The following is a 465,571-nucleotide window of genomic DNA, read 5'->3' on the forward strand; positions in this document are numbered from 1 at the left end:
CTTCTCGTTAAAAAAAGCTTCGAATTACCGGTAGTTTTTTAATATAATCGATATAATATTTAGCTTAAGCTTTTTAATAATAATATATACTTTAAATATCTTAAGTTTATTAAGAGGTTGCTTTTTAAACCGTTATTTATTAATAAAACCTTTTTTAATATATGTTATTAAAGTTAGCTTATTTATTAATTAATTTTAAAATTATTTACTTATAATTAAAGTATCTTTAAAATTATGTCGTATTTTACGACGTCCGTAACATTATACGTAATTCGTTTATAACGTTTTTTAATATCGATTAAAAAATTCACGACTTTTCTTTATCCTTTTTTATTTTCGTAGGTTATAAATCCTTTATTAACGGTTTTAAATCGGTATAAGGCGTTTTTTTATTCGAGCTCGAAGGAATTAATAATTCGTAGTGAAATATAGTTTTTTTCTGCTCCGCTATCGAGTACCGCTTTAATATAAACTCTTTTTACGTTTATTATTAATATAATATATTTAAAAATATTTTAATTATTAGTTATTTAATATAGGGACCTTTTTAAGTTCGCTTAGTATTAATTTTTTATATTCGACGGCGTTTATTTCCCGGCCGATATTTTTTTAAGTAGGTGATAAGCTTTTGTGATTTAGTATTATATCATTACTATTCTTTTTTTCTTTTTCGGTGTGGTGTTACTTGGTACGCCAATAGAGGTGTTTTTATACCTTTCCCTGTATAAAGTATTAGCTTTAATACTTGGAATTCGGGTTTATTAAGTAGCTTAAAGGTTTATTAAGTTCGTTGAGGTTCAGGGCTATTTAACTAGTTTTTAATTATAATAAAAGGGTTTTTTTATCGGTTATATACTCGTATATTTTAAAAATGTTAAGTACTTTTTTTTAAACGTTTATAAGCTCGCGATTTTTTAAGCGTATTTATAGTATTAGTTCTCGAGATACTTTTTTTTATCCCGTTTTTTTAAGTAGTATTATTATAACTATTAAAAGTTTTTTTATATTAATAAATACGCTCGTCGTTTATCCGGTATAAATGTTCGAATCTTTTTAGTATTATCGTTAAGGTATAAGTACGAAATTAGTTATTTACTAATCCGTCGAGGAAATTATCTATTCTCGAGTTTCTTCGCGAGGTGTTTAATATAGGCGTCGTATATATATAATATTTATAAGAGGGTAAAGTATATATCGTTCGTAGGCGAGATATAAAAGTCGTCGTTTACGGTGTAATTTTTATTAACCCTTTAATCGAATCTTGCCGTCATGAGTACTTAGCGTAGTATTACGATCGGCGGGTTAGTCCCCCCGCGGGGTAGCACTTAAGGCGTAGAATTGAACAGAAATGACCGTCTAGTTATTTCCGAAGCTTTTGCTTCGTAGCGCAGTGGTTAGTCTAAACGCACTGTAACACGTAGGTATCTTAAGTCCCGGTAAGGAATACCCGGGATAGCTAACCATTCGTCGATCCGTAAGTTTCGAGGCTGAACAATTTCGTTTACGAGCTCGTTTATTAGTATATTTACTAGCCGTTCGTAACTTATAGGTTACTCCTATTAATTAGTCGTGCCTTCGCTATCGCTAAGGTCGTTATACGTCGAGGTAATTTCTTTACGTATTATTACGACGCTCTAATTACGACTTTCCTTAGTTGCGGGGGCTTTAAGGAACTATTTAGTTCCTTCTTTATCCGCTAGGTATATAGTGTACCTATCTTCGTAATAAGCTATCTAGGATAAGTTGCAGTAACTAGTCGTGGCGCTATTTCCTTTAATAGTTGCTATAGGGGTGCCTTCGGCTCGAGTAGTGTTAACATATTATTTTTCGAGGACTTTTCGAAAATCCTTTTTTAAAGATTAATATTTTAAGGCGTAATACCTTTAATAGTTATAATAAGTAACGTTATTTTTTCTATTATATTTAAAAACGTCGAGGTTTATAAGTCTATAATAATAGTTATACGCCGTGATGTTTTTCGACGCCGTGTTATCGTAGTGACGTGGTCGTCTCGTGTTAGCTTAGATTCGATTAGTTTATCGTTATTGCCCGCCTTGCTTCTCGCGGCGTTACTCGTATATACGAGTATAAATTTTAATAGTAAGCTTTATATATAAAAAGAAATTATTAAAGGTATTAAGCCGGTTAAGTTTATCCTTAACGTTTTTTTAATCCGCGGTAATATATTATAGTTTTCGTACGGTTAATATAATTTAATCGAGCTATAATACGTCGGAATTCGACGGTATAAGAGGCGGTTAATCATTTTTATTTAAGAGTTTCGAGTTCTCTTTCCGCTTATCGCTTTTTATTAGGTTTTTAAAAGAGTGATTTAAAGGCTTATTCGAAACTATTATAGCTTTTAAAAATCTATTAAGCCTTTGTGCGGCATAGTTTAATTTATTAATCGTTTTTTACAAGTTCGTTTAAATAGGGTTCGAACTAAGCGAGCGCCTTATTTTTAAAGAACGAGGTAATGTGGACGACTAGCTAGGTAACGTTTTAGAACGTTTTTTATAAAATCGTTAATAAGTTTAAACTTAAATAAAAAAGCTTTAAAAGTTTTTACTTATTTCGTTAAATAATATTAATATATTAATCTTTATATTTTTTTAAATATAATAAAGGTTTAAATAATATTAATAGCTATATAAAAAAGACGTACATTTTTATATAACTTATTAATATCGTGAGGTATTTATTCTAAGGTATCTTTAATTAAGAGCTCGTTACGCTCTTTTTTAAGTTTAGCGTAGTGGTGCTAGTAATTAGACTTCTTTTACTCGAGTTCTTTAATTCGTTTAGCCAGCGCTTACGGCTTAAGGTCATCGTTGCTATCGTTGTTATTAACCTCTATAGCAGGGTCTCACTAAGCGGTACTAGGGGTAGCGATAGGAATATTTCCTTATCGGACGGTGTTATTAAGGCTAGGTGTAGACATAATTCTTATAAGGCTATTAGTTAAAGGTTTAAATAATAATTTATAAAAATAAAAGTGATTAAAATATAACGAACGTTATCTAGGTTTTAAAAAAACTTAATAAAATATATTTAAGTTTATATTAATAATATAAGAGATTATTTAAATATATAATAAAAGAAACGCCTTACTAATATTATAAATAATAGTATTTAATTTATAAAGTAATAATAAAGGTGGTTTAATAAAAGGATTTATATAATAAAATCGTTAAAACTATTTACTTTATTAATAAGTTAGATTAATATTTAAATTAATTATTAAAATAAAAAATATTTATATTAAATATATAAAGAATATTTATCGTTATATATCTCGTTTCTCTTTTATTAATATCTTTAATTCCTAGGGATTTTAAGGGTCTCGCGAGATCTCGAGAGGTATTAACTTTTTAATTATTTTATCTTTACGTAACTTAAATTAATTATCCGTTTAATTCGTATAGTCTTAGCTTACTTAAGCTTAGCTATCCGGTTTTAATTATCTAGGCCTAGTTATTTAGTTTATTTTAATCGCCTAGTATTATTATTATTATTCTACCCCGTGCTTTTTCTATATTAATTATTATTACGTTCTTAACGAGTTAGTTTATTATTATTAATAAATTATAAATATTAACTAAGTAGGGTTAGCTTATTCTAAGTCTTGTATATATTCTGAGGCATTATAAAGCCTTGTTAAAAGTAAGTCTAGGTCGTATAGTTAAGCTAGGTTATAATAAAGTAATACCTTTTACTTTTAATTAATAAATTATAAAATAAATTATTATATATTAATATTTATATAGTATTTAACCTCTTTAATATATATAACTTAATTAGTATTAAAAGAACTACGTTTTATATTAAATATAAATATTTTAAATATTAAAGTATATTATTTAATTAAATTAACGTATTAACTAGTTTTTAAATTATAATTAAATATATTTCACGCGAATACTTTAATATATTTATTATAATATATTTTAAGGATATTTTAATTTACTTTAAAAATAAAAAGTAATATTAGAAATATATAAAACTAATATTTTAAAAGCTAAAAAATATAAATCTATTAATTAAAGAGTAGCTTACGTTTATAAGCGCTATAAAGGTTAACACTTTTTTAAAATTAATTAATTATTATCGAATTTTTATTTTATAACGAACGCTATTTAAGTTTTAAAAGAAACTTAATAAAACGTATTTAAGTTTATATTAATAATATTAAAGAGTATTTAAACGTATTATTAAAAAAACGCTTTATTAATATAATAAGTAATAATATTACTTTATAACGTAATAATAAAAGTAGTTAAATAAAGATATTTATATAATAATAAGTTGAATTAATATTTAAATTAATTATTAAAGAGTATTAATATAAATTATATTAAAAAGGTTATTATTATATATTTAACTTCTTTTTTATTAATTTCTTTATTATTTAATTAAGTAATACTAAGCTTACTTAATATTATTTCGCTAAGTTACGTTTTATTTTAATATTATATAACCCTTTATTAATTATTTAACTTTATTTATTTATTTTATATTAAATAATCTAAATCGTAGTTTATTATTATAATATTAATTACTATAATAATAATAATATAATATAATAAGGCTTATTATTATAAATAGGTTTATAAACGTTAATTCTTAAGGTAATTTTTTATATTAAATTCTCTACGCGCCTTAACGTATTATAAGGCCGGATTAAAAGTAGGTTTAATTATATATTTAAATTAAGTTAAAATACTATCCCTTTTCTTTTATTTATTTCATTTTTAAAGTAATTAATTATTATAAGTATTAAATATATACCGTTATATTAAGTTTTTATAATTTTTTTTTAAATATATATTTATTATAGTATTTAATTGTATTAAAAAATCTCGATTTAAAGCTAAAAGTTTTACAGCGCGCCGTTATAATTTTTTTTTTAACGATTTAAGTTTCTAAGTTATATTATATTCTCCTTATATTTATAAAAGTAATATAATACGTAATAATAAAAAACGTCGCGAAGTATTAAAAATATATTCGTATTAATTAAGTTTATAATAAGTTAAGCGTTCCCTTTAATTTTTATAACGAATTTAAAAGAAGTATTATCGCTTAAAAGGCGAAAAGGCTTTAATTAAAAAGCGGTTATTTAAATTATAAAAACTTTGTTAAAAAGAAATAAACGAGGTTATTATTCGTTAAATTCGTTTATAAAATTAAAAAGAGATAGCTTGTTTTTAAAACGTAAAGTTAATATAATATAGCCTTCGTTTTTAAAACGCATTAAAAAATAAAAGCGTTAAGAATTTAAAGTCGCGATAGTCGTTTAAATAAACGAGGGCTTCGGCGTGGTAGATTAAAATATTATAAACTTTGTTTTCTTTTCGAATCTTCTCGATTTACCGGTTATTATGCTTTAAATATTTAAAGGGCCTCGCCGGCGTTTTTTAAGTATTTTTTAATAAGTAGTTATTTTATTTAACGAGATATTTTTATACTTATTCGATTTATTTTTTATTATAAATTATTTCCACTATTTATTATATATCGATTTTCGCGTTTTTATAAGCTAATTTTAATAATAAAAGATAAAATATAAATTAAATACGTATTATTTTAAATAATAATAATAATAGTTAAAAATTAGTTATTAAAATTATTTTTATAATTTTAAATAATTCCATTTTTTAAAATCTAGATTTTCGCTTAATCGTTTAGTTTTAATATTTTATTATAAAAATTTAAACGTTTTATTTTTTTAAACTTTAGTCCCTTTAATTTTATTTAATTAATATATTTCTTTATTAGTTCTAAATAAAAATCAAGTTTTTTATAAAGTAATTTAAAATTCTTTTAATTTATTAATTTATATAGTCGCGATTTATATTAACTCTTTTTTAAAAGCTTTTTAATAATTTTTAAATTATACCGATAATTTATTTAAAATAATAAAATACGCGTAGTTTTATTATTCGCATTATTATATATTATAAATAATAATAAAACTTAGCACTTTACTTATAATTAATATAATAATATAAGTTTAATTTATTTATTTAACTTATTAATTCGTTTAAAGTTAATAAACTATAAGTACTTTATATTTAATACCGAGTTACGTTAATAGCGATATTTAAATTATAATAAGAAATAATTTAATTTAATTAAAAATAATACTATCACGACCTGACTTAACAGTACGGCCGGTACTCACCCCTAGAGCGAAACTATAATAACTCGAAGCGTTTCCGAGGTTTTAAGCGCGACTCGACCCCGCCGGTTAACGCGTACAGCCCTACTTATAATAATAGCCCTACTTATAATAATAAAACTTATTATATTATTAATTAATTATTAAAATTAATATTATAATTATACTTAATATTTAATATAAATATCGTGTAATAGTACTTTCGTAATAAATTTAGTTAAATAATATAAATAAAGATAATATATAAGCGTTAATTAAAATAAAGAGAAGTTACGTAACGGATTTCGAGATTTTAACGAGATTTAAAAATTCAGCTCGACGAGATCTCGCGAAATCCGCTAGATCTTTAAATTAATAAAAAAAAACGAGATATATAATAATAAATATTCTTTATATACTTTATTACTTTATATACTTTATATATTTAATATATTTACTTTTAATTTTAATAAATAATTTAAATATTAATTTAATATATTAATAAAATAAATTCTTTTAATAATTTTATTATATAAATATTTTTATTTAAACATTTTTATTATTAGGCTATAACTTTAAATATTATTATTTATTATATTAATAAAGAATCTTTTTTATTATACGTTTAAATATTTTTTCGTATTATTAATATAAATATAAATATATCTTATAATATTTTTTTAAAACTTTTTTTAATAGAGAGAATTTAATAATAATAAAGTTAATTACGATTATTTTCTACGCTTTATTTAATAATAAAATTAGGTATAGTTTTTTATATAACCGGTATTTAATAACTTTAGTTTTATTATAAAAGTTATATTTATTAATTACTTTAATTATAATTAGTTTAAGGTTTTTATAATTAAATTATTTAATAATTTATTTTAAAGTTTTAAATAAGTTTTAATATTTATACGCGGGGTGTTTATAAAATTCTAAAATAAATTCGTTTTAATATTATTTAAAGATATAAATCTTATTATAATAATAGATAAAACCGTATTTTATATAAGTACTTTCGTATTTAATTAATAAAATTATATTTAATAAATAATTTAAATATATCGTAATAATATTTAGTTTTCGTTTTAATTTTATATTAAAATAATTATAGTCTTTAATAAAACTTTCTCTTAATAATCGAGTTATTAGCTTAATACGTTAACGAGATTATTTAATTACTTATTTAATAAATAATAATAAGGTTAAAACTAAAAAAGTATTTAAATTATTATATTTATTATTTATTTAATTTTTAATAATAATAAATGCCGTAAGGTTTTTATAATTAATATAAACCTTTATTAGTTTTAATATTTTATAGAAATAATATCTTTATTTTTTATAAGTTTTAAAAATAATCAATATAATTTATTAATAAATCGATTACATTATTATATTAGCCACGTATTTTACTTTTAATTACTTTTATATAAATTAAACTAATTTTAAAGCTTTAAATTAATTAAAACTATTCTTTATTTAATTCGTTACTTTATTATATAAGAATTCTAAAAGCTATAAAACGAGAAGATAAAAAAGAAGCGATTAGCGACTAATAAAAGCGGAATACATTAAAACGAAGGGCGATTAATAAAAACCACTATAATATATAAAAAGGATATGAAATTAAGTAACGAATTAAATAGAGAACAATTTTAATTAATTTAAAGCTTTAAAATTAATTTAATTATTATAAAAGGAATAAAATATAAAATAAGTTCTTTTTTATATATTATAATTTATTTCGCTATAAATATTATAGTGGTTTTTATTAATCGCCCTTTGTTTTAACGAACCCTTTATTCCGCTTTTATTAGTCGCTAATCGCTTCTTTTTTATCTTCTCGTTTTATAGCTTTTAGAATTCTTATATAATAAAGACTCTTTTAAGTTAAACGAGATATTTTTTAACTTTTTAACACTTAAAGAATTTAAATTAACCTTTTATAAAGTATATATTAAATTTATTATTAAGGTTATTTTATATATTATTATATATATATTTTTTATATTATTTATATTATAATATTTAAAATAAATATTAAAGAGCTTTTTTAATAAATAAAAACCTTATTTTTAATAAAAGTAAAGTATTAAATTATTTATTAAAAATAAAACGACGTTTAAAACTTATAAATATTAGCCGTTTTTAAACGCGATAAGTTAAGTATAAGCGTTTAAAAACATATATCTAATTTATTAATTATTCTATTTAAAGAGTAAAGTATTAAACTAGATATATTAAATTAAAATTTAATACTATTTTTTATAAAAATAATAGAATACGTGGCTTTAAAAGCGATAAAGAATTCTAATTTCGTAATATAATTTATAAATACTTTAATAAATAATTCGAAATTTTTTCTAAATAAATACGTTTTAATAGCGAATAGAGTATTATATTTAAAAGTTAGAGTAAGTAAAAAAAGTAAGGAGGTATATTAAGCGTAATAATGCTATTAGTTTAACTATTTAATTATTTAATAAATTATATTTACGACATTAGTTTACGAAGTAATATTAGTTTTAAATAATTAATAATAGTAAAATATATTAACTTTATATTACGATCGGCGGGTTGGTCCCCCGCGGGGTAGCACTTAGGGCGTAGAATTAGACAGAAATGACCGTCTAGTCATTTCCGAAACTTTTGCTTTATAGCGCAGTGGTTAGTCTAAACGCACTGTAACACGTTATTAATTAATATATTTAATAGCCGTTAATTATTCCTAATTATTAAATTAGATCGATTTCGTTTTTTTATAATAATCGGCGCGTATTATAACGAGTATTAACTCGATTATATTTATTATAAAGCCGGTTTCGTTAAAATTTTATATATTTTCGTTTAAAATATCATATTAATTTTAATATTCGCGATTAGCTTAAACTAACCGAAAATAATATTATATCTTTATAAAAAGCCCTTTAATAATCGTATTAACAGTTTATTCGAGTTTTAAAGTCTAGGTTACGGTTAATAAAGCGTTTAATTTAATATTTATCGACGCGGTCGCCGCTACTTAACTTAAAAAAAACTACTATATCTCTTATAATATTAATATTAAGAAATATTCCTTAAATATTTAAATTAATTATATAATTACAAAGTACCTCTTTTTTTAATTAGATCTAATTTATATTATAGATATTAGATTTCGCGTCGAGGTTCGATACCGCGGAGTCGGTCGCTTAGAGTAGCTCTTTAGCTAATTTGATTCCGACCTTCTCGTATCGCTTAAATTATTAAAATAATACGATCTTTTTTCGATTAAATCGGTATTATAATTATAAAAATATTACGTATTAAAGTTTAATTATATAAGTTAAAAAAAAGAGTGGCCGACTTAATAGTATAATTAATTTAATAATAAACCACGTTAATGAATTAAATAACAAGTGATTTTAATTAATTTAAAGCGTTATAATTAAATTATTTTATATTAAAGTATTAAAATATAATAAAAGTAAACTATTTAATAATAAACTATATTATTAAATTAATACGAATAATATTTTATAAAACAAGTTTTAATTTATAAATAAAAGGTTTGAAATTAATAATTTTAATAAAATAATTATTCTTTTAATTAAAAATAATAAAAACCTTATTTAATATTCTTTTAAAAAATTAAATATATAAATAAATAATTATAAGAAAAAGATTAATTAATTATATTTTTAAGTATAATACTTTATTTATATATAATTATTTTATTTAATATCTTTTAAATAATAATAATAATAATCATTTTATTTTAATTAATTAAGCTTTTAAATTAAATAAATTAAAAATTAAACTAATTTTTTTTAATTATAGCTTTATATTATTATTAATAAAGGTTATTATTATAACCTAGCTTAATTATACGAATAAACTTACTTTAAATATAGCTTTATAATAATTTAAAGCGTATATAAAACTTAATATAAAAAACTACCCCGTAAGATAATACTTATAAACTCGCACCGCTATTAATATAATAATTAATACTATAATATCGTACTATATTTAAAGGCGACTTAATATAAAATAAATAGTATAAAATAAATAAATAAAGCTAAATAATTAATAAAAGGATTACGTAATAATAAAATAAAACGTAGTTTAATAAAGTAATATCGAGTAATTTAGTATATTAATAAAGTAAACCGCTTTAATAATTCTACTATATAAATATTTTTACTTAACTACTTTTATTACTATATTATAAACTAAAATATTATTACTTATTATATTAATAAAGCGTTCTCTTTATTACATGTTTAAATACTTTTTTATTTTATTAATATAAACTTAAGTATATTTTATTAAGTTTCTTTTAAAACCTTAATAACGTTTATTATAATTATAGATATTACTTAAATTAATAGTATTATAATTTTATATTTTAAAAAATAAAATTTAACTTTTAAAATATTACTAGTATTAATTTAATTTAAAACTAATTAAATATATTATTTAAAATTTATAAAGTTATTATAAAAGGGTATTTAATATTTATTAAGATTAATAATAAAGATATAAGTTTTTTAAAAAAAATAAAAAAAGTTTAATACTTTTATAAAAATTAATAATTATATATTAAATTATATAAGTTTTAATTTTTTTTAAAAAAGAACTTAAATTAATTATTAAATAGCTTTTTTAATAATAATTAAATTAAAATAAGTATTAGAAGATATTTTTATTTAAATTAAAAAGCTTTTTAAAAAAAGCGTGTTTAATATTTTTATAAATAATTATAACTTTTAAAGCGTATATAATATATTAAAGTTTAAAGATAATAAATGCTAAATATTATAATAAATTTATTAATTTTATTAAGTTTAATATTCTTTTGAAATTTTAATTTATAATAAATCTTTTAATAAAACTTATTATATTATAAAAATCATTTTTATTTAAATTATATTTTATCTTCTTAATATTATTACATTTAATATATATTTTAACATTTTAACCTTTTATTTTATATATATATATATAAATATAAACATCTTTTAATTTTACTTACCCCCTTAGCGCCTTTACCACTGCTAGTGCTATGCCCGGCCCCACATGCTGTGCCGCCCTCACCTCCTTTCGTTTCCCTCCTAGGAGCTGGCCCTCTCCTGCAACATTAACTATCAAGCCATCCAGCGCTGTGCGCAGAGCTTCAGTTCGTCCTTCTTCATATTCCTCAGCTACTGCATCCACACAAACTCCCCAAACCGCGATTCCATCATGAAGGGCGAAGTGAGTTACCCCAAACATAGCACGTTAATGACGCCTGAAGCAAAGCAATGCTGCTCTGCTCGTGCCAGGCTGGGCTGCTGCTAGCTTTACCGCTTGCTGTTATCACCGACGAAAAAAACCGGCACGCGTTGAAGCAAGACATGACCCGAACCTGAGACGGGTTGAAACCAACCTGTCTTACAACCCGGTTGTTTCTTCAATGTTATTGACTTTTGCTTCACCTTCAGATCCTCCATCTTCACCTCGGCCAGGCTGGTACTCAGCTGGGCAACAGCGCCTGGGAGCTGTAAGTCACCTCACCGCCTTCTCGGAACAGACGCACGTGCTGATGCTGATTTGCACGACAGCTACCTTCTCGAACATGGCCTAGGCATGGATGGCCGACCGGATCCTAACGCCAAGGACATCGTCGAGGGCGGTTCATACGAGACCTTCTTCACCGAGACGAGCAATGGCAAATACGTGCCTCGGTCCCTCTTCGTCGACTTGGACCCTTCGCCCATTGACGAGATCCGCACCGGCGAATACCGAACACTCTTCCACCCCGAGCTGCTAATCAGCGGCAAGGAAGATGCTGCCAACAACTACGCCCGTGGCCACTACACCATTGGAAAGGAGATGGTCGAGAGTGTTATTGATCGCATCCGACGTGTCGCCGATAACTGCAACTCGCTGCAAGGCTTCCTTATCTTCCACTCCTTTGGTGGTGGTACCGGCTCGGGTTTTGGTGCCCTCCTCCTTGAGCGTCTCTCCACCGAGTATGGCAAGAAGTGCAAGCTCGAGTTCGCCGTCTACCCCGCCCCGCGTGTCTCGACCGCTGTCGTCGAGCCTTACAACGCCGTTCTCTCTACGCACAGCACCATTGAGAACTCGGACTGCACCTTCCTTGTCGACAACGAGGCTGTCTACGATATCTGCAGACGCAACCTGGGTGTCCAGCGTCCTGACTACCAGCACCTGAACCGTCTGATTGCTCAGGTCGTCAGCTCCATCACCTCGTCTCTCCGGTTCGATGGTGCCCTCAACGTCGACTTGAACGAGTTCCAGACCAACCTTGTCCCCTACCCCCGCATTCACTACCCCCTCATCAGCTATGCTCCTGTCGTATCAGCGGCCAAGAGTGCCCACGAGAGCTTCAAGGTCCACGACCTGACCTTCCAGTGTAAGTAAACTCCCGAGCCGATCCCGGATGGATGCCTTTTGCTAAACATGGCCATGCAGGCTTTGAGCCCAACAACCAGATGGTGGTGTGTGATCCTCGCAATGGCAAGTACATGGCTGTTGCTCTGCTGTACAGAGGAGACGTGGTTCCGCGCGACTGCAGCGCTGCAATTAGCGCTTTGAAGGCCAAGGCTTCGTTCAACCTGGTTGAGTGGTGCCCCACTGGCTTCAAGCTCGGCATCAACTTCCAGAAGCCTATCTCGGTTCCCACCTCAGGCCCCGAGGATGCTGGTTTGGCCTCTGTCGACCGCTCCGTCTCGATGTTGTCCAACACGACTGCCATTGCCGAGGCCTGGTCCCGCCTTGACCATAAGTTCGACCTCATGTACAGCAAACGTGCCTTCGTGCACTGGTACGTTGGCGAGGGCATGGAGGAGGGCGAGTTCTCCGAGGCTCGTGAGGACCTGGCGGCCCTGGAGAAGGATTACGAGGAGGTTGCTGCTGACAGCTTCGAGCCGGACGAGGGCGAGGCGGAGTACTAGATCGGGTACTAGAGGCGGGTGCCACAACTGGCGTACGTATCTATCTTTGTTTAATACCCCGGCGGTTTGTCATTTAGCCGACGTTGCACATTTAACAGCTTGGACAGTAGTTGCAGCAGCGGCACTGCCGGTTTGCGAGAATGTTGTACTTCTGAAACTCCTCAGCTCGGAATCCATTCTGATGCTCCTGAGCCTTTTTGGTAGTTATATGACCAAGACATCTTGTAAGAGAGGGCTATCAGCCTGCTGCTCGGCGCCTTGTAAATGTTTCTGCCTGTTCAAATAGATTGAGTATCCCTTCTGTAACCTTTTAACTCGTGTCAACCTCGGAAGGGCCAAAGATTACGCCTTGCTTACATGGCTCTTAAATAGCTGTGAGTGATGTGAAGTAAGCGTTGAGGGGGGCTACTGCCTGCCAATGTAAAAGCTTGTATGAATTGTGGTTCATGCTCATCCATGGCCGTGTGAAAATTACTCATTATTGTCATCTCTAGGAAGCACCTTTTACATATCACGGAACGGGCAATACGTGAATCCACCTCACCAGAAGGTCTAGTAGTTTGGTATCGTGGGTTGATGGAAACAGACGAATATGGGGGAATTATGTATTTGGTAGTTTTGAGACATCCAGCGCCTCACCGGGCGGAAGGTTTACCACTGCCCTTTTCCCGCCATTCTGCAGCTCGTTTAGCACCCCGTCCAGGCTTGGCAGTTGCCACCGACTTCTTGTTTTTGTTCCCTTTGCCCTTGCCTAGCTTGAGGTCTCTGGGTTTCCCATCCTTGGCACTCGCCCGACGGCCCTCGAAGACTATTTGTTCCGGTGTTTTAATGGTGTTCAGCGTGTTTGCATTGCTGCCAGTTGCCGGACCGTCATCTCTCGATTTCCGTTTGTCCCCTCTGATCTCACGTTGTTGCCTTGCGGCCCCCGCACGACCAAGCAATCTTCCTGCTCTGCCGGCAAGTGACTGCTGCTCAGGCGTTGCCTTGAACTTATACTTGGTACTTTTCGGCCCTTGTGAGCTGCCCTTGCTGGCCTCTGATGCCATGGCCCCTGCCTTGAGCTTCGTGGACCTCTCTAGGTTCAAGGCTGTTTTGCGTGGATCCTTTGCGCGACTGACGCGCAAGGTGCGTGGCAACATGGGCGGAAATTTCTTGCCTTCTAGTAAGAGAGCGGCTTCCACATGATTCCCGTCGTAGAATTGGACATAGGCAAATCCCTTTCCGACACGGGTTTTAGGATCACGGGGCACACGAACACTCTCAACTTTGCCAGCCGCCTTTTCGAAGACACGCCACAGACCCTCTTCGATATCCGCCGGAACCTTGCTTCGCTTTTTGGTAACCGTCTCCCCTTCGGCGTTGGTTTCAACTATGGTTTCGTCGTCTACGAATCCTAAGTTGCCAACAAAGACGCAGCGGCGGTGATCCACGGGAGTGGGATGTGCCACGCTGTCCACTCGAAGATGGCGATCGAGAATGACTGAGCCATTAAGGGCTTTCAATACGGTCCGAGCCGCCAACAGAGTGCTATACACGACATACGCATTCGTGGACTTGGTGGTTGATGACATAAGGGACTTAGTAATGAAAGCGGCGCGCTTAGGGATGCTACCGGCACCAAAAGCGGTCGACCTGAAGCGAAGGGACTCGATCTTATGAGGCCCGGTTGATTGATCAAGAGTAGATAGCGAGGAACCGAGGTGGGAAAGGAGCTGCTTCTTGGCTTTGGTAGAGTTGATGGCCTCGGCAGACACGTTGCCAAGGAACAGAGTGCGGTTCGCTTTGTCGATCTCGGAAGCATCGCCATCATCAGCATTCCGAAGAGACTCGTGAACGATGGGAATGTCGTCTTCGACATCCTCGTCATCCAATACCTTTTCAGGAGCTTGGTCAGTCACAGCCTGACCAGATTCACCCTTACGCCGTTTATCGCCGTGGCTCTTCTCGTCTTCCTCGCTAACCAGCTTGCTCATGTACTTGGATTCGAGATCGTCGTGTATGTCCTTACGCTTGCGCTTGCGATCCTTTTTGCCAAGATCTGAAGTTGCTGCGCCTGGAGATGGATTCGCCACACCCTCTGGCTCTGCGCCTGAGACATTCTTATCTTCGCTGCCATCGTTGAGCTCGTCATCTGTAGCCACGCTATCTTCTTCTTCGGAGTCGAGTTCGCTTAGTGACTCGTCGTCACCGCTTGGAGGGTTGTCGGCGCCGCCTTGTTGATCGGCTTTGGGCCCTTTTGCGGGCAACAACGTCTTGTAGCGGCTGGGCGGTGGTACCTTCACAGGACCAGACTTTAGATGTAATTAGCAGATGGGGCGAGTCAGGTCAGTGGATTGCTTACACTGCTTGCGAAAAGAGCGTCGAGGGCTGGGTCAAGGCGTTCTTTGGAGGCCGCAAGTGTGGCTCTCCTCCTACGATTGCGTTAGTAAACGAAGCCATGCTTAAAGGGGAGACGCAGTAACGTACGAAAGTCCCATATTGTGCAACAAGTCGCTGTAAGGCGACTTTGCTATGCTGCAAACGGACGCGAGGTTGGGCGAATTGGCTAGATCGTAGAAGTGAATGCCTACTTGCTACTTGCCTGCGATCCTGTCCGTTCAATAGCCAAAAAAAAAGTTAAGAGAGGTATCTAATCGAGCGGGACTCGCTATCGATAAGCATGACCTAAACTGCACGATGGCTCTTGGTCCACATGCAGTTATCAGATGTAAGAGAGGTACATGTATATAGGTAGGCAGGCAGGTACTTGACCACTGACCTACCACCGAAAAGTACGCGCACCCAACCACCAATCAGGTGCAACCATTCGCTCATTCATTGGTACATACTCTTACTGTAGAGGTAAACCGACTGCAGGTGTTATCATCCTTGCTTTTTCCCATGGGCGCAACTGGCTGCTGCTGCTGCTATCCACCAACAGAGCACCCTCGATACTCTACCACCACCGTAACAACAATCACCTTCTTCCTTTCCCATTGAGGTGCCTCGCTGCATTTCTGCCAGGCCTCATCTTCCCGCACGTCCTATGGGCCCCGCCATCTTGTCTTGTTGACTTCAACTTGAGTACTTACATGAACGACGAGTCGCACGCACCCAAAGCCTCTGAACAGCGCGTCGTCCACTCTTTGCGACTCCTCCTTCCGCAGTGTCTTCTTGTTGTATCTGTCCTGCGCTCTCCTGCCGACTCGACTTGAACAAAAGGTTCGCTGTCGCAATGACGACTGGGGGCACGGCACCGCCACCTCCCCTGACCATCCCACCTCCTCCCATCGAGCCACTCTCAGAGGACGGGTCCAGCCCTTTGAGCGACGTCGAAGACAAAGACGATGAACATAACGGCTTGAACCTCTTGGCTCAACACCAAGAGAAAAGACACGATACTGTCGAGGACGACGCCCACCTTTCGGATGGCGATCTTTCAGAAGCAAACGACACCGAGGCCGAAACAGAGCGCCTTTACGACACGCCACACACAGCGACGCACCATAGAGACCTGGTCTTAAAGCAAAATGCAGGCGATCACGGCTTTGAACACACACCGACCAAGCTACGAAAAACTACAGCAGCTCACCCCGAACCGGACATGGAAGACGATGACATACTCTCCGAGAGATCTATCAACTCGAGCCCTCCACCCCCGGCAGCGCACAGTCCTTCCCCGCCTGCTATCGAGAAATTACCGTCACCTACCTTAGATATACTCGCTGAAGCTGCCGCCAACCAGGAAGCCGAGGGTCGAAAGAGAAAGCGCCCGTCCTTGCATGCCGCACAGGTTGACGATGCCCCGCCCGTCAAGCTTGCTGTCCCTGCTCAAGCCGAGCAAGCGAAAGACTCTGATGGGGATGTGACTATGGCCGACGAAGAGGACGCTCGATTTCACTCCAACAGCAGGGAACAATCTGCCGATGAAACCCTCGATGCGGTCAACCCCACCGTGTACAATTGCGAGGACGAGCGTGTTGTTGGGCCTGACGAGAGTGAAGCTCGGGATCAGAAAGCGGACGAACCCACATACCGTAAACAAACGCGCAGCGGCGCCAGGCGTCAAAGAGGTGCCGTGGACCCCGAGAAGCGTATCAGGCAGGAAGGGTCGGCCGAAGACACGGGTTCAGGTGTCGCTGCAGCTGAGGACGACGGGACACGGACCGGTGAAGACGACCGGCATCTTGAAGCAGATGCTGATGAGGCCGAGGCTGCACATAAAAACGAAGAAGAACGTAAGACAACCTTAACGGCTCATCTTATGGCGCTGTCTGGACTAACGATAGCAATAGTCGAGCGTAAAAGAACAGCTTATGATCAGCTGACCAGCATCGAGAAGAGGTTTGCTACATTCCGAGAAAGGTATGTTCCGTGGTACTCACCACGCCGTGCCAATCTTCAAATTGCTAATCCACAGTTGCAGGCTGTACGAAGAAAGGCTTGAACAACTGAACCGCGAAGAAGCTATGCTCCGCGCGGACAATCCCACACACCCGGAATACCTCGCTATGATGCAGTGTATTGACTCGAGGCGGGACGAAAAGCTTCGCATCGCAGAGAAAGAGCTCGAGCTGCACCTTGAATCCTTGGGCCGATGGGCAGTTGCCCGGCGCGCTCAGATTCATTCCCAGTTTTACCAAGACGTTCGGGAAGCGCGCGAAAGGACAATGGCGGAGCTTGGCCAGCATTGGTACGCGATACAGCACGAGCGCCGAAAACACGCCAACAACGTACCCGACTTCGGCCTTCGCTATCCGACAAACCAGGCCCAACGTGTCCGTAATGCTCTATCATACAACAAGGAAGTTTCGATACTGTCAGGGGTAGCCAAGTACGAAGGCATGCCAGCTGCTCCAGACATGAGCGGCGCATCCATGCAGGAGATGGAGGATGATTTCGACGCCATGAACGTGAGTGTGAGCCCGGAGTGATCGGCACTGCGAATGACTTTGCTGAAAATATGTAGCGTGGGAGACAGCCGGCGCCTCTGCCCCAACAGGTACCGCGTCCTGCATACGTGGATTATGGAAGCGTCTCCTTTGGACACGGGCTTGGCGCCGCTGGTCAACAGTTCTTGGAGCAAACCGCCTGGGCCAATCCGAACCATCCGTCCAATGCGCACCTCCTCCAACGGCAGCACCCAGCACACCATGACTCACGAAGGCGAAGCCCCCTTCCTGACGGCTCAAATGCCTGCCGACACTCTACCCAACCCTCGCATCCTTTCTCCTCGAGCACGTCGAATCATGGACCAAACCAGCTATTGAGTGAAAAGCATGGTGCGCGGTTACCATCGAGCTCACCCGAGGTTGCGCGTGCCGCAAGCATGCTAGAACAAACTAGTGCTCGAAGTCGCAAGGCCGCCGCCGCCGCCGCCGCCGCCGCCGAGCAAGCGACGGCGATCAAGCGCGAGACCGCGCTGCCAGTGGGCAATTACCACTGATGGCTTTCGATGGAACTGTATACTGCGACGGGACCACCATGATACGTGGCAACCGACACTCATTGTAGCATTTGAAGCGGGATTTGAACAAGAGGTATACCCACGTCCCTTAGGACCCTGTTTACGGATTTTGGCGTTTTGCTCTTCAAGTTGAATGGACTGCCATAGTATCTATAAATACATGCTATCTGCCCACCCACTGCTAGGTGCAGTGTGAGGACGAGGTGTCCCGGCTGCACCATGGCCCAAATCACATTGCTTTTCACAGTAACCTCATCTGAGTAGAGAGACGTGAACATGCCCGTAGCATGCAGCACCCAAGTAGAGCAAGCCCTATATACAACAACTCCACGCGAGGGTAGCTCGAACTGGAAAGTAGACTCGACTGTAGTGTGATGCGAATACGAAGCCTTTGCCATAACGCCAGACCTGAGATGCTGTGACTACTGGCGCGCCTAATCATGTAGCCTCTGTATGCACCGATTATAGATTTCTGAACCTGGGCCAGGTCGAGGCCGGCTCATTTCTTGGCAGGTCGTGGCGTCTCAGGGACCTTGACATCCTCGAATTCGTCCTGGCCAATAGCTCGGATCGTGTATACATCTGATATGGGGAAGCCCCTAGTGTAAGCACTTCTACCTTTGCTCCCGGTCCTTATGTGCCACCAGCCGAGTAGATATGGAATGGTGTCAGGACGTACAAACACCAATAGTCAAAGCAGCAATTGCCGATCCCACGACGGCATTTTTGAAAAGGTAAGGTCTTCGTGCGCGGATCAGGGCGGGTGACTGGCGGGATAGCCTGTCATAGTAAGAGGAGCTTCCAAGACTGTGATGTTAGGTTAGAAATGCCATGTAGCCATTCCGACGCAGCGACATACCCAGGCATCTTTATTAGGATTGGGCTGGAATACGTGGGGTGTTTTGGAGATAATCGAGTGATTCCAACTACTGGCTGCGTACTAGCCCTTGATTAGCAGTGTAGAGCACCTACGTGATAACATAGGTAGGCTACCTTGACAAATGGTTACGCGGCGGAATGGAAGGTGATTTTGCGATCCAATGGCAATGAGGATCTTCTCGTCATGCAATGAAGAAGCAAGCTACTATGCTTATCTGCATACATTCCCTGTAGTTGAATAAGCGGCTCCTACCTACCTAGTCTATTCAATGAGACCCATTTGTAAGTAAGTAAGTACCTAGGTACCTTCCACTAACAGCCTACCTACTGGACTCAACTTCTTTCAACCAAACAGGAAGGGTCGACACGCGATCCTCAGGTTCGGCTCGAGGTTTCTTTCAACCCTCGCGAAAGCAGTACTATTTCCGTTTGGGTGTTTTCATCCATCCGCCATCTTGTCTCGGCCATTGAGATATGCTGATCAATTCATCGTCGCATGAATGATCCCAATCTAGTGCAAAATCCCCCAGCGAGGTGGAGATTGCCCATTGTTCCAGACTGTGCCAGACTATACGCGCTTTTTGTCACAAGCTCCGGTCCCTGACATCGCTATTTTCACTTCCATACCTACCTACAGCATCGCCGCCATCGCCATCACCACACATAGCAGGCCACGCCACAGACTGGTCCGATTAGTAGCGACAGACAAATTCGCGCATCGCGCCCATCCTCGTTTGCACCGTTTACACCCGCGATCCTTCCGTCGTCCATCCTTCCCGAGCTAAGGCCTCTCCCCTGCGCTCTGCGCCTCCCGCTGCCCAGCATGGCAGCTTCAGGCCAGCTCTCGGTTCCCGACCAGATCCGGCAACTCGAAGGAGCACGCAAGCTCGTTCTGGGCGACGTGAGCTATTACCCACAGGTCATCCAGGCGACTTTGCCCATAATAGGGCCTACAGCGCAGGTCGAGTTTCGCCGATGGGGTGCCGACTTCCTTTCCGAGGCATTTGCGACGCCAGCCGTCACCTTATCGCAGAAGGAGACCCTGTCTCTCTTGGTGTTGGAGACGCTGATGTCGCTTGTCCAAGATCCAAAGCAAGACCCAATGGTATTACGCAGCGTCATACAGACAGCAGCTAGTATATATCCGCTGGCACTCAGATGGACGTAGGTAGGCCCTTTCTCCATGCTCCCCGCCTCGCATGACTTCGTAGACCTAGCCTCTCCCTCGTAGTAGTCCGAATCTTTGCCATTAGCTGTCATGTCGATCCATTGTGTAGGCGCTATACGCTCTTCGCCCTGCACCCACTCGCGGGTTGCAAGGCGCGTCTCGGCTCTCGCCGGGATGGCCCTGGATCTGAAGAGACAAACGTGCTGATATTCGCCCCTACACCAGAATTAATAATCCTTACGATACTGCCGCCTGGGATCACATGTCAGCGATCAAGTCTAGAGTCCTGCGGCTTTGGGACACCTCCCCTATTACTGTTCGCATATGTTGTGTCAAATTCGCCCAACGAGTAGTGCTGGCTCAGATGCCAAGCGTAAACGCGGAGCCGAGGGTAAGATACTATCGAATCAAACTTCCAGATACTCCCTGTGGCAAGCTAACGCATCTATAGAAGAACGACCCGCTCGACGTCTCCTTAGTCATGATACCTTCAGGCCACTCCGCTCTTGATAAGCACAGCCTAGAGGCAGAAGCATCGGGACTTCTAGATCGAATGCTCGGTGTTTTGCAGGACAGCAGCAGGTATGTTCCTTGGACCCCCTTTCCCTCTGAACTGATGTTGATGCATCCTCTAGCGAAGTCCTGATAGTGGATGCAACTCTGAATGCCTTGTCCGTCCTCATTCGGACGAGACCATCGGCATCGAATCGGATACTGAACGCCATCTTCAGTTTCAATCCCTTGAAACTGGCAAGCGTGCCGTTGACGCCAAAAACCAAGGTTATCGTGCGCTCCATGGAGAAAACGACGCGGATGTTGTTAGCTCACTTGGCCAGACGGTATGTTTTTGCGGATGGATATCCCAAGCTCTTAGGAATGAGGAACTAATGAGAATAGCGATCCTCGGAATCCCCATGCCCCACGAATACAACAATATCTTGAGCGGCTCATGGCATCCAAGGCCGAAATGCTGGATGGGGGTAGTAGAAAGCGCGCACACGGCGATCCTGCAAGTGGTCTAGAAGTCAAGCGCCAACGAATGGGGCCTGCCCAGCCTACGTTCCAAATCTCGCCGTTGGGAGCTGGACCCCATTCGCTTGCCGACGTCTTCGCATTAACACAGAACGCCGGATTGAGGACCTTTGATGTATCTCAGGTGCCGGCAGCCTTGGCAGCGAAAATCAGTGTGAACACGATAGCCCGGATCGATACCAGCATTTTGGATCGAGCTATCGAGGTAAGTTGAGTCTCTGTTCCATCTATTTGAACATTTTTGCTGACCGCCATGACTTCAGGGGGTACGAGACCGGCTTGCACGGCTTCATGAAGCTGCGCGGCAAGCCCCCAGTCCAGAGACAACGGCCCTTGACGTCGAGGATGACGATGACTACGAGCCGTACGAGCCGGCCTACGGCCCCGCCGAGAATGATGAGCAGATTCTGAACAAACTCGATTCGGAGCCGTCGTCCCAGAGCCGGGAGCTGCAAAGGCCGGCGGTGCTCAGCTCGTTAGGACTGCCTGCCTTCAAGCTACCTCCACCACAGCCCCTGAATCCCAACCAAGCCGTCAAAGTTGGACAGGGAACTGTGGCCCGCGTTTTTGGCATGATGAGCGGTCTGGGCGACCCGGCCATCCGAAGAACAAAGATTGGGGTAAATCGGCTTGCCGCTAGCTCCTATGACCGAGACGCCTGGATCACGATTATCACTCGCCTTGCAACTCGGTCCCCCGCCGGACTGAACGGGGTCTCGGTGAAGGATGAAGACGAGTCGGCCCCAGCCAGCGGCACGCACTTGGGCAACTCGATTCGCGAATCTCTCTATACGTACGTGCTGGAAGACTTCCGGAAACGGATCGATGTTGCTGTGTCATGGCTCAGCGAGGAGTGGTACAACGACAAGGTACAACAGAAGTCGGCCTCGGACCCTGGATCGATCCCGTTGCACTACGAGAAGTGGGCTCTTCGTTTACTGGATTCGTTCCTACCTTATTTACACGCACAAGATAAGGTGCTGACCCGGTTCCTGAGTGAGATTCCGGAAATCAACGCTGCACTGCTGAGCCGGGTGAAGACATTGTGTCGTGATCCCAGTATGATTACGTTGGCTCTCACCAGTCTCTTGTATCTGGTCATGATGCGCCCGCCCGTGAGAGAGGTTGCTCTGGACACGATGCAGGATATCTGGCTAGAGTACGAAGAAGCCAGACCGTCGGCGGCGAGACACCTGGCCAAGTGGCGGCCGACATTCCTGGAGGAACAGAAACAAGCAAGCAAAGGGAGTGGTCAAGTGTCCGTGGGCGCGACAACAGCCGCTGTGTCGACGTGAAGGGTTCGTGAGCGCTGAACAGGAACAGGCGGGTTCTCGAGATAGACAGAGGGACACTTCACCCTATGTACTTTAAGGCATTCATTTCTTTAGAGGGCTGGCATGAGATAGTTGTGAGACGGTTGGCGGGCAATCATGAGCCGGAGTAGTCATGGTATGGGCGTTTGGGACAGCTGAGATGCCATAACCTAGTGTATTATTGTATGTGTGTGCATGCAGGCTGAAGTGGTCTTAAAACGGACTGAGTCAGGGGTTCGGTAGCGCAATCCCAATCCCAATACAGCACAACCCACCACCCGCCACCTAACCTACACACAAGGCTTGCTCACAGTGATGGAAAATCCAGTCCAACGGGCGTGCATGAGATGAGCCCCACCGCCCTGCTACAGAGGTGCATAATGTTTTATTTGCAGAGTTTGGCCGCAGTCAAAGGATCTATTTCCTATAAAAGGGTTACAAGCAGGTTTGCAGTATAGCCCAAGGCCAGTAGTATACGGCGAGGGGCATGTCTGTCTGTGCCTGTCTAAGTGCGTGCAGCTACTACCTCCTCCCATGGGTGAAGTCTACATGTATGTAGGTACTTAGTAGACGGTTGCTGGGCCACCGACAAAGTTAGTAGAGATTTAATGTGTCATTTGTTCTCTTGCACGCACATGCATGTGCTGTTGGTATAGGTAGGTGTCGGTGTCATGGTAATTGTGGCTAGGGGCCTCCCCCAACTAATCAAATCAAGTAGAGAGGTAGGAGACGCGTTTGCGCGTTTTCCGGGGTGCGGGCCTACATACTGGATCGGGCTGCTCGGTCTCCTGAAAGTGAAATCAAATCAGGCGCCCCATTAATGGCTGGCTGGCTGCCTACATATTTGATCGAGTAACCTTAGGCGAGCAAGTAGACATGACATGCATGTTTGCTTCTGTCTCAGTTTTCCATCGGGACTTGGGCATTCTAGACGGTTACTCGCAGAGGCGCATATCGCTTGGATCATAGTCCATCTGCTAGTCCAGCTGCTGGCAGGGTAGAGAAGCTCTGGCGTCTGATCGAGTAGGTTTGTTGGGTGCCTCAAGCTACTTCTCCTACTTTATGTCATTCTTCCCGTCATTGAAGGCCAATGCTGATATATACCAGACCTACTACATTAGGTATACATACATACTTCCTTGGTCGGATCAATACTTTCCACACGAAGTCGAGACTTCGGTGTAAACAAACCATCGAAAATCAATAACAACAACAACAACAATAATAATAATAATAGCCCGTCCGCGGGTTTTCCCCCGGATGCAAACCATCCCACCCTCAGTCGCTGTCGTCGTCCGCCTCCCCCCTCCCCCCCCCCCGATGCTCCTATCCAAGTCCAAGTCCGAAATGCCGAGTCGATTACAGAGGATGCGGTCTCACCGTGCATCCCGAAGCGGAAGTGGCAGTGGCAGCCCAAGCCCAAGTCCCAGTCCCAGTCCCAGTCCCAGTCCCAGTCCCAGTCCCAGTCCCAGTCCCAGTCCCAGTCCCAGTCCCAGTCCCAGTCCCAGTCCCAGACGAGAATCCGTCGATGCCGGGGCCTATAACGAAAACGGTAAGCGGCTCCCTTCGATTGATTTGCTTTCCGTGTGTAATCTTCAAGAATAATTGCGACCCCATCCGCCCGTGAGATTATATCATCTGTCCTACCCAACCCAATTAAACAGGACCCTGGATTGCCAGGTTCGCTGCAAGCCGTCACGCCAAGCAAGTTGCTTGACACGACACGACACCGACAACTCAACGGCCGCGGCCACAAGGGCAAATAGCGATCAATGCAATAGTACTTTCATTGTTATTTTTGTTTTGTTCTAGGCATGCTGTACTATATGCTTCCTTTGTCTTGATTCTTGATCGCATCCTCACACACACACACACACACACTCTCTCTCTCTCTCTCTCTCTCTCTCTCTCCCTCTCTTTCTCTCTCCATCCTCTCCACTTCTACTAGCTCCCTTTCTCTCTTTCTTTCTTTCTCTCTCTCTTTCCGTACGCTCGCTGGCTCGCTGGCTGCTTGCTTCAAGCTTTGCTTGCCTGACTCTGCCATTTGTTTTTCTTCTTGTTGTTCCTTCTTCAGCGGCGCATGTGCATGACACAAATACAAACACCACACCCACACGCCAGCTTGAGTTGAGGGAGGCATGAGTAGTGAGTGACCTGGCCTGCAGGAACACTTCTCCCCGGCAAGTCGCCGATCGATGCGCTATCTCCCACTACCACCAGATCCGCTATCGCCATGATGGCCGAGGCGAGATACAATCCTTACGCCAACTCCCCCAAGTCTACCAATGGTACCATTCCCTCCACAATCCGCACTGTACCAAGCTTCGACGCCCCTTCAGACTCCTCTTCCGGCTCGCCGTCCGCCAGGAATAGCAGGTTCTCTAGTTCCGTCAACAGCAACACCAGCGCTGCCTCCCACACCTCCCAATCCCAGAATGGCCCAACAGTACGCTTAAGATCCCCTTCTCCAGGTCCAACCACAGATCCCCAGGCAGTCAAGACGCCTATATATTCGAGCAACGCCACCGTTCGCACCGGCCAGACTGGCCTGGCACCCCCACCGCAAATAATACCCGCCCCGTCTCCGGAAGGGAGCCAGATGGACGAACAGGCCATCCGCGAGGGGTCACCACAATGGGACTCGGCCGTGGGCAAGGCCGCCCTGGGAAAGACGGGCCGCGTCATCAACAAGCTGGTCTCCGACAATGAAGCTCTCCGGCGCGAGCTCAAGGTGGAAAGGATGAAGGCCGAGGAGGCCAAGCAGACGGCCAAGCTTATGGAAGACAAGATAGAACGCACCGTCTCCGAGTACGAATCACGCTTATTGGAGGCGAACGTCACCAAGACACTACTCAGCCGCAAGGAGCGCCAGGTCGAGTCTCTGCAAGCCGCCGTGGAGCAAGAGAAGCAGCGCGCCCTCGACGCACTAAACCGCGAACGAGTGTGGAAGGAGGAGCTGGAACGAGGTCGCCGCGACGCCAACGTACAAGTCGATGAAGCCAAGGCCCACGCCACCCTGATGGAAGGTCGGTACAATGCCATAGCCTCACACTGGAAAGACCAGGGCGACGAGGTGAAACGAACGGCCATCAGCCTACACGAGGAGATCGCGGCACTCGTTTTGGAACGGCGCAACGACGACGACAAAATCAACACGCTACGTGATCTTTGCGATCAGCAAGACGGGAACATCCGGGATCTAAGGGAGCAAAAGGACAGTATCGACACCCAGTTTGAGGACTATAAGAGGGAGCAAGAGAACCTGCTAGGAAATATCAAACGAGCTGCCCGGGAGCGGGAGGAGGAGCAGAGACAAACCATCGAAGAGACAAAACGAGTACTCGGGGAATTGCGGTGGGCCTTGAACGTCAAAAAAGAACGTTGCCGGAGCCCAATGATCGCAGGAGAGCACAAAGGGTGTTTACGTTACAAACACTCGAGTTCTGGCCTCTGGAAACTAGGCCGGCGTTTGAGAATACTTCACTGCAATAACCCCGAACTAGCCGCCCTGCAGACCCCTGTGAATCTCTTTGGCCCCCCATGGCTGAGTCTTTGCGCACTTCTGCGCATCGTTTTCAAGGAAACAGGGGAGCGAGGGATACTAGGACCTCGAGCGCGCTGGATAGTTCTGGGTCTCTAGCATCTTTGGGCCACGCCTCTCCCCACCAGGTTGGCCAAGACGTATGCTCAGACAGCAGGGAGGCATAGGAGCCAGGGAGACCGGTCCAGCGTAGCTCCCCGGGCTTGGCCAACAGCTGGCATACACCATAAGCCCCGAGTCTTAAAGATATACCCCTCTCTACATACCGACATGCGCGGCCGCTCACGTTTGGCACTGCCCAGTGCATCTCGGCCTCTCTTTCTCTTTCTCTTTCTCTCTGGGGAACGTTAACGCGGATCAGGAGGGCATGACAGGTAGCAAATACTGCCAGGCACATGTTAGGGGCACAGAAAGTCGCCCAGCTTTTCATGCCATCCACGGACGAACGAGAGACGTATAGCAGAGACCACCCTGACAGTGCGTTTAGCATTTGGGGCATTTAATAACTAGTCATCGAAACCGATGTGGAAATGGAGAGCTAGGCTTTGCTCTACCACAGAAAGCAGTATTGACCTTCTTGAGCCAGATAAAACCGCCGTTACCCAAGCGGTGACGGTCTGACTAGGGGACCTCACATGAAGCCACCAGATGGATTATCATACGAGGTATCACCAGCAACAATAAATAAATCTTCTATGTTAACCATAGGCCTAGCTGTTATTTCGTACTTGGCATGCTAGGTATCCTAATGTATCAAGACGACCCACCGACAGTGCAGCAACAAGACAAAGTGAAGAAGACCGCCGGCCAACTGAGGACATATGGTCTATTCCAGTAACATACCCAAAACCACATTATGTCGGGCAAGGCCGAGGGTAGCAAGTAAACCAACAAGGAGCCCGCACGCACTGGGCATTCCCAACCCGCACAACCCCAAAGAACTGCATATGTGCTTCGTGAATGAACCCCATGTTAACCTAGTAATATGACCTGACAATGCATCCAAATCCACGGCCAGGCCTTCGAGAGCAGATACAGGCTGGCATGGAAGGCAGGAACCCATATGGTCGTGCTAGAACTCGATGCTGGAACTCGATGCTGGAACTCGGAAACAATGACGATAAGCGTAGCCAACAATCCAAGAAAGAAAATATTCGAACGCCCGCAGCGATAACACCCTATCCTGAACTCCTTACCCCCCGCTCAAAGATATCGGTCAGTCGATCCCGTAGGCTGCAGCAAGCAGTATGGGGCCATGATACCGCCTTCTCCCTTATTCGATCCTTGGGGGTGTATTACTTGGAGTCAGCCGCCTTCGTTCCCCCTCTTTCCGTAGGCTCTCGATGATCTTGAGCATCTCTTTGCGGGCGCCGATACTGTCAATGGCTTTACCCGCCATGCTCATCGAGATTTTCTCGCCCGCGTTCACGGCAAGCAGACGCTTAACCAGCAAATGACGCATGATGATGCAGACGAAAACGCCGCAATCGCTGCCGTTCTCTTGTTGGGGACATTCGGACAGGTAATGGAAGCGCAGCGGCTTGCCAAGCACACTCGCCAACCGCTTGCATGCGACCCAGGCTTCCTCGTTGTTGGCGCCCTCAAGAGAATCGTAATGGAATGCGACGCCGTCAATGATGCTCACGAGCAAGAGCGACCAATGACTTCCTCCTCGGCCATGCTAACATTCCTATTATCATTAATTGGCAGGAATATGTGGGTGATTCCTCGAAAGTCGGGGAGTGCCGAGCGGACACCGTCGGTATCCCCATTCTTCATCAAGAGGAAGGTCATGGATGGTCGCAGGAGGACGATATGCGCCTGTGGATACTTGGACAGGATTTCCTGTTCGAGGAACTCTTCCCAGAAGGCGATGTTCTAGTGAAGATGACAACAGTAAGCCACCAAGGCCGCGATTCGCGAATCTTGCTCAAACTCACATTATCTGTCAACCAGTCCCCCTTGAGACACTTGATGTCTTCGTACGTTACTTTTCCCCATGTCAGTGTGGGCTTTGGAGGAATCGCAGAAGGGCTTTCAATCGCGTACAGAGGACATCATGGTCTGTCGCAAGCGTAGAGTCAGCATATTTTTCTTTTCTTCTCCTGCCAACAAGCGTGGGCGTAGGGGAGGGCCACAGGCTGCAGCAACTCACATGAAAGGTAAGGTTGTGTTGGCGAAGGCGAGGGGGAAAGCTACGGAGGCATCAGTTAACCACAAGACGGCAACCACACAGGGTGCTGCTTGCTCACGCTGTCGCCTAACCGCCTAGCGATCCTGTCTCGGATAGGCATCTTAAGATACGAGGATGCCGTCTAGGTAGAAAAAGCTGTTGGGTGATGCGATGCGAAAGTATGCGTAGGCAAAGCGACGGGAGCGTGGGCGAAGCGGTCGAGTCGAATGACAAGCGAGGTGGTGTATGCGCGCAGGGGATTGGGACAGTGTCTCGAGGAAAAGAACGGAGGCCGGGCGGCGGAGGTTACTGCGACCTAGTGCAACTCTATGGAAGCCTTCGGATGGGCAAGCTACAGACGGAGGGATGCAAGTTGGGAAGGCTTGGGCAAGTGGCGGGCGCGCCTGTCGATTGTCGGAAAGGCGCCAGCAACGAGGTTCGAGGTTTCTCGCTTGGCCTGCGAATGGACACCGGTGATGACAGTCAGTCGGTACCCTTGGCTTTACCCTTTGTTTTTCTAGAGCCGAGGGAGGTGACAACCTACGTAATGGGGGAATATGGAGATGGCACAGGACGGCTTCTGATTTGCTGGGACAAGGAGGTACAGGACTATGTACTTCAAATTTGGAGCCGGGCGGGATGACGCCGCCGTTGCTGTGCCGCCTGTAGGGTGCAGGTCTAGAACCTCGAGAATAGATGGTGGGCGAGATAGCCCCGGGTCCTACTGCACAGAAAGCAAGGAAGGATAGGGAAGGAGGGAGGGAGAGAGAGAGAGAGGCTCTAAACAGAGATTCCAGATTCCCATCCAGTCCGGGAAAGAGAAGAGAAGACTGACTGACTGACTGACTGGCTGGCTGCAAGGAGGGAGGGGCAAAGCGGATCGTGCAAAACAAAAAATGGGGGTTGGATGCGAAAGAAAGTTAAAGTAAAAATTGCGGGGGGGGGAGGAGGGGGGGGAACCAACATGGGCATGAGCATGAGCATGAGCATGGGCAGTGATTGCCGCCCACCTACTAATACTTCTCTTTCCACAGTCTGGTTCGGAAATTCCATGCGACTTTGTAAACCATGATTGTTGCCTATGTTCACCTCTTTCTCATTGATGACGGCCCACTCTAACTATGTAGATTATACAAAGCGGGGCCGCCATGCTCGAGTGTATGCGGCGGGATGACGCAAATGCGAAAATGCGAAAATGCGAAAATGAGGCTGAGCAGTACAGCTGCTGCACTGCAGGATGGCCTCCAACCTCCCTCTCCTTCCCTTCTCTTGCTCCTTTGCATAGGATCACAACAGCAGGTCACCTTTTCTGGTGAAGCACAGTCTCTACCACACCACCTTGGTATATAAACAAGACCGTAGCTACGCATGACCACTACAGTCTATGTGATGATTACCCATGGCAGATTGGCCTGGTGAGTCCGGGGAAAGGTAGCATCGTTGCGACAGAGACTTGTGTCCATGCGGCTTGGCTCTTGGTATATGTTGTCTCCTGGTCGCGAGCTTCTCTCACTTCTTGCCCGCCTCTTGCTCTAGGAAAGCGGGATTTTGCTCCATGGTGGATGATATGAACCCACGCAGAGCAGCCCACCGGTTTGGCATGTTGCCGCTGCCTGTCGTCGTCTGGCTTTGCGTCGAAGTAGCAGCATCTTGACCGGCAGCCTGCTCCATGGCCATGGTGTCTTGGCCGCTGGCACGCATGGTATTCAATTGCGCCATGTTGCCCTGGAACCGCTCGAGCTCGCTCTTGACCAGCTTCTCCTTGCGCTTCAGGGCGCCCTTGCGGCTGCGCAGGCTTTTCAGCCGTACCTTGCCTTCTTTGAGCTGCTTCAGGCCCTCTTCCGTTGGGCCATCCTCGAGCAGATCTGGCAGGGCCTTTTTCAGCGAGTCCAGGTCCGTGACCAGCTTCTTGCCCGGGCGGCGGCGCTTCAGGGGTTTCTTGTTGGCTTTCTGGATGCGCGAGACAAAGGATGAGTGTTTGACCAGGCGTTTGTCCTTCTTGGAGCTGATGAACTCGTCCGAAACGGGGGCCGAATCGGGGCGCGGAGCTTTACGAGGTGCATAGGGCTCGGGGCCATTGGCCTTGGCCGCCAACTTGGCGCGCAAGGAGCGCCTCTTTGTCGGCGCTGTCGGTGCCTGTAGATGGATCGTGAGCCGGGGCACTATATATACAGAGCTGACCGTGGGAAGTGAAGCCCTTACCATTGTGGTGCATCAAACAAAAAGTGCCGAGTCACACGAAGGAACGGAGAAGATCAAGCTTGACCACTTTCGAGGCATCGAGGGCAGTAGGTACCTAGTGAAGTGAAGTAATTGGCAGTATGGAAGTGAAAGTGTGATAACGATAAGAATGGCCCCCACCCTAAAGTTTTTGGTGGGGTATACCCATTGTGAGAGGTACCGATAGACTGCCAAGTAAGTACCTTAGGTAGAGGGTGCATTTCAAGTGTACTGTAAGTATACTAAGGTTGCATACTTACTATACTGCCGGCACCTGAATATCAATGCGACCGACTAGGAGGGATGCTCATTTCATTTCAGTCAGGTCATGTCAGCAGCTGAGGATTGCAATCTTTATTGATTACATACATGTAACTCTTTTGTAAAGGATCTCATTATCGCAAGAGGCAACCAAGCAAGCTCACACATCGCACGGTCTTCACTTCCCCCCTCCCCCTCCCCCTCATCTCACCCATCCTCCATCTTTCACCCCTCCGTTGGGTGGTGTTGGAAATGGAACCTGCTTCCAGCAAAGCTGAACAGCTCCGACTGCAGATCGCCAATGCTGAGGCCGAGCTGAGAGGGCTCCGGTCGCAGCTGAGCCAAGTCGAGACAAGACAAGAACAACACCCCCCTCCCGACCAGTCCTCGCACAGTGGCGTGCCACCCGAGATCAAGTCTCCATGGAAATGGCCTCTGCAGCAGCAAGAATGTGAGCGCTATGCCCGCCAACTCATCCTTCCTAGTGTCGGCCTTGCAGGACAAATGCGTCTGAAGTCAGCTGCCGTCCTCGTTGTCGGTGCCGGCGGGCTAGGATGTCCTGCTGCCGCATACCTGGCAGGCGCAGGCGTGGGGATTCTCGGCCTGGTCGACGGCGACATAGTTGAGGTCTCCAATCTGCATCGTCAGATAGCTCACAGCCACACCAAGGTCGGCATGAACAAGGTCGATAGCTTGGCCCAGTACTGTACGGACCTCAACCCCCACATAAATTGTGTCCGGTATGCCACCCATCTCACGCCCGAGAATGCCGCGAGTATCGTTTCCAAGTATGACGTCATCCTTGACTGTACCGATCACCCGACTTCTCGCTATCTGATCTCAGACGCCTGCGTCCTGTCGCAAAAGCCGCTGGTGTCGGCCTCTGCGCTCCGAACAGATGGCCAGCTCATCGTCTTGAACTGCCCGCCCGCACCACAGGGAAGCAAGGACGGCGGCCCCTGTTACCGTTGTGTCTTCCCAAACCACCGCCCCCCGGACGGTGTCCTTAGCTGTGGCGAGGGTGGTATTCTGGGACCCGTGGTTGGCGTCATGGGCGTGTTGCAGGCGCTGGAAGCCATCAAGCTCGTTGTGACCGGCCCAGCTCCCTCGCCCGAGGTACCTGCACCAAGCCTGATGCTCTTCTCTGCTACCGGTACACCGACCTTCCGATCGATGCGCATGCGTGGCCGCCGACCAGATTGCTTCGCCTGTGGCACGTCGTCCAGCTTGACCCTTGACGCCCTCCAGTCCGGCATGGTCGACTATATGCTTTTCTGTGGGGTTCGCAGCCCCGTCCGAATTCTGGGCCCGGATGAGCGAATCACTGCCGCAGCCTACAGCAGCATGATAGCTGAGAATCCCGGGTTCGCACATGTACTACTGGACGTGCGAGACCGGGAGCACTACGCGATAGGCAGCATCCCGGGCGCCGTGAATGTGCCGTTTGCCATGTTCCAGAGAACGGAGATGGCTGGACAGGGTGGGACTCGGCCAGACTGGCTACCTGACTCATTACCACCGGACGCCCCTATTTATGTGGTATGCCGCGTCGGCAACGACTCGCAACTAGCGGCTCGCAAACTAAAGGAGATGCGAATGGGCTCAGAACATCGATTCATCGGCGACATACAAGGAGGTATGGAAGCATGGAAACAGGAAGTAGACAAGACAATACCGTTCATCTAGCTAGGATACACGAGGCAGGTTCAAAAAGGAGACGACGGGTTTTTTTCTTCTTCTTCTTATTTTGACTGAGTACATAGCAAGCCTCGCTGGTAATAGTACACTGGAGTGGAAGGCCCTTGGGCAACTGCAAGGAGAATCGTGGCTGAAAGCTAAACGAGATACTCCTTTCCTGACCTCGTTGTTATTTGCATGGTAAGATGACGGTTTAGACGAAGCTGGTACGCTTCTTGTTGAAGGCTCTCTGATCCTTCATCCACTGCCGATAGCCCGCAACGCTGGAGATCTTCTCTCCATAATAATCAGGAACTACAGGCAGAGAGGATGGTCAGTAAGTAACAAGAATAGGCCGGTCAGAGAGAAAGGGGTGCGAGCGACTCACCGGGGTTTCCAACGGAGCTGACGCTGGGGTCGACACGGTTCTTCTTGATTCTGGCGAAGAACTCGGCTTCCTTCATGGCCATGGGCTGCTTGACGCCGCGCTTCAGGGTATAGAAAATGGCAGAACCAAGACTGGGACCAGCCAGCCATCCGAGGGCGGCGGAGCCCATGGTCATCAGGCCTAGAGTGATGAAAGGGTCGAGGGGGATGCTGCCCATCCAGTCCATGTCCAGGTTGACCAGCACCATGCTGGCCATGCTTCCGCCGACCAGCATGGTCACCAAGCTGCATGCCAGCTGGTACCTTCTTCGGGTCTTGCGCAGCTTGAAAAAGGTGTCCCAGTTGAGGTCGCGTGCAGAACAGGCAGGGCCAGTCGGACCTGACGTCGTGGTGGTGGTGGTGGTGGTGGAAGAGGAGGAGGCGGGGCGGCGGGCGACGAATTGGCATTGTAGGCTTGGGGGTTTACATGTGCCGGGGCGCATCTGTCGGGTCAATACGGAGGTGGTGAAGTGGCGGGGCGCGAAGCAAGAAGGCGTGGTCAATGGTGCAGCTTTGGTGACGCCAGAGGCCGAGGGCAGCTGGAGACTCCGCCGACCCAATGTGCCGAGGCGCATGATGTGCGCGTTGGTGGCCAGCATGCTGTGCGACTTTATCCCAAGTCTGAGGCAATCCTGGTCTGGGGAACCCAGCAGAACAACGATTTGGTGCGATGGAGTATGTAAGGCGGGAGAGGCTGTTGTCCCTGCAAGGATCGTGAAGTCGAAGGCGGGCTGTCGTCGGATGGTGATGTGAATGCGAAGGTGAAAAGTCAAAGCTCCAGGCCATTTCTGGAGAGCTCCAGTAGGTATGTAGTAACCTAGTAGGTAGGTACATACATACCTTGAGCCAAGCCACACACACACACAGTGGATGCAGGTGCTGCTGGTGGCCGGGGTGGAGGGGCACATTTGGCGCAGGTGGGCCCTGTGGAAGGTACTTGCTTCCCCATAACTGTAGCGCAGACAAGGGTCGGACAGGTACCTACTACTACAAGAGATGGTGCCCGCCCATTAAGCTGGACGCGCCAAATGTCAGCAGCCAGGTACCACCCCGGTAGTTGTAAGCACATTGATACACGCCCGCACACGCGACAACGCGAAAAGCATCACTCACTTGCCCAACCCAGCCCAGCCCAACCCAGCACAGCACCCCTATCGCCGTATTGTGCGATTGGCTGGCCCGGCATATACCTCTCAGCAAAGCATGACACCCCGTGCAACTCGGCTGCTTCTGGGCAATGGCAAACTCACGTCACAATGGCCCGACTTCGCGACCGCAGCCTAGTTTGAACAAATTCGAATTCGAAATCCCCATAACCACCAAACCTCGAACCTACCGCCGCGGTGATGGCCCGCCCATGGCCCCCTTGTCACTCGCCCTCGAGAACGAGTCTACCGCCTTCATTGTCGATAAGTTTGTGCGCTTCCTCCAGCACCGCCCGCACAAACAACAGATGCATTACCTGGTCCGCTGGAAAGATCTGCCCGCCGCCGCTCTGGCCGTCCCTGCAACCGAAATACTCGACTACGTCTCTCCCCGCGTACTGGAGGACTACGAGTACCAGCTCTCGCTGGAAGACGATCAGCCCGTGGGACAAGAACTAGAGAAGAGTCGGCTCAAGCATGTGCGAGACAGGCCCCCGAAATCGCAAAAGCCAGCAGAGTCGCAAACGGAGCCAACCGGCCTGGTGAGGAAGCGTGGGCGCCCAAGGCGAGCCCCTTTCCACCCGAGCCGTTCTCTCCCCTCTCATGCTCATGTAGCCGCAGCTGGGAGCCCGCCATCCCCCAGCCATATGCCGGGGCCTTCACTTGCGACAACGCCCAAGAAAGGGACAAAACCGTCATTGTCAACACCCCAAAAAGCGTTTGCTCCTAGTGTCTATGCAGATGATCCTGCCGAAGATTTCGTGTCTGGTGTCGATGAAGAAGAAGCAGACCTCGACGAGGCCCTGACGCAACAACTCAGCCGGAACAACGAGTATGATGCCGGCGCACACGAAACAGGTATACCTTCTAGCGGCTTCACACCAGTGGGGAGGGCGGTCGGGCTATGGGGCCCGCAGAAACATTCGAGAAGTCCTGAACCGGAAGGGACATTGACACCAGCGTCGGGCCCCCCTTCTGAAGGGAGTCCAAAATCTCGCCGGAAGAAAAGGCGCAAGCTATCTAAGCCAGCGCCAACATTTGAGCCGGCATGGGAGGTCAAGAGACTAGAAGGGCACAGGATATCCGAGGTGGACGGCCAGCTCGTGCGGTTCTTCAAGGTGCGTTGGGAAGGCGATTGGCCGCCGAGCGAAAATCCGACATGGGAACCCCAGGAAAACCTACACCCTGGGCTGGTGAAGCAGTATCTCAAGAAGAAAGCAAAAGCGGAGGGGGCAGAAATGGACTTTGTGTCTCCGCTACCCATACCTCCAAGGCCACCTCGAAAGTACTCGAGCGTTGCCGAGGCATTCGAAGGGGAGGTCGAAGAATCGCAACACCAGCTTGCCGCTGATGCTGTAGAAAGTGACCACGACGAACGGTTGTTAGTTGAAGAGGATGACCTTGCCTTCTAGAATACCCTGGCCAAATTTTGGGAAATCACTACTGCTTGCATAGTATAGAGCAAGCACGGCACTGGTGGAAAGGCCCAAGAAAAGTAGTCACTAGATGATTTTCTGCATTCAGGAACTATCGAGTTCATCTATTTTTCATCTATTTTCTCCTGGGATACCAAACGCCCCCATTGCGCCTTTGTTCCTCGCTCCCGTAGGCATCTCTAGCTCGGCTCCAACCCAGGCGATAACGGCGTTCATAATAGTACAATGTGGGACAGCAATGTTGAGTGGGTTAGATCTGTGCCTTGAGATCCTTTCGGGTTCGACCCATCCAATAGCCGATGTTCTCAGACCATTCCTTCGGGTCTTTCAAGAACGAGGTGAACCCTCTCAGCTCCTGATATTCCGCGTCCGTGTAGATCCAGTTTGGATCCGCGGTGATTTCATCGATGGCGTTACGGACAGCTTGTGCGCCCTCAACAACGCTCTCATGACAGCCCTCGTGGTCAGGAGAGGAAGCGGGGGTGTGGTCGGGGGCATGGTCAGCAACAGGCGGCGACGACGGATTCGGGGTGTCATCGTCGGGGGTGTGGTCATCACCAAGCGACGACGGGTTCGAGGTGTCATCGTCGAGATTATGCTCTGCCGCCTGGCCCAGGTCTGGATAGGTACTCTGGATGTCCCAAGAAGGGTTGCCTATGACATCCATAAGACAAATGCCCTCGTCTGTCGTGGTCTGTGGCTCATTCAGAGTCTTGAATGGCTTGTCACAGGGATCGGCAACAAAGCTGATCGTGTTGTGCGATACAGGGAATAGAGCCTCGCTGTTCTTGACAAGCCGATAAACCTTTGTGGCAAAATCCAGGTCTCGAAAGCGCAGCACTACCTTGTTCCCTCCTAAGTCGAGCACCACGTCTTCCAGCATGTCCTGCACACGCGGGAACCAGCGTCGCAACGAATTGATGAGGCTTCCCACCTCCTCCGCGGGGGCTGCCTTAATCTCAAAGCACCTCGTGGACCCTTGCTCCAGCGCATTCATAGATGCAGGCGACATGGGATATGAAGGCGTATCGGCGAGGGCAACTGAGCATGTGCGGTCACACAAGACGATAGCATGCGACTTGGCGTGCTCATTGTAGGCGTGGGCGTGTCTCCAATTGGCAAACTGCACCAGGGCCGTGGCGCTGTCGCTTATGCCGTGGAGCTGGACAATGGTTGCCCGCAGGAGCTTTCCACCACGCACCACCCCCAGCACATCTCGTAACTGTGCTCCGATGCTCAGACCGGACATGATGACGGTGCGGCATTCGTAATCTGTCCGCTCTTGCTCTGGTTGCAGAGGCAAACTCAGATTGGGCACATATCGGATTCCATACCGGAAGATGGAAGGGATGGGTCCATTCTGCCTAGCATAAGTACGCATGGTCTGGTTGCGCATTTGCTCACTGTCGTAAAGCCGATCGAGTAGGTCTTCGTTGGGCACCATGATCTCTGGCTGGGCACGGGGTGCTTCGGTACGGCGAGGAGAGGGGCCATCATCACCATCAGGGGCTATGGATGCCGAGGCGGCAGCGCAACCAGCCGATACGATCAGTGCAGGGTTTTCAATGTTGCTGTGACATTCGGAGCTGTCGCTCGGAGCGGATGGGGACGCCGGGGCGGCTTGCAGCTTCTCAGCGGTTGGCTCAAATTCAAATAGGATGAGGTCACTCCCGGACGATCGCAGGGCACACTCTATGAGTTGGCCTGCAAGCTGGTCTTCGAGACTGCTCAGTTGGCGTTGGGCATCACGAAAGCGCTGGTGTGCAATGAAACTATGGGCATGACCGGCAGGGTATTCTGTGTTGATCTGCACCAGGTCGTGGAGGTTTCGTTCTCGGTGTTGCTTCATTGCATGGAGCTGAGCCGTTGCCATGCCAGCGATGGCGCTGACATACTTCTCCCGAGTCGCGGGCGGCAGAACGTGAGGCTCTGCGCTGATAAGCTGGAACAAGTCTTTCAGGTGCTTGAATCCTTGGTGGTCGCCATGAGAAAAGTGAGTGACGAGGTCATGAGAGCCAGGCTCACTCGGCTGATGGGGGTGGATACCAGCCATGGTGTTCGTGTCGCTGCCAAAAGACGCTGTGTGTCTCTCGTCTTGATGACGCGAGCTGGAACACTTGGAGTTGTGTGAGAAAATTGACGGGAGTTGGTTTTCAGTTTCCAATGAGTTCTTACCTCGTTGCATTCACCGGAGACTGAGTCAGCATGGACAGGCAAGGCTGGGTAGATGAGCAGCTGTCATGTATCTAGCAGAAGAAACGAGGTGCTGGGGAGGGAGGTGCGCGGATAAGTTAGCAATCGAACGATGGTTGACGGGGGTGAATTATGCAGGTTTCAGTTGAGGGAGTGGTGACAAAGTCGACATTCCCCAGGCTAGTCGCTTGCCAAGGGTGTGGAGGGAATTCAAACTGGGCAGGAGACAACTTACCTAGTTGTGGTTGGGACCAGGCTGGCGGGTGAAGAGAAGTTGAGGGAATGCTGCGGAAAGGAAGACGGTGGGCTTCAACAACCGCAGACAGGTCAGCATGAGGTAGCCGGGCCTGTGGAGCTGAATATTGATGAATGGTGCGAGGAGGATGAAGGAAACCCCAGAGGGAGAAAAGGAAAGAGAAGAGAGAGAAAAAATACGATAATACGACGATGCTGTTGGCGATGGTGGTTGCTACGCACTTACCTGTCCAATAGCTCGGAGCAACCCGGTCGAGAATGAGCAAAGTAAGGTGGCTAGCAAATCTCCAACGAGTAAGAAGAACTCGGCCAACTTCTCGTCGAGCGAGTCTGTGGTTGTATGAGAAAAAAAAAAAGTCCCACCTATCGCCAACCCTGCCGTCGACCACATAGCACAACGCAAGTGAGTGAATGTAGCTTATTACTTAGCAGGTCCAGGTACGCGCACACACGCCCAAGAAAGCCCTTTTTGTGCCTGCCAGTTGTTGTTCAACCTAGGTAGGTTTACAATATATATAGAGATATAGATATAGCTACTTAGCCTTGATACTCCGCAGTCACGCTGTGTATACCTTTTGCTATCTCCAGCGGCGTCGCCTCTCAATGCGGATGTTTGAATACGTATAAAAAACCAGCGATGACACAGCTGCTGACTGCCCGCGTTGCCGAGCCATGCTCCCTCCCTCTTTCCCCTATCTACCCAAGCCGCTCGGATGTCAAGGCAAGGAAGGCGTGACTGAGGTCGGTATCGATGCTATATGGACGAGTGAAGCCCTGCATGAGGCGATGCTAACGATTTGCCGATCAGTGGGCTGTCCATGACATGGCCGGGGAATGGTGCGTTCACTTTATCCGGGCACGGAGACTCGTGTCCGGCAAAAGGAGCCATGCATGCGACCCTGATTCGACCCGTTGCAGGGCTCCAAAAAGCTTGTCCGGGCCCAGACTTGGCCACGGCGGCACACGACGACAACGTAGCATGCTGGGCTTCTGGCGTTCTAAGGCTTCTTCGGTAGAAAGGCGATGCTACGCCCTCGTTCCGCCATCCTCTGCCGCCCATCTTCCGTTGGGAAGCCATCACTGGTAGTAATTACTGATGGTTCCATCTCGTGCTGTGGCACATTGGCTTAGGCAAATCTCCAAAGTGCAGGGCTATTTACAAAGGTGAAAAAGTATGCAACATGGCCTACCGTGACGGCAGTAGCAGCAGGATGCCCAAGATATCAGTGCTGGCCTGCCCAGGAGATGGTGTGTGACTTGGATGTCCCAGGAGACATAGAAAGAAAAGATCGACACTGTTGGATGCCCTGGACCATAGCCCGTGCCCATAGGAAGATCCTGCCATGTCACCCTGCCGCCGGCCGCTTGCCATCCTGGCTGCGTATCTCGTCGTCGTCTTGTGCCAACGGGCCAACTATCCTCTGACTTCCGACTCCAACTGCGCCTGCTACCAAACCAACGAGACAGCGACCCAGTTTCTTAGCCACCACAAGTTCTTCGACTTCCGCAGCCTCCCGCAGTACGTCCACGTACCCAAGCCCGTCGACGATCCTGCTTTGAGCGCAGGTGTCAATGTGTCCAGCGACTACTTCTCGTCCTCCAACTGGACGAGCTGGTGGGACATTCAGACGTGGAACAACAGCGACACCCTGCCGCAAGGCAACCAGACCAACACGACCATCTCCGACGCCACCGTTCTCATGGTGAACTCGCCCGGCAACATCTACCTTGAGAGGAACACCGACGCCCGCCCCTCCTCCCAGACCTACCTGACCATGCGAACCGTCCGCCACAAGAACTTCCAGTCCGCCGCCGAGTTTGAGTCGGTGGTGCTGGACTTCCGCTATCTCAGCGTCCGCATGAAAGCAAGAACCAAGGGCTCCCCGGGCGCCATCACCGCCATGTTCACCTACCCCCCCCCGCCCAGGACATGTCCAAGGTCCAGGAAGCCGATCTCGAGGTCCGAACCACCGATCCCCAGTACTCGATCCAGTACACCAACCAGCCTTCATGGAACGACGACGGGGATGTGCCCGGAGCGACGCAGAACATATCCGACCCGCGTCATGTCGACTGGGGGAGCTGGCAGGTTCACCGAATGGACTGGACCCCCAAAGCGAGCAACTGGTTCGTCAACGGTAAACTAGTACGAAGCCCCCTCCCCTTACGCGAACAAGGCTTATATCCTCCCTCCTTTCCCGTAGTTGTCGACTATATCCTTCCAAGTGCCCCGAGACGGCAGCCAGGTCATATTCAACTCGTGGAGTAATGGCGGCAGCTGGAGCGGCAATAGTGAGTATTCCCGCCCCGTGCCGCCCAGCCAGATGGATTTCACATCGTCATGCGCCTGTTGACCACGTGTATACTCTAGTGAGCCTCTTCACCGAGGCGTATCTACAGGTCCAGTGGATAGAGATTGTATACAACAATACTATCCAGCTTCCACCAGGCCAACCGTATCCTGGTTGGCCGTTTCCGGGCCAGCCATCCACCTCGTGCAAGAGTGTCTGTAGTATAGATCATACCTCTGTCGTGGGAACACCTGTTTTGATCACAAACCCGGGAATTCCAGGAAATCCCGGCAATCCAGGAAACCCTGGAGGTGGGAATGGATGTAAGAGAACCTTGCTTACCTTTAGATCCTGTCCGAGTCTACCATGATGACGCAAGTACGTGCTAATCTGGGATCCAGGTACGTCTGCCAAGTACGGGCAATGTGCCGGAAAGACTTGGAAAGGATGTACCAATTGTGCAGCCGGGACAACTTGTCGTTTCCAGAACGACTATTATTCGCAATGTCTCTGACAGTATCTATCACCAGTTCGCTAGACCACGAGAAGAGATATTACTACAAGAGCGCCGAGTTGAGGTATACGGCCCCGCTTGGATTCTAACACCACGAGAAGAGAATTTTGGAAGATCATTGTCATGTCATATAATATCCTGGAGCGGTCAGCCAGAATGGTAGCTGGGGAGAATGAGAGTGCTCCAATAAGGTACAGTAATTAAATATCAAGTTCCCATCTACAAGTGACTCTTCACGCCAACACAGAATGTTAAATGACACGCCGTCTTGGGCAACAATTTGACTGTAGGCGTATTTTGGTTCTTAACTTACGGGTGAGCCAATCTGCCCGAGCCGACGGAAGAGATGGATACAACCGAATTCCTCCGCGCTTGTTTGACGGGACCCATCTCGATGTCATTAGCCCGGTGAACGGGCCCAGGATGATTCGGGTCGTTCTGGGTAGCAGTGCCATGGGTGTACGGAGGCGGCACATCGTAGACGGGGGGCGGCGGAAAGGCATGCTCGGAGGCGGCCTCGCGAGGGCCCCGCCAACGTCTGTATTCAAAGACGAGGGCCGAGAGGAGCCACAGCAGGCACACGACCACCGCGACCACCGAGTATGCCGTGATGGCCGAGTCGGACGCGTTGGCAAGTTCCAGGCCGAAGCCGCCGTTGATGATGCCCAGAATGATGGCGCTTCTGCCGACCCACAGATGCAGGTGAGACCAGGCAGTCCGTCGGCCAGTCTTCTTCAATTTGATATGATGCAGCCAGCCAAGCAGAGGTTGAAAGAACAAGGACCCCAGCACCACCAAGCCGATGATAGGGTGGACATTCGTTTGGGCCGAAGAGAGCTGCATGTGCACCATTCGTTAGCTACCATAACACCAATCTCACTCAACAAAGCACTGGGAACCATCGCCAGCGTACCATGCTCGCCCCGTTGGGCGGGATGCGCACAAGCCGGACCAGCCGGATTCCCAGCGCGGCAGCAGCAATATAGAGGCCGTAAGCCAGGATCTGGAAGACGCCATGAATAATCCAGGTAAAGCGTCCAGGAATGACTCTCATCAGAACGGCCCCGATTTGGAACAATCCCACAAAGGCGATGGCAGCCAAGATGCCGTGGGTTTGGCGGATGGACATGGCCTGGTCAACATCGAAGCCGGCGCCGTTCTGGAAGGAACCCAAACCATTGCCACCATCACCACCTTGCCCGAATCCCGAGCTTCCGCTTCCACTCCCACTACTCCCACTGCCGTCGCCGGACCCAGAGCCAGAGCCGCCTCCAAGCCACGGAGGATTAAATCCCGAGTCCCCAAACTGAGCCTGGGCCCCGGCCGCTGCTGGCATGCCGAACTGAGATTAGAAAGATGGTCGCCAATCGGGAGAAAAGTGCGGCATACCTAGAGAGAGCGCCCACAATAACCTGTATCGCATGGTGTCCGTCATGTCCGGCAACTCTCTGGTTGATCGGATCTGATTGTACCTAATGGTGAGTATTGCGACAGCTTGAACGCCGCGCACAATGCATATATAAATCATCCATAGCAGCAGACGCAGTAGGCATGTGCACCGGCAACTGATTCGAGGGCGGCAGCATTGCGTAATGCCGCCTCTCGGAGTATCATGGGATGTGCGGGTTGGGTACTCTGCTGGTCTGAGACTTTCAGGGGGAAGGTGTTTTCGAGACCGAGCACGACGGCTGATTGGTCTATGTAAACCTTGGGGAACCTTGCCACCACCGCCACCTTGTCAGGAATGCCGACGACTGCTGTCATGAACACTATTAAGCTGTAAACATGAGAGAATGCAGCCCGATTGAGCCCCGGCCCCTGTCATGATGTCGACGGCGAATGATCCACCAGGAGTAGCTCCCCCGGCTCCCCCAGCTCCCCCTACGGCCACCAAAACGAATCACGAAGAGCCCGTCGCCACCTGCCAGTGGGTCGTTTACATTGAACTTCTCTATTCGCCGGTCCATTGCCTGAGTGAGCCGCAAACTGTTCTATTTGTTTGTTGCAGTCGTTTCTTAGCATCAGCCGCATCAAGATGCGTGTAGTCCGTCTATCATGAATCCCATGCCATCCCAACTTGCATGCAATAGTCTTTTCTCGCTCTGACGCCAAATGACTAAGGGCGGCGACCCTAGTAGTCGACCCCCGTGTAGATACATGCCCCAATGCAGCCTCGCCTTCCGTGATATACCAAGTCAGCCCTAGGGATCATCTTCGATGAACTCAATCATTACGGTGCCCTGTTTCAGGCCAGCTTCCTCGATGGTCAGGTCCAGCTTCTCAACGAGATCTCCGCCGGGCTGAGCTTTGAGCTCAAACGGCACACCCTCCTTCCCCTCGAGTGGCTCTGCTTTCAACCACTCGTAGATGCGACGGACCGGGTCTGCTACGGCGAAACGCCGGATGACACGGCCGGCAGGATGTCTGAACTGGATGCGTGTAACTGTGGCAGGGTTCGGTTCGGGCTCGGCATGTGGTGCAGTCGAGGAGATCTGTTGAAAAAGCGAATCCGACGGCGGCGGTACTGCCGCTGCTGCCGCCGATGTTTCATCTGCCTCTGTCTCCTCACCTTTTCCGCCTGCCAGCTGGGATTTCGTGAGCTGATCGGGGTCTTGGATGCCTGCTCTCGACGACGAGCCGCTCGAGTCGAGGCTGTTCTGCATTGCCATCTGCAGCATCTCTTCCTCGGTCATGCGGTCCACGTCGACGGGCTTGGACTTGGGCTTGGACACGCTAACGGGGTTCTTGCTGTTTGCAGCTAAACTGTACCGATCCAGAAACTCGACAAGGTCGTTATAGAACTCGCCAGCAGGCGGAAATGGAAGACCTGACCATGTCTTGACCTGCTCGCCAGTCCGCGGATCGATTATGGAGACGTAAGGGTAACTGCTGGGATCTTCGTGGCCTGCATTAAAGTAGAAGGATACATAGGTTTGCGACTCGGCGCTGCCCTTCTCGTACTGCAGGAAGATGAAATGCTCCTTGAGTAACGATGCAATGTTCTCGTCTTTCCAATGGTCCCTATTCAGTGCCTGGCAGTTGAAGTCGCTCATGTCTTGCACGTTGACCATGATCCATTTCTTCTCATCTTTGCCCATCTCCCTAGCCTCGTCCCACGAGTATCGCGAGATGATGTCGTAGGGAGGGCGGAAGAGATCAGCGAGTCGCTGGGTTCGCGAGGTCGGTGGGGCGGGGTCGCCAGGACGAGATCCCATGGGCACGGGGGGTACACCGGCGCTCGTCGCGTTCGGCTCCTCCCAAACTGACTGGCTAAATGGATTATGGGCGGGCCCTATCACAGGTGGGTTAGTAGGTTCTTGCGGGGTGGTGATTATGGCTTGAGTTGGTCTTCTTACTGTTGTTTCGAGACTGTTGCCTGCGGCGAAGCTGTTCTAGCACGGCGGACTCTCTATCGTCATCGTCCAGGCTCCAGGAAGGGTCCGGTGCGACGAGTGTCTCGGTGGTTCGGGCCATGGGAGCCCTGACGCCGTCGGCAGAAGCCGGGTCTTGCGAGTACATGTCATCCTGTAAACGTCTGGCCATTGCGGCGTCTTCGTCCTCCTGGGCTTGCCGGGCCAGGGCTGCTATATTCTCGTGGTCATCTTCGTTGTCTGGAATGGTGACGTGGTTGCGATGGTCGGGTGGTTGGCTCATCTCGACATCGTCGTCGTCGTCCGAGTCGATATGTATGACGCCATGGTTGTCTTGACGGCCGAGGATGCGCGGGGTGGCGCGGTCGAGGGCGGATGTGAAGAGGAAGCGTTGTTTGCTTGTGTGGTGAAGCTCGAGGCGAGTTCTGGGTTCTCGAAGAAAAGCTGGATGGCTTGCATGGGGTCGTTGCCCGAGATCTCCAGATAGCCGCGCGCGACCTGTTCGCTGTCGGTGCCGGTGATGGCCTGGAACTGTGCCACGTCTTCGTCCATGTTGGGATCTCTCGGGATGCCTGGCTGGGGGAACGTCGCGGTGGAGAGGTGTGATGGAGGGGAAACTCCAGGGCGGGACTTTGAATGCGAGTTGGCGCTTGCGACAGTGTTAAGTACGATGCAGTATGTACGAATGCTGTGCTTTCCAGCGGTGGGGCACCTGAACAGAGCTGGATGTGGTAAGTGAGGTGAGGTTGGATGTAGGTGTACGTACGGGCGGTGCAAAAGGTGGGAGGCGGCAGGTGGGATGTGATGTGGTGGTGGATGGTGGGATGGAATTTTGCAGCGGCTGGAGGTAGCAAACGGAGAATCAATCAATTCAATCAATTCAATCGTATGGGAATGATGATTGGATCAAACCACTCATCTGATCTGAATATTAGTTACTTCTTTAGGTATCTACATACTTACGTACCTAACCTGCCTACCTGCCAGCCAGGTGTGAGCGCGTGGCAGACAATGGAAGGTTTCCGTTGCAATAGTGGCCGCCGCCGCGCGAGCTTGAATTATGTAATTGCTTCATGTCATTTGAAGTATATAACCTTACCCCTCCACCTGCCTGTCGCGGACTTGACATGACATATACGACGCACACGCACACCTGCAACAGCTTATTTGCTTTGAACTGGATCGCGATTTGTTGCGTATACGGAAATCCTTACATACGTGCTTGGAACCTTCATAATGCGCTCGTGGTCATCACCGATCAGGGCAGGGCAGGCTAAATATATGGTATATACGGGCATTAACGAACGCTACCGCCGCTTTCAAAAACAACAACAACATGGCGCCGAGAAAATAATCATGCCGTAGCATCTAGGAAAATGCTACAGTAGCAAGCTTCAGGAGTCTCTGCAAGTCCAGAGACCGCTCGGATTCCACCATCGATCCGATCCTTTGTTGTGCTTCCTCCCGCACACTGCCCTGTTCGTTGCTCGGCCCAAAGATGCCCTTGCTCCAGCCTTTACCCAGAGCCTCAAGCGCCTTGGCCCGCCCGCTTCTTTGATTCTCGAGCATGGCATCCTTCTCATCTATCGTGAGCACCGCAACCCACCTCATTGCTAAGGCTCCCGAGTCAGAGCTACTGGGTGCTTCGGATGCCAGCGCCGCTTTGAAAAGCTCCGTCGCGCATGCGAAGAAGGTATCCTTTGCAACAGAACGTGCTAGCTTAGTCTTCTCGACTTCCGATACGACCATCTCCAGGACTTCTCTGGGATTCGACACCAGACGGGGGCGGTTGTAGGCTGACATGACAACCCTCAATGCCGCCGCCACGGTCGTGCGCCCCACTTCCGTCAAATCTCGCTTGGCCCCTTCTTCCGGCCCAAGATGGGCTGCAGCTACGACGAGCACCTCACTGTACATGTCCAGATCTTCGCGCTCTGCTGCGAAAACAGCCAGAGCTCTCAGGGCATGCGGTCGGTATGTCTCATTGTTCCGTTTCGCTTCACGAAGGGCAATTTTCTTCGTTTGTGCTGCCATCCCGGCGTCGGAGCTCCATATGGTTTTGCTGTGGCGGACGAATTTCGGGAAGGACTTGACCAGTCTTTCCTTGCCTGGGAAAGTCTTGAGAGCCAAGGACTTATCGAGTACCGGCCATATCTTGTGGAGGACGGACGTGGAGAATTGTCCATCTTTACCTACAACGTTACTGATGGCCGTTACCAGAGACGCCATGGTCAGCGCCGCGCCGTGCTGGAGTGCCCACTGCGATGTGCCGAGACCCATCGAGACAAACTGCACGATTTCCTCGGCAAAGCGCATCACCGTGTGATCACCGCCAGCGTGCTGAGCCCATACCGCTTCAAATTCTTCCGAAACATATTCGTCCGTGTCATGCTTGGCCACGTAGGCCAGCGGTAGTAGCCGAGTCTCGAGGTCGCTGAAAACGTCCTGTGATATCTTGGCGATAGCCAGAACCGTATCTGCAACCTTCTGCCGGCGGCTATCGTTCTGAGATGCAAAATAGATATCTGATAGTTTGATAGCGAAGTGCTCGCGCGTCTCGGCCCGGGCGGTGCGCAGCAAGTATGCCGAGCTTCGTGCGTAGGCCTTGCTGACCTCGTGATTGCTTTCCAAAATGTGGCTTTCCATGGCTTTCAGCAGCATCGCGTTATAAGGTGGCAAGAGAATGCTGCGCCGGAGTGAAAGCGTGCTGAGAAATCGGCACAGCCCACCTTTGTCTGCAGTCCAATTGCCGACTTGATCGTCTGGGCAAGCTGGGGTACCAGTTGCTTCATGACCTCTTCATCGGCGAAGCGGAGGCAGTTGAGGATGCATTCGAAGAGGGGAGAACGTGTGGCGGCAGTACTTCTAAGTTTGTCAAGCTCCTCCCGATCCTGCTCTCCAACACGTTGGTAATGATAGTTGATGGCCTCGGGCTCGATTGTGCCCAAAAGACCCAAGCAATGGATGACGATTGTCGGAATGAATGGCTTAAGTGTATCTCCGCCGTTCTTCACCACGTCCAAGACGGTCATGATAGCCATGTACTGGACTTCTTTCACAGAGTTCTCAATACCCTTCTCAGACAGTAGAAAGGGGAGGACCTGGGAAACCATGGCCTTGGCCGAGGATGTGGCATTGTTCTCTTGCAATTGCGTGACGAGAGTCTTCGAGAGCCCCATACACAATTTCAAGGCCGCGTCCCGGACCGATCTTTTCTGGTCGTCGAGTACTCGTAATGCCACCCTCCAAACGTTGGTGTAGTACTTCTCATATCGCTGGAACGGCTGGCCGTAAATGAGGTCCGCGATAGCTGCGCAACTGGCTTCCCTCACGCGCCATTCCCTGCCGTCAAGGATGCTTTTCAGCAGATCGTCCATGATGGGGTAAAAATGAACATCAAGTGCAGTGGTTGGGTCCTTGACAACGGCCTTCCAAATGTCATCCATCGAGCGCCTCACATTGGAGTTCGGATCAAAACGGTAGCGGTATAGCTTAGGAAGTATCTTAGGGTCAAGTTCAGCGTCCGATAAAATGGTGCTTAGTCCAAATCTGCCGAATGCTGAGCGGGCAGTCCAAGTAGCAGCATTAGTGGCCAAGGCCATGAACTTGTAGATGAGACTCTGGTCGCCCACTTCGTTCGCGAGATTGATGATGTCCTTGTAGGAGGTGACGGATTTTCCTTCGCCAGTAGGCAGCGCTCCCACATCGAACAGCTCCGTGTCGTCATCGACCTTGAGCTGAGTTTTGGTGCCAGTGAATGTTGCGACAAGGTCCTTGACCAAGTCACTGCGGAGGGAAGGATCGCCCTTTTCATAGACCAGGGCCAGGCCCCTCGAGGCGGTCTCTTGAACTAACTCATCTCGTGCTGATAGAAGCCTTGTAAAGGCAACTTGGCATTCCCTGAGCCGCTTTTGGATCTCTTCGAGGTGAGAGCCATACTGAATCAGGCAGAAAAGCCAGATTCCACTTGCTTTGAGCAAGGATGGCTTGGTCGCTTTGCAGCCAGAAATCAACTTATCTACGATCTCAGAGATACGTGCTTGTCGTCTGCCGAGAGACTCTGTGACTTCATTACTGGCCGGATCTGGACTCTCAATGTCTAGTCCTAGCAATATGGCCTCCGAGTTCCAGCGAAAGATGGCGGCCGCGATGGCCTCACCGATAGCAAAATGCACCTCGGTCCTCTTTATGTCAGATAAGCCGAACAGCGCGTCTAGGATGGAATCCACTGCGTCAGAACCAGCTGCCGAAGGAACTGCGAGCCTCCCCAAAGCGGTGATTGCTTCTTCGTTGTGAGACTTCCCAAGTCGCTCGAAATAACTGATCACTTCTTCGAAGTCATTACCGCCGACTGGAAATGCTAGGTTGACAGTCCATAAGCGACCAATCACCTCAATGGATGCAGTTTGGACTTGGCCATCTGAATATTCCATGGCGGACATGAAAATGCGCCTCAGATCCTCAGTATGCTGCGATACAACTTCGCCAGAAAGCCTCCCATAGAGTGCCGCATGGTACATGTAGCTGCCAAGGAAGACTAGCGAGCCTTGAAAGGGACCACTCAGTGCGGCCGGAGGCTCTTCGGTCGATCCCACCGCATCCCTCAGTTGCGAGAGATATGCTGCAGTGCCCTCATTCCACGGCGCAATGATTCCAAAAGCTTCCGCTGCTAGCTTCCTGACTCTTTGATTGCTGGACTTCAGTAATGATAGAAGTTCGCCGACACGTGGCGCGAGTTCTTTGATGATCCCATCAACCGGCGCGAATGAAATAATCTCGGTGAAGGAGCGAATACAATCCTCCTCCCCAACGTCTGGGTGATCCCGAATGCCATCCAGGGCCGCATTTAGCAGGCGGACAAGGTATTTGTGGCTGCCATTGGCAATATAATTCCTGAGTGTAGTACGAGTTGGAAGTTCATTCTGAAGTCGTCTCTCAAGTTGTGGCTCCCAGTCCATTTCGATCGCATTTTCTCCCAATGCCGCGAGTTTGACCATCTGCGTTGTATATCTGATAGCAGCGGGAAATGCACGTAGCCTTTCATCGGCGAAAAGGGGATATGCAGATCTTTGGTCAATGTTCATCTGGTCATCCGACGCGTCTATAGACGTCAAGTCGAAGAACCAGTCGATTAGTTTTGTCCAGTCCGGAAGGACCAATGCTTCGTCAGGACGCAACTTGGTCGACCACCACGGATCCAACCCTTTCTGGCCTTCTTCCAGTATATCGCGCCGTTCGGATGAGCCACCACCCAGAGCGATTAGGTCGACCCATCGCGCCTTGATATTGTTGTACGGTAAACAGTTGTTGGCAAAGCGGGCCGCAACATGTTTCGCAGTTCGCAATCCTTGGCGCTCTGGCAGGGTCATGTAGTCGACGAGCAAGATCTCAAGATCGTGGTGATCATCTTCATAATTACTTCTGAACAAACTCATCATGCTGGACAACGCACTTTCGATATAGACTATAATGTCCGAGGTCGAGTCAGATACAAGGGAATCGAACAGCCATTTCAAAAGCGAGTCCTTGGCCTTATGCCCAAACTGGCTCGCTCTTGCAAGAGTGCCGATCGTCTCATACGCGGTTGCGCGAAGCCTTTGCTCGTCCAGTGCTCTGGATTGGTTGTCAGCAGATGCAGCGTTGGGCCAACCCTGCTGCAAAATGTAGTCTTTGAGCAACAGAACAAGGCTGGGGCCCGCGTCTATAGTCGCCCCTGAGCTATTTCTAGCCATCCAAGCCAGGAACCCGAGAAGGGCTTTGTGTAGCCGAAGAGACTCTAGGCCTCCAACGGGAGCTGCCTCACCTGTTGTGAGCGCAAAGTCATCCTTTACCAACTGCACCACCTGGTTCCCCATACGACAAGCAGCCGCTGATTTCGAGAGTATCTGGAGGATTTGTATCCGGTGAGACGCCGGTAGCTCGCTGTTCAGTGGCTGTCAGCAAATACTCCCGGTGGAAAGAGCTGCGGAAAGCTGCGAGAGACAACAGTAATTGCAACAACATGCTGGCTTTGACGACCTACCTATGCAAATCAAACAGGCTTTGAACGACGCCGGGTTCCTCCAAATTTACTGTGGTTCGTTTAAGCAAATCTTCAGCAATTGAGGTTACTCGGGAATCTGTCAACCCGGCTGCACAAAAGGCTGGCAAGAATCGTTCTTCATCCGTGAAAGCGCCACTCGCAAGAAGGCCGATGGCTTTCAGCCTGCATTCCGGAAGGCTTAGGCTTCCAGGCTCCTTGTGGTCCCACGTCTTGGGATCGCTGGCTCTCAGGAAATTGACCTCATCCGACTTCAAACCTGTGGGCGAAGACGCCAGCACCCGGTCAAGCTCGGCGCCGTTGGAAGCTGTAGCCATGTCCTGCCTCAACAGGAATAACTTCCCTAGCCACCGCGAAACATACTGTGCATCTGAGACAGAAGCCAGCCCAATATTGTCACGGAGTGTAATATCTTCCTTGCTTCCCCTGGGCGGGACCTGAATCTCCAGCAATAGCCGCAGGAGGACAATGAAGATACCGGCCGAGCTGGCTTGGTTGGGTTCGTTCGAGATGGAAGCAGTCACGACGGGTAGCAGTGACCGACGTTTCGACTGATCCAATCGAGCAAGACCTTTCTTCACAAGACCCAGATCCAGCTGCTTCACTACCGGAGACCTGGTGGTTTTGTATTGTCTTATGAGGGCGGCAACTGGTAGGACCACCCTAGCCAGATCGATTGCATGTCAGAATCCACAATATCGAGCCTGATAGAGAGGGGTTGCTTACGAAGGTGGTTGAATGAGCTTGGTCACACTGATATATGCTTGGAAGGCCTGGAGAAATTGTCAGTGGCTTCTCCGTCTGGATGAATACAGGGAGGTAGGAGCGTCTCATACTGCATCGCGAACGGATTTGTGCTGACTGCTTGCGTGTTCAAGGAGTGGAACAAGTTGGGTCTCCAAGGCCTCGCTGAGCTTGACCTCGTCAGTAGACACGTTTGCAATTCGATAACGAATCGTGGAAACGGTCTTGAGGCCCGCGGCCTCTGTCGCTGCCATTACTACCTTGGTAAGGGAGTTTTGCGAATGTGACAAGGCTACTACTATCAATAACTCATTTTTGAATGGCCCAGGAAGAGAAACTTGAGTCAGACCATCAGTAGTCGTTCAGGAATGGTAGTAGCAGTAGCAGAGGATGAAGGAGAGAAGTTTAGTAGTAGGTTCTCTTCAACAGTCTTTGGCCTACTCTCGTTGGAAGATCTCCCAGCTAATAGACGGCAATGAAGTGCGTCAACTCAGCCCAACAGGCAGGCAACTGACCACACGTGGACGTTCAGCCACAAGTGGCGGGTGCCAATTTTTGGTTGAGCTCCCCTCTCACTAACAGGAACCTCAGATTCAATCGTACCCAATGTTCAATGTTGAACACGCATCATCTACGACTACCTCGATTTCTTGATTGCAATTAAAACGGCCGTCCTCCTACGGGTCGTTCGTCCGACTAACATGTACTCCCTGTTATCTATAGCGCAAGATGCATGCATCTCTACCCTTCTCCATGCATTTGGAGTAGACGTACTTATGTAGTGAATCGGTTCTCCATTGCGGCAACTTTAAGTCAAGATAGTATTGAAATTGCGAACCAGATAATCCGATGCCCATACTCCATACAAACCAACATTTACCTCCCTGGTCCTGATATATTTACAAGCATTAATTACCACAAACCTCCCGGTTGCTCCAAATATAAAGTTTTATATCACTCTGCGGATGATTTCGCTGATTCACATGGTCATGCCCGGGCGCAAGAGGGTCCGTTTTGTAGCAAGTGACTCGTTCAGACTACATGTCTTGGGCCGAGAGAAACGGGTCGCTCCATTGCGAACCTGGCAATAGTACCTAACCAGATGGCGGCGGAGCTCGTCCCAGTTTGAAGCTTATCAGGAGTTTCCAAGCTTTCAAGTTACACAATCGCGGTTGGATCTGTTGGATGACCGGAGGTGCCGTTCACGATGGGGGCCACATGCGACCGGTCCAAGTCGCCTGTAATTAAAACGGACGCGCTGTCAAGGCAAGCATCATGCTATACAGGCGGCCAATTTGTGCAGCAGCACAACAAGCCACATTGCGCGCCTTTGGCCCAATGCTCTGCGAGGCATTTCAAGGGGGTAACCCAACGGGTACCAAACATCTTAACTCACTCGTTTGGCTGTTTTCATTACTGCAAAGGCTTAAGCCGTCGTCGGCTGGCGCCGGGGAATGGGAGCAGTTCTTCGTATGACAACCTAGTGCCATTTTTGACCGAGTGGCTGCCTGCATGCGTAACTGGTCCTCAAAGGCTGAGTAGAGTTTTGGTTCGCTAGCTGTGACGCGACTGACGGAAACACACCCCTTGACTTCAACTTGGGGGGGCCTTCATCACGATATAGGATCAGATCGAAGCTACACAGGTCCCACGACTATTCTCCGTACGCATCGTATCGTCCAATGTCTAAAGTCAATTGATGAATGCATGGCTTCTTAGGCTCCTGAGGGTGGTGATTGTAGATTCCAAATATTGCGGGATCTATAGTAGCAGCAATATTTCCCAGCATCTCATGAGATAAATGTAACCGTTTTGATTACCGTGATAATCAGGGCATAGGTCTGGTAATGTTCGGCTGGAGGTGGAGGGGTCAAGACTTTCAAACAAGGATACTTGCAGATCATCGAAATTCCGGGGCTGCTCTCCATTCTGATTTGAAGATGCGGTTCCCAGATTTCGTTCCCTGGATCTTCGGGACTGTCGCTTTTTTTAACACGTGGGAAATACCTGGTTATTAACCCTAGCAGGGGGGAAAATCTCGATATGCGGCAACTTCCGTCCCAGTCGCAATGAACGCTACATACACTTGACGATCAACAGTAGAGCTATGAAGACAACCTTTGTAAAAGCAACGCCTATGTGTCTAATAGTACCTGCGTATCAGCCTCTATTGAATGGGCATTGCCGCACGCGGACGGTGATGCAGGCAGAATACGAGTGCGGAGCAAACAAGCCGAGTATGTTATATATATGTAAGTAAAGCTTTGTAATATCTCTCAAACAACCGCTTAGCAGTAGTAGACCTAACCTCGCCAAGCTGCATACATACATGTACATATCATGAGTGCCATGGAATCTTAGCACCTTGAAGACTACATACGTGTTTGAACTTTGGGCATCTCATTTAGTGGACGTGATAAGGAGCTAATCACTGGTAGCACCCGATGTGTACACGAATGTAGACCAGGACGCGTTTCAGGAAGAGACGAGAGGAAGCAAAGAAAACATCGCGCAACAGGAAAAGTCGGCAAACAAACAGCTCGTGAACCACTCCTATAATCAACTACTTGGCACCCGTCGTTTGTGTTTGCAGCGAAAGATGACCAAAAAAAATAATAAGATCGGCTCTGGGATCAAAACTGTCCATGTACGCACCGGGCAATTGATTCTGCAGTCTTCCTTACGAGCCCGCGTAGCTCTCGACAATATGCACATCATTGATGAGGGGGTGGGCACCAGGTTAAACTGGCCGCCAGCCCTTCTCCACCGCTACCATCCTTTCGCAGCTCCCAAGGGAGGGGAGGTTCTACGGCTGAAGTCTGGCATCCAAAGACCACGATCGAAATATATCGATATATATATGTATATATGTTTCCAATGTTGGCACCCAAGAACTATGCCCGTTGCCCATCTGATTCTCCCCGGTGAATAGTCAATCTGTTGCACGCACAATGTGAGCCGTGGTATCGTCCATCGCAATCTCCAGTCGCGATACTTGGACTTGACTGACGTAGTTCCAAAACAATTTGATAGGGCAGCAACATCTAGGGGACGTGCTCTAGTGCATAAACCATGCAACTGTTAGTTCGATGAATATTTGATTCCGGATCGACGCACAAGCCTTCAAGGTCAATTGCATCCAACCAAGTCTTTCCTGCTTGCCCTACTTTCAGGCGTTTGCCCGCTATGTTGTAAACAACCATTTGAGCTCCTCTCAGGGGGATTTCCCTGCTCATTGCTTCCTCGGACCCGATGCAGAAAACGCATGGAATGATTGATGTGCGCTGGGGCAAACGGCTGGCGAGGGCCTGGCCATCACTGTGCACTCGGAATACTAACACCAAACGAGACGTACGTCATTTTAGGTCACGCCCCCGCGGCTCCTCAACAGCTATGGGCTAGCTAGCCCCTACAAGGCGACCACATCTTAGTCGTTAGTTCGGGATTTCGCGAATCTGTCTGGTATACATACAACTCTATACCTTGGGGAAAACGTAGCCAACTCAGTGATTGCGTGTCTGCTGCCGGTACCTCTATGTTCTATCTGCGTTGAACCTACCTACTAATGAATGCGCGCATGGGGGCGAGTAAGGAGATACATGTGAGTTTGCTGCGACCTAAGGGAAGAGACCGGACAGATCGATCAACTGCATTTGATCTATCTGTCCCATCAATATTTGCACCTGCATCTTCGGCCACCAACCAACTCGTGCATTTAAGGTTCAGTACTTGAGTCGCGTCGACCACCCGTATCTTGCTTGCATCTTGCATGAGAACACAAGACAGTAATTTGCAACCCTGAAACACATTATTTTACACGGCTGCGGGACGATACAGAGAACATTGGTCTCGGCGTCTCTATAGGTGCCCAGGAATCACAGCACCAGCACCACTGTGACAGACAGGTTCTTCTCCTCACGGCACAGTTGAGCTTGTATCCATGACCTTGTCCAATACCCGATCTAAGCAAAAGTGTATAACCTTGTAACCTAGACCGGACTGTAGGCATGTGGGTAGCGAGCCTATCGCCCGTAGCGAACTGGGTAGGTTGGTAGGGTACTGTAGTCGGGTACGGTAGGTACTGTAGGTAGGTACTGAACTGTACTGAGGTGGTAAAAGCATGTACTGCTAATGGTCGACAAGCAGAGAGACGGGCTTGTGCTAAGCGACTAGCGGCTCACAGAGTTTTTGCGGTCCTCCACCAGGCCTGCCAAAGCCGCAAAGTCAAGAGTCGTCTCCTCCACCCATTCCCCATTCATTCCACCATCCTTTTCCCACTCACACGCAAACCAAACCGGCACCATCGTTGTCTGCTTTTGTTTCTTGCTGCTTTCCGGTCTCTATCTCTTCCACACAGTTTCGGTCTCTCCTTCTCTCTTCTCTCTTCTTTTTCCTCTTCTCCCTCCTCTAACCCTAATTCCCCCCGCCAGCTTCGTTTCACACCCTCTGCCGCTTGCGAAACCGCTGCCTGTTTGGCTCGCTACTTGTATTCGTTGTGTGCGTTTTGCAAGAAGCTTCCTTTTGGTGCTGGTTCGTTTCCTGCTGTGTGCGCGTGCGCGGCCCGTTTCCGGTAAAGCCGCCGACCTCTCGTCAACTTCCGCATCGTCGCGCAAAACTTTTCCCTCCGTTGCGGCCTTTTCACATTGCTGAGTACCACGCCGGTTCTAGTTCTACTTCAGATCGCACCGCGAAATTTTATCCCGGTATCTTGACGACGTGCGACACGACGACTCGATCCCTCGACATTATTCTTCAGTCCCTCCCGGTATTTCTCGGTCTTGCGGGTGTTCGTTTCCACGGCGCTTGTGATCTCTACTGCTTTCTCCCGTCTGCATGACCAAAAAAGGCGTCATTTGGTGCACAAAAGTAAGTACCCGGCTTTCCTTCCTTCCTTCATGCTGGGGTAAGTAGCGATCAAGCTTCTGCTAGCCTGCCGGCCTGGTGTCCGCTCTGCCCTCGACGTTCTTGTGCTGCTCATTACGACGCGGGCCCGGATTTGACCTTTGATCTATGGGTCGTACTGCCAACCAAATCAGCGGGGTGCTGTTCAGTCCTCAACGGCTCGGGGATCTTGGGCCGCGGGGCACATGTGAGGTCTACTGGGCAATGTGTGTGGTGCAACTCTCGAAGGTCTCTTCTCTCGCTCGATCGAACCGAACTACTTCTTCCGCTCGACGCTATGCCAGCATGATCATCGCAAATTGTCTTGTCTGGGCTTATGTTTGCTATGGGTATTTCAATTGGGTTTGTGGCATGCGGAAACCACCATTTCTCGAAGAGACTCTTCTGTTTACTTGAGACTCTACAGCCTGCCTATCCGTCCGTAGGAGCTGGCCACAGACAAGTTGGTGGAGGGGCTGAGCTTCTCAATATGGCTCCTGCGATTTCCGGTTCCAAGCATGGGGTTATTTGCGCAAATGTGCGCATGCCCCATGGGCTACTCCGGGAATGTATGATGCATCTCACAATGAGGTACGGTGCGGCTGCCGTCTGGCAAGGGAGACATCTTCAAAGTACAGCCTCTGTCAAGGACGCATCGGACCTGGCACGGCATATTCGTTCAGATCACTGCCAACTACTCGTTATGCTGTTCAGCATTCTCTTTCAATTTAAATTCTTCTCACTGGACCTCGACAAGTCCCTGTGAGCTCCAATACTGGACACGATTTGCGCAGTCTCAGAGCACGTCCATCCAATGCCTTATATCGTGTACGAATGGCTTGGACCCCTGAAATGGAAAGCTGGTCGGACGGGTTCTCTTTCAACGTCCTTGCTCTGATGCGAAGACGCCAGCATCCTTGTCTAACCAGGTTCTTACGACTAGCCGGGCTTGATCGCTACTACCCCAATGGAAGTTGCTCACTATTTCTCTCAGCTGCATATTAACCATAGGCGCACACAGGTTAGGAATTCCGAAACTCTTATCCTTTAGATCGTATCACGACTTGACGTTCACTTCATTCGTCTCTCTTGATCAAGCGTCTCTTCAAATCTTTAGTTGGCGAATCGGAAAAATTTGGACCAAGGTCTCGGTTATCGACGTTTGCATTTCAATCCGCATTCAGGCAGGAAAATTCGGCGGCGTCGGCGTTCGTTGCTGGTATAAGCACATCTGGATATCAGTTGGTAAGTCGATCTACAGCTCCTTAACTCTAGTGGGCTGCTGCCACGCTCTGCCGTTCCCCGAACGACCATATCATGTGTGCTTTCAGCCTCATGTCCCTTGTCTTTGAGTCTGCACTGTATTCATTTTGTATTTTATGACGACCGTTGTTGTTTGCATCTGTGTGGTGAAACGAGGAGGAATCCTCTTTGCATGGCTGGACTGCCCCGAGTATGGCTTGCTGGCATTGTGCTACCACCATCCATGTCTACGGCTCAGTCTACTTTCTGCTCAGTGGATCCCCGATCCCCCTAATCATGACCAAGTTGCCGTTAGCGGCCATCAGGTGGGACGAGCAGACATGAACATTAGGGTTGCTATCATTTGCCTCGAGCTTTGGTTCCTCTCCTCGAACGATTCAGTTCGCTAACATGCCGTTCACTGTAGCTTCTACCTATCTCACGAATCTTAACCTGCTGTCATCTGCACATTTGTGTGAGCCTCTTTAGTAAGTGCCCCTGATTCAGGTGTAAGGTGCCGTGCGTTTTTTTTTTCATACACTCACCGGGGACATGTCTGGTTATCTCCCAGTCGGGCCGCCCAGATGCACCCCTGGGACTCAGTAGTCCTGCAATCCTGGCCCGTTACGCCTACGCAATCCCCAACCTGAGCACAATATCTCCTTTGTATGCATTGATATACCCTATCCACTTCAACAAATAGCAAATTCGATGGGCGAAGTTGCGTCCATCTCAACCCGGCCTTCAAAATGTGTCGGACAGGTCGAGCTAGGTCTCTGGCGACTGTGAACCCAGACTTCCAGCACCAAAACTCCCTACAAGCAGTCTCGCTCTGCCGTCTTGTCCAGCTGTGCTGCCTGCCAGATGCCTAGTCAACACCTTGTCGAATGATGCTTCTTTTCCGAAGTCCTCTCTTCCAGTCCCCTCTTGTTTAATTCAGGAGTTGCCCTTGCCCTATCGAGAAGCGGTAGCAGTTCATACCACCCCATCGATTTGGTGTATGGGCCTAACCACTTGCTGCCACAGGCTATCACACAACCTATTATCACATATTACCCTTTTCGAGATAGCAGTAGCTTTTGTGAGTGTGCTTATTTTGCCCTGTTTGCCTTGTTTGCCCCTTAAAGTATTGTCCTTGCCTCGGTCCTGCCATCTTTGATCGGCCGTCTGGCTTCTTGCCTTCACGCACTCCCTTTGATACACCTGAAGGCGTCTATTCTATCTGGTAGTTCACGGGTCGCTCTTGGGCCTGTATATGGCCGGGTCCTTATATACAGGAAGTGGAATCGCCGAATGAGGGGTGTTGAATGAGAGATCATCGGCGAGGGCTGCCTTCCAAACAATGGAAAAATTCGTTTGGTTCATCTACTTTTAGATGACCCGCGATGCCACTTCACAATACCAGCACAGCCAAAATATTCACATACACGGCTCCCTTCCCTAATACTTGCCTCTCTCTCCACCAAGTCAAACCTTCTGTGCACATGTTCCTCGACTTGTGCGGCTGATGCATTAGTTGTTCCGCAAGTGCTTCTCCAGCCTTTGCCTTCCTCTATCTTGCTTCGCTACACAGCAGCTTTTCGTCGATCGTTCCTGCACAAGCTTTGTTCCTGCTTATACGCATTTGTCGCAAGACACTCGTCGGGCTTCAAGTTCTAACTCAAGCGACTCGACACAGGCCAAGATGGATAACTTCAATCCCTACAACGGCAAGGCTCCTTCCAACGGATCCGGCTCTCAAGGCGAGGGCGGTTCCCAGGGCGGTGGTCCCGGTCTACCTCCTTCCGGCCTGCCCATCGCCCATCCTAACGGTCAATCCGGCGGTGATGGTTCTACAGGCTTCCCCTCGGCCGATGCTGCTCGTCAAACGCTCTGGTAAGTTTTCACTATTATGGCAACAGCTCCTTCCAATATTGGTGTGTCGCTGCGGTTTCTGCGTGCTGCACTCCAATACTCGAGCTCGGCTCGATTGGGTAGTCGCAATGCTCTGATCCTCGCGGGCCCACCGTGCCTTCCTGATCGAATGCCATGCGACATTGTAACTGACCGACCTTGTGCACATACAGGATGGGCGAGCTAGCAGGATGGATGGATGAAAGTTTCATTCGCTCGATTTATTCTTCTGCTATGAACGAGAATGTCCAGGTGAAGATCATCCGCGACCGTCATTCTGGGTAAGCTATTGACCTCCATTCTTCGGCCCTGCACCTACCTTGCTTGTCACCGTGCTTGTATTGACACGCTGGTAGTAACGCCGGATACTGCTTCGTCGAGTTTTCCAACCCCGAAGCTGCGCAGAAGGCACTGGCGCTCAACGGTACTCCGGTTCCCAACACTGACCGCGTCTTCCGTCTTAACTGGGCCTCGGGTGGTGGCTTGGTCGACCGTCGCGATACACGAAGCCCCGAGTTCTCCATCTTTGTTGGTGACCTCGGCCACGAAGTCAACGAGTTTGTCTTGGTTGCGCTGTTCCAAGCCCGCTTCCCTTCGTGCAAGAGCGCCAAGATCATGACGGACCAGCAGACTGGCCAGTCGCGCGGCTACGGATTTGTCCGATTCTCTGATGAGCAGGATCAACAGCGCGCTCTAGTCGAGATGCAGGGTGTGTATTGCGGCAATAGACCTATGCGCGTTTCGCCTGCTACTCCCAAGAACAGGTAAGCCTTCTCCCAATTCTCCTTCCTGCCTGCTACCTACAATGAGGAATGTATGACTGACGCGATTCAAGAAGCCACCAAGGTGGTCAATTCCAGAACTTTGGCAACCTGGCCATGATGCCTCCTCAGGGTGGCATGCCGCCCCCGGGTGGTATGAATAATCAGTGGATGGCCCAACAACAGCCAAACTACGGGTTCCAGCAGGGCGGTGGTGGCTTCAACCCTATGGCCATGAATCAATTTACCGATCCCAATAACACCACCGTCTTCGTGGGAGGCCTGTCAGGCTATGTCACCGAGGACGAACTCCGCTCTTTCTTCCAGGGCTTTGGCGAAATCACCTACGTCAAGATCCCCCCCGGAAAGGGATGCGGCTTCGTCCAATTTGTCCATCGCCATGCTGCCGAAATGGCCATCAACCAGATGCAGGGTTATCCTATCGGGAACTCTCGTGTTCGTCTCTCGTGGGGCCGTTCTCAGAACAACTCGGGCGTAGGTACTCCGTATCGCCCTGCTCCCCTCCTCCCCACTACTGGCCTCCTGGCCCTCCTGGTCCCCCTGGACCTGGCGGTTCTTTTGGCGGTCCTGGCTTTGGCAGCAATGGACAAGGCCCTCCCCTGGTGGCTTGGGTCCTCAGGTTCGTGTTGGATCGTTCCCTGGCAAGTAAATTGATGGCTAATCTTGGTATACAGTAAACGCCTTGATACGATTTTAGCATTGAGGCGTCCTGCGTTCCGGCGTTTTGGTCGCTTTACTGCGCGTACATCTTCGGGTCCTGCTCTCTGGTTTCGGCTAGTTACACTTTCTTTCGCATACAACGTCTTCACTCCTTGACCGTCCTCTGGGCGACACACGTTTCGACGTACTCGACGCATATTCCATTGCTTCCTCACCTATTTCCTTTCAACCTCTTTCCGACCGAATCCCGCTCCTGCTTTCACATCGTCGATGGACTGGGACCTATAACTGAAGTCGGCCATGTAACTTGGCCACTTGATCCTCGGTCAGCGCGATGAGTCTGTGCCGTCGACTACTACTGCACCCTTTGGCCAGTAAGGCTGCTGGCACGCAGGTGGCGGAGCGCGATCTACTTGCAGATTTCCGACATTCGATATTCAGATGACGAGACCAATGACCCGTCTCATAACGTCTTTACGCGATGACTTGGCGCTTTCCTTCACGAGGGATGACCTTTGTTTCGGGTTTGCGTGGTTTCTGAGCATTTGAGTTTCGCGTTGCATTAAAATAGATGCTTTTTCATCTTCTGTCTTGCTTGCCTTCTATTTGTGACCTGTCTTGATTTTACGCACAGGCGGCCGTTGGCGACTTGGACATCGTTGCTCGAGTCCTTTCATGATGTATACGAATGATGGGGCTGGCCTTTTGATATGGCCGGGCCACCGGCGACATGATTTGTATGCTCGAAGTCGAGCCTCCTGGGAGATTTCCATACCTACCTAGTTTGACAACGTCAAAATCCTATACCCCCTTTCCTTGTCCGTATTGCCAGCCACAGAACCGGGTAAACCAAGCAAGGCGTATCCAGGCCTTGCCTTTGGGGGTGACTCGGATGCCACCAGTAGGTAAAGCTACCGTCTTTCAAATACTACCACCTAATTCTTGTTGCGATTGGAACAAGATCTTTGCTTGGGAGCTTGGGACATGGGGCGTCTGGTGGTGCCATTGGAGTTCAAAAAGAAAAAGGAGAAAAAAAGAAACAAAAAAGAATCGAGTCAACGGAAACCCGAGCCTCGTAGAAGGACACGATGATGAAAACCCACTTGTCATCGCTTTATATAAGGAGAGTGAGTGATGAAATGCGTATCTCTAAAAACATCCAAATCTGCAGGGGAGGGAGGACATGCCAATTAATGATATACCTCATTATCTACCATATTTCTTCACGTTGACAAGTTATGCTCTCCACAAAATCCCGACTGTCATGACAGCAGCAGACTCATGCCCTGGAGCCTTTACGCTTGCTCACCAAACAATTACACCGGTTTGAGCGCGAGATCAAGAGTCTAGGGGAACACCTAGGTTGCTCTCAACCCATATCCTGCCGAAACTGTGTTGCGCTATGTCAAGCAAAGGAAGAAGGAACGAGAAGACAAGAAGACCAAGCCAAGATATGGATTAGGCAAGAAATCAGATTTGGCCGGGGACAACGCATCTACCGTACACGAGTCCCGCGCCATCCATGTCTATTGATGAAAATCGGGGGGTATAGTACACTCCATACATCACGTCTATTGACGTCGTCAAGCTGCAAATCGATACCGGGCAGCCGGCAAGAATCACGCAGCCACCCTCTCCCAACAAACACCTTTACTTTACTTCGTTTTTCTCGTTACATCAACAAAAGAATCTGTGTACACCATGCTTTATGGATTTCTCCTTTCCCCCATACCCGGATGACCGACTGCTGGCGGCTGATGTCTTCATGCCATCTCTTCTTCGTCCAGGGGTTCGACCCGAACAAGAATCTCCTCGAGGAGCCCTTCTAGGAATGTGCCAACTTCTTTGCCCATTCCAACTGGCTCGCTCTTGTCCAGCCGGTCGATCTCCTTGCAGACATTGGCGAGCTTGTACACATGCTTTCTGATTTTGTCGTGTGCCGCTTCGGCACGTTGCCTTTGAGGTGTGACTCTCTCGTTGCGGTAGATCTGCTGCAAGCGAATCTGCCGCCGCTTTAAGGCCTCCTCGAGTGCTGGGAAGATGACGTCGTTCAAGGCGTCCAGCTCGCCATTGGGGTTTGGTGGCGCCGGCGTAGGGAAGGACTCGGGGGCTGCAGGAAGTTGTTTGGGCTGGGCTTTGGACGGGAATGCCTGAGGGCTCGGGAATATTGGTTGTTGCATTGCGGGCTTGTGTAAAGAAGACTGCGAGGCAGGGCCCCGGAAAGGAGGGATCTCGGGAAGGCTCAGAGGCCCGACCTTGGAAGGTACCCGCTGTGACGGTTGTCCCAGCGTGTAGAGCTGAGTCTGGGATTGCCTCGGAGCCAGGTTTGGCTGTTGGTAAGTCAGTTGGGGCTGGGACGGAGGGGAGGTGATGTTCATATGTCCCATATCCCATCGTAGCTGTTCTTGTAGGGCGTGGTCATAATCTGTCGAGTTCATGGTAGGCACAGTGGATGTGTGCTTGTTAAGCGGCCGCGGCGTATCGGGGTCCCCGTAGTATTTCTGGGGAGAAGACGGCAGCGGCACCTTGGTTGGGGATGAAGGAATAGAACCAGGTACAGGCTTTCGCTGCGGAGACACCTGGCGTGACGTGCCGGTCGAGGGGGAATTGGCCGCCTTAAGGGTGCTAGAAACAGACGAGCCATTGAAATCCTGCATCTTAACAGGCGATTGTCCCCTTGGTCTCTCGCCGTAATCACCCTCCAGCGGCCTCGACGCCCTAGCATTTCGGGCCGAATCGTCCATAGGGTTGAGGCCTGGCCTGGTCACGATGCCTCCTCGATCTCCGACAAGACGCACAGTACCAAAGTCCCACATGTCCTCGTTGACTGGTTCTCTCTCGCGCACCTCGTCGCCGCCCTCCATTGCCTCCTCGTCCTCGGATTTGTGTGTGGCGCTCCATCTGCTGTGTCGTTCGATAAGCTCCGTCAAGTACGTTGTCTTCTTGGCCCGTCGAATAAAGGTATGCTTCAGCAAGTCTCGGGCGGAAGGCCTTTCCTTGGGATCACGTTGTAGGCAAAGTTCGACGAAGTCTTTGAATGCTTTGGTGAAGTTGCCTTCCAGCCTGGGTGGGTGGTTCTTGGGAATGAGGAAAAGCACTTTCATGGGGTGGATGTCGGCATAGGGCGGCTCTCCGTTGGCCAATTCGAGAGCGGTGATGCCCAGAGACCAGATGTCCGCCTTGTGATCGTAACCTGACTGTTTGATAACTTCAGGTGCCATCCAGAACGGGGTTCCCACGAAGGTATTCTTCTTAGTCATGGTTGCCGACAGCTGGCCAGACACACCAAAGTCGGCCAGCTTTACCTGGCCATTGTGACCAAGGAGAACGTTTGCGGCTACACACGAACCATGTCAGTCATCAAGGGCCAAGACGGGCCAAGCGGCACCATTGTTGTTGGATGTCTCTCACCCTTAACGTCGCGATGCAGCTTCTTGTCGGCATGAAGGTATTCCAGTCCCAGCAGCAGTTCACGGATGATGATGGCAATATAGTCCTCGCCAATCATGCCCGGTTTCATCAGGTCCGCACAGCTGCCGCCGGAGCAGAACTCCATGACTATCCATAACTCGGCGCCTTTGGCATAGGAGCCATAGTACTTTGTGACGTAGGGGGACTGCAACTCGGAGAGAATGGCAATCTCCTGTATGATATCCTCGACCTCGTCTTCGGCGCTCTCGATGTCAATAACCTTGATAGCGACTGCCTGACCGGTTCGTTTCTCCACGCTGGCGCACAGGTTTGCCGTTAGTACAGAATACATAGCTAAGAGAGCTTGGTGCAGCAGTGCGGAAGGCAATGTACGTACCCTTTGTAGACTTTGCCGAAGCTGCCTCCTCCTATACAATACTCCTTGGTATACAGAAGCTCTGGGTCCAAAGCCTCATTGCTGTTGTCGTCATAGTCGCGGTCAGCCATGGTCAATGTTGAATCGTGATGTCGTCAGAGGTGCTCGTCAGTCGTGAAGTGGGCAGTGGTACAGGCTCTGGTTGGGCCGTGGGTGGCTATGCGCACAGCATATGCCGGTGTTGGTCGGTAAGCAAAGGAGTGGGAGAGGGCTTGTGTCGAGGGGCGTCGGCGTGCCCTACGAGCGGGAAGGGACAAGTATTGGCTTCGAAGTAGGGATGGGGACCGGATGAGCTGACCGCTTGGACCTGACCTGGAGCTGGGGATATCAATAGAACAACCGAATGAACAAGTGAACGAAGGTTTTGCCAATGCGCCGGAGCCGAGCGAAAGAGGACTACTTCACGGCCAGTGACATGCCACACTCACCCCGGGCGAGCAATGCACAGGACCTTGGAGAAGCCAGGTCGAAAACCAAAAAGAAGAAAAAGCGCCGGACAGGTTCACTACCTTAATGGCCAGATGAGGGAACGAACGAAAGGAATGAACGGTGGGTGGGTAAATGACGAATGACGGATGACGGATGATGGTGGATGGTAGACGGTGGACGGTGGACGGTGGACGGGGACATGCGTACGTGCATGGGTGCATCTGCTTGTCTGCTTATTGTTTATGGCAGAGGCGAGTAGGGCCAATCCAATCGAACGTCTCTCTCTCGCGTTGATACTTGATAGCTTCACGCAGCCTAGCACGGGGTGAACGAATGGCCCATGGGATTCCAGTTCTAGTGGGGGATTCCCTGGTGGGATTGGCAACTGCACGGATGGACTGGGTCAATCAAATCGGATCGGGATCGCATTGAACTCTCTACCCTACCCTAACCTAACCTATTGATCTTTATCTACCAAGGAGGCAAGCAGTGGCCCGTACGCAAAGAACAACAAGATGCTACAATACAGGAACGAACGGGAGGGTCGCCGGGGAGATCATGTTTCAATGGTGTGCTTTGTTTTGTTATTTGCTTCTGTGTCTTGTCTGGCATGGCATACGACCTACCTACAAAGGCAAAGTTAAGCAGGTAGCTACCCCTGCTTGGACGGCCCTGGTGTATGTATATATAAACAATATGTATCAAATATATATTGATGCAAAACAGCATAAATAGATCCAGTCCGAGGACCAATGCTAATTTCAATTTCCTGCTCATCGCCCAACTCACTCAACACAGGTAACGCGTCCTAGTCGCGTTTAGGCTGTCTACTTAAGAGATGCTAGATGTCTGCCCGCATGGAGGCCAACAGCTGGTAGATATTGCACCTTGGTAGCCAGGAGCTCTCAGGGTATGTACAGTACGTATATACATGTATGTAGTACAAGACAAGTGCATTAAATTGATGCATCCATCAGCCCTAACACAAGAAGGAGGAGAAGAAGAAGAAGAAGAAGAAGAAGACACAGATTCACCCGGAATGCCAAACCCCCTTCTTCGTGTCTCCACAACTGCACCAACATCACCACCACTGCCGGCCTTCGCCCGCCGCCGCCTTTACCAGCGGGAACCAGTCGTGACGTACTTGATACTGCTGCCCCTTTTTGTATTTGACCCGCTTGCGGCACCCCCCATATCGTCATTCCTGGGATCCAACACCAGGCCCAAGAAGCGTCGCGAGCGCCCCAGCACGCAGGGCTACGGCCGGGTCGTCGTCGGGGAGCCCGGCGCTCGAGGAGCGCCGGTACAGGTTCTGCACCAGTCTGCCGTCCCGATACACTCGGGCGACACGAACCGATTGGCGCCGGCGGCCAGAACACCATCGACATCAACCGGGTTGAAGAATCCGTGGATATAAATGAGCAATGGGTCAAGAGAATCAAGTTCCGTCTTGTACTGACTGATGCCGTAGGCAATCACCGTCTTCCGAGGCCCAGGGTTGAGAGGCCCAGTGTGGATGCCAGTGATATGGAATCCCTGCGGAAGGAGCCCAGGCCAGGCCATATCAGGCAGCATATCGCGACCAGACCGAGGACACCCCAAAGCTACCTAGAATAAGGATGCAGGCTTCTTGCGTCTCGCAGACACCCTAACTTTCTTGGCGACTTCCTGCTTTCTGGTCGCCGTCTTCTCTCATGCGTAATCAGATTAGGCAGGTAAGAGCGGGTGCTAACGATGCTGTAGACGTTTTATACCAAAACCCTTCCTTGCTCGTCTCAAGGGTTGAAATACAAATAAACATGGCCATGTCATCCTCCACAACACATTTCAGCTGGGATGGTGTTTATGTCGGACTATTGTTAATATCCTTCTACGATTCTGTAAAAAGCCGCCACCGGCTAAATCTTTCGGAGGCTTTTTCTTTGCTACAACTCTCGGCTACCTGTCTCCGTGGCCTACAATTCTCTTAGAGAGCAACTCGTATCGCCCTATAACAGATATCGGTGTATCGAGATCTCGGCTTGTATATGCCAATGCAACGCAGCGAATACATCACGTGGATGGATCAATGTTGGATATTATCCTAATCTACCTACAGTACAGTTTAAGAATCATCAGATGCCGTGACTCCATGCACTCATGCTAGCATCCCCCAGTGTTCGACTCTGGTCTATGAAACGCGTCGTATACAAAAACAGGGGCTGTGGTATCAAGGTTGGGTGGGTATAGGAATTCCTAAGAGGAGGTTTTACAGCGTCTCCATCTTGTTGAGGATGGCGCGAGTGAATTCGTGAGTGGTGGCCTCGCCGCCCATATCCCGTGTTCGCGACTTGCTATAGAATTGGTCAGTAATTTGGTAAACCCGGGGCAAATGTGAAGGGGTGAAGGGGTGAGGGGGCTAGGGGAGTAACGTACCCCTCGGCAATGACGTCGTAGACGGCCTTGGAGATGCGGTTGGCATGGTCGTCGAGACCAAGGTGGCGCAGGAGCATGGAGCCGGACAGCAGGAGAGCGGTAGGGTTGGCCTGGTCCTTGCCCTTGATATCGAGACCGACGTGACGGCAACCAGGCTCGAAGACGGCGACGTCGCGACCCATGTTGCAACCGGGAACGATACCGGGGCCACCGACGAGGGCGGCGCCAATGTTGGACAGAATGCCACCGTACAAGTTGGGCATGACCATGACGTCGAATTGCTGGGGCTTGGAGACACACTGCATGCTGGCGTTGTCGACAATCATGTCGTTGTACTCGAGGGTCGGGTACTCCTTGGCGACACTGGCGCAGGTGTTACGGAACAGACCGTCGGCCAGCTTCATGATGTTGGCCTTGTGGATGCAGGTGACCTTCTTGCGGCCGTTGGCAAGGGCGAAAGAGAAGGCGAACTTGGCAATGCGCTCCGACTTGGCGCGGGTGATGATTTTGAGCGACTCGACGACGCCAGGCACACTCTGGTGCTCCAGACCGCTGTACTCTCCCTCGGTGTTCTCTCGGATGATGCAGAGGTCGATGTTCTTGTGGCGGGTGTCGTAGCCGGGGATATTCTTGATGAGGCAGATGGAGGCGTAGATGTCGAGTTCCTGACGCATGGCGACGTTGAAACTCTGGTGGCCGGACCGGCTGATGGGAGTGTGGAGGATACCCTTGAGGCCCAGCTTGTTCCTCTTGAGAGAAGCAACGGATTCGCGGAAGGCCTCCTCGGCGCTGCCGGGCGAGCCAGAGTCCACACCCGACACGTCGATCTGCTCCCAGTCAATGGGGACATTGTCGGCCTTGAAGATGGTCTTGACGCTCTCGGCGACCTCGGTACCGATACCGTCACCGGGGATCAGGGTGACTGTGTACTTGCTGCCGAACTTGGTGGGCTTGAAGAGGTCCGACTGGATGGTGGCGTAGGATCGGGCGGCGGCATGGGGTTGCTGGTGAGCAGCAGCTCGCACCAGGCGCTAAAGTAGAAGACACATGTCAATGTCGGTGTCGAGACAAGAAGTGCAAAGTTAAATGTGTTTGTAGCGCAGCGTAGCCGGCATGCGAACCAAAGCTGTCCTTCAATGGTGTCGGCGAGGGCAAGCAGATAAGGGACGGGCAAGGTCGAAGAGAGGGTTCTGGATTTACCTGAGCTGCATGAGCCGAGTTGCGCGAAAGCATTGTGGCAGATATCGTATTGCAATGTCTAGGCGAAGGTAAAGGGTAGGGGGGGGAGAGAGAAAAGAATATTGCGGGCGTCTAGGACCGACGGTAGAACTAGAGTTGAAGACAACGGGCGAATAGTGTATAGTGCATGTGAAGAAGAAATATCACAAATTGGAAATGCCTGCCTGGGTTGGTTGCAGCTTGCATGCAAATAGCGCAAAAGATCTTGCTAGCTTTTGTTATCTCCTCTAAGCCGAAGACTTCCGAGCCAGAATGGTACTTGCGCCGGTACCAGCTGAGTTTCGATGTTTCCCGTTGCATGGGTTGCACGCAGTGCACTAACCCAAGTACCTAACCTATGACAGGGTAAGGCGTCAGTATCCCGTGGACGAGCCCTCGTGCTGAAAGGGTTGAGTGTTCAATGGTTGATGGATGTTAGTCAATTCCTCCCACTCAGCCACATGTGGCGAAGCAAATACATTCGACCTTGTCATGAACAACGACTACAACGGGTAAAGAGAGGAGGTATGGTCTCCAGTATTATCTCGTTGCATAGAGCAACGTGAAACTTGGGCTGCTTGCAGCGTCTATCATGTCAAGCCTTGGCGTCTGGAACGATGTGTAGCCGCACAATGAATCATTGGGAGGTTCACTGCGATCCCCCCGCCCCGTCACACATCACATCACACTCAGTCCTGTATATGCGTACCCATGTCCCCCACACACCAGCCCATTGTGATCCAAGGCGAATATCCCTCTCGAAGGGCAACCTCGGGGCTGCAGCAAATCGATGTCATGGATGGACATTACCCCGCAAACACCCCAGGCACCCCTCATCAGCACTAAGGCAGGTAGGTCACCGGGTGCCGGGTTATATAAAGCGCATCTCTGCTTTGAACGGTGCCTGTCTGTCTATCCTGTCTATCAGCAAGGAGCTAGGTAGCAGCGAATCCTGTCCAGCCATGCCCGTCTTTAAAAGCAGACACCCCGACATTGCCTGTGTGTATAGACCACGCCCAGAGAAATGCCTGCCGTATATCTGACTGACGTCTACCCAAGTTCCCAGGGATTGTACCATATGGGAATGGATCTTCGATGAGAAGTCTCGTACTCTCCCCTGAATAGGTTCCCTCAGTCGGACTGGGCAGGCTACACCGACACGGCCACTAAGGAGCACCTTTCCTGGAAAGGAGTTAAGGATGCAGCGACACATATATCTACTGCTTTGAGTTCCAACTATGGATTCCAAGCCAACGACACTATTTCTCTGTTCAGTAGAAATACGATATGGTATGAGACTCTCGGTGACCACATAAGCCTCTAGCCTGCCGCAGGGTTGGCCATGACACGGCATTCTCGCCACGTGGGCACAGCTGAAAGGTTTCATGGGAGATAAGCGACTAACTATAGACTCAAAAAGGTATCCAGTGACTTTGTTCGCGGCCGTTCGTCTAGGTGAGCTTACCTCCCTGGCCCAGGCCAATGTTGAGGATAGACAAACTAACGCTACACAGGCGGTGTTGTATCGGGTGCATCACCGGCGTACAACGTCGAGGAGATGGCCTATGCTCTCAAGGCGGCAAATTCCAAGTACTTGGCCACGCACCCGACGTCGATCAGAGTCGCCGAGCAGGCGGCGCGCATTGCTGGGATCCCCAGATCCCACATCTTCCTTCTTGAGGGCGAGCTCGAAGGTTACACGACGATACAGCAGCTGGTCCAGATGGGGAAGAGCCAGGGAGAGCACAGCCAAGCCCTGGCGTCCAAGCTTCCGCCGGGGAAGCAAAACGGAGAGGTCTGCGCGTTCCTCAGCTTCTCGTCCGGCACCACGGGGCTGCCCAAGGCCGTCATGATCAGCCACCAGAACGCCATTGCGCAAGCGCTCCAGATCGAGATGCTCAAGCCCGACGACCAACCGAGAAAGGCCCTCGGCGTTCTGCCCCTGTTTCACATCACAGGCATAGTGCACAGCATGATCCTGCCTATCTTCATCAATGCCGAAGTCATCATGCTCCCCGCCTTTGGCATGGACTCGATGCTCTCCGCTGTTGCTGAGTACCGGATCCCAGAGCTCCTTCTGGTGCCGCCTATCCTGGTTCGACTGGTACGTGACCCGACCGTTGCGAAATACGACCTGAGCTGCGTGAAACGGTTTTCGAGCGGCGCGGCTCCCTTGTCCGTGGAGATCATCCAGCAGCTGAGGGAGAAGTTCCGGGTACGGGGTTCAAGCAAGGCTACGGCATGACCGAATCCTGCTCTTGTATCACAGCCCACCCCCCGGACAAGACCAGCTACGACTATGCGCACACGGGAGGGTCCATCGTGGCTTCCACAGAGGCCAAGCTGATAAAGGACGACGGCACCGAAGCGGATACTGGGGAGCCTGGCGAGATCTGGGCACGCGGCCCCCAGATAGTCATGGGCTACCTTAATAACGAGAAGGCTACGAAGGACACGTTTGATGCAGATGGCTTCCTGCACACGGGGGATCAGGGCATGATTGACAGCGAAGGTTTTATTACCATCACGGATCGTATCAAGGAGATGATCAAAGTTAATGGGATCGGTGTGGCGCCCGCCGAGTTGGAGGACCTTCTACTGGGTCATGTAAAAGTTGAAGACTCCGCGGTGCTGGGAATCCCCGACGATTGGTCTGGTGAGCGACCCAAGGCTTATGTCGTTCTCAAGAAAGGGATAGCTGGTGACAATGCTGTTGGTCAAGAGCTCATCAAGTATGTCGAAGAGAACAAGGTCAAGCACAAGTGGGTCAAGGAGATCGAGTTCATCGACGAAATCCCCAAGAGTGCCAGTGGTAAGATCTTACGGCGTGTCTTGCGGGACAAGGCTAAGCAGGGCAACCAAGGCACTGTGGTGAAGGCACGTAGCGGGCCTAGAGCGAAATTGTGAGGCAACCTAGGAGAGTTTCCGTTTGTTATCTGTTCGCTAGACTAGACAGCTTCCTCGTGCCGCCCATGCCTAGGGCACCGTCAATGGTCATGCCTACAATGGTCGACTCCAGCTGAGCTCATCACCACATGCCGTGCTACAACGTCATCGGAGCCTCCAAAACTTTCTCTCCATTATCCCAACATCGTACAACCTTCACCAGCCGTTGCAATACGAGTTCGGGTATTTCGGTCTGCATTGAAACAGGAGTGGATCCCGATCGAAGGGGTTCCCAAGTCTCAGCCTTTTCATCACTTTTGACGCTTCCAGTGGTCAACTTCTTGTTCTCATTGGTAACCTGACCGAGGGCCCCCTGGAGAGTGGTACCAACGTGCTGCTTCTTTCTGATTCTCTTAGGACCCGTCGAGGTTTAAGGATTCGTGGGAATGAATAGACAGTACTGACCTGTGGGTTTCTGGCGTGGGCAGCATCCTTGATCGTCATTCGCTGCTGAGATCCCACGCCTGGGTTGTAGTCTTTTCTGTCCGGGACAAGCTGTTCAGGAGAAAGAACAGGCTCGGTAATACCATCACCCTTTGCACCCAAACCTTGACCGGGCTTCCAGCCATTCTTCATCATCATCTTCATTCCGTAATTCACAGGCGAAGATTTCGGCATCTCAGGATGAACAGAAGCGGGCTGGCCGTCCAACTGCATCTTTGCTAGATTGGCTGACAGGTCCCGGGCAGTGGATCTAGGGGCCTCAACCCTGCTCTGGGGATGCTTCTCTCCGCCAAAATGGGTGTAGACGGCCTCTTCTTGAACCTCCTTGGCGATTTGGGAGCCCTGGGTTTTGGCCTCGCTAGGTTCTGACTTCAGTGTATTGGTACCCGATGCTGTATTAGCAGTCTCTGCCAGGCTTGCCAGAGTATCTTGGATACTCTCGAGGGCTGTGGCCTCGAGGCAACTGATGGTCGATTGAGCGCCAACGTAAGCAACCACCTGTCAAGCCGTCAGTTTACTGAGATGGTTGGGAGAATGGATACCAAGGTGTCTCGATGCAACTTACCGACTTGAAGACGCGGTGGGCCAGAGCAGCTTCGTTGTCATCGTCGAGGGAAGCCTTGATCATCTTGCACAAGATGGCCTTGTCCTTCTCTTCGAACTTTTCCAGCAAGTGGTCTAGCATCTCCGACCGAAGCGAGGACATCTTCGCTACTTTGGGCCTGTGAATGACCAATGAGGTGTGAACCTACCTACTTAGCCATTTGGGTAAGTTGATGAAGGGGTCAAGGGACAAGTCTCAAAGGGCTTTGGTAAGTCTCGTAAAGTTGTCTTCCGAAAGATTGGCACGCCGACTGCCACTGCTGTAACGATCGATGTACTCACTCAAGTTGGAATGAATAGTTTCCTGAACAAAGTATTTTTGGTCCGACAGCGTTCATGCAGCTGGAACCGTTGATTCCATCAATGTAACTGGTAATGTGAAAGGCATCAGTCAGTCTGGTAGAAGACAAGTTTAATTTCCATCCAATCCTCAGGTGGAATAAATGGCTGCCTGGGGCAAGTAGGTATGTACCTTGCACCGGCACGTACAACAGGGCAAGGAAGCAACGACGAGCCTTATCTTACTAGACGAAAGGATCAGGTCTTTGCTACATACATACTTATTTAGCACTGCTCATCCCAAACAAAATTATGTTGACCAATCTGAATTGAACCTATGTCTCCTAATCATCAGTGCATAAAGCAATGTAGCCCAACTTATCTGCGTGACACCCTTGACCCTCATAACATCCCATATTCAGGCCAACCTCGATAATACCTGTGTGTACCCCGGGAAGCCACTCCATCCACTGGCCCGTCTTTGGCATTCCAGCTGGCATGGTCCTGATATTGTGACCCTTCCAGCCCTCCACTACCAGCATGGGACGATCGATGCAGTCGTTCTGCTTTGCGACCCGAGTTCCACGAGACCATGTTAGCTTATGAGCAACACGACTCCTTGTATCCTCGAGAGAGAAGTACCTATAGGGTAGGGGCAACGAGACATGCGGCGCAGGCAGCCTGGCAAGTCCCATATGCCGAGTTGCAGGCAACAATTGCTGCAGGAGCAGCAGCGGCAGCCACGGTGCCGAACGTGAAGCCAGCAGCACCATAACAAGCAGCGACAACTGCTGAGCATCCGGCCTGACATATACCGTAAGCCAATGGCCCTGCCGTTGCAGTGGCAGTAATGGAAAGTATGTAGACGATGTAATTAAGGGGCTGCATGGTTGTCCGCGTGTAGTTTGCAAATTGATATATTGGCAGTCTACCGTTAGCTCAGGATGCGTGTGGGCTTGATGGGTATGAAAGAAAACCAAAAGACGAAGACGGGGATAACCAATACACTTATATACCTATACTATAACGGCGAGAACACTGAGGGGTGATATCAGATGCAGTTAAGAAAGTCGGCTGGCTGGCTGATTGCATATTCGTTTCACCGAGGTGGTGGGCCTCCCACAGCAGCCACAATGGTTGATCTCGCACTTCTTCAAGATAGGATTGATCGCCTCGAGACTTCAAAATCTGGCAACTGACGTAGTCCATAGGGTCGGGGTAACCCTCCAACAGTCCAACTGCAGTTTGGCTTCATCTCGTCCCGATTAGTCTTTGCCAGGGGTTTCTTAAGCGGAGCTGCTACAAGACGACCTTGGAACCATGCATGGCATACTATCTGGTAAAGTGTTTTCTATCATAAAGCTCGCAATACATGACGATTGGAAAGTGAACTGGAATCAAAACAAATTGCCTCTGCTCGAAGTTGAGATATTCCATATTTCGGTTCACAACTTGATATATTGCAATCTAGCATACGCTTGGTAATTAACTCGCTAGAACAAGAATATATGGCCGAAGCTTCTTGATGTGCATTTGAGCCCAAGCAGCAACGCCTGTGAGAGCATCTACCGCCCGACTCGATCGGTTTAGCCAACGTAACTGGATCCCAACGGCCGTAACTTCCCGAATTCGCACCTGAGCCTATATGAGGGTGGTCACTATGAGAGGAACCCGGGGCGCAAGCAACGCGGTGAACAACAGCCCAAGTCTGAAAACTGCCGAATATGTCATGGCCTATTTCCAAGCCGGCTGGGTAAAGCACTCCAGACGTCGGGAGTACTGGAACGTATGCCATAGACCCCAGGCTAGCTTGTAAAGGTCGGTGATCCATACGACTGGGGCACAATTTGCTTTTGCTATGCCTCCTTCAGGTGCGTCCAACAAGTTGCTAAAACATTGCCAAGTCAGCAACGGTACTCTGATTTCAACGGCACACTTTGAAATGCGTAGAAGGGGAGAGTTGTTCAGAGTAAACAATATTTCGCATCAAGATCGACCTTGTAGTAGGTGATTCAAATACAATCTAGCTTATTATTGGATAATTCATCATGAAAAGGGCTGGGTGAAGAAAAGAGCAGCATTAGCAAGACTTACGGAGGATTCGTAGAGATAGTACCCAGAGTATTCTATGTAAATGTACGCTGAACGCGACTTGAATCTCCTCTAGGATTTTGATACAGGTGGCTGGAAGAATGCAACTCCGAATCACCATCTTCTCGGGCTCCAAAGGTGTTGCCCTTCAAAGCTGATGTTCTTTCGCCTGCGTCATGATTTCTTGATCTGCGCCGCTGACAGCTGCAGCATCAATCGTGGCTCAGAAGCGATCTTCGGGCTTCTTCCAGCCAGCCATCCGACTCACTTCACCTATACCAGACAGAATGTGGTCCACGCCAAGTTTGACTATACTTTGTCGTTTGTTCTTGCCGTCCGAGTCGTGCGAGGGTGGTTCGCTACCGATGGTAGGCAACACGTTGTCACTAGCTGACAAGCTGACAAAGAGGGCAAATGGAACAAACCAAACGCAGAGGCCAAAGAACGAGGCAATCTCAGTGAAGCTCGGGATATCTGGTTGGTCGTATACGCTGTTCATTGCCGCGTAGGAGCGTGACTGCGCGATGGAAAAGTGGCGGAACCAGAAGTAGTGGTTAACAAGGACGAGGACTGGCGTTTTTTACATCAGTTCCAATGCGCTGTCGCGTTCGAAGACAAGGGGAACCCACGGCAAGAGGCAAGAAATAAGGGGTCCGTCAGCTTGACAAAGGGAAAGCGTCGCATGTTGCCCAAATAGACCACATGGGATGCGATGCCCATCAGGGTCAAGGACAAGGGAAAGCCATCGGCAAGGCACAGGATAAGCTGCAAGCCGATGATGGCATAGATGAGCCGGGTGAGAAGACGTTTGGCTATGACGGTATGCTCTTCAACCAGCTCTGAGAGATAGTAGAGGCCCGAAGCTATAGTTGTGGAATAGAAGTCGTCAGTTTCCCAAGGACGTCTCGCATCAAATCCAGTTGACGACGGGAGCGTGGCCTACCAATTGCCAAGGTCAGAAAGCAGAAGCCCACGACGGAGCCTAAATAGCCGACCAGAGGTAGAATCCACATATTATCAAGCGAGCGAAAATCTCATTATCTGCTTGAGACTAATTGATGTGTTGTTGAAAATTTTCACGTCGTTGCTGTCGAGGACGGATGTTTCCTTATCTCGAATCGTATCGCGAGTGGTAGGCACTGTAGGTAATTTATATGGATCATGACGCGCACGACAGCCAGCGTGGCCTTTGATGGCGAGGCGACAGGCTAATTTTAATTCGGCGACATACCCATCCCATTGCAGTAAGGGAGCACTTGCGCCGTAGCGGGCGTTACTGACTGCCAGTGTAGGTACCTATGGTGGCAGAAAAACCCCTTGAGAACCCAGGTGGGTTAGCCTCTATATACATAGATAAGGCAATTAATAGATTCTTTATCGGCGCATATCGATAGAGAAAATGCCCCCACTAAAATTATCCTTCGGAGGGGTCTTGCATTTTCCCAGCCGGCGGCCGTCAACATCGTAAATGCTGTGATAAAAAACTGGATGGGTGAACCGCAAACCAGCCAGCATTGTCCTCGATCGCTATAAACAACTGAAGACTCCAGTGCAGATTCCGGTGGTCTACTAGAGGCTGCGCAAAGCCTAGTACATTGCCCATCATGTCACGCCCTGAGGATACACTGTAGGACGAAGCCACCCCTCCACAATTCCCGTTTTACTTGAGAAGCGTCGCATTCTGACCAGCGTCACTATTGCTTCAGGTCCGCCGACGTGCACTACGATGATACCGAAGCCCGTAAATACACAACCTCGTCACGCATACAAAACATCCAAGCTTCCATGACCCATCGTGCACTCGAGCTGCTAGATCTGCCTTCTCCCTCCTTGATCCTCGATGTCGGCTGCGGTAGTGGCTTGTCTGGCGAAATCCTGTCCTCCTTGTCGCCCGAAGAAGGTGGCCCACACGTGTGGATAGGCATGGATGTCTCGGCATCGATGTTAGACGTGGCCTTGCAGCGAGATGTGGAAGGCGACTTATTGCTGGCCGACATCGGCCAGGAGTGCCCTTCCGCGCCGGAACATTCGATGCCGCCATCAGCATCAGCGCGATCCAATGGCTGTGCAATGCCGAGAGTAGCGAGACCTCCCTTGCCGGGCGGCTGTCAAGGTTTTTCAATGGGTTGTATGCGAGTCTGAAGCGAGGCGGAAGGGCCGTCTGCCAATTCTACCAAAGAACAATGAGCAGAAGAAGATGATAACGGGTGCCGCTGTCAAGGCTGGCTTCGGAGCCGGTCTGCTAGAAGACGACCCGGACACCAAGAACGCCAAACTCTACCTTGTCCTCACTGTGGGTGCCGCGGTCGTCGATGGAAAGAGCGGCGACATTACAGGAGTGGTACAAGGCATGGAAGGCGTAGATGTCATGGACGCCAGGAACCGGGGGAAGGCTGGCAGTGGCGAGATCAAGAAGGGATCTAAAGCATGGATCGTCAAGAAGAAGGAGCAGATGGAACGGAAGGGGAAGGTGGTCAAGGCCACCTCCAAGTATACCGGACGCAAAAGACGGGTTGCTTTCTAGATTTGAATGGCGGGAGATACCATTGCATTGGCTGCGGCGTTCACGGAGTTACATTTTCTGCATTACTTGCGAAGCAGGAGACCCTAGGTCAAGAAATATTGATGTCGGATTCGTTCGGATGTTTTCTGTTTAGCTTAGTCTACACAAGGCACCGCGACTTATCATGAGTTATTGCTACGAGTCCCAAAGGTACATAAGGCTGTTTTACCTCCCAAGTGTACTGTTGCCAGTTCCAGCTTCATCCAGCTCGCCAACACGGATGAACACAGCCTTTTGCTCTAGCCAGTCATCCATACTCAGTAAAAAGCTTTCTCGGCCAACACCGCTCTGTTTGTACCCGCCGAAGGGCATGTCCCAAGCACCTGTGGGAGACGTGCAGTTTACACCCACCATGCCCGATTCCAACCCCTTGGCCACGCGCATGGCCCTGTCGAGGTCTTTGGTATAGACGGCGGCATATAGACCGTATTTGGTGTCATTTGCGATCTTGAGCGCCTCTTCTTCCGTCTCAAACGTGTTGATGCACACAACGGGTCCGAAAACCTCCTCCTTCATGATTCTGGAGTCCTCGGGCTGCTGCAGAAACACGACGGGCTGCACGAAGAGATCGCCATTCTCGGCGGGGAGAGGCGCACCCGTCTCCACCATCTGCCCCGTCTTCTTCCCCTCCTCCACGTACCGCATCACCGTTTCGTACTGCGCCTTGTCCGCCTGCGGGCCCGACGTGGTCTCCAGCCGGCTGGGGTCGCCGAGCTTGCGCGCCGCCGCCAGGGCGTTGAATTTGTCGACGAAGGCGGCGGCGGCGCCCTTCTGGACGTAGATGCGCGAGTTAGCCATGCAGGTCTGGCCGCTGTGGAAGAAGATGCTGTGCTGGGTCTCGCGGGCGGCGCGGTCGAGGTCGGCGTCGGCGAAGACGAGCGCGGGCGACTTGCCGCCCAGCTCGAACGTCAGGTGCTTGAAGTTGGACGCGGCCGCGGCCCTCTGGATCGCGCGCCCCGTCCGCACCGAACCCGTGAACGACAGCGCCCGAATCTGCATGTGGCTGCTGATGGCGTGGCCCACCACCGGCCCGTGCCCGTGCACGATGCTCACCACACCCGGCGGGAGCCCGGCCTCGCCCAGCATGGCGGCGACCCGGTCGGAGCTCAGGGGCGCCTTTTCCGACGTCTTGAGGACCATGGTGTTGCCCGCGGCCAGGGCCGGCGCGAGCTTCTTGCTCAGGAAGACCAGCGGGGCGTTCCAGGGGATGATGGCGGCGCAGACGCCATACGGCTGGCGGATCGAGATGTTCATGAAGCCCGGTGTGTTCAGGCTGGATGTACCCACGGGATACGCCGCCTCGGAGAAGTAGCGGAAATGCGTCGCTGCATAGTATCCATCGAAATATGTGCTGACTGGTCTGCCCAGAGAAAGAGCATCCAACTGCGCTAGTTCGGCATCTGCATCGGTTATCATCTGGGCTAGCTTGGCCAAAGGCTTGCCGCGTTGTTGCGGTGACAAGGCCTTCCAGGCTGCTAAAGCTGCTTGAGCAGCCACAACCGCTTTGTCTACATCGTCTGAGGTTGCCTCAGAGACTATGGAGATGTTAGGGGTTTCTCGCACTATATTCGCGCCGGGTCAACATGCCTTGAGCTACACAGTCCCCTGAATATGGCGAGAAGAGGTCGAAGGTCTTGTTGTCGCTCGAGGGGAGAAACTACCACGTCTTGGTTACTCATCCGGCCACCACTATGATCAGAGTTATGAACTCACCTCCCCGTTAATGTATTGCTTGACCTTGATAGGAGCCATTATATGAAGCAAGGTAACTGTTTGAGGGACTGGGAGGTCTTCAGTCTGTAGTCCTGACCATAAGGGACTCGTGGCAGTGAGACTCTTTACAGGTCAAGTGTTCCAGTATGTTCACAGTATTAAATCGCAACAGTGACTCTATGGAGGCGATGATAAATGGTCTATTGCGTCTTGGCAAGTTCGCTTGGTCCTCTCTCCTGCCTTGGACCTTTCCTCCCCCACAAGCCGCACATGATGTACGCTGCCCTCAATCACTCATGGAGATGCGGAGTACGGTGCGGACCATCTCGATCCGCTTCTCGGCTCTGTAGCCAATAGCCGTATATTTTGGCATTCACCATGCACCCACCACCGTCAGATCCACAGTAAGTAAACGGCCGCTTTCCCGGGTGGGTTGTAGTCGCGGCATGACTGAGCTCGGATCAATGATGCCGCAGGATAAGTCATGACACCGGGTCTCTTCCTATCACTACCATCCAAGACGGAGCGATTGCGTAGGTTAAGTCATCAATGGCAGCCACCAGGGATGATTCCACACCCGCAGTAGTGGGTTTATGATTCGGTTTAGAGAGATGCTGATGAGTTCATGAATCGAGAAGTATGGGGACTGGTGGGTGTTGGTTTGTGTGGGGTTGACAGGGGGACTCCTACTGTACCATCGGCATAGTCAGCCCGATAGACTATCAAGCTGTGCCTCAGCCGTGGTCTACGCGTCGATATCACACCTCTATCTCACTCCGCCACGGAACTGGGGTACCGACAGTCTGGTACCAATTCGATCCTACGATATCTTCTACCATCCGACCGGGACACATCGTGACAGGCCGACGGCACCAGCTCCGAGCCACGGAGCACACTGATGGCACTAGAGTAATCAAGACCAATCCGTCCGTGAAGCCAACAGATTGTTTGGTCTTGGCATAATAACCATGGCCGTAAACTGCTACTTGGCATCTCCTTTACAGATTGCTGCGCTTCATCTATCCAACTGGCCGGGCCTGGTCTAACCCATATTCAGCTATGATCTTCTCTGCTGCTATTTCCCCGATGATGTATGCTGTTGACTGGGTATGGTTGCTGACCGTGTTAGCCTTGGCCGACTAAGTCTCTGTAAGCCTTGCCAGGATTGACCTACTTGGGAAGCAGGGGGCAGACACTCATATCAGCCACGCGTAGATTCTGTATGCCGATGACCTTGAACGAAGAGTCCACACAGGCCTCCTGCGCACTGCGGCCCATCTTCACCGTCCCTGACATATGCCACGAACTCCTCAGATTCGAAGAAAACGCTTCCTACGTTTGCTGTCAGCCGTGAAGCTGGAGATGAGGTGCGAAGGGGAGAAGGGATCCAACCCAGATTGCGCTATCCGAGTGGTTCCGGGGCCAGGACACATTCCGCACCGTCTTCTGTTTCCAGACAGGGGCTTGGAAGAACCGAAGTATTTCCCTCATGCCTTCGATGGCTGTTCTGCGGTCGAATGGATGTGTCAGGAACTTTGGGTCGATGACGGGCGCTTCTCTGGGATCTGCCGATCTCAAAGTGATGGTACCCCTTGGTTGAGGATTCATGACCAAGCAGATGGCCGAGAAAACTTCTTCATCGTCCGCTAATTGGACATCGCCAAAGAAAGGGGTATGCGTCGCCAACTCCCAATTTGGGACCAAGGGCCTCCTCAAGTAAGTCTGCATCTGTAGTGGAAGTGCTTGGAATTCCTCTGAATCGAGGACAGCGGGTAACTGAAACCAGCCCATCGGGGATGGGCTTTGCTTGAACAACGCTTCACGTCCCTTCTTGATGACTATGCCTGCCGCCGAGAAGCAATGGTCTTGTAGATTTCTTCCCACTTGCGGCAACTCAAGGATACGAGGAATGTCATGTTTCCGCAGCTCCTCCTCTGGCCCGAGCCCTGAGAGAAGTAAGAGTTGAGGGCTATTGATCGCACCCGTCGAGATAATAACCTCTTTGCGTGCCCAGAACCGGAGTCCAGATGCGATTTGCACACCAACAGCCACGTTCTCTTCGAATATTACCTTCTGGACCAGTGCATTGGTTATAATCGTAAGATTGGCAGGGGGGCTTGTTAGGTAAGCACTGGCGGATGTCACTCTTACCCCCTTGTAGATGCAGGCTGTCCCAATACCCATACCAATGGGGGAACCGTTGTTAACGTCCGGATTGAGTCCAAGGCCAACTTCTTCAGCAGCTTTGAAAACATCGCTTGTCGTAGAGAGCCATTCGTCCTGGTACGATAGGTCAACCGCGCCCCCCCACCCATGGTCTTGAGGGAGTTAGTCACAGGTCGGAGCTCCTCATGTAGGCGCAAAGTCGCTACGCACCTTCAGTCTTGGGGATGATTCGTCCCGGAAAGCAGCAGGTACATCGTTGTGGAATTTCTCGATCCGCTGGAGACAACGCCGAGCATTCTTCCAGCCGAAAGAGTCATCGCCAACTAACCGCGCCCATTCGTCGTAATCCTCGGAGGAGCCGACAACCCAGCCGCAGAAGTTGATGGCGGTGCTGCCGCCCAACCCCTTCCCCCGCGAGTAGTCGATCTGCTGGCCTTTCCACTGAGGCTCGGTCTTGTACGCCCAGTTCAGGGGAGATCCTTCGCGGAACGCCACTTCGTAACGCTCGGCTCCGGTCAAATCGGCCGCATCTTGATTCAAGCCCCCTGCCTCTAGCAGAAGAACAGATGGCTGAGTTGACGAATGGGCTAGTCGCGAAGCGATGACACACCCGGACGCTCCGCCTACAAGAAAATACGTTTGTTTGATGACGTCTTCCTGGATCCGAGGAACAACATACCTCCTACGACGATGAAGTCGAAAATCTCTGCCATTTTCTACGATGATCAGTAATATGGCCTGTTGGTCTGGAGTAGGTCACTTCAAACCCCATATGCGATGAACCGTGGCTTATCTTAGACACGATGGCACGCAAGGTAATGCAGCCAATCGCTTCCTTCGTGTGTAGAACAAATATCTGAGTCTAGGCCTCACGGTATTCTTTCAGATAACAGGTACCTCCGTAGGCAAATGGCTCCTGCGAAGGAACCGAGTATGGTGGATCATCACCACCGCTGGTCCTATTCCGTCAATCGGAATGGGCCTGCCGACAAATCCAGAGATGGCTGCACGTTACAGGGGGGGGTCAGACACACCCGGCTAATAGGTGGCCAACCCAGGACACCCTCAGCTTGGTATGTACCCCCAGACATAGCAAGAATACCCCCTACCCCCTGAAGTTTGTTTAATTCATACCCCTTGTGTGAGAGCCCTGGTACAGGTATTTCATGCGTCCGCAATACCTCTCTATCTGCTGAAACGTATAACAGCTGCCCAGTTGCGGCATACCTTTTACGGTAGTATTCCTCTCTGTTTTTTATATTTCAAATAGGCCGTCGATGTAAATACTCCCTACTGAAATATAACGGTATCTGTCAATTAACAAACTTTCAGGGATGCTAGTGTACGACCACAGATATCATACGAGACGTGCATCCGTGATGGGTAAATGCTCTATAATACTAGCAGCAAATCACAGGTGACTCGGTGATCTGGCCGCCCTAGGGACAACAAGTGATAAGGATGCCGGTGTCAACCTGACCGGTCAAATCAACCATGACCCTATAGTTCGCATACCACGCCAAGCAATGCCCACATCTTAGTTGCATGCCATGCTGACGAACGGCACATAGATCTACTACTTCCTCTGCTTCATCATTCATAAGAGCTGGCTTCGTTATTTATTGCTTTTTAGACGGGGGTTTACTCAAGGTATATCTGGCTCATTCGGAAGCTTGTCTGTCTCAAATCTATCTCCCATAGAATTATCCGTGGCAAGCAAATCTTGCTACAGTTCGCGATATGGGCGTCGAGGGGCTTTTGAAGAAGCTGGAGGTCAAGCCGACAGACGATGAATACGAGTCCATCGCAACAAGCAGATGGGGCAACAAAGACGTATATCCGATCCCAAGGGATAAACGGACATATGGATGGTTGTCATTCTATGCCTACTGGGGAACCTGCGGGATATCTCTGTCTAGCTGGACCATCGGCAGCAGTCTCATAGGGATAGGCCTGACAGCTGGCCAGGCTTGCGGCGTTGTGGTGCGACCAACCTGGCCCCCTGTTTTGATCGTGCGCATGTAACTGATCGGAGTAACAGGTCATCGGATGCGCCATTGCGTCTCTGAGTTCCTACTTGAACGGGGCGGCAGGGACAATTCATCACCTTGGCTACGGAACACTTGCCCGAGCAGCCTTCGGCCTCTGGGGCGCATACTTTGTCGTCATGCTGAACGTATTCCAGTCGTTCGTCTTCTACGGGACGCAGATGTACTTTGGAGGTAGGGAGATTGACTGCAAGCCTTACTGGAGGATTCTAACCATTCCCGTGACAAACAGGCATGGCTTTCGTCCTGATCCTGAACGCCATCTTCCCGAGCTTCCTCCACATGGCCAACACTCTACCGGAGAGTGCCGGCATCACCACGCCCCAGCTAATCGGTTTCGTGCTCTTTGTCTTGTTGTACATCCCCGTCATATACTTTGTACCACCGCACCGGATCCAGAGGTTTCTTGTCGCCAACTTGGTCATCTCGAGCGCCACGCTGTTCGGCATTATGGGCTGGGCAATCCATGCGGACGGCGGAGCTGGCAACCTCGTGTCACCCGCGGTCGTGGTCCCCAAGTCCCAGGTCGGCTTCATGATGGTCCACGGTATTACCTCGGTCGCCGGGACGTACACCGGCGGCAGTGAACGCGTCAGCGACTGGACCCGGTATGCGAAACACCGACACTCACCCACGCTGGCTCAGCTCACGGCGCTACCTGTTACCGTGACACTGGTGGCTCTGATCGGCATCGTGACAACCTCGGCATGTGCTGAGATGCTGGATCAGGTGGAATGGAACCCGATGATCATGCTCCAGACGATCCAAGTCCGGTACTACACCGCCGCCTGCCGGGCCGGGACGTTTTTCGCCGGCGTGGGCCTCTTGTCAGTCACAGTTTTCATCAACTATACGCAGAACTGCGTTAGCTCCGGCATGGATATCGCCATGTTGGTACCGCGCTATGTCTCGCGCAGACGAGGCTCCATCATCTTCGCGCTTCTGGGGGTCTTGGCCAACCCCTGGAGGTTCCTGACGCAGGCCACGACCTTTATCACCGTTCTTTCGTCATTCGGCGTCTTCATGTCCCCAGCGGCGGCCGTCTTGGTGGTGGACTTCTGGCTGGTGCGCCGGACGAAATGGAACATCCCGGACCTCTACTCCCCTGGCGGTATCTACTGGTTCTGGAATGGAGTAAATTGGAGGGCACTTCTATCGTATGTCTTGGGGATGATATGGGCCTTACCTGGCTTCATCATGGCGGTCGGCGGCCCCCCTGTTGCAGAGGGGTGGTACCATCTATACCAGATCTCATTTTTCTTTGGATATGCGATATCCGGAGGCTTGTATTACCTCCTGAACCTGCTATTCCCGCCGCTTGGACTTGGTGAGCAGGTAGACATCAGTTCTGCAGAAGGGCCTGTCGTGATGAGCGCGTCTGCAAGTCGCCACAGTTCGGACGACGGAGGAAATGAAAAGCAGGTCCGGCTTGTGGACGAGAAAGTCTAGGTTGAATCTATGTAACATGCGCCAGCAACAATAGTAAACACATCTTCAAAATACCGAGGTTTTCCGAATACGTATGGGTTGATAGCTTTTGGTTCATAATCTAATAGTAGCTCATGGATTTGGTGCCATCTCCCTGATTATCTGACATGATAAAGGGGGGAGCGGACGACAAAACAAAAGCTATCAGAATGCGATGTCGGTTATTTCCGTGTCGCAAAGTGGTGCGGCCAAACTGTAAAAGGCACGTCAGAACTCATCAATGACGTCCTATATCGACCCCAACAATGGCTGTGCAGTCACTTTTAAGATCTGATATCCACGGAATTCAATCCCCTACTTGTTGTAATGAAAACAACACTGATAAATATACACAAAATGGGCATCTCTCTATCTGCAGCGCGCTACCTGGCGCCAGGCGCATTCCTCGTCGACTTCGCAGCGCAGCTGTACGGGCTGCTGAGCAGTCCCAACATGAAAGACGTGCACGATGCAAATATCTCTTTCTTCTCGCCCCTGCCGCTGTTCATTGCCTGTTTCTTCTTCCCGCAGCAGATCTTCCAGGCGGCTTGGCTTTGGAGACTCTGGAAGGCCAAGCCAGAGAACGTGGAGGAGGACCGCTCCTTGCGGCAGATGATAGATTATGTGCCATACTACGCTGTGGGGAATCTCTGCATTGCTGGTGAGTCCGCCCTGACCTTTATCTGGTTCACACAGGCCGGGCAAGCTCAAAAAAACTGACGCCATGGGTACTGGGACAGCCTGGATGGTCGTCTGGAACCAGTCCGATCTGAAGACCGCCAACGCTTTCGTCACCGTCAACAGCTGCTTGCAGCTCTACTACGTGTTCACGAGGCTGGGTCCCATGGACCTTGGCTCCTGGACGTCGATCCTGACCCACGTCGTCTCCAAGATGTTTGCCGGCATCGGGGTGCTGGACCTCCTGCACAACAGCTCGGCGGCCTACGCCGTCGGTCAAGCCCCGAGCACCGCCGTCAAGGTCTTGACTGGCCTCGAGTTCGGCGCCTTGGCCTCAGTTAGCGACTGGGTCTTCGGCGGCTGTCTCGCCTACGACTTGGTCGCTCTCATGGTGGGCCAGCGTGTTTACGGAAACGTCGTCTGGAGTAACCTGCTTGGCGCTTACGTATCAGCCGTTGCTGGACTTGTCGTGGCCCGGAACTGTCTTCGGTAAGTGCTTCTTCACTTTCAGACCAAGATGCAATGTTTGCCAAATGCTAAATGGTTTCAGACCCCCCTATGTGCGTCGGGACGAATACCAGGCTCTTCATTGACCTGCAATGAGGCAGTGGATTGCAGGCTACGAGCATTAATGAAAAAATACTGATAGGCTCTGGAAATCAGTGCTATTGGTTGTATCATGTAGGTTTATATGTCGTTTGGCTTTGCAATCGGGGAGAAGTCCTGTTTTCCAGCTACATTTCCTTCATATCCAACCGCCTTGGCAAAATCCTTGAGGAACGCCCACCTCACCTGCTTCGCCCAACCTTTCTTTGCAAAACCGTTGGCTGGTTTTGGGAAGAGATCCGCAACATGTAGAAACGTTTCATCGTGTGCGGGAACAATGAGAAAGTTGTCGTACGCGTCAACTTCTTGCAGCTTCTTGATGGACTCAATGGCTTCGGGGATATCGTAGTGGACCTGGGGAGCGTTGGCCGGCTTGGCAGGCAGATAGAACGGCTGATCCTTGCCGTCTCGTAATATACCCTCAAACATCTCTCCAGGGCAAGGCGTCGTGGACAAGCCAGTGAAGGGGTTGGGTGAGATAGAAGCCGGTAACGGCTGCCACGGGTGCGGTCGTATTTCCCCGCCGTGATGAGCGGCGTCGCCACCCATGACGATGAAGCTGTCGGGCTCCGTAGTTACCCGGGCCAGGCCGCACATGTGTCCGACCGCGTGTCCCGGGGTGTCGAGTAGATAAAACGAGCCATCTCCGAAATAGTTAAACGCGGCAAACCTGCCAATCTTCAGCCCTGACTCGGCAAAGTCTATCTCCCGGATCTCACGGCCCGCCACGTCGACTTGGTTGAAGGCCGCCGAGGGATTCTCCGGGTAACCGGGGAATATCTTGTCCTTGCATCCCGGGCCGACGACCAACGCCGTCTCTGGCTCGAACGTCGAGGGGTCACCCGTATGGTCGAAATGCCAATGCGACCAGATGACGGCCTCGATGGACTTGGTGTCCACGCCGCCTGCGTCGAGAATCTCGCGGACGTGCCTGGGTACTATGGGCGTGTAGCCGCTGTCGCGAAAGCGCTGGACTAGAGGCGGTGGGAGACTCTCCCAGTCCTTCTTGATTCCGAGGTCGAAGACCAGCGTGCGGCCGAGCCCAGCGTGCCGGATCAGGAAGGAGTAGCAGGGCGTAGCGAGCCACTCATGACCAGCGATCGCAGGCTCCACAAACCTCCACTGGTAGTAGATCGGCTTTATCAGCAAAACATCCCTGCTCATCTCAAGAAACTGGAGCGGGTTTGCTGCCTACTGTGTTAATGCCATGAATAATGCCGCTGCTGTTGATGATGGAGACATCGACGGTAGAGGTCGACGTTGGGATATTCAACTCCGGAAGCGAAGCCATGGTTACTCAGAGTTCCCCAGGCACCAAATAGGAAAGCAGGAAAATAATTGTTTGGATGGAGAAGAAGAGAACCACTAAAGCTGTCTACTGTCAGCCTACGAGGTAGAGGTCGGCATTCCGATGCATTAGGGCGGGAGTCCAACCCCTCCTATGGATTTATACTCTCGGCTAGTCAGACCGGGAGCGATCGCACACACCATTCCGATCTGCTCGCTGGGCGCGACCTAACCTTAGGTAGCATCCAAGAACACAGCGGGGCGCTAGGTTGTTTCGGACAATGCCTCCGATCAACCAGCAAATGCAAGCCATTGGTCAATGTTCTGCAGGATAGACACTACACAGGAGGGGAAGGGGACTCGATACTTTGGGACATGGACGAAATTTGCGTTCTCAAACCCAGACTATTTCCAGATGATATATACATGTTGGCAAGCCCGCTACCGCTCGTCATGTCCTACGACTCGAGCCCCTGATCCCTTACCGCCTGGTTCCATAGTCGTCGTCGTCGATGTCATTGATAGATGCCGCTCATCGCATCCATAGTACTCATGTCGGTTGAATTCTGGGGTAACCCCGTGGGCCATACAGGAAACTGAGCCGAATCGGGCGGTTGTTGCAAGGGGCCGTTTTCTGCCATATCCGTCGAAGTAGAGTCCATGCTGAAGTCGAACGGCGATGTCGCAACGTTGCCCGTCATGGTATTAATCATGTAAGAGAAATCAGCTCCCATCCCACCTTGGCCCCATTGACTGGCAAAATTATTGAAACCTTCTTGCACTGGAGGCTCTATGTTCACAGGATTGCGAGGCTCGTGTTTTCCTTGGGCAACCAGGCCCATGATGGTTTTCTTGATACGCTCGAAAACGTCGCGATACTTGCGAGCCGAAGGATAACGTTCAGTGACAATGCTGAGGCGGTCAAGGTTAGAAGAAGATGAAGAAGAAGAAGAAGAAACATTAAAGTGGGAAGACATGGAAGCCCAGAACCCATAGAACACTTACTACAATAACAACTGACAGTCCGTGAGGGGGGCGTCTACGCTGAGAAAGCCCGCTGGAGCCAACCACGCGCAGTATACCAAGGACAGCCCTATAGTATGTTAAAATCAACGTAGCCTGTCGATTCAGGTATCTTTTACCTGCCAAAAACACAGACTGTATACTCAAAGCTGAGAATCCGACTGGGAAAACGTGGTGTAGCCTCCTATAATCCGTGATGATGCCGGAACAGGCATTGGCGCAGAGTTCAAGGTACTTCATGTTCATGGGGGTTTTTGCAAGCCGAGGATACAGTAAGAACCGGATGCAGCGATAGTAATGAATCGTGTACAATTCCGCGCCTTCATATGCAGGATTTTGCTGCTGAACGTAGTTGGTAGCATCATAAGGGATAGCATCCTTCCAGGAGTTTAACCTGTCCAGGAATGCATCTATGGTGGCGTCAGCAATGGTTCCCGGCTTGTCCACTCTGTATACGATGTGCTGAATTTCCGACTCGATCCGCTTGAGCCTCGTCCGATGGATAAATGATGTCAGTGTCGTCGGCGGATTAACGGGGATATTGGATACGTGTGTCGAGGCCTGGCGGACAAACTCGTCATCCCGCGTGTCCTCGTTGATGTCTAGAGGCAATTCCGCATCAATGTCGTGGTCGGACAAGCTTGGCGGTCTTCCAATAGCAATGGATATATCGCGATCCAGGAAAAAGGTGGTCCAGAATCGACGCTTGTTCATTTCAGCTTCAACGCTCGGCAGCTGGCGCCTTGGCCGGCGATGCAGCCCCAGCTCAACGCATAGGCGCATGGCGGCGCCCACATAAGTCCAGGCCCCCGGGTCTCGCGGTGCTCTTGTACAGTAGAGGGCCATGAGTAGTAAGTAGTCCACCGTACGGGAATTGCGAAGCTGAAGCAAGGAGTCCATGTAACCGAAGGCTATGTTGTAGTGTTGCTCGCTGAAGAAGTGTCCCATCTCGCCAGCTGACTCCAGCCAGCGTCCACTGACCGCATATACCAAATGGAGGATACTCTTTTCGTACTCGTCAGAAATGTTGTCGCGATTGTCATGGAGTTCTAGCACATGGGCCGTGTGTAGGACTGGGTAACGGGTCGCGATATGTCTAAACCAGCCCTCAAGAAGTCTGTGGGCAACATTCGGGCTAAGCATGGGAACGCCCACAAATTCGGAGAGCTGGGCCGAGTAAACAGATTTGGGGGCTGGGTCGTCTTCATCTCCTACAATATGACTCTCATGTTCGTTGGCTATGGAAGTTCTTTGGCTTTGTACAACCGAGTTGAGGACACGCCCGATGGTTATGTTTGATGAGGCTCCAATGTAATGGCCCGAAGCAGACAGTGACAAGTCACGCACAGCAATGAGAATGTCATTCTCATCATCATCCGAGTCCGGTTGCATGTGTTGTTGTGACGCCTGTAGCACATGGCGACCGGGTGTTTGGAGATGCGGTGATGACACTGATGCACCGACCGTCCCTCTCAAGTGGTCGGTCCCCGCGCCCATATGGCCCAGCGAGGCCAAGGCGGACTCCAGCTCAGCTACACGCTGCTCGAGTGCCTTGATGTACAGCTTCTTCTCGCCCGCCGCCGGGATGAGAGGAACGATATAGACACATTTGAGAGACAGACGAGCGCATGATGCACAAGCCGGCCGTTGTCCATCACACTACAAGGGAACGAGCCATCATGTTAGCTTTGATACAATGGATGCTGGATCGATCTCACGAGGCGACTACCTTCTGCTTCCTCGTCTTGCAGCGCTGGCAGGCGAGGGCAACACGGTCACGCTTGCCGGCTTTGCGTTGGGCCGGCGGAGCGTCTGTGGCGGGTGCGTTGGGCGAGGTGCCTTGACCTGTCTCAGTGGTGTCCGGAGAGGATCCGGTGGCGTCCATTGTTGTAAGATCCAATGGCGCGTGATATTGGAGCGACGTGGTGTGAAGCGAGTAAGGAAGAACTGGGGTTCCAAAGCAGGGATAGTATGCTGCTCTACACACCGAAGGCTGAATGGTGTCGGATCCGCTTTGTACCGGCAGCTGCCGATAATCAAGAGCATGGGAGCCTCTAAGCTCCAAGTAGAGACTCGGAGGTGGTACCGTAGCTGAGCCGTGTGCGGTGGGCAGTATACCTCTACAAGCAGCGAATGGGTGCCGATCTCCTCTAGGTCGTATAGTCCCGGAACGAGATGGCCGGGGATGGGTAAGTAGGTATGTAGATATCGTCGATATGCCAGATTGGCAGGTAGATAAGGCGGGGAAAGTGAGCCAGCACTCGGTTGGGTGCTGTTCGCCGCTCCTCGCCGAGCTGGCTCCGCTCCCGCTTTTCCGTGGCGAGGTCTGGTGCAAGTCATACACGCTCCCGCCCCGTCATTTTTGCCTTATGCCAGCGCAATTGGCCTGGTTGGTGATAAGTCTCCTCCTGGCGGCAGGCAGTGGTAGATTATGGACCAAAGCAATAGAAGCTCATAACGGCAAGATCAGCTGCTGTGGTGTCAAGCTCGGTCTGAGGGACACAGCCTGCACTGTGGGCCAAAAAGGTCGGGGTCAAGGCAACAGTGTCGGCGACGCTTGGTCATGGATAGATGAAAATATCAGAGCGCCACAGAATGCCGCTGCCACTTGAGGCCGGTGGCCACAAGGTTGGGGCTTTTGCCTTTGGCGTCCGCGGGGGGCTGAGTTAAGCTTTGAAAGGATTGCTTGCCATGTTTGGGGAGTACCTTGAACTGGGGGCATACTCTGGAACTCCAGACAGACGCGGTTACAGTATCTGCTGCTGCCAGGAGTCAGGTGGATTCGCGAAGGACAGTCAATCGGTTAGTTCCTTGCGCTAAGTACCCAATCCAGATTCCCGCCAGCAAGTGGCAAGCCCGGTGGAAATTGGGGTAACTCTCTATGTAGGTAGGCAGTAGGTTAAGTACTTTCCCGACATATACTGCGCGTAGTGGCAGTATAGGTAAGTAAGTACATGTGTATGTAGGTACAAGTATGCTGTGGATATACTGGGCTTGCAGTAGCAATGACCAAATGCAGGTCCACCCCGCCCACTGTATTCCACGCCAATCACTTGACGTGGCTGTCGCTGGTTGCCGCCGCACTGTCTTCCAGCTTGATTCATTTCCGTCGTTTCACCAGATTTAAGGTTCAACTCTATGGATGACACTGGACGGTTCTAGACGGCATGCGGAGGAGTTAGCGGCGCGACTGGCCAGTGTCACAGTGTCACAGTCGACGGCGCCGATCCTCGATCCTTAGCGGACGGTATTGATGATGGATCCAATCTGGCGTGACGCGAAATCTCGAGATATCTGATAAGTGTCTTGACCTTCCCCGCTGCCCCGCATCTCGTCCGCATCTCATCTGGCAGGGGTCCGCTGCGTTTCACAGGTATGTACATGTACCGACTTACCTTACCGAAATGCCTGACAGTTCGTTTCCCTAAACCTTTGGTGCCAAACAACGGGGAATACTGAACACGACAGAATATCGTTTGGTCAACCATAGTACGACATCACATTACATACGCCCGTACGTAGTTCTACTGCTATCTTCTATCTTGTAGTCGAAGAAACAACTCCTGAGCCAGGTAGATCTCTCCAGCTCAGAACGTGAACCGGTATGTTCACTCGCCTAAGTTATCGCTTCGGAATAAGTCTCCCGCTAGCGCAACCCCATCGCCAGCCTTTTCCGCTGTCCTGTCTGTAATGACGGCCACTGTCATGGAACGCCTCATAGAATGCCTCGCTGGTGGTTGATCTGTTGAATCACTAGCCTTCGGAGCTGAAAACAGACAATTGGGCCGAGTGTCACTGGGAGAGAGTAGCACATTCAGCTATGTGCTCCCGTTCCCTGACAATGCACGCTTACACCGGCCATCAACAAAAGTAAAGGTCGGATTGGGCCCGTCTTGTCTGTGGCCGCGAGCCGATACTGCCGTCCGTCACTCTGGCTCCCATATACCTACCTCCTTTACCTATTAGATCGACAGGCGGGCCTTCGGTAACCAGCCCAGGACCACTCTCTTGGGGCCGGGACATGGTTCCGCATTGCCTCTCCCGGTGAGATGGGCAACGCTTGGCCAAGGCATGGTTCCGAAAACTCCACTGGAACTGCCGCCTGCTATCTTTGCGGTTGCTGCGGGATCCAATACCTGTACGGCCTACCAGCCATATCATGCGGGACCGCATGATCCTGCATATTCTTGGCCCTTCACAGCTTACCCGACCTTGTCGTCAGTGTGGTCAAGATGGCCACCACCACCACAACCAACACCAAGGGCATCAGGAGAAAGTCCGCCATCTTGCAAGTCAAGTCCTTCATCAATCGATTCTTGAAATACCACCAAGTCCGAGACTCCACCTCCGGGCCAATGGACAACACTGAGCTGCCCCCTACGATAGCCATTCTTGGCGCTGGTATCGGCGGATTGGCTCTAGCTATTGGCCTCATCAAACGCGGTGTCGCTGTTACTGTATATGAGGCTGCAGATGCCTTCTCTACTGTCGGGGCCGGCATTGGGCTCGGTCCCAACTCCCTGAACGCCATAGATTTGATCGACTCCCGCTTCCGCCAAGAGTATAACAAGGCCAAGACAGCAAATGAAAAGCCCGAGTTTGAGCACAGCGTATTTGATGCTCTGTATGCCGAAGAAGGGCTTGGCACGAAGAGAGGATGGACAAAAGGCCTCATCGGTGCTCCGTACTTTACCAGGAGCAGCGCCCATCGCAAGGACTTGCTGGACATCATGGAGAACCTAATCCCGCCTGGCACCGTCACTTTCAACAAGCGAGCAAAATCAATCGAGCAGATTGGGTCCAAGGTTGTCATCAAATTCTTTAACAGCGAGACGGTGACTGTGGACGCCGTCATTGGCTGTGACGGAGTGAAAGGCATTACGAGAGGGCTGGTGCTGCAGGATACTTCACCAGAACAGGTGAAGCCAACATACTGCAACATGTACATATACCGTGGCATCATTCCGATGGACGAAGCCAAGGAAATACTTGGACAACATGCCGGCGATGCCAAGTGGTTTATGATGAAGGAAAAGGGCGTCGCGATCTATCCCATCTCTCAAGGGAAAGAGGAGAATTTCGTCTTCTTCGTCACAGACCATAAACCCTGGACCCAAGGGGACTCTCCGGTAGCATGTACCAAAGAGGAGATGCTCGAAGACCTCAAGGACTTTGACCCAAGACTCTTGAAGCTATTAAACTGGGCCAAACCCCTCAAGTGGCCCACTTGGCACCACCCGCAGACATCAACATACTACAAAGGTTGGGTTTGCCTGCTTGGAGATGTCGCCCATGCAACGAGCCCCCATCAAGCGGCTGGTGCCGGCCAGGGTCTGGAAGATGCTGTTGTCCTTGCCCACCTTTTGGCACTGGTCAAGACTCCCGACCAGCTTGAGTATGCCTTCCAAGTATACGACGCCATTCGGCGGCCACGTGCGCAGAAAGTGGTTACGACCAGTTTCGAGGCTGGTATTATCTACACCTGGCTGGATCCCGAGATCGGCGACGATATGAATAAGATTGTGGAAAATGCCAACCATCGACTCCACTGGATTTGGCAACATGACATCGCCGGTGACCTGAAGAAAGCCGAGAGGGAATTTCTGAGGGTGTCTTCCTCGCATCGCAACATCCAGGCCAACATATCCGACAACAAGATTCACCCAGTGATGCAATCCCACGAGCTTACCGCTTCATTGTCGTGAGCCAAACCCCTTTCCAGTCTGGTATTAGACAAGGCTTGTACCACTGCATTTTCCATACAAACAATAGCAATACACGTACATGCATACACTACTAGTTTAATTACAACACATTGACAGAATTCTGCCCAAGCATAATGCCATCGCCACCGGCACGCTGCATTGATTGGGTTGAAACAGAAGAGAGCCTGGCTAAATCATGGGCTCTACGGCGGATAAGTTTGAGGAGTTACCAATGAAGGATTAATGCTCTTCTAAAAGAGATCCAAACCCTGAGACCTTATCCAGAATCCCATTCGTTCTATACGCGTGCCAAACCGTCGCGGTATTTATTGCGATGACCGGCTTACCAAGCTCCTTTTCCATGCTCGCGGCAACCCTGGCAGCGGGCAGATTGGTTCCTGCTTGCAACAGCGCATCCACCTCCGGAGCGTTAACCTTTCTGAAAGCTTTCTTGATTATTTCGGGGTTTACTTTGGTGATTGAGGTAGCTGTCTCGCACCGCAACCCATGTATCATGTGGGCTTCGTAGCCTATCTGGGTGAAGAAGTCGACAACCTAGGATTTCGATTAGCACCCAACCTCGGCAACACATGAGATTACTCTTGGATAAAGAGAACATGAAATACCTGCTGATCGCCAACGGCCTGGTATGGTGTGATGATGCCAATCCTTTTGGCGCCGTAGCGGTCTAGAGCCGCTTTCGCTGCCAGCGCACCGGTAGTGACCTTGAGGCCACCGGACTTCTCGATCATGAAGTCTTCGAACTGCTTTGCGCCATCCTGGCCGCCCCAGAAGGTCTCTGCGCTCATTCCCATGACCATGTAGGTTGGTAGGCAAGCGCACGCGCGGCTCACAGCTCCGCCGATGGTCTCACGCAACTGCTCAAGAAAAGCCACCATGGTCGCATCGTCCTTCAGGGACGGATTCGTTATCTCAATGCGAGCGCTGTGCCAGGAGACGCCAGGAACCGTCATCCAGTTGAATTCGGCTTCGACCACGGTATTGGTTGCTGGCCTTTTAGGACATGCTCAGTTACCTGCCATCGATTCTTCACTATGCACATTCCAGATATTATCATTGTACTCACACAATTAGCCCGAATCTGGCCCTTGGAGAGACGTAGCTCACGGGTGCTTGGATTGCTGCTACCATTGTGACTGGAGTGTTATGTATATCGCCAATGTCCGGTGGTAAGTGTAGATTTAGTTGACTGGCCGGTGGTGCAATATTCTGTATGTGCTTTCAATTTAACGGATTACACACACACACACACACACCTGATGTTACGACTCAAGACCAATATACCATGTATCACGACATGTCCAAGCCTTACACATACGCTGTCCTCGTCCCGTACGGGGTAATCTACCCCGCTATGAATTCATGACCAGGCTGCTCACTCATCCACAAAGTGCACTGCAGCATACATGTACGGACTACATACCTACCTGCATACTTACTGTATGCGGCATCGGAACAGCTGTAGATTAGGATACGGTAGTACACCTCTTCCGATGATAAATGACCGGATCCTGTTTCCCGATACATCAGGGGCTACTTGGATTGGTTCGCGCATCAATTTCCGGGTCCGCATCACCTCTCCTTGGCACTTCTTAGAACCCACCCACCTTACAATTAACTGGTATCTCACGAGTTGCATCCGGGCGAATACAGAAAGATGTCGGTCATTTCCTATCCAACGCAACCCACACCAACCCGTCCCTATCTGTGGACCTCTCCTACCCTTGTCGGTCGCGTCTTGTCCAAATAAGGAAATGTTACCTTTTTGCCTGTGGTACTTGTTATCTTTACGCATAGGAATGAGACGACTCGGCTGATTAGTGTTTATTAGCCTGGCCTAGGGGCTTCTGCTGCCGCCAAGTCGCACCGGTGAGAAGAAGGAAACAAAGGTTGAAGCTATAGGATCTACGCCAGGCCTAGCTGAAAGCGGCACGTTCCAAGAACTCTGTTCTCCACTACTCAGCCATGGCGACCAGTTCTTGAGTTCGTCCCAAGATCATGCGGTGTCATGTTGCATCGCACCACCCTGAAATACAGCTGCATGCCGGCGTTGCCCCCCTATGGCTATCTATCACAGGAAGCTACTTCTGAGGATGAGAGGACGGCAGGACGGCAGGACGGCAGGACGGCAGGACGGTGTTATCGCGCGTCGTGTCGGACCAACTGTTCCTACTTCGTCCAGGTCGGCAATACCGGTGAACCCAGTGCCATCGCCAAGGTCACTGTGCCGTGTTGTACTTTCGCAGCGTAGGGGGAAGATGGTGGATGACTGGCAACCACTTGCATCAAGCCGGGGGCCACAGGCGTGTTGACCTACACGGGCCAGGAGTCAGCAACGCTCTTAAATGCCGGGCCAATTCTTTCTAACTCGCCTGATCTATCGAACGATCTCCTAATGTCCACTGATAACCCGTTGATCCTTCTGTGGCCCTTCCACGCTTACCTCAACTCATCCTTCATCCTCTGGCGTTTACCCACTTACCCCGGATTCTCTCGTCGACGGTGCTGCCGCCTCGGGACATACGGTGGGGGAACATTTGGCAATCCTGCCTAGTACCCTTACCGCCCTTGGAAGGGCAGGTCGTAGCGCAACATGGGGGATGCCATGCAAAAGACAATAACAGGCGCGGATCGGGAATTATTAAAAAATAGCAATGACTCTATCACGAGCTCAGGCCAGGTCGCCGTGGCGGAAGCCGATACGGCTCTGCATAAGAGGCTATTATGGAAGCGAGATGTCGTTCTTGTTCCCGTTATGGGAATTCTGTATACTTTACTGTTCCTGGACAGAACGAACATTGCCAATGCGCGAGCATTGGGCATCGGATCCCCCACTGGACTGGAAGCATCGCTTCAGATGCCAAGCAACGGTTATAACATCGCCTTGGTGATTTTCTATATACCCTTTGTTTTGGCCGAAATACCGGCCAATTTGATTCTGAATCAAAACAAGGTCCGGCCCGGACTGTTTCTTGGTGGACAAATGGCCCTCTTAGGTGTGTGTGCCGCTATGATCTGCACCAGCTTCAAGATGGACTCGAGCTGACCTGACCCCTGAACACAGGCATTCTTGGAATGTGTCAGGGTCTTACGAAGAGCTATGGGGGGCTTCTCGCCGTACGGTAAGATCACTATACATTGAAACATCCAAAGCCTTGAAATATTGACAGTGTCATGGCTCTGCAGATTCCTTATGGGTACGTTTGAAGCCTCGCTCCCTGCAGGAGCTACGTACATGATCTCTATGTACTACACAAAGAAAGAAGCTGCTCTTCGATTTGCATGGTTCTTCAATTTCGCCCTTGCTGGTCCATTGTTCTCGGGTCTCCTTGCCTATGCTATCCAAAATCTCGAGGGAGCGGGTGGTTACGCAGGGTGGCGCTGGGTCTTTATCCTCGAAGGCTGTAGGTTTTCCGCATGGCTCCTTTTTGAGACTTATCGTGGACTGGCATGACTGACCTGGTTTCATCATCCTAGTAATGACTGTTGCTATTTCGGTGCCGGTTATCATTTTCTGCCCAAACTTCCCTCATCAAGCGCAGAGCTGGTTCTTGAAACCTGCCGAGCGCGAACATGTGCTGGCCCAGCTAGAAGCATCCCGAGGAGTCGAAATCAAAGGCTCGGCCTCGGATCAAGTCTCGATCTGGAAATTGCTGGTTGATTGGCGCATCCACTTGTTCACGCTCTGCTTCTTCTGTTGCGACATCACGGCTGCCTCGGTGTCGGCCTTTTCGCCCACCATCTTGACCGAGCTAGGCTGGACCAACACGGTGGCGCAACTGATGACAATGCCCGTCTGGGCATCGGGTATCATCTCGTCCTTTCTCGTTACATGGCTAGCGTCACGTCTAAATTGCCGGACACCTTTCGTCCTTGGGGCCATCGTCTTCCAACTCGTCGGCTGGATCATCATGCGGGTCTATGTCCCCAAAGCCGGTGTACGGTACCTCGCCCTTTTCCTGATGTCTATTGGGACGTTCCCACAGATGCCCATCCTGATGGGATGGTTATCTGCCAACCTCCGGGGGCGCAAATACCTTGCCGTGGGCATGGCATGGATGATCGGGTTCGGCAACTGCGCCAACTTCGTTTCCAGCAACGTCTTCATCAAGGCAGAGGCGCCGCGGTATGCCACCGGCTTCACGACAGGGCTTTTGTTCACCATTGTGGGATTCGTGTTGGTCAGCAGTGTGTGTATGCTACTAGCGATGAAGAACAAGAAGAGGGAACAGCTGAGGTCGCAGATGACGGCTACTGAGCGAGAGAGCCACGATGAGGTCTACTTTAAGTTTGTCCTGTAGATCTCTAATACGTTGCTGCTGAGAAGTACGCATCGCACAACATGTTCGTATTCACACGAACACATCTCCTTGATTGATTGAATACTCCTCGTGTTTGCATTAGTGCCTCTATTTGTGACATGTCCCATGATACTTTTTTCTTCTGGAAATGAGCTAACTTTACTTCTGTCTTTCGTCAAGTGCAAAGGTTGACATCTAGTTAATGTATATACTTAGGCATCTTAACTAAGCTAAGAGGCCCTTAGTATTCCTCAAAGCTCTGTCAAGGTTGGCTTGATGGTTGATACATGGATCAACGGATGGATCATCATATTCGATTACATGGATTCGGGGTAGGCTTCGTAATGATTTAAGTGCTTTGGCTATGGGGGGCCATCATTGTTGACCACTTTAGCGAGGTCTTCTCTGATTACTCAACTTGCATTGATACAAATTGGTCGATAAAGTTCTCATGTTTTCAAGCGTACCAAGAATGGTCCTGGATTCTGACCTCACCTGCTGTGGAAGCCTGATGAAATGCCCACTTATCTTGAGATGTGCCTTCCCAAATGACTGAGAGATAGCAGGCTGCCCACCTGCCTTACCTAAAATAACTCCCTTTTAAGATTAGCTCTCTTCAAGTACGTAATATCTGCTTGGTGAGATTAGGTCTGGCCCTTTGGTGAGTAGGTGGACATTGAAGTTGAGGGTAAGGCTGTCCAGCAGCATACCTCCCTCATTTGTTGGTATCCAATTCCCAGATTCTTCAATTCTCAAGTCTCTCTGGTAGACTCGAGTCCAAGTCTGCCCTCTGGATCCAGTTCCTTGTCTTGGTGTCCGTCGTTCTCTATTCTTGTTCTCCCTGGCGTGGCACTTCTATCCCTACGTTAGGTGCCCTCACTGTGCTTGCCCAACAGCTCTGGCGTGGACAGTTCCTCATCCGGACGCGTCCTGCCTGCAACCTTCCCTCCAGAATACCACTGTCTATGGACCTTTCCCACTCCTGTGGCTACCTCTACCTATCACATCACCACTCGACAGGTTGGCACTTGGCAAACTCATACGTAACTGGCTGTACCTACCGGTGCCCCTTCTTGTTCACAGTAAGCAGCTTGCTATGTTTCCTTCTGTGTCTTGGTGGTGTATCCTCGCGTATAGCCTGGCCTCACAATCTTGAGCGTCCTTTGGACGATATTCTCCCAGGCAGTGGAAATACCCAATTGGCATCCCCTTCACTGTTGCAGACCAGTCCGGCTAAATTGCTTCTGCTAATACAATGTTTGATGCTAGGTCTGAGTCTTGGCCAATGTGGCACAATCGAGTCCCTTTTCGTTCTTCTAGCGGCGATAGTCTTCAGACGGCGATAGTCCCGAACAGCTTCACGGCACTCAGCCCGTTCAGATTGGGAGGACCAGAGTCGTATCATCTCCTTACCTGAAGGAGATTATCCTTCCGTGGAGAAGCACCATAGCGGCCCAGCCTCATATCACGTCTCTTTTTAACAGCGTTTGTCCTTAGGAGTTGTTCTTCTTTCAATACTGAGTCTTGCACGGAAGCACCCACGAGCTCAGCCAATAAGCTTGACCGGCAATATCCCCGAGTGCCTCCTCATTACAGTCTAGTCCAACCACATTGGCCCCTCGAAACTCCCCTGCTAGGTCACGACGTTCGATTGACGATACCCGGAAGGTCTCCTCCTCCAACATAGTATTCCAACCACGCCCCTTTCATCGTCTGCCTTGAGTCACGCCTTGTGAACAACTACAACAAGCAATTTTCTAGCACAGCTGTGAAGTTCTCTACTGCGAGCCCTCATGGTCCGATCACCTCACAGGTTCTCATCGTCTTGGATGCCCAACGAACAGATGATTTGCTTTTGAAACCAGTTCCGGGACTACTTCGTATTTAACTGCCTGTAAGTCATTCTTGATACCCTCTTACACACCACTCATCCCTTGTAAGTGTTGCTTTCCAACGAGGAGCCTGAGAATCCAGCCTAACTCACCAATTAGAACGCCCCTAAGCCTTCCTGTGATTGGACATTCACAAGCGGTCACATGCTTCTCAAAGAGTAAGTACGTTTCGCCTCTCTTCATCCATTTTGTGTTTGTCCCCTTTCATGGACCCATGGGTACGTTCAGTTACCACGTACTGTGAACATGCTGGTCCATGATAAGATCCTGCATACGTTTTCCTTGAGATTCAGATGAACCAACTGAAGCGAGTTGCCATCCAAGAGGGTAAAGCCTTCATGGAGAGCCAGAGCTTACTTAGCACCTCTTTTCCAAATATTTGGTTATTTCGTTCGTATGGTTTCTATGGCGAACGCTAACATACTTGCGTAATCAGCACATGCACCAGACTTACGCATAGCTCGCTCACATCTTACTCTGGAGGAGCTTTCAGATTCGGCCACCGTCTGAAGTTCTTCTCTGCCTGAAGTTCCTCTCCATCTGGAGTCGCTATTCTGTCTGAAATCGTCCTTCCGTTTGTCGTTCATCCGGCTGGTCCCTACTTTGTGCTCAAGTCGACTATGGGTCTACTTTCGTCCAAAGCGGGCTACCGTCCGAAATCAGCAGCTACAATAACGCAGCAATGTCTTCAAAGAATTGCTCCATGCCAGAAGCTGGCTTTGACGACATGCGGGATGAGGCTAACTCAGGGATGGAAAATATTCATCTCGAGTCCAATTCGAATGGCAACATCATTCCTCTCACCTGTTTCATCTGCCCCAATAGCCCTCACTTCTCGGATATCTCTCACCTTCTAACCCACATCTCTTCCAAGGGTCACTTGCAGAACAAGTTCAAAATGGACATCGATAAAAAGACAGACCAGGGAGCTGCACGCAAAATGCAGCAGTTTGATTCATGGTACCAAGAAAATGGCATCGAGGATCTTCTCCGAGCCCGTAGCGATGCTCGTGAGCAGAAGCAGCGCACTAGCCAGAGTAGAAAACCTGGAAATATGACAAATACGAAGGGGAAGGCACCGGGCAATTATGGTAGCGGCGGTGCAATGAAGCGTGGCAGAGGGGTAAGTAGTTGTCGAGATCTTCTAGAATTACTAAGTCACGACACCTATATTGATCATTTTACTGACATTGGCACAGGCTCGACGCAACAACATTATTCGTCCCAAATCTCGAACGAGCAACATAAAGCCCGAATTAGAGGAAGAGAGCACCTCTGTGACAGATGGGATGTCTTTCGCTTATGGCCTACAATTGCCATACTGGCATCCCGGCCATGATTCGCGGACATTCGGACTCTCTTCTTACCATACAAGCATGGGCTTCCCACTATCGCCAATGTTCAATGGACCAGACTATTCGCAATACAATGATGTGGTCAGCGGTAACGGTGTCGATTATGAGGATGAGGACGACTTTTCCAACTATCAAGCTCCGTCCGATGAGGACGAGGATGTTGAAGACGAAGATGATGCCACCCCATTCCCGTCCGACAATACAGCCGATACAAGCCTAATCGGTATTCCGGATCTTCCAGAGGGATTAACCGCTGAAGACGCTCACAATGCTAAGTTCAAGAAGGGAGAGTGGTTGAAGGGCATGGACGTTTTCGATGCGGCGTCCCAGGAAGATCGTCGCAAGAGAAACCAGAGGAAGGACCCTTCTGTTTTGGCAAAGATGCAACTCAACTCGGGGCTCGTGGCCCAGACTGAGACCGTATGCGACTTGTATTTCAACAAGCAAAGGGAGCGCAATGTCTATGATGAACCGTCAATCGATGGTAGTGGGGTATGTATCTTTCTCCTGGTTACTCAAGACGATACTAACAATGCCATGCCCAGGACGAAAAGAAAGCTTCTCGCACGGGGCGAGGTAGAAAACCTCGGGTTACCAAGGCACCACGAGCCAAATCACCAAAGCCTCGAGGTAGAAAGCCTAAGGCATCGCAGATGCTCAAATCCGGCCCCGCTTTACGCGGCTCACGACGAACTCGTGGTGCCACCCGTGGCCGAGGTGGTCGGACCGCTACCGCGGCATCTCGAGACGACGGAAACGCTGTACCGGCAACCACTCGGGTTACTCGCTCTAGTCGCGCAAAGGCCGATGAACATGTTAAAGTCGAGCCCTCGGAACAGGCTTACGAAGATGGCCCGGAGGATGTTTTCAGAGACTCGGAGGTTTCCAGCCGAGGTGAGGGTTGGATCTCCTTCTTCGAAATGGCATGGAAACTCTAGATCCTAACTCCTTCTCAGCAGGCCACTTTGGTATTCCGTTTGGTCAGCGACCGTGAGTTTACTAGCTCAAGATACGACGAGGGGAGAAAGCTGACATCGTGCAGCAGCGACGGCCTCCCAGGTCTTGCATTGCGGCCTGGTCATCCCAACCTCAACTTGCTTTCACCCACACCTACCCACAAGGGACAACACTCTCGCCTGTACAGCGGCAAAGAGAACGATGTTTTCGCTTTCCACCACGAGCCCACGTCGAACCCCTACCTACCTGCCCTCGGCTCTCACGAGGGCAACTCGTTCAACCCCCTTTGCATACAGTCTCGAGATGGTGTCGGGTTCCGTCCTTTTTCGCCGTACGAAGACGATGCAAAACCTATCGCAAATGGATTCCAGTCCATTAACGGCCCCAATGGGCACACCGGTTACAGCTCACTTCATTTCCCTTCTCGTAATACTCCTGCGGAGTTCCAGCCTAGCCGTTACCATTACGACAATTTCAACCTCTGAGTATTTCAGCCTCAGGCCAGGTGACGCTTGACAATGTCATCGGCCCGAAAGCTACGCAAGCCTGAGTTACCACAACACTTACAGTAGGACGCTGAGGCGACCAATGAATACAGTTGAGATTTGGTGGTCTTCGAAAGACAACCTTTGCGGCCTCCCGACGCTTTCCCCCCCAGACTTGATACATTGGAGTCCTCAATCGGTAGTGGCGCATGGTAAGTCCCTTTTAAGAACGCCCCGCTACATTTTGGTCCCTGAAAGCCCTACTAATGCCAGTTTTAGATAACCATAGCACAACGGCATCGGGATACTGCACTTTTTTTTCTTCCCCTTCTTGGTTTTTTTCTTTTTCATATTTCCCTCACCAAATGGCGCTTGAAGGTGGTGCATCAATCCGGTAGTGGGGAGTCATATGGGCAGGTCTCGGATTAAGGACACTATCCCGGGATACCAGGTGAGGATGTCCATTTTAGACATTTGCGCACTCATCATAGCTGTATATTAGCCGCGTAGAGATTTTTCATTTCCCACTATTATTCCCTCCTGTGTCGATTCCTATGCTGACCCTGAACAAGACTAAAGTGATGATACAAGTAGCACTGTGCCGAACTAAAGGAGCTACAACTGCTCAATGCTCGACACTAACTGATCAAGCTGGCCATCCCCATTGGATTGTAGCACCTCGGCAAGCAACCGCACTGTTCCATTCAACCTGCGCTTTGCGACTTCGTTCTCGAGCTCCCTCGACTTCTTCGCTGCCACATCCATCACTTTCCTTGGGATGCGTGCAAGTCTTGCCACATTTTAGACCGTATGATCTGTGAGCAACCCCATCGGCTACCTCATACAAGAATGTGATTTCTTCATCTAAACCAGACGAAGCTTCGTCTGTATCCTCCATTGCTGAGTCGTCCATGACGCGTCCACTCTTGGTAGCCTCGAAACGCATATGCACGTTTCTTATCCGTCCCTCGAGACTATCGGCAACACGACTCAGATTCTGGTAGTGTGTGATGAACAGTGTCAGGCACTTGTTCTCTTCCACGACCTGCTGCAGCACGGCCTGCGCGATGGCGGCGCCGTCGTGGGTGCTGGTGCCACGACCCAGCTCGTCGAGGATAACGAGGCTCCGCGGCGTCGCGGCGCGCAGGATCTGGGCCGTCTCCGAGACCTCGACCATGAAAGTACTCTCGCCCGCGAAGAGGTTGTCGTGGGCGCCCATCCGGGTGTGGATGGCGTCGGTGAGGGTGAGCTCCAAGGCGTCGGCGGGGACGAAGGACCCGACCTGGGCCAGCAGCACGAGGAGGGCGACGGCGCGCACGTAGGAGGATTTGCCGCCCATGTTGGGCCCGGTGATGAGCTGGGCCAGGGGGCCCGGCGCCGCCAGCGTGGTGGTGAAGGGGATGTAGGATGTGGTCAGTGTTTGCTCGGCGATGGGGTGGCGGCCGTTTTGCACGGAGATCGCAGGCGGGGAGTCGGAGGGCAAGAAGGTCGGTTTGGTGTAGCCAGGCAGTGCGGCCACTTTCGACAAGGAGAGCAGACAGTCTAGCGTGGCTAGGCCGGAGACGGCGTCACGCAGCGGTTGGTAGTCGGAAGCGACGGTGGATAGGAGCTCGGCAAAGGCCGCGTCACAAGCAGCGGCCAGCGCTTCCTTGTGTTGGTCGCGTTCCGAAACCAGCCGGACGACCTCGGGCGTGTGGAAGCGTGACAACTTCTTTGTCCCGCTGATCTTGATCCACGATGCCGGGACTTTCTTCAGGTCGGTATTGGCTACTTCGATCAGATACTCGATGCCCGCAACAGTGGCGTACTGCACGGGGATTTCTTGCCGAGTACTTGGGCTGCGGGCTGGCAATGAGCATCCAGCTCCTGCTCCACCGAAGCAATCCCCAATTTGTGGTCGGTGATGGCGTCCGTCTCCTCAGTCTCCCGGAAGAAGGAGTACTTGTCGTCTTTACGCGCAGCCTCGGCGTTGATGCGATCCAAGTATGACAGTACCGAGGGTAAAATGGCTGGAAGAGAGGCCATGGCTTTGCTGATTGCCGGGGAGGCAAAGTCCGTGGTAGACCGTTGCTGGGAGTATTGGACGGCGATTCTTTGGAGGGTTTGCAGTACTGCCAAGAGCTCTGGTCGAGTGCACTTGCCGTAGTAGATACGAATTAAGCTGCGTTCCAGATCCGTTCTGATATTCACCAGCAGATTTTGCAGCTGGTCAACTTTGGGCGAGTTCTGGTTGTTGAGCAGTTCCCTCTACTGCTGCCACGCGCTCCTCGAGCTGGCCTTGGTCTAATAGGGGTCTACCCAGCCATTTGCGTAACAATCGTTTGCCAAACCTGGTGAGAGTCTTGTCCAAAGCCCAAAATAGACTTCCTTTCTCGGCCTGATCCGTCTGGTTTCGATACACCTCGAGGCTCTCCAATGTCGTACCGTTGATAAGCATGTGAGAGCGGGTACTGAAGGACTGAAAGTACTTTGTAAGATCAAAAATGTGCTCCAAGCCGTATTCTTTCAGATGGTTGATCATGGAAGAAAGGCATATGGTTACAGGCTCTGGAAGCTTGAGGACTTTGTCGAGGAGAGAGCTGGCGTGCTCGTTATCCTCGCTCTCCTTGAGCTTATCCGCGTAGAATTGCGTGACGTGCGAGTAGGCTTCCGCAGCCGCCGTCTTTGATTTCGGTAACTTCTCGACACGACTGCGGTCTCCGAACACGTTGGTGCCGCTGGACAAGTGCTTTACCAGCTTATCTGTGCCTTTGGTAAGCTCGCCAACAATGAGAAACTCGCATGGGGAGATATGGAGCAGTCGCGTCTCGATCTCGCTACGCATGAAGCCATCCTCGAAACTATCGTATATGATGTCGCCTGTAGCGGGCTGAACGGCGATAATGCCGACATCGACCTTTTCATCGGTGCCCCCACCCTTCGCCTTGGATTCGGTAATGCAGAGCAAGTATCCGCCAGAAGGCGAACTTCCTAGTTCGAGCTCGCCGATCTCATCGACGTAGGTTCCCCTTGGTGTAGACATTGGTCAACTGTCTCACAAAGGGCGCATTTCTGTTGTCTCCAACTTTCTTGAGGGCTGCTGTTTCGATCTGTCGGATGACGCCGACCTTGTGCCCGGCGGCCACCAAGCGTTTGGCGTGGACCGGCAGTCGCGGTACGGGTATGCTGGCTGACGCAAAGCGATCGAGATGTGCTTCAGATGGGTGCTCATCATATCGCATTTTGCCTGGTATGCAGACTATACTAAGCTCCTTAGCGGCTATGCGAGCATCCTCGCCAAAGAAGCGGAATTTATAGCCCACTTCCATGATCAGAAGGGTGTCCATGTTCTTCCGCTTGATGGCCAGAAACTGCTCCTCCATCGGGGTAAGCTTCCCCGTATTTCCCCCTTTTTCCGACCTTTCGGAGCTGGACGCTGCTCTTCCTCGTCCTCTTCGGCATCCTCGGCCTCTTCAGGGTTGGTCTGTTCGTCGCTGGTCTGCCACGCCCGCCCCTTGAGGCTATCTGGCCGGCCGAGCTTCTTCACAAATTTGGCATGCAAGTCTGCCTTCCTCTTTTTCTCTGCGGCATCATCTCCGTCGTCTTCGGTTCGAACATAATTTTGCGAGGCCGATTCATCGTAGATGTAGCGCTCTGTCCGCGCAGCCGTCGGCTTGGCAGTGCTCTTGGTGTCAGACTTGGTGGCTGACGGTGAGGTAGCCTGGACAGCTACCGTCGAGGGCTTGGTTCGCTTTGTGGGGGTTTCATTTTCGTCATCCGATGCTGGCTCCAGCGAGCGCTTCTTGGAGCTGCTCCCCTCTGGTGTCTGACTTTGTTGGGCTTTCCAGATGGCGTTGAGGCCGTTGACGCTTTGGGGGGTAAAGAAGTTGGTAAGTGCTTGCTGCTTCTTCTCTTTCCCAGCTCCCGCCATCTTGTTGCAATGATTACTACACGGCCAGTTGTACAAATTGATTAGAAGGTGTTTGGAGACCAGAGGCGAGAGTTGATGATGGCGTCGGATTGGCTCGATACCAGTGACGTGACGTGACTTCTCGGGGCGCGATCAGCTTAACGCGCTTTCCGTGATTGGAGACGCGTAAGGCTAAACTGGTTTGATCGGGGTCGATACCACCTAAAGCCCAGGGCTGCAGGGGTCAGTCGGTACCTGAACAGTGCCTGCGTGCTGCTTAACCCACTAATTGAGACCAACCCCGGATTCCAGTTCTTTGACTTCAGAGTCCCCAATACCACTCGCCGAGCCAGAGTCACCCGTGATGGCCCTCTGTACTGCTACTGCTGCGCAGCAACCCGCTTGCCTTCGAAATCAAGGACACCTGTCAGCCATGGATGGGCTCTCCCCAGGTCTCGACCTTCTCTGGCTGTCTTCGGCCCCGCAACTGCATATATTACAATCTCTCAACGGGGCTTCTGCTGCCTGTGTAGGCCGGATGGCAGCCATCGTTGTTGCTGTTTCCCTGGGCCAATGGTTGACCATATTCGCCATGTACTGCTCGTAACTTCTCCCCAATTGAGCAGCCGATGGACCTCTACCCAACGAAGCAGAAGCCCAGCCGTTTGTGTATGTCTTGCCAAGAACGACGCCATCCTCTTTATATGGCTAGTCAGGTGCATGCTTTACGCAGCATTGTCCCAGCGTTATTGGGCGGCCTATCATGAAACACTTGGCAGCTGGTAATAGATTGCCTCTCGGGACTCGTTGTCGGCATCTCTATACCCCTCAAAGCAGTCTCGCTCCAACGGGGCCATGGCTATTCTGGGCAGTTCTCCGTGGAGCAAACATCCACCATGTTTCCCAGCTCCCTGACGATCGCCCGACGAGCCAGCCAAGAGAAAAACTTCATCTATAAACAATCAAGGCACTGGCCACCATACTATCCCAGGGGTATTTAGCCGCCGGGAAATCGTTGACATAGTCCATCAGTCATTATACAGTTGCGGTTCCTATAGCTTGGCAAACTGGAACTCTATAGCTTGGCTCCCCAATCATCCAACTCACATCCCACACTTTCAATCTATACCCCACAAATGCCGGCAGTCCTACGCCACAGGATCGCCATGGGGATTACCCTTCGTGTCAGGTCCCGGAAGCTCAAGTATGCATCATGATTAGGGATAGTGACGCGAGGCTGGCATGGTGAGGGGTGTGTAGGCCTGGATAGGGGCCCCCAGGGATATAAGAAGCTTGATGATCGCCAGTGACCTGAACAAGAAAGGATTCTCACCAGTCAGGCCCTTCACGCATCTGGCAGTCTTCACTACTATTCACCATGGTCTCCTTCACTGCTCTCGCGCTCGCCGCCACGGCCATCACTGGGGTCCTCTCTTCCCCCCTTGAGCTCATCAAGAAGGCCGGCACCCCCTCAAGCACCGGAACCCACAACGGCTTTTACTACAGCTTCTGGACTGACGGCCAAGGCAATGTCAACTACGTAAGTAATTTTCTGGACGCGGCATGAACTCGGTGCTGATAGTCTATGCCCAAACAGCAAAACACGGCTGCTGGTTCTTACAGCGTGAACTGGCAAAACTGCAACAACTTTGTCGGCGGGAAGGGTTGGAACCCCGGATCTGCCCGTACCATCAGCTATAACAGCACCTGGAACAACTTCGGCGTCAACAGCTACCTGGCTGTCTACGGTTGGACCAAGAACCCGCTCGTCGAATACTACGTCGTCGAGGCCTACGGTTCGTACAACCCGGCCTCGGGTGCCCAAAAGAAGGGCAGCGTCACCGACGACGGCGGCACCTACGACATCTACCAGACCACCCGTGTCAACCAGCCATCCATCGAGGGCACCTCGACCTTCCCGCAATTCTGGTCCGTCCGTACACAGAAGCGTACCAGCGGCACTGTCAACGTTCAGAAGCACTTTGACGCTTGGTCATCTTCTGGTCTAAAGCTGGGCAGTCACGACTACCAGATTGTTGCCACTGAAGGTTACCAGAGCAGTGGTTCTGCCTCTGTTACTGTCCAGCAATCGTAGAGTCTCGGACACAGTCAGTGACAAGCGACAACACCGCCTGAATGCTCCAGGATGGGTTACTCTAGGGACTTGCATGCTCCGGCCCGTATCACCAGCCTAGAGTTATTGTCTGCACGTGCTGTTTTCCCAAGTTAACTGTCTGGAGCCTTGGGGGTCGTTCTCTGTCTATATCTTCTCTTTCGTCCTTGGCCTAGTGCTGATGTACATATCTTGTTCATTGGAAGGACTTTACCTACACCACAATATTTCCAGTCATTCTTCTGACTTACGTGATCGCAACTAATGCTCTAGGATACACAGGAGATGCGTGTATCCGTACGTGAACGCATGCATCATAATGTTGCCCTTCTTTGTGACAGCTAATAATACACCATCTCGATGCCGTCAGGCTCCCGGTAGAGACAGTATGAACGAGGAAAGCCAACCCCAATGCAATACCCAAATCCCCCGCAAATGAACAAATTCGACATTTTCCAACCCTTGTATGAATTACAATACATCCTACAGTCGTACCATCTCCCTCATGTCTCGTAAGTTGCAGAAGGGTCTATGGTACGGTAACACCAGCACCGTTAAATGCGATCCTATTCGGACTTCCATTTGGGTCGTGTACCATATCTGGCGTGGCGAGCTCGATCAGTCGACGACGAACCATATCCGCGCCATACAGGTTCTCGTGCGAAATGAGATATGTTGCTAGGCCGGCTACGTGCGGAGAAGCTACCAACAGCCAGGAGACCTTGTCAGTTTCGTCATCCCATGCACATAGATAATTGTCCTGATATTGTACGGTACCGGCAGAAAAAAGCAGATGGATGGACAGGAGAGGGGGAAAACCCCCGGCCTTTGAAAAGGGGCTCTTAGAAACTCACCCATGCTCGTCCCGCTTAGCGTAGCGTACGCGCGACCGGTGACGTCGGGCCACGCGCTCATGATTCCGTCGCCCGGCGCGAACATGTCGACGCAAGGGCCCCAGTTGCTCCAGCTGGTCCGTCCGTCGGACTTGTCGATGGCCGCGACGGTGGTTGCGTTGGCCCCCCGTGCGGGCGAGTACCCGCACGCGTCGGCGCCGTAGTTGCTCGCGGCCACCACCACCGTTATGCCCTGCGCGTAGGCCCGCTGCACCATGTCGTCGAGCGGCTGGTACGTCGGGCCCCCGATCGACATGTTGATCACGGAGCGCTTGATGACGCCCAGGGCCGTGGCGTTGCCGCAGGCTGGGATGTTGGTTTAGTTTTCTCTGAAGCACTCGGAAAATTACAAGAATACAAAAGAAAGGAGGTTCGGGAGGTTCTCGTACGTACCCCAATCTATGGCTGCCATGACGCCAGACCACGTTCCTGCCGAGTTTTTGTCGAGGCACTTCACCGCCACCGGAATGGTGGTATTGTCGACTCCCACGGTGTTGCCAGCGGCGGTGGCCGCCGTGTGGGTTCCATGGCCGTTATCATCATCATCCTGCATGCCATGTTAGCCTGTGTGCCTGCCCACCTCCTTTATTCTGATGAAGTATTTACCGGAGCACCGTCAATGAAATTCTTGCCCCAGACGGCTCGACCGCCGAACTCCTGATGTTTCAGCTGGATGCCGGTGTCGAGAAAGTACGATCGTGTCTTCGGTGCTGATGTCTTGATATATCCGATCATCCCGGGCATGCGGTGGGAAATACGGACGAGTCCCCACGGCGGAGGGGACGCGGCATTCGAGTTGCCGCCGTCGTCTCGGGTTACGGGCTTCTTGATGGCCGCTTGCACCGTGACCTTCCCGTCTTGAGCAACGTAAGCAACCTGTTAAAGCACAATGTTAACTTCAATCAAGTAGTTTGCCCGAAGCCACGCGTTTTGAGTACTCACGTTTGGATGGTTCCTGATTGTTTCCAGCAATCCCTGGTCGCACTCGATATGGAAAGCATGCAGTCCATTAACGTTCTCAAAGGTCTTCCGTAGACCTCGATGGGGGCCCAAAAGCGCCTTAGGCAAGGTACGCAGCGAGTTGTAATAGGCCGTTGCTGCTGGCGGCGCCAGGCCCTGATCCATGACCACGATCCAGCTGTTCTTGACAGCGTCTTTGACGTCACGGCTGATGAGCAACGCCTTGGCGAACACGGAGAGTGGCCAGAGGCAGAATATGATCAATCGGATCAATATCATCTTGTTTTTTATAGAAAAGCGGGCGGGTGCTCCGAACCGCGATGTGGGGTGGGTAGGGAAGTATAGGGTGCTGTATTGCCAGGGTTTACCGTCGTGGGGTGGAGAGTCGAGAGTCTATCCTTAGGAGTATTAGCCGGCAAAGCTAGATGCGAGCAGCAGGCGAAATAAGGGCTGCTGAATGTGATGATGCTTTGTTTATTTGTTTACCAGGTTGGCTGGTGAGCCTGAGCGGGAAAATCTGTGAGCGCGTTCTCTACAACTCGCAACCAACTTGATGGAGGCCGTGTACAACGCTATCCGGCAACATTCTGGATTTTCAAGAACGGGGAAAGGGCATTTATCTTCGTATTTTCCATGGGGAATTCCGCACTTCTTGGTGAGTGAGAGATGGCGAACGACCTGTCATGTGAGGCAACCTCCCTCACATTCTTCCCACGCATGAGCATCCTGAGTTTTTGTCGGTTCTGGGTGTTAATCATGGAGCATTGAAACACTAGCAGTAATGCGAGCAACACTGTCGCTTACGGATATGACTATTTGAGAGACATATCGAAGTTCGAATCGATATTGACCCCTGCTGGTAACCGTAGCTTCTCGCCCAGTCTCGGACCGGGCGGCTTCGCATAGTCTGTCCTCTTCATTCGGCCAATAATGTGTTGCTCGATGACACCTACCGCATTCGATACACTATCAATTTTTGATCATTCAATATATGTATGGTCAAGGGTGAGTTTGTCATTCTTCAGGTGGAAAGCGCCGAGTGTCCTGAGCAACCCCTTTTCGTCACATCTAACCACCATGGTTGGCGGCACGAAGATCTATCAACATAGCGAGGAGAATTCGAGTATTTCACATATTCCCTGGAAAGAATAGATATATGTTCTTCATAATGAGTCGGCTAGGGCACGGAAAAGAGTATTCTTGTATATTATATCAATATCTCTTCAATGTTGATATTGGTGCCTGGACGTAAACAACCCTCGCAAGGGGGTCTGTAAACTTCCCAAAAAGACCAGCAAAATACTGCATGGCATACATAGATACCCTCTCTGGATGATTCTCAGTTCCTAGTTTGCCAATGTTAGATACTGCAATGGGAAGCAGTAGCGAAAAGAATGATGGCGTTTTGCATGTCACAGTGGCTTCATGGTGTAACTGGATGGACTTGCTCAAATCACCGCCATTGGCTCTTGAGCTGCGCCAACAGCCCCTTCACGAACTTCGATGGTATATAGTGGGAACACATGTTATTGCTTTTCAGCAGCTGAAAACGATTTTATCTATGTACAACGAAAGGGGTAACTAGACAGATACACAGACGGGTGGCATACGCTAGTATACCCAAAGCACGATGGCAGCTGTCCCGTGATGCTCACTGACACGAACAGCATAATGCCAAGTTTGGTAATCGGTCCTACATAGGCTACTGGGCTCGGCCTCAGGTTCTCGGACTGAGCTCGCACAGAGACCATGTCTTACATACGCGCATGTCTTTCGGAGTCCCATAGTTAAAAAGCACGACAAGACTACGGGATCCTTAAGCCCCCGACACACAGTGGAAGCAATGGGAAGTCAGCACAAAGAATGGGTTCTCAATATCGCGCACCGAAAGAACGAAGCAAAACTAGCATGAGGTGTGCTGTCCCAAGGGACACGGTTGCATCTGGCTACGTATTGAAGACGGTTTGCGATCTGGGAGTATTTTCTCATCGGCTTGCCACTCCTCTTCACCCATACCAACGCTCGTCGTGTGCGATTTCAAGCTAGTCGTGAGATTGTGGGAGAAGCGTGACCATAGCCTATTATTCAGTGCAGTAGACTCGAGTCGGCTAGCACTAACTCAATGGGTGCATCTGACATATTACCATATGCACGCCGAGGTGGAATAAGCAGACCAGACAACCCACCGACGGCCCTTCTGCATGACTTACTAACAGCCACATGGGTAGATGGGCCGAGACATTGGGTTTCCCAGCTGGCTATTGGGGCGAGTAGTGTGTTCTATGGGGCGAGGCGGACGGTTGTCAGCTGCGAACCAAAATAGACCTGGCACGAGCCCATGCGGTGATAGTTACATACCTACTTACCCAGTGGAAGTGCCGAATGCCCGACATTTGACCAAACTTGCCACTCCTGTTGATTGCCAAAGCGAAGAAGTTGACTTGCTACGAACATAAGCCAAGCGCCCAAGGCGCTTCACAGAAAAATGCCTCATAGAGGGCCGCATCAGCGACAGGAGCTGGTGGATGAGTGGGAAATAGGCCTCCGGTACTCTGTATGCTATTTTTACCACCTTTGCGGCGTCAAGCCGTGTCGTCTAGGGCGATTCCTAGAACTCCAAGAGAAGTTTCTTGTCTGAGTTACTACTTCCCGTCAATGGTAAAACAAAATATGTTATTGGCGATCAATACTTGTCAGGACTAATGACAGGTCGCGTACAGTCGGCCGGCTTTCCTGAACGGGCAACTCCCTGTCTGCTCTGCTCTGTTTGCTTGGCCCGCAGCAGGAAAATCCGGGGCGAGGCTCTTTCCGTGCTGTCAACGATGGCCGCACTACAACCTCCGCGCGCCGATCACTGTCGGAATCCAGTTAGTCCCCGCGGCCGCCACATAGAACGTCTGCGAAATGGGGGGGGGGACGGTGAGGAAAACACAACATACAACAAGTACCTCCTCCCGCGGCCAAGCCCGTTTGCTCACCGTCTCATGCCATACCACCAAGGCATCGCGCGTTGACCCCTTCTGCCAAGCCTGCAGGTTAAGATGCCTAAGATAATCTTGCAACCCCGAATGCTCTCATGTGTTTTGCCGGTTGTCGTGCCCAAGCAGTTGGCATGCTTTCCAAAACGTCTCACCGATCTTGGGATGGCAGCCAGTTGGCGAGTTGGTTGACATCCGGGTGCCGAGTGATGGGAAGATAAAGTTCGGGCCAAGCAGCCAAGCAGAGGCCAAGTGCCATCGCCTCCCCCTCATCCCACAAAGCTTCCTTCTCCAAGGCTCCAAGGCCCCCCCAAGTGTAGGTTTCCGGGGAGGTGCTTACTTGTTCCTAAAGCTTGTTTCTGGTTTGGATGCATATATATATATATATATAAGGGGGCGATTGCGCAACCCTCTTGCTTTTCAATTTCGATATCAATTTCGATATACGGTACTCCACTGCCGCTGTAGAATGCCTCCTTCCGACACTTGCATGCTCTCATCTTCTGTCTCCACCATCCCTTGCGCAGGCAGGCGTGGCGACGACCAGTTCACCCTAACCCTACCGTATCCGGACCGCCCGGCCTTCCATCCCACCCGGAGACACAGCGATTCCAGCTCGACTTCTTCGTCGTCCTCCTGCTCCTGGAAGTGCCCTCGCAGCTTATGCGCCATGAGCCCGGCCAGCGAGGCCTACTCACCTCCTTCGCCCCCGTCTGTGTCACCAGTCACGGCACATCGTACCAAGCGAACCATCAGCCCCGGTGTTTACATCTCCAAGGGAGAGGGCCACTCCGTTCGCCATTCCTGGATCATCGACGGCCGCCTTGTTGAATTCCCCTTCGCTGCCGCCATCCACATCAGGGATACTTACGGCCACAATACAGCCGGGCTGGCTCAGGCTACCTGCCCTCCCATAGCTATTCGCCCTGGCGCGAGACCCATCCCTACCGGCAGTGCTGACGGTGGGCGCTCTTGATGCTCCCAGCCTCGCAGTGAAGAGACATCTCTTTATTCTTTTTCTTCCCCAGGTAGGTGATCTTGGAGTGATTGCGCATGACTCTCGGCCCAGCCAGTAAACAACCTTCATCCAGATCACTGGACGTACTTCAAAGGCTTTATCTTCAATTTCCCCCTATTCTTGAGTCTGCGACTTGCAATCATCGTTTGGAAGCCATGGTTGATTCATTGCTCACTACAATTTTAGATTATCAATGACCTTTGGTCATCTTGCTGGACTTCGGACGATTAGCGACTCTTTCTTTTCTCGGCATTTGGCATATACACCGACCGGGGTTCCTTGACTGCGAACTCTGTCATCAATCCATGACGAAAGATAGCAATGGGGTTGATTCTTAGCTGCTGTCAATACAATGCTCCATGCCTATCCGTGTGTGCGTTCGTGCGTGTGTTGCATCTAAGTCCCAGCATGCGTGCTGTTCACGAGAACTCCGAGACGACCTCCGTATCTATAGATGTATTCTCGGAGAGAATGGTAATGTACGTACACACAGCTGAGACAGTAGCTTTAAGTATGTGCGTGCGTGCGCTGCGAAGCTGCTTGGCTGCTTACTGTGCAGCATTGATTGACCCCTCGAGTTTTAGTGGTGGGGGCTCCAGCTACTGTACATTGATGTGAGCACCACTGCTATGCAATGCCTACTTCTGAGTAAAAGCATCTTAAGCTTAGTGGACTGTTTTAGTGGGTTGGTGCCTGTGGCTGCATGAATTGCAATGGTCATGCCGCTGCAGAACGGCTCTTTGGCCAATGCTACGTCACTCGACACGCCAAGTCATCATCAATCGGTCAAAACATTCTACCCTAGATCTCCATCAACAACCCCCGTCCTCCAAAACTTCTGCATCGCATCCAGAGTAAAGAGCTGCAAGGGGGGAAACAAGCTTCAGAAACCACCCGATATCCTGCAGCTCCAGCTTCGCATCGCTATCGGACACCGGCGCCGTGATTTGCTTCGATCATGGATGCCTGGGCGACGTCCAACAAGACGACTACGTGCAACGGCAATGAAGCTGTAGTCCCGGGTTCCAAGGATATTCAAGTTCAACTCATCATCTCCCTATTGCTGGGCGTCTCGGCATTCCTTGCCTTCTGTGTAGGTCCAGTCCCAGTGCTGTTCGGCTAGCATACTCAGATATCTGACCTTTCACAACCAAACAGTTCTTTAGGCCGCGATGGCCTTCCTTATACGCAGCTCGAAAGCGACACAACGATCCCCAAATCGCTCTTCCCGCCCTCCCCGACACCTTCTTAGGATGGGTCCCGGCTTTGTACAGAGTCACCGACGAGCAGGTCTTGGCCTCCGCCGGCCTTGACGCTTACGTCTTCCTCTCCTTCTTCAAAATGTCGATGCGCCTGTTCTCGGTCATGTTCTTCTTCGCTGCCGTCGTACTCTGGCCTATCAATATCACTTTCGGTGCCATCGCTCCGACCCCTGGTGATGGTGACGGCGACGGTGACGGTGGCGACGACTCCAACGGAACCTCGTTTCCTTACAACTTCAATAATTATGGCTACAATCCCTTCACTGCGATGGACGATGGTGATAACAGTGGCTTTGGGTCACAGACCGAGTCCAACTATCTGTGGGCCTATCTTGCCTTTACCTGGTTCTTTTCCTTTTTGGTCGTATACTACCTCAACTCGGAGACGTTCAAGATCATCAAAGTTAGGCAGGAATACCTGGGCACCCAAAGGACCATAACAGACCGCACATTCCGCCTAACTGGTATCCCCAAGGATCTTCGCACAGAAGAGAAAATCAAAGACTTTGTCGAAGGCCTCGAGATCGGTCATGTCAAGTCGGTTACTTTATGTCGCAACTGGGCGGAGATTGACGGGTTGATGACTGATCGCAAAGCCGCCTTGCGTAAGCTAGAGGAGGCTTGGTCAGTATACCTGTCCAAAAAGCCAACAGCTGCAGAACCTCGCCTTAGGAGACCTGGACAAGGCAACGGCGACGCTGCCAATGGTGAAGCTACCAACGACGACGTTGATACGGACCAAGAAACTGCCCGGGAGGGAAGTCGGTTGCTGGCCAACGAGAGCCTTCGCAATCTAATGAGTGAAAGGCCACGGCCGACCACTCGGATCCGGTTTGGCTTCTTTAAGATGCGAAGCCGCCAGACAGATGCAATCGACTACTTCGAGGAAAAGCTTCGCCGCCTAGATGCCAAGATCGTGGCCGCCAGGAAGAAGGAGTACGAGCCTCAGGCCACCGCCTTTGTTACGATGGACTCCATTGCTGCTAGTCAGATGGCTATACAAGCATTAGTCGACCCACGCCCGGGTGAGCTGCTCTCGAAGCCAGCTCCCAGCCCGTCAGATGTGGTCTGGCGCAACACATACTCGTCACGCTTGAAGAGACGAACCCAGTCGTGGCTCATCACCATCTTCATCACTCTGCTCACCTTAGTTTGGGTGATTCCAGTCATATTCCTGGCCAGTCTTGTCAGCATCTGCACCATCGAGAAAGTCGCACCGGGGTTTGCTGAGGTACTCAACAACCACGAACTCATCAAGGCCCTTGTCCGAACTGCCTTACCTGTAACAGTGGTATCATTGCTCAACATAGCTGTGCCATACCTGTACGACTATCTCAGCAATCTCCAGGGTACGATCTCACAGGGCGACGTGGAGCTCTCGGTGGTTTCGAAGAACTTCTTCTTCACCTTCTTCAACGTATTCCTCGTCTTTACCATCACTGGATCAGCCTCTACTTTCTGGTCCTCTCTTCGGAATGCTGTCAACCAAGATGCAGGGACCATTGCCAGAAACCTAGCCACTTCTATCGCCAGCCTCATCGACTTCTACATCAGTTTCATTATGCTGCAGAGTTTCGGTCTGATGCCCTTTAGACTCCTACAGTTTGGCAGTGTCACCCTCTATCCTATTTACAGGATGGGTGCCAAGACACCACGAGACTTCGCTGAACTGGTCCAGCCGACTTTGTTCAACTATGGTTTCTACCTGCCCACTGCGCTATTGGTCTTCATTCTCTGTATGGTCTACAGCATCATGCCGCGGTCATACCTTGTACTGCTGGTGGGTGTTTGTTATTTCACATTGGGATACTACGCATACAAGTACCAACTCCTATATGCTATGGACCAGCCTCAACATGCCACGGGTGGCGCTTGGCGTATAATTTCGTCGCGCATCATTATAGGCTTGTTGTTTTTCCAGGTTGTCATGTTGGGCACCCTATCACTGCGGAAGGCCTTTATCCAGGCTGGACTGGTGGCCCCGCTGCTAGTTCTCACAGTATGGTATAGCGTTTACTTCAACCGGCGGTTCAAACCTTTGACAGTGTTCGTGGCTCTACGTAGCCTGAAACGCGATTCCGATCCAGGGCCACAAAGTAGTCCCAATCACGATGCTCAGCAAGCTGCAATGCCTACCAGGCTCGCCAGACGGATGAGCACAATCGATGAGGACAGGGAGAAGGGCTTACGGTTCGTCAACCCCAGCATGATCGCTCCCCTTGAGCAGCCATGGGTGTATCAGGACCCCCCGCCGCCGTTATCGCCGGACGAATCGGCTGTTGCGTTTACGGACGACCTTGACGATGTTGAAGGGGTGGACGATGTGAGCAGGAGGACGCCACTGAACGAGACGAATGGGAGAAATAGCGGGATCAACAGCGGGTCGAGTTCCTTCAGCTTCGGAGATACCCATGTCTGGCGCGACAACGGCGGCGACAACGTGTAATATTTGTTTTATTATCATCATGGTTCCTGGTGTTTTAGATATCCTCATGTCGCGGGCGGTAGATTGATACCATTCACTGTTAGAATGCACACGAATGAATTGACACATGACTATACATTGCTATACTTTATCATGATTCTGCACATTGAATGAATGCTGATTCAAGCAGTTGGTCTACCAGGCGTAAGAGACTTTCGCCCTTCAAGCCCACATTCCATCGAACATGAACAACCAATCGTCCCAGTACTTCTCGTAGTTACCAGTCAGCCAGCTGAGGCCGTCGCCCGAGCCGCCGACTCTCCAGGGCCGGGTATGTACACCGTCGGCCCGGAGGTGGCGCTTCAGCGCGACGTTGATGCTGAAGCTGCTCGGACTGACGCCCACGAAGTAGTCGGACTGAAGGAGCACGACGAAGTCCACGAGGGCTTGCTGGTCCCAGCTCAGATTCTGCAGCGCCTCGAGATCCTTGCCCTGCAGGAGGGACTCCTTAGTCTGCACAGTCATCTGGAGCCGCGAGGCCGCCGTCTGGGCGAACTTGGCAGCCTCCGTCTGGTTGCCCGTTGCGAGGTAGGCCGCGGTTTCGCGGTACCCCAGCGACTCGGCCGTCGCCATGTACCCGTCGGCCTGTAAGTTATACGACGGCCACTTCTCCAATGCGTCGCTCTCCGTCCGCAGATGGATGCCGAGGAACCTCTTCTTGTTCTTCTTGTTTTTGGCCACGGCCTTCGCCTCGCTCCGGACCGCCTCGACGACCCGCTCGCCCAGCGCCAAGACGTCTTCGCGGACTTTCAGCAGTCCCCCAAACGTCGCGACGAACTCGGGCCCGTCGTCGCGCGCGACCCAGTCCCACAGGACGCCCCACGACAGCCGGACCACGCGCGGGTTCTCGCGGCGCGCGGGGCCGAGCCCGCGCTCGATGGCGGACGCGCTGAGCCACTTGCGGAACTGCGAGCCGAATCGGTGCGCGTGCCGGTTCTGGTCGCGTCGGTCGCACCCGCCGCGCGCCCCGAAGTCCTTGGGCCGGATCTCCTCGTACGACTTTTGCGACTTTGCGCCGGCCCCGTCTCGCGTCGCTAGCCCCGTGCTACTGTCACTATCTTGCGCCGTAGCCAGCCGCCCGTGCCGGGGTACGTCTTCGAGGGACTCGTAAAGCTCGAGTTGAGGACAGGCGGCCCCCAAGGCCATGCGGAAGTGGGCCTCGTCGAACATGTAGCCGAGGGGCTGGGATCCGGAGCGGAGGCCGGCGAGGTTCGTGGGCGAGCGCGTGGCGATGCGCGGCATGACAATACCCGACGCGCCGGCCTCGAGGGCGTAGCGTATGCAGGTTAGGATGTAGTTGCGGATGTTCCCCGGGCCGCCGCTGTTGTTGTCGCACAGAAAGACGAGGCCCGGGACGAGGCGGCCGCGGCCGTCTGCTCGTCGCAGACGCGCTTGAGCGGCCAGGCGACAAAAGGGGCGCGCGGGGACGAGAGGCCGAGACCGCCGCCGCCGCCGCCACTCTTGTGCTTGTGCGGCGGCGGCGGCCGGACATCGAAGGCCACGGGGCCGGGCTGCGGGCGGGCGGCATCGATGCTGACGATCGGCTGCTGCGTCGAGGGTGCTAGCCAGGGGATCGGGGGCCGCCACATGAGCCAGAGGAGTGGGAAGAAGATGAGACAAGTGGAGAGGATAGCGGAGCGGTGATGAAGGAGGGCCATGCCTGGGAGAGCAAGCAGGTGCCTGGCTAGCTTCAATCACCGGAGATGGTTCGCATCCTGAAGCAAAGCAAATCTTATTGATCGAAGCACGCGATCGAACCGAAAATGTAGGTGTAGCCTGCGAGCTGTTCACTTTTCGTCATTGATGAATATTACCTCTTCCTGCCAGCTTTATGATGCTGGTGAAAGTCCACCATTTCTGCCATTCTTCCATTCTTCCGGGGGTGTAACGCTGTTGATGACGGGCAGGGGTGCTTCTGCCCGCCAACCGCGAAATGAAATGGCTTACTTTCGTAGACCAAGATGGGTGCTTGCGCCGCAACACGTAATGAATAGCAAGAGTAAGCAGTGATAGGATTATGCTGGAGAAGACGCGTGACCAATGGCTGCTCTGCTTTGCTGCTGGGTGCGTTACGTGCAGCATGGCTCGTCGAAGCATCGACAGATAACCTTCCTCGGGTCACTGGAGACTAGCCTCTAGTGCATGCACCGCGCAGAGCCCAGCGGGATTGATAACGCATTACCGATCACTAGGATCGACAGCATCGACACTTGGGATTGGCTTGATCGTTCTTGCAAACCGACTCTATCGTTCTTAAGTAGGTGGAGCAGCGGGGGTGGCATCGCATCGGCGCCATTTGGGCCTTCGGCAGCTCCATGCCCGTGTCTTTCCGACTGCCCGCCAGCCATGTCACCCAAGACGGGCGGCTCTCTGGGGATCAGACGAAAAACACCCTCCGGGACGAGAGAACTGGGTCGTGTTATTGAAATAGAAGCGGTCGGCGTGTTCGCTTTGACACAGACTACTTCCTGCTCATCATACCCACCACCGAGGGGTCGTTCTAGGTCGCAAATAGGCAGCCACCATTAGGGATTGTGACCCGCTCGCCTCGGGTGGAGCTAGAGCCGCCTGGGGTTTCTACGACGCTACTAACTTAGAACGTTGTAACCTAACCAAGCTGAAGCTGAGCTGCCGAAGCTGCCCAGCTGGCGGTTACAACAATACAACAATATGTACCTTTTACATGTAGGGACCCACCACTAGCAGAGCGGCACACCGAGAAGTGAGGCGTCCTGGCGTCTCTGCCAGGTTTCGGTGGATGTCGTTTTGCTTTTCGCCTGTCCAACCAGCCAACTAACTGCTTACAAGTCCAGCTCCGAGAAGGAACATTGAAATGATTTTTTTTTTTTTTTTTTAGCGAGTTCAGCTAGGCGGGACCCCCGTCTCTTCCCCCACTTCCACTTGCCCAGGTTGGCTTGGATGGCTTCCGATACGCCCTTCGACAGCGGCGGTATTTGCAAGTGTTACTTGTTACAGACTTTTCGAAGGGGCGTTGGCGGGGCTTCAATATTGACAATAATCTTCGTTTTCTCGTGTCGGCTCATTCATTGTCTTGCCGTATCTACTGTTGCAGGTCACAATACACAAAGGCCTTGGAAGTTGGAAGTCTTTGGATCGAGATCAGGACATCAATCAGACGGTCGTGTCCAGGGGTTGAAGCTGGACTGGTCACTGCTATGTACTTGTAACTTTAGCCACGAATAGAGTTTGATTAGCTTCCGCAAGCTCGGGAACAATCACATCCAGGCAGCCAGGGAGGGCATCCTCCCTAATTTAGTAGAATCACTACCGTATCTACTAGTCGTCATGGCAGCGGCAGCGGTAGGACGACTACCTACGCCTCCCTTGCCTGGCTGCCTGGGGCTTTTATACTTTGTCCAGCGACCTCCAAAAACCCTAATCTCCATCTTCCTTTCAAGTCTAATCAAACTTAGGAGCAGCAGCCGCAGCAGAAGAAAAAGAGTGGAAGACGCTCTCAATTCACACTTTACTCTAAAGAGCGCCACCGTTTTCATTCAACATGGCTGTCATCGACAACGGCTCGCTGCCTGTCGTGCTCGTCACCCAGATGCCCTCCGACGCATGGATCGAGGGGCTTGCCGTGCGTCCCAACGGCCGCGTGCTGACTGCCCGCCTGGACCAGCCCGAGGTCTACTCCTTCCAGGCCGAGGACTCGGACGCCGCCCCCGAGCTGCTCTGCACCTTTCCGGGCTCCAACGGCATTATGAATATTTGCCCCCTCCAGGGCCGCCACGACGAGTACGCCGTCCTCTCGGCCACCATCAACATGGCCAAGGCTCAGTTCTCCGACTTCGTCGTCTGGCGCATCACTCTCAAGCCTGGCTCCGACGCCCCAGCCCCGGAGCCGGTCAAGATGGCCACCATACCCGGCGCCGGGTGTATCCTTAGCCTCACCGCGGCGACGGAGCGCATCCTGCTCCTGGCCGACTCCGGCAAGCATTGCATCTGGCAGCTGGACATCGAGACCGGCGAGAGCTCCGTATTGATCTCGGACGACTCGATGAAGGTCAAGTCCGCAGGCGACTTCTTTGGCCTGAACCGGATGCGCGTGGCCGACGGCTTCATCGTCTTCACTAACACCAGCGCCGGCACCATATGCAAGGTGCCGTTCGGGCAGGAGGTGGCGGATCGGTTGCGCACCCTGGGCCCCGTGGAAATCGCCGCCAACGATGTCGTCAACTGCGACGGCTGGGCCATGACCAATGGGAAAGGGACCTTTTACCTCGCCAACTACATGGAAGGCCTCCTGTGGAAACTGGACGTCGACCCCGTCAGCGCCAAGTCGACGACCACCGTGGTCCTGTCCGACCTAGTCTCTCCCACCGCGGTGGAAGTGGTGGATGTGAACGGCCAGCCAAAGCTCTTTGTGGTGTGTTGCGGCCAGATTGACGTCGGCTGGGTAAAGGAGCGCGTCTCGTGGAGTGACATCAACGCAGCTGTCCAGGTGACGGTCACTACCGAAGAGGTAGTAGAGCCTGTCTAAGCCCGCCCTCGAGTTATCGTTGTCAACTAGGAGTGGTTTTGGGCACCCGAGCAGGTTCCCTCAGATACGGACCTCGTGGGGATGCGCCCGTCGGATGCCGGGCTCCCGGGAGTTGGGGAAGTTTTGCGATTAGGGATTGCGCCCTGAGAGTACGTACATGGAAGCATCGGCAGTATGGCGCCACTCGACTCAGCATGCAGCTCAAATCTGTTTTAACGACCCAAGCCGGATCCGTCCGACACCAGCCTTCCAGCCCCGGGCTAGAAGGGACCAGCCAAGTGTCGGGTAAAGCACGTTGACTGTTTCATCAAGGCTGCTGGGGGCGATCGCCCAATCGCGTTCGAGATCACATGCAAAGAAATGCAGTATCACCACCCCATTAGTCGCGCCCGTTGGCACCACTGTGCTGACATAACGCGCTGGACGAAGGCCGCCAATGGACTGCGAGAAGATTTGGTCTCGTCAAAACGGATGGTGTTTTGGAAACAACGACTTGGTTTATTCATTGGCGCTGAAGCAAATGGTCGACAAATTCAGGGCTAGACGAAAGACGGTGGCACCTATTGTTGTTGTTGTCAATGTCCATGTGTGTCTTGGTTCATGAGCACCAGTGCTTGATATTCAGCGCAGGAGGTTTCGGGTCACATTTGACTGTGTCCAGTCCAAACGGCTGTAACTCTGGATCATGGCCAAGCCGGTTAAATCGGCCAAACGGGGACAATTTTGAAATATTTATGCTGATATTGACTCCTACTTACGCTATAGGTTTGGTTTGGAAAGGAACCTTGTTATGCTTTATGCATTGTTGTCACTGGGGATCTGTTTCGTAGCATGTATGGATCATGCTATAACAGTAGATAATTATGCGCAAAGAAGCAGCACACAAATCTGCATTGACAGAGATGATATAAAGCACTCTTCTATCCTTCGGTCCATTATTTGGTTCGTGTACAACTCCCGAGTTCTATTTTCTTTACAATACCTTCTCCTCTGAGATGAACCATGCGACACTAGACTAAGCAAGCGCTCAAGCGATTCCGACTAGCTATATTTCTCAATACGGCATTGATACAATTAAAAACCAAGCCCTCATTCCTATATTGTGTCCTCCGGTGATAGCAATAATGAAAAGCGCCATGTTGATGCTTGCGGTTTCGGCTGCGTCACTAGTCACAGCTTTGCCGGTAGCCCGACCATCACCAGAGCTCGATCTTCCATCCCATACACCCACAAGCATTGCATTTCAGGAGCAAAAGACGGCAGGCGGTGGCTGAGATGGACTTGATGAACCCCGTGATATCATCGCCGCCCGTGTGTTACGTAGGTTGGTCATACTTGCATCCATTAGAGTATCTGTCTGCTAACTTCTTATCATAGCCCCCCTTATTTATGTGTCTTACTCATTGCGAGGCTATTGGCGCGAAGAAGCCAGTAGTGGACGTGTTCGAAGAGATCATTCAAAAAGATGAAAGACGTCATGCTACGGCAACAGGTCACGCTTTACTTACACAGCAGCTTGGGTGACTGTAATAGACAGCCTCGGCATGGGGATAGGGGGATTTCCAACAACGTCTTGAAACCAGTTGACGTGAGCAAGTGAAGCCTTTCATCATATACGAGCTTTGTTCATTGAATTTCTGAGCACATGATGACGCTCTTCAGTCTTGCTACATTGAATCCATTTCCTCGGCAACGCTCTCAGTGTCATCGCCATATGATGCTCGACCGTTTTGTGAAATATCGTCCATGCGTAACACAAATTCGCCTTGTAACTGCTTCAAATAGCTACCAAGTGCAGCATCATCCATATCAGAACTTCTCAGCTGAAGCAAACTTTCGTTTAGGTTAAGGATGAGTTTGCGCCTCAAGGACAGCTGTCTCGATTGTGATGTTCGCTTCTTCTCCTCGATCTGCTTCTTGAGGGTGCTAGAGACCTCGTGTGCAACCTCGATGAATTGTTCGGGGAACCCGATGGTTCGGGCCAGGTTGATTCCATAATGCTCTTCTTGGGCTGGGCCAGAGTTGACTTTGTGTAGCATTGTCATCTTGGGCGTTTCTTGATCGTGGCCCTGCGAAACCTCAGTTTCAAGATGCAGATTGAGCACGCCTGGGCGACTTCCAAGGACAGCAGCTAGAAACGATTAGAGTGTTGTTATGGACAAGCCGTGGATCTGAGACCATACTCAGCTGTTCAAAATGTGTTGCAAACCACACAAAGGCTCCGCTTTGAAGTAAGGCTTCTGATATCGCAACGGCAATTGCAAGACCATCCCTCGTACTGGTCCCACGTCCAAGCTCGTCGATAACAGCCAGGCTCTGCTTGTTGATGTTCCTGAGTATGAAAGCCATTTCTCTCATCTCTATGGAGAAAGTCGACATGTTGGCTTCAATGCTATCATCGGTAGACATTCTGACGAAGAGTCGGTCGATTATTGGAAAGGAAGCATACTCCGCTGGGACGAAGCAGCCGATCTGTGCCATGACTTGCAACAGAGCCACCATTCGAATGTATGTGCTTTTACCACTCATGTTGCAGCCAGTGATGATTTGAAACCGGTGTTGTTCATTGGCAAAGACATCGTTTGGAGTAAATTCTTGCTGCATCAACTGCATCTCGTTAGTTCCCCGTGAAGTTTGATCATGTATGCTTTACTTACGTTCTCGTATATCGGATGCCTAGCTGCCTTGAGTGCCAGCACACTCCCGACTTCTGGCCTAATGTAGTCTCTGACAGTAACCGATTGCCCGAAGCTAGATATCATGTCCAGGAGAGCAATACTTTCACATACGCGAAACAAGTTGGGGATATGTTCCCGAATCGAATCGAGGAGGTCATGTATAACGCGATCGCTAAGCATGACAGCTTCGTTGTGAGAGTCCGTAATCCGAGTATTGAGTTGGACGAGGGTCAGCGTCTGGCATTCGAAGTAAGCCCCCTTTCGGACTCGGTTGATGAGGATGTCCGGCAAATCTCGATTTTCCACATCGCACTCCCGCAGTCGTAGCCAGTATTTCCGATATTGATCAAACTTGATATCAAGGGAGATTTCAAACTCTTCTGCTCGCCACGTTAGGAGGTCAGCCACCAGCGAGGCTGTTATTCTTACTGTTGATATCATCCACATGTTGATGCACATCATCCGTGCCCTCTTTGTATGTTTGACGGGCCACATCAAGCAACCCGTTGACGCCAGACTAGCGTGCCATCAGCGAAGGTCGAACATCTTGATGAAGTAGGCTCACCTTGACCGCGTATGTTCTCTGATGCCACATATCGATTGGAAGTTTCATGAAGGTCACGTCCTCGTTGATGGTCTCCTTGATCATCTCGATAACAGGTTGTATAAGTTCTGGCCTGCAGATCGTCCGGATTCGACAGAGCAGTTTCGTGTCGGCTTCACGCAACGCCTCATGTAGTGTTGATATAGCTAACACGAAGACTTTGATCATCAAAACGTGATTGATGGCCTGCTCTGAAGCATAGATTGATGCTCCTTCAGGTATAATCACGAGCTAGTGGCGGTTAGTTTGCTGTAAGCACACATACCACGCGGCTACTAGTTACCTTTGTCAGGAGCTTTTCAGCGTCGGTAAACCCCTTCAATGCTTTAGTTGGTCAGCAGTGGCACAGGGGATGACTTGATGAACACCTTACCCTTCCGTATCTCAAAGAACATATCCTCCTTTACAGCTAGTTCATCCAGAGCATCATAACGAGGTGTTAGGGTGCCATCCACTTGTGTAGATGGCTGTAAGATGCTGCTACGTAGCATTCGGGATCCCATGGGCGTCACTGTCTCGTTTAGTAAGCCGTAGAGACAGTCCTTCGACATGGCATTCTGTATGTTCTGGATAAGTTCGAGGGAATGGATAGTGGAGATGTCAATCATCATAGTGTTCTCAGATGGCTGATAACTCAAACGCAAGGAATGAGACATGATCGTCAAGTGACAGGCGAGTTTCATATATTTGACAGCCTGTGGTCATGTAGTTAGCCTTGGTACTTCCAGAAGCACAAGCTTATATAGGACACATACCGCTGCAAAAGAGCATGTGGCATAGTAGTTGCCCTGGGTTGCGACCTTAATGGCATCGAGGTCTTCCCGGAATGAGAGCGTCTGGATAAACTCGAGTCCTGACGTCTCGGACCAATACTTGCGATCAAGAGCCTCTATAGACGTCCCCTGAAGCCCTCCCTCCAGTATAGACAGCAAGTTGGACTTGGGATGTGGCGGAAATGCAGTGTTCACCATTAGGATAACCGAAGGCCCGTAAATCTGTATCTTATGGACAGTTTTAACATAGAACTGAGAGTCGCATATCTGACAGAGGACTGCTTCATTAGTTGTGGTGTTAATGAAGGCCAAGCCAACTGACGGGGACACGCCGCGTGCTTCGCTGATGGCGCAGATAACCTGGTGACCGTCGGAGCCCCATACCGAGGAGGCTGCAGCAGACCTTCGGCCAGATGCAGTGCTCGCATTGCGGCGGTGGCCGGACGGACGGGATGGGCTTGTTACAGACCGACTGCCTGACCGCGAGTGCGAGGTTGATTGGGTAGCAGGGGTCTGCCGTCCAGCCCTAACTGAAGGATGCGGTGTCGAAGTAGAAGCCCGGGTCGAGGAATTGGACAAGCGTCGGTTTCCAGCCAGAGAGCGCAGTGACGCCGCTGACGGCAGCCTGGGTGGTATCGGGGACGACATCATGAAACTGATACTCATATGTAGGTCAAGATAATCGATGCTGAAATGCGGGAAAGCCGACTGGGAATGATACAAAGCCCAGTACAAATGGACCATGAAACAAATTGATACATCAACAAGTAGAAATGAAATGTCGGCGCAATCAGGGAGGGCCCGTGAGATAGCAAGGCAATGGATGTTAGGCCGCCCTGACTGAATGTTCCCTTTCAGTTTCATACATACCTATACCTACACGTTCGGTGGTGTGCGTCTGGAGTTATTGAGTATGTACATTGATAGTTGCAGATTGGAGTGTACTGTTATATTACCTAGGTACCTACATACATAAGTTTAATGGTTGCCGTCACGCACAATCAACATGTTAGGAGCCACCGGGCTTCCACTCGACTTCGCGCTTTCCTATATCTCAAATACAATTGAAGTATAAGTGGAAGCACCAGTTGGGAAGTCATAGGATCCTAGCTCCTTCCCTGTATTGGATGTGGGTAAGTGGGGGACCCGTCGGCTAACCCAACCCACATTAGCCATCTTATCGATAAAAGATTAGATCTGGTAATTGGCCCAGGGTGGGGTTATGCTCTGAACTTTTTATTTTTGGGTGTGATACTGAGGTACCGTAGGCCGTTGTTTCTTGCCCGCGATTCTTAGCTTCACTAAGTTTCTTCCTTCAGATCAATCCGCGACTCTAATCACCTCCCGGGGTGCCTCGAAACTTATTGCACAGGGCGCATACGGATACGCCAGTCGACCAGCCATGGCGACCATTGCCCCTCCCCCGTCCAAGCGGCAGCGTCGCGAAGTTCTGGAGCGCTCGCAGATCCAGGCCGACGTGACACCCGCCCCGATCGAAGCCGACTCTTTCAAGGCTCGATTCATTGACAGCGATTCGAACCAATTGGCTGAGGTTGTCGAGATTCCTCTGGCAGACGCAAGCGAGAAGAATGTCTCGCTACTCCTGAACACACTGCTTGGTCGAGACAGGGACGAGTTTACTCCGTACAAATTTCGCATACATTTACCCGGCTCCGATGTTATACTAGACAAATACCCTTCACCGTCCGAATTCCTAGCTGTTTTGCGAAGCCACGGTGTCGCAAACCCCTTTGAGACGACTCTGACCCTCTCCGCCGAACCTCAGAGCGTTTTCCGGGTCCAGGCTGTGACTCGCTTGTCCCACAAGATTTCAGGGCATGGCCAGCCCATTCTCGCCTGCCAATTCTCGCCAAAGAACAGCAAATATCTCGCCACTGGTTCGGGAGACTGCACAGCGCGGATTTGGGATGCCGATACTGGCACCCCGAAATGCACTCTTTCCGGGCATACAGGATGGGTTTTGGCCGTTTCATGGAGCCCCTGTGGGGCATGGCTCGCAACAGGTAGCTACGACAAGACCGTTAGGATATGGGACCCTGAGACTGGCAAGCCCATAGGAAAACCTCTGACGGGGCATTCTAAATGGGTAACCGGTCTCGCTTGGGAACCCTACCACATGTGGCAAGATGGGGCCCCGCGCCTGGCAAGCTCGAGTAAAGACGGCACTGTTCGGGTCTGGAATCCTATTGTTGGTCGTGCTGACCATGTACTCTCTGGCCACAAAGGGAATGTGACGTGTGTTCGGTGGGGAGGCGTTGGATTGATCTACACTGCTAGCCAGGACAAGACTATTAAGTGCTGGAATGCGGCTGACGGAACACTGGCGCATACTCTCAATGGCCATGCTCACTGGGTAAACCACTTGGCTACATCAAGCGACTTCGTGTTAAGGACCTCATACCACGACCACACGAGAAATGTTCCCGAAACCGCAGAAGCAAAGCGAGCAAAAGCAAAGGAGCGGTTTGAGAAAGCTGCCATGCGGCAGGGTAAAATTGTCGAGAGACTTGTTTCAGCAAGCGACGATTTCACGATGTACCTTTGGGGCGACCCGAACGAGAGCACAAAGCCCCTCCAGAGAATGGTTGGCCATCAGAAACAGGTCAGTGCCAACTCACTTCTTGCGTACTGAACACGGACTGCAGTCCGTGTTCCGCAGAGTTCGAGAATAATACGCAATGACGATAGCAACTAACCTAAGTGATACAGATAAATCATTGCAGTTTCTCGCCGGATGGCAACCTGATTGCTAGTGCTAGCTTTGATAATCATGGTAAATTACTTCAGGGTGTACTCTCAAGGGTCATCTCCATTCGCATCATGCTAACTAAACCGTTTTTATAGTCAAGATATGGAGCGCCAAGTAAGTTGGACGTGGAAGATGCTGGTTTATAGTTCTGTTGGCATGCTAATCCACACACCTTGCAGAGACGGAAGGTTTCTGAACAGCTTGCGTGGTCACGTTGCTCCCGTCTATCAATGCGCCTTCTCGGCTGATTCGAGGCTCTTGGTTTCTTGTTCGAAGGATACCACATTGAAAGGTAAGCTGAGCTCTACTTTCTATGCATAATATCGATTGACTGAGTGTATAGTGTGGAATATGCAAACCTTCAAGTTAGCTGTGGACCTCCCAGGTCATGAGGATGAAGTATGGGCAGTGGTACGTATATCCCGATTCTTTCCGATTCTTTCTCCTACATCTAGGGTTTCTCTAGAGGCACACCTACAAACTACCTCGAGGTCTCCGTAAACGTTTTGGGCAGTACTGACTCTGACTGTTGTAGGATTGGAGCCCTACCGATTCGCGAGTAGGCAGCGGTGGGAAGGATAAGGCTGTACGTCTGTGGTGTCGATGATAGGCTCAATTTAATCCGAGTGATCGCACACTATATAGTCGTACCTACTTATCGAATGAAATATCTGAGCAACTGAGATGGTACAGCTCTGAATGTTTATGAGGCGATTAGCTTCTGCCTTGTGGAATCAACCTCTCGAACTCCAGAATGCCACCTAAGTGTATAAAACTGAGGACTACCCGAGTACTATACGGTGCTCGTGTTTTCCCTGGTCCTAATGAGTCATCCTGGTGATCTGCTGCGACTCGAAATGAACGATGGGGGACATTACAGTGCGGCCCATGACTTGCATTCTCAGACTCGTCCATTTGGCTTCCTTACCATCCCAGCCGAAGAATATATCCACACGACCAAAGGCAGTATCAGTCAACAGTACATTGGCCCTTCTCAAACAACTGCTAACGAGACCTGTAATAGGTGTTATTTTCATGCCACAACACCCACTCAACCACACCACTATTCTCCCAACCTGCGTTCCCATCCCCTTTCTGTTTCTTGCTGAACTAGATCCACTACGTGGCGAGGAGGTCAGGGCTCTATCTCCTTGGTCGTACGTCCTCCATCGAGGTAGGCTCGAGTTATGCGTACCTATTGAGAGTACCGTTGGTTGTCTGCCAGCCAAGAGGATGAGTATTGGGGTTTCTGGGGACCCGTCCCAGGATACATGCAAATTTCTCGCGTTAAACCTGGGTTTTTATTGGATGGGCTGTCTCTAGGGGGCTCCCGCTAATCTAAGTAATGAATACCAGCTAATAGAAAGCACGGGCGATATCTCTGCATGGAGGGCAAACATAATCTGCCATCCTTGTGTTTTGCAGATGGTGTTAGATAACACCGACTGAATGCTTCCGCGAAGAGTTCTTCTCTAGATAGTAAACATTGAATGCCGGTTTGCCTGTGTTTACGGAGACACATGAGCCATTTTGGGCGCTTCCAGACGTGGGAGTCCTACATAGTATTGGTGGTCTAGGGAAGGGAAGTATTGCGTGTAGATCACACCAGAGTCTGAAGCCAGCTCATCAGGTCAACACCCTCAGAGATACTACTCTCCCCACATGCGCAAATGAGTGCAGACCACTGCTTCTTTGCTTTTCGAAGTGCCCTGGTGCATACTAATGACACTTATAGGGAAACCTCTAACTTCCCATTAGGCCGAGGACCTAGACTTGCATGCGTCAAGGGAGAAGAAAAGGAAGGCCGGGTCTCGTTACCTATGCCGATAACTCGTACGACTCCCTTGCCGGAAGGGGCGATGGTTTTCGGGTCTCGGGCCATTGAGTGAGGTTGGGATAATAATCTGTTGAGTATTACCCCGGGCCAAGGCGATTCCGTCGATCATCTTACCGCCACGATCTGTATCAACCGGCAATGCTTTCCTCGTGCACATCTCACATTTAATCCTTCGCCCCGTGTTCGGCGATGCAATATCAAGACCTGTACTGATTGGGCCAGCTCAGACAGCCTCGAACAAGGAAGGTCCCACACCCATCAGGGCAGATGCAGCTTGAGCGTATGGCCATCAAAAGAGGTGAAACCCTGTTGGTGTTTCTGGAAGAAAACGGTCCGGTTGCTGCATCCATGTTTCGACGTGCAGTGGAGGTTATCTGCACCTAGGGAAGAGTCAATCAGCTGGACTGATGGGCGTGCTCGGCGCGTAAAAGCGTCGGATAGATGGTAGGCGGCCTTGTTGGGGGTGGAGGAGGAGAGCCCATAGAGACAACCCCATCTCACATGTTATTTGTAACAACTTGTCTATTTCAGTCTTCCTGGAATCCCGAAGAGGCCGCGCGTTGGACGCGATGCCCGAGAACTTGCGAATACCACACACACACTGACTCACGGCTGGCATTCTTATCGCGTAAGGTGAGGTTCAGCCCAAAAATAGGTCCTGTGAGACGTTACTTAGCTTATTGGGTCTTGTGTGACCCCTTTTTCCCTGTATTGACGTCAATGACACTATATCCAGGATATGCGACACCATTGACATACAGGGACCAACCTGTCCTCGATATCTTGCCTTGTAATATGACATAGCCCACGGGATCCCACGAGAAGGCGCAAGATGTTGTTCCAAGCCACACAGCGCCCCATCGTGGAATCCCGTGGAATGTCCAGGCTGATCCGCCATGCACGCCCGCTGCTAGGCAAACCTCCCACGGGCGCTGGAGGCGTTTATTGGGGTAAATCTAGATGCGTTATGCACCATGTATGCAAGGTCCGAATACCGACGAACCATTCCATTAGAGCGAGGCTACTGTTTCTACCCGGTTTCTAGTCCAAACAGGCAAGTACACCCGTGTGTGATGGAATCGAATTGCCATGATCACGTCGTGTTGGTAATGTCGACTTCATGAGAATAGGATAGTGAAGACAACATCCCCGGCCACAAGCTCGACCATCAGCTGATCAGAAGGATTGCAGGTGAGAGGATTGAGAGGAAGGGTGGAGGAGCGTTTGTACCGTTGGGCCTCGGCCCGTCCCAGTAGATCCAATGACATTGATATATTCCAATCTCGGGAGCCAAATTGACGCGATGCGCGCACATGCGTTGGGGTACTGGCCGAACACACACACACCTAATGTGTTTTTGTCAGGTTGGGCAGAGCAAAAGGTTGGGGAAGGACGGAGAAGAGAGGCCAGGAGCAAGCAAACCAATGCACCCTCCAAGAAGGAGTACCTACGGATGGGAATTGGATGTGGCTTGGAGGGGGGATTCCAGAGGTGCCATGCAAAACTCATCGATTGGTGTCCTATCAGAGCATTCTGACATGTCACCCGAGAAAAACTAGCTAGAAAACCCGAAAATCATGCTCATGCAAAGCAGGAGTGCCAAGTGGATGCCACGATGAACAAGTCATTAACGTCTGGGGAAATGGCCGGAGCACTGGAGCCTGTCATTTGCTCGCAAGGAGCGCCGGGCAGGCCGGATTAGGAGGTGGTTGCAAGGCCGTCGATGAGTTTGGACCGGAGACCCATTTGATAACTAGCGACACCCCCATTTCGGGAGTTCTCGGGCAGCTCGGACGCGCCCTCATCAATCGAATTATATGCCTCATGCCTCACTCACCCTAATCTCTATGTAGATACTATTTACACATTGGCCCGAATCCAACTCAAAGAATGACACCCCCTTTTTTCGACTCTGGACTTCGTGAACACGTATAGAGACCTGGGTGGACATGTGCATACATGAACAGATACAGTCATACAGTTATGTTCTGCAGTCAGACCCTCCCTATTGTTGCCAGGATCGACCACGAGCTGGGAATATCGATGATGACTGGTCGGTTTGAGGGTCGTTGGGCGCTTGAACTCTCTGCCCGACTTTCTTCCCGACGGTTCTGTTTGCGTCAACTACACGTCGAATTGTCAATGGGTGTGCTGGGTATTACATATTATTCCCGTGCACTCTAGGTGGGTCAACTGTAATCCCTTCTTTCTGTGTAGTGAGTGGTATATACTGTATGCATCCTCAAGTGGCAGTCGCTGGTGATGGCGAGAGGTCGACCTGCGAGGTCGCATCGTTCGTTCCAAGGGACGAGTAGTTGCGTTAGACTTCCCGGGCGTGCGGCGTGAGCTGGCCAAGACTACAGCTAGATCCCACCCCCCTAGTTATCTGGTTATTATTTGCTGGTTTAGCAGCCGAAAACCATGTCACCTTACGGTATGCAGACGTAAAAACCACATGCTATTGAAGCTCTCTCGTAAGAGAGGGGAAGTTTCCAGGAGCTCCCCCCGCACGTCGACGGCTAGATTTCTGCATCTCCACTGTCGCCGCCAAGACGCAGCCCTCTGTCAAATCACACGTCGTCCTACATTCTAGAACACTCGACTATGCCAGCGAGCGAGAAGCCATTCACAGGCCAGCCGGATTTCCGTCTTGGGCAAGTCTTTTGCGTACATGCTTGTTTTAGTGTCAACATGTCGTAAGGCGGGTGTCAACAAAGGCCAATAGGCCCTGCCGGCTAGGCATACCATTGAGTTTGGCATGCTTGCATCCTAGGTTAGGAGGTAATCCTATACCACTATGTATGCTCGGGTAAACGAAAATCATGGCTTTACCTAAGGTTGAGAGCCTATTGCACTATTGCAACGGCTAGTTCCATATTGCGACTTGGCAAATCTCGCTGCACCTTCAGATACATACTGGACCCAAGAACAGCCATGTAGGTACCGTGATCATTAAACCCTTGAAGCACACGATGAATTCTTTCGGTGGTCGAGTCAATGTCATGTTCTGTAAGCAACAAGCCACTGCCTCCGGTTTCAGGTTCCTGGGGAATCTCCCTCACATCGTGTCTTGTTTGAGTAGTTACGCAGATAGACCCCGAAAGGCCAAGCCCCTGCCCCAAACTTCTGCCGGTCTGGCTAAGCTGGGAAATAGACTTTCATCTAGTTGGGGATATGCATGCACAATATAGCCAACGTGCGCGCGTCGTGGTCAACGCAGTGGTCATCGCTGTTGTTGTTGTCGTCGCGGCCATATCTAGCGACAGATGGGTAGGGATGCCTCGAGAAAGACCGGGCTAGACCACTCGATAAAACCTGATGATGATGATGGTTGCGGTATTCGTAACTTGACAGACAGTTCATCTAACTAGCAGCCTGATATTGATGAGGATTGGTAAATGCAAGACCCGACCTGCAAGGCCGATATTCGTTGCCCGCACGTACAAATCATCGGCAAGTTGGTTACGATTCCGTAAGATCCCTGCTAGCCATGCCTTTGTTGGGACCAGTGGGTGTTGCGACCCCTGTCAATCCTCTCCCTTGGCTGGAGGATCTTGAGCCGAAGCTAGCGCAGAGATTTTGCTCGAGGATTCCCGAGGATTCGCATACTTAAGGTATTGATGGGATCCATCCGGAGGAATAATAAGTGTACTTACTTTGTTAGCCTGTGTTGGACAGATGACGAAATTGGTCGAAGCTTCCAACATCTCGAGTCTCGACTGCCTGTCCACGACCACACGAGTTACACATTTGCCGAAGAAGAGGATTGATGATACTTGACTGCCCAATTTGCTTGAGCCCTGCTTATCTATCGAGATCTGTGTTGCTGGATTGCTTACCCTACCCTGCCCAATTTATTCCTCTTTCTGGCTATCGGCACCAAAAGGGCTTGTTGTTGTGTGCCCGGACTAAAAACTCCTGGGCCGATCGACAAAATCACTGGAGCTGAGGCCCTTGAGGCGAAGCTTGGCTGTCCGGTATTTTTGTGACTTGTCCAGCAAACCCCGATCACACATCAAAGACTTGATTCCCGTTGATTCTCGAATCCAGTACAGTGAGCCCCTCCTTTGATTTTCGTGCATCTACTCCGTACTCCTCGGAGCCTTCGCGACAAGAGGGCGTGTATAGCGCACCATGTCAGCATGTCCCTATACAACAGCATGACATGAGGATTGGCTGTATCATCGCATACCTTCTAACGAGGCTCCAAAAGTCAAAAAAAGCATATAGCCAGCTATCTCTCCAGGCTCGCGGTTATTGCCCCTTCTTGCTTGACCTTACGAGATCAAAGTTCAAGTCACCACATAAACTCAATAGCGTCACAGACGACGACATTCTCGACCCATCCATCTCCCCATCCTTCTCTGCATGCTGCGCGTTGCAAGCAGTTTTGGTGCAAAAGAAACCCGCCGGATGACGTTTCAGCTGCCAGCCCTGGTGCGAACGTAACAAGCGAAATAATTAAAGACAGCTGGGCCCACGCTATGAGTTGTGGCTTTACGATCTGATCCTGCTACAGTAGCGCCGAGAAAGAGAAGAAGAAGAAGAAAAAGCGCAGAAGAAAAGCCTCCAGCCATTCCTCCAAAGGTACGTACAATCAGCCTAGGGGTTTCTAAAGTTGTTTCCCGTCGGACCAGGGCCCCCTGTCTGGATGGCGCTTGCGTCCCAATTGGTACCACGCCCTCGAGCCCAAGCACCAACAAATCCTCCCTTCCCAGGCTCAGCCCTCTCAGAGTCGCACTACCTCAACCAGTGGTTGTGGTGCCTGCAGTTGTTGTGGATGGGCAAATGCAGTGCAATCCCGAGCAAATCAGGTTACGTCACGGACGGCTTCTTTCCCTTCTATTCGCCAGCGGCGCCGTATAGCCGTGCCTGTATTGTATGTGCGTGTGAGTACATGCAGCGCAGACAGGCACCTGGATCGTAATTATTATCATTCTTTATTCTTACATGCCCCCCTCCCCTGGTCCTTGTCCGTCCTTCCGGCCTCGAGTTTATGTTGCGATGAACAGTAACTCGGCGTTGTGTGGGGCTCGACTTTTGCATGTCCGTCTGGTCTGGCTCTGGAGACTGGCGCAACATGAAAGTTTAAGTAAGCTCCAACGTCGGGCCCAGTTTCTTTTACATCCACTGACATCAACCTGATCATCTTTGAAACCGGGACCACCCACGACTGTCAGTTCAAGTTCATTTATGTAGTGACAGTTTCCGTCACTTCCAAACCCAAAGAGTCTCCATCCCAACCTACATACATTCAAGTGCACACTGCACCACTGCACCACTGCTACAACTCCAACTACTACCTGCTTCCCTTCGCTGGTCAGACTCGCTGCGTACTGAACACACCATAGCTGACAGAGCACAAGTCTCAGGTGCTGCACCCTCGTCGCTCTCCCTTGACAGCTGGAGCTGTCACTTGCTTATTTATTCTTCACCGTACACGGACTGGTCGTCTGTTCTGTTGCCACAAGAGCGTAGCCTATTTCAACGGGAAACTTGACGCATCCGCCTTTCCCAAACGCAAATACCTACTTGCATACCTCGCAACATATCAACACCCAGAGACTGGAATACTCCAACACAACATTCTGAGATCGATCCTCAGACCTCTTGCCCACCATGACGGTGTTCTTAGCTTCTCTGTAAGTCGTCCCTGTATCGGATCTGGGCTCCCGTCCCTTTCCTATTGCCATTGTCACGAATATACGTTACTGAGAATAAACAGAAATCTCCCCAAAACTGTCCACTTCAAGCTGCCAGATGCACCCAGGAAAAGAAATCGTTCGCAAAAGGCGCCAAACGCCAAGCCTCCCAAAGCCGTCAACAAGGCGGTTCGCCCTGTTCTAGATACCCGACCTAGTCTGTTCGCGCCAAACCCCACCGTAACCCCCCCAGAGACCCCCACCGAGGATGAGCATGTCGGTTTGAACGATGGCCTCTTTACAAATGAAGATGGCGTACGACTGCACGTCACTGTCTCGGATGATGACAGCAGTGTAGACCTTGGGCCGACTGATCGGGAGTCTCCCAAATGGGGTGCCCGAATGGACCAGCCAATGTCCCGAGCCAATTCGCCACCCCCTTCCTCTATACTTGACCATTCGCGGATCCTCCAAAAGGCCAAAGAAATGGGTCGCCAAGGTGTGACACAACCTCGTGTACATCGCAGCGACAGCCACGACAGGGTCTTTGCCAATGCCAACTGGCGCATTGTCCACTCAGACCAGGGCAATGGCGGTTTGCGCAATGCCGCCGAGGCCGCACTGCGCGATGGTTATGAGGGCGAATACACTTGGGTTGGCACCCTGGGAATGCCGACTGATGCTCTCGAGGGAACGCAGCAGAGAGATGATATCCACGATCGCCTTCTCACCGAGTACAACATGCTGACTGTTTTCTGCTCCGACAAGGACTTTGATGGCCATTACTCGCACTTCTGCAAGCAGATCCTATGGCCCGTTTTCCACTATCAGATTCCTGACAACCCCAAGAGCAAAGCCTACGAAGACCATTCTTGGAAATTCTATGTCAATGTCAATCAAAACTTCGCCGACAAGATTGTCAAGAACTGGAAGCGGGGCGACACCATTTGGGTCCATGATTACCATCTGCTCCTGGTTCCAGCCATGGTCCGCCAGAAGATCCCAGACGCCAAGATTGGTCTTTTCCTGCATGTCCCTTTCCCTTCATCGGAAGTCTTCCGTTGCTTGGCAGTGAGAAAGGAGCTTCTGGAGGGCATGCTTGGGGCCAACTTGATTGGCTTCCAGATTCCGGAATATACTCGACACTTCCTGCAGACATGCAGCAGGATCCTGAACGTTGAGGCTACGGCGGAAGGAATCCATCTTGAAGACCGATTCGTCAACGTGGAGGCCCAGGCTATTGGCATTGACCCCGTCAGCCTCAACCAACATCGCCAAGACGAAGAAGTCCAAAAATGGATCAGCATTATGAAAGACCGGTACAAGGACAAGAAGATTATTGTCGCTCGTGACAAGCTGGACCATGTTCGAGGTGTGCGCGAGAAGCTGCTCTCCTACGAGTTGTTCCTCAACAAGAACCCTCAGTGGCGTGATAAGATTGTCCTTATTCAGGTCGCATTGTCTGGGGGTGAGAATAGTGACCTCGATGCCGCAGTCTCGGACATTGTCACGCGTGTGAACTCATCTTGGGCCAATCTTGCATACCAGCCTCTGGTATACCTCAAGCAGGACATCCCGTACTCGCAGTATCTGGCTCTGCTTACCATTGCCGACGCATTGATGATTACCAGTCAGCGCGAGGGCATGAACTTGACCTCCCACGAATTCTTGGCTTGCCAGGATGGCGTATGCGACGAGAAGAAACACGGCTCTCTGATTCTTTCCGAGTTCACTGGTACCTCGTCCCTTTTCGGCGGCAATGAACTCTTCGGTCAACCCTTGGAGCTACCGTCAATGCTCGGATGCCATTGGCAAGGCCGTTGAGATGTCGGACGAGGAGAAAGCGACGCGTTGGACGAAACTCTACGAGACCATCAAGAACCATACTGGTGGTCAATGGTTTACCAAGTACCTCAAGACCTTGGATGATGCCTTCGAGGAACAACATCGTCACAGCCAGACGTCGATCCCGCGTCTTAATCTGCAGAATCTTAGTCTGAGATATTCCCAGTCTCAGCGCCGCTTGTTCTTCCTTGACTTGGAGGGCACCCTTATCCCGAATAACCCCATGAACTCAACGGTGCCAATGAATGCTCAGGTATGTCCTTGTAGCTTGATTACTACTAGACCCCCCTGCTAATGTTTTGTTAGCGAACTCTTTCGGTGTTGAATGATCTCGTGGAGGATAACCGTAATACAGTCTATGTCATGTCAGGTCGCAGGCCTGACGAATTGGACCGACTCTTCCGCCTGGTTCCCAATCTGGGCCTGATTGCAGAGAATGGTTCCTTCATCAAGTATACTGGCAACAGTACCTGGACCGAGATAGCGGATCGTTCTAGTGTTGCCGCCTGGAAGGAGTCGGTTCGCTCGACGCTAGAATACTACATTGAGCGCACCCCTGGCGTCGAGGTTGAAGACCGACGCTGCTCCCTCATTTTCGACTACAAGCACGCCGAGGATTTCTCCACTGCCGAACGACAAGCGAGTGACTGGACAGGTCATATCAACGAATCCTGCGAGGGACAGCATGTACACGCCACCCAGCTGGACAGTTGCGTGGTAGTGGAGTCCACCGACTACACCAAACACACTGCGGCCGAGCGCATCTACCATGATATGAAGAACAATGCGCCTTACGGTGATAAGGCTGGCACCGTCGACTTTGTAATGGTTGTTGGCGACGGCCGCGAAGATGAGAAGGTTTTCAAATGGGCAAACTGCTTGTGCAAGACTGCTATCAAGGATGTTTATACCGTAAGTCTTGGAAACCGCAACACAGAAAGCAACTAGCACATTGACACAGGGTGTCACTGGTGTTCTTGTCACTCTGCAGAAGCTGGCCAACTCACCCTAGGACACGAACTAGCAGCAGACACAGTGAGGACACTGTGTAGCTGGCGGAGCGGCGGGATGAGACGATTGCTTTCCTACGCCCGCATCCTCTAATTCCAGTCATCTCGGACTTTCGAGGGATCAATTGTTCTCTTCTGTTTCTGTTTTCCCGATTCTCATTTATTTTCTTGTATGGCCAATGGAGCACGGAGTGTGGCGTTGGAACCGAAGGAATCGTACGTCGTGCGCGCTCGTATACCTGGACAATAGAATGATTACGGCACGAGGTGGGTACACACGACACCAGCGATGGAACACTCTGAATCGAGTCGGCATAGAAGCAGGCATAGACTAGATAGCTATTTGCTATGAAAAGCATGAATACATCCTTGTGGCAGGACTTGCCACATGTTGAGAACCCCTAACAAATCAGGACTGTCTGGGACTGACCGTCAGATCGTTTGTTTGTAAAGCGCCAATATGGATAGCTTATACCGATGAGCCCCCCGATTACGACACACTGGTGACCGCTCATACGCACGCATAGCAGACTGTTACATCCAACATTGAATCCCGTCAACTTCCTTTGTTCCTTATATCGCGATGACAAGTTCCACTTTTGCTCACATCGACCCGGGTACCGGAAATCTACATGATCCCTGTCCAGCGAAGTCGTCAGTGGTCTCCACCTTCTCTTGAAGATCAGTCCGTCGAGCTTTCCTAATGCATCTTTATGCGGCCGGCACCCGGGTGCGGGGGCTGGCAACCAGGAAACTACATGTATAATGCATAACTATGTACTTTCATGCACGTCGAGGGCGCCTCTCCCGGCTGGCTTCCGGTGCTAGCTAGGCCCTTCCTCGGCCTTTGAGTTATAAGGCCGTTAAGGGTGCTTCGAGCTACGAGTGTGATCCACGCCACGTTTCCGGCCAGACATGACTGATGGGACCATACCTACGGATCGATCAACTGCTGTTGCAAAAGACGGGTTTTCACATGGCAGGAGGCGCCATCGTCCCTACTAGGTTAATCAGCGATTCGATCCAACAACAGTCCAGCATGCCGGTCACCGAGACCGAGACACAAGGTTCAATCCCTCTTCCTCTGATAGGCCAATGTTGCTGTCGCCGGCTATCCTTCGGCGAACGAAAAATGCCGGCTTTGGTGGAACTACTAAACTGCCGCCGCCGGATCCACACGGACTTCCGGGACACTTCGAAGTCCAGTCACCCACGTAATTAATTACTTTACTGCTGAACAAGTTTCGAGTCAAGAAGTCCTGCTATATACTGTACTTGGCCAATTGAACGTACTGGGCTATAGTATTTCAACTCATCGAGGATATGGATTGAACGAATGGCACAGGCAAAGTCTCAGACATTGGTCATCGGGTCGCTCAACCATTTTACCCCAACCATGTCCGGAGAATGGTACGTAGGGTTCGGCCAGCAAAACAAGTGCAAGAGTATGCTCCATTAGGATTTCCAGGGACCTTAGTGCCAGGGATAAAGGACTACTAATCCCGGAACCTTGTTCAATGGTGAAGATGCTGGCCTTGATAAAAGCGTGCAACCTGTCAATGTCAACCCGGAAATACTGTTCAAGCCGATATTGTCTAAGACCCGTTTGTCTCTGCTCCAGCCGGTAGAGTATAGTATACTAGAAGCTGACCATCTCAATGCCAGAAGCAGAGACATCGGTAGCTGCTCCCAGCGGCCAGACAACTTCTTCGGTGGCTATCCCGAGTGATTCGACCTGGTTCTGGAATTGGGTGATGAACTCGCATCTCTAGACACCCAATCACATAGTCTACGGCTCAGCTGACAACGACAACAAAATGCGCCTCCACACTCTACGCGAGCTCGACAACAGCGAGGGTACTGTACAGTTGCACAAAGGTGCCAACGGAACCCTCGAACTGGTGCCCCGGCCGAACGAGACTGACCCGAATGACCCGTTGCGATGGCCGAAATGGAGGAAGCACGTCGCTTTTGCCTCTGTGTGCGCCTTCGCCTTTCTTACAAATTACGGAATCGGAGGTCTGGCGCCGGCTTTCTACATCCTATCCAAGGAGTTTGACAAGACGGTGTCTGAGACGAGTGACCTGCTTCTCTGGCCGGTTCTTGTTCTTGGCGTAAGTGCTCCAGACTACCCCTGCTCCATTGTGATCTCAGGCAGATAGCTGATTATAAGAAGGCTTTCAACTTTTTCTGGGTCCCTATCGCCAATTACATTGGCAAGCGGCCTGTTTTTGTCTTCGCCAGTCTGCTTTTGACACTGACTTCTATATGGGGCGCCACGGCCGATGGCTTCAAAAGCCTCCTGTGGAGTAATATCATTGGAGCATTTGCAGGAAGCTCTACCGAAGCGCTGGGCGCCAGCATGGTCAGCGATTTGTACTTTCTTCACGAGCGAGGCGCCAAGATGGGCATCTACACCAACGCCATCAGCGCCGGCAACACGATCGGACCGCTCTTTTGTTCGTTTGTCCTCCAGGGGATTTCGTGGCGCTGGCACAAGTGGATCACCGCCATATTGACGGCCATCACCTTCTTCGGGGTACTCTTCTTCGTCCCGGAGACCCGATATCACCGAGCCAACGAGCAGTCCAGCCGTTGCGACGATAGACTTGCGACGGAGGAGGTGACATCATTGCCCATGCACCGCCCGGATAGTCTCTTCACATGCTGGGAGCCCGAGGGCCCATCCCCAACTCCAGAGAAGAGCCGAGCCACCGCCCATGGCCATCAGAGCAGCAGCTCGGGGTCTCGCTCGCCCGAACGCTACGCCGTGGCGGAGCTTCCCAAGAAGACTTACCGGCAGGAGATCGCGCTCTGGACGGGCGTGACGCCTAACACGACGCTCTTCAAGTCCTTCGTGCGGCCGCTGCCCCTGATCGTCTACCCGTGCGTCGTCTACGCGCTGCCTGGGGTACGCCGTCTCGCTCGTGCTGACGGTGGCGGTCAACATCCTGAACCCGTTCGTGCTGCAGGCGCCGCCCTACAGCTGGTCGCCCCTGGTAAGCGGCCTGATCAACATCGCGGGCTTCCTGGGCAACGTCTGCGGCGCCTACGCCGGCGGCTGGCTCGTCGACGTCTGGAGCGACTGGCGCGCCCGCAAGAACCAAGGCGTCTTCGAGCCCGAGAGCCGGCTCGCCCTCCTGGTGCTCCCGACGCTGATCACGGGCGCCGGCTGCCTCGTGTTCGGCTACGGCGTCGAGCGCGCCCTCCACTGGACCAGCCTCTTCTTCGGGTACGGCATGATCAGCTTCGCCCTCACGGCCGTGCCGACCGTCACCATGGCCTACGTCAGTGACTGCGTGCTGCCAGTCAATGCGGATGCGTTGATGCTGGTTAATGGTAAGTTACCGGGCTGCAACCACCATGCATGATATATGTGGCTAATTGTGTGATAATAGGTGTGAAAAACATCGTCGCCTTTGGGTTCCTGTACGGCATCGTTCCCTGGGCCGAGGAGGCAGGTTACATCAATTGCTTCGGGACCCAGTCAGGTATCTTCGTGGGCATCGTTGCGATTGGGGCCGTCTTGTTAGTCATGTTCGGCGCGAGGCTACGACATGCGCAGGCGAATTGGCGTATTATCCTGTGAGGGTGCAGTTCCAACGCCGAGCCACGGAACTTGTATGGGCCTGCCCCTGCACTGTTCCAAACGGTGCGTAATATACACATACTTATAAATGAGCCAATAGAGTGCTATTCGGCGGCTTGGGGATTAATTCTGAAGGGTAATTAAGTAGATGGGTAATAAGAGGTGTTTGTTCCCTTGATAGAGATAGATTATACATACCCGTTTTCACAACATGCGACAATGGTACGAGTGAAGATTGTCAACGTTAAGATCGACAATTCAATCCAGCGCTGTTAACGTGCCTTTCATGTCCTGACCTCCAATGCCTTCATGTGCGTAGGTATGTGTGACTGCATCCATGACCCGAGATGTGTTGCGGTATCGCGTGGGTTACATCTGAAATATGTATATCTCATGTTGACATTTGCATGGATGACATCGTACGAGCAGGGATGCATGCTATGTAAGCTGAGCTGAACAGCGGGTCACTACCCCGCCAATGGTCTGACGTCTGGCTGCCCAAGGGAGGCCGAGAAAAAAAAGGCACACAGAACAGAAGGGATGAGTGCCCCGCGACCTCCGAAGATCGGCACTGTTTCAAGGAAAAATCCCCTAGTAGCGATGAGTAAAGTTGGTAGGCCCAGGTAGTAAGAGGACATCGCAATACTTGACTCGGCCTATCAGAAGATAACACAAACCACTTATTGACGAGAGTCTCTATCACTCGCTCACTCGGCAATCGCATAGTCTTTGAACCAGTTGGGCAACTGACAGTCCAGTTTCCCTCAACTTCACCTTCACAATCGCGACTCGAGCTGCTCGAGTCAGTCACCGCCGTTTACACGCACCCCCACCAGACATTATATCATGGCCGCCTTCCCGCCGCCTCCGGTCAACACGATTGACTGGTCCAATGTTGGATTCCGCGTCAGAGAAGGTGTGCATCTGCCTCAAGCTGTGGTGTCTTGGTGATATAGCTATGGGTTCCCGCTTTGGCTGACCTCCGTCCCGTCTCGCAGTCAACGGCCACATCGAGTCGCATTACTCACAGAAGACTGGAAAATGGTCGCCTCTCAAGTTCGTGACCGATCCGTTCATCCGGATTCACGGCATGGCTCCGGCCCTCAACTACGGCCAGACGGCCTATGAGGGCCTGAAGGCCTTCCGCACCCCCTCGGGCGACATCCAGGTCTTCCGTCCGGACCGCAACGCCGCGCGCATGCAGCATTCGGCCGAGTTCATCTCCTGCCCGCCCGTCCCCAACGACCTGTTCGTCGATGCCGTCAAGGCCGCCGTGTCCCTCAATGCCGAGTACGTGCCCCCGCACGAGACGGGCGCCGCCATGTACATTCGCCCGCAGATCTACGGCTCCAGCGCCCAGCTGGGCCTGAACCCGCCCGAGGAGTACATGTTCTGTGTATACGTGTTGCCTACTGGCGTCTACCACGGCACGCACCCGGTCAACGCCCTGATCTTGGACGAGTTTGACCGCGCCGCGCCGAACGGAACCGGTAGCGCAAAGGTCGGCGGTAACTACGCGCCGGTGCTGCGTTGGAGTGAGAGGGCACGAAACCAGGGCTTCGGTATCACCCTGCATTTGGACAGTGCTTCGCACTCGGAGATTGACGAGTTCAGCACCAGTGGTTTCATTGGTGCAATCAAGAACGGCGAGGACGTAACACTTGTCGTACCCGACTCCAAGGCTGTGATTGACAGTGTCACTTCGGACAGCGTCCAGGAGATTGGCCGCAGCTTTGGCTGGAAGGTGGAGAAGCGATCGGTGAGTACCCGATAGGATTGTCATAACCCCCCTGAAGCTTGGCACTCACTTACACACACTCCCCCCCCCATCTGCAGATCAAGTACGGCGAGCTTCCCAATTCTCCGAGGTCATGGCTGCTGGCACCGCCGCTGCGCTGGTGCCCATCCGTTCCATCACCCGCCGCGTGTCACCTTCTACTTCTGCTTCCATCACATCCTCCGTCAAGGAGCATGCGCGCCTGTCAAGCGACAGCGAGTCTGAGAAGGTCACCTTCATTGAGGAGAGCCAAGAAGATGCCGGCCCCATCTGCCTGAAGCTGTTGACGGAGCTCAAGGCCATCCAGCTAGGAAAGGCAAGGACCAGTTCGGGTGGAACGCCGCCGTAAGCGCAGCCGATAGCTCCAAGGTCGAAGGTGTGCCGTCGGCAACCAACGGGAATGGCCAGACCGTGGACCAGATGGACTAATCGTTGCGGGCATCACGGAAAAGTGTAAATAGATGGGTCAAAAGGGTATATATGAAAAAACAAGATCTAGCATCTTCAATATGAGGGACTTCTTCCAGGCTATGCTTCGAAGGTGTGCTGATGGAGCCGCGATCCCTACCATCCCAGAATGTCCCAGCATGGTCAACCGGCAGCACCCGACTTGATTTCTTTTAGCTTGGTCGAGCAGTGGATGGCTCGAAGCCTTGAAAAATGATGAGGGGGTAGAGGGCACGCACCACTATACCAGAGCCGTATCTAGGTAAACGGGCCTACGAACACGGCGGCCAGTAGCTTACCTGATTTTAACATCAACATCGGCATTCATGCCGACAGACCAACTACCTACACAGCGAACAAAGCCAATATCCTGTAGGCTTTCCATATTCCCGCAAGTCCTATACAGTGGGGGGAAATTTCATTTGTTGGTTGCGAGCTGTGGTCGTAGCCTATTTGATACGGGGTGGTTGTTGTAAATGCTGCAATGAATGGCAAGGGTAAGAAATTAATATCTCACCCACGCTGAAGTGTAAACAATCAAGGCGGTTGTGGAGGTGGACACTGCGGGATTTAGTTACAGGTATTTGCGTGCACTCAGCCATATATCCTATACTTGTAGACGTGCAGAAGGGCAGCCTCCGACAGGGGACAAGAGGGGATGGGACAGCCTGCAGGAGGATCCATGGCATTGGCATGCAGGACCTTTGTCCAGTCGGTTGATGGACGGTTACCTACCTACATACATAGGTAGCTACAATACTGTCTAAGTACATATCATATATGTTCACTTCTACTGGGGGGATTTGCGTCAGCCTGATGAATGGCATATCTAATCATGTACTCATATTAAAAAAGAAGAAGAAAATATAATAGTAACTAGGTTAACAAAATACACAGGGCTATTTGCGTGTTATGCGATTGCTGAATGCCATGCTCTTAATGACAGTGTTGATATGATTAATGGACTGGTCTAGCCCTTGAACCACTCAACGCCCTGTACATACCCCGGCCCCCTGACCCCAACCCGCAAGTTACATTGTTGTTCAAGTACCGCAGCACCCGCACATATTTTCAAGGTCGTTCGTTACTCACATGTAAGATCTCACCGACCTTCGACATCCACAGCTTCTTACTGGACGTTTGCGGTATTTTCTTGGCGGCGGGGGCCGCGGGCAGCCCAATCTCCTCTAGTGCAAACTGTCGATCGTTCCCAGTACGAGCTCCGAATGGGATACCAAAACCCCGGGCGTTCGGCTGGGAACTGAAGGGATGTGAATCCACTGACATCATGCCGTAAGCCGAAAACAGCATGCCGCAGAACCAAAGGCGCAGGCAAGCATCTTAGCGTCAACAAATGAAAAGCTTATCCCAAGCCTGCCCTTCGCTTCTTTTACACAGCATCCTGACTACTGTACCCTCCCCCTTATCTGTCCAATCCAGTGCCATGTTCCTGTGCCTATTGCCCTGCATTGTAGAGGGTAACAAGCTGGCAACGGACATGGCTTGTTGCTTCCCTCGAGGCTTGAACCCAGCAGCAAGAGGAGCAGATAAGACGGGCTTTCGTAGCTACCCTGGCAGCGTGGGGGGTTCAGATGCGGTTGACCAGCAGCATGATTCGTCTGAACTATGTGGTGCTCATGGCGAGCTTCTGGTTGACACCACCAGTCCACGACGCCATAAGCGATGAGTTGTGACAGTCCCCAAGGCTAGAGATGGATGGGCCCGATCGGCTCGCTGGAATGTGGCGTTCACGTTCCGCCGTCCAAGCCTGATCCAGTTGGTTGGAGTCGCTTATATGTGTTGACCGAACCCTGTTTCACCCACACCTGGATCTCTCTTCTGTGTGCTCCTGTCTGTCTCACACATTCCTCCCCTGCTGCTGCTGCTGCTGCCGCCGCTGCACCTTGTTGCTCTTACGTACTGCGTCCCTCACGGGTTTCCGTAAACGATCGTAGTCATGGCGGCCCCAACAATCACCATCGCGGATGATCTGGCGCCATTGGACAAACCAGAGAGATTATCCCATGCCGGGGGCATCTACCGTACGCGCAGCCACGACGCCCGTGCACCGCGAAGCGCCTCCAGGAGTTCGCAGGAGCACAGCGACCAGACTGGCGTCGTCGAGGATGAAGAGGATTGGAACCGCGACGATGGTCGGAAGAAACAGGTCTTTAAAGGAACAACTCTACTCTGGTAAATGCACAATGATCGGTGACTTGATAGACCCCAATCTGACCACTGTCCCATAGGCTGGCCTACCAATCAACAGGAGTCATCTACGGCGACATTGGAACTAGGTAAGAGACTCCAACTTGCCACCTCCCCGCGACCAAGAGTCGATGGGAGACGAAATCAACTGACATCGTCCGATAAGTCCCCTATACGTCTTCTCATCTACCTTCACCGACACACCAGACTACAACGATGTACTTCAAGTGCTCTCGCTCATTATCTGGTCTCTCACCATCATGGTGACCCTCAAATACGTGCTCATCATCCTACATGCCGACAATGAGGGAGAAGGCGGCACTTTCAGCTGCTACTCCCTGCTGACACGATATGTAAGCAGGACCCTCCGCACCTGTTGCAACATGGCGCTGACACACACACAGGCCAACATCACCCAGCGCGATCCGGGAGAAGCTCTGCTCGTGAGGATGGAGCGGCACAAGACCCAGGATCTGTATCGTACCAACAAGTCCATTCGTTCCGGTGTCGAGAATTCCAGCTTCATCCGCGGCTTACTCAAGACTATTGGAGTTCTGGCCGTCTCCATGGTTATGGCCGATGGAGTATTGACGCCTGCCCAATCGGTTCTCGGAGCTGTGCAGGGTCTCAACGTTGTGAAGCCTGACATCTCTTCGTCCACAATTGTCGGGGCAACCTGCGGAATCTTGGTTCTCCTTTTCTTTCTCCAGCCCCTGGGCACTTCCAAGCTGGCCACCTCCTTTGCACCCATTGTCATTGTATGGCTGGCCTTCAATGCTAGTTTTGGCATTTACAACTTGGTCCAGTACGACCATTCCGTACTGAAAGCCTTCTCTCCTTACTATGCCATCCATTTCTTCATACAGAATAAGACAGATGGATGGCGCATGCTCGGAGGAGTCTTGTTGGCCTTCACCGGCGTCGAGGCACTCTTCGCCGACCTGGGTGCCTTCAGCATGAGAGCAATACAACTCAGCTGGATGTGTTACACCTATCCCTGCTTGTTGCTGGCGTACATTGGCCAAGCCGCCTACATTAGTGTCCATCCCGATGCCTACAGCAACCCTTTCTACAACTGCCTCCCGCCCGGGATGCTGTACCCGAGCCTTGTCGTCGCGATCCTCGCAGCCATCGTGGCTTCTCAGGCCATCATTACGGCAACCTACCAGGTAAGCGATACTATACTGGAACTATCGTGACTAGTAATTGATCTAGTCTACACAGCTTTCGAGTCAAATCATGAAGTTGTCTTACTGCCCGCACATGAAGGTAGTGCACACGTCCAAGACTTTCCATGGGCAGCTCTACGTTCCCTTTCTCAACTGGATCCTCATGGTTCTCACCATCGTCGTAACATGCGCATATTCCAATACGACGCGTCTTGGAAATGCTTATGGGTAAGCCGTCCTCTCTATCCTGCCGTGTAGACACATGGACTGTGACTAACCGGCATACTTCCTCCAGTGTCTGCGTCATGTTTGTGACGTTCTTCGATACATGCATGGTGACACTGGTCGCGCTCATTGTCTGGAAATTTTCGCCGTTCCTCATCTTTCTTCCTTGGCTGTTCTTCGCGACGGTCGACGGACTGTATCTCTCGTCTTTCCTCGTCAAGGTCCCGGATGGTGCGTGGCTCACACTGACCATCGCCGCAATTCTCGCGGGTCTTTTTCTCCTTTGGCGTTTCGGAAAGGAGAACCAATGGCGTGCCGAAGCCGAGGATCGCTTTAAACCATCGTATCTCATTACGAAGCAAGCAGACGGAAGGTTATCGCTTGCTGACCGTTGGGGCGGCGGCCCCTCTTTCCAAAATCCGCGGCCTTGGCATCTATTTTGACAAGACTGGAGTCCTGACGCCGACCGTCTTTACCCAATTCGTCACCAAATTTGGTGCCATGCCCGACACCTTGATCTTCTTCCATCTCCATCCCGTGGAGGCTCCAACGGTCCCGGATGGCGAAAGATACTCCATCGCTCGTCTCGGTTCGATACCAGGCTGTTACCGATTGGTTGTAAAGCACGGGTTCATGGATGAAGTCATCTCCCCAGACCTTGGTGCTCTCATCTACGAGCAAATACGCAAGTTCATCGTCCGACAGGCTGGCGGGGAAAACCTGCCCGAAGAAGAGGATCACACGTTGCCAGAGGAGGACCAAGCCATGACCACGGGGCTCGCGAAACCGGAGGGCGCCCATCTCAAGCACACCGCCGTTGTAGGGAGCGAAACCGTTGAGGAGAGAGCCGATGCCGAGACGAATGGCGGAGTACGTCCCCAAGAGAAGGGCAAAGTCCGAGAACCGCCCGAGTTGAGAAACGAAGCGGTCCGGTCCGAGCTGGCGCAGCTCGATCGCTCGTACGCAGCCAAGGTCATGTATGTGGTCGGCAAGGAGCAGATGAAGATCAAGCAGGACACCTCGATCTTCCGGCGCATCGTCTTGACCATCTTCTTGTGGATCAGGGAGAACACCAGGGCCAAAATTGCGAATCTACGACTCTCGATGGATCGTGTGGTCGAAGTCGGCTTCGTGAAGGAAATTTGAGGACGCCAACCAATAATCATGTAAGGGGGTCAGGTTGGAATCTTACGATCAGGCGTTGTGATGTTTCGTTCAGTATCTATGTCCACTTGGATGGTAACTCTTGTTTCCAAAGGGGGTTACGACAGTCTACGATTTTTCGGTACATTGGTCTTGGAGAGGGTTGGATAGGTATATACACAGGCGTTCACAAATTCACTGAAGATTTGCGGTATCTACTATGGTACAGGATCTGGCATCCTTATATAACCTTGGATCTAACTTCCTTATCTCAGGTATATAAAGTACCCAAGGAATGCGGAATCCCTACGCTATCCTTTCCGAAACATGATCAAACGCATGAGAGTGAGTGACCCTTTTCGACGAGATCCCAAAGCCAAGCAGACGACGATACCTAAGTCTTGTGGTAAACCCCCCAGTTGACTTGGGTATCACCACAATGAGCCACGCCACTCGCCCCGATCTTGCCCGTCCGTGTGTTCTTGAACCTCATGGTCGCATCGAAGACCAGGTCATGAATATCGGTGGAACCGAACCAGATGTTGGTCTTCCTGCCAGCCTTGATCACGGGGCGCACTCCAAAGGCGCAGGTGCCGTGCCACCCCAGCTGTGAGAAGGTATCGGGGCCGACGCTGGTCACTGTTGTTGTCACGCATGTATGTGTTAGCACTCGCGGTTCAAACAAAAAGGTGGGTGTAGTGGTGCATATGGGGACGACTTACGGAATATACCGCTATGAGCATTCTCGTAGCTCTTGGCGAGTTGGATGCAGTCGTCGGCCAGAGGCGAATTGATGCTGGTCTCGCCTACCCATGTGGTGTAGGTGCAATAGTCCTCGTATTGTTTACCCCTGAGTATATCCGTGGCCGAGGCGGCAGAGGAGAGCAAGGCCCGAAGACCGAAAACCCGTGTGAGAGGCAACATCATCATCATGTTGAGTTTGTATCTATAGGCGAATGTATATGTGTGAGAAGAATACTGTGCGTGTTTATGTTATGTGGAGTTGTCCTTGCAAACCGGAAGGGCGGCCAGCCTCTCTTTATAGGGCATCTTTGTTCGTGATTTCCAAATGCGGCTTCACTTGTTAACACGTGGAGATAGGAAATGCTGGCATCCCTATGGGGGCAATTGTCTTTGAATTCTAATCTTCAAGTCATGAGACTTGTTCGAGTCATTGCTATATTTGCCTCTCAATCCCTTTTGGCATCTCTCCTTGCTGAGCCTTTTGTCGCGATGCAAGGGGCCCGGCTATGCTGGGGACTTTGCCACCTTATAACTCCCAATAACCAACAAAGAAAGACCAACAGAAGGGGCTCTGCGTAACTTCAAAAAAAAAAAAAAAACCCTTGGCCTTCTTCGTACGGGCGTGTCACCAGCCGAATTTCTCAACACTGAGTCTAATCTTAGTACCGTCCCTGACAGCAAGGGCGCATGCATTCCTCGCGGCTCGGTTGAGGTTGTCCGGTCCCGAAACGACAACCCCTAGCTTCTGTCGCCGCATCTGGGCTCTGGTGCCCAGTTCGGCAAGGTAGCCTGCGATATCAGGCCGCCCCGCTTCCGCAGTAGGTCCCGGTATAGTGATTTGGATACCGGCCTCTGCGAGCTCGTCTAGTCTCTCTTGGGGCAGCCAGCTGAGATGACTGCGCGAATGTACCACCCATAGCAGATATATGTCTCGTCGACCCGGCGCATCATCTGGTGCCGGATGCTGTGCAAGAGCCCAAGCAAGCGGGAACACCACGGCAATGCCCGACCCCCCAGCAATGAGCACTTTACTATCGCACGCGCGAAGCATCTCGAGCGCGCCGGGGCTTCCGTATGGCCCATCCAACCGCACACGGACATTCGAATGTGAATGTGCATACTCGAGAAGGTCGTGGGTGAAGCCATCTCGCGCTCGAATCAAGAGTGAGAGCCACGCGTGCTGCGGTGTCCCCGCCTCGGGCGCATCATGGTGTCTGGGTGCTGCCGAGGCGATGGTGAATGGGTGGGTTTGCAACGAATGAGTGCGGCCCAGCGATGGTATGGTGACGAATACATGGTCCATCGGCTTCCAACCATGCCGGATGCTGTATCGCAGCCACGAGTAGACCGGCTGATCGGGTTGGTGAGACATGCTCCAATTTGCCGATAGAAGCAAGGTCTGACCATCCTCCAACACCTCCATGTCAGCCGTGAATGATTCAGACTTGAGACTCCGGCGCCACACCAAACGGTCGACCAGGAAGATAGCCAATGAGGCCAGGACGTAAGGCCGACTGGTGAAAAAGTGCAGATATAGGAATACCTAGGGCCGCGACTTGAAGTATCACATGCGACGCCAGGAAAAGCTCGTAGCAGCGGGCGCGGAAGCTAGCAAGGGAAGTGGCATAGAGTAGCCCGCAAGCAATAAGAGCAACCATGCCTAGCAGATTGCGTTGCCCTGTCAGGAAATCCCAAAGATTGCCATCGAGCAGCCAAGCCGGACAACACCAGACTTGCCATGCCACGAAACAGACGGTGTGGGCGAGTGCGGCGAAGCACATGAGTTCGCCCACACGGCGATGGAAGATGTTGAGCGACTCGTACGAATAGCCCGTGAGGAAGCTAAGAGGCTGGTTCTTGGCGGCAAGGAGGTAGAGCAGAGGCAAGTTGACGATGAACACATAGCCGATCCGATCGGCGAAGGCGAAGAAGTACTTGGGATGCAAGGGGCTCTGAAAGAACTGGAAGAAGACGTTAAGGGCGACATAGGCCAACACGAACAGCGAGGTCTCATTGGGGGGTAGTGTACGGTTGATGAAGGGAACGGGTTGCGGCTGATACATGAGCCAGGCCTGTAAGGTGTTGGACAGGCTTCCACGGTTCGGCCGAGCTGCAGATCCCAGCAATGGCTGGCGCTCAAGGTCCACGTCCAGCTTGACCGAGTCCGGAGGCGATTGGATGCCTTGCAACGTACTGCTAGACGACGAAGATGCCGGTTTGTCTGCTTGCTTTGAGGAACTGGGGGAACAACATCTTTCCTTCCATCTTCTCTGGTCTCGACGTTTCGTGATGAAGTGGCGAAGTGTAAATCCAGCCAGTACGACGGACAATACCAGGTTATAACAGGCAACTATGTCACGTCCATGCAGGATGTGATAGATGAGGATCCGTATATATTCGACCTTCTCGGGATCGTCTGTAAAGCCGGTGATCACGACATCAACTGGAGACAGAGGAGACTTGGCATATCGTAGGCTTGTGCGGAGGAGGCTCCGAGCCCACGGCGCTGCAGTTTCATCCATGATCGCTGGCCTTCTTGCGCTCTTTCGTCTGCGGTGTGGTGCGACTTGTACGCAAACAGATTCGAACAGGCGGACCCATATTTGTATGGAAGATAGCTAGACGCCTGCCTTCTGGACGGGATTCCGGGTTCTGCCCTGCTGACTCCGATGGTCGCAATGTTTTCACTGGTGGTAGGAGGTAGCTTTCGGTTTCATCTTATCAATCTAATCAGCTGTGGGCAGATCCATCATTCCGGATGCGCTAGGGAGAGCCTAGGGGAAGCCTCTAGGCGGTGTCTAGGCCCTATACTGCCTGGCTACCGCGAATACCCAGTGGTTGGAGCCAATCTTGTGACGTGGTGGCTGGAGCCAGCACTGGGCACGTTCTGGGCCCAACGAGGATAGGGCCCCTCTGGGTGGTAACCGCCCCGATTCTTGGCTGTCATTTACTTGCTCAATTGCTCTCAGTCAGTTGATTGTTTGATCTCGGGATTTTCAGTTATAATACAACTGACATAGAGGAGTATAGTGGTGGTTTGTAACGGTTGGTGTATTCCAAAGTTCTGGTTAAAGGAATGACTGCCTATGATATGCCCCCCCCCCGATACCCAATGTAAACATTATTGACCTGATTTGCCCCATCGTGTATTCGTTCATTCGTCCAAACGTCCATTCATCTATCCATCCTTGCAAACCCATCATTTGCCCTGGCAAGTCTGGGCTCAACTGCCTAAGGCAGAGCAGCGGGGGTGTACATCTGGTCGGGGACGACGGGTTCGCCGTTCTTGAGCTGCTTGTCCTGGTAGGCCGGGTAGACGATGAGCTTCTTGTCCTCATCGACGACGGCGAAGGTGGTGAAGGCGTTCTCCTTGCCGAACTGGTCGCTCCAGCCCGACGTCACGCGGTAGGGGCCGCACTGTTGCGGCTCCTTGATGTCCGTCTGCGACGCCGGCGTGCCCTTGGCCGTGACCTTGCAGGCCTGCACCGCGACGCCGGGCGTGTTGGTGTTGACACCGAACTCCCAGTCGCACACCGTGTCGTCGGCGTTGCACGTCCGCGTCAGCGACTCGATCGTCCACTCGCCTGCCGCCATCATCGACTTGCTGGCTGCGGGGCTGGCGGTGGGGGCTGCGAGGGCGGCGGCGGCGAAGAGGGTGCTGATGAGACTGGTGTAGAGCATGGTGGCGGTTGGTGTTAATTTTTCGTTTTGGTTGGTGATTAGCGGTGTTGGTATTAAAGGGGCTTACAGAGAGTGTGTAGAGAGGTAGTAATTATTCTACTAGGTAGTGTATGTATGTGATGATGGGATGGGATGCCGATGATACTGATTCCAATAATGAGGGAATGAGGAGGCTCTTTATATACAGAAATCCGGTCTGCCACATCCCGAACAAACCTCCTCTTTCTTTGTCTCTGGGATGCTCATCGAACGAGAGCCTAAGCCCTAGGCCAGCACGACAACGTTTCATCTGCCTCCCCGATCTCCATCTTGCTTCTATTTCCATGCACGGGACCTAGGACCTGTACCGTGTCTTGCGTGGGTGTGTATACGAAGAGAAGACGCCCGCCAAGTGTCGACTCGGCGTATCCTCTGCCTGCCCTGCTGTGCTGGCTTCTCCTCAGTCAACCACACCACTCACCTACCCACCGTCGTTAGGTCTTACGGGCGGGGTGACATTGCGGGACGCGGCTCCTCGGCAACAGACCGGGGCGGAAGGGGGACACGAGAAGATCGTCACTCAGCTGATCTCGTATCCCCAAAAACGCAGAAACGGGTTTCAGTGGGGCCCCCCCTCCATCGACTATAGGAGCCTAGACAACGATGGATTGCCCGATCTAACCATTTACGCCCGCTTACGCCCGCGGCCCCCATCGCATCGTCACCGCACTACCGGACCACATCACGGGTAAGGCAACCAAGACACAGAAGCCCATAGTTTAGTCAACAATACGAGCGGTTGCTACCTTCTTCTGCATTCTTCTGCTCCATATCTACACCGTTTTCTAAAAAAGAAGAAAGCCTAAACTGGCCTGACGACGGGACGCTGGCAAATGGCGCGCTGGGCCGAAGAAGGGAATGGAGGGTACGGCTAAAGCCGGCCGGCGCGGAGAAAAGCAGCCGCTGCTCTACTTCAGGAAAAACATTTGTCAACCAATTGACGTGTCGCATGTTACACGACGTCATCTTATTTATATTTTATATATTGCCATTATCGTATCCGTACTTCACTCTACTACTTGCTTGCTATACACGCATGGAAAGTAAGCCTGAGTTGTTCGGCTTTACTTCTACAACCAGCAGTGAGGCTCGATGTCCGGATGCCGGACCTCGGAATGCACTGCTCGCAATTGGTTCGCCTCCATGTTTTTTTCTTGGTCCATGCGCTCTTCCCATGCAATGCCTCGCCATGTATTGAAGACCAATATGGGTACCTGGGATGACCGAGGCCCTCTGAATAAGTCCTGCGTTTTTGCTTGTCCAACTGTGATTATCCGTGGTGATACTCTTCAACCAAGTCCCTAGGCAACACGACCAGGTCGCCATTATCATCGTAGACTGTGACAATGTCGGAACCAACATTACCATCATCACCATCGTCACTATTCCCAACCTTTTTCTCATTGGCAGTGGTGTCATTCGGTTGCTGCGATGGCTTAGGCAGACCTCCGGGGAGCATGCCAAAAGTGACATCAGCGAACTGCCCTTCGGGGAACTGATCTAGGCTGAGATGGTCCTCCAACATCGCTAGAAGACGGTCGACGCCCTTCTTTTCAGCAATATTCCCAGGGACTGCTGACTCTCCCACCTCACTTTCAGGTCCAGGCCAACTCGCGACACTAGCGTGTAGGACTAGGCTGGCCCAGGGCTGCAGATCGAGGGGGATGACGGAAGGATCCTGCGCTGCGAAATGGACGAGTTCTTTGCGTGATAGAGTCGCCGTATCAAGCCCATAGAAACTCTGTGCAAAGTGGTCTCGCCAGCACAACATGGTTGGTCCGAGAAAGTGCCACACCGAACGCAGCAGGCAGTCCATGGGCGACGGTAGGTTTGCATCGTGACCTTGGGAGAGCTGCGTGTGGTTTATATATTCCAGGAGAAGTTTGCCGCACTTCAAGATTCGCATACTTGCCAACTTCACTTGCTCAGCATAGATACCTTGGGCGCGGGCGGTTTGGGACAGACGCTCGGCCGCATCAAGGCGCTCTGCGACGTGGACATTAAAGCCGAAGCTGCAGTGCTTGCACTCTCGCTGTGGGATGTCTGAGCCGTACCTCTGTCTACGGCCATGAAGTATCTGGTGATACGAAACGTCCACGTCATCTTCGTTGTCGTCAGCCGCGGCATTGATATGTTCGAGATGGACGGAAAAGGGGCAGACCCCAGTCGGGCCACCAATCCGCTGGCTCAGTAGGTCTTGTAGCGGACTAGGATACGTCGGGTGGGCGGTAGGATTACCCTGGTCTCCAATCTGCAGCGAGCCAAATGGCAATTCCAAGGAGCCAGAGCTTCCGATAGGGTTTGCACCTAGCATAAGCAGCGTACGCACAGCCTTGACGTTGCCATTGCAGCACGCGTAGCCCAGTGCCGTTCGACGCGCAATGGGAGGATACTCGGCAGCGGAGTTGGGCGGCAGCTTGTGTTGATCAAGTGCGTCGATGTCGATGCCGAACTCGATGAGAGCCCAGATTAGACTGGGAGACGTGGAGGGGGCGTCGCAATGCCACTGTAGCGCATTGTAGCCCATGAAGATCTCGTATGCGTTACCTCCGTCATCGAAGATAGCGTCGTGCACCTCTTCTCCCGACGTGGCAAGAAATAATGAGGGTATTTCGTCAAGAGTGAACGGCCTTGTTTTGTCTCTACCGCCGGTGTGGTAAGGCTCTCGAGTCTGGCTATTCATGTTTCCAACTTTGATAATGCTGGATATAGGCCAACGTTGAATATAAGGCAGTAGAGCTGCCAGTTGATTCTGTGGTTGAGCTGTACTCTGTGACACATATTCCTTGTAGTGAGGTACGCTTCCTCGTTACCCCAAGCAGAAATGTTATGCAACACATATCGGACAACAGGGTGCTTAGGCAAGCGCGAGCGTGACCATTGACAGACAGTATGGCGTGTCGAGTAAACAAATAAGCTCTTTGATAGCGGTCCAACTTCTTGTCAATAGTCTCATCAAGGTCATTGTAGCAAGAGCATCCCCGTAGCGTCAAGCTAGATCTCAAGCATTTCCCACTACAATCTGATCTGCATACCACGCTCAGCACTTCATCATTCATAGCTTAGGCTGTGAGGGATTCCAGTAGACTGGCTCTCCAAACTCAATGTCAGCGTCTTCCATCTTCAAGCCCAATTGCCATCGTCCCAATCCCGGCCAGAAGTTCTCATAGCCAGCTCGTGGGACCTCTTTTGCGCCTTTCTGGCTCATGTCCACCCAAGCGATGCAGGCCTTTCTCGTCTTCTGGCCGGGGAAGACTTTACTCCAGTGTTCCGTGCCCGGTAGCTCCTTCTGGCTACCATCTCCAGAAGGAAGCGGCGGCTGCACCAGGGATGCGTCGATTCCGATGTACTTCAAGAAGTTCAATGACAATGGAAAGGACGGCGCCCATTTCAAAGGCTGGATCGTGACTTGGAAGAAGGGGCTTTTGCTCGCGTGGGTCTCGGTCACGTCATCAGTGGTGTCGTGCGGGTAGACCTGGACCGTTGTTGAACCATCGGGCAGGTCATTGAACTCGAATCGCGCAAGGTGCTTCGGTATGTTCCAATCTACATTCGTGCACATGTCAGCGGACAATGCGCCCCCACCCCAAAATTCGGAGATAAGAGACAACTCACTCTTCCTGCCGTTCCAACACGTATACTTCTGCGAGACGTAGATCCGGGTGATGCGCGCATTCTTCTTCGTCTTGATCTGGCCGTTCTCCTCGGTCTGGTACTTGAAGAAACCGGGGCAGACAATGAGCTCGTCATAGGGCCCGACTGGGGTTTCGGTATAGCGAATGATCTGGAATTGGCTGAGGCCACCAAGATGTTCCCCCGATCGCACGGGGTTGGAGAAGTCTGATCTGGCCTCGAGTGGCGAATAGGCAAAGTCTGGCAGTTTGCCGGCTTGCGCCCAGAAACTGACCATGTATATCGTACCCTTAAGTCGCCATGGTGCCGGGACTGGCACAATTGGTTTGCCGTCCATGCTGGTCGGTTGACGTCGCAACTGGGAAGCTGGGAAACGAGCTGAAGCTTGTTGGGCTTGGGCTGTTCTTGCTGTTGCTGCGGTCAAAGAACGTCTCGTCGCATACTCTAAGTCGGTTTATAACGGTGTACGGAGAGAGCTCCGGCACCCAAATTTATATAGGATAGGCTCTCCATCAGCTCTCCCAACTTCCCCAGTCTCTGGCATAAACCTGGGCGTCATACTAGGAGAGCGAGCAGCGTGGCTTCTGTGACAGGTGAAGGCGGGGGAGCGCTCATTCGTCCTCGGCCCTCGGATTGCCTGCCACTTTCGCTGCCAATCTTATCTGCCACAGCTTATGTGGGTCGTGGCGGGCGCCTCGATCAACAGCCATGGCAGCATCAGCAACAGCATCATGGCAGAAACCCTGCCTTGCTTCATCATGCCTCCGCTTCTGGGCCAATTTTTGCTGAATTAGGTGCCTTCGTGCAGGCTACTGTCTACTTTTCTCCCATCACTTCCAGGTCCTAGCCTGGCCATCCAGTAATAGCGGTAAAGTTTGACAAAGGTGGTAGACCGTGGACGCTGTACGCGATGGCGCTTCGGCCGCTAGAGAGGGACAACCAGAAGCCTCTTGGGTGGAATCATGAAATAGACTTGTAATACTTTAGTAGGCTTATCACGACACTTTGAAAAGTCATGGTGCTAAATGCAAACATGCCGATGATCATGTCGACAATGTGCCTACATACACTGGCGACCAAACTTGGCGATGAATTGATTCGCAGGTGGGTTTGTGGAGCGTCGGAGGATCGGAGGGTCGGGTCGGATGGTCGGATGGTCGGACGATCAAACGGCAGGAGAATGCCACTCAACACCCATCACTGGCCTTACAAACCATCCGACACAATATCTCATTCTGCAGGGTCGTAAACAACCATGATCGTTTAAACATGTCAGCCAAATCTCCTCAGGACGGTGCGTCACGATCCTCCACGCCTCAAAGGCGGTCTCTTCCACCCCTGAGTCGCCGACGAGACAAGCCTCAACTGAGCTGCAACCTTTGCCGCCGACGGAAGTAAGTATTTACAACTTCGCTTGTTGAATATATGCTGACACAAGTTTCCCCTAGACTACGTTGCGACAGGCGCCAACCATGTGGTACTTGTGCGAGGCGGAACTTGCAGTGCACTTACGCGAGCGCTCCTCCATCAGACAGGGGCGGGCGAGATGATGCGCCCACCAGCTCTCCATACACAGGTATACAGGACAGGGTAGCCCAATTGGAGGACCTGATTGGGGATCTGATACACCGTGGTACAAGTGACGCTCGCCCATCGAGACCCTCGGGATTTTCCCATCCATCTTCAAACACCATTATGGGAAACGAAACGAGACATGACGCTTCAGGGGTCGGGGCAGCGCCCAGAGATCTTGATGCAGGCAAGTTGAGCTTGCAGTCAGGTAACTGGGTAAACTCTAATCGTAAACGTTATTCCTTTGCAACCCCTATCAACGCCGCTCGCAACTTTTGTGTCCACTGACCATTTATCTGTTGCACCTTCATAGATTGGTCTGTCCTGCTTGATGGCATATCCGAGGACAGGGAGCAGCGACCTGGTAGTAGTCAGGACTCCGCGGAATCTCATCATTCGAGTCATCCCTCGTCTCCGGGACCGAAACTCTTTTACAGCTGCCCGCCCGCCACTCGAGCGGAAATTTTAGCAGCATTGCCATCAAGGAGAACTTCGGATCGCCTAGTCTCTGCTTTCTTCAACTTTCTAGATTCAGCTGCAGGTTCGTAAACCCACTAAGCTGATTAGTACGGCATCGGTAATGACTAACAAGAATATGCGGCTCGCAGCTGCTATTGTGCATAGCGGAGAGTTTCTGAATATCGTAAGCCCATCCGGAACACCACTAGCTTGCGTGATGTTTGTCTCGACTAATCAACTTTAGTATAAGAGATTCTGGAACGACCCGTCTTCGGTTTGCATTACCTGGATGAGTATGCTCTACTCCGTGTTTTGCATCGCTTCTCGCGTCCTACACGCCGTAGGGCTCCAAAGGGACCAGTTCATAAAAGAAAAAGGAAAGCTTACCTCAGAGACCACATCTCGCTATCGAGAAAAGGCTGTCCAGGCTCTCATGCTTGGTCAGTATACCAAGGGTGGCCCTTATGTTGTCGAGGCGCTACTGGCTTATTTCACTGCCGAACATTTCACCAGCATTGACGCCCAGATCGAGTCGTGGCTCATACTTAGCGTCACAGTCAATATTGCAATGCGTCAAGGCTACCACCGCGACCCCAGACACTTCCCGCAACTCTCTCCCTACGAGGGTGAACTGAGAAGACGTATTTGGTCCACCCTTTACCAGGTCGACTTAAGCATATCTGTGCAAATGGGGATGCCAAAGCTGATCCGCGACAGTGTCTCAGACACTCAACTGCCAGGCAATTACTCAGATAGCGACTTTGACTCTTCAACAACCCAGCTGCCAGACCCGAGACCTGAGACAGAATTGACACCATTGCTGTACACGATCACCAAAACCCGGGTTGTGAGGGTCATTGGCATGATTATGGAACACGTCTCAGAGGTTCAAACGCCTTCTTATGAAGACGTGCTTCGTATTGATACCATTCTGGACGATGTATATGCAAACGTACCAGAGGTCTTTCGATGGGAGGGCATGTCCGAATCCATCCTGTCGAGCACCGCAGTTGTCAGCCAGAAGTTTTTCCTGCATACTATCTATCAAAAGGGCAAACTATTACTTCACCGCAAGTATATCCCATCTCTGGGCCAGCAACAAGACTCGGAAAAGTACGAATATTCACGAAGAAGGGCTTTGGAGGCCGGACTGGCGATCCTCCGACTCCATCACATTGTTGTTGAAGAGAGCAAACCATCTGGGCAACTATACTCGAGCCAGTTTATGTTCAACTCCTTAGTCAGTCACGACTTATTCGCGGGGGCCCTTGCCGTCTGCTTCTACCTTCAGCACCACCGAAATGGCATGGAGTCCGAGAAGCTCCAAGAAACCAAGGGACTTCTACGAAAATCACAAGGCCTTTGGATCGAGGCCAGTTCGACATCAGCTGAGGCTGCCAAAGCGGCAGAAGCCTTGCGCATATTCCTGAATCGGCTCGACGAGGAGACACTCGCTCAACAAAATCCAGAGGATGCAAGTTCTTCGTCGGCCTTTTGTACGCCTGAGCTGATGCCAGCTGAAGTCTTCCAGGGTGAGTCAGCGAGACGGACAAACTTATAGACACATGCACACCCCTTATTTACGAACGACGACTAATATGACTTAGATTCTCTCTGGGATATACGCTTGCCTTTCACTTACTTCCCTCTGGATCTGCCTGGGCCAAGACCTGAAGAGCCCCTGATGATGACGATGGCAGGTGGACAAGAAATTGGCATGTCAGAGTCGTGGTTGGCGTCGGTCTAGAACTCTCCCATCTTCTACAACGCTACACGACACGCAGCAACAGCTTAATCACATTGCATGCAGTATACAAACTTTGAACCGTGTGAGGTTGCCGCATTAGGCTGCCGGTATTACCGAGAATCCAGGCTTTGCTGTGGCAGTATTCGCTAGTCATGGCTGGTAGTGGATATGACGCCTTAGATATCGGACCATGGTGGGTGGTAGTGCATACGCCGTCTTGCGGCGCACTACCAACCACTGCTCTGGGTTGGCTGGCCTGGCCTTGTTCACTACGTGAGCCAAGAGGTGCTCCTTCCAAAAAGAGTGTGGCATTGTCCAACGGGAGCGGCTGCCTAGTAATCATGGCATCATCGGCTCTCCCCGGCGTTCTGATAGATTCTTCCTATTTCCTGCGATGTTGACAACGAAGGGTCACTGCTGTGTTTCGCCGTCTGGATCCACTGTTATTATAAACCTCAACTGACGTTCATCAACAGAAGAGAAAATATGGCTTCAACCACAGAGCGCATCCAGACCAATGCGGAAAGGAATCGTTTGTTGCTTTCAATCCTATCTGAGACGGATCATGCAAAGCCGTCATTGCAACAGCATGAGTTTTACCTCGGCGATCTAGAACGCCAGCTCGCAGATGCCACCAAATGGGCCAAGGAAGTGGACAAGAAACGCCAGAAGGAGTTGAAGGAACACAAGAAATACCGAGACTCGGTCATGAAGCGCTTTGCTTATAAGGTCTCGGGGAACAAGGACAAATTTGAGGAGAAAGCGGCCAAGGAGGAGCGCGACTACTTCGACGCGCTGCAGGACGAGCACAAAGCCAAGGAACAGGAGAAAACCCTCCAGGGCCTGCGCGAATCGGCCATGGTCCACAGGACGGAGCTGCAGGGCATGATGTCACGTCACAACTCGGCCCAGCACGACCTGGACACCATGTACGACGCCATCTTCGATGGCCCCACGCCGGAGTTCCCCGAGGAAGACAGCAAGGAGCAGGTAGCCAAGGAGGCGCTACAGGCGTATCACGAGGCGAAGGTCCAGGCCGAGGGCGAGTTGGAGGTCATCAAGACGCTCGGCGAAGTCATGAGGCGCATGGATGAGGCGCTCAACCACATTGAGGACGCGCTGGACCACAGCCGGATGGACATGTTTGGCGGCGGGACCATCATGGACATGATGGAACGCAGCGCCCTGCACAAGGCCGAGCTGGCCATCGAGGAGGCGCGGCGGCTCATGAAGCAGGCCCAGCGCCAGTCGAAGCGCCAAGTCACCCCGCTGCTGAAAGTGCACATCGCCTCTGGCAGCATCATGAGCGATGTCGTCTTCGACAACATCTTCACCGACATGGCCTTCCATGACAAGATCAAGGCCGAAGTAGGGCCGAAGTAGGGCGGTGTCGTCTAGACATCGAGTGTCAGCTTGCCAACGCCCGCAGTAGATTTCGGCAGCAGGATCAGCTGGTCCAAGAAAAGGCCCAGGTGCTCGAGACGGCTCGGGCAGAGCTTCAGCACGCTAGGGAGCTCATCTTCGAGAAGGCTACCGCTGGTGCCGGTCCCAGTAAGCAGGATGTCAATGACCCTGAGGGGGAATAAGAGAGATTAAGCACGGGCGTTTGCCTTTGCTCTATTTCTGTCTGTCTGGTGGCATTATAGTGTTGTCATTCTTATGATGTGATACCCCATTCCTTCCCTCGCCTGCCAGTCTTGCAATCATGATGGTGGGCATTATATTCTGACAGGAATGGCTGATCAGGGCGCAACGGCTGGCCCTCGCACATCATTGGATCGGTCTTGGATATTTAGCTGCATCAAGCTGTCTCACTTGGTGGCGGCGTAGCAGCTGCATGACTCCAGATTCCAACAATAGTGTCGAGCATTTGGCGCCTCCGACAACGCATCAGCAACAGCTAGTCTCTCCTATCGATAGGTGCATGCGCCAAGGCAGCAAAGTACTGTGGCGGTGGATTGCCTACGAGCCGCATGCTAGCCAATAGAGGACTTGATGCAGCCAACAGCACGCCTTTCCGCTTTCATTCCTTTTTCTCGCCGCGGTCCACTCCGTTCATATCAAGAGTAGAGCCCAGGATCATCTCCCTACGAGTTCATGCGACAAATATAAGACAAAACACGATGTAGTAGTACACTAGGTACAGGCAATTACGGTGGCACTAAGATGCAGAGCGATAAGTAGCAAAGCTGCAGACCCAAGTCGAACCAATCATTGGATCGGTGCTGACCGTTATGGAGGCCGGGGAGTTGTGGAAAGCCCCCTGCAACTCGGAACCGGACATCCCCAAATCAGCACCGGAATATTATCCAGGCCCAGACGGGCCACTCGTACAGATTCTTGCTGGCCACTTTTGTTATTTCTCTACGTAAATGACGAATGAACACGAAACTCATCATGTACGTCCCCGTGTCAGCTTTCCTGGCCCCTGTTCGTGGGTGTGGGTGTGGGTGTGGGTGAATATCCCGCCGCGGGTCGCAGTCACTTGCCTAAGCTGAAGACGAGCTAAGTGACTATCAAAAGTACCGCAATACGTACACAAAGTATCAGAAGCTTACCGAGAAGTAGCAGTCGAGGAGTAGTCCAGATCAAGGGACCTCGTTTGAGACAGTGACGCAGCAGGGAGATTCGATGCCCTGACAGGGCTGGTGCCCACAGCTTGACATGTAAGCTTAAGCTTGGCATGGTCCCACACAGATCGGAGGAGGGGAGCCATGGAGCTGCAGGGTCCAATGATACTGCTAGGGGGGCGGCAAAAGGAGGGAATCTGACGAGAGAGATTCGGTAATTCCATGTTGATCTTCACACCCCGCGGGAGATACATGATCCTATGTATACTACAATGCATGAACCAGCCAACAGGACTGATGGCTAGCTATCAACCACCCCAGTCTGGAAGCAATATCTAGCGCCGGACTCCCCACCAGCTTGGATGGGGACAAAATAGAACGGTGTCAGCCCATCATGCCCAACACAGCTGCCTGGCATCATGGGAAGCCCGGATCTTGGAATGTGAAGTCATGGACTGCCAGCCACAACCACAAGCGACGGGCCCCCCATAGCCATAGTCCGGCCGGTTATGCTGCTGCCCGGGGATCTATCAGATAGAAAGGAGTCCGCCCAGTATGGTACCCTCCTTTAAATGCCCTACCTCTCTTGCCCCTTCGATTCTTCAGTCCAGCTTTGCTCCGTTTCGACATACATCACAACTAATAACAGTTGAAACCCACCATCAATCCACCACCCTGTACCGCAAGTCACCAAGATGGAAGGTGTCAGGATTATCCTGCTCTATCTGGCTATTCCCAGTCTGCTGTTCTCAGCGTTGCAGCAGATCTTATCATGGAGGAAGAAGGGCCCCAAGCGGACCATCCCAGGCCCGAAGCAGTATCCTGTTATAGGACGCGTGCATGATCTAGATCGCTTCTGCATGTGGAAAAAGTTCAAAGAGTGGGCCGACATATATGGGCCGATCTATCGTACAAGCATGCTTGGGCAGCAGTTCATCATCGTTTCGGACGAAACCATCGCACAGGAGCTACTCGTGAAGAGGGGGCACATCTACTCAGGCCGCCCCCAGATCAGGGCACTCATTGACCACAAGACAGGGCCGGGGTATCTCGCCTTGATGGACCGCAATGGTGAGTCACAAGCCAGCCGTGACTATACCTATCTGCCCATCTCTCATAGCGGTTTGCTTACATTATATAATACCCTCACAGATACATGGACAAAGCAACGCAAATGGGTTCACGCGGCCATGGCAGACTTCCATCGGGCACACTTCCATGGCGTGATCGAGGAAGAGGTGAAGCGGTACCTCGCGGTCTTGATGCTGGACCCGGCCAAGTTCCACGCCAACACGCGTGAGCACTGCGGCCGCATCATGAGCCGGCTCGCCTGGGACGACGCGTCGATCGGCAAGGACAACGGCGACAGCGCCGACTGCACCCTGACGCAGATGTCCGTGTCGGGCCCCATCGTCAACACCATGACCCCGCTGTGGTCCATCCCGTGGGCCCTGAACCCTTGGAAGAAGTTCGAGCGGGCCCGCGAGGACAACCAGCGCGTCTGGTGGCTCAACTCTCTGAAGCTCGCCAAACAACGGTACCTAAACGGCAAACTTCCGGCGGAGACTTGGTCGTTCCGGTACCTCGACAACCTCTACAAAGGAGGAAACACGACCCTAGAGCAGAGCGAGAAGGACGAGGAGTTCGCTAGCTGCATGCTAGGCTTCCACAATCTTGTTGGCGTCGTCACGATTGCCGGCCCGATGCAGTTCTTCCTCATGGCTATGACACTGAATCCAGGTATGATGACACAGAGAGAAAGCGATACAGCCAAGAAGATACTAGTATACAATTCCTGACGACCATATGAAACAGAATGGCAGAAGAAAGCACAAGAAGAGATCGACCGTGTTTGTGGCGACCGGATGCCCACCACGGCCGACTCGGCCGACCTACCGACAGTAAGAGCCTGCCTCAAGGAGACGTTGCGCTGGCGCTCTGGTGTACCCCTCGGTATGTTTACAAACTTTTTCTTTTCACAATTTCCTCATTCATACTTGGCCTCGGAGCTAACTTGAAATAAATAGGCGTCCCTCATCAAGCAGAAAGAGACGACGAATACATGGGCGAGAAAATTGCTGCCGGTACTATTGTTCTTGCTTGTGAATGGTACGTTAGACCCTTTGTCCCAGCGTGAGCTACGCGATTTATCCGTTTTACTTACATTTCCCGCAGGAGTATGAACCGCGTCCCCGAGGTGTACCCGGACCCGGAGAACTTCCACCCGGAGCGGTACCTGGAGCCCGGCTGGCCGACGTACCAGGAGCCGCTGAGCCGGTACCCGAACTTCCGCGAGGGCAAGGGCATGCACACGTTCGGTTGGGGCCGGCGGACGTGCCTGGGCCAGCACATCGTCGACGACGAGATGTTCGTCTCGGGCGCCGCCGCGCTGTGGGCCTTCGACCTGACCAAGAAGCGCTGCCCGTCCACGGGCCAGGAGATCGACTTCGACTCCGAGGCCACCAACGCCCACGTCATCCTCGAGCCACTGCCGTTCCCCATGGATATCAACCCCCGGAGCGACGAGCGCGCCGCCCAGGTCCTCGGGGGCTATGCCGGGGTTAGGGAAAAGTTGAAGGTTTAAATTTGAGTCTTTTAGTAGATCCCAGAACGTCTTTGTTTGTGTACTCAAGATAGCAGCGCGGGGCCACAGGGGTAATATGCTCAAACTTGCTTGTAGCTACGAACTTTGTATCTCTTTTGGTTGGTGTCTCATGGCGAGCGACTTTGTGTCCATGTCTCCTTACAAACCATATATATAACAGAAAACTTGTGAGACGAGGAATGAAGTTTGCCTGCACGAAGAAGCTGTAAGAACTTATCGAAAAACCAAAATCGGATCGCAGCTTGAGATAATTCGCCAAGTAGTCTTACATACCCTTTTGTATCCAATACTGCCCATCCATGTCGATACGGTGTCCTTTTGGCTCGTCGTTCCTTTCTCTCCAGTCTCAAGATATCACTAGCTTTAATCTTTGGTATGCCACGGTCTGGAAACAGGATACAAAAAGACTACACACCTTCCAGTCATTTATTTAAAATCATGGAATGACGTCTCGTTTTTAATAATGTTCCTCATCGAGCAAGCCTTCACTCTCCCATTGGTTATTATTCATAGCACCTCCTTCAATGGGGAGCTTCCTAGTCCTGATATGAGACGTTGTTTGTAAATAGAGCCGCTGAATAACAGCACGGAGCAGTGGAAGCCATCAGATGTCCTTCTTCTTAGTCAATAGCTCTTCATGCTCCAAAGTGTTCAGACCTTTTGCCAAGCACAACCTGTGGAAACGTTTGTACAAGTGCAGACCGTCGAGATCCAATCAGCCACGTCCCACCAAGTGGGCGGTGAAACCGGCACACCGAGGACCTGTTTTCTTGGGCTGAATCCTCTGTTTATTTGTTTGTCCAGTACGATGCTATACTCTGGGTCAGTATAGCCACTCTGGATAGTGACCGATAAACTCTGTTGATTACCCGTGGTTTAACCTTAAAGATACTATACCGAGAGCCCGTATCCGACATATATCAGCAGTGAACTTTAATTGATATTGCATGTCACAATAATGATAGCCTCCCGTCCCGGACTGCCTTGGTTGAAACAAGGCGATTACTGACGTCGTACATAACCTTCCGCAACCCATTAGTGCATTAAGCGGACGGTGAAAAGCCCCAATAACAAGGGCCGCGGGTAAGAGAAGCCTATTCTTCCAGAAGGGACGGAAAGGGGTATATCTCCGATGCGCAGTCAATATGATGGTCATCGCCATGCTCTGTATGACAGGTGGGGAGGGTATATCATCTGCTGTGTGGTCGTAACAGTTTTTACTCGTGCGTCTCTTGCCTAAAAACCAAGTAGGATGTGTCCGTGTTTGGTGGTTGCCCCCCTTGTTTCTTTCTGATCTCCCCGGAACCACCCCGGAGTCTTCCACAGGGTCCCCGCTAGAATTGCCGGATATCTTTCGGTTCCGCTAGAAGTCTACAGGCCATGCAGGGTATCCCCGCATTCAATCAAGAGGCATTATCCCTGTTTCCATCATGGGGAATAAAGACTTGGGATGCCGGTTATCCCCGGATCCGCGTCTACGGGCCCCCCACTCGGCCTAGTTGCATGCATACCAAAGATTCGGGGGCGACCATCGCACATTTGTATGATAGATGGTTGTGAAAATCGACTCACATTTAGTATGAAGAAGGATAGAGCCTGACAGATCGGAGTCAGCATACCCCGATGCAGATGCGGTCATCTTTCACTGTCAGCCAGCCTGCACACTGCAATACTTGTCATTGACCGACATTGCCCCCCAAAAGAATAACCACAAGGGCCAGGCGACTCCCATCCTCTCTGTTGGAAACATATACACATTACGAGCAGAAAAATCAATCTGCCGAAGATGTGGGCCAATCGAACGGACCAGCAGTTTTGCCCAATCCCTGTACATCGTAGCTCGGTCTCGATATAGACTAAACACATACCAAACATAGCCTGCCTACCGATGAACTTCTGACTCGGCTATGGAAGTATCGACAGACTCAGGAGGAGAGACATGGCAATGCCTCTATCAGAGAGAAGCATCGCCATCCCCGGAAGATGTTGGTTGTATATCACCATGCCACCCATCATCCTGTGAACATCCCGTGTTTGGTTCCTCACCATGTTGAGGAAATATTTGACTTCATTTCTTGAACCAACCCTTTGGCTTTCATTTCTTCAGTCGGCAGTGCCTGGACTTGGACACCTCTCCCCCTTTTTCTAAAATCCCGTGATAACACCTAAGTAGGCACCATGGCGAGACTTGACATGAAAGAAAAGGTCGAGTGGGCAAAAGATGTTATACGAACCGACACGACCACAAACAGGGTCAAGAGCTTTGTCGTTACCGGCACCCCCAAGCTCCCCAGCGCGGCCGGGCAGTACCTCCTCGGGAAGTTCCCCATCGTCCAATGGCTCCCGCGCTACCACCCTTCGTGGCTTGTACAGGACTTCACGGCCGGCCTGACGATCGGCGTGCTTCTGATCCCTCAAGGCCTCGCGTATGCCAAGATTGCTACGATACCGATCGAGAACGGGCTGTATTCCGGCTGGATCCCCGCAGTCATGGCCGTTCTCATGGGGACGTCAAAAGGTGCGTTTATTTCATCCCATAAATATTACGACATGCCAAGTTCGCCGACGATTCTGACGATGATAGTGTAGACCTGTAGTCAGGTCCGACCTCCATCTTGGGTCTTTTAACTTCGGAGATCGTCCACAATCTCTCGGCCGAGTACAGCCCCACGGCCATTGCTAGTGCCGTCGCGTTCATGGTCGGGGTATACAATCTTCTGCTGGGGCTCTCCGGGTTAGGCTTCCTGTTGGAATTCGTCTCGGTCCCTGTGCTCACCGGCTTCATCTCTGCGACCTCGTTGACCATTGGCTTCGGTCAACTTGGAAGCCTGGTCGGTCTTAACGATACCCCTGACGGCATCTTCAGCACCATAAGATACGTGCTGGAAAGACTCCCTCATTGGTGAGTAATCCGGCCTATATAGTTCTGCCCCCCTATATACTGCCCAAGATCTGACTGGCATTTGTGTGCTTATAAAGGGATGGACCTACCTGCGCCATTGGGTTCGGAACTGTCGCTATCCTCCTCGCCCTCGAGAAGATAGGAAAGACATGGGGCAAGAAGAACGTCGTCATCAAGTATATCGCGTCCAGCCGTGCCGTATTCGTCATGGTCATCTTCACTCTCGTCAGTTTCTTGGTCAATAAGGACCGTGGTGCGAAGCCCCTCTGGTCCATCACCAAGGTCAAGACGCAGGGAATCGCCGCCCCGAAAGCCCACGACACCGAGCTGCTCATGAAGGTTGCCTCCCGGGCCTTCGCTCCACTGGTAGCGTGTGCTCTGGAGCACTTGGCCGTGGGCAAAGCATTCGGGCGGCGCAATGGCTATACAATCGATCAGACCCAGGTAGGAGGCGATCAAGCATTGTTATACATTTTCTGGTGTATTAGCGGATGCTAACCTTCGGTCGCTGCCGTCTCAGGAGCTCAACTATCTCGGATTCACGAACGTGATCAACAGTTTCTTCAGTGTGATGCCGATAAGCGGTTCTATGTCCCGCACAGCGGTAAACTCCGAATGTCGCGTCAAAAGCCCGCTGAACGGGATGGTCACGGCCGGCTTCATTCTACTGACTATCTACGTCCTTTCACCCGCGCTGTTCTGGCTGCCCAAGGCCACGCTTTCTGCTATCATCGTGAGTTCCCTATCTAAGCCCTTATTGGTTGCTGCAAGTTGCTCCATCTGACACATTTACGTCCAGATCATGGCAGTCGTTCATCTGTTCGGTCCTGTATCGCTCTTCTACCGCTATTGGCGTGTCTCCTTTGCCGATTTCGTGGCATCGATGCTGTCCTTCTGGATGGCTATATTTGTCTCAGCTGAGATCGGCATCGGCGTTGCCGTGGCATGGTCCGTCATCTACACGCTCCTGCGCTCCGCCTTCGTCAAGCCTTTGGTGCAATTCGACGGCAACGGCGACTGTAGCGGCGGCGAGCCCGGCCCCTCCTCCTTCAGGGCGGCGGCGTTCTCGTCCAACTCCAATGAAAAGCCGGACGACGGAGGGGTGAACTTGAGCGACAATTTCGCCCAGACCACCGCGGCCACGGCCGCCTCCTCCTGAAGATCCCGAGCAACACCATCGTCATCCAATTCACCGACGCGCTCTTCTTCCCCAACGCGCAGCGCAGCAAATGCACCGCCCTCGAGGCCATTCAGCTCGTCTACGACGAAACCACACGCTCCACCACATCTCCATCATCGGATAGCGAGCGGTCCTCCTTCTTCCAGAATACCTCACCACTCTCGGGGTCGTCCTTGAACAAATGATCGACGACCATCTTCTTGGGCGTCCCGCCCATCCACTGAAACAGGGAGAAGTCGAGGAACTCGTCAGCGCGGAAAACCTCCAGCATCTCCACGGGCTCGTCGCCGATGTTCTCCACGAAGTGGCCGTTGTTGCGCGGTACGATACCGACATCGCCAGGCACGTAATCGAAAGTGCGGGCAGTGCCTTCCGCAGCGAAGATGGTGATGCGGGCGCGACCTTTGATGAAGAAAGACCACTCGTCGGCGTTGGGGTGCCAGTGCATCTCTCGAATGGCCCCAGGCTGAATAGTGACATGGGCGGCGGCCACCGTCTTGGAGACGGCGAAGTTCTTGGAATCGGTTATGCGCACTTTCCCCACCGCTCGTCTTCTTGGGTTCTTGATCCAACATGCGATGGGTGAAGTTGTACTTGGATTTCTTCACACCCTTGCCTGTTGGCCTCTCCTCCTCGATGGAGCCGGGATTAGTGCCTTGGAAAATATACTTCTCACTATCTGGGATGTGGGCAAAGATTTCTGGCGCCAAGTCGAAGTTCTTGGCGATGACCGACTTGGGAGTGTGAGCTGTGGTAGAGTCAGTTGTCCATATCGTAAGTGGGAACACCTGGGATTTCATACCAAGCCAGTCACTAAGAATGAAAGTAGACTCTTCCGAGAAGTTCCCATCGTCAAAGATGAGAAGAAACTCAGTACCATTGGGACTCAGACCTTGAAGCGAATGAGGAACGCCGCTGGGGAAATACCAGAGGTCGCCCTTTTTCAAGTCATCCATGAAATTACCCCCTTCATAATCGATGGCAGTGACACGGACTTCTCCGTCTAGGATATAAGCCCACTCGGCTTCCTTGTGCCAATGAAGCTCCCGTATAACACCTTCATCCAGCCGCATGTTCACGGCAGCCAATTCCACACTGGAGCCGAGCTCGCGGACAGTGGTCTGTCGCGTCCAGCCCCCTTCCTGCAGCGATGTGTTAGCAGCGGGTGAATGAGTAAGAGGCCAAGTCGCTTTCGTGGCTCGAGGGATGAACTGACCTCAATTCTCACATGAGAATCGGCAAAACTCCAGCGCATGTTGTTCATATTGCCGTGATCGGTAGACGGTGGGCGCACCATATCCGGACCCTGCCGGGATCGCTCCCAGTTCCAGGGGCCCAACACGGAAGCGCCCAGGCCATTACGGTAGGGCAAGGATCTAATTTGTCGCCGACTGAGTCGACTGCTTTATCAAGAGGATCCTTGAAGCCGGGGGTATAAGGAGACTTGCTCTTCCCAAAATTGGAAGGCAGTGAATGGCCATCCAACAGCCGTTGGCGCTGGCTGTCCTGAACAGGGACAGCGCGCCCAACCTCACTCAGCGCCGCGCTGAGAATTAATAACGAGCTTGTCAGTTGCATTGTGTGATCGAGTGTTGATAGTGTTGACGATGCCCAACCCACCAAGTAGAGGATGTAGATAAGAGAGAATCAAGTCTGGGCTACGGTAAGGTTACCTGTTGGGTTAAGACCTAACCTTACATATGAAGTACGAACGTCAATGGGCGAGAGCAACTGCAACTCCCAGTTGACGTATGCGATCAATCATGCTTGACGCTCGAGTGGGGATACGAACAGGGATCACACAAGGTCTCGTCATGACTACTCGCATGCCGACCAACGGTGACAAAAGCACCCACCAGCCTACATGCCGAATGTTCGCCGCGGACGAGTGTAGCACGGCTTGAGCTGGAAAGGCTTAGACCGAGAAGAGAAGTCGGGTCAGTGTACGAGATGCTGGTCAACACCATCTACTAGAGCTTCTGCTGCTGGCTGCGTTTTCAGGACTGGAACCTTGGCGATCACGACAAGGCCCATACCACACGTGTAGACGTATGTATGTACGTGTACCTAGTGCAATGCAGCAAGCATGAAATATCCAAACCTAGGTAGTGGGGGTGCTAGATAATCGGTCTGCGGGGTAGTATATGCAGGCCATCTCTACCTATGGACAGAGACGAAGCATTCCTCATAGCCAACAGCTTGCAATTGTCCAAGAGATCAGTATCTCGCCATGCCGGATTAGCCGTGTTAGTGTCGTCCGCGGTCGTGGTGGCCGGAGGCCGCGTGTTATAGCCCACAGTATAGGCCCGTGTGTCGGATCGCGGCATTCTACGCGGTGAATTTCTTGCGGTCTTCCCAGTTCGATCCGGGGAAGAGGAGTCGTATGCCGAGAAAGACGGATTGGCGCGCAAGAAGGTTGATGACTCTTTTGTCAAATCAGACCAAGTTGGGAGGACCAAATTCATAACACCCCAACTCGGCCCCAAAAAGTGTCGTTCATGTTAGCCCTCGACCGGCTTTGCCTGATGTGTTAGTTTCGGAAGTTACTCAAGACGTGCTTCCACACACAGAAAGGAAGAGGTATTGCCGCTCCAAAGTGTTCTTGACAACCACGCTACAAAGTTTGGACGAAGGTGTTTCTGGTGGCTTGAAGTTCAGAATGCACAATTATATACAACTTTTTTACTATACAGACCCTGAAGGTTTGACTGTCCTACGAGATATTGCACGACATGCTTCAGCTACGAAGAAGCACCGACTGCAGGTCAATTGACGCCGATAGAGGGGCCGAGTGTTGGCCTGGAAAAGAATCTAGAACGATATTTTAGCTTTACGTGAGATGTCCATCAATGGCTGCAACTGGTTCCTTGACCTATCGCTTGAGGCTTTGACTGCGCGTCATTCATGTTGGGTAGCAGCTGAGCGTTGTCGCCTTACCTGGAGGTTAGGAGGTGGAGGTAGCTGAGATATCAGCCCCTGGTGCTACAGAGGCCCTGGCCAACTGAAACAGTGAAACAGGGCAGGTATTGTTAGGTATTGCCCCACCTGGAATGGAGAACCAGAACCGCTAGAACAGCTGGAACAGTCAACACTCGGCATCCAATTCCCGATGCAGAAGCAGCCAGTCAGCCAGTCTAGATCCCGCGATCTGGTTTTTTAGATTAGGCGGACTGAAGAGCTTGAACCGATAAGTAATCGTTCTGCCAACATACGTCACAGATTGGTCCGAGTCAGCCTCTATTGAGACGGGCTGTTTGGTCAATCTATTTGAGCATTCCCTCGAGAAATACCTCGTCCGGAACCATCACGGCTGCTGGTTTTTGCTTCTCTTATCATTGCGCATTCTGTCCAGCCTAAATACTACGTCATGCCATCCTCCAGCGCCTACGGTTCGCTCAGGAGTCACTCCAGACCAACTACCCGCCGCAACGCCGACGAAGAGCAACCTTTGCTGGGTAGGAATTTGGCGAAAAACTCGGTATGGCGCGAGAAGTTGACTGTCGATGTCCACCGTGATTGGGCAGATGTGGTCTTGCTGCTGTGCTATATCATTACTGGGCTGCTAGACAGTGCTGCCATATCTACCTGGGGTTCCTTCGTCTCCATGCAAACAGGTGCCTCTCATTGCAACCCAGGTGCAATGCTGAATTTGAATGCTAATTATGCTTTCTGCAGGGAATACGGTGTATATCGGCCTCGGATTGGCTGCCCCAAATGAGTCGAAGCGCTGGGTCAAGTCTGGTCTCTCGCTGATCTCGTTCTGCGTGGGCTCATTCTGCTTCAGTCGCTTCCACCGGCGCTTCTCGCCCTGCCGGCGCTGGGTGCTGTGCGCTTCGTTCTTGGTCCAGATGGCCTTCATCATCGCCGCGGCCAGCGTCATGACATTCGCGCCCGCCGCCGCCGAAGAAAAGGACAGCACCAGCTGGAACGTCCTGGTCCCCATGGCCCTGGTCGCCTTCCAGAGCTGCGGCCAAGCCGTCGCGAGCCGGGCGCTCAAGTACAACTCGCTTACCAGCGTCGTGCTGACGAGCATCTACTGCGATCTCTTCTCGGACACGCAGCTGTTCGCGTTCGACAACACGGAGAGGAACCGACGCGTGGGTGCGCCCCTCCTGCTCCTTTCTGGCGCTGTCATGGGCGGTCTACTGGCTCGCAGCGCTGTCGGTACGGCTGGGGTTTTATGGATTGCCGCCGGGCTCAAGCTCCTTGCTGCCATCACATGGTTCCTCTGGCCGGCTGCAGATCAATGAAAACTTCGGTACTAGATCTGGCGAGATACGACGATGCCTCCAGGGGCAGCGAGCAGGGAGGGTGTTTTTGTACCAGTAGATAGATCCACCCGTCTGGGCTAATACTATGTAAAATACCAATAACGCAATCAAAATTCTAGAGCTAAGCACGTGCAAGTTTCACGATGTATCTTCTCTCGACTTGATACTTATCTGAACCAACAATACTTATACATGTAGAAAGTGAATCTGAGTTTATAGAGTGCGGTAAGATAAGATGTAGCTTGCACGAGCAGAGACCACCGTCATCGTGCAGCGCTGTGGGGCATGAGTTCCATAGGCCTCCGCAACCCCCAGCCCAGCGGGATGGCTCGCAACTCGGCAGTTGAGTAGGTAATGTAGGCCTAGAACAACCCCACGAGATCTACAGCTGAAGCCTCATAGATAGGACTCGGCCGCAGATATGTATTGTATCTCCATTTGATACTTTATGTAACCTACCTAAATGCTCCTAGTGATGTATCAAATCTATCAGCTAATAAACTGACTTATTAGATGGCCGGGGAAATAGCCCGGGCACAACCTCCCCTCGCTCACTCTACTTGTCCCTGGCTGGATCATACCTGGCATATGCAGGTGCTTCAGGTACGTTGCTGCTTCCTTCCATGTTTTCCTCTTGGGCTTGCTCAGGATCGTTTGATCTTTGCATGTTTGCATGTTTGCCAACGCAGGACCGGCCTTTCGTATATGCAACTCGGCAGCCTGCGCCTTCTTGTCATATCTTGTCATACGTAAGGATGTGATATGTCCATATTCCTTGTGCATATGATGATAGTTGCCCCGCTCTTCCGAGCTGCTGCTCACCGTACGCCGCCAAGGTTCTCTCTCCCATCCCTAGATTATTTTGTGCAAAAGACCCTCAAGCCGGTGGAACTCGTTAGCAAATCTCCTACCTTGAAAAACGTAACCGTTACTCAAAAACCAATCCCACCATGAAGCTCGCCGTCTTCGGTGCCAAGCCCTACGACATGCTCTACCTCACCACCGCGCACGCCGCGGAGCTGGCCCCGGAGGCCGGCATCGAGGTCATCTACCACGACTTCCCGCTCTCGCTCGAGACGGTGGAGCTGGCCCGGGGCGCCCAGGCCGTCTGCGTATTCGTCAACGACGCCGCCGACGGGCCCGTCCTCGAGGCCCTCGCGCAGTACGGCGTCAAGGCCGTCCTGCTGCGCTGCGCCGGCTACAACCACGTCGACCTCGAGGCCGCCGAGCGCCTCGACTTCTTCGTCGCCAACGTGCCCTCCTACTCGCCCGAGGCCGTTGCCGAGTTCGCCGTCGCGCTCATCCAGACCCTCAACCGGAACACCCACCGCACCTACAACCGCGTCCGCGAGGGCAACTTCAATCTGGATGGCCTCCTGGGCAGGTGAGCCACTCTCGGAAATCCTGGTCGCATATAGTAGATTAGAACTCCTTCCCCCGAGAAACAAGTCACGTGACTACACTGTCTTATTAACCCCCGGATCACTCTCGGGGATCCTGACGATAGGGCCTACCACTAACATTGCATGCATACTCTAGAAATCTACATGGGAAAACCGTGGGTCTAGTCGGAACGGGCAAGATTGGGGTTGCGTTGGCGCGAATTATGGTGGGATTCGGGTGCAAGGTGATCGCCTTTGACCCCTTCGAGAATGACGAGTTCAAGAAGTGCGGCGGGACCTATACCGACCTCGATGACCTCCTCGCGCAGAGCGACATCGTCAGCCTGCACTGCCCGCTGACGAAGTCCTCGAGGCACATCATCAACCGCGAGTCGCTGGCCAAGATGAAGCCCCACGCCATGCTCGTCAACACGTCGCGCGGCCCCTTGATCCATACCCGGGCCGTCATCGCCGCGCTCAAGTCGAAACATCTGGGTGGCCTGGCGCTGGACGTCTACGACGGCGAGGGCGCCCTCTTCTACAAGGACCACTCGGGCGAGATCATCGACGACGACGAGCTCATGCGCCTGACCACCTTCCACAACGTGCTCGTCTGCGGCCACCAGGCCTTCTTCACCGACGAGGCGTTGACGGAGATTGGAGCTTGCACGATACGCAATCTGGCCGACTTCGTTCACGGCCGCAAGTGCAAGAACTCACTTGTACTTCAGGGGCACGCGCTGGTGAAGAGGGACTCTGTTCCGGTCCGCATCTGAACGTTCCTTACCGCAAGTTCATGCGTTGAGCCATTTCTAGTATCGGGCACTTCTTAGCTGCTAGTAGGGTACAACAGGCAGCACAGCAACCAAGAGGGCACCACACAGCATGGGTATCAGATTCGAGTTGTGCCCCGTAATGGGAAAAGGCTTCAGTCAAACGAAGAAATGTACTGCGTAAACTGCTTTAGGTAAACTTGAGAGCGTTGTAAAGTTTTATTGGTATTTTATCCGTCTAGTCGCCTATCCGTACCTACTTTAGATAAGAAAACACCCACCATTGACCCCACTTGTCAGAAAGGGGGTCAGGTGGGTGATGAACATGCAGTATATAGGCAAATAACACGCCTTTTCTATCGTCTATATACCCCAGAAATAGTGTAGTCCTTTTTGGGGCCATTGACCGAGTACCCGAGTCTCCATTCCTTCAGATTGACAGCCCGGAACTTGAATTCGTACTTGACGTTGTAGAGATCCTCTATGCACAGATGGCTTGCTTTGGCGTGCCAACCCTTGTTCTGTGCTGCCTCATCATCGGCGTCCGGTACGATGAACTCGATGTCGTGGAACAGATAGTCGGCTCGCATGTTGTCGTCCGTCTTGGCGAACCAGACGCTAAGCACATCCCGCGCTTCGTCGTACCTCCAGACGTAGCGCCGCGTGGCTCGAAACTTCATTCCGTTGCTGGCCGTGAAGTCGCCGTCTTCAATGTACAGGTACTCCATGCCGAGATCATCCTGGTCTGCAACATTGCGGCCATCCGCTGTGCCTTGGCGCAGGAGGAACTTGGCCGTTCCGGCAAAGCGCCCACTGGGGTGGGATGGCAGCTTCGACACCAGATCGCGTTCCAGCTTCCATTCCCCCAACAAAGACCTGAAGACGGCCTGGGCGACAAATCTGGCTTTGGTCAAGCCACCTAGAGCGGTTTCGTGCGTGCACGCTAGGTTCCTCTCTACCTCGGCAAGCTGCATCTGGGCCGCTCCCTCAGACACGTACCGGGCAGGTGTGAGGATATCCATGCTCTTCCCATTTGCCAGAGGCGGTGTCTCTCGAGGTGCCGAGGCCTTCATCTCCAAGGCTTTCGCAAACTCTTGCATGAGAAACGCGTAGTCACCCATCGGAAACTGTGACGATCGTGGGTCTGGACGAAGATCAAACACAGTTTGGATGGAATTATCACAGTCGAGTGCTTCTTTCAAGGCTGGAGAGGGCTCCGGTGTCGACCAAAGACGCGCAATGAATCGGGCTTGCATTTCCATCACACCCCAGTAAGGTGAGCGGTAGAAACCAACGAAGCCAAGAGTTGAGAGCGAAGGATGGTGTGTTCCGTGGAAAGCGAGAGCGACTGGTAGGTTCGGGTGCGAGGGAGCATATAAGATCGTCTCTAGAACATCCGACGGGAGAAAAGCCAGGGATGGGCAAGGATCGAAGCCAGTCGCAAGGACAATGGCGGCGATATCCTCAATCTTCTCATTCGTAGGTGAAAGCACAGCCGTGTTCCCAGCGAGGGACGACACTTTACCTTGGCTAACGGATATCATCCCTAATCTGACAAAATCGGCATAGTGACTGCTCATTGCCAGGAATGGCTGCTGTTCTACGAGGCCATCACTAATTTTGATGTCCGGAGAAAAGTCGCCCTGGTCGGTCCCAAGCACTGATTGGAAGATCGAGTTAAACGTCTTAGCCGAATCCACGCTGATGTGTCCGGAGCTGTTGGTCAAGGGATGAGGCCGATTCGCTAAGTTGTAAGACGGCAGATCACAAGGGAGAAAAAAGGGGTGCTGCAGCTGCAGGCTTTGAAAAATACTTAGCAGCACACTCTGTTTCTAGGTGTGGGCATGGGTCTTACCTTGGCAGAAGTGAATAATGGAAAGACCCAGGAAGGTCTCTGAGCGACATGATGAACTGAATACTTTTCCGGGTTCTTGACAGGCTTTTCCCCAGCGCCATGCACTGCAGAGGAAAGGTGAGTGGCGATTGTGCCGGCGATCTCAATGCCTGACATCTGCCCGCCAACTACAAGGATCTTGTGTCCCTTGCGATTCCCTCCAGCTAGCAGACCCTTCAAATCCCGATACTTGCTGCTGTGTATTATGGGAATCTCAGCCTCTTCCGGCAAATAGTCGGGCCAGATCGGCCTGCCGAAGAAGCCGGTTGTGACAAGCAGATGGTCGAAGGTGTGAGATTGCGGACCCCCCTCAGACTCGGTCTCAACCTTCCAGGCGCCGTCCTGTTGTAACTCTGTTCGCACGACCGTGTGGCCCAGCCTCACGTCCGCACCTCCGTACTTTTCTGAGTAACGTTTGAGGTACTGTCCTACCTGCCATGCCTTTGGCATCTGCGGGACATTGTCGTCCCATGCGAGGTCGCTGAACTGCACCGTGTGCTTGCTCTGGTTGGCCACCATCAGCGGATGGACTAACCCGGCAGTATCATCCTTCGTCAGCGGCCATAGTCCGCCGATCCGTGGCTGCGCATCATAGATTGTGACCTTGAAGGTGGCTGGAGCCACATCGTGTAGCAGTGTCTTGGCTGCCACCAAGCCCGAAGGTCCAGCGCCTGAGGTCTGAGTAAGTCGGGTTGTATCGACGTGCTATAATCACGAGTTTATGGTATACAAGCCGGGAAGAAATAGCTAAGGAACTGACTTACCGACAATACAGACGGTTTTCGTCATGGTTTAGTTCAAGGTTACCGAAAGGGCATAAAAGAAGGAGAGTGGGCAAGCGGGAGGGGAGGCTCGGAGTTTGCTCCACAACAGATGCTTGGGTGAGCACTGAACTAATTCCAATAGCTCGGTCGGTGGTGGGGGTTGTTACGCAGGTTTTAGTTAACCCCCTCATTACTTATATTAATCGAGGGATTAAATTTTTTACGCCTTGTATATTAAATAATATTAAACTATTTTAACCTTTAGTTTAATTTATACGTATACTCAATATATATTTAATAAAAAAAAAATTAAATTTTAAAAAAAATTAAATTTAAAATTAATTAAAAAGTAAATATAATATATAATATATAAAGTAAGTAAATTAAATTATATATATAATATAGTTTATTATTAAATATTTTACTTTTAATAATTATAATAAATAATATTCTTTTTTTATCGTATTTATTATATTTAATAACGTTAAAGTTTATAAGTCTATTATAATAATTATACGCCGTAATATTTTTTAACGCTGTGTTACTATAATAACGTGGTCGTCTCGTATTAGCCTAGATTCGATTAATTTATTATTATTATTATTCGCCTTACTTCTCGCGGCGTTACTCGTATATACGAGTGTTAATTTTAATAGTGAGCTCTATATACGAAAGGAAATTATTAAGGGTATTAAGCCGGCTAAGTTCGTTTTTATATCCTTTTTTTAATCCGCGGTAATATATTATAATTTTCGTAGTTTTAATAGAATTTAAGCGAGTTATAATACGTTGAAATTTAGCGGTATAAAAGGCGGCTAATATTTTTTTATTTAAAATTTTCGAGCTTTTTTTTTACTTATCGCTTTTTATAAAGGTTTTAAAAGAGTAATTTAAAGGTTTATTTAAAGCTATTATAACTTTTAAAAATCCGCTAAGCTTTTATATTATAGCAGGGCTAAGAAATCGCGGCTTAAGGCACGAACAGTTAATTATATAACATAGAGGGGTATAATATTAATTTTGCGATACGTTTCCATATACGATAGATTAATAATGAATATATACTCTTTAATATACACTTAGACGTTCGTTTCGTTACTCTTATAATGTTTTCCCCTTAAAAAAAAGGCCGCGTACAGGTAGCTTAATAAGGGGCTGACCTGCGAGTGTCGACCACAGTCTATAGCAGTACGGATTATATGGTTTTATACGATATAGTTTAATTTATTAGTCGTTTTTTATAAGTTCTTTTAAATAAGGTTTAAACTAAGCGAGCGCTTTATTTTTAAAAAATAAAGTAGCGTAAATAAATCGTTAAGTAACGTTTTAAAACATCTCTTCGTAGAATTATTAATAGGCTTTAATTTAAACTAAAAAGTTTCGAAGGTTTTTACTCGTTTTATTAACGTACCTTATAAATAAATTAAATATATAAGTGAATTAAACACTTTCGTTATATTTTATTTAAATAACCTTTATATTTCTTTTCTTTTATAATATAATATAGTCGGTATTTAAAAGGGAAGTAAATACTTCTAGCTTTTTAAGCGTTTTAAAATAACTTAAAATTAAGTCTCTAGCGTGCAACTTTAATATATAAAGTCTTTTATATAACCCTCCGTAATCGATAGCTCGGTCTCTTTATAAGACGCGAAATCTCTACGAAATCTCGGAAGTTAACGAATTTAAAAGAAGGAGCGATTATAAGATATATAATTAATTTAAATTCGCGATCGTTTCTTCCTTAGTTTAGCGGTATAAAAGATATAGCGAATCGATTATTTCGTTAACGCGACGCGAGACGCGTCGGCGTTAATGAAGCTTCGAACTTTATATAATAATAACTAGACCTCCGAACGCGTTTTAATTATAAAATTAATTATTAAAGAGTTTTTTATAAAGATCTCGACGCTTATCGCGCGTAATTTACCTTTATATAAAATATAATTAATAAATATAAGATTTAAAAAAAAATATCTTTAACTTCGACGAGACCGGCTTTTTTATAAGTTAAATCTCGTTTAAAATAATCGTTATAACCTTTAATTAATACGAAAAATTTAAAATAATTTAATAAAAGAATTAAGAATAGGTTATAATTATTTAAAATATTGAATTATACGGTTACGCTATCCCTTCGTATATTATATTTACCGGGAAAACGTACCTCTTTTCTTAATACGAAAATAACTTATTACCGAAAAATTAAATAATCGTAATTATTAAAAACGGCTAGACTACGAACGAGAGAGGCGAGGACTAGATTCGATATTTCGATAAATATATAAAGTCTCGTATAAAAAGTATTTATCGCTTATTAATCCTTAATAACTATAAGAGTTATTATTTAATAACTTTTAAGCTTTATTATAAAAAGAACTCGATTATTATATTTTATATATTTTTTTATTTATCGTATAAGTTTTAACCTTTTAATATCGGCTGGTTTTATGCGTTAAAAAAGTTATACAAGAAAGAAATCGAGCGTTTTATACGGGCGTATCTTATTTATATCTTAAAGGAGGACTTTTTACTAGCGTTCTTAAAAGCGTTCTAAGCGATTTTTATTATTCTACATATTTAAGAAGGTTTTTAAAAAATAGGAGTTATATCGTATAACTTAGAATATATTATTTTATAATTAAATATAAAGCTACGTACGCTAACGCCTCCGGCAACCTTTTTCGGCCTACTTATACTTTAGAAATTAAAGACTTTAAATAACTTAATTAAAACTTAATTTTAAACCGAGTATATTAAAAATCGAATCGCGTAATATTAAAATAACTTTTAGATATTAATTTTAATTAAACTTAATTAAACTACGAAACGTATAACGTAAATTATATAACGGCTCGCTTTATTATAAAATAAAGTAACCGTATTACGAGAAGTAAATAAAATACTTAGCCGACGCCGCCGTATAAAAAAGAAACGGCTATAAAATAAAAGATTACTTTATATATAAATTAAAAAAAAACGTTAATAAATAATTATAAAACGAATCGCGTTAAAAGAGTAATTATACGAGAACGTTTAAAACGCGCTTATAACGCTATAAAATCTACGGAGAGCCCGGGTATAATACTCGTACTTATTAAAATAATATAAAAGTATTTAAAGATAAGGATTTCGATTAATTTTAAAATATTAAATATGTTATAATAGAATTAATTTATACTTAATTATACTAGGTTTTAAAAAGAGTTTAATTTATTTATAAGGTACGTTAAATAATATTAATATATTAATCTTTATACTTTTTTTAAGTGTAATAAAAGTTTAAATAATATTAATAATTATATAAAAAAGACGTACTTCCTCACGTGATTTATTAATATTATAAGGTGTTTATCTTAAAGTATTTTTAATTAAGAGCTCGTTATATTTCCTTTTAAGCTTAGCGTAGTAGTGCTAATAATTAACGTTCTTTTACTCGAGTTCTTTAATTCGTTTAACTAGCGCTTACGATTTAAGGTTATTATCGCTATCGTCGCTATCGACCTTTATAATAGGGTCTCGCTAAGCGGTGCTAAAGGTGGAGATAGAATCTTTCCTTATTAAATAGTGTTGCTAGGGCTAGGTATAAATATAGTTCTTATAAGGCTATTACTCGAGGGTTTAAATAATTATTACGATCGGCGGGTTAGTCCCCCGCGGGGTAGCACTTAAGGCGTATAATTAAATAGAAATAACCGTTTAGTTATTTTCGAAGCTTTTACTTTATAACGTAGTAGTTAATTTAAATATATTATAATAGTAATAACTTATAAAAATAAAAGTAATTAAAATATAATAAACGTTATTCGAGTTTTAAGTAAAACTTAGTAAAAAGTATTTAAATTTAACGTACCCCATGGTTTAATTAACTACACGGTCTAATTAACTATTTTCTCGTAATTTTTAATAATTAAGTTTATTTCATCTCTTTTTTATTATTTTATTATAATTAGTAATTAAAAAGAAAGCGATATATAATTAATACTTTAAGCGCTTCGAAATAGTTTTAAATTAAGTCTTTAATTTATAATATAAGTTTATAATATCCCTTATATAACTTTACGCTTTCGATATCGCGGCGGTATTTTACGATAAGATATACGATTATTAACGTAAAAGCTTACTATTTTTAAAAAAATATATAATAATTCGGTATATAATTGAACTAAATTCGCGATCGTTTCCTCCCCGGATAAGTAGTATTAAAGATATAGCGAACTAATTATTCCTTTAACGCAACGCGAGACGCGTTAGCGTTAATTAAGCCTCTAACTTTATACGATAATAACTAAACCTTTAAACGCGTTTTAATCGAAGAATCGATTATTAAAAAGTCTTTTATAAAGATCCCGGCGCGTATTACGCGTAATTTATTTTCGTATAAAATATAATTAATAAATTTAAAATCTAAAAAGAAGATATTTATAACTTTAACGAGACCGGCTTTTTTATAAGTTAAATCTCGTTTAAAATAATCGTTATAACTTTTAATTAATATAAAAAGCTTAAAATAATTTAATAAAAAAACTAAGAATAAGTTATAATTATTTAAAACGTCGAATTATACGGTTACGTTATCTTTTCGTATATTATATTTATTAAAAAAATATACCTCTTTTTTTAATACGAAAATAATTTATTATTAAAAAATTAAATAATCGTAATTATTAAAAACGGCTAAATTACGAACGAAAAAAACGAGAACTAAATTCGATATTTTAATAAATATACGAAAACTTATATAAAAAATATTTATTACTTATTAGTTTTTAATAATTATAAGAGTTATTATTTAATAATTTTCGAACTTTATTATAAAAAAAACTTAATTATTATACTTTATATAACTTCTTATTTATTATATAAATTTTAACCTTTTACTATTAGCTATTATTATATATTAAAAAGGTTATACGAGAAAGAAATCAAGGGTTTTATATAAGCGTCTATTATTTATATCTTAAAGGAAGACTTTTTACTAGCGTTTTTAAAAGCGTTCTAGGCCACTTTTACCGTTTTAAATATTTAAGGAGGTTTTTAAAAAGTAGGACTTATATCGTATAATTTAAAATATACTATTTTGTAATTAAATATAAAGCTATGTATATCGACGCTTCCGGCGACCTCTTTCGGCTTATTTATACCTTAAGAATTAAAGACTTTAAATAATTTAATTAAAACTTAATTTTAAACCGATTATATTAAAAATCGAATCGCGTAATATTAAAATAGCTTTTTAATATTAATTTTAACTAAGCTTAATTAAATTACGAAAAATATAACGTAAGTTATACACCGGCTCGCTCTATTAGAAGGTGAAGTAACCGTACTACGAAAGGCGAATAAAATGCTTAGCCGACGCCGCCGTACGAAAAAGAAACGGCTATAAGATAAAGGATCACTTCGTATATAAGCTAGAAAAAACCCATAGTTTTAAAAGGATATTAATAAATAGTTATAAAACGAATCGCGTTAAAAGAGTAGTCGTACGAGGACTTTTAAGACGCGCTTACAGCGCTATAAAATCTGCGGAGAGCCCGGACATAATGCTTATACTTATTAGAATAATATAGAAGTATTTAGAGATAAGAATTCCGATTAATTTTAAAATATTAAATACGTTATAACGAAATTAACTTATACTTTATTAAATAAAGTCTTTAAAGGTGGTTATTTAAACCGTATAGTTAATTAAACCGTGAGGTACGTTATATTAATAATACGAAAAAGTATTTAAACGAGCGATAAAAAAAACGCCTTATTAATATAATAAATAATAACTCTTTCGTTTATAAAATAATAATAAAAGTAGTTTAATAAAACAATTTATATAATAAAATTATTAAGGCTATTTACTTTATTAATAAATTAAATTAATATTTAAATTAATTATTAAAATAAAGAGTATTTATATAAAATATATAAGGAATATTTATTATTATATATCTCGTTTCTCTTTTATTAATATCTTTAATTCCTAAGGATCTCGAGGGTTTCGCGAGATCTCGTGAGCCGGCTCTCTAGATCTCGTTAAGATCTCGAGAGCTGCTAACCTCTTAGTTATTTTATTTTTACGTAACCTAAGTTAATTATTCGTTTAATTTATACGATCCTAGTTTATTTAAGCTTAATTATCCGGTTTTAATTATTTAAACCTAGTTATCTAGTTTATTTTAATCGTTTAATATTATTATTACTTTACCTCGTGCTTTTTTTTAATAACTATTATCGCGTTTTTAATAAATAGGTCCGTTATTATTAATAAGTCGTAAGCGTTAACTAAATAAAGCTAGCTTATATTAAATCTCGTATATATTCTAAGGCATTGTAGAGCCGTGTCGAAAGTGGGTTTAAGTCACATGGTTAAGCTAAGTTATAATACTAAGCCGAACGTTATAATAATTATATTAAATAAATATTAATAATTTAAAGCTTTTATTAATAAGAAATTAAAAATAAGCTTATTACTTTATATATAAAAGGATTACGAAATGATTTTAAAAAAAGAAAAATACATTTTCTTATACTAATTTATAAACTTAATTAAAAATATAAATAAACTTTAAAGAAATATATTATAAAAACCTTTAAAAAAGGAATTATATAACTATTTATATTACTAATAAGTTTTCTTATCCTTTTTATATTAAAAAAAGTAAGGACGAGAAACTTAAATAGCGTATATATATCGATTATTAAAAGCTTAACGAAATTATTATTAAAAACCGGTACCCTCTTCTTTTAATTAATAACTTATAGAATAAATTACTACACGTTAAAATCTTCTCGGTACTTAATCTCCTTAATATATATAACTTAATCCGTATTAAAAAAAAGAAGAGTAGAAAACCGCGTTTTATATTAAATACGAATATTTCGAATATTAAGCTATATTATTTAGTTTAACTAACGTATTAATTGTTATAAATTATAATTAACAACGTTTTATATAAATACCTCGATAAGTTTATCGTAATATACTTTAATAATATTTTAATCTATTTCGAGGATAACGAGTAGTATAAAGAGCACGTAAAGTTAATATTTTAAAAGTTATAAAACATTACTTTATTAATTAATTTAAAAAAGCGAGTTTTATTAACGATTAGTTATATTTATAAAATATATAATATCCTTTAAAAAAATTCGAATAAAACCATCGAAAATTTTAATAATTAAAAAATAACCCACGCTTATAAGCGCTATAAAAGTTAAATCTTTTTTTAAATTAGTTAATTATTATCGGATTTTTATACCCGGATTTAATAAGTTAATAACATTTTTAATAAACTTAATAAAAAGGATAAATTATTTTAATAAACGAAAAAAGAAGCCGAAACCTTTTACGCTATAAAAAAACGTATTTTAACGAATTAATACTTCGTATAATAAACCTTATAAAACCCTTTAAAATTAAAACTAACGTATTAAACTATACGATTAAAAAGTAATTAAATTAATAAAGCGATAATAAAAAGTCGCACCTTATCATATTATTTTTTAAAAAACTAAATAAACTAAAGCTTAATTATTAAGTATATAATAAAGAATTAATAGCTATTATTAAAGCTTATAAAAAATAAAGATATTATTTTAATAAAATAATAAAACTAATAAAAATTTATATCGATTATAAAAACCTTATAATATTTATTATTATTAAAGAATTAAATAAATAATAAATATAATAGTTTAAATTCTTATTAAAATTTAAGCTTATTATTATTTATTATAAAAGTAACGAGAATAGTCGTGGCGACGTATTAAGCCGATAATTAAACTATTAAGAAAAAGTCTTATTTAAAACCCGAATTATTTTAACTTACGATTAAAATAATAACTTTACGTTATTACGTTAACTAAACGCTACGAACCGCGTTTAATATAATAACGACTAAGTTATTAAATTTAAATAACTTAACCGGACCCTTAATTTTATTAATTATATTAAAGATTACTTCGAAGACTATAATAGCCTCATTTTTATTAAAATAAGATTTATATCCTTAACTAATCTCGCGAGAACTTCGTTAAGGAACTCTACGAACATGTTATAGTGCCTGTGAACTAACCACTGAGCTATAAAGCAAAAGCTTCGGAAATGACTCTTCGGGTTATTTCTGTCTAATTCTACGCCTTAAGTGCTACCCCGCAGGGGACTAACCCGCCGATCGTAATAGAACACCTCGTGCACGGACATTAAAGAATATTTAAAACTTAAAAACGAATTACTAAGTAATTTAATTATAAGAACTTTAAATTAATAATAATTAAAATAATCGACGAATATAACCTTTATAATAAAATTAAACTCGATAAATATTAAATATTAAGAATTATAATTAATTTTAATATTAAATAAAACGTAAAAAATAATCGTATTTAATTTCGTAATTAATTTACGTTTATTTAAAAAAAACCCTAATTAAGGTTAACTATAATAATATTTTAATAATTATAAATAAACTTACGAAGTATATTTACTTTTTATTATATAAAGAGTTTAATAATACTAGCGATTTAATTTATACGTTTTTTTAAACGATTATTAATTAATACGAGTTATTTAAAATGAATTTTTTAATCGAAATAAGCTATTTATTATTAAGTTTTAAAATTCGCTTATAATATAACTCGGCGTTAAATAAAAACTATTTATAACTTAGTATTTATAAATAAATTAAACGAATAAACTAAACGTTAAAATAATATTTACATTATTATATTAATTAAAATAAAATAATTAAATATAACTATTACTTATAACTTAGTTCGCTTATAATAGCGCGAGTAACGAGGCTATACACATATTATTATTTCGAGCGAACTACGAGTACGATATAGAAATCACTAGAAAACCCTTAGAAAAAGAGTTAGTACCGATCGCGACTATATAAATCGAGAAACTAAAAGAACTCTAAATTACTTTATAATAAAACCTTACTTTTTTTTAATAATAGATAAAGAAATACGCCGACTAGATTAAATTAAAAAGATTAATTAAAAGAAAAAAAGAAAAAGTTTACCTTTTATAACGAAATATTAAAATTTAACGATTAAGCGAAAAATTAAACTTTAAAAAAATCGAACTATTTAAAATCGTAAAAACTATTTTAAAAAATAATTTATAATTATTACTTTTTAAAATAATATAAATATACCTTATATTTTATATTTTATTATTTAAACTAGCGGTTAAGAATATTTTAATTAATATATAACTAGAAATTAAAATAAATTAATACGAGTACGAAATTAAAAAGATTACTAAAAAAATAAAGTAAAGCCTTTAATAGCTCGTTTAATAAAAGAAGTATTTATTAAAAGATAATACTTTAAAGCTTAAAAAATACTTAAAGAATATCGCTACGAAGCTTTAAGAATTTAAACGAGAAGACCTTCGACTAGTAAACTAAGGTCTTTAAAATCACTTAAATTAAAAGACTCTTAGTTCACGTTAGCCGAAATACTTATATATTAAAGGTTATTTATTAAACACCCTTTATAATTATTTAAATAAGGAGGATTTTATCCTCGGCGTTTAGCTTTTATATTCCCCGTTCGAATAAGTCGGCACCTCGTTCTTTTACCTTGCGCTAAATTTTCTAAATACGCGATAAGCGACTAGCCGCCTTAATAAGTTAGAACTATAGCTTCGCTAACTTCGAGTATAGTAATAAAAGCTTGTCGCTCGCCTCCTCCTCGTTGTAACGAACGCTATTAGGGGTTCAATAGAAACTTTAGTAGAACGTACGGGGGTTTATATTAGTAATACGAGAAAGTATTTAAACGTGTAATAAATGGTCGCTTATTAATATAATAAATAATAACCGTGATTTAATCGTAATTAAGTATAGAACGTAAGGGTATTTATAATAAAGTTATTAAAATAATATACTTTATTAATAAATTAAAATTAATATTTAAATTAATTATTAAAATAAAGAGAGTTTATATAAAATTTATAAAAAACGTTTATAATTATATATTTAATCCCTTTTTTATTAATTCTTTAAATTATGTTATAAATTAGTAATCCGCTTTAGTTAGCTTACCGGGAGCGTCGTGATCCCGTAGCTCGTGGCTTACCGGGAGCGTCGTAATCTTATAGCTCGTTATGTGACTCCCGTTAGGTACCTATCCTCCCTATAGTTTATTATAAGGTCCTCGTGCTAGGCGCCCGTCGGTCGCGGAGTATAGGTGAATTTATATTAGTATAGCTAGTAGTTTTATTAATATTAGTAATATCGTAACCTTATCGGGGTATTATAGTTTTATGCCGGTGAATTATAGGTTTAAGCCGTATGATTAAGCTAGGTTATAATATTATCCTCCCTTTTCTAACTGCTTTATCCTTAAAACGCCAGGTCTTATAAATACCCTAGTTTTCTCGTTCTATTAGGCTTGGTAAGTTCTTTCCCTATTTATTATTTTTATTATAATATCTATTTATTATAATATTTAATCGTGTCGAAAAGTTTTTTATTAAGGCTTATAAACGTTCTTTTCTTCGTAGTTATATTGCTTTTAACGGCCGATCCGCCGATATGCCTTATTCGTATTATTTTAAAAATAAGAAGCCGAATTATTATATCGCTAACCGTTCTTTTCGTTACGAGGAGTATATAAATCGCGACCGTTAATACGACGGTTTCTTAGTAACCTTTTTTTAAAAGAAGGTTTTAACGTAGTAACGCAAGCTAAACGCAAACGAGAAGGAGGCAAGCGAGAAATTATTATCGCTTTATTCCGAATTAGCTAAGTTATAGTCTTAATTTATCGAAGCGGCTAGGCGCCTTTTAAAGATTCGGAAAATTCGTCGGAAAGTAAAAGAGCGGGGTGCTAATTTATTTAGCCGGGGTATAAAAGAGTTAAACAAAAAGGATAATATCCTCCCTACCTTAAAAGGTTACGAGAATTATTTAATAAGCGACCTTTAGTATATAGGTATCCCTATAAACGTTAATTAGTCTTCTTTAAGTTTACCGGACTTCGGGAACTTAAGCCTTTTAATATCCTTTAAGGTTCTTACCGTTCGAACTTCTAAAGCTCCTTAGTAGTATTCGTTAAGTATTTCTTAAGCTTTTAAGTATTATTTTTTAATAAGTACTTTTTCTATTAAACGAGGTATTAAAAGCTTTATCCCTTTTTATTTTTATTAATAATTTTCTCGATTTAGTATTCGTATTAATCCGTCTCGACTTCTAGCTATGTATCGATATACATGTTTTTAAAGGCTAGTTCGAATAATAATATATAAAATATAAGATATATCCGTATTATTTTAAATAGCGATAATCGATAATTAGTTTTTGAAATAATTTTTACGATTTTAAATAATCCGATCTTTTTAAAGTCTAATTTATTACTAAATCGTTTAGTTTTAATATTATGTTATAAAAAGTAAACTTTTTTTCTTTTCTTAAAAATTAGTCTCTTTAACTTGGTTCGGTTAGCGTATTTCTTTATTTATTTTTAAAAAAAAATAAGGTCTTATTATAAAATAATTTAAAATTCTTTTAATTTCTTAACTTATATAGTTACGATTAGTACTAGCTCTCTTTTTAAAGGTTATTTAATAATCTCCGGGTCGTACTTATAATTCGTCCGAAATAATAAAATACGTATAGTTTCGTTATTTACGTTATTATATATAAATTACGTTATAAATAATAATTTTACCTAGTTATCTTATTTATAATTAACGTAGTATTATAAGTATTATTTTAAGGTCTAGTTTATTCGTTTAATTTATTTATTCGTTTATAGGTAGTAAGCCGTGAATAGTTTATACTTTACGCCTAGTTACGTTATAAGTAATTTTTAAAACTTAGTAATAAATAGCTTGTCTCGGTCGGAGATGATTATTTCTAGCAGTCCGTGCTAGTTAATAATAATTCGGAGAAATATATACGTAAGGTCGCTAGTATCGCTAAACTCCTTATACGGTAAAAAGTAAGTATACTTCGTAAACGTATCCGTAATTACTAGTATATTATCGTATTTAACCTTAGTTAGTAGTTTTATTAATAGGGGTAGCTTAATAATAAAGTTTAATATAATTATTTTTTATGTTTTATTTAGTAGTAATATAGGTTATAGCTCTTTATACGGTCGGTATTGCGCGGCTTTAGCCTTATTATAAAGGTTATATTTATTAATAACCTTTATAATTTAGTCCTTTAAACTTTCGTAATTAAATAGCCGTATAATTCGCTTTTATATTTTAAATACTCCTTGGTATCCGTGTGCGGGGTGTGAGTAAAATTCCTGGATGAATTCCTGCCGGTATGGTTCGGGAATAAGGATCTTGCCTTGGTAGTATATTAACCCGTTTCTTAATATTCCGTACGGTGGTTATAGGGTAGCTATGTCCATTTGTTCATAGTATTCTTTAAAACGTGCAACTTACTTATCGTTATACTAAACGTAATTAATTATATATAAGTATCGTAATAATATAAAGTTACTATCGTTATTATATATAAAAAATAGTTCGGGTTTTTAATAAAACTTCCTCTTAATAATTTAGTCGTCGGTTAAAGGTATCGGCCTTTTCGTTATCGCTATTTTTACGATATATAATAATAAAGTTAAATTTTAATAAGAATTTAAACTATTATATTTATTATTTATTTAACTTTTTTATAATAATAAACGTAGTTAAGTTTTTATAATTAATATAAACCTTTATTAGTTTTACCGTTCCGTTAAAATAATATCTCTATTTTTCGAAAGCTTTAATAATAATTATTAATTCTTTATTATAAATTTAATAGTTAAGTTCTAATTTTTTTAATTTTTTTAAAAAAATACGACGGGGTATAATTTCCCGTTATCGTTTCGCTAATTTAGTTAACTTTCGATCGTATAATTCGATACGTCGGTTTTAATTTCGAAGGGTTCCGTAGAATTTATTACGCGAAATATTAATTCGCTAATAATTCGATCTTTTATAGCTCGGAAAGCTTCTTTTTTTTATTAGTTTATTTGAATAATACGTCTTTTTTAGTTAGGTTTATTAGGGGTATCGCTAACCTGTTAAACCCGGGGATAAAAATCTAGTAATAATTAGCTAGTCTTAAGAAGGATTTAACTTTTATAACGCTTATAAGCGTCGGCCACTCCTTAACTATTACTACTTTGGAGGATTTTATTCGGATTTCTCTCGGGAATATAACGTATTTTATAAAGGTGACTTAAATCTAGTAAAATTCGTTTTTTTTAAGTTAATTAATAAATTAGCGTCTTATAGCTTTTAAAGTCTTAGCTTTACGTATTCCTTATATTATTTTTTATTTTCGAAGTAGATAAGGATATTATCGAGGTATATTATAATAAACTTATTAAGGTATTCCCGTAATACGTAATTAATTATAAATTAGAAATTAATTAGTACGTTAATTAAACTAAACGGTATAGCTTAATATTTAAAATATCTATACTTAATCTAAAATACGGTCTTTTATTCCTCTCCTTTTTTAATACGGATCAGGTTATATACGTTAGGGAGATCGAGTATTATAAAGATTTTAACGTATAGCAGCTTATCCCGTAAATTATTAATTAAAAGTAAGGGGTACCGGTTTTTAATAATAATTTCGTTAAGCTTTTTATAATCGATATATATATATTATTTAAGCTTCCCATTTTTACTCTTTTTTAAAATAAAGAAAATAAGGAATCCGGCTAGTGATATAGATGGTCGTATAACTCCTTTTTCGAGGTTCTCCGTAATATACTTTTTTAATACTGTTTTATACTTTTAATTAAACTTATATATAAGTATAAAAGATAGTTCTTTCCCTTTTTTAAAAGGTATTTCGTAATCTTATTATATATAAAACGGTAAACCTGTTTTTAATTTCTTATTAAAAAGGTTTATAAATTATTAATACTTTTTTAATATAGTTATTATAACGCTCGGCTTAAGTTTTTTAATAATAATATATATTTTAAGTATTTTAAGTTTATTAAAAGGTTATTTTTTAAACTATTATTTATTAATTAAAGCTCTTTTTAATATATCTTATTAAAATTAATTTATTTTTTAATTAATTTTAAAATTATTTATTTATAATTAAAATATTTTTAAAATTATATCGTATTTTATAACGTCCGTAATATTATACGTAATTCGTTTATAACGTTTTTTAATATTAATTAAAAAGTTCGCGATTTTTTTTATACTTTTTTATTATTATAAACTATAAATTCTTTATCGACGGTTTTAAATTAATATAGGGCGTTTTTTTTATTTAATTTAATTAAATTTTATTAATAATTCGTAATAATATATAGTTTTTTTACGTTTCGTTATTAAATAACGCTTTAATATAAACTCTTTTTACGTTTATTATTAATATAATATACTCGTAAAGGCCTTAGTTATTTAAAGTTTAATATAAAGACCGTTCTAGTCTCGCTTAATATCGTCCTTTTATAATCGGCGGTATTTATTTCCCGACCGATATAATTTTACGTAGGTAATAGTTTCTTACGATCGGTCCTGCTATCGTTACTATCTCCTTCTTTCTTTATAAGGCGCTTCCTAGTATATTAGGGGAGGTGTGTCGAATCTTCTTCCTATATGTAGTACTGGCCCTAATACCTAGGATTCTAGTTCGTCCGGGGATTCGAAGGTTTATTAAGTTCGCCGGGCTCTGTACGTATTTTAGAAGTATTAAGTATTTTACTTTAAGCGTTTATAAGCCCGCGATTTTTCTTAGGCGTGCTCGAGGTATCGATCTTCGAGGTACTTTTTTAATCCCGTCTTTTTAAGTAATATTATTATAGTTACTATAAATCTTTTTATATTAATAAATACGTTTAATATCCGTTTAAAATTATTATTTTAACTTTCCCGATTACGTAGTCCGGGTATAGTTATATAATAGCTCGTTTACTAATCCGTTAAGGAAACTATTCGTTCTCGAGTTTTTTCGCGAGGTGTTCTATATAAGCGTTATATACGTACGAAATCTATAAAAAAGTGAAGTATACTTTATTCGTAAGGGTAATACGGGGGCCGTTATTTATAATATAATTATTAATAACTTTTTAAATAAACCTAGCCGTAATAAGTATTTAGCGTAAGTATTTCGAGTCGGGGTAAGGTATACTTAAAATAGCTAGCTATTCGTTAATTTTTAAATCCTTTAGCTTAGCGATCTCGTTTATAAGCTCGTTTATAAGTATTCCGATTAATCGCTAAGGGTTATCGGTTTATTATTTTTATTTAATTATTTCTTTATTATTATTAAAGTCGTCGGCCTTTAAGGTATACGCGAGCGTAAGTTCTCGGCTGGTTATTACGAGGGCCTGGTCGTGGTTTCTCTTGCTTTCTAGGGCTTTTAAAAATTATTCGGTACTTTCTTTATCCGCTAAATATATATTATATTTATTATCGTAATAAGCTATTTAAGATAAGTTATCGTAAAGTATATTTAACGTATTACTAACGCTACTTCTTTTAATAACCGTTATAAGGGTAGCTTCACTTTTAATAGCGTTAACTTGTCGTCTTTTTAAAATACGCTAAAATATTTTTTTCGGTTTTTAATATTTTTTAATATAGTATCCTTTTTTTTAATAATTATAATAAATAATATTCTATTTTTTATTATTCTTATTATATTTAATAATATCGAGGTTTATAAGTTCGTTATAATGTTTATATATAGTAATTACTTTAATTTAAATATTAACCTATTAACGTAATCGTCTCGTATTAATTTTAGTTCGTTTATTTTACCGGGGTTATCCGCCTTACTTTTTACGGCGTCGTTTATATAAGCGCTTATCGAGCTTAATGATAAGATTTATATACATAAAAAAAGTAACCGGGGCGTTTAATTAACTAAGCTCGTTTTTAACCTCCTCTTTAAATCCTTAATAATATATTATAATTTTAATAACTTTAATATAATTTAAACGAGTTATAATATATTAGAACTTTACGGTATATATTATTACGAATCCTTTTTATTTAAAGTATTCGAGCTCCTTTTTAATTTATCGTTTCTCGTCGGGATCTTAGAAAAGTAATTTAAAAGCGTTTTCGAAGCTATCGTAATTATTAAAGATTTATTAAGTCTTAGCGCGGTATAATTTAATTTATTAATCGCGCTTTATACGTTTATTTAAATAGGGTTTAAACTATAAAAGGGCTTTTTTTTTTTAAAAAAAGAGGCCGTATAAATAACCTTCTAGGTTAGGTTTTTAAATGTTTTTTCGTAAAATCGTTAATAAGCTTTAACCTGGACGAGGAATCTTCGGAAGTTCCCGCTCGTTTTATTAAATAATACTAGTGCGTTAATTTTAACCCCTTTTTTAAGTACGACGGGGGTCTTAATAATATTAATAATAGTTTATAAGAGTTAGACCTTTTTATAAAGCTCGTTAATATCGTTTATCGTTTATTTAAAAACTACTTAAGCTCGGAGCGCGTCGCGCTTCTTCTCGAGCTTAGTATAGTAGTACTAATAATTAACGTTCGCTTATTAAAGCTATTTAAGTTACTTAATTAATTCGTTCGAGTTAATAAGGGTATCCTCCTTATTATTATTCTTAACCTTTATATCGGGGGCGGGTCGGGTAATATTTTTACCGTAACGAGGAGCGTTACTTCTTAAAGTAGATATATTCTTATAAGGTTATTATTCGAAGGTTTAAATAATAATTTATAAAAATAAAAGTAATTAAAATATAACGAACGTTATTAAAGGTTTAATAAAAACCTTAATAAAACTTATAAGGGTTTATATTAATAATACGAGAAAATATTTAAATATATAATAAATAATTACTTATTAATATAATAAATAATAACCGTAATTTAATTATAATTAAATATAAAATATAGAAATATTTATAATAAAATCCTTAAAATAATATATTTTATTAATAAATTAAAATTAATACTTAAATTAATTATTAAAATAAAAAAAGTTTATATAAAATATATAAGAAACGTTTATAATTATATATTTAATCCCTCCTTTATTAATTCTTTAAACTACGCTATAAATTAGTAATCCGCTTTAATTAGCTTACCGGGAGCGTCGTGATCCCGTAGCTCGTTACGTGACTCCCGTTAAGTGCTTATCCTCCCCATAATTTATCGTAAGGTCCTCGTGCCGGGCGCCCGTCGGTCGCGGAGTATAAATAAATTTATATTAGTATAGCTAATAGTCTTATCGGTACTAGTAATATCGTAACCTTATCGGGGCATCGTAGTTCCGTACCGGTGAATTATAGGTTTAGGCCGTATGATTAGGCTAGGTCGTAACACTCGTCCGTATTTAATTTTTGCTGTTACGATAGCACTTTTAAAAAAAAATAACTATTAAGAGCTTATTATAAAACCGATTACGATTAATATACTTTTTGTATTAAAAAAAGTACTTTATAATTTTATAGCTTTATTTATTTTTAAAATAATAAAAATAAAGTATAGCGGCGGTACGACCGTTAAAAGCGATATATTCTTAGAAAAAAGACCGCTCTTAAATCTTTTTAAATTTCGATTTTTTAACACGATTTAATATAATAAGCATATATTATAATAGAATTAAAGAGGAAAAAAAACTAATTAAATCTTAATATAAAAAATAACGAGGCATAATATTTATAACAATTAATCGCTTTAAAGATAAAGTAAATAAAGAGGGGGAAATAATATTATAACCTAGCTTAACTATACGATTTAAACCTACTTTCGGCACGGCTCTATAATGCCTCGAAATATATATAAGATTTAATATAAACTAGCCTTATTTAATTAACGCTTATAATTTATTAATAATAACGAACTTATTTATTAAAAACATGATAATAACTATTAAATAAAGAGTATAAAATAAAATAATAACGATAATACCGAGTAATTAAAATAAACTAAATAACTAAGTTTAAATAATTAAAACTAGATAAATAAGCTTAGATAAGTTAAATTATATAGACTAAACGAATAATTAACTTAGGTCACGTAGAAATAAAATAAAAGGATAATATATTTAAAAACGTTAAGAATAAACGGATTACGATAATTTAAGTGAGCTAATAAAAAGGATTACTAGTCGACGATATAACCTTAAAAAAACTAATAATAAAAAAAACAAGATATATAATAATAAATAATCTTTATATATTTTATATAAAAACTTTTTAGTTTAATAATTAATTTAAGTATTAATTTAATCTAGTAATAAAATAAATAACCTTAACGATTTTATTATATAAATCCTTTCGCTTAACTACTTTTATTATTACCTTATAAATCGAAAATACTATTACTTATTATATTAATGAGGGGTTTCCTTTATCGCACGTCTAGATACTTTTTCGTATTATAAATATAAACTTAAGTACGTTTTACTAGGTTTTTTTTAAACCCTAGATAACGTTCGTTGCACTATTTCGCTTATTAAATTTAAAGGATTTTATATCGCTTAAATTATTAAAATAATCAGTTTTTTTTAAAAAAAAAACTTAAGTATTATAAATATGAAGTTATTACGCGTTTAAGTTTAACTAAAATTAAGAAGTAATAAAAGTAAGTTATTTAATAATATAAACTACTTAATAATAAACTACTTTATATATAAAAATTAATTAATTAATTTAATATTATTTAAAAAGCTTTTTTATTTTAATTTTAATAATAAAATTAAAAGTTATTTTAAATAATAAAACGTGATAATTTTATATTTTATTAATATATAATAACTTATAATATTATATTAAGTTAATATAGTTTTATTTTAATTATTATATATATTAAATATATATTTAATATAACGTGGTTTATTATTAAATCGACTATATTATTAAATCGGCCACTCTTTTTTCCGATTTATGTAATTAAATTTTAACACGTAAAACTTTTATAATTATAATATCGATTTAATCGAAAAAAGATCGTATTGCTTTAATAATTTAAGCGACGCGAGAAGGTTTAAATCGAATTAATTAAAGAGCTGTTACGAAAGTGTACGACGTCCCCCGAGCTACTCTAGGCGACCGACTCCGCGGTATCGAACTTCGACGTAAAATTCGATATTTATAATATAAATTTAATTTAACTAAAAAAAGGTGCTTCGTAATTATATAATTAATTTAAATACTTAAGGGTTAATTTTTAATATTAACATTATAAGAGATATAGTTATTTTTTTTAAAGTTACGCGGCGGCGACCGCGTTAATAAATATTAGGTTAAACGCTTTATTAATCGTAACCCGGATTTTAAGACCCGAATAAACCGTCGATATAATTATTAGAGGGCTTTTTACAAAGATATAAGTGTTATTTCCGGCTAGTTCGCGCTAATTACGAATATTAAAACTAAATACGATATCTTAGATAAAAATATATAGAATTTTAACGAAATTAGTTTTATAATAAGCATAATTAAGTTAATATTCGTTATAATACGCGCTAATTATTATAAAAAAGCGAAGTTAGTTTAGTTTAATAATTAAAAATAGTTAATAATTATTAAATATATTAAATTTATAAAGTTAATATATTTCGCCGTTTTTAATTATTTAAAGCTAATATTATTTCGTAAATTAGTCTTGTAAATATGATTTATTAAACGATTAAGTAATTAAACCGACTTTTAATAGCTAAATTAATAACGAGACGAGCTTAAACTAGATTCGATATTTCGATAAGTATATTAAAACGTGGACGAAAAGCTTTTATCGTTTCTTAATTTTAAACGGTTACGAAAACTATATTTCGGCCGAATTCGAAAAATATTATAAAAATAACGGTATTATTACGCTTAATATACCTCTTTATTTTTTTATTTTTTTTAGCTTTTAAATATAATATTTTATTCGCCGTTAAAGCGTGTTTATTTGAAAGAAATCGAGCTATTTATTAAAGCTTCGATAAATTACATTACGAAGTTAAAACTTTTTATCGCTTTTAAAGCCGCGTATTTTATTATTTTTATAAAAAAAATATTAAATTTAAATTCAGCGCATTTAATTTAATACTTTATTATTTAAATAAAATAATTAATAAACTAAATATATATTTTTAAACGTTTATACTTAACTCGTCGCGCTTAGAGACAACTAGTACTTATAACTTTTAATCGTTATTTAACCTTTAATAAACGATTAAATATTTTACTTTTATTAAAAATAAAGTTTTTATTTATTAAAAAAGCTCCTTAATATTAGTTTTAAGTATTATAAATTATATAATAATATATAAAATAACCCTTATAAAGGATTAAATACGTATTTATAAGACGTTAATTTAATACTTTTTAAACGTCGAAGAGTTAAAAAATCGCGCGTTTAGCTTAGAGGAGCCCTTATTATATAGGAGTTTTAAGAGCTATAGAACGAGAAGGTAAAAGAGAAGCGTCTAGTAATTAATAAATGCGGAACGAGGGGTTCGTTAAAGCGGAGGGCGACCGGTAAAAGGCGCTGTGGTATCTGCGGCGAAATAGGTTATAATACGCGAGTATATAAAAAGGATATAAAATTAAGTAGCGAATTAAATAAAGAGTAATTTTAATTAATATAAGGTATTAAGGTTAAATTAATTTATATAAAAGTGGTAAAACGTAAAAAAAGTGGCCGACTTAATAATATAGCCGACTTAATAATAAACCACGTTATATAATATTTAAATAAAGTTATTGTATTATATTAAAGTTTTAAAAGATACTATAATTATTTTAAATAAAAAATTTAAAAAAAATAATATAAAAAGATTAAAAAGTAATTTTAATGAAATAAATTTAAGTATTAATTAATAAAAAATTAATTAATTTTAATATAAATTAAGTTTATGTTTAATTAATTATTAAAGTTTAATATAACGTTTATATTTTATATTAAACTATTTTATATTTAATTAACATTAAATTAAATATTAAAATAATTTAATATTATTTTATATATAAAGCGTAAAAAAATTAACGCATTAATTAATATAAATAATAAAGGGGTTAACTAATACCCTCGTTATTAAGACGGTCTGCGCTAAAAAGAGAGTACTCATAACAAGATGGATATCTAGAAAAGTCGGGAGGTACGGAGGGTAGCTTAAAACATATACGCTTGCCACGTGGAAAACTGTTTGTTCCTATCTGTTTTAATGCCTTTCTTCGCATTTCTAATATGATGGTGATGCTTCATAAGCAACGTCAGCACCATTGGCTGTTGCGCACGCCATTTGTTGATTCATGTTAAGAGGCCCGCTTCTCACCAACATTGAGTTGGGTGGCCACATAGCACAATACCTTGTCTTGTGATGCAACATATACCTGCCTACAGGAAGATGCGCATCAAACAGCTTCTGCGGCCATTGTTCGACGGGCAACGTGTTCGAAATTGAGCCAGACACAAAATAACCTTCATACCTCCATGTGGCTGGCACGTGGACTCTGTTCCTTTCCTTGCATCCCAAGGGGAGCCTCCAACGATGCTACCCACCCGACACGTTGCTCAGATCGCCCGCGGGGTTTGGAATATCTGTGTCAACGTACTATAATCTTCTTTGCCTCGTACCCCATGTTGAAGCAGTTTGCCTCCTTGTTCGTCGCTGTAGCCGAGACATCCTCGCCAATCTGCCACTGACCCACGGGTGTCCCAAAATGGCCCATAGGCAGTATGACTCGTCTCGGTGCTCTTGTTCAAAGTCCCAAAGTCCCATGCCGGTATCAGAGCACGTGTCATCTTGCTATCAAGTGCGACCCGGCTCGTGGATTGGGCTTCGCTGGTTGGAGGTTCCTGCCTCCAACTAGTCAGCAATTCTGTGCAATGGCGCTATCGTTACAGCATGCCTCTCAACATCCCTACTCCTTGCCAAGCCTTCTACGCATTCCACAGCTTCCATGCAGATATTACCCTCCACAAGCACCGTCTCTTGTTGAGGCGACCACCCGTCCATCTGATTTTTTCTGGCTCGTACAGTTCCGGCGGGCGTAAGCCTTTCAGCTTTTACGAAAGCAATAGCCTAAGGCCTGCAATCGTGACATAACTGCAGCGACCATGTGGCCTCCCGAACCATTAGGGATGTTCCTGTATCGAAAAGGGGCCAGGGTGAGAAACTCATGAGTATATGGCTCGGCTTGACCAAGCTTTGAGACATAAGTTCGGCTGGAACTTACTCTATAATTACAATCGTTGCAGTTCATTACCATCGTGTGTGGTATGGTACTGTTATGAGGTTTGTCAAGTAGATTTTGGCATTCAGGCCGGACATGCTGTGGCGTTAGTAGTCCATATTTCCCCCGAAGACTGTCTGTGACCGCGAACAACCCCAACTGTCCTCCACGCATCTCCGGACGGGAGCTAAGCAGGCCGGGAACTCCCTAACCTACATGCTTCTACGGACCGCCAAGCGGTACTTTTGTCTTGCCTAATCTCACAAATCAGATTACAGCAAGCCAGGGTGAATCAGATGGTGTATACTTTGTCCAAGGCTGTGCTACGAGATACCAGGCGCCGAGAAACTGGTTTGAGTCACCCTCGTCGCGTGGAATTGAGTGTTACCGGCCTGGGGAGCTCGTGGGTTCTGGGCCCAGGGTCTTCAAGGCCTTGCTCGGATATCACTTTATTGTCCCGAGAAGAACGCGCCGGGATAGTGCATCCTCAAGAACGGTCACCTGTTAGAACACATTTCTCGTTCTTACGAGATGCGATCCCCACCATCCCTCCTGACTGTAATTGGGTAGCTCCAGGGATGGACGGGCGGCAGCACCAGTTGGTAAGAAGGCGATGACGGCTTCCGAAGATTCCGCACTAGCTTTAGTCATTGTCAATATTGGATGTAAGCATCGAGTCACACGAAGAAGCATTTGAAATTGTATACTACAGTAACTGCAGAGTAGTAGTTCCCGCCTCCCCTTATTGATAGTGTTGTAGCATTTAGTGATGGTCCCGCGGGGTAAATTGTGGACGACGGGGATCATAACTGGGTTCCCTGCTTAAAGTAGCGTTTCTCCCGAATACCCGAACTCGACGGCTCGGTCCAACATTATGGCGCTTGCCCCGTGCCGTGCTTCTTCCGAGGGCTTTTTCTCTTAGTTGCTTGCAAGCAGACTACCTCGGGTGTGATTCGCCTGGGTCTCCCGCCACACCGGCGTGCTTCGCAATCATGCTGATGATTGATGTTTACTTGGCAGGTTGACAGGTTGCCAGTGAAGCACTGCAGCGATCTGTATGACCATGACATGTAGGTAGACAGTCACCGTGGGCCTGACTGTCACCTCGTACGACAGAACCTTGCCGACGGGTTTCTGTGAGAGGTAGCGGATTCAGGTGAGGAAAGACCTCAATGTCTTGAGCGATGCTTCGGCCGCAAGAGCAGGCAAAGTTTTGGATATCCTCCAATGCATCATTGTCAAGAGAATGTGTAGTTTGGCGAAGAAGAAGCTGGCCGGTCCTGGGGCCAGTCGACGGTCCTTGGATATAACACAACATCCCAACATCCAAACATCCCACTCAATTGTGCGCCTTCGAGTGCAATAATTGCATTATGTACCCTAAGCTTCGGGGAACACAAGCACAGCCTTCGGCCATTTTACGCACATTCTTTAGATGCAACACCATGTGACACTCTCTGCAATCATAAGGCACGAGTGCAGAGTGAGATACTGCGCATCTTGAGCAAATGAATCGCTGGCTTTCAGGGAGGGTGCTTATTACAAGAAAATAAGTTGTATCCACAGCTGTCGGCAGGCTAGGTTTGTATTGAGTAGGGGTACGACCTGAGGATTCTACCTGATCGGGGGCCGTGGCCTAACCCCCGCACCGCTACGATCTCCAGTCAGTCACCCCCGGCTCGTCTAAAGCTTGCCTCGTCAAGAAACGTGCCGCAAGCTAAGGCTATTTCACGGGGGAATCTATGATGCTTGATGATGGACAAGTGGACAACTACTACTAACAAACATCACCAAACAACGAACGGACAGCGATGGCACGACGGCCACACCGAATCGTAGGACCAAACTCCTTTTGCCTGTGCGGGAGATAGGGCTCTTCTAGCAATCTACAATGGCCAGCATGGCGGATATCCATGCAACAAGAACCTTGTAACTTTGATGAATGCCACTCCCTTGAAGCTCGATAATCCTACCTGGCTACGAAATCAATTGATTAATACCTACCTGCGAGGCCTGATATCCGGACTGTAACTACCGAGGTGAAGTACCTAAGCAGATGCAATGCACATCAACTGAATAAATCCGACATGGATGATGGACACTAAAACTCTTGATCATTGTAGGTAGGCCGAACCAATCATTTAATGGTGTGTGGTGGGTGTCCCTCAGGCAAGATGTTATATTATGTAAAACCCTTGGTACATGTAAAGTAGGCAAGCACTGAGAGAGTTGAGGCATGTAGGTACCTCCTTCCGCCTTGAGCACCACCCGTCCACCCCCCCCGTCCCTCCCCCCAACTCCAGGATAAGAAAATAACCTGGACTCCCTTCATTCGTAAATGTCGATCCTCCATTTCACTCCCGAATCCCGTCCTGCCAGACTGATCAAATACCCTACACTCGGTCGTGGGACTTTCTTCCACCTACTCTACACCTGCATCTGTACCTATTCTTGTTGTTCTTCTTCATTGTCCATTTTCTCTACACCTTCTTCGCAATTCTGTAAAGAGACGCCTATCCTATATTTGTATTCATGAACCTACATTGGCATGAATTACTTATAAGCATACAGTTCACATACCTACTTCATACCCAGGTTCGACTCCCATCCTCTCTCAACTTTACCTTTTGGCGCAGCGCGGTGGACCTGCGGGGAAACTTTCAATTCCATGAGAACCCTTGCGGCGGGCTTTTGTACTTTCACGCTTTAGTTCCCTTCAACCGGGTTCAATAGCCATTTGCCAATTGTTCTTCTGGGGCGTGCTTTCACATTGACTCAACATCCACATCATGAGTGACCTCGAAAAGAGCGAGGGCAAGGCAGCCTCCTCCCGACACGAGAGCGATGCTTCACCAGAAGCCGGCGTTTATCATCATGGATTACTCTATGACCCAGACACGCATCTGTCGCCTGAAGAAAGGGCAAAGATAGTAAGAATCCGAGACTGACTGAACTTGAGCCCGTCTGGCAAGTTGACTTACAAGGATACCAGGACCGCGCTCTGGTATGGCGCCTAGACTGGATTCTCATCCCCTGGGTAAGTGTGGAGCAACTGCACATTCCCTAATATGCCATTGGGCCACGGTCGGACGCTGACATGAACTTCACAGCTTTGCGTTCTGTACCTGCTGGCGTTCCTAGATCGAACAAACATAGGCAACGCCAAGATCGCGGGCCTATCCAAGGATCTGGGCCTCACTACACCATCTTACAACGCAACCTTGACCATCTTCTTCGTGTCCTACTCGGTGTTTGAACCGCTTACCAATGTCCTTCTCAAGAAGCTCCGGCCTTCCATTTTCATACCCATCATCATGTAAGCAGCTGGTGTTTGTCTCTTGCGGTGCTATGCTGACCCTCCTGATCTAGGGTCTTGTGGGGCTGTTCGATGCTGGGTATGGGCTTCGTCGACAACTGGTCTGGCCTTATGGCTGCCCGCTGGTTCCTTGGATTGACAGAAGCTGGCCTCTTCCCGGGAGTCAACTACTACCTGTCCTGTTGGTACAAGCGGTCTGAGTTTGGTGTTCGAGCCGTGAGTTACTCTAGCACATATGTCATAGGATTAGTCTTCTCACTCAACTATGCAGGCGATCTTCTTTTCTGCCGCTGCCATCTCTGGCTCCTTCGGTGGTCTTCTCGCCGCTGCCATTGAGAAGATGGATGGACTTGGTGGCAAGAAAGGCTGGGAGTGGATCTTCATCCTCGAAGGTCTCCTTACGGTTTGCTTTGGTGTTGCATCCTTTTGGATGGTTCACGACTTCCCCGACAATGCTAGATTCCTCAGCGACGATGATCGCGCGCGTGTTGTTCGACGACTCAAGATGGACCAGCAAGCCTCCGCCCAGCACGAGGACTGGAAGCCCACATACTTATGGGATGGGCTGAAGGACTGGAAGATGTGGCTTGGAATGGCCATCTATATGGGCTGCGACATGCCCTTGTATGCTTTCTCACTTTTCTTGCCCACAATTGTTTCCGAACTCGGGTGGAGCGGTCCTAATGGGGAGGACGTCGTCCGTGCTCAACTCATGAGTGTTCCGCCCTACGTGGCCGCCGCTATCCTCACCGTCATCATTGGATTCGTCGCCGACCGCACACGCCAGCGTGGCCTATGCAATATCGCTGTTAGTTCCATCGGTATTATTGGGTTTGCTATGATGGTCGGCTCCAACAGCGCCGCCGTCAAATACGCTGGTACTTTCCTTGGAGCGCTTGGCATCTACCCATGCATCTCCAATACCATCAGCTGGATGGCAAACAATATCGAGGGTGTCTATAAGCGAGGTGTTGTTCTCGGCTTCGTGATCGGCTGGGGGAACCTCAACGGGATCGTCAGCTCCAACATCTACTTCAACGCGCCTCGGTATGTGGAAGGACATGCTGTGATTATTGCCTACATGACCGTATTCCTCCTCGGTGGTAGTATTCTCATGACGACATTATTGCGCATCGAGAATAGGAAGCGTCGAGAGGGGAAGCGGGACTATCTGGTAGAAGGAAAGACGGAGCAGGAAATCGATGCACTTGGAGACCACCGCCCCGATTTCATGTACACGCTTTGAGGTGTCTGGTGGGCGTGGGAGGGTTCAGAGATCCGGGTGAGGTCGTATGCGGGAAGCTATTAGACTCCAAATCGTTGTATGTCTCTTTTGGTCTTCATGAGGAGCAAGGCTAAGATATATTCTGATGTGTAACTCTATCGCTCTCAAATCTTCCGGCTTAGCTACGTAGCCAGTCTACCACAGAAACACAGTACAGGGAGGAACGACGACCAATCTCGTAGGTAGATTCAATTGAGCTATATCGGATACCCCATTTACATTCCCTCTGTCAACCTGAATTTGCCACTTGCGACGGCTTGGTAAGTCATATGCCAAAACAGAGCGTTCATTTTCCAACCCCCAGCTGGGCCAGTTGGTCAACTAGTAAACATAGGCCCAGATGTTCATGATCCAGAATGCGATGATGTATATATCATGTATGCCCCAAGGACCCTCTTCTTACAAGGTCATGTCAGTCAGAACTTCGGTAAAGGAGGGTGGGAAAGACTTCATGTTGGTCAAATCATTGTTTGTTACATGATCTGGTCATTTGGATTCTTCCAAATAACAGTTTCACCCAAGGATGGGCGCATTCTTGGGAAGGTTTGGGATAGGGCAAAGGGGTTATCGTGATTATCTTAGCAAGTGCAAATCGCGTTGCGCCGTGCCACAAATCGGGTTACCGAAAACCGCCAAGCCTCCACCGTTTCTATCTGAGCCCAGTGGCATGTATATGCTTTTAAACTCTGGTAACCATCTGCTTCTTACCATAATAATATATGCGTCGAAAGGAAGACCGGCAAGAATACGAACACGTAATGCACATATTGACCAATCAGAATGCTGGGTGGCCCAACCTATGGTGATATGGGTGGTGTGATGGAACGACTGTCAAGTCCTATCACAATTAGAAATTGTTTTCTCGGATAAATAAAGTAGTTGTTTGCTTCTGCGATGCATAAATATGTAGCCTAACCTGCACGTGGCGAGCCCCCTTGCTGCAGGGGTCTCAAGGCGCTTACATGATTGATTGATAGTAACGTGCAATGCCTGGCATAATAAATATGTAATTCCAGAGATCTGGACCGATTAGGAGAAGAAGGCGTATAGTAAGGCGGCACCCGTACGCATCCAGATACGCCAAGCCAGGGGCGGGCTGCAAAGAACTCCTAGACGTGCCAGGTAAGCGGATACATCAATGTGTTTATTCTTAGGCAAAGGCTCCAGGTTGCAACGTATGAATCAACTGAGGATTCGGTGGACTTGGGACTACCAACAACTCCCCTCACATCAAGTAGAACAACCCTCTTTCCGCTGATTCCCCTGCGTGCCTCACATGCGGTTCTTGGAATCGGCTTCGAATTGGGCGTAGCATCTGTTCGTTCATTGCGGCTAGCCCCTGAATCACTCAATGGAGCAGGAAGAGGAAAGACAGGCAGCCAGCCGGTGAGACTTACGCATCCCCCATAAGACCTATTAGATGTTGGCCATCGAGTTCTGGCGGGGCTTTTTTTCTTCTTTAGTTTCGCTATTTCAAATAGTAATGTTATGTACACCTCCACCGAGGCACACCCCAGTGGGCAGAGGAGGAGGCATTTGTCGGCGGCTTCTTCATTTTGGATGCTGAGCGAGCCCGCGGCTCGGCCTCGGGCATCCGCGAGAAGTTGTGGGTGAGGCGGGGCGCCAAGGCCATGCCGGCGACGGCTAGGAAGGACGCGTCGCCGGCAGGCTCGGCCACGTCAACAGGTTAGCACACACATCTAAATGACACACTCTTGTCTCACGAGCACGTCTTGTGCCGTATAGCTCTCACGGTGATGTGAGAGTGGTAGTAGCAGTAGGGGGGTGGGAGTGCATTCATTACCTTTGTTCCGGCGGCAGCCCGTCGTGTGAGCAGGCTCCGCGTTCGTGGTGACAAGCTCGGCGGCAGCACGGAGGGCCTGGAAGGAGAGAATACGGAAGAAGCGCATGGTGAGGGACTTTTGAATTCTGACATCAAGCCTAGAATAGATTCAAATAGGCTTTTGCAAGCCAACTTGTGCGTGAGTGATAGACTCAAACTTGCTCTAGCTCTGATCTCTACCCAGGTCCCCCTACCCAGAACCGTTTACACCATTTGATCGGTCAACATAACCGTCATGACAAATTTACAGCTTCCACGTGCCTAACTTTGATCGGAGCTGTATGCTATAGTTCCATCACTGGCTACGTACGGTTGCCAGCCCGTCATTGATGTCTCAAAACGTGTCGGAAAGCAACTTAATGGCTGGCTGCTCTACTCGACACTCCGATGAGCACAATGTGGAAAAGCCCGCCTGTCGCGTTGAGAGATTTATTCTCCTGGGCTCTAAAACCATCTTGAAAGTCCCAAAATGTATTCGGGATTCTTCCGTCGTATGAGCATGATAAGTATCTATGAAGCTGAATAACACTATCGGTTTGCGACGGCAGCCTGTCTGGACTTGTTCCTGAGCGCATTGGGATCTGAAACAGAATGTCATGGGCAGGGGATGCGAAGTAAGGAGGTTTCCCTTGAGCCTCGTCGTGCATAGGAGCCCCATTCCTCGCAAACGTGGTCCGATAAGAGACTAGCATGGTGTGCCGCGCGAGAAGGCCTGATTGATCTGGATCAGGGGGTGCAGGCGGCGTTTGGTCTTGCGTCGTTGTCAATCTACGTACCGAAACTCGACTCTGTCCTCAAGACAAGTTTGTACGACCCGATGAGAGGTCAAATCCAGGTGGCAATCAACGAGTACCCCGATATGGGCATGATCAATGCTGTCGTTTGTTGCTGCTGATCAGCACCTACCTTGCTAGGATAGCAATGCAGTCACCCAAACGGTGTGGACACATACACGCAGCTGTGATAATGGATGGATGGATGCCTTAGGTAAGGTCGAGTATTCTTGGGTAGGTAGGTAGGCATACGATGTATGCAGGTAATATAACATGGCCTGGTAGGTAGAGCAGCGCTGCCAAGCTGGCAAACCACGGTTTGGACCAATGGCATGATGCGAAATTCTTCATGAGACGCTACAAACGGCAGTGTCTGAGCGCCAAACGGCCGAGCCAGGCCTGTTTGGACGTCGCCTTTCACCGTAAACCCCATGTCGGCATACTTTAAGTAGGCAAGTAAATATGTCGGAGTTGAAGACATAGGCGAATCTGACTGCGGACAAATCGTTGAGTCAGCCAAGTCGGTAAGGTCATTGGACTAAAGAAGGATCGTCGTGGTACTGAAGATTACGTCTCCAAACCCGGGCGCGTAGAGACCAGACATGTCATCTCTCGACCTCTTGCTTGGGGTAGAGAGCCTTATTAAAAGCAGACCGCTTCCCCGTGCCTCCAATTCCCGTCCCGTCGGTCTGCAACGTCCCATACTGACTTCAAGCAGCAAGCTCCCCGTCCCCCCACCCCTAGCAACGGCCCAGCTGATGACATACGCTAGGGAATGCATGGTGCGGCGACATATGGTTGGACCTGGCTACGTCGTACAAATCCGCAATACATGTCCAGGAAATGCCAGGACAGCTCATGATTGGAATGGAAATGCATTATCCAGGATGTCGTGTACATGTATTGTGGTAATTAGCAGTACCACGCAGCAACAGCAGCATCAGCAGGCAAGGAACGATTTGACCAATGAAATCTTTTCTCCAGAGGTGATGTGGCGTGCCTGATTTATTCCCCGCCCCCCTTTGCCCTTCTCACCCCTTTGCCTTGATTGATAGGTATGGACCGAATGGATGTGTCGGGTGTGTATCGGATGAAGCAAGGGGCCCTACCTGCGTGGTATTGGCATGGCAATCGCAAGCAGCATGCATTCTCAACCCAATTAATTCCCTTCTCTTTCAATCAATCGATGTAGACGCAAGATGTAGCTTTCCTCCGCAGATAGTAGGCAGCCATGACCCTCCCCCAGCTCATGTCAGCCATGCGTGGGGTCGGGGCGGGATGGGACGCGATGGGATGGACCAATCTTCGATGATTGCCACCAAGGGTCCTGGCAGATGCCATATGCTGACTTACATGCACTCGTCTTCCTTGTCATGTTATGAAGGTATGTAACGGCCAGGGTTGATTGATTGCTACAGGCAACCTACCACCTACTTTGGCATGACCTTTGGCATGACTTGCATCATTGGTGTCGGTTTCGTTTCGTTTGAATGGCCGGGGTAAAGACAGGTACCTCACCATTCGTACTGATGGTTGGCCATTCGGTTGTTTGCCTACGTCAGGTGGATGGATATCTCGGGACAAACGAAGAACGAGCACGGAAGAAGAGAAGTGCGAAATTGGGGTGGCCTGGGCGGTCCGATCGTGTTCAGCTCAGGTTGACGAGCCATTCGGGATTGGGGCATCCTGGGGCATCCAGTGTGAAGCTGCATACTTCGGATGCCACTGTCAGTGACTCGATAGATGCAAGATGCCACCCCATACGACGCTCCGGGTAGCAGACAGAAGAGCCCAACTAGCTTTTCCTGGGCAGTGACCAACCAGTATGGCACTGAAAATGCCAGACGCCCAGGTTGGCAGACAATTCCTCGCCCTCGCCCTCGGAGAAACAAAACCGGACATGTTTCCCTGCTCTCCTTGCTTCAATATGCATGTCACGACTCTTCGACCATGGTAGATTGCAGCCGTGTGTAACCAAAGGCAGACTCGAAGGGCTCTAAAGCGTTTGTACGGGGGCTCACCTCCAAACAACTTGATAGCATGCAGTCTCTGGGCGTCTCCTCTTTTCTGTCTCTCTCCTATATTGTCCCTTCCTGGCTCTGCAGGTCTGGGGTAAGGTAAGGACTTCGTGATTTATATCTAACCCAGACCAGGCGAAAAAGCGATGATGCGGCTGCTTGCCTTCTAAGCTTAATTGGATGTCTATTCCTTCGCTCGCCTCTATTGTCCTACAGACAGTGCCTACGATCCAATTCATAACCCCGACCTCTGTTTCACTCCTGCCTACCTATCATTGATGATTCCACGTCGGAGACACCTCAATCATCTTGCTTCATTCTCCCCATTCGCATTGTATGCCTACTTCTGGGCTGTATTGATATTTACCTGTACACATGGTAGCCTCCCAAGTCTGATCAACACTCACCTTCGATCCACCGTTCCTGTCCTGTTCTATTGCCGTGTGCGCTCATTTGTCCTCCGTGACACAACTCAATCTCCAGATATTGTCACTATACCACAGCAGGAGGATTCACAAGCCCGCTTTCTATGGTGGGTTCTCCCGACTAAAGACGTCGTCGACCCACGCTTCTCGGCTCGATGCCGATGCCGTTCAGCTTGAACAACCCATCAATGCTCTAATCTTGTAACCGTACCACCCAGATCTTTGGACCAGTATTCTACAAGAAAAGAAATTCGTTGACGGTTTCACACTCAATTGAGCTGGTCACTTGTCACCACCCAGCCAGCTCCACGAGTCTACCAACAACAGCATGAGCTCCTATGGCGATGCTATCATGGACAGCAGCGAACCAAACCACGACACTCCACTGTCAGAGACTGGGAGGCCATTCAGGGCTACAAGCCTGACACGAGAACAAGTGAATACCATTGTCGTCTTCGAGAGAGTCGGTGCCTCGCTCTCAGTTACCGGAGTTTTGCTCCTATTGATCGCCTTCGCCGCGTTCAAGCGCTTGCGCACTGTCCCGAACACCTTCATCACCTTCGCATCCTTCGCAAACTTGGGCGCCAGTATTGCCTGCCTTATCGGGTATGCAGGAATCGAGGCAGGTGCGGGCAGTGCGTTATGCCAGACCCAGGCCTTCATGTTTGAGATGTATGTCGCCGGCCCCCTTTGCACTTTCCTCCCTACCAGAATGAGATGCCCAGAAGAACGCACTTATGAGACATTACCGTCCTGCTAACGCGATTTTCTTTTCCCTCTCGCAGGTTCATGCAATCCGATCCATGGTGGTCATTCGCTATGGCCGTCAATGTCTATATGGTATTTTTCTTCGCTGCCAACCCCAACAGCTTTCTTGGGTACTGGTGGGCGTACTTTGGCATCTGCTACGGTATCCCTTTCATCCCAGCGGTATGGTTACTAGTAGCGCGCGGAGAAAACCGAGTCCAGGTGTACGGAAACGCAACGGTATGCGGGGACCGCTCTGAACCCCCAGATGACATGAGACTGACCTTGTCGCAGCTATGGTGTTGGATCGATAAGGATTGGAGCAACTTGCGCATATACACCTATTACCTCCCGATATGGGTATGCATTGTCTTATCTACCTGCATCTACATCGCAGTGGGATATTACGTGTTCAAACAGCGGAACCAGCTTCGCAATCTGTCGCTCAGTAACCCTGCTGGAGATGTGCCCGTACCCGGGATTCAGGGGAAAAGGTATGTTTCTCGGAATCAACGGCATCTCATATTTGAATGATATTCTTACCATGACATCCAGAAATTGTTCTCGAACGCTGCTACTATGGGTAGCATTGCGACAACCGAGGTGACCCAAACCAGTACAGTCCATCGACCAACCCCAATCAGCAGCGGGCAGTCTAGGTCTCCTACGGCCATAAACTGGTTTGATGGGCCTGCCGAGGACCGGGACCAAGCTCGACTGACTCTTACACCTGAGCAGTCTACATCGCACAATCCGTACCACACTGTCACACGGATTACGGCCGATCCCGCTCCCAGGAAATCGGTGTGGGCGCACTTGCGCAAGGCTTACACCCGCTGGTGCAGCAAGTTTAACAACATGGATCCCGTCAAGTTGGCCTATCTCCGGACGTCCTTTGTCTTTGCCATATCGGTGTTGGTCACTTGGACACCGAGCTCCATCAATCGCGTCCATGACCTGATCAACCCGAACGAGGTCAGCTTCGGCATCAACTTGGCGGCCGGCATCGTGCTCCCGCTACAGGGAGTCTGGAACTCGGTCATATTCTTCTCCACCAGCCTGACGGCGCTGAGAGAGGAGATCAGAGACTTGCGAGATCGAGTGAAGGGCCTCCCTCGCGGCCACCTTGCCGCCAGCGCCGTAAGGGACGAGCGCGAGCGCGAGCGGGCCGTCGAGCTGGAGCGTCGTGTCAACAGAGGACTCAGCAAGGACGACTCGGGCAGTGAAGTAACAGGCAGTACCATGCGAGTTCTCCGAGATACGTCCTTGACGAGTCTGTGACACGACTCGGATCGTTTGCTGTGGAAGCCCAGGAACATTGAGTCAGCGAGGGCGCTTGTACAAAAGAAAAGAAAAACGCTGGCGTGGGTACGCGACAGGAGTTTTTTGGGGTCGATTTTGCTGTTTTGAGTCACATGGATGGATATAACAACTGTTGGCTAGTTGGCCACGTCGGAGGGTATACCACTACAGGGAGGGTCGACCCAGCGTCGCCCGTTATGCGGATTATGGGCCGATGTTAATGTTACAGTAATACTGAAGGATAGAATACATGCAAGCTGTAGAGTAAGGTACAATAGGCAGTCAGATGGAGCCGCCTTTGATCAAAGCATAACGAGAAGAAGGTATCACACGAAAAGAACCTCCGCATTTGCCTTCCCCAGTGCCGTCGGGTGGATGCTGTAACCCCCAGAGTGCGGGGTTGGAGGGAAGTATCCACAGAGTGTGCATAGTGTTCGAGTTGCATGCCCGTCTTAGGGGAGGTTTAACTAGTCGTGTAAGATATAAGTCGTTCCATATATGTCGATTTGTGTTTGGGTCACTCATCGTAAATCTTCACTTGTGTCGTGAACACCCCAGCAGGTATTATAGATTGGAAACTAATCCCATTACTTACTTTAGTTCATCCTATCTTTTATTTCCCTGGACGTCAGCAAAACCGACGATGGGCGACAACAACCCCCAGCCCGGCGGCGCTGCCGATTCCACGGCCCGGCCGACGAAGAAGAAGCTGACAGCCGAGGACCTCTTCCCGCCGCACGTGCTGGCGCAGTACGATCCCAAGGCCGTCGAGCTCGTCCTGCTGGGCGCCAACTCGGACAAGCCCGCCCAGCACGAGGCACCCCTCCCGGAGATCCGCAAGAACCCCGCGCTCTACGCGCCGCCCTGGTGCACCAACACGACGGGCTACGAGAGGGTCGCGGACGACGCGGTCGCGTCCACCGACGGCCAGGCCCAGGTCCCGGTTAAGGTTTACCGTCCCGATCCGGCCAGGTGGGGAGACGGCCCTTACGGCGTTCATCTCAACTTTCATGGTGCGTACTTGACATGCCTTTCCTAAATCGGTCGGTCTAGATCTTTGTTTCTTCTTCTCTCTGCGACAATTTTGTTTTATCGGATCTTATGATCTCGTGTTTGTTGAGATGATTGAGCGGATCCATCAAGGAAGGCGTTGGGTGATAAACCTACAAGAGATAAACTAATAGAGGGCACACCTTCAAATGCAATAGGAGGCGGCCATGTGCTCGGCGACCTAACGTGTGACGCGCTCCTCTGTCTGAACATGAGAGATGGCGCCGGCGTTGTTGTGGTGGATGTGAATTATCGCCATTGCCCTGGTAAGTTCATCGGGCTCCGTGGCTGGGGTGGCGTACGACGTTTGCTAACTCGAAGAATCAAGAGGTTACTTGGGGCAAGGGCATAGAGGATGGATGGGCTGCCGTCCAATGGGTATGATTACCTGACAACCGGCCTAAAAGGGCATTTGGAGATTAAGCGACATTAGCACTAACATTAAGCCAAAGGTCCGGGACTCGGCACAAAAGTTGAACATCAATCCAGACTCGGTCTCGGTAGGGGGGATCTCTGCAGGCGCCACCATCAGCTTGGTGCTGCAGCATCTGGCGCGGGACGCCGGCGTGCCCCTGAAGCTGTGCATGGCGACGGTGCCGGCGACGGACAAGGGGCTGCTGTACGACGACCCGGCCGAGTCGCCGTACCCATCGTTCCGCGAGTTCGCCCACGGTCCCGTGCTGCCCTTCAAGCGCATCCGGCTCTTCGGCGGGTTCTGCTTCCCACGCGACCAGCTTCCCAAGCGCCTCGCCCTGATCCCCGAGTGGTGGACGTGTCCCATCAAGGCCGACAACTTCCGGGGGCTCTGCGACACCTTCCTTCGCACCGGCGCCGTCGACCCCCTCCGCGACGAGGGCGAGGCCTACGGCTTCAAGCTCGTCCAGGCCGGGAATGTCAAGGTCACGATGAAGCGGTATATCGGGTGCCCTCACATGTGGATGTATTGGAGCCCTATGCCCCAGAAGCACGAGTACGACCAGGATTCCATCCGGGCACTGAAGGATGCGCATGGTGTGAAATGAAGGGTTATTCAGCATATACCTAGGTATGAGGGGGGTGGAGGGGCGGGGGTCGTTTACTACTACTTGAACTCCAAGTTTTCCCGAAGGGAGTGGACGAGGAGCAAGAAATATGGGCTTCAGGGGGCGGACGCAGATGATTATTATCAACGATGCTAGCTCGTTCAATCGCCTTTATGCTGAATCCGCTTACTTGATTTCTGAACGGATTCGCATCTATACTATAATTCAAGTGCGCTCCAATGACCAGCTCAAAGATCCTCTGGCTCCATTCCCTTTTCTCAGCCACCTAATCCATATTGCGCCTTCGACGTGCGCTTGAAGACAGCCAAAACATCTTCTCGGCCATGCGCCAGCTCTTCTGCAGTCTTCCACATGGTGTCTTTGAGTTCAAGGTTGACACGGCCGCTAGCTAGGAGCTTCTCAATACAGCTGAGAATCCCGTTTTTCTCCGATGTGACAGCCAAGTGGAGAGGCGTGCTGCATGTTGAGTCATGGGCATTGACATCGGTACCTTGGTTGATGAGAACATACACGACTGCCTCGTGGCCCCAGACAGCTGCCAAATGAAGAGCTGTGGCTCCTTCCTTGGATTCATCGTCGAGCGCAGCTCCAGCAGCGACGATGCCGCGGACGACGTCGAGATGCCCTGCTTCCGCGGCAAGATGCAGAGCGGTGTATCCTCGCGATTCCTTGGCCGAGAGGCTGGCCTTATAGCCAACAAGTCTTCCGCAGGCCTCGAGGTCGTTGTATTCGGCGGCGTGATGCAGTGGCATCCAATCCTGGACATCTCTGGCGTCAAGTTCCGTTCCAAGACGAAGTGCAACCTCCAATGTCTCGATCGAATGAGACAGCACTGCTTGATGGAGAACGGTTTGCTTCGCATCATTCTTGGTGTTGAGAAACACCTTTTGCGAAGCAAGCATTGCCAGCATACTAGCATGGCCTTGCCGAGCAGCCACCATCAAGGGAGTGTTGCCAGACTGGTCGCGGCTGTCGAAGAAGAGCTTCTGTAGGCCTTTCTGAGCGGGAGGGAACTCCAGCAGGCAGCGGATTAAGGCAGCTATACAACAGTAAAGTGTCAGTCATTGCTCACCATAGAGCCAGCAAAGGCTTAGAGAAGGAAATGCATTGTATCTTACTACGGCACATCAGTGTACCGCACATTGCGCAATGGTGCCCAAGATGTTGCCCCATGGCATCTTCGACTCGGACGATTACTTCCGCCGTGGTAATCTTCTCTCTCTCTCTGCCAGCTGCTTCACGAGCGTGATCATGGGCAATACTTCACCATTGCTACCGTTCTGGAGCAGACGAGCCTTCTCTTCGTCAGCTACGTTGAAGTGGCCCATGGTGTTGGTTGGTCGAAGGGAAAGGGGGTCGGTGGCCAGGAGGCTTGCAACAACTGATAAGACAGCAAAAGCAATATACAAGCTTGGGTAGTTGCAAATGCTTGGTTGAGAAGAAAAGAAGAACAATATATCAGGAAGGATTGGTCGGTGATAATGGGTTGCTTTATATGATTGAGTATGCAATCAATGCAATGATCCTCCGTATTCACGTGAATACTACATCACTTCACGCTCGGTCAGAGGACCAAAGTGCACAATATTGAATATAACGCGGATCGGACGATGGGGAGTCTTGACAGGAACAGGATCCTAATGGCCAATTGCTTGCATGCGTAAATGTTCCAAAGTAAAACCATTAAATACTGAGGCTGACAGGACTTGACCAGAAAAGAAAGGGGCGCTTTGCTTGTAATCCCCTTTCCCTTGAGCATTGTCAACAATTGGTCAGAACATTTTCCTTTGATCGACTTCGCAGGGAGCTGATGTGTTCTTGCTGTACATCCATAGATCTATACATTCGTGTATTTACAATAGTACATAATAGCGTTATACAATCGGTCAACGCCATTCTACAGCCTGGATACATACAGACTAGCTTTCTCCAGCTCGCCCAGAATACCGTTTCCAGCGAGTGTCCATCTCTCACTGACAGTCTTCTCGTCTACTCTCAACCTCAAAACACCACTTGCAGCCCAGTACTCCATGAGTGACCGCGCCTCCAGCTTGGAAATGCTCTTCACATCAAACACCTTGACGCCCTTCAAAGCCTCAAACACGCGTTCATCGTACTTGGCGTAAAAGGCGTCCCGCTCCGGAAGGGGCAGCCCAGCCTGATCGGCAACAGCCTGCTCAAGTGCCTTCTCCACGGACTTATTCTTGAGCCAGTTGCCCTTTGTCATCACACCAACGATGGCTGCACCGTTGGGGAAGTGCGTCTTGCCACCCAGAGCCTCCACAAACAGCCTGATAAGAGCAAAATCGTGGCAGTGGATTAGGTTGAAAGTCGGGCTGCGGTAGTCGCTAATCCGCATAATGTGGCTCAGACCGTCTAGGGTGAACATAATGGGTGGCCGGCCGGGCTGGAGCAGTTCCTGCCACAACGCTTTGAAGATGGGCCAGGCGAACTCGGGTTCCTTGGTGGCGTTCGCAAGAGAAGCGAGAGACGAGTTGCGGGAAACGGATACGGGAAGATGGATGTGCTCCAACTTCACAATCTCCTTGGAGAGAATCTCCTCGTTGGCAGAACGAATAGCCTGCATAAGCTTGAGGATGTAAGAGGGGTGCGAGAACTGTTCCGGAGTCGTTCGCGGTATAAGCGAGTATTCGGTGCGTGCTTCAGCCAGATCTTGGGCTGACTCCAGTGTCAGTATGCGTCAAATGGCAGAGGAAAGGGTCACTAACCTTCGGGGATGTTGATAACAACCATCTTGTTCATGAAACCCGCAGCCATGGTCTGCAGACCCAACATACTCTTTCCAACACTGCGCTCGCCTTCGATGACGGCCCTTACGGTCTCCTTATTCCCAACCCGTTTAGTCAAATCCCCTAAAAAGTCGACCGTGTCTTTCCTGATGAGCATATGCGGGCTTCTGAATAGTCCCCAGTTCTGAGTGGGCTTGAATGCCTCAACAGTCCTGAGCTGATCAACTAGACCTGTTGGTAGGCTGACCATCTGGCCGACGGCAGCGGGATCAACCAGTTTCTGGGTTTCTAATTCAGGCAAGCCCTCGACCTTGAGGGCATTGTCATTGCTCAGCTGTATGCGCTTACGGAAGGCCTTTCGTTCACCAGGTCCTGGGGGTTTTGCTCTTTCGCCTCTTGGCTTCTTCTTCTTTCCCAACACAAGTTTCCTTCCGGTGCGGACATGGCCTTTCAAGGAAAAGCTTTTGTCATCCTTGGCTTTGGCTTTGGGATTGCCCTTGGCTCTAGAGAGGAGCGCAGCCGAGGTCGTGAAAGTGGCTAGCGAGGTGGGAGCTTTAAAGGATGACAGTGAAGATGGGGCCAGAAGCCGTTGTGTAGACGGGCGCCCAAGGCAGCGCCAGCAATTCGCCGTCGCCATTGTGTCGTCGTGACTTGAACGCCGTCGTTGCGACTTTACGAAAATCCGAGCTTGATCTTTCAATCAATTGAGCTTAGGTCGATCCAACCCCAGTCCCAAAATTCTGGGAGCTCATTGGAGACTGCCCAGACTGGACAGGTGCAGCAACCGGGCTGTATCGGTACCGGAAGAATGGGGCTTCCGGCGCAAAGCGTAAAGAGCAATTAGGTACATTGATTGGAAGGTACATAGCATAGCTTATCGGCCGACTATCAGCACGCGCTAGGCTTATCATATCAGCTGTAGTGGGACAGAAGGTTCCAACTTACAAAATTTCCGGGATCGCAAAGTTGAGGCGCCCCGGTGTTGAAGATCTCGTAAGAACAGTGCTGCGTGCAACTTCAATCTACATCATCAACAACCTGTCCGCCATGGCCGCCACAAAACCCAAGTTGGACATCAGTGTCGACAAGCCGACACCTTATACCTTCGATCTCGGTCTCCTCCTTGCAAATGACCCCAACCCTCTACCACCTTCCACTTCGTCCGGAGATCTCGAGGAACGCCTCGCAGCGACCGCGCGAGATGGCGCTCAAGCCTTGAGTATGTGCCAAATCCATTTCCTTCTTCATCTGGCTCGATTACAGCAGACTCGGCTTGCGCGCCTCTTTACTGACCCAGAATTTCCCAGTCAACCAAATGCTCACCACCCTCCCATTATCATCTACACCAGCCGGTGTGCTGCTCTCGTTACCACCGGTTTCCACTCCCTTGCCGAGAGAGAAGCCGCTTCCGGCGCAGAAGGAGAAGACCAAGTGGCAGCAGTTCGCCGAGCGCAAGGGCATCAAGCCCAAGACTCGCGAGCAAAGGCGCGAAAAGAGCCGAACCTTCAACGAAGACAAGGGCGAATGGGAGAAGACATGGGGCTACAAGGGCAAGCGCAAGGAGGGAGTGGTGCCAGACGACTGGGTTGTCGAGGTCAACGAGAAGTCGGAGAGGGAAGCAGAGGACAAGCAGAAGCAGAAGAAGAAGAGAAAGGCTTAGTGTGCCCCTGTGGGTTCTGGCGATGTTCTCTGAAGCTGTTGCTTTCGCCTATTGTTGCGTTTCGTCGTTACTTTACGTATTCATCGCCCTCCAGGGCTGGCGTTCTGGGACTGCATTGAGGGCGTTGGGTTCACCAGGATGGAAAATTGAAACATCAAAGATGACAAACCCTCTGTCAAACTTATTCATTCAAAGCGCATCTTCATCATATGGTGTTTGTCTGCTTGGTGATATTGAATGCACTACTCGATTGTTTATGCAGTGTACCTACATACTTTACCTATGCGCTGTATAACAATAGTCAAGATGTTCAGCCCTCAGATACGGACTATACTAAAACAGATATACTGAAATATAAATAACAAAACTCACAATATAAGTATGTACAACTAATTGCACGTCTGACAGATCCAAGCAGTTATCCCTGGTCGATGACCAAGCCCAAAGGCTTTGATTCGATATGCCGAACGAGAACTGCTGGAATAGGTACTTTTGTTCAGACTGCCAGTACCTACCGGGGATGCAGTAAGAATCCCGTTAGCGCAAGTGGCAAGTGGGTGTTCGCATGTTCGTTTACTCAAGGAGCCTAGTAGTAGCAACGTCACTCCCCGGTGGATTAGTGGGGGTTCACTGGCAGACACGTGCTGCAACAGACGGCTTGAATTGGCCAATGGCTCTGGAAGCCCTGCAACGACCCAAGCAGAGAGCTCCGTCACAGTGGGGAAAACTCGATGGTTGCTGCTGGACTACCACGGCCGCGCGCAGACAGAAGCTTGTCTTTTGTTGATGCACCTCACTCGGCTTCCTTGCCTATTTGCTGTCCAACCCATCGTGGAATCTTTTCCATCTCGTAACTGCTAAAGCCCTCTTCGCCTTTGCCGTTGCCAGTGTGAGATTCAGAGAACGAAAGGGGGGAACATCTTGGATATTCGCGCACGCTCGTGGGCTATCCCGTTGAGCTTTCCAATCAGGTTGTTTTCCAAGCCTCAGACAAGAGACAGCTATAGTAAGTATAGCCCACATACGCCTACACGAGTTTGCCTCTGTCCCATTCTATCAAGGCTCGCCCTGGGCCCATATCTGAGCGCGGACACTTCTTGTTAGTCGGTTGCTAAGCCAGCCAATGTGTTTTTGCAAGTCGGGAGCCACCTACCTTCGTCATTCGTTGTTGGGTTTTCTTTCCTCCTTCTACTGTACTGCCGATCCATGTCGGCCCAGTTGCTACATCTGCCACAAATGTCTCTTCCTACTTACTACCTACATGTATGATCTCCCATGCTGATTATAGAAGACCTCCAAACCCAGAAGAAATCTTGGATCTCTACCCGCCACGGTCTCCATCCTAATTGGCGCGCCAAGCCAGGCCTTGTCGTCATGAAGTTCGGAGAACAGCTTCGCACGAGTGTCATCTCGGAATACCAATGGTACTACGTCAATTACGATGATTTGAAAGAACAACTTAAGAAGGCGTCCGGCGCCCCGATAGAAGACGACTCCGCCGCCGGCCCCTCGGAGCCATCCAAGAAAAAGCAGAAAGCACCGAAGCAGGAGTGGACGGAGAATGACGAGGCAAGGTTTCTCCAGAGACTCGATGAGGAGCTCGAGAAAGTCTACAACAAAACCCAGGTCAAGACCTCCGAGATTCAGCGCCGTATAATGTGGGAAGAGAAGGAGGTCGACAGCCTGGTCAAGAGAATGCACGATCGCGGTCCGAATGAGCAAGGTCCTGCCGAGGAAGAGTTCGTCGCGCGGGAGGAGTTTATCAGCGACATCATTGCCGATGTTCACGATCTCGCCAAGTTCGTACAGATCAACTACACAGCATTCTATAAGATCATTAAGAAGCACGATGTGAGTCTACCGCTTCCCTGTCTTCGTGGGATTACCGAGCTCTGGCTAACAACTCCATCTATCTAGAAAATGACTGGATGGTACCTCAAGCCTGTGTGGGATACGAGGCTCAAGTCAAAGCCCTTCTACCGCGAGGACTACGATCGCGATGTTGTCAAGCTCTCGAAGATGTACGACAACGTTCGCACCAGAGGCAATCCCGTTAAGGGCGACAGTGCTGCCGGCGGCAGTCAGGCCAGTTTCGTTCGCCAGACGACCAAATATTGGGTCCATCCGGATAATGTCACTGAGTTGAAGCTTATCATCTTGAAGCATCTTCCGGTTCTTGTTTTCAACGCCAAGAAAGAGTTTGAGCAGGCCGACTCAGCCATCACTTCTATTTACTACGACAACCCAGAGAAATGGGATCTCTACGAAGGTCGACTGAAGAAGACCGAAGGCGCTGAGGCCATTCGACTGCGATGGTATGGCGGTATGCAGAACGACCAGATCTTCGTGGAAAGAAAGACGCATCGTGAAGACTGGACCGGAGAGCAGTCCGTCAAAGCCCGTTTTAATGTGAAGGAGAAGAACGCGAACTCGTATCTGCGAGGAGACCTTCTACCGGCTGCTCTGTTCGAGAAGGCCCGTAAAGAGGGCAAGAAGCCGGAGAAGCAGATCGCCGAAGAAGAGCGTTTGGCACAGGAGGTGCAATACTCTGTTCTGAAAAAAGGATATAAGCCAGTCTGCAGATCGTTCTATAACCGGACTGCCTTCCAGCTCCCGGCTGACGCCCGAGTGCGTATCTCATTGGACACGGAGCTTTCAATGGTCCGAGAAGATAATCTGGACGGTGTGGCTCGATCCGGCAAAAACTGGAGGCGAACGGACATTGGCATTGATTATCCCTTCTCTCAACTTCCAGCCAAGGATATTGTCAGGTTCCCTTACGCTGTCCTGGAAGTGAAGCTGCAGACGCAGCACGGACAAGAACCTCCGGAATGGGTGCGGGAATTGATTGCGAGCCACCTCGTGGAGGCTGTACCCAAGTTCTCCAAGTTCATTCATGGATGCGCATCCTTGTTCCCCGATCGTATCAAGCTCTTGCCTTACTGGATGCCTCAGATGGACGTTGACATCCGCAAACCAGCTAGCAAGGATTTTGGCATCCGCCGGCCTAATCATTCCTCTGCCAGCGGTACAACATCAGATGCCGACGATGATGATTATGATTCAGATGACGAGGAAGCTGGGCACAACGGCGCACCCGGCGATCAAGCAGATGGAGAGCCAAGCACGAGAGACCAGGCTGTCGCTGTTGCTGTTGCTGATCTCGAGGATCAGACGGTAGGCCACGCAACTGCAGATGCGGACTATTCCCTGTACGATTCAGAAGACGAGGACTCGGATCTAGATGATGCTCTTGAGGAGTCGAGGAGAGTTGGCGGCTGGACGTACTACTCGGCTCTTGGAAAGAAGTATGCAAGAGCTGTAGGCCACGGCACCTGGACAGTACTCAAGACTATTGTCCCGCACCCTCAAGGAACCACGGTGCCGGTCAGCAACCGCCAACAGATGTTCTTTGGTGACCAAGTTGTATCGACGAAGAAGCTGAAAGCACCAAAGGGAAAGAAGATCTACGTGCCAGTCAGAGTAGAGCCCAAGGTGTATTTCGCCGCGGAGAGAACATTCCTCGGATGGGTAAGTACACACAAGTTTCTGATGATCCCCGGGCAGGACGAGACTAACAAGACGGGCTAGCTTGAATTTTCGATTTATATCGGCACCATCGCCGTCACGTTGCTGAACTTCGGCACGAAGCCTAGCCTCGTTTCCTTCATCGTGGCTGGCGTCTTCACGCTCCTTGCCATTCTCGCTCTTTGCTACTCTGTGGCCATCTATCTGTATAGAAGTGGTGCCATCCGAGAGCGAAAGGCGGCCAAGTTTTACGACAAGTGGGGGCCGAGTGTTCTCTGCGTGTCCTTGTTCATTGCCGTGGGTTTGAACTTTGTATTTGAGGGCAGGGAAAGAGAGATGTGGTAAGCGGTTTCGAGGCTGCCTGCTTGTATCGTTATTTTAAACAGCCATGAGATTGGACTAGGGAGCATTTGTTACAGAATAAGGGGCTGAGCGTCTGTTGACCACTCGGATACTTCTTGTTGTACACTACCTCCGCAGCAGTTATTGAAAACCCTGTATATAGCGACATCTGCTTTAGGCTGTATATTAATCGAAGCGCTCTGTTTTGAACCCTTCTCGCTCCAGTTTTGGCATAGGGAATGACCGCTATACGAGTGCGGCAGGAAGGCAGGGGCCCTCTGCCCCTAGATAGGTTTCCCCAAGGATGTTGTGTTGTGCTAAGAGTCCACGCCGCAAGCTAACATGCTGACAGGCTGAGTAAGTAGGGACTTTATGAAGGCGGGGACGACGCAAGGGAGGGGTTGCGGACGGGCCGCTCTAGATGTCTTGGGCCATGTCTCGGAGAGTTGGGAGTTGTTCCAGTCAGTAGATTAACCAGATAATCGGAACTGTGACGCTCTGGATGAAATGTTGTTGGGGCTGGCTAGTCATCATCTACTTAAGGTTGGATCAGATCTTGAGTCGTATGGCGTGTGCTTGTTAGTTGGTTGGCCTTACATATAAGTTAAGCATGTGTGGGGATCATCCAACGACTACTTGTTTATTAGGTCCTGCCGTCCCTGACCCGGGTCCCTCCTCTTCCTCTTCCTCCTCCCTTTTGGCATACTCGAACGAATCGACTTGACTGTTCGACAACAGAAATAGAGAAAAGTCTGGTCCTTTGGTTGCATAGTGATTGCATAGTAAAATCTGTCGGTGAAATTGCTGTATTTGCCCTTGAATACCGAGGCAATCCAAAAAAAAAAACCCCTCTCAACAATGGCCGCAGCAGCAGTCATCAACACCCCGTTCGGGCACTCGCTCCCGCCCGAGGGCCCGCATACCGTCACCATGCACGCCCCCGGCTGGACGACAGCCCTCAGGTTCCGTGACGGCGATCTGACCATCATTAACCAGCTGAAATCCATCTATCCTCGCTTCTTCCCCCTTTGGTCCCGCCGCCCAGGTATCAACCACGTCCTCCCCAACCCGCCAAGGCAAGCCACTGACAATGCCTCCTCTTCCTCCCTAGCTCACCGCCGAGACATCCAGGAGGATCGGGCTGAAGGAAGGCCATGCTCTAGTCGCTTTCCTCACCCCCGATGTCTGGGCCTCGAATCGGGAACATGCCGTCTCAGAGTAAGCGACTCTCAGTCTTTTCTTCGTCTTGTATTTGATCGTAACTCTTAATTTATATGCAATGCATCCATCCATTGTCTGATCTCCGGTCTTGTAGATGGAGGAAGGATAAGAGGCTCAAGGAAGAGGACATGAAGTACCACGTGGTCGAGATCGCTGGCCTGAGGCTCTATGCGGTCGAGTTCCCCATGTCCAAGATGGTATGTACTTATGCACCTGGCTTCCCTACCGCTGGATTTCTTCGCCATCGCCACTGCGACCTAAAGACCATACCCTCTGTCTTTTTGATTTACTGAAACCCCCGGGTGCTGTAGATGGGCGCCATCTTTATGTGGCAACATGCAGGCTTGATCTTCAGCACACGTTTAGCTGAGCACCTGCTCCCTCAAGCCGATACTTTGGTGTACCTAGGGGAGTTCCAAAACGAACTGGGCGTCCCAACCCCGACGTACCTGCCAGAAGTGGAAAGCCATGAACTTCTTCGCAAGCGTATCTCTGGGCTCTTGATGCGCGCTTGTGTGGAAGATCCAAAGCAGCCCGTCGAACCCGAAGACGTCTACCTCTATCAGACGGGCATGGCCGCCATCGTCCGCTTTCACGAAATTGCGATCAAGGGTGCGGCCATTCCCGGTCGTCGTCTTCGGAGCCGTCTTCCACAGCACCTGGCATTATTTCGAAGAAGAGCCGGTGAGCATGAAGCACTACGGTCACTGCGACGACAATGACTTGAACGAGTTTGAGGAGTACCTAGAGGGAGGTGGGAAGTGCAGCTATGTGTTCACGGAGTTTCCTTCCAACCCTATTTTAGTGAGCGTAGATTTGGTTAGGCTACGGAAACTTGTAAGTAACCCCTGCCGCCCAGAACGACTACTAGGAGACTGGCGATGGGGCCATGCTAATACCAAGCGTGCAGGCTGAGAAACATGGCTTCTACATAGTGGTCGACGAGACCGTGGCTAGCTTTTGTAACGTCGATGTCCTCCCAGTCGCCGATGCCATCATCACCTCCCTCACCAAGTCCTTTTCGGGCTACGCCGATGTCATGGCCGGCTCCGTGGCCCTGAACCCGGCTGCCTCCAGCTACAGAGACCTCAAGCCCCGCTTCACCGAGGCTTTCCGCAACGAGCTATTCGCGGCCGACGCGAGCCACCTCTTCAAGAACAGCGACGACTACCTCCCCCGCTCCATCATCCTCAACCGCAACGCCGCCGCCATGGCCGCCTACCTCCAGACGCAGGCCGAGGACCCCAAAGTGCCTCTGACCAAGGTGCTCTACCCGCCCTACGCCTCGAGCGTCGCGAACCTGCAGCCGTTTCTCCGCAAGTCGACGCCCGACTTCCCGGAGCCGGGGTACGGCTGCCTGTTCTCGGTCGAGTTCGAGACGGCCGAGCAGACCATGGCGTTCTACGACAACCTTGCCTTCCACCAGGGGCCCCATCTCGGTGCGCACATGACGCTCGCGATGCCGTACAACGCCATGGTCCTGGGCCGTGCCGATCCGGAGTACCACGCCTCCTACGGGTTGAGCCCCAACCAGATCCGCTTCAGCGCCGGGCTGAGGACGAGGCGTCCCTGGTCGCGGTATGCCAGAAGGCGATCACGGCGCTTATGGAGGCCGGGGTCCAGGTCAAGGAGGGTGGCGATCTGACGAGTGAGATGATTACAGGGGCGGCTGGCGTGGAGGCTGTGGTAGCTGGCGAGGAGGTTAAGACGGGATTGGATCTTATGGGCGGCGGCGGTGTTTAGCATGTCTTTTGCTTGTTTCGTTCCTTCACTACTAGAGTATGTTTGAGGGATCTTGGAGACAGAGAAAAGATACTTGTTGATTTCAATAGAGCAAGCGCGCTGAACAACATCTGCCCTCGATAGTACTTTTCTGCTTTTTGGATAATTCGACTGCGTCCTCTTCAGTCAAAGACGTTCTTGTAAAATTCCCCGTTCTGTGCGAGAGTCCTTCCCATCTTTAAGCTGTCGTACGTCAGTCAGGCTTTTGGTGAGATTGACAAAGCTGAAGAGAAAGTAGCATCCTACGGCAACCTCATATTGTCTAATCTTCTCTTGAAGGTATCTAACACCGTTCTGGCTACGGCACTGTTTCCGATCTAGATTAAGCTAGAGTAACCAAGATACTTTATCAAATGTCGCTGTGCCTTCGTTCCCTCGCCTCTATTCTGGCCTGTCTTTCTTCCCCTGATGGTCATCTGTGTCTCCATGACCCTTTGACTTGGACAATAACTTTCTTGGCTGGACATCTGCCTCCAGGAGTTCACATCTCTACCCAGTGAAACGAGCGATCCACTGTTAGCTCCCCGTGATCGTAGTCAAATAGCGTGAAGTGGCATTTCGCAGTCAATGTACTCCCTTTTCTCTTTTCCTTTCATTTCGACACCAATCTACATCAGATGAGGCCTTTGTGATACTTAACCAGGGCGTCGCATAGTCATCAAAATTGCATGTTTTGAAGGCTAATAACTGTGGTGAGCATCTTGTGGTCTCGAAAAACTCTTTACAGTAATAAAGCTGAAGTCTCTTCACGCCCAAGCAGTCTGGCAATGACCAACCGCGTTGCCGCGCAACGAGTACAATAAGGAGGGGGGCATCACGAGGAACATTTCCGTGCTTTCCTTTTGTGACTCATTCGTAGTTGTGAAGCCGTCCCTTGACGCGTCGGTTCTCATGTCCAAGTATGTAGTTACTCCCTCGTGCCGGGTTGCCAATATTCATTTCCTGCTTCTTGACCAAGCAAGTATTCTCTCTCTGGTAACGGCTGCATCATACGAGTGTCGTAGGTGAAAGGATAGGCCAGTTACAGAGGGAAAACCCCGTGTGCTCCCTGAACGGTATACAAGCTTGTTTCGTCGGAATGCTGGCCGGAGCATGGTCGCCATCACTCGCCTCTATTTTCGACGCCATCCAAGCCACTGCTCGTTGGAGCTGGGGTAGCCCTTTCCCATCGCAACTGCCTCCTTCTCTTGATGGCCTGCAGACTCAACGCCGGCTCTTCGTAACGCGGTGTGCAGATTCACTGTCGCCCCTGCGTCAACGGTATACAATCTTGCCCTGTCTATATTCAATACGGCATTCAGGCTCAACCCTCACCTTTTTCCCTTCATGAGATAAAGAGTCAACATCACCTAAGAACTGGCAGCGACGTGCTCATCGCGATTCCCTCTCTATTCCGTCCAAACACTGACACCGGTGTTTTCATCGCAACTTATCTCTATTCCGTCGCATCCTCCCTTGTTTCTTGTTTTCATTCACCGCGATCGCTAACACCGTCGTCGTCTTCATCGCGACTGCCTTGCCTTTTGTTCCTTGTTCGTCCGAACACTGGCTACTTCGACTTCATCGCGACTACTTCTCCCCTCGTCAGTTCTTCCGTCTGAGCATTAGCACTGTCGCCTTCGTCGCAACTACATCTCATCTCGTTGTTCTTCCGTCTGAATAACTGGAAACTCCCCCGTCGCGACACGCTCCTCTCCTCTTTCTCTGGCTTGGCCTTCACTGGCTGCTCGAGACCCAACCGACCTGGCCAACTGTCTTGAGATTCACTCAGCTTTTCACAGTAGCATCGATTCAAGGCTGTCATCACCTGCTGCTCCAGCCGCTTCGAGCAATTTTCTCAACTTCGACCACTTCGAAGTTCAAAGCATTGGACTTCAAGTGGTAGCTTCTGGAACCCGACATCTGAAAGGCGTTGCCAAGAACAAACTTCCCGTGAGTACCATCCTTTATGTTGAGTATTTTTTGGTTTCCATTCTCGCTCGAAGAATAGTTGTCTTATCCCGTCACGGTCTCATCCCGTCACGGTGGTACCTGGTTGAGGCGGTATAAAGCGGTAACGGTATACCGTCACCGCGTTATACCGTTCCTGCTCCTTCATACTTACCACATGTCGCTCCTGCTTCTTTACATTTAGTTCATACCGTTCCTGTTTCCTTGCACTCGGTAGATATCGTTCCTGCTTCTTACACTCGATGCACATCGATCCTGCTTTCTTACACTCGGTATATGCAAATCGCGACTACCTTGAAACCAGAGGGAAGCTTGAAGACAAGATGTGCAATGTTCCTTTTCATGTCTGATCTCTATGAACAATATCTAACCTCGTAGTCGAATGGGACTAATAAGCATAATTCTAGATCTACAGTTACCCCGGATTTCGCGCCCAATCGGGAAAGACATCTCCGCTATTATTCGGTATACACTGTCGTCAACTCCCTATACAACCAGCCAACCAACCAAAGTCTTGCCCAACCTTAATTTCCCGACCAATAGAATCTCACCCGAGAACACAAGAAGATATACATCGATACCTCAACAAGATGTGCATCATTGAGTACGTAGGTTACTCGTGCGGGCACAGCTCCGTACCGGTGCTTCGCTTGTGCCCCATGACCACCCACGCGCTCAGCAACCCAGTCTGCAAGGACCCGAGCCACCGGCCCACCATGGTTGGTGACATGTGCCCGGCCTGCAGCCGCGTCATACACTCGAGATGGGTCGATATCGTCATGTTCGAGCACCAGTGGATGCATAAGCGAGGCACATGTGGCTGCCCGACCAAGTTCCCGTCGCTCTTGCACCCTCGGACTATGGGGGCCGACTCCAACAGAGAAGCCGATCAATACACTGGCCAGACGACTCTGCGAGGTATCTCGGATCGGATAGGTGAGGCCATAAGTAAGAAGTTAGAATCGGGTGATGGCACTGCAGCTACCAGCTATGAAGACAATGTAGGCTCAGCCACTGCCACTGCTTTTGTAGATCGACCCTCCGTAGGCGGGCCATCACGCCCCGGTAGAGGCAATGGCAAGAAGAAAACCCACAAGCCTGTGAAGCAGAAGGGCAAGGGCAAAGGCAAAGGCTGGATCCGCAAGCAACATTATAAGAACAACAACCCTGAGCTCGGCCGCCATGCCATGATGGCCACGCATCATGATGCGACAACGACCCTCCTCCCGCGCCTCGCTACACTAAGCAGCGATGACGAGGTCGTCGAGACATTCCAGTTGCCGTCGTTGGAGTCATCATCGACGACGGACGGAATTCACAGCGCGAGCGACGGCCCGCCGCTGCAGCAGCAACAGCAGGGGCAGCAGGTCAACGTGCGTCTCGCAAGCCAGTTCGCCGCCGAGTGGATCCCGGACCACGCCGAGCGGCACCGGACCGGGGCCTGCAGCTGCCATGTTCGGTTTGAGCGGTACCAGCCCTACGAGGTGACAGAGGCCGAGTACTACTTCGGGCGTGCCGACTCGCAGGGGTCCAGCATCAGCTACCTGGACCATATGACAGCGGGCATGGAGGCTCTCGGCTTCAGCGAGCCGGGCGGCTGCGGCGGCAACTCCTCCGATTCTGGTGGCGGTTCCACTGCCATTATCCCAACGACTACTACTATTCAAGATGTCGAGGGCACGGAGGGGCTGTTCTTCCACTTCTCGTCTCCTTCGCCGCAGATGACGATGAGCAGTAGCGGCGATACTGGTTACGGCAGCATGGGCTTTAGCCCAGACTTTACGACTCTGAACACAGCAGCAGTCTACGACAACACCACCGACTTCGCGACCGCACCTCCATTCGGCCCTGATACCGGCAACTTCGACAGTATGCCCATGAACAACTCCTCTTCTTATATGGCAGCCCAGGACGACTACAACACTTGCGCCTACAACTGCAGCTACACCACCCCGGCCCAGACCCCGCCTGCAACGCCCATCACAGCAACCCCTCGCTCCCCCATTCTCTATTCCTACCCGCCCGAGCAAGCCCTTCGCCCGATGGACATCGCCCACTGGCGCGTGATCGAAGCCTCGCCGGACCCGGCCCGCTCCTGGGCCGTCGAGTCGCGAAACCGACCCGAGGATTTCGGCTTCCGCAGCGTCGACGAGGCGGCCCGGGTCCTGGCCCAGACGCCCGCGCAGGCCCCGATCCGGTCGCGGCTGGCGGCCCCCGTCGCGGCGGCCGACCACCTGCCCAACACCCTCTACTACCAGCACTTCGACGCCGACGACCCCTCGACCTACCCCATCGTCGCCCTCCCCCTGGGCGCCGGCCCCGAGGGCGGTCCCGAGTACAGCCACTCGCCGCGCTGGGACGTCTGCCACCTCGCCCGGCCCCGGCCCCGCAGGTCTCGCTCTCTGGATGGTCGTACTTGAGCGCGTCGTCTCCCTCGCTCAAACCCAACCGACTACCCCTGAACTGCTGCCGGAAGCATCATGATTAGTCATGATAGAGAGAACAGGAAACCTCAGGTAAGATACCAAACATCCGCACATTAAAACCAGGGGCTAACGCTGTAGGCAGAAAATTTCGTCAAAAAAAGAAAAAACTCTGAAGGACCTTTGTACTATATACGGGGCGGAAAGACGCCTCTATGCCAATGCCATGGATTCTCCTATGGCCTATGGTACACATGAAGGTGGTTTGGTCCGCAGCTTTCCCCTTCGTCTTGACTCGTATCACGAGTCTCAGCTTTTTGCTGTACTATCAACTCCCCTGTCTCTACCGATCGACCTCGCCTGTGAATGGTGTTAGTATGAATTTTTCCCCTTTGTTCTGCTTGAGTCGATTACTTACCAAACACTAGATCCATCGTTCCGATTACGGCAACAGCGTCGGCCAAGAGATGGCCTCTTGAGACGTGATCAAAACCACCCAGATGGGCGAAACCAGGCGCGCGAATGTGGCATCGGTAAGGACGCTCGCTTCCGTCACTCACGACATAGACACCCATCTCACCCTTCGGGGCCTCGATTGCTGAGTAAGTCTCACCTGGCGGGACAGAGTAACCCTTGGTGTAAAGCAAGAAGTGGTGAATGAGAGCCTCCATGTTCTCCTTCATGGCGGCACGAGGTGGCGGCGAAACCTTGTAGTCCTCGACTCGGACGGGACCGGCAGGCATCTTGTTCAGGCACTGATGAATGATTCGCAGGGACTGGCGGAACTCTTCCATACGGCACAGATATCGGTCGTAGCAGTCACCGTTGACACCCACCGGAACATCGAACTCTACTTGATCGTACGCATCGTAGGGCTGGCTCTTTCGGATATCCCAAGGGACACCAGAGCCTCGAAGCATGACACCGGTGAAGGAAAGGTTCAGAGCCTCAGCGGCGGTAACAACACCAACACCCTGCAGACGGTTGATCCAGATTCTGTTGTCCGTCAACATCTCCTCGGTCTCGTCGATTCGGTCACCGAATTGGGTGGCCCATTGGTAGATGTCGTCCAGGAGACCCACGGGGATATCCTGGTGGACACCACCAGGTCGGACGTAGGCGGCGTGGAGGCGAGCTCCCGAGACACGCTCGTAGAATTCCTGGAAGGAAGAGTGGTGATCAGCGCGATGCTCTCCTAGCAATTGTATTTCTTGGCACATATGGCGTCTGCATTTTACTTGATAGTTCTCATTCACGTCCATAGCAAATGCAACATCGTTTTCTCCTTACCATAAGCTTCTCTCTCTCCTCGAACCCCCACAAGAACGGCGTGAGGGCACCGACATCCATGGCGTGCGAGAGGACGGACATGAGGTGGTTCAGAACTCGGGTGATCTCGCCAAACAGGGTGCGGATGAACTTGGCTCGCTCGGGGATTTCGACGTTGAGCAGCTTCTCGACAGCCAGCGAGAAGCACTGTTCGTTGGTCATCATGGAGACGTAGTCGAGACGGTCGAAGTAGGGCAGGGCCTGTAGATAGGTCTTGTACTCGATCAACTTCTCGGTACCTCGGTGAAGCAGTCCGACGTGGGGGTCGGCTCGGACAATCTCCTCTCCGCTCAATTCGAGGATGAGCCGCAAGACACCGTGGGCGGCGGGATGCTGGGGACCGAAGTTGACGGTGTAGTGGCGGATCTTGCGCTCCTCGACGGTACCCTCGCTGGACTTCTGGTAGGTGCGGCCATCGGTACCCTCGACGTGCTTGACGCCGTAGGGGTCGGACCAGTCGTTGCTGACGGGCTGGATGGTGGTGCGGTCGGTGGAAGCCTCGCTGGCGCGGCGGAGGACGGAGTGGGAAAAGGGTCGTACGGAAGAGACGGACATCGGCCTGGAGGGCATTGCGAGCTGCAGGCGCCTGGCGCCGCAACTGGCGATCCTGCGAAATGCCGCCATTTGCGATGGTTGAATGGCAATTGGCCTTTGATGTCTGGGGGAATGCTCGCTTCCTCTGTGGCGACGATTGGGTGTAGTTCTACCGGCTAACTAGCTGTTGTGCTCGTCATGGAGTTCGGCGAGCGGTTTTTCCGGGATTGACCAATGAGAGCGCCAGCATTTCCATTCACATCCACCTCCCCGGGCCAGTGGGGCCTCACTCATGATGGTACATCCCTACTGCAATTCAAAGTTCACATGTTCTTGGGACTCCCTGTTTCAACTTTACTACCTAATCCATTGTCCATTGGTGTCATCTTGGTGTAGGCCCAGTCCATACCTTCTCTTTACATCCTCGATACCGGTAAGACTAGAAGTGATGATGATGGTCTTTGGGTCAGTTCCTGCCAAGACGGTGGTGAACTCACTACTTCCACAGCACTGCCCTGTTCTTAGTGAACAAAGCCACTCTCGAATCTCATCTCCGGAGGTAGTCCCCTGACGATAAAATGCAGCGCTTCTCAGTTTCCAGTATCGTACTCAATTAAATTCTGAAACTACATACCTACTTAAGTACTCTACACACATACAGAATGGGCCTCAGAAAGACACTCGAGAAGAAGCTAGGACGGACCCGTGAGCGCCGGGGCTCGAACACAGCACAGGGTGAAGACACCACAAGCAAAGAAGGAAACTGCACTCCGGAGCCATCAGCATCATCATCTGGGTCATCGTCACCACCATCTGAAATCCCCGCCATCTCCTTTTCAGACGAGAGCTTAGCAGAACCCACGACAACGGGGAAACGCAAGCCATCCGACGCCCGTCGGTCAGGCATTGCACCAAGGCCCCGGCTAAATAGCGATGTGATGGGCAAGCGGAAACCCCAAGACACTGCCGCCTTGGTAGCTTCGCGGCCGCGCGCCAATAGCTACCAGACGCCGACCAGCAAGAGGGAGGGCGAGCCTAGCCCGGCGGATTACCTCTACTTCGGACCTAAAGAGGAAGGAGGAGCGTCGTCTTCAAATGCTGGCGGATCTGCACCAACCGGTGATGCGGCGAACAGGACTCGTCCACGCCAGACACCCTCTGCAAGCGGCGGTAGCCATACTGCACAGACAAGCCGCACGGACGATAGCGGTTTTCTCAAAACGGGCGTGGCCGGCGCACGACAGCAGATGGGCTACCAGAATCTGACGTATGGCGGGTCGTTACAGTACGACTATTCTGGGACACAAGCACCGTACTAATGGGAAGCGATTTTGGTTTCTTGACTGGTGTATTTCAGAGTACCATCCAGCAGCCAGTCGGGAAGGACAGCAACATCCAACTGTTCGAATAAGTGAAAAGAGCACCCCCTAAGGGCATCAGTTAAACCAATTCAAACTACTTTTTGGCGGCAACAACATGCGTCATGGTTAATCTGAGCGTTATGTCGTTCTATGTCATTCTTCAGGGGCTTGTTAGGATGCTTTATAGAACACTCATATCCAGCGCACCTGGTTTACTTCTTTTGCCCTGCATGCTTTCAGCCACATACCAACGCCTATGCCCAAATCGTGGTTATGAGAAAACAACCGCCCCTGTCTTCTAAATGGTATCTCTAAAACATCCCGCTCATGTGAAACGAAGGAAGAACTTGAATGACAGCGCGGGGAAAGCCGGGTCTGTCACCGCAATCTCCTGCTTCTCCTCCAGACCTAGCCCCTCCCGCAATGTCTTCTCGAGATTCGGCCGTGTCTGCTCCTCCAAACTTTTGGGGAATCGCATATACAGTGTTTTGCTATCAGTTCTGATAGATGGCTTTTTAAGCTGCGCACTGGCATTGGTGGCCAACGAATCGACCAGTTCCTGTAGAGTCCACCTTGGGTCAACTTCCAAAGGCTTTGACAAGGATCCGCAAACCGCACAGTCCTCCTTCTTCTCGTACTTGAATGTGTTGGTGTAGATGGCTTCATCGCCGTGGTAGGACATGTAATTATCCTCGAATCCCAGAGCTGGCGCAGCCGCTGTGGCGATCTTGAGGGCCTCATTGCAGCAGCTCGCCGCAATGATGGCGTTGGTTGATGCAATGGCAGGAATGATGCTCTTCACCACGCCTTGTGTTAGCGAGTAAGTGACACCAGGGATCTTGAACTCCTCAGCTCGGGAAAGAGCCTTCTGGTAAAGCCAGGTGATGTGCTCCGGATCGTCCTTGTCGAGACTAGGGAATGGCTTTTCTTGTTCCCATGCAATGATATGGGCCCACTCGATGCAATGCTCTGGCTGTCGCGGAATTGTGGCGAGGGTGCAGAGAGGAACGGCAGTGCGTGGCGCGTACAGGTCCAGCTGGCACTCTATGCAAGGGGTCATGGTAGGGAATACCACACGAGTCTGTCCCTTGAAGCCTTCGGTGCCGCCGTCGATCATGGGTTTCAGCGAGTCTGGGTTGTCTTCGTCCACCATGTTGACTAATGTCGCATTCATCCAGCGCCGTGCTTCGATGCTGTCCAGGCCACATACGACCATCTGGAACTGCATGTAAAAGTCCTCGTCAAAATCTTGAATCCGGCAGTTGTGCGGCGTAATCTTGACTCCCTGAACCCTTCGCTCGACGAAGGCAGCAGCTACCTCGGCCTTGGACCTCCCGACATCTGCCTTTCGAAACAAGAATTGGCGGTTCAGGTTGGATATGTCGATCGTGTCTATCGGCGGCAGAACAAAGGTTAGTACACAGCAGCCAGACGCGCAAGCAAGGACCACTTGCCCATATCGATTACATGTATGTTCTTGAAGCCGGAAAGCGCCAGGTTCTTGAGGATTTCGCAGCCCAGACCTCCGGCCCCGATGACGAGAATGGTAGATTTTCCGAGGGTATCTAGCATATCCGGGGTGACTTCTTCATCGTCATTAGGAGGGTTGAAGGGACCCTTGGTCTTTCGAATGTGGTCGAGATACTGCCATCGCGCGATACCATCTTCGGGGCTGACAGCCATCTTGGCGAAATGGTCGATGAGTTGTGCTGTCTGTTGCTGAATACAAGGGGGGACGGCGCTTTGGAGCTCCAGCTGTTAAGCTCAGGGCCCTTCGGTACTGCAGCTGGGAGGTAACGTCAGAAACTGAGGGTTATCGACGATAAGGATGTTGGGGGGAGGTGGTAGAGTTGAAGTGGGATGGATGGGCGGGGTAATTAAGTACAAGCTCTAGGCTGCTCTAGCTGCCTAATCAATTGAGTTACAGGGGGTGGCAAGTGGTTCAGCACCTGAGGTACCTAGAGCACTTACCAAAGATGCATTATGTAATATCTGGTGCAGCAACTTCGACCTCAAGACTCAACTCCGGTGGGCTCAAGGTGTGATGGGTACATATGCCTTTACAAAGTCAACTCGGATTTCAGTTTCTCTTTTATCAGTAGGTTGTTGATATTGGATAAACCTAACAAGAGTGAGGCTGCTGCCGGTGCAGACCATGGTATCTGGTGAGCATGGAGGAACTTCTCACTCCCATCAGCCAGACTTACCGGTCTTCCAACCAAGCTCGTGATCTTCTCAGCCTTTCAAAAACAGCCAAATCTCCGGCTGCAACCCATCCGGATTTCAAAGGCTCCACCCCTAAGGAAGCCTTGGAGGCTTTGAAAGGCCAACCTGGATACGATGATCTCCTGCAAATCCTCAAATGGCTGCGAGATGGGACAAGAGGCACGCACCGCTTTGACATCCAAAAACCTAACCCTCAAAGTGCGCAGATCGTTCACGTCCTGGTGACCGAAATTGTGCCTAATTACTGGACTTTGCTAAAGGAGTCTTCTTCAAGCCAGAAGAAGTCGCAGCCTGTCGATTTACTCCTTGCCAATTTACAGAGCATCAGCGGTCTCAAGGCAGCCCTAACTTATATGCGAGCTTTGTTGCAGGAAGCCAGAAAGGACCCCAAGGGTCTCAACCACTCACCGGCAACCCCGAACCTTGCTTCTGCATTGGAACTTGTAGCTTGTATATTGAAGCACAACTCCAACATTCAGGGCATATGGCAAGCCGTGAGCTCAACCGAAGACAATGCGGGCAAGATTCGTGCCTTGAGTCAGGACTTCGTCTCCTTGATCGCAGGAGGAAAGGCTGTCTCGTTAGCTGCGGAAGCCGAAGATGTATTACACCAAGCAGATATGCTTGAGGAATCGAGCTGGGTCGCGAATTCAAAGCTATACGCCGAATGGCTAGGAAAGAACCTGGTAGACTGGACTCGATCTAGCCCATCGGCTGGCGATCTTAGGATTTGTGCAGATCTCACAGGTCGTGGCTTGAAGCTAGGACACTCCGGTCAGTCTCGTGCTATTGTAGCAATGGTTCCTTGGACTGACGGAGATAATAGATTTGATGACCAAAATTCTATTTACTGGCCTTGTACTGCATGATGAACCGCAACCGACGACGTTCGAAAAGCTGCTCGACTTGCTGTCTTCGGCCGATCAACGAAAGGTGCTCCTCATAGTTCTCAAGCTGTTGTCGAGCGAGTACCTCTCCTCCGTCAATTTAGATGGAGCGATAAAGGACTATCCGACTATATGGGCTGCTGCTTCTGTACTCCAGTCTGTCATAGGAGCTAGTAACGTACGAAAAGCACAGCTCGTATCATGGCTAACAGGCGCGACCGGGGCTGGGCTGGGTGAAACGTGCGGAATCAGGCGAGCAGCACTGGCAGTTCTCGTCGATGACAAGGAGGCCATGTTCTCGGTTCTTGAAAGCAGCCTTGGGCTCCTTGGTGATCAACTCTACATAAAGCATTCACCAATGTTACAACAAGAAGGTCAGTTGGTCCCCCACAATGGTGTCTGTCGCGCACATACTTACACCTTGAACACAGCGCATGCCCAGGTTCTTCTGCTCAGTGCAGGTTACGTTCACCGGAAATCGCCAATCAAGCTAAACGTCCTACTTCGCTCAAGTAATTTTCTGAACACCATCTCGAATAGGATAGGCGCCTCCCAAGAGAGGGCCAAGTTTTTGGGCATGGTTGTTGGAGAAGCGCTCTCTGGGCTTATACACAATGAGGACAAGAGACTCAACTTCCACATGGACATGACCAACACGGAAGAAGGGAAGTGGTATAAGTCACTTGTCAGTATTGCAGACAAGGTTGGCCCAATCAGCCCCTTAAAGTCACAAGAGATGCCGAAGGGGAAGCCTGCAGCTCCGAAGCCAATAAAGGAGACACCTAGATCAGCCCCGAAACCAGCACGGTCCATGCCGCAATCAGGGTTTATCATTGAGGAAATCGAGGATGAAGACGAGACAGCCGAAGAGGAAGATGATGATCTGGTGGCATATGCCAAACCAGATTCAGACGAAGAAGACGAGGATGACGATCCTACCCTGATCAACCGCAACAAGCCTAAGGCTCCAGTATACATCAGAGACCTTATCGCATATCTGCGAGACACCGAGAACTACGATCGGCAAAAGCTTGCTCTTACTACAGCACCAGTTTTGATCCGGCGTAAAGCCAACCATGGCACGGAATTCAGCACTCACGCCGAGGAGCTAGCAACCCTTCTCGTCGGCCTCGAAGATAAGTATGAGCTGGACGACTTCCACAGTCTTCGAACTCAAGGTATGATATCCATCATTGTCGCACAGCCGCAAAAGATGGCTCGTTGGTTCGCCAAGACTTTCTTCGATGGCGACTATTCACTTTCTCAGCGTGCTTCAGTGCTCATTGTCCTGGGCATTAGCGGTCGAGAAATCGCAGGATTCGAGACGTCTGAATATTCCGATGTAGCTTCATTCCCATCCAAAAAGCTTCCAGCCAAAGTCGAGAAATATTACGAGCCCTCAGACCCAGCAAATCGGTATATATTAGGTCCAGCGAGCCTCAAGGCTCTCCCTCATAACGCTCTGGACACCATCTCGCAGACCCTCTCGCAAGCTTTTCTTGCTCCCCTCGCTGCTGAAGCTGCCGATGCCGCTACGGGTCCCGACGTCCTGAAATTGTCATCCTTCACATCCCGCCTCCGGCAGCAGCAGTCATCCTCCTCAGCCGCCCCCACCTCTGTCTCTTGCCCCAAGACCCGCGGCGTCCGCGCCATCCCCAACACCACCGCGAACCTCCTCGCGACCTCGTTCTTCTTCCCGCTGACCTCGCGCTTCCAAGCGGCCCTGCACTCGGCCTCGGCGACGAAGCGCGGCATCCTCTTCGAGCCCTCGCTCCTGACCCTGTACCTCAAGACGCTGGCCCTGCTCCTGCACGCCGCGGGGCCCAGCACCCTCGCGCTCCCGCAGATGACGGCCGAGTTCTGGGACCTGCTGCTGGGCGTCCGTACCCACTGCGTCGGCGAGGTCGGGGTCTCCGGCGCCGTCCTGTTCGGGCTCATGGCCCTGCTCGACGTCAACGAGAACGACACGCGCGGGCTCTGCCAGCACCACGGCCACGAGGTCGTCGAGAGCGTCGAGTGGGTCAGCGGCGTCTTCGACCGCACCCGCGGCGGCGACCAGGGCGGTAACGGCGAGGAGAACCAGGTCAAGATGATGGCGGCCGGTGTGCTGATCCGGTTGCGGGAGATGGTCGAGAAGTACCGTGCGTTGTTGATGGGCGATATGATTGGATTCGCATAAGTATAGCCGGCACGTAATCTACTGCACCTTTTCTTTCTGTCATGTGAGCTTAGTTACGTGTCAGCAGTTTCGTATTAGCAAGTGTCATATCACGAAGAAATACGGTTGCCAGTACACTGCAACTATCGTCATGCAGGGGGGAATAGATCCTCGATTCGTTGCTACTCATTCGTTGTTCATTGGAACGCATTTTCCACGTTCTACTAGGGACGGGTTTTATCAAGCTATATCATGAAACTTCCATCTCCCACTTCAATGCATAGTTTCCTCCTCCTTATCATTCCAGGGTATTGCTCTCTTGTTCCAAAACGCCATTCCCGCCAGACAACCGCTGCCCAGCACGTCTCGGCTCCATCGTCCCGACTTGGTTCCCGATCAGGGTCAGGTGCTCGCTAAGGCTGCCGATCAGCCGCCTCATCTCGTCCGTCACGTCGCCCGCCGCGGCCCGGGCCTCCATGACGCTCGCGGACGGCGGCGCGACGTACGACGGCATCTGGAGATCCATGAACGCCGAGGGTCCGCCGCCCCCGCCATTGCTGTGGCGGACGCTCATGTTGTCGTCGCGGCTGGTGCTCCCCTGCATCATGTACTCGGACTCGCTGTCGTTGACGTACGTATGGCTGCCGTCCGAGGGCATGTGGCCGTTGTGCTGCAGCCGGACGGTCTGGTCGCCGCTGCTGATCGAGGCCATGTCGGGCACGTCGGCCGCGAGCTTGGCCGCGACCGCCGTGGCGTACTCCGAGTCGTCCGAGACGTAGATGGATGGCTCCCTAGTACCCATGGAGAGAGGCGCATAGACAGAGGTGTGCCGTTCGAGCTCGAAAGGGTTGGCCAAGCCGCCCATATCTGATCCAGCGATGGAAGGGACATCGGAGTTGGCAGTCGAAGGACGGGTTAGTTCCGGCATGCTATTGTCGACCAGGCCTTCGTCCAGGTCGATGAGACTAGATACAGACATGCGGTCGTTGGTGGAGCGGGGAACCTGTAGTTCGTATCCTTGTGAGGGAAGACCAGCCGGTTCGGTAGATTGATGCAGAAGAGGCGGACGTGAGACCATATCATCGTCGAGGTCGTCGTTGAAGGGAAAATGAGACACCTCAGGGTTAGCAGAGGCAGGAGGAATAGTCGTGGGCCACTGCCAGGCTTGCGTATGTCTTGCACTATTTGTTTGCTCCGGATCACTTAACGGAGCTCGATCGTACTGTGAATCTGTATTGCTGGCCCCTGAAAATGACCAGCTATGGTCCATGGATTGCCGAGGTCCGTTACGTGGTACTGGTCCAGCCTTAATGGTATCCATGTCCATGAAACTGGAGAGGTCAGCTCCCCCCAGGGAGGCATCTAGGTCGATTAATGATTCGCGCAAAGTAGCATGCAGCGAATCATCTCTAAGAGGCAAATCGGATACCGGTACGGGTGGAAGAGGAGGTGGCGGGGGCGGCATTGGGCCATGGCCATAGTACGCTTGAGAATTCTCAACATAGTTCGAAATCGTGTTTGGGTCAAAGACTTTCTCCAAGGGCGCTTTCATGGCTGCCAATGCTTGAGGGGGCGGTCTACGGCGACCGCCTTTCGGCTTGCCTGGAGCCATACCCTCGTCCGGATAGATGGGGAAGTCGATCTGTGAGCCATACACGTCCCTCACTGCCTCGAAATCGGTGAGGCCGTCGGAGTTGTCGTGGATTTGTTCATCGAAAGCCAACGTAGTGCTGAAATTCCACTCATCTGGCGCCATTGACGTGGAAGCAAGATCCGAAGGACCCTGAGCGCCGATGTTGGGGTTGAACAAGGATTTGCGGCTACCGCCTCGTTCCTCCCATAACTTATATGCCTTCACCAACGCCGCGAGTGAAGAGGTAGGGGTATCTTGAACTGGTGTCCCGGATGTAAGGGTGTTCCTGCACCTGCTGGACCGTTGGACGTTGTGCTGGTGACTCTTCGAGGCAGAAGGCCACCAGACTCTTCAATTCCGGCGAGTACTGGTCTCCCTCTAACCGAGGAATATGTTCTCGCAGGAAGCCACCAAATTGCGTCAGGCCCACGTTGGCACCAACGTTGGGCGGTAAGCCAGAAGCAATTTCGAATACCATGGAACCGAAAGCCCAGATGTCGACCTCGGTTCCATACTGCGCATTCGGGTCGAATAGTTCGGGCGCCATCCAATGCGGCGTTCCGATAAATGTTGAGCGCTTATCAAACTTGGTCTCCATCATGCCGGCGACTCCAAAGTCGCAAAGCTGGACTCCGCCATCCTCCATGACCAGCACGTTGGCGCATTTGATATCCCGATGGATGATTCCTTGTCGATGAACCCAGAAAATAGCAACAGCAACCTCCCGCAAAATCGGGATTATCCACTTCTCCTGCAACCCGCCCGGAGCAGTTGGCTTCATAAGGGTTGCAACGCTTCCACCTGCGCAATATTCGGTGACCATCCACATGGCATGGCCCACTGGCAAAGCCTCCAGGACACAGTTGATGTTCTGAGCACCACCTTCACTCAGAACCTGCAGCGCATTTACCTCCTTGAGAAACTCACTGTATGTGTCAGCGAGTTTGGGGTTCACCGTGTCGCTCTCGTCCACGTTGATGATCTTGACAGCTACCAATTTGCCGTCATTCTTGCTGGCAGCCTTGTAGACTCGACCAAAGCTGCCTTTGCCGATCAGCTCCATCAAGTCGTAGGCTGGGACTGGCTTCCCTCCCTTCGCACAGTCTTCTTCCACCATCTCTTGCATCTTTCGAGCATCGTCAGTCGCTTTTTGCCTTGCCGCTGTTGGCTCGAAGCGGACGCTGAGGTGGGACATTCTCTGTGAGACGTTTTAGTACTGACCATGGCCCGGTATGGAGGATGGGCCCAAGTGTTGCCTCTGCTTGTTACAAGAGCCATCAAGTTCGGGCAACTGCCCAAATTGCAAGGCCAATGTGCGGGAAGACGGGAGAGGGGCCCAAGGTAAGTGGAAATCAGTTATAGGCGAGGAACGTAGGCATGACGAGGAATGCTAACGTATGAGGAATAACAGGAACGGAATATTGACTTACTCGTCCTTTAAAGTCTTTAACCACTTTTCGTGTTTATTGCACCAATCCGTATGCTCTTTAGACGTAACCCACCTTTCGTGATTCTTGCACCAATCCGTCCCTCCTTTGATCGCTCTGGGGTCTGTCGGTAAGTAAGGGTTCTCCCCTGTGTCAAGTGGCCATAAGAAGCTTGGTTCACTGCCGTCACCTTCTCCTTCTCGGATGCGTAAGGTGGCAGAAAGGGGACGTTTGGTAGTGGGGGCATCTCCATCGGGCTAGAGTCCCACGGACGGAATGGGGCCTCGCTGGAGGAAGGGTATATAAAGATGAAAGGGGCCAGTTGAGGAGTCCGAGCCAACGTGCCGTCCCAACTCGGAGCTCGGCAGATTGAGCGAGTGAAGGGTTGTATCAGGATTGCGGGGAATGAGATGGATGAAGCATATCCTTCATCTCATGACTTTGCTCACGGATATTGAGGAAAACAGGATGAAAAGAAAGACGGGGTTTGGTTGTGCGCATTACATTGTGCGTACCAACAATCAGGCGAGTGGTGGTTGCAAGATGTGAGAACGGGGGTAATGGTGACAGTGTTGAAAAGGGTGCGGTGAGGTGAGTGTAGAGTGAACCATGGTGCGGCCTGTTGTCTTCGTGGAGCTTGTTGTCGCCCCGGAGCCTGTTGTCGCCCCGAAGCCTGTTGTTTTGGCATTCGACCCTGACCGAGGGGTATGCGATGAAAGTACAATGAAATGACAGCCAAAGCCATACTCACCGAACTTTTCCCACTGGATCGACCAGGTATTTCAATTCCTCCCGACTCGAATTATTATATAAAGCGGCTGGGCCTTGAAGCTCCCAGAGGCCTAAACAAAGCTCGACGAGAACTCCTGTATTGGGCCCAAGAGCGAGGCTTCAGATCACCAGGGAGACAGACGTACGGAGTAGAGTAAGGTTAAAGATGTGAATGAAATGGGAACAGTCCGACTGCTAGGTTATATGAGAACGCCGAATGACCGAAAGGGGTATCATGAAATCAGAGGTGAATTGAAAATGGCATGCTTCTGTGGCAGTGGGCAGTGTGGTCACGACGAGGTCGACGATATATTGAGAGTTGTTGTTTTCCGCTGTCCAAGATTCCACATGCAGTCCCGACTCGGTCCTTCAACATTCGGGCATGTCAGGATGTGGCTCGTGAATGTTTCAAGACGCTAACCTCACACCAACCTAGCGTCGGGCGCTAGTCCTTTGGTGGCTACGCTAGCGTCCGCTTGCAACGTCTTTCTCGACCTTTCGTCAATGACTAAGCATTCTCCCGATACTATTCAAAAATATAGTCGACAAAGGGCTGGTTACTTGTACTGATTATCGTGAAGCATGAAGAGGCTCGAGAGTAGGTATCTTACTCAATTACTAGTGATGTGCTGTGGGTGATATTATGTGATAAGATGTGTTGCCCCTGGCTGTTACATGAGACTGCTCCGGCCCCCAATCTCCATACTACCCTGCCCATCGCGCATCTCGCCGCTGCGACCGACAACAAATTCGTGGTAGATGCGCTCGAGCCTGCTGCGCTCCTGTCTGCTGATGCTGGCCCGTGCGTTTTCAAGGGCCTTCACTATGTGTTTCCAGCTTATCACTACTTCACCGCTGGGCTGCGACCCTTTTTCATCACGCTGCCCAGTGCCGTTGGCCATGGCGCCGCCTACCTTTTGCCCTTGCTTGGCCATTCTTCGGGCTTGCTTGATTTCTTGTAGCTTCGCAGCAATCATGGCATTCTCAGCTAGCTCCGATGACCTGTTGCAGCCTTGAGCAGACCGCGCTTTTTCTTCGGCTGCAGCCTGCTCTTCTCCATAGCGAAACTGTATGAAGTTTCGTGATCGCACACCTGCATCGCTGGTTTTTGTAGCAGCAGACTGCCGAGATTTCCCCGATGGCTGGGCTTCCATGTTGTCAAGAACATCATGAATAGCCTCTAATTGTGCGTTGCTGACCAAGGCCTGCAAGTCAGCACCACTGAATCCGTCTGTGCGACGGCCTAGCTCTTGAAGGGCCTCCCCTGACTGCAGAATTTCATTCGACAGTTTGACCTTGGATCCAAGGGCACGTAGAATGTCAATACGGTCTTCAAGGTCAGGGAAGTCGCAGAGAAGACTCTTGTCTAATCGTCCAGGCCGGAGAAGCGCTGGGTCGATCAGATCAGGTCTGGATGTTGCAGCAAGTACGTAGACACCACTCAGCCCTTCAGCTCCATCCATCTGAGTAAGCAATTGGTTCACCACGCGATCAGTAACTCCAGTGGAATCATGCCCTCGCTTGGGGGCAATCGAGTCGAACTCGTCAAAGAACAGCACGCAAGGCTTTGCAGCGCTGGCCCGCTCAAACAAGTCACGAACGCTCTTTTCAGACGCGCCTATGTACTTGTTCAAGATCTCGGGGCCCTTGACGCTGATGAAGTTCAGCCCGCATTCTCCGGCCACGGCAGACGCGAGAAGCGTCTTTCCGCAACCGGGGAATCCGTACAGCAAAAGACCCGAGCGCAAACGGAGCGGGCACTGTGCAAAGATCGGGGCGTATTTGGTAGGGTATTGCAGCGTCTCTAGCAGAACACGGCGTGTTTCTCGCAACCCGCCAATCGAGGCAAAGGTTGTAGTAGATGTCTGTAAAGTGACATTGCGAAGAGAGGCTGGAGTGAAGCCTTTGAGTGCATTGTCAAAGTCGACGCGGCCTAGTTGTATGATGTCGAGCGACTTGCCCCCGGCCTCTTCGCTCACCGATCGGATCAATGCTTCGTTGCGGGCTCGTGACACTAAAAGCAGTAAGTCCCCAGGCATGTAACCATCGGTCTCTCCTGCCACATCCAGAAAATCGAGTTCAGAGTCCAGGAGGAACCCGTCACTTGGAGTTTGGGCAGCCGAAAAGCCCCTATTTGGTTGACTGGCTCCATCCATCCAGTCACTGGCGTCTTCGTCGACGGCACTTCCATCGGCGGTTGTTGGCCGGCTATGGTCCGTATCCTGGCCATTGGCGATACCGGGAGATACAGTCTGCTGGTGTACTATCGTCTCCATAATCCTTCTCCTAGCCTCCTTGTCGGGTGCTTTAAGCTCCACGATTTCGCGGACGACGTGCCCGCCAACTATGACTTTGTTGAGCGAGTCTTTTCCTTGCGCTGTGGCTAGCAACACAACGCCACTTCCCCGTGTACAGTACTGTTGCACCATAGAGCAAATTGTTTCACTAATCTGCCGGCTCCGACCGTTGTCGTTCCCAACCTGTAGCTCGGTTTCTACAGGGCAAAGCTTGTCTAGGTCATCAAGAATGACCAGTGCTCTGCCACCGAGCCTTGCGCCCAACTCGCCGTCATGAAAACCCGATTCAGCTTCTCTTTGATGGAGATTACCCTGCTCTCATCGGTGACCAATGTACGACAGGAAAAGTACGTAGTATGAAACAGATAGTCGTGACGGAAAGTTTTCGCCAAGGATTGAGCAACTGCGGTCTTGCCAGCCCCCAATGCTCCGCTCAATAGCACCGAAGACATATGAGACACGTGGGTTTTGAGGTCGGCCAGAACGGCATCAATACCAACCAGCACAGAACCAGGCGCAGGTGTACCACAGTCATGTTCCCCGCTTTCCAGGAAAGATGGAAGGGGGACCGGCGCTTGAACGTCAAGAGTAAGTGACTTTTCCCGGCCTAGATGCCAGCTCACGGATTCCTTTCCGGAGCTGGCTGGTGGGAGCGGATCGAATCTGACAATTCCGCCTTCCCATCCGTTGGGGAATTCGAGGCCGTCGTGGGTGCCTAGCACCATGCCATCCGTCAAAGGCCCTTGCAGAATCCCATTACTTCCGCCATACATGTGGCTAATCCTCTTGGCAGCTTCCTCTTTCTCTGCTTTCGATTCTCCACCGAACCGAAATCCTTCGAGAACTTTAGAGCTGGTTCCGAGAAACGGATATACTTTCAACTGCTGTAGGGTATCTTTTGCGACTGGCTGAGGGGACACTTCTATCTTGACCACCCCACCAACCAGCCCTAAGCAGCCGAGAGTTGCGCAAAGAGAAGCTGACAACGCAGTAGTCTGGCTGTCTGGAGGATCATCCCATGGCCGCAAGGTAGCAACTACTCTTGCTGAAGCTTTTGTTGCCTCGACATTTGCGGCCGCCTCTTTCTGCTGCTTCTTGGGATCGATGGGGGGCAGCAAACCAGCTGGCCTGATCAGGTTGACAAGAACATAGCTGACCCCTCGGAAGTCTTTCGTTTGGAGGAGATCTGAATCAACCCATACGCTCATTTCTTGAGGCGTAGCGTCCTCGTCGAACCACTCGTGGCAGAGGCTGCGGTCGATGCCACGCAGAAACAACGTTGGCCTCTTCTCTTCACGCGCGCTTCGTCTTCGGACCGTGCTCGCTGAGCTTTTGGCACTTCTGCTGTCGCGGCTGCCTTTGGTGGGCTTGGATCGGGTCTTTGGCGCAACGATAACCTCGGCATCAGGGGCGATCTTGACAAAGGGGACATCGGCAGCCGGCACGGGTTCTAGCGACAAGATCTTGATGTTGGCAGTAGACGTTGGTGAAAGGTGGAGCGTCAAAGGATGAGGCGTGGCGGTCTGGCCTTGGCCAGGCGTATAAGTCGGGTTCGGCAGCGCTCGGATTTGGGACAGCAAGTTTAGCTCGAGGAAGTTGGCGTGTAATTCGATGATCTCCCAGTCTTCGGGCGTAAGAGGTTCGATATTGACGGTATGTGCTAAAGGCGGATCGACGTGAATGATAGCCATGACCTTTTGTCCGTCTGTTATCCCCAGATTCGAGGCGAGAGTAGCATCGAGCTCGACGGCAGCAACTTCTTGGTCGCGACCACTACCCGCGAACTAGAAATGCCATCACGGGTGACCAGAGGCGCATATCTGCGCTTGCTGGGCATTCCAGTCCATCCTACAAATATGGATTGTTGACTCGTTGCGCCGTTGGTCACTTGGCTCGACGTATTGGAAGGTCGGTAGTTCAGCTCGACGACGACGTTCTGGGCCGGGGTGTTCACATTCACAAGTAGGGATACCAGAGATGGAGGGAGATTGGCCAAGCAATTCTTTAGATGGACGAGGGCGATTTCGGCAGCAGTAGACTGCGCATTCTTGCGCTGTGAAGGAGCCATGTCTGGCAACAAGTATACACCAATCCACGAAGCATTGGAGGCGTCGCTTTAAGGGTTGGCGACGGGAAGCAGTTTCATGCCCTCATGCTCAAGGTCAGGTCGAAACTCCAATCGGCGCAGCAGCTCAGCTTCCTCCCTGTCAGGCCCCGGGGAGTCTCCAGATGCACATGCCGGGGGGCCGAGGCAACTAACAACAATTGCTAGGCATGTTCAGTGGGGTACCAACCGTTCGGTGTAGGCCCTGTAGGGGGTCGATCCAGCACCGCCACCAATTAAAAAGAGGTGTGGCTAGCCAAGTATCGTCGCGGGTCCGCAGCGCGTCTAGGACGCGTTCTCCTTGTCCAATTGATTTTGTCGCGAGCCCCCTGCCCGTCTGTCACCGTCTTTGAGCCCCGGTGATTGCCAGCCTCCCACCCCCGTACCGCCTCTGTGTCGCGCATATCATTCAGGTACAACCCCACGACGACGCGCGCGCAGACGACTCCTCTGCCGACTGCACATTTCCACCGCCGACTGCGATTCGCTTTTTCCCAGCAAAGCTTCTTGGCAGCAACAATGGCGCTCCTCCAATATCGCAAAGTCGTTGACTACGATGCGCAGCAAGCTGCCTTCGAGGATTTCCTGGAGAAGTTTAAGACCTCCCCGCAAGAGACCATCACCCATGCGATCGGCCAGATCAGTATCGACGAGGACGACTTGAGTGATGAGTATGACTTTATGGACGAGGATGACGATTCCGCACAACACGACCGGAGGAGGAAGAAGGCTGCCCAACGCCAACAACCAAAACACAATTACGTCGAGTTGATGCAGCAGCTCGCAGATCGTGCCATAGACGAAGTGCTGATAGACTTGGACGATGTTGCCTCGGTGAGCATTCAGCATCATCTGCACCACTGTTGCCAGAAATCTGACTTTTTACGTAGTACGAGGAGGCCAACGACGGAAATTTGAAATTGGTCGAGTCCATCGAGGCCAATACCAAGCATTATGTCGAAATTCTTTCCAGGGCAATCGACAAGAAGATGCCTGCCCCCACATCGGGCACCACCTTCAAAGATGATGTTCTCGACGTCCTCATGGAGCGAAGACAGGGCCGGAATCAGGAATTGGCCCAGATGGCCGAGGCCTCGACCGACCCTGAACTTTTAGCCAGGACTTTCCCGGCCCAACTTACCCGACGTTATACTCTTATCTTCAAGCCCAGAACCTCAACTGGGGACAAGCCCGTCAAGGCTCTGGCAGTACGCCAAGTGCGCGGCGAGCACCTGGGCCACCTCATCACGGTTCGCGGCATTTCAACTCGAGTGTCCGATGTCAAGCCTATCGTACAAGTCGGCGCATACTCCTGTGACCGATGTGGTTGCGAGATCTTCCAACCGATCAACGACAAGTCTTACGCCCCGCTTACCAGCTGTCCTTCAGAGGAGTGTACCAAGAACCAGGCCAAGGGTCAGCTCTTCCAGTCTACTCGTGCTTCCAAGTTCCTCCCCTTCCAGGAGGTCAAGATTCAGGAAATGGCGGAGCAGGTGCCCATCGGTCAAATCCCACGAACACTTACTGTCATGTGCTACGGCAGCACTGTCAGGAAAATCAACCCGGGTGATGTCGTTGATATTACGGGTATCTTCCTGCCCACACCTTACACTGGCTTCCAGGCCATGAAGGCTGGTTTGTTGACCGACACATACGTGGAAGCACACCACATTGTGCAGCACAAGAAGGCCTACGACGAGATGATTATTGACGATCGCTTGCTGCGTCGCATCACCAAATTCAGCCAGTCTGGCGCTGTGTATGATATGCTTGCCAAGTCGATCGCCCCTGAGATCTTCGGCCACCTAGATGTGAAGAAGGCACTGCTTCTCTTACTCGTTGGTGGTGTCACCAAAGAGGTCGGTGATGGTATGCGTATCCGTGGTGATATCAACATCTGTCTCATGGGTGATCCTGGTGTGGCCAAATCCCAACTCCTGAAATATATTTCCAAGGTTGCGCCCCGTGGTGTCTACACGTCTGGACGTGGTTCCAGTGGTGTCGGTCTCACAGCTGCCGTGATGCGTGATCCTGTCACGGATGAAATGGTACTTGAAGGCGGCGCCCTGGTTCTGGCCGACAACGGTATCTGCTGTATTGATGAGTTCGACAAAATGGACGACAACGATAGGACTGCCATCCACGAAGTGATGGAACAGCAGACAATCTCCATCTCCAAGGCCGGCATTTCGACTACGCTGAACGCACGAACCTCTATTCTGGCGGCTGCTAACCCGATCTACGGTCGCTACAACCCTCGCATCTCGCCTGTTGAGAACATCAACCTGCCGGCTGCTCTGCTTTCGCGATTCGACGTCCTCTTCCTCCTCCTTGACACTCCTACCCGTGATAGCGATGCTCAGCTTGCTAAGCACGTTACATATGTCCACATGCATAGCAAGCATCCCGACTTGTACGCCAACAATGCTGATGCCGATGGCAACGGCGAGGCCGCCAACGTGGTCTTCACCCCTCACGAGGTCCGGGCCTACGTCGCGCAAGCCCGTACTTACCGGCCCACGGTTCCCGAGAGCGTCACCGAGTATCTCACCAAGACGTACGTGCGCCTCCGAAAAGCGCAGAAGGCGGCCGAGGCCAAGGGTCAGAACTGGGCCCACACGACGCCACGTACCCTGCTCGGCGTGGTCCGTCTCGCCCAGGCGCTGGCGCGGCTGCGGTTCGCCAGCGTCGTCAGCCAGGACGACGTCGACGAGGCGCTGCGTCTCGTCGAGGCCAGCAAGGAGAGCTTGGCCGCGCACGAGGGTCCCCGCCGCCGTGGCCGCGATGCGAACACGCGCATCATGGAAGAGGTCAAGAAGCTGCTGGATACCGGCGCTTGCCGCCCTGACGACGAAGACTATGACGACGAGGATGGCTCGATCGAGCTGAGCCTCCGCAAGGTTCGCGAGCGCGTATTGGCCAAAGGTTTCACGGAAGACCAGTGGCTCACCGCTTTGGATGAGTACACAAGTCTCGATGTAAGTTTTGACCCTCCCGTGGATTCCCATAGACAATTCATTCTAACCTCGATCGATAGGTGTGGCAAACTGCTGGCAATGGTACTCGCCTCCTTTTCATCAACGCTGGTAACGGCGATGAAGAGATGGAGTAGATTAGGCTCTCGGGGTGGTTGTAGAAAAATGAGCGGTGCAAAGTCAGCGAGTGTGGTTTGTAGATGTTTTCACGGCGTTTGCGGGTCTGGGAACAACAACCAATGTCGAGATGGGATTCTGCAGAGATCGAAGAGCATGTTCATACTGAGGTGAAAGATGACGAAATGAAAGATCTTAATGAGAAACAGCACATAAATACCCGTATCCCTCTCCTAACAACCCAGTTTCCCTAAGTGCAATGAGTCCGGAGTTATAGTCCCCAGAGTTATGCCAATCGACAGTCAAGCAACTTACGTGCAGGGAAATTATTACACAATTAGGGGTTGGTCGTTATATTAAACCGTCGAGTGGCTTATTCTTTATTCACTTACACTCTCTACTCTTTCTTTGCTAGATCTCCTACCTACCCTTAGATGGCTCCCAAGTCCTCCGCAGCCAAAATCGGCCCTGTTTCAACTTCTCCTCGTCCTCTTTCCTATGTTCATCACTGTCCTCGTCCTCGTCCTCGTCCTGCTGCTGCCGCTCATTACCCTCCAGCCCGACTTCGTTCAGAACCCGCTGCACGATGTAGTCCAACGTCCGGGTCTTCTCCCGGAAGGCCTCGAGGTCGGCCTCGAGCTTGTCATGCTCCTGCATCAAGTCAGTCAGCATCTGCATATCATCAGCATCCTCCATCGGATGCCGATTGCGCTGCAAGTCGTCGTAACGGTCTGACACCGACTCCAAATGGCTCTTGAACCGCAGCATGCGCTCCCGGTGGATCATGAGGGCCTCGTGCAGATGCTGTCGGATCTCCTGGTCGAGGACGGCAGCGGCTGAGTCTGTTGTTGTAGAGGGAGGAAGACGACATATTGTCAAAGTTGTGGTTTGGACATATTCTTTGGTTGATGCCCTAATGCATGGACCCGAGTTGGTATCTATATAGTGCTGGCTGTGCCTAACAAGGGCATTATATCGAGATACTCATAAGGTAGAACAGGCAAAACACAATGGAGGCACTGGTCACTGTCTCCTTTGTTGGCTCCGCGGCTCGGGTTGGGGAAAATAACCATTGATAGAATTCAGGAAAACAAAAGACACAGGGAAGCAAAGCCATCATCAGACAATGTCGTAGTTCTAAAGCATATTAGATCCTACAAATCATGACCAGTGTGTCACTTGTTCCAGATTGCTCCTAGCATGCTATGAAGACAACAAGCATTAGACAGGCACTGGATCAAAAAGAAAAGTCGGAACAATACAAGATATCAAAAGCCCTGAGCAAAAATTCGCAAATGTCATTCCTTTTTAGCCTGTAAAACGCCATCTATGGTATCCCCTACAGTGCAAAGCCACTTCTTTTAGACTCCCTGGTGCACGTTCTCCTAGAAGTTTCGCACCATGTTCGTCACTTGCGGCTTGAGCTTGTTGATCTTCATTTTAAGGGTCAGGACCGATTCTATGAAGAGCTCGTCGCTGTCCCATTGTCCGGTGCTCTCGACCGAGAAGATGAAGTGGTCCCTCCTGCGGCCAAGTTTGACTTTGCCCTCGAATTCCTCGTGCCGCAAGACTTCGCGGCTCACGGTGTCATGCATGGGGTTGGCGACTACGGCCTTGAGCTCGCCCTGGTGGCCTTCGTATCCTGATCCCTTCTTGCTAGCCTCCTGTTTCGTCACCTTCTCCAGCTCAATGACGCCGGGCATGAAGCATTCCTGGAACTTCTTGGCGTCGGCGCCCAGAATAGGCTGCAGAGTCTTGATGGTGGGCATCAAGCGGTAGCTGGCGGTGGCAACCGGCGAGAACTTGGAGTGATCCGCACCGATTCCCTTGTGCATGTGCATTTCTACGTTGATAACCTGGGGCGGGCGCAGCTTGGCGATCAAGATATCGGGATTTGTAGGCTTAATGATGCCCTCGCCAGAGAAGATCTCCGGTTGCTTGTCACCGACAGGGTCGAACACGATATCCTTGGCGTACACATGGGCGTTGTGGTAGAGCTTCTTGGGGTCCTTCTCGTTGGGGTCGGCGTCTTTGTTGTGGGTGCACTCGACGTTCAGCTTGAGGCAGACCGTGTTGAAGTCGAAGGTGGTGGAGTACTGGTCGGCACCCTCGGCCGGCTTCACGAAGGGCTTGAGGAAGTCGCGAAGGCCCTTCTTGTCTCCCTGGAAGGGGATAAGACCAAGCCTGTGTGCCAGAACCTCATCTTGGATCACGGAAGTGTTGTTGTGCACGAAGACGGTCTCAATGGCAAGTGTCGGGATCTCGGCGATGAGGATGCGACGGAAGGCGTTGGCGACGGAGGCGTCGAGGCCGATGAGGGAGAATTGCGAGTCGAACTGGTCGTTCTGGTGGAACTGGATGTGGAAGTTGTCGCGGAAGTGGTCCACGTCCCAGGCGTGGTCCTCGTCCAAGAAGTGATCGGGGTAGTCGGTCGAAACGGTGTTGGTGACAGTCTCCTTATTGATGCCGACGGTCTGGGTTTCAGTCAGTTCAGAACGCTTCTAAACGCAGAACACCAACACCAACGCCTCCAATCAATTACCTACATTCCGGTCTTCCAGCTGTTCCTTTGAGGGCGCTGAGCGCCGACCTGATGAGGGTGCCATGTTCATATGTGTGGTTTGGTGGGGTGTGTATTCGGATGGCCCTCGTCAACAAGTTCGGCGCCCTCGAAAAAATGTTATTATCGGATTGACGATAACAGCAGCAGTAGAAAAAAAAAGTTTAGGTATGTTGCATACACGCCCCTCCCCACATCCCTGCCACTTTTGACTCCACCCCACTAGCTCCCGTCTCTTGTCGCCGTTCGTGTCCAGCTGCTGCTTTTCTTAATGCGGAAGCAGAAGTCGGGGAGTAGCTTGAGCTGTTCTGGTAGGACTTTGCATAACGGACTACCTGTTTCTCACATGCACGCAAAGAAAGATTGGCGTAGGTACTATTACAAGTTTTGTACATACTATATAGTTTATATTTTACATTAATAGCACAAGTGACTTGCGTGATGCAATCTTCACCCGTGGTAAGCCATCATCTAGCTTTAGAGTCCAGTTCGGTGCCGCTCAGAAGATCTTCGCCCCCTTGCCCGCAGCCTGCTCCATGAAGAAGTTCTTCAGGGGCCGCATCGCGTTGACCGCATTGAGGCCGAACGACCGGAGCGGCACGAGGGGCCCGCTCCCGACGCTATAGAGCTTGTGCAGCTTGTCGACGACGCCCAGCATCACGTGGTTGACCGCGTAGCGCTCCGCGTTGTAGGGCTCGAGCGACATGCGCGTGCCGAGGTCCTGCCCGTGCAGCACCGAGTACTCGATGGCGCGCGCGAGGCTCTCGACGTCGCCCTGCCCCGCGTTCAGCCCCTGCCCCGCGAGCGGGTGCGTCGTGTGCGCCGCGTCGCCCACCAGCGCCACGCGCTCGCCGATGTACGTGTCGGCGTGCCGCAGCTTGAGCGGGAACGAGGCCACCGAGCCCTCCTGCACGCCCACCACCGTCTGCGGCACCGACTGGTGGTTCACGTGCGTGTGCTGCAGCCTCCAGAGCAGCTCTTCTGCCTGCCCGGACTGCATCGTGTGCATGAACTCCAGGTCGACCGTCCGCAGCCGGAACGCCGCGTTGACCATGGCCAAGAAATCCTCGGCGGGCAGGCTCTTGAGAAGCGCCGCGTTGCGCGGGGTCGTGGACCAGACCATCGTAGCATAGCGTCCGGGCATGGGTAGCATAGCCACAGGGCCCGTGGGCAGGAACCGCTGGTACGCAATCTTCATATCGTGACCGCCCCAGCCCTCGTCCTCCATCTCCAACGTAGCCACCACGCCGTGCCTCTCATAGTCCCAGCCCCGGCTCTCTATCTCTGCAAAGGCCCGGACGGGGCTGTTCGCACCGTCTGCGCCGACCAGGAGCCGAGCGGCGAGCTGCTTGCCTCCCGAAAGATGCACTACGGGCCACTGCGTCAGATCCAGCTCCTCCTTATCCTCGCCGAGCGTGATGTTCTCCACCTTGACCTTGTCGAATACGTCCGTCCCCCCAATTCCGTCCATTCGGCGCAGAAGCCCAGAGGTGAGGTTCAGGTTCTCCGTCATGTAGGCAATCGTCCTCCCCGTGCTGGCCGTCTCCCAGTCGAACTCGATGCGCGCATCCGTCAAGCCGTCCCAGACCTGCATCTCGTGATATGGCTGGACGCGCTCTCTCGCCAAGTGGCCCCACGCCCCAATCCGGTCCAGGAAGTTTGCCGAGGAGGGGGTCAGCGAGCTGCAACGGTTCGAGAATCGGTCCGGGGGCAGCTTCCAGTCGTGCGTCTTGGCCAGGTCCTGAGCCTCGATGAGGGCCACTCGTAGGCCGGCTGTGGCGGGGTTCGATCCTATGCAGCAGGCATATTGAATTAGACTCAGAACTCATTCACAGACCCAGCCAATGGTATACATACGCAGAGCTGTTAGGAGACTCAGCCCGGCGGGCCCTCCGCCTACGCAGACTACATCGTAGATGTCTGGTTGCGACGCAGCGCTGGCGTAAGTGCGACGTGCCTGCGCTCCCAGCTGACGGCTGCACGACCGACAAAGCCGACTTGCAGGTCTCCGAAGTTGCCGTGACCGAGTTAATAAGGCCTCCATCTGTGCAAGGTTCCTTTGCTCGGAGGTCTGTAACGATCCGGCAACCGAGAAGTTACAAGGTGCTTCTCTGGAAGCTACTGGGAGCTCCGAGTCAATTCCCGAGGTTTTGCCGCTACCGTATATAATAACCGAGTCGTACGAGTAGGAAATAATCAAGTTTGCCCGTTCGGACGACAATGGTTCGTGTTTTATGTAGAGTCTCGCAATTGAAGAAGACAATACAATAAGTTTGTGACGGTACGGACATTTCTCATTAAAAAACTGCCTCGACGAGCCCCATCATAGCTACACCGAAGCTTGAATTCGTTCAGTATCACTCCCAGCGCACGCCAAACAGTCTGACCGGTTACCATAATCCCAGAACCCAACCTAAGTAACCTGATAATACTAGCCAATACCGACTGCCTCTCCTTCTGTGGTATTACCGCTCGTAAAATGTACACTTTCAAGATACCGCAAGCTGCTAGCGACTAAAGACGTCCGCCTTCTAGGCAGCGACGCCCGTTTGTTGAACGTTATCGATCTTTAGCTCTGCATCTGCTTCTGATTTGGCAACAGCCGGTGTCATATAAGTCTCATCGTCCGTAGGAAGGCGTCTTTCGTTTTCTACCTCTCTCTCTGGAGTAGCTATGCTTCCGGCCGTGCCTGCGGCAGGCTCGACGTCCAGATCCGGCTCCCACTTACGGAGGTCGTCCTCGGCGTCGTTGAGGATCTGCCGCGCAGCACTGCCCTCCTGGTAGCTTTGACGGGCATCGCCAGGGGTAACGGGGCTGTCGTCGAGTAGAGTGAGGAGACGGCGTCCGTGCTGGGCCAGGATGATCTGCTTCTCGGCCCGTTCAATAACGGCGGCGAACTCGGCGGCATAGGCCTCCTTGAGCTTCTGGCGTGTCTGTACCGTGTTGCGTTAGTAGTCCTCTTTGGCCGTAGTTTCTTGCCGAGCAGTGAGTGTTCCTCTGCTACATACCACGTTCGTTAACTGCGCCTCGGCCACCAGGTTCTCGGCTTCGGCCCTAATAAGCTCCTGCTCCAAGACAACCAGGCGGGTGCTCTGGGGCTCCTTGACCTTGATCTTCTGGATCTCGTCGGCGATCTTGGCCTTGCTGTCGCGGCTGGGCTGGACGCTCTTCTCCGTGTTACGGATGGTCTTGAGCACGCCGCGGGCGTCCTCGAGGCCGTGGGCGTAGTTGTCCTCGACGTCGCCGAGCTCCGACAGGATCACGCCCACCTTGTCGCTGATGTCAGACACGCCGTCGTCGCCCGTCTGCTCGCCCCACTCGGACAGCTGCGTCGCGATGTTGGTCCGCTCCCGGCCTGCGTTCTCGTGCGCCGACACCAGGTTGTTCGACGACTTGATCACCCGGTACAGCTTGCGCGACAGCTCGGGCTGGATCGAGCCGCGCAGCGAGGCGAACGTGAAGCCCTTTCGGTGGGTAGGCGAGGTCTGGTTGGAGCCGCCGCCGCCATTCTTGGATCGGATGGATAGAGCGCGATTCCTAACAAAATGGCATTAGTGATCAGCCCGACTGAATGTGGGAGACCAATATTAAGCTTTTCAATACAGGTGTACTGATCCTCTAGAAGAAGGCCGTTCGGCGCATGTGCCCTTCCAATTCTTTCCAAATACGAACATGGTTGGCGCATTCAAGTGTGTTTCAATAGATGCACTCGAGATGATGCTGGGGGTTCTGAACTGTTAACCTACATCATGGCGCAGTCTCTGTCCTACTGGGTGGGTATGGGTATAACTGTGCGCCAGAGTCAGCAGCATTCTGCTTATTCGTCGCCATGATCCAAGACTGGGAAAGCATGGATGCTCTTCGAATTGAAGCTTCCGCGAAGCGAAAAGCAGTGCTTGTCGACTTACAATGGAAGTGTCTAAGTAAGCAAGCTTGGTGGAATCGTTACTCGATATGTCGTGGTGGGGCGGGATCAATACGGGTTCGAACTGGGCCACGGATGGTTGTATAGTCGTACAGGGATGGGGTATATGGGAAATCGGTATAATAGTCTTCTGGAAACACCGATCTGGGGGAACCAAGAACTCGGCGATGGGGATTATTAATAGTATCGCTTTTGATTTTCTGGGCGCATCACGAACGAGGACAAAGGGAGAAGTTGGCAAAAGACTTGATCATTATGTACGGCATACACCCTCCCAAGCCACCTCTCCTTATTGCTCATTCTTGCTGCGGCCGGATATGACGGGCCTGCGAGCGTTGGTCGTACACTACGGAACCACTAGTTCTTATTGGTGTTATCGCAGCAAGAGCCAGTATTGATCATAAGGTCTCACTCATGCTGAACCAAAGGCTTGGGGCTGGTTGTCTTTACATTTTTGTCGCTGCCGATGACGACAGAGACGATGACATCATATTGATCTATGCAAGCATCGAAAGCCCAATCAGATCGAGAATTACTACAGTACTCCCCCCCCCCTGCCCGCTAGACACCCAAAATTCCCAAAGAACACCCCGCTTGCCCAATGCGTCGCTTTTGCTCCCCCACCTCGCCGGTCAAGCACCTATGATGACGCTGTCGGACGCAGTGCCCATTTGACGCTCGCCGGCTGGTAAAAGACATTAAGTAAAGAAAATGAACGTAACGTAATCCCTGCATTCCACACCGCAGCTTCGCGCTCTTATGAATTATGACAGTTTCAGTCGTATAGCAACAACGCTCTCTTTCCCCCCTCAGCTTAATCTGGAAGAGTCTCATGTCGTGAGTCGTGAATTAGGTTGTGTATATGTATCGAAGTTGTAATTGTGTCGCATAGTCCAGTCCATTGGACTCAACGAGCGCTTAGTAGTAACGTGTCTGGCTCGTCCGTTCGTACACGACGGGGACGGCGCGATGGTGGCTCGTAGTGCTCACCCGCGGGCTGTGCGACGAGTGCCGGTGGTGGCTGCTGGTGTAGCTAGCCCGCGGAGCATGGTGCTTGTGGTGATGGTGGTGGTGAGCCTCACGAGTGGGAATGACCTCGGAATGGTAGTAGTAGGTCTTGGCGGGTTTCTTGCCGAAACACATGGTGTCGGCGGGGGTGACGTAAGCTCGAACGGTGGTGGTAGTCGTTGAGGGCATTTATATGGTAATATTCAAGAGGGTCCTGGACTGTGTGGACGCCTCCAAATGTGTATATGTGGTTGTGAAGAGTGAATATGATATGTGAGATGGTCTAGAGGATCTGACGGACAGAGACTCTGAGAGACAGGAGGAGCAACGGGGTTTATAGGACGCGGCACAGTCTATGGACAAGGTAGGTAGGTGACTGACAGGGTCGGATGATGGATTGGACCCTGAAACTGTCATGGAGGAGAGGCGGGAACTGGTCACCCATTTATGATCTTCTCATTCCTGCCCACTCGCTTTACGTAACATGTACTTCTTCCTTCGTCTGAAGGCTATTGCTCGATCCCTTGTCTTTGCCTTACCGAGATCTGCCTTCAAATTCCATGTTTTTGGCAAACTTCCAGGGTTCTGATCTCTATACCCTCGCACTGCCCAGCTGCGGATCCCTGCAATCCTTGCCCGACTGACTGGAGCTTTCGGCTCGGATGATCCCACACCTTCACCCCCATTACGGCCACCTTCAAGTTTGTAATACATCCTGGCAACGATGACAGGCTGTGCTGGCTGCACCTGGACAAACCACCTGAAGGCTGCGCCGAAAATGAATGCCTTTTGCTTGGCAGCATTTCCAGCCCAAACACGACAGGACGAATGACCAGATCGCGGACCTTAGAGCCTCAAGCTAATCAGGGTCTAGCCAACTAAAACTACAGCCCCGTGAGCAGCGTAGTACTCCAGATACGTAGGTTAGCAGTCAAGGTAAACTAGCACGCACTTCTTGGCAGGGTAGTTCGACTGCCATGTGGATTTGCCTCTTCGTTCGTATACAAACCGACTCCATTTTGTCTGCCTTGCTTTCACCACGACAAAGTAGTATCCAAACGTCCCTTACCAACACCACCAAGGAATTCCTCACCCCCTCCGCAGTGGCATACGAACGTCGGGTCGTACGCTTGCATCTACGTAGGTATTCAACCCCGGTGCGACTCGCCTGCCTTTCTCACGACTCGCCTATGATGTCGCGCCGACGTCAGCTTGCATCCCGACTAGTTGCCCGGGTACGCTAGCTGATTTGATCGCCAAGCCACATGCGTTCACAACTTCATCCGTCCCATTTAGCTGTTTGAATGCCCTTCCAATAGTGATGGCAGAACCGAAACCTCGCAGAGATCCTACTTCGGTGGCCTATAGAGATCTCCATGTCAAATCGGAGCATTAGAGTGCAGGCAGATGACAGGATCATCGAGATCGCAAGATAGACATGTAGAACCAGCGGTGAAAGCGAAATACTTTTTCTTTTTACATATCATACGTTGTTGAATTTGGCAGACGCCTAGATGGTACGCTATTCATCTAGTCATCTCGCATCACTGCGAGGGGATGATTATGAAGTCACCGAAAGTCTACTCAAATGTCCCTAACCGGTACGCTGATACGTTGTCATCGGGTTCCTTTTCATATCAGTACCCCCCTATGTACGGCTGTGGTTGCATATGGGATCACAAATGTCCATAATTCTATTTTGATGAGAGCTTCACGTCCACTTTGGACAGAAGCCAGATCCCGACAAACAGGGACATCATGCTTCCGAAAACCACCAATGGTTTCCGAAGGCTAGCCGCGAACGTGTAATCGTAAGAAACAATCAAGTCCCGGTCCCGGAAATCGTCATGAAGATTGCGGGCCTTAATGGTAAGCACAGTGCGGCCAATAGTGTCCAGATACGTCTTTTGTTGGTCAACAACAACGTCGGTGATGGACGACTCGGGGATCGATGTGTGAAACTTGACGTTCCTACGAAACATGTTAGTTATTGTTCCTGCGTTTAATTGGACGTGTTTTACTTACTCGGCGCCTTCAGGCAGCAAGACTCGCACTTGGACTTGCTCATACCCAAAACCCTCGGGCTGCTTAGGCCCCTCGAGAAAGGGAATGTTCAGGATGTAGCTATCGCCAGTTTTCTGTCGCAAGAAGTACTTGGCGTCCGCGTTCCACCCAATGGTGAAAGGGTACTTCCAGCCACCGAATATAGGATAGCGAGGCTTAATCTCGAGAGAGGCTTCCTTCTTGTTGCTTCGGAATCGCGACGTGGACACGTTGCCAATGGCGTCGGTGAAGTATGCATCCGTGCTTCCGATTCGGAGAGGAAACTTCATCTCCTTCAGTGCATACGAGTTGGGGTTGAAGTATTGCGACTGGGCCCATTTAACGCGGTTGAACAGCGCAGAAAGGTTGGCGCCCTGGTTGTACAGGGTATATCTCTCCTCGAACGCAATGTTCCCACCCCAGTGGCTGACCTCCACGTCACGCTCGAGCAGAGTGACATGGCTTACAGGCTTGGTGAACTCGTAACGGACCTTGACAGGGGAGACCGCGCCGGCTGGGACTTCGTGGAAAGGTCCGTAGGTGAGCTTAGCACCTGACTTCTGAGGGAACTCTTTCACGTCACCGGAGCTGGCGATCTTGGTGTACTCGGGAATGTCGGATCCAGGAAGCTTGACTTCAGTCTTCTGCTTGACCGTTGTGTAGATCGAGGGGCAGTAGGCGGAGAAGGAGTAGACAAGATACTGCTTATCGGTCTGTTGAATGGCCGCGGGAGGGGTGTCAAGGCCTGGAGATAGTGGAACGAGATGCCAATCGTCTGTTGAGCCTTAGGTGGGAGCGGCGCAGGCAATCGGATTCGATAGTACTGTGTGTCGCTGAAGTAACGTGTTAGTGCTAGTTGGCAGTACACATTGCATCCACGCTCACCTGAACGGGTCGTATTCGACTGCCTCTACGACGAAGCCAGTGAGACTGGAGTCCTTGCGGTCCTTAACCTCGAAGCCTCCCACTCTCTCCATCTGCTGGCTCGTAAAGGGTAAGAAGTATTCATCTTGGGGCTCCTTCGAATCGTTCTCGACGACAACGTTGATCTGCTCCTTGGCGAAGTTCTTTTCTAACGAGATGACATGGACGAGGTTTGCATTCTTGAAGACCTGGGGCGGCTTGAATGTCGAAGGCAGGGTAGCCTTGGAGACAGAGGGACCAGCGACATTGGTGTCGGCAGTGACTATGGGCGAAATGAGTGAAAGCAGAGCTGCTGCGCAGGCCGCAATTGACTTCATGATGGAGATCAAACACCTCGAGCGCTCATGGGGAGAGCTGCTCTACAGAATTAATAGGTGGGAAGTGAAGAGAAGAGTAGGGGGAGACGATTGTAGTATTGTCGTTGTGACAAGCCTGGCCTAACTCGTCATTGGTCTTGATTTTGGTTCAACTCGAGTACCAATTCAATATCATCAATCTGGCCCGAGTTCAGTTGAGAGCACACACGCACACACAGACAGCTTTACCAATTGGACCAAGAAGCTTACGTTGCAGGTCCCGTCTAACAGGGGTCTAGGTAGCTAGGTAGTGGCCAGGTAAGGTAGAGGAGTTTCCCGGCATTGGGGAGCTACTTTAGTCCGGGCTTGGAGTAGGTGCATTTCAACTTAGCGATACACCTGCACCACCACATAAGGCGCATGAGCCACACTTGCCACAGAGCATTTTAATGTCGCTTAAAGCTGTGGTGTAATGGGTCCTTCTTATAGTCGCTAGGTACTCCATGATTTAGGAAGAAGGAGAAAAGGGTTTACCAACCGAAATGTTACTAGACTGTATTGGGGCCGATGGTGCCTGGAGTTAACGATCCTACTTCTTTCCTACATAACCTACAGTCCCGTGCATGCCTATCTTAGGTACATGTATTGACGTGTATCTAGGGAGGTAGGGTAATGTGCCTGACGGTACTTACAGAAGCGAGAGCGGGACAGGAGCTTGGCCCCTTTTCCAGCGTCGAATGGGATTCCGCATTCATCACTGCATATCAAAAAATTGCCCCTCGAATCCATTTGATATCATCCATCTGGACTATGCAATGCAGCGCAATTCAAACCACACAGCTGTGAAATATGATGGATTACTAACTGACTGCAGTACAGCTTACCCCAAATGTTCCCCCAACAGATTGTGACACGCTTGCCTTGCCCTTCCTCTTCTCCGTTCCTATTGGAGCTAGATATACATGAGTTAAACTGTAAACATTCTCTCTGCCACTCGTCAGAGCAGACATAGTTTCAGTCGCAGCATCTTACGATTGTACATGTTTCTTGAGCCACCACCGGAATTCCGGAGGAGGCATTTTCTGCAAGAACGCCACCCTGAGTGGGGGTTAGGATAAGTAATATGGTGCTCGGCTGATTGAAAATGGAAGAGAAGGGCCTTTCCGGTACGCTTCAATGCAGTGGACTCGGGGCTTGGTTCATGGAATGGCATGATGGGCAGATGGGAATCGTAGCGAGCTGGCAGCCCACGAGTCCCAGCACGACTCGACCGGCCTCTCTTTCCTCGCCTCACCACCCCGAGGCTTCCATCACGCCGCTCGAGGGGGCATGGCGTATACCGTACGAGACGCCTACGAAGGGCAGAATGGAGACACCGCTGCAGCGCGACCCACCGTGCGAGGATTCCCTGGCGCTGTGGTAGGGCAGAGCTGGGCAGAGTAGCCAGCAATAGGGCCTTCTAGGCTTCTGGGCTCTGGGCTGTCTCTTCCTTTCGGACCAGGACTGGACCAGGACTGGAGACCGGGACCTGGCGTGTTGTTCAATTAAATAAAGTAATGAATACAATGTACCTACATCGACGATACGTGATACGTACTTGACATCAACTCTAATTGCGCCCCCGCTCTTGCTGCAATACCTTCAAAAGTGCGCCGCGCCGCCCGCCAGAATCGACCTCATCCCACCTCCTCCTCCTGTCACCCATAGCTGTCGGTTGAGCTGAGTAAGTTTGTACCCTACCTACATCTGCATCAAGAAGTCTTTCAGCTTGTCGCCAAGAAAACTTCTGCATTGCTTTTCTTTCCAACCAACTCAAGAGGCTTCTTCTCCTACTGACCATTCCGTATAGTTCTTACTTTGTTTGCACTAGACCTACCAACACCGAATATGTTAGTGTCTCTATCTATCTATCTACAGCCCCTCCCCCTCCATATTGCGTCATACGATTGAAAAGCCCGATTGACTTTTCTGACTTACACATCTTCAATCTGCACACACCCAGATTGGCTGGCTGACGAGTAATTGCCTGCAGAATTAAGACAACACCAAATCAAAGACATTTTCCGGCAAGATGGTTGGCCTCGGTCCTCGCAAGCCGCCGTCCCGCAAGGGTATGTATCATTGATTCTTCTTCACCTATCTTGCTTCTTTGCTTTCGGGTGCTGGTGCTGGTGCTGGTGCTGGTGCTGTCCCATGCTATATTCTGTGTTCGTGCTACATATATACAACTCCAAATCATTGTTGTGCAACGTTCCGATGCGGAGCTTTGGAGTCCTCCGGCACATAGCTCGAGCATCTGCATAACAAGATGTGCGCCGACTGGCCGAAGGCCGTCACCTCCGGGCTCAAGGCGCGTGGGCGTGGGCGTGGGCCGTGACGATATAGTTGGCAAAAACCGCCGTGGCCCTGTTGGCATTGGCGTTTCTGGGAAGAAGCTATCGGCTCTTACCATGGCTTAAGCGGCACGTCCCGTCTGCCGTGGACGCGTTGAGTTGTTCAGCTGCCTGACGTACTAGACTCGCGTGCTCGAGAAGGGATACTCCCTAAGCCGCCTGTTCGTCCTATGAAATCGTTTGCTCTGGCGGATTATTGCGATTGTTAAATCACGCCCTTTGCCCTAAAGCAGTGCCTTTTCATCTTAACTCTGGATATTCCTTCGGACCAATCCAGGATGGCTTCTAGTCATAGGTCGTCCGTCTGGGGGCCCCCCGTACCATGGAGGCACACTTACTACCATCACAATCTTTGCTGCTCTGTCGATGGTTGCTTTCCGTTTCTGGCATTGATTTACATTGTATTCCATGAGACTAACTCAACATGCCCACAGGATCCATGGCCGATGTCCCCAAGGACTTGCTTCAGGAGATCAAGAAGCTTGAGGAACAGTTCACCGTTAACTCGGCTACGCTCAAGAAAATCACCGATCACTTCGTATCCGAGCTCACAAAGGGTTGGTGTGACACCTGTCAAGACTTGAGCCACTTTTCACTGCTAACATTTTCTTAGGCTTGAGTGTAGAGGGCGGTAGCATTGTACGTTCTAGTCTTACACGTGATCGTACTTGAACAGTCCTGAGTGCTAATGTTCCCCCTGATTTAGCCCATGAACCCTACATGGGTTATGGCTTTCCCCGATGGCCATGAGACTGGTACTTACTTGGCCCTTGATATGGGCGGCACCAACTTGCGTGTCTGTGAGATCACCCTGACAAGCAACAAGTCGGAGTTCGACATTATCCAATCCAAGTACCGCATGCCCGAGGAGCTCAAGACAGGCCAGTCTGACGAGCTCTGGGAGTACATGGCGGACTGTGTGCAACAGTTCATCGACACTCACCACGGCGGTGTGCCCCCTGCTGCCAAGATCCCGCTTGGTTTCACATTCTCCTACCCGGCCACCCAGAACTACATCGATGAGGGTATCCTTCAACGATGGACCAAGGGCTTCGACATTTCTGGAGTCGAAGGCAAGAACGTGGTCCCCATGTTCGAGGCGGCCTTGAACGCTCGAGTTAGTACCCAGAACCCGCCGGTTCCGATGCTCTGCTAACCAAATCGTAGGGCGTGCCCGTCAAGCTTTCTGCGTTGATCAACGACACCACCGGTACCATGATCGCCTCTGCCTACACAGACCCCAAGATGAAGATTGGCTGTATCTTCGGCACCGGTTGCAACGCCGCATACATGGAGGACTGCGGATCTATCCCCCAAGCTGGCCCACATGAACCTGCCTGCCGACTGCCCGATGGCAATCAACTGTGAGTGGGGTGCCTTCGATAACGAACACAAGGTGCTGCCACGCACTCCCTACGATATTATCATCGACAAGGAGTCACCAAGACCCGGCCAGCAGGCTTTCGAGAAGATGATTGCCGGCTTGTACCTTGGAGAGGTCTTCCGCCTGGTAATGGTTGAGCTTCACGACAACAAGGAGGTTCATATGTTCGAGAACCAGGATATCAGCAAGCTCCGGAAAGCTTACACGCTCGACGCTTCTTTCCTGTCGGCGATTGAGGAGTAAGTTTCATTGTTTTGAGTGGTCCTATATATTGATGACTGGGCTGACACTACGTAGCGATCCGTTCGAGAACTTACAAGAGACAGCCGATCTGTTCAACGACAAGCTGAACATCAAGACCACCCGCCCCGAGCTTGAGCTGATCCGCCGCACCGCTGAGCTCATCGGTACCCGTGCCGCCCGGCTGTCTGCCTGTGGTGTTGCCGCCATCTGCAAGAAGAAGAACATGACCTCATGCCACGTCGGTGCCGACGGTTCCGTATTTAACAAGTACCCGCACTTCAAGGCCCGAGGTGCCCAGGCTCTCCGTGAGATCCTGGACTGGCCCGCCAAGACGAACCACAAGGAGGAAGACCCCATTGAGATTCTGGCTGCCGAAGATGGTAGTGGTGTTGGAGCTGCCCTTATTGCTGCTCTGACCCTCAAGCGGGTAGAGGCTGGCAACATGGCTGGTATCCTCCACCCCAGAACTTCCAGTAGGCTCTATTCTAGCTCCTAGGAATCTCACCTACAGGGTCCCTTACAATGTAAAAGGTTGCAAGCCCTTACACCGGACCGGGAAGAGAAAACGGAGGTTGCTCAAAACGGATGAAAAAAAGGGAAGTTATAGAAGTTATTGGTAGACCCTAAAATCGAGCACCTGGTTTCTCCCATTCTGAACATTCTGAACATTGTTGCTGTTCGGTTTTCTTACCTCATGAAAGTGCAAGTTGGCAGCCGGTATTCTGTGGTGAACGGTGGTTAGCAATGAGCAATAGGGTTCGAACAAGACAGAAGGAGAAACGGGCACTCACTGTTCAGTGTCCAATACCTCCTCTTGATGCCCTCCCACTCGCCCTTTCCTTCCTCCTGAAGTCCCTGCATGTCCACGTTCATCTCCTGCCAGGCAACGTCCATGCCCGCATCGCTGAGATGCATCTCGACGACCTTGGTGTAGACGTCGTAGCAGATCTGGCGGTCGGCGCCGAGGCCGTTGAAGAAGCCGAAGCGCCCTTCCTCCTTGAGCAGGCCGGGCACGTACTCGGTGAAGAACATGCGCAGCTGCGCGTAGTCCTCGCCGAAGGTGTCGAAGTAGATGGCGTCGTACGTCTCGCCGGCCTCGAGCAGCTTGGGCACCACGTCCTGCCACCGGCCCGCGTGCACCTTGAAGGCGCCCTCGCCCTGCCCCTGCGGGGCCGAATTCTCCCAGGCCGGGCCGAACGGGCAGTCAGGCGAGGTCGCGATGTGCGCCAGCACGTCCGGGTGCGCCTCGATGATGTGGTGGCGCGCGGGCTTCGTCACGGCGAACATGCCGTCGATGATGCCCATGCCGAAGCCGATGTTGAGCACCTTGCGTCCCTCGGGCTGCTGCTCCGGCGGCAACAGGGTGTCGACCGAGGCCCGCATGATGGACGTCTCCCACGCCATCATGACGCCGTTGGCCGATTCGTCCGTCAATTTGCCGGCGCTGTACGTTAGGTTCGAGCGCAGGTATTCGGCCGAGTCGACTTGCGAGGCCTGGGCCTCGGCGGCGCTGGGCGCGACGAAGGCGCGGTCGGGGTTGGACTCTAGGATCTCGGTTTCTTCTTCTTCTGCCTCTTTTGCCTCTTCCTTCTTGGGTTGTTTCTCCGTGGAGTGGCCCTCGCTATTGGTTTCCACTACGAGATCCGGAACTTCTTCACCGTCCCCAGCCGCAGCATCGGCGGTGATGTCCACAATCTCTTCGTCCTCCTCGTCATCTTCGTCCATCGACTCCAGCTCCTCGTAACCCTCGAGCAGGCCAAACAGCAGCTCGGCCCGGACGCCGGCGCCGACGCACATGTCATAGAGCTCGGACTGGCCCAGGCGCACGGCCACGCAGCCGGGCGTCTCGTTGTTGGAGTCGACGTCGTTCCAGATGGCGCCGTTGAAGAACAGCTCCTCGAGGACGCTCTTGGCGGCCTCCAGGTCGGTCGTGGTGGCGCCGGTAGCAGCAGCAGCAGCGCCACAGGACCGGATGGCGGCATGTAGCGGTGTCTCGCCCGTTGTGGGTTCCTGGACGCTCGCCCGGCCCGGGACATCCAGCAGGGGTTTCAGACTGGCCAGGTCGTGGTGCCAGGCTTGGGTCAGGATTTGGGAGATGGAGGCGGGGCACGACGGCGGGATGCGGGCCTCGAGGGCGTCTTGGTTGTTGCTTGGCTCACCCATTCTACCGGCGGAGGTCTACCTTGTGTGTATATCTATAGAACTATAGAACACGGAACCAAGGGGTAAATCTAGTAGCAATTGAAAGTTCCTGTTGGGCTCTGGGAATCCCGTCGCATGTACCTGGTCTGGTCTGGTGTAGCTTCTGGACGGCGGGGTATCTGCGATGCGATAGAAAATGCTCTTGACGCGACCGCGGGGTTGGTGGGTCGAACTGGCTTTGGCTTGGCGCATTCCCTTCCTATCGATATCAATATCAATATTAATAATAGGGGATCCTATACTAAAGAAACATCCATCACGGACGGGCGTGTGCAGTCGAGAAGGACATACATGGCCTATAGTATTTCAGTATTCTTCAAATGCATAATATGATATTAAGATAGTCGGGAAACCATTCCGGACTATTCTTTCGTGCGACCTTCGACACCCGCTAAGAATTCCAACTGATCTATATCGTATTGGTTTGGATGTCTGCCTTGTAAGGTATCTTTAGATATGAATACATACATACGTATGAAGAACCACGCATCGATGATAACCAAGGTTGAGTCTCCTCATACTTCCCCAGCGCATAGCTTGTTCTCTCCCTCTTGCGTCAATATGAGTAGGTACTATAGCCTCATGAAAATTGCCATCCAGAAAACCCAAAGCCGACGTCACAAATGGCCACCAGAGCCCTCGTCATTTGCCGGCGTCAAAGGTTATGGGCGCTGCCAACAAGTCCCTGCGGCCTCGACAGGCTGAACAAACTTGGCTTGCTCATTCATCCGTTGGAGAACCCCGGCTCCGCGCTCATAAGCACTACCACCTGGCCGAGAGAACCCAACTCTCCTACAGGTATTCAAGTATCCCACGTTAACCAAGAAAACCAGCAACACTACTACAACCGCCAGGGTGCGGAGGATAGCTCGACCGATGTCCACCCAGAATGCAGTCCTCCACCCTCTCTCCATCATGCATGGCAACTAAAACTGAAAATAGCAAGAATGGGTATTCCGAAAAAGACTGGTTATCGAGTTCAGTGTCCGTTGGAACGGCCATAAGTGACGAACATGCCGTTTCGATGCTCCGGGTTGTGGCCGATTCTTAGAATTGCAAAAGCCGCTTCACCCCCCATAGTGGCGAGCGACTTGATCCTCTCCAAAGACAGGGCCAAACAAGCTGTTTGTTTTCCGCCAGTGTGTATCTTGTCCAAACCGGAGAGCCCACCTCCGATATCGAACAAACACGCCCATCGAGGCGGAAAAAGAGGGCAACAAAAGGCAGTAGTGACATAGGAAAGCATACGTAATCGTTCTCGTCTTCACAGACCATGACGTCGTCAGAAAAAGAGCAGAAAGGGATATAGCCGCCGTATAGAAATGCTCCCACCTTCACAGGGAGAAAAAAAGAAACTACGCCAACTTTTTGTATCCATCCGCAGGGGTATAGTACCGGTAAAGACAAAATGCGCTCTCGTCTCGGCAAGTCAACGTATGAAAAGACACGACAAGTCTCGATATATACCAAGGCATCTGTCATTAGAATCCGAGTGGCGAGAGAGGCTTGATGGGCGATAGCGGTCTTAACTCTCCAGATCTCCTGGGCGTTTCGATGCTATTGATGGTTAGGCTCGTCGAGATAGTCGAAGTCGTCGAGCCAATGCTGCCATTCGAAGTGCCCGAAGGCGCACCTTTCTTCCTCAGCTTCCCGCTTCCGTTCGGATGGTGACGTGAGTGCTCGTGCGGCTGCTGAGCGCTATCCAACGGAGAGCTTCCTCGACCTTCGTTCTCATTATTGTCGCTATTTCCCTGTTGTGCCGGCACATCATTTCCATAACCCCGTGGCGGCGGCGAGTTGAACAACGCATACTCCTCTTCGATAAACTGAGCCTCGGTATTACAACCTTGCCAGCACTGTCTCCAATCGCAGACAAGAAATCGAAAACAGAAGGCATCGATTTTCATACAGGGCTGGAAGCAGATGCATAAGTTCCGAAAGTCCATCTTGTTCTTGTCCGCGTGAGCGAGTAGGAGGCTAAGGTGGCATGTGATGGCGAACAAAAGGTAGTAGTTGTAAGGCGACAAATTTGACAGTTCATCAATGAGCAGCTGAGGTACTTCTTCGGCTCCGGCGCATTCTCGAGCAATCCGTTCCTGAGCCTCTTTTGGGAACAGTTCGTCAGGCAGTTCGCGGAGCCAAGCCTTGAGCATAGACCCGATGATGTTGATGTCGTAAAGGTCGTCCTGGGCAAAGAGGTCGACATCATGTTCTATAATGGCGGTCAGTCAGCATCTAACATTGCAGCTTGTCCCGCATCCATGGCGACTTACGCTCGTCAAACTTTCTTTGCCACTTTTTTATCTGCGGCCCGCTTCCTGGTACTCGATACAATCCTTCAACATCGGTACCCTTGTAGTTGAGATAGTCAATGGCCCGCCACGGGAAGGCGGGCATCCAGAACTCTGTCTTGTCCTTCGATTTCTCGAGTCTCTTGGAAATCCTCGTTATTCGCGTCTGTTCCACCAACGGCAGGTTGATTACTTTGATCTGGTAATGTTCATCGTCCACCACTGGCTCTTTCTCCGTCGTACTACCGCTCCGCACTCCCTTTCCGAACAGGCCCTTGCTTATGATATCAGCGGCTCTCGTACCAGAACTCCGCAAGCCATTGAAGAAAGACCCGCTCGTGTTGTGTAGAGATGAAGGATGACTTCTGTTATGGTTGTTGTTATCTCTATCCCGGCGTTGTTCTTTATGTGCAGATATGTCGCGAGGGGCAGCTCGATCAGCGGAGTGGTTCCGAGGCGTTGCATTCATCATTTGCCGGTGTGACCTATCATAAGTTTCAACTGGGGCAGTCCGCAGCGGCTGTTGACCGGCTAAGGCATGGGCCCTTTCGGGCTCTTGAATCTTGACCTGTGTCGATGTTGAGGCCATGTCCTTTGTCCTAGGACTCTCCTTATCCTTGTCTTTGACTGAGCGCGATCGGTTGAGCAGCGTAAATGGCTTTGGGTTATTCTTAGACTGTTCGTTTTCTGTGACACCTGATGCCAAAGAAGCATCCGATCGAGAGGGTGGGGGTTGGCCGTCCCTCGAGGCGGGGGGGGTCAACTGAGGAGTGGTCTGTAACGTAGGAGGAACAAAGAAGTCAGCAATCCGGGGCAGACCTAGGAGGATGAGAAACAACAGCCCAGAACGTGGGCATATGATGTCAAGGCAGACGACACAAGAATGGGGAACAAAGGCAATACTGTAACTCAAATTATTCCTAATGACATACCTGAATGTTTTGAAGCTTTGCTCGAGACACGATCCGACATACTAGGAATGTCTATATCCCGGGAGACCGCCTCGTCGGGAGTCTCGACAGGTAGATGGTTCTGGCTCCGACTAGGACTTCGATGTCTGCCAGGGTGTAAATTCCCAGCCTTAGGCCCCTTGCTGAAGTTGAAGAAGCGACTGGCGTTGCGCGAGTGCTTCTCTGCTTCGCGAGATGACGACTGCTGTTGCGGTTGCGGTTGCTGCTGCGGCGGCGGCGGTTGCGATGGTAGTGGCGGTGGTAGATGCGACGCAGATTGCGATGTGAATAGCGATGTAGGCTGCGGCGTAGATTGAGGGTGGCCAGAATCCTCTATCGGCCAGGAATTTTGCGGCGGTGGTTTCTCTATTGCTGGGTATTCGGTCTTAGTTTTGGCTTGATGCTGCTGATATCGATGATAGTCGTCCTCGAAATCGTCGTCGTCGTCTTGAACCTCGGGAGCGGGGGCTGTAATCGCAGGCCGCGCCTGGTACTTGGATCGAGGTAGGCGATACGTCGCTTGCGAGTCTTGGGATTGGAGCAGCGACTGGGAGTAGTTTGGCTGACCATGCGATGACGATGGCAGAAGTGATGCTGCTGGTGAGAGCTCGGGCTGCGACGGCTGAGCCTGTTGCCCTTGGGGGGCTTGCTGGGCTTTCTTGGATGGGTTGAACCTGCTGAAGGGCGAACGTGGAGACCGAGACGACTTGGATGAGGTCGGGCTTGGGACGACCTGAAGTCCAGTTGTTTCACCACTAGTTGCAACGCCGATGGCAGATGCAGGTGCAGTTGCAGCAGAACGTGGACCTCTACTTGAACCACCACCTGTTGTGCCTGTCGTGCCTAGAGTGCGATCATTTGATGCGCTAGAGCTGGAAACAGGAGAAACACCAGCAGAAGAAACTATGGATTCGCTGAGGTGCTCATTGGAATTTGGAGTCAGATGTGATTCATCAGCCAAGGGCAGCGGCTGAGGAACATGTCTGCGAGCCATCATAGTGGCTGTCGGGAAAGGTGGTGGTGAGCCAAGGTACCATGCGACTGGTACCTGTCTCTCTCACACACTCCCGTCCGCCCTGGGTGGCTCAGGTAGGTAGGTACGTATACAATAAGCACGGTGCGGCCGGCTAAACAGTTTCCAAGTAAGAGGATTGCGTAAAACGGGATGTCTAGTGTAGCGAAACAGACGGGCAATGTGATGCAATACCATGTGTATGCGCGTGAAAGTGAAAGTGTCTCTGGGGGGTAGCTTGTACCGCCCTTCCAACTGGCTGCACAGCGAATGCGATCGACCAGAGGGGGTGTTCCGGGTACTTTCAACTCTCTCAGGACAGTGTCAGCAATGCCCAGGTCTGAGGCGTGTGGTGCCCGTGTGTGTGTGTGGTGCGGGTGTATGATGTTTCTGTTAATCAATGCAACAAGTAATGTGCGCCGCAGGTCCAGTCCCGACAGCAGGGTGACCCCGAGAGAGGACTCCTTGTGTTGCAGCACTGCTGCCCTCTCAAATAGAAAGCGGAGGAATTGTCCACTTCGGGGGTGGTGAGTTTGGTTTGAATGTATGTATGTAGGTGCAGAGCTGCAGGTGTGAGTGAGGGATCCTGGGCCTGGGACCTGGCAGCGAAGTACTCACTCCCTATTCTCCTCCTCCTCCTCCTCCTTCTTCTTTTTCCTCTTCTCCCTCTGGTCTGGTCGGGGGTTCGTCGCTCGTCGCGGCACAGAGCACAACCTTAACAAGGCACATTTAACACGCACACGCGAAGGCACATTTAACACGCACACGCGCACGCACATACACACATACTCAGCAGACAAGCAGCAACAGGAAGGGGTAGGGATGGTCTCGTGCGCAGTTTGGAGACACGTATCAGGTCCTCTCCTCGCCTTGGAAGTCGGTAGGGTCGATGGGAGGGCCAGGTCTTTTGATTCCGACTGAAATTGATTGATTGATAGATTGACTGATCAACCCAATGGATCGGGTGGAGGAGGCAGAGTGGGATGATCAATTGGATCGGCCTAGTTGAAGCCGACGTGAATGGGGTGAAGTGGATAGAATGGCGCGATACTGATAATGACACTGGGACAACCACATTCGTGATCTTGTCGTTCAATGTTGTCAGGAACATTGAAAAGTGACTGGAGCCGAAGAATCTTCATGCACGCATCGTCGCCTCGGTCGCCAGCCAGTGCCTGTCTCGCCCGTGGTTCGTATCTACTGCGAGCGCACCCATCCATCTGCCACCTAGCCCATCATCTAGGCCGTTTTGCTACCTACTTTAGTAGCAATCAATACGATGTAGCCAGTTACAGTGCTCTCTTAGTTCATTCCGTTCAGGGCGAGACTTATTCCCCTGTGCTTGGCTCTCCCCTCAGTACTTAATTAGCTTCTCCAGTAAGGATCCTGCCCACCGCTGGACTGGAAGCCCGGGCTGTTCAACGCACCCTGCCCAGAAGCCCTGCCAACCTTGAGTGGTGTGTGCTGGAAGTCAAGCTGGAAGAGCATACTTGGGATCAGGTACAGAAGACAGGCAGACCGACGCTTCCTCCTACCCAAGTAGAGTTAATATGGCTTCGCCCCTGGTAAACAAAACCTTCAATACGGCTCAGTTCGTATGAGACTCTATTGCATGACAATACAGTAGTTCCCCCATAACATTCCAGAGGTGTGGGACCCACGGGCTTGCTCAAGTCCAGATGAGTTCCCAACTCTATATTGAAGTAAAACATCGAAATATTTCAGGGGAATAGATTTGGAAACTGCACGTCTCCCTTCCCAAGAAATGCAGCTCTCAAACGTTTCGGGGCAGTCGTACAGATCAATACAGAGACCGATTCCTACAATCTACAGTACATGCGCAATGTCTCGGGATGTTTGGTCTACATCTTCCAGTTAAGGCCGATTGGACACAGGAGCCCCGACATCCAGCCAGCAGTGGTGGGCCGGCCAGGCGCCGGCTGGCTGCGAGCACTTAATCGTTACCCTACCTAACATTAGCTTAGGAACGGTAATGGCTACCTGTACTTTTGGTATCCGCATTGCAGGCACAGCTGCATTCTTCGCGTCTATCGTCCATTGTCCATTGCATCCCTATGGCATTGTGTTCCGCGGCGACGTTAGATCGCATGTAAGGCATGCAAGAGTGATGTAGATTATATGAGTTACGCTTTGTGGAAAGCCTACAGTACGACCTCTGATAATCAAGGGAGTAAAGTACAATGCGCCGCTCAGGTGTGTGTGTGTGTGTTGTATCCGTCGGGGGCAACTCTGGGCGGCCGAAACAGCATGATATCTGAGACATTGGATCCTTACGACGCGGTCTCCCCTTTTTTCCCCAACTGGCAGGGGAAGCGGGAGGGGAGATCTTACGAGATGTGGCATTTGTGCCTGGCTTACGTTTTTACGCCAGCAAATTCTGATACATGTTGCTGTGAATCGCGACAGCGTACATACTACATAGCTACGCATAACTATTTTTAGTTCATTGGGTTCGACATTGCTTCTCCTGACCTCCTGGGATAGCAATGTTACATTACCTAAGGGCATAGCTACCTGTCCAGTAGGAATCTTACCGATGCATAATAACTCTACCACGGACTTTGGCGATGAGCGAAGCCCTCTCTGTACCCACGGGCATGCCGCGTCAACGTACATACGTGTACAGATGGTTGGCCGTTGAGTGGCCAAGTTGTGGTTATCGTACGCGCTACCCTGGCCTTGTGTGGCTGCAAGACTGTCTAGCCTGGCCTTGGGGCCAAGTCCCTCTAGCCTCGAACTGTGATATCACTGCACTGAAACATTGAACATCGGGGGTATGTGAGCACAATGGGTGATGGCAACGTGCCGAGGCTTGGGATAGTCAATAAAAATATTCGCGTCATGTTCGTGACAGAAGAAAAGTAAAACAAGTTTACCACGTTGCTGTACATGCACAAGGGAACGAACGGTGAGACCGGGGATGATGAGCATGGCGTTTTTCTCGTACATTAGGTCAGGCAAATCTCACAAGGTGCGTGAACCATCACCTTCTGACTTGTGAAGCGCTGAACAGTCATGCCGGACTTGTGGCCGACAGATGGGAAGCAAGAAAATACAAAATACGACAGTTCTACTAGATGGCTCTATTTATGTAGGAGGTATTTGTCAAACACAATAATTCGATGACTCTTTGCCAGGTTATGGGAAGCACATGCAAGCAAAGCATCACCAGTGATACGCACGAGAAAAGCAGATGTGATGGAAACACTGTTCACTCAATCTAGCCAACGTTGGCCTGAAATTTTAGAGTACTGTGATGTGGTTCGACAGCATAGCCAACACTTGCTTCTTCTTTACATCCTTGGGCAAACCAAGAAGAGCAATGAAAAAGATGAGTTGCGTCGCTTGGAGGCAGTGTAATACCAAGGACACGGTGGGCAGGTGGCATGTGCAAGCACAGAGGTCACCACCCTGATGACAAAAATAAGAATAATCACGATTGAGGTCCTTAGACCTCTTTCAGAGATTAAACTGAAAAGAACAGATACTACACTTGATTGAAGCCAAAAGGCAAAAAGAAGAGCTGAGGAAGGAAAGAAAAGAAAATTGAAAGAGAGGGAGGGAGGGCAGATATTTATACCCTTTCCCAGCAGTTTGATTGCGCTCAGGCAGCAGCGCCCCACTCTGATAAGGGCACTCACCGGTGGGGGACGAGGCTGATTGTCCCCCTCCACTTCAACCAATTGAATTCATGAGCTGGATGGATTCTGAATAGTTTCCTAAGGCTGCCGCTCGTAATGCCCCGCTACCTACTGTAGGTTAGGTAATTGCATGTACGTCAGCAGACTGGTTGGCTTATGTACATCCACCCCTAAGGCCAAGAGGTATTGCGGTCTTGGCTTGGATGCTGTAGGTACATTGAGGTCATCCTCGAAGCTGGACATCCTGAACTGCTCTTTCTCTATTCTAGTCTAGGTTCTTGAATCATGGCACAACTGCAAAATCTACCGGACGAGCTGCAACTTGCGACGGAGGCCCATGTCAAATACATCCAAAATCTCGACTCCCGCAAAGATGAATATGAATACTGGCTGACCGAGCACCTGCGCCTCAACGGTGTCTACTGGGGTCTCACAGCCCTCTACCTCTTGAAGAAACCCGAGGCCCTCCCCCGCGACGCTACTATCGACTTCGTCCTTTCCTGCCAGCATGAGAATGGCGGCTTCGGTGCCGCCCCCGGCCATGATGCTCACATGTTGTACACCGTCAGCGCGGTTCAGATCCTCGCCCTGATCGACGCCTTCGACGAGCTAGAGAAGAGGGGCAAGGGCAAGGCCGCTGTGGGCAAGTGTGCGTGATGACTCTTTGACCGGCGCAAACCAACCCTCGGACATTCTAGGCTGACGAGCCAACATAGTCATTGCTGACCTGCAGAACCGCGAGACTGGCACGTTCGCTGGCGATGAGTGGGGCGAAGAAGACACCCGTTTTCTCTACGGCGCCTTCAATGCCCTCTCGCTGATGGGCCTGCTCGATCTTGTCAATGTCGACAAGGCTGTCAACCACATAGAAGCCTGCGCAAACTTTGACGGTGGATACGGTCTAACGCCCGGCGCCGAGTCGCATTCGGGTCAGATCTTTACGTGCCTGGCTGCCTTGTCCATAGTGGGACGGATGGAGTCGGTCGAGGCTGATAAGCTAGGCAAGTGGTTAAGTGAACGACAGCTGCCCAACGGTGGCCTGAACGGTCGGCCCGAGAAGCAAGAAGATGTGTGCTACAGCTGGTGGGTATTGAGCAGCTTGGCCATGATCAACCGCACGCACTGGATTGATCGGAATGCCCTCTTTGGCTTCATTTTGAGGTGCCAAGACACAGAGAAGGGCGGCATCTCGGACAGACCTGGTAATATGGTTGATGTGTGGCATACGTTGTTCGGCCTCACAGGGTTGAGTCTTCTCGGATATCCTGGCCTGGACGAGATTGATCCCGTGTACTGCCTGCCGAAATCTACGACCCAACGCATTCTTGGCTCCAAGAAATAAATACGGAAACGTATATTCGCCCTACTTCGCTATCGGTACAAGCCTTCGGCCAATAAAGCGTGTCAATCAAGTGTTCTCTGTGGATCTAGACTGAGTGGTCTGCCATGGGTGAAGACTTGCGGCTGTGTCTCCGGCTTTCTCCCTACAATCTAGTGCCTTGCAGTCCGTTTCCAGTAGTAACTATGATCCATGGCAGATATGAATCTTCATACGATGCATCTTGACATTTGTACATATTCGGGTGCTGGAACAATACTTTGCATTAGAGCGTTTGTCCGATTGTTGTTGACCATTAATGTTCAAGAATCGAACAGCATTTTCTTATTCGGCTGGTGCTCTATTGCCCCTGTCGACTTGCAGCAAGAACTCAGGCACTTCATCCGCCTTCTACTGATATCGCCTTTCTCGCGTATCAGGGGAGCCATGTGCGCAACGGGCATACGCTTCGTCTTCACGGACGTCAATAGCATAGCCACTGCCCTAGCAAGAGGCCCCTTATCGTGGGTCTTCGGGATTGTGGAGGGCCAGATGATAGATGCGGGGTTAGCAAAGCAGTGCCACGGAATACTGGCCGCGGAGTGCTTGGATTCGGAGTTCAGTGTCTCATCGCCACCTTCTGTATCCGACTGAGAGCATAGTCCAATAGTGAACTGCCGTGGTTCGGGTACGATGCCAAGTCAGGTAGAAGTAGCATCGAAGCTATGTCGGGCTGCCGATGCATCTGCGGCTGACCCAACATGACTCGAGCGGATTGGAGGTGTGTATCGACTACGACGATGCGTATGTTCTCGACTCTCCTTACTAAGTATTGCTTGGCAACAACAGACAGAATTTCTAGACTTGAACCTACCAGAGCTAGGCAGTGGGAAACGCTCTTAGGATCACTATCGCCATCTTGCCTTTACTGCCTCATCTAATGTTGAAGTTGTGCAAGTTTGGCAACTCCCCTCTTGGACGCACAATAGTGGCATTATATGCAGAAAGGGCCACAAGAAATACCTGAACAGAGTTGGTTGGTTGTTCTTCGTTGTATGCAGTGAAGTTGTTTATCGAGCCAACAACCTATACAGAGAGACGGACAGACGTGTCAGGGGTCTCCCGCTTCCCCCACTTCGGCAACTACCTACCCCATGGGGATCTCTTGCTTGCACTATCACGACGATCCTAGCTCATTGCCGGGTGGGGGAGGCCTATCTTGTAAGTCACCTACATCCCATGAAGAGGAGGCGTGAATTGTGTGTATCAAAGGGGAATGGATGTTCTTCCAATTCGAATGGCGCTCGTAGGGGGAGCTTTCATATATCTTTCGCACTTGTTTGCTACCTATAAATATTTCTGGGGTCCTGCATATCTCCTTGGCCATTTCTTGTTTCATTAGCAAGTACCTAGTCAAACATGGCGATGGGAACCGACGATAAGACGGCAGCGTCAAGCCAACACAAGGAAGTCACCAGGACTGCCGAATCGTCCAGCCAACAACATGTTGAAGGCAACGCGTTACTGGTCGACAAGCAGGGTCGGATCCGTCGACTGCCTATACCTTCGAACAGCCCAAATGACCCCCTGAATTGGAAGGCGTGGGAAAAGTCTGCCGTGATCTTTTGCTGTTGCTGGTTTTGTGAGTTTTGTTTCCTCCTAATTTGGATCTGGGTCGTTAATTAAGTAACAAGTGGACAATATGCTGACTGATCTGTCAACTTCAAGCCATCATGGGACTTGCTCTAGCGAGTGGCCTCGGTGCGATTCTTGGGGTGTTCTTCCAGTTCTATGGGCCACAAGGTTATGATGCCGGCCAGATAACGTTCTTGTTGACGATGCCGTCCTTGTGCATCGGGCTAGGTAAAGAAGCTCTCATCTATTCTGCTGAGTGCTGCTAACGGCTCACAAGGCAACTACATCATCCTGCCACTGTCACTAGCCTTTGGGCGCCGCCCCGTGCTCGTCCTCTCCACCAGTGTCCTGCTAGGCGCCACCATCGGGTCCGCCGCGCAGGATAGCTACAACGGGCACCTGGCGTCGCGGATCATCCAGGGGCTGGCCACGGGCGCCTCCGAGTCGCTGCTGCCCCTGATGCTGACCGAGGTGACGTTCCTGCACCAGCGCGGGCAGGTCTTCGGCCTCTACTGGATGACCCAGAGCGTCCTGAGCGCCGCCTTCAACCTCGCCAGCAGCTACGAGGCCGCCGCCCTGGGCTGGCGCTGGTACTACTGGGTCTTCGTCATCACCATCGCCGTGGGCCTGGTCTTTGTCGTCTTCGGCGGCTTCGAGACCAAGTTCACGCGCCCCGCGACCAGCCTCGACGGCTGCGTCGTCTACACGGACGAGTTCGGCGTCACGCGCGTCGTGCCCGACAGCGAGGCCCAAGAGTACCTGGAAGCCGTCGACCTCCAGCAGCAGCAGCCGCCGCCGGACGCCGCCGCCACGGAGATGCGAAAGCCGTACCTCCAGAAGCTCAAGCTCTGGTCCGCACCGCACCCGCACCCCTGGCGCGCCATCCTCGCGTCGTGGGCGCGTATGCTGCAGTGCTTCACATCGCCGGCGCTGCTCTACGCGGTCCTGATCAGCTCCATCACGCTGGCGGGGACCATCAACATGTCGCTGACGTACGACGCCGTGCTGCAGGGCTACGGCTGGCTGCCCCAGGACGTCGGGCTGGTCAACGTCGGTGTCATCGTCGGCTCCGCCCTGGGCGCCGCCTACTGCGCCTTCCCGGGCGAGTGGCTGACGGTCTGGATGGCGCGCCACAACCACGGCGTCCACCAGCCGGAGCACCGGCTCCTGGTGCTCGTCTTCCCCGCCGTCCTTGGCTTCGCCATGCTTCTCCTGTACGGCTACACCGCGGTGGGCGGCGCCTCCTATTGGGCGCCGCTACTCGCGTACGCGTTCTTCCAGATCACCTTCGTCAGCGTCCTAATTGTGTCGTCCAACTTTGCGGCCGAGGCGGCCCGAAGCACCCGGGGCCGGCTTTAGTCGTGGTCGTCGGCACAAAGAACATTGTCTCTTTTGGGGCCACGTTCGGCTTCACGCCCATGCTTGCTCGTGGGGGGTATGTTTGGTCTTATGGTGTGCTGGCAGGGATGTTTGGGGGCATTTTCGTCCTCGGGATTCCCGTGTACCTGCTGAACCCCAAAGTGGAGGAAATATGTTTCGGGAGTTGAACAGAAGCACGGCATCACTTCGACCGATTGATCTCCCCCGTAACTTTGTTAGTGTTGATATAGAGAAGATGGGCGGGCATCTTTTTATAGATTTCTCTCCACCATTATATGCTAATACCGTATGATATAACTGGCAAGGTCGGTTGTCTCATCACTCTACAGCCCTGGCGAACCTATCATATCATATTATGCACCTCAATTTTCTGATGATGCACACTTCCAACCAGTAGCTAGTTTAGGATCTCCATGATCTTGTTTGCTTACACTCGGGTAAGGGCAATGTGCTAGATGACTGTTAATAAGCGAAATGGAACTTGAAATACTAGGAGGGTATGACTTGCTTCTTTGCGACACATCTTGGCCCCCTACAACATCATCGAGGTACTTGGTTCCAATCAATGTCTCTGGTGTTCTACTGTTCTCGACCCAGTCGATAAGGGCCAAGAGTGCATTGTGGCTAGGATCGAGCAAAACCTGGTCATAGGGATATCTTTGGGCATTTCCTATGCTCCATGCACCAGGGCCCCCACCACAGTGGTGCATGCCCGGGATGAAGAACAAGCGATAGAAAGCTTGAGTTTCCTCCAATGTCAGATTTGTATTGCTTTGAACATCGCTGTAGAACCACTCGGACAGCGCCGAGGTAACAGTCTGAGGATGATGTTAGCGACTAAGTCAGGGGCCTAGCCAACAATGTAGAAAGACCAATATGGGAAAAGGGGCTTACCTCGTCATTCCGGCCGTGGTATGAGATGATCTTACCACCGCGTCTATGGAACTCGGATAGGTCGGTATCCCAAGCGTTGACCTGCCCAGGATTTGCCGCGAGCGCAAAGTCCATGTCCGCGGTACTGAAGTTCTCGGGCGTCCAGGCACTATCGTTGTAAACAGCACCCCGCCAGAAGTCCTGCAGGGTGGTGTAGCTCAGTTTTGCGATCCCGTTCTGCTGATTCGCTGAGAAGACGTTGGTGTTGGCGCCAAGATCGAAGGCCGGATACACAACATGTCCGCTCGAGTCGGCGACAGGTTCGTAGGCCTTCCGAACCGAGATCACCTGCTGTGGCGTCAAACACAGTGTCGCATTCAGCAGTCCGGTCCCGCAGGCGAGTGTCTGCGGGTCAAAGCGATGCCGTGTCGGCTCGTCGATGATCCCATCGGTTACACCATCCAAGGGATCTAGCTGCCTGATCTGCTCTGCTACGATAGCCGGCCATTGCTCGGGTCGCACATAGGCCGGCGAGTCGAGGTTAGGCCACCCTATTCGATGCGCGAGTATGCCTTTCGAAGCCACAATGCGTAACCAGTTCACCCCTGGACTTCCAAGCAGGAGACCGTCGAAGTCATCTGGATATAGGTGGGCATTCTGAAAACCCTGTCGTCCCCCGGTGCTGCAGCCGGCGTAGTACTTCTTCGTCGACGAGGCGCCATAGTACTGCTCTACCACCTGCGTGCCCACCGAAGCCTCGACGTGGAGCGACCGATAGCCGAAGTCGTTCAGAACCTCTGGCCTGTTCAAGAAGAATTCGAACCCCGTCGACCCGTTGTGTCCGGCATTCATCCCGAACGAAGCGAAGCCGAGCGCGGCTCCATTTTGCATGGTCGGGTAGTCGATGCAGCCACCGATCCCTCCGGTCCCTGTAGCCAGAAGTCTACTATTCCAAACGTCCGAGTCTGGAAGCCAGGCTTCGAGCTGTACCTCGCTTGACGAGCTGGTGGCCACCAAAAGCACCACCCGACAAATATCGGCCGTGATAACGGCACTGGGGTCGGGCCCACCGCATGAAGCGACTGTGCCCAGAAGAGGCAAGACAGTTCCGTTAGTCTCATAGCTGTAGGTGATGACTTGGGTGTCGGGTATAGAGAGCTGGGAGCCAAGCGAGGCGCACTTGTCAGCAGTACATCTTGCCAACCGTGCAAAGGCTCCGAGAAGCAGCAGCTTAGTTGAAGCGGATATTTTCATATTGAAGTGTCAATGGCCGTCATAGTCTCCTTCCAAACAAATTCCGAGGTAAATTGTGCCAGGTCGACGGAGCTGCTCATTGACAAGGGTGAAGTAATTATCAACTTCAATAGCGTATGTTAATCAAGGCTTATATAGATCCCACCGCTCCCGCATGCAGGCGGTGGCCTGCCCGCACATGGCTGCCGATGGTCAAAGTTGAGGCAGGCATCTCCAGGTTTCCCCGCGCCCGAGGCCTACGTCGACTCCGCTGCGTATCCGCATTCCCCGCATACGACAGACCATGTAACTTGCGATCCTTTCTGTTCTCGTCTGGTGATCATAATCTCGGCCTGCAATAGACTATCGGATCTCTAGAAGGAACGAGTCTTGACTTCAAGCAAAGCTTCAGGACTATCGAGGCATCTTATAAGAGATACATCCGCTGTGTCAGAATCAGGCAATCTGAGAGAATCCTGGAGTCAGCAGAAGTCGGTTGCCCAAGTCACAAAAACCTTTCCTGTTGCATCTATGTCTCCATACACACTGGCACAATCAGCTCATATCCAAACACTTGACAATCCGCCCGTCAGCTCTATCCGGGATTATAAGCCTAGCATGTGACTTTCTTGGCAGAGACGCATAATAGCCTGGAGCAATTACCTTTGCCAAAGAAGATTTCTCATGTCCATGGGGCGTGGTGAATTTGACCTAATTGGGGACTTATAGACAAATAAGCAGGTAGTCTCCGATGGCAATGGATCGCGAACGAGCACCTAGAAAGATGTGGACATATGTCAGGAATATTATGGTCACAGTCTTTTTCCTTTCATTTTTTGACGCAGTTGTTAAGATGGAAGCGGTCAAGCTGTCATGGAACTCCCAGCCAGCCAGCCGTCCGCACCAAGAAACAGAAGAGGAGCCGGATGAAAAGGGACATTTACTGTTACAGTTAATGGAGGGTCTGCTGTCGAAGATGTAAGAGGAGGAAGAACAACTTCAAGTTCGACTCGGAGTCGGGTGGCTGCCCGTTTCGTATACTCACGATGTCAGCCAACCATCCGAGGACTAGAACCCTCCATAGGATCCAGATCCCAACACTTCTTGTCCGTGTAGACTGAACCCGAATTTTAGGATCGTCTGGTTTTCCACAGTAAGCTCCTGCCTCAATTGTATCTCACCGACTGGTGCGTGTGGTGGACAGATGTATAAAAGGGGGACTTTCTTCAGTATGTTTTGACACCCAAGCAGCAACAACCACAGTATTGCCCACCAACCTTCATCTCACCACTCTTTTTGACCATACTGTTACCGCTAGAATGCAGCCTTCACTCATCACCGCTCTACTCTCCAGCTTGCCTCTGATCGCAGCTCAGACGACTACGCCCCAGCCGGACCCGCCCGTACCGGGAAGACCATTCGCAGCACAAGTATGGAACAACACGGCCGATTGTGCCACTGACGGGCCGTGGAGGCTCATCTACAGCAGTCTCAACTGCCTCAACTATCCCTCCCCCGGCACCGGCTCGATCACCGTCCTTGTCGGCGTGAGAGGGGAAGACACCCTGTCCGCTTGGACGGGGCCGGACTGCACCGGCGAACGCATCATTTTCGACCCAACCCACGATGTTTGCCAGAGCCTGGAAGGCCGGGCTGTGAAAAGCTGGAATCATTACTTGATCCCCGCCGATGGCAGATAGACGGACTGGGTTCCGATTGAGCAAGAAGAGTATGAAGGCTCAGGGGATATGTTACTGGGTTTCCACATGTAGACACGGGACTACATACCCTAGACGTAGGGGAGTATTAGTAAATCATGCTTGTATACGTATGAATACAGATGTTGGCTAGGCTTCAGTACTTTTGTTCCAAGGACCACGATGCAATTCCTCTGATGTACTTCTGACCTGGTACAACATCATTGCCATCGGTCAGACATCAGCCTGTCAAGTAATCAATCGCTCTTATCCGAAAGTACTGAAAGTACGGATTACTTGCGATAGTGACAACTTTTGGGTATGTTATGATGCCCGCTTACGAAGCCTGGGCGCAATGCTACGGTGAAGCTCCGTCTGCATGACGATCCCCCGAGCCCCGAACTCGAAAACCAACGAAAGTCTCCGAGTGCTGCCTCTTTCGTCCAACCCATGCAATTACTAAGCCGCTGCTCAGCCCGGTGTTTTCACTGTTTCACCATAACCAATGACATTTCAGGTAAGAGTCTGCGGACTTCGGCTGGGCGACTGCCCCGAATTGGCAACAAGTCGATGTCTACATACCATGGACGCACCCCCTTACATTAACATTCGGCATATAAAAAACCAACCGGTTTCTCGCTGTCTGGGCTGAAGCCCGCTGACTTACTACGCCAATCATAATCGATCCTTAGAGAAGGGTAAACTTACACATCACCACCATGTCGAAGCATCTGGAATCCGAGGCCGCTTTCGAGGCCAGCGTCAAGGGGTACCTGTATCGCCAGTTTATGCTGCACCGCAAACCCCTGCCAGCGGGCACGCGCCTAGACGGCCAAGTCGGAGTCATCACGGGGCTTAGCACGGGCATCGGGCTAGACGCCGCGCGCCAGCTGCTGGACCTCGGCGTGTCGCACCTCGTCCTCTCGGGCCGGACGCTCGAGAAGGGGGCAAGGGCGGCCGAGCCGCTGCGCCGGGCGCAGCCCGCCGCCAAGGTCGAGGTCTGGCCCGTCGAGATGGAGTCGTACAAGACCCTCGCGGCGTTCGCGGAGCGCTGCCGGACGCTGCCGCGCCTCGACTTCGTGATCCTGAACGCGGGCCTCAACACCCCCGCGCGCCGCGTCAGCGCCGAGACCGGGCACGAGCAGCTGTTCCAGGTGAACTGCGTGTCGACGGCGCTGCTGTCGATCCTGCTGCTGCCCGTCCTGGAGGAGAAGAAGAAACAGAATTGTAGGGGGCCGGAGGCCTCGCAGAAACCCCCGGTGCTCAGCATCGTCAGCTCGGATGGCGCGCTCTACGCCTCGATCAAGGGGCTCGGATCCGTCTTCGCCGAGTTTGACGACCCCGACCAGTTCAAGTTTCCCAGGCAGTACCTCAACTCCAAGCTCGCCCTGGTCCTCTTCGTGGCGAAGCTGGCCGAGCAGGTCGACCCGAACAAGGTGATCGTGCACACGGTACATCCTGGGCTCGTCGGGGGAACAGACATTGGAAGGACCATCGCGCCCGGTTGGATCAAGAGTTTCCTCGTCGCACTCGTGATGTTCCCGATGGCGAGGTCGACGCCGGTAGGCGCAAGCACTTACGTGGACGCGGTCGTGACCAAGGGTGTTGAGAGCCATGGGAGTTACATCAGTGACTGGTCGATCCGGCCGTAAGCCTCTTTTTTTCGTGAATGCGATTCTTGAACAAAGTGCTAATTCAGCACAGCTATCCACCCGTGATGTACACTTCGGAGGGAGAAAGACTTCGGGAGAAGCTATGGGCGGAGATGATGGAGGAGTTTGCATTTGCTGATGCGAGGAGGATTATCGCGTCCATGTCCTCATAGGCCGTTCAGTCTCCTATTTTTCCCCCGAGGGCGCTGGGGGCCTTAACGTGGTCATGGTTGGAAACACGCGTGGAAGAAAGGCTTCGTAGTTGAGAACCCAATGCTTTTCGACAGAATGAGGAGCTCTGGATGAAAGCGCTGTAAACGTAATAAATCTTATGTGTTATGATTTACGACTCGATGCTGGCCGTATGTACTATGAATTGAAACCACTAAGAAACGAGTTCTGCATGTTGCACAAGAAGATGTTTCACGAGAAGTATTATCTGATTTAATCTCTCAGGATGCCAGAGGTTGATGCTTGAGTCGAGTGTTGGCCGGTCTCGGTGACAGGATGGTGTGTGGAGACAATGAAAAGGGGTATCGTGACACTCACCACATGCTCAACACCATGGTTTCCAGGATCGCGATGTTATCTGTTAGAAGCAGCACGTAATTCCCTAAAACCTCATGTTTTTACTGCTCTAAGGAGGTACTTGCAGGTCGAGTCAATTGCCAGGTCGGGTGCAGTGAGGTAGGTGCCTCGGTGCCTTGGTAACCAACCGGCCTCCCCAGCCGCCTCTAGGCATCCAACGGATAAGCCTCTTGTGACAACAATCACTATTAGGTACCTACCCAAGGTAGGTTAATAGGTACTAATAGCAGCATATTCACCCATCCCCGGGGCAGGCGGTTGGATGGTGTGGTGGTTAAGAACGAGAGCTTGTATGTTCGATTATCGCGGCAATGAAAATTGTCAGGCAGAAGAACTACTCACAACGCCCCATGCCAGGACACCGAGTTCGAATCCATCCTGTACCAACCCTGAGGAATAGCCTGCCCCTCAGAACCCCCCCAGCAAACCCTCTGGTGTCATTACACCGTGTCCTGGGACAAGGCAAAGATGTAGCTGTGGAAACGCGGCCGCGCAGTAGCAGGACGGGTAAAAGTCTCTGGCTGGGCGATAACCACGATGTTTTTTTTTCTTCCTCTATTCTTTTTTTCTCCCTCTGCTTTTGTCTGCCGATGACCCATGACCTTTTCTTTAGTCAGCTTGACCAGCCACCAGTGGTTGCTTGAGTATCAGGATGTTACTTTGGTTACAACATGCTGAGAAGAAACAACACGATACGCACGGATATTGGAGGAGTGGGAAAGGAATCCACGATTATCACTAAACAAAATATATCACTCATCCATCACTCAAGTAAACCTAGATTGGTCGAATATGTGTTTCACTTTTGAAGCAGCCCGAGTGGAGGATACGGTTCATAATTTTGTATTATTCTATCGACCTTTTAGACATGCCTGCCTTGGCCGTCGGCTTAACTCCTTTGCGTAGGTATCTATTTAGTCACACCATCGAGATACAGCTTGGCCGCCCTGTCCATGATCTTCTTGACCTCCGCAGGGTTGATCTTCTCCTTACGGTCATACGAGTACAGCCCGTTGACCTCCTGTTCGATATCGGTGCTGTTTGGCAAAAAAAAAAGTCACGTCATTAGCTCGTTTCGTTCTCACCATGCATGCATAGAAGGAAAAGGAGTGGGCTTACATCTGTGTCCACACGACCCCGGAAATGTGACCGGGCTTGATGACCGCCATGACGATGGCCTCGATGCGCTTCAGCAGATCCTGCGGGTCGCTCGCCGTCGTGTAGCCCCAGTCGCGGTCCGTGGCCTTGTCCTCGTCCGACTTGGGCTTGATGTTGACGCCGCCGAACTCGGAGCAGATGACGGGAGCGCCCTGCTTGTGCTGCGAGCCCGCGTCCGCGCCGGCGGGGCCGACGAACATGCCGCGGCCCGCCAGCTTGGAGCCCATCGTGCTCTCGAGCGTGGCGTACGACTTCTCCAGCGCCGGCGCGTCGTTGTAGTCGTGGAACGTCGACAGGTCGCTGCACACGTGCTCCCAGCCGCAGTTGTCGTTGATGGGCCGAGTTGGGTCGAGCGACCTTTGATCCAGCATGTTAGTCATGTGCCTTATCCGCTGTGTATATATTCTTTGTTAACTACTACTTACTTGGTCATGTAGTACAGCGAGCGGATGTGGTTCCGCTGCTCCACGTTGTCTTTCAACGAAGGGTACGCCCAGCTCTCGTTGACGGGCGTCCAGACGATGATGCTGGGGTGGTTAATGTCGCGCCGGACGGCCTCGGTCCACTCCTGATCGAATCGCTTCATGTACTCCTCGCTGAACTCGTAGGCGTTGGCGATCTCGCCCCAGACCAGGAAGCCGAGCTTGTCGGCCCAGTACAGGAAACGGGGGTCCTCGACCTTCTGGTGCTTACGGCAGCCGTTGAACCCCATCTTCTTGGTCAGCTCGATGTCGAGCTTGAGGCTCTCGGACGAGGGCGGCGTGATGCCCGTCTCGGGCCAGTACCCCTGGTCCAGAGTGAGGGTCTGGAAGATGGGCTTCCCGTTGAGGCGGAAGGTGCCATCGCCCGTTGTCCAGTTGATTGAACGCATGCCAGTGTACGTGTCCACTGCATCCAGGAGCGCGCCGGTGGAATCGTAGAGACGAATCTGGAGATCGTAAAGGGTCGGGTGATCTACCGACCACAACGCCACACCGTCTTTCCAGCAGTCCGCGTTATCGGTCGGCGCAGCACCAGTGAGCTCGGCAGACAGCTGCTTGAGCTGCTCGGCGGGCACCTTCATGTTCACGTCGAGCTTGACGTAGTCCTTGTCCTTGAGCAAGGCCTGGCGGGTCTTGCCCACCGACACGCCGCCGATGCTGCTCTCGATCTCCACGTCGTACTTGGCACCGGCCCGGCGCCCGACCACGTTGACCTTGGCCTTCAGCACGCCCTGCTCGATGTCATGGCTCTGCAGCACGGTGCCCTCGGAGCTGCTCGCGACGCGCGCCGCCGGCACGACCTCCATCCACACGCTCTGCCAGATGCCGCTGCTGGGCGTGTAGAAGATGCTCTCGGGGGTCGGGGCCCAGTACTGCTTGCCGCGGGGCTGCTCCAGGTCGCTGGGGGAGTCGCGGACGCGCATGACCAGCCGGGCCTCCTTGCCCTCGTTGGCCGCGGCCGTCAGCGCGTCCGTGACGTCGACGTCGAAGGGCACGTGGCCGCCGCGGTGGCCCCCGACGTAGCGGCCGGCGACCCAGATGCTGGTCTCGTAGTCGACGGCGCCGAAGCGCACGAGGACGCGCAGGCCCTTCTCGACCTCGCTCCAGGCGCGGGGCTCCGTGAGCACCGTCTCGTACCAGAGCACCTCGTGGGCCTCGTTGTCGCCCCAGCCCGAGGCCGGCGTCTGGAAGACGTAGGGCAACTTGATGGGCTTCTTCTTGTTGTGCGTGGCGTTGGGCCGGGCGAAGCCCACCTCCTTGAGCTCGGGGAAGGCGGCCAGCTTCTGCAGCTCGGCCTCGGACTGTCCTGCGGAAGAGGCGTCGGCCACCTCCACCTGGTCCGGCACGCCCTGTAGGTGCCAGCCTGCGCTCAAACCCAGATCTTGGTCATCGTATAGCATTTGCCATTCCTGGTCGTCCAACAGCTTCCAGTTGAGGTTAGGACGGACAAAGTCCGGGCGCGGGTAGTTAGTGGGGGGAGATGAGGAGGCCATATTGCCGGTTACTGTGGTTGTATGTGGTGGTGGTGATGTCTCTTCTCTCAGAGTGAGGCTGTTGCTTACTTAGGCCCTGCCTGTTCTGGTGTGAAAACGAAGGTGTTGATAGAGAGAGACGTTGTTTTACGGAGGGAGGCACGATTCAGCCAGTGATGGATAATTGATAACTCATCTGCAGCTTGCCACACGTGATGAGTTGTCCTAAGTAACCTTTCTACATATGTACATACAGACAGACCATGCGTGCATACTACCACATTCCGTTCCGTCCAGTCTCTCATGCTCTGGCAAAACTAGAGCCAAATACATGGTAACTAATACGACGATCGGTCCTTTGCATATGCATGAAACGTGGGCTATGGAGACTGACGTCATTCGTATCCAATTAGTTGATTCAATTGAGAGACGGTATGAAGAAATGCTCCAACTCGGACAGGCTCATAGCTTGTTGGAAAACCTGGCCATCTGGAGGCATTGCGCGTTCAGATCAGATAAAGCTGACTAGCTGGGCAACTGGGCCAACTAGGGCTGTAGGAGTATCTTTCTCTCCACTTTAGGAGGGGAATTGGGGTCGCCTCAATCATTCATAGCACCGGTACGGAGTATTGCATGCATGCCTCTGTTGGCTCGTTACTTCGTTCTACAGGAATCCCCCACTATACTACTCCGAGTCGTTCGTAGCCCCTTAAACATAAACGCCATCATCGTAGAGTGCTCCTTCTGGTATTCGACTCCACATTCATCATATTCATGTCTCTGCGTTCTGTGTCCTCCCCCATGAATCCCCCAAAGGTGACTAGACGATGCCGGTAACTCTCCGCACACTTCGTCTTGCACCATCACCAGATATCGAGATCATGCCGTCCATCTCAAGCGCTCGCATGGTTTCGGCGAAATCGGCCGGCTCGACAGGAACGCTGGCGCTCTCACTGAGCTTCCTGCTGACTTCGCTCCACTTCACCGTTTGACCGCCGGTGGTAAGCTCATCAAGTAGAGCAGTGATGGCCACCTTGAGCTCTTCCTTGCGCTTTCGGTCTGCAGAAGTGACACTCTCGGTGAGCATGCTCATATCGATCCTTCCTTGAGAGTCTGTGGCGGCTGTCTTCAGAGCAGTTTGGATGAGACGATAGGCCTCTTCCACATCTGCCTTGGTGACTATGGTGGAGAGTCTCATCTTGGCATGTGCTTCGGAGAGACGGATCATCGATTCAAGCTGTCGAGTCGTGGCAGTGATGCGCTTCTCCGCGGCACGCACATCCTGACCAAGCTTACGCATCTTGATGTAATTGTCCACAAGCGCTTGGCCAGCATCCTGGGAGATGGTCGGATGGACAAAGGCACGCGCATACGAAATATATGCTGTGAGGAATTCAACATCCTGATGAGTCTGTTAGCAAGCTGTCTAATTGTGACGTGCGATTATCGCCGTGTAAACTTACCAAGATTTCGAGGCTCGAAGGAGCCGAGTCAGGCTTGTCCTCCAAATACATGGAGAGCAAGTGGCGGGCCATCTTCTTGTCGGTACTGTCGTCAACACGATCTAGGATCAGGTAGACGAGATCAAATCGTGACAACAGAGTGGGGGGCAGATCGATGTTTTGAGGAACGGGCAGATCCGGGTTATATCTCGATCCTATGGGGTTGGCCGAGGCAAGGATACTGGTCCTGGCGTTCAAAGTGGTGATGATGCCAGCCTTGGCTACCGAAACAGTCTGCTGTTCCATGACTTCGTGAAGAACCGAGCGCGTGGAATCTGACATCTTGTCGAACTCATCGATACAGCAAACACCACCATCAGACAAGACCAAAGCACCAGACTCGAGAACCAACTGGCGGGTTTCCGGGTCACGGGAAACGTAGGCTGTCAGACCTACAGCAGAAGATCCCTTACCGCTAGTGTAGACACCTCGCGGGGCAATCTTGTGTACATATTTTAATAGCTGAGACTTCGCAGTAGATGGGTCACCACAGAGCAAGACATTGATGTCTCCTCGGTACTTGGGACTGCCTCCTTTTGGAATGTCTTGTTGGTGCCGCTGAACATTTGCAGAAGAATTCCCTTTTTCACATCCTCCATCTCGAAGATGGACGGCGCAAGCGACCTAGAGAGCAAGTCGTAGATGTCGGCGCGTGCACCAGTAGCCTTAATCTTCTCCTCGAGCTCAGGAGTGATTTGCCGTGTCTCAGGAAGGATGTTCTCCGAGTCTTTCGTCTCCTCGTCCAACGTGGAGGCATCAGCTCCCATACGTTTGTCGTCCACCTTCTGAACGTGCACAATGTCGACGTAGGTCTTGAAAACGCTCTTCACTGTTCTCATCCGCGGGTTCACACGGACCGGATTGGTGCAGTAGATACCGGTAACGCGAACACGGTCACCTGCCTTGCAGAAGTCCACGAGATCATCATAGATGCACACCGAAACGGAGTGAGGAGTCTACCGGCAGGTACAGCGTCTGGCGTCTCTTGGAGCTTGATAATCTGCTTGTCGGCAAACTTGCAGCGGTTATGGATAATCTGCATCGAATTCTTGGAATCACAGAGAGGACGGGGACAGGCTGTCGGCTCCCGGATCCTGCCTCGGTCGAGCTCCACCAGAACAGAGTGGTTGCAGACACTGCATCGGAAAAACGCCTCCTTCATGTCTGGGATGACTGGCGTCGTGCGAATAACTAAGCCCTTGATGCAAATGAGTTTGTCCATGTCGGCTGGGTTAAGGTCTCTCAAATTCGTGACCTTTTCAAGACCGAATGGCCGAACTGTGTAAACAGTCCCCAGTACCTGATCCTCCAAAGCAGGGCTTTGCTGAGCTTGTTGAGCCCGAGGGGGTCGAAACTGGCTCCTCGCTACGCTCTGAGCTAGGGAATTGCATATCAGAGCTTGGCGCTCCGCTGGGCCTCGAAGCAGAGGCTCCGGTGCTCTGGTTGCGCTGGCGCGCATCTTCGGCCTGGGCAAGCTCAACCATGACATCCTGGCAACATTGGTCCATCAAGGGAACCAATTCTTGAGGGTAGCTCTGGATGTGGTGCCATAGCTTCCTGGTTCGGGGATATACTTTGAAATCCGCAATATCGACGTAAAGGATTCTTTGGCCGAGGGCTAGCATGTTCTTCAATTCCTCAAAGTAGGGCTTTGTCTCGGAGTCAGGATCGGCGTCAGTCTGTTCTTTTGTCATGCCCTCGGTCCACATCCGATATTTCTTGGTGAAGTTCTTCATGAAATCCTTCAGGCCGGCGTAAGCATCATCCACGGAAACATTAGTACCCCAGATCGTAGTCTCGCCTCGGCCACCGAGAACATTAGCCTCGGAGGTATTTGGATCAACGTTGGAAAAAGAAGCTGCATCGGAAGGCAGTTCTCGCACCACCCGACCCGAGTTGTCTAGAACAATGCGATTACCCCGTACGCTATTGTTGTTGAAGCCCTCTGAGTGGATATCACCTCTGACAGTTCGGCGGGCTCGAGGGGTCTGGAAAGCATCAACAAACAGGTTGCTGCTTTCGCTCCGGAGGTCTGACTGAAGGCCCAGACCTGGTGCTGGGCTGGAGCTGGCCTCGTATCGGATGGGAGAAGATTCTGGATGCCTAGTTAGCTTCGTGACTTCGAGATACATATGATACTACAAAGACTCACCTCCGACCAGACCGCTTCCAGTAGCCCTCGGAGTCCTATCTCCGTCATTTTGGCTTTCATTCCGCGTCGTCTGAGAATGTGTCATATGTCGCAAAGGCGAGCTAGGAGCGGCACTACCGCCAGCATTGCTCTGGGTTTCTGTGTTATGTCGCAGGGGTGATGAGACGTCTGTATTTTCGTTTGCAGGCGAAGACTGGTAGAGCAGAGGGCTAGAAGCCAAGTTTGATGTACGAGTAGGGCGAGAAGGAGTGTTGGCAGTTTGCGAAGCAGGATTGGCGTTGGCGGGGCTGCTCTGCGGTGCTTGGGAGTTACGGGCACTTCGTCGTGGAGTCGACGACTGCGAAGCCTGCTGGCGGCGCTGAGAAGGTGAAGACATTGTGGTATGTGTCTTATAGATTCATGAGAACGGGGTCTGGATCAGTCTCGCTGTTGTAGTTGGAAGTGCGAGTGTTTATTCCTCGGGCGGGTTTGTTGCCGGGGGAGGGTGGGGAGCGGAAGAGAGATTTGGCAGGCCTTCTTTGCGCACGCGAAAGAACGCGTTTCTAGGAATTATCCAGGGGCTACGACGCGAAACCGCGTTAAGTGGTCGCATCAATTGAGCTGGGTCTAATCGCACTGATAAGACTAAGAGGTACTTCTTACCTCAGGTAGGTACCCCCAGGACTCGGCGATCCGCCTCAATTAAATTCCGGGTTATGCCACCTTGAAGGAAGTACTTACGCCGGGGTTGGTCTTGCGGGGCCGTATCTCGCACTGCGACAGGCCACTCCTAGCACTTGTACATGCGTATCGACTGAGCTGTCACCTGCGAAGTCGACAACACACGAAGCCCGCTCCAAACTTCCGACTCTCTGCATTCGCACCTTGTACACCACCACTCGTCACAATGGCTCCTGGAATGTCCCTCTTTACCGTCAATGCTATCATAGTATTAAGCGTTGACGATGGCAGTCGCATATTCGCCAAGTACTACAACCAGCAAGCCCCTGGCGCAACAGCCGGTATGCCATGAGTCTACGAACCACCCAACGGTCAAGATGCAGTCGCTAATCCGAGGAAAACACAGTCGCTTCACCGACGACGAACGGCCCTTACCCAGATGTCAAGTCGCAAAAGTCCTTCGAGAAGGGCCTGTTAGAGAAGACGGCTAAGCAGGTGAGCATGGGAAACATGATCTGCATCATGCAGATTCGCAATCGAGTCTTACGCAAATGCTGACTCGAAACTCGTAAAGACGGGCGACATCATCCTCTACGATAACCGGATCGTCCTGTACAAGATGGAAAGCGATGTCATGATGTACGTCGTAGGAGACGTCTCAGAGAATGAGGTGCTGCTCTATAATGTCATACTAGCCCTGCGAGACTCTCTACACCTGATCTTCAAGTATGTTCGCCCGCTGTCCTTGTGACATAACATGTGCTAAAGGAAAATACTAGGCAATCTGTCGACAAGCGCACAATCATTGAGAACTACGATTTGGTATCGCTGGCTATCGACGAGATCGTTGACGACGGCATCAGTGCGTATCCCCAGATCACCCACTACCTACCGTGAACTAATGTATCTGCGTAGTCCTCGAGACGGACCCCACGATCATCGTCCAAAGAGTCAGCAAGGCGCCCGCGCAAGACGTCAATCTGGGCCGAATCGACTTGAGCGAACAGGGAGTGAACAACTTGGCACAATTAGGAAAGGCCAAGTTGGCAGACTGGCTGAGACAAGGACTGTAGAGAATCAGCATAGCATCGGAGTCTTCACTTTAGAGTGTCGGGCATGGCGTTGGGAAAAGTCGTCTGTCCCCAATTAGGGACAATTCACGAGGGAGCGAATTTGCTTCTAGGTCTATTCTATTTTTAGGACCTAATCTCAGAAGCTGCCTTGCGCAGCCTATTCATAACCGCAGCCGCAATATCGTCACTATCCGGGATGCCTTCGACGAAGATGACATCGGCCTTTTCTCCGGTCTAGTTCACGGAGTGCCGAGAATAGTCCTTGCGCCGCACTCCTTGCATCAACCCCTATGCTCAGATCCAGGAGTTTTCCAATCGACTCATCCGCTTTCGGGTACAACAGCTCAGCCTCGCGAGCGTCAACCTCGATGTCCGGCTCAGGGGCTTCCACCACTTTTCGCGACTCGAATTGCCCAGTCCTCAAGCCTGCCGCTGCTTTCCAGCTTCTCGTTCTGATGATGCCTATTGTTGTGGGCGCCGAGCTTATCTCCTTTGCTTGCTGCGAAAACTGTGTGATGTAACCGACATCGTCCTCACTAATGCCATTCTTGCCTGCAGCATAACTGGCCTCGTATAGAACGACCCTTGCTTTTGGGCTATAATGCTTATACTTCATGCCTGGCGCTCTTGGCGCGGCTTTGCCCAGCTCGCTCTGGTCTTTGTACGCTTTCTCGACCTTGTCCCACCCAGGACAACTTCGAATTTCGTCCATGCTTACACCACCCGGCCTCAAGACGACCCGGGGGATCGCATAGTCCATCGACCACAGTACTCTCGACACCGACTTGGCATGGACCACCATCCAGAATCAGGTCTATCCGACCATTCATATCCTCCAGAACGTCGCTGGCAGTTGTTGCCGACGGGCGGGTAGAAGCGTTAGCTGACGGCGCGGCCAAGGGCGCATCGGCGAGCTTTATCAAAGTCAATGCAAGGGGCGAGGATGGCATTCGTGCGCCGAAGGTTTTGAGCCCTGCCGTAACTTCAGGGGCTAATACGGAGTGTTCTGGGTTCGGCAGCAAAATGGTGAGCGGTCCAGGCCAGAACTTGCTAATAAGGGGCTTGTATATCTCTGGTATCGGATCGCGGTGTCCATTTGCCGTACCATTGGCTGAGTGCTGAGGTATCAAGAGTTTCCGTAACATGTCTAGATCAGAGACGTGGACAATAAGGGGGTTGTCGGACGGCCGCCCCTTGGCAGTGTAGATGCCTTTCACGGCGGCGCTTCTTGTCGCGTCCGCGCCCAAGCCGTAGACAGTCTCTGTAGGAAATCCAACTGGAACATCCTTTGTCCTTAGGTATCCTGCCGCCTCACGAAGTACCTGGACACTTGGCGAGTCGGTTGCAGAGACCTCCCACGTGCTGAGCCGCTCTCCATGAGTTGACCCCCCCTGCCTGAACCTGCCTAGTTCATCTTTTCCCACCTTGAGTAGCCGGGTACCCGCCCGAGACGGCACATCCTGCGACATCGTATTGTACGAGTTGAGGAAAGCCCGGACAGGACGAATACTCGTATAAATGCGTCGGAAAGCCAACTTGGCTACCAAATCCAGCTTGCTTGGACAATCTTGTCAGTGGAATAAGGGCCTTCGGCTGCTCGTCAAGTTATGGATCATGAAGTGAAATGCGGATTATTTCGAAGATAGTTTGATCTTGGCCAGAAGTTACTACTGCGACTGTACAAGTTGTTTTTATGGTGAATCTGATATGTGCATGTACGTATTATTGTTGACTCATCTCATGAAAAAAAGAAATCCGAGTTTGGCGCACGCCCTATCGATTTTGAACCTACCACCACCCCCCCCCATTACAGGGCCTTTAGTGCGTCTTTGGGCTGGAAAGAGCCACATTTTTGGGGGGTCAGCCGCTAATTCCACAGCGCCCGTTGCGACGACTCAGCTTGGGGTGGTCAGCTCCTTACAGCAGCCAATCCACTACCTACTAGGTTAACCTAGATCTGGCTTCAAATGAGGTTGCTGATGGGAATCGATACGACACTGGACAAGATACGGTTCCGATTAAAATCACACAATCTCGTGCAGCCGACCCAAACGGGGCCGCCAGAGGGGACGAATGCTCACGCCGCTATGCTTTCTCAACCAGCAACGTCCCAATGTCCGCCACCAACCATCTCAATGGCGATTCCCCCTCCACAACCGCCCATGCTGCTGCTGCAGGGGCGCCGACCATTCGCCGGTTGAGCAATCATCATAGCAACAGCAATCCCTCGATATGCGATGCGCAATCCCCAGAGGACGTACGCGCCTCGCTGGCCACTCTGCACACTCACGAGGCTTCCCTCACCAGCCGTCTCCAGTCCCTCTTCTCCTCCCAAGCCGACCTCGCGCGGGAGCTCGGCCGCCTGGATCTCCTGCGTGCGAACCTCGGGTCGCAGGTCATAGCGACACGCTCCGTCAGTAACGGCATGCTCGCCTCGGCCGCCGAGACGGCCGGCCGCCTCTCGAACCGAGTCAAAGAGCTGGACCTGGAGAAAGACCATGTACAACAGACACTGCAAGTGGTCGAGCAAGTCGCCGAGCTCAAGGCCTGCGTCCACGGCGTGGTCGGGTCCATGGGGGCCCCCCAGGACTGGGAGGCCGCAGCCGGGTATATCTCGAGAGCCTCCAAGGTTCCGGAGAGCGTGATCAAGGGAGGCTTTGCCGCGGCCATCGTACCCAGCGTCGAGGTGCCGGATGCGCCGTGGGTTACGTTAGAGAACGCCAAGGAGAGCTTGTGCGGCCTGTTCCTGCGTGAGTTCGAGAAGGCGGCGCAGGAGGGAGACGGAGCCAAGGTCACTCGATTCTTCAAGCTGTTCCCTCTCATCGGTCGTGCCGACGTGGGGTTGGACGTGTATGGCCGCTACGTCTGCACGGGTGTAGCTGGCACTGCGCGCCAGACGTGGAAGCTAGTACCAGGGGCTGCTGGACAGAAAGACGGCTTCCTATATGCCAACGCTTTGACAAAGCTCTTCGAACATATTGCACAAATTGTAGAGGGGCACGGCGGTCTTGTGGAGCGACACTACGGCGAAGGAAAGATGGTCAAGGTGATAGAACGTCTACAAATGGAGGTCGACGTACAGGGAGGCATAATATTGGATTCCTGGAGCGATGAGCGAACAGTGGAAAGGAAGCTTACCGACGTCAAGAGCTATCCATTTTCGTTCCTTGTGCAGAGTTTCCTACCGCCGCAAAAAGGACTTACGGGTACCCCTAGAATGAACTCTCCGGCACTCGGCGGAGGGACCAATGCCAGAGACAGCGAAGACGAGGGAGTCAACATGAAGGAGGTAGATGCCCTACTAAACGAGATAGCTCTCATGCTTGGACGCTGGTCTCTTTATACGAGATTCCTCGCTGGGAAATGCAAGGTAAGCTGATGCAATATGTGCCTACCCGACTAGTCCACTAACGAATTACAGGCACCTGGGCCCCGAGGATGCTTCTGCCCTGTATATTCCAGATGCGTTGACCAAGTCAAATCTGTTAAGGAAGGTGTCCGACAAACTGATTACCCCCTATGATATCTTGTCGACGTTCTACTTTAGAAGATCGGTCGAGAAGGCATTCCAGCTGGACGAGTCACCTTCGGGGCTCACGCTCAATATAAACAAGCCGGTTGTCACTGAGCCCCCCTATATAATATCGGCTGTCGATGATGTCATGTACATTGTCAGTACGGTCATCCAGAAGTCGATTTCTACATCGCAGAGGGACGTTGTTGGGCATGTGATTCCTACCATAGGAAGAGTGCTAGGATCCGACTTCATCGGGATGGTGCAGAGGAGAATGAGAGACGAGTCGTACCCAAGCCCGTCATCCAAGGCGGCTTCCCGCCTGAAGACAAAATTGTCTCCTTTATCATCCTCATCAACACTCTGGACGTTGCGACCGAATATCTGTCGCGCATCATCACACAGTGTTTGGGAAGTTCCGAGGAGGCCAACGGGCCTACTCAGTCCAGTCCGATTGCCCACTCGTTTCCTTTTGAGCATGACGCAACATTTGTGACGTCGGCTTTAACAACACTCAACGCGTCCTTCTCGACCAAAGCAAACGAGCTTTTGTCAGATGGGCTCCAAGTCCTGCTAAACATGGTGGTCAAGCAGAGGCTACGGCCCATCATCTTGGACACATTCCGTGATGCCGACTACACTTTGACGGAGGACGAGCTGGCGGAGATAGCACAGCAGAACGACGAGGACGAAGAAGAGCTAATGGACCATGTACAGCGGAGATTTGAACATGGATGGAGCGCACTTATGAAACCGGTCGAGCGATTGATGACGCCCAAGACATTTAGCACACTCATGATAAGTACAGCCAAACACCTCGCAGTGGTACTGGAGAAGCGGATATGGAGCTCGAGTGGCAGGATCAATGCGTTCGGCGCGATCCGTATGGAGCGGGACTTCTCGGGCATCGTCCGGGTCGTGGCCGAGGGCAACTATAGTGTGAGGGAAGCATTTGCTAGGGTGACACAGATGCTCATGGTCGCCAACATGGAAGATGACGAGTGGGACGAGATCATGGCTGAAGGGGAGGACGATGGCATACAATGGGTGCTCAATGAGGAGGAGCGGCGGAAAGCTAGAACCTCGTAAGATGATATGAGGCTGCCCTGCCAATAGATCTCGCTGCATCTTGATCTCTGGTCAAAATAATTGGTATCGAGTTCGAGTCTAGTAGAAGTCTTGCGACAAGGAAATCTATCAATCAATTCTACGTATTCAAATACAGTGCTGAACTATCGAGTCGCTCCACTTTAAGTGCAAGAATCCCTGCATGGGCAACGGCCAGTAAACCCAATTCCAAAACCTCCAAGCAACGAGCTACGATTTATTGTTTGTCACCTCAACATAACATACCCTAACCTCTGACATTCAATCCAGTCCGAGTCTCAATAGCCGGTCTTCCTGCATTCAACATTAGATACCCGCAGCAGTCTCTCAATCAAGTCGTTTGCCTTACGTTTCGATTCGATTGCCCAATAATCATGGCGACGTCTCGCTATGATCTTCTCGATCAGCACGATGAAGATGAGCTGCACAAGAATCGCCAGCTGCCCGTAGAAATCAGGCCCTTCCAGCGAATCTCGAAACACGTCGCCCTCGCGAAGCTGCCCGCCACAAAGTTACCCACACCACCACCCGAGGGCGCCCCCGAATCCCAAGATGGCGCCAGCGCCGCGTCCACGGGCTACATGGGCCAGGTGCACGGCAACGCCGCGGCGATGAAGGAGGACATCCAACTGGACTTCGCGGCCTTCGACAGCACCATCACGCGCCTGCAGTTCCTGGCGACGGCCAACGAGAAGGAGCGCGAGCGCTACGCGACGGACCGGAGCAAGATCCTCGAGACCATGGAGGCGGTGCGGAGCTCCAACGCGAGCCTGCGGACGCAGCTGGACGAGGCCCGCGCGACGCTGGCGCAGCGCAAGTCGTTCGACGAGCTCGCCGACCGCATCACGTCGAACCGGATGCTGCGCCCGCGCGCCGAGCAGGCCGTCAACCTCGACAAGCTGGCCGAGGAATGCGACGAGCTGCAGCGCGAGAGCGAGACGTACGGCGTCACCTGGCGCGAGCGCAAAGAGCAGTTCGACAAACTCGTCGGCGAGGGCGTCAACCTGCTGCGCCTCATCCGCGACGAGAAGGAGGAGGTCGAGCGCCGCGAGGGCATGGACGAGGAGGACGGCGACGAGGACGGCGACAACAACAATAGCACGCCCGGCGGCGGCAAGCAGGGCGGCAGCCAGAGCGGCAGCGGGACGCCAGCACGACACGGCGACGACAACGCTACGCCGAGGCCGGGAAGCAGCTCGGGACGCACACCGCGGCAGGACAGCCCCGGTGCCGGAGGCAGTGGTGGTGGTGCTACGGATAACTTGAAGCCTCAGCCGGACGTCGGTGGGAGCTTCTCTAGAGGCGGCAGCCTTGCTCCGAGTCTACGGGGAATAGCCCGGCAGTACGTGGTGGCCCGGGTAGCAGTCACGGTGGGAAGGACGGCGAACCGGAGGGGGGTGAAGATGTGGAGATGGGCGAGCCGGCACAAGTTGCGGATACACCGATGACTGAGGGTGGCGTTAAGGAAGAAACTCCTCAGATCACAGTGGACGCACCTACCGGCCCTGATGATAAGATGGATACGACATAGAGACAGGAGTTGCTTAGTTGAGGGACACTCAATAATCATCATGCATGGCTCAGGCAAGAAAAAGATAGGAGAGGATATGATATACCCCTGGATGTAAATCAACGTGTATTTTTAACGATTGCTATGCTGCCCTCCAATCGTGTCTGATTCATTCACCCAGGCATCTTAAGAACTGTGGTATCATGTATGTGCAGGCTTTGCACGCTTCGTCGTAATGGTCGTCGCTGGTGCTACCACCCTCCAGAAATAGGTTTGCTACTCGTCGGTCGTTTTTTTTTTAATGGAATCTAAGCATCATTTTTGGGTGTTGAGGCTAGCACCTCCTTGGCCTTGGTGACTTCGTCCGCGTTCGCATTGCTGTCACCCTCAGCCGAGGCGATCTGCTCCTCGAGCCGCGATACGGCCTCGCCGATGCGCGTCTTGAGGGGCCCGAAAACTGCCTTGGTCTCCTCTACGGCTTTTTGCTATGACGTGGGGTTTCCCTGTTAGCACAAGAACTAGAAAACTGAACAATCTGTAGATGAAAGAGCATCTCGTAGAAACCAAGGGCATAGAAGCTTGGGGGGTTAGAGGAGCGTCGATGTGGTATGACGCCGTCGTCACTTACCTCCTGCTTCACCATAAACTCGGCATTGCCGTCCTCGTTGCCGCTTCCGTTCTTCAGGTCCGCCTCAAGCTTCTTGACGCGCTCTTGTTGCGATGTGAGCTCCTTCTGGTACAGCTTCTCCTCCTTGGTCAGACGCGTGACGGCGTCCGTCGCGATCTTGAGGGGCGAGGGGGCGGGCATCTTGGGTTCGTTCGGTCGTCTTAGCAGGGGGTTTGTCTGCGGTTGCTTGTCTGGTCGCTTGGTCTAGGGGGTTTAGGATGTATACACGAAGGGGAAGTTGCTTTGCTTGGGGGTGAGCTCTTCTGCCTAGAGCGGGATTGGGCAACCGCTATTGGGGAATTATTATTTTGGTGGGTTGGCGGGGTAAACGATGCTCGCCGGACGGCTTTCGGGGTCGGTGGGGCTAACAGCCCGGGAGGGCCCGATGTCAGTCGAGCCAAATCACTCCATTCCATACCTTGACACTTTTATATGATGACGAATTCGTATAAATATCTACAGTTCTTCGGCGTATAATATCTTATTGCCTTTGTATGAGATTATTACAAATCAGAAGGTGTAGCCTCGAAGATGATATCGATATCTACATAAAAAAGAGACTGAAAACCCCTGGGTTGCAGCGGTGAATACACATGCATATATCAACGCCGCTGTCGCTATAGAACTCTCAACATCGTTCTGCAACACCCAAAGACCCAGGGGCGTCTCAATGGCCTTCAATTTCAGGATCATGGGACCATGCTGGGCTGGCACACGGGCGCCATACATGAGGGACCGGTGCCCTCTCTTACAAGGTGGACTGCATCTGGACGTGGAGATGGACTAGATGATGTCGACAGTGCCTTTTCCTCCACATCCACAGAGTCCTCATCCTCCGAGGAGGTGCCATGGCTGCTTCGAAATCCAACTATCATTTCTGGTTAGCCACGCTCTACACTCTGCACTCTACGAGTCCATTATTGACCGCTAACTTACATTGCACGGGTGGGTGGTGTCTAGTGAGGCGCTTCAGCCCACCAAGACCTTTGGAGAGCACATCGAGTTTGGAAAGGAGAGCCTCTCGCTCAGCCACCGTGTCTTCACTCTCGGCTGCAAGCTGTTTGATATCTTCGTCACTCAGCTCGGCGACGCTCTCGGGGGTGAAGAGCTCTGGCAGCTTCGAGGTCAGGCAGTTCTCCACCGCAAGGTGAGCGACGTCATCGACCACCCGCTTCAGAGTAACCTAGATGAGATTCGGTATTTAGCCTCGGTTCCATTAAGATTGGGTTTCGCTCGAGTGTTAGTGGTTAGAGGCTTGGAGAGTTTACCTTGTAGTATGCTTCGGACATGTCTACTGCGTTCGCAGCTCCAAAATCTCCCATATCGGCGTGCCTATTGGAAGTGAGGACATCTACAATGCGGTTGAATGAGACACGAAACTCGCTTCCGGGTGCATAGGTGTCAAAGTTCTGCTCTAGAGTACGTCGCAAGTCCTTTTCGTAACGCTTGGCCTCGATTTTCTGCACCGTCTCAGTGAGGTAATAGTTGTAGGTGATGGGATGGGCGGTTTCGTGGCTGGTCAACAATTCCGAATTCTTGGTACGGAGCACCGTTTTCAACTTCTCTAGGGCTTCGCCGATATGGCCCATCCAGAGTCTGTCCTTCGTCTCCTCGTCGACGACATGGGACAGTATGGAATTGACAGAGGAGTCGACTGCGCTAATGATCCGGGTCGAGTACTTCTCAACAAGATCTGCCCAGGGCTGGCATTGCTCATGGAACAGCTCGGTGATGATAAGGGGGTTGTAAGTACCAGGAAGCTCGCACCCTCGGTTCCTCCTCATCAATCGCCGAACTTCGGCCAGGTAGTCGGATCTCGAGACTTGGCCTTCTATCTCTGGTCCCTCCACGGAAAAGTCTATAATATCACGAGCTTGTCCATTCTTCCGCATGTCCTGAGCAAAGTCCTCCAGCGTGTTCTGAAGGACGGCTCGCAAACGCTTGTGGTAGCCCTCATCTTCCCGAGCATTCCCGAAAAAGGAGTCCCCGTACGAGCCGTATACAGCTGACCGGATCAGGCTGGAGAACCGATGGCTAGCATTCAGGAGGTACTTGCGCTGCTCGTCAGCTTCGCCCCTGGCATCGCCCAGTCTCTCCAGTCGATCTGTACATTCCCGGAGGCCGTCTTCAATATCAGTCACCACCCGGGGCAGCTGAGCAATGATATGATCTCTCAATACTTCGCTCAGGCGGGTCCGTAACGCGGCGACACCCTTGTGACTTTGTGGCAACGAGTTCCAAATCCCACTTGATAGGAATGCGACCTCCTTTTCGTCTCTCTCGGTGTTCGAGATTGCCCGATCATGGTAATCTCGGTTCACGACCACGTGCCAACCGAGACGGAAATCAACATCTTCATTCCAAGCCAGCTTGAAATACATTTCTTCCATCTTCCGAACCGACAGGTAGGGTGTCTGGCTTGGTGATCAGGCCCAGAGTTCGAGATCTGCGGTGGTCGAGATCCCGTGCATACTCTGTCACACTCTGCTCGGCGAATTGGCTCTTGGCAGAGACGACGGCCAGAATGATACTTCGTGGGTTCTTCATATAGGACCGCACAAGCGATTTCACAAGTTGCCCCTCCTCCCGTGACTGATCTCTGTTGCCAGCAGTGAAAAGGCCCGGGAGATCGACTATGGTCAGATGAGGTTGCGTAGGCCCCGAAACTTCAATGCGAAGGACGTCATCGCAGAATCGCTTGGCATCGGTCAATGCCATGGCATCACGCGCGCGATCCGCCACGTTCCCGACGTCGAGCTCGTCGAAGGTAGTGGAGAAGCCGAAGGCCTCGAGCTTCTTCCTCTGATCATCCGAGTGATCCTTGCCCGGCTGGATCGAGACCCTGCACCGCTCCTCTGACGTCTCCGTGGTACGTCGAAGAACAAGCTCCGTAGCAAAAGTGGTGGTGAGATTTGTTCCCACCGGGAACGATAGGCCTGAGATGGCTTGAAGCACGGAGCTCTTGCCCGATGACTGGCCGCCGCATGCCACGATTTGGGGCAAGTCAATGTAACGACTGACCCCCTTGGAACGCAGCCCATCAATGATGTCCATCAGGACTTTGTGGTCTTGACTCTGGAGGTCCTTGGTGGTTTCGGGCGCCATGTTGAAGAAATAACAGGCGTCGGCGTACTCTTTGCCTGGCTATTGCTCGTTGATATGGGCAGTCGATGACTCTGGAGCCTCTACAGTAAGAATGAGGAAAGTTAAGAAAGAAAACAAAGATGAGGAGATCTTGACATCGTCGCGTTGGATTTCCTTCTGCAAACAAGGTTCCCCGCCGTTTGGGTAGTGATGCGGGAGGCCGACCAGAAAGACGCGGTGTAACCCAAAGTATGGATGACTGCGATGTGATGATGAAGGGGATTGGGCAACAGGGGCGAACCAGGGGGCAGCGGCGCACGTAAGAGTTGGAGAGGCTGCCAAAGATATAAGGCGTCCAATGGGAAAGGGGGCTTTCGAATATGATTTCCTTCTTATGTATGTTGATACAATCTTGGGTTGTACCGATGTATGAGTTAAACATTTGCCTACTAAGTAGGCATGGGAGCATTGCATCGTCATGTGTTAATAACCTAGGTATACTAACAAAGTGACATTGCTTAGAAGTTCCGAATCCTTACTTGCCTTTAGAAAGTTATCCCTATTATGTGATCAGAAGGCAATTGCATTACGAACATACAGGGGCATAATCTAATATCAATCAAGGTTGAATAGGTCACTTTGGCATGATGATGCAAGATGAATATTGCTCGTCTCCAACGGACGTGGCGATGAGGCCACGCCCTCGCAATGGGTGTATTCCATTGATACTTCCACTCCCTAGTGCACATTTTAGGCCACCTTGCTCTGTAGCAATAAAAAGCAAACCGAATACTCTGTCTTCCAAGGCCTTTTTAACCTTGCCGAGACGGGATTGTTGAATACCGTACGCCATGCTATGTGTCCTCTGATGGGAATAATCGCCAAAAATGAATCTCTAAACCCACAAAACGCCTGTCTATGCGATAAGAAGTTGATTCTTCCGCTGGTATAATAAACCTGAATAAATGTTCACCCACATAGAATGAATTTAGAACTTCAGCTCCTTGGGCTGCTCCAGGTGAATTCCTGGTTGGTGCCGAAGTGACCGAATTTAGCGGTCTGGTAGTAGATCGGACGGGCAAGGTTGAGCTGCTTGACAATAACACCAGGTCGCATGTCAAAGTTGGCCCGAACGATGTCGATCAGCTCCTGAGCTGACTTGTCCGAGGTGCCGTAGCTGTCCACGTAGACAGAGCAGGGCTCGGCAATGCCGATAGCGTAGGAGAGCTGGACCAAAGCACGGCGAGCCAGCTTAGCATGAACGAGAGACTTGGCAATCCATCGAGCAAGGTAGGCAGCAGATCGATCGACCTTGGAGAAGTCCTTTCCGGAGAAGGCACCACCACCGTGAGCACCCCAGCCACCGTAGGTATCGACAATGATCTTACGGCCAGTCAAACCAGCGTCACCCTGGGGACCACCGATGATGAACTTGCCAGAGGGCTGGATGTGGTACACGGTCTTGTCGTCCAGGTACTTGGCGGGAATGACCTTCTCGCAGATCTTCTCCTTAAGCTCCTTGCGCAGCTGCTCGGTCGAGATGTCCTCGCTGTGCTGGGCGCTGATGACAATGGTGTGGGCTCGCAGGGGGACGACAGCACCACCGTCGTGCTTGTACTCCAAAGTGACTTGCGTCTTGGTGTCAGGTCGAAGCCAGGGAAGGCTACCATCACGGCGCGCATCGGACATGGCCTTATTCAGCTTGTGGGCGAGCAAGTGAGAGAGAGGGTGAAGCTCGGGGGTCTCGTCGGTAGCATAACCGAACATGAGACCCTGGTCACCGGCACCGAGCTGCTCCAGCGCCTGCTCGTAGTGAAGACCCTGGGCAATATCGGGGGATTGCTGCTCAATGGCGACCAGAAGGTTGCAAGTCTTGTAGTCGAAGCCCTTCTCCGAGGAGTCGTAGCCAATGTCCTGGATAGCGTTGCGCACGACCTTCTGGTAGTCGAGAGGCGACTTGGTGGTAATCTCACCGAAAACCATCACCATACCGGTCTTGGTGGCAGTCTCGCAGGCGACCTTGGACATGGGGTTCCTCGGCCAAGCAAGCATCCAGAATGGCATCGGAGACCTGGTCGGCAATCTTATCGGGGTGACCCTCGCCTACGGACTCGGACTGTTATGGTCAGCAAGATTTTCACCAAAGCCAATTGACGAATGAGGGGGAGGGGTTGGGGGGTAAGCAGCACGTTTAGTCGAGGGGTAAGCAACGTGTGTACTAGGAAACATCTTGTGGAATCACTAGGAAACATCTTGTGGAATCACTAGGAAACATCTTGTGGAATCACTAGGATAACCGTTGGGATAGCAAAGAAAAGCCTATTTGGACAGGCACAGTGTTTCTTACAGTGAACAGGAAGGCGCCCTCGTTAACGATGGCGAAGGCATCGCCCGAGGTACCATTGGTGGCAGGCATTTTGTCGATGTAGAAGGGGTTTCAATCTGGTTACCTGAAGACGCTTCCGATTACAACAATAAACGACGAGCGGCCCGTAAGAGAACGAACAATCAGGAGAGAAAAAGAGAGAGGGAGAGAGGGAAAGAGGGAGATGATGATTGGGGAGAAGATTGAGGGATTGGGACGGGTGGAGGGGAAGGTGGTTTTATGAGACCAGGTAGGGAGGTTCGGCTCGGGTCTTTTTCTTGTTGAGTGAAAAGGGAAGGGAACCTACCAAAGTGGTTATTACCTTCTGGCTTACCTGGGTACATCCGGGGACTAAGATTAACCTATGCTGGGTCGTTCGTTATTTTCTCTTTTCGCGGTAACGGCTTAGTCGGACAAATACAGATGCAAAGCGGTTTATTAGTTGCCGAACGATGTCGGCCGCTGATTTTTTGACTGGGATTATGATTATTCAGTTGACCAGGCACAGCAGCCTAGGGTCCAGTCAAGGGGGGTAAGGAGGGGTAATAATGATAAGTTATTATTCCTCTTACAGTAGCATACGGCCACACTGCATGGTGAAATCACCCAACATCAATGTTCAAAAGTAGATCTCAGTATTCAATAGCCATGCATTCTCGAAGCAGCATTAATTCCATGGCTGTTCACTCCATATGGACAGTTCATGTAAATCAATACACAAGACTGCCAGAGGACGTCCCATTGAATTGATAGCTACTACTACTACACGTGCCGTAGTTGATCCCCAATCATCCAATCTTCAGATTTTGTATTATTTTAAGCCGTGCTTTAACTGACACGTACTCGAGGAACATGGCTACGTGAGGGAGTACCCGAACAGCTTGATGTCGATGGTGTGTGCCATCGAGTCACCATCGAGTCAGTAGATATCAACAGGCACATAGCACATACAGCATCTCCGACTTCTACTGTCCCAGTCATTGCTACAGACTTTTCATTGCTACAGTAGTTGCTCCCTCTTGTGCAAGTGCTTGTCTCATGCAAACGTTGATTGAGTACATCGGTCTACTAGCTAATACATTCCCATTGATCCTTCTAGTCTGAAAGTTGTCTCGCTTTGCACCCTAAAACCCAGCTCTTCAGAAAAATTTCCCACCTTTTGATCGCGCCATCTCGCCCAATATTAATACCAGGCCGGTTGTCGATGGGGTCTTCACCGCTTTAGCGCCCAATCCGCCCAAGAGCCGTTCCTGCCATCTGCATTTTTTCCTTTTCTTTTCCGTCCCTCTTCCCTAGCAGCAAGCCTAGTAGTTGATAGTGGGTAGGGTATGTAGTGTTCACTGTATGTAGCAACGCGGGGGCACCAATGCACTCGACCCTCAAAAACGTGGTCCAGGGATTGGCTCTACCTTCGGCATCCAGCCAGTATTCTGGGTCCCTTTCGAAGAGCTACGGAGACGAAAATCGGCATTGGCAACCGTCTTTGGCCGGGACGAAGACAGATATTTGCCCGCGGGCCAGTCAACCCATTCTCCTCCTGACTTCAATCAGAGACTACCTAGGTAATTGGCCTGGGGTACTTGTCATCTATGTTAGCCTTTGCCTTTGCTGCTGCATATGCGGCTACTTTCAGAAGACGACTGCAGATCTCTGAATCGGAGTGTCGGACGGACCCCGACAGTTCTCAGCCCGGACGTACTTAAATCACCCAACACCCGTCCCTTTTTCTTACATTTGGCAGCTTGACATCATCGCCTTTGCGTGCATATCTGGATGTGCGTTGTTTCAAGCTTTACCTGGAAAGAAACATGGTGGCAGTAGACATCTGTCAGTGAGGTTCAAATGTTCGTCCAACCGTAAATCCGAATACTGCATTTATACCCCGGCCGGACTTGAGATACATTTGATATATCTAATAGAAACTCCCCAACTCCGGCCGTTGAATGCCTGTGCTTCAAAGGATCGGCGACCGTAAGCAGCCGTAAGCAGCCGTAAGCAGCCGTAAGCAGCCGTTGCTTCCGCGTTGGCTGAGATGGTGCCAGTCCAGCCAATCACGTTGCAGATGCCCCTCCAGTCCTGACCCCTCCAACTTTTCCAGCTGCTCCAACCAAAACTCTATCCATAACGAAAAGTTGAGGAACCTTAGTCGCTGCTACCACATTGCAAGGCTGAGAGTACTTCTTACATACTTACATACCTAGTCAATTTTGGTTGTCTCTACTCCCTGATCACCTGCACGCACTGAAGTATATAAGAACTTGTAGTCACTTTCGACCACGATGAGCAAGTTCGGCACCATGGTTATGGGTCCTGCTGGGGCGGGCAAGGTACGTACGATATACATCAAAAAGTAGTCGCATTCCGTCTCTGACACATCTGCAATCCAGTCCACGTTCTGCGCGGCCCTCATCACACACCTCAACCTCAACCGGCGGTCTTGCTTTTACGTCAACCTCGACCCGGCCGCCGAGAGCTTCGAGCACACCCCCGATCTCGATATCAGGGACCTCATCTCGCTCGAGGATGTCATGGAGGAGATGGGCCTCGGCCCCAACGGCGGTCTGATCTACTGCTTCGAGTTCCTCATGGAGAACCTCGATTTCCTCACTGAGGCTCTCGACTCCCTGACGGAGGAATACATGATCATCTTCGACATGCCGGGCCAGATCGAGCTGTACACACACGTGCCGATTCTTCCAGCCCTCGTGCGGTTCCTGACAAAACCCGGAAGCCTGGATATCCGGCTCTGCGCCGCATATCTTCTCGAGGCGACATTTGTGGTTGATCGCGCCAAGTTCTTCTCGGGCACCCTCAGTGCTATGTCGGCCATGATTATGATGGAAATTCCTCACATCAACATCCTATCGAAAATGGACCTGGTCAAGGACCAAGTGCGCAGGAAAGACATGAAGCGCTTCATCACGCCGGATGCGACACTGCTCGAGGACGACCCAGCCGAGAAGGCAAGGCGGGCCGTCGACGGAGAGACACCGGAAGACGATGCCTACGCGGACCCCAAGGATAGAGATGCCGTCATGCGCGGGGCATCCTTCCGGCGACTCAACCAGGCTGTTGCAGGCCTAATAGAGAACTTCAGCATGGTCAGCTATCTGAAGTTGGACGCCCAAGACGAGGACAGCGTCGGTGCTATCCTCAGCTACATTGATGACTGCATACAGTTCCACGAGGCTCAGGAGCCCAAGGAGGTCAAGGGTGGCGAATTTGAGGAGATGGGAGACATGGAGGAATAGTCACAGTGTATGTTGGAGGACTGAGCATCACATGGGATTTAGGGAATATGCATAGCGCCGGCGTACTGACGGGGTTGATACCATTTTGAGAGCTTCATAGCTTAATTTATTGCCAAAGAGAACGTAAGCATCGTAATTCGTCAGATCCTGTAACTGCAAAGTATAAACTAGCCTGGTAAGTATACCAATTGCACGCATGCGACCGCCATCCCAATTCAAAAGGCCACTAGCTGCTGTCATCTTGGCTCGATTTATCTGCCCCTCTTCTCGACATGCCAGGACCGCCCATGCCTCGCCCGTTCTTGGTTTGCGCGTCGTATCTCTCGTATTCGCTGAGCCAGAAGTTCTTGAGCAGGGTCGCGTAGCCGGCGATCTTGGAGACGAAGATGACGATGTCGCGGATGGCAGCCTCGGGGCCGCGCTGCCACACGACGGCGAGGGCACCCGCCAGCACGGCGTAGAAGATGAGGCGCATGGTCATGCGCGTCCAGAAGAGGACGACGCGCTGGACCCAGAAGAGGAACTGCAGGGCCGCGACGATGAAGACGAGGACGGCCCCGACAATAACGATGTCGGGCGAGTCGTTGAGCGCCGTGAGGGCCCGGTTCACCAGCGGCTGCACCACGGGCACGGCCGCCTGGAAGACCTGCTGCGTGCGCTGCCACACCGACCGGCCGATGATCTGGAAGGGGGTCTGCGGGTGGAGGAGGTTGTCTTGGAGGAGCTGGATGGTGGACTCGGTAGCCCGACGCCTATTTTTGTTTAAACTGGGTTAGATGGGGTTTGTATTCTTCATGGTGTTTTATTCGACGGCGGTGCGAATAGTGTTGACAGGAGATGTTGTTGTCACAACTTACCTTCGAGAAGGTCCAGAACCCAGTGGTTTTTGTCCCCATGATGATGATGAAGATGTTGTTGTTGATAACGGATTCGTTGGCTGTTGTTCTGTGGTTCTTTCGCCCGGCGAACGTTACAGGAGAGGGCTCAAGGTTTCGCTGGCAGCTTTTGGCCGAAACCTATTACTCGGACCCCCTGCTGATAGCCGGATAGCAGCAATAGGAGAGGCTCGAGATGGCGTGCGCTTGAGGAGAGGGCTGGACAATGTAATGTGCACTACTTAGGTAATGCAGTGCTACTTGTTGCAGTGCAGATGCACGTATGTTCGGTCGAGGGCGAGCAAGTATTATCGGTGTGTGGGGAAAGCACGCTTGACGTAAGAATGTCTGAGTGACTGAGTGACTGACAGCTGCGGCTGACGAGCTTTGCTGGGGCCTGTGTTGGAAGGGGAGTCAAGAGAAGATATATTCTTTACATGTGCTTTATGTATGGATGCATCGAGAGGGTTTCACTTCTCCATTCAGCAAAACATAAGTTCCGAAGCTGATAACTGGAAGGAGTCTGCCGACTTTTTGCCAGGAGCCCAAAATTTCTCGACGTGTTGTTTACAACCTGACTTTCTTTCCGCTTTCCGCTCCGACAAAGCCAGCAAATAGGCGGTGGAGTGTAGCAGCGTTGCATGTGCCTTGGCCTGCTAGCCTTAGCCTGGCCGGCCTTGGGTTGGGGGTTCATAAGATTGGCTGAACCCCCCTCGAATCAACCCTTTCCCCTCTGCCCCTTTCAAAAGAAAAAAGTTCACGACCTTGGGAGATCACATAGAAAACTCGATTGGAAAAAAAGGCATGGCAGGCTAAGGGACCCGACGAACAAGGGTGTTTGTGCTTTTGCTGCAGCGTCCCAGTGTCCCACTTACTGGTTCCAGCAGGTGGGACAGCAGATGAGTAGCAGATGAGGTGCTGATTGCACCAAAATCAGACCGCTACAGGGCCTGGGCTCGCGGGGCTGCTGAGCTGGCAGCCAGGGGCACCATTCCATTCTCGTCCATTCTCACCATCATCGGCGTCAGTCAGGCTTTCCTCGGACGAAGGGGCATCCCTCAGGCGCATATACATGACTCTGTGAGTTGCAAAAATGGAAGCAATGTCTTAAGACTCCCATACATGCCATGTGTCTGTGCATGCCCTAACCTAAGTACTTACTATACTAACACCAGCTGCAGTGCCTCTCTCTCTGTAAGCAGCCTCCTATAGCTGATCAATACTACTAGCTCTTTGCTGATATGATCCGATTCTTCCCCCTCGAAACATTCAACTATATTCTCACCAGTACATTGAAGTAAAGTCGGACCAAATCACTCTTGGGCCATGCCCAAAAGCGTCTTCCATGGTGTACCTATTAGGTGCTAAGAACAATTATTGCTGTCGTGTATCCCAAATCCAATGACTCTTTGGATCAGCGGCTAGGATTCTCATAGCTTCCATATCTTCCGAATCATGTCCGTGTTCTAGCAAACCCTGCTCAAGAGACAACTTTGCGTATTCTTTGGCCATGGCTTCCACGCCAAAGGTATTGTAGTTCAGTGCCGCTAGGGTGTAGGCGTCTGCTATCTTGTGATCCAGCCGCTCCTCTTTGTACAGAGCAATGAGTGTCTCGATAGTCGATGTAGACACATTTGCGTTCTTCAAGTCCGTCAGCTGGTTTTCCACCTGATATATCGAGAAGAGCCTTGCATCGGATGCCTCTGCCTCAGCCTCAGGTAGACTACATTGAGAGCATCCGCAAGAGAAGCCCCATGAGGCACGAGTTCTCGCCTGGCGAACAGACCGGACACGAAAGGAGTCCAGGTACGATATGCTCAGCTCTTCTCCTGGCTGTATATCCCTGACTGCATGGGTGTGATGAGTCAGGTTTTGGTCAACATAATAGGCGAGGCTGTGTGTTCCCATGTTAGCCAAGATCGATTGTATATCCGTTGGGAGCCGCTTGAACTGACCTTGGCCGGCAATCATGGTTGAGGCGTGACACTTCTGGGAAATTGCCAAAGTGCCGCTCACCTTCCATGCCGAGGGAGACTTGGAAGGAGTTGGTGAACATGATGTCCGCTATGCGATAGCCACCCAACTCTCCAGCCTGGGCCAGAAGACGCTGCCGCCTCTCACCAGGCAATGCCTTCGCTGCTTGATCTAGCATGGTGTTCTGGCTGTCCAGTCCAAGTTCATCTACCAGAGCTTCATGGACCACAACGGCAGGGCGGACAGCCATGATCTCCTCGCCTCGACGTATCAATCTCGTAGCTACCAGGCCGATGCCTTTCCCCGGGATCGCTACGGCCCGGAAATGAGAGGTATCGTGATTTCCATCAAGAGACTGATCTGATACTTGGGCTACCCTGTGCCTGCTAGACAGCGTTGTCACGACAGACACTCCTCCATCCCCAAACCTATCATTGGACCAGACACAGAATCTGCCGAGACAAAAATGAGGACCACTCCAGCTGTTCTCTGCAGTGGCTATCTTGTTGTATCCCAATTTAGACTGCAAAGCAACTGACTTCGGAGGGTCAGAGGCAAGACAAGACATGGAAAATGGCAGGTGGAAGGGGCCCCATGGGCAGATATCCTCAGTGTAGTAAGACCAGTCCGAAGCCTGGCGAGCTTGGGCGCAAGAGAGAAGGTATGCATAGGATAAGAACAAATGCGAATGCTTCATTTTGAGACGGCTGTGTAGAAAAGAGGCTTCAGTCTTTGGAGCGCATTTAAATCAATCGCATTTGAGTGCCAAGTTGGTGAAATTCATCATGAAGCCCGTCGTTGCTTGTCGGCGATTAGCTTTGGCGAGAGGGGTGTTTCATCTAATGCTTCTCCAAAACAGTATTCGTGGCTTAAGCGACGTTGAGGTCCCTGGCCGCCTCAGCCGCACTTTCCTTGATACTGGTTGGAGTAATATGCAGGCGCCGGAGCGTGACAGGCAAGTAGGCTCCGGATGGTGGGTTAGCAGAAGGTCCGTTTCAGGAGTGAGCATGATGGATGAGCTTGGATCACAGGTCCATCAATGAGGTTCCCACCATGTGCTGCTTATTTAATCACCTGGACAACATGCACCCTCGAAATGGACTTCGTTAACAGTCTTATGAACCCTCCCATACCTATTTGTGTCTCTCTTCCATACCCTATGATCGCTATATAATTCAAGCGCCAGACGAGTTCCAGATTGTTCGCCTGACGCTAGTTACACCGAGATACAATACCATACATATAAATACATATACACGCTGTCCCGGGGCGTTTCAGCGCGTCCCAGCCAGCCTCAAAAGCCGACCTAATCAAGCTTGAGATCTCGAGACTTGAGATGCACTTCAAGACGAACTCCACCCATCCATTCGGCCAATCACGACTCTCCATTACCATCGCCAGCAACACTTGGACCCTTGGCGACTCGGCTAGCTGACGCGCTCATCTGCAACCAATGCCATGTCGGCAACCGCCTCCAAAAGTACAGGTATAAGTAGGTTTGGCGAGAGATTCCGCTCGCTCTTGTGCCCCGACAAGTATGGGACTGTGTCGGACACTAGTAGTATCACCATGCCCGACCTTACCATTCGTAACCTTACCGCCACCGCGCTTGAACTGAAACTCGTCGAGCGCCTCGACGGCACGCCGACGTCGGCAGGGGGGCAAAAGGCAAAAGGCAAAATCTCCAGCGTCTTCAAAGGCTCCAGCGCAGCCCAGCATGCGCGCCCAAGGGCGATTCGCGGGACCGCTGCGAGCTGTCCGTTCCCCTGGGCCGCTTCGAGACACACGGCACGGATGTGCAGGCTCCGGAGCCGGGCCGGGAGGTTGTGCGCCTGACCTTTGGCTTCGACGGCCACAGGTACCAGGTCGATGTGCCCGGCGAGTCGCGCCGGTCCCTGGTGATGAAGAAGCTGGACGACGGGCCTCACGAGTACACGGTCGTATACGTGACGAACGGGGCCTGCGTGTCCATTTACAGCTCAACCCACTTGTCGAGTTGGATGAAGGAGCTGCGTGATGAGTGGCCGCTGACCGCCCTGTCGATTCCGGGGACACACAACAGCCCGACTTCTCACGTGGCGCTCCCGTCGGTGCGGTGCCAAGCCGTGGGCATCCGCGAGCAGCTGGACAACGGCGTGCGCTTCTTCGACGTGCGCGTGCAGGTCAACTCGGACGACAGCAAGTCGGACCTGATCCTGGTGCACTCGGCCTTCCCCATCTCGCTGACGGGCACCAAGTACTTCCACGACCTGCTAGACGACGTCTACGCCTTCCTGGAAGCCAACCCGTCCGAGACGCTCATCATGAGCATCAAGCGCGAGGGCACGGGCAAGGGCACCGACCAGCAGCTGTCGAAGCACCTGCACCAGCGCTACGCGGCGCCCGACAACGACAAGTGGTGGACCGAGCCGCGGATCCCGCGCCTGGGCGAGGCACGCGGCCGCATCGTGCTGTTCCGGCGCCACGCCAACGACGCGAGCCTCGACGCCGCGCACGGCGGCCGCGGCTACGGCCTGGACTGCGCGGCGTGGCCCGACAACTGCGAGGACGCGACGACGGGCGGGCCCGGCGTCGCGCGCGTCCAGGACTTCTACGAAATCGACGCGTCCCACAACATCGCCAAGAAGACGGAGCTGGTGCGCGCCCACCTCGAGCGCGCCGCCGAGCTCGTGCGCCCGCCCAACCCGGCGCCCGACGACGAGCACAAGCCCTTCTTCGTCAACTTCCTGAGCGCCAGCAACTTCTTCAACGCCAACTGCTGGCCCGAGAAGATCGCCGCCAAGCTCAACCCGGCCACCATCGAGTACATGGCCCTCCGCCACGGCGAGGCCGGCAAGGGCCCCAACGGGCTGGCGGTTGGCGACGGGTGCACGGGCATCGTGGCCACGGATTGGGTCGGGCTCGGTGGCGATTGGGATCTCATCCGGTGTATCGTGGGCTGGAACGCCAGGCTCCAGTTGAAGGAATGGACGCTTTCTGTCAACGCTTTTGTCGCCGTGCACTCCGAACCGGAAACACAGAGCAGGCGAGAGAGGTGGAGGTGTCTTTGAACGAGGAGTGATGGGCTTTCTGGTACATAATTCGATATCCTTCACACCAGAGGGCCGGAGTGTATTTGTTGGGTAAACTTGGCTAATAACAGGCCTTGGCAGTCAGGCGTACTATAGAGGTCATTATTCTATGTATATTACTTTCAAGGGAAACGGGATTCAGTACACTAGACTAGTCAGATACTAATTCGTATGCACAAATACCCATGATAGACACAAGCAAGGGACATCGAGGACTGCTGCCAACAGACAAACCTTGAGGTATTATGATTTCATCCCATTTATTTGTGAATGGGTTGTGAACTGCCGCTGTGTCGTCAGGGCAGAAAACAGCCATTTGTCAATGTTACAGTCAGTAAGTAGCATGTAGCATGTAGTTGTACACTATGTAGACCAATGAACTCCGTCGCCCCTTTTTTATACACTGAACCTCGTGAGATCCCATTCCAGTCCGTCTTTTTATAGAGACCTGCTGGATTCCAACATTCGAAAGATTTAATCGTCCTCGATATCGTCATCACTCAAAACGAGCTTTTGTACTGTAGGTCCTGCCAAAGATCCGTCGCCCTTCTGACGGATTGCCAATATCTCCTCTTGCGCGGAGATGATTCCTCCGTGGGTTTGTCCGTTGCCCACGTCTCCGTATCGGCAGGGTTTGCATCGTCGACGTCCGCCGCCTCTTCGTCGGGGTCCCACTCGTGCCCGAGAAAGACACAACCTTCTCCAGCTCTCTCAGCCTAAGGTTGTTGAGAGACGTCCTCCGGCGCCGTGCAATATGGGCCATGTAAGGTAGTCGTTCCAGGAGGAAGCTCTTTGCGCGCAGAACTCCCCAGGGATAGCAACGGCGCTGCTTGGTCTTGGGTATGCTCTGTCACCTTGGCTTGGCCACTGCTACCGTGTGATGCCTGTTTGTTGGCCCATTCACCGGGGTTGGCGGCCTTCGGTCTACGGAATGCTGACGCACCCGCCGTGATACTCTGCGCCGTGCTCTCGTCACCTCTCATCAACTTCGTGGACCAAAGATCGACCATACTTTCGAGTTCTTCCTTTTCTCTCCAGAGTTTCAGGCTTGCCGGATAAAACATTTTGAAAGCCTCGCCGCCCTTTCGACTGGAGGTAGTCCCAATCCTCTTTACTGGGTTAGGAAGTGAAAAGAGCAAACCCCTGGTAGCCACTTGAAAAGTGATCTCCTCTTGCCGTAGAACGTGACTTGCTGAATCCCTTCCCGCAAATGTTCCAGAACCAAATCCCCGTCCCCCGAAGAACATATCATTAGTTGGACATAGTAGATCGCTTTCTGACAGATACTCAATGCATTCGTTGATGTAGTCAACAGCAGAAGATTGATCAATTGGGCCAGTTGGTGCACAAGACAGGACATAGTTTTCGTGCAACGCGGATATGAAGGTGTGTGTATCCGTACCAGTCTCATCTATGAGATGATCGACTACGACTTCGGAGCGTTTTGGTCGAGCACTCGCAGCTAAGAAGTCAGGCAACCTCTCAGCTTGTCCTTCCGGCGATTGAGAAGGCATCGCTTTCTCATCACGTTTGTTGTACACAACTTTCCCAACGGCGTGGAATATCCCTAAACTTGACTCGCGCTGTGTGACCAGCTCAAGGCTGTCCTGTTCTCCTTTGGTGAGTGCGACATTATCCTTCCCACCTCGTTTCAGCTTTGCGAAAGTCACTCTTGATCCCCAGTCAGCCTCGTCGTCGCCTTTGAGACACAAGAATTCCAATGATGATACGGCGCTCCTGATATCACCGATTTCGCCGAGACGCTTTAGCACTAAAGGTCCGGGCGTGCGCTTTCGGCCAGACTTGCGAGCCTCCTTTTTTACAATCAGATCCAGGGCACCCGCAAGAAGAGTTGGGGCGATTGCATTGAACTCTAATATGCCTGTACCCGGATGCCAGTTATTTCAGGGCCCAATAAGCGGTGAGCTGTAAAACTGTCGGCTGATGCCGATGTTGTCGTGAGAAGTGTTTCTGAGATCACCATGACAACAGGTGTAATAGGGGCTTTTAATGATGGCTGCCCAAACGCGGCCAGGGAAGGTGTGTTGGCCGCGAGGTATTGCAATATTGTACCTCGGAAAGACTGTAGAGCAGTTGAAGACTTTGTAAAAGTATTCGGAAACTCTTCGATCAGAAATGAGCTTTCGTGCATTCTCATTTGTCGTCACAGTTGATATGCTGGCTGTAGTTGGCACGTCTGAATCTGTATCCAGTTGCCCAAACTTGCCACTGCGGCCCATGAATTCTTCGAACTTTGCCGAGGCCGACTGGAACCCAAGGCCTAACCCCGAAACTGTCGGATTCCTCCATTCGAGTAGCTCGCATTTCATATCATTCGCGAGAAGACGCATTGTGGTTGTTTTCCCCGTTCCTGCCGCGCCCTTCAAGATGAGCAGGCGCTGTCTCATCCTACCCGCAATGACATCCTCTAGCCATCTTCGCACATCCGTTACCTTCTTCTTATGGACCGCCAGCTCTTCTAGGCTGCATGGACCAAACCGTTCAGACCACGGCCTTTGATCGTCGGCAGGAGGAACGGGTGTTGTCGGACGAGGCGGCCGGAGAAACTTCTGGCTTGCTGTGATTACCGCCCCAACGCCATGTCCAGTTTCGCCCTGCGCCCCATCTCTGAAGCGCTTGCGGGCATTTGCAGCCACTCGACTAGTCGTTGTAGATGAGACATCGCCCACACCATCTTCATCGGATATTGGGTCGCTCAATATATCGTCTATTACTAGAGACGAAGGTGTAGCAGTTGCTCTTTCGGCTTGCCGAGAAAATAGGGTCTTCAAATCGGCAGTCTTTCCTATCGCCTCCGATTTCTCGATGGCTGCAGTTCGGTTCCTTGTCTTCCTAGGACTGATGCTCGAGCTGGGTTTCTCGGTTTTCCTTGTCAGAGCAGTTCCGGATTGTAATGGTTTCTTTGGTGGCTGCCTTCGATCGCTTCACATGCAACGGGCGCAAAGTTCGCTTGGCAATAGGACTCGGAGTTGGCGATTCTGCACGCGACGTATTTGCTGTTGACTTTGGGTTTGGATCTGGCGAGGAAAACATATAATTGGTCAGGGTGTTGGTCTGAGGCTTGTCGTCATCTTCATCGTCGGAGGCATGCACGACATTGCGCTTGCGACGCTTCGGAGGCGGAGCCATGACGGAGGTAACGAAGCAGTGGGAACGTCATCTGCTGAGATGGAGCTCAGTCATGGACGGGACTCATGAAATAGACATGCGGACGGGCATTGAATTGGAATACCTCACAAGTGCCAGGTGCGCAGGCGTTCAGAATTCCACGTGTATGGGGGTGCCTGTTACATTGGTAGGAAAAAGCAAGTGTCTGCCTACCAGGCTCTCAATGTTGACCTGATGATGGCGCATTGGACGCCCTCTCAAGGCGGGACAACCCACTCTCTGACCCGCGTCGCGCTCTCTCCGCATAATCCGCGCTATCACCTGACTCAATCAATCGTAGCCAGTGCACTCAAGGTATGTACTTTAGATAGATGATAGATATCATGTCCATAACCTTCCAGATTGTATGTCAACGCTTCATAACGGGGTTCTTTAGATATCGTCCTGATAGAATTCCTCCTAGAAAAAATTTAATATGCTGTACAGTTTCATCAAGTCTACCACCACAGCACAGCTACTGTGCGTGTCATATATCCCCCCCATTGGTTTCTTTTACAACCCATACCATACCCCCATACATGTGCGAAGGCCTGCACATGCATCATTCTTGACTATATTAGTTTTCCCCTCCTTTGGTGGGCAAGAGTGGTGTTCCTTATGTACGGTAAGATGCGAATCTTTGCCAAATACATGTTCTCGAGCTTTACAGACAAGGTCAAGATCTAGGCCCGCCAGCTTGGGCTCCATCTAAGCTCCGTGACATAGGGGGTGGCTGCACTACCGGCACTACCGACACCACAGTCGCTCGATGATATGCTTACCTGACGTAAGCTGCGTCTAATTAGGAAAGAATGTGGCCTATTTGGTATTCACAACATACCTTGAAGTGAAGTATTGGGCTAAAAGTAGGTAGAGTTCCCATTCGGTGCTTCTAACAGGCAAGACTTGCGCCTGTACTATTGACACTGGCTAAAGCAAAAACCTATATCGCCTGTCCCTGGTCTGTAACGAGGAGCAGCCTTGACATCCGTACACATGTAGTTGTTTCCAATAGTATTCGCCATATTAGGCGAATATTAGTGAAACGTGGATGGACTTGTCGTCGACCCCAGCGCCATTCGCGTCCAGACTAACGCCACTGGAGCTGACTTTCATGCTTCGCCTCGTCTATAGACGAAAAGGTTCGATACTCTAGGATAGCGAGTAGTTCCCAAGATCACTAGCCTAGGATCGGATCTGGATCTTGGGCAGTATGCCTGTTCTGCGAAATGCTCTTGACGCCGAGATAGGGCCACTTACACCACAGCACCAAAGACCAAAGCCATCGAGATTTCTCTCAGCCATTAACATGACATCAGCAGCTGATTATTGAATTTTCTTTTTGCTTCCCGCACCAGCAAGGCTGAATGGTGTCTGGAGAATAGCTTGTGCTGGGCGGCAAGAAAGCAACTGGCCTTGACAGCCTACCCCTATCTGTGTCTAGCATGGAATCGAATACAGAGGCTGAAAGGAACCAGAGATATAAGTATCTCATGAAATCCCCAGAACCTGTATACCATTCATCACCATCAACACTATCATTATAACGACCATCGCAACATCATCACGTTCACTACTTCTCCATTACCTACAAACACCAACGACATTTCAAGCTTCAAAAGCCCAAATTTCACAATGCAGGTGAGTTCGTCCAAGCGACTATGCCAGCGAATGAGGCGACAACTAACCAGCCCCCCAACACAGCAAGTCGCAAAGATCGCTCTGTCCCTCCTCGCCATCGCTGGCGCTGATGCCGCAGTCATCGAGCGCACGCCACTTGCCGTCGCGACGGTGACACCTTACCTCGCACCGCTATGCAAGACTGTGGATGTGGTCTTCTCGAATCTGTGTACCTTCAACCCGGTGACCCTCACCCAGAGTGGCAGATGCCAAAACGTCCCCAACACGTGCAACGTCCATTATCCTGCCTCCTTCACGGCATCCACCAACCAGGACAATGGTGGCAGTTGCCAGGTGGTCGTCTATTCGGAATCGGGATGCACAGGAAGCCCGATCAGCAGCGGAGCACTTTCCACCCAGCAATCTGGCTGTATCGAATCCACCTATCCCGGGAAAGCGGTTACAGACGGTGTTGGTCTCGTGAATGGAGGTAACATTCTGCCCTTCGGATTCAAGAGTGCGCAACTGGTCTGCGGCGGCCAGTACTGAGCCAGTGGTCGCTCAACGGGGAGAAAAATGACATCAGTCTTTAGGTTTAGGGACCATAAAGTTGGTCGGCGGCAGGTTCCAGGCAAGACACCCAGTCTGTTGATCCTTCGGTAGCATTCATATTTGGATGGATGCGTGCCTGGTGTGGGTGGAAGGCTCTTCAGCTTTTGCAGCTCAAAACTATGTGTAGTTTGATATGGGGCAGACGTGTCCCAGGGGTCCAGAATCCCATACACATTCCTTATTACATACTCGATCAATGAAAAGTTACATAATTACTTGTTTCAACCAACCGTTCTTATGCATATGGGTGAGAAGATAACCTAGGTTAGCTGGAGCCTGGAGGCAACAAGGTTGTAAGTGGTTGTATGTAGTTGAAGCATTCGCCACAGCACAGCCACACCTGCAAGTCAGTCATCAGTCGTGCACCTAAAGCCGGGATTTGCAGGGTCTAACTGGACTATTGTTCCAACTAAGCCCGAGACGGCAAGGAGAGAGACAAGAGAGCAGCTTTGCTGCCTGGGTCACCTGGGATCGATCCATGGCTTCCACTGTTAGACTGTTGCCACAGAGACAAGTGGTCGCAAAACTCCACGTTGCTTGTTCAACATCTCATTTCCAGCAAATGAAAAACCTCCTCGCCATTGAACACCTTGCAAAGTTTAGCATCGTGAGACCTGCTGCCTTTCATTTTGCTTGCCTCAGCAGTTGGAGCTTTGCTCGTGATAGCCGAGAGTTTTAGAGCTCTTAGTTGCGCACTTCTCGTCCAGGCCAGACGTCATTTCTGCGTGTCTCACAAACACCCATTGTCAACATTAATTAAAGCAAGCGGAACACTGCAGACAAGATAGCAACTTGCACCTGCCCCAGGCATCCGGTGAAGCCCGCCAACAAGACTTGTCTTGGCTTGCTTGGAAGGTCTCTTTCATCCCCATCTACTTGTTTTCTTTTCCCGCATTTTATTTTTCACCAAATCTCACCGAGCTACGACGCGCAACATGTCGGACACGGAGGAGATATCTACAGCCAGGCTTTGACGCCAAGTCGTTGACCATGCCGCGACTTCGATCGGTTCTTGTCGCTCACAACGTCAGCTATCCTGCTACCGCCAAGAAGGCTCAGCTCGTCGAGATATTCAACGAGAACATTGTGCCACAGGCCAAGAAGATCCTGGATCGCCGTGCGAAGGCTAAGAGATCTAGCAAAGGCATCGTCGACGCTGAACGTGGTCAGAGCATAGTTCCCTTCGCCGAACAAGAGGACTTGGCGCCTCCTCCATCCGTCCGAACAACACGTCGCTCTCAGTCGCCCAGGAAGGCATCAATGCGCATCAAATCCGAAGAGCCCGACCATACCATCATGCCACACGCACGGAGTCCCTCCAAACGCCAGCCGCGAGCCTCCAGCCGTCAGTTACAACCATCAGACACCGATACTGGACTTGATACAGATAGCGCTCGGAGGTCGCGAAGTCCGCGCAAGAAGCTGGAGACTGTACCGCAGCTTAAAGCCGAACAGTCCGACGAGTTCTTCAGGCGTACATCGGGCATGTTCACTTCGGACAACCCATTCCAGAGCGGCAGCTCCCCGCCCGCGGAGGTGTCTAGTAGCCGACGCAGGACTGCCGGCCATGAGACTTCGCGACCAACAAGCAGCTCATCAACGCGCAGACGGACCCATGACCCTGCCTACACCTCGGACACGTATGATGCGCCCTTGCGACCTCAAACCCCAGCTAGTCGTATGGTCCGTAGCAAAACGCCCGAGATGACACCAGACCCCACGATAGAAGCGGGAGAAGAATTTACTATCGAGGAGCAGCTTGAACTTGCGGCCGAAGAAGCTACTACTGGACAGGCGGCTATGATCCCGAGGCAGAGTCGGCTCCCTTTCTAAAGCCAACTGGGGTACCTCGTTGACGGTTATGGCGGTAACTGCTCTGAGTGTATTCGCTGGATGGTACCGACAAGAAAAGATCGCTATCGGGTACTGTGGTGTCGGCCGGTCGATAGGGTCTGTCCCCACTGAGATACCGGTTCCTGAATGGGCGCAATCCGTCCTCCCTCCAGAGATCGAGGTGCCACAGTATGTCTTGGAGACGTTGGAACCCGTGTGCGAACCTTGTCCTGCTCATGCGTACTGCACTGGTGACTTCACCGTACAATGTGAACCGGATTATATCCTCAAGCCCCACCCCCTATCACTTGGTGGCTTCGTCCCTCTTCCACCCACGTGTGAGCCTGACGGCGAAAAGGTCCGCCGCGTTAAGGCGGTGGCGGACAAAGCGGTCGAGGAGCTGCGCGAACGCACAGCTAGGTTCGAGTGTGGCGAACTCGTCAACGAGGAAGGCGGCAGACTTGAGTCTCCAGCCATAGAGGAACAGGAACTCAAGGAGGCCATCAACCAGAAGAGGAGTAAGAAATTGAACAACAGGGAGTTTGAAGATCTTTGGGGTAGTGCACTTGGCGAGGTCAAGGACCGCGAAGAGGTTGAGGTCAAGGTTGAGGAGTAAGTCTTTCTCTCCCTTTTCGTTCCCGGCTTTCTCTATCCGTACCGCGGGTCTTCTAACCAATCCATATTCTGACATACAACTAACCAGACCACAACCCACCACAATAGAGTACGAGATTCCCGAGGTGTTCCAAACACCTACCCTATCGTCCACCAGTCTCGCTCGAGTTCCCATCCGCTGCGCCGTCAAACGATCCATCCGACTCGGGCTGGCGCGATATCGTTTCCAGATTAGTACTCTGATTTCTTTTGTGCTCACCGCTATTTACGCCCGTAGACGGTACCTTTCGAGCAAGAAGGCTGCTGCCCAGGTTCCAGCACTTGTGGACCTTGTACTGGAGCGACTGGCGAATCAAAAGCAGCTTGGGGAGGATATTGATGACCCATGGTTGTTCCTGCCTAACCTCCGGGACGACGTGTTGAGAAGCATTCACTCATTAAGTCAACGAGAGAAGATATGGCAGAGAGTTCGTGCAGTTGTGGAGCAGAACAGTAATGTGAGGACCAGCCAGCGGGAAGGCCGGAGCGGCGAAGTTGGCAGAGCATGGGAATGGATAGGCCCGACGGCTGGAGATAGTAGACGACGGCGCAGAAGTGGACGGGTGTCTTTCGGCCCTGACGTGAAGTCCGAATCCAGCTCGCCCGAAGAGGAGAGGTCGTATTTGCATCAGAAGTGGGAGGAGGGGCGGCCCATCTATTAGGACGCCAATGAGAGATGTAATGAGATGTGAAGATATGGCAGACGAGGTCTGAGGCGTCGGTAGGCGTTCTGGTAGATTGGTTTGCGGGAGGCAATTTACGACGCACTTGCACTTTCAACGTCGCGCGAACCCTGGTGTTTCGCTTGTTCGACGAGGAGGAAGTACTATTCTATACCTTACTTCATTCGTAATTGCTGGTATGTCAACAGAAGAAAGAATGTTACGGCCCTTTCTGCTGGAAACATGCCCATTCAGGAGATCCTTCTTCCGCGATTGTATCTTACGAAACCTAATTCTGTTGCCCTTTTCGAGTTGATAATGCCTGGTAGTAACCTGGGGACGACGAGACTCCTCCAGATAATGATAGCAGTTACATCATGTATAAATCCGATATTTCGATAGTTGAGTCTGAAGTTAATCCATTGCCGGTGTTACACATGATTCGAACCCGGCTTGTCTCCTTTTGCCTATACTATTACCTTCCCGACATATCCGCCCTCCACCAGGGCCGGGCACTAGGCAGCATTCATCCGTCTATTCATCCAGTCAGGGAGTGCATGAACAATCACAAAACCAGGTCACGCCTGCTCAAGCAATGCAATGCGTTGCTAGACGATTTGTATTATGTGATTTATATATTTGCTATTCCGAGCACTCCACTCCCCATCTTCTGGACGGAGAGCGAGTAGAGTAGTACATGGTTCAACTTCACATACCAACACGCTAATGGGAATTCAAGACGTCGAATCCTCCTCCTCCTCCTCCTCCTCCTCGCCCTCTTCTTCTTCCGTCTGTCTCGTCTCCTCGGCTCTTCCTCCTCCTGCGCGGCTCCCTTATGGTATCATGCGTGATGTACGTATATCCAGAGGAACGTCAGTAGGTCGGGTAGAGCCATGCGATCGTATGGCCAGGCTATTCGCAGATCGCGGATCTAGACCCAATAGGTGTAGGAAAATGGTAGTAGAAAATAGGTACATGAAAATTATATCATTGCGCCGGCTATAGCCGAGACGATATGACTTTTTGCTTCTTCGTTCGAACTGGTGCAGGAACACGTCCTGGCGCGCGTAGAGTCTCGTAGACTCGGTCGAGGCTTGTGATAATCTAATATGACAAGAAGGTGATGAGAGTGGTGGCAAGGGCGATGACAATTGATGATAGGTACGCGCGACACCCCGGCGCTGCTGCGCCTGAAGAGGAGAAGCATAACATTGTTATGTGTAGATAGTCCATCTAGGGATCATGCGGCAAGCGCCCATTCTTCTTTTATGACTAAAAAACATTGAAGCGCCGGCCGACCCGCCCGCTAGGGGCCCAAGGGAATATGCGTCTTGTGAAAGTGAATGACCGTTGAAATGCCGCTCCATAGGGGGTATAAACGATGGACATGAAAAGTATATATAACAATCAAAGTTTCGTGACAGTGTCGTGAAGTATATGTGCAAGCATTGAATATCACCAGTCAAAAAACGGGAATGGCCAAGGCGGCACACCGGATGCCCAGCAGCGCCATTCTGTTCTTACAGCCTGTTGTTGTTCTCACCACCGAGGTTCAACCAGCTCATATCATTCGAGGTGGAAGCCGTGGGTAGCTGGGGCTGATTCGAAATGCCAGTGGGAGGACGGCTGATTCCCGGCGGGCCCAGGTGAGTGGTGTATACGCTCGCTGTGTAGGCGCTGCTGGGGGCTCGGTCGTGGCCCCAGGGCTTCTTGGCCACTGTTGGATCCCACTGCTCATGAACGCTTGGGGGGATGCCGCTCGAGTACCCAGACGATGAGGTGCTGGAAAGCGGTCGCTCGATCTGGCCCGACATGCCCTCAGATATCTGGCTGTTGATGTGCGATACTGCTGGGCTGCTCGAATGCACGCGACTGAAAGACGGGCGGCCTTCCACTTGTAACGGCGGCACGGTAGCCGAGTCCTGGGTCATCCGGTGCACATCTGAATAATGCGAGCTATCTTCCGATGCCTGGGTCTCTCGGCGGCTCCCAGGACCAAACCCTAGAATGTTCAGGGTGCTTCCACCAGACCAATACCGGTTCCATCCGGAGCTCCTTCTCGTTTCTCCGTCTCTGTTCACTGCTGGGCCGTTCCTAGGCTTTGGATCCTCGACTTCAGCAGCAAAAGATACACCCTTTTCGTCTCTCGACTCAAAGATTGGCGAGGTGCTCGGCTGGGGCACTGGTCGTCCGATAGTGCTCTTGAACTGCTTGGCTAGTATGCTGCTGACTGAGCTGCGTTTAGAGACACCACTGTTTTGACTGTTCTGGCGCTCGACGGCAGCTGGCTTCTGTATTTTACCCATTAGGATCGCCATCGACGAGAAAGATCCTGCTGACTCCTGTTGGCCGTGGCCTCGGTAATATCCACCAGATGCCTTGGCCTTGTTAGGAAGGTAGTCTTGCTTCTCCGGAACCCCGCTGTCTCTTCGGTTATGGCCTTGTTCCATGTAGGTCTGTCGCTGCTTCTTGCGTCGCAACCAGAACAACAAAGCAATGAGCATGATAGCGATACCAAAGATGACACCGAGTGATATACCGAGTATCTGGCCGGTTTCCATCTTCTTGGGGGCTGAAGCAGCCGCAGGGGTGTGGCGGCGGCGGTCTCGGTCGGCGCGGGGATTGCCAACGGGGATGGGACATCGGTCGGATCAGATGTACTGGAGGTAGGTAGCGAGGCGATACCAATGTCTCCAGTCCCAACCAGCTTGGCCGTGGCATTTTCCCAGCAGTTTTGTCGGGCATTGAATATACAGAAGACATCATTGTCGTTCCCTCCTGACATAACAACCAGGCCATCTGGACCCGAAGCCAGTGAGTATTGATCCCGCACAGTCGTTGGTGCCAGAGTTGCGTTGTATTTCGGCCAATTACTCGCAGTCAAGTCTCCCTCCGAAAACCGGCTGGGGCTCTTTGCCTTTCTGATGGGCGTCGACTTGACCACTGGCCCTGCAGCGTCCATCAATACCGTCCGTTGCACCTCGTTTGGTGACTTGCTCATATCGAAGGTATAGAGGTGCTTGCTTCCATCATCGGCTATCAGCAACGATGCCTGCACCTGTGTTGTACTCTTCGTTATAGGCTCGGCGAGGGTGCTGCCTGAATCACTCCAGCCTGCCTTGCCGTCGAATAGCATGACCTTTGTATTCGTTGCGTCGCCACCGACCATGACAGCTTGTGTCTCGGACCACTGTAAAAGTATAGGAGCAATCGCCGGAGGGGCAATTGACGGCCAGGACTGAATTTCGAAGGGTTCCGAAGCACCAATAGTAAAGGTTTGGGATGATAAGTGTTGTGAGCCATCTTGTGCTCCGGCGTATACCAGTATCGAGTCGGAAGCGTTGAGATAGACAGCGCTGTCCACAGACGGCTTTGGGTCACCGAGACTGTCCAGTTGATCGACGACCACTCGCCAGTCGAGTACGTGAACTTCTGGAGACCTTTATATTTGGGGTCCGCCAACGTTCCTCCTACAATGTACAGACCTGCCTTCGAGGTGTCCTTGGGCGTCGAGCCCACGCAGACTCCGCCTTCCACCGCTGTCCCATTCGCTAACTGCTTCCATTCCTCCTTCTCTTCCAACAACAGCGACTGGAGCCCTTGCGATGAATATTCATACAGTGTGTTATCGTGGATGACCGAGCAAGCGCCCGTGAGGGACACTGCTGGTTTAGGGAGTGGCATCTTCGCTGACCCCTAATCAATGGCGTCGACGACGGGATGATGCGGCGTATCCAAAGCACCAAAAAAAGAAGAAACTGAAGTTTCGAGCTGCCTTGATCACTATATCATTGTTGGGGAGATTGAAGTAAGCCGGGGCGCAGGTTTGGCCAGGGAGACCCTCGAACGTCAATTGGTCAGTGTTGAGGCGCAGTCAATGCCTGTAACAGCGAACGATGGCAAAGGAGATAGCTGTGACCAGACTGACTTTGACAAATGGAAGCGTCCTGGGACTGTTTGCCAATGTCTTCTGGATAGCAATAGCCCTATTGGATGTAATTCGTTCCGAAATTCTTAATTCCGGAAAAGATGAACGTCCCGCCGGCTCAAAGAAAGAGTGCTCGTCTCAAGTCCAGTGTCGAGCAGCGCAACGGGGATCTAAGCCGCCGGAGCAAACGAAGGGAGAAGATGGATGATGAGACCGTCAAGATCGTCTGGGGCAAACGACGAGTACTGCGTGTTCCCGGAGTACTCGCTTAATCCCGTGCTTGACTTGACCAACGACGAGCGGCAAGCAGCTCGACAAACCAGAAGTCTCGGGCGGGAAAAGTCAGAAAGATTGCGCGCGCGCAGGCGGGTTGGAAGGAGTGAATCAGTGAGTGATCTACGGAAACAAAGTTTTGATGAGCGCAATGTTTCCGGTGTCGAAGGCCGGGGGGGAGCAGGTCAAGAGAGGGAGGGAAACACCAGCCAAGCCGCTTCTTGGTGTTCCTGAAGGACTTCGTGTCGCAGGATATGGGGGTAAAAAAGCGGAGACGTTTAACCCGTTGGACGCCTTTGCCAAAGCGAGCCTCTCCTCCGACCGAGGTTCTACTGTCTTATGCGTCGTGGGGGACTGGGAGGACGAGACTACTCGATCCCGGCAGATAGAGTTCTGCTAGCTAGCTATCAAGATCAACCAGATGAGGTTGGTGGTTCGAGATGACGATGAAGACGGTTAATGTCAGCTGACGTCTCTCGGCGAACGGTGAATATCACTTTAGGCAACAAACACAGGAAGAAAAGAGAGAGAGAGAGAGAGAGAGAGTGTGTGTGTGTGTATGTGAGGAGAGAAAGAGAGGCGCGTTCGGAATCACCACCAACACCCGACAGGGAGCAAATACGACGAACGGATACTGTCTGTCTGCAGAGAGAGCGATGGGCAAGCGAGTTGGATGGACAAGGGGTGTCAGCGTGATGTTAGATGGCGGATTATCCACTAAGAGAAGCAGGCGAAGACGACCCCTGATGGATGTCTGCGTGTATCCAATCAGACTCTAGACTACGGCCTAGGGCTCCCATGGGCGTGTGGGAAGTTGAAGGTGACTGGTGATGGGCCATGTACCTGCAAACTGGCGCAACCGACTAGTGATTCCGATGTAGAGCGGCACCATGCAAGTACCCTGTGGCCTAGGAGGGGGCCGGCTTTTAGCACATTCTGCATGGGGGCCCTGCTGGGTGGGTTGCAGAAAGAAAGGGGGGTGGGGACGTGATTTTCCCTTTTCCCATGCGGAAAAGCAAAGCATAATAGCAACGGCCTCGGTCTCGTGGTGGATGCCCGTCTCTCGACTCTTGAACGGAGCAAATTACCATCGCATGGTCGTATGTGACAGTGTCGTTCGTATGCGACGCAACCGTCGTTCCTATGTAGCTTCCGGCGGGGACGTTGGGTCGGTCGCTAATTCTAGCAAGTACAAGCATTACCATAGCCTTGCGCTCGGCCGCCTCACTGCTGCCTTCAAAAAACGAGGATGATCATTGATCGCGATGAGATGTACCTCGATGGCGTTATCTCTGGCAGGGTAAGATCCAGTTTCGCTTCCCACGGCACACCTAGCCACACCAAGGGACCAAGACGGGACAGACGAGCGCCAAAAGACAACAGGTCAGCCAGCAGCGGTCTGCCAGGTTAATTTAATCTAGCTCTTAGATCGTATTCTATGTTAGGCGGTTCAGGCTGGTCCCTTGCTTTTGCCTATGCCTAGTAGTACTACTACTAAAAGAGAACAGCATTCATTACCTGCCAATAACCCTCTTTTTGTGTTGGTGTTACACCTTAAGAAGCACGCACGTTGCATTTTGCAGGCTCACCGGACAGAACACCGGAGACACTTGGGCTGCAATGGCAGCTGTCGTAGTATCCTAGCTTCACAGTATCACAGACTCCTGCGAGTTCCTGTCCACTGCTCTCGCAAGTCTGGCGAGTCTGAGGGTAGTTAGGTAGTTAGGGTATTTCTTAGTTTGGACAGTTAAGCAGGTAGGTGGTAGTTGCAACTAAAAAAGCCCCAATCACCAATGCGACCGCGCCGGCTGCAGGCGGAGGCGCTGTCGGCGGCCACTAGCCAGCCAAGGTAAGACTATTTTTATGAAACACCCCATCCATGCAGACGACACCCTCCTGAGCTAAGGGCAAAGGGCACGCATGTGAGGAAAGTCATCCATCCATCAATCGCATTGCCGGTTTTTCTTTCTTTTCGAGGGTCGGTAAAGAAACGAAACTCTAGGCCGGCATCGGTGCTGATGGAAATGTATGGAATTCCATGTATGAACAGCTGTTCTCCCCCACCCCCTCTCCCCTTCTTCTTTAGAGACGATGACGCGGAAACGAAGCTTATTACATTGGCAGGTGGAATGTCGGCAACAAACCCCGACGGGCGTGCATGGCCCCGTCTGGGGGATGCTGGCAAACGTACTGTACTGTCGCGACCCGATCGACCGGAGTCTTTTACACGTTGTAGGAGCAGGTGTTTTGAATTATCGCCCAAAGCCTCTTTTGGAGGCAGTAACGCCATGTGGCTGGCAGGCCTGGGCAGTGCTTGTGCCATGCGGTTTCTCTACCCCTTGGTAACGGTTAGGTTCCGTCTGTCTTACTAATTGTCTTACCGTGAGGGAGGAAGTATCCGTGTCCGTATCAACTAAAGAACAAAGGGATGTTGGCGAAAGCAATGTGTCAATCCCCATGTGTCAATCCCACGTGTGGCTGGATAATCTATTCGCATACACGGGATGCTATTATATAAATATAATTGACCAAACTGTTAGAGTGGATGGATGATATTGAAATCATCGTAAGCTCGGTCAAGCTGCTTGTAGGAGGTGTAGCTCCAACCCCGGCGTCGCATCTTTCTCTTGGACGTATTTCCTGTCCGCCCTTGGCTCGTCGTAGTAGTGTAGCACCTGACACCCAGCCGAGAACTCCGCGCTTCTGGGCTCGCACCCATGCGCAAAGATGTCATGGCTGTCCGCAGGCGGTCGGCCTTCCTGGCCATTATGCTCTTTATGACATCTTGGATGCGAGTCGGTAGGATCGAAAACTCCATGCAAGATTAAAGGGTGGGAAGGGAGGAGCCGCCCGATACGCAGAGGGCCATACGACAGAGCATGGGTTTGTTACTTAGCCAAGTATGTACAGAGGCCAGAATGAGTGGCCGTCAAAGTATACTATTAATGCTCCTCAATACCAGGCGTGTAATGCATTCAACCTCTACCTTCATGGTTCACTTTGCAGTATAAAATTACTGATCGAGTGTGTGGATGTGTGATGGATGATGGATGATGGATGATGGATGATGGATGACGGATGTCTCAATCTAATGGCTATCTAAGCTACAAGCACTGTATAACGCCAAATGCACCTCCGCCAGTCATTCCTTAGCGCCGAGAACGAAGACATTCAGAGCCGTCCAACGAAAGCGCGCGCTACCCAACCAAACCAGCGAAATCCGCTCTCTTTGCCACCGATTGGTCCGTAGTGACTTCTTCTCGAACAATTCCTCTGATGGGCATTGCCGTTGCTGAAGAAATCCAAGCTTTCTTTGGCTCCGGTTTTTTCATGCAAAGATAGACGTGACGGCGACTACGAATCCTCAGTACTCCAGTCCTAGTCCTAGTAAAGAGGAAACGATGTATGTATGCATCAATCACACATGAGATGAGGGCCAATCCACCATGCAGGCCCTAGCCTCTCCCGGAACCACGTCAAGCATGCCATGTGAAAGCCGAACAAGTGCGGTGTAATTGAGATTTGCCTTTCTCTCTGTGCTGCCAAATCGAACGCTAGGAATCCACCACTATCCCGTCGTTGGGCCTGGTATCAAGTGTCAAACGAGGCATCCATACGGGAACCGTTGTCACCAAACAGCTCCAGTTCGGGCCAGTCTGTCTCCATCTCCACACGCTGTTCGGCATGCGTCGAATTTGGATTTATATATAAGTACAATAACACACTCCGCCCAAGTGCTAGATTGGGCTCGCTGCTCGCTATGACTCTGGAATGAGATGACCGGCCACCTGAAAGCCATAACTCCTTGCCAATGCATCCTTTTTCTAACCCATTGTCGGATATCACCACTAACTATCATAACCGTAACCATCTCAGACGGGACCTGTTCCGGTGAAGGCGTCTGCGGGTAGAGAAGCCTAGTTGATGTTAGTCTTGAATCGTGGTCATGTATTTCTTGTCCCTTTAACTTACTCGTTTTTCGTTGAACGTAGCCAGGGCCTGGTCAAAGACCCAGTTGGCAACATCGAGACACATCCTGGAGTATTCCTGGTTCATGCCAGTCTGCCTGCAAAGCTCCGCCAGCATTTGCTGTTTCTGGACGTCTTCTGCTGAGACGGGTACCAGAGGAGCAACAGGGACTGCAGGAGTTGCGACTGCTGGTCCGAGAACAGGAGGAAGGGGGTTGTATGCTTTCAGAGTAAGCACGTCGCTGGCGACGCGGATGGGATTCCGACCAGGAGCACCCGGGCCCAGTAGAATAGTGCGAGAGAAACTCCTCCTAGTAGTGACCTTAGTCTGGGATCTTGGTCCTCGAATTCGCCATGAAACGTTATAATCATCCCGTCTACACCTGCCATACTCTGGCCAGACAGGTCGGCAAGGCCACTGATGGGATGACAATCGATAATGTACTTGTCAAACTGCGTGGCAAGATCGGGATGTCGTGTAGGCGGAAGTTTCCGCCAGACATCTTGAATAACTGCGGTGCCGCTGAAAAGACGCTGCTGTCGAGCATGCGTTGTGGTGATCTTAACATGGTTCCTGGAGAACTTGATGTACGAGCCCCACTGAGGAAGCGGAATGTCTGGCGGATGGGAAGAACGACCGTTGACAGACAGCGAGAAGTGGCTGTACTCATCATAGTACTTAGCAGCAAGGCTTGGTCTATCCATGTCGTAACCTCTGATGAAATCGGTGATGAACTGTTCGCCTACGCCATTGATATCACGGAAATTGGGGCCGCTTTGCGAAATGGGCGTGGGCTTGTTGGCAAGCTCGGCAGCAGCCACCTGCTCGGCAGTCCGAACTTGAGTACCGCTCAAGTTCTGCAACTGGGAAACCACGACACCAACTCATCTTTGTAAGTCGGGTTCGAGACGTCGATGGGGTTGTTGATCAAGAGAAGGGTCTCGAGCTTGCGCAGGCGGTGTTGCCATTTCCTCAAGCCCCTGAGTTCCTTGATCGAGTTGTTCGAGAGATCCAGATGGATAAGATCGGGAAAGTTTCGGTAAGAGTCATGACCTGACCGACGTCGTCGATGTTGTTGCCAGCAAGAGTCACACTCGAAATGGCATCGCGCTTAGCCTGTGCGGTTTTGAACTGCTCGTCGCAGATGACCATCAATGCTCTGAAGAGTTTCTGCGGAGTGCTTTCCTGAAACATATTCATCTGAATGAGCAGATGCGTCGCTACCAAGGCTGGATAGATTCAAGAGCTTTTGTCCAGGATCATATCGCTGAGCCAACATCGTTCTGAGATTCTCCTTGACATCTTGCGTTTGGGCTGAAAGGCTGGAGGCTTCAGCGCCGTTAGGTGCTCGATCGTCGGCCTCGGTGATGTGGACCTTAGTGCCGGCCCAATCAAAGCCGTTGACTTTCATAATGTGCTCGGCATCTTCCTTGCTTGCCGTGATGTAGACGAGGTCACCTTTCAGTTGTGACTGCTAGACGTTAGCAAGGCTGTAAAAACCTTGGCAACGATCCAGGATTCCGGGATAGGTACACGCGGCGCGGTTGTCAAGAGTATCCGTCTCCTCGTTGTCTGCGAGCTATACGGCATAACGAGTTTGGAGATGATGCGTTGCTTCGTAAACCCCCCCCAGAGCCCCCAGATACGCCTTGCTTCGACTTCGGATATAAACACATACCTTCTTTATCCTGACGGAGTGGCTGAGCTTTCCAGCAGTTGTGGCCTTGCGCTCGAGAAAGATCAGAAGCTCCTTCAAACCGCCGCCTTCATTGTCTCTCGCTTTGCTATGTTGAAGGCCTTCGACTATTAATGTTTTGGTGTTTGTCCCATTGATGGGGCGAGAGTTGCGAGTGTGCCGGGAGGATGGGTCGATTCCTTGAGAAATGCGCGAATGCAGACTTCCAGTTCCTCCTTGTATCACTTTGGCGACCATGTGCGACGCCTTCGTTGTCGGTCTCGGGGGCCGTGAAGACGATGCATTCGTTCGAGTGAGCTTGCGCGTAGATCCAACAGGTGTTGGGTTGCTTTTCTTGCCGCGACTACCGGCGCCATTAGCGGCGGCGGCTGCGTCCATGTCCAAGTCTCCATCTCTGTCGACTCTGATGGGCCCTCCGGTGCGGCGCTTTGCAATACCACCTCGACTTGCTGATTTCCCTGAAGCCGCGCCTCGCGTGTTATTGCGAGGGGCGCTATTCCGGGGTCCTGTAGGAGCCATCGCGGGAAGTTTTGTTGGTGGGATAATCAGGTTCAGAAGAGACGAGGAGCAATCAAGACTGGTGGTGAAGCCGTTGTGTGTTGTAGTGGCAACGAAAGAAAGGGAGGATAGCGCTATGGTTTTAAGTGCCCGCCGAGGGTAGGCTACCTCTGCGAGTGAGGATTGAATTCATTCGGTGATCAAGTTCAATCGGAGAACCTTGAGTGATGGATACTGATGGAACTGAGTATCTCTGGAAGGGATTCGCAGCTTGGTTGGGAAAGATGTCGCGCGAGGGCAATCGAAGGGTGATGAGGAACAGAATAGAATGGGCAACGGAGATCGGTCGCGAATTGAAAGGCAGTGACGTCTGAACAAAGACTTTCCCGCTCGTACGGGAATGACAAGGAAAATTGAGGTGTTGGGGGTGCACGGCTGTTTGGGAGGAAGATGACTCAGCTAATGGCCAGTCAGCTGAGCGGAAATCTGAGGCTTGCATCTTTCTGCCTGGGCCCACTAATCAGGCAGCTGCGCAGGAACCTGAAGCTTGGATAGCTTCAGCCTTGAAGTGCCTAATTGATAAGAGCTTGAAGCTTACCTAGGAAACCTACCACGCCGTTACGGTAGGTAATTTGAAGTCTTCCAATTAAGTGCACGCACTCTATGACTGTATTTTGCGCATTCCAACGTTTTAGGTGGATAGGTACTCCGTATAGATAGGACCTTTTTATAAATAGAAAAACATTCATCGCGTATTTGGGTAGGAAGGTTTTTAAGTATTGGTACGTAGCTCTTGTGAGTGGCGGGGCCGCTATCATGTGATCTGGTGTTAAGAAGTCCCCACTGCCGAACGCGTCTACTTCGAATCACCAGCATTCGACCAGCACCATTCGTGTGGTGGGATGTCCAGAATCGCCCAATAATAAGGCTCGCCACAGCGACTGACCATGGATTCAGACGAGTTCGACGACGACATCGCAGACGAAGATCTGATCCTCGCTGCAAGTCAAGCTCCCAATAACTTCAGGCCGTCGGATAGTACCACCAACCCGAAGCCCCATACCTCGCGCCTATCTGAAGCGCAAGGTGGGAATGGCTTCGAGAAACGCCCGACAGTAAGTGACAAACACACAGTTATCCTCGTACTTTCGCGCATCCAGTATTCGCTTGTGGGAATTCATCAGGCTTGATCCCCAACCGCTTTTCATAGTCCATGGCATTGACATTTGCAGGGTGTTCGATCCATGCCAAGTCGCAATGAGCCTTTAGTCATTGATCTAGACGAGCTGCCTTCAAATGCTTTTTCCAGTTCTCCAGATTTCCATCAAACGGCCCTGCCTCATCAAGATGGTGGCCATCGTCCTCGGGTTACTGGGCCGACTCGGGCATACCATCAAATAACGTTGACCGGTCAGCCTGTTCAAAGCCAGGGCAGCAACGGCGTGGCACCATCTACCCAAAGGGCCAATAGCAACCGTGTGTTTCGTGCAGGCTTGCCAGTAGAAGCGCCTACGCATCATGAAACCGACACAGAGGCTATGAAGACCTGGGTATACCCTACCAACCTTGGGCCAATTCGTGATTATCAATATTCCATCGTGAATGCTGGACTCTTCAACAATACGCTCGTAGCCCTTCCGACCGGACTGGGCAAAACATTCATCGCAGCAACCATCATGCTCAACTACTTCCGCTGGACGAAAACGGCCAAAATCGTCTTCGTTGCACCGACCAAACCACTAGTGTCGCAACAGATCGATGCCTGCTTCAACATAGCTGGCATCCCAAGGTCAACGACCACGCTCCTGACTGGTGAAGTTTCTCCTGCTCTGCGCGCAGAAGAATGGGCGACGAAACGCGTATTCTTCATGACTCCTCAGACTATTCAGAATGACCTGTCGACTGGCGTAGCCGACCCCAAATCCATTGGGCTGCTCGTTGTGGATGAAGCCCATAGGTCTACTGGAATTATGCATATGTGAAAGTCATAGATTTCATCAGACGCTTTTCCAAGAGCTTCAGGGTCCTGGCGTTGACTGCCACCCCTGGCTCGACTGTCGAAGCAATCCAAGAGGTTATTGACAATCTTGGTATATCACAAGTCGAGATCCGTACTGAAGAGTCCCTTGACATCCGTCCATATGTACATTCAAGAATCGAAGACATTGTGGTCTTGGATCCGTCGGAAGAGATGGGTTTTATTAAAGAACTGTTCAGCAAAGCCCTCAAACCACTCGTCGACAAGTTGAGTTCGCAAAACATATTCTGGGGCCGCGACCCAATGTTTATGACCACTTACGGCCTGATGAAAGCCAGGCAGGACTGGGGTCGTAGTGCTGGTCGTCATGTCAACGAAGGGGTAAAACACATGATCATGGCAGTCTTCAATATCCTTCAGAAGCTGGCTCATCCGATCAAGCTGTTGAACTTTCATGGGATCAAACCCTTTTATGAGCATCTTGTCCAATTCAGGGACGAGGTAGAGGGGAAAGGCGCCAAGGGTGGTAAGACCAATCGGCAGGTTACTGAATCCCCTGATTTTCAAAAGATGATGTCCACTGTTGGGGCTTGGGGTCAAAAAGGAGGGTTTCGTGAGCCATCCCAAGCTCACGCATCTTTCTGAAACCGTCCTTAATCATTTCATGGATGCCGGTGAAGGCCGTGAAGGTGGTGGTTCCTCTAATACCAGAATCATCGTCTTCAGCGAGTACAGAGATAGCGCCGAAGAGATTGTACGGGTTTTGAACCGCCACCAGCCCATGATCCGGGCCGCAGTGTTTGTGGGCCAGGCTGACACCAAGAAGTCGGAGGGTATGAAGCAATCCGAGCAAATCGAGCGGATCCAGAAATTCAAAGAAGGGGTCTTTAACGTTCTAGTGGCCACGTCAATTGGTGAAGAAGGGTTAGACATTGGCCAGGTCGATCTCATCATTTGTTACGATGCCTCATCCTCTCCAATCAAAATGCTGCAAGAATGGGGCGCACAGGGAGAAAGAGGGCCGGTAAGGTCGTACTGCTACTTATGCGAGGCAAGGAAGAGGACAAGTATACAGCGGCCAAGGACGCTTACAATCAGTTGCAGGCAATGATCTGTGATGGAAAGCGATTCAATTTCCGACACGACCTTTCGACAAGGATTGTGCCGCGGGGACATTAAGCCGCAAGTCGACAAGCGTCCGGTCGAAATACTCATTGAAAACACTCAAAACCCTTCTCTTCCGGAACCGCGGCGCGGAAGAGCGGCCAAAGCAAAGAAGAAACCCCTCAAGAAATTCAACATGCCGGACGGAGTGGAAACTGGCTTCACCAGCGTCGCCGCGATGATGGGGAACAAGCCGAAAGGCATACCAGAAGCGGTCGCGCCTCGCGAAGAAGACGATGTAGCAGACATCCCCAGTGTTCAACGAGTAGAGTTGAACGAGCAACAACGCAACACACTGCGCCACGCTTATCAGAATCTGCCTTTTTACCAACACAAAAGTGGAAAAGGTAGTTACAGTTGATGTGACAGCCCATCCTCGGGCCCAGAGATCCCTCTGCAAAACCTCACAGCTGAACCACGGCGAGCATACCAAGCGGTGCGTCAAGCTCCTGAAAAAGCTGTCGAAGATACAGTCAACAAACAGGAGCGACTTGTACGTATTTGGTGAAGTCGACCAGAGTCGCTACAGTGATCTGCCGTATCCAGACGACCCGTCAGAATCTGAGCTACTTGCGTCACGAGAGCCCACACCGAAGAGAGGGAGAGTGGGCTCCTCTTCTATGGATCGCGTTGAGAGAGTGAAGCCGGACCAAACGCATCTGTCCAAATCACAAGGGGGCCGTAGTGCCTGGGCCGCCAAAGCAAAAACAGATGCACAAAGTAGTACGCTCACCATCGGTCGGCGAGGTGAATGCAACGGATAGGTTGGTGGGTAGGGAAGTAGAAGTTCAGCTTCCGTCTATGCCAAAATGCCAACAACGCTCGGCACCTGCCAAACCCCGGAAGCGCACTTCTCGACCAGGGAGAACCCGAAAACAAAGAAGGCCACATCCCATGTTTATGACGAAAGTGCTGATGAAGGGGACGATTGTCGAAGAACAAGCGATCTCGAATTAACTGACGAATCAGACGATGGGTCTGATTTGGTCGGTTTCGTTGTGGACGATGGCGTACAGACTTCAAGTGTGCAACCAACTTCAAGCATGGTCCAACGTTCAAGTTCTCCAACTAGTCCTTCGACCTCTTCAATTCTAGGTCGGAACTCTAAGAGGGCACTTCGGGCATACGAGCCAGCTCTTTCTGCTACACAGGAAAGTGACATCGAAACCGATGATGATTTACCCCCGTTGAGACATATTGCTGCAACACAGCGCCAAACACAGTCATCAGCCCAACTTCATACAGATTCGGGAGACACTGAAGATGTTCTCGTTCAAAGAGCCAGGCGTGGCAACAGGCGAGCCATTGTATCTGATGATGAGGACGATGAAGACGAGGACGATGATGATTGAGGAGCCCTATAAAGGAATGTTTATGTACTCTACCACCACTGTGATACTAGCTAATGAATAGAGTTGTGATCATGCAAAGCTCGACATTGCTATAACACTAATATTGCGGCATGGTCTAGTACCAGTGTCCGATACCAACTTTTGCCCATTTCACTAAACTGACTAAATCTCAAATTTAATGAGTGGGATATCCGTATTCTCTAATCTCAACCAGATAAACGGGCGTCTCGAGGTGATTAGCAGTTCATGTAAAGAACAATGCCCAGCAGCGCAGGCATACATGTCCAAACACCGTAGCCACATCAAGTCCATTGTATTTGTATTCGGGCAAGGAGGCAAGTGCCATACGAATACGGTCGTCACGAGACTATTTGGAGCTGCTCGCTTGCTAGATCTCCGGGTGTGGTGGAAATAGGGGTAAGTGGGCACAAAACCACCAGCACTTACTCCGAACATCTCAAATGTACGTTAGACCCAACCCTTGTAATCGCACAGCCCAGATTGATGATGGATGAGCAAACCTATAAATTAAACCTAGGGACAACACAATTGATAGGTGCTTGGTAAGTTCGGGCAATACTTGACGTCTCAGGAGATTTCAGACATCCAGTCACTTCTTCCGTTTGATAGCTCCAGTAAAGGGGCCGCCTAGGAAATGTGTGGACCTGGCATTGCATCTATGATATAGCAAGGAAGGCACAAAAGAGAACATTGAAGAAATTCTATCCAAGGCAAGTGTCTTTCCATTATTGCCTATATAGGTAAGGCTATCCCTAAATTCACACGCGCTGCCAACCAAGCAAGCTACGCATGGCCCGATGAATAGATTCCAATTCCACAAATACGTTATTTAAATCGTTTATGCGGCTGACCGTCAAATTCCTGTAGCATCAATCATCTCGACATGTCGTCGTATCCGGACCGAAGTCCATCTCATCAGCCACTCTCGTCCAGCACACTCCCTGCAACGGCTCTGAACTTCCAGCCAGTTTCCCTAGCCCCTACGTTCGGATTCTGGAAAACCCCTTGGATATAAATCCCTTCGATGAGCCCTTTAGGACCAGCTCCTGTTGCCAATCTGGTATGTCCCGCGCAAGCACCGACTGCCCCGTTTGGGCATGGTCCGAAAACACATCATCAGGCAGTAACACCCTTGCCTACGACGCTCCCCCACCTGAAGCGCCTCAGGGTGCCTCCACTACTTCTAATAACCTCTCTTCCGCAGCTGCCGCCTTCGGCGACGGCAGTGCTGGCGTTCCCCACGCCTAAGCTGCTCAGAGTCTCTTGCCGGCCGACCTCCCGGCCGATGACATAACCAGCACCGAACCCGACCACGCTGACCAGCACCACTACGCCCGCACTAACGACCCACGTCAAAAGTGTGGACTGATGAAGGCCTCATCCACGTTCGATGAAGTCTTCTTCTTCTTGACCGCTCTCGGTTGCTTGCTGGGCGGGGTCGGGGTGGCGGCCCGCTTGCCTTTCTCGGAGCTCGGAGTGACCTCTTTAGACGACCCCGAGGGCGTTGGGACTGGATCGGCCCTTAGCACGCGGCCCTGGGCTACGGGTCGGTGTGTGGGGGGCATTAGCTCGCTCTCTGGTACAAAACAGAGATTCATAGGCTGGTTTCTGGCTGGGTCAGAACGGTCGCCCAACTCTTTGTCCCCATCCTTATCGCGACCCCTCGCCGCAGCAGCACAGCTCAGCAGAGTCGTCAAGCTTGCGCGCAGAGCAGCGTCGTTGTCAGCTTGGTAGCTAGGCGACATCAAGTTGGGTGCACGAAGATCGACTCGTGTAGTACTGCTACGCTGGCTGAAGGATGGGCGCGGGTGGTTTTGTGGTATACTGGAGCTGGTGGAATGACGGTGCTGCAGGTGCGACGGTGGATGGGAGAAAGCGTTGGGCTGTGGCCTAAAAGGCTCAGATGGCCGTCGGGTGCCAAGCGCGGTAGCATGATCATCATCGTCTTCCGCTTCGTCACTACTTTCCGGTGCAGCATGGTATACATTGCGCAGAGGAGTCGAGCCCGGTATATGCACCGACGTAATGTTCTCGGTAGATGAGGTGATGACGGGGTCTGAATCCGTCTCGCTCTCCTCGTATTCTTCCTGACTACTCGTGCCGGCTTGGCTGTACTGCACAGCACGGCTTGCCTGCTGTTGCTGCTGCTGTTGCTGTTGCTGCTGTTGGGCATAGAGATGGTTGTAGGATTGGGGGTGCAGGCGTCGCCTTCTGGCAGCATAAGCTGACGAACCGACACGTAAACCAGTCGTCACAATCTCGTCTCCGGGCAGAAGATACAGACGAGGACGATGGATGCGACGATACTTCGACCCAAGATTCTACGTCGCGAACGTTTGATCTCCCTTGCCTGCTGACTCCGGTGAACTCATAGGTGGATACGCCGTCGTTGTGGCGCGGTGGTTGCGTGGATGACCTCGTCGGCGCAGTGGAGTTGTTAACTCCGCCATCGCCGCCCATATTGGCCTGCGCGTTTCGAGTGTTCATTTCGTTCCCAGGGCTTTACGGCGGGAAAGGCATGAATGGAATCAATACGAAAAAGAAGAAGAAAAACGTATGATAAGGTGGCTGAAGGCGGGAAGTGTAACAAGCGGTCGTGTTAATGAAGGGGTTGTGTCCCTCACACACCGTCTCCCTATCGTTTTCCCTAACAGAGGTACCTAGCCCCACGGTAATGGAGAATGGGAGGGGGCCCAAGGATGCCCACTGATCTTCGTCAGTAGCGCGGAGTCTCATCCGTGTTCGCGGGCAGCGTATGCATACATATGCTTTTGAGCCCCCCGCCTGTGCTCGTTTGTTGCTTGAATGATGGCGGAACTTGAGCGCCGATCCAGTGCTGAGGTCGTGAAAACGTAACGTGCAGAGATGAAACGACAGTGGTTTGCAACAATCCAGAAAACGAAAGAATGGGACAGGAGAAATGATGGCCGGCCTCGAGGGAATGTTGGGCACGGCTGATCCGGGGTCTGACCTTGATTAGATCATGGAGAGAGGTCACGGGTGGCTTTGGTTGGAGTGGAGGGGTCCCAGTACGCTGTAGGGCCCTAATTTGGAAATATGTACCCAGAACAGAGACCTGGAATGGGGGAACCAGGCGAATCAACAGCTGAGCAGTTGAATAGTGGCTTTGTCTCTCATCCTTTGTTCACAGAGGAAGGAAGGTATGTAAGCAGTAAACGATTTATTAAGCCTGGATGCCAAGCCTAGACGGCTGAGACAATGCCTCAGGCCCTTAGCCCAATGACGAGATGCAGCCGTTTAGCACCGCTTCGTATCCTTGATCGGATGTGATTGACTGCTGAGAACGAACGACATCAGCCCAGTCGTGCATAGCACAAGTGAACATGAAACCTCCTATCTCGTTAAAGTTATCTGTTGGAATCATACATCACAAATACCTGCATGCATCATGCAAGATATGGAGGGTAAGGCCAAGATGACATAACACCCCCTCCCCCCCTTTTGTCCCATTCTCATCACAAGAACAGCTGGGCTGTGCGCGTGCTCCTCCCACCCCGCCGCTGACGAGGCCCCATTGACGCACTTACTACACCCAAGCACCAAGGCACCCCAGGAAGCAAGGGCAAGTCCTTTATTTACGGAGCGTCAGCTACTAGTAGTACATAGATTAGATATAAGCAACCATACAGGTAGGTTATCTAGAGCCATCATTGCCCCGACAGAAACTGCGGAAAAAAGGAAAATAATAAAACAGAAGTTGCCAGTGCAGCTACCCAGGTCGTATGTCCTTGGTGACCACGCACCTAGGACCCCTTTCCCCAATATCACAGCAAACCCGTCTTGATTTTATGATAGAACTAATACAGGTCACGCACATATTCGAGAAGCAAGTCAAGGCACCGGGAACAGTGATAGATTAAGCCTATAACTAAGGAAAACCACATCGTACATCGTAGGAAGCATTATACTCACCGAAAGAGCATGGATCCAGAAGTCGTACAGCCGGGAACAGAATGGGGGAATTGTAACGCCTACCAATCATCGCAGGAAAATCATCGTAAAGAATACTTTTCGGAGCCCTCAAACGCCATCATAAGCCCTCTTAGTTTGAAGAGTGGTCCACTCAATGCTGCCGCCAGGCTTTCATAAAGAGCTTCGTCCCATCTTCGTGACCGCAAGTTAGCCCACAGTGCCCTCAGAAGGAAAAGCCGACGAGATGATTGTGTTTTGCCATCAAGAACATGGGAACGCTTGGAAGGAGAACCCGACCAAGTTTCCGTCCTGCTTCTTCATTCAGCCCACAAGCCCACGGAATCACATGGAGGGTACCCTCCAATTAAGCCCTCAGGTGTATCGCAACTCGGTCAACAGACCGAGTATAGCCCTCGAAGCCCACAACTCCCACAGGAGTGAAGTTCTAAGAAGCCGACAACCCACATAGCCAACCGTCTTGTGTCAATGAGCCCTCATGTGCGGCAGATCGTGTTTAGAACTGGGAATGGTGAGTTAGTAGAGATTTCGAGCGTATGGTAGTGCGCGTCAACATACCGTGATCTTCTTTCCCTGGAAGCCGCCACCACCGCGACCACCACCGAAGCCACTACCGCCACCGCGGCCACCTCCACGTCCACCAAAGCCACCACGGCCTCCGCGACCACGATCGCCACCACCGCGACCGCCGAAACCACCGCCACCGCGGCCACCACCGAAGCCACCACGGCCACCACCACGGCCGCCGAAGCCACCACCACCCTCACGGGGAGGACGCTGGCTAGCGTAGTCGAGGCGGACGGCACGAGAGCCACGACCCTCACCAATGTAACCGCCGTTCATGGCGTTGAAGGCAGACTTGGCATCATCGATGCTGTTGAATGTGACGTAACCGAAACCCTTGCGGTTGCCCGACTCACTAGAAAGGAATTAGCGACAGAACATTTCGCGTAGTAGTAGGTATGTTGTAGCTTACGGGTCAGTGGGCAGACGAAGGCTCTTGACCTCAGCAGCTTCGCTGAAGAAAGCAGTGACCATATCCTCATCAGCATCAAAGGGTAGGTTGCCGACGAAGAGGGTATCGCTTTCGGGGCTGACGGTATCGCCGTGCTTCTGGGCACGGTCGTTGGCACGGTCGTTGGGGGTGGCCGCGTCATCAGATCGAGGCTTGGAGAAGTCGAGGTTCATAGCACGACCTTCGAGCTCGAAGCCGTGCATCTTCTCGTGGGCAGCCTTGCAGGCCTCGGCGGTCTTGAAGTCGACGTAGCCGAAGCCACGCGACCGCTGCATGTGCTTGTCGGTAACGACTCTGGCACTGTTCAGCCCATCGCACTCCTCGAAGGCCTTGTACAGGAGGTCATCATCGATACCCCAGCCCAGGTTGCCGACGAAAAGAGTGGTGCCCTCCTCTTCGCCGTTGTTCTCCGCCTTGGCCTTCTTGGCAGGGGCGGCAGACTCGTCGTCGGCCTTGCGCTTCTTGGAGACAGGCTCGGCAGCCTTCTCCTTCTCCTCGGAGTCAGAAGCGTCGGAGTCGGAAGAGTCGTCTGAGTCCTCGCCGTCATCCTCGGAATTATCAGAATCGTCAGAAGACTGTACCACATGTTAGCAAGCTATCGTTGGTGTGAGTGAAAGGTGGGAGTCGTGGTGGTCTAGACGTACCTCCTTCTCGGCCTTCTTGGAGGCAGCAGCGGTCTTGGCGCCACCTCCTCAGCATCGCTGTCCTCCTCATCAGAGTCGGAAGAGTCGGAAGAATCGGAAGAGTCGGACTTCTTGGCCTTGCCGTTGGTCTTGGCCTTGGCAGCAGGCTTCTTGACTACCTTCTCGGCCTCAGACTCGGAATTCGGAGTCGGCAGAGTCGTTGGAGCTCTCCTCAGACTCATCAGATTCCTCCTCCTCGCTGTCCGAGGACTCGGACTGAGACTCGACCTTCTTCTTCTTCTTGAGGTCCTTGGCAGAAGCCTTGGGGGCAACCTCCTTGGCGGCCTTCTTGGACTTGGAAACACCAGCGCTCTTGACAGAGGTAAGGGGATCGGCCTTAGCGGCCTTGCCGGTAGCTTGCTTGGTAGACTTGCCCATTTTGAGTGATTGTGAAGAGATTGATGGGAAGTGAGTGATGGGAAAAAGATGGAAGGTGCAAGGTGAAGTCTGCAGTACAAGAAGGAATGCTGGAGGGAGCTCTTGACTTTTTATCTGCGCCTGCGGAAAAAAAGTGGTTGGCAGATACTTTTTTCTGGCAGAAAACTCGGACCCTTGAGTTTTTGCAAGTGGAGAGGTGGGGATCGGAACTTTTTAGCTTGGGGACTTTTAGGCGGTGAATTTGATATGGAGATGGGTGATGTGATAGATTATCGATAGCGCACGGACGGGGCGACTACTGATAAGCCAAAAGATGCTTCTGCCTTAGACTTAAGGCTTGAAGCCTCATTATGTAAGCGGACAAGGCCCAACTTCGAGCTGCACTTAGGTAAGCTTTGGTTTGAGTGCGCCGTGCGATCAGTGAGAAGAAGCTCCGACACGAGAGGCCAATTCCCACCCCCAACGCCGGAGTACACAACACGACCGAAGAAGCCATCTCACCCCTCCAGCTCCCAGTTTTCTATCGAGCCAAAGATGCCAACTCCCGAATCCGAGGCTTTCCTGGCCAAGAAGCCCAAGGTCCCGCCTACCTTCGACGGTGTCGACTACGACGACAACAAGGCGCTGAAGGCCGCCCAAGATTCCATCGTCCGGGAGCAATGGGTGCAGGTCATGATGGGACGGCTGGTGCGAGAGGAGCTCAGCAAATGCTACTACCGCGAGGGGGTCAACCATCTGGAGAAGTGCGGTCACCTGAGAGGTCAGTAACATACGCATACATCCGAGAAGCCGTGGAGCGCACACAGGCTAGGATGCTTGCCGCTTTGTCTCTTGTCGGGTACATATAAGTAGAATGAGCTACTAACGAGGCTACAGAGAAATACTTGCAAATGCTCGATAAGCACCGTGTGCGTGGTTTCCTTCTTTGAGCAACAGAACTACTCAACGCCATCGCAAGTTGCGGCTTTGGCTGGGGCCGCAGATGCTACAGCAGCCTCCAAGAAGTCTAAGAAGCAATAAAGGAAAGGATTGGGCACGCAAGCTTGTAGTTGCAGATGCGAATTGCGTGTCAATTGCACTCGGGCTGCCGTGGAAAAGGGAAGGGCCAGACTCCCGAGGACGGTTCTCGAGCGGGCAAACTCGACCTTGTAGAACTACTGGGCATGCAATTGGCCCTTGTATATAGAACGGAATCAATTGCATGAAACACTATATTCTACATTGCCCTCTTTGTTCTTCGGGGTTATCTCGATTAACTCGCATTCAAGGTGACTGTGGGATAGCGTAGGAGCCCAGGCCATACATATTCTTTGAAAACAAACCGTTGCATTACGGTCTGTATTGAGTATAAATCTACCGAAATCTCATCATCGGTCATTTCCCCTATCAATACCGTATAGCCGTTTGAAGGTGTTGGTTATGTTGGTACGTTAGTCGTTGTAAGGTAGCTTATGTCAACTGTAGAATGCGGTACTCCCACACTCAGGATAAAGTGACAGGGGGGCCGTCCGGCCCGCCAAACAAAATTTCTGGAGCTTCTAGCTTGCAACCTAGGTCCCGACCTTTTGAGTGTCCCCCAACGCAAAGGACGACTTGCGCCCGACTATTTTTGAAAAGAATACACCAAACATAAGAATTGGCTCTTTCGCCAGTCAGTTCAGGATGATTTGCTGGCGCTGCCTCCAACGCGCCTCCTCGGGGCTAAGCCGCCCCGTGGTGTCCTCCGCCGCCGCCTCGGCAAGCCGCCAAACCACTATCACCACCACCGCTTCCCCATTCCTCAACCTGCGGGCCCTATCTACATCACTGCCACGATTAGACGCCCCGGCCGCCGACCAGCAGACCGAGACGCCCACCTTCAGCACACCGCTAGCCGACGCCCCGGCCTCGCCCGAAGAAGCGGCCGCGGGCAGCCTCTCGGCGTGCACCCCGGCACCGTCCTGAGCGGTCTCAACTACTTCAAGAACCGGACGGACCCCGTGGCCCTGGCCGACGATAAGTACCCGGAGTGGCTGTGGCGGTGCCTGGACGTACAGAAGAAGCACGACGACGCGACGACGGATGACGCTGCCGACGAGTTCTGTATGTGTGCACCTTTTTCTCCCGAAGCGCCCCACTCCATCACCACACTCACTGCCTTCTCCGTAAATCCCATCTTGTTGTAGTATATGAGTGCTAACCCATTCCCAAACAATAGCCAAATCTAAGAAACAGCGCCGCGCCGCCGCGAAGCGCCAGCGCGCGATCCAGTCCCGCCTGGAGGCCGATGGCAACCTGGAGGCGCTGGCGCCCAAGATCCCGCTGCAGCAGCAGAGCATCAACATGCCCGGTAACGAGGACGGCACGGATGAGGGGGCGATTGCCGCGGTCGAGGCACGCGAGGAGCTCCGCAAGGCCATGCGCAAGGAGCGCAAGGCCAAGATCAAGGAGAGCAACTACCTCAAGAGCATGTAAACGGACGACCGGGCTTGGCCGCCGTAATGGCTCGTACCGTGTCATGCGAAACCCTATAGAGATTTGTACATTTTATACCATATTGGACGCTAGCATTCATGGGGCAGGTGGCATGACAGTATAGAGGTATTAACACTGTACAATAGTGGAAAAGGGGTGATATGTGTAAAGTACTCTTTGGTCATTACTTCGATCTGTGAGGTCGTCACTCGACAAGATATCTGCATCATCATCAATTTTGCATTGCTTGGTATAGACCTGATGAATAGTCTAAGCTCAAACTAGGGTATCATTTATATAAACCTTGCATATCCCGACCCCCCCCCCCCGTGGGTGTGAGCCCATTGCTCAATGTATGCTCCCCTGATTAATTTCGAGCCTTTAAGCTGGTGCTGCAACCTAAACGGCTTTAATGATACAAACCATATCTGTGGTTCGAGTGCTTCGCGCAGCATAGACTGCAACAGCAACAAATGCCAACTGACCCACCTCAGTCGTCGTCTGTAAGGCCGAGCTTTGCTTTCTTGAGAGCGATTTCTTCCTTGGTTTTCTGGATCGTGTTGATGATACGTCTCTTCAAGATCGGGTTTTGCTGGGCTTGAAGTTGCGCCTCGGCGGTAGCAAGCTGTTTCTCGAGCTGGAGCAGGTCCTCCCGCGCATCTCGCTTCTGTAGTTCTTCTTCGTCGAGTTCATCGTCATCGTCGTCGTCGTCTTCCTCGGATATGTCCTCTTCATCGTCTTCGACTTCATTGTCGCTGGGCTCTTGCAGGGGCGCCGCTGGTGTCGCCGCTCCCATGGTCATTGGTGTTGCGGCTTCCATTTGTGTGGCGGGGGTAGCAGCTTCCGCCTCCATATCCATTTCCATACCAGCAAGTTCGAATTCACGCTCGAGGTCCTCGTCATCGATATCAGGCTCATCCTCGTCGTCCTCCGCCCCGGTCTGTGGTCCGAAATAGTCCTCTTCGTCCTCATCCCCTTCAGCGTCGGCGCCCGAGTCTGACATCTCTTCGTCTTCGTTATCCTGGATGTATTCGATTGAAGTTTCGATGGCCTTCTCGTCGTCTGCCATCAGCTTTTTGACCATCTGGCTCACGCTTGCCAGCTGTTTCTCGGTCATGACCTTCCTGAACCTCCGATTTACAGCATCATGCATAGGAGGCGTGAGACCATGGGGCCAACGAAGTTCGGATCGCTGGGCCATGGGGCGGCAAGGCTATTGTCTTGGCATCGGCCTCGTTTTTAACCTTGGCGAAGCAAAGTAGCATCTGTGTGACATCGGAGTTCTTCATCATTGCTTTGCGATCCCACGACTTCATTGCTTCTGTGATTGTAGGAAGGTCGACCAGGACGGCGGCGTAGTGTTCTCTCATCGACCGTAACCATTGCTCTGCGCTCCTTGGCATCAATAAACTGGATGCTTATATCGGCACCGCCATTGGCCTTGGGTAGGCCGATGGTGCCCTTTTCAAGGGCCTCCCGCAGGTATTCTGTCGATGGGCCCGGTAGAGTGCGCAGAATCATCAGGGTCTCTCTAACGGGATCACCTTCCTTATCATCGGCCTCCGAGTCGTAGGCATCGCCCGGGCGGTGTTTGACGGGCTCCCCTTGGCACGCCATTTGATGCCTAGGGGAGTGGTCGCACTGACGAGAGGTGTTGGACCACCGCCTGCTTTCTTGACCTTGATCTTTTTGGAGGCCAAAGGCTGGTCTTCGTCGCTCGAGTAGTTGCGCTTTTTTGACTCGATGACCTTGGCGGTAGGCTTGGGTTGCCTTCCAGCTTTCGTCTTGTGGAGGGCCGGGGTGGTAACTCCAGGAGTGGTAGGAGTGCTCTGTATCTTGATCTTGATTTTCTTTTCCGAGCCGCCAGGCGTTGGGGTGTCGCCGCCCAAAGAAGGCCGCCGTGAAGCAGTATTCAGCTTTAGAATGGGACGGGGGTTCTCGGCAGCGGGTGTTACGGCAGATTTGATGTCGGTAGTAGGTGGCGGCGGCATGCCATGACTGGCGGTGCTCAGTTTCAACGTAGGTTTCTTCGCCTCGTTGACGTCGCCCATGATGGATGGGTGAGTTGTGAGATGTGAGAGAGGCGCAAGCACAGCCAAAGTGTTGGCGGTCTGTGTAGATCTAAGATGTAGCAGGATAGAAGGCCGTGCTTGGTTGTCGTCGATCCGGTGTGAGGCGTTGCAAAGTCGGACTTGAGCTCCAAAGGCTACAAAAGTTAATAATATACGTTAGACACGCCTCACCAAGGACGGGAGGTAATTAATTGATGGAGTCAGTCGCGTCCTGCTGGCTTGACAAGGATGGATTCGATCTGCTAGCGCAACGTGGGGTGGGGGACAGACAGCCTGTGCAGAAGCCTGTGGTGCAGGGTTCAACGGATGTTTCTCTGATGAACATCCAGGCATTTGGCGGCAGATCCTGTGATATAGATTTATATCGTGTCCAATACAAATACATATGGTAACTTCTAACAAACAGCAACTGCCCTCATGCTGTCTGGTTTTCAGATGTATCTTCAGCGACAGATGTGAAATGTGAAATGTTAGGTAAGGTACATACATGTAGGTAAAGCTGAGCTCTCCACCCGAGCTACAAGCGTAATGCAGTGCAGATTCAGTGCAGTGCAGTGAATGAATGTGGACGCGACAGACTCCAAAATCGGGCCGGAGCTTAGCGTTCACAATGTCCGACTCTGCTTTCCACTTTCTTCGAGTTTCCTTCCTTCAAGCGACTTGGCGACTCTCTCGCGCCCATGTTCAACATCACTAAGATTACCAACTTCACCTCTTCTGTAAAATCCCAATTATAACAAACCCACATTCGTTCTCACTATAAAAAACAGGCAGTCACCATACCTCCTTCCCCGCCGCACCTCGTTTGTGCCACCTCCGTTTGTGAGAGGCGCATCCATTTGACGATGCTGTCGTAGAGCCTTTGGATGTCCCGTCCCACATCGCATCGAAAAGAGACAGTGGAGGACCTCCGAGCCCTGGACTGCCACGACGACACTGGGCGGCTTCTTAAACCGCTTCACACCGCCAAAGACAACTCTGCCCACGGACTTTCGACTCCCGCATCTTCTCTCGTTCTCCTCGCGACCCATCATTGTGCGCGTCGCATCCTGCCCCCACGAAATGTCGACCAACGAAGCGCCCCGAGGCGTGCCCTCGACCCAGTACTTCCATGCCCTCCTGCGCCCGGCCATCCTCCAGATCCTGCGTGCGCAGGGCTACTACGCCTGCAGCCCCGCCGTGCTCGACAACGTCACGGAGCTGGCCGGCCGCCACCTGACGGCCCTCGCCGACCGGACAGCCCGCTTCATGGAGACGAATAGCGAGGCCACGCTGCAGCCGACCATCTCCGACGCGAGGATGGCCATGGAGCAGTGCGGCTTGCTCGCCCCCACGCGCTTGCATACGGCGCAGGTCTGGGCCGACGACGAAGACACGAGCGGCGTCGAGGACTTCATCCGCTGGGCCGAGGGCCCTAAAAACGCCAAGATCCGCAAGGTTGCTCAGGCAATCTCAGAACCTACTGGCCTCGAAGACGCGGATGCGGCGGAAGAGCCTGCCAACAACTATCTTGCTGGTAAATACTTAGCATACCTACCTGTGCTTTCCCTTTCAGAGCAAAGAACGATTTGTCAGTTGCTAACGCTGTCTGCCCCATAGCCCTCAAAAAGAAGCACAATAAGAACGATCAGGAATCCAAGTACACTAGTACCGTGCTAGGCAAGGGATATGACCACGGTGATATTTCGGTCGGGGGCGGCCCTGTGGCTAGCGTCAAAGACTGGGAGCAGATGATGCGCGAGGCTGCACGTCGACCGCGTGAGCCTACTCCCGACTCCCGACCTCCCAGCTCCGGGCTTAGTTCGCTTGCCGACGACGATGTCGAGATGATGGAGATAGAGATATAGCGCTAAGTCGGCATCGGAAAGGGTAGGCGTGAATTTCGGCATGGCGTTGGTGGTTATTTTCAGAGACAAAAAGCAAAAGCAAAACGGGCGTACAGGAAGATTAAAGATGGTTACGTATCTTGCGACGACCGCGCCGAGAACAAGTTTAGAGCAGGCGGGTACAATCTCCAGGGTGACAAGGAATACTGGCAAGCAGGGTGACTACCGGGTGATATAGGTGCCTGCTTGGAGCGACAGATGCGCGCAGTTGGATAATTTGTAGTAAGAAACAAATGGCTGATCAGGCGACGACAGGGCATCAAGTTAACCTTGTTGTGCTTGTTCTGGGGGCGTTCTTCGGGTTCGGGCACGATACCCCCTTCCCATATGCTCGGCCCATACATTTGCAAGTATATATTGCGTTTGTGTAGAAATAGCGTAAATACAAATACCAAACAAATCAATGATATGTAGCTTATACGTTTCATGAAGATGGTAAGAATCGCGAAGTTGCATAACACGTGTTGAGCATTCTGAAGTCGGCCCAAGTTATATTGTATCATCATCAGGCTACAAGTAGCTGGCCACCGTAGCGAATGTGTCCAAGTATACAAAGGGAACCTCAACAGCCTCATCCCGCGTTCGGTTCTATTTGCCCAAGACGTTCCTCTTCCTCCCATTTTGTAGCATTTGTAGATGCTGCTGCTACCACTGCCAAGCGTGGCAGCAGGCCGGGCTCGCGCCCATGATTTGAAATTAAAGAGAATATATGTCAGGTGTTCATTCCGGGCATCCTCCTCGCTTTTTCCCGTCCTAGATTGAGCATACCAGGCGGCCAAAGGAAGTTTGGCATAAATAAGAAGAAAATCAAGACCAGACCAGACCGCCTAGTAACGAGCGCAAAATCGCTAATAAAAAAAAAACAATACAGAATGCACGCTTCGACAGATATAGTCAAAAACCGCCGCGCCCAGGAGTACATAAGGAAAAGGAAAAAGGGGCTTGGAGGTGAGTATCACATAACCATACATCTGCTTCCCTTACCGGCCTTCCCATCCTTGGGTGCGGTGGAAGCCCAGGTCACATCCGTCCAGGCGGCGCTACTGGCAGCATCGAGCTCCTTCTCGGCCTTCTTCTGCTTGCGCCGGCCCGCCCAGCCACGGGTCTTGGCGTCCTGCACGTTCCTGGCCGCGCTCCGCCTGGCGCGACTAGGTCGCCGGCTCAGGCTCGTATGGTGCCGCAGAGAAGAACTGGTCAGCTGCGAGGATGACGGCGGGGGCGGGACCACAGGCGGCTGCCCATTAGGACCTTGCTGGCCAATGATGTTACGGCTCTCGCTGCCAGTGTTGCTGTAAACGGTTTCAAGGCGCTCGGCAACAGGACAATTGGGGTCACCAACACCCATAATAGCTTGTGGGTGTCGCGGGATGGGTTCATGAAGCACCGGCCCTGCAGGTGTACCTTGTGTCCCTGCCTGGTCTGGAGTGTCAAAGGCTCCGCTAATGCCCGTTGGTGTGCTAATTATCAACGGAAGCTCAGGGTCGGTGGCACGTGTCGAGGAAAACTTGGCATGAAGGCTGAGCCTGTTCGACGAGGGGGCGCGGTCTCTGCGGATTGCGCCCAATGGGCACCCTTGGGATTTGGAAAGAACCCGAGGCAGGCCGCGGTGCTGGATGGTTCTGACGGTTATGCAGTGCTGACAGCTGGTTCGGGCTGGGTAAAGGGGGCAAAGCGGCTGCCAACATTTCCCTGTTTGAGATATTTATTGCAGGTGCTGAGCGAGGATAACCCGACACAGTTGCCGCCGACAACTGACTGGATTCAGGTTGTGTTTTGGGCAAGTGCTCGCATTCGGAAGCCGTCCAACGACGGGGTCCTGATTTGCTCGGCTGCTTTGGCTCTGTGCCATCTGGGTCGAAGACGATGAAGGTCTTTCCGAGTTGAACGGATCTGGTGTATCGGAAGTTTGATACGGTGCCGCACTCGCAGAATAGGAATTCGATAAAGCTGGTGTGTGGCTTGCGGCAGTTGCGGCAGAATCTGACGGTCTTCTCTGTTGCGTTGCGTGTGTAAGTGCTGGTGGCGGTGCTGAGTCGATGGGCGAAACGTCGTAGATTTCTTCTTGATCAAGATTGGGAAATTGAGAGCCGCTAGTCTGGGATCGAATAGAACTCGAGCCTGGCCGGTCATGGTGGTTTTCGAGGGAGTGTGGCTCACTTCGAGACGCCGACCCGCTCACAGAACGAGGCTGTGACTGACCCAACTGCCAGGACATACGAGAGCGCCGGTCACGGGCTGGAGACGTCTGGAGTTTAGGTAGGTCCAGTCGCGCCGACGAATTACCTGAAGAATGCGATGGCATCTGAGTCAGTTGCGGTGGCGCGGATGGAGGCGGCAGCCGAACTTCTGTCAGAGCAGCCGATGGAGGTGCAAGAGGATGCGCTGAGTGTTGAATACTAGGGTCGAGTCCAACCCAGGGATGGCAGGAGCTCGAAGAAAGGCTGGAGTGTCACCAGGGTCCTCCTTTGAATAGGGCGGTGGCGGTGGAACCCAGTTATCCGCATCACTTTCATGAGGATGCTCAGCTCGCCCGTCAGCTCGGCGATACTGTATGCGCCCATTGGTGGTGGCCGATGGATGGAGACGACGGTTCACTGCGGCTGCTGTGGCAGCGCGTCGCAACGTTGGTCCGGACCGGGGACTTGCATGAGCATAAGGCGCATCAAGAGCCTCCTGGGCTTCTTCCAGCGTTGCCTCCTCTGGCTCATCGCGGGAAGCTGTGCCTGTGTTGGCCCGGCTGCCCGATGCCCCAACGCGCCGCGGCATCAGCGGATCATCGTCGTCGCAGCCCCTGTCGTCTGGGAGTACAGGGAGCCTTAGGAGTGATTCGGCTTGCGCAACAGCAGATGTCGTGGATCGCATCCCACCGGAGCGACCGCCGCGCTTTTGAGCTACAGTCCTCCTTCGGACAATAGCCACTTCGGTATCCAGGTCACGATGCTCCTCTTCCAGCACCTCGGGCTCTTGAGTGCCAACCTCGATCGTGATATCAACCGTTTCACCATCGGTGGTGCCATAATCGAAGTCAAGAATGGTGATTCGACCCCCGTCAACAAAATCAATCCCATCCTCCTCGGTGATTGGCTTTGCTGGCTGTACCCCTCGAGCTGCGACGACGAGACGCTCTTGCAGCGAACTCGAGCCATAATTTGCAACCCACTTAACAGTGCTAACTCCCTCCAACGCTGTCACCTTGCGGCCGCTCACAAATGTATTACGATACTTATCACACAGTATCTGCCACTGAGGGACTCTCCCCCATTTGTCTCTTGCAAGCGGGACGAAGGCGTGCGAACTGAAAGTGAGCTGTTCCGTCGGTTCAACCCTGGTACCCCTGGCTCCAAGGAGGAGTTGGATGTTGTCTCGGGCACCAGATCCTCGGAATTCCATAAATCCATACGTCTTTACTCTCGAAACCGGCAGAAACCAACCCTCCGCAGTAAGTTGCTGCGGGTAATGTGCACGGCAACAGAGTCGTCTGAGCAAATGTATTCGGTATAGGCCCAGTGAAGTAAGTCGTCCCATTGCGCAGATCGTCAATCCGCACAGCTCGGAAGGTTTCGAAACTGCTGTCATAGGTAAAGGTCCAGCTAGCTTCCTCCGAGCTTGACTCTGGAGTAGCACCGCATGGCTGCAGTCGCGGCTTGTATTCGGAAAGAGTATGGACGTGGTCCACAATGCGCTGATGTTATTCTCTCCCATATGGCTCCCGGGATCGTAGTAAGGCGCAGTGAGAATGACCGTGTTTGGTGGTTGTGCGAGAGTGGTCGTTCCGAGTAATTGTGTCCCGTCAAAAGGAGAAGGCCAAAGAATCCACGCCGTCGCACTTGACTGCCCTCCTGTCAGTCGGTAGCGCCCCAGTGTGGAGTGAAGAAACCTCAATGCCCCCTTCATAGGCAGCTGCCAATACACTGCCGCACGGCGACAAGGCTATCGTGCGGGGCGGATTATCCAGAATGAGCGACTGGGTGCGCTTCGGGGGTTGCTGACGAAGGTCATACACGTCTACTTGCATGTCGCTGGATAGCACAGCAAGTAGGCTCGCATCATCCAACGTACAAGCAGAAACTGGCCTGCGCATGATCTTCAGTTCCCTCTTGACGACGAGCTCGGGGCCTCGAATATCCAGGACGTAGATCCGCGACGAATTGTAGGCAAGCAGATGATAGCCCCGCGGCGAAGAAGTAAACTGCATGCCTTCTCCACCAGGCACCGAGGAGGAACTGATTGAATTGGAAACCAGCTTGATGGTGGTTGTACGCGGCCGCAAGTAGGCCTCGAAGAGGTTTCTCTTGACCTCCCGTGCGAAGAGGCGGCAACTTGGGCAAGGCATCGGCGCCATCTTTGTCCAGGCTGGAGGGTTTGGTTTTGTGGCTGGCCGAGTAAGAAGGACATCGGGACAGGTGGTAGGCATAGAGATGTGCCTGTTGCGAAACGCGCCTCCAATTCCAGTTGAGGAGGACCAGAGATGCGAAAGAGTCCGGGTCTGTCAGGCGCAGTATTCTAGAAGCATAGGCGCGTTGTCAGCGGATTCTATTGCTCGAGCATTCAGCATCACGGCGACCTACTGCTCAATTATTTCGTCGGGCAGCCTCTTGAAAGCCGACTGAGCATCATGGTGGGCTGCGGATGATGGCGATGTCGACGGCCGTCTCTTCTCCATGCTTGGCCGCGATGCGACAGCCGTATCGGCAGCGTCCTTCATGTCGTCGGTAGTAAGTACAAATGCTATCACGACATGTAGGTGGGATGACAGTGTTGTTGATGCGGCGCCCCAAGCCTAATAATAAGTCGCCTCCAATGTAACCTAACCTACCTAACCTCTGCTCCGACAGACAATATACCTGTTGAATTAGCCTAGGTTAGACGGTGCCAGGAAGGATGGTGGAGGATGGTCAGTTATTACGTGGGAGCTTGCTATTTAAGCGGAGTTGGCGTTGGGACGGGGCATCCATCCCCCTTTGGTGCCCCCCACTCTGAGCGACTAGGTTAGCGAGTGCCTGTACTCTCCAACTTGTTTTTGTCCAATAGCTATGTACAGTTGGGACCTTTTTGTTTCGTTTTCTCCGAGCAGGCGACAAAGAGGAGAGAAAGAAGATGGTATTGGGTCGGAAAAGCCGCCCGCACGAAGGAGGGAGAAAGGAGGAAGAGGAGGAAGAGGCAAGCGAGTCCCGACTGAGGCGGAGCAAAGCAGTTGGGCCAGACAATAGGCGTCTGTCTGTGCCTTTCAGCTTGGCCTACAGACATCTAAGTACATAGCCTGCGCGCGAAGCAGATGTGTTGCGGGCGCTAGCCCAACTCCTGTCTATGTCCTATGTATCGAGTCAATAGCCTGAGAGACACATATCGACAAACAAGTAGGTAAGTACGCCATGGGCTTACACAAACTCGTGTCAAGTGAAATGGGCCGGGGGTTCAAGTCGCGATCTGCAAGGGTTGGGCAATCAATCCATCACTTCCGCCTATGCTCAGACTTTGCTAGAACAAATCCTCCATGTCAGACAAGTTCTCACATGCGGATTTTTCCTCTTTGTTCTCTCGGTCGAATACCCGCGAAAAGGCCCACTGGGGAGATTCGTACATGCTTGTCTCTGATCCCAGTACAGCACGGACAGGCCTATACGATATGTCGATCCATTGACATTTACTGCGTACTGTAAGTAGTTCAAAGTGTCAAGCTGAGCCAGCCCGTAGAAAGCCCATGATGCCGGGCTTCTCGTAACTGCCGACTACCTGAGGCCCAGACCGCGCTATTCATGCGGTGTTCTCCTTTTTGTTTGAATCATATGTAATGTCGCAAACAGAAGAAAGGAAAAAGCTCATTGGGTCTCCCTAGCGTCGAACCTCAGCTTGCCGGGATCGATGCTATTTATAGCCGAGCCCGACCCGCCTGGACCACCCTAGACCATTTACGGTACTGCTAGATACTGGTGGAACCAACCATCTCCCATCCCCGTCCAGCCGGTGATGAGGGTCTGATGAGGGGACTGAATGGAGTGAATGCCGTGCGTGCGAGAGCGCGGCATGTCCAGATGGGGAAATGCTCGAGGAACCCAATCTCCTCCGCCGTTCTGTCGGTGTATCGCATTCGTATTGATCAGATTATCATGCAGTACAAGTGTCAATTTCCTGACGAGTTGAAGAAGAGTGTGGTGGTACGGATACGCAAGTAGGCAATATAATATATCTGGTGGGTGGGGTTATGTGAGACCTAGGAAAGGTGGCCTGGAGAATGGCGTCCTCGGCCGGCAACTGATGCGCGCTCCATGGCAAACAGTAGTAGCATCTGCATCTATGTAGATATATCTGTATCTACATCGATAGATAAGTAATTGGAATGCGTATCCCTTTCCATATAGTATCACCCCAGCACTGCCCTGCCCAGTGCTTGCCTCGCTCCCCGGATTCTGGAGATACAGATCAATTCAAGCAGCAACAACTCCACACAATGAACTCTTACCAGGCGGGTCATGATGTAAGGGCGAGGGGTTCACGTGGTGCATCCTCATGCCAGCCTTTTGCAGTCATCGTTATGCAGTTCGTTCGTTCATGTAAGGATGCAGAACTGGATGGGGCACTGGAACGCTGGCCCGAAACTCTATTTGCATCTCAGTCGGCGCTACGAACAAGGCGGCCCCGTACTACTTCAACAGCCCGCACGCCAGCCGCCATCGTAAAGCTATCGTCATGGCACACTCCATAGTTTCGCTACCGGTATATATTTATATGCATATGTCTTATCCAGTTGTGGCACCTGCCGCTTGTTTCCTAGCTATACATGTAGACAGACGCCTTAATCGCACATATTCTCGCCCATATCGAACCGAAGCCGGATCTCCGCCTGCGAGCTCAACATGTCTGGTGCATCGTGTAACGTCCTACGCCAGGCAAGCCAGAGAGCCGCCGATTACCTACCCATCGAGAACTATGGCATGATCGGGAACATGCGAACATGTGCCTTGGTTGCGATAGACGGTGGTATAGGTATGCTATGCACATAGGTATCTTGATATGACGCACCACCGCTAACCATTCTCGAACGCTCCGTCTAGACTTCATGTGCTGGTAAGTCTTCGAGAGAGAGAAATGAGTGCTGTAGCATATTGTTGTCCCACTTTGTAAAGGGATTGTACTTTTCCGAACTTCGAATGTAGCAAGGAAAGGAATAGTCGTAACGGCAGCTGACGCAGGTCGTCCTCCCCTGACCAGGCCAGACTTCGATTCACCGTCCCTATTCTGCCGGCTTCTAGATAAGGACAAGGGCGGCCATTTCAGCATCGTTCCTCGCGACGCCTCCTCCTGCACCACGAAGCAGCAGTACCTCCCCTCGTCGGGCATACTGCAGACTCGTTATATCCATGAGGACGGTGTCGTGGACTTGGTAGACTTCTTCCCGCGGCCGAGGATCACCGCCATCCTATCCTCGAAGGGTTACAAGCAGAACGTCTACCGTGAGACAGAGAAAGTTCAGGAGGAGCTCAAGAGATGGCTTGTACGGAGGGTAGAGTGTATCCGTGGAAGACTTGCCCTCGGTACGTTGTTGTTATTGTAGCTGTCCCCGGAAGATTGTTGCTCACATAAATCTCCTGCCAGATATCGATATATTCCCTGCCTTTGGATACGCTTAGGAACCACATGAGACACACATATTGCAGCCAGTAGTCAAGCCGGAAGACCACCAAAGCAAGACCGTCACCTTCTCCAGCCAGAGCTTAAAGCTTCAGCTCGACGTCACCGTCGACAGGGGTGAGAACGAGTCCGACGTCTGCCCTTCGGTCATCTTCAAGAAGGAGGCACGACCCGGCATGGCGGGCGAGGGCGTCGTGGTCAAGATCCTGCTCACCGAGGGCCAGGCCGTCAGCTTTATCCTGCGCGAGGATATCGCACAGCATGTGACGGATCACATCACCACGACGATTATCGATAAACAACAGAACGACACGCAGTCCTTCTGTTTCAGCTGGTTGTCGAAGAGCACCTATAAGGGCGGCTGGAGGGAGGTCATTCTGCGGTCTCTGATAATACTGAAGATGCTGACGTACGAACTGACGGGAGCCATCGTCGCAGCGCCAACCTTCTCCATCCCCGAGGATGTTGGCGGTGGTAGGTAAGCGTGCCGTGATAAGTATCTGTATCTGCTAATGCATTTACTGATGTGCCATCTTAGAAACTGGGACTACCGATTCTCCTGGGTCCGCGACAGCAGCTTTACCATCTACATTCTCTTGCGCCTGGGGTTCACCGAGGAAGCTGACGCGTACATGGAGTTCATGAACCAGAGATTTGTGCACTCTCTCAAACCGGACGGCGGGCTTCCCATCATGTTTACCATCCACGGGGAGACCGATATCCCCGAGATCGAACTTGATCATCTCCACGGCTACGAGGGGAGCCGGCCAGTCCGGATCGGCAACGGCGCCGCTTTTCACCACCAGCATGATATCTATGGGGAGTTGATGGATGGCATCTACTTATACAACAAGTATGGTAAGCCCATCACTTGGGACACCTGGGTTTCGGTCAGAAAGATGCTCGGTAAGAGAAGATATATAGATGATCTCAAGTCCACAGCGGGATTATGCTGATTTATTGTCAGATCATGTACTAACCATCAAGGATGGTAAGCGGCGGTACTGAAAACTCAGAGCACATAGGTTGACATCATACAGATCCCGATATGTCCATCTGGGGAGTCAGGAACCATAAGCAGAACTTCGTCTACTCAAAGATTATGATGTGGGTAGCGTTTGACCGCGGACTTCGTCTCAGCGAAAAGCGCTGCCTACCCTGTCCCAGCCGGCAAAGGTGGCTAGAAGCTCGTGACTCGTTATACGAAGAGATCATGGAGAAAGGTTGGTGCTTTGGATCACACCCAATGCTTTCTCAACTTAACTACAGCCCCTGCAAAGCCCCAATGCTGACCAGGTTTCTTGCAACCAGGCTACAACAAGGAAATGGGGTGTTTCATTCAGAGCTACGAGAACCGGACACATATAGACTCGTCGATCCTCATCGCGCCGCTCGTCTTCTTCATTGCCCCAAACGACCCCCGGTTCGTAGGGACCCTGGAGCGAATCCTCCTGCCGCCCGAAAAAGGGGGGTCTAACCAGCACTGGTCTCGTCTACCGCTACGATACGGAGCTATCCGAAGACGGTTCGTCAATTTCCCTTTCTTTACCCACTCCCTTCCTCCCCTCTCCTATTCTTACACTTCAGTTTACTGACGGGAAATCCTGGGAAAAACAAACAGGAGTAGGCGGTCGCGAAGGCGCCTTCTCGATGTGCACGTTTTGGCTCGTCGAGGCCATGACGCGGGCCAGCGTCTACGAGACCAAGTACCTGACGTGCGCCGTCAACCTGTTCGAGAACATGCTCAGCTTCTCGAACCACCTGTCCATGTTTTCCGAGGAGATCGCGCGCAGCGGCGAGCAGCTCGGCAACACGCCGCAGGCCTTCAGCCACCTGGCTCTCATCAGTGCCGCCTTCAACTTTGATCGGGTCAGGGAGCACAAGCGGTAGGCTATATAGAGCTCAACACCGGTCGCACCTTATCATGTGAACTCCTACCCTGTGTTTTTTCATTTCCTCAGACACCAGTGACTGACGCTCAGCAACGTTTTCAGACCTGACGGCTAGTTATCTAAAAGAAGTATCAATACTATCAAGGGAGGAATTTGTAGACTTAGCATCAGCTATAGCATTTCATTTTCCTCGTACGACCTATACATGTTTTGTTCGAATACAATATGACCCTAGTAGATGCTCACATTCTGAAACCTGAGTCCTAGACGTGACACGATAATAAGAGTGACGTTACCGTAGCATAAGGTATAATAATAATAATAATACAGTCGAACCACAGGTACAGAACCAGGAAGCAGTGAAAGGTACCTACCAGCTCAACAGACACTTATCAAGCCTCCTTTTTAGAGCTTTTGCTGTTGCCGCCCCTCTCGAGCGCCTGCGCTTCTTCTTCCTGCCGCTATTCCTCTTCCTCCGTTGCCTGCATTTTTGGCCGAGCGGCGACGGATCGAGGAGGAATAATCTTGGATTTCGGAAAGCGCTGTCGCCTTCTTCTTCTTCTTCTTCTTCTTCTTCTTCTTCTTCTCCGCCGCCTTCCTAGCCCTCCACCGCACCGTCGCCGCGGGTAGGTACTTGAGGACCTCCTCGGGCAACCCGGCAGAGACGGCGCCGAAGAGGGCGCAGAAGAGACCGCAGCGTCAGTCGGCTAGGCGATGACCCAGGAGGCCTAGTATTGCGGACATGGTGCGTGGTGTTCTTACAGTAATCTTGAAGGGATGTAGATGCTGTTCCTACCGCTGTTGCTCTAGCTGGTGATCGGGCGAGCGCCCGCTACATGTTTAGGTAATTTGGCGTACCAGAAGACGGGGTTAAATTGGGTTGGGCTATGAATAAATATCGAACATTGAAGGATGGTTGGTTGGGTGTAATGTGATGTATTACCGCCAAAATATCGGCTTGATGATACCCCGACTTCGTGAAATATAAATACGACATACAGCCAACGGAGCGGCGGGATGGCTCAATAACCAATCCAAAATAGTACCAAAACATGTGGAAAGCGCAGCGTTCATGAACAGATCAGTTGTATAAAGTCCACATCAGAACGTCTGTCAGTCTCGAAGGACACAGACGCTCTCCTGGGCTATGGTTTCGATGGAGAGGCAGCATGATTGCAAGTAACGCTGAGTAGATAAAATCTAACGATCATTTTGGTCCCGTAGTCTTATAGTGTCTTTATTTTGCCAGCCATAAACGATGAATGCCACATGCCTATGCAAACGTACACATTTTTTGGGTATGCAATACCCCGCGCCCATATACAATGCAATTCCAGCGATGAATACAGACAGACAATACAATAATAGTAAGAGACATTGACCTCACCCAGGGTCGACCTGGAAGACAACCCTACAACTCAGCAGGCGGGTCGTCCCTTTTGCTGCCACCAGCAATAAGCTCCGTCATATCTCGCATTCGGTAGTCCAGGACCGGTGTGACCCAGTCATCTTCCACCAATGAGTAGCTCTCTTTGGCGTTATCGTGGGGTTTCCGCGGGTTGATGGCCCAGTAGGCAAAATCCGCGTCGAGAAACTTCAGATACCGCAGCAGGTTATTCCAATAGTTCGCGTCGCCGAGCCCCGGGTGCTGCGGCGCCCCGAACTCCCCTATCCATACCGGCGCCGTGTTGTCTTCGACCAGGTACGCCCAATTGCGTCGCATCGCCTGTATGAAAGACTCGTAGCTTCGCTTCGAATAGCGCCCTCCGAGCTGCCCCATCCGGACCAGGCATACACATGCGCCGTATAGACGAGTCTGTTTTCCACGTCCAGCTTCACCGGCCTGGTGGCGGCTCCGTGTATATCGTTGTTGGACTCGGTCCCTCCCACCACGATGAGCCAGTCATCGTTCATCTTCAGAAGTCGGTTGCCGCACTTCTCGGCGGCCGTCGCCCAGCGATCCCACGTCATGGTGCCCCAGACACCACGCACCTCGTTCCGCAGGTCGGCGCCGATGACGCGCGGGTTATCCAAGAATAAGCGCATGACCGTCTCCCAGTGTTGGATCCAGTCCTCCTCGGACTGCGAGATGCTGCAAAGCGGGCCGAGGTGGTCGTTTGCCCAGCCCGCGTCGCAAGGATCGGCGCCGCAGCACCATGTAGCGGACGTAATGTGGTTGTTGATGATGACGGCGATGCCCTCGTCGGTCAATGCCTTGACGCAGGCCTCGAAGACCTCCAACGCGCGCAAGCCGGCGAGGTCGGGGTTTGCAGTCAGAAGGTGGGGCAGGATGTGCGGGTTGAGCATGACCATCTCGTCCGAGTAGGGCATGCGCACACTATTGAAGCCGAGCTTGCGGATGGTCTGGGCGATGACGGAGCGGTGCTGGACGTCGAGGCCGCCAGGGATGTAGAGTTCGTCGCTGGCGCCATACCAATTGACCGAGGACAGCTTGAAGCGGCGGCCATGGGTGTCGACGATGTCGCGGCCCTTGGTGGAGAGGGGCAGGGAGTAGGTCGCGATACTAGTTTCGGGGATCGGAGGCGGAAGCGGTCGTTGACTGAACAGTCTGGCGTCGGCATCTGGCGTCCAGGGCTGGCCGAGGGTGGCATCGGCCTTGCACAGATAGTGGAAGTATCCTCCTCCCAGGAGCAGGAGGCTCACAAGAATCAGCATCATGACGGTGCGCCGGTTCTACGCAGGTCGCATCCTTGGCCGACTGCTTAGGGGAAGGAAGAGAAGTCAAGCAATACTGGATTGATATGGACGGAGAGAAGATGGAATGGAATTGGGCGTGGATTGATAACGACCAACCCTAAAACCAAATACACGGCAAATCTAGAAGAGAAAAGAGTTGGGCTACGTTGAAGCAAGCAAAGCAAAGAATAAGTACCTAACAGCCTAACACGAATCGACGTGAGTAAGGGGCTAATTACGTCGTGAAATATGGGGGAGCAAGCTGGAGAGTTTGTTCCATCGATTGAAGATAATAGGCCCGGAATGATGTTGATCTTGCTCCTGACACGGGTGATTGACTCTCTCTGACTCTCTCTCGCTCTCCTCCCATGGGTCGCTCTCCTGTGACAGAGTTGAGGGTTTGGGGGGAGAAGCAAAGCTATGGGCGTCTGGGGGGCGCAGCGGGCGCGGGGCTGTTAAGGCTAGGTAAGGCTAAGGGACCAGGATTGGGGTTTCTCAGGTACCTAAGGTTACATGCCGACACTACCTACGTGCATACTAAAACAAATGGACTCTTAACGACGGGACGTTTAAATATGGTTGTGGTATCTTGATTTCATTCATTTACAATCCAATCGTGTCATTACTCTCTCTCTCTCTCTCCCCCTCTCTCTTACATATATATATATATATATATATGCCCGCATGAGCAACATCGACACGAGGCCCTTCCCCTTTCCCCTTTATTCGAGGCCATATCAGCGAAATTCCCAACTGGGATTGCATCTCGTACATGAACATGGCTAACGCTCCTGGATATCAATCGTCCCTCCCTATACGCCATGCTGACATTTAATGAAACCTTTTTTGTACCTAGCCGTGACCACAGTATACACAACTGGCCAGGATCGTGAGAGTGCCTGGCCAAACAAGAAATTTGACATGGAAACATGAATTGCGCGCACGCGAGTGCACGTTTTTTTGTGTCTTTTGACATATTGATGTATTATATTGGATCATGAGAGTTGCCCTGTCTTCTGGCCTCATATCCTATTCATCCCAAGTGGGTCGACATAGCCGTCCGGGACTTGTCCTTTGCTCGAGGTCAGCCGTGACGGTGCACGAGGTGGGGAACTCGGTTGATGTTGTTGGAATGGTGAATCTCCCTCCCAAGTCCCCGGTGTTGCTGCTGCTTGCGCCATCGGCGAGAAATTGTGTTGTTGTTGGTATGGCGACCCCCCTCCCCCCAGGTGCCCTGGGCGGCTTGTTGCGGCGGCCTTGGCGAGGAGAAGGATCGCGAGTGCGGTTGGTATCGTGTGGCCACGGCCCCGGGCCCGAAATAGTCAGGCGTATGGCGTCCATTCCGCGGGCTCGTGGGCGACATGGCAGGGCTAATCGGCGTTAGTCCAGCTTCGGCGTCTTTTCCGGAATCATGTGACAACATTTCATAGCTACGAGGATCGCTCTTCAAATCAATACGCGCATCCATGGAGACGAACTCCTTCTTCGCACGCTTTCCTCCCGTCATGCCAAACGTCTCGAGCCAGCCGGTCACCATTGACCAGCGTCCGAGGAGGAACAGAAGCCAAATGCCGTTCATCTGTCGTCGTGTCAGCTGCTATTCCTTTCCCACTTGACACCGTAGCCGGTGGGGTAAACGGGGGTAACTCACAGCCAGGAGGATAAGAACAGCCACTACCGTCGGGAGTGGAACGACAAGGTTGCTGGCCAATGGGAGACATGTGTTCTTCTTGTCTTCCTCGGTCTGGTAAAGGCATTCGATCCAAGCTAGAGCCCGGGTGCCTGTCTTGGCTGCCTGGACCACGTTGTCCTGGAAAACGAATATGACGGCGAAGAAGATAACATCGCAGATAATGATCAGGACAATGACGATACCACGCCACTGTAGCTGAATGACGCGCCTGACGCGACGGTACGCTTGTCTTGGGGTCATGGTACGGATACTGGCCGTATATGACGGCATCCCAGAACCCTCGGTGGTCGCGCTGCTGTCTGCCAACGATGCCAGGTAGACCTTGATACAGTATCCAAAGGTCGCGAACTGAATAATGACGGTGAGACCGGCAAAGACCAACAGCGGGATCCAGAAATCCGCCAAGCTGTTCTGGTGATTGATGTGGCACGTCTGTCCGAATCGGAACGACACGCCGCTCACCATTAAGGCGATAATCAAACCCACGATGGGGGATGCCCCAGCCTACCACCTGGGACAGCCACATGAAGCTCCTTCCGACCACTGTCTGCCAGCAGATCTGCAGATGCAGGGACAGAGACCGCAGGAAGACCCACATGACTCCGGCCCAACCGCCCCCGATCAAGAAGGCCCCGGAGGCTGCGCACATACTGCTCGAGTCCATGCCATGAGGTGTGATGGCATTGAAACACTGCTCGGGTTTGCCTGCGAGCGGAATAATGAAGCCAAGCTATATAGAACATTAGAAAAGATTCCCCTACCACACCGCCTCGGGGCGGGAGTAACTCACGTTCATGAACATCACAGCACAGGTGAGACTGATACTAAGATAATGGCGATGCGTTTTCTCAACCGGGAGAAAAGCCCATGATGCTAGTAAGAAGACGCAGCAGACCACACCCGCCACATTGATCCAGTTGGCAACCTGGCTGGACGACTTGAAGCTGTCGGGATATGCCCAGTCCGTCATGGGGCACGGTAAGCAGCATGTCAAACCTGCGACTGTTTGACATAACCGTCCGTCCACAACTGTAAAACTTTAGCCTTGCGCAAAACACTGGATTTCGATGTCTTTCTACTTACAACCACCCGTAGACGGGAACTTCAGCTCGTTTAAGAAAGGCGCAGGACATGGGATGTCCGATATGTTGAATGACATGTTGACGATCGACCAGGGGGTCTGCACCCTTTGTTGTACTCCTAGCTAAGTCGTCCCCCGATACTCGATATAGCTCTGTTGAGAATATATATATACAGGACAATATTGTCCCTTGTAGCCTCGCAATGTCACGGAGCGGCAAGAAGCTCGTCACCGCTACACTTTCGGACACGGTTGGGGGGTAGTAATCGAGTGGTCGGTGGCGGTTGTATTAGTGTTGGTGTTGAACTAGTGAGTTTGCGCCGAAGGGTCTCGGTCCAGACATATACTCCCACACGGCGATAGGACAAGATATACAATGCGTCAAGTAAAGGATAGCGGCATAAATAAAGAAGCGGTAGGCGGCGAATTAGACCCAGGGAGCCCGAGAGGGTGGGAAGCGTGACAGATGAGAAACAAGGAGTGTTGTCGGTCAGTTAGTATTCATGGCTCGAAAGCCTGCTGCTAATGAGGCACTGCTCACACAAAACCAAGAAGCGGCATAGGAAACCAAGACATGGGAGATCCAGACGTTTGAAGGTCACACGCCTCTGCGTGATGGGGGGGGGGAGGAGGGCGGACGCCCATATAAGTTATCAATATCTGGGGATACAACTAAGGACAGGCAGGCCCTCGAAGCCGGTGGGCCTAGGGAGCAAAGACGGGTTCCCGCCTTTGCCATCCAGCTTGCCAGGAGTACAAATCACTCGAGCTGCGCAGGGGCCTATCCTAGAACTAGGGTGAGAGTGAAAGTCTTTTCTTGGTGATGATAGGCAGCGTCTCTAATCCTTGGACAAGAAAGCAGCCGGGGCCGGGGGAGGAGGGTAGCCTAGCCTAGGTGCATATTACATGTACCTAGCCTAGTACAACAAGTACAGCCCAAACCGGCGAATGCCTCCATAACGAATGGGACCCTTGACGCGTTCTTGTTGCTGTGATGAATAAGTGGCATCGGGCATATCGCAGACGCAGACGCAGACGCAGACGCAGACGCAGACTTGGAGGCGGTGGGGTGGGTACTGCACACCAACCAGCCCGGCAAGCCAGGCTCTGGCGTGTAAGAGAGGTGAGCTACTATGTAGCTGGTGAGGGTACTTTTTTATTTTATTTTTTTAGTCGAGTATGGATGCGAAATGGGCCAAGCCGCTACGGGGGGGGGGGAGAGAGAGTGGAGTGGCCGGGGGCAGGGCCATCGATTAATCGACCCATCACCCATCAAGGCTCGGGTCCTGCAAGCCCAGACTAGAATCAGGCCCTGCTTTTTTCTCTCCTCAAAGGACTGGGTATCCTGGAAGGCAGGCCTATTGGTCAATCCAGGGCTCCGTGCTCGAGCATGCCGACCAGGTGGATGGACACAGTACGGCTTGGAGGGTGATGCACCAGCTGAGAGTCGAGACGAAAATGCTGCAGCTTATTTAGCGAGCTGGTGCTGAGCGAAAAGCTCGATTCGGGGCCTCGTTGGCTGGAAAGCAGGCTCTTGGGTGCGAAAAGGGGATCCAGTATCACCCTCTCGCCAGGCCATCTCATCGGTATTCCTAACCCGACAAAACACACTGCCTTACCGTACATTGCATACGATACGTACGGTACGGTAGAGGTGGGTATCTGGTGGAAGTAAACCCACGACACAAGAGGGAAACAGTCCCGGGTGGCTTTTGTTCGTCCGACTGCTTGGATAGGAATAGCTGGATCGTGCTGAACCGGCGAACTCCAAAGAAGAGCATCCCATATTTTCCCTACTTGGGAACGCAACCTGCTCTGCTTATTACTACCCCTCCCATTCAAAGAGGCTGATAGCTGCAACCCTCACCTGCTGTCTGGCACAACTTACAAGTGCTGTAGATCTCCGACTTTGGAGAACCCCGAGGAACAATATCTACCGAGGCATGTGTGCCCTTTGCGAGTACAGCCTGCCTCGCCGAGGACACACCTTGACACGCGCATTGGGCCGAGAGGGTGGTATGACGCAGGGTCTGCTAATGGTAACTGGCGTTGGGCTTTGACTTAGAAGTTGCGTTCTCTCGTATTTTTTGTGGACAAAGGGAACATCACTGCCAGTAGTCAACAACAGACACAGTCTCGGCAGATGGCCTAAGATGTGGTCGGATCCCGTCGCTTAGGTGCTAGCAAACTACACTACGTGTGCACGTGGGAGGGAAGTGGCTTCTGGAAGTGGCTCTCTTTTCTTCTTATTCTCCCCTCTTCCTTGTCCCGGTAGACCATGGCTGGATGCGATGTAAGCATGCGAGTTTCGGGCACAGAAAACAAAAAGTACGGCACTTCTGGTGATGAAAGGTATTGGTGCGGTAAGACATGGACAGCAATTGGAGACTGGATAGGCGTACATACAGATTACACGGGCTGTGGTGACAGGTGGAATCGTTCCAGTGCTTAAGGTACTGCAGAGTTGTGTCGGTGTAACGTTAATATGGCAGGGCAAAAGAAGAAAAAGCCTACCTAATCTACGGATATGTACATACATACTCCGTACATACATACATCATTAACGTTAGCGACTGACGTCCCTCTAGGCCGACCCGGCGATCACCAACCAACCGGCCATGTAAGCAGAGCAAACCAGTGAGCACGGGAAGAGCCGAGCCTGAGCATCCCTTCGCCTCTTCAAGACTTGACTCGGACAAGCCGCCAACAACACTGCCAGGCGGCATATTCCACTACCGTGATTGGTTGGATTGGAGGGAACCGGCAACATGCTGCCTCCGCTCATATTATGCAGAGCCCAGCCTACTCCAAGGCGACAAGGCTTTTGAATAACGACAGCAAGGTGCAAGGTGAGATGAATGATGGTGGGTTGTTCGGACGGATACAGATGCATTGGAATGTCTCAGCCCTGTTGCCAGGCCCCTGGGATCCAATCCAGACATGTACTTTTGCTCCCTGCTGCTGTATTCACAGCTCGCTCTGGAAAGGGAAACATGACACTATTGCCACGCATTGGCCTCGCATTTGGGATCTTTGTTACCAACGGAAAAAGAGACCGGCCACTCTTAGTGGACACGCAATTACATCCAAGGGTAGAGACAGGAGCGTTTTATTGCCAGTCTCATCCAATGACGAAAGGGGATGGGAAAATAAGGAGCACAACAAGGCTCTCGCCGACATCCTAATCCCACCACCACCACTCAGTGCCCCTCCAGCTTCCTGAGTGCTGAGTGAAGGGAATGCGCATTTGGATTCTGCCCTCTCAGGATTCAGCATGGGCATCTACGTGCCTGATTGGTCCAGATCCCAGTACCGCCCGAGAAGAGCGAGCCAGTCAGCCAGTGGTCAGCCAGTGTCTGCTGCAAGTCTTAGATGACGAACAGATCGACGACAGATCACACATCCGAGCCAGCCAGCACGCCAATTTGCTTCCTCCTCTGCGGCCGCCTCTGCGCCGCGTGAGCTCGCACGCCAATCGCAACGAATCTCGCATTGGTATTAGTAGAATCTCCTGGATTACGGCACAGAAGGTCAACGAGATGAGGTTATGCAATGGCTGGAAGATTGCAATCAATGAATGGCCTTTTTACCCGTGTCTAGGTACTTAAAGTATCTTTACGCATTCGGCAACTTCTAAGAGGAGACCTGTAGAATCTTTCTTCAGCATCCTTGTCGTTATTAGAAAGGAACACTCTTCCCTGTGCTTAATTCTCGTCCCCTGCATCCAATCGTGACATAGCAAATAGCCCGGCCAGGACCGTACGTGACACTGTACGGGTTGTGTTCAGGAACCGAAAACCCACTCGTCGACTCCAAGACTCACTAGGCCAGCAACCAGCTCTTCGGCCGATGCACGGCTCGATTCGGTCGATAAGCATGCGGGCAATTGTACAAGTATGACCACAAACTGTTGATGTCAGAGCAGGTGGTATCTTGGTCAGATTTAGGCGTCTTGGTGCGCGGCAGGATTGACCGGGGCGCATTCCGTTGCGTGCCTGCGTATGTAGGCATCCACATGCATCGCCAGGGGAGGAAATGAGGCAAATTTCGAGCGAACACCACCAAGAGAGGCCATCGTGCTACTACTATGTACGTTGGTGGTGATGAGTGTTATTAGCGCGATAGACTGGCAATATCATATCACGTCGTCTGAGCGTCTGCGTACGATTATGCCACGTTCTATTGTGCAACCACAGGCAGAAGCCACGGGCGCCAAAAGCAAGGATGAACTCGATGGGTTCGGGTATGGGTGAAAAGGGTGAACCATTGAAATCCTACGGGACCAAAGAACTAGCTCGGGGAGAAGGAGTGTTGGTGGATGTGCGTCGATCTGTTCCTGAACAAACAAGATGTGTACAAGGCATGATAAGCCCTTGCCTTATTTGTTCGGGCTTCCAGGAAACCGAGAATAGATCGTCGCGCTGCTAATTCATCAAACGATCCGGCCATCCCACTTTCCCCCATTTGCGTAACTGACTTGCGCAAGGGACCTTGCGTGTTTCCGTTTCCGTTTCCGTTTCCGTCGAGGGCGACCGGCGACCGGCGACTGCAGCGTGTCTGCCGAAACATCACCCGGCAGTCTACGACCGAAGCCAGAAGAAAGAGATGAAGAAAACCCGAATTGAGATACCGCTAACGAACCAAGTCCAAAGCTATAATTCTTCCTCCTTGCCGAATGCAAGATAGCACGCCCTTCGGTACGAGGGCCAAGAAGCTTATGGTCACAGTGGTCTGGGTAGTCGGCCTCGCTGTCAGTTTCAACTTCCAACCCCTGCCGAGTCACTTCGTACGATACCACCATGCATACTGTAACCTAGGTGGTTATTCGGCCCGCCGGGAACGTCACTCTCAAGTCTGTGTTTTGGGAAGGATCTTGTCATCCCTCCTCCTTGTACTGTAAGTACGTATATGTATGTAGATCTGCAAAGCGTACAATCTGTCGTCAGTTCAGTAGCACTGCTAACCCGGAGTACTACTATAGAAGCTGCCATGTAACATAGGAGCGCAATGACGAAAGTTGCTCCGGGCAACTTGCTAGGTTACTCTGGACTTCGCATGCGGGCTGATTAGATTAATCCTGATAGAAATACAGTGCAGAAATCACCAAATGGGAGACTAAGTACCTACTTATTAGGCATGTAAGCATCTCCATCTTCTTATTAAGGAATTTGGGGTCACTAAGGTTTGCAGTCTGACCTGAACCACCTCTGTCTTAGCGACCTCTATAGTTCGACCGGCGTCCTCATGACCGACCGTGATGCGTAGGACGGGACGGCGAGGCCATTCGTCTGGATTTCTGGAATGTTTCGAAACCACTAGCAACAGGCTATGCATGCAACGTCCTCGCTACCCGGGAAGCCCCTTGAGCGAGCGAGGCACCAAACTTGATGTCTTCAACGTGCCAAAGTTTCGAGGGCTGTTGGGGGAAACCCCCATGCGTCGGAACTTGAACCACCCTCTTGAGTGGTATGTGCGTGCCTGTCTGCTACATACATACTCCGTATATACCGGCACCCCCAGACTAGAAGGAGAAACAGTGCTGTCTAGGCCACCCCGTGTTTCAGCTGGTCCCAAAGTCTAGAGCTTTTTGACTATTTCAGGCGTCGTCGAATTCAGGTCAGGCTTCATTCAGCACGTTATCATCTCAACAATCCAATTGACGAATACGCTCATTGCCATCTGCCAGGCCAATGGAAGGATGCAATTAGCCAATACATCACCTGTGTATGAACCTAAACCTGAACGCCACGCCCCGTCGTCGTCGGCAATTCTCTTTCAGTATTTTGTAGATGCTCTCCAACAATGCCCCAAACCAGGGAGGGGGCACAGAGTCGGGTTCCGCCCTTACCCGTTGCAAGATGTCTCGACTCGTGGCGGCGGCAGAGACAAAAAGCAAGCGAAGGATAGTCTGGCTGGTTCATGCGATACTCGAGATGTGAAACCTTGCGATGCTAACAAAATTTGGTTCACGACGGTAGGTAGCAATCACGTTGCAGGGTGCAGTTGCGCAGCCCAATCAGGCACAGTCGGCGATGGAGACCACATTCTCCATCAACCCAAAGGCATAAGGACAATGCAACCCTCGTTCAGCCTTGGAGCAGTCATCGTCGTGCCCCAATCTCGGTGTCTGCTAGCTCACAATACCTCGAATTGCAACGGAGACCGGACTCCCCCGGGCACCTAGGCTGTCGTGGCTGATGGATCTGTATATCTTCCAATTCCATGTAGAGACTGAGACATGGCTTAACTTCTGGGTTAACTAACCTGTATACCTGTATGATACCCTGTCGATCATTGATTATTGATCGCTGAATCATTGATGATCTAACTGTTTCCTCCTCGTTTCTCCGTCCAGGCGGGATGTTCGCTGCAGCCGATAGCTAGTATGTGATTGACTGACCGGGGTTGGTTGTCGAGCACGCCTTGTGGGAGGAACCCACTGTAAAGACGCAGGCTGGCAGGTAAGATGGGCCCCCCTGACGATTCCTGGTGAGATCTATCAAACTTCGACAGAAGATAACGACAGAGAAAAAGAAAACACAAATACCCAGAAATAGCCATCAATAATAAAGTACATAGATGCTGCTGACGACCCGAGGCTCCACGATCATGTCATGACGGGCGGCGGCCTGCCAGCCTGCACTGCACACCTTCCCCATTCATCCCAGAGACCGAGCCTCGATGTCTGCGCCTACCAATTTCAGCAATAAGTCCAGACTCCAGGCTTCCTCCCTGTGTGAGCATGTACTTACCACATTGCAGCTGCAATAGCGAGGCACAGAATGCCAAATCCTAAATTGAAGAATCCTCCTGCTAACTTACATGAGAAGCGAGCAGGGATGAAACGAGAGTGGCGGACCAGACTGGCGGGTTTTTCTTTCTTTCTTTCTTTCTTTCCCAGGTTTTTGAACGAATGGAAATATCGAAACAGGCTGCTGTACATTTAGACGGGAGGTAAATAGTTGCGTACAGATGACGACGGCCATGTTACGAGTAGCCAGGCAAGTCCAGCTGTGAAACCTCCATCTAGCCAGCAGTGCCAGCTTCTTTTCCTTCTTCTTCTGGTCCCAAAACTCTGGGCATCTCTGGGGGTTTTCTCTTCTGTGTCATGGTGATGATAAGGCTTTGCTTCTTCTATTGCGTACTGTCCGCATCAAACTCACATACTTGATAGGTAACATGCTGAACTACACGACATGGCATACCACATACATAGACATGATCCTCTCACCCTCCCATAGCCAACCCCGGTTCCCCCACCGGTCCGATTGAATCCATCCCACATCCACACACAGACACACACACACACACACACACACACACATACCGTCTAGAGCCCCCAGCTTTTCTGGGGCGGAGCATGGGCATCGGAGACATTGCCCGGGGTGGAAAGTGCGAAGCCGGCCACTTTTTTCCCTGCCAGCCAGCCAGCCCCGGATCATGGGTCAGTCCCTCCGTCGGACGGACCTCGCTGCAGTAGCGTGTCCTTTTCTACGGGATCCAAAGGGATTGGTTGGCGACCACGCGGGCACGAGGCGGACAGGATCCTGTCGCGTGTTGTTTATGTTGGCTAGAGGGTTTCGCGTAGGATCAACCTGGAAGACGGACCGAAAGACGAAAAAGAGAATGTCCTCATTATGTTGGATGGTTACGTATGACGTTGGCCAACGGGGATAGTTACGCCCAACGGTCTGGACGAAATTGTTGCTGACTGGGGCAGCAAGGGTTTTGATCTACTTGTACGCACGTCCGATAGTAGACGAGATTTAACACTCTCATGTTCTTCTGACTTTGCTCGAATTGCTATGTCCCCTGGAACTGGTGATACGCATACTTCGTATCCAGGCTTTTAATATGTGCACTGCAATAAATACGACCCTTAGGAACGTCGTATGGTCACGAATGGGATCAGTTACGTATGTGTTATCTTGGACAGTCGAAGAAATCAATGCTACCGCCGAAGAGTTTCTTATATTCATCAATCATGTCTCGGAACTTGCATAATGGCTATCGCTATGACTATCTTTCAATTGAAAACGAGTGCTGCTCTTGAGCCACTCAGACCCTAGGCCTCCGTAAAACATATCGCCTTTTCCGATAATAACTTGCTTGTGAACACTTTCTCTACGCGAGTGCAAGAAACGGCTATTCCCGACGGCGCATGCCATCAAGAGAGGACGACAAAGTCCCTCGTAGTGGCCGGTGCCCTTATATCGGATGGGCATAGCTACGATTCCCCGTTTGGCCACACCCAGTGCCAGTATCGTATCTGCCCAATTGGATGCTTCTCCTTACTTCCATGAGAAAAATCCTGAACTCCCAAGATCTTTTCATCAAGTACATAAGAAGCAGATGCAATCTCAGCAGGACCATGCTGTTCAACGCCTCGCTGTAAATATAAATGGAAAATCGTAAGCTAGTAGTGTGTTCCCGTAGACCAACCTCATGTCTAGATCACCCGCATGACCGTATCAGATGATTTGACCGTCGGTCTAGGACTTGGGTCCTCCTCAGGTGTACTGCTTTTGGATGGCTCGTTGGGGCGTGGTGTTTCGTCAGGGTCGCCCTCATCATCCATTTTGCCGGGCGCCAATGACTCGGGTGGTGTACGCAGCACCGAATTGCCAGGTAACCTTGCTTCCCGGACAGGAGATGCGTTTCCTTCTCTCGACGGAGTCGCCACCTGCGTAGTAGTTTCTGGTGTGATGGTGTTATCTGACATCACGGCAACGCTATCGTGGCTGTTTGCTCTCATCATTTCGATCCCAAGTTTGGAGCTGGGTAAGTTGGGCTTCCCACGATGGTTGTTGCGTTCCCGGTCCCGACTTGCTCCTAACTCTTCGTCCTCGTCATCGGCAGAATCGCTGCCTTCTCCTCGCCGTTTCTCGAGATTCTCTCGCCTAGACCTCAACTTCTCTAGTGAACGCCGCGTCATCGGCGCAGTGGACTTCTCCATCTGAGCCGGAGCCGACTGCTGTGACAAGAGCGGGGCCGGCATGTCCGGAGAACCGTTAGCGTCGGGCACAGCCTCGTCCTGAGCAATTCCAAGTCCATCCCAGTCGCCGGTAGCTTTACGACTCAGTACGACAGGAACATCATCGGTTGTGGCAGATTCCGAATCTCCGAACAAGCTCGAGCTGATTGAATCCTCCCTACTTGATCCTCTAAAGCTGCTACTAGGATGCTGGGCGTAGCCGGAGGAACCCGAAGTTGGACTGTCTTCAGAACGTAATCTCTCAAGTTTGAGCACCGATGGTATTGATGCTTGGTGGTTGGTTGAAGCACCGGCTGTCACTTGTCCAGGAGAAGGTGGCTTCCACTGGCAAAGGTTGGAGAGGACTTCAATCAACTTGGAAGAGCTGATGGGCTTCTCGACGAGCGAATCAAAGTAGTGGGGAGCTTGCAGCTCTTTCAGGTACGCCGTAATGGCTACGATAGGAGTATGGGAATTGACATTCTTAAGTTCGCGCACCATTCGGGCAAGATCGGCACCACTAACCTCGGGAAGTTTGAATTCGGTGAAGATGATGTCAAATTTGATTTCGCTCATGGCATACCGAACGGCCTCTGAGCCAGTGGATGCTGAAATGGTTCTGCAGCGCAGCTTCTCCAGAAGCTTCTCCATGACCATTCGTGATACCGGGTGATCTTCGCAAATCAGGACGTCTAAAGATCGAAACGTCGGGCTGTCGAGGTTGATCGCCGACATCCGCCTCGAGCTCTGTCGGCGTCTCTGGACACGAAGCAGGGCATTTGCTTTCTCGCCCTCATTGTCAGAAGAAGATGGTGACATATCAAACACTTGGCTTCGCCGGTTCCGATGATGGGCAAGCAAATCAGACGCCACCGGACTACCCTCTTGGGAGCCAATAGTCAGCGACCTCGACCGGGTCGAAGAATTGCTTGTCTTCCGCGGTGTGTTGAGAGGCTTCTGCGGGGAGGACAACGCCAGCGGTGGTGGAGCGCCCCTACCCTTGATGGGAGACGGAGCAACAGATGTTGTTTTTTGGACAGCAGCAGCCGCTCGCGGGGAATCAAGAAAGCTGCCAGGCTGCAGTGAGCTGGTAGACTGCTGGGAAAGGCTCGATCCATTGCTGGAAGGCTTTCGCCGGCTGTCGGGACTTTGGCCGGCGACGAAGGAAACGAGCAATGGAGATGATGGCTGCGAAGCACGGCTTGGAGATGAGCCCGCCTGGCCAACACTAGAAGGCGAAGCAGGCCGGTGGGTCGCCTTAGCATTGGACAAGCTTCTCTGTACAGGCATAGAATGGACGGGGCTACCATCCAGAGTGGGAGCCGGGGAAGTTGGATTATTCGACCCACCCGGGCTCCCGTTAGATCGGTGTTGAGCCGCCATGGCCTGGGCTTTCAGCTGCTGAATCACATCCTTGTTGGCTTTCTCCAGTACTGTAAGATTTTTGAATGCAAATGTTCCGAAGTCGTCTGATCCCATCGGCTCGCTGAGCCTCCGGCTCTTCAAGTCGCGGATATGCGGGGGGATGTGTAATGGCATCAGACCACGCTTGATGGAATTGACATGAACCTGAGATCGCACGCGAGATAGCGCATCGTGTGGCCGGTCTGGGTAATCGGGCGTGGGCGCAGAGGGGGGCGTGGCCTGGTCTTCAATCTCTTCTGTGAAGGCCTGTAATGTAGCGCCACGAGAGTCGAAGTATTCCGTGTCCTCCGGGTTTTCGGGCTGAGGCACAAATTGAGCCTCGTCCTGCAAAAGTGTATCCCAGCTAACGCCTTCGAACCAGGCATGGCTTCTGATCTCTTCCCCGCCCGAGGCGAATTTTTCATCCCGATTGGAGCCAAGACGTTGTCGAGGGTCCATGCAGAGTAGCTTGTTAATCAGATCTTTTGCTTCTGGGGAGACGTCGAAATCGGCCTCATCCGGCCACATGATTTTACGGGCAAGGATATTCTCAAAAACGTGCTCTGCCTCGCTGGCATGGAACGGGGGGATCCCGTAAAGGAACTCGAACAGAATACAACCGACTGACCACCAATCACTGGTTTCATCTTGCCTCTCACCGTTGATGGTTTCCGGAGCGAGATAATCTGGAGTACCGACGAATCGCCTATTCGTATCCTCGGGGTCGAACAAGGCCATGGGCGGGGGCATCATACTTGATTGCGGCGGCGTATTGCGGTGGTGCTCGCTACTGTGAGTACTCACTGGCTGCAAGGTTGGGAGATCTGGAGATGCGACACTCGCACAATCGCTAATTTCGTCATGCGGAGATCTGACGCTTGATTGCGATAGCCTCGAATGCACCGCCTGGGTTGTGTGGTTGTCATTCAGCGAAAAGTTGTTCATCATCTGAGATAATGTTTCGCTGCCACCACTGTCGCTACGCTGCCCCGAGATGCGACGGGGCTCCTGTTGGAAGGATCCTAGACTAAAGTATGATGGTTGACCGAGGTTGACCCCCATATCAGAAGGGGTCATTTGAGGCGTAGTGCCAGGTGAGTGATGCGGAGCGTATAGATCCATCGACGCAGATCTTGACGAAGCCATCGAAGTAGACCGAGCGAAGGGTCCAGATTTTAGCAGATCAGGGGTTTGCTCTGGATTGCTGCAATTCAATGCTCGCTTCTGTCGCCCTATAAGTCCCATCCGCGACAGACCGAAATCCGTCAACTTCAAGTGTCCCTTCTGGTCAATCAGCAGATTGTCTGGTTTCAAGTCACGATGAATGATGCCGCGGTCATGAAGATGCTCGACACCAAGTATTACTTCTCCAAGGTACTTTTTCACCCAATCCTCGGGAAGTCCTCCAAGCACTTTGATAAGGGAGGCACAATCGCCACCGTTGAGGTACTCCATGACAAGGTAAAGATAGTCTTTGCTCGAGAACGTCCAATAGAGCTTTGCAACGAACTCACTCTCCCCTTGCCACATCATGATAGCTCGTTCGGCTTTGACATTGGTCACTTGGTTTTTGGCTACCATGTCGGCCTTCTTTAGGACCTTGATGGCGAAATATTCGCCCGTTGACTTCTTCTTGGACAGATAAACACTGCCAAAGGCGCCTTTGCTGATTGGTTTGATAATTTCGAAATCTTTGATAGACGGGGGTACCGCCCGAGCCTGGGGGGCAGCATTGGCGGGGTTCAATCGAGGTGAAGGCGGGTGCCGGTTGATAAATTCGGGGAAAGCAGCAGACGACTGTCTGCGGTGATGGTGCGGTACCGATGCCGGAGAGCCAAATTCACTATGGGGCAGCATAGGAGAGGCCTCTGGAGAAACGATGCTGTCTTGGGAGTGCTGAAAGCTCCTGGGCTTGAGAATACGAAGAGGAGACGATGGCGGGGCATTTCGGCTCGGTGATTCTTGACGATGTGGTGACGATGCGCCCGGAATTATGAGGCTTCTCCTTTGTTGTTGCCGTGAGCTTGTAGCACGCCGTAGCCCACCGAATTCAGACATGGGAGAATCGGTCCGAGGTTGGCGGGACATTACCGAGGAAGATCTCACGCTTCCCTCGCTTTCTGCCGTATCGCTCTCGAACATGAGGGATTCGCGGCGAGATTCTCGGGTCTGACCAGCGACACTCAACCCACCACGCAGTGATCTCGGCGTTGAACATTCCCTGGGACTACTTGACCTAGTGGATCCAATAATAGAGGACGGACGCTGCCTGTCGCCAGGTTCTCCGAGGTCTGCATTCTTTAAAGCCAGAACTAGCGAGGAAGGCGCATCAAACGACCCAGGGAAAATGGCTTCTTCTGTTGCAGCTGGTGTCACTTCGGATTCTTCTGATAGATCTTCGCCTTCTGTCGAGTCACTCAGTCGTCCGGCGGCGATCCGGGCAGCTTTGCGCATGGCCTCATCGATGCAATCCTGCACAAGAACTGCAAACTCGACCCGGATTCGTTCCGTGTACTCGAGAATTCTCCGATATCGGAATACAGCTTCGACCTTTTCTTTTGCGACTCTTTCGGTATCTGCACAAAGAAGCGCTAGCCCCTGTTCTTGTTCTAGTGTATTTGACCCAGGGGACTGCCACTGAAGTACTTGGGAAATCCGGGACTCTGACTGCGGCGATTGAGTCCGAAACTCGCCAGAGCCTTGTGAGCCCGATTCTTTGATCGCTGGTGTGCTAACCTCTATGGAAGTATCGCACAGATCGAGTAGGAGTTCCACGATTCGTGCTTGTGGACGGCGGACGGCAAACGACCGGGAGCGGTGGTGGCCAATTGTAGTCGACCGATCCCGCGATGAAGCTACAGGCGATGATGTCCCCGGAGATGATGTGGTCGAGGTCGGACCAATGGACAGGCCCTTGTATTCAGCAATGGGCAGAGCGGCCTGCTGATCGCCCGACAGTGGCCGCGCTTTACGAGCCTCGAGAGCGTCAAGTACTTTGACAATAGAGTGGCGATGCTCGACCAGGTTCTCCTGGGCCATCTGGACGTCCATCTCGGCCCGATGCTCCTGAAGGCAAAGATCGGTATGTTTTTCGAACCACCATGGTGGGATTTGGCGCTCGCAAATACGGCAGAGGACAGGCAGCGGTGGTGGGTGGTTTGCAGGATCATCATCCCCGGACTCAGCTAGCCTGGTCAAATAGCTTGCCAGCACTTCGGCACCGGAGCCTAGGGAATCTACTATCAGTGGTGGGAGATCGATCTTGACTTCTCGGGGTGCGATCCACGGCCGTATCATCCACATAGTCTATGAACCTGTTAGTTGTGATATCGCAGTTAAGTATGTCAATACCCCGGCTTACATGACTCTCCCCGCCCGTAGCACGGTCATAGACCATGATACCTTGGGCTTCCAGCTCCACAGTTGCCGGTTCATCCTCGCTATTCTCTGGTTCACCAAGCTCGTTGACCGCAATCAGTTTGGATAAGGGGCCTAAGTAGACGGTAAAGCGTATGAAATGACTCCGTGAATCGTCTTGCTTCATGTAGGCGATAGCATCGGCAAATACACCCTTGTCATCGCCAATAATAAGATCAGCGATGGGAGTGCCTTCGAGTGTATCTGTTTGAGTGCCTATAACATCAACCCACGAGGGGCTGACCCAGCGTATGGTACCGTCAAGGTTCAGGTCTACTATGACATTGAGAGTCTGCTCTGCCGCCTCTCGAAGCTCCTCCCTTTCTTCTCTTATGTCCTCGCTTAGCGTCCGTTCCATAGCACTGCCGGCAGCTTCTGCCCGCCGCAGCGAGCTCACTGCTGGCGGGGCCAGCCTGTCAGGGTCTTGGACTCGATCCATGGTCGCGGCCCCAAGAATGACGGCAGCATCGGAGGGAGGGAGTTGGTATAGTTTGAACTGCTAGGTACCTCGTGGGTTGCCAGTCGGGTGCCGTTAGGGGAGGGTTGTTGTATTCGGTGGATCGACCAGCCGGGCGTTGCAAGTACGTGAATGGCCAGTGACGACGTCCTGGCATAAAGCCAGAGCTACAAACTTGCAGAAACCCGAGGCATGTCGGTAATGCGGCGGCAATGGCGAGGACGAGGCTCAGATCAGGCCACCGGCTCGAACAACAGAGTATGTGGTTCGATGGTCCAGGGTCTATCTTCTTCTTTTGGAAGTTGCAGGTTTGTTCCTGAACAGGTCAATGGGCCAAGGGCGGACAGGCAGGCCAACGAAAGAGCCAAGCTCCAAAAGGCGAAAGAAAGTAGGTTATTGGCGGGTTGGGTAGTTGGAGAAGTAATAGAGTGCCACCACTGAGAATCGTATGCGCCTGGTGTTTGCGGTGGTCAAAAGCAGGCCCACGTTCACGTGGTGTGGTGTTCTGTTGTGTTGACGGCAGTGGGAGGATTTGAGCGACGGGACGCCAAAGGGACTGTCTCGCGGCTATGCTGTGTGTGCAAAGAGGCAAGAACTAGTACTAGGCAACGATGGGGAGATAAAGTACAGTTACAGTACAATGGAGAGACAGCTAGGGTGAATTGGAGATCAATGCCTCGTCTTGAGAACGAGCATGAAGAGAGTGTTGGGAACAGTCTGATCGCAGGCGATGGCCAAAGGTTAAAAAGAATATGTAGAAACTTTGCTCTGCATCCCGCGTGTCTGGTGGTGCTTTTGGTGTCTGTTTGGTGTTTTCCAGTCACTCTCAGTCTCCGTCTCCCGTCTTTCCCTGCTGCTGCTTTGCTTTCCCTGCCTGTGCTTTTTAATAAGGCCTGTCCATCCTGCCATTCATGCCTGGCACTGCTCGACCCCCCTCCCCCTGCTAGGCATTCTGCTGCTGCTATGGTCCCCACCGACGGATCCCTTGTCCCAGCCTAATGAAGTAGTGCCTGTTGATTGGGCTATTAGTGATCGGCTTTCTGGCTCATCTTCACGCTTCGATACAACCTTCACACACAACCTCACAACCTTAGGTCCCTAGGTCCCTAGTAGGTAGCACTCACGCACTAGCCAACCTACCTCATCCGTTATCCATCACCCAGTCAGTCCCGTATGCAGCCCTCTACTACGTCGCCTGCCTCATATATATAGCAAGTGTAAGCTTACTTCGTGGAGGGCCTGCATGCATAGGATGATCACGAATGTTTCCAATGCACTCTTACCCACTCCGCCATGAAACACGACCCCAATGGCTGCCGACGTGCGTCAAGACCACTGAGACCTGAAATCATGTGGTGAGCAGCGGTAGTGCAGCCCGTTAAGTAACGTGAAGAGCTACATGCCTTCTTACGTATTCGTGCTAAAAAAGGGCAACTCCCCAAGTGAGCATGTGTGATGCAAACAGCGCCGAATCCCCACCCCTGGCGGCTTCGTGTCTCTACTGTACCAGCCTGTGTAGGCCTAGATAAATCAATTGGCTTACCTACAGTCAGACAGCAGCCCCTACCCATCGCATGCTAGGTAGGAGCTGTGAACTGCTGGGTGCCAGGCCATATTGAGACGGGCAACCCAAAGTGGGCTTCGTATTTGGCCGGGGCGCACTGCTCATTCTATGTAATGAGCAGCTCTCATGATATGCTTGAGCTTCCTCTGATATAGTTGTTGATGGAGGGATGCGTGACTCAATGGAAGATATGGTATCCCATTGCCCCGAGTAACGAGCTTCTATTCCGTCTAGCCCGACCTTCATCCCTGATTGGGCCCCGCGAAAGAAAAGGAATGCGAAAGTTCGTTTATTGATACCAGGCGTATGGCTGTCGAGCTTTTCATGTGTTTCTGTGTCTCGAACTTCCAAACTTTAGGATACAGCCAGTAACCTATGAACTGTCAACTCTCTTGCCTGTTGCTGCTGCCATCGCTAGGTAGTGTCTAAGCACGCCTATAAATGGCACATGCTGTTATTAACGTACCTACATGTAATCTTTGACATTGAAGATGTCGTACTAAAGGTAATGCTTTACCTCCCGCCTACATGATGATGTACATACTTCCTGCCAGCCTACATATTCTTGCATGGGCAACACACGATCCTTCAGCAGCGTGATAAGGTAGAATTGGAGCAGCTGGTCTAGCGTATCTAGTAGGTCTTTATTGATTATGCGGACCAGGAATCGAAATGGATGGATCTGCGAATACGCACTCAGCACGTTAACGTTAATACTACTACGACGGCCGCTAATAACATAGTCTTTCCACGTGATCGTGTAAAATATCGTGCAAAAAAAGCTATGAACGCGTGAGGGGGGAAACAGTCGATTCAAATTGCGGCAGGCAGGGGTGTTTGACCCAATGGGAACAACGTCCAGATTCCCCAATCCACTTGACGCGGTGGTGGAGCCATTTGTTTATGGTGTGTACAGTAAGTTGGTTGCTGCTAAAGAAAACAAAAAAGTTGTTGCGGGATTGTGATGTGATGGATGTGATTGCAGGATATTGAATCTGAGTAAGATAGATGTAGATACGTAGGTGGGCATATGAGGAATTGATCTGCTCGTTTATTATTGCCATACCTAATACTTCAGGATGTATCTGCTTCATCGCCCCCGATCGCCTATCCCATCCTACATCTACATCGATATCCATCTTGTACGAGAACTGTATGGGGGAACAGCTCGCCGATGAGGAGGTAGGGTCGGAAGAGCCGGTGAAGTGGGCAACAGCAGGATTGGGCCAGAGACATGACGCACGCACTCCCCCACTGTTTAAATGTTCTCCTTACCTCACAACCAAGATATGTCTAGGACTCTAGGCTACATGTAAGTATAAGAACGTGCCCCCTTCAGGGGAGGCGAGAAAGCACAGGAGGGTTTCCTACCTACGTGGCAGCCCAGCGTGGGTCAGATCTCCAACTTTCCAGGGTGTGACCTGACTCTGGCTGTCTGGTAGCTGATGGAATTGCCGATGCTGCAGCTGTTTGGCAAGGGTGCCCTTTGAATTGATCGTTGACGCTGCACACTAATGAACCTCGTTCCCATGCCAATCTGTTGTTGTGAATATAATACGCCTTCTATAGCACACACACATCATCATTCTCCTGTCGCGAACGGTCTCTATAATCAGAGGCACGCCTACCTACTTACATCTACACGTACCAAATAAACGACACTACAGCAACACAACAGCCGCGCTCGTTGAACAAGGCGGTTTCGAGCCGTTGCGCCAACCCACTGTTGGCCCCCCGCTAGCAAGTTGTTCTATCGGGAGTGACACGATTGGCAACGGCTTTCGTCAGATGCAGAACCTATTTTCAGATCGACCTTCCAGGATATTGGTCTGTCTCTTCAGGTTGGTCCCACATATACCAAACCGACGAGTGAACACCAATCATTGTGAAAATCCTCCTCGTCCTAGCTGCCCAGTACTTGAGTCTACTACTATCTGACGATGATGGTCAATACATATGTAGTCCGAAGCAGTGAGCTTCGCTTGCCCATCCCATACTTTACGCACCCTGCCAGTCATGCATGGACTAGTGCTGGCCGGGTGAGCTTGACATAGTATGATAAGCAACAGATCATGGTGACCTTCGGAACCCCCCCTGCCTGCACGGGCAAGAAATGACTTGGTCGCATATCACAAGCACCAAACAGCCGGGGAGTTGCCGCGCAACGGCTCCGGTCGTTATGCCCACCAACGAGATGCTACGGCCATTCTGCGAAGGCCTGTTCTGCTCGGTCAGATGAGGGATGCCCAGGTGAACTTTGTCAATGGACACGCAGCTGGAATCTCGCCTTGCATTAGTGATGGCTGCACATGATGTATTTGCTGCCGTATCCTGGGCACCGCCAACCAATCCCAGCACCACAGTTTACCCCCTCGCATCCCGAGGCTTAGCATGGACAACCGACCGATAAACAAACTCAAGCACACACGTAACCCTTTGTCAGCCGGGTCTGCAGCCGGTCTGACGGTAAGATATATTATCGACCCTCCGTCTGAAGCATTTCGAAACTGTACTGAGATTGTTCTATGTGCTAGGCGCTGGGCAAGTCGGTAGGGCACAACCGCTTCCTAGGCCCCGGGATCAAGTGTATAACAAGCCATGATGACGAAGGGTGATACTATGTGAAATGCACCATGCGGGCGTCGAACGATGCCTCCTCTAGCAGTCGTAGGCCATCGTCTGATTGTAAGACCACTTTCCCCGTGCAGTCTGGGGCTCTACCAGAGCACTAGCCAATCGCAACTGTATGCAGGAGACCGAGCAATTGGATGCGCCTCTTTACCCGTAGTATATGTTTTCCTGGCTTTCTCCTGCGTGAGCTAGTTACACGGCGCATGGTTCTCTGGGAAGAACATGTTCCAGCAGAAAGCTCTGCGGAGTCATGCGACAGACCTGGCCGGAACTATGTTGAGTTTAGGCAAACCAGCCTGCCAATGCAGAATGAAACGTGATAGTTTTTCTTCAGCAGCCAAGCCAGTTGCACTCAAGCACCGGTAACTCTTCGGGAGCAGTCTTCGCGCCCAAGGATGCTACCTACACCCATGATTCATTTAGACCACTCAACTCGTTGCCGTTCTAACCAACTGCCCTTCTCGATCCACCGTTGCTCTATCCATTTAACAAGCTCTTCGTCCGTATGGGGTAGCTCCTCCAGTGGAAACCTTCGTGCGTGGACTGCAAACTTATAACCATCCCCCCGGGAGATTCTGGGAAGGCTCAAGGTTTCCCATATGTTCGGTGCCTCGAGGAATTCGTCCCCGCGTTGATAGGCAATTGTCAGATCATACACGGCTTTGACGTGCGGCGCTTTTCTCAGATGCTGCACGGTGGTGACGAACCCCTTTGTTCGGGGGTATAGAAGATGCTGGGGCAAAGGCCGGTCATTCTCTTCGCACCAGATCTTCGCCTCGGCGTATTTCCGTTTCGTGAATCGAGTAGCTTCGCTGAAGCTGACCAGCCAGGTTGGCCACATTCTCCCGACGATTCCGTTGAACACTCTGCCGAGTTCTCTCTGGTCCTTCATCCAGTTCCTGGTGACCATGGGCATCCCGATCGCCCATATCCCCCAGCCCAGGAACGGTACCGCACGAAGTTGGATCTTGGCAAACCAACGGCATCTCCCGAGCATCTCTGCTTTCATTGCTAACTTCTGGATCATGTAGAAGTCGGTCCAGGACACATGGTTACAGATCACGATGGCTGATTCTCCGCTGGGCAAGGGGTCGCCCGAAACAGCAATCTCTGCGCCGTTGATGCCCTCGAAGATGGCCTGAACCCAAGCCCATACTGAATAGGCGATGTGGGAAGACAGTTCGTAGACAAAGTCCGGAGCGAACGCTTTGACGGGCAGTAGCAGACAGAGCACCAGGTCGGCCGCGCCCAGGTAGAGCACCCAGGGAAGCACAATGAGAAGGCCTCTCAGGTGCGTGAGCAATCCTCCAAAGCTCGCCGCCATCTGGGGTGAAAGTATATATCGAATTGTGGCTGGCCTTCTGACGAAGCTGAACGAACGAGAACTGGGGGAGAACCTTGAATGTTTTCCTTGGGATGCGTGCTACTTACTTGTAGGGCGACGGATGTGCTCGAAGGAAGGGAAGGAGGTTCGGTGATGAGCAGCAGTAATTACGGCCCCGCTTCAGACTATGTATCAGCCTGTCTGAGCTGAGGCTCGTGGGTTTACTAGCCTGCGACATGATCTTACCGAGTAGTGACCGGACCCGGGAACGGTTGGGCTTTAGCCCTAGACCAGACAGAACGGTCCTCGATCCAAACGAGTGTAGAGGAAAATTCAAAATTCAAACACCACAATACTGGAATCGCTCTAGAGCGTATCGTTGCGTACATGAGTTTGTCCATTACCATGTGCCAAGTGGCGGGGACGAGAAACCATAGCCATCCTGAGACGACTGTCATCTGTCAGCAACACCCGTGATAATCAGTCGCACTTGGATTAGCGTGTTTTGCATCAACGAGGGACCCACCCGCGGGCCGTACATTCACGTTACTGTTAGGGCAAGTCACTCGAGATAAGCCATCTGAACATACAGGATTAGGTACGACGGGAGTTGCGGAAGGGAACAGACTATGTAGGTGCGCATATCCACTACGTAGGTGGAAAGGTAGGAGGCTGGTATGCAGGGGCATAGGTATGAATCGTGTATGCATCGGACTTCGCATGATAAGAAGCAACCCATCCTTATGTGCAGTATTCCATCTCACTCTACTGTAGCATCGTGGGGATGCCTTGGCGGTTTGCTTGTGTGTCTTGAAACCCACATGGGAATCTACGGCAAAAGAAATTCTGATGTATATCCCTGTACACTGCTGACTTGGCAGGTATTTTACAGAATTTCCTATACCGGAAAAGATGGGAGGTAGAAGCATTCATTTTCTTAGCATACCTGTAGTAAGCGAGGCGGTGTTGAGCTACGCCGACATCTGCAAGCCACCAATCACCAATAGATGACTCCGCGACGAAACCCGTTCGTTCCGCTCTGCTGCCGAACGAGGTGATGTCAAGTTCTCCGAGCTTAAACTTCGAACACCATCTAGCAGGCGATGCTGAGGATGCATGGGCAGACTTGAAACCCCTGCTCTCGTCCCGGGCGGAACTCTCTGCTGTACCTCTGGTAGCTTACGGTCTAAGAAGACCATCAGCACCTATATATATATCTACCCCTCTCATGTGCCATGCTGCGCCTTTGGTTACTATAGTTATGACTTGATATACACATCATCTTTGCGCGTCCCTTGTCTTGCCTTCCGCGCATAAATAAAGCCGGATGCCTTGCTAACCTCATGGGCATGACCTATTTTGTGCGCTTTCTGATCTGTCGGGATTTGCTCGCCCATGCAACACTGACTGGCTATCACCGTAGCGCTAAATAGGCGCCGACACACCATCTGGCGCTTTAAGAAGCTTCTGCTATTCTGCGTACCTTGCCTCCGACACGGAAGGCGAAGATCCCTTTCTGCCCAAATATCGCATATACTACAACTGTTGGCTACGCCAAGCGAACCGACGAGGATCTCACAACACTGGTTGAAACAGCACTTCCTTGAGGCAGTGCTTGGTCGGGAAATACCCTGCTTCCTCGCCTCCCCGGCCCCAGAACAAATCATTCCGGCTGCGCTGGGGTTTCTCCAGATTCGCTGATCGGAGTTCAGGTGCGTGATACATTTACTTCCCCCTCGCGCCTCCCCCTGGCCGACTATTTGGGGCTACTCTCCATCTATTCTTTTTCGGCTTGTATGCCGAGTGATTGAGCGGGCCATCTTCTATCAACATCCATCGGAAAGCTACCTATCTAAGCTGCCTTCTCTCTACCGTTGCACCGTGACATTATTTACATTACCCAACTTGTAACATGGCGAGGGTGACGACTGACTTTGGGGCTATAGCGGGAAGCTATCCATCGCCCCCGACTTATTATAGCTCCCCGAACCGGCGCAAGCCGTCCTTGGGTTCTTTGTACGAGCAAACACAATCCATGTCGTCCTCATCGTCGCCTCAGGCGCAGTCTGGTCATGGCAACGGTCAGGACAAAAGCCCGTTATCGTCATTGAATCTGGGCTTCCTGAAGACTTTGTCAGAGAAGCGGACGACGAGGGACGGTCAACCTGCAAAGCGTCGAGGGCCGAAGCCGGACAGCAAGCCTGCTCTTACACGACGACAAGAGTTGAACAGGCAGGCCCAAAGGTAATTCTGCATGTCACCTACACCTTTCCGCACCTGAATCCCTTGTCCTGTTGCCGTGGTAGGAACTTTGCTGATTCCCAGCCGCAGAACACACCGAGAGCGGAAAGAGTTATACATTAAAGCTCTCGAGGATGAGGTTTTACGCCTGAAGGAAATCTACTCCAATGTGTCGCAGGACAAAGACAAGCTAGCGGAAGAGAACAAGCAGCTCAAAGGCCTCCTGAACCAGAATGGCATTCCGATGGCCTCGCCCGGCCGAATGGACGACGTAATCAGTAACCCAAGCCTTGGCTATACTTCGAGTGCCAGCATGTCCGGTGGCAGCTATGCACCCGGATCTGCGACGACCTACACCCCGCCGTTAACGTCGCAGTCCATACCACTGTCGGCGTCTTCACAGGGGATGCCGCACTACCAGCCACAGCATTCGCACCACGGGCGGAGTACGAGCCAGCAACATGCCCAGCAGCAGCACGGCCGTGTTGATTACGACCAAGTTGGCGTAGATTTCGTTTTAACGTACGAGAGCCCCGTTGACCCTTCGAAGGCATACATGTCACCACCCCCTCATTGACGAGGGTATCCCTGAAAGCACCCTCCCCCCTGCGCTGCGCCCCTCTCCGTGCCAAATGGTGAGAGCGCGACAAAACGCCCTCCCATTGCTTGGTCTTGATATGTGTAGCTAATTGCCGCCTTGGGGAGGAGTTGTAGTCTCGAGAGGCCATGTATGGATCACATGCCCTACCTAGTAGACAGGGCACGGGACGGCACGGGCGAACCCTGTGGCCATACGCTCATGGCCAGCTGCCCACCCGAACCGGTTGACAAGCTGACCAACGAGATACCCTTCGGGTATAGCCACACGCGCTCTGAAGAGGGCAAGTCGGGCCAGCGCACGTGGGAACTCTCCAAGGGTGACTTGGCGACACTGCTGGACTTAAGTCAAAAGCTCGACCTGGACGGCGAGATCACACCCGTCATGGCGTGGGGCATGATTCTGGCGCATCCTAGGCTATCGGAAATAAGACCTGAAGAGTTTCGCAAATTGGCGGACGAGCTTAAAGGCAAGGTTCGGTGTTACGGGTAGGCTCACCCCTTTTTTTCCTTCCTCGACTCTTAACACAGCAGATATCACTAACCACTCTTTCGCACAGCTTTGGAGCGGTTATGGAGGAATTTGAGGTTCGAGATGCGCTCAACGCGGTGCTGAGCACCAAACCGGAGTATGTTTACTGAGTTGTTTAACATTTTCAAGTTATGAGAGCGTCTTGGCACCTCCTGTCGCCTCTGCCCCTTTAACCTGACCGTCATACAGGCTAGCGAGCTACATGTAATTGTGATTTGATTTGATATTATATAATATATGAATTACACGATTGTTTCAGTATGGCAATGGCCGCCCATCATAGTCTCATTATGTAAGTGTGTACTCTGGCCGGTTGCTACCGTCTTAATAAGCTTGAGATTATTCAGTATCATTAACTGGCATTGTCACATTCTCGAGGCCTGCAGATAGACCGAGTAAAGACCAACTACCTAAGTACTGCGATTAGAAAAGTGTGTAAACACCATATGTTACTTGACTTGATGCCTGTGGTCGTGAGCGAACATGGAATCGAGCCTCAGCACTCCACCAGACGCAGGTGTTCATGTTTATTTAGGTTCCTGTACCTGAGGTACCTAGCCTACAGAGGAGTGTCACTTTTTTTTAATGGTGCCCCACCTTCCTGCTGCCTCGTGCTGAGTCGTCCTCTCCCCTCCCACTCCCACTTGCACTCACCCCACCAAAATTGAAAGTGCGAAATTCGAGGCGCCCGCAACATTTTCTCTGGGTCAAGAGTCAACCTCCCGATCGACCGCACTCTGGAAACGACGGCCGAAAACTGCTAGAACCTTCACAACCACTGCACGGCCTGAAGGAAAATAACCATATTGTTTGTCTGTACTTCTCTCTTCTTTCCACAGCTGAGATTCCAACATGACATCCTCTTTGGCCGACTTGATCGCGGCCCTTCCCGCCGAGGATGGATGGGGCCCGCCCACTGTCACAGAGACGACTCTGAACGGCGTTCCTTACGCTCCCTTCTCCAAAGGCGACAAGCTGGGTCGCATGGCCGATTGGACAACCGACAGCAAGAGCGAGCGCGGTGGCCGGCAGCAGTACAACAGGAATTACAGAGGTATGCTCAACACCACTGAAATCTTATCAGCACGCACACAAGCAAAAATCGCCAGACTGCTAGTAATCCATTCATTGCTGACACAACCCTGGCATTAGACCAACAGATCTACGGTGCTGGAACCGCTGCCATCTTCACGGCCCCGGTCGCCGAAGCCGACGAGGCATCCTTCTCCGTCGTCAGCAGAGAGCCCACCAAGACTCGATACGGCCGTGGCGCCATCTTCACCCGAGGTGGCCGTGGAGCGCGTGGCGCTCAGCAGGGCGCTCGGGGTGGCCGTGCTCAGCTTGGACGAGGTGGACGAGGTGGCCAAGGTGGCTACGACAACTACAGTAACCGTGGCCGGGGCAACGCCAATAGGGGTGGTAGACGCTTTGGCTGGAAGGACTACGACAAGCCGCAGCGAAATCGAGATGCCAGCATCAACATCAAGGCAGACTGGAAGCTGCTGGAAGAGATCGACTTCAACCGACTCGCCAAGCTGAACCTTGACGCCGACGAGGGCGATGATGTGGACAACTACGGTTTCCTCTACTACTACGACCGGTCGTTCGACAAGGCCCCTGTCAAGGCTACTGAGAGGAGACTTACTGCTCTCGACCGTGCCACATATAATGTTACGACTTCGTCCGACCCCGTCATCCAGGAGCTTGCAGAGAAGGATGAGGCCACCATCTTTGCTACCGACAGCATTCTGTCCATGCTGATGTGCTCGCCTCGCTCTGTTTACCCCTGGGACATTGTTATTGTGCGACAGGGCAACAAGATCTTCCTCGACAAGCGTGACAGCGCCGCGCTTGACATGGTGACGGTCAACGAGAACGCAGCCGACGCCCCTCTTGAGGAGGGCAGTAAGGAGGGCATCAACCACCCCATTGCTCTTGCTGAGGAAGCTACCTATATCAACCACAACTTCGCCAACCAGGTTGTGCTGGAGAACGAGTCCCAGCGAGTGGAGATGGCGCATGAGAACCCCTTCTACAACGCCTCGGAAGAGACGGAGCCCCCGGCCAGCAAGACCTACAAGTACCGCAAGTTCGACCTCTCCCTTAACGAGGAGGAGCCGATGTACCTGGTTGTGCGAACTGAGCTAGATGCTGTGCAAAAGAACGCCATCAGCGGAGAGGATCAGTACGTGACGGTCAAGGCGCTCAACGAGTTCGACAACAAGGCGCAAGGTAGCGGCGGCGCTTTGGACTGGAGAAGCAAGCTGGCTACCCAGCGCGGTGCCGTTGTGGCCACCGAGATGAAGAACAACAGCGTCAAGCTCGCCCGATGGACGGTGCAGAGCATCTTGGCCAAGGCTGACGTTATGAAGATTGGGTAAGTTGATCCGATGGCCCGTCCCTATGTATGCAGGCTTACTGACGACGCAAACAGATTCGTATCTCGTGCCAGCCCCAAGACCAACGACAAGCACGTCATCCTGGGTGTTATCGGCTGGAAGCCTCGCGACTTTGCCAACCAGATGAACCTGTCGCTATCCAACGGTTGGGCATTGTCCGTACTATTGCGGACATGTGCCTCAAGCGCGAGGAGGGCAAGTTCGTACTGGTCAAGGACCCCAACAAGTCGATCCTGCGACTGTACGAGGTTCCGGCTGGAAGCTTTGATGATGATGACGAGGTCGAGGAGGTCGCTGAGGCTGCCGATGCTGACGAGTAGATAGAATAGTTCTCTTGACTTCAGGGAGAATTATCCAATCGGCGTTTGTATAACAGCACGAGGTTTATGACATGACAAGCAAAAAAGCATAGGTAGTCTTACTTTCGGCAAGAGACGAAGAAATGAAGTATTGAAGAATTCGATATGAACTCCTAACCTGAGACGGTGATCCAAATCTGCCGGCTCTCGGGCAAACTACTTCAGATAATCTCGCCGGCAAGTACCTATCCAAGGTCCAACCTAAAGTGTACGTACATGTCGATAATGCTGTGGTGCGAGGGCACTGCAAAGCAAGACTTGTAAGTCAACGCCCGAGTGTTGAGATATCGCAGAGTAGGTAGGTACTACTATGTACATAGCTATGGATGTGCAGTGCCTCTGTGATGGTAGTCGAGTCGCCACATGGGTGTGAGCGAAGTGGTACGATGCGATCCCATTTAATAAATAAAAGATTGCATGTGCTTTGAATGCTGCCCACGAAACCCCACCATGACGAAGCGAGAAGTGCCCCGCGATCCTCCCGTTCCGGCGTTTCAATAATTTCAGATTTACTTTTCATCCATTTCAAGAGTCAGGCTTGAATCGGGCGATATACTGGACCTTGAGGGTTTACGCATGTACTACTTGTCTTTTGACCTCTTTATTCACCCTCTCACCAACTACCCAGGCAACCATCGTGAAATCCTCCAGCCATGGCTCCCAAGGCAATCATAGCTCCATCCATTCTCTCGGCTGACTTTGCTCAGCTGGGTGCCGACTGTGTGAGGACTATGGAACAGGGCGCAGATTGGTTGCATGTAGACATCATGTAAGTATGGATAATAAGGGCCGCGAGGCTGAGCTTGGAGCTACATAGCTACGTAGCCCAGGTAGCTAGAAAGGGTGGAAAGGGCAAGGGCGGGCAGGAGGAGTAGTAGAGATACCTGCTGCTGCTGCTGCTACTGCTGCTGCTCTTTCGTGATATCTCATATGCCATTCGTTGACCTGAGTGTCTCCTCGGCTGACCATCCGCCAATCCGGTACTAGGGACGGCCACTTCGTACCTAACATCACCTTCGGCGCGCCCGTCGTCGCCAAGGTCCGGAAGCACGTCGAGCCCCCGAGCGGCAAGTACGGGCGCGGCACCTTCGACTGCCACATGATGATCGCCGAGCCCAAGAAGTGGGTCAAGGAGTTCAAGAATGCCGGCTGCGACCTGTACTGCTTCCACTACGAGGCCGCCTTCTCCTCCGCCGCCGAGAGCCCCGAGGCCAAGTCGGACCGGACCACCAACCCCAAGGAGCTCATCCGCTACATCCACGACTGCGGCCTCCTCGCCGGCATCGCCCTAAAGCCCGCGACGGGCGTCGACGTCCTCAACGAGATCCTCGAGAACCCCGACGAGAAAGAGAGACCCGATGTAAGAGACAGGCCTATTATATTTCCCCGTCCCCATGCTCCCCCCACCCCTTTTCCATATTCCGACCCTCTGTACTTGATTTGCGTCGACCTAGCATTTGATCACACACCCCTATACACGACTATATACAGGAGAAGCTAATGCGGAGCGCGACCCCGACAATAGATGGTCCTGATCATGACGGTCGAGCCCGGCTTCGGCGGACAGAAGTTCATGGCGTCGGAGCTGCCCAAGGTCCAGGCCCTGCGCGAGAAGTATCCGAACCTTAACATCGAAGTCGACGGCGGGCTGGGCCCCGGCACCATCGACCAGGCCGCCGACGCGGGCGCCAACGTCATCGTGGCCGGCAGCGCCGTCTTCGGCGCCAAGGACCCCTCCGAGGTCATCTCGCTGCTGCGGGACACCGTCAACAAACGATCGTCGTCAGCTTGACTTGGGGGTTTGGAGAAATTGTAGCCGCATCCGAGCTACATTAGAGTAGGCACTGCGCCAAAGCAGCTACACAGGATGTGGCTGAACGAATAAAAATAAAAATGCTTGTAATTAGCAGGCGCGCTTGAGCGTCGACACCGTATGCAGAGTTATGAAATGACAAATGGTGAACATGTATTCCAGGATCTCGGTCAAGATGATGTGGGAAGGCAAGTTGGACGAAAATGCAACAATGCGCTGACCCTCGCGGGCATTCTACTACGTGTTTATCCATATACAACAACACAGAGAGAAGGCCTTGAGGTATCGTTATGAATTGGTTTGGGCCAAGATAAGGAGGGTCGGTCAAAAATATACGAGCTACCCCTTTTTGACCCTCTGATGCTGCAGATCAAGAATAGGGGTAGCTCGTATATTTATTTGGGACGGACTTCAAGATGGCCAGGAGGTGATACATATCATTGCCGGATCATTCTTCATTATGGTCATCGCTACTCGAACCCCATTTTCGCCCTAGAAAGCTGTCCTGACCTAATCTGATTCGCTTTCCGCTGAGGGTGAGAACCCGTTCCACTCCTCCTCGGTATCCTCGCCGATCTGTGCGTTGGGATCCTCCGCCTTTTTCTTGTTTTCTTCCTCGTCTTCCTCGTCATCATCATCATCATCATCCTGCTCTTCTATATCCAGGGTCCCCGAGATATCCCAGCGATCGCCCGGCGCGTTGCGACTCACGTACTTGACGAACTTCAGGGTGCCGCTGTCACGCAGCACGATGGTCATCTTGTTCCACGCAGCCGCCTGGAAGAACAGGATGTTGTCGTCATCGCCGCTCGACTTGTAGACGGCGGCGTCCTCGGCACTATCGTCGTCGCCGGCCATGTAGACTTCGTGACCGCCTACTTCCTCTGGCTCCTTGGGCTCCTCTTCCTCCTTGCCCTTCTTTTTTGTTCTTGCCCTTGGACTTTCCTTTGGACTTGGCGGGGGCCTCGGCCTCCTCCTCCTGCTCTTCGTCTGCCTCGTCGCCCCAGCCTTTCGTCGGGGTGATCCCCAAGTTGATCTCAAGTCGCGGCTTGCCCTCGTGACCAGTGGCCAGAGTGTAGTCCTTGCCACGTCGGAACCGGCGGGCAATGAAGTCGTGGTTTTCGATGGTGCTGCTGGTCGCCATCTGGAGCCAACGACGGAACTGCGGGCTGGGCAGGAAGTCGTCAAGCAGTTCTTGCAGCGGGGACTTCTCCTTGGGTGCCTTCTTGTTGCTCTTCGAGGAAGACTTCAAGGGATTCAAGTAGAGGAAGCGGTGCTTGTGTGGCGGCTTGGCGACCTTCCATGGGCCCTTCTCGATCTCCGAGCTGGCTTCGGGCAAAGCCTCCTTCTCCGCCGCAGTGACATACTCATGTAAACGTGCGCCGAACTTCTTGCCAAGAATATCCCCAAGCGTAATGCTGGACTCCTCGTCGAACTGTTCCTGAATCTGTTCGAGGGTGTCCGGCGTGAGGTATGTCGGCGCCATGTACTTGAGGAGAAACTCCAGGTCGTCCTCGTTGAACTCTTCAGACGAGTCTGTTTGCTTGATAGCGACTGGTTGCGCTTGCGGCGTGTCGTATTGGTCCGGGTTGCCTTGGAGCTGCATCAAGCTGCTGTTTGCCGCCGCCTTCTCCTCGGCACCCTCGACGTATCCATCCTCGCCAGGCTGCGGAATGTGGAACCAGCCACTGATGGCCATGCGAACCCGGCCGCCTTGCTTCTTGAGCTGCTTGGGGTTCTCGGCGTGGTAGACCTCCTCGACGTCGTGGAAACTCTCGCCCGGTTGGACGGCGAAGAAGCTGAGCTGGTTCCAGGCAGGAGGAATGACCTTGCTCACATCGGCTGCCGGCGTCTTCGCAGTCTGGCCATCTTTTCCTTCTCTATCAACGACGGGGAAGAGACGCAGTGCGCCACCCCATTCTGGCTTCCACGGGATATCAGGATCGACAAGATATAGAATGAAGCTGACCTTCCTGCTACCGATGACGTCGTCGTGGCAGAGCAGAAATGAACCTGCGGTGTAGACATTGATAGCCAGATCGGTCTTCCTGCCACTCAGGGGGCCGCAACCAGTGATATGCGACACATAGTCTCGGAATTGCTGAGAGTACATGGCATCGCGGAGGGCCAGTAGCGATGGCAGTTTGGAGAGTGCTTCGTCTTCAAGCCCGTCGAGGTTCGCCAGGTCGCCGGATTGGTGGATCTTGTAGATATCTGTTTCCTTGGGCGTGAAGGAGACGTTCTCCTTGATCTCGTCGCGCACGGCGCGCAACAGCTTGTCGTCGACTAGGTCGTGGATGACGGCATGCTTGTATGGCGACGACTGGGCGTACTCGTCCGTGTATTGCTGGAGAACCTTCTTGTCGAGCAGACCTTTCCTGAACCTGGAATTGACTACTTCGGGGCTGAAGGGCTTGGCTGCAAAGGAGTCGGGTTAGCTTCCTGTAATAATACTCGAGACCAGGCGGGCGCAATCGGAGGTGGAGTGGTGCGACTTACAAGTCTTGGACTTCTTCTTGGTGGGTTTCTGGACGGCGCCTTGGGCTTCGGCTTTGCGCTTCATGGTGAGAAGAATGGTCAATTGATATGGGAGGAGTTGAGCAGAGTGGCCTTGAACGAGAGTGAGGCAATTGATTGTATTTAAAGGCGGTTCTGCTCATACGATTTGGTTGCTCTAAGGAATCACCTTATCCCAGATCTTTTTCCCCAATCGAACGATGAAAGTGGCAGAAATCCGTCGCTTTTCTCACCGCCTGGCGATCACTCACTCACACACTCAGTCAACCTCAGAGTATCTTCTGTCAACCACCCACACAGGCTCTTGATAGGAGGAGTTTACCTACCTACATAACAATGCATAGTGAGAGGTAGGTAACGGTTTGATTCGAATTGATGTGATTGATACATGGCTGCCAAGTCCCCCCGAAGCGCTTAACCTCTTCGAATCGGATTTTGGAGTCACCTGGCCATTATATCCCACCCGCACGCGGATATGCATGCTGCATATATGCGCTTGCCGTGTCATGAACGGATTTCATGCGTTGTTGCATCTCAGCGCCTGCTGATGTAGAATAGCAACTGGCTGGGGGCTGCTATTGCTATGCACTATCAAGAAAGTATCGGGATTGGGCGGACTCGAATCGGTCCACACTATGCGATGATGATATCGAGAAGCAGTAGCCCCACCCTCAAGGTTCGTTAGGCGGGGAAGACAGGAAAGTCACAGGTTGTCGACCACTTGAAATGGCTCACGCTCGAGTTGAGATCTGCTTCCGATACTAAAGCTACTAGTTAAACCCATAAAGCTTCGCGGTAGCTGGTTCTTATCAGTCTTATATACTCACATATACACACACTCTCTCCCCTCTCTTCGTCTATACCTATAGAACTAAGACAGCCAAAGCTCGTTCAAGGCTCGGGTATCATCACCATGCCACAATTTGATGTCACTGCGGCGCGTTCCAAGTTCCCGGCTCTAAACCAGGACCAGGTCTTCTTCGATAATGCGGGCGGTAGTCAGACGCTGGGAACGGTCGTTGACTCGATCTGCCAGTACCTGACCAACAACAACGTCCAGCTAGGCGCCACATATCGTGTTGGTAAGCTTGCGACGGCTCGGTACAATGACGGGTTTGCCGCAGCAGCCAAGTATGTGAACGCCCAGGAGGATGAAATCGGTACGTCGTCCCCCCATCTTCTCTCCAAATCCGGACGAGTGTCTTAGTTGCACGAAACCGGGGGGATAGCCCCATAAGACAACAGTGAGCAGAGCTGATATCGACTATAGTCTTTGGCTCCTCGACGACACAGCTGTTCAGGAACCTCTCATATGCTCTGGAGTTCCAAGAGGGCGACGAGATCGTCATCTCGAGCATCGACCACGAGGCCAACATCGCGCCATGGGTGGACCTCGCCGCCCGGAACAAGCTGACGCTCAAGTGGTGGACGCCGGCCAAGTCGACGAACCCCAAGCTGCTCCCGTCGGACCTTGAGGGGCTCCTGACGCCCAAGACGCGGCTCGTGACCTGCACGCACGCCAGCAACATCCTGGGCACCATCACCGACGTCAAGGCCGTCGCCTCCACCGTGCACGCCAAGGTCCCCGAGGCCCTCATCTGCGTGGACGGCGTGGCCTACGCGCCGCACCGGCCGCTCGACCTGGCCGACCTCGGCGTCGACATCTACTGCTTCTCGTGGTACAAGGTCTACGGCCCGCACATCTCCATGATGTACGCGCGGCAGTCGACGGCCCAGCAGCCGCGGAACATGCGCAGCCTCGGCCACTTCTTCAAGAGCGGCGCCACGCTCGACGAGAAGCTGGGCCTCGCCGGCGCCAGCTACGAGCTGCTCCAGGCCGTGCCCCATGTTGTTGAGTATCTGGCAACGGCCGGTGGCGGCACCGGCTGGCCGGGCCTCATGGCCCACGAGCACGCGCTGCAAAAGACGCTGCTCGACTACCTCTCCTCCAAGCCTGATGTCTTCACTGTCCTCGGCGAGATGACGGCGGACCCCGCCGCGCGCGTCCCGACCGTCGCGTTCCTCGTTAAGGGGTGGAACGCCCAGGCCCTCGTGGAGACGGTCGAAAAGACCACCAGCTTCGGGTTTCGATGGGGCGCCTTCTACTCGAATCGGCTGGCCTACGACCTGCTTGGCTTGGAGTCAGATGGTGTGGTCCGTATTAGCATGGTGCACTATAATACAGGTAAGTTCACCTCAATCCCTCCCCCATAACCCGCCTGGCCGACCCCTTTTCCCCGAACACATGAAGCACCTTGAGAGGACCCAAAATTAAGAAGAAATACTAAATGGCCATGTGTCGTCTAGTGGAAGAGGTTAATGGCATTATTGCGGCTATAGAAAATGTTCTCTCGCAGTGAGAATGGTACGGCATGCCCAATACGTATTACGTCGAATGCAAGTGTAACGAAGGTACTTTAGAATGTAATCATGATATCCTATATGAATAATGGCAGTTGCCAATGCAGATGCTACGCTTGACAAATGCAGATGATCTAAATCAAACCATATATCCATGGCATCGCTGTATCCAATCTTCAACAGCCCCGACTTGCCCTCCCACAACGCCGTACGTGATGTATAGAAAACACCTAACTCCATGCTATAAATTGCCAACAAATAAAAACGCAGAGACTGACCGATCACAAGTCCTCTTTAATTTCGTCTCGAGTCTTAGTCTTAACGAAGGCATGTTCTAAGAAGTGAAGCCACAACTCAGTCAGCTTTTTCTTCTTGCCCTTGTGCTTTTTCTTGCTCTTCTTCTCTGCATCGAATTCCTCGTCGTCTTTGTCTTCGTCGTCGTCGTCATCATCAGTGTCCTCATCGTCTATTTCGTTGTTTTCCGTATCACTATCACCACCTGATCGTAACTCCTGGGTGAAAGGCGTTGAATCGGCAGGGGCCTGGCCGATACGATATGCCAGCTCTACAAAGCTGCGGACTGTCATGTCGTGAAGCTTGTAAAGATCGTCATGAAAGGTGGAATATTCGACTTCATAGTTAAAATTTCGGGGTTTAGGCTTATGCGAGGGTTTCTTGCCCCTGTGTTTGCCTTCATTCCACCCGCGAGGGGATATTTCATCGTCACTGATGCCTTCAGAGGTCATGTCATTGTTGATGTGGGTTAGGTTTGCGAAAAACTGAGTAAAGCCAGTGAAACTTAGAGTCTGAGGCGAATAAGCAGGGCCAGGTGCGGCTGTTTTGGACGGCCCCTCGGGAATGACGAGAGTTGCGGTTTTCTCGTTCTTTTCTTCCTTATGATTAGTTGCTGTCGAGTCGATCTCATCCTTCTTTGCCAAGGGGCGAATCGCTGCTCTGACCTCCGACATGGGGTCATTTTCTTCATCCGAAGACGAACCTCGTCTGACATTACTCCATGTAGGAGCATCTTCGAGACCAGTGATATTGTACTCATAGATGCGGTAAGTCGGGTAGTAGTTCGGAACCACACTCGGCGAAATGAGCGAAAGTTGGAATCGTTCTGCCCATGGACCCCCAATGTCGCTATTTTTCTTGCCCTTCTTCTTCTTCTTGTGCTTCTTTTTCTTCTTCTTGGCCGTCTCTACTTCACTGGTTTGTCGTACGGCAGCCTTGGGTAGTTTTGACCATGCTTCCCGAAGTTCCACGAGATAATCTTTGCCACTCTGTATCGACACCAAATCGTCGTCGTCGTCAGAAATAGAGTTGGTGTTCTTGTGCCCCTTTCGCTTCTTTCCCTTCTTGCCCGATTCTGACTTGTCGCGGTTGCTATCCAGCAGGTCGAGATCAATCTCATGGGTATCTTGAATCAAGAAGTGGTCAATGTTCATATGACCATAGGTGGCGCCCACAATGACATCGCGGTACTGCTGGAGCCATAACGTGTACTTCTGCCAGCATGTTTCCTCCCATAGTTGCTTCTCGCCAGTGCGAGCAGGAGGAACGTGGCCCATGAGTATAGCTTTCATCCCGCGACTGCGAAGGTTACTGAACTGGACGTCGAGCCATGCAAACTGCTTGTATCCAGGTTGTGATGGCGAGACGCAGTCGTCGATGCCAGCATTTCGGTCAAAGAAGTACAACGTGTTGAGGCTGAAAACGGCCAGGTGATCTGGGACAACCTCCGTGTAGAACCATCCGCCATATTCGAATGCATGACGCTGCGCCTCGGGAATAAACGAATGCCAAACATTAAGATATTTCCGGAGCCACCTATTGGGGCCAGCAGTCATGACATTGTGAGGTAGGATATCATTGTTGCCAAAAGTCGGTATAATGGGGATGGTGAGGCCCTGGGAGTCGGAGAAAGCGTTGGCGAGGCCATCCGCGATCATGCGGTTAGTTTTAATGACCTCTTTCTCTGTTCGCTCAATGGATTCGTCGCTGTCGTGCCTAGCAGAGTCGCCAGTCCAAATTACAAAATCGACCTCGTCCTGTACATTTTTGGCGAGCCAGTCAAAGGTCGCGTTGACAAGAGCGAAAGGCGAATCGCAATCGGAGGTTTCTGCGCCGTAGACACCAGCCGGGCCTTTCCCTTTGTGACAGGCGTCGTCCGCTTCGGTCGACGTGTGTGGTTGGTAATAAAGATCTGGATGGAAGTCTGCTCGGGCCATAGGGTCACGTCAGTCATTGTTCTGCCCCTCGGGCCTGCAAGGTTTGGAGATAGAGAGAGAGACACACACATTGAAGTGTGGGATGTGGGAGTTTCTGACGCACCTGTAACATGCAGGAACCTGCCATGAAGTTTCCTCTGCGACGGTTTGATTTGTGGTTGGCTTTCACCGGCGTCGAACTTTAGAACAGCCTGCTGCTCCGTCGGGGCTGGAAGTACAGGGGCAGCGGGCAAAAGCTCTATTGCGACCAGGAGCAGCAGCACCCAATTCCGCGACGGCGTCTGGAACATGGTGAAGAGCTGCTCGTAGATTGCTTGCTTCTCACGAACTTGCAGGAGAAGCAGATGGGTTGCATTGGAATATTCAGGTCCGACCTCTCAAGAACAGGCGCCAATATATGTGTCGAGTCGTGTAGTGGAACCTGAGTGCATCGTAGGAAGTAATACGCGGGACTCGGTTCCCTGCCGAAGATGTATTCAAACTTTTTTTTTTTATACCTTTCGTCGTTTGCTACTGTACTGCTTATTTTTAGTTTCTGGCTGATAATGGGCAAGCTTTGAGGCCAGCCCAGTAAAACCAGCTGAAAGGTGCGTCTTGGCGCCAGCTGAATTGTGACGACAGCCTAGAAAGCAGTGACGGAGCTGGCTGGTGCACGTAGGGTCTTCTGGGCTTCTGGTAGGGTCCCCTCGGCCGTGTCGGCTCGGGCTTTTGCTGCAAGATCCGATTTGCGTAACCAGGCCTAACCCAGGTAGTGATGGCCAAAAGGGAAACTGAGCGAGTTCCAAAAATCGATCAAAGAGCAACCATTATCCTTCGTTCTCTGAAGCACAACTTCGGGGCTTTTAAGAGGAGAAGCATTCCGGGGCAGTAGTTTTGTAGTATCCTATCCCAGACAGAACCCTTGACAAGCCCAAAGTCAATCCAGAGGTCTAGGCAGCTTGTAAGCCTAGCTGCAGCGAATGAGGATTTAGTATAGTCACACGTGTAGACACAGGATCACCACAAGTTGGCACCATTTGACCAGATCAACACACGCACCTCTCGATGCTTATGCTCGTAAATGTCTCACGCGACCACGAGAGTGAGGCACACCAACCCACTGCATGACTTTCGTGGCTGGCAGTCCTTGGCCGTTGAAGGCCTAAGATGATGATATACACAACACTTAAGCCATTCAGCTTGGCTCGTCACGCAATACAGTATCTGATCTCGATTTGCACGCACAATAGGGGCTCCAGCCCAGACGATGGTAGTGTGCGGCTAGAACCGGAGCGTTCCGCTTGCATACCTTACATTTCGATACTCCCAGTGGAAAATTCCAGATATGGGAAGCAAGACAAAAACATCCGATATCCCGGCGTGAATTGGTACATACTAGTCGTGACAGTTCATTTCAGTATTTTTAATCTTCAGCATTCAAGCATACCTGGCAGGCTATCGAAAATGACAACAGTCAATATAATCGGTATTTCTAGGTAGGTAGGTAGGAACCGCAGCTGACATTGCTTTGTACCTTCCGTGACGTCATCTAGGGCGCTGGTCCTGTCTTGAATTCTGCCAAGCCCGAGATCTTCTTTTACCTTACTAACCGAGCCATGTGTCTTGTGTACGCATGTAGGGGTGGCCTATCGAAGGAGACAGACGTAGCGATTTGAGTCGAGGACCATGAGATGAGGCTGGTTGATCTATCAGCTGCTGAATCCTGAATGGTTGGTCTTCGTAACAAATCCGACTTCTATGTAAAAGCCTGAGTGGGAGGTTGAAGAAAGAGGGCTGAGGGCTGTCAAGCTTATGGCGCTTTGACCACTGTTTGGAACAGAGTGGGAAATTGCTGCAAGAATAAAACCAAGAGTCCAAAGCCTGGAAATTTTCTCGTTTTTCTTCTTCTTCACATTCAAACGCACTGTCGGTTTCGACTTGTCTTGCAGACATGCCAAAACTTTTGGCTTAGTGTCTCATGGCTCAATCAATGTGCTAGATCATCTTCAAAGCCGCTCGTTTGAGGGAATCCGATTTTACTCTCCGTATCGGCTTTCCATGGTTTTTCGTGGCTACATGCTGACAGCAAACTTGAGCTAATGTTGCAAGCATATTGTCGATTGTGCTTCTCGCCACGAGGGGATCAACATCATTGTAGAGACGACCTGTAATTGAGGTGCTAGGGTCGCTCACTCTTTCCGGCCATGGGACCGGAGGCTTGAACTTGCGTAAATAAAACCTGTGAAGACGTGCTTTATCTATAAACCAACTCCTTGTATGCCGAGAGGAACAAAACACGTATATTTTCCATGGATGGTCACACTACCCCGACCTGGGCCCTCGAGGACCCGTGTTGCCTATGATGTATTCTGTCTTCCACCTTAATCGAGAGTTTCTGCCTGACCATGGTCAATCTCCCTGAGCCGGAAATCCTGGCTTGAAGCATCGTCGACAAACTCGTACATTTTGTACTCGACATTTTTGTACTTCTGCCCCTTTGCGACCCTTTGCAAGAAGCCCGAGTGCGTCACTATAACGATATGCGTCTCTGGGCGGTGAAACAACCATTCGCGCGCAAAGCGTGCTCGCTTCTGCAGTGCTTCCTCAGACGGAAAATATAACCCTGTCTTGGCCGGATACACAGGATCGAGTTGGGAGAAGTCCAGAGACGGCCATTCTTTTCTCTATCACAGCTACCTCGGTACAAATATCGCACGGGTTGCCTGTTGTTTCCTGCTTCTCTGTCAGCGAGGACTGCGCGCGAAATCGAGGAGACAGCGCACGCACCTGCCACTCAGCACGAAGCAGCACCGGCACGCCTTCATCGCTCAGCCACTTCAGACCGTGATGGTATGTCTGTAGTGTGCGCTTCGCCGGGCTCACGATGATAAGGGTGCTCTCCTTCTCAAAGGAATATCGACTCCTCAAATCCTGTTCGAGGTATTCGCATTGGAGCACCCCTTTCTCAGTCAACTCGGGGTCAGGTATGGACCAGTCATGTATGTGCGAGTCAGCCAATGGCGGTCAACAAAAGGGTTGCACGAGGGGGGCACTTATTGCCAACATCTGCGCAGTATCAGCATTTCTGGACGAGCGGCTTTGTCCTCTTCCAATTTGGAGAACCCACTATGCGTTGCCTCTCCATGGCGGATTAGTATAACATGAGGCGCCATGTCTAAGTTTGAGTACTTATTTTATCGGGGGTAGATTGAAATGTTTGGGGGGAGTAAGGAGAGGGTTGATGTTTTTTATTTTTGGGATCGTTCCACAATCAATCTAGTAATCTAGAATGGATGAGTCGAAACTACTACCTCGACGGAAACCCGTGGATACCCGGGGCTCGCAATAGATCCTGGAACTATTATTATTGACGCAGGTTATTGTATATAATACGGCAGGTACTATGGATGTGAGAACTCTACAATCTCCATCAGTTAGTTGGCACCTCTGGACCTACCGACTTCGCAGCCTGAGAAAGTCGCCATGCGATGAGTGAACTGATGCTTTCTTCGCCAGGCTCTGCGCATTCGCCTCAGGCTTAGCACGCCTACCCAACCGTTTTGGAGATTCCACGAGCACAGTCATGGAATATGGATCAACACCAGGATTGGTTGGCTGGCGGAACCTTGTCCTTAGACCTACTGTAAAGCAAGCGCCGACTTCCGAACTCCGCCGAATCAGTCTGCACTGGGGACTTCTTACCAATCGACAACAATCCGCCCTTCCAAGCCTCTAGACACCCTCTTTTTTCACCAACTCCCATGTTTCACAGAGATCATGAGTTTGCGGTCGATACTGGGGCGTTCTAGCCGGGTTAAAAAGGCGTCCTCCAAAGGCGCAGGTGCAGGCGCAAAGCGGGCTTCTCCCAGTAAGAGAAGATCAGCATCCTCGCAACCTGTGGGCGGCGATGAATACGAGGAAGATGATTTCTTCGATGATAAACTTGATGACTGCGGGCTGGTCAAGGCCTTGGCGATTGATATGAATCTTCGCGACACTGCCCAAGCTATTCGGTACATCCGTTCGCATATGTTCACGCCCATGCCACAGCAGGCCGGGGGTATGAATTCGACCAGGATTGCCGAGGTGCTCAACTATCGCACGAACCTGCCTCCTATAGTGACCATATCCCACATACAGACCTTGTTGTCTTCTCCAAGCGCCGTTGAGCGCGAGATCGCCCAACTGGCACAATCTGGCTTTATACGCAAGATTGTCGTCGCAAGACGTGGCGACATTGGCGAGACACTAATCTTGTCTTCAGACCTTGACACGCTCATAGACAGCGTATCGATCTTACCAGCAACAACCAAGGAAAATTTCAAGGCCTACCTCAAGAATACCCTAGTACGCAATGTGTCCACGGGTCGGCATTATCTGAGCATGATGTGGATAGCCTGTTCCGAGCTGGATTCCTGACGGCGCATCACGCGGGCTTCGTAACGCATTCGTCGTTGTCAAATACCGTGAACACGTTCTCGCGCCCCGAGGACCGGACATCACTCCTCTCACTGGAAACAGTATCGCGACAGCCCACAGGCTCACTAGGCGCGGTGGGCGGGGCCGGCGCCGTCTACGCGGCCGGAGGCAGCGGGGGAGGTCCTGGCCCATTATCGCTTCCCGCCAATGTAACCGAACTCCGGCTAGCAATCCCGGGGAACGGCGCGTTCTTAAAGTTAGTGTCGTCGGCTTTGGAGCATTTCGTCACACTGCTCGGTAAATCTCGGTACCGGGAAGCGCCGGAGGGTTTATTGAGGGACCGCTGGGATGGCGCGATCGCTAGGGACGAGGTCCGCCGCGCGGCCAAGCGTTCGCGCGGGGAGTTTGCAGGCATCCTGCCGGGCCACACGAGGAAATGGAAACAGTTTTACGGTCTGTCGTTTGACTGGGTGCTTCAAGAGGCGGTTGGTTCAGGGCTTGTCGAAGTTTTTGAAACGAGAAGTGTCGATCGCGGAATTCGTGCCTTGTGATAATGCAGGGTTGGAACGCCGTTAGTGATACACATGGTATCTTTGAGACAGTGATTGGACTCGGAAGTGATATACGATGACCCCAAAACATCCGACTTTGACAGCGGCCGGCCGCAGCTGAGCTCGAACTCTTGGTGCATAAACCGGCATCTCGTAGTTCCCACTCAAAGCAAGCAGCCGTAAGAGTTCATCCTAACGTGTTGATCGTATTGCAAAAATTGGGCCACCCCGAACCTCGGGCATCCACGTTGCACAGCCGTACTTGTTCAAGCCGGGCAGAGAAGCACCTCGGTAACCGGTACCTGGCCAGTTTTCTTGCTCGAGGATCGCTGTTTTGGAACGATTCAGGAACGATTCAGGGACGGAGAACGGAGGCTGGGAGATGCAACAATTCAACCCTGTTATCAACCTGGCGTCGGTCACTTTATTCCGACTGGTTGAAGAAATGCTGTCAGACTAGGGCGCAGTAAAAGAAAAACGGAGATTATCTTGGCCAATATAGCTTATAATACCGAGGCATATTGAAGGGATAAGTACGCCTTGACCTCGACGTACTCTATGCATACAATTATGTATGCCCCCTATTACCAGCTACAGGCCGTACAGTACGGAGTAGGTACGGCTTCTATACCAAATTGAATGACCTGATGACGAGAGATGCAACAATAAAAGTCATTACCTAGATCGCATCACAAACGGGATTGTCGCTTTGACTTTACTGCACGACCCGTAGTTGGCAATCGAGGGGATACCTTTGCTTTTGAGGCAACTTACATCGGGCTACATGTGTAGCCCGGTCTTGCGGCTCGGCGGAGTTCTGGGCTTTCCTCTCCCGCTGCGATCTGTCGTCGGTCAGTCGCGAAGGAAAAGGAAACCGTTATGTATCAGCCAGAGTTTGAGCTACTCTTAGGGTAGACTGTCGGTCCCCGTTCAGGCCTAGCTGCTCTGTGTGTGTGTGTGCCCTTAAAACAGGTATGAAGTGTGAACTGTGTAATGCAAAACATGAGTAAAAGGGGCGTTCGCCGGGTGCCTACATGGTTTGACCATGTCCTTAGAAGTAAGTTGATATGCATTACATAGTCGTACTCTCTGCGGTTGTTTCTTGCAGGGTTTCGTGGAACCCTAGTGCGGCTGTCATCTCATCTTGGCGTTGTAGGGAGAGGTTCATGTTCGTTCCGTGTCGGAGTCTAGTAGGTCTACGAATATATCAGTGCTCAACTAGTCGTGAGATCGCAGCATCACAGACTACTTTCTCGTGTGCGCTGTGGCCGGTAGGTAGGGGCTTGCAGGGAAAATACCAGCTTCTCCTGTGGCAATTGGATCTTGGTTCTGGCGATGCGAGAAACCCACTGCAACAGACGTGCCACTCCGTACTGGAGTAGCCTGGTAGCCTAAGCACATGCACGCACGGAGCAGGCGCCTGCTGGTTGTTCGACCAACACCAACAAAACCAGGGGACACAGTTGGGGCCAGGAAAGCAGCGTGGGGCGTCGTCCAGACGTCTGCACCTTCGAAGAGAAATGTTGTCTCTCTCTCTCTCTCTCTCTCTCTCTTGCGCGCTCTTTCTGCCTTTTTGCCTTCGTACCTACCTGCAGCAGGTTGCTTGCTTGCTTGGCTTGGCTCGAACCACCCTTTACTCAGCTTTGGGGGTCCAATAGGGTATAGGATAGTTCAGGAACCGTTGGGATTGGCGAAGAGCTCTAAGCGGACTATACTCTATCGGCTATAGTGTTGGTAAGCTAGACCACTTATGCACGACGTGCCATCTCAATGCGGATAGGAATGGTCTGTGATGCGGAAATTACACTTCACAAGTGCGATGATAAACGCGCCGGCGAAAGAGAGGCGATGGGCCGAACAGAGATCTACATACGTTGTAATATCTCGCGATCGAACGAGACTACTGAACGGGTAGGTGCCTAGAATGACAGCAACTTTTGCGCGTGGCGAGCGATCCAGGTAGTGTAGATGATCAACGAGCTGGTATGTCTAACCTCGGCTTTTGGAGGATATTTACCCTATGAGGGGCTGACTCGAAGGAACTGAAAGAAGTAGATACATACTTCCTAACCTACTTCTTGATATCACGTCCACCAGATCAATGTGAATGTAATATAGAAAAGTGGCCCCTGGGTTATTGGCCTTGTAGGAGGGTGTGCCCCGAGAAAGTAGAAATCGGCATCATCCTTACATCTTTAGAGGTGAAGAACTGAAGCTGCTACTGCAACTCCCCTTCTCTGCAGGAAGATAAGTGCGATGCCACCCAAGATCAATCAACATACGACACCCGATAGTCGTACATATATGTAGGAGCGGCATGGCAACGTGGTTCAGCGGCGGGCCTTCATATTATCTCGCAATTACGACACGATGTCATGTACGGAGTACACACATACTTTTTCCCACTGCCAAGTGAAGCCGGCCAGGGATGAGAGGGTGGCCAATTACACTCGGATGTGCCACCGACAGAGGTGCTCTACGAAACCTCCCGCGGGGGAAAGTGGTGAACAGTGCTGGAAGACACGGGACAACGGCAATTGACTGTAATGCACTGCATGTAGTGTGTATGTGTCTGTAGTCCAAATGAATCTGTGTACATGCCACAAACGTGTGTGTTGGAACAATATCTCAGTCGACTGCGACCTCCTCCACGCCTGCCCACTTCCTGATTACTTACATGGCGCAAGGACGACGGGACGGTGTTAGGCCTTGCATTTCATCGACATAGCCTAAGTAGCTAGCACGTAGATACAGGCCTCTTAGGGTACCATCCATTGCAGCTACCTACCATGCTCAACATGCCCCTTGCAGCCATGCTACCTCGTACTCCATATAACAAGGTGCGTTAGGTAGGTACACCCAAGACCAGATGAGTGATGAGTGAGCAGTCTTAGGTAGCCAATTGATTTAGGCGTTCTTCGACTTTGTGACAAGCCTGCGAGTGACAGGGAAGGGGGATTGAACAGCAACAGGGGTGCTTCCTGTGAACCGTTGTGGTGATATGACCCTCCTCGGTCACTATCTCAAATTGATTTGCCCGAATGGGGCATAGCCATCGTCGCATCCTGGACGGAGGTAGGCACTAGGCAAGGGAACAAGTTCGAACCAGTCGAGCCTGCATCAAGGGGGGGCGGAAAACGAGCGTGGGCTTGTTCATTTGCAGAGAAGAGAGAGCTTGAGGGGAAATGGCATGGCATGGCATGGTTGCTTGCTTCTATTGGTGTTTCTACTGGTCATGAATTGCACACACACTCTCTCCTGATCAATATCTCTCCCTCCCTCTTTTTCGATCCCTTCTCGCCCTCCGCGCCAGTCAAGGTTATGTCGTGAACGTCGTGTCTTGCTTTTCGTTCCATACATAGTAAGCCGACAGACAGTGTCTCTCTTTCTTTTTTTTTTTTTTTTACCTTGGCGGCCCATCACCTATATACGGTCCTTGTTGGTTTTTTCCCCCTGCTTCCTTTCTTGGCTTCGACGGCAGACTTGGACCTGAACTAGAAACTTGGACTCGACTTCGACTTCGACCTGGGACTTGGACTGGGCGATAGATACCATCCGATCCAGTAACCCGGTGGCTGCCTTGCTGGAACTCTTCAGACCCCTACGTCGCTCCCCAACCGACACCGCAATACGGCCTCAACTCTTTGTGGAATCTGGACCCATTTACTTGCGCGCTCAATCTCCTTAGCACCCTCTAATACAGTCTCTCGCTCCGTCCCGCAAGCCTCTTGCACAACAAGCTGGACAGCCAGCCAGCCAGATCATAATCGCAACGCGCCCACGCCCACGCCCCATCTTCTGACTTTCCTTTGACTTTCACCAGGACGACCAATCCCCCGAGGCCCGCCGCCTAACGCCCACCGCCCATCGCCCAACGCAGCTGCATTCGTTGCCACGCTGCATCTGGCCTTTGATTTGCTAGTATCGCCTGGAGATTGGTCTCTATTTCACGGCATACCCACTCACATCCCGGACAACTCATCTCGACAGGGGTCAAACACCGGCGCCTTCGCCTTTCGCTTTTGCAATCGCCTCGTTTATCTGGCACACCAAAAACACTCTGCGATAGAGAAAGGCAATTTATCGAGATTCGTCACTCAGACATCCCGCTGGCTTGTTTCGCTATAAGCAAGAAGTTGGTCGGAAAAAGCAAAGAAAAAGCAACTGGCGAATCAGAGACGGACGCCGATTCGTTTCCGATCTTTAGACATTGCGGGCTCAGTCAATTAAAGCTGTCAGGGTCCTCTGTCAGCTCCCACACCACCCCTCGTTGCGCCTGGTAGGCTTTTGTACGTCATGCGATCTTCTATTCTCTAAAGTTGTATACAGGCACTTGATTTGCAAACCAGTCCAAGTATGGACACCAGCTCAACAGAGCCCTTGCCAGTCCGAGTCGAGGACATGCGCAGCTAACATAACATCACAGTTAATCCTCAGCTTGTGCGACATTGCAAGTGCTGAGATAATCACCCAAGCGTTAAGCGGTCACACCACGGCCAGCCTCACCGATAACCACATATATTCCATAATTATCTCAACTGTCCCTCCACCGGTCACTCGCTTCTTTGTGGATCGGGGTTTGCTTCTGCATTGTCAACCTGCGTTAGTCAGCTTCGAAAAAGTTGTCATACGTGATCCCGTCGCTATTTGGCCGCAGGAGTTGCTGTGCAGTGAAACCCCTACATGCTATTGTGCAGCAACGGGCTATATTAGCTACAGCTGTAGTTTGAGACTGATGGAGTACTAGTCTGTGTAAACCCAGCTTTATCAGACACTCAGGCCGCTGGCTTTTCTGTCGGTTTGCTTGGAGTTCAACCTCAAGTGCCTCGACGTCAGCCCGAGATCAAACAATGGCCACAATACCTAGGCCGTCGCGCCCGTCAGTCGGGCCGCCCACCTCGGCGCTCCCTGCATTACCTGTTCCCAAGACGCGCAAGAGCACCGGGAACCTGCACGCAGCTACTAGGTCGCCGAGCACACCAAGGAGCGGCCTCCGCGCACCGTCATCAAATCTACCGCCACCCGCTCCTGCTCCAACTTCCGCCCTCCCGACCCCTAAAGGCGCAGCTACCCCTAATGGAAAGACGATACGTAAAACTGTTAGCATCAACTCGTTTCCACAACCTCCCAAGGGCGATTCGCGCATATCCAGTCTCCCGCCCAGCCCATTGTCTGGCGCAACAGGAAATTCGAGGAAAACAAGAATATCAACTGCGCCTAAGGTGAGCCACGGAGTGCCCAGCCTACTGAACGGAGGCGGCGATAGCAAATCCGTCCTCAGTAGTAATAACGTCAGGAATTCCGATGGGCTTATTAGTATCGCTTCGCCCCCGCAGAGCCGCAGTTCCTCAGCCCAGGATTCTTATTCGACTTCGGCTACGACATATGATGATCCGACCGACCTTAGCTCGACTCCCACAAACGACAAACGGACCTCTAAGAGTTTGGATGGTAAAGGCAACGTTATTGTTAGCGTGCGAGTGCGGCCGGATGCAGGTGCCAGTGATCAGGGACGGGTGGAGGGTGAATGGATGGTAGACGGCAGGAAGTCGCTCGTGTCCTATCGTGGCAAAGAAGGCGGTGACTACCACTACGATAATGTTTTTGCGACTCATGACGACAACAGCAGGGTCTATGACCATACAGCGAAGCGGCTAGTCCGAAGAGTTATGGAAGGCTACCACGGCACCGTGTTTGCCTATGGTATGACGGGTACGGGTAAAACATTCTCGATGCAAGGAACGGCCTCATCTCCGGGTGTTATTCCACTCGCCATCACCGATATTTTCTCCTACATTCGGGAAACGCCGTCGCGAGAGTTTCTGCTACGTGTCAGCTATCTCGAGATCTACAATGAAAAGATCCACGATCTTTTGAGTATGTCAACTGGCGGCGGAGTCGGAGGTGCAGGTGCACAAGAAGAAATCAAACTACGGGAAGACAGCAAGCGTGGTGTCTATGCCACTCCTCTGAAGGAGGAAATCGTCCAGAGTCCGACACAACTCCTGCGAGTCATTGCCCGTGGTGATCAAGCTCGAAGGACAGCCAGCACACAATTCAACGCCAGGAGCTCGCGCAGTCACGCCGTTGTGCAGATCGTCGTCGAGAGTAGAGAGCGGATGCCAGCATCGGGAGCGGATAACAAACGCTCGGGCTTGGTCCCCGGCGGTGTCCGTGTCTCTACTCTCAGCTTGATTGATCTTGCTGGTTCCGAGAAGGCTGCCGAGACCAAGGAGCGCCGGCAAGAAGGAGGCCATATCAACAAGAGTCTGTTGACTTTAGGAAATGTTATCTCAAAACTGTCGGATGCTAAGAAGAAGGACGGCGCCCCCTTAGACACCAAGCATCTTCCTTACAGAGACAGCAAGTTAACGAGGTTGTTGCAAGGGGCGTTGTCGGGGAATTCCCTTGTCAGTATTCTCTGTACCATTCAAATTGGCGCAGCTGGGAGTGCTGCTTCTTCGAATAGCCATACGGCAGAGACTATCAATACTCTGAAGTTTGCTGCTCGTGCAAAGAATAGCATTGTCAGCCATGCTAAGAAGGCCGAGGAAGCTCTGGGTGCTGGTGGTGAGGGCGGAGCTAGAGTCCTGCTCGAGCGGTACCAAATGGAGATCTTGGAACTTCGATCCCAACTTGAAACACAGGTCAAGAACAAGCCTGCTGAGACGGTGGAAGAGGAAGAACCTATTAAAGAAGTGGTGGAGGAGCGCTTGCGCGAAAAGGAGGCCGAGGCAAGGCACGAGGAGCAGATGCTGGAGATGCAGCTTGCGCGTACGGCATTGAAAGAGCGGATCGATCATTTGAACAAGCTGATTTTGAGCTCCAAATCCATTGGTGTCAATAGCAGCGGAGCCTACAGTGCGTTGGGTATACATCCCCGTTACTCGCAGTCTTCCTTGGCTCCATCTGTCCGGACCTCGATTGCTGCATCCTCCAAGAGCCACCCGATAATGGAGAGAACGAGCTCGATGAACTCTTCGTCGTCCACAATTGGCCGGCGATCAAATCTCCAGCGGCGATCGAATTCCGGTGAGCCATCAACCGAGGAAGACGACAGCTTTGGCGAGTACGGCGACGGCTTTGCTTCCCTGGCAGCCCAAAACCAAGCTTTGCAAAGCGATCTCGCCGACAAAAACCGGTACATAGCCACTCTCGAGAAACGGCTCCTTCATGCAAGAAGGGCTAGCTCGTCTCGCGCATCAGTTGGTTTCTCTGCGCCCAACAAGGGCATCATGGTTGGAGAAGACCACAGCGTTTCCGCTGCACTCAAGGAGAAGGATGCCGAGATTGCAGAACTCCGGGCGAGATTGGATGACAAGGACCGAATGCTTGGTGCTCTGCGCAATGCAGCTCGCTCCAGGGATGCCGCTGAAGGGCTGGAGAAGGGGGCCCCCAAACCCGAGGTTCGCGAGGTTCGCGAGGGACGAACTTCTCTACTGTATGAGCAGGCAGCTAGTCCTCCACCGTCCGGGGCGCTACCAGACCCGCCCATGGCCGGGCGAAAGAGCGCCTCGCCTACTAACGAGCGCAAGAGGCCCAAATCAGTTGACGAGATGAGCCGCATCCTAGACGAAATGATCCAGGAGAAGGTGGAAAGCGGCCACGTCGTTAGAGGTATGCGAGGCAGCGTCCGTATCGCTAGCGATGGCCGAAAGATACACGTGCCGGCGGCAGCGCCGGAAGCGGCTACGGTCAACGCCGAGCCAAATCGGGAGAGCCCAACAGTTCCCAGGAGCCTCAGGAGGTTGGTTCCTCTTGAGGCGTGAAAGTGATGTCGCTCGTTCCGGGGCATGTACAAATTTTATATTGGGGACTCGGCTGGGGCGCCGAAGTCCGAGGTATCGGTGTTTTTGGTTGGGATTGCTTCTGTCCGTTTCTTTTATACCCCATCTTGTTGCGCTATTTGCTACGACAGGAGTGTTTGTGGACGTGAATGCTCTAACGACGGGAAGAAACCGATGGACTGGGTCACTGTTACTATTCCCAAGCGGTGTCCTAGGAAGGAGTTGCTTGTCCTCCGCGGGACGCGACCGCGTTATATAATGAGCGGGTTCTGGCTGTATCTTATTTTTTCTTCTTTCCTTCATTTTCCATTCGTTCCTCTTATGTTAGTGCTGCCACTCCTGGAGAAAGTGGTCCAGGGATTCCATCTTTATGGACGATAGAAAACATCTGTCACAGCGGACTTGACGCCTCGTATGTAATTTTAGCCGACAAAAAAAGACACGTCGAAATGGACAGCAAGAAGAAAATAAAGAATCGATTTTCGAGACTATCACTGATCTTCTATGCATTAGCAAATACCAGCTTGCTTTTATTCTTATTTTTATAGCGATGTCCGGTTTCTGAGATACGCCGACCGTATGGTGGCGTCCAACTGCGTCAATCCATGATCGGCTGTCTACATTATATTTATCTTGTCCAGCTCCAGCTGGCCTCAGTTCCCTCCCCACAAGCGACGGCTGCTGGATACCGGCCAGGTCCAGCGTCGAAGAGCTACAGACAGGTAGAGATACATAGCTCTGAGCCATAATGCCATAAAGCAACTAACACGACCCGGCAGATGATATCACGAGAATCGGATAGACCATATCCAAGCCCCGCTCCCAAGGGAACTACAGTATGTGCGCTAATGCCGGGGCGAATGCAACGGTCGGACGGGACGAAGCGAGAACACAACCACCTCTTTCAAGTGAGCCGGTGGGGAATCTCTCTCTCTCTCTCTCTCTCTCTCCCCCTCCATCTCTCTCTCCAATAACGTATCTTCCACTACAGGCAAATCAGAAAGCAATTCCATCTTTCGGGGGGGGGGGGGCACGGCAGTGGGCACGGGAAGACTCAATAATGAATGGCACCAAAGCCACTTTTTCCCACCAGGCCGGCGCAATTCTGGCTGGCAGTCTGGGTACAGTACATACCCATGAAAGTGTATACGACTCAGGCTCGCTTTCCTTATGCACTTTGGGGCTTATGGGTGGGTCACCTGTCTGCCATTAAAACCTTGAGCAAAGGATTTAAATACCCTGCACCACCCATGTAAAGATTTATTTACCCTGTCGTTTTTTCTGCCGGATTTTAACGCTTTAGCCACCACCCTTCTCGTTAAAAAAGTACGTAACTTATTTAAGAGTAGTTTAATTTAAAAGATTAATAATATTTATTAATTATAATAACTTTATAATTATTATTTTAAGTTTTTTAACTTTAATATTATAACTTTTACTTTTAATAATTAAATTCTTAAAAGGAAGTTTAATTATAAAAATTTATTATTAAAGTATAACGTGTATAATATAAGCTTATTTCTTTATTAAAAAATGTTTATAATATTATAAAGTGTTTTAAAATATTAAAAATAAATCTTTAAAGTTTAAATATTAATAAAACTAATTATAGCTATTTTTATAACCTTTAATAAAAGTATTTAATAATTTTTTTATAAAAAGTAACTTAATTAAACTATGCTTATTTATTTTATTATTATTTAATAAATTAAATTATAATAAAATTTTAACTTTTTTATATTTAATTCATTAAAAATATTTATTATAAAAAACTCTTTAAAATAATTATATTAATTATATATATAAAGTTATTATAAAATCGTTATTAATATTTCGAGTAAATTTTTATATACTTTTTTTTAAAATAAAGCGAGCTTTCGCTATTATAAAAAGCTTATAATTATAAACGAAACTTTTTTTAAAAACGCTTTAAATTAATACTCTTTTTTTATTATAATAATTAATGTTAATAAAAAAGATTTAATTTTAATATAAATAATATTTAAGTTTAAAAATAAGCTTTTATAACTCTAATTTTTATAATACTTAAAATAAGTTATTTTAAATTTTATAAAGCTAGTTATATTACTTTTAAATCGAGATAAAATCTTTTAAAATAATAAGAAGATTTTAAAACTAATTATTTATATAATTTAATATTATTACTATATTAAAAAAACATTTAACTAAGTTTAAAGAAAGATTCATTACGCTTTTTTAAAATGTTACTTATATAATTATATTAAACTAATACGAAATAACTTGAAAAAAATTAATAATAAAAATAAAAAACTATTACTTACTTTTATATAATTAAGTTAACTTTTTAAATTAAAGCCTTTTATTATATAAAATATTATAAATATAATATTAATTATTTAATTAAGTTTTAAAATAATATTTTTAAAATAAATTAAAAGCTTTTAATCTTTAAGCTTTTAAACTCGCTTTAATATAAAATTAATAAAAAAAAGCTTTATAAAAGTAAATAACTTTTTAAATAATAAATACTAGTAAATTAACAACTTCTTTTATTAAAAAAGCTTTTTAAAAAATTAAATAACTAATATTAAGTAATAAAGTATAACTTTTCTTATTAATATAAGTTAAAGTAATTTAAATTAATAAAAACGTTTTTATTATAAGCTTTTTTATAAAAAAAAGTGTTTATATTAATATTTTTAATAGAATAATTTTTTTTATAATTATATTATTTTTATTATTTAAATAATTAAAAGCTCTTTAATATTAAACATCTCTTTTTACTTTTTATATAATATAAACTATTATATTAACTAATTTAATACTATTATTTAATATTAATAAATTAAAACCTTTATTTAACGCTCTTTACTTTTTATTAATTATAAAAGCGTTATATAAAAAGCCTTTAAAAGAAAGACTTTAAAAAAAGTAATATTGTTTTAGAAAAGTAGCTTTAAAAGTTTAACGAACGTTATTTAAGTTTTAAAAAAAAGTTAGTAAAATGTATTTAAATTTATATTAATAATATAAAAAAGTATTTAAAATTACGATAAAAGAGATACTTTATTAATATATTAACTAATAATATTTTAAAGTATAATATAATAATAAAAGTATAAAAAAGTAGATAAATAATTTTAAAGTTAAAATTTATTAAACTTAAAAGCATACTTTAATAAATAATATTAATAAAAAAAGGCGCTATAATTATTAAAAATTAATAAAGTAAATAATTTTTTATAAAAGTAAAATAAAGTATTTAAATCTTTTACTTTTAAAACTTTATTAAAAAGCTCTTAATTTAATTAAACTTAATTTACTTTTTTATTATTTAAATTAATTAAACCTTTAAATAATAAATTTAATAAAGAAATAAATATAAGATTATTAAAATATAAGCTTTAACCTTTTATTTAAGTCTTTATAATTATATATTTTTAAAGTTATATATAATATACACTTTTTTATTAAAAATCGAGTTAGACTTAAAAATATATACACTTCCCCCGTATGCAGCTTTAAGGATAGATACTATAAAGGTGTTTATTAGTCTAGCTCGGCCGCCCCCCTTCTTGTTAGTGCAACGGATTAGGGGGGGGGGGGGCCGCGCTGCGAGCAGGTGCAGGTGTCATTCAAGCCATGTCGTTCGTCCACTCCGCCGGCGCCCGGCATGGTTGGGCAGACAGACACGAGTGAGCCCAAACACGAATGACCCTGGTCCCCGCCTCGTTTTTTTTCTTCTTCCTTCCCTTCCTCCAGTTTCTTCCCATTTATATACATCAAACGGCCAACGGGAGTTGCGAAACAAGGCAATAACGGCTGGCTCATTTGCTCGTGACCAACTTACCTGCCTTGTGAGGCAATCCAATATATCACCTACAATTCCAATACGTAGGTAGTATGTAATCACCAGCCGTACCAACGAACACATGTCGATCTACAGACTACGGATAACACCTAACCCAGATTGACAGAGACAAGAGGTCGGCAGTCGGATTGGCCCTTTTCGGGGTTGGTGCCGAGGCAGAGATGAGAAAGCGGATTGATATGCTCTCATTGGTCTTCACAACATGCACATCTCACTCGGTTACTACAGTAGAAGTAGATCCGCGCCAGGGGGGGGGGGGGGGGGGGCCCTCTCCGCAGATCTTTAGACTGTTTCAGAATGGGCAGGGGGTATGAGTGGGCCGACCAAAATAACCATCAATGGCAGTGAGGGGGACAAGGAAAAGGACCCTTTGGTTTGGAAGAACCAAAGGCATTTTTTGGCTCCCCATCCACATCATCCTTCGGGCCATGCCATGCCATGCCATGCGAGATGCAGGCTGGCAGGCAGGCAGGCACGAGTAAGTGACGGACGACTTTCCCTCTTTACTGCTTGCATAATAGTGCCATAAGACGAGGCCTCACGAGATCTTCGTGCAGATCGCCATGGTTGTTTTCACTTTTTTCCTCTGCCATCAACAGTTCCGCCAATCGCATTGGCTCTGCCCCCCTTGCGAGCCCCCCCCTTTCAGCTTTTTCTTTGCCAATCCTCATTTTCTTCGATGTAACGCTGGAACCACCGAACCGTTGCTTATTCCCATGTGACATCATCCGGCGGGGCCTGCTATTTGGTCTATGTGCAGTATTACTATCGCGCTCGCTTCCGTCCTCACAAGTACATACAGTACAGTACAGAGGTAGCTGCTGTCACCACTCACCAACCACATCCACATCCAAATTCCCATCACACCGTATCCCCTGTGCTGGGCCGGTCTCGAGCCCGTCAACCCCGTCAGCCTGCCTTCACCTCCCTATTGTACATAACAACACACATTGATCCAACGGGCATCAGGACATTAGATCTGGCAGCTGGCTAGCCATCTGATATCCGCCTTTGAAGATCCAAGAATCACACGATAACACTGCACCTTCCCTCGTGTGCCCTCTTGTCTCGTATTGTTCGCTTCTGGCCGGACCAACTAAGGTAGCTCGCGGCCCTGCTTATCCACTGCCGGACGGACTCCCTGGGTGCTTCCGCGGTCATCGTCATTTTATGCCATGTACCGGACCTACTAGCACCCTCTGCACTATATGTATCAACCATTTCATCAATGATATCGGTGCCCAAGGGTCTCTCGACCGCATTACCCAGTATCCATTCTCACTATTACCTTCCCCCCAGACTCGGAACTGGTGGGATCGTCATCTGCGTTTGATGAGCATTGCGTATGCAGGAAGTAGCTGCCCATCTTCAGGTTCTGTTCGGGGCCCTCTTACTGTACCAGTCGAAAGGAACCCCTGCTTGGCAAGCCCAGCTCTGTTTCCACCTTTCCCCATTTTCCGTGCATGGATGGGACCTTGTGACAGCCAGACGGTCTGCTGTCATACTATCAGACATTACTTCACTGAAGATCGGCCCTGTTTTACCCACCCCGCCACCCGGCTCGACTCTCTGACTCTTCTTCGTCTGTCTCTGTTTGGCCTCTTGCAATCCGAATACATACAAGTACTGCGTTCCACAGACCGCTTGGCCAGCCTTCGCTCACCACTTTGACGTTCCCTCGCATGTCCTGAATGTCACCGCCAGCGAGGTGAGGGCAAGCAACCCACCCCGCCTCTTCGTTGCCTCTTTTCGCTCGATGGGACTCTGAAAGAGAAGGAGAAGAAGAAGAAGAAGAAGAAGAAGAAGAAGAAGAAGAAGAAGAAGAAGAAGAAAAAAAGCACACCCACGCCGTACCAACGAAACGTCACTCACATTTCCATTCTAACCGTTTCTTTACCACTCTGTCCCTTCGAATCGGCAAACTGCTAGATTGGCCCCTGGCCGTACGTGTTTGTCACTCGGCTCCCGTTGCCAGTCAATCCTTTATGCCAAACGGCCACCGGAACAGCTCACCTATACTACACTCCTTGGGACACCGCTTTACGTTGAACTATTACTTTTAATAATTTGTATGCTCTCCTATTATATCTAACAGCATCCGCAAAGATGCCGCCTCCCGCACTCGATCTCACACACAGCACCCATGCCAAGATGATGGTGATTCCACCCCGACTCAACTTGCGCAGAGCCGCATCTTATACCGGAACATCTACGAACGAGAAGGTCCCCTTATCTTCATCGACTTCCCGGTTCAACTTCAACCATCTACTCTTCTCACCTCCACCATCTCCTGGTCTTCCCGCCTTGGTACCGAGATCCAAGAAGTCTCCGGTAGCCCCTCGACCTAGTCGAGTTTTCAGAGTCTTTGGGTGGTTCCTGTCTGTATTGGCTTTTCTGTATATCGCCAGGGCGGTCGTGAGACACTTTGGAGATGTACCTGTTGTTGTCGACTGGGCTTTGGGGAGCCAAGAGGAGTATGAGATGGTGGGCCAAGACGAACTTCCAGTTTTCCTACCCCGATCGCTGTCACGGATCGTAGAGGCAGGACGAAGTGGACTGTGTCCATACCTCCCTCCTACAGCTTCCCCTTGAGTACCAAGGAGTATGCAGACATCTGCGCCAAGTGTCACGAGGTCGCCACTCATGTAAGGGATCTCCATGGGAAGAGCTACCCGTCCCAGAAGGCGGGTTTGAATTATTACTATCAGGACCCCTACTTCCTCGATGTCAACGAGGCGGAACAGCGTGGTCTACTTCCGGGTGCACAAGACAGAGCGTGGAGGATCTCCCCCCGAGCACAAGAAGGCCATTTAGTCGGCGAGAGCAAGAGCACTCTGGTAGACCAGCCAGTCTGTGGATCAACCCTCACATTCGTCCTCGAATCCCCCGACGCGGGCCTGGGCACAACTCTTATGATGCTATGGATGGCATATGGGTTGGCTCAGAAGGAGAAGCGCGCATTTTTCATCGATGATTCGAGATGGGCATACGGAGAGTACACAGGCATTTTCAAGGCCCCGCCCGTCCCAAGCTGCCAATCGCCCCCACGACACGAAATGCTTCCTTGTCCGCGACATGCCCGCCACTTGGTGGTGTCAGTCGCCACTGCAAAGGAATCATTTGGGAACAGCTTCGCGAATGAGTACGAAGTCCTGCAAAAGAAGGATCAGGATCGGGAGCGGCCGATGTTCGACCTGGCCCGAACGGGATACGAAGCTCTGTTCCACCTGAATCACGACGACCACTCTTACGTCACCAGCCGAATCATTGAGCTGAGAAACAAGGCTAAAGCCCCCCAAGGGCACAAGCAGGACGGGACTGTCGTTGGCATCCATGTCCGCCATGGCGACCAGCACCCCTTCGAGTATCAGTACAGAGGTGCATACATACCCCTCAATCTCTACGCGGACAAGGCCCGTGAAATCATTGAGGATTTACACAATACGAGCGCCCCCAGCGGCGGCGAGAACGTCGTGGCAAAGCAACATTCATTCACCGTCATTGCGTCTGATGATCCCGAAGTTTATGATTCAGAAGAGTTCAAGCGCTCACCAAGGGCTCAGGAGATGATCAAACTTGCGGCCAAAGCTCAGAGTCCGCAACCAGAGCAGGACCGTAGTGTCATGCACAAGTTTGTCGAAGAGACGTTCGGGTGGGAAGGTGGTTTCTTCGCGAGCATGTTCTGGAATTTGGGACGCTCGGGCATCAACAGCGACAGCGACAGCGCGGCTGCCTCGATGCCCGTCACCCCCTCCGCCGAAACGACGCGCCTGCGCAGCTACATTGGTCGCGCCTATCTCATGGACCTCGCCATCTTGGCCCATGGCAGTGACGCTCTGATCTGCACCATCAGCGCCACCGGATGCCGCCTCATGGCCGTCATGATGGGTTGGGAGAAGGCCATCAACCATGGCGACTGGGTGAACATCGACGGAAACTATCAATGGGCAGGCTTGGCACCTCTTTCGTGATCCTTGCTTGAACCCCAACTGTCGCTTCATTTTCCTATCATCATTATTTCGCATTGCGTCGGCTGCATTTTACTAGACCATATTCACTCGTTCATTGCATGGCGTTTCTCTGGCACGAGAAAAGGTTGGATGGGTTGTTTCTAGCATCGTTTTTATATCCGGACTGGAGAGAGCGGCGCATTTCCGTTTTGCTTTCAAGCGTGTCTTTGGAGATTTCAGGGATGGGCATCAAGATACCTCAAAAGAACGAAAGAGAAGAAGGCGTAGCAAGGGAGCAGGAGCACTGCTTATCCTCGCATTGGCAAACGGTTTGGATACTTCAATCAAAGGGTGCATTCCGAGGCACATATCAGAAGAGCTATTTATCGGCTTTCTGAGTCTTGCCATCTATCGATTACGAGGGGGGTGCAAGCAGATTACTTAGTTATAGCAACTATTTCGCATACCATGGATCATCGGATGTAGCATTTCAATCAAAAGCTATTCAAAGCCAGTAAAAGATGTAAGATAGGTGTATATCGCCATCATTTGTTCAAAGTGTCCGTCTGGACCTTATTTTTACTCCAAACTCCTCGAGTCTCTTTCATAGGCGTCTACAGATCTAACCCGAAACTAAGCTGTTATATTTTGTTCTTCTTCCACGTCCGGTTCCGCTCATCATGCACCATCCCCTTTCTACTCCAGCTTCAAATCCTCAAACTGCTTGATGGTGCCTTCGAAGCCCTTGGCTTCAGATTCGAAATCGCCCAGTTTGCGGCGGGCGTCCTCCTGGAGGTTCTGGGGCGTCTTCTCGAGATACTTGGGGTCCGCGAGCAGCTTCTGCTGCTTGGCGATGGCCTGGCGCGTACGGTCGAGCTTCTTGGACGCCTTGTCGATCTCGGCGTCCAGATCGACGCGGCCCTTGACGTGGAGGAAGACGGCGGCGGCGCTCGAGACGGGGAACGCGACGGAGCCAGCCGGGCGGCTATCGGTGCCCGGGATGATCTCTGACGGAGGTCACGCCCTTGCCCGACAGCGACTTGATCGAGGCGAGCTGCTCCGCTACGGTCTTGTGGGCGGTCTCATCGTAGGTTTGAATGTAAACTATTTTCGAGTTAGTAATCAACTCCTTTCATTTTTTAAAAACTTCCAAGTCAGAGAAAAGAAAAGCCTTACCCTTGGCCTCATCTTTCAGAGCATATTCTGCCATCAGGGAGCGGGCACCCTTAGAGCAGCCCATGACCAACTCGTAAGCTTCCGCAGCTGCGGGGTTGTCCAAGTCAGGGTCGTAGACGGGGTACTTGGCCAACATGATGGAAGGCGTCTCGTCGCTGGGACGGCGCGGCAGACGCTGCCATAGCTCTTCTGTCAGGAAAGGCATGAAGGGGTGGATCATCGTGAGAGCGCTCTCAAGCGCCGTGTACAATGTCTGTGTCGCAGATTCCTGCTCTTCTTTGGTGCCCTCCTGAATCAGAGCCTTGGAGTTCTCGATAAAGACATCACACAGCTGGTTGTACCAGTAGACGTAGATAGCGCCAGTGGCCTTCGAAAATTCTCGCGCGGGAATGGCGTCGTTGATGTCTTTGGTGCAGGCGTTCATCTTGTGCAGAATCCACTTCTCGGCCAACGACTCCTTGCCCGTCAGCTTGCCAGTCTTGTTGGGCACGAAGTCCTTGTCCAGTTTGCCAAGCACGTATTTGGTTGCTTGGTAAATCTTGTTGCAGAACCTTCTGAAACCATGCATGACCTTGATATCAAAGGCAATGTCACCGCCACCGGGTGTCACGTAGTTGGCCATGCAGAAGCGAAGAGCATCCGTACCGCACTGGGGAATGCCATCCGGGAAGGCAGTCTTCTGATACTTGGTGGCTTTTTCAACTTCCTTGGGGTCCAGGTTGCCAACAAGGAGCTTGGAGTGCAGCTCCTCCAATGGGATACCTTTAATCACATCCAGGGGGTCAACGACGTTGCCCAGGGACTTGGACATCTTGCGACCCTCGGAGTCTCGGACAAGAGAATGGCAGTAAACCTCGGTGAAAGGAACCTCGCCAACCATCTTGAGACCCAGCATGATCATTCTCGCAATCCAGAAGAACAGGATATCCCAACCTGTTTCCAGGACCGAGGTGGGGTAGAGTTTCTGCATATCAGGGGTTTGGTTCGGCCAGCCAAGTGTGCTAAAGGGCCACAATCCTGAGCTGAACCAGGTATCGAGAACATCCTCATCTCTCTTGAGCGTGAACTTCTTGCCAGCGAGAGCCTTGTCGGCCTTGGCTTGAGCCTCCTCCTCGGTGCGTCCGGAGAACCAACCGTTGCTATCGCCTTCGTCACTCTCCTCTCTCCCTCGACCTGCGCGAAGTAGACAGGGCACTGGTGACCCCACCACAACTGTCTGGAGATACACCAATCATTAATGTTCTCCATCCACCTGTAGTAGCTCTTCTCAGCCGACTCAGGGCGAATCTTTATCTTGCCGTTCTTGACAACATCGAGGGCAGGCTTGGCGAGGTCATCCATCTTCATCCACCATTGGGGCTTCATGATGGGTTCAATCACATCCTTCGTCTTGTCACAGAGAGGGACAGTCATGGGGTTGTCCTTCCAGTCAACGTAGAGGTTCTTCTCCTGGAGATCCTTGATGATGGTGTAGCGGACGTCAAATCGCTTCTGTCCCATGTAAGGGCCAGCATTTTCGTTCATCAAGCCATCATCAGTCAGGATGTTGATGAATTTAAGGTTGTGGCGTGTACCGAGGGCGAAATCGTTGGGGTCATGCGCCGGTGTGATCTTGACGGCACCAGTACCAAAGTCTTTTTCGACATAGTCATCTGCGACACTGCAGGGTACAGAGTTAGCAAGACTCGCGTCTGTGTAGCCAGACAAATATGGAGGAAGCATAGCCGAGGCCACATCGGCGCTATCCATCAAGATGTCGGATTTGACGTAGGCGGCGGGAGTTGCTTACATAGGCATTAATCTACCCTCAATGAAGGGGTGAACAGCGTTCTTGCCGACAAGGTGCTTATATCGGTCATCCGCAGGGTGGACGGCGATACCAGTATCACCAAGCAAGGTCTCCGGGCGTGTTGTGGCTACCTCAATGGTCTCATTTGTACCTTCGATGGGGTACTTGAAGTTGTGAATGGTACCGAACTCGATCTTCTTCTCGTAACCTGGGACGTCGAGGAGAGTCTTGCCAGGCAGCTCCTTGTTGACGACTTCGAGGTTAGATAGGGTGGTATTGAGCTGCGTACACCAGTTGACACTGGTTTTCAATATTAGTGCGGGTTTCGCCAAGGAAGGAAAGTAGAGGACCAGGGAGAAACCATACAGTCTGTTCGCCCGGTAGATGATGCCCTCCTCGTGGAGCTTGACGAAAGTCTCCGTAACAGCAGCCGACAAAATTTTGTCCATCTGTTTCAGGTCAGCTTATACGCTCTTGGCTGGTTCCTATTATTTCTGGGGAGCATACGGTGAAAGCCTCTCTGGTCCAGTCTGTAGAAGCACCCATCTTCCTTTGGGCGTTGTTGATGCGAACATGGTAGTCCTCTTTCCACTGCCACACACGCTCGATGAACTTGGGACGGCCCAGATCATGGCGCGTCTTCTTCTCTCGGTTCCACAGCATCTTCTCGACGACAGACTGGGTGGAGATACCGGCATGGTCGCAGCCGGGCAGCCACAGGGTGGTCTTGCCGTGCATGCGGTTCCATCGGATCATGACATCCTGCAGCGAATTGCCCAGCGCGTGGCCCATGTGTAGCGCGCCGGTGACGTTGGGCGGCGGGATGACGATGACGAACTTGCCCTCGGGCTTGACCTCGCCCTCGGCAGTAAACTGAGGCTTGAAGTAGCCCTCCTTCTCCCACCATTGGTACCAGGCGCTTTCGACGGCGATGGGGTCGTAGGCCTTGAAGTGGGGGTCGTCGAGGGACTTGAGGCGCTTCTTCTCGCCGGCCGGGGTTTCTTCGACGTACGCGTGCAGGGCCTCCTCGGGCTTGGGGGCTTTCGCTTTCTTGGCCTTGTTGGAGGCGCCGGGGGCCTGGGCGGTGGCAGCCTCCTTGGCCTTCTTCTTCTCCTCGAATTTGGCCTGTTTCTCGGCCTTCTTGCGCTCGCGCTCGAGCTCCTTCTCCGTCTTCACCTTGGGCTCGGCGGGGGCGGGTTGCTGCATGGACTTGTCTTGGCCGGAGGCGTGAACGCCGGCACCATCAGCCGGGCCGGCAGCTTGGACGGCGTCCTTGGTGCCGCTGGCGACGGGAGGGGGCGCGCCCTCGCCGGTCTTGGAGGGGCCCTCGTCGGCAGCAATCTGATTGCCGCGGCCACTGTTGGTAGCCATGGTGGTGGAAGTCAATGCGGGGTAGGAAGAAGAGGAATAGGAACAGAAGGGGGGCGCAACTGGTGCGAGTCGAAAGGGAGTGGTAGTTGGGATAAATGGCGACCTGCGCACCCAAATGGCCCGGCACAGTGGTCTAGACAATTTGGCGGTATTGCTGGGTGAGATTGTGGGAGTTCAGAGGCGTAGGTACATGGTTCTCCGCCTGTAGGTCAATGGCTACAGAAGGTATAGAGAGAGAGAGAGAGAGAGAGAGAGATAGGCAAGTGTTGTGTCAGGCAGGGAGGGTCCCGATGGCACTGGGCTGGGCTGGCGGGCTGGCGGGTTTATGGTGCGGTGCGGTGCAATGCGTCAGTCATTCCGTCAGGATCGAACGAAATATTTTTGTTGATTTGACTCACAGGCGCGGGGCAATTTGCTATCAGTTGATACCGAGCTCCATAGTCGGAGCCGGGCGCTAATCGATGCAGGTACTTGGCTCCAGGTACCTTGCATATAGATATCCGGGCATGCTGGCTGTCATCATCTTTTAACCCATACGTGTATGCTGTGCATGCCTTCAATCCAGCACCGATGCCGCAGTCTGTCAAGAGTCAGCAGGCGCTTGGGTAAGACTCAGAGATATGACGCATACCTAGTAGATATTTCGGAGACGACAACGGTCGAGATTCCTTTCAAGTCAGTCAGCTACCTATACACTGCCAGTGTCCCAGGAACGCAATAATATACATGTCTTATGAATCAGCAGTGTTATCTTATTATATACCTAGTATCTACAGTCATAGTCCATACGACCCAGTCGTGAACAGTATCACATAGCTCATCCTCGTAGTTTGCTGGTAAACCCCGAGAATCATCTCATGGCCCCTCCGTAGAACCTGCTCTCCTTACTTCAAGTCCATAGCGCCAGTCCGCACCTCCACATTCGCAGCCTCGGACTCCCGAGCCCCATCGAACGCCGCCGTGATCTTGTTCGTTACGTCCGTATCATCCGGTGCTTCTCCGGGTGCGGTCGTCGCTGTCGGGGCGCTTTCTCCCCACCGGCTTGCTCGTCATGGCTGCAGCAGTATTGGTCGCAGTAGTATTCTCGGTGGTCTCGGCGGCGCCCCCAAGCGGACCGACCTTGGCGACATCCTTCTTCAGCCTTTCTCCCGCGATCCACTTGAGAAACAGCGGGACATCCTTCCAGATGATCCCGGGCATGGCCATATTCTGGACCCACGACGGCAGCACGCCGCCCGCATCGCTTGCCGTGGCCATGAGCCATTCGATCTCGCCGGCCTTGCCGCTCCGTTTCTGGCTCTGCTGCTGCTGCTGGTCGCGTGCTTCCAGTATCCGTATGCGCTCGACGCTGACGTAAGCCGCGATCTGCGCGCCCTTTTCGCGCGCCAGCCGGCTCGCCTCGCTCGCCCCGAAATCGGGCACGGGGATACTAACCACCACGAACTCGCGCGGTTCGCCCTCGGCTCCGCTGCCGGCCGCGGGCGTGACGACCGTGGCGGTCAGCTGCAGCACGGGGAATGTGCGGTCCTTGAGTACCGGCCGCCCGACCTTGTGCCGCATCTCGACGACCTTGAGCGTGAACCGCCCCCAGCGCTGCCTACTACTAGCATTGCCCCTCTCTTCCTCCTCCTCGTCTCCTTCCGCTATATCGACAGGCCCGACGCCGCCACAGTCCCAGCTAAGCGCCTCGCACGTCGCGACGACGGCCGGCGTGAACCCGTCCTCGGCGGCGGCGTGCTCGTCGCGGAAGCAGCGCACGAACTCGGCCCAGCTCGCAGTACCCTTCTGGGCGGCGTCGACGTGGGCGCTGCGGCGGCAGGCCCAGACCTCGTTCCCGAGCCGCGACTGCGTCTTCTTCTTGATCTCGTCACTCAGCATCGCGCGCGCCACGACGGTCTCGAGCTCGCCTGCCCCGACAACGCGCTCCGATACCTCGACGGGCGTCGCGGAATCGGCCGGCGACGACTTGACGCCCTTGGACTTCCACGGGTTCTTGGCCGCCGCCGCCGCCGTCGAGGAAGAATCGGGGTCGGCGCTGCGGGCATGACGTGGCGCGGCGCTGTCGATGAAGGGGAGCGCTTCTTGGAGGATCGAGACGAGGAAGGCGGCCAGGTCGTCGGATGATGCAGTGGGTGATGGGAGCCGGGAGGCAGAAATGCCCCATAGGCGGACGAGAGGTCCGAGGTTCGCAGCGGAAGTCATGTTTGTTTCTGTTGGGTTGATGGATTGATGGATTGATGGCGAAACGGGTGCGCCTCGGACAGACGTCACCATTTCTTGTCAATGCGCGACGAGGCGCATTGTGGGAGAAGCCGACTACTTGCAGTTCCCGACCAAATTGCTGCATGTGACTAGCACATCGCAATGTTACATTTGACGGTAGTGATTACTAATGTTCACCAAAAATAAAACTAAGAGGAAGAAGAAGAAAAGGAAAGATCTGGTATCTGGTTGCAAGGCATGCGAGGGAGGCACTCGGAAACTGCGGTAGGTCGCAGGGCTACCCAAAGAAGCTGCCAACCCCTCCTTCCTGGATATTCCAGGCACAACCGTCACCAGAATCAAAAACTACATCAAGGATGCATCATTCACATCGTCGCTAGCTGGAAACTGGATCATCTCATGTTCATATTAGTATTATTGTGTATACGTTAGGTTTCGGTTATCTCGTCTATGTTGCCTCCCTCCCCTGTTGTGAGGCCGTCGTCTATGCCGATATATGTGCTAAACGCTATGTACAAGAAATCCCACACGGTCCTCCAAGATGTATCACTAGACCGACTATGCGTCTCTCTTCTCCCAGTGAATATTGGCGGGCTCGAGAGGTCTTGAGAACAGCGAGGCGTAATCGGTGCCAATCACCTTGTTGCTGCCGTCGACGTTGCGGAACTTGAAGTCGCGAACAACCATGGCCGTGATGGTTTGAAGCTGGACGTTGGCAAATTGCTCGCCAATGCATCGGTGTCGGCCGGCGCCAAAGGGCAGGTAAGGAGATGCGGCACCCTTGCTGACCAGACCATAGCCGTAGTCGATCTTCTCTTCCTCGTCCTCGTTCTTGACCACCATCCGCGGGGCAATAGGCGAATCCTTATCCCATCGGTGCGGCTCCCAGGTATCCGGGTCGGGGAAGAATGTCGGATCGGTGGCGGTAACACCACCAGCAGAGAGGAGAACGTGGCTAGGAGGGATGACATACTTGGTCCCAGGCACAGGCATGGGCTGCTTGACGGCGCGCATGATGGAGTGGATAGGGGCGTGGAGGCGAAGAGTTTCCTTGACAATGGCCTGGTTGAGAGGCAGCTTGGCAAGATCCTCGTACTGGAGCGGCGGGAGGTCAGCACCGAGGTTCTCAACCTGTTCCTGGTAGAGCTCTTCCATGATATCCGGGCGCGCAGCGAGCCAAAGCATGATCCAAGAGCTGGTGGAGGACGAGGAATGCTGGCCAGCCATGAGCAGAGCGATCATCATGTGGGCGATTTCGTGGTCGGGCACAGGAGTGCCATTCTTATAAGTCGAGCCCATCAGATGCCACATCATGTCCTGCGCGTCCGACTTGCCGGCTGCACGTCGTTCCTTGATAGTGTCCATGTAGATCTTGGCGATCGTTCGCTGTGCGTGATCGCGGCGGTTGTTCCAGGGGAGAGGGGCCCAGTGCAGCATGAAGTTGACCGGGTTGAAGCCCATGTCCAGGTCGTGGTACAAGTCGGCAAGGGTCTCGTCGAATTTGTGGCGGATCTCTTTGCCCTGAAGCGAGTGGGAAGCAGTGAAGATGGTGATCTGAGCCATCTTGGGAGGCATGTTCACGATGCCCGACTTCCCCTTGAAATCGGCGCTCTTCTTGAAATAGGAGCTAACCTCGTCGGCGATGATGGGAACATATGACTGGAAGGCCTGGGTGGTAAGTGCGATTTTCATGAACTGTTTGGACCATATTGTTAGCTGTTGCCATGATGCAGGGTTGTGTGATGTGATGTGGCGTACCTTCTTCTGCTCCATTAGCTTGGAGTTGGGGCAGTCGTACACGACATCCTTGCCGAAGACGGGGGTGGTGAGGACGGTGTAGATATCTTCTGCGCAGACGTCCTTGGCCTTGCCGTTCAGAATGAAATCGTTGCCCTGGCAGCCGACGTAGACGGTGGTCTTCTTGCCCAGGAGGATGAAGGTGAAGATGTCGCCGTACTTGGCGCGGTTCTCCCTGAAGAATTGAGGGGGGTCCATGCCGTAGGTGATGGTACTGCCCACGATGGGGAACCACGAGAAAACCAGCGGAGGCTCATTGGGATTCTTGAAGAGGAGCTGGCTGGCGACGTGGACGAAGACGGAGAGGACGATGAAGGCAGTGGCAAGGGCGCCGACTTGCGCCGCCACGTGCAGTTGTGTGAACTGCTGGACCAACGGGCCCGCTAACTCTTCCAGCGCGCCCATGGCGAGGAACTGGGGAAGATAGAGGAATTATAAGGGACGGAATATTCTATCGCACCCAGAAAGCCGAGTTTGACGTTGTTGTTACAGCGAATGAATCGAGTCGTCGTCGTCGCGCGTTCAAGTGGTGTTTACAAAGGGAGGACGAGGTATGTATGTGTATGTGTACTCTCCGTAGGTACGGAATATGCAGGGCAGGTATGCAATTTGCAAGTCCCTGGAAATTTGTCAATTGGCTTTTGACGACCGGCCATTCGCCCGTTTCCTCCCACTTCCCACTATGCACCAGCCAGGGGTGGGTTGGGGGGCCGCCCTAACCGCTAATCACCTAGCCTGCTGCTAGCCACTTAAGCAATCTGCAGTTACCACGTAAAAAAGCCGAGCACGGCAGCCAACCGCATCGCATCCTCGTCGTATTCGTACCCGAATTAGTCTCCTCCTTCGAGATCCAGCCGAGATGTAAACATACGATTTGCCGAGACATCGAATGAGTTGCGAGTATGCACCAACAATGTAAAGGGCGAAAATCGAAGCCTATTGCTTTCTTGGAAGGGAAGGGCTGGGAGTCCAAGAAACGGAGACTCTAGACCTTGTCGTCACGTCGCTACATACTCCGTACATGTACTCCCTCTCTGTAGCGTCCTTGACCCCTATTTCGGGTTATTCAAAACCCTGACGATGTTCTCTTCAGTCGGTAAACATACAAAATAGGAGGGCCATCACATACTAATAAAAGGTATGTCGCCTCTCGCACCTATGCATAGTCCAGAAATATACGCATATGCCTATTCCTCAACCATGTTTTGTGGGCTACGAACAGGCTTCCGGAATATTGGACAAGTTGACAGGGAGCTAGCTTGAGGTTATGATTGTGGGATGAATAGCAACTGTATTCACTTGTGTTTATCGCTGAGAGGCGACGCCTCGGATCCTCGTTAGAATTTGGTTGTATGAGGAAGTATAAATCAATCAGGACCCCAAGTCATGAGGAAACCCCCAACGCCCACCAATGGCCCCTGACGCCGCTTTGTTGATATGTAGGTAGGTATGGTCTTAACTGACCATCAGTCTATCCGTCTCTACGTTCCGGCTGATTTCATAGCTCAGGATCCGTAGGTTATAATAATGAATCATCAGGCGATATCTAAGATTCTTCCTTGCCTGGTTGTCCCCAGATCCTGTGGCCACGGGCAGAGGCCCGACTGCCACCCCATACAGAGGGCAGATAGGTCGCAAGCCAGCATCCTCGTCTCTCCGTGTTGGCAAGATAGCCTCGATATTGAACCCCCGTTCGAAATACCACTCAAACTGATCATTACGCGGTTGAGGCTTCGTCAACGTGATCAAAGCAACACGGCCCGACATAGATGCCCCGACAACAAGCGAGAGCTCCGGCACAAACACCACATTGCTGATACGATCTATGCCCCATCTTGCTAACGGGAAATTCGGCCGATTCACCTGCGCCGTCGCATGCTGGCACATGATGCCAACCCCGCCTTCATCGTAACTCCTCAGCTCGATATCCGTCTCGTAGGTACGAAGAATGCTACTTCCATCTTTGAGGATCATATTACGCTTCTTGCTCTTCCCAGGTCTGACTTCGACTGGTTTCAAGCTGTGGCTGCTATCCCGAAACCTTTCAACCCAGCAGTCAGACTCGACAAGGTGTTGATGCTGGAGGGGCGCAACGCGGTTTGCTCGACGAGCCCAGGGATGAGTGGTTGCAACGTGTGGTAAGTTGTGTACTGCACGACTGGTGTCGATCCAACGGCCGATCTTGTCGTTTTCGGCGAATCGTGCTTTTTGGGGAGTAATGCCGAGTGAATCATGAAAGTTCGCTGTGCTCAGAAAACTCGTTTCGGGTATCACCGCAATACCCCAGCCCAAGGGTCTTCTTCTAAGTCAGTATCAAAGCTCTCTATCGTTGCTGGGCTCATGTTTGTTTACAAGCCCTTAGGACTTCACCTTGGGGCGTTTGACTCACCTTGCTTGATCAGGGAGAATACCATTCGGGGCCATTCTTGATCTGTGGATACCCGGTATCTTCGTGGGAGATTCCCACAACTCCCATATGTTAAAGAGCCATAGGTTTCCTCTCACGTCGACCGCCACGACTTTATCAACATCGCCGTCTGTGTCGCTACTGAAGGCAAGATTCGGTATGTTATGCCCTACTTCGCCGGTCTCGAATACGACCCGCCAATTGAGATGCCTGCGACTCATGGCAGAAGATATCTCTCGCGCCGTCAGATAGGGAACATCTCCCTCCTTCTTCATTCCTTCGGTGTCCCTTATAACGGTCTTGTAAAGCGGCTCGATGCCACGACGCACGTGCGGCAGAGGTTCAAACTCTCGACCGGACAAGGCTGGCAAAAACACAGTGGCCGCATGAGCATTCGATCCGACAGCTATTGCGCGGGATTTTTGATGAATTGCCAGGCCCCAAGCGGACCGCTGGACATTCTCGTGAAAAAAGGGATGAACCGCGTGGTCATTGATTTCGCAATCTGCCTCGCGTCGGGTCACTTCTGCTTGGAGACATCTAGTGTAGTACGCGATCACATCGCCATCATCGTAGGCGAGCAGGATAATTTCCTGTTCCCCAAACATCCCAGTAACCAGATGGTTGACCTGGTGGGCAAATTCACGATCAAGAGCCCCAATAACTCTTCTTCCAGCATCGCTTACAGGTGGCGTGAGAACGAAGTCTGGTACGGAAGGGAGACTATGCGCGACACAGCTACGTGGGTGTGACATGTGGATCTGGTTTCTGTAGGCCGCGAAGTAGAGGTTGTGGACTTGCGACAAGGCTGTGAGGTTCAACCTTGAGGGCGCGACGGAGGGTGGAGTTCCGTCTTCGGGAAACTGCTCAGGCATTGTATTCACCACGTCTGCTTCGCTTTCCAGGTCGTCTGAGTCGTCTGAGTCATCCGAGAGAGGCTGTGGCCAGCCGTCAATACCAATGGCTACCCCAGCAATACCGATCGGGGGAACCGCATTCTCAGGCTGTAGTCCGACAGCATCGCCGTTGTCGCCATTTTCACTTGCGTCTTCTTCCTCTTCGTCATCGTCATCGTCATCGTCGCTCAGGTCGGCATGTGATTGAAGGACAGCGGGTGTAATAGGACCCGGGTGGTCGAAGGCGATTGTGGTGGTGGGTGGCAAATGGTATCGCTGATGACCAGTTTCGCAAACGCATCTGCTCACTTGAAGCTTCCCAGCGGGGCCAGCAACGTTCGCCATGTCATCATGTTCTCAGCGTACGTTTCTGGCCTGGTGTTTCTGGGCCCAGATTGCACAGTAATAGTAACTCTGTCAAAGTAACCAAGAACTAGATAAGCCTGTGGGATATTGTAGTGAGGCAAATGGGTCATAAAGGCATTTAGGTCGGTTGGGAGGTTGAGGTAGGATCTTTATCGTTATTGGTTCAGTTGGTTGGGCGGGCGGATGGGCATGGCAGGCATGGGCGGGCATGTTAAACTTCCAGTTTGGTAAGGTGCAACTCTCAGCTCCCAGGCCGTATGTACTTGCATTATCGATAAAAGCTTCCCCCCAGCAATCCATCCATGGTGGGAGGGGGGGAGGCAGGGGTCCTTAGGTCCTGGGGTACCGACACCAAAACTGCCTGCTGGCAACTCCCGCATATTTCTGACACATCGAGTAATTACTTATTACGGCCCGTGATGACAAGCCCGGTATGACAGTGACAGTAAAAAGAAAATATAGATTGGTATCTAGATCCCGTAACTCCTCGCTCCCATTCGCTTTTAAGCGCAAAGCTATCTCCCATATTTATATGTATGCAGCTTACATCATTCCCACAGCTTTTCGCCTGTTTCCAACCGAGGCGGGTAATTGTACAGAGAACCCAACAGACCAAATTCGTCGAGGTAAAAAAAAAGTTGCATATCGAAATCCCACAAGCTCCCCCAGAGCGGTCGATTTTTATTTATTGAGTAGTGGTGGCTGGGTCACGAGGATCTTGCACATCTTGCTCGTGCGCTTCCTTGTCGATGGCCGCTTGCTTGGCAGGTGCGCGGGCCGAGATACCAATCTTCTCGGCCTCGGACTCGAGCGATGTCCCGTTGGTGTTGGCCATGTGGGCATGCTCCTCGATGCCGTGCTGGGTACGATTTGAGCGTTGCCGCTGTGGGGATCCTCCTTCGCCGGAGTCCAGGCAAGGAAATCACGGCGGACCTCGACGTAATCATAAGCAAACTCTCCAAGCTGGTCGTCGTCCATACCCAAAAGCTCAGCCTCCTCGCTGGCACGGAGGTGAAGGCCAGGGATGATGTCGATGATCTTGGCGATGATGGCGGAAACAACGAAGGAGTAGGCCGTACAGGCAACGATATAAGCAATCTGAATGTAAAGCTGCTTCCAGTTGTGGTCCAGCCAACCTCCGGTTATAGCACCCGTGTTGACTCCATCAAGACCAATGATATAGCCAGCGCCAAACAGTGCGTTAAAGACGAGACCAACCATACCGCCAATACCGTGTTCGGCGAACACGTCAAGGGAATCGTCGATTTTGAGCAGGAATTTTACTGCCGCGGGGTTAGTAATTGACGCTTGATCGGGTAGACGGCCAACATACCTTTAGTGCCGAAGTTACAGCACACTCCAGTGACAACGCCCAAGATAATCGAGGCCCAGGGGGGGATGAAACCCGAGGCAGGAGTGGCAGCGACAAGACCAGAGATGACGCCGGAACACCAGCCGACCATCGACCATTTCTTGGCCAGACGGAAATCGAGGAGGCACCACGTCATGGCAGCAAACATGGCAGTCAAGCACGAGTTCCAGCAGGCCATCACGGCGCGAAGGTTGGCGCCAAATGCAGAGCCGCCGTTGAAACCCAACCATCCAAACCAGAGCAGAATCGTTCCGAGGGTGATAAGGGATACGTTGTGGGGTCGGAAGTTAAGCATCATCTTCTCGTGGCGGCGGCCGAGGACCCAGGAATAGGCGAGCGCGGACATTCCGCTGACGATTTCGACGGGGCCACCTCCGGCATAGTCGAGAACTCCGTACTTGTACGCCCATCCATTCACGTTCCAGACCCAGCAGGCAACTGGGCAGTAGACGATGGTAGCCCAGAAGAAGGTGAAAACCATGGCGGGGAGGACACGGCCTCGTTCGGCAGTCGCACCAATCACGAGCGCACCAGTTACAGCGCAGAATTGCATCTGAAAAGAATCACAGCATGTCAGCCGCAAATTTCCGTCACGAGGCTGCACTGATATCACAGACGCAGTCGACTAACTTACCTGGTAGAATGAGTACAGAAGCTCGGGGATGAGAGGAGAACCGGGTGATGGCTTGGCGAGTGTGTTCATGAGACCGAAATGGTGTAGATCGCCAATGAATCCGTTCGTGGCAACGCTGCTAAATGCCAATGAATAACCCCAGAAGTACCATTGGAACTGTGGACAGACGTATTAGACAGTGGCTCTGCAGCTGGTGCCGCTTCATATACTTACGATGATGACGGAGAAGGACATCATAACCACCCAAATCAACGATAGGGCTGACTTTCTTCGAGACAATCCAGAGTAGAGGAACGCGATACCAGGTACCATGATCAGAACCATGCAAGCAGCCACGATGATGAAGGCCTGGTCTCCGGATTGATACCATTGGTTCAGGTTTTCGGTGGCTATAGAATTCGTCGAGGTAAGCAGTCATCCCCAAGCTGTGGATAGCGAAGACCAAGAGGCAGTCAGCAGGTAGACGTACTGGAGTCACCACCAGTCTCTTCGTTGGTGCCATTGAACTCCGTCGGAGCTCCAACCCACGAATACGACATGGTGTCGCGGCGATGAACTGGTAGAGTCGAAAAGGCGTCTCGATGTAGCGGTAGACGTTTATGAGCTGGAATCTGCAGACAAAGGCCCCGGTCGTAAACTCTATCCAGAAATACAAGCAGAGCAACGTATAACAAGAGCGACTCCTTCACCTGGCCACAGATGGCCGCGGCAAAGAGTTATATACGAGAGGCAACACTACCTAATAAAGGTGGACGCTACCTAAGTTTCCTCTACGCCGAAACCTCCAGGAATCCCTAGGTCGCGAGATCACCCGTACCCAAGTACTTGATCCCTGATAACAGGCTGACAGGGGCGCCATATTTGGGGAAGAAATCGGCGCCCAAACCAATAAGAGGGCGACCCAGACGGAATGCAGATAATGGGGGGGTCTGTCCAGGCGGCGTGCGTTAGCCGGGTACATCGACGTCCCATGTCCGTCCTGCTATAGGCGACGTTTAGCAGAGAGCTTCCGTCAGGAAAAGTGGGATTTGGGACGGCCCAGTGCCAAGGTTCGTGCTTTTTCCAGCTCAAACAGCCACCGCGGGATGGCAGGCGAAGGACCGATGTCGCGATTGGTGTGAACGGGAATGGATCGCTTCTACGCTTGCATGAAAGCTTTACCTTGGTCCAGCAAAACGGTGTATGTGGGGAAAAAGACTCGATCTGACCATGCGTTGCCTGATTCTGGATTCTGGATTTTGCTGGTATACATGCGGTGTGGTTTCTTGCATGGCTGGCAGCTGCCGAGAGTTCTCAAGCGGTCGGGCTCGGTGTGACGAGCAGCATGTGTCTTAGGCGTTCTGGTTTCCCATGTACCTATTCTTGACGAAGACGAACCTCGGGGCACGTCACCAGCCAATGGAGGCGAGACAAGGCGACAACGGCCGTGGTTGAGGTAGGTTAAACGGACAATCGCGAGTAACGGAACTCTGCCGTATCGTATCTGCTCCCTCACTAAGAAGCTCGGATTTGTCGTTGAATCTTCAAATACGATGGAGACAGCCTCGGAAACCCCAAACTGAGCATGATATAAGTGGGTTCTTGATCTAACCTTGCATTCTAGACCGTATTTGGGAGAATGCACTGCAGAACACTTTCCCCGATGGTGATGCGGCCAGAAATGCGGCATCTGCGAAGAAAAGCTTGAAGCAAACCAAGTACCAAAGGGGCCTATTTTCCATCCATTTGTTTCTTGACAATGGTATGCCATCACGACAATTGGTGTTTCAATGCCTCCTCCGACTCTTTCTGCTTCCCACCCAGGTGCCATCTAAAAGCAGGAAACTTCCAATGTTATCAAGCTAGGACCCTCGATATCCATTAATGGCTGTATTGCCGTGTACCGTACCGTATTGAAGCGCCAAGACTAACTCTGCATCTCGCACAACACACCCCCAAATATGTACATAGAACGGGCGGAAGCACAGGCCCTAGAACCGCTGGGCCCGTACGTGGGGCCCATGAAAATTTTACGAAATTGTTTGTCCAGCGACTTACAAAGACTTTGTTCCAGGGCACTTGTCAGCTGCTATTAGATCTAGATATTGGTCTATCTTATCTGCAGATATAATGTTACTTTATATCATCAATCCAAGGCCAGGCCAGGTCCATGACATGTTTCCCCATCAAATGCATCGAGTTTGTCTGGTTTCCTGACCCCACTAAGCGGCCTCGTCTCTGCTGAGTCTTCAGGACTCTTGCCAACCCCCAAGCCTACACACGTAGCATGGCATTTGTAAGGTGACGGCCGAATCAGAAGGGCCACAGCGAGGTGCAAGCCCGGTTAATTAATTGCATACTTAACTGACGAGGACGTACCGGTAGTGTCGGTGTCGGCCAGATTGACTCTACGAAGCCGCAAGGATAATCAAGCTCAGACGGTGCATTCAGCCCGTTGCTGCATGGCTTTGTACTGCACTAACAATTTCCCTGGTGGGCGAGCCTCGCTAGTGGTGCCTGTGCGGCGTTCTGTGCGGTGATAACGACAGGTTACTGTTTGTGTGTGGTAAAAGTCGATCGGCCATGATGTCAACAAGACGCTGGACCCCCAAGGCTTCTGCTCCTGTCGAGGGCGACTCCAATCTCATCTAGAACTCTACACAGTTAGCGTTGCCCTATGCTTCACAAGCCGACGCAATCGCCAAAGATAAGAACTTCGGCAGTCATATGCTAGTCGAACCAGGTGAAACCACCTTTACCTTCTCTTGCAGCTGAGAGACGGACCGACCGTCCAGAGCGACCAGGTAAGGCTGTCTTGGGTCTTCAGACCCAGGCCGAAACCACGCATCTCAGCCCCGGGAGAATGAACAATATTGTTTTCAATGTCCCGGCTCGTAGTAAGTCGTAATGGTAGGCACAGTTATTACCGTGTAGCGTGGTAGTAGCTGTAAGCCACCTCTAGCTTCGGGCTACTAAGCAGCATCCCCATCAAAGTCCCCACCGCCGACGGGGGTCAAGGGCTGACCTTATCTCTTGGCAAAGTCTGCCTTATCTCGACCAATAGTGATGCGGTAGATTTCTCATCCACTCAACTCAGGGCATTCTTGGCGCCAACTCAAGCATCTGAGGGAGACGCGGCCAAGTCGATCCAGTTCGTGTCCATGCCATCGTCACGATGCTGCCCATGATTCGATCAGTATCGCGGTGTTCTTACGGGGTCGTCGTGATCTGTATCATCATCCGTTCCAGTAGCCATCTGGGCAACGTTGGAATAAGCTCATGGAGCCAAGGCGCAAGGCTCAGGCCTAGAGAGACGTCAACACTTTTCATCACGTAACAGCTTTACCAAGTGTCCCGGCAGACGAATTTCCATTACCTGACAGTCCGTTTTGGTCTCGTGTCCCTTGCATTGAATTCCAAACCTCCCAGTAAACCCCTGGCCATTTCTGGAAATTTTCCGTCTTGGGAACCCCACCCGCAGATTCAGACTCGCCATCCCACCGTCCCATCCCGCCTTCATGCAGCCACGTCAGCATCAAGACAAAGCTGAAAGGAGAGGGCAACGGATGCCATTCGCATTTGCTTCTTACATGCCACGAGCCCCTAGCCTCGAATCAGACGCTGGTGCCAGGAATTCAGCTGCTGCTCGTGAAACAATCATGATTCCAGCAGACCAACCCAGACCTGAGCTATCGCGTTAGTTCTGCCGCGCTTTGCCCAAACATCTATTTTCAGACCATCCAGAAACCCGTACTTCCGTCGTCTTTGACTAAATAACACATGTCCGGGAAGGCCTGTCTACAGTACTCTCGCGGCCCATTGGCCTCCGTGATTATACATAGTATCCGCCTAATCCCAGCCCTTGTCATAATAATAGAGATGGAAGTTATCATCGAGGGTCGCATATGTGGCAGTCCGGATATTGGAACATCAGCAATACCTGCTTCTAGTTGCTTCGATGCACGCTGTAAAGCTTATAGGCATGGGCAGCTTCTATTTGGTAGGACATGTAACTGATGTTGCGGGGCATAGACACTTCACAGAAGAAAATACTCATCCCTATTGGACTCGGAAGGTGTCTCAAGAGTACCGCCTAGCACCATGCCTACCAAGGTGCCCTACAAGCCTCCGGCGGGTACAGACCAGATACTGAGCTCACATGGCATCATTGATTACTGTGTCCGGATGTGTTACCGTTGAGGAGAATACTATCGGGCTATGGAGCAGTAGCATGGAGAACATCGATAAGTGCTTCGCCCCTGGGGCAAGCAACACACTCGCGGCAAGCAAATATTGTTACAGGTGAGATAATAGCGGATTCTAAAGAGGCTTGTATGATTACGAGCGAGCCATCGCGCAATCGTCCGACAAGGCCCGGTCGACTAGTTGATTATGACTTTCAAGTGCTCACACGAAGCGCGTTTGAAGCTGGATCGGAGTCGGAGCCCCATAGCTTCTCCTTGTTCGGGTGCACTTGAGACTTCAACGCTTCGAGAAAGGTTGGACTGGCCACTGCTGACGGAAACCCTGACCTGCTCGGGGTGGGAAGGGGAGCCCTTCGAGCTGAGTATGCCAATTCCACTTGTTAGCCACTGCAGCTGATCTCATAGGGACGAGTTTCTGTGAACGATTCGTACCTGAAGGAGGTCAGTTCGTTGGACAATAGTTCTGTAGTATGCAATCCAGAGTGAAGCTGGAGCTACAATGCCATTCACCGCGACCCCGGCGTAACAGCAAAACCTCATATCCTCCCTTTATTCCCTCACGTCTGCTCCAGCTATACCTTGGTGACGCTATCGGAGATTTAGACAACACTCTGTATACCACTTAGGGGGGTCAAACAGCCCTATTTCGGATATCAACGGTGGCTGAACACCGAGCTTGAGCATCTCAACCAAGTCTCTTTTCAAACGACCGCCCTTGCCTGGTACCTTCTTCTCATGGCTGTTAAGGCCTGGCTTAGATCTCCGGGCCCATAGTCTGAACGAATATGTTCAGGTAGAGGATGCCGCTACCCTTCACCAGCCAACGATATGCAGTCGCAGGGTACCACGACCATCTTCCTCCTCATCTACCACCACAAGCCAGGGGAACCAGAAGGAGGACGAGGAGGACAAAGATGAGAGGCGGGAGACCGGTTCTAACGACCTGGTATGCAGATACTTCTACTTGCTCTTGTCTAACAAAACACTTCGACTCAGAAACTACAACCGTAAAGATAACAACCTCGGTCTTGACGATATCGTATGTTTGTAATTCATCACTGATCTACACTGAAGGCTCGGCGGAGACACTTATAAAGGTACCGGATTGGCTCTCCTACCTCACGAGAGCCACAATAGCAACTGCTATACGATATGGCATTGCCAATTTGGCTCTTGAGATGAATTTTCAAAGAGAGAGCTTCACAAAGCTATTGTAGTGTTTGTGTACGAAGCCGTGTCAGCCGTGCGTTCTGGTCTTGCTAGGAAATAGACATCTTGTTCAGAATGTCGAAACGCCGAGTCGGTTGTGGCTCGTCGAATAGATGAAGTAGGTATTTACCATCCTGTCTAGCCTACAGCTACTACAGCCATATCACTGCTGGGTGACTGTCTCGAGATTGTACGAGTGAAGGAAGTTCGCCGATGAAGGCTCAATTGCGTTGCCACGGAGAAGAGTGTTCGGAAGTTATCCAGAGAAATTTGCGTCGCATATGCAAAGAACTTCTCATGATGCAATCCCCAAAGTATGTGGCCCTGCAGCTGGTACCGCTTGGTAGAGTCCCCGAAGCTTCGGATATGGATGAGCTGAAGGATAATATCAAGGGGGTGTCTACCATGTCATCTAATGTCGCCAGATCAGTATATTCAGGCAAGCTTCACATATACTCATCAGCACTCGTTCCTGAGTTGCTGCCAAACCAACCCACCTGCTTTCAAGGTATCATTTTAGTCCGATACTCGTTTTCTTGTTTGTATATTTGCTTGCTTGTCTGCATGGGATAACCCTCTCTCACGTGACATCGCGTTTGTCTCGGCGTCCGTCCCCGCTTCCCACGTCGTCAAAGTTTTCGCCATTCGGCTCTGAACGCGTTAGCAAATTCACTCGACCCTAATCAGCCATTCCCTCGAAGCACAGTTTATTATCGAAGGGCGGACCACCAGCCCTCAGCCCCTGAACCCCTCCAACCCCATCTTCGCCACCAAAGAAACGGTAGGACAGGGAAGAAGATATAACATCATCACATCATGGCCACCCGCAAAGTCACCTTCGTCTTCGTGTGCGGCGAGACGCAGCTCAGCTACTCGCACGACCTGCCGGCGCGGCTCGTGACGGCGGACCCGACGGCCGTGCCCGACTACCGCGAGGCCTACATGCGGGCCGTGGCGCCCATCATGGACCAGCACAAGGCCGTGTGCCTCGTGGCCTCGCCGGACGCGTGCGGCGTGTGCGAGAAGGCGCCGACGACGCAGATCCTGACGACGCCCATGTCGTACCTGCACGTCGTCGAGGAGCCCCGCGTCATGGTGCTCGTGACCGCCATCTGCGACGGGGACGCCTGCAATGCCCGGGGCCAGCGCGAGATCAACGCCATCGTTGCCGAGATCACGGGCATGGAGCAAGGCGAGGTGCGTAACAGCAGCAGCAGCTAAATTGTGGGTTCCGCATGCTGCTGTTTGTTGCTGTCCGTCACCAGTACGTGAACCCTTTCAGCTGAAGCACCGTGGGACACTACGAAGGGAAAAGGTCGGAATTTCTGTCTCATGGTTATTTGAGTGAGCAATGACGACTAAGTCACGAACATCTCCCTAGCGTGAGCAAACAAGCTGGGTCATGTATCGCTTTTTGGGGGGCGGCGAGGTTTTGGATTCGTCTATTGGGCATTCGGCATAATGCCCATGAAACATATTACTGGTCTGTTAGCTAAGTCTCTTTGCGTTCGCCTCTTAGATAATCAAGATACACTGCAACAGAGCTGGTACCGAGACAAGGCAGCGGCATACGACCCACTAGTCTTCCGTAGAGACTCATGTTAGGACACAAATCACTTGCCCATCGGTAAGCTGTGAGCATGGCTTCGACGATGGGCGCTTACAACATCTCAAGGCTAGTCAAGCAACGAGCCGTGGAACTTCTCACAGGCATGATGCTACCCAGAGCATCACGACCCAAAGGAACTTCGGGCACGTAATACAGCCCGCTCACGATTCCCCTATTCACCTACTGGCCGTGAACGTACCTATGACTATCTCACGTTTCTAAGGCTGTCCACTTGGCCCCATACTTCGATCCGGGGACATCATAGCATCAGATCGCCATCCTACCCCGCCACAAGTCCCTTTTCTAACAAATCGGTACAGAGCCAGCGTTACCCTCGCCGTTCGTGGGACTTAAGGCCCGACTGTAGTCCTGTCCTACTTGATCGGTCAACCCACAGGTTACACGTTCTCCGACTGTCTCGCGAGTGAACATGGTTCAACATCACTCCAATTGTGGCGAGCAAGCACCCGAGTAGATGCTGCTTGAGATCTTGCCTTTCCCCTCACTGGCGAGGACGGCTTCACCAATGCATGCATCTCAGGCAGTCTTCGTAGAAGACGGTTACGGTACTGCCGCAGAGCATCATCAGCCTTGTACCAATGCATAGTCTAGTCGACTACAATCAGAAAATTAGATCGATATACCATAACATACCTGAAGTCGAGATGAGAGGTGAGAGATAAGAGTTCTTGCGGTCGTAACAGTGGAATCACACCCAAACGACTTACAGAAGCAAGGTAGTTCTAGATAGGGCTCGCATATTACGTCTACTACCTGATTGCCGCGGATGCAGACAACATATCTCTTCCTTAGAGTTCCCCCTATTTTTGTCATCTCCCATCTCGAAGCCATCCACTGAGTTGACAGTAGCTAGGACCTGCCACATTCACAGGAAGAGACCGGCAGCTCTAAAGGGAATTGGTAATTGAGACACCAGACCACCAGATCACAGCAGCATGGCGTCCGCCTCATTCCTTACCATGTGCAGACCGTATGCTAAGCTAACTGTTTGAATAACATGATCTAGCAGCTATACACAGCGTGTCCATAAATTGATGGTACTTATCCGTTACCTTCTGATCAAGTATCAATAGAGAGCCAGTACCGCCCATCCATCTGCATCGCACGATATCTGCAAGATCTTCAAGGGCAAATATCAGTCTCCTCGATCTGATATAGCCGGCTTCCTTGTTATCTTCATCACACTTGGCGACTGGCCCCGACTAGCTGGGATGGCCAAAGTCGTCAACTTGGAATCATTATGATCAACGGGTAGGCAAGAAAAGAAAAGAAAAACAAGGGTGACAATCGTGTAACGAGATGTTCCAACGCATAGTGGCTCACTTATGCCAAGGATTTGCACTGCGGAAGACAAAGCAGTGATCCCCGATGCAACCCCGAATACGACGAGCGCTTTACCTATAGATGCACCCCCCTGGTAATTTCCATCATGGTTTCAACAGCAATTCTATTTGTGGGCGAACGACAAATACCAACTGCTCCGATATCGTCAATTGCCGCCCCGATTCGTGGCCGGAAAAGCCAGGGCTAGGCTAGACGTCGACCGCTCATCCCTAGACCTCGCAGCCACACCGTCGTTTCGTGCTGGGCATTTTCATTGTGACATGACCTCAAGCGCCCATATATCTGTACGTATAAGCGGTCGTTTGCGAGGTTTGGGTCTCTGGGGAGAGCCAAAAATCTGCAGATGATGGTTCGATAGCCAAGCAGGAAACAAACGGCGGCGGCGGGGTGCGAGGACTATGCCAAGCGCGGCATCATCTCATAGTGTCGTACTTGACCCCCCTCCGGCACCGGAAGGTGCTTGGGCTGTCGCAGGGCGTCTTTGCTTGCATGGTGCAAGATCTCTCGTGGAGAGACGAGACTAGGCGTGCATAGCATTCATGCAGGTAAAAACGGCTAGCTGCCGAAATCACGTGAAGATGAGGGCGAGAAGAGGATAAGAAGAGGACGCGAAGAAGACGAGGACGCGAAGAAGAAGAAGAAGAAGACGACGACGAGAAACAGGGGCTCTGTGAGTGGCCGATGACTTAGCAGGCGAGTGGTGAGAGTAGTCAGCCGTCAATTATGCATGGTTGGGAAATGTGGCTGATTTCCGAATGAGGATCGGGTTGATCTCTCTGGCGGCGTTCGCTTCGCTACGTCGCTATCTTGCCTGTGAACGGGCGAACCCCTGAGATGAAGTTCCTTGTCATTGCAACATCATGCATGCGGCTGGCTCATGGATTTTCAGCCGTGTTGTTGAGAGTACTCATCATCTTTGGGGTTCTCTGACTTTCTGACGTGAGGCTCGGGGTTTTTGGATCGAGGTGTCAAAGTCGCTTTGATCCAATGAAAATCATCTGGCGGTTTTGCTGTGTCACCACGAGCATGCGAGGAGGAGGCTGACGATGATTGGCTTACCAAGCACACCCCATGCGTTGTGGCTTGGTTGAAGAAATCGAGACGTCAGATCGATGGCGTGTCAAAGGGCCAGAGCATTTCGGATGCACCAGGGATGCTTTCCGGGTACGAGACAATCAATCAATGCCGCCGACCAGGTTGTTGGATTCTAGCGCACCGAGCAGAACAATCTGACATCCCAGGGCCAGGGTGACATAACTTCAAATATACATGCCGACATTCGACCAGCATATCTGCGGGTTCGCGCCGAGTCGGTGCAACGGGGCTGCCATGGCCCATCGGGAAGAGGAAGAAGTAGAACATCAACAGGAACAAGAAGAGGCACATCTGATTCAAGCCATGCATGCCAGAAAGAGAAATACAGGCCTCGAATCTCTGTGCTCGTAACACAAGACGCAAAACCAGTGTGTTGCCCTTCTCAGCCAGTCTAGGTCTTTCAACCCCGTTTCTGTCCGTTGCATGGCAAATGACCAGAAGGAAACACAACTAGATTAGACGTCTAACGTGAGAGGCCAATCTCCGGGAACAGATGCAGATCTCTGTCTTCGGCGACGCATCAGCAGCGAGAGCCGGGAACACTCAAGACAGGTTACCAGGAGACGCGGGACTGCCACCAACTTGGCAGCCGGTGAAAGTGGTCCATGTAGTGTACCTAAGAGAGCTGGGCAAATGCATGCCGGCCAAGCATGGACAAGTCACGCAGACGTCTTGGGTTTCGGAGCCCAGATTACTTTGGCCCTACGCCGCCGTATAACCGCCCTCTTCTCAGTGATCTGCCACTTGCTTGACCGGCCAATACATGTGGTGGCGGTCTGGTTCAACGGGGGAAGCTGCATGTAACATTGGACGGAGTCCAGCACCGCAGCTGTCGGCCAACGATGGAGATGGAAGCTTGCAGCACAGGTGCTACTGACGACGCCACCGGTGAATCATGGAGATGGGCGTTTCTTATTTTGATTTGTCCACCAAATGTAACCGGCGGTGGGAGTCTGAAATTTGCTTGGCCTTGCAGGTTGCAGATACCTAACCTACGTAGCATGTAACGTGCTGACTGCATTTGAAGGGTCAGGTTCAATCCACGTGAGGAAAACGAGCATTTAGCTCGACAAGTCACATACAGGGCTATAGACCCTTGTAGAAAAAGAGAAGGGGGGTAAAAGATTTGATGCCGCGGATCCGGGTCGCTCAGCCCGCTTCTGCTTGACGGTGGATACTTGACTTTATGCCGGCCCTAAATCTGACTATCCGATTCCGTAGATGCTTCTTGTCAACACCCATGGGCTCTCGCGGCATCGCGGTGGCTGGCGAGCTGGGCTTTGGCTGGAGCCAAGGCATACGTCCCCGAGTACCCACTTTCTAGAACTGACAGCAGAATATGCTGGGCATGAAGACATCGACTTGACCAAAGACTGATACGTAGCATACATACGATCGATCACCATCGTACGAGATCGGTCTTGTATCTCCCCAAGAGCGCCACAATCTACTCTTGCCCCCAAGAGCATCGTATATATACCTACGTACAACGAAGACAGACTTTGCATGGCCTTGCAGACAGACATGCCAAGACGCTGTCTGTTGCAGGTCCCTGTATGCAAACAGCTATCTGCTTCGGAGTAGCACCTGCCTGTGTTGGCAGTCAGACGTCCAAGAGGGCGCGAGATTCTGATCCATGTTCCCCAGCTGTGCTTTGTTGATTACTTATATTAGTAATGTACCTCAGTATGAGCCAGGTGCGGTACAGTCTACCCTTGCAGGCATGAATTCGGGGGTGAGGTAGCCAGTATACATGGGGATGTGCCTCTTGTGTTCACAGCTCACGTCGCACATATGATTTGCACCCAGATCCGAAGGGCTGCCAAGACAAATGGCAAGAACTCGCATTGCATACTCGGAAGACTGCAAGATGCCCGAAATAAAAGCACTATACCACGTATGGTAGGCCCCCAGCCAGCCGGTCTAATAGTACAAACCTTTGTGAAAGACAAAGAAGACAAGGAAAATGAGAATATTGAAAGAGAAGAAAGCAGAAGGAGAAGAAAAACAAGCAAGACATTGTAATGCACACCATATCCCTGTTAACGTCCCAAACGAACCCATGGTGAACCACATCGGCGATCATCGCCGCGGAAGCATGCAGTGCGCCAGCAATGCAAATGCAGCCACAAACAAATTTTCGTATGTTGCCTCATCCTTGTGCATCGATGCATTATTTTTCAACCCTTGAACGCCAAGCTTTTGTCTTTCCGTACTCTCGACCGCATTACCAAGAAATGGAGCAAGTTCTGTCGTCGTGTAGCTAGATTAGGGGTTAGGCCTAGTTGGTGTACTTGCGGAGTGGAAACGCATCTCCTGGCATCGGCTCGAGGTGCCATGCCTTCACAGTGGTGCTCTCGAATGCGTCATGCCAATCGCTTCTTAGTTCCTCTGGGAGATCCCAACCAAGAGCTGAGCTGCGGAGTCTCATACGAACCAAGTGTCGTCTCTCTCGTCCTGTTTGGCCGTTGACGAAGCTCTCGCGTCGATGCAACACTGCCATATTGTTGATGAAGTGCATATCGCCTGCTTGTGTCATGATTTCAAGCTGCGTAGCTCGTGCAATAGCTTCGATGGCATCGAGTGCTTCACGCTGTCGGTCATTCACTTGCGGCAAGGTAGAGGACCGAGGGTGGGTGGCATTTCCAAGCAAGGGGGTACGACCAAAATTCATAATCAGCTTGGAGTTGTGGTAGAAGATAACCGGCCGGCATCGGAACTTGGGGCTATGAAGAAGTTAGTCGCAATCCAATAGTTTGAAGCTTCAATCAGTCCATACATAGCAAAGGGCCAGTCTGATTTGGCCAGGGTCCGTATCATATCTGGGCGGTAAGCTGCAAGCACGTTGTAAACGTGGTATGCCGATGAAATGATGCATCTGCCACCAGAGGCCGGAGTGCTTCTCGTCAGCCAGCCAACGCAGTCACCGGCTTCTTCATTGTGGAAACTCTGTAGGGGGAAGAATCAGCTTTGGTGCCTATAAAACCCGGACTTGTTCCAATTACTTACGATGGATGAGGTCGAATGACGGTGATGTCCTAGCATTTCCGCCGAAGAGTTGTCGGCAATGATGTGAACTAAGACCATATCAGTGTGCGACCGACATCCAATATACCGGGGGATCTCACCTAGCATGTTACCCTTGTGGTCTTGACGACCACGCTGATCGACAATATGCGCTTGGATTCCAAGCCATACCATGGTGAGTTCCTCGACCGAAAAGTCACTGGGCGTGATTCCCCTGATGACAGAGAATCCCTTGCCATTGTGCAACTCCTGGCCAAGCCCGGCAAGCTTGGGCGCTAGAGTAGGAAGGGGAAAGTTCTCAACGTTGATTAGGTCGCCATCGAGTTCCAGGGCTAAGACGGGTATTAGAGTCTCGATGATCTGTGAATGGGCACGTGATGCCAACTCACCCTTGAAGTGTCCCAGCGTGGACTTGACCTCGTTAACATCTTCTCCAGTCAGATGGCAGACGTAGGATTCGTCGTCCTTGAAATCAGGCCCCTTCCAAGCAAGTTTGCTGTCCAGAATGGAAGGGTAACCAGAGGGCAAGCCCAAAGGCTCTTCGGATAGGGCACATCCGCTATGTCCACATAGGGCGGGTAGCTGTGCGTCCCGGAATGGCTGTGGAACAGCAACAGGGCCGTTGGCTAGGTGATACTCCATGGCTTCGTTCATGTTAAACAAGAACCACAAGAGAAGTAATGTGTTGGGTCTACATACCCTTTCTACTTGAAGATGAGGCAGGGCCGAGTCGATGTTGTCTCTCAGAACTGAAACAACAGAGTGTTAAACGATCTTGGGTCTTGGTGAAGGTGGTCAACGCAATGGAAGCCAACGATGTTGCAGATTTGGCGGTGTTGGGAGAAACGTGCAAAGAAGATTGGCGAACCAAGGACGGGAGTCGAGGGAAAAAGCACACCTTTAAAGGACGGGGAAAGGTCCGAGAAAAGGTCTATTTGCATTTGATGTAGGAAAGGAAGGATAGAGATTCATTCATGCAAGTCTCATAAATAAGCAAAGTAGACAGCAGCGGTCTACTCGCTACAGCTCGAAGGCTTTTGCCATCTGTGGTTGCGACTTCCTTCTGGACTTGGACTTACACACGCGATGCTAATAAGAAGGTTTGATAGCCAGGGAGCATAAGAAGTATGTAGCTGATCCCCACCCGCGTTGCAGGTCCCGGCTATGTACCTCGTGGTACAGGAGAGCACAGCAGCCGATGTAGGGGTTGACGCTCGAAGCTGGTGATGGGAAAAGGAGCATCAAGTCTATCTGCCGTGACGGCATCATGCCCGTCCGCAAGGACCCGATCCGAGTCGTCGAGATGGAAGGTGCGCATGCAGCAGATCCAGAGCCTGTCCTACCCCCAAGGAACGGGGGTAAGCCTGGGAGAAGGCAGATTCGAAACTGAAAGCATTATACCGTGCATGTGGTTTGCGAAACTGCCGCCTTCATCATCTGTAGACGGCCAGATACCCGGACGTACTGTATAAGTGACTGGAACCTGTAGAAGTGTATTTGGGAAGTAATGCCAGCACTGGACACACTGTATATTGGCTGTGCGGCACTTGCTGCTTAAGGAAGGTAGGGTAGGGTCCCCAGTGTTTTCAGTGAAGAATTATGTATCAAATGATGATGGGTAGGTACTTATTAATGTATCTTACTCGCAGTAGCAGGAGCCGGAGCCGGAGCCGTAGCGGTACATCGTGGCTTCCTTGACTTTCGAAGAGGGTTTGCAGAATGTAAAGCAGGAGGCGGCAAACGAGCAGTGGTGGGGTCTTGGTCTTCCCGCACCGATAGTTCTGCCAGGTCCAGATGGAGACATCAATGACGAGAGATGTAGATAGGCTAGGTAGCATTTGATACTCATGAGTCTGGTAACCTAGCAGAGAAGTATGTAGGAAGGGGGGGGGAAGTACAATAGGTAGGATGAAGGATGCCTAATTGGCATTGGTCGACGCTTCCATATTGTTGGATTTATTTTGCTTTTCTTTTCGTGAACGGAGAGACAGCTTTAGCGAGAGGTGAGTCGATAGTTATGCAGGTAGCCTGGCGCACAGCATTCCGCTTTTCATGCATTCGGCAATACGATGTCACTGCACCACGGGAGCTCGTCGAAAACTCTCTCCTTCTCCATGGTATTGTCGAGTAACCTATAGGCCAATGCATATTGACCGGCCTACTTTCTAAGGCCGGCAGGTGTATAGGTAAGTAGGCAGGTAGTTAGTTACCCTATATAGGTTAATGTACTGCGCTCACTGTCTGTACCCAATGAACTACCAGGCATGCAGGCGCATGTGCAGGTGCAGGCAGGTGGCGGTGCAGATATCGTTCATTGATCGGTTCATTGAGATGAACAAAGGAAAGAGGTGAAAATCGAGAAGCTCCACTCCAAAAGAAACCAATTAAGATGAAGACGAAAGAGCCAAGTGCAGAAGACGATCTTCTGCCGTCCCTCGTACGCGTGTCCGAAAGGTTATTTGAAACAGTTCTTCCCCGAAAAGTTGATGGATGGCGATCGAAGGATAGAAGGTGGAGGGAAAGGGAAACCCCCCGCTCCTTTTGCCCGTCCACCGGCCGTTTAGTGCAAGGTAGGTATGTACATACCTACTTACTTACCTAGGGATTGTGTAACTGGACAATGCTTAAGGCATGTAGGAGAGGCTGGAGATATAGATATGTTGTGAAGAGTATAGGTATTAATGTATACCGCAACGAATGCCATCTAATTCGACAATTTGGTATAGGCAAGGGGCAACTCGCCGGTACAAAACTTAACGAGTGGGTACAATGCAGGGCTCTCTCCAAATGCCGCAGCCAGCCAGCCACTTTTCTTGCGGATGCAGAAATCCGCCTTTAAAACGCAGACTATACCGCAGCGACTAGTATCTTTCCTTTTTGCCCTTCTTCTTTTTTTCTTTCTTTCATAGTTACATGGTTTCTCTAGTACCGCCGTTTACAGATACACGGGATACCGATGAAGCATGGGATCGATGCAATCATTCATGTTCATCTGGGTAGTACACAATCCACAGTAGACGACACCAAGGGCCGGCCCGCGTCGCACCCGTGCTACCTGGTCGCTGGTAATATGGGTTACTGGATGTGTCTGACGTCAAATTTAATTCGGTCCGCCACAGCATACATATCTTCAACAAAGTTGCCTCCCGCCCTGCGTCTGCGTCTGCCTCTCCCTCCTACCTGGTATGTAGGTCGTGTCAACTCAGTATTATCTGATCCTTGCGTGCGCCATGGGCACCGGATGTTGTATCGCATGCGCACCCAGTGACTATCTATGCCACTTCTAGCTCCTCTGTGTGCAGTGGCTGCAGTATTACAACACACGTATGTAGCATATCATTGCCAGGTGTATCTTGCGCACAACGGCTATCTCGCTTCCGATTGAATGTTGAGATTGGTAAAATGTAGCTATAAAACCCACAAATCATGTCGGTTCGCCCAGGAGGCTTTCCGGATGCGGATACCATTGATTTGATTTTCTTCCCACCCCTACCCAGTTTTCTCTACCCAGGTTGCTTCCACCACCCCCCTCTCGGGTGTCTTCGTCCTGGTGCGGCGGCACAAAAGCTAGGAAAAGCTAGGAAAAGCTAGCATCTTACAGCCTACATAATGCACCCAGCATCTTGCGGCATCCATCCCGGCGCATGTCAAGTTCTTGTTGGTTCGGGTCTCTCCCTGAGTTACATTTGCGAGCCCCGTCGCCTCCACCCCAACCAGCCAGTATTTCTTCTAGACCCAGTCTCTTTGGCCCAGAATCAGGATATCAAATCAGTCTTCGAGGCGCCCAGTTTTCTTCGTAAAGCTGGCTGATGAAGTAAAAATCATCCTCGTAAGCATCACGTTGACGGACCTCGTCCCAGTGCTTTCCTGTTCTGGGCATCAGCGTTTATTCGTAATGGATGGGGAACTCAGTTACGTAGGACCTGATTGAGTCAGGACTTACCTTGGTCCTTGACGATATTCCTTGTCACGTTGACAAACTTGATCTTCATAGCATCGAGTTGAGCCAGCGTTCTCAGGTCCTGGTCTTTGCACTCGGCAGAAAAAGGATACATTCCTGGCTATCGTTAGTGCCAACCAATTACATGGGACGTGCAGACCAAGATTACCTTTGTTGCAGTAGTGGAAGTACGCCAAAAGTATATTGGCCCCTGTTCGTCGTTGAAGTCAAGAGTCAGCTCTGATCCCGTCGTTCTACCGTACAGCAATCCCGTGCCAAGGTAATTGTTCTCGCACCTGTTAAATACTCCTTGACGGTGTTCTCTCGAGCGAAGCGAGCCTGCGTGGGTTCATGTCAGCTAGTCATCCATTTTTGCACCCGTAGCAACTTCTCCCACGGTTCGCTCCCGAGGGACACATATGCCCAACGTACCTTGATACCGTGCTTTCGAGCATAGGCAGCGTCATGCTGGCAGAGAAGAGAGACGTTGTGCAGAAAGATGAAGGTGACAAGATATGCCGTAAACCACGTTATGTGGTTGTTGGCCTGGAGGATACCCTGAAGCTCGTCTAGCATCTCCCTCCGCAGCTTGTTCTGGATCTGATGGATGAGGATGAGCTCGATCTGAGCGCCCATGACGGGAGGCAATGGAATCTGTCCTCGCAAAGGACTGGTCTCGTCCATGATGTCGGGGGCCATCCCCAGCGTCTCTTGCCCGACAATATATGTGGACTTGGTTGTCATTCGAATGGCCATCCACAGGCGGAGGGCCTTCCGAAGCAGCGTTTTCTGTTTCTCATCGGTCTCATCTGCCATGGCAGCCTTCAATGCTGCAGCGTATGTCCCCCAGATGAGTTTGTGCTTGCTGGAGACGACGTTGCGACAGAAGTCCTTGACACCACGTGTCAAGTGGTCTTCGTATGCACTTCTGGCCTCTTCGAGGTTAACAATGGCAAAGGCAGGAATCCTCACACTCCGTCTGACTCCGTTGTATACCCATGTCCTTTCCAGTGAATCTCCCTCTTGCGGGACAAATTGACGCACACGAAGCACTACGGGCTGATGAGTATATCCCTCAGTCACGCCGACGTTTCTGGTTTCAAACGAAGCCCAGTTGGAGATGTCGTCAGCCACGCCTTCTTGCCAACGCCTTGTCCATTCGTGCCCTTTGATCTGGCCAGGTTTGAATAGCCGCACGTCGGTAATCTTGTAGCGCAGACATGGTAAGCGCGAGACCTTGCCATGCGAGACTTTGGCGCATGTTAGACATGTGCCTTGCTTGTCAACGGGGTTTGTTTCACACTGCATCTTCCATTAGCAAGCTGGATCATGGTAGTTAAGACATGGCAAAAAAATCTAGCGAGACACGGGGGCTGCTTACACGGATGCGCTGCATCCTGCAGCGAATGCAAGACCCGATACGTCGCGTCTCAGCTGTCTGCTCCCGAACTTCATTGTTTTTAAACGGTCCCCTCTTGGACACCGGGGCTTTCTGGTAAGATGTCGCAATACCAAGGCTATGCGGGTCGGGACGTGAGAATGTCTTCTCGTCAACTGGAGACGATAATCCGACACTGGAAGGATACTGGGATGCATCACTTTCATGGCGCTTGAAACTTGAAATGGGTGGGTACTGAGCGTTCTCTCTGTCTGGCGCAGCGCTCTCTTCCTGACTAAGACGTCGCACCACTGGAGCTGGGATCGGGAATTCCTCCAGCGACGATATTACTGGGTATACCATTCCCTCTCTACGAGTGCTAGGTTGAACAATGGTCGGCTGTGTTGGCTGAAGTATGGGATAGCTAGACATCAGGTGTGCAGGATTTGCCTCGTCATACGGGAACACATTAGGTTGGCTTGGAGGTAGAGTCCAAGCTTGGGATGAAGAGGATGGCGACTTCTCGCTCAACAATGGTGGGCTTCTCTCATTATCGTCGAACTGGGACCTGGAAGGAATTCCAGAGTAGCCTTCACATTGCTTAGTCTCTGGGACAAGTCACGCACAGAGCAGGGAAGGGCATACCTTCGGGCTCACACGTTGAGCACGGAGGACAGACTGAAATGCCGGCAAAGTAATGAGCCAGCCGCGAGCCGCTAACGCCAAGCGAGAACCCATCATGGCGGGCCGAGCCCGGTGGATTCACGGGAGGCCGGTGGTGGGATGTCTCAGATGGCGAGGACGGGGTCTCATGTGCAGGCATTGGTTGTAAGTCGGAGCTGAGCCGTAACCTCTTCTGTTCTGGATATGTTGGTGACGAGGACGTGGTGAACCGGGGAGGATTCCTATTAAGATCCAAGAGCAGGGTAACTGGGCACTGGAGAATAAGAGCGGCTTGGCCTAGTATTTGTAAATCCTGCTGGGAGAGGCTTGCCTGAGGCGACTGAGCGGTAGATGCAGAAGTAAATGCATGAGGGCCCTGGGACACTAGCACCGCAGGGGCGCCCTCATGGCCGCTGTACCGGCGCTTTCTAGGATTATAACTATTCTATATGCAAATCAATCCACTGTACGTAGAACACCGGATATGCAATAAGCCGCCTCTCCGCCAAGGGCTGGCCGGGCAAGGGACCGGAGGGGGCAGGTAAGGGAAAAGGAACCTTACCATTGTATCTGAGAATTAATAAAGGGTGTGTTGGACAAGAAGGGAGGCAAGACGTAGGGGCCATGCACTGGGTCGATCCCTCATCGATGTGTGTACCGTACCGGTAGCGTACCGAACGACAATACATGGGAACCGCAGCGAGGGACCAGCACCGACACCCAAATCAACACCAAGTCACAACAGCAATATACCTATACCCAGGTAGCTCTGGTGTGTGTGCGCCTCACCCGCCTCGACGAGAGTGGGGTGGAGTCAGCAACCGAAGAAGAAGGGGAAAAAAGAAAAGAAAAGGCACAATGGGATGGATTGACCGGAGTGTGGATTTCAAACCCCTTGTGGTCTCACCACTGCCATTGCTTGACGAGGAAGAAGGAAAAGAAAAAGGTCCCTGGGCGGGCGATTCCGGGGTTAGCGCGGAAAGCAGAAGCGAGTATGGTCAATGGGAGGCGCGTATGTAGTGTTTTCTCTCGCTCTCTCTCTCTCTCTCTCTCTCTCCGTTGTCTTTAGTGCTGGGTGTCGAGTACTCCGTAGACAGGACTGGTATCGTATGGCGGAGTATGTAAAGTGACTGGAGGAGTATGTAGCAATTGAAAGGGGCTGAACCACCGACCCGGTGGAGGGCCAAAGCAAGAAATGCGGGAAAGGCAAGCTAGCAGCAGCAGATCCAAGAGAGCCGTTGTCCAATGTATGTGTGTATCCCCTCTGACGGCAGCGCAAAGTGATGCGATCGGGAAGCAAATGGCACGACGGGGTCCTCGAGGAGGGTGGGAGACAAGCAGAGCTCGAGCGAGAGACAAGAACTCGGTGAGGAGGTGTTCCTGGAAGAGGGCTGCTCACCGGTGAGAGGGATAATAAGAGAATAATAAGAGAATAGTGCTTGCCTGGGTCAGCTTTGTGCAACAGGGGGAGGAGAGGGATAAAGCGCGAGAGTGGGAATAGGAAAAAGGGAGAGTGAGAAGCATGACATTGCATTGTTGGAACACGGGCCAGTTATCTGCCCATCATCCAGAATCCAAGGCTTCTTTCTGCCTACAGACTAGACTACATCAGGTACCTCCCCCAGCATCCAGACATGCCCAACGGTCCTATAATACGACAGTGGTATTGTCTGTCCCCAAACATCGTCGGTCCCCCATCCATCCATTCCATCGCATCACGAATTCAATCAATTGCCAGCGTAGACAGGGGGAGGTCTGGGGTAAGCGAGCAGTCAAGTAAGGCAATAACATGAAAGCGAGGCCAGAAAAAGAGAGTCCACAGGCTGCAGCTAGCCAAATCCGTTATACTACATACAGTCCCCATTGCTTTTTGCCCGTTTCGCGCTGCGTGCTGGCCTGGCATACGGCTGATCGCTTATCGCACAAACTTGTCATTTGACCTCGTGCGCGAACAAGAAAGAAAGAATAGGACAGCAGGGAGCATGTCCCGCATTCGTTGACATATTGCGGGCGAAAAGCAAGCAAAGGCAGCATGGCGGCATGGCCTCCAAGCCCCCCTCGAGCCCCCCGCCGTACCCCCAAGAAACCCTCATTTCCCATTCATCCATAGAGACGTCGACGCTTCCAGGGTCTCCATGACAAGCGGGGCGGAAACCACCCTTAGCATCGGTCGCCGCCAGCAGCTGGCCACGTGTTATATTGTTTGCCCATGGGGGGAAGGGGGAAGCCGGTCAAGGTCATCATGAATGACGGGCTGCATCAGTCATGGTTACTATCGTCCACCTTGACGTTTCATTCGCACCCTCCAGCGGCTTGGCACGATCCAGGCGACGTGATAAGGCCCGTGTGGCCGGTCAAACACTGCGCCGTGGATTGTGCTCCAGGAAGGAAACCCACATGGGCGATCCTGCCGAATCACCTTACATAGTGCCCATCCCGAGCCTTATTGACGGATCCGAGGAAATACAAATGTACGACGAGACGATGCCGCCCACATTCAATTCCTCCATAAGAATCACATCGGGAGGTGGCCACTTTAGTAGAGATGCTCTTCATGGATGCGCCATGGCTCCTGAGCGTGCGCTTTCTCTGCAATCGCATCTGTCTTTAGAAAGTGGTTCAGACCGATTTGGATACCATTTCGGTGCCGATGTGGGTGTGGCTTACCAGAAAGCATTGGGCAAACCTGGCTTGGGCTCGCCCGATGGGGCCGGGTTTTGTGGTCAGACGGAGCTGACAGCCGAATGCACGTGAGAAGTCCAGTCAGAAGATCGAGATTATCCATCGCCCATTGAGATGTGCTGAAGGGTTGTGATCCGTATGGCCTGTGATTCGCTGGCTCTCCCTAGCTCCCCCGGAGGATGGCCCAACCACTCACGTTTGTGTTGGCCATATTGCTGCTCCGCTACGATGTTCTGTTGCCCGTCATTGGCTCCTGACGGCTGTGACGGGAGTATTTTTCTGTCGTGAATGGCGAGCGCTGCAACATAAGCATCGTGAACATGCTCGCTGAGAGGACACGAGTTGGTATGGGAATTCCACCCGTGTTTGATGTCAGCTTTGCAGGCAAACTCAAATGGGATAAGAGGCTGGATGTGACATGCCACCGCCACCGTAGCGGTGCAAGCATCGGGGCTCGGTGAGACTCGATTTATGCGGTGAGCATGCACCATCCTGATCCCAAGTCTGGGTGCTCAGATATCTTGAATCGTCGTACAATTAGACTCGGCAAGGCTCGAGACCACCGACTTGCTAGGTAAGTCCCAGACATGTGCAAGGCTAGAAACGGCTTGGAACATTCCGGACGACCGCCCCTCCCTGCCTCCTCCCCCTTCCTGAACCCACATACCTATTGCCCGAGAATGATGATGGGGGCCCCACAATCCCGGTGCCAGTGTCAAGATGCCGATAGGGGACAGTACCCTGGGCAGTATGTTCTGCTGCTCCCCAGTTGGGTTTTGGGGACAGATAGTCGGTCCCAGGGCGACTCTGGCAGTTCTTTAGACAGCAACATGGGGCACTCTTTAACATGTACATAGCATCTCTGACAAGTGGATATCACCGACAGACCGGTGCAATATCCCCATTCAAAGAACGCCCGCTGACCCTTGGACCGAGCAAGGCTGTCAAGTGTCAAGCCGACAATTAGTGCTTAGAGCAGCAGCCTCTGAGGTCCACCTTCAAGCTGGTGGTCAGAAGTGCCAGGATCAAATGACAGAATCATGACGATGAACTTACGCATACCCGACTTGACCGGTTCTGTCAAGTCCCGCCGGGAGATGTAGGACAACATAGCATGCCCAGCATCATGAGAATAGGTCTTGGAGGCCGGCTACCTACAGCATCGAGTCCAGTCCCTTTTCTAAAAATAAGGGAACATCGCTCTCACCCTGCGTCAAGCCTATACGACAGGAGATGGCCAAGCTTACAATGCAAGGGAAAACCGGTGTGGGTGCAACTCGATTGGTCACAGGCCACAACTCTCCATGCGGCCGAACAAGCGAGAAGAACCTCGAAAGCTGTTTGCCTTGCAGAAACAACTTCAGCATTCTGGGTGGCTGCATCATCGCAGCAAAAGCATCTGATACAGGCGTTCGCGAACTATCTCAGACAGGTGTTCATTGGGAGCTGACTGAGGCTACGGTGGGGAGCAGCAGCCTCAGATATGGCATGTTGGGGGGCTCTTGCCTCCGTCCAGCCTATTGTTTCCACGAATCCTCAAAGTCATCGGAGATTTCACTCCCCAGACACCCAATTGTAAGTTCTCCCCGAAGTCGGGACTCGGTAAATGAAATTCCTTGAACTCACAACCTTGTACGACATCCTTCCACCTCGAGGGCTTTATCCGCCCACTACCCTGGTCCAATAAGCCCATGGTGTTGACACCGAAGTTGGGCGAATATCCGAAGAAAGCAAATCTGATACGCTGTGAAGCCTGGGTTTCCTTCGCTCCCCCACCTACTGTCATGATGTGCATTGGTTAGATCCGCTCTATATCCTTATACACGCATATCTACATATGTATAACCTACTCGGCTTGCTCACTTTGACCCCCCACACTGGATCTATGTACCCTACATCAAATACGACCTGACACTTATGCCACTACGTACTCAATACTTGATGGATCAATGGGCCGTACGTCGATAATTGCTGCCAGTTGCTCCCAGGCCCCTTGGCCCGGCTACAGTACGATCCTCCTCTCCTGCCTGCCTGCGGGCTTAGGGAGACAGTGCTGCGCATTCCCGTGGTTGCAGCAGTCTACTCCACTCACATGCCACCTTGAGTGCATACGGTATCGAGGCACACCAACTAACGCATGTACAGCTGGGCATTGAACAGCTCGACAAACAACAACCAAGGTACGTGCGGCAATCAGCAATTGAGTAAGCCGTGCAAGCTTTCGGGCAGGGATTCACCACAGTATGGAGTGTCCAACGATGACGTGGGAATTACATGGCAGCTCATTGTAGCACCTTTTCGAACGTCCTAGGGTAGTTGCAAGTGTTATATATCGAAGGATTCGCCTGGAGAGCTGTACCGCACAGTTCCTCCCCTCCTACGTACTTACCAAAATGGCGATTTCATAAGAAGGCGAAAAGAGACAAGGGAAATGGAATTGCTCATCCCTTCTCCGCAGACTCCGCAGCGTCGTAATGCAATGCCACATCGTCTGGGGCTCTAGATGATATGCCACGACACTTCGACGGGTCCTTGATAGGAGGAATAGGGGGTGCGAGCTTATGTGGCAACGGCTCGATCCTGCAACCCTGACGACGGGAATGCCACGGCCTTTCCCTCGCCGAGTCAGTCGGTTCGAATCCAGTTCGAAAGAAGTCACCCGCTGCCCGAGCCATCATCAGGAGGATACTCGGGTTACCGAGTCGAGGCAGAAGCAAACACCTTGTTCCCGATGATGGTCGACCGATATAGCCAGAGTACGAAACAAACGTCCCAAGCCGAACTTCGTCAAGCCCCATATGATGTCCGCAGAGAGCCGGAGGCATGCATTGGGCAAGGAGGCGTTGAAGGGGTAGATGTAGTCATCATCCAAGATGGCTCCAAGGACCGTCGCTCCACGATACTACACTACTCGCTTGCTTCTTCGTTCGACCGCAACTGCCTATATGCACATCAGACATTGAGGATACGATATGCTAGCAAGCAAACAGGCATATCCAACCTTGGTAAGGCTCTGGCCGACTCGAGACTTGCCGCTTACGTACTTGGCCTACCTGGTATATAGGTGCGTACGTAGGCGGGCGGGCGTGCATGCGTGCGTGCGTGCGTGCGTGCGTGCGTGCGTGCGTGCGTGCGTGCGTGTATGCCTGTGTATTTGTGCATGAAGGTGTAGTTTACATACCATGTGCTGATGGACTGGTCATGACTTATTGCGTTGATCAATCAGGACACGAAGAGAGCTTGCCTCCTGATACTTTCTGATATCTACCTTGGACGGAAAGGGCGGATCCAGCTGGAGAAAATAACGCTGGACCCCTAGGAATATGTGTGTTGTCGCTAAAAGGCTGCAGCAATTTGGTACTGCTGTAAGGTTTTGTCCACAAGATCTAGGGCGTTCCTTTTCTTTTTCTTTTCTTTTTTTTCTTTCGCTAAACCCAATCAGCCAATCAACCGGTCAATCGTCGAATGCTTTTGTAGCAAACACAGTGGCTTGCATTTACCGGTGAGAGAAGTTCCCCACCAATGCGCGTGGGCTTCGAAACGAATACTCTACGCGTCGACTTCCGATTTGCCTCGCAAGCCCAAGTTGCCTGCTCATGTGCCTCTGCGCCCATGTCGTCCTTCCCTTGTTCTTCCCAATGCAATGCCCTTTTGCAACAAAAAAAAAAAGAAAGTCCTCTTTTCTGTTAACGACCGAATAAAAAGTGGAGAACCACCGGTGAACAATCTGCAATGTGGGAGGGAACAACATCATCACATCAGCAAAGCAAAGCAAGGTAAAGCAAAAATACTTATTAGGTATAGCAGGCACAGTCAGTCGGGTCGAGCGATCCTGCCTTGGGTAGTGGATGACAACATTAAAGGAAGCTACCTAATGGTTGACAGGCACATACCTTGTGTAGTACTTACATTTGATGATACTCCAGTCAATCGATGCTCGCTTCAACAATGTTGCATCTGGTACACCTCGAGCTTACTGCTGCCAGCCGCCTGCCAAATTGGAACTGATTGGCATCTCGATTTCACATCTCACACCGGACGGACCTACTGCGGGCTGGCTTCCAGCAGCCACCGGCCAAACCTGAGGAGAGAGCCACCCAGCGCAAAGTGGGCGGGCTGGCTGCTTGCTTCCTTTTGCGTCGCAAAAGAATAATCCCGCCTGCAGTTCGTTCGGCTTGCAGCATACCGAGGTCAAAGCTCTTGATCACCTTGGTCCAAAGTACAGACCGCCTGACCACCATTATCTGTCTACTTTATCTTGGCCCAACCTGCCTCTCCTGTGTGCGTGACACGAGGCCATCAGGACAGTGCATGGGATATTGGCACATCGACATGGATTTGACCCCCAAGGCCATCCAGGAGGTTGTACATCCTACCGCGGCCTTCCCACCGGAGCAGGAGGAAGGGGCTCTCGACGGCGGTCATGATCTCGCGCAGAATACCTGGGCCAGGTCTCTACTGAACCCGTGCAATCGAATAGACAGTCTGGATTATCCAAAAGACGTATTCTGGCGACTCGACGGATGCGCTGGGCTGGGGACCCAGTATTATGCCATTCCGTTATTCATTTCTCCTGTTCCTCCCATTCGGATGGACGTTTTCATCCCCGAGAACCAGCCACCTCTGCTCCGTCATCAGCTTGATCTCAACCTTGCTTTCCATACGAAAGACTCGGAGAGACTTTCGAGGCTTGCAATCACCCGGCACATCATCCGGACGCTGCAACTCTGGGTTGCCACCGAATTCGAGGACGTCGAAGCCTTTGCTGATTTCTATAGAAGAGCGCCGTTTGGCACCCGCTTGGTCTTCGAAAACTTGTCGCTCGACATTCACCAGATCCGGGTCAGGGTCGGTCCCAACCACTATTTGGAGCGTCAACTGCTGAGCGCGCCACAGCTGGCGGATATCTGGGGGCATGAGTTCAGGTTTCCCAAGGAAGTCGACTTCTTCGATGTGGACGTGGTCAAAGTTCTCCATGATAGTGTTTGCCTCGCTCGTATCGAAGGACAGCTATACATTTTCAAGGCTCTCACAAGCGGTGCCAAGTATCTTTATCACGAACTGAAAATATTGAGTACAATACCGCCGCACGCCAATGTGATCCCACGGCCGGTTCATATCGTTAGGAAGACTTGCCACTTTGGGGCTAAGAAAGCGATTGCTGGTTTCACTACAGTCTACCAGCCCAAGGGCAGTCTCCGGGATATCCTACCACAGCTCCGCATCCATAATCAACTCCATGCCGCCAAACAGTTCAAGTGGTGCATGCAACTAGCCACAGCCCTTGACCATCTACGGAGCACGACGCGTATATACTATCCAGACCTGCGACTTGACAACGTTGTGCTTTCGGAAAATGATGATATCATCATGGTGGATTTTGAGCAGCGAGGGGTGTGGTGTGAGTTTGCCGCCCCAGAAGTCAACTCAGTCGAATATGTCCGTCTCGTGGCCATCGAAGAGCGCATCTCGGATGATGTGCGGGACAAGCACCAGGATATCCTAAGCGAATTGGTGCCCAACTACCCGTGTCTCGAGGACGACCAATACACGAACCCCGAGGATGGGTACAACCTCTCTTGGGTCTGTCTCAGTCCCATCGAACAGGAAGCTGCTGAGGTTTACATGCTGGGGAGAGTGCTCTGGTGCATCTTTGAAGGGGTGAGCGGTCCGCAGAAGGCCGCGATATGGCAGTCTTACCGCTTGGAGTCTGACCTGGAGTTCCCCGAATACCAGCGGACACCTCTGGAGCTGCGAGACCTGATCGACCGGTGCACCCGGGGCGGCGGGAAACCCTCAGCCGCATCGTGCAGCGACAGGGAAGCATACTGGTGCTCCGAAACCGGCCTGCGGAGGAACAGACTGCTGATAGAGTCCAGGCCGCCGCCCGCGCCTTCTGGGAGACCGAGCTGCAGGCTGCAGAGGACTTTATCGCTTTGAGGTCGACACAGAAGGCGGCCGGCGTGTGGAAGGACAACTACTACGACCGTCCCACCATCCGAGAGGTCTTGGCCGAACTGGGCCGGCTTCGAGAGAGGTTGTGCCGCTAAGAACAACGCTTCGAATCGGGACGATGATGAGGATGATTAATCGTCCATTGTAAAATAGGTCTACTTTATCTGATTACACCCTATAATCTCAAACCTCTTCTTGCTACCATAGCTTTCCTATTTAGATTGGTTGATATCATTGACCAGCCGCGACATTCCTGTGCCGTGGGATGTGTACGGACAGACAAGTAGCGAGCGACAGCAAACGTCATCGATGCTCTCAACGATCTCTTCCCGACTCTTGTGCCGCCAATC

At 50.9% G+C, this 465,571-nt stretch overlaps 147 protein-coding genes across 147 annotated transcripts; 69 read left to right on the forward strand and 78 right to left on the reverse strand.

The window, feature by feature from the left end:
* Nucleotides 1–11,392: 11,392 nt before the first annotated feature.
* On the forward strand, nt 11,393–13,107 carry PG994_011320 (uncharacterized protein; the record flags this gene model as incomplete). Its single annotated transcript, XM_066862729.1, has 4 exons — nt 11,393–11,404; nt 11,632–11,690; nt 11,752–12,566; nt 12,626–13,107. The coding sequence occupies 4 exons, from the start codon at nt 11,393–11,395 to the stop codon at nt 13,105–13,107; spliced, it is 1,368 nt and encodes a 455-aa protein (XP_066711839.1).
* A 635-nt stretch (nt 13,108–13,742) lies between these two features.
* PG994_011321 (uncharacterized protein) lies at nt 13,743–15,584 on the reverse strand (the record flags this gene model as incomplete). Its single annotated transcript, XM_066862730.1, has 3 exons — nt 13,743–15,398; nt 15,449–15,515; nt 15,574–15,584. 3 exons carry the CDS (start codon nt 15,582–15,584, stop codon nt 13,743–13,745), a joined length of 1,734 nt encoding a protein of 577 aa, XP_066711840.1.
* Nucleotides 15,585–16,321: 737 nt separating this feature from the next.
* Nucleotides 16,322–18,532, forward strand: PG994_011322 (transcriptional regulatory protein DEP1; the record flags this gene model as incomplete). Its single annotated transcript, XM_066862731.1, has 4 exons — nt 16,322–17,324; nt 17,382–17,451; nt 17,513–17,999; nt 18,056–18,532. 4 exons carry the CDS (start codon nt 16,322–16,324, stop codon nt 18,530–18,532), a joined length of 2,037 nt encoding a protein of 678 aa, XP_066711841.1.
* Nucleotides 18,533–19,052: 520 nt separating this feature from the next.
* PG994_011323 (uncharacterized protein) lies at nt 19,053–19,420 on the reverse strand (the record flags this gene model as incomplete). The annotated part of the gene is made up of 3 exons (XM_066862732.1): nt 19,053–19,135; nt 19,233–19,360; nt 19,413–19,420. 3 exons carry the CDS (start codon nt 19,418–19,420, stop codon nt 19,053–19,055), a joined length of 219 nt encoding a protein of 72 aa, XP_066711842.1.
* An 835-nt stretch (nt 19,421–20,255) lies between these two features.
* Nucleotides 20,256–22,927, forward strand: PG994_011324 (uncharacterized protein; the record flags this gene model as incomplete). Its single annotated transcript, XM_066862733.1, has 6 exons — nt 20,256–20,596; nt 20,826–20,991; nt 21,052–21,182; nt 21,236–21,439; nt 21,498–21,837; nt 21,896–22,927. 6 exons carry the CDS (start codon nt 20,256–20,258, stop codon nt 22,925–22,927), a joined length of 2,214 nt encoding a protein of 737 aa, XP_066711843.1.
* A 2,254-nt stretch (nt 22,928–25,181) lies between these two features.
* PG994_011325 (uncharacterized protein) lies at nt 25,182–26,585 on the forward strand (the record flags this gene model as incomplete). The annotated part of the gene is made up of 2 exons (XM_066862734.1): nt 25,182–25,391; nt 25,437–26,585. 2 exons carry the CDS (start codon nt 25,182–25,184, stop codon nt 26,583–26,585), a joined length of 1,359 nt encoding a protein of 452 aa, XP_066711844.1.
* Nucleotides 26,586–28,127: 1,542 nt separating this feature from the next.
* Nucleotides 28,128–28,780, reverse strand: PG994_011326 (uncharacterized protein; the record flags this gene model as incomplete). Its single annotated transcript, XM_066862735.1, has 5 exons — nt 28,128–28,364; nt 28,427–28,476; nt 28,536–28,550; nt 28,642–28,681; nt 28,739–28,780. The coding sequence occupies 5 exons, from the start codon at nt 28,778–28,780 to the stop codon at nt 28,128–28,130; spliced, it is 384 nt and encodes a 127-aa protein (XP_066711845.1).
* Nucleotides 28,781–30,168: 1,388 nt separating this feature from the next.
* Nucleotides 30,169–30,864, reverse strand: PG994_011327 (uncharacterized protein; the record flags this gene model as incomplete). Its single annotated transcript, XM_066862736.1, has 1 exon — nt 30,169–30,864. One exon carries the CDS (start codon nt 30,862–30,864, stop codon nt 30,169–30,171), a length of 696 nt encoding a protein of 231 aa, XP_066711846.1.
* A 528-nt stretch (nt 30,865–31,392) lies between these two features.
* Nucleotides 31,393–32,826, forward strand: PG994_011328 (adenylyltransferase and sulfurtransferase UBA4; the record flags this gene model as incomplete). The annotated part of the gene is made up of 1 exon (XM_066862737.1): nt 31,393–32,826. One exon carries the CDS (start codon nt 31,393–31,395, stop codon nt 32,824–32,826), a length of 1,434 nt encoding a protein of 477 aa, XP_066711847.1.
* A 205-nt stretch (nt 32,827–33,031) lies between these two features.
* On the reverse strand, nt 33,032–33,842 carry PG994_011329 (Presequence translocated-associated motor subunit pam17; the record flags this gene model as incomplete). The annotated part of the gene is made up of 2 exons (XM_066862738.1): nt 33,032–33,132; nt 33,206–33,842. The coding sequence occupies 2 exons, from the start codon at nt 33,840–33,842 to the stop codon at nt 33,032–33,034; spliced, it is 738 nt and encodes a 245-aa protein (XP_066711848.1).
* A 638-nt stretch (nt 33,843–34,480) lies between these two features.
* PG994_011330 (uncharacterized protein) lies at nt 34,481–35,800 on the forward strand (the record flags this gene model as incomplete). The annotated part of the gene is made up of 1 exon (XM_066862739.1): nt 34,481–35,800. The coding sequence occupies one exon, from the start codon at nt 34,481–34,483 to the stop codon at nt 35,798–35,800; it is 1,320 nt and encodes a 439-aa protein (XP_066711849.1).
* Nucleotides 35,801–36,074: 274 nt separating this feature from the next.
* On the reverse strand, nt 36,075–37,877 carry PG994_011331 (uncharacterized protein; the record flags this gene model as incomplete). Its single annotated transcript, XM_066862740.1, has 1 exon — nt 36,075–37,877. One exon carries the CDS (start codon nt 37,875–37,877, stop codon nt 36,075–36,077), a length of 1,803 nt encoding a protein of 600 aa, XP_066711850.1.
* A 1,738-nt stretch (nt 37,878–39,615) lies between these two features.
* On the forward strand, nt 39,616–41,077 carry PG994_011332 (glycoside hydrolase family 16 protein; the record flags this gene model as incomplete). The annotated part of the gene is given in 6 exon segments (XM_066862741.1): nt 39,616–40,125; nt 40,143–40,418; nt 40,477–40,564; nt 40,644–40,886; nt 40,912–40,941; nt 40,965–41,077. 6 exon segments carry the CDS (start codon nt 39,616–39,618, stop codon nt 41,075–41,077), a joined length of 1,260 nt encoding a protein of 419 aa, XP_066711851.1.
* Nucleotides 41,078–41,392: 315 nt separating this feature from the next.
* On the reverse strand, nt 41,393–42,413 carry PG994_011333 (uncharacterized protein; the record flags this gene model as incomplete). The annotated part of the gene is made up of 2 exons (XM_066862742.1): nt 41,393–41,914; nt 41,991–42,413. Coding segments are annotated over 2 exons (945 nt in total), but the record flags the coding sequence as incomplete, so codon positions are not given.
* Nucleotides 42,414–43,278: 865 nt separating this feature from the next.
* On the reverse strand, nt 43,279–45,000 carry PG994_011334 (uncharacterized protein; the record flags this gene model as incomplete). The annotated part of the gene is given in 3 exon segments (XM_066862743.1): nt 43,279–44,369; nt 44,434–44,726; nt 44,738–45,000. The coding sequence occupies 3 exon segments, from the start codon at nt 44,998–45,000 to the stop codon at nt 43,279–43,281; spliced, it is 1,647 nt and encodes a 548-aa protein (XP_066711853.1).
* Nucleotides 45,001–45,816: 816 nt separating this feature from the next.
* PG994_011335 (proteasome-associated ECM29 like) lies at nt 45,817–51,492 on the reverse strand (the record flags this gene model as incomplete). Its single annotated transcript, XM_066862744.1, has 6 exons — nt 45,817–47,134; nt 47,203–50,333; nt 50,396–50,420; nt 50,471–51,151; nt 51,215–51,261; nt 51,325–51,492. Coding segments are annotated over 6 exons (5,370 nt in total), but the record flags the coding sequence as incomplete, so codon positions are not given.
* Nucleotides 51,493–59,039: 7,547 nt separating this feature from the next.
* On the forward strand, nt 59,040–60,727 carry PG994_011336 (uncharacterized protein; the record flags this gene model as incomplete). The annotated part of the gene is made up of 5 exons (XM_066862745.1): nt 59,040–59,230; nt 59,422–59,529; nt 59,605–60,012; nt 60,087–60,649; nt 60,705–60,727. The coding sequence occupies 5 exons, from the start codon at nt 59,040–59,042 to the stop codon at nt 60,725–60,727; spliced, it is 1,293 nt and encodes a 430-aa protein (XP_066711855.1).
* Nucleotides 60,728–62,453: 1,726 nt separating this feature from the next.
* On the reverse strand, nt 62,454–64,608 carry PG994_011337 (Serine/threonine-protein kinase svkA; the record flags this gene model as incomplete). Its single annotated transcript, XM_066862746.1, has 3 exons — nt 62,454–64,027; nt 64,102–64,418; nt 64,499–64,608. 3 exons carry the CDS (start codon nt 64,606–64,608, stop codon nt 62,454–62,456), a joined length of 2,001 nt encoding a protein of 666 aa, XP_066711856.1.
* Nucleotides 64,609–66,223: 1,615 nt separating this feature from the next.
* Nucleotides 66,224–66,529, reverse strand: PG994_011338 (uncharacterized protein; the record flags this gene model as incomplete). Its single annotated transcript, XM_066862747.1, has 1 exon — nt 66,224–66,529. The coding sequence occupies one exon, from the start codon at nt 66,527–66,529 to the stop codon at nt 66,224–66,226; it is 306 nt and encodes a 101-aa protein (XP_066711857.1).
* Nucleotides 66,530–67,214: 685 nt separating this feature from the next.
* On the reverse strand, nt 67,215–68,614 carry PG994_011339 (isocitrate dehydrogenase (NAD+); the record flags this gene model as incomplete). The annotated part of the gene is made up of 3 exons (XM_066862748.1): nt 67,215–67,299; nt 67,382–68,412; nt 68,582–68,614. The coding sequence occupies 3 exons, from the start codon at nt 68,612–68,614 to the stop codon at nt 67,215–67,217; spliced, it is 1,149 nt and encodes a 382-aa protein (XP_066711858.1).
* Nucleotides 68,615–69,561: 947 nt separating this feature from the next.
* On the forward strand, nt 69,562–71,506 carry PG994_011340 (4-coumarate-CoA ligase 2; the record flags this gene model as incomplete). The annotated part of the gene is given in 5 exon segments (XM_066862749.1): nt 69,562–69,632; nt 69,725–69,889; nt 70,020–70,054; nt 70,114–70,814; nt 70,829–71,506. The coding sequence occupies 5 exon segments, from the start codon at nt 69,562–69,564 to the stop codon at nt 71,504–71,506; spliced, it is 1,650 nt and encodes a 549-aa protein (XP_066711859.1).
* A 136-nt stretch (nt 71,507–71,642) lies between these two features.
* Nucleotides 71,643–72,695, reverse strand: PG994_011341 (uncharacterized protein; the record flags this gene model as incomplete). The annotated part of the gene is made up of 3 exons (XM_066862750.1): nt 71,643–71,858; nt 71,951–72,487; nt 72,555–72,695. 3 exons carry the CDS (start codon nt 72,693–72,695, stop codon nt 71,643–71,645), a joined length of 894 nt encoding a protein of 297 aa, XP_066711860.1.
* An 818-nt stretch (nt 72,696–73,513) lies between these two features.
* On the reverse strand, nt 73,514–73,759 carry PG994_011342 (uncharacterized protein; the record flags this gene model as incomplete). The annotated part of the gene is made up of 1 exon (XM_066862751.1): nt 73,514–73,759. The coding sequence occupies one exon, from the start codon at nt 73,757–73,759 to the stop codon at nt 73,514–73,516; it is 246 nt and encodes an 81-aa protein (XP_066711861.1).
* A 1,426-nt stretch (nt 73,760–75,185) lies between these two features.
* PG994_011343 (Protein SVP26) lies at nt 75,186–75,975 on the reverse strand (the record flags this gene model as incomplete). Its single annotated transcript, XM_066862752.1, has 3 exons — nt 75,186–75,532; nt 75,592–75,825; nt 75,906–75,975. 3 exons carry the CDS (start codon nt 75,973–75,975, stop codon nt 75,186–75,188), a joined length of 651 nt encoding a protein of 216 aa, XP_066711862.1.
* A 591-nt stretch (nt 75,976–76,566) lies between these two features.
* PG994_011344 (uncharacterized protein) lies at nt 76,567–77,486 on the forward strand (the record flags this gene model as incomplete). The annotated part of the gene is made up of 3 exons (XM_066862753.1): nt 76,567–76,589; nt 76,669–77,041; nt 77,142–77,486. The coding sequence occupies 3 exons, from the start codon at nt 76,567–76,569 to the stop codon at nt 77,484–77,486; spliced, it is 741 nt and encodes a 246-aa protein (XP_066711863.1).
* Nucleotides 77,487–77,690: 204 nt separating this feature from the next.
* Nucleotides 77,691–79,277, reverse strand: PG994_011345 (aldehyde dehydrogenase; the record flags this gene model as incomplete). The annotated part of the gene is made up of 3 exons (XM_066862754.1): nt 77,691–79,060; nt 79,125–79,182; nt 79,239–79,277. 3 exons carry the CDS (start codon nt 79,275–79,277, stop codon nt 77,691–77,693), a joined length of 1,467 nt encoding a protein of 488 aa, XP_066711864.1.
* A 980-nt stretch (nt 79,278–80,257) lies between these two features.
* PG994_011346 (uncharacterized protein) lies at nt 80,258–82,117 on the reverse strand (the record flags this gene model as incomplete). The annotated part of the gene is made up of 5 exons (XM_066862755.1): nt 80,258–80,341; nt 80,433–80,570; nt 80,631–81,556; nt 81,611–82,027; nt 82,084–82,117. 5 exons carry the CDS (start codon nt 82,115–82,117, stop codon nt 80,258–80,260), a joined length of 1,599 nt encoding a protein of 532 aa, XP_066711865.1.
* Nucleotides 82,118–83,686: 1,569 nt separating this feature from the next.
* On the forward strand, nt 83,687–84,901 carry PG994_011347 (uncharacterized protein; the record flags this gene model as incomplete). The annotated part of the gene is made up of 1 exon (XM_066862756.1): nt 83,687–84,901. One exon carries the CDS (start codon nt 83,687–83,689, stop codon nt 84,899–84,901), a length of 1,215 nt encoding a protein of 404 aa, XP_066711866.1.
* A 375-nt stretch (nt 84,902–85,276) lies between these two features.
* Nucleotides 85,277–86,190, forward strand: PG994_011348 (uncharacterized protein; the record flags this gene model as incomplete). Its single annotated transcript, XM_066862757.1, has 3 exons — nt 85,277–85,580; nt 85,660–86,086; nt 86,148–86,190. 3 exons carry the CDS (start codon nt 85,277–85,279, stop codon nt 86,188–86,190), a joined length of 774 nt encoding a protein of 257 aa, XP_066711867.1.
* Nucleotides 86,191–86,284: 94 nt separating this feature from the next.
* Nucleotides 86,285–87,494, reverse strand: PG994_011349 (Metallo-hydrolase/oxidoreductase; the record flags this gene model as incomplete). Its single annotated transcript, XM_066862758.1, has 2 exons — nt 86,285–87,376; nt 87,399–87,494. 2 exons carry the CDS (start codon nt 87,492–87,494, stop codon nt 86,285–86,287), a joined length of 1,188 nt encoding a protein of 395 aa, XP_066711868.1.
* Nucleotides 87,495–88,005: 511 nt separating this feature from the next.
* Nucleotides 88,006–90,398, reverse strand: PG994_011350 (uncharacterized protein; the record flags this gene model as incomplete). The annotated part of the gene is made up of 4 exons (XM_066862759.1): nt 88,006–88,402; nt 88,496–88,583; nt 88,633–90,172; nt 90,243–90,398. The coding sequence occupies 4 exons, from the start codon at nt 90,396–90,398 to the stop codon at nt 88,006–88,008; spliced, it is 2,181 nt and encodes a 726-aa protein (XP_066711869.1).
* A 2,347-nt stretch (nt 90,399–92,745) lies between these two features.
* Nucleotides 92,746–94,218, forward strand: PG994_011351 (uncharacterized protein; the record flags this gene model as incomplete). Its single annotated transcript, XM_066862760.1, has 1 exon — nt 92,746–94,218. The coding sequence occupies one exon, from the start codon at nt 92,746–92,748 to the stop codon at nt 94,216–94,218; it is 1,473 nt and encodes a 490-aa protein (XP_066711870.1).
* Nucleotides 94,219–94,458: 240 nt separating this feature from the next.
* Nucleotides 94,459–95,370, reverse strand: PG994_011352 (maleate isomerase; the record flags this gene model as incomplete). The annotated part of the gene is made up of 3 exons (XM_066862761.1): nt 94,459–94,773; nt 94,845–95,232; nt 95,306–95,370. 3 exons carry the CDS (start codon nt 95,368–95,370, stop codon nt 94,459–94,461), a joined length of 768 nt encoding a protein of 255 aa, XP_066711871.1.
* Nucleotides 95,371–96,832: 1,462 nt separating this feature from the next.
* On the forward strand, nt 96,833–98,540 carry PG994_011353 (MFS general substrate transporter; the record flags this gene model as incomplete). The annotated part of the gene is made up of 4 exons (XM_066862762.1): nt 96,833–97,235; nt 97,304–97,361; nt 97,426–97,643; nt 97,717–98,540. The coding sequence occupies 4 exons, from the start codon at nt 96,833–96,835 to the stop codon at nt 98,538–98,540; spliced, it is 1,503 nt and encodes a 500-aa protein (XP_066711872.1).
* A 2,574-nt stretch (nt 98,541–101,114) lies between these two features.
* Nucleotides 101,115–103,229, forward strand: PG994_011354 (uncharacterized protein; the record flags this gene model as incomplete). The annotated part of the gene is made up of 5 exons (XM_066862763.1): nt 101,115–101,555; nt 101,632–102,279; nt 102,333–102,681; nt 102,747–102,777; nt 102,830–103,229. 5 exons carry the CDS (start codon nt 101,115–101,117, stop codon nt 103,227–103,229), a joined length of 1,869 nt encoding a protein of 622 aa, XP_066711873.1.
* Nucleotides 103,230–103,875: 646 nt separating this feature from the next.
* Nucleotides 103,876–107,139, reverse strand: PG994_011355 (uncharacterized protein; the record flags this gene model as incomplete). The annotated part of the gene is made up of 5 exons (XM_066862764.1): nt 103,876–104,979; nt 105,063–105,408; nt 105,560–106,152; nt 106,268–106,530; nt 106,629–107,139. The coding sequence occupies 5 exons, from the start codon at nt 107,137–107,139 to the stop codon at nt 103,876–103,878; spliced, it is 2,817 nt and encodes a 938-aa protein (XP_066711874.1).
* Nucleotides 107,140–108,496: 1,357 nt separating this feature from the next.
* On the forward strand, nt 108,497–109,213 carry PG994_011356 (Endo-1-4-beta-xylanase B; the record flags this gene model as incomplete). The annotated part of the gene is made up of 2 exons (XM_066862765.1): nt 108,497–108,658; nt 108,716–109,213. The coding sequence occupies 2 exons, from the start codon at nt 108,497–108,499 to the stop codon at nt 109,211–109,213; spliced, it is 660 nt and encodes a 219-aa protein (XP_066711875.1).
* A 547-nt stretch (nt 109,214–109,760) lies between these two features.
* On the reverse strand, nt 109,761–111,363 carry PG994_011357 (uncharacterized protein; the record flags this gene model as incomplete). The annotated part of the gene is made up of 5 exons (XM_066862766.1): nt 109,761–109,933; nt 110,086–110,430; nt 110,518–110,671; nt 110,731–111,000; nt 111,067–111,363. The coding sequence occupies 5 exons, from the start codon at nt 111,361–111,363 to the stop codon at nt 109,761–109,763; spliced, it is 1,239 nt and encodes a 412-aa protein (XP_066711876.1).
* A 3,168-nt stretch (nt 111,364–114,531) lies between these two features.
* On the forward strand, nt 114,532–115,038 carry PG994_011358 (uncharacterized protein; the record flags this gene model as incomplete). The annotated part of the gene is made up of 1 exon (XM_066862767.1): nt 114,532–115,038. One exon carries the CDS (start codon nt 114,532–114,534, stop codon nt 115,036–115,038), a length of 507 nt encoding a protein of 168 aa, XP_066711877.1.
* Nucleotides 115,039–116,038: 1,000 nt separating this feature from the next.
* PG994_011359 (uncharacterized protein) lies at nt 116,039–118,788 on the forward strand (the record flags this gene model as incomplete). Its single annotated transcript, XM_066862768.1, has 2 exons — nt 116,039–116,173; nt 116,239–118,788. 2 exons carry the CDS (start codon nt 116,039–116,041, stop codon nt 118,786–118,788), a joined length of 2,685 nt encoding a protein of 894 aa, XP_066711878.1.
* A 201-nt stretch (nt 118,789–118,989) lies between these two features.
* Nucleotides 118,990–120,069, reverse strand: PG994_011360 (uncharacterized protein; the record flags this gene model as incomplete). The annotated part of the gene is made up of 1 exon (XM_066862769.1): nt 118,990–120,069. One exon carries the CDS (start codon nt 120,067–120,069, stop codon nt 118,990–118,992), a length of 1,080 nt encoding a protein of 359 aa, XP_066711879.1.
* Nucleotides 120,070–120,113: 44 nt separating this feature from the next.
* On the reverse strand, nt 120,114–120,485 carry PG994_011361 (uncharacterized protein; the record flags this gene model as incomplete). Its single annotated transcript, XM_066862770.1, has 1 exon — nt 120,114–120,485. The coding sequence occupies one exon, from the start codon at nt 120,483–120,485 to the stop codon at nt 120,114–120,116; it is 372 nt and encodes a 123-aa protein (XP_066711880.1).
* A 1,862-nt stretch (nt 120,486–122,347) lies between these two features.
* PG994_011362 (uncharacterized protein) lies at nt 122,348–123,331 on the forward strand (the record flags this gene model as incomplete). The annotated part of the gene is made up of 1 exon (XM_066862771.1): nt 122,348–123,331. One exon carries the CDS (start codon nt 122,348–122,350, stop codon nt 123,329–123,331), a length of 984 nt encoding a protein of 327 aa, XP_066711881.1.
* Nucleotides 123,332–124,998: 1,667 nt separating this feature from the next.
* PG994_011363 (uncharacterized protein) lies at nt 124,999–128,034 on the reverse strand (the record flags this gene model as incomplete). Its single annotated transcript, XM_066862772.1, has 8 exons — nt 124,999–125,462; nt 125,515–125,938; nt 125,989–126,389; nt 126,439–126,526; nt 126,575–126,844; nt 126,897–126,937; nt 126,987–127,308; nt 127,369–128,034. 8 exons carry the CDS (start codon nt 128,032–128,034, stop codon nt 124,999–125,001), a joined length of 2,676 nt encoding a protein of 891 aa, XP_066711882.1.
* Nucleotides 128,035–128,788: 754 nt separating this feature from the next.
* PG994_011364 (WD repeat protein) lies at nt 128,789–130,763 on the forward strand (the record flags this gene model as incomplete). Its single annotated transcript, XM_066862773.1, has 6 exons — nt 128,789–130,009; nt 130,117–130,180; nt 130,252–130,270; nt 130,336–130,448; nt 130,500–130,567; nt 130,692–130,763. 6 exons carry the CDS (start codon nt 128,789–128,791, stop codon nt 130,761–130,763), a joined length of 1,557 nt encoding a protein of 518 aa, XP_066711883.1.
* A 6,849-nt stretch (nt 130,764–137,612) lies between these two features.
* PG994_011365 (alpha-alpha-trehalose-phosphate synthase) lies at nt 137,613–140,492 on the forward strand (the record flags this gene model as incomplete). The annotated part of the gene is made up of 5 exons (XM_066862774.1): nt 137,613–137,635; nt 137,719–139,377; nt 139,421–139,733; nt 139,787–140,392; nt 140,442–140,492. The coding sequence occupies 5 exons, from the start codon at nt 137,613–137,615 to the stop codon at nt 140,490–140,492; spliced, it is 2,652 nt and encodes an 883-aa protein (XP_066711884.1).
* Nucleotides 140,493–142,307: 1,815 nt separating this feature from the next.
* On the forward strand, nt 142,308–144,079 carry PG994_011366 (uncharacterized protein; the record flags this gene model as incomplete). Its single annotated transcript, XM_066862775.1, has 4 exons — nt 142,308–142,604; nt 142,667–143,401; nt 143,463–143,829; nt 143,889–144,079. The coding sequence occupies 4 exons, from the start codon at nt 142,308–142,310 to the stop codon at nt 144,077–144,079; spliced, it is 1,590 nt and encodes a 529-aa protein (XP_066711885.1).
* An 846-nt stretch (nt 144,080–144,925) lies between these two features.
* PG994_011367 (branched-chain-amino-acid aminotransferase TOXF) lies at nt 144,926–146,205 on the forward strand (the record flags this gene model as incomplete). Its single annotated transcript, XM_066862776.1, has 3 exons — nt 144,926–144,995; nt 145,078–145,838; nt 145,876–146,205. The coding sequence occupies 3 exons, from the start codon at nt 144,926–144,928 to the stop codon at nt 146,203–146,205; spliced, it is 1,161 nt and encodes a 386-aa protein (XP_066711886.1).
* Nucleotides 146,206–148,260: 2,055 nt separating this feature from the next.
* PG994_011368 (potassium transporter hak-1) lies at nt 148,261–151,051 on the forward strand (the record flags this gene model as incomplete). The annotated part of the gene is given in 7 exon segments (XM_066862777.1): nt 148,261–148,496; nt 148,553–148,600; nt 148,678–148,864; nt 148,916–149,680; nt 149,736–149,908; nt 149,976–150,248; nt 150,265–151,051. The coding sequence occupies 7 exon segments, from the start codon at nt 148,261–148,263 to the stop codon at nt 151,049–151,051; spliced, it is 2,469 nt and encodes an 822-aa protein (XP_066711887.1).
* A 391-nt stretch (nt 151,052–151,442) lies between these two features.
* On the reverse strand, nt 151,443–151,981 carry PG994_011369 (uncharacterized protein; the record flags this gene model as incomplete). The annotated part of the gene is made up of 2 exons (XM_066862778.1): nt 151,443–151,687; nt 151,771–151,981. The coding sequence occupies 2 exons, from the start codon at nt 151,979–151,981 to the stop codon at nt 151,443–151,445; spliced, it is 456 nt and encodes a 151-aa protein (XP_066711888.1).
* A 436-nt stretch (nt 151,982–152,417) lies between these two features.
* Nucleotides 152,418–154,314, reverse strand: PG994_011370 (uncharacterized protein; the record flags this gene model as incomplete). Its single annotated transcript, XM_066862779.1, has 2 exons — nt 152,418–153,306; nt 153,368–154,314. The coding sequence occupies 2 exons, from the start codon at nt 154,312–154,314 to the stop codon at nt 152,418–152,420; spliced, it is 1,836 nt and encodes a 611-aa protein (XP_066711889.1).
* A 709-nt stretch (nt 154,315–155,023) lies between these two features.
* PG994_011371 (uncharacterized protein) lies at nt 155,024–155,473 on the reverse strand (the record flags this gene model as incomplete). Its single annotated transcript, XM_066862780.1, has 1 exon — nt 155,024–155,473. The coding sequence occupies one exon, from the start codon at nt 155,471–155,473 to the stop codon at nt 155,024–155,026; it is 450 nt and encodes a 149-aa protein (XP_066711890.1).
* A 1,309-nt stretch (nt 155,474–156,782) lies between these two features.
* On the reverse strand, nt 156,783–158,195 carry PG994_011372 (uncharacterized protein; the record flags this gene model as incomplete). The annotated part of the gene is made up of 1 exon (XM_066862781.1): nt 156,783–158,195. The coding sequence occupies one exon, from the start codon at nt 158,193–158,195 to the stop codon at nt 156,783–156,785; it is 1,413 nt and encodes a 470-aa protein (XP_066711891.1).
* A 372-nt stretch (nt 158,196–158,567) lies between these two features.
* On the reverse strand, nt 158,568–159,482 carry PG994_011373 (uncharacterized protein; the record flags this gene model as incomplete). Its single annotated transcript, XM_066862782.1, has 1 exon — nt 158,568–159,482. One exon carries the CDS (start codon nt 159,480–159,482, stop codon nt 158,568–158,570), a length of 915 nt encoding a protein of 304 aa, XP_066711892.1.
* Nucleotides 159,483–160,414: 932 nt separating this feature from the next.
* On the forward strand, nt 160,415–162,923 carry PG994_011374 (uncharacterized protein; the record flags this gene model as incomplete). Its single annotated transcript, XM_066862783.1, has 6 exons — nt 160,415–160,539; nt 160,609–160,925; nt 161,031–161,258; nt 161,326–161,360; nt 161,421–162,708; nt 162,784–162,923. 6 exons carry the CDS (start codon nt 160,415–160,417, stop codon nt 162,921–162,923), a joined length of 2,133 nt encoding a protein of 710 aa, XP_066711893.1.
* A 486-nt stretch (nt 162,924–163,409) lies between these two features.
* On the forward strand, nt 163,410–164,509 carry PG994_011375 (uncharacterized protein; the record flags this gene model as incomplete). Its single annotated transcript, XM_066862784.1, has 2 exons — nt 163,410–164,291; nt 164,336–164,509. 2 exons carry the CDS (start codon nt 163,410–163,412, stop codon nt 164,507–164,509), a joined length of 1,056 nt encoding a protein of 351 aa, XP_066711894.1.
* Nucleotides 164,510–166,188: 1,679 nt separating this feature from the next.
* On the forward strand, nt 166,189–168,077 carry PG994_011376 (Cytochrome P450 monooxygenase psoD; the record flags this gene model as incomplete). Its single annotated transcript, XM_066862785.1, has 5 exons — nt 166,189–166,564; nt 166,646–167,233; nt 167,309–167,446; nt 167,521–167,602; nt 167,669–168,077. The coding sequence occupies 5 exons, from the start codon at nt 166,189–166,191 to the stop codon at nt 168,075–168,077; spliced, it is 1,593 nt and encodes a 530-aa protein (XP_066711895.1).
* Nucleotides 168,078–170,276: 2,199 nt separating this feature from the next.
* On the forward strand, nt 170,277–172,365 carry PG994_011377 (sulfate permease; the record flags this gene model as incomplete). The annotated part of the gene is given in 6 exon segments (XM_066862786.1): nt 170,277–170,616; nt 170,700–171,000; nt 171,078–171,444; nt 171,521–171,733; nt 171,800–172,102; nt 172,114–172,365. 6 exon segments carry the CDS (start codon nt 170,277–170,279, stop codon nt 172,363–172,365), a joined length of 1,776 nt encoding a protein of 591 aa, XP_066711896.1.
* Nucleotides 172,260–173,758, reverse strand: PG994_011378 (uncharacterized protein; the record flags this gene model as incomplete). The annotated part of the gene is made up of 5 exons (XM_066862787.1): nt 172,260–172,731; nt 172,775–172,928; nt 172,983–173,322; nt 173,397–173,424; nt 173,475–173,758. 5 exons carry the CDS (start codon nt 173,756–173,758, stop codon nt 172,260–172,262), a joined length of 1,278 nt encoding a protein of 425 aa, XP_066711897.1.
* Nucleotides 173,759–175,547: 1,789 nt separating this feature from the next.
* PG994_011379 (uncharacterized protein) lies at nt 175,548–176,430 on the forward strand (the record flags this gene model as incomplete). Its single annotated transcript, XM_066862788.1, has 2 exons — nt 175,548–175,794; nt 175,856–176,430. The coding sequence occupies 2 exons, from the start codon at nt 175,548–175,550 to the stop codon at nt 176,428–176,430; spliced, it is 822 nt and encodes a 273-aa protein (XP_066711898.1).
* A 971-nt stretch (nt 176,431–177,401) lies between these two features.
* PG994_011380 (d-hydroxyacid dehydrogenase) lies at nt 177,402–178,609 on the forward strand (the record flags this gene model as incomplete). Its single annotated transcript, XM_066862789.1, has 2 exons — nt 177,402–177,835; nt 177,991–178,609. The coding sequence occupies 2 exons, from the start codon at nt 177,402–177,404 to the stop codon at nt 178,607–178,609; spliced, it is 1,053 nt and encodes a 350-aa protein (XP_066711899.1).
* A 353-nt stretch (nt 178,610–178,962) lies between these two features.
* PG994_011381 (uncharacterized protein) lies at nt 178,963–181,289 on the reverse strand (the record flags this gene model as incomplete). The annotated part of the gene is made up of 3 exons (XM_066862790.1): nt 178,963–180,399; nt 180,462–181,171; nt 181,265–181,289. 3 exons carry the CDS (start codon nt 181,287–181,289, stop codon nt 178,963–178,965), a joined length of 2,172 nt encoding a protein of 723 aa, XP_066711900.1.
* A 24,901-nt stretch (nt 181,290–206,190) lies between these two features.
* On the forward strand, nt 206,191–207,963 carry PG994_011382 (uncharacterized protein; the record flags this gene model as incomplete). The annotated part of the gene is made up of 3 exons (XM_066862791.1): nt 206,191–206,331; nt 206,394–206,438; nt 207,856–207,963. 3 exons carry the CDS (start codon nt 206,191–206,193, stop codon nt 207,961–207,963), a joined length of 294 nt encoding a protein of 97 aa, XP_066711901.1.
* Nucleotides 207,964–209,488: 1,525 nt separating this feature from the next.
* Nucleotides 209,489–209,912, reverse strand: PG994_011383 (uncharacterized protein; the record flags this gene model as incomplete). The annotated part of the gene is made up of 2 exons (XM_066862792.1): nt 209,489–209,646; nt 209,807–209,912. The coding sequence occupies 2 exons, from the start codon at nt 209,910–209,912 to the stop codon at nt 209,489–209,491; spliced, it is 264 nt and encodes an 87-aa protein (XP_066711902.1).
* A 3,477-nt stretch (nt 209,913–213,389) lies between these two features.
* On the forward strand, nt 213,390–215,089 carry PG994_011384 (g-protein coupled receptor; the record flags this gene model as incomplete). Its single annotated transcript, XM_066862793.1, has 4 exons — nt 213,390–213,733; nt 213,847–214,048; nt 214,103–214,306; nt 214,364–215,089. The coding sequence occupies 4 exons, from the start codon at nt 213,390–213,392 to the stop codon at nt 215,087–215,089; spliced, it is 1,476 nt and encodes a 491-aa protein (XP_066711903.1).
* A 664-nt stretch (nt 215,090–215,753) lies between these two features.
* Nucleotides 215,754–217,182, forward strand: PG994_011385 (uncharacterized protein; the record flags this gene model as incomplete). Its single annotated transcript, XM_066862794.1, has 4 exons — nt 215,754–216,123; nt 216,319–216,426; nt 216,489–216,538; nt 216,613–217,182. The coding sequence occupies 4 exons, from the start codon at nt 215,754–215,756 to the stop codon at nt 217,180–217,182; spliced, it is 1,098 nt and encodes a 365-aa protein (XP_066711904.1).
* Nucleotides 217,183–217,460: 278 nt separating this feature from the next.
* PG994_011386 (uncharacterized protein) lies at nt 217,461–218,531 on the reverse strand (the record flags this gene model as incomplete). The annotated part of the gene is made up of 2 exons (XM_066862795.1): nt 217,461–218,242; nt 218,471–218,531. The coding sequence occupies 2 exons, from the start codon at nt 218,529–218,531 to the stop codon at nt 217,461–217,463; spliced, it is 843 nt and encodes a 280-aa protein (XP_066711905.1).
* Nucleotides 218,532–219,100: 569 nt separating this feature from the next.
* PG994_011387 (mitochondrial 37S ribosomal protein mS29) lies at nt 219,101–220,602 on the reverse strand (the record flags this gene model as incomplete). The annotated part of the gene is made up of 2 exons (XM_066862796.1): nt 219,101–219,882; nt 219,933–220,602. Coding segments are annotated over 2 exons (1,452 nt in total), but the record flags the coding sequence as incomplete, so codon positions are not given.
* A 398-nt stretch (nt 220,603–221,000) lies between these two features.
* On the forward strand, nt 221,001–221,613 carry PG994_011388 (ribosome biogenesis regulatory protein; the record flags this gene model as incomplete). The annotated part of the gene is made up of 2 exons (XM_066862797.1): nt 221,001–221,172; nt 221,261–221,613. 2 exons carry the CDS (start codon nt 221,001–221,003, stop codon nt 221,611–221,613), a joined length of 525 nt encoding a protein of 174 aa, XP_066711907.1.
* A 1,374-nt stretch (nt 221,614–222,987) lies between these two features.
* Nucleotides 222,988–225,486, forward strand: PG994_011389 (VTC domain-containing protein; the record flags this gene model as incomplete). The annotated part of the gene is made up of 3 exons (XM_066862798.1): nt 222,988–223,464; nt 223,531–225,144; nt 225,205–225,486. 3 exons carry the CDS (start codon nt 222,988–222,990, stop codon nt 225,484–225,486), a joined length of 2,373 nt encoding a protein of 790 aa, XP_066711908.1.
* An 855-nt stretch (nt 225,487–226,341) lies between these two features.
* Nucleotides 226,342–228,447, forward strand: PG994_011390 (uncharacterized protein; the record flags this gene model as incomplete). The annotated part of the gene is given in 6 exon segments (XM_066862799.1): nt 226,342–226,701; nt 226,809–226,901; nt 227,016–227,337; nt 227,348–227,541; nt 227,615–228,191; nt 228,206–228,447. The coding sequence occupies 6 exon segments, from the start codon at nt 226,342–226,344 to the stop codon at nt 228,445–228,447; spliced, it is 1,788 nt and encodes a 595-aa protein (XP_066711909.1).
* A 2,579-nt stretch (nt 228,448–231,026) lies between these two features.
* Nucleotides 231,027–232,856, forward strand: PG994_011391 (uncharacterized protein; the record flags this gene model as incomplete). Its single annotated transcript, XM_066862800.1, has 1 exon — nt 231,027–232,856. One exon carries the CDS (start codon nt 231,027–231,029, stop codon nt 232,854–232,856), a length of 1,830 nt encoding a protein of 609 aa, XP_066711910.1.
* Nucleotides 232,857–233,269: 413 nt separating this feature from the next.
* PG994_011392 (NADH-ubiquinone oxidoreductase 49 kDa subunit) lies at nt 233,270–234,812 on the reverse strand (the record flags this gene model as incomplete). The annotated part of the gene is made up of 2 exons (XM_066862801.1): nt 233,270–234,019; nt 234,150–234,812. 2 exons carry the CDS (start codon nt 234,810–234,812, stop codon nt 233,270–233,272), a joined length of 1,413 nt encoding a protein of 470 aa, XP_066711911.1.
* Nucleotides 234,813–235,384: 572 nt separating this feature from the next.
* PG994_011393 (uncharacterized protein) lies at nt 235,385–236,041 on the forward strand (the record flags this gene model as incomplete). Its single annotated transcript, XM_066862802.1, has 1 exon — nt 235,385–236,041. One exon carries the CDS (start codon nt 235,385–235,387, stop codon nt 236,039–236,041), a length of 657 nt encoding a protein of 218 aa, XP_066711912.1.
* A 367-nt stretch (nt 236,042–236,408) lies between these two features.
* Nucleotides 236,409–237,838, reverse strand: PG994_011394 (uncharacterized protein; the record flags this gene model as incomplete). Its single annotated transcript, XM_066862803.1, has 2 exons — nt 236,409–237,475; nt 237,517–237,838. The coding sequence occupies 2 exons, from the start codon at nt 237,836–237,838 to the stop codon at nt 236,409–236,411; spliced, it is 1,389 nt and encodes a 462-aa protein (XP_066711913.1).
* Nucleotides 237,839–238,254: 416 nt separating this feature from the next.
* Nucleotides 238,255–241,375, forward strand: PG994_011395 (telomere length regulation protein; the record flags this gene model as incomplete). The annotated part of the gene is made up of 3 exons (XM_066862804.1): nt 238,255–239,083; nt 239,136–239,570; nt 239,628–241,375. 3 exons carry the CDS (start codon nt 238,255–238,257, stop codon nt 241,373–241,375), a joined length of 3,012 nt encoding a protein of 1,003 aa, XP_066711914.1.
* A 277-nt stretch (nt 241,376–241,652) lies between these two features.
* PG994_011396 (uncharacterized protein) lies at nt 241,653–244,667 on the reverse strand (the record flags this gene model as incomplete). Its single annotated transcript, XM_066862805.1, has 4 exons — nt 241,653–243,247; nt 243,297–244,185; nt 244,418–244,440; nt 244,490–244,667. 4 exons carry the CDS (start codon nt 244,665–244,667, stop codon nt 241,653–241,655), a joined length of 2,685 nt encoding a protein of 894 aa, XP_066711915.1.
* A 1,189-nt stretch (nt 244,668–245,856) lies between these two features.
* PG994_011397 (Peroxisome biosynthesis protein PAS1) lies at nt 245,857–249,550 on the reverse strand (the record flags this gene model as incomplete). Its single annotated transcript, XM_066862806.1, has 3 exons — nt 245,857–247,602; nt 247,794–249,266; nt 249,335–249,550. 3 exons carry the CDS (start codon nt 249,548–249,550, stop codon nt 245,857–245,859), a joined length of 3,435 nt encoding a protein of 1,144 aa, XP_066711916.1.
* A 555-nt stretch (nt 249,551–250,105) lies between these two features.
* Nucleotides 250,106–252,698, forward strand: PG994_011398 (DNA replication licensing factor MCM7; the record flags this gene model as incomplete). The annotated part of the gene is made up of 3 exons (XM_066862807.1): nt 250,106–250,420; nt 250,477–252,564; nt 252,624–252,698. The coding sequence occupies 3 exons, from the start codon at nt 250,106–250,108 to the stop codon at nt 252,696–252,698; spliced, it is 2,478 nt and encodes an 825-aa protein (XP_066711917.1).
* Nucleotides 252,699–253,098: 400 nt separating this feature from the next.
* On the reverse strand, nt 253,099–253,464 carry PG994_011399 (uncharacterized protein; the record flags this gene model as incomplete). The annotated part of the gene is made up of 1 exon (XM_066862808.1): nt 253,099–253,464. The coding sequence occupies one exon, from the start codon at nt 253,462–253,464 to the stop codon at nt 253,099–253,101; it is 366 nt and encodes a 121-aa protein (XP_066711918.1).
* Nucleotides 253,465–254,063: 599 nt separating this feature from the next.
* PG994_011400 (uncharacterized protein) lies at nt 254,064–255,284 on the reverse strand (the record flags this gene model as incomplete). Its single annotated transcript, XM_066862809.1, has 2 exons — nt 254,064–255,152; nt 255,225–255,284. The coding sequence occupies 2 exons, from the start codon at nt 255,282–255,284 to the stop codon at nt 254,064–254,066; spliced, it is 1,149 nt and encodes a 382-aa protein (XP_066711919.1).
* A 453-nt stretch (nt 255,285–255,737) lies between these two features.
* On the reverse strand, nt 255,738–257,282 carry PG994_011401 (monooxygenase-like protein; the record flags this gene model as incomplete). The annotated part of the gene is made up of 2 exons (XM_066862810.1): nt 255,738–257,029; nt 257,096–257,282. 2 exons carry the CDS (start codon nt 257,280–257,282, stop codon nt 255,738–255,740), a joined length of 1,479 nt encoding a protein of 492 aa, XP_066711920.1.
* A 487-nt stretch (nt 257,283–257,769) lies between these two features.
* PG994_011402 (uncharacterized protein) lies at nt 257,770–258,989 on the reverse strand (the record flags this gene model as incomplete). Its single annotated transcript, XM_066862811.1, has 3 exons — nt 257,770–258,171; nt 258,247–258,775; nt 258,985–258,989. 3 exons carry the CDS (start codon nt 258,987–258,989, stop codon nt 257,770–257,772), a joined length of 936 nt encoding a protein of 311 aa, XP_066711921.1.
* Nucleotides 258,990–260,081: 1,092 nt separating this feature from the next.
* On the reverse strand, nt 260,082–260,306 carry PG994_011403 (uncharacterized protein; the record flags this gene model as incomplete). The annotated part of the gene is made up of 1 exon (XM_066862812.1): nt 260,082–260,306. One exon carries the CDS (start codon nt 260,304–260,306, stop codon nt 260,082–260,084), a length of 225 nt encoding a protein of 74 aa, XP_066711922.1.
* Nucleotides 260,307–261,865: 1,559 nt separating this feature from the next.
* PG994_011404 (Ribophorin I) lies at nt 261,866–263,455 on the reverse strand (the record flags this gene model as incomplete). Its single annotated transcript, XM_066862813.1, is given in 4 exon segments — nt 261,866–262,142; nt 262,197–262,959; nt 262,976–263,037; nt 263,100–263,455. The coding sequence occupies 4 exon segments, from the start codon at nt 263,453–263,455 to the stop codon at nt 261,866–261,868; spliced, it is 1,458 nt and encodes a 485-aa protein (XP_066711923.1).
* A 1,123-nt stretch (nt 263,456–264,578) lies between these two features.
* On the forward strand, nt 264,579–264,857 carry PG994_011405 (uncharacterized protein; the record flags this gene model as incomplete). The annotated part of the gene is made up of 1 exon (XM_066862814.1): nt 264,579–264,857. One exon carries the CDS (start codon nt 264,579–264,581, stop codon nt 264,855–264,857), a length of 279 nt encoding a protein of 92 aa, XP_066711924.1.
* Nucleotides 264,858–266,251: 1,394 nt separating this feature from the next.
* Nucleotides 266,252–267,950, forward strand: PG994_011406 (Hexokinase; the record flags this gene model as incomplete). Its single annotated transcript, XM_066862815.1, has 6 exons — nt 266,252–266,384; nt 266,441–266,466; nt 266,534–266,944; nt 266,995–267,111; nt 267,146–267,450; nt 267,509–267,950. 6 exons carry the CDS (start codon nt 266,252–266,254, stop codon nt 267,948–267,950), a joined length of 1,434 nt encoding a protein of 477 aa, XP_066711925.1.
* A 242-nt stretch (nt 267,951–268,192) lies between these two features.
* Nucleotides 268,193–269,617, reverse strand: PG994_011407 (arginine N-methyltransferase 2; the record flags this gene model as incomplete). The annotated part of the gene is made up of 1 exon (XM_066862816.1): nt 268,193–269,617. One exon carries the CDS (start codon nt 269,615–269,617, stop codon nt 268,193–268,195), a length of 1,425 nt encoding a protein of 474 aa, XP_066711926.1.
* Nucleotides 269,618–271,137: 1,520 nt separating this feature from the next.
* On the reverse strand, nt 271,138–273,894 carry PG994_011408 (RhoGAP domain containing protein; the record flags this gene model as incomplete). Its single annotated transcript, XM_066862817.1, has 3 exons — nt 271,138–271,868; nt 271,930–272,766; nt 272,922–273,894. 3 exons carry the CDS (start codon nt 273,892–273,894, stop codon nt 271,138–271,140), a joined length of 2,541 nt encoding a protein of 846 aa, XP_066711927.1.
* A 3,962-nt stretch (nt 273,895–277,856) lies between these two features.
* Nucleotides 277,857–278,913, forward strand: PG994_011409 (geranylgeranyl transferase type-2 subunit beta; the record flags this gene model as incomplete). The annotated part of the gene is made up of 2 exons (XM_066862818.1): nt 277,857–278,220; nt 278,288–278,913. The coding sequence occupies 2 exons, from the start codon at nt 277,857–277,859 to the stop codon at nt 278,911–278,913; spliced, it is 990 nt and encodes a 329-aa protein (XP_066711928.1).
* Nucleotides 278,914–280,308: 1,395 nt separating this feature from the next.
* PG994_011410 (uncharacterized protein) lies at nt 280,309–281,883 on the forward strand (the record flags this gene model as incomplete). Its single annotated transcript, XM_066862819.1, has 3 exons — nt 280,309–280,531; nt 280,618–280,752; nt 280,802–281,883. The coding sequence occupies 3 exons, from the start codon at nt 280,309–280,311 to the stop codon at nt 281,881–281,883; spliced, it is 1,440 nt and encodes a 479-aa protein (XP_066711929.1).
* A 383-nt stretch (nt 281,884–282,266) lies between these two features.
* Nucleotides 282,267–284,031, reverse strand: PG994_011411 (uncharacterized protein; the record flags this gene model as incomplete). The annotated part of the gene is made up of 2 exons (XM_066862820.1): nt 282,267–282,722; nt 282,799–284,031. 2 exons carry the CDS (start codon nt 284,029–284,031, stop codon nt 282,267–282,269), a joined length of 1,689 nt encoding a protein of 562 aa, XP_066711930.1.
* Nucleotides 284,032–285,329: 1,298 nt separating this feature from the next.
* On the forward strand, nt 285,330–285,710 carry PG994_011412 (uncharacterized protein; the record flags this gene model as incomplete). The annotated part of the gene is made up of 1 exon (XM_066862821.1): nt 285,330–285,710. One exon carries the CDS (start codon nt 285,330–285,332, stop codon nt 285,708–285,710), a length of 381 nt encoding a protein of 126 aa, XP_066711931.1.
* Nucleotides 285,711–286,426: 716 nt separating this feature from the next.
* PG994_011413 (uncharacterized protein) lies at nt 286,427–287,532 on the forward strand (the record flags this gene model as incomplete). The annotated part of the gene is made up of 2 exons (XM_066862822.1): nt 286,427–287,355; nt 287,412–287,532. The coding sequence occupies 2 exons, from the start codon at nt 286,427–286,429 to the stop codon at nt 287,530–287,532; spliced, it is 1,050 nt and encodes a 349-aa protein (XP_066711932.1).
* Nucleotides 287,533–288,857: 1,325 nt separating this feature from the next.
* Nucleotides 288,858–291,080, reverse strand: PG994_011414 (uncharacterized protein; the record flags this gene model as incomplete). The annotated part of the gene is made up of 3 exons (XM_066862823.1): nt 288,858–288,984; nt 289,067–289,462; nt 289,531–291,080. The coding sequence occupies 3 exons, from the start codon at nt 291,078–291,080 to the stop codon at nt 288,858–288,860; spliced, it is 2,073 nt and encodes a 690-aa protein (XP_066711933.1).
* A 799-nt stretch (nt 291,081–291,879) lies between these two features.
* PG994_011415 (uncharacterized protein) lies at nt 291,880–295,089 on the reverse strand (the record flags this gene model as incomplete). The annotated part of the gene is made up of 6 exons (XM_066862824.1): nt 291,880–292,461; nt 292,523–293,002; nt 293,050–293,459; nt 293,522–293,788; nt 293,862–294,656; nt 294,714–295,089. 6 exons carry the CDS (start codon nt 295,087–295,089, stop codon nt 291,880–291,882), a joined length of 2,910 nt encoding a protein of 969 aa, XP_066711934.1.
* A 510-nt stretch (nt 295,090–295,599) lies between these two features.
* Nucleotides 295,600–296,446, forward strand: PG994_011416 (uncharacterized protein; the record flags this gene model as incomplete). The annotated part of the gene is made up of 5 exons (XM_066862825.1): nt 295,600–295,714; nt 295,780–295,868; nt 295,948–296,099; nt 296,153–296,235; nt 296,289–296,446. 5 exons carry the CDS (start codon nt 295,600–295,602, stop codon nt 296,444–296,446), a joined length of 597 nt encoding a protein of 198 aa, XP_066711935.1.
* A 123-nt stretch (nt 296,447–296,569) lies between these two features.
* On the reverse strand, nt 296,570–297,915 carry PG994_011417 (uncharacterized protein; the record flags this gene model as incomplete). Its single annotated transcript, XM_066862826.1, has 3 exons — nt 296,570–296,680; nt 296,733–297,103; nt 297,165–297,915. 3 exons carry the CDS (start codon nt 297,913–297,915, stop codon nt 296,570–296,572), a joined length of 1,233 nt encoding a protein of 410 aa, XP_066711936.1.
* A 644-nt stretch (nt 297,916–298,559) lies between these two features.
* On the forward strand, nt 298,560–301,049 carry PG994_011418 (uncharacterized protein; the record flags this gene model as incomplete). Its single annotated transcript, XM_066862827.1, has 3 exons — nt 298,560–299,816; nt 299,884–300,174; nt 300,195–301,049. 3 exons carry the CDS (start codon nt 298,560–298,562, stop codon nt 301,047–301,049), a joined length of 2,403 nt encoding a protein of 800 aa, XP_066711937.1.
* A 392-nt stretch (nt 301,050–301,441) lies between these two features.
* PG994_011419 (uncharacterized protein) lies at nt 301,442–302,598 on the forward strand (the record flags this gene model as incomplete). Its single annotated transcript, XM_066862828.1, has 2 exons — nt 301,442–302,409; nt 302,433–302,598. The coding sequence occupies 2 exons, from the start codon at nt 301,442–301,444 to the stop codon at nt 302,596–302,598; spliced, it is 1,134 nt and encodes a 377-aa protein (XP_066711938.1).
* Nucleotides 302,599–302,885: 287 nt separating this feature from the next.
* PG994_011420 (Tubulin binding cofactor A) lies at nt 302,886–303,385 on the reverse strand (the record flags this gene model as incomplete). Its single annotated transcript, XM_066862829.1, has 2 exons — nt 302,886–303,062; nt 303,206–303,385. 2 exons carry the CDS (start codon nt 303,383–303,385, stop codon nt 302,886–302,888), a joined length of 357 nt encoding a protein of 118 aa, XP_066711939.1.
* A 548-nt stretch (nt 303,386–303,933) lies between these two features.
* PG994_011421 (uncharacterized protein) lies at nt 303,934–306,349 on the reverse strand (the record flags this gene model as incomplete). Its single annotated transcript, XM_066862830.1, has 4 exons — nt 303,934–304,112; nt 304,181–304,427; nt 304,513–305,662; nt 305,718–306,349. 4 exons carry the CDS (start codon nt 306,347–306,349, stop codon nt 303,934–303,936), a joined length of 2,208 nt encoding a protein of 735 aa, XP_066711940.1.
* A 975-nt stretch (nt 306,350–307,324) lies between these two features.
* Nucleotides 307,325–308,744, reverse strand: PG994_011422 (S-adenosylmethionine synthase; the record flags this gene model as incomplete). The annotated part of the gene is made up of 3 exons (XM_066862831.1): nt 307,325–308,347; nt 308,400–308,444; nt 308,676–308,744. 3 exons carry the CDS (start codon nt 308,742–308,744, stop codon nt 307,325–307,327), a joined length of 1,137 nt encoding a protein of 378 aa, XP_066711941.1.
* A 2,228-nt stretch (nt 308,745–310,972) lies between these two features.
* PG994_011423 (GPN-loop GTPase 3 like) lies at nt 310,973–311,944 on the forward strand (the record flags this gene model as incomplete). Its single annotated transcript, XM_066862832.1, has 2 exons — nt 310,973–311,020; nt 311,081–311,944. The coding sequence occupies 2 exons, from the start codon at nt 310,973–310,975 to the stop codon at nt 311,942–311,944; spliced, it is 912 nt and encodes a 303-aa protein (XP_066711942.1).
* A 226-nt stretch (nt 311,945–312,170) lies between these two features.
* PG994_011424 (uncharacterized protein) lies at nt 312,171–312,840 on the reverse strand (the record flags this gene model as incomplete). The annotated part of the gene is made up of 2 exons (XM_066862833.1): nt 312,171–312,680; nt 312,802–312,840. The coding sequence occupies 2 exons, from the start codon at nt 312,838–312,840 to the stop codon at nt 312,171–312,173; spliced, it is 549 nt and encodes a 182-aa protein (XP_066711943.1).
* Nucleotides 312,841–314,193: 1,353 nt separating this feature from the next.
* On the reverse strand, nt 314,194–315,490 carry PG994_011425 (short/branched chain specific acyl-CoA dehydrogenase; the record flags this gene model as incomplete). Its single annotated transcript, XM_066862834.1, has 2 exons — nt 314,194–314,713; nt 314,775–315,490. The coding sequence occupies 2 exons, from the start codon at nt 315,488–315,490 to the stop codon at nt 314,194–314,196; spliced, it is 1,236 nt and encodes a 411-aa protein (XP_066711944.1).
* Nucleotides 315,491–316,362: 872 nt separating this feature from the next.
* On the forward strand, nt 316,363–317,843 carry PG994_011426 (phosphatidylinositol phospholipase c; the record flags this gene model as incomplete). Its single annotated transcript, XM_066862835.1, has 2 exons — nt 316,363–316,442; nt 316,493–317,843. The coding sequence occupies 2 exons, from the start codon at nt 316,363–316,365 to the stop codon at nt 317,841–317,843; spliced, it is 1,431 nt and encodes a 476-aa protein (XP_066711945.1).
* Nucleotides 317,844–318,364: 521 nt separating this feature from the next.
* PG994_011427 (cell cycle checkpoint protein RAD17) lies at nt 318,365–321,014 on the reverse strand (the record flags this gene model as incomplete). Its single annotated transcript, XM_066862836.1, is given in 5 exon segments — nt 318,365–318,580; nt 318,599–319,735; nt 319,753–319,947; nt 319,967–320,723; nt 320,821–321,014. 5 exon segments carry the CDS (start codon nt 321,012–321,014, stop codon nt 318,365–318,367), a joined length of 2,499 nt encoding a protein of 832 aa, XP_066711946.1.
* Nucleotides 321,015–322,667: 1,653 nt separating this feature from the next.
* On the forward strand, nt 322,668–323,201 carry PG994_011428 (uncharacterized protein; the record flags this gene model as incomplete). The annotated part of the gene is made up of 1 exon (XM_066862837.1): nt 322,668–323,201. One exon carries the CDS (start codon nt 322,668–322,670, stop codon nt 323,199–323,201), a length of 534 nt encoding a protein of 177 aa, XP_066711947.1.
* A 1,053-nt stretch (nt 323,202–324,254) lies between these two features.
* Nucleotides 324,255–326,413, forward strand: PG994_011429 (sister chromatid separation protein; the record flags this gene model as incomplete). Its single annotated transcript, XM_066862838.1, has 3 exons — nt 324,255–324,942; nt 325,082–325,709; nt 325,870–326,413. 3 exons carry the CDS (start codon nt 324,255–324,257, stop codon nt 326,411–326,413), a joined length of 1,860 nt encoding a protein of 619 aa, XP_066711948.1.
* Nucleotides 326,414–327,933: 1,520 nt separating this feature from the next.
* On the reverse strand, nt 327,934–330,097 carry PG994_011430 (uncharacterized protein; the record flags this gene model as incomplete). Its single annotated transcript, XM_066862839.1, is given in 3 exon segments — nt 327,934–329,018; nt 329,075–329,783; nt 329,795–330,097. The coding sequence occupies 3 exon segments, from the start codon at nt 330,095–330,097 to the stop codon at nt 327,934–327,936; spliced, it is 2,097 nt and encodes a 698-aa protein (XP_066711949.1).
* Nucleotides 330,098–334,486: 4,389 nt separating this feature from the next.
* Nucleotides 334,487–336,798, reverse strand: PG994_011431 (uncharacterized protein; the record flags this gene model as incomplete). Its single annotated transcript, XM_066862840.1, has 5 exons — nt 334,487–334,531; nt 334,587–334,910; nt 334,964–335,446; nt 335,716–336,054; nt 336,262–336,798. The coding sequence occupies 5 exons, from the start codon at nt 336,796–336,798 to the stop codon at nt 334,487–334,489; spliced, it is 1,728 nt and encodes a 575-aa protein (XP_066711950.1).
* A 926-nt stretch (nt 336,799–337,724) lies between these two features.
* PG994_011432 (fanconi anemia group M protein) lies at nt 337,725–340,561 on the forward strand (the record flags this gene model as incomplete). The annotated part of the gene is made up of 7 exons (XM_066862841.1): nt 337,725–337,892; nt 338,010–338,734; nt 338,779–339,298; nt 339,360–339,779; nt 339,936–340,266; nt 340,330–340,412; nt 340,466–340,561. The coding sequence occupies 7 exons, from the start codon at nt 337,725–337,727 to the stop codon at nt 340,559–340,561; spliced, it is 2,343 nt and encodes a 780-aa protein (XP_066711951.1).
* A 167-nt stretch (nt 340,562–340,728) lies between these two features.
* On the forward strand, nt 340,729–341,271 carry PG994_011433 (fanconi anemia group M protein; the record flags this gene model as incomplete). Its single annotated transcript, XM_066862842.1, has 1 exon — nt 340,729–341,271. One exon carries the CDS (start codon nt 340,729–340,731, stop codon nt 341,269–341,271), a length of 543 nt encoding a protein of 180 aa, XP_066711952.1.
* Nucleotides 341,272–342,408: 1,137 nt separating this feature from the next.
* PG994_011434 (uncharacterized protein) lies at nt 342,409–343,752 on the reverse strand (the record flags this gene model as incomplete). The annotated part of the gene is made up of 3 exons (XM_066862843.1): nt 342,409–342,657; nt 342,678–343,613; nt 343,651–343,752. 3 exons carry the CDS (start codon nt 343,750–343,752, stop codon nt 342,409–342,411), a joined length of 1,287 nt encoding a protein of 428 aa, XP_066711953.1.
* Nucleotides 343,753–345,739: 1,987 nt separating this feature from the next.
* Nucleotides 345,740–347,319, reverse strand: PG994_011435 (RNA recognition domain-containing protein; the record flags this gene model as incomplete). Its single annotated transcript, XM_066862844.1, has 4 exons — nt 345,740–345,745; nt 345,802–346,162; nt 346,220–346,806; nt 347,077–347,319. 4 exons carry the CDS (start codon nt 347,317–347,319, stop codon nt 345,740–345,742), a joined length of 1,197 nt encoding a protein of 398 aa, XP_066711954.1.
* Nucleotides 347,320–347,853: 534 nt separating this feature from the next.
* On the forward strand, nt 347,854–348,087 carry PG994_011436 (uncharacterized protein; the record flags this gene model as incomplete). The annotated part of the gene is made up of 1 exon (XM_066862845.1): nt 347,854–348,087. The coding sequence occupies one exon, from the start codon at nt 347,854–347,856 to the stop codon at nt 348,085–348,087; it is 234 nt and encodes a 77-aa protein (XP_066711955.1).
* Nucleotides 348,088–348,738: 651 nt separating this feature from the next.
* Nucleotides 348,739–349,773, forward strand: PG994_011437 (mitochondrial 54S ribosomal protein mL54; the record flags this gene model as incomplete). The annotated part of the gene is made up of 3 exons (XM_066862846.1): nt 348,739–348,744; nt 348,972–349,401; nt 349,517–349,773. 3 exons carry the CDS (start codon nt 348,739–348,741, stop codon nt 349,771–349,773), a joined length of 693 nt encoding a protein of 230 aa, XP_066711956.1.
* Nucleotides 349,774–350,263: 490 nt separating this feature from the next.
* Nucleotides 350,264–351,824, reverse strand: PG994_011438 (TAFII55 protein conserved region-domain-containing protein; the record flags this gene model as incomplete). Its single annotated transcript, XM_066862847.1, has 3 exons — nt 350,264–350,965; nt 351,148–351,333; nt 351,420–351,824. The coding sequence occupies 3 exons, from the start codon at nt 351,822–351,824 to the stop codon at nt 350,264–350,266; spliced, it is 1,293 nt and encodes a 430-aa protein (XP_066711957.1).
* Nucleotides 351,825–352,907: 1,083 nt separating this feature from the next.
* On the forward strand, nt 352,908–353,692 carry PG994_011439 (uncharacterized protein; the record flags this gene model as incomplete). The annotated part of the gene is made up of 2 exons (XM_066862848.1): nt 352,908–353,361; nt 353,445–353,692. The coding sequence occupies 2 exons, from the start codon at nt 352,908–352,910 to the stop codon at nt 353,690–353,692; spliced, it is 702 nt and encodes a 233-aa protein (XP_066711958.1).
* Nucleotides 353,693–354,686: 994 nt separating this feature from the next.
* PG994_011440 (uncharacterized protein) lies at nt 354,687–355,076 on the reverse strand (the record flags this gene model as incomplete). The annotated part of the gene is made up of 1 exon (XM_066862849.1): nt 354,687–355,076. One exon carries the CDS (start codon nt 355,074–355,076, stop codon nt 354,687–354,689), a length of 390 nt encoding a protein of 129 aa, XP_066711959.1.
* A 1,004-nt stretch (nt 355,077–356,080) lies between these two features.
* PG994_011441 (uncharacterized protein) lies at nt 356,081–357,121 on the reverse strand (the record flags this gene model as incomplete). Its single annotated transcript, XM_066862850.1, has 1 exon — nt 356,081–357,121. The coding sequence occupies one exon, from the start codon at nt 357,119–357,121 to the stop codon at nt 356,081–356,083; it is 1,041 nt and encodes a 346-aa protein (XP_066711960.1).
* A 400-nt stretch (nt 357,122–357,521) lies between these two features.
* PG994_011442 (uncharacterized protein) lies at nt 357,522–358,073 on the reverse strand (the record flags this gene model as incomplete). Its single annotated transcript, XM_066862851.1, has 1 exon — nt 357,522–358,073. One exon carries the CDS (start codon nt 358,071–358,073, stop codon nt 357,522–357,524), a length of 552 nt encoding a protein of 183 aa, XP_066711961.1.
* Nucleotides 358,074–360,585: 2,512 nt separating this feature from the next.
* PG994_011443 (glycosyl hydrolase family 15) lies at nt 360,586–363,250 on the forward strand (the record flags this gene model as incomplete). Its single annotated transcript, XM_066862852.1, has 9 exons — nt 360,586–360,715; nt 360,784–360,796; nt 360,890–361,263; nt 361,391–361,838; nt 361,899–362,266; nt 362,328–362,351; nt 362,401–362,583; nt 362,657–362,889; nt 362,948–363,250. The coding sequence occupies 9 exons, from the start codon at nt 360,586–360,588 to the stop codon at nt 363,248–363,250; spliced, it is 2,076 nt and encodes a 691-aa protein (XP_066711962.1).
* A 1,413-nt stretch (nt 363,251–364,663) lies between these two features.
* PG994_011444 (Cellulase) lies at nt 364,664–365,931 on the reverse strand (the record flags this gene model as incomplete). Its single annotated transcript, XM_066862853.1, has 2 exons — nt 364,664–364,920; nt 364,959–365,931. The coding sequence occupies 2 exons, from the start codon at nt 365,929–365,931 to the stop codon at nt 364,664–364,666; spliced, it is 1,230 nt and encodes a 409-aa protein (XP_066711963.1).
* Nucleotides 365,932–367,033: 1,102 nt separating this feature from the next.
* PG994_011445 (uncharacterized protein) lies at nt 367,034–368,801 on the reverse strand (the record flags this gene model as incomplete). The annotated part of the gene is made up of 5 exons (XM_066862854.1): nt 367,034–367,528; nt 367,601–368,053; nt 368,151–368,372; nt 368,433–368,671; nt 368,726–368,801. 5 exons carry the CDS (start codon nt 368,799–368,801, stop codon nt 367,034–367,036), a joined length of 1,485 nt encoding a protein of 494 aa, XP_066711964.1.
* An 8,371-nt stretch (nt 368,802–377,172) lies between these two features.
* Nucleotides 377,173–382,957, reverse strand: PG994_011446 (Serine/threonine-protein kinase RIM15; the record flags this gene model as incomplete). The annotated part of the gene is made up of 2 exons (XM_066862855.1): nt 377,173–382,407; nt 382,463–382,957. 2 exons carry the CDS (start codon nt 382,955–382,957, stop codon nt 377,173–377,175), a joined length of 5,730 nt encoding a protein of 1,909 aa, XP_066711965.1.
* Nucleotides 382,958–387,585: 4,628 nt separating this feature from the next.
* Nucleotides 387,586–388,494, reverse strand: PG994_011447 (uncharacterized protein; the record flags this gene model as incomplete). The annotated part of the gene is made up of 1 exon (XM_066862856.1): nt 387,586–388,494. The coding sequence occupies one exon, from the start codon at nt 388,492–388,494 to the stop codon at nt 387,586–387,588; it is 909 nt and encodes a 302-aa protein (XP_066711966.1).
* Nucleotides 388,495–390,529: 2,035 nt separating this feature from the next.
* Nucleotides 390,530–392,072, forward strand: PG994_011448 (uncharacterized protein; the record flags this gene model as incomplete). The annotated part of the gene is made up of 5 exons (XM_066862857.1): nt 390,530–390,738; nt 390,820–391,257; nt 391,495–391,821; nt 391,893–391,961; nt 392,054–392,072. 5 exons carry the CDS (start codon nt 390,530–390,532, stop codon nt 392,070–392,072), a joined length of 1,062 nt encoding a protein of 353 aa, XP_066711967.1.
* A 644-nt stretch (nt 392,073–392,716) lies between these two features.
* On the forward strand, nt 392,717–394,583 carry PG994_011449 (eukaryotic translation initiation factor 3 subunit D; the record flags this gene model as incomplete). The annotated part of the gene is made up of 4 exons (XM_066862858.1): nt 392,717–392,918; nt 393,017–394,241; nt 394,299–394,422; nt 394,449–394,583. The coding sequence occupies 4 exons, from the start codon at nt 392,717–392,719 to the stop codon at nt 394,581–394,583; spliced, it is 1,686 nt and encodes a 561-aa protein (XP_066711968.1).
* A 692-nt stretch (nt 394,584–395,275) lies between these two features.
* PG994_011450 (ribulose-phosphate 3-epimerase) lies at nt 395,276–396,414 on the forward strand (the record flags this gene model as incomplete). Its single annotated transcript, XM_066862859.1, has 3 exons — nt 395,276–395,391; nt 395,610–395,982; nt 396,148–396,414. 3 exons carry the CDS (start codon nt 395,276–395,278, stop codon nt 396,412–396,414), a joined length of 756 nt encoding a protein of 251 aa, XP_066711969.1.
* Nucleotides 396,415–396,945: 531 nt separating this feature from the next.
* On the reverse strand, nt 396,946–398,998 carry PG994_011451 (uncharacterized protein; the record flags this gene model as incomplete). Its single annotated transcript, XM_066862860.1, has 3 exons — nt 396,946–397,273; nt 397,377–398,853; nt 398,935–398,998. 3 exons carry the CDS (start codon nt 398,996–398,998, stop codon nt 396,946–396,948), a joined length of 1,869 nt encoding a protein of 622 aa, XP_066711970.1.
* An 867-nt stretch (nt 398,999–399,865) lies between these two features.
* On the forward strand, nt 399,866–401,166 carry PG994_011452 (aminotransferase class-V; the record flags this gene model as incomplete). The annotated part of the gene is made up of 2 exons (XM_066862861.1): nt 399,866–400,112; nt 400,223–401,166. 2 exons carry the CDS (start codon nt 399,866–399,868, stop codon nt 401,164–401,166), a joined length of 1,191 nt encoding a protein of 396 aa, XP_066711971.1.
* A 428-nt stretch (nt 401,167–401,594) lies between these two features.
* On the reverse strand, nt 401,595–403,834 carry PG994_011453 (Endopolyphosphatase; the record flags this gene model as incomplete). The annotated part of the gene is made up of 2 exons (XM_066862862.1): nt 401,595–403,531; nt 403,648–403,834. 2 exons carry the CDS (start codon nt 403,832–403,834, stop codon nt 401,595–401,597), a joined length of 2,124 nt encoding a protein of 707 aa, XP_066711972.1.
* Nucleotides 403,835–407,300: 3,466 nt separating this feature from the next.
* Nucleotides 407,301–408,493, forward strand: PG994_011454 (sulfate transporter family protein; the record flags this gene model as incomplete). Its single annotated transcript, XM_066862863.1, has 2 exons — nt 407,301–407,870; nt 407,906–408,493. The coding sequence occupies 2 exons, from the start codon at nt 407,301–407,303 to the stop codon at nt 408,491–408,493; spliced, it is 1,158 nt and encodes a 385-aa protein (XP_066711973.1).
* Nucleotides 408,494–413,343: 4,850 nt separating this feature from the next.
* Nucleotides 413,344–416,262, forward strand: PG994_011455 (kinesin motor domain-containing protein; the record flags this gene model as incomplete). Its single annotated transcript, XM_066862864.1, has 1 exon — nt 413,344–416,262. The coding sequence occupies one exon, from the start codon at nt 413,344–413,346 to the stop codon at nt 416,260–416,262; it is 2,919 nt and encodes a 972-aa protein (XP_066711974.1).
* A 5,977-nt stretch (nt 416,263–422,239) lies between these two features.
* Nucleotides 422,240–424,104, forward strand: PG994_011456 (uncharacterized protein; the record flags this gene model as incomplete). The annotated part of the gene is made up of 2 exons (XM_066862865.1): nt 422,240–422,607; nt 422,673–424,104. The coding sequence occupies 2 exons, from the start codon at nt 422,240–422,242 to the stop codon at nt 424,102–424,104; spliced, it is 1,800 nt and encodes a 599-aa protein (XP_066711975.1).
* A 675-nt stretch (nt 424,105–424,779) lies between these two features.
* PG994_011457 (valyl-tRNA synthetase- mitochondrial precursor) lies at nt 424,780–428,419 on the reverse strand (the record flags this gene model as incomplete). Its single annotated transcript, XM_066862866.1, has 6 exons — nt 424,780–425,068; nt 425,118–425,187; nt 425,260–426,432; nt 426,486–426,919; nt 427,049–427,497; nt 427,556–428,419. The coding sequence occupies 6 exons, from the start codon at nt 428,417–428,419 to the stop codon at nt 424,780–424,782; spliced, it is 3,279 nt and encodes a 1,092-aa protein (XP_066711976.1).
* Nucleotides 428,420–429,403: 984 nt separating this feature from the next.
* On the reverse strand, nt 429,404–430,621 carry PG994_011458 (uncharacterized protein; the record flags this gene model as incomplete). The annotated part of the gene is made up of 1 exon (XM_066862867.1): nt 429,404–430,621. The coding sequence occupies one exon, from the start codon at nt 430,619–430,621 to the stop codon at nt 429,404–429,406; it is 1,218 nt and encodes a 405-aa protein (XP_066711977.1).
* A 579-nt stretch (nt 430,622–431,200) lies between these two features.
* On the reverse strand, nt 431,201–432,844 carry PG994_011459 (Eburicol 14-alpha-demethylase; the record flags this gene model as incomplete). The annotated part of the gene is made up of 2 exons (XM_066862868.1): nt 431,201–432,337; nt 432,401–432,844. The coding sequence occupies 2 exons, from the start codon at nt 432,842–432,844 to the stop codon at nt 431,201–431,203; spliced, it is 1,581 nt and encodes a 526-aa protein (XP_066711978.1).
* A 1,050-nt stretch (nt 432,845–433,894) lies between these two features.
* On the reverse strand, nt 433,895–436,087 carry PG994_011460 (uncharacterized protein; the record flags this gene model as incomplete). The annotated part of the gene is made up of 2 exons (XM_066862869.1): nt 433,895–434,735; nt 434,829–436,087. The coding sequence occupies 2 exons, from the start codon at nt 436,085–436,087 to the stop codon at nt 433,895–433,897; spliced, it is 2,100 nt and encodes a 699-aa protein (XP_066711979.1).
* A 706-nt stretch (nt 436,088–436,793) lies between these two features.
* Nucleotides 436,794–438,653, reverse strand: PG994_011461 (uncharacterized protein; the record flags this gene model as incomplete). Its single annotated transcript, XM_066862870.1, has 6 exons — nt 436,794–436,967; nt 437,042–437,391; nt 437,442–438,033; nt 438,115–438,270; nt 438,328–438,503; nt 438,584–438,653. 6 exons carry the CDS (start codon nt 438,651–438,653, stop codon nt 436,794–436,796), a joined length of 1,518 nt encoding a protein of 505 aa, XP_066711980.1.
* Nucleotides 438,654–444,323: 5,670 nt separating this feature from the next.
* On the forward strand, nt 444,324–444,728 carry PG994_011462 (uncharacterized protein; the record flags this gene model as incomplete). The annotated part of the gene is made up of 1 exon (XM_066862871.1): nt 444,324–444,728. The coding sequence occupies one exon, from the start codon at nt 444,324–444,326 to the stop codon at nt 444,726–444,728; it is 405 nt and encodes a 134-aa protein (XP_066711981.1).
* A 5,129-nt stretch (nt 444,729–449,857) lies between these two features.
* PG994_011463 (uncharacterized protein) lies at nt 449,858–451,257 on the reverse strand (the record flags this gene model as incomplete). Its single annotated transcript, XM_066862872.1, has 5 exons — nt 449,858–450,302; nt 450,356–450,525; nt 450,586–450,653; nt 450,705–450,935; nt 450,993–451,257. The coding sequence occupies 5 exons, from the start codon at nt 451,255–451,257 to the stop codon at nt 449,858–449,860; spliced, it is 1,179 nt and encodes a 392-aa protein (XP_066711982.1).
* Nucleotides 451,258–454,366: 3,109 nt separating this feature from the next.
* On the reverse strand, nt 454,367–457,149 carry PG994_011464 (uncharacterized protein; the record flags this gene model as incomplete). The annotated part of the gene is made up of 8 exons (XM_066862873.1): nt 454,367–454,470; nt 454,547–454,660; nt 454,713–454,754; nt 454,807–454,882; nt 454,976–455,845; nt 455,925–456,489; nt 456,548–457,029; nt 457,147–457,149. The coding sequence occupies 8 exons, from the start codon at nt 457,147–457,149 to the stop codon at nt 454,367–454,369; spliced, it is 2,256 nt and encodes a 751-aa protein (XP_066711983.1).
* Nucleotides 457,150–458,849: 1,700 nt separating this feature from the next.
* PG994_011465 (uncharacterized protein) lies at nt 458,850–459,338 on the forward strand (the record flags this gene model as incomplete). Its single annotated transcript, XM_066862874.1, has 1 exon — nt 458,850–459,338. The coding sequence occupies one exon, from the start codon at nt 458,850–458,852 to the stop codon at nt 459,336–459,338; it is 489 nt and encodes a 162-aa protein (XP_066711984.1).
* Nucleotides 459,339–463,598: 4,260 nt separating this feature from the next.
* On the forward strand, nt 463,599–465,316 carry PG994_011466 (uncharacterized protein; the record flags this gene model as incomplete). The annotated part of the gene is made up of 2 exons (XM_066862875.1): nt 463,599–465,037; nt 465,067–465,316. The coding sequence occupies 2 exons, from the start codon at nt 463,599–463,601 to the stop codon at nt 465,314–465,316; spliced, it is 1,689 nt and encodes a 562-aa protein (XP_066711985.1).
* Nucleotides 465,317–465,571: the final 255 nt, after the last annotated feature.

This window comes from Apiospora phragmitis (assembly GCF_038363925.1).
Source record: "Apiospora phragmitis strain CBS 135458 chromosome Unknown utg000010l:1.0-9815664.0:1.0-9183399.0, whole genome shotgun sequence".
NCBI lineage: Eukaryota > Fungi > Ascomycota > Sordariomycetes > Amphisphaeriales > Apiosporaceae > Apiospora > Apiospora phragmitis.